At 37.6% G+C, this 576,716-nt stretch overlaps 1 protein-coding gene across 2 annotated transcripts; it reads right to left on the bottom strand.

The window, feature by feature from the left end:
- Nucleotides 1-125,339: 125,339 nt before the first annotated feature.
- Nucleotides 125,340-563,334, bottom strand: DIAPH3 (diaphanous related formin 3). Of its 2 annotated transcripts, XM_088792987.1 has the most exons (29): nucleotides 563,227-563,334; nucleotides 562,625-562,818; nucleotides 536,930-536,962; nucleotides 518,741-518,908; nucleotides 505,764-505,868; nucleotides 465,411-465,541; nucleotides 436,255-436,329; nucleotides 436,100-436,169; nucleotides 430,894-431,030; nucleotides 428,814-428,919; nucleotides 414,743-414,853; nucleotides 414,354-414,472; nucleotides 413,391-413,507; nucleotides 408,967-409,085; nucleotides 406,687-406,751; nucleotides 400,308-400,412; nucleotides 396,694-397,017; nucleotides 395,866-395,980; nucleotides 362,466-362,561; nucleotides 356,221-356,315; nucleotides 351,424-351,525; nucleotides 319,083-319,322; nucleotides 302,797-302,926; nucleotides 285,185-285,308; nucleotides 276,885-277,050; nucleotides 257,509-257,644; nucleotides 219,851-219,946; nucleotides 219,345-219,404; nucleotides 125,340-126,566 (listed from the first exon to the last, which is right to left on the bottom strand). In XM_088792987.1, exons 1-29 carry the CDS (start codon nucleotides 563,288-563,290, stop codon nucleotides 126,304-126,306), a joined length of 3,666 nt encoding a protein of 1,221 aa, XP_088649113.1. In that variant the 5' UTR covers nucleotides 563,291-563,334; the 3' UTR covers nucleotides 125,340-126,303. The 2 variants fall into 2 exon arrangements, with proteins under 2 accessions (XP_088649113.1, XP_088649114.1); XM_088792988.1 differs by lacking the exon at nucleotides 536,930-536,962.
- Between the last annotated feature and the right edge of the window lie 13,382 nt (nucleotides 563,335-576,716).

The raw sequence follows: 576,716 nt of genomic DNA, 5'->3' as shown, positions 1-576,716 counted from the left end.
TACTTCGAGGGGACATGCACATCAATGTGTTCATTGCAGCATTGTTTACAATGGCCAAGAGGTGGAGGCAGCCTGGGTGTCCTCCAATGGATGAATGGAGAAAGAGTAGGTGGTACATATATACAATGGAATATTGCTTAGCCATGGAAGGGAATGGGCTATCACCATCTGTGGCAGCATGGATGGACCTGGAGAGTATTGTGCTGAGTGGAATATGTCAAACAGAGAAAGACAGATGCAAAGTGATTTCACTTATATGTAGAATCTAAAGAACAAAATAAACAAACAAGACAGCAACAAACTCATAGATACAGAGAACATTTTGGTGGTTGCCAGATAGGAAGAGGGTTGGGGAGGGAAATAGGGGAGGGGATTAAAAAGTACAAATTGATTGTTACAAAGTAGCCATGGGGAGGTAGGGTATAGCATAGGAATATAGGCAATAATATTGTAATAACTATGTATAGTGTCAGATGGATACTAGATTTATTGGGGTGATAGATGGAGGAGGGTTGGAAGGCAGGGTGGAAAAGGTGAAGGCATTAAGTACAAATTAGTAGTTACAAAATAGTCATGGGGATGTAAAGCACAAGTAATATAGTCAATAATATGGTAATAACTATGTATAGTGCCAAGTAGGTAGCAGACTAGTCAGAGGGATCAGTTCTTAAATTATATAAATGTCTAACCACTATGCTCTATACCTGAAATTAATACAAAATAATAGTGAATGTCAACTGTAACTGAAAAATCCAAACAGGGGTGATAGTTACCACAAATTTAGCAGCTTTCGACACACATTTATCAGCTCAGTTCTGTAGGTCAGAAGTCTGACGCAGGTCTCCAGGTAAACATCAAGGAATGGGCAGGGCTGTATTCCTTTATTGGACCCTCTGGGGAGAATCTGTTTCCTTGCTTATTCATATTGTTGGCAGAATTCAGTTCCATGCAACTACAGGACCAACATCTCTGTTTCCTCGTTGGCTGCCATTTAAGGGCCATCGCCAGCTTTTACAGGCTACCCACATGTCTTAGCTCATTGTTTCCTTCCTCCATCTCAACACCAGCAAAGGTGGGTCAAGTGTGTCTTGTACCTAGAATCTCTCCTGCCTCTTCATCTGTCATATTTCTCTGACTCTAGTGGGGAACATTTCCTGCTTTTAAGGGTTTGTGTGGTTAGATTGGGTCCACCCTGATAATCCAGGATAATCTCCCCATCTCAAGGTCCATAACCTTTATCACGCCTGCAAAGTCCCTTTTGCCATATCATACACCATATTTACAGGTTCCGGGGATTAGGATGTGGATATCTTGGCAGGGAAGGTCTGTTATTCTATTACTATTCTGCCTACCACAGTTGGCAGTGAACTCAGAGACTGTGGTTCTTGGAAGCTCACAGTTACAATGACAATGTTTTAAAGGCTAACTTCACACTCTCAGTGTGGTCAACATCCCGCCACAACCACCATCACGGCCGCCAGTGCTTCTACTGTGTCTGGAATCACCACTCTTATTTATTGTAGAGTAGTCTTCACTTGTATCTATGTACCCCTCCATCTACAGAGCTTTTCTCCATACTTGCTTGTAAATTAGGGTATGTGCACTATGGTTCCCTGAATAGGAGGGTTTTGAGAATGGTGTCTGGAGTCCCTTTTGTCACTGTCTCGGGCAAATGACCTCTAACAGGTAGGCATTTTTCTATCCCAACTGCTTCAAATTGAAAAAGTTGCTAACCTTACACTTCAGATTGTGTATAGGAAAAAATGCCAGTGTTATAATCAATATCATAAGTTCTTACTCCTATCTACTTAGAATTTGCAAACTGGTTTATTGTAGCCTATTAAAGCTATCAGGACCCATTCTACATCAGTTAGGATGACTTCAGCTGCAAGTAAAAGAAACCCTGATTTAAACTGGCATACACAATATGAAAAATTACTATTTCACATTACAGGAAGCACAGACACAGATCACACTTCAGGGTTAGTTAAGTGTGTGTCTCAGACGAAGAATCAAGGTCCAATTTTTTTTTTCTCTCTCTCCACCCTTCTATTCTTGGTGTCATCAAGCTGGTAGCAAAGCGTCTGCAGCTCTTCCTGGCATCACATCCAATTATAACAGCATCCAAAGGAAAAAGAGAGACTGTCTCTTCCTGTCTCTTTATCTTTGTTGTGAGGAAACGTTTTCCTGTAAGTTCCCCAGTAGACTTCCCCTTTGGTTTCATTAGCAGAATTGACCTAATTTTAAAGCAAGACAAGGGAAGCTTAACATGTCACTTTATCAAGCCCTTCCTCGATCACATTTTTAAAATAGCAACCGGTCCCCAACACTATCTTCCAGCATTCCTTTCTGCCCCCCACCCCACCCCACCCCACCTCCGGCCTTGTTTTCCTCCTTAGCTTTTATTGCCATGTTTTTTTGTTGTTGTTGTTTGTTTGGTTTTTGGTGGGGGGGAAGGGGAACAGGACTTTATTGGGAAACAGTGTGTACTTCCAGGATTTTTTTTTTTTTCTTTCCCAAGTCAAGTTGCTGTCCTTTCCATCTTAGTTGTGGGGGTGCTGCTCAGCTTCAACTTGTTGTCCTTTCAGTCTTAGTTGTGGAGGGCACAGCTCAGCTCCAGGTCCAGTTGCTGTTGTTAGTTGCAGGGGGCGCAGCCCACCATCCCTTGCAGGAGTCAAACTGGCAATGTGGTTGAGAACCCGTGCTCCAACCAACAGAGCCATCCAGGAGCTCCGCGGCAGCTCAGCTCAAGTGTCGTGTTCAACCTTAGTTGCAGGGGGCACTGCCCACCATCCCTCAACACCAGCAAAGGTGGGTCAAGTCCATCTTGTACCTAAAATCTCTCCTGCCTCTTCATCTGTCATATTTCTCTGACTTCAGTGGGGAAAATTTCCTGCTTTTAAGGGTCCCTGCAGGACTTGAGGAATTGAACTGGCAACCTTGTGGTTGACAGCCCACTGGCCCGTGTGGGAATCGAACCAGAAGCCTTCGGAGTTAGGAGCATGGCGCTCCAACCACCTCAGCCACCGGGCTGGCCCTATTGCCATATGTTTTGCTTTGTTATTTGTTATTTTCTTTTCACATGCACTATAATGTCAACTTCATTATGTTAAGGGTTTGGAACTTTTTTGTTTACCTAAAACAATGCCTGATACCTAAGAGAATTCTCTCAATATTTATTAAATAAATGAACAAGTGATAGCTGTTGCACCAATCAGGCCCTTAGTGGGAGAGGTGAGATCCGCTTCCCCATATGGCTGCAGTGGGGAGGGCAGGTTACTGAACAAGAGAAAGTTTCTGTTAAGAGTAGATGGGGAGTGAATGCTTGTAGGCAACCAACCTCCTCACTCTTTACCGCATTTCCCCACCATCACCATGACCAATATTGGCCTGGGGTAACTTTAAGAAGACAGAGCCTTGCTGTTATCGAATCTTAGAGAAGTTTACTGGTCTCAGGTAATCTCGCAAAGTGTCTCAGTCCAAGGACCAGACTTGTAGAAACTTCTCTTCACAAATCCATTCATCCTATCGTCATCTGGGGTAGAAGGGAAGGTTACTGATGTTATCAAGTCCAGGGGCTTTATTTGCTCCCCTGTTCTTTCTTTATGTGATTTACCCTTACAATTCTGAGGAAGAAATTTACATCAAGTTTCAACAGTAATTGGAAGGGGGTTTAATCCTGGAAATAGTCAGCAGAATCTAAAGCAATTAGTTAAAGCAATAAAAGGAACGAAGGAAAGCCGCTGGGCTGATGTTTGCTATTCAGACTACTCCACCTGGGGAGCCTGAACCCAGCTTGGAGAAAAGCAGCAGGTAACTGTAGTCCTCAAAATTACCATCCGACGTCTGCAGCATTATTCATAATATTCCTCATCGTCGTCTGCTCTCAGAGTTCTTGAGAGCCCCAAGGTAAGAGAACAGCAGGTCTCTCAGGCCTCCTCTCAGAGGCGCCTCCCTCACAGTGGAGCCAGTATCATCATTGCAAAGAGGTACAGATCAGGCACCCTGTGTAGGCCATCCTGGAAAGCTCAGCCGCCTTTCTTCCAAATGAAATTTCTTTATCGTTGGGAAGAAAACAAGGGGACGATTTGGTCTGATCATCCCAAATCATGAAAGTGGGATAATCCTGCTACAGCTGCTGTGACCCAACCTAAGCCAAGCTCCAGAATCTTCTTCCCACTTGAACCTATTCTACTAAGTAATGCGGGGCTTCCATCAGAGCTCAAGAGTCTCTTATCCCACTTAGCCATTATCATGCTTACCCTGTCATCACAGGTTCTGTTTCTTCAGGAGGCTACTGCCTTTCCCACTTTACAGCATAACCAAAAACAACTTCTGCCCAGTTTCTTCCGCTGGCTCCCCAAGCTCCTTCTTGGAATTCTTCTTGATCTCTAGGGCCAGCTCCTCTCCAAGGAGCCTGACCCTTTGTAAGCACTGAGAAACCTCTAATTACAATGTAATGTTTTCATGATTTATTTTCTTGCTCAAATTGTTTGGGCCATTGAGAGTTTCTCCAGGTTGACTCTGTGTCCTTGTAGCAAGAACTGTTCCTTTGGTAGATTGTTACATTTCCTTTTATGGCATTTCCTCATACCCCAAGATGATCCAGGGACATTTTCTCTTTCCTCTGCCCCACCCCAGGAATCAATCCCCTCTTGAGGAAGGCCTGGTTCTTTTTCCTGATTAACCACCATCTGGGCCCCAGATGCTCTCACCGCTATTGTAGTGGCATTGGTTTTAGACCCTGTCAGCAGACAGAGCCAGGAAATACCTGTGTGTATACTAAGCCATGTGTACACACAAAAATCTTTAGTTTTGTATCTATCTAGTTGTATACATGCCAAAGGCCATGAGTTTATACTGATAACTCTGATTTTAGGCCAACACCACAGGTTTCATTTTAGCCTTCCCTTTTTCCTTATTTGCAATGTCTTTCTCCAACAACTAGGTGAGAAACCTAGTTTCTTATCTACTTTATTATTTATTGTATTTATTATATAAATAAATATGTGAACTCACGCCCCTGTGAGAAACACATTTACTAGCTAGACTACAGCATTTGCATATAATGATTTTTGTCTTTAGTCTTACAGTATTCAGGTACAATACTGTTTTACAAAATTACTCAGGTTCATTCTCTGGTACCAATAGGATTCTTGATTCTGAAAGCTTCTTCAAGCAAACTGTGTCCCTCCTCCAGGGACCGCTTTATTCATATTCAAATGACCATAGAGCATTGGGTTTTAATACCAGGATCCCTTTTCTTCTAGAGGACAGGCACATTTAAACATACCTTTAAAGTTCTACTTTTAGATCCTTAGTCTAAATAAGTGTCAAATGTATATTGTGCCAGATCTTTAAATGTCTTCTTTACAAAATTAAACCTCTTAATTAAAGGAGAATGGGCTTGACTCTTGTGTTTATTGTATTTATGCTTTATTATTTTTCTATACACCACTTTGGATGCCTGAGTTGATCATTATAAATTTCTTTTTATTATTCTAAATTTGTATTATCCCCTTTAGTGGTATATAGGATTGCTATAGTTCACAACCTCCAGCCATAAAATACAAAGCAATAAAATCTTCTAATTAATGCATACATATGCAAAGTTTGTAATTAAATGCAAAGCTATAATTGGACCCAGTGCCCCATTGAACATGAAACAGCAATTGCAATAAACTTGGAGAAAAAAAGGAAGAACAGGAATACTCAACATTGAAGTTCGATGGTTATTTATAGTAGCTTAAAGAAAAAACATTATTCCAGATTTTAAGGAGAAGAAATACCCATAAAAACCAATAAGGGGAAAATCTGTCCCAATTTATCATTACATAGGAGGATATGGTCTACTATACTCATGACACACTAAGGTGGGGAAGACTGTAGCAAATTTATGGATGTGGTCGTAAGAAAATAAGCTCATCTACTGACGATAAGCTGCCCACATATATCCCCACATACAGACAACACACACACACACACACACACACACCTCCATTATGGGAGCCTTAAATTCCTACTTCCTTTTGAGTTTTTGTTCTATATATTTCTATACAAATATTCCCCGTACATCTCTTGCTGCAGAGGCAGTTTTTCTATTTTTCACTACAAGTATTTCCAATGATGCAGTCAAATGAGCCACAAATACACTTTTCACAAATAACTTGTTTCCAAACTCCAAAAAAAACTAATAATTTAGGAGCTCTGAATTTTACATGAAATGAGGAAAATCCACATTATCGTATTATATTAATTTTAGGGCCTCACCAACTAAAGCTGCTTTTCCCCTCATCTGCTGACTGAGCATTGTCATCACCATCCACAGTCATCCAAGCCAGAGCCTAGAAATTATCCGTCATTCCTCAGTTTCTCTCTGTGTTGAAACTATCGAGAAGTCCTACGAGTTCTGTCACCAAAATGCAGCGCAAATTCTTGTGCACTGTCAGTCTCTACTGCACAACCCTAATGCAGCCTACGGTCAACAATCAGCTAGACTATCTCAGTTGCCCCTTACCTGTTCTCCCAATATCCATTGTTCCCAACTTGAATCCATCCTCTGTACTACAGCCCAAGTCAGTGAGCTTTCACAAATATAAACTGATCATATTCCTCCTTTGTTTAAAGAATGTTAAATGCTTCCCATTTCCTTGTGGATAAAAGATCACCTCACTCTCTGAACTCAAGCCCACAACCATCCTTTGGTTCCTGGAATGTTTCCTTTCTGCTCTGGGCCTTTCCATCCCTCTCATGCTACACCTGGTTAATTCCTACCCATCATTCATATCTCAACTCAAATGTCACTTCCTCTAAGAAATCCCCCCCCCCATAAGGCAGGTACCTCTCATCTCTTCTCAAAACACAATAAACTTTTTCTTCATAGCCCCGATCATAATTGAAATTTTACATTTATTTGGAAAAGTATCTAATTACTGTCTTTCTACCCCCACTGGACTCTAAAGAATTGTGTCTCTTTGAGTTTTTTGTAGTATCCTTAGCACCAAGGAGAGTAAGTGCCTGGCACTTAGGCGATCAATGAATGTTTATTGAATGAATACTGGATAGAAAATGAATAACCTGGATATATGGAATTTTCACTTTTGCCTTCTTTATCAACCATCAACAGCAGGTGAAATAAAACTCCTGTCAGTTCACGCGAATCTCCTATTGCAATCCCTGAAGTTCTGCTGAGATCAAGACAGATGGAAACCCCACAGCAGCCTGGCAGAATGGCTCTCAGATATGACTTGCATACAAAGCAGAGCGCAGGACAACCCTCCAGGGCAGAGAGCCAGCAGCCTGTTGACATCCCGAAAATACAAGACTAGCTTTGGCTTTGACCGTCGCAGGTCCAGTAAAATATTATAAAGATATAGAGAAGGGTATAGGCTAATTTCTTGGAATTATTCCAGAAAATTTGAATATATGACCAATATTTGAATATATGACCATTTATCAGCCACTCTGTATTACCTGATAATAAGCTATCAGCTTTTCAATCTCAAACAGCAGGAGACTAAGTGTTTCAACATTGATTTTTCTTCTTTCCAGGTGACATAGTTTAGTGAGATAAAAATAAGGGTAATGTTTTCTGACCCTCTCTTTTCTAGCTCCCACAAAAATAGCACATCTTAACCATGTGGAACATGGAGGCCGGAGAGTGACCCACCTGGAGGGGAGACACACCACCTCCAGGAAAGAGTCAAGAAGCCAAACACTAGGCCCAAGGTGGGGGTGAATGCTTGCCTGCTCTGGAATAGAAACAGAAATATGCAGGGATCTTGTCCCAGGTAGTTGGCTGAGCACCATGAGAGATTTCCAGGTGACAGAAGTTCATAGGTGGTGCCTGAGGCATAGACTGTAAATGATGCTGGAAGGGAGAGTGGGAGGGAACCAGGCAGGCAGAATCAAGGTCCATGGCCAAGCAAAGGGTTTGTGAATAGGGGGAGAGAGAGGAACAAAGAGGATAGAAGGCTGACCAGCCTGACTCTCTCCCTCCCTTATCACAACAGTTTTCCTTCCATTGTACTGAGATTCTATGTTCAGGCTCTTAATGGGACATTTTCTGATCTCTGTTCCTTGGATGAGCCTATCAAGAAAATCCCCAACCCTGGATCAATTCCACCACCTACCACTCCATACATATACTTGGTCTGGTGATTACATACCTCATGAGAAAATTCTCCTCACGGTGCAGAGTGGCACAATTACTAGTTAACAACACCCGCCTCCCTCCCCCGCCCACCCTGCCCCATCTGAGCTCCCAGTGTGCCAAGTCACCTTCCCCAAGATCCCATTCAGAAATGGTAACATCTGACGGGGCTATTTTGAACTATCTCCTCTCCCATCAAGTTCCATTTCCACCTTGACTCTCAGCAAACTGCACCTTCTGTTTTATGGGAAAATAATAGCCATTGAAGAAAAAATACCTCAACTTCCAGCCACTACCATTAGACCTAAAAAGTTGCCTCGAGCTTTACTTTCTTCCTTGTTACCTCAGAAGAAGAGGTAGCTCTTCTGCTCTTTAAGGTGGGCCCTCCACACGCATTCAGGGTCACATCCTATCCAAGTCTTCAGAGATCTGGCTCCATCAATGTCCTCTCTTCCTTTCCTCTATCTTCCACTTCTCCGTTGCTGCATACTCGTAGCAAATAAGTCTACCCCTGTTTAAAATAATTAAGTTATCCCTTTTACTCTGTCTTCTCCCCACTTTGACAAGTAACTTAAAAGGTTCTTTCCTACTCAAAGAGTTCACTTTGTCACTTCCTATTCACCTGGAACAGCTCTCACCAAACCAACAATAACCCAGGGGTCATGTCATTGTCTTTATTTCACTCACTGCATTTGCTACTCTTGGCAACTCCATCTTCTCTTGGTTTCCGTGACACCAATCCCTCCTTTCTCCATTCCTTCATAGTCTCTTTTGCTGATTTCTCTTGTCCGACTCCCTTTCTCTTCTCCTAGACACATATTACCTATAAAATCTCACCCACCTCAGCCACTGCCAACGACTTATATACAGAGGACTTTCATATAGCAACCCTGATTTTCTTAGTTCCAGACTACTCTGTCCAAGAGTCTACTAAGAGTTTCTATTTGAACGTCCCAGAACTATCTCTACCTCATCACACCCCAAATTGAATGAATGTGCTTCTTCACAAAAATGCTCTTTTATATGTCTTTCCCCTGATGGCTTCCCAGTTCACCCCTAGTCACCGTATCCAGAAGCTGGAGATTCCATCTAGATTCTTGCTGATCTTTTGCCCTTCACACCCAATTAGACACCAAATACTAGTGATTCTCCCTCTTGCATACTTCTTAACAGCTTTGCTCATGTAAATCTCCACTTTTGTTACTATGGTTAGGCTTTCATCGTTACTTTCCTGAAATGTAGCCCTGGACTCCTAATTTACCTCATTGTCTCTACTCTTTTCTACCTTACATATATTTTCCAATGTTCTCTGCTTTTATTCCTTAAATGACACACTAGAGGGAAAAAAAGCAAAACCTCCCAACATGTCATACAAATGATTCACAAGCTAAAGGACACAATGACTTCCCCTATTAATAAATACGTTATTTGGATATTAATAATACTGCATAAGGTTTTAGAGAGGCATAAATGAGTTAATACATAAAAAATGTTTAGAAGACTGTTTCATACATAGAGAGTGCTCAGAAAAATTAGATAATAGCCTTATAAGGATTCAATAAATAAATAAATGAAACTGGGATACTCAGCAGAGGATTGATTATTGGCATCCTAGTGTTATTCAGACACACAGAAAATGTAGTACGGCAAAGCAGGCTTCAGATTCCAGGCTAACGGGGAAGGAACAGCTAACAAGATGCCTGTTAGAGCCCTTGAGGGTTCAAAGACCACATTCCTGGTTTTTGCAACCCACCGTTGGGTTGGCAGAGCAATTGGGGATTAAAAAGCACATTAGCTGTGAAATCTTTCTTTGTTTCTAGTTTTCACTTCCGTTAGGAATGATTCATGTGCATGTTTTTCTTTGCTCTTTCACTTGTTTGAAATCTTTGAGTATAGACATACACAGGGTAAGGACTGCATGGCACAGAATGAAAATTCAAGTTCTAAGATGTTCTCTGGGTAATTGATGATGAGAAGATGGTCAAAGGATGACAACGAAGATGCTGATCAAAAAGTCCCTTCTCCTACCCACCTACCGTGTTTCCCCGAAAATAAGACCTAGCCGGACAATCAGCTGTAATGCGTCTTTTGGAGCAAAAATTAATATAAGAGTTGGTATTATATTATATTACATTATATTATATTACATTATATTATATTATATTATATTATATTATATTATATTATATTATAGACAGGGTATAATATAATATTATACAATATTTTACTATAATTATTATAATTATTTTACTATAAGACCGGGCCTTATATTAATTTTTGCTCCAAAAGATGCATTAAAGCCGATTGTCCAGCTAGGTCTTATTTTCAGGGAAACACAGTATTACCTAAGTTTGCCAAAAGAGACTTCTGACCTTTATAAACTTAAGAAAGACTTCCCATGCAAATACACCACTCTCGCAGGGTTGCAGGTGGTATGGCTCCTGTCTCTGTCAGAAGCACTGAAATTTCTGCTGCAAAAGGACGTGTCTGTGCTCTTGCACTTCACCCTCCAAAATATGCCTGAACTTCTGTTAATGATCTGTCCTTGTTATTTATCTAAACCAGGACTACAAGCTGTTTATGTTCTGAGGTCCTCCACTGTTTGTGGGCAGTGAGCTTCTCAAGTTCCAGACTTATCTTTCCAACTGACAGGGGTCACTCTGCTGTACCTGGACTTGGGGAAAAACAATAAAGAGCTGAATGGAGGAAACTTCTGTTGTACCACTATTAGTTATAGTGACAAAATACTTACTGTTCCCCAAAATCTTTCACTGGGGCAAGATACAGCCACAACATTCAACATGAAGACCATAAACCATTGCTGATAGTGGAGAAATGCCTTTTACTTCAGTAATTATGGCCAGAACAGTACATAATTTTACGAAGAGAAACTAGCATTACGTTTTAGACATTTTTTGTCTTCTCACTCTTTCCTGTCCTAGGCTGCAGAAAAGATCAGGTCATACAATTAAATTATCTATATAAACATATAAAGCAAATTAAAGATGCTTAGTACCATATGCTGGAAGCCTAGCACAGAGTATATGTAATAAATGGTCATCACGGATGCTGTTGTCATCATTTTGATCATCGTCTCCCCCAGGTCATTGAGGTTGTGACCAGAAAACAGAGTCAACCATCAATGTACCTTCTATTTAGGTGAGAAAGATATAGATATAGACAGATACATGTGTAGATGAAGGACTTTTGCCTTTATCACAACATCACATTCACGTAGGAACCCTGTGAGCTGGGAAGGTAATTTTGCATATAGGGAAGCTGACACCAAAAGAAGCAGATCAACTCCCTCCATGGCAGTCACTGGAAGACGTGAGGCTTCAATTCTGCCTTTCAGAGTCCTAGCTTCTTACTCTTTCTCTCTGAGGTGGAGGAAAAGGGATGGCTTTGGGGCTAGGAATGCAAGGGAGGTTGGGGGGTGAGACACGGTATTAGAGGAAGCTGTGTTCCAGGCTATCTGTGTCCCTCAACCAATGTAAGACATATAGCTGTCAAACAATTGACTTCGTTCGTGGGTATTTTCATCCCCATAAATTAATTGTAAATAGGCATTAGCCTACAGTCATGATGTGCTGTTTACTGTACCAGCATGAAAACTCAGAGCATAGCACTCTATCCTATACAGCCTCATTTTTTTTCTTCAAATTTATAATACTTGTTTTAAAGAGAAGTGTGATTCTGACAAGCATGGGTTGATTTCCCGCTATTTCCCTCGCTTCTTGGCCCAAGAAGCTAGACTTTCAACAGTGCCAAACATACGTTGATTGCCCTCCATCACCCAAGGTATGCTGGAGGCCTTGGGGAACCATATGTTAGGCATCTGACATATGTTAAAAAAAAGAGTTGGTCATATTTCTGAAGCGGATTTCCATAATGTAGCTTCAACAGTGCTAGAATTAGCCCTGCAGCTCATCATGTTTAATTCATGCTTAATTACATTTGAATCCATGAACTTTTCCAGGAAGTCTTCACAATTGCGCTTCCATTGTAGTAGTCAGACTCGCTGAATTTTTCTGCGTTTTAAACACAAATGTCAGTGCCTTGTGAAATTTCACAGTGATGCTATTCACTGTCATTGTTCACCCAGCCATGAATCAGCATAATTTGATGATGGCTGTACAATTACGAAAATGCTGTGGAGTAGCCATCACCCGCGTGAACCTAGCGCTGAGCATTATTATAATGAACTCAGGAAAAAGTCATGAAATCCCTAGCCAACCTGAACTGAACAGAACATGAAGTCATTTAACTTAATTGACAGTGTTAGCACTAGGTTTTTCTACATTAGCGATAGAAGTGCCATACCAATTAGAGCAGTTTAGGGAAGGACTGCCTCCATAGTTGCTTTTGACACAGAGCTGACAAAACTACCAGATTCACCCCGGCAGTTCATATTCACTCAGCCTTCCTCTCTAAGTATCACATGATTATCTCCTACTACCATGTTTAAATCAGGTTCTACGAGGCCCCATGTCAGAAAGTCATAGAGTCACAGGGCAAAGGAACTTTGCAGGTTACCTAATCCCTCATATTCATTTTACAGATGAGAAACTCAGACCCAAACTTTTTTTTTTTTTTTTTTTAACATCACAGCTATTAGGTTGGTGCCAAAGTAATTGTGGTTTAAAAGGTTAAAACTAATTTCAAAAACCGCAATTACTTTTGTACCAACCTAATATATAGCAGTAGACTGGAACGGGGCACCGAAGCCAGGAAACAGTTGCAGCTGGTACTAGAGCACATCTCAGTAATGGTAGCAGAGTGATCCAAGTCAAGCCTGAACTTTGCTTCTAACTGAGAAATGGAGCACCCAAAGCTAAAGCTTTGCTCCTTCCCCACCCTGATAGACCATCTCCACTAGTCTGGCTTTCAGCCTGAAAACCCACCATTAAGAAGCTTCTTCTTTGGATTTAAGCCGTTGGGTTCCTAGGAGAATCTCGTTAAAATGGGAATAATGTATTACACAGCAGCGGCTATCACTTGAAATGGCCCAAGTAATCCTTTGCATACATTTCAAGTCAGCAATCAGGGCCTGAAAGAATGGGACAGGAGACAGATAATACTTGATGGAGGTAACCGGTGCAATGGGAAGAGGGAGGAGACATTGGCCGGTGGGGAACCATGTGGGTACCTAGAATCTGAAGGTCTGGATAGTACACAAGCTCCAGAAATGAGTGATTATAATAGGCTGGGAAATGGAGAGAAAGAGACTGATACAGGGGATAAGATGTTATATTTACAGGTCAATTTCTGGTGTGTCTGAATCAATCCACCAGTGAGGCACTGCCAGTCAGTGAGGGTAGAGAGAAAAACCTGGAAACACAGGTCCTATTCTCAAGAGCTTCCAACCCATTGAAGGAGAGAGGGCATCTCTGTAGAGCGATAGCCAACAGTAACATCAAGAGAAGTCAATGAGAGGGAATGGGGGAGGAAGGGAATGAAGGAGAGACATGGGTGAGAAAGGAAGAAGTAAATGGATAAAAGGGAAGGGACAGGACATGTATCTTTCAGTAGATGATAGCAGTTAAGTGAGCACTATATTCCCAGTGTAGTGCTGGGATTTACATGCATTATCTTACTTGATGGTGTTTGTGACTCTACATCTCCAGGAAGATACTGTAATAATTAGTGGATTAGTACCTGCCTCCAAGTAGGAAAAGTCACTGAGTGAAGCTCCATCACTTAGGGATGACAAAGCAAAGCTGGTGCCTGTGGTTTGATAATAGTGAGTCCACTCTGCCTTGTTGTTCCTTCCTCCAGGAACATTATCTAACGTGGCTTTAAGTGGCCCCTAATATCTGGCACAGTACCCTGGAAAGAGCAGGTGCCCAACATTCCCTTGTTAGTTTGCCTTGGATTATAATTTCTTGCATCCTGAGTGACTGTTGTCATTAGTAAGTGACGAAATCATTGCCCTTCAGTTTGTCAGCAATTCAAGTTTCCAAAGTGCTTGACTGAACTGGAGCCACAGTGGATCTTTGGCTGATTTATCCCAAACATGTACAGCCATAAATTCTCTCCCTCCTTTTAATCCATCATGCCCAGGAGTTCTTCCAAGTGCAAAGTCACCAGAAGTGCAAAGAGCACAAGTGGAATAGAGAGATTAGCGAAGCACAGGTGGTTGGAAAGTGGTAGAGGACAAGAGAACAACAACACTTGTCATGCTGAAGACATTTTCACCCAGAGCAGGCCAAACCTTTGTCTGCCAGCTGTGAAAATGCTGGCCATAGCATGCCCTTGGTTTGCCAGGATAAAAGAGGTCTATTGTGGAACTCTCTCTAGGCTCAGGGAAATCATTATTAACTGTGGCTTCCACAGGCTAGGATTATGCCAGGTGGAAAAAACCATGGACTTTAATCTACTTGATCTGCAATGTCAAATTAGGCCTAAACACTTCCTAGGGCTCTGAGTGCAGCTGGGAGAGCCAAGCTCTTCTTGATGGTTTAGACTTTCTGTTCTCAACTCAGCCTTTTTTTTTTTTTTTTTTTCCCTAATGTTTCCACATTCATTAGAATTCTTTGCAAGGGAGAGAATAATTGTTCTGCTATTATGCACTATCAACAGGCCGTTTTCAAGCTTTTACCCAAAATGCAGTGATTAGACCTCAGTCGGCATGCCTTCTGGTTACTCTCGCTTAGCCCTTTACACTCCCTGAGTCGACAATAGTCAAGCCTGTGGTTCTGAGACTGGAAAAATATTAGGCCTCCTTCCACCTTTAATCTCTGTGCCTACAGAGCTCTGAGGGGGGGACCACCAGTGATGAGTCCTCCTCCTGGGACCAAAGCAGAATATAACTCACTTCCACAAAAGAGACAGAAAAAGTCCTTCAGAGGCATATGGCAAACAGGCCTGAGCAACGCCAGGCCACATTAGAAAGCTGGGCACCGCCAAGCTGGCACCATGGACTCTCAAGAATGAGGTGGGTTGGTTTGCACAAGGCAGTAAAATGAGCCCAAAGCCAGAGGAGCATGAGGGCATTGCTTTCGCCAGATGGCTCCTCTTGGTGGCGTGTATGCTGCTGGGTGTGCCGGCTTGATGGTGGCTTGTCACTGCCATTCATTTACCATCAGGAGTGCGGCTGTCACGTATGGGACATTACTAAACCAACAAAAAAGCATGAATTCATTACTTTAGTCTGTCACGTAGCTCTGTCTACTTTTTGGAAATCATAAGGCTTATTTTCCAAGAGTAAAGAAGATCTGTGTAACTAAGCTCTCAAGGAAATAGCAAACAGTGTGTAATCAAGGGTCTGACTCCATTTTGTATGTTTACCTGCAGACAGCTTTCAAAGCCCCCATGGCCCTTCCTCCCCACCCCACATCTGAGCAAGAAAACCCAGTGCCCTTTCTTCGGGCACCAGCAGCAATTTCAAACTACACAAACCACAGCCCCGGCCTGGGAAACCTAACCCTGGCGGCAGCGCCTAACCACCATAAAGTCTGCTTTCTCACGCCATTTTCAGATGTTTTTGAGTCTGCTTTCTTGTCCCCAGAGAGCCTCATTATCTGAGCACTAAACCTTTTCATACTCTCATGTGTACTACCATCAGGACCAAATCTGAGGTGGGGGGTCTACCCCACCTCCATGGATCAACCACAACACATTATTTACAATGCATAGGGACAAAATTGTTTTAAAAACTTGACCTGGGGAGATTTCCAGATATATCTTTAAGGGTAGAAAGCAATTGGCAAAGCAACATGGTATATGATTCTATTTATACAAAAATAAGCATATATATATATATATATATATATATATATATATATATATATATATACAGGTAGATAGATAGATATAGATATAGATATATAAAATATATAAATATAATTATTATATATAGATGGAAAATGAACTGAAACTTATTATGCCTCCTCCTTCCTGGTCAAGGAAGTGGAGAATAAATAGGGTTGAAAGGTTTCCTTCTCGTGTTAATCCTTGTCATTATAGGAGGCTGAATTATTTACCACAGATGTGTTATTATATTATTGGTGTAAGGCACTACCAAAGATTAAAATAAAATAAAACAAAATAAATAAAATATTAAATCTAAAATAATATTAAAAACTAATTTAAAACTAGTTTTACTCATCAGACAGGCAGAAACTTTTTATGGGAGTACCCGATATTGATGGGAATATGAAGAAATGGGCACTCTCCACATTGCCAGTGAGCCATGGGAGAAAAAAACGAAAGAAAACATGACATACACAAGGCCTCTGTGGCGAGGACTAGAAGCAGTATAGACGGACAGCGAGTCTGACTATGTTCACAGGGAGGAAGGACTCAGAAAATGGGAAAGCTGCCTTGAAATCCTTAAAAGATTCATAGGGAAAAGATCATGAACTTATTCTGTGCATCTCCAGGGGATAGAGCTAGGGCCAACAATAGATATGGAAAAGCATTTTAATTGTAGAGCGGCCCAATGAAGAGAGAGGCTGCCCTTCAAATTCATGAAGTCATTGATAATACGAGCAAGGTCTTATAAGCGACATCGAAAATCATCTAATTCAAACCCCTTATTCTCCATCTGAAGGGCGAAGTGACGCCCCCTTCCTACCCCCCACTCCCACCCCCCAGTGGAGCCCAAGTCTCCTTGCCCTTTGCACTGGCTCCATCATCACACAAGTTACCTCAGCCTGTTTCACCAAGTTACCTCAGCAAGCAGGGGCCAGTCCCTATTTGACTGGGAGCTAATAAAGGGATTTATAACTTAGGTAGAAGGTTGGCATATATGCACCTTGAAGGACTTTATCACTCTCAGAATCTGTGTTCTGTGATTTTATGGAATCATAAGTGGGCACCTTAGCCTCGGGGATTATCACCTTGCAGTCATCACATATTCTGCTTGCTTATCTCGTTGAGGGACATAATAACTGTCTTGGTTTATTCATGTGCCTGCACTGGGTCTCGCAATGGAAATAAATCAGCCCTACCTTAGAAAGAAGTGGTCTGCAGAGGCAAAAAGCCTGGTGGGAAAGAACACCTGGTGCATTGCCTCAGGTGGAGGGATACAGCAGCTTGTTGCTACCGTGTTTCCCTGAAACTAAGACCTTGCCGGACAATCAGCTCTAATGTATCTTTTGGAGCAAAAATTAATATAAGACCCGGTCTTATTTTACTGTAATATAAGATTGGGTATAATATAATATAATATAGTATAGTATAGTATAGTATAGTATAGTATAGTACAGTATAATACCAGGTCTTATATTAATTTTTGCTCCAAAAGACGCACTAGAGCTGATTGCCCAGCAAGGTCTTATTTTCTGGGAAAGACGGTAGCAGGTGGGAATGTAAAGAGTAATGGAAACATTCACTATGCAGTTCATGCACTTCCGTGCCAGACACTGTTCTAAGCATGGTCTGTGTCTTATTTGACTTTATGTGTGGAATAACCTCACGAAAAGGAATTGCTATTGGAGCCATTTTACCAGTGAAGAAACAAATGAGTTGAGAAATATTTACCCACGGTAACACAGCCAGTAAGGAAGGACCTTAGGATAAAATCTAGGCATTCCACAACACTAGCCCCCACGATCTTATTCTGTACTCGCTCATGCTCCCTTCAGCAGCACGCAGAATCTGTTCTCTCTCCCTGCACAATTTTAAACTGCCTCCTGGAAAACACCAGGGCTAAGAATCAGTTTGCCCATCCCACGCATTTACACGCGGTTTTGTAGTTGTCTTTATAGATGACTCACCACTCAGGTACATTATTTTGTTACAGAGTGCTGAGATTTCCCAGAGTCTCCAATACTAAAAATGAAAATGCATAAATTTTATCAAATATATTTTCATTTGAGTCCCTGTCATTGCTGCTTGTCAAATAATCACACATACACATTTTAAGGTGAAAAAGTTTAAACAGGAACATTTGCTGCCAGAATTGGTCAAAATGACCAACAGTTGACAGGAATTTAGGGTCCTCTGACACTGGCCATCCTTCCACTCACTGCTCCCACTAGGAACTCTTTTCCTGCACAGATGAACAGCTTGTCAAGCCCTCCGTGTTTGGAAGACTGAAGAAATTTCTATAAGTATGGTATGTATGAGAGATGAGTTTCTTCCCAAACCATTAGGCTCTCTGCAAAATAACAATGTTTATCATTTTTGGTGTTCCCCTGGCTTCCTTTTTCATCTTTCTGAATTTAGGGAGAAATAGAAGCACAACATGGAAGTCGTAACTTTGAGAAGACATTTTTTGACAAAACAATCATGTTGCTTAAAATAGTCCTTTTAATAACATCTAGAAATCTGAGTGCATTTGAGGTTTCTTTTTTTAAAAACAAATTTAGAATGTGTGAAGTTTTTAGGAGACTAGTCCACTCAATCAAGCTATTTCTCACAACTTTGAATAGTAGCGAGCGGCACATTTTGGAATAACATATTTTGAGAGATTTCTGAATTTCATCATTTGGATAAGAGTCAATTTATGTTCCAATCATACTGAAACTAAGAGATTTATTGTGGACGAACTGAACTTGATATTGGCTTCCCATAGGTATTCTTTTTCCACTCCATATCTAACAATACTGACAAATAAATAATTGAATTTTTTTTAAGACAACTTAACTAAAAAGCAAATTTACCTGTTATTACCAAAGCATTCTAGGTTAAGGGTTCTATCTTGCAATCCTTTTGCTCCACACAGTTTAATCATTTTAAAGTTAAAAGTTGCTGACATTATCCTTAGCACACGGATCTAGTAGCATACGCATCCATTATCTAACTTGCTTGTAGACAAAAAGGGCTATGTTTTGTTAACCGTACCAGTGTCCTATAAGATACCTGGCATAAAGCTCAATAAAAGTTACTTTAACTATATGGAAAATAATCAATAAAAGAATTTGTTTAGTGAAAGAAGACCAAGGAATCCATTAGATAACGCTCTTGGTTTATTCTTGGACACCTCTTATCCTTTCACCAAAGTCCATGCATGTAATCTAAAATAGCGATTAGATGCAAGAGCCCATCCAAAGCTGTTTAAATGTCAATCTTTAACATAAACCCATTCACTCAATAATTCCAGGGACTATAAGAAACAAAAACAGTCCCTTCCCTAGAGGGATGTATGATGCACCAGGGAAGAGAAACACAGAATAAGTATGCTTGATATAGGAAGTACAGGCTTTAGGAGGAAAACCGAATGGCAGGGTAACTGGGGACGAGGAAAGCTCTCCTGGGTAGTGACTTAATTTGAAGCAGAGAGGATGGGTAAAACCAGGCATGCAGAGAGAGTACCAGGAAGAGGGAACTATGGGTACAGAGGCTTTGAAGAGGAAACTAGCATGAAATTTTCATCTGGGGTTACAAAATAGGTCTGAGGTTAAGGGGAAACTATTCAAGCTAGCATACTGCTTCCTCTAGAACACACAGACTCATATATTTTTCTTAAAGTGTTGGAATTTTTTTATTTTTTTATTTTGCCAAGGCTTGTATAAATTTTGCTGAGTCAACTACAAAAGACAACTAATAATTACTCGTGGTATCACTCGTCCTTAAGTTTTGTTTCATCTTCATAAAAGCAAAGTATAATTAAAGTAGGAGGCTTCAAGTTTTTATTAATTTCACATGCATCAAGATTTCTGTATTTACGGTATTCCAAGGTGAACATTTGTTATTATATTAATTATTGCACAAATTAGTCGACACTAAATTATCTCAATATATAGGGTAAGCATATCACCTTCCTACTTGATACATTCTGTATAAACTTCCATGTGATTATTTTAGAAAATAACCATAGCGTTTGAGATTAAATCTGTCACTCTAATTTTGAATACTACTGGTACAAAATGCCATTAGATCACCCACATCACTGTGGGATGTACATTCTTTAGAAATGATGGGGAGGAAAGAAATGTAAAAATAACCATACTGTCTGACTTTTCAGAGAATTCTTGTGTGTGTGTGTGTGTGTGTGTGTGTGTGTGTGTGTGTGTGTGATAAACACTAACAGTGGTATTTTGTCTCGATGCAGTACAGGCATGGTTATATCCACAAGGGAGCCTCCCGGAGTCAGTAATTTTCAAACAATAGAGCAAAAATGCATAGATCAGCTAACTAATTTATGCTACATCAATTTTACACACCCGGGAAGCATGAAACTTTAATATGATCTCTCCAAAGTCAAATAAGGCTAACAGGAGTTATCCAGACAGGACTGGTCCTTTTATCTATCTATACAAGCTTATGTCATGCCTCCTCTGAAAACACAATGTATGCTGAGAGGCCATTGCAGCCATGCCTCTAAATACATGTTCTAGCAGACAGCAGAGAACTACCAAAGACATTCAAAGCAGAGTGTCCGGGAAACCAACTTGATTAATGTGTTGCCTTATTTCATTTCAGGGGTAAAGGACTGGAGGGAAAAAAGACCATAAGCTCATTTGACAACTGCAAAGGTCACAAAGGAAATGATGGTAGATAACTTTACGTTGTCAGGGGGGACAGAAACCCAGTATTCTGAAATGTGTGGGAGAGGCTCTGGAAGTGAGGTACCAGGTGGCTGCCAGCCATCCGAGGGTTCAGTCCAAATGGAAAGGGCCATGGAAACATGAGCCCCTAGAAACACAGGACCCTTTTCCCCCCGATAAGTGAAATGAGCAGATTATCTGGCACTAAGATTCTGGGCTTCTAGGTCAGAGAACTTTAGGTCTCACTGTGCAGGCTCTGACTGCCAAGGCATCCGTTTCAAAGACATCCCTCCCTAATAAGCATATTGCCAGCTACACAACTAGATAAAAGAGCTGAGACGTTCCACCCACGAAGTTCCCTTGTAGAAAGCCTTGGGTAACCCAGATAACTGACAACTTGGGTGACCCCTGTTCTCCCACAACCAAATTCTCACTCACATGCTTTACATTTGCCAATACAGGATGAACCTAGGAAACCCTAGAACCTACCCCCAGACACCAATAAAGGCAGAGTTCCAGGTCCCTGTTCCCTTTCTCTCCGCCTATGATCTCACTCTGTGGCCCTCTGGCATCCCATGTACCCACACTGTGAGTACTAAATCTTATTCCTCAAAATTCTTTTTTCTTTTTAAATTTTTGGCTGAAGAGCATCCTGCAATCATAATAGGAACCACAAAGGCCAGCCCAGCCACAGCATTGGCCCTGGTGGCCAAGGGTGGGGAATGTCCGTAGGGGCTCATCAAAAGTCACAGGGACTGGGCCATTGCCTCAGGCCATTTCTAGCCCCAAACGCCGCTATCATGAGGCTAGGACCAAACAGGACAGTTAGATAGCACATATTCTCCTGCTGCCATTGGCTCACAGAAGTCACCCAGCCGCCGGCCCTGGGTCTGATGGGATGGATGTAGGTGTAGTGGTGCTAGGTCATCACCATCATCTGTATTGTAGAGCAAGGATGTGGGCAGAAGCACAGCCACTGAGGACAGAGGCAGAAGCTCCTACTGGTCAGCTCCAGGGAAAGCTCCAGGCAACATGCCGGTGCTTAAAGACTGGATGAAGGAGAACAGGTAAGCCTCACAGAACTGCTTTTCTGTGAAGTCCATAGAAAGAATCCTGGGTAGGATGGAAATACATTGAACACTTAGTTCTCCACCACTTATGTCGATGGACTGGAGCATCAGCCTCCCCAAAGTGATAACTCAGAATTACAACTGGTACTTGTTCGGTAGAGAAGAAAGCTTCCCCCTTAATTTCTGGGCCTCGCCCTTCCCCAAAACCTTCCCGATGAATTTAGTGAAGGGCTATGGGGCTGTGGGAGAACTAAGAGCTTCTTCCTGAAAAGTGCAAAGAACACAGAAAAGAATTATATGATCAATACACTCTCATAAATCTTCCAGGTCATTATGATAAGGACAACATATTAATGTGTAAGAATTCATAAGCTCTTCCTATCTGGCCCCTTGTACGTTTCCCTGGGTTCCTCCATGGCAGTTAAGGTATGGCGTGAGGAGTGGATTATCTGAGGAAATATAGAATAGGGTAGCAGGATTTACACCAAAAAGAAGAGAGGGACTAGGGCAAGGAGAGAGAGGAAAGAAAAGGAAAAAGGAGAGCAATTACCATGGGAAGCGTCTTTGCAGCCACTGGAGGAATTGGGTGCAAATGGCTGGATGGAGAGGAATCTGAAGACATCTTCCTGTGTGCACCACATACGAAGCCATGCAGTATGCCCTCCAGAAATGTTTAGCAAATACCCATTTCTTAAATCAGGCTTCTGGAGTCTGATTTGTGGGATGTGTATCAGCGGCTCCCCTGTATTTGGGCAACATCTCAGGATCAAGGAGAGCAGTCAAAGCAGTGAGCTTGTTCTAGAAGGAGACAACTCTTCTGAAATTTCTGCAACCTGTTCCAGAATAGTACATGCTATTTTCTTGTTAAAACTGTCATTTCAAACCTTTTGTTTTCTTTAAATACAAGACTTGCAGCCGCTATTTTAGCACTTTTAAAATGGCAGTTTCAGCTTCCAGTCCCTTCTGTAATTGTAACAGACTACATGGTTCCAGTGGAAAAGACCATTCTGCTTAACTTGGGGCATTTGAGATGTACCCCACAGAGTGTACTTCTGTATCACACTGAGTGAAAGATGAACCATTCTGCACCCAGGAGATCAAATGCACTAATGAGGTAAGTCTGACATTCATGGGTGAACCACCACACAATGTTTAAGGATTCATCTGAAGAAGACTTTACAAAAGGTCCTTAGAGAAAGCACTGCTCATTCTCAGGCCATTAGGAGCAACTCTTGAGAATTTACCACTGTTTTAATTAGGGTAGGCATGACAGTGGAAACAAGCAGACTCAAGGCCTCAAGGCCCAACATTCACTTCCGTCCCCCAGTAATCTGGGGATGGTGTGGGGTAGAATGCCACACACCGCCATTAGGAGAGCCCAGACTGACGGCAGCTTTGTCATTTCTGCATGTGGCACTGCATTGTCCTGGGTGGGAAGGTGGGGAGGGTGGGGCAAACAGCCTGAAGTTAAAAAGAGCATGGAGAAGGGGACGAGGGTTTTCCTGGCCAGGCCTGGGAGTAGCAGACAGCGTTTGTGCTCACGTTCTATTCACGAGCGCTCACTCACCTCGCTCTAAGGGAAGATGATACCTGTGGTCTAGCTGTGCATCCAAAGGAGGAGAGGACAATAGAAAAACGGATGCTGTCCATCACAGCCACTTCTCTGGTCTTATTTTCTGCCTTCAAGAATATTGTTTACCGGAGAAGTGTTTTTAAATTTAATATTGTACAGCTGGTTATATGCATACAGGAAAAATTGTGACTCCCAGTCCAAGAAATTGGAACAGTCATGGTGCCATTGATGAAAATTAAAGGAAAGGGAGGTGTGTGTACAGATGTGTGTGGGGGGGAGGGTGAATGAGAGGGTAGAGGGTAGAGTAGTTTTGGCAACGTGGAGAAAAAAATAAATAGGATAGTAGTTAGAAGAGGTAAAAGTATATTTTATACAGAGAGGGTACCAAAAAAACGTATACACACTTTAAGAGAGGAAAAATCTGTATTAAAATTGTAATACTCAATATATACCAATAACAAAAGATGAATACAAGTCACGTTTGACTCGTGCAATTACAAGAGGTGCTCAAAGTGGTTGCCATCAGTGTCCAGACACTTTTGATTATGACGAACTATTGTTTGAGCAATGTTGAACAAAGTGTCCATTTGCATACATTTTTTGGCACCCCCAGTACATACACACATACACGCACACACACACACACACACACACACACACACACACACGCATATAGAAAGAGGTAAAATTATACATATATGTATATTTAAGTGATATATATACTTAAATAATGCATTTTAGTCTTATTCTACCTTCAACATTTCTCACTTTATTTCTTTCATCTATAAGCTTGGAGCTTATACTCTATTCTTTTAGTAGTTTCCCTAGATATTTTGATAGTTTAAAAGTCTAAAGTCAATTATGTTTATTACTCTTTGTACTTAAAAAACTCAGTTTTTTCCTTCCTATTAGGGAAAAACTCAGGTCTTTCTTACTGTGTTTTTCTCCTGTGTGTCCCCTTTACTACTCACAAAGAACATTTCACTTGCGACTCTTCTGATCACCAAATGTGTGGAGTTTTCTCCCACACCAAGCAAGTCTCAGACACCAAGTGGGTGTCCTACAATAAACTCAGTTCTAACACTATTTACCCAGAGATAACATCAGATGCCACAGGTTACAGGCTCAGTCCTCAAGAGTGCCCTCCAGTCCCATCATGCGTGCACACACACACACACACACACACACACACACACGCTTTAGATATCATCTGCAAGCCCAAGTTATCACCTGTGCTTCTGACCAACCTGCTATACATCAGAAGTTCCAAATTCCCAGTCTTTGGGTTCGATTAACTTGCCAGAATAGCTCATAGAACTCAGGGAAACACATTAACCAGCTTATTAAAGGATATAGATGAAGAGACACATGGGGCAAGGTCCTGAGAGCAGAACCTTCTTGTCCCTATGAATTGGGAAATGTCACCCTTCTGCTGTGATGTGTTAACCAACCTGAAGGCTCTCCAAACCCCCTACTACCTGAATTTTATGGAGGCGTCCTCACTTAGGAATGATCAGTTATGAATTCCATCTCTAGCCCCTCTCCTCTCTTGGAGGATGGGGTAGGGTTGAGAATTCCAAGTTTCTAATCATGGGTTGGTCTTTCTGATCACCTGCTCCTATCCAGGAGTTATCTAGGAGTCTACTCAGAGTCACCCCATTAGAACAAGTAATGGTCCCAGTGTTCTTACCACTTAGGAAATTACAAGGGTTTTAGGAGCTCTGTGCCAAGCACTGGGGGCAGATATATATACATTATATATATTATATATATTATATATAGATATTATATATATCATATATTATAGTATATATTACATAATATATACTATAATTATATAGTATATAGTATAATTATAGTATATAGTATATATACTATATAATATATAGTATACAATATATAATACATACTATATATAATATATACACACATGTATTACATAATATATTTATATATTTATGTTTATTTATAAAAATATTTTTTCTATTATTTTACACTCTTCCAAATAATAGAAGCTCCTTAAATACTTTAACATCAACTAGACCCTTCAAAACTACATGTTTAAGTTGTCCAATATTTTACTTCAATCTTTTTTAACTCCATAAATTAGATATTATCACTGTTTCACAGAATTTTTTCTTGTGATTTATCTTATGTTTACCAATATCTTTGCTAATGATTTGTTATTTCTCTCAGACCCTTCTGGAATCCTTTTGTTATCTACCTTCAGAATTTCCTTTAGTAAGAGTCTATTGGTGGTCAATTCTTTTGATTTTTAATTGAGAAGTTCTCTTTATTTTACTCTCATTCTTGAAAGATAGATTTTATGTTGACATATTTTCTTTTAACACAATGATGAGCATATTTCACAAGTTACATTGCTGCTGTTGAGACATCAGCTTTCAGTCTAACCTGTTTTTTTAGAGGTAATCTGACTTTTCTCACTGTCTGCTTTTAAATTTATCTTTGGGATTCTATAGTTTCACTATGACCTACATAATTATGGCTTTGTTTTCATTTAGTCTCTCTAAGATTCACTGAATTTCCTGAATTTGACCTTTGGTGTCTCTCCTCAGTTCTAAAAAATTCTGGACTTTTTCTCATTGAATATTGTTTCTTTGCTGTTCTATAATCTTTCAGACCTCCTATTGGATATGTACAAGACTTTGTCTGTCTTGTATATCTCTTAATTGTGCTTTTTAAAGTTCTATTTGACACTGTATGTGATAATCTGGGTAATTTCTTCCAATCTATCTTCCAGGATAATAATTTCTCTCCAGCTGTGTCTAATCTTCATTTAAACCACCCACTGAGTTTTGAATATTAATAACTATATGGTTCATTTTAGAAATCTGTTTGTTTCTTTTCCAAGTCTGCTTGGTTGCTTCTAATAGTCTCTTGTTTCCTTCTCATATTTGTAAGCTTCCTTTGTATTTACCAACTCATATTAAATATGTTATTTTATAGTTTGTGTCAGATACTTCTGATATCTAAGGACTTTGCCAGTTTGTATCTGCTGGCTGTTGCTTCTAGTGCCTTGTTTCCTTTATTTTGTTTTTGATTATGAACTCTTTTTTTTTTTTTTTTTTTTTTTTGAATATTATCTCTGAGAGTTCTTTGACACCTGATGTTTCTTCTGAGAGGATCTGTACTTGTGCCAATTGCCACGGGCCAGTGCCAGCTTGATGTTTCTTGGTCTAACTACATCATGTAATAAGAATTCCAGCTGCAGAGCCCCAAAAAGTTTGGCAAATCCTCAGGGAAGGATTTTTCCATTCAGTGGAAGTGGATTTGTCCATTCATTGTCAAGATAGTCACAGGCAAGCTTCCTTGCTCTCCATGTAAAAGGGTTCTGTGCTTGTTCACCCTTACAATAAAAGTACAGCCCTTGGGGTCCCAGTGCAGGCCCTTAATTTATCTTGTCCCCTTTGCCTATACAACCATCAAAATGAGAAGATATGTGTCACCACGACTGACAAACACTGTCAGAGTGAAAATTGTTTCTGTTATCACTGATCTCACAAAGTCTTACTTTAATTTCACTTTGACCTCTGCAAACTCCTTAATTTTTTTTCCCAGCTCAGCAATACATTTAAAGAGTTTTATTTATTTATTTATTTTTTAATTCAGCAATTTTCAGTTCTTTTCAGCAGGAAAAACTTTCAGGCCATCTATTCCTCAAAACTGCCAGCAACTAAAGTTTGGTCAGTATTTTTTCCCTCACATTTGTCTTATATTTTTTAAGTATGATTTTGTATTTATATAATAACAATTATGAATACACCCTCTACCATTTCATATTTTCTTGACATACTTAGAAATACACATACACTTGCCCCAAGATTATAAAAATATTCAAATATGTGTTCTTCTAATATTTTTAGTGTTTGGCTTTCTCTCCTCCCCCCCCCCCCCATTGAAATCTTTGATTCCTCTATAATTTGTTGTAATGTGAGTAAAAAGGTTGGGAATCTAGCTTTTTTATTTCTTACAATTTGCTGGCCAGTTACTCTAACACCTTTTATTGAATAATGAATAATAAATGAAATATAAGTAATATTTTACCTAATGATGAGAACTAGAAATATTACCATTTTCACAAACTATTCCTGAACAGTGTACCCATATCTTGTGTAGATTTCTAGGTTGTCTATTCTTTTTAACTGATCTGTCTTCTATTCTTGCACTAGTGTTAGTTTGTTTCAATTAGTGACATTTTATAATCAACTGTAACAATGGATAAATTGAGAGCACTTTCATCATTTTTGCTTTTTATTATTTTTTCCGGAATTTTCCTGACTATATTCTTGAATATTTTTCTTCTAGATGAAATTTAGAATTATTCTATCAAGTTCCCAATATGCCTGTTCAGTTTTTGACTGGGATAGATACAGATATTACTATCCTCCCCTTTACACCATTTTACAAATTAAAACATGGCTGCTGTTTCCTTCAGGGAGCAGTCAGGAAACAGATGGCACCCTTAAAAAGAGGGTTTCACTGAAGAGAGGTTAACAAAGGGACTACTTCCAGAGGTGTGAGCAGGTAAGTGGGAACCAACCGGGGACGGGGAAAACACCCAGGGTGAAGCAGGGGGAAGTCATTAGCACCCCTGCACCTGCAGGGCAAAAGGAGACTGTGACTGGAGCCCACGAAAGGGGCCACGTGGCAGAACACAGCTACTGCCCAAACCTCGGCAGGAAGGGAGGGAGTAGAAAGGGGACAGGGCTATGGACCCTGACCTCTCCCATCTTGTCTACTGATCTACCGGTGTGTCCTATTAGATGAACCAATCAGAGGCCAGAGAACAGGGAACAGGGAACCTCACAAAGGTCAGCCTCCTGCAGCACAGAGAAAGCCAGAAAATGGATCTGGCAGGGCAAATGGCGAATGAATGACTCGCACAGCTCAATTGATGGCCTGGTAGCTTTTATCCTTGCAACACTGTAGTGTTGTTAAAATTTGAAATGTAGTCACAGAGAAACTCTATTGAAAATCATTCTAGAGAAATAACTGACTCATTATCCTGTAGCCCGATGTCTTTGTGAAAATCAGATGCATTGTTACCTGAACGTCTAACAGTTGCTTTTCACTTGTGGTTTGACATGTTCTAGGCTGCAAACTTTCCTTGTCAGACGGCAAAGGTGACATTTCTCTGGTGACAGAGAACAGCAGCAGGCAGACAGCCTGTTTCTTCCACCCTTTCCTGACCCAGACACAGTGTCTTATATCCCATCCATTACAGCATGATCTCTCATTAGCTTCAACTTTGAAATGCAATTTTCTACTTCCTGATTGTAAAATCCCCAAAGATGCCTCAGAAGTTTTTATTTTTTCTTCCAAGAAATGCAGAATGGTAAATCTTTCCACAAAGAGAATACACAGAAACGAATACACAGTAGTTCACATTGAAGAACACCTGGAAAGAGTGCAGAAACCAGCAAGTAAGAACAAATTGAGCCCCTCCAAGGAAAGGGTATCTGGGATTATCCCTCTCCACCATCTAATTTCTCTGCTGGGCTAAACACACAAATCTGTGGTCAAATGCCTTCAACTCGGAGAGTGGTAAGTTAAAAAAATAATAATAATACACACACAAAACAAAACGGTGAAATCAGCCTTTGTCACTCTTCTGCTGAGGGGCACTTTCCCTGTGGATTTCACCTAGGGCCAAGGAGGATTCCAACCTTTGTTCTAAAGGACACAACCCACCCTTCCTGGGAACAGCAAGGGCAGCTGAGGGAATGCAGAGCATAGACTGGCTTCAACAGAAGGACAGACCTGGGCTGCAGTGAACTCTCAGCCCTTTGCATCATCGCCAGTCATCTCCCCTATTATATGCCAACGGAGGGGATTAACCATGAGCCATTGTTTTCCACGAACATAACGGCTTTCAGTCCTGATAATGTGCTTGCATCAGGGCATCCAAGGAAGTGCAGACAACGCCTGCACTGGCCCTGCCTGGTCTGATAAATCACCTATCAACAGAGTCTCAGAGAGAGACTCGAGCAAATGAACAGATTATTGAATTTTTTCAGGTCATCTGAAGTATGCGAGCCTGCCTAGAATAAAGAAAGCAAATGGGTCTGTGTCTGTTCTGTGTCCCGTTCTTTGTGATGCAGCTTCTGGAACAGGACAGAACGAGGCGGTGCCAACCCTGAGGCCAGGCTCACTCTGGCTAATTTTAGTACCCCATTTCTGGTTAATGCACCATGTTGTGGATTTATGTCTTAAAATAATTCCAGGAACATTTCCTTTTTGTTTGCTGTCGGCAGATGGATTTATGGGGGGCTGATTTCACCTTGCCTTCTTGAACTCTCTCTCCATTTGCCTCCTGTGGCCCTCTGCCATCCTGGGTTACTTGCTGATGCTTTCTTCCTCCACTCGCCATCTAAAGGACAGCATCTCCAACATGGGTTCTTGGGCACCGTGCCTTTCTTCCCTCTCCACTCTCAGCCTTTCACCTAAGTTGGCATCCACAACTTGAATCCTTTGCTTGAGCCCTAAATTTTCTCTGGTCTGTTGGACACTGTCCTGATACCTTAAGCTGCACCTGTGGGAATTCAATGGACCATTTCTCCTCAATGCTATTCCTCCTCCTTCCATCCTTCTTCTTCTCTACTAGCCCTATACCGTTTTCTATACCTGGGATAAAACGATCGAGTCAGCATAGCAGTGTCTCTCATCTCTTCACTTCCAATCTTTTTAGGTGAGACTCTTAACATCTCCTACCTAGATTATTACAGCAGATTCCTAATACACCTCTCTGTGCATCTCATCCCTTCTGGTTTAGTGCATCAGAGGGTGCTGCCAGATTAATCACACACAAAAAACACTTTAATCACATATCTTCTTTTTCCAAAAAATTTCTGTGGCTCCCTACTGCCTGTCTAGGAAGTTATTGACTCCACGGCTTAGCATTCAGGGTGCTGCACCAGCCCCCAATTAATTCCAGTCGCCCCACTATTTCCTGGGCCAGGGGCCAGCAAACTGTAACCCATCAGTCAAGTTTGGGCCATCACCTGTTTTTTGTAAATAAAGTTTTGTTAGAAAACAACCACCTGTACTTGTTCAAACATTTTCTGTCAGGTTTCACACGACCACGGCAGGGTTCCACGGTTACAACAGATAACACATGGCCCGCAGAGACTAAAATACTTACTATTCTGCCTTTTATGGAAAAAGTTGACTGATCCCTGCCCTAGACACATTCTTATAGTGTTAAAACCAAACTCTATTATTTGCCACCCTATATCCTTCACCCTCCTAGAATGTTTTTCCTGCCCCATCTCTACAATTCCTTCAAAATTCTCCTCAAATGTCACCTTCTTCAAGAAAACTATCCACTTGCTTTCCTTCGTTCCTCATTGAATCCCCAGTTTGGCAAATGTCTCGATTGGACATCTATCATCCAGGCACTGTGATAGGTCATGTGGACACTGGGAGAAGTAACAGCTCTAAAGAAACTTGCTATCAAGTGGCAAAGCCCCACGTCCAATGCATAATCATCATACCGTGACTGCAAACTGTAATAAAACGCATGAAGAAAAATCAAGGTGCTAGAAGAGAATATGAAAGAGGGCCTAATTAATGGGAGAGACTCAAAGATGTCTTCTTTGAGGCTGAGGCTTCAAGGATGAGCAAAGAATTGGTGTGCGAGGATTCCAGGCCCAATGAGTAACTGGGGAGATGGCCCTGGAGCAGAGCAGAGCTTGGCATTTCTGAGGAGCTGAACGTGGGCTGGTGCTTCTCCAGGAGCACTGTGTGAGCATGGAGAGGCTGAGCAGCAGGCAGGGGCAGACCAGGAGGGGCTTCGAAGGCCATGCTAGGAGCTGGATTTCTTTTTTCTTTTTCATGATAAAAACGTTGTATAGTTTTGAGCCTGGAAGCACACGCTCGGAGTTTTTTTTTAATTCATTTTGGCTTCTGTGTAGAGAATAGATTGGAGGGGATGGTAAAGTATACCCTTGATCACCTAGCTCCCACTACATTCTGTTAATCCTCTTTTATGACCTCCATCACGTTTTAGCGTGTGTTATAGTTATTTACATAATACTACACACTGTAGTTATTATGTGTGAGCAAGTCCTGCTGTCCTGCTAGGTGAATAGCAACAACGTACTGGAGATCCTGGATTCTCTATCCATCTTAGAATCTTCTGCACTGTCCACCATACAGCACGATGTAAACACATAATAAATAACTAATGAATTAAGTAGAATTGCTCGTCCAGATGGCCCTGAATTCGCAGACTTCCATCCTTCTCTGACCCATAATGTTTAAGGTCAGCTCTATTCATTAGTCTCACTGGAGAGGAACTGCATTTCCCCTGGGTATCTCCAGTGGCAGAAGCCAAAGTGATGGGAGGAAGTTACAAGGAGCTGATTTGGGCAGAATATTGGGCACAATATGAAGATTGTCTTTCATGAAATTAGAGTTTCACAAACATGGAATCCCCTGTCTTGTGAGGGAAGGAGTTGCTAATCACTACAAGTTTGATCTGTGATCATATGCTGTGGGCCGGAGACACTATCACAGATGAGAGCGTGGGTTGAAGGTGACTCCCCAAAAGACATGTCCTGAGCCCAAGAACCTGTAACTATGACCTTCTTTGGAAATAGGATTTCTGCAGACATAATTAAGTGAGGGATCTAAGATAAGATCACGCTGGAATATCTGGATGGGCCCAACATCCAATGAAGAGAAGGCACAACCACCTTGGACAAGACCGTGTGAAGTGGAGGTAGAGACTGGAACTTCACTGCCACACACCAAGGACTGCCTAGAGCCACCAGAGGCTGGAAGGCAAGGAAGCAGCCTCCCACTGAGGCGATGGAGGGAGCGTGGCCCTGCTGACACCTTGATTTTGGACTTCTGGCCTCCGGAGTGCTATGAAAGAATACATTTCTGTTGTTTTCAAGTTTGTGATTATTTGTTACAGTAGCAACAGGAAATGGATATAGATGGGATTTCTGAGTGGAGAAATTAGTTTGCTTAGATCCATGGTTTCCAAGGTTTTTTTGTTTTTTTCAAGGTTTGGATTCTTCGGTTCAGATGGAATATTAGAGGTAAAACACATGGACATTTCCCTGCTCTGGTTGAAGGAATGGGCCAAAGTCCTGCCTCCTTGCTCATGCTCCACCCTGAAGGTCTACATGGAGCTAGATGACTGGGAAGCTTGGTGCTTTATGTGACAAGAGAAGATAGAAGTCCAGGAAACGTGGGTGTGTTAGGCTGGATTTCCCAGAGGCAGACTCTAAGTTTATCTGGGAGGCTATCCCAGGAGGCACTGGCAGAGAGAGAATAAGACAGGGAAACTGAAGCAAGCCAGTCTAGGATAGGGTACATTAGGGGCAGGTAACCTCTGTGGGTTAAATCCTATAATGGCCTCTGGGAGATGCTATACAATATGCCTCAGAATAGTTCTACTTGAGAGGCAGGGAAGGTGGACTACTCATCCATCCTTTCAATTCATCATTGGTTAGGGCTTCTCCGGGGCTGTAACTCCCCAGCATTTCTGACCTGCCCTCCTCTCAGCATGAGCGTGCACACAACCAGCAGAACCTCTCCGACAGAGAGCCCTGGGTGCTGGCAGCATGAAGCCACTGGCACATACTAGAATGGCATGAAGTGAGGGGACATGGCAGGGCTCTGCGGGCCAGTCTGGAGGACACTCCAGTGGCCTCAGGTGCCCTGTGTAAGGACCAGCACTAGATAAGACCATCTATACTGTGCAGGAGGGAACAGGCTGAGTAATCCCAAGTCTCCCCATTGTTATCTTAATCCCAGAATAGAAACTTTGCTCTGAAATGTGCTTTTGGGCAGCTAGTCAATCAACTATTTGTACAAGTAAATCATAAAAAAACTGAGCGTTTGCAACCACGCTAGTGACACACACAACATCTGGGCACAGGAAGGAAAGGACTAGACAATATTAATTATCCAAATAAATTGACTATCTTTGTTTTCAGGAAGTTCACGGGAAGAAGAGCCAGAAGTAGTATCCCTAATATTTGTATTGAAAGGTACTGAGGCTCAGAAGCCCTTAAATTAAAAGAGAGAGGGGTGTGTTTATCAGGCTCGAGGGCAGGATCCCAAAGAAAGATGCAAACAGCACTTTCCACACTGAGCATATCATTGTGCTGGGAGGGCAGTTTCCCATTGGCAGGATCCGTGTGTCACAGGGAAACGAGTGCAGCCCAGAATATCAGAGGGAGCATAGGGGGGTGGCTCAAAGCAGCTAGTTAAGTTGTGTCAGACGTGGGACGGAATCCCAACCCCACCACTCACTAGCTGTGTGGCCTTGAAACAATGACTTTCTCTTGTGTGATACGGGGGCAGCCTAATTCTGATGCATAGAGACTAATGCCTACACATAGCAGGTGCTGAAAATACCGTTTTACGTACCTATGATGTTTGTCAGATGCTCAAGCCACTGGTTTCTGTGTCAGTCAGGGACACACAACCAAGGGAATGAGCAGAGAGAATGAGATTTTTGGACCTCCACTCCTTCAAGGGCACAGGGCAAGGGTAAAGATTTTAAGTGACTGTAGGTTTCTATCAAGAAACTGAAACCTGGGATGTACCACTTGGTTGAGAGCATGTGAAGCAGACTTAAGAGGCCAGGGTAAAAATCTAAGTCTACTGAAAAAGGGGAGTAACCTCTGTGCTCAGAAACATGACTTCCTGAAAAGCCTGGATTCCCCTGGTCTGAGGAGAAATGTGTGCTTTTGGGCAGACAGGCTTCCATGGGGAGCTTCCTGCTTACTATACAGTCTGCTACGGGTCCCCAAACTGTGTCCCTGTCTGGCTGTCCCCAGAGCATCCACATTTCCCACTAACTATGCAAAAATGCCCTCACTCTGAACCCTCTCACTCCAACCCACAGAGCCAGAGGACAAAGTCATAAGTATTTAAACAGATGTTGTGGAATTAACAGAAAATCTATTTATACAGTTTTTTTCTTGGGGAACTTGAAAACAAAATTTGAGTAATGCCGGCGTCCTCCTGGAGCCATTTCTGTACCTGCAGAAAGGTAGATTAGAAAGATGACTGTTGTCTGATGAATGGTGTGAATCGTCTTCAGGCTGAGATCCTGGAGTTTGGTACAAGCTGTGCTGTCAACCCACTGGCAGGCCAAGGCAAACTGCTGACACTCGCTGTGCCTCAGTTGTCCCATTTGCAAAGTGCAGATAAAAATACACTTCCCCACTGGGGACGCTCTGAGGATTAACGAAACACTATCGGTGAAATGCTCTGTGGTGTTATATACCCCCAGAAGTATTACCATTTTAAAAATGCACAATGTAAGACTATTTTTACTTTGTGACTTTGATGGCATGAACAAACTTCACCCTCCAGCTTTCTAATATGATTATAAGTCCTTTACAAGAATACAGCTTTCACTCTGCACAGCAGGATACTTAATATTCTTACAAATTTAATTTAGAAAACGGCAGGAATATAATGTTAAGGATTTGCCTTAAACCTACTAACGCAAGGCAATTCCATTAATACTGCCACTCCATCTTTAATTCGACACATTTTGCTTTAAGATGACAGTCTTCTAAGATCCCCCCTATTCTTTGGAACTATAAAGGTAAACTTGAGATACAGGACACATTTTGTCTCTGAATTCCTCCTCGCTGGCATTGTTGAGTCAAATCCCTAACAACGTCCTTAATGTTTATTTCTTCTTTTGAAGTAGTGGTCTGAAAGCTTCTGAGGTGAGTTCCACGGTGACTTCCCAGAATGCATGCAGTTTCCTCAGCATTCCACTGCCCCCTACCACTTCTGAATGCTGAGGGGTCACTGGGGATCTGTGTATGCCACAGCAAGATGTGGAATTGGGAAGCTTTAAGCTTTTGGTTGAAGATGACAAGGTAGTCTCTTCAGGGGCTGAAAAAATGAACAAATTGTCCATGATTGGGGGACAGCTGGATCCCCACCTCACAAGGGACCTGTCTGTATTGGTTTCCTATGACTGCTGTAATAAATTATCATAAATTTAGTGGCTTAAAACAACACACATTGATTACCTCACAGTGCTGGAGATTACACATCCAATATGGGTTTCACTGGGTGAACATCAAGGAATCAGCAGGGCTGTGTTCCTTCTGTGAGCTCTACGGGAAAGGCCGTCTTTGACTCTCCCTGTGGTCTGCATTTCTTGCCTTGTGGCCCCCTTCCTCCATCTTCAACGGTAGCAACAGTGGGTAAAATCCTTCTTATGTCATCACTCTGATTGTCTCTTCTGCTTCCCTCTTCTACTTTCAAAGATCTTTGTGATTGCATTTGGTCCACCAGGATCAGTCAGGATAATCTTACCTATTTCCAGGTGAGCTGATTAGCAACCACAATGCCATCAGCAGCCGTATTTCCCTTTATCATGTCATTTAACATATTCAGTTTCCAGCAATTAGGATGTGAACATCTTTGGGGTGGGGGCTGTTATTCGGCCTACTACAGGAGCCAACTATATTCCCCAGTTTTTGCTCTAATGGACAGCCTGGGTCCCATGAACTCCAGGGGTGGTATGGTGGGATGTTGTTCCTGGTGTCGGAAGGTGTACTGGACCACTGACCTTCCCTCCCCCTCAAGTTTCTCACTCTCTGGGCAATGCCTTTTTCCTTATCAGGGCTTGCCCCCCAAATGCCAGTCTCCACTGTACTTATCAGGGAAAAGCTCAGCAAATCCAGGTCACTGCTGACCTGAGCCTCTCCTGTAGACAATAGCTATCTCCCTCTCCCTGCAGTCATCTGAATGTATTTCAGAAGTTGTGAGTACTAACCGCTGAAGCTGAGTCCTTATTCTAGACCGCTGCCTTACATTTGTTGAAATAACAACTGATTTATTAACATGGTTTTGTGTTCTTGAGCAAAGCCAAGTCTGGCCAATGTTAAATTCAACAATGAGTGGTATTTGTCTCTATTGTAATACGTCTATGTGGCAGGCAGGCACTCCAGTGAGGCTTTTGCATACAGAACACCATTAAATCTCTGCGCTGTATACATCCTCAAAGGAGTAAAATATCTTACCCAGGTCATATAGTCTCATCACCTTGAACAAACCCAGATTACACAGACTCAACATACAATAATGCTGTGCCCTCACTCAGGCACCCACTGCTTGCCGACTCCTAATGCTCTCATGTGTTTTGGGACATTCAATCCCTTCCTTAGTGATTTCTCATCCCTTTCTCATTATCCTTGGATGTAATCTGTCTCAGGGCAGACCTCCTGGTTGGAGGCAATTTATTAATTATTCTAGGAATTCCTTCTATCTCAAAAGAATCCCTGAGGAGCAATGGAAAGGGAGTAGGGGTGAGTACCCACACCCCGACACTCAGACAAGAAGACACCTGGGGTGTCTGGGGTCCTCAAGTCATTCGATAGGGCAGCTGTCTATGCTTCAGCCACAGCTCATTCCACATGGAAGCAAATGAAGCCAAAAGCATCGCCTCTGTGAGATGCTATAGTATTCAAGGAAGGAAGTCAGTTAGATTGACTGGCAACCAAAGATTAATTGGGTCTGTGTAAGTAAGTGGTTGATGGGACAAGGTCAGCTTCTGCTCTGTGTCAGCTTGAAAGAGGATGTTGGGAGTGGAGTCAGAAGGCTGTGAAGGGCGGCCTCAGGGTCAGAATGACAGCAGCTCAGGGAAGGCTCTGGGCTATGAAGTAAAACAACCACGCGTGTAAATGACCCGGACTCTGATGGTGTGCCGCAGAGATGTTCGTGCTCTTAGACTGACATTCAAATGACTGAAATATCACCCGCCTCAGCAGCCTGATCTCCACTAAGGGAAGTGAACTCAGATCATCAACCAAGGGATTACCATTTACTCAACAGAGTGTTAAAAGGTTTGCTAGTCCCTAAGGCTTGAAGCCTTTGTAATAATGTCACAATAAGGTGCAGTTAATGCAACGCATGGGTGGCCCGTTTAAAATATTTACTTCTAAATGAGCCGATTACATTTCTAAAAATATTAAGTCTCTAGCAGATATAGCCTTTCCCCCCAAAGACAGATTAAAAGAAAAACACATCAAATGCATAGGCGGGTGTCACTCCTGATCCATTTGAAGCTCGGCACTGTAAAGCAGCCCTCGCTCTTATTCGATGTGGATAGCCATCTTTAAGGGAAGATTTGGAGGAGGGCGGTAAATGAAAAATAGGAAATTTTAAGTAGGTGAGTGATTAGATTCAAAGCACGCGATGCCACATGGCACAACTGGAAACTGCTGTCCAGGGGGCAGCCTGCTTGTCACTCTCTGAGGGGTGGGTCTTCTTGGGGCAGCCCAGAGCCAGGGCCTATACTTGAGCCTTGGAGGCCCCATATCTTGGAATTTGTTTTTTCCCAGAGATGAGTAATTTCAGGGGATGGACTCATGCTAACTAAACTCAAAACAAACTAAATGTAAACACTGTTCTTATTAATATTCATCGGGAAATATGCCTTTATTGGCAGCCAGGATACTGCTACTACTACTAAATCAGGTATGTAGAAAGCCGAGTTAATAATCAGAGTTTCTTGTTTCACACAGAATCATATCAAAAGGAGGTAGAAACTGTTGAGGCATAGTTCACCCAGGTCATGAGGCGACTTATTAGAATTATCCAAGCCCATAACAGAGCCCACCAATAATATTAGAATAAAACTAGTATTTATTTAGCACTCATACATGATGGGCAGACAGATAAGCAGTATACATGCTTGCAATTATCATTCCTACTTTTCCGAAGAGAAAATTGTGGCTTAGACTTGGTAACTTGTACTGGATCACATCAACTACAGAGTGATGGATTTGAGGTTAAACCCAGGTCTGTCTGACTCCAAGCCCAGACTCTTAACCACCATTATATACACCCTCTGCCCTCACTGAGAGGCTCAGATTCTCAGATTTACTGCCTCTTCCCTGACAGTGTTGGAAAAACACTGCCAAATCCGTGCTTTCTGACTCCCCTTTGTTTCAGCTGCCACATTGACCATTTCTTCTGTTAACATAATTTTTCTTCTGTCTTCTCTCTTCTACTTTCATTCCTTACACTGCAGCCATGGTGATCTTTCTAAAACACAAGTCTGGTCCTGTCACTCTCCTGCTTAAAACCCTTAATTGGGTTCCATAGGATAAAGCGCAGACTCCTTTGCTTGGATTTCAGACTTGATCCATCGGTTGCTGCTGCCTCTCCACCTCTCCCCCATCCAACTTTATATTCCTGTCATGTTTAACTCTTTTCTGTCCTTGGACTCTCAATCTCAAAGCCATTAATTCCGCTCATTGTCTCTTTAGCTCTCACACTTCCTGCTCTGTCAACATCTCTCCATGTCTTTCTGAAATCTCTCTCTCCCCTTTTCTCCTCACCTCCTCTCCCTCTTCTCCCTCCAGCTCCTTATTCCCGGCTGCTTTTCTAACTACCATTTATCCATTCATTCCACAAATATTTATTGAACATTTGCTATGTATCGGGCACTGTTCTTGGCTTTAAAGCCACAGAAGAAACTAGGTAGATGTGGAGTTTCTATTTCAAAGGCAATAAACAAAGACGACTCAAATCATGCAATAAAGGGGGAAACTCCCGGATGGTGATAAGTGGTATGCAGAGAACTGAAGTGGTGGTGATGTGAGGGTGAACGGAGAGACCAAGAAAGACTTCTGAGGATGTGACTCTATGCTGTGATCTGAATGATGCGGGAACCAGCTATAGGAAGGTGAGGAAAACCAGCCTATACAAAGGCTCGACGTCAGGAAGGAAGTTGGCAGATTTGAGGCACAGAAAGGTGGCCCATGATAGTAGGAACTGAGCTTGGAGAGAAAGCTAGGAGCTCAATCACATGTGCATTTAGAGCCCAGGAAAGGAGTTTGGGTTTTACTCCATGTATAAGGGGAAGGTACTTTACACATACGTGGCACAACCCGGTTTCCATTTTTAAAAAGTTTACTCTGGCTACTGAGTCAGGAATGGATGGTGTGTGCTGAGGTTGAAAGGAAAGAGCAGAAGTAGGGAGGACAGTGAGGGCTCCATTGCAGTGGGCCAAGTGAGAGATGACAGGGCAGGTAAGAAGAGTGACTGTGGAGATTGTAAGAAAGGTAGTCAGGGTGTGTCCTAGGGGTTGGCAAAGTTTGTTTCTGGATCATGAGCTGGGGAGAGAGGTCTGAGGAAGTTGAGGCCGAATGAAAGAGAAGACTCAAGGATGACTCTTATGATTTGGTTTAGACAACAGAACAGATGTGGTGATGTTTTCACAGCTGGGGAATACTGAGGAAGAAACTGGTAAATATGTGCCGTAAGTTCTGTGGGGCAGGGAAAGGCACGCAAACAATAAATAGCTGATACATGAGTAAATGAATTCAGTTAATTATTTCAACTTCTAGTCACTGTATTTGGGTTAAAAAAAAATACCTCTGATTCAACACAAGAATGATTACGTATCAGTTATGTATTTTATTTAACATCTGGGCCATGTACAGATTATTTCTTGGGACCAGTCAATTCTTTATCTAATCTCGTCTCCTAGATTTTGACTCTAATTTTACTTCTAGCAGCTGCCGAAAGTCCTGTGGAGGATAGGGACAATGCTTTATTTGTTTTATCACCAGCACCTAGTGTAGTAACTAGCATGTAGCAGATGTTCAGTACTAATTTGTTAAATGAATAAATTGGCCAATGTCTGAAAAATACATGGAGGCAGGCTTCAGCTTCATCAACTATTTTATAACAGTTGGGGCATTTGAGATGCCAATATGTCATCTCCCAAATCTGACTGTTTCACAGTAGAGATGGCTAGGTAAGGTGACATATGTGTTTATAAGGGGTATTATTTGAAGGAATGTATTATTCACAACAAAGAAAAATGAAGTTTCAAACCTCCCTATGACTCTATTTAATCATCATCTCTTTGCTTATGGGAAAAGTCACTTAGGAACAACTCGTGCCGAGCAGGCGCCTGTGACCACGACGCTCTCCTGAATGTCCTGAGCTTAGCTTAGGGAATCCTAATCTAAGTCAAATAGCTCAATTCCTCTGCTACAAAACAAAAAATAATATTTCCTGTCTCCCACCCACTACCTTCAGACAGACTTTGATGTGAGGATTAACTGAGAAAGGAATGTAAAGCACTTTGCCTTAGCAAGCATTGGGTGTCACATTATTCCACCAATTTGAGCGACACCCATATTTATCCAATGAAGGTTGCCTTCTGATAATAAGCATTCTGTTATGCTGTAATGCCAGAGCTCAGGACGTTTGGGTTGCAACATCTATGGTTGAGTAAATACACAAAGCAACCGGATACTGCGAGCAAGGCTTGGACTCCAGAACTGCTGTTGTCTCCATTTCCATAATCAGGCTCAAGAAAGACTTGTTTATTAAACTGTCATACACCAAGATCTGTTGTGGTTATAGAGTTTGTGACAGAAACCCAATGAACACTTTAGGAAGCAGAATAAGCCCTCTGATGGAAGTGACAGGAGTTTAAGTTCCTTCCGAGAGTAATTATAGGTTTATTTTTCAAATGGGACTACATCAAATGAAAAATTTTTGCCCAGCAAAGGAAACAATCAACAAAACAAAATTAAATCCTACGGAATGGGAGAAGATGTTTGTCAATGATACATCAGATAAGGGGTAAATATCCAAAATTTATTTTAAAAACTCATGCAACTCAACACCAAAAAAACACACCAAACAATCCAATTAAAAAACGGGCAGAGGACATGAAGAGACATTTCTCCAAAGAGGACATACAGATGGCAAACAGACATATGAAAGATGCTCAGCATCAGAGGAATGCAAATAAAAACCACAATAAGATACCACCTCACTCCAGTCAGAATGGCTATCATCAATAAATCAACAAACAACAAGTGCTGGCGAGGCTGTGGAGAAAAGGAACTCTCATGCACTGTTCATGGGACTGCGGATTGGTGCAGCCACTATGGAAAACAGTATGGAGGTTCCTCAAAAACAGTGAAAACAGAACTACCTATGATCCAGGAATTCCACTCCTGGGTATTTATCCAAAGAAATCCAAAACACTAATTCGAAAACATATATGCACCTCTATGTTTACTGCAGTGTTATTCACAATAGCCAAGATACGGGAGAAAAACTGAAATGCCCATCAATAGACGATTGGATAAAGAAATTATGGTACCTTTATACAATGGAGTATATATTTCTCTACCATAAAAAAGAATGAAATCTTATCATTTGCAACAACATGGATGGACCTAGAGGATATTATGCTAAGTGAATTAAGTCAGACCCAGAAAAACAAACACCATACGATCTCACTTATAAGTGGAATCTAAAGACCGGAATCAATGAGCAAAAAAACAGCAATAGACTCAGAGATACAGAGAACAAACTGATGGTTGCTAGATAGAAGGGTATGGATGAAAGGATTAAGAACTACAATTTGGTAGTCATAAAATAGTCATGGGGCTATAAAATACAGTATGGAGAATATAATTAATAATGTTGTAAGACTATGTAGGGCATGAGATGGGTACGGGTCTTATCAGGGGGATCACTTCATAGATTATATAAATGCCTAATATTGCATGGCACTCCTGAAACTAATATAAAATCATATTGAATGTCAACTATAAATATAAATAGCCCTGGGATGTAAAGTACAGCATAGGGAATCTAGTCAATGGTACTTGTAATAGCTATGTACTATGTCACAGGGGTAGTAGACTTGTTGGAGTTATCACTTTGTGAGAGGTGTAAATGTCTAATCATTATGTTGTGTTATACACCGGAAAAGAGTAATTATAGGTTTTTAACAGAAAGAATAATGAGTAAATATTCTAGTCTTAAAGTTTTCCCTGGGAGCAGTGAAACTAGCATGACTAGATCATGTAGGTAAAGCAATCAGACTATATCTAGTACTTTAGATTTATCGACCATTTCTGAAGATTTTATTTGTTTCCTGGAACGAAGACACGACTATCCTCTGAGTTAGAGAATACATACCATAACAGACTAACTAGATGATTGGGGAATTATTTTTTTGCAGCAAAGTGAGAAAACAAACAAACAAAATAGGAGTTAACTTGTTTCCCATGCAGGAAAACAAAACAAACTCCTTCCACGTAGCTAGGTCTTGATTATTTTGTCTTCCAACAAACCCCTAAACATAGATAAAGTGCTTCAAGTGCCAATTTGAATTTGGCAGGCAAGTGGGTTGCAAATGATCTCATTTATCTCAATTCAAATCAGCTTAGCAAATTTGAAAGATGCTCCATGAAAATAGGTAACATGGGAGTCACAAATACATGAATTTTAAGGTCTTTAAGCAACAGTGACTTCCTAGGACAAACTACTTCCTGTTCTCCTTCCAGTAAACTGTACCCGTGGCAACCACACCGGGGACAGGACAGGCTACTGGGTAAAAAGTCTTGCCAGTTTAAAAGTTTGGCTCAAAAATAAGAATTCCAAACCACCTGCCTCCTTTTCAGAAGGAAAGAAACTTTCAAAAGGCAACAATCTTGCTGAAACCCTAGGAAGAAGTGGGAGTACAAAGGGAAGCCACAGTGGGAGAACAGTAATTATTCAATAATTATTGGCAGCGAATAAAATGCATGAGATGTAGATGTAAATTATAACGCCATCGTATTCTAATGGCAGTGCCGCCTCAGTCCTGGAAAGAGCACCCCTATGGATTCCTTTTCCAGACTCTTTGCTTAGGGGATCTTTAGAAAGGGCAGCAGACTTTAGGGTTATAAAAGTCACAGCAAATTGAGCCAGACAATTGGGGGTCAGGTTGCTGAAGCATTTTGGAACTTCACTTTCCCTTTTCTGAGTTTGGCAGTTTTAGTATAAAACGTAAACGATAAATGGGTGATTTGGTTCCTTAACCTAAAGACAATAACAAAAAACAGCAGCACCAAAAGAAAACTGAGCCAGAAAATGAGGCCTTCAGTCATGGGTAAACCTACTGTGGTTTTTACGGCACTTAAGGCCACTGAAAACAAATCATTAGTGTTATACAGAGCCTTGTGTTGGTATATTGCTCTATGGTTTGCAAAGTGCTTTTATATCCATTTTCTGTGTGGCTCTCACAGCACCTTGTTTTAGGCAAGAATTATTAAACGAAGGAAGGAGTGTGTAAGGAGTGTGGCACATGCTTGGCACAGAGTTGGCGCTTTACAAGTGAGAACACTGGGGTGCAGGAGCCCAAGGTCACAGGTCCTGTTTGTGCTCAAATCCAGGTCTTCACATTCCCAGTGCAAAACACTTATCCACTACCTCACGCTGACTTTCTGGGTTCTCAGGGCACAGGAAGAGACAACCTGAAAAGATTCACTTATACAACATTTTCCATTACTTCCGTCCACAGAAGCTGTTAATTGGTTGTAATGTCAAGTGATTTACATACCACCTTCTTATTTCATTTCTTTGTCCTCTTCTAAAGGTGATGATGGGCAGAAAAATGAGCCATCAAACGGGGAGAGGGAATTTCAACCCCCGCTCATTAATCAGTCCTGCTGTACCGCAAAACTGCAGAAAATTCAAGAGTTTTTTCATGTACTCATTTCTTGGTGATACAACCAAGGAGTACATATTTCTGATCCATGCATGGTGGAAACTTTCTGTCTCATACATATCGGAATCTCAGTGCCCACTCAGCACAAAATGAGGATTGGATTTGGAAAAAAGGATTAATAGTTTCAATATATAAAACTGGAAACCTCAGGACTCAGAGGGGATCTGTAGCTGAATCTTTCTGCCTGCCCTTAAATGTTTCCAGCAAGGCAGCCTCCAACTGGAGCCTGGGCAAGACTTCAATTTACCCCCTCCCCAAGGACGAAGCCTTCATCTAAATGTCCCATTCAGAAATCTTCTGAGCTCCACATCCCAGGCCAACTGGCCCCTGGTCATCTCTACTTGGATGTCTCACAGATGCTTTGAGCTCAACATCATCAATAAAATGCATCATCTTTCCCTCAAAACTGGCTTTCCCTCAGCACTTGTGTCTTGGAGGATGACCACACCATTCATCCGTTAGTCTAGCTGAAACCCTAGAGGCCACAGCAAGGTCTGAGTGGGCCCACAGACATCCACAATGCCGCAGAGGAGAGTACATGGCCCTCACTCACCCCGCAGGCAGGATGGAGGGCCCTAGAATAATATGGACTTCCAGTGAGAATACTAATCCCACCATCCCCCACAACTTCCACCTAAGCTTTGTCCCTCCAACTCCCTACGTAACAGTCCCCAGAATCCATCAACCAACTCCAGCTAAGACAGGGGTCAGCTAACTGCCTGTCTTCTCCAGTGAAGTTGCATTAGGACTTAACCATCCCTATTCATTTACACATTGTCTATGGCTGCTGTTGCTCTGAGTGGTCGTGACTGAGAGCTTGAGTTCCACAAAGTCAAAAGTGTTTCCTATTTGACTCTTTGCAGAAAATGTTTGTTGACCCCTGCCCTAAGAGAACACCAGCTTAATCTCATGACTTCCTACATCCCTTGGGACCACAGTGCCCAGGAGAAGCCCACGCCTCCCCAGGCATGATCCCCATCATGGTTCCATGCAGCTCTCTCCTGACACAAGCTCCTACTCCTCCAAGCCCCTGAACTTTCCAGCTGTCTTCTCTAGAACTTTTGGGGTACCGTCAGCAAAATCCCCTAAATCCTCAGCCTTAAAGTCTCTTTCATCTTCTGGCTCTTATAGAAATTTGGCTGTCCCTTGAGGCCAGTGCTTTTCCTACAGCTCTCGCAGATTGTGGCTGTTTTCTTTCCCACAACCCCATGTACTATGTATCTAAAAGGATAATTCTCTTCTTTACCATTTCCAGACCACTATTCTCCCTGCCCCCCCCCAAGTGCCTTAGACTATACTATTTGATCTCCCTCCTTTTAATAACCATTTACCCTCCTTCCCAATCTTTTGTCTTCATTACTTGAAGAATTTAGGCCCTAGGTTACTGGAAGTTTTCCTATCCCTATTCTGTTATCATCCTCTGTGTTTTAAATACCTATATGGATATTAAAAAGCTTGTCCTTGACTCTAGTGATTTTTCTTTTCCATTGCACCTTAGTTATTCAAACTCATGATATGCTTTGTTACCTGGTACACATATCTTCAAAAGCTGAATTGGAGGCATCCCGCTCTGATCACTACCTGCTATTTTTCTAGCTCAGGTACTCTAATATCCCCATACTAATAATTTTTACCACCCCTGTACATTCTACCCATTGACCCTACGTCTTTCTACTGTGTATCACTGCCCTATATCCTCACATACCTCCCTCACCCAATTTAGAGGCCATAGTCTATATCTATAATTACTCCCTTGCATCACAGTCAAATCCCTTCTCCCCTTCTCCTTCCATTGTGTTTGCATTCAAATCACTAACCCTGATTAAATCCAACTTTTCACATTCTCCACTACTGTTCCCAAGGAGCTGAGCATAGTTAGGACAAAAAAATATGTACACAACCCTGCTGGTTTTAAATGAATGACTACAATTCTCAAGGGGTTTTCAACATTGCCCATGACATCTACATTTCCATGGTCAATGTATTTTTTCACTCTCTTAAATAGCTCACACTTAATTTTCTCTCCTATAACCCCCAGCTCCTCACTCCCTGCCAACACACACATTTAGTAATACCTTTGCTTCTTCGTCAACCAGGAAAATAGGTACAATGTACTTGTCTCCCTACTTCTGTGTCTTCCCTCTGGTTCCACCTTCCCCCTTGTTAACAAAGGAAGAATGGTCTCGGTTCCCATGGAAGATCAAGGCTTCTTCTTGGGCACTGGACCCTATTGCCTTCTCGCCCAGCCAAGAACTTTGCCTCTGCTTTTAACCTGTTCTGTTCCTGTATCATCATCCATTTTCCTTCTTTACTAGACTATTCCCATCAGCACCCAGACTTGCTAAAATGTCTCCCCCAAGGTAAAAAAAAAAAAAAAAGAGTGAAAACAATAGCAACAAAAACACCTCCCTTGACCACACATTGTTCTTCAGTCCCTTTGATCTGTTCCTCTTTGGAATAAAATTCCTTACAAATGTTCTCCACACAGCATCAAAAGTGAACCTGCAAGACTGTAAGTCAAATCATGCCACACCCGGCCAGTGAATCCTCCAAAGGTTTCCCAACACAGTGAGAAAAAAATCCCAAGTCCTTACCATAGTTTATAGAACTTACATAATCAGATCCCTTATTTGATCTCGTTTTTTATTCCTTTTCTCCCCAGACACACTTTCCATCGGCTGACCCTGCTTTCCATTTCTTAATAGCAATTAGTACTTGACTGAGGTGGGCCACATAATGGGCCCCAAACATGTCCATATTCTAATTCCCAGAACCTGTCAATGTGTTTGTTACCTTACATGGCTAAGGGGACCTTGCAGACGAAATAAATTAACAATGCTGAGATGAGGAGATCATCCTGGATTAGCTGGGTGGGACAAGAGTCCTTATAAGAGGGAGGTAGGACAATCGGTCAGAGAAGATGTGACAAGGCAAGCAGAGGTCAGAGTGATGCCACGTGTGCAGGGGTTCATGAGCCAAAGAATGCAGGTGGCCTCAATAAGCTGGAAAAGGCAAGGAAATGGACTCTCAGAAGGGACACAGCCTTGCTGACACTTAGATTTTAACCCATAAGATCCATTTTCAGACTTCTGATCTTCAGAACTATAAGATAATAAATCTATGTTTTAAGAAACTTAAGCTTTTTTTTTTTTTATAGCAGCAATAGGAAGCTAACACACTGATATTGTTGTTTCTTTACTGCTTATTATCTGTCTTCCCTAACACAATGTAAGTCCAACGAACTGAGGGTTTCTCCTCAGTCTTTTTCACTGCTCAGCAGTCAGAACAGTGGGTGTTTGTGAAATTAACAAATGTGTACCTGCTTGTAGGAAAATGAATGAGAATCACTTCCTCCCTGGCTAAAGCATGTCCTTCACGCTTCCTTTTTTTGTTTGTGGCACTGGTCTCTGGAAGGAAAGACCCAATACACAACCCAGAGCACTCCTTTGACCCCCATATGCCTGGAGTTTCATGTGGGATCTAATAGTATCAAAGAATACGTCCTGAACTCTCTCCAGCACTCAGATAATCTGCCTCGTGGAGCATCGTCAGAATTTTAAATTGAGTTCATTTTACTTTCTGGAAAATAGTCCATTTCTCCTATATACTGCATGATAAATGAGAAGACGAATTAATAGCAAGGGCATTAACTGGAAATTCAGTCTTAGACTCACTTAAACCCATTTGTTTTCCTTCCTCACTAGAATATAAGCTCACTAGGGCCCAGAATATTTAATTCACTGCTTTGTCCTTGGGGCCCAGAAGCGTTCTTGGTACTTGGTAGGCTCTAAATCAGAATTTAATGAATGAATTTAAAAAAAAAAAAAATGTCTCCTCCCTGCTCAACCTCAAATCTAAACACTCTCCAAATCCTATAAATTATCTTTCTTAGCATGTTGAAATCTGCCCTCTCCCCTCCATCTCCTCTGCTCCTGCCTTAGTTCCCAGATCCTCACCCTCTCCTGCTGAGATGATTACAGTATTCTCTACATTCCCAACCCTTGTGCAATACTAGGGCCGGAAGGCCGTTCTCAGACGTGATCCTATTACTCCACCCTCACCCCGTCCTGTCCCCTCTAAGATTGCTTCAATGGCGTCCCCACGCCCCTTAGGATGGAATCCTTACCATGTGACATGGCGTCAGTGACCGTCAGATCCTGCCCCTGGTACTGCAGCCTTATGCCATGTCTTTCTTCTTCCCTTTCCTCAAGCTCAGTGACACTGTCAGGTTATTGCTTAGTGTCCGTATGCCATTTGTTAGGCCTCCTCCTTAGTGTTCTACTGGTAGTTACCTACTGCTATGTAAGAAACACCCCAAAAAATGCCATGGCTTAAAACAACAACAGTCATTTCATGGTGGTAGAGGTTGATGGATTCAGCTCAGCAATATTGCTTGTGTTCTCTCATGAGGTTACAATCAGACAATGACTGAGGCTGGAGTCATCTCAAAGGTTTTGTATGTTTGGCATTTAATAGGGACTGTGGGCTTGGAGCTTCCACCAGAGCTGTGTGGATGAAAAAGGGGCCACACACTAAACCTGACAAGCTCAGGGGATTCCAGCAGGGCAGGGCCTACACACTCAGAGACTGAAGTTAACCACATAGGATGGTCTGAACATAATTCCTAACTAAAAGTGGGTCATGGCAGTTAGTCACATCCTTGGCCTACAGTTTCTTTGACAAAGGTCAGTCTTTGTCTTAAGTGAGATTGTTTGCTAGTTGTTTTTTGGGGTTTGTTTTTGTTTTTGTTTTTTCATCTAAGATAACATACCCTTAGAATGTCAGAGTCATCCCTTTTTCCAGACCCCTCAGAGCACAGCCCACTGCACAAGAGCACGAAACCACAGAACCCCTCATTGTTATCTTGTTCCCTGAATACCATCACTATGTGCTATAAATGTTAATTATTAATTATCCTGTACTCACCAATATAAAAGAAGTATACATCTCTCCGTTTTACTTCTTATCCAATCCGAGAGATATCCCGCTTTGCATTTTCCACCCCCTTAATCTACCACCAATGGACTTCACATAACCCTCCTTACATCTCCTCTTTTGATGCTAATGTATAAAATCAGCTTCAAAACTGCCGTTCTCCAGAGCATTTTCTCAATCCATTGAGATTTTGTTTCCTGGAAATTGTCATCAGTTTGGCTCAAACAAACTCATGAAAATTCCCTACAGGTTTGGACATTTCTTACATTGACAGCTGAGGGCCCTAGTTTCCTCTCTACATGGGCCTCTCCATGTGGCCTGGGTTTCCTCACCGCATGGTACATAGGTTCCAAGACCAAGCGTTCCAAACAGAGCAGGTGGAAATGGCATGACCTTTCTCTCCTAGCTCTGGCAATTACACAGCGTACTTCTGCCACATTCTACTCAGACTAGCCCACTACTCCACTCTGGATGTGAGGAACATCGTGTATATTCAAGGAGGGAAGAAAGTGATGGTTACTGTCTTCAGAGACTAGCTACCACTGTTAGGAAAGCTTTTTTCTCCTCCACTCCACTTCCATAGCAAACACATCATTTACTTTTCAAGATCCGCTTCATCGCTCACACCCACACCTCAAGGCAGAATTACGCCCACCCTCCTTTGGAGGCCTACTCTTCCCCTTGTGAAAAGTTGACATAAGTGGAGCCCTTTTAAAATGAAGCCAGAACAGCCATTCCAGAACTGCCTTGCCTATCTTACTTCTTGAACATTTGAATGTCTGAACTGGGCAAAATAACCTTTGGACTGGGCAGAGCAGCACTGTCTTCCAAACAACTTTGTAAAACTAACAGAAACGCAGACTGCCTGATCACAAGAACTGATGATTACGGACATTCCTTAGAAACAGTAAACAGCCCTTACAACTAAAAAGTAATCCAGTTTTTAACACCAACAGAAATGCCTTTCTTCTACTCGTGCAATGATTTCCCTTCCTTTTTCTCATAAAAAAAAAAACCTTGCCTTCACCCTGAAATTGGGACACAGTCTGGGTTAATGCCTGAATCTGTGCACCCAGATTGTAATTCTGTAATCTCAGATAGACACTTGTTGCCTCTCATTTTGGCTTTTTATTCTTCAGTTGACACACTTGTGGAATTCTCTCTTGACACATACAACATATTTAAATTACTCATTTATACTTCGGCCTCTCCTACACACGTCAGGACCTGAGTCTGTGTTTTATCGCCCGTGCCTAGGAAAGTGCCAGATACAAGGTAGGCCCTTAAAAACATCTGTTGAATGAAAGAAATCTGTTTGTTTTTGAGGATTAAAATAACTAGAAATGTGCTTCACACGATTGGTATTTGAGAGAAAAAAGTTCAAATGGAGATGCTGACAGGCAAGTCTGAGGAAGCTCATACTTGAGGCACACACACCTGGGTCTCCCTGCATGTAGGTGGGGTTTCATAGGATCCTGGGCATATTCAAGACAAAAGAGAAAAAATAAAATACCGCAATGTCAGGGTGATGTAAATGTTATGTAAATTGGTCAATGGTCAGAGATGTAATGGAACCTTCTGCTGAAGGAAAGGGGAATTTTGAATGTTGCTGAGCATTTCAAGTGCTCTTGGCTAGAAACACCTTTGGAGGTAAAAAAAAAAAAAGCTTTAGTGCTTTGTTCGCTCCCCTCAGTAGACTCCAACTGTTTGAGGTGAGTGCCCACAGGGCACGAGGGCACCTACAGAGATAATGGGCAGCTCTGGAGCTCCAGCTGACACCAGGGCTAGGAACTATCTCCAAAGTTTACCGTCTGATCAAGTGCGTAATAAATTAAGAAAATGTTTAGACAAGAGTGATAAGAAAAACTAAAATACTTCTCCATTCAGATTTAATTTTCCAAGCAATAAAGTTTCTAATATTAACAAAGGTGGTGGAGCTCCTAAATTATTTTTTAAATCTTTTTAAATTTCTTTGAATATCTCATTCCAATGACTAATCAGGAGATGACACCGAAATAGCAGGTGACTTAATTTGTTCCATCAGCATTACAATGCAACATTTTATGGAGTCAGACCTTTTGGATTTAATTTTCTAATTAGCTTTTAAAAGAGAAGTACAAAGGTTAAAAGCTGACGCCTTTCTAAAATTCAAGCATTTAAAACTCCACTGCCAAACTGAAAACTTAATTTCAAAATTAAACAAAGCAATCTGTACAGAGCATCTAAGTAAATATCTAATAAAATCTGTTTATAGATTAACCAAACTGAGACTTATGATAAATCTTGCTATGAGCTGCTCCCTTTCAAATTCAACACTTTGTGGGCATAGTGTCTTCATAAACCCTATACTAAGAATTATTTAATGCTGTTGGCATGGTGTGAAGCAGCAACTTTATATATACAAGGTGTGATAAAAAATTACGGTGAGTGTTTAAATTAAAAGAAAATTATTATTACAGTAAAAGACACATTGCCATTTATCCCCCTCAAAAGACTCCCGCTCACTTCAAACAGACTTATCCCATCATTCTTGCCACTTTCTGAAGCACTTCTGGAACTCTCTTTCATGAGTGTCTTTAGTTGCATTTTCATGGTTGCCTCCATGTCCTGAATCATTTTGACTCTAGGGAAGAGCCAGAAGTCACATGGTGCCAGATCTGGTGAATAAGGTGGATGAGGACACACAGTAATGTTTTTATTTGACAGAAATTACTGTACCCAAAGTAATGCATGACATGGAACCTTTCTATCATCAACAAAGACGGTGAATGCTGCTGTCAAATGACATCCAATGGAAAGGCAGGGATCTTCAATACAGGAAGCAGCACATCGAAACTTAGTAACAGTGTGTGACAAATTTCATCTTGTTCAGTGCAGTCAGCGGGGTGTGAGCTATGGTTGAGAGAAGGTGTGTTTTAGTGTGCCACAAATCGTCCTCCATCGTGACACCATTCTGTGTCACACATCACTTCTAGTATATGGCAACTTCTGTTCAATAAAAACATTATGGTGTGTCCTTATCTACCTTATTCATCAGATCTGGTACCATGCGACTCCCCAAAGTCAAAATATTTCAGGAAATGGAGGCAGCCTCGACAGTGCAACTAAAGATACTCACAAAAGAGGACTTCCAGAACTGTTTAAGAAAGTGGGAAGAATGATGGAATATTCAAAGCCAGGGGGAGTATTTTGAGGGGCATTAATGGCAATGTGTCTTTAACTGTAATAATGTTTTTAAAATTTAAACATTCACTGTATTGTTTGATCACACCTCATGTGTCTGATATTCTTTCAGCTGGGGCTCTAGCAGGTTAAGAGGCACTGATTTTTCCAGCAGTTATCAGAGAAGCAGGAAACAGTTATTGTTGCAGAAAAATGGCAAGGACTGAAAAACTCAAGCGGCACACGGAGATCAGGGAGAACGCAGCTTTATTTCACCAGCAAGCTCTTTGGGATCGTTCCCAAAGACCCAGCACTGTCCAGGTTGGGCATTTGGTTATATAGCATCGAGCTTCTGGGTTTGAGATGTTCGGGCCATTGCTATTGTGGCGCTAGGGGGTTGGTTAAAGCCGGTCGGGGTGACGGGAGAGTTTCTAATGGCTGTTATCACCGGAGACTGTTCTAACATGCTGGGAAAGTTCCCAGCGGCTGTGATAGCCGGAACTGCTCTAACATGATATCGCTGGAGACTGCTCTAACATTATGAATGGGGAAGGGCAGACTTAAGGACATAATAGCTCTTGTATTCCTTGAGAATCAAGTCTACAAAGCACAGTTTTATTATTTAGTTTCACTCACCAAATTTTAAATATTTTCACTGGATGTGTATTTATGTTTTCCTCATGATTTTATATTTAAAAAGCTTTCCAAATCCAAATTTTAGAAAATGTATGAATGTATATCCATGTTTTCTCCTGTGATTTTACTTATTGACCTATTTATTGAGGTGAAATTTAAATAACTAAATTAACCATTGCAAAGTGACATTTAGTATATTCAGTGTCGTACAACCATCACCTCTATCTAGTTCCAAAACATTCCATTACCTCCTAAGGAGACCCCAAACCCATTAAGCAATCACTTTTCATTTCCTACTTCCCCCAACCCCAGGAACCACTAATCTGTTTTCTGTCTCTAGGGATTTCCGTATCTGGATATTTCGTATAAATGGAACCACACCTTTTCTATCTGGCTTCCTTCACTCAGTATAATGTTTTTGAGGTTCATCCACCTTGGAGCACATATAACTACTTTAATACTTTATATTACTAATATTTTATTATATGACATTCCGTATTTTGTTTATCTATTATCAATGATGCACATTTGGATTGCTTCCTCCTTTTGGCTATTATAAATAGTGTTGTTCTGAACATTTGTGTATAAGTATTTGTTTGAATACTTAGTTATCTTAAGTATTTGAATACTTAATTATCTTAATTACTTTGTATACCTTACAGTGTAATTTCTAGGTCTTAGAGTATTTCTATTTTAACTTTTATGTTTTTTAAAAATTTATCTGTAAAGTTAGGTTCTAAATGGACTATTTGAAAATTGTCAATGTCACAAAATCATTTATTGAATAATTTATTTCTTATCCCATAAATTTGTGGTTCTATAATTTTGCATGAATCTTCTTCCAGAATCAGACACTTAAAAAAATTACTGTAGCTCTGAAGATTTTAAATATCTGTTAAAGAAAGACCTCTTTCATCATTCAGTTTTTCAAGATTTTTTTGGCTAGTCTTGCCTTTCAATTTTTCAGATTAAATTTAGAATTACTTCTGTCGAGTTAAAGAATTTTTCATAGCCTTTTAAATTGAAATTGTAGCTGTACATGTTATTTTAGAAGAAATTGAGATTGTATCCTGTTTAGTTAGTATGCCTCTTCATTTAGTTGTATTTTCTTTAGGATAATTCTATGAACTTTATAGTTTCATTTTTAGGGGAGAAAAAAAAGTTCCTTTACCCTCCTAGGCTCAATGGCTGGGACCCTAGAATCACACTGATAAAAGGATAAAAGATTAACGAGAGAAAAAACTATTTTCGTTGGTATGATGACAATGATAAGATGAGACTCAAAGAGTCTGACGCTTATATATCATGTTATATTAAACAGAGGAAAAGGGATTTTGGGTTTCTGGGTGGAGTAGACAAGTTATAGGAGGGTGGTGGGAGGAAATGGATGGTAGATAAGGGTTGGCTTCTGCAGGTAAGAGTCTCACAGGTGGTAAGACTTATCTCAGAGGAAGTTCTCTTCCAACTGTGGAGATTCCTTTACAAATGGAAATTTCCTTTATAAAAAGGAACACTTATCCTCTGTATTTAGGCAGTTAGGGCCAGATTTTCCTGCCTTTGCTGGCTATCAATGGTCTTTAGCTCAAAATAATCCATATGTCCAAAAGGTATATTTTGGTGTGGCATATTCTAGTAACCTTCACATTCATACTGGTGTTGTAATTCTTTGGTAAGGTGCCTAGCCTTTTCATCTTTTTATTACTTTATGAATAACATTTCTTCCCAGTATTAATTTGGAGACATTTGTGTTTTTAATCTCACTTGTTAATTCCAGTACATTTTCAGTTGATCTGATATTTTCTCCATAAAGTACTGTCTACATAAACTTACATGATTTGTAAGTAACAATAATCTTCTTTCTCTATTCCAAAAGCTGTATTTTTATATCTTCCAAGTCAATAGACTTTATTTTTATACCTCAAGCATCCAGAAAAATGTATGAGCTTAATATGCACTTTTGAATGAAGAAATATGTTTTGTGTAATAGTAGGCATTCTTGCTTAATTCAAATTTTAACAAAAATGCTTGTAGTATGTTACCACTGAGTATGATATCACTTTTTGGTTTGAGATAGGCATTCATCATTATAGGAAAATAGTGTCTAGTCTTAATTTTTAGAGAACATAAAACTAAGAATGGGAGAAAAAATTTATTAAATGCTTATTCAGACTGTACTGAGATTATCCTATAATATCCCCTACTTATTTTGACTTTTAAGTGATACATTAACAAATTCCCTGTACAAGTTATGCTTGATGATGGTGGATTATTACATTAATGTACTGTTGAAATAGTACTTTATTTGGAATTTCTGTGTAAAGTTTCAAAATTCGTTTGGTAGTTGTGAAATTTAAACATACTTGATGCTGAGCTTACTTTCAGCCCCACTTCCCCACTGGATGTGGCCTGTGTGTTCCTGGAAAGAATGGAACTGATGCCAGAAAGGATAGTATTAGCACAGTCCCTAAAGAAATGGGGCCTTTATAGTTCACATTAGAAATTAATTCTCATTTCCTTCAAATTCTCAGAAGCCACAAACTGGCATTAGCTACAATGATGTCTGGTATCTATTGTTAGGTCAAAGCACTTTTGACAATCCCTAATTGCCTGCCGATTTTTATTCTCTTTTCCATGGTCGTTTCCTTGAAGGAGACTCAAGCTATCATAAAATGTGCATTTTTCCATTTCCTGTAATGGCTTTATTGTTGTTGTTTATTTGAGATAGGTCCAGCACTATTATTTGCATTCATATTGTCGGGCACTAGGAGTCAAAACCCACTCATTAGAAGTCAGAATAATTGGTAGCAAGAGGGGTCAACAATTCGTATGCAGAGCACAACCACACAGGCTAACCTGAGAAGAGTGCTACCTGGCTCACTATTAACCATCGGGTATTCTAACACCGTAAGCATAGTGCCGAGAATACAGAGCACAAAGGAGTCCTAGTGCAGTCTAGCCATGCAATTCTGGCTGCCTCAGAGTCCAGAACAGTGTTCAGGGTGTGGGTAAATTATCTAGCAACTTTCAAAAAAATGTTTCTTCTATAGGCTGAATGCTTGTGTCTCCCCACATTCACCAGCCCTCCCAAATGAAATCCCATATGGAAATGCCCAATGTGATGGTATTAGGAGGATGGTATTAGGAGGCCCACCTTAAGTCATAAGGGTAGACCCCTCATGAATGGGATTAGTGCTCTTATAAAAGAGACCCCATTGAGCTCCCTCTCTCCTTCCACCATTTAAGGACTAAGATCTTTTCAGACACAGTTTTAGACTAATCAGTGCTACTCAGGACAGCATTAAGCTGAACAGACATGTTTCAGAACACACCCTAAAGACAAACAGAAAAGACTATTTTTAAGAATGTGCGAAGGTGAGTTATAGAAAATATTATGACTTCTTTGTAGATAATGTAAAGTGGATAATAAGCTAGGTCCGTGTCTGTATGATCACAGTGGATTTGGAAGAGGCTAAAATAATGTTGGGGTTGCTCAACTTTTATTTTTCCAGCCATACTGTGGATGGGTTGTGGAAACATTTCTGATATTCTCAGGCTGTTAGGATCTGCCTAAGCAAGGAGACCTGAACAAAAGTTAATGCTACATCCACTAGATATGGTATTCACTGTGCCTGGAACATTCTGGTTGTTTAGTAGATATTTGTGGACTAAACAGATGAATGGATAGTTCTTGTACCCAAAGATGCAGCTGATTATGTTTAAGTAAACATAAAGAAAGTGACCAATATATGCTACCCATTTGTGTAACACTATAGTCCTTAAAATAAAGCACTAAGAGGAACAAAAATCATAGCACACTGATTTCTACGAAGCTACTTAAAATATAATATCATGGCCAGAGACCCTGATAGGGATAGCCCCAAAAGTTGTATGTTCAAGGCTTATGTTAGCACATTCCCTTCCCTTCATATCTTCTTATTAACTGGGATGGGGACAGGGGTAGGGTGGTAGTGGAGTGCGACTTCAAAATGAGCTTCAGGGAAGAGCAATAAAAATGATGAGCAGCTTGGATATATGATTATGAGGGAAGGCTAAAGGAATCAGGACTTCAGATAGGTGAAAGGAGAATGAGGAAAATTTAATATTTTTCTTCAAGGACGTGAAAGGTTATAATGAAGAAGGTGCTGACCAACTGTTCTTTAGTATCACAGAGGACAGAACTAATAAAAAGAGGGATCCTTTATCAAGAAGTAATAGAACTTCATGGTGGGGTCTAGTAAATGCTAGGTTCTATTACCAAAACAGGTGGCCAGGGTAGGATAGGTCAGCGGTTCTCAAGTGCTGCTAATGGACCAGTGTCATTAACATCACCTGAAAACTTGTGAGAAATGCCCATTCTCAAATCCTGCTCCCACCTACTGAAATTCTGGGTTTGGGGCTCAGAAAGGTCTGTTAACAAGCATTTCAGGTGGTTCTGAGGGACGTTAGGTTTGAGAAACATTGGGATAGATAAATTCTTGTGGATGCTTAGTTTCCAGATAATTTGAGAAGCAAAGGTCTTAAGAAATAAAGACTTTAAAGCCTCTTCCAGCTTAATATTGTCTGTCCTTTGTCACAAAGACACTTCCATCAATGTAGTTTATATCCATCAGTGCTATAAACCTCAAGGAATAAAATCTGTCTACCTTGAAAGAGAAAGTTTGTGGCTATATTGAGATATAGTTAGTAATCAGCAATAGTGAGAACTGCCCCAAAGTAAAAGAAAATTCCTTTTGCTCCAGAAATTATTGAAGCTACTCCACAAAGAGTGCCAATTTAAAAATTAAAAATAAGAAATAAACTACCAGCCCAATGTCAAAATTTTTAGGATCTAGTGAGAGATGTGGACACACAGTGATGTTATAATTAGGGATGTTATTATGAAGTAAAGTTAATTAAGAAATGAGTACAAGAATAGTCTGTACTAAGGAGGGTACTGTAAAATAAGCTCTTTCATACTCTGTTATAAAGATTGAAAAGGCTACAACCACAATCTTTCTGGAGAAAAATTTGGCAATGTGCACTAACAATCTTAAAAATGTTCTACTTCGTTAATTGACTAATTTAACTTTTAGGAATTTAACCAAAGGAAACAGTCAGAGGTGTAGTCTAGAATGTTAGTTGCATCTCATTTGTAGTAGTGAAAAAATTTTAAAGTACTCCTTAATCGCCTGCAGATTTTTTCCTGTAAATACTGTCAAAGAAATAAAAGTGCACAGTATATAAAGGGTATACTCATATGTAAAGGGATAAGTATTCATATGTTGTTTGTAGTGAAAAAAACAAAACAAAAATGAAACCCTAGAAACAATGTGAATGCCCATCATTAAGGGAATGGTTAAACTCTGGTAACCTATAGATGGAATATTATGTTGGCACTAAAAAAAAGTGAATGCAATTCAAATCATTGGCTCAGAGGAATTACCATGATGCATTGTTTAAGTGATGAAAGCAAGATGAAGAATACATGCTTTCATTAAAAACAATGACAACTCTCCCATATATGTGTACGTGTTTGTTTATGATTATATTAGAATATATGAGTGTGGAAGGAAGCCAAAAACTACATAAAAGATGTGGCCGTGACGCAACAAGCATGTATAATAAGGTCCTGTTTATGTAAAATTACACAAATTTATGTATATTTATTTGTAGTACGATATTTACAAGTTAGTTTGCTAACAGTGATTCTCTGAGTTTAGAAATTGAAGGTGATTTTTGTTTTGTTCCTTAGATTACACTTTGCTTGATTCCTTTGTATTATATAATGAGCATGCAAAACAAAACATAACTTTTTTATTGTTAAAAAAACCAAAAAACTCCCACCTGTCGAAGCATGAAAATGAATGGAATCTACATGTTGTCATCATTTAGGAACTAGGAAGCAGAGGAAAAGTTGTGTTGGAAAGTGTAAGAGGCCAAATATGGCTATTCTAGAGAAGTATTAGGTCAGTCTGAATAGAAAGGAAGGCGATATTAAGGAGAGATGGTAGAGGAGGTGGCAGCTGGATCACAGATTAGAGTCGGTGAGTGAAGGAAATGTGCTCTTAGAGTCTAGAATTGTACGCGTACTCTAAGAAGGAATCCAGGTTTCTGAGCACCACTAAGACACTATACTAGCTCTCCCAGTGACTGGGGAAGGTAGGAGTTGGGGTGTTTTCAGGGAGCTTTCCTGTTGAATCCTAGCACTAAAAGTCACGTGTGCCCTATGACTCACTTTCAAAATTCATGTTCTCTACACCTTCCTAAACATTCTCAGCTCTGCCTGCTTATTTATACTTCTGGACCACTAAAGGCAGTAAGACTGAGAGAAGGAAAAGGAGGAAAGCTGACCCTGGCTCCTAAATCTCCCTGCTTCCTCCAGTCGTGGCGCCCTGGTGAGAAGAAACTGGTTTCCCTTCTCTTTTGTTGTCAAAACATCCTATAATGGGCTTCCTTTTTAGCACATACCATGGTTTCTAGTTTCTCATTTGTTGTTGCTATAGTGTCTGCAATTATCTTTAAAGTTCTTTAGCACTGCAATATGATATTATAGGGTGTAAAACTTAAGCCAATGCCCAGGGATTAATTTGAAGGCACAATCAAGAAATGGTCAGATACTATGCTAATTAAGTAGAGCTGAGGGGTCAGATAGCACTCTATCAGAAAGGACCATACTCCAGCCGGGAGCTGTCACAGGCCCTCCTGTTATCCATATCTCCATCAACAACAGATTGTTTCTAATTAGCATATTCTGTCAGAAATAGGTTTCTATTTGCATAAAATGTAACCTGTTGCTTAATGTAGGGAATATTAGAAATGAGCTGTTGCTGGTGACATTAAAGTATTTAGCATACATTGAATGTTTAATAAATGGCATGAATAGGGGAATAAGAATCCAGCAAAGTTTGTGACTGTTCCCTTAGGAACTGCACTTAAAAGGTCTGGTTTGTGGTCATGAACTCTAGATTGTGTCAGACCATCAAGGTGACAGAATCCTGCCTCTGGAAACTTGGCGTCGTCCCAGAAGGACCCTTACATGCAAAATTAGTGGTTCAACCTTCTGAAAGGAAAGAGAGTGGAGGCCTTCTCCAGTCTATAGAAGTCATATGAATTGTTTTTTAATACTTGTTTATATAATAAAATCTTATTAGCAAAGCATCTATTGGTCTGAGACTTGCTTTTAGCATAACGTGTTGTAAGGAAACAGCTGACTTTCTCCACTTCCAACGTCTTCTGTGGCTACCATAATTGATAAAAGACCCTAAGAATTGTGCTTATGGTCAATAGGTCAGCTTGCAATACTTGGCGTTCCTGTTTATTGTCTACCTCCTCCCTTAGGCTGTCTGTCCTCCCTCATCTGGTTGATACATTGGCACCTAGCACAGGGACGGCTACGGGGAATGAGTGGAAATAATTAGGTGCTCGTCGTGAATCAGTTGGCTGAGCTTGCCAGGGCTCCATCCTACTCTTCTCCAATCTTCCTGCTGAAAGTAATCCAAGTAACAGGACCTTTTGAAGCTGCTCAGGGCACAAGCCAAAGCTTCAATGGGTTTTGGGAAGATGGGAACGATTTTGGGCAAGTTACATCATAAAAACCCGTACTGACTTATAGGTTTGTTGGGAGGATTAAAGGAGATACTACGTGTAAAAAACTTAGAAAAGAACCTGCCAGGCCTGAAGGAAGCACTATGTTGTAATTAGCATCTTAGTACCATCATTATTTACACCGGGAAATACATGGCGGTGAATAAAGTGTTTGGGTCCCAGGTGCTCATTTCTCTAAGTAAGTGTTTTCAAACTGGGAAGAACATGAATCATCTGGAGCACCTGTCAAATACTTGAATTTTCAGCCCCTGCCCCAGGAATTGATTCACAATGTCTGTGGTCTGCAGCCAGAGCTCTCCCTCAGTTGATCTTATGATAAGCTGAGTTGGGGAAACACTGCTTTAAATGAATAAGTAACTGAATTTCTAAGCACCTAGTTTAAAGCTGGTTTCTGATTAAGAAACCTGTCTAGGGCAGTATTTGGTGCCTCAGGGCACATTTTGGTAGTGAGAGCTTATTTTCCTTCATAAAGCAATAAATTAAGAGTTCGGATTTTGGATTCTAAAACACTTGGGTTTGAATCTGTTAATTGAGTGTGACCTCTAGCCTTTCTCAACTTCCATTTTCTTAGCTGTAAAATGTAAACAACAACAGTTCCTTCCCCTTGGGATCCTTGAGGGATTAAATGAGATTATCTATTTTTTAAAAGGCACAGTTCCAGTACAGAGCAGACTAAGTAAGTAATTATAAATCATAATTAGGATTAGTCATAATCAGACTTTTCCTTCTAGTGTGGCTGAGCAGCTTCTGTTGAACCTCATTCAACAGCTGATGATAGCGGTAAATTCTGGACAAAATTGAAAAACCGATGACATAAAGGTACTGAAGAGTGAACAAAATCAGGCAGGTTCTGGAGAGGAGTTGACACTGAAAAAGGGAGAACTACGAGGATGAACTACCCATTTTTCAATAGTATTTAGCCTGAGAGCAGGCCAGAGTTGGCACCAAGTTGTCACTAAAGCTCTGAAAGAAATTTCTCAATTTTTCTGACCTAAAGAACCAAAGGACAGAGTTAGGGGCAACCATACCTACTGGCAAATGAAGGGCACATACCAGCAAGTTTGAGAGGGAGAACACCACATTCTGTTGTAAACTCTGACCAAATCCCTGGCTAACTATCAAACCATGCATACATGGAACAAATTCCAGCTAAAGATTAAAGAACTAAACTGAACTTTAAGGTGTGGCCCAAGAGGCAGTGCTTTCAATTTGAGTCCCACCAAATACTCACTTTCTAAGACAGAAAATGTACACTCTTCACAGGAATAAAAAAGAATTCATTCTCTAAATATAATATTCCAAATATTAAAGACACAATCCCAAATAACTCAACATTCAAAGAACCAGAAAAAAATGACTGATTCTCAAGTGAAAAGATAAACTCTGAGGAGAGCAAGATGTTAGAATTAGCAGACAGAGACTGTGAAGCAACTATTAACTATGCTTAAGGACATAAAGGAAAATATGTTTGTAATAAATTAAAATATAGGAAATCTTGGCAGAGATAACAAAGAACCATTTGGACATTCTAGAACTGAAAATACCATATCTGAAATTTAAAACAATCACTGAATGGATTGAACAGTAGAATGCAGATGACAGAGGAGAGTTAGTAAACTTGAAGATAGATGAATAAAAGTTATCTAATCTGAAAATAGAAAAAAGAGATTGAAAAATTGAGTGGAGCCCCAAGAACTTACAAGAATAATAGAAAAAGTTCTGACATGTAAAACCAGAGTCTTAGAAGTAGAAAAGAGAATGGAACACATCCTAATTCTCATTCTCAAGTGGATGAATAGAGATGGGGTAAAGATGTAGGAGGAGGCATGGAGAAATTCATGAGAACTTCACACTGAGGGAAAATGTACATTTGTATGCCTTCCTGTATCATCTATTAAAACTCTTTTAAGCTTTCAAAGTGTAAATAGCATGTCCTATCTGAAGTGTTGATTCTTTTTTAAGTTCATTCGTTCTCTCTCTCTCTCTCTCTCTCTCTCTCTCTCTCTCTCTCTCTCTCTCTCTTACACACACACATCCATATGTATATTCCTGTCATCAAATGTTTATTGAATCCCTACTATATTTGCTGGAGAACAAGAACTTTATCTAGTTCCCATTGTTAGCTTCTCAGTGGAGAATACTTACAAAGCTTTTCGCTTGGTTGTAAAGACTCAATACATGATTGAGTTGAATTGGGGGAGTCCACTTTCACAGTTATTTTCTCTTGCCTGATAGGCTTGGCTGAGATCTGAAAAGTCAAAGGCAAAGAACCACCACTGGAGATTCACTTCAGCACCTGATTCTCTCTACCACTCTATCGACTCAGAGTTGCACTGGAGCCTGGGCTTCATGGCACCATGGATTTAGATTCTGCAGCTGCAGCTTTGGTTCTGGGTAGGACTGCTCGATGCTTGCCGTTGCCTTAACAGCCACCCACATCATCTCCAGTCTATTGCCACCAGAATTTTCTTTCCTGTTTTCCTTACTTTCTGGCAATACATCCCTTAAACTTCTCCTTTACTGGAGCATCTTTTAAAATTTTTAATCAAATCTTAATTCTGCTTTAGGATTTCAGTGACTCATACCGTGTTTTCTCCAAAATAAGACCTAGCCGGACAATCAGCTCCAGTGCATCTTTTGGAGCAAAAATTAATATAAGACCTGGTCTTATTTTACTGTAATATAAGACTGGGTATTTATGATATGACATGACATGACATGACATGACATGATGATATGATATGATGTGATATGATTTAATATAGTATAATGTAATACCAAGTCTTATATTAATTTTTGCTCCAAAAGCCGCATTAGAGCTGATGGTCCGGCTAGGTCTTATTTTGGGGGAAACACGGTAGTAGCCTGCCCAGCAGAGTCTAGGTGAGATACAGGCCCCGTGTTACTTCCAAGATCACCTAAAGCTCTCACATCTAATTTACACCCCAGGTCTCCCTGTTGCTTAATGTCTGCATGTTTTCTCCTCCACCTTCCCCTATCTGCCTCATGGCAGCCTATGCAGCAATAAAATTAAAAAAAACATAAAACATGTTCAGGTATGACCTTTCTGAGAATCAACCCAGACCATCCCAGAGAAAATTAGCTACGCTTCCCTTCCTACTGCCATATTAAATCAATCTAAAAAACACTACTTCCCCCCTACATCTTATTTCTGAAACCAGGATGCCTTTATCATTGCTGGTATCTTATGATCACTGGTGTCCAGGTAGCAATCATAACACAGTTGTTATTTTATGGACATACTCAAACTTGGTTATTATTTGTGGAAGCATAACTAAACAACTGCAAACTCTCATTGTCAACAGATTATTTAAGGAAAGCTTTCAAAGAAGGATCACAAATCTTAATTGTTTCAAATCTTTTGTTGACAACTTCTCCATAAGGTCAAAAATGGATCATTGCCAAAACTTGCAGATAATTGCAGAAAGAGTATCAGCAACTTGAAAGAAAATCCTATGCTATATTGAAAGATACAGACATGAAAAACTCTGACTCAAAAAATATTAACACAAACTCCTGGAAGAAGTTTCAGGAACAACTTAATCAATTGATTTTGCTTACATTTTCCTTCTAATGTACATACTATATGATAAAATGCTACATCTAAATAAGTTTAAAAGGTTCTTTCAATAAGTATAAAATAAAGATTCTAAGTGAGAAGAAAGCATGTGTCATTATTTAAGTGGCAGTAGTGCTCCTTAATGGTACATAAAATAATGGTATATTTTATAAGCCATAGGATCTTAGATTTGATAAAATAAAGTATTTCTATATTCGATTATTCTATCTTTTCCTTCAGTATTTCATTTATTTGTTTGATATCTATTGAAATATATTAGCTTGACGCTTCTTAAAAGCCAAGTAATGATATATATATATATATATATATATATATATATATATATGTAATCTCCCTACACGAAGCACAGTGTGTCTGGTGTATACACAATTTTAAAAAATATTTCTTAAAACAAACTAAACAAAATTTGTAAAGATCAAGAACTGACAAAGTCAGCATAAAAAGAACAAACGGGTCAGAAGCAGTCCTAGGTCAAATGTGCTCCATTCACGGAACCTCCTTGACTTGCCCCTCCCATTTACACTTTGTTTACATGGGCATTGAAAATCTATCCTCTCTATACAATTGAACAATTTACTCTAGCTTTGGCTCTAGAAGGGTCCAGTAGTGACTTTGACAAAAGAGGGTTGAACCCTAGGAATCCAGTGGGAGTGGCTATGTAACCACATGGTAGTGACAGGTGGTCATTACCCAGAGTGCTCTGGGACCAGTGGGAAAAAGGGGCAGTTCTAAGAGATGCTAGGCTCATGTGTATTGTCTTCAAACATTTTTTGCTTATTTGCTCTCCCACATCTTTTTTAATTGACCTCAAAGATTTTTCATCATAAGTTTAAATAATTGCAAATGACGCAATTTCTGGTATTTTTTAAATACTGACATATAAATATGAAAATGTTACATCACTCTTTTAAATGAATATAATGGGATCCAATACCCAAATGATTTAATACCCACTATCATCCAGTTTAAATGTATATGATTAAGCTCATCTACATTTAGAAACTTTTACAATTTTCCCTGTCTCTTTGAACTTGAGTTTCCAATTTCAGGAAAGTACAGTACCAAAAAGACTCTGTCAGACTTATTAAATGACAATTAATTATACCTATTAACTTTAAATTTATGAGCAGCCTGTTTACCCAAACCCAATGTAAACTCAGAAATGAGAGGAAAAATAAATATATTGCTAATTTTATCATTCTTTTGCCAGTGTTATATGTTTGATAACATACTTTCATCATGTGGCTTAAATAGTTTTCCATCTAAAGCTTAGAATAGAAAATTTAGCTCATTAATGATCAACATAGAATTTACTTAGAAAGCAAGGACACACTGTCAAAGCAGTCAACTAGATAAGACTTACTTTATTTCAGAAGATGTCTGACTTCATTTTTTTTAATTGAAACTTATTTTGAGATCATTATAGATTCACAGAAAGTTGCAAAACCATTAGAGAGAGATCTCATATACCTTTCACCCAATTTCCCCTGATGGCTACATCTTACATGTCAAAACCAGGAAACTGACCTTGGTACAATGTATGTGTGTATAGTTCCATGGCATTTGTCCCATGTATATATTTATGTATCCTTTCCTTATTTTTTCTTCTGCTGCTCTGTGGGTTTCTTAAATATAGAGACAGTGCCAAAAAAAAATATATATATATATATATATAGACACATTATAAGAAAGGAAAAAAAAGACTATTAAAATTGTAATACTCAATATATGCCAATAATAAAAGATGAATACAAGTCATGTTTGACTTCTGCAAGAGGTGCTCAAAGCATTGACCAAAGTGTCCACTTGTATACATTTTTTTTGTCACCCCCAATATTTTAGAATTCCATTTTGATTTATCTATAGTGATTTTGAGTATATTTCTTTGTGTAAGTTTTTTTTTTAGTGGTCACTCTAGGTATTACATTATACATATATAACTTACAATCTATTGGTATTGATATTTGATCAGTTAGAAGTATAGAAGCCTTACTTCCCCTTAACCCCTTTACCCTTCCCCATTTGTATTATAATGATTTTAAATATTTCCTCTACATTCACTAATAACTACATCAGAGAATATAAGTTTTACTTCAGCCATCAAACAATTTTTAGAAAATGCAGAGGAGCAGGAAGTCTATTGTATTTACTCCTATTTTTATTCTTTCCATTGTTCTTTCTTTTTAAATAATATTTCTATATTTCTTCCTTTATCATTTCCTTTTTGTTTCAAGAAATTCCTTTAGTTATTCTTTTAGGACAGGTCTGCTGGTGAGAAATTCTCTTAGTTTTCCTTCTTTAGAGAATGTCTTAATTTCCCTCCTTCATTCCTGAAGGATACTTTCACTGGATATAAGATTCTGGTACAACAATTTTTTTCAGCACTTGAAAAATATTTCACTATTTCTTTCTGGCCTCCATGTTTTCTGATGAAAAATCTAACATTGGATTTTTTTTTCACTTTTTAGGTAAGGTATCTCTTCTTTGCTGCTTTCAATTTTGTTTCTTTGTCTTTAGTTTTCAAAAGTTTGATTATGTTGTGTCTTGGCATGAAAGTCTTTGGGTTTATTCTATTTGGGTTTGGCTCAGCTTTTGGAGTGTGTAGATTTATATTTTTTGCCAAATTTCGGAGATTTTGAGTATTATGTTATGAGACTCTGGAATTTATATAACTCTTTTATTTTAGCAGACCTCCTCTGACACCATGCTGGTAGAGGAAGGTGAACGTGAACAAGTTGTTGGCAGGCAGGGTTGGATATCCAGGTTCCATTAACATTCTGGGAGAGAGTACCTTATTACTGGTGGGAAAAAGTGGATGTTTGGGCTCCTCACGTGGCCTTCACTGACTTCATGGAATGGGGAGCTCTCCTTATACTGGGTGGTGGATAAAGTCCTGGCTCCCTACTTGTCATTCTCTGATACGACTCTGGCAGTGGGGAGGCACAACGTGTTATGGCCTGATGCGATGGCAGCCTAAGCTCCCCACTTGCCTTTGCTGGTGGTAATAGGGGTGTAGCCTCAGTTTTTTTCATGATGTGTGGCTGGAGTAGAGCAGTTATTGTCTAAAAAGTTTTCCTCTTGCTAGTCAGCCCTTTCCTGCTCCTTTGGCAAGAAAGAACAAGCTTTTGGAGTGACTTTTACCTGTATCTATTGGTGTTACCGATTGCTGGCTTCTGTAGTATCCAGTCCAGGGCATATACGGCAAACAGAAAAACCAGGAAACTCATTGCTATGTTGTTCCATAGGTTCCAAGGTCCCTCACTGGTCTGCCTTCTTCTCTCCACCTTTGAGTCTTCTTATTTTTTATATAGTAGCCAGTGTTCCTACTTGTACTTAGTAAGAGGAATATAGAGAAGTGTGTAAACTCCACCTTATCTTAGAATTACAAGTCTCTCTGACTTCATTTTAAATTAAATAAATATGCCAATAAGATGGTTTTTAGGTAGACAGTTGAATCAGTCTGGCAACTAGCATAGATAGATAGATAGATAGATAGATAGATAGATAGATAGATAGATAGATATATAGATATATAGATATATAGATATAGATATAGATATAGATATATTATATATATATATAGATATACTATATCTATATATAGTAATATATATTAAATAAGGGTGGAAATATAAAATGTTCAATAAGATGAAGCTTAGAATAAATATTCTAAGGTATGACTAGATAAAATAGTTCTAACTACCTTTCTTAATAACACATAACAAATTCTGAAAGGAATCATACAGAAGTTTTCTGTGGGTTTTATCTAATCTGTCTTGAAAAATTTGGAATCTCAGACAGTATTCCACTTACATTTAAAAGATCTGTGTCACTAACGCATATTGTTTTGGCTGATGGCAGGTCCTTTATTTTCGGCTGATAGAAGCTGTTTTTCCCCCAGCTAATAGCATGTCTTAGGGATGAGCACTAAGAATAGCTGAAAAGAAGTGCTTACATTTAAACACATGAAAAGGGACCATTTTTAGTGTTCAATTATGTCCCACAGATGCTCTTTTTGCTTTGTTCTCAATAGATTCTCGCTCATGAATAATGAATTCTTTGATAGTAGTCAAGGGCTACAAAACGTAAAGTCATTAAACTAAAGTTATCATTCCTTCTATTTTATTTCGTTTTTATTTTTATTATTATTTTCCCTCATTTATTGTATATCTGCATTTAGAACATCCAAATAGGGACCCACATTTTTCATATTTAATGCCCACCTTCATTCTTACCAGGAGCGTATAAAATAGGAATGGCTGGAAGCCCTAAGCACTTACAGTGTCTTGAGTAGCCACAAAAGGATGTACTCTCACTTTTTTTTTTTTTTTTTTTTTTTGAACCCTGACAAATTTTACAATGGGGTTGGGGAATGAGCCGTGAGTTATTTTTGGTAAAGCGAGAAAGTGGATGTTGGTAAACACAGATGCATTCTCAGGCAAATCCTTTTGAGGAAAAGATATGAGTAGAGTTCGAGAACCTGGACATTGACTTTCTTAAAACTACAAGAGAGTTTTGGTTCGAGACAGTGACATAAGAGGATCCTGAACTCACCTCCTCCCACAAACACACTGAATCTACAGATACATATGGAACATTCCTCTGAAACAAAAGCCTAAAAACTGGCTGACTGACTCCTACACACTGGGTGAATGAAAGAAGGACCACATTGAAGTGGGTAGGAGAAGCCAGGACACAAGGTAGCCATGAACCCCACCTTGGTGAGGTAACTACAGTTCATGATACTGGATTGCAGCATGGGGACTATAGTTACTAATATTGTAGTGCATATTTGAAACTTGCCAAGAGAGTAAAATTTCAAAGTTCTCATCACAAGAAAAACTTTTTTTTGTAACTCTGTATGGTAATTTATGGTAACTAGACTTACTGTTGTGGTCATTTTACTATGTGTACAAATATTGAATGATTATGTTATATACCTAAAACTAATATAATGTTGTATGTCAGTTATACCTCAATCAAAACAAAACTGTATTGCATATTTGAAAGTGGCTAGGAGAGCAGATCTTGAAAATTCTCATAAGAAAATAGAAATTGTAACATTGCACGATGATGGATATTAACTGGACTTATTGTGGTGATCATTTCACAATGCTACAAGTATTGAATCATTACATTATATACCTGACACTAATAAAATGTTATGTCAATTGTACCTCAGTTTAAAAAAGAATGCTAAGGAGAACAAAATTATAGAAATCCCCGTACTCTTTTGTGTGTTCCTAGGGTTGTGAGTATCACAGTTTTAGCATCCCTACACAGGTCACTGCTCTGGCATATGGACCTTAGGATGTCCGAGGGAACAAGGAAACTGAGGTGAGAACCTAGGAAGAATGCCTCGTTTAGTAACTGTTCCATTATCTCTGTGTTGGTGAAAACCTAACAAAGACGTTGTGAGAGATGCCAGAATATACACACTTTAGAATTGCTTGTTTTCATGTTGGTTAGAATAACCATATATTCCTTTTTTGTGCACTCTTGCTTATTTCTGAAATTTTGACTCTCTTCATTAAAACAATATGGGTTTATCATCCATTGATAGAGGTTTGAAATGAGCTGAAAGGCTACAAAGGTCACTGATTGGATGAATCAAATCAAGTGGTGAAGCTCTCTCTGGGCTAAAAGGACTGCACTATGCTTCCTTTCTCATGTGATGAGCTTTACTTTTTTTTGATAACATTGGCTTTTGTGAAGAAAGGAGACAAAAGGACTTGCAGGTTGCTTGTCTAGCAGTTTGAGAAATCCTTAGAATTTTTTGCAGCTGGAATTACGATCTGCTGGATAGGGATCATTAAATTTTTTTTAAAAAATCAGAGCCTAGAAGCTGATGGTGCAAAACATCCTTGAGTAGGAAAGAATGAATTGACATAATCATTGTTTCTGAAAAGCCAGAGTAGAAATTTTATATGTTGTAACCTACAGGCATTTTGTTAGCCCTCCAGTGCTCCAAATTCCCACTCATTAGCTTGGACCAGGCCCAGTGCGGTTAGTTTGCAATTTGTCATTTCCCTCCTTTGCAAAGTTTTATGAGAAGCTTATCAAAACATTTCAAGGACCTGTAAGAAGGAAATTATATGGAGTAAAAAGCAGATAGCCAAGAGTTATGGTGGTCATTACTAAAGATGGACACTTTTGACAGGGATAGAACCGCCAGCTTCCTGATGGGAAATTACACATTGGGGTTCAGGATTTATGTGTCTGGATATCATCTATTTACCCACTTTGTTCTGTATCCAATAAAGAGGGATCCTTTTGGGGAGCAGTATTTCTATCCACCCCGGATGAACCCCTCTGAAGCAGAAAATAGGTTGGCGTACTTAATGCTTGTGTTTAAAACATGTTCAGGCCGACAGTTACAATTTTGTTGGGGCCTTCCTTAAAAATTCCTTTGAATAAACTACAATTAATTTATGCCAGAAGAACAAGACAACAGAAATTGTGCTTCTCTCTACATGTTATGGCTGAGTGAATTGATTCTAATCAGTAAATCTATACATTTGAATTTTATTTTTGTGCTTTTCTCAGTAAGCCCATAGTAGTTATGAGCTTGGGGTGGAGGGTTTATAGAGATATCTTTTAATGGACTTGATGTAAAGCACCAAGAAAGTTTATAATAATGTTAATTGATAATAAGGAGGCAGAGGAACAGAAGATAGTTTCTCAGTGTTTAGAGACCTGGAATTTATTGTTTCCTTTGCAAAGTCTATTAGTCACCCCTGACAAGAAGTCTGCAATTTCAGGTGTTTGCAGTTGCCTGACCCTTCCAAGCTACTCTCTGTGGGCTCTTTATCAGCCTGGCTTCTGGAGGCTCTGGCTGTTTCATATTCATTATTTGATTAAAGACTCAACAACTTGATTAAGGAGGTTTTTTTTTTTTCATTTCCATTTGGAAAGTGTGAGGTTCAGAGAGTGTTTGCCCATTGTCAGCCATGGTCACCGTTAGAACTGAGATTGAACCCAGGTCTGCTCAACTCAGCTGGACATGCTTTTCCTACCACGTTATTCTACCCAAACCATCCATTGAAGCAAGGGGCATGAGTGAAACCAGACAACAGTTCTTCGGAGCTGGATGACCCTTTGTGTCAAACAGGGCTGAGAGCAGGCCAGTCTCTTCCAGGAACGTTCCCCAACCCCCACTGAGCAGTGAGGCCCAATGGTTCCTACAGTCCTGTTTGTAGAAAGGGGTGAAACTCTAAATTAGGATTCACAGTCCTAGCTCCATTCCTCCAACTCATCCTTTTAAGCTCAGCCTAGACTTGATTCCCTCAAGAAAACCTACTCTGACACCCTTCTGAAAAGCATTTCCAGATCCTAACACATCAAATCATGTTTACTTATCTGTGTTTCCCATTAGACTATAAGATTTGTGAGTTCTTTGTTTACTGTTGTTTTCTCAGTACCTAGCAAAATGTCTATAGCTCAAATATTTGTTGAATAAATGAAGAATGTCAGCTCTCTGAGTGACTTGGGAGATAGATATGTGTCCAAGTCTGTTTCCCATAATTAAAAATGAGGAGGTTTTCCTATGTGAACTCTAAGATCATTTTAGATGTAGTGTTTTTGGACACTAGCTGTGCTATGCAGTCTGCTAGAAGGAATTTGAATTTCTTGACCTAAATTCCAGGAGCTTTTTCTTGCTTATTCTTGTAGGGAGGGGAAGGGACTCTGTCCTATCCTCCCTGTTTTCCAGGACATGTTCAATATAAACGCACTAAATGGATGAATCTTTAGTTCCCAATAGACAATGTATAAACACAACAAAATCTACTTCGCCATCATGACCATATGCCCGTCTCCAGGTAGAATTCTACAGCTGGCTCTGAGACAACGTCAAAATGCTCAGGAGCTGCCTTCATTTACAGATATCTAGTCAGAGGTGGTGGGCAAATGCTCAGTTCTACATTAAGCCGGAGAGATTTAGGCCTCTAGTGACTTTCAGTATTTGAAGAACATTTCTCAGCAGAGGAAATCTGAACTCCTTAGAACTGGAGTGATTTTTTTCCAGGGCCCCACAGGCAGGGAGTAGCAGAGCTGGAACTTGGTGCCAGACCTTCTGACCTTAAGTCCAACACATTTTTAATTGCTCGGGTTGCTTACAATAAGTTGATTCTCTTGGCTCATCAAGGCTAGCGTCCTGAATATGCATGTCCCTGACCACACGCAGGAGTGATTTACTGCAAATCCATCACCATCTTTGAAACAATCGCAGGCCTGTACCCTGTCCTTTACAAGGACATCGTCACAGTGACATTGAGAAGGGAACATGCTTAGTGGGACTCACACTTCATACACCTTTCTTTGATACTGCTGAGATTCACACTGGGAACCCGGGATTTTTGGCCTCTCCTTACCCACTTTGAGAGGAACACTAAGCTAGTGTGTTTTATCAGTCAGTATGTCAGGTATTTTCTCTCTAGGCTGTCAGATTCTTAAGGGCAGTGATCATGAGCATTCTCTTTGAAAATCCATGTCCATCACAATAATGATCACACCGACGCCCAACCCATAGATGCTTAATGCATGAAAGGGCCGAGGGAACTGAAGTGACTTGTGTAGATTGAATTAGCAGTGAGGAAGGTAAATATTGTATTACTGAACCAAAATGCAAACTTAAATAACCGATTATTTAAGAAATGCCAGTTTCCTTCACTGTGAGGAACCTCCTCCAGGCTGGCTGAATTTGATTCCCTGAGAGAGCAGTTTCATCTGCTGCAGTTCTGTGGATCCAATCTCTCCTGCTTCATCAATTGTCAAGCTGCTTCTCTTTTAATGCAGCATAAAAAACTATTTTAATAATGCATTTGTTGTACAATGAGGTCCTCTTAAATCTAGTTCCGATGGCCATTTGGAAGCACAATATGCTTACATTCTCAAATTATACTGTTGAAGAAAACTGAAATCTGAATATTTCCCCATCATTCTGATAAATTTGCATCATGGACCCTCATGTGAATAGTACAATTTAGCTGATGGCCTCTTATAGATAATAGACCAATACATCAGAATTAAACAGCGCTGAGTCCATGCATCTTTGAACATCATCAAATGCCAAGTCCTCCTGGTCAGATAAATATAAATGAAAGCCTGATTGTATCACAATCTGCAGGAGTACGGTGGCGTGATGACAGCCAGCACGCCAGCATAAGCTATTGATTATTAAAGTCAGATATGAATTTTTCCAGTAGTGTCTCCAGAGTTGAAACTCTTTAGTTTTGTCTTGTTGGACATATTTTTGAATATTCATATTTCTTTCCTTGTATGTGCAGCAGGGATGTTTCTGTCTTAGGAGACCAGGACAGTGCTGTGGGCGTCAGCCCAAGGTTCTCCCTTCGGATCGCCGTGTGCTGGTACTGTGACCCCGGGAGCTGGAGGACGGCTCCTCATTATTGCACTGATCCCGACACAAGCTAAACTGCAGATGGCTTCTGGTTGGCATTTTCCAAGCAAAGCCCTGAGTTTTTCCCTAATGTCTTGTCATTTCTCCTCCAACTCAACACAAACTTTATCGGAGGGGGAATCTTCATGTGGAGTTGGCGGGACTGGGGATTCACAGAGGGACAACAGGTGACATCGGCAGAAAGGATGGTTTAGAACGTTTTTCTTTCCTATGATCTCGGGAAGGGACAGAATTTCTACATTTTAAATTGAACCATGTGGAACTGCTGTCACTCACTGTTCTTGATACAGAAAAAGGTTTCCGTAGAAAGGGCTTCGGGATAGTAAGCTGTTTGTAGATGGAGATGTGGGAGGCTTGTAACAGGGTTTGAAAAAAAAAATCTCATGGTTTTACTTATATTTTTCTTGTATTTTGATATGGATTGACTGAAGGAAGCACTGACGGAGATTATTAGGGCAGTGGTGTTGAACTGAAGCCCTCTCCGTCGCCACCTGTTGACACCACCACCTATTCTGGGCTTGATGGAGAGAAGGCAGGTGAGCAAAGGGCCCTGATGTAACTGACCATCAGTAGTTAACATTAGTTCAGATTACTCTCATGCACACACTCTTTTCCTTTCCTTCTCCTTCTTAGTTCTTTCTCTTTCATTTGCCAGTGAACTGAAGAAGAGAGAAAAAGGGAATTCACCAGGAATTAGAAAACACCTCCAAAATATATCAGCTATAAATAGAGTCAACATTCAGTCAAGCAGATTCAGGCCTATGAATCATAAGATGTGATTTTACTGGTGTAAGCAGTTACAGAAGCAATTATTCAATAGGAAAGAATGTATTTTGGAAATCAAAGAAAACATACGTTAGGCCCTCAATGGCAGAGTGTGTGCATTTGATGCAAGAATCCTGGCCAAACAGACTGTATGTGCATGGCACTGATAGGGCACTTTCTCTCCATTTCTAGGGGTGTGTGTGTGTGTGTGTGTGTGTGTGTGTGTGTGTGTGACTTGGGAGACTGCAAAGACATCTATAGGTCTATAAATATAGGTATATAAATCTCTTTGTGAGTCCCCATTCTTTGGCCCAGATATTTTTCATTAGCCTTGGATATCACATAGTGAAAAGGACAGGGTCCTGGTGCTTTGTCTCCAGCACAAGACCAGCCAAAGCCCTGAGTGGGGTGTTCCTAGGATGTTAAAACTGTTCGTTCCACATTTAAAGCCTCAGAAAACTTAAGTACCCCTAGGAAGGATGGCACATTGGCTTTTGCATTTCCATCACCTCCAATCTCCACTCCATTACCAAGTCCTGCTGTTTTTTATTTCCTACATGTTTTACAAGTTTTTTTTCTCTTCTTGCCATGTCTGCTGTCACTGCCTTACTTCAGTCTCTCATCATCTTTGTCCAGGACTTCTGCAACCACCTCCCAGTGGTGTTTATGCCTCCAGCACTCTGGCCTTGCTCTCAAACACACTCTCCACACTTTGACCAAGGTGATCTCTCTAATATTAGAAGCTGACCAGTTACTCTACTATTCAAAACCCCTCCTCCACAGGGTAAAGTCAAAGTGCGAATCATGACATAGAACGGCCCCCTCCCCACCCCTCCTGGAATGATCCCATCTTTTGCCCCGCCCTTCACACTGGTAATTTGCCACATAAAGCTCAGTGCTTCACACCTCCTCCCCTTGCCAAGGCCATCTCTTCTGCCCAGAATGCTTTTCTCCAAACTTAGGCCATAGCAGTTTTACACAGTCACACCAATGAAGGATTGTGTTTGCATTCACTCACTCATTTACTCACTCATTCTTTCTTTTTTCTGCTCTGTTGTAATGGATAGACTGGTAAACCACAGCTGGTACTGACTTCACTTCTATTTCGAAATGAATACTAAGTTTCAACAAATGGGGCTTTGGAGCATAATAAAAGCAAGAGGGTATTTTGACTTGGAATAATTCTAATATTAATCCTTAGAGACGGGTTCTTAACTTGGGGTCCATGGACCTTGTGTGTCAATGTGTTTCTTTCTGGAGAGAAACTCTGTAGCTTTATTTAGATTCTTAAAGGGATCCAAGATCCAAAATAATTAAAAATCATGACCCCAGAAGAAATATGTGTGTTTATATGTGTGTATGTTCTAACCACTCTTTTTTTTCTCAGAAAATTTCCTTACATTTTAGTCCACTTGTACTCACAAGCCATTTGCAATAAATTGCTTTTTCTTTTGTACATTCCCATTTATGACTCAATTGAAAAATCCTCATGGAAATTTTAAGCCATTCTTTATCTTTTCCATAAAACCATATTATTAGTAAAAACAGATGTTTGACAGTCAATAGAGAACATTTAAGCCTGGGCTTCAAAGCTTTTGAAAGATGTCAGATTACGGAAATAATGATTACTTTTATCACAGATCTATTACTAAAGATCAAAAAATAAGATTGGTTGTGAAATAAATTTGTCAACACAAGTTAGAAAAGGGCAAAACAACAACAACAGTACAGATACATAAAAAAATATATCCAAAGGGGTTAAAAGTACTATTCTTAAAATATACATACTTAAATATAACATGATAAAACAAACATAGAGGTATGTAGACAGATTAAAAGCCCACCAAATGCTTAGTTAAAACACAATTTCCTAATAAGACCATTGATGTGAAAGATGATTTTTACTTTGAAAGAAAAATGACCTTACATAGTGAATGAGGCTATGAACATCTGTAAAGATTGTATGAAGGACTTTGCAAATACATCCCTGGTATCTAAATGAATATATTTTTGCAGTGAAAAAAAAAATCAAAGCTTGGACTTTTGAAATAAAGACAAATGAGAAAGATTGATGTTTTCATGTTAGAAAGAAGAATTTAATATAATATTTGCAAGATTTTTTCTCCTCTTTATTTCTGTATGTGCTAAGTTTTCTATGACAGAGTATGCCAGGAGGTGGAGTGGGATAAAAGTTGTCCTGGGAAATTTAAGTAGGGACTGAGCTTCTCCCCATCTGGATAGGGTAGGAGATGGTTGAAACTACAAAAATGATGAAGAGTGTGCAAGGTGGAGAAGAAAGAATTAGAAGAAAAGGGATGAAGAAGAAAACAGAGAATAAAGAAAAACAGAAGGAGAAAGGGCTAAAAGAAAAAAGAGAGGGGTAAGGGAGAGTGAGAGGGAGGGAGGGAGGGGGTGGGATTAGAGACTGCTATAAACTTGGCCTCTCAGAACCCTGTTGATGGGCTGGAATGAGTTATTTGCGATTGCTGTGTGATTCTGAGAAATTCTGAGAAGGATGTTCTCTGACTCTCTAAACTGACTGCAAAAGGGTAAAGAGAGAACTACATGGAGGCATGACCCCAATGGCTACCCGCTGAGAAATGTTAACATTGCATTTTCATAAGTTCTGAGCTGGGGCCAGAATTTACAGAACAAAGAATGTAGTTCAGAGCAAAAAACACAAGCCAATGTGCTCATGCCATGGGAGTTATTGGTTCCGCTGTGCGCCCTGCCATCCAGAAGCACCTGGCCTGATAGCTCAGGGGAATGGTCCACTATAGCTCTGTTGGATAACAGCTCCTTGTGTGGCCTGTTCTACAAAATGTGGCTTTGGTGGAACCAGTGACAAGTATCTGGTTCTCCTTCCCCCATAGACAGAACACAGGGGTCCTGAAATCAAGGGGTGGAAATTGGTATGGCTCATCTCACTATTATAACCAAATAACTCCAACAGTCTTTATTTCCTCTCTTACTATCTTTGGAATCTACTGGATTTCGGACACTAGAAACCAAGAAATAGTTCTGTGATCATGAGATGCAACAGTGTTGGAAGATGAGATTGCTACCCGATCACCTAGCATTCCTCTTGCTTCTGGAAAACAAGCAAAAATAAGGGTCCCATGTTAAACTGAAATGGTTGATCCTTGTGATCTATGGGAAATAGGGTTGCTGTCATACAACGGACACATGAGGATTCTACTTGGAACCCAGGGAATTCTCTACGATGTCTCCTAGTTTTTATGTATCCAGTGATAAAGATTGCAGCGACCCTCTACAGGCAAGATTACCAAAGGCTCCTCTATTTGGGGAATAAAATTTGGGTTCTCCCAATCAGGGAAAGAATCCTGACCAACTGAGGTACTGGCTGATGACAATGAAAACATGGAATGGGTAGAAGAAGAAGGAAATAAAAACTACTACTGTAACCTTATGACCAGTTCAGAAATAAGGACTGTTACATTTACTCACATTTCTTCCTTGCTGTTTCATGCATACATTTGTATATTTTAACTAACTTTTCTTCCTCTACTATAGCCTTCCATATTTTGTTTAGAGTGAGTAAAGTTTACAAAATAGTGCATAGCTTAAAGACTGTCCAGACAGAATTGTGAAAGATGTAGAGGAGAAAGAGAATGAATTCAGACATCTTGCATTTGGACCTGAAGGCAGCAGCAGTTTAAACTATGTCTCTCTTTTGGCAGATGGCTCATATGAGAGCTCTATTAGGTGGCAGTATTTTGTGTTCTGTAGTTGCTAAATCTGTTGCTATTTAATCTTAACTATGAAAAAAAAGTGTATGTATGTTAGTGATTGGGAGCCAAATCCTCCAGTAGACATTTGTCATGATTTTGGGATGCCCAGCATCTCTTGAAACCCTTCTTATCTTTGAGGGAATACTCAGCCTCATGAGTCCTGCCACCCCAATTTAGAAGTCATGACACCCCTTTCCCCATCTTCCCTTGCAGTTAAGATACAGGCAGTGATCTAGGCCCTGCCAATCACACATGTGAGACTTTGATTCAGAAATGCATAAAGAAGCAGGCTGTGAGCAGAATCTATTTGACAGGCGATGACTGCCCAGGTATTTGGCTATCGCTATCAGCAGGGCTGCATACTGCACAGTCAAAAATTTTTTTTTTTGGCACAGAAGTGGTAAGAGTGCTAATGGCAGCCATGGTTTCAGTCACATTGAGTTTCTATGTATGAATGGCAGCATCTCTACACGGCAGGAGACTCTCTTGCTGATGGTTATGGTAATGGTCTCCACAATTAAGTGGTGGTTTTTGTGGTTAGGTTGGAGTATTGCTCTTGGAATCTTAACCTTTAGCCCATTTTTCTGTCCCTTTTCTCCTTCCAGTTTTATGAAGATGTAATTGACATATTATTGTATAAGTTGAAGGCATACAACATGACGATTTATGTATATATTGTGAAATGATTACCACACTGTTTAGTTAACACCCATCACCTCAGACAGTTACAAATACTTTTTTCCTTTTAGGAACTTATAAGATTGACTCTCTTAGCAGTACCTTTCAAATATATAATACAGTATGTGTTGTAAACTATAGTCACCACAAGTACATTATATCCCTGGAACTTACTTATCCTATAACTGGACGTTTGTACCTTTTCACTACCTTCACCAATCCTGCCCACCTCTGACAACCACCTCTGTTTCTCTGTTTCTATGAGTTTGGGTTTTATCAGATTCCACATACAAGTGAGATCATATAATAATTGTCTTTCTCTGACTTATTTCACTTTGTATAATGCCCTCAAGATCCATCCATGTTATTGCAAATAGCATGATTTCCTTCTTTTTATGGCACACACACACACACACACACACACACACACACACATTCATCTGTTGATGGACACATTCATCTTGACTATTGCATATAATGCTGCAATGAACATAGGGATGCTGATATCAATTTTAGATACTAATTTCATTTCCTTCAGATATATAACCAGAAATGGAATTGCTGGGTCATAAAGTAAATCTATTTTTAATTTTTTGAGGAATATCCACACTGTTTTCCATTGTGGCTGCACCAATTTACATTCCCACCAAGAGTGTACAAATGTTCCCTTTCCTCCACAGCCTCTCCAGCACTTGTTATTGTTCGTTATCTTTTTGATGACGGCCATTCTTACTGGTATAAGGTGATAGCTCATGATGGTTTTCGTAGCATTGCCCTGATGTGATGATTGGTGGTGCTGAGCACCTTTTCATTTACCTGTTGGCTATTTGAATATCTTCTTTGGGAAAATATCTATTTAGATACTTTGCCCATTTTTAATTGGACTATTTGTTTGTTTGCTATTGAATTATATGAGTTCTTTATATATTTTGGATGTTAACCCCTTATCAGATACATGGCATATATTGTCTCCCATTCCACAAACTGCCTTTTCATTTTGTTGATCATTTCTTTTGCTGTGCAGAAGGTTTTCATTTTGGTACAGTCACACTCGTTTATTTTTGCTTTTGTTGCTTAAGTGTCATATCCAAAGACTTTTAGCCGAGACAAATGTCAAGGAGCTTTTCTCCTATGTTTTTTCCTGGAATTTTATGGTGTCAAGTCTCACATTTGAGTTTTTAATCCATTGCAAGTTAATTTTGGTGACTGGTGGAAGATAGTGGTGTAAGATAATTTCATTCTTTTGCATGTGAATATCCAGTTTTCCCACGCCATCTCTGTGCCTTTTAAAAATTCCTTGTATCATCACTAGAGCTGGCTTTTTGTGCATGTAATCAAGAACTCTGCCTGATGTGCCATGCATTGCCCACCTCCAACCTTACAAAAAATTTATTTACGAAACTAGTAATTTATTAAATTAATTTATTTTGGTGATTAGGAAGATTCCTGGAACTTGGGAATTGAAGGCAGATGGAAGTTTCTAGATATTATTATGATGCCTATTTTTATAGATGGGAAAACTGAAGCTCACAAAGGTCAAGTAAGTAACTTAATCATGATATCCCACGATGTGGCAGAGCTGAGGCTTGCCGGTCATACTGTGCTGCTCTGTCATGCAATTGAGAGGAGAAATTGTCACACCTCAGAGTATGTCACAACTGCATTGTGAGTTCATTGTTGTCAGAAGGTATCAATATTCACTGAAAAGATTTGTCTATTCAGTACACTCGCTGCTGTGTTGAATAAACAACTTGCCATCACAGGAAAATTCTTAGAGGTTACCAAGGCTGGTAAGAGATGCAAACACTACAGAGATCTCTTCCAAGCATTTCCCATATGAGTGGAGTCTGCTCACTTTTTCCAAGACCGGAAGGAGATGTTCTGGAAATCATGAGTCTTCCTTCTTGTTGGTAACACATCCCCAGGTGTCTTTGTTGGTGCTACTGAGACCCTGCTCCCCCTTCTTTTTGCTCACTGGTGAGGTGATGCTGTCTCTTAAACCACGGTACAGTCTTTCTCATCACTTCTCCTCTTCCCCACAGAATGGAAGAGTCCGGAAGAATGTTTTTTGCACCTATTGTTTAGATTTAATAGCTTTTGTGGTATTTCTGAAAAAATGCCATGCTCAATTTCATTGTTTCTAGTTACACGGCTTTTCCCAGGCTAAATAATTGCTCTTCTTTGTAGTGTTTGCATCTTTCAAATAATTGCAGACATTTCTTTAGTCTTGAAATTACAAGTATCTATCTCCATTAACCTTTTTATTTGTATCACATTTGGTGACTCTCAGTTCAGCTTTGTTCTTTATTCTCAGACTTTTTCATGTTGAATACAGGACTCCAAATTAGACGTGCTGTTCTGAGTTCAGTTCCATTAGAGCTGGGAGAACATGGAATCTCTTCTCCCCATAAGGTAGTGTCTTCGTTTTTACCCTCAAATAGGTCTCCTTTTGGGTGGGGGCATGGTAGCTTTCATTTAACATCAGAAAACATATATTTTCTGTATTGCTTTCAGCTGTTTTCTGTCTTTCCCCTTTTTTCCTTCCCTGTATTTTTTAAACCATCATAGGTTTATTTATTACTATGTTGTCTCTACTGGTATTAGCAACAGCTCTTAATTTAGCATTATCAGTAAACTTCGTTTGAGTACCATTTGCTGTCTCTGCAAGATCATTAACAAAGATATCAACTTGGAAAGTTGCTACAACACCTCTTCAACTCCAGGACATGGTGAAGACGTACCGAAAGCTTTCCCTGACATAAAATTCTGAGGCGCTCTCTTGTTTGCTGAAGTTTCCAGGCCTCCCTAAGTGTCTGCTGAGAAGCAGCCTGAATCTTTAGCACAAACTTGCTTGCCTGCTGTTTTTTGTCATGTTTTCGCTGTGTTAAAAAATGAGTTTTCTTAAATTAAAAAAAAAAAAAAATATCGCTGGTTTGTGTTAAATTGACAGGAAAAATGTCAAATATTTCTAAAAATTTGAAATGTTGATGTTTGAGAAGTCAGGCAAATAACTGAGGGATAAGAGATGTGATTCTCAAAAAACTGATTTTGAGAGAGAGTTTTATTCTCTCAGGAGATGGGTGTGGGTAGACAACTGCCTAAAGAAAGAAAGGAACCCATTTACTTGCCCTGGTTATTTGGGTGGAATTTATATTTTCCCCTCTTTTTCTCTTCTTATCTGTTCCGCTCAGGGCTCCCTGCACTATTCCACATCCATATGCTGGCCTAGGTTTGGGTAATAAATAAATGCCCTCCAAGCTTTATACAGCCTCCAGATTCTTTATTTTTAAACTATAGGCAAACTTTGTAGGTACAGCAGTTAAATAAGTAAGCTTCTCCTTTTTCACATTTTCCTCTTGCCACTCTTCCTTTTAATCTTTGAGAAATTCAGACACAGATACATCATTTAGGTGCAGGATATCTAACCTTTTCAACTCTCCAAAATCTGACCAATAACTAGGAACCAAGCACAAAACGAAAGAAAATCTGTGTCAATTCAAAATAGACAGTCCATGTATTAAAGAACATTCATTCTGATTTTACACGATTCCAGACAGCTGAAGGTAGGATAATTTTTACAGGTGATTATTTGTGGTTTGTTTGCTGTATTTTCTCCTCCTGTTCCATTTTAAGCATGTACAAATTTTGCAGGATGGAAAGCAGAACCTGCTTAAGGGGCTAAAGCATTTTCTGTTATTTATAATGTTCGTCTGAACATCAGGCTTTCACAATATTTTCCTGAACATTACTGAGGGAGAGAAGAAAGGTTTACACAAAACTGGGAAGGTCAAAACAGAACCGGAGGCACTGCCTGCAGGGGTCCTGGGACCTGTTTCCTGGCAGTGCCAGGGTGGGAGAGGAAATTGATGGCAGAAAGATCCCCAAGGTAAGGCCTGTGCTGTGCATCAGTGCTCTCAGAAATATTCCTGTGCTCCATTTACAGAAACACTTGGAGGAAACAAGCTCCGCATGTGCAACTGGCAGCTGATGACCATGGGGGCTCGGTAGAAGACTTGGAAACATCCTGGGAGAAGAAACCAGTAATGCCCAAGTTTGAATGTTTTGCCAACCAGATGGTATGGGGCTTAGAGTTAGATTTGAATAGATTTAAAGATAATAAAGGGATATGGTTACGTTTTCCCACCTAAGTTTATGGTCTGAGATTTATCCTCACTACATCTGATTATCTAGTTGCTCTATTAACAATAAACTAAAGTGGCCTGATGCGTGACCTCTGCTATGGGCAGGAAGACACTGTCAGGAGAGAATATGGAGGCACAGAATGATTTCCTATAGGCAAAGGTGTCAGACAGGCTGCATTTTATCTCCCTATTCATTTAATGCGGAACATACATTAAAAATAAACAAACAAACAAACAAAAACAACTGGGCTAGATTCAGAGGAACGAAGAATGAAAATTGGTGGAAGAAATACCAATAACTTAAGATGTGCAGATGACACCATCTTACTGGCTGAAAGCAGCAGTGATTTGAAACCACTTCTGATGAAAGTAAAAGAAGAAAGTGCCCAAGCAGGACTGCATTTGAACAACAAGAAGACAAAAATCATGATTCCAGAAGAAATATACAACTTTAAACTAGACAATGAAGATGTACTAAAATTGTTAAAGATTTTGCTTACTTGATTCAGTCATCAATTCAAATGGAGATTGCAGCCAAGAAATCAAGAGAAAGCTGAGACTCAGAAGGGCAGCGATGGAAGAGTTAGGAAAGATCACCAAAAGCAAAGATGTGTCATTAGAGACCAAGGCTAATTCCCAGTTACTACGTACAGATGCAAAAGTTGGATAGTGAAGAGGCCGATTGGAAAAATGTTGATTCACTTGAAATACGGTGTTGGAGGAGAGCTCTATGGAAACTCTGGGCCACCAGAAAGAAGAACAAGTCAGTCCCAGTGCAAATTAAGCCTGAAACATCACTGGAGACAAAAATGACAAAACTGAAGCTATCCTACTGCAAGCACATCATATGGCAGGTCCTTTGGAAAAAGACAATGATGCTGGGAAACATAGAAGGCAGCAGGAAAAGAGGAAGCAGGAAATGTGAGATGGACTGACTCCATAGAAGCAGCCACAGGCATGAGTCTAGAGGAGCTGAGCAGGGCTGTGAGGACAGGACATGGTGGACGTCACTCATTCATAGGGTCGCCAGGAGTTTGAGCCCAATCAACAGCATGTAACACACACACACAAAGTGGGTGACTGGTTTACTGATAGTCACAGAGAGTTTCCATTCCTAACATGAGGACAAAAAAACCCTTAGATTTGGGGGTAACAGTCAATAAAGGATCCCTGAGGGGCCATTATGTCCTAGCAGATGTGGAAGGGATTATTGTCCCCAAGTATCCCTTCTTTCCTTCCTTTCAGTCGTAGAGCACACCCACTCCCACTCTATGTCCTAGCCTCCCTTATAGCTAGGTGTCACCATGGGACAAAATTTTGGCTAATGGAATCTGAACAGAGGTGATGTGAGCATGTTTTGCTCACATCCTTAAACATAAAGTTGCCTGAACTTGTTGCTTTCTTTCCCCATTCCTATAGGCTAGGACAGGGACACAGCACCCACTCAACTTTGACCATGAGGGAAAGAAAAGTAAGTGGGAGGAAGGTTGAGAACCAAGGAAAAAGGAAGCTGGTTCCCTTGCAAAGTGGAGCTACCCCGCAAACCTTACACCAGCCAGACGATTACATGAAGAGAAATGAGCTTCAGTCTTACTGAAGCAAATGTATTTTTGGTGTCTATTTGCTACAGCAAGTTAGCATTTACCTTAACATATATAGCAGATACCAATATTTGCTTGCTATAATAAATCTTTGTCAAAAATGTAAACGATAATGTTAATATCCTCTGTTTAAGGAATACAGATCAAATTAAAGAAATTTTGAAAGAAAGATTTTATGTGCAAGTTTCAGGTAATGTCATATACATAAAATTAGCTTCGCCTTTGAATTTTACATTTAATATACAATGAGCAGCTCCACTTCCCCTCTCCCCACGTCACTAAATATTCTTTGGAAACATTCTTTTTAATGATACGACATCTGGATATACATAATTTATTAACAAACCTCAGGTTCTTAGGTATTTAAATCATTTCCAGGTTTTGTGTTATTTGTAGTGCTGTCATGAATATATTGGTACATAGATCTTGGTCTTTATCTTTTACAATTTCCTAAGGATGGAGGCTTAGAACTAGAATATGGGAAACTTCCATTCTTCTTTTTTCCAGCCCTGGACCACCCAAGACCCATCTTCAGAAAGCTCCACTACCAAAACATCTCTCTATGTACCCCAAATAGAAAATATTTTAAAACCAATCCTTACCCAAATTTGCCTCCGCAATGAAATCCATTATCTGTCATATGGACGGCAGGACCCCCCTCAATTAGCCCATAACTGGCCTTTTACAACCTTGTCTTTTATTACAACTGTGTGTGAACATTCTGCTCCAGGCCAGACACTCTACTCCCTAAATGCACCTCAACACTTCCTACCATCACGCCATTTTGCTTGATTGGAGCCCCCTTTTATCTTCTTTCCACATAGTCGTACCCTACCTGTTCTTCAAGCTACCACTTCACATTTATCTCCTCTATTCAGACTTACTGGAGCTTCAGTCCACACGAATATCCCCTACCATGGAACTGCTGGGGCCCTTCTGGTTTTTCTACATATGTGGCACATACCTCACACGACATCTCTAGAATAGCCCTAAGTGACTATCCTTGAATGGTTCTGGAGGTTTTACACATGTATGTGTATATATAAAGAATATATTTGGAGGTACTTACTTTCTTACAGCCCCAAAATGTCAGCTCTAGACTCCAGGTCCTCACAAACCTCCAGCTGTTTAACCACAGATGAACTTCTGAGCCAAAGGCAAACATTGCAGATGGACGATAATAGTAAGGAGGATGTTGCCTGACAGAAAAGAGACACAATGTTAGTCATTACAAAGTGATGGGCCCTAGAGTTAAGAGTCGGGCTGTGTTGGGCCATATTCAGATATGCGAGCGGAGGAAACTAGGTAAGACAGAAATCAATTCAGAGCAAACACAAAAGGTGGAGATTAGAGAACTTGTCATCATGAGAGGGAGAGATGAAGTGCCTGTCTCAATTCCTAACACCACTCCACTTTCCAGTTCTAGTTTACATGAGACTCATCCATATTTCCTTTTCTTCTTTGCGATGGCCTCTCCGTAAATCTCCCTTTTATTTTGAGTTATCTTCAGTGGGATTCTGTTTCATGTGATTGAAAGAAACTTGAATAGAACAAGTCCAAGGAGGGGCCCAGGTTCTTTAACGCTAAGAGGAGTGTGTGATAATTTGTTGCCTGTCTTGCAGCACTGTCTATAAATTTCTTTTAAAAAAAAATTTTTTTTTGTCACTTCACGATCTCTTATTTCTATCACAAATAATATCCTTTCCAAAAACGTACCATATCATCTATATATTCTCACAACCTCAACACTTATATGGGTCTGATTGGATTTGAGTCCCAGCTCTATCAATTACTAGCTGTAAAATCTCACTATACAGTAAGAGGATTATACCAGCACACTGCTAGAAAGCCGTTTTTACCACTGGGATTAGAAACCATGATGAACCATCAGGGAAGTTAGTGACCTAACAATTTCATTAATAATTTTCCCACTGAGCGAGTGCCATGCAGAGAATAAAAATGTAGAATTTTTAATTAAAGCTAAGCTCATCAATAGGGCATATGAAAATATTACTTTATTTGCGTTTGGAAGATGTAGCACTCTACTCAGATACAGTGCGCATTCATGTAAAATATGATTTAAAGGAAAACAGAACAGATGTAAAACGGGAAAGTAATTGAGACAATGTTGTTGGATAAAATAAAATCCAAGACAGATAAGATCTTTAAGTAACGCATTATCCAGTTTGTTATAGATGCTTATATTTAACCATTATATTTACTTGGGGAGAATAATAACAAGAGCTCACATTTATTGAGAGCTCCAGCACTGAACTTACTGGATATATTATACAAATCAACCCTCAAGCCATCCTCTGATGTCAATTCTGCAATAGTTTCCATTTTACAGAAGAGAAAATTGAGGTTTAGGGAATAAAATGATTTTCCAAGGACTTGAACACAAATAATCTTTCTGACTTATATTCATGCCGAACTACATCATTTCATGTGTAACTTCTTTTAACATGTAAGAATGAAGAACAACGCAATTTTATATGCATCTCGGTGTTTCTTATATATACCTGCTAGTGTGGGGTCTCCAGAGCCTTGTAAAGTTCAACCTAGTTATTTCTAGCAGTGCCCAGAGAGTGTTTTGTATGTGTCAATGACCAAACACAATTGGCTAGCATGGGGTGTAGCACTAACCCAAGGCCAGGTAATTGAAAGGACTGGCAGGACTCTAACAAGGTATCCTCATGAAAGATTTATTACAAGGGAAGGAGCGAGAGAGCACAAAGCAACCTCACAGAGGCCTGGAACACCTGGGCACAGCTTCCAGGCTCCTCACTCAGGTGCATAGAAAATGCTCCCTCCTGGGACCATGAGCCAGCAATACGAGAATGAGATATGTGTCTCAGGGACGATGAGGCATGGGTTTCCATGGAGGTCCTTCATACATCACTGATCACACAGCCAGCATCAGGCTGAGTGACCAGGTAAACCAGGTGGGGCATCAATCTGTACATTTTCACTAAACAGTGCTGACAAGGTAGCACCCGGAGCCTCCAGGAAACGTTTGGGCTTTAAGCAGCACATTACAAATCATTAGCTAGTATATTTCATTCCTATCTGGGCTGCAGGTCTGCAGCATGGCTCCAGGCATCCCTGGAGATGCCAGCAGACGAGCTGTAACTTCATCTTATTCTTACCATCTGTGGATTTTCAGGTAAGAAGTTTTCCCCTTGCTCTAGCCCAGTGCTGTCCAGTCAACTTCCCATAAAGATAGAAATGTCCAATATGGTAGCGACTGGCAGCAGCAACTAGTGGCTACTGTACATGTGAAATGTGTCTCGTGTGACTGAGGAACTGAATTTTAAATTGTATTTAATTTTAGCTTAAAGAGCCCTGTGTGGATCTCGGTTACCATATTGAACAGTGCAACTGTAGTCTCTCCTGTGCTGGACTCAGGTACAGCCTCTGGGCATCACTGTGTCCACCAGGCACCCTGAGGCTCCGTTTCACACTGCCGTTCCTTCTGGGTAGTGCCGCCTCTTGTAGGCATCGCTGCCACCTGAGCTGGGCATGGCTGTCCCCTGGGCACTGATGTGCCCTCTGTGGGGTACCCTAGTGGATTTTTGAGGTACCCAAGGTGAATGGTAAACACTATCCAACAGCCATGACATACCCTCACTGGCTTGCTGGCAGAACCTGCGTCCCCCTGTAGAGATAGAACATTCCAGATTCTTGTTTTTTTCATCCCTTTTGCATTTATGGCATGAACCTTTGACCCAACCCTGGTGACTGCAACCTGACAGAATGTCTGCTCTAGTTATGAAGAAAGATTCCCTCTGTAATAAAATAGGGATGCACAGGAGAAATTGGGATTGTGGCAATCCCCATGGAATGGCACAGGGCGAATCTAAGGACGGAGTTCATGTTGTTAGAATGCCAATGCAGAAGGAGTCTGGCTCCTGAAGACATTGTTGCGTGACTGAACCAAACCTAGAAATAGCTACTTCCTGATTTCTCGTTATGTTTAATGATAAAATATGTGCTTCAAATTTCATAGTGCTTTATAGCTTCCCCTCTCCAAAGACACGACTGCATGGTGGGCTGAAGAAGGCTACCATTTTAATTGATAATACCACATATTACTCAGAATTACTCCTACTGTCTCTTAAAAAACAAAACAATACAAAACTTTAGACGTGGGTGAGAGGTAAAAAAAAAAAAAAAGGAAACCTCAAGTATAATACACCCTCAAATCCTCTGAGGGAGCCTGACCAAGTGGGACTGTAACTGGAGAGAGACATACTCACCACAAGGACATGTGGGAAAGCTGATGAAAAACCAAAACAAACAACAGGAAAAACAGAACAGAAAGAGGTGAAAGCGAGAGCCTACACGGAGGGATCAAGTGCTGTCAGAAAGCAGAACAGACCTCTAATTTTAAAGTTATTATTGCTCATCACGTCTATCCTTCTCTTTCTTTCATCTTTAACTCCTTCCTGCTTCGTCTAACTGTATTAGTCCACCTTATTTACTTAGGAGAAATTTTAGAGAAATAAAACATACTAGAGTGGAAGCACTTCCTAGACTATTCTGATCTCATTGGCTTCCCTTCCAGAGGCAACCACATTCTGAATCGGTTGCATGTTTTCCCCAGGCAAGCCTTTACTCCTTGGTACATATGTATGTATAAAATATACTACTGCTTTTCATGTTTTTTAAACTTTTTGTAAATCTACCATATTCTACATCTCTTTCTGCAGCTTTCTTTGTTTTGGTTTTTTTGATCAGCATTATTATTGAGCTTTATCCATCTTAAAGCATAAAAGCTCCATTTGATTATTTTGAGCTATACAAAATCCACCGGTTAAATATACCATTTGGTTATTTTTCTGTTGATGGAAAATTATTCATTATGCTTAAAAGTGTTTTTTTTTTACTCAAAGTTTATACATGTATATCATTTAAAAGAATCAAACTGTTCTTTAAGGTTTGTTAAACAACTCCAGCCATCCCAGGTCCAGAATACTCAGAGACAACCATATTTAACTCTTGTAGCTGATTTGTTTGGTATTTGCTTCTAAAAATTAAATGTTTGTAGTACTTATGTTTACCATTTAGGTTTGTTTCATCTATTATCTTTTGTTTCCCACTTTAGGAGATAAAGTTTTAGCTTTCTTTTCCATAAACATCATCTGTACCACACACTGCCATTCCTCCCCTCCATCTTTTCAATATAGTTCTATTACACTTTTGATTACATCATTGTAATGTTTATTATGACTCTGAGACAATGATCAGAGTTGAGGCAATGATTTTCTTTTTCCTGTACAACTTTTTGTTTCCTTTGGAGTTAATAATTCTTTTGTTTACTTGGATAGGCTTCCCTGTGCTTATAATTAATGCAGACCCAGAACTTTACTTAATTGTATAAGTATCTTCTGAATCTATATAAACACTGTTGAGAGCCTCTTAATTTCATGTTCTTGAAGCAGTTTCTATCAAAACCTTGTGATCTGCTCCAGTCGAGAGTGGTTGCTCTCTATGCTGAATGATTTACAGACTTAATATTTTGCCTCACCATAATCCAAGGATTCAAGACATAAAAACCAATTCCTCGTTTCAGGATGCCATGTGTTTTTCTTACTCATTTTGATGAAGCCAACTGTCAGTTTCCTGAGAAAAGGTTGATAGGAGTTAAAGTTTTTCAAACCTTATTCACCCTTCACATTTATTTGATAATCTGAATGGGAACAGAATCCTAGGTTTAAAATAATTTTTCTTCAGAAACTTACCAGCACTGAGAAATTGCCATCTAGTCTTCAGTGTATTTATTGCAAGTCTGGTGCCATTTTGATTCTAGATTCTTTATATAAATCAGGGGCTAGCAAACTAAAGTCAGTAGGCCAAATTTAGCATCCTGCCTTGTTTTGTTAATAAAGTTTTACTGGAACACTGCCATGCTCATTCATTTACACATTGTCTATGACGGTTTTCACATTACAACAGCAGAGCAGGTTTTGACAGAAATTGTATGGCCTGAAAAATATAAAACATTTATGATCTGGCTTTTTATAGAAAAAGCTTGCCAATCGCTGATATAAGTCCTGGGTTTTTTCCTCTTTAAAAGTTTGTAAGATTTTGTCCCCAGTGTTTTAATGTATCTTGGATCATGTTTATTCATTGTATTGAGAACAGTGTCCTTCATTTCTGGTATATTATCCTGAATTATTCCCTTTATAATTTCTTCTGATTTTCTCAGTTCTTTATTTTTGGAGCTTCTATTATTTGAACTATCCCCTATCTTTTCTCTCTGTTTTTTTTTTTTTTTTTTTTCCCAAACCTCTTTGTCTTCTTATTCTAATTTCTGGGATAATTTTGTAACTATTTTCTCAAGTTTCTATTAAGGTTTTTGGTTCTGCTATTGTATTTTATTCCCCTGTCCCCCCAAATAGCTTTCTGTTCTTGTTTCAATATAGTGTTCTTTCTCTCCGAGGACAGTTAATCATAGTTTTCTTTTTTGACATTTTCCTTGTTTTCTTGTAGCTTCTGTCTCCCATGTTTTTCTTTCCTTTTTATCTTGGGCTCTGATTTTCATATTTGATGTCTTCCTCAAATACTGGTGGTCCTTGGCTCCTATGTAATAGGGGACATTAAATAGTTGATTAAAGCTTCATGCCTGTGGGTCGGCTTGCCACTGTGGGCCTCTCTGTGAAGTGACCTGGCAGGGACTATGTATGGAGAAACTCCTGATGTCTGTGTCTTTGAGGCCTGTTCACTTGGGCTAGTCAGGTTTTCTAGGGAAGGCTCTTTCAGTTTATGGCCCAGGGGTTTTAAACCTGGAGTTAAATGGGAGAAGAGGTTTTGAGGTCTCAATATTTAAGATGTTCATTTTCTCTTAATGCCCCTGTTTTAAGAACTGTCTCCCAGCCATCAGCTGAGTCTATATTCCAATCTAGAGATCACCTATCCTACACTTCATCTTTTGCCTATAAGAGGGAAGCCTGATTAGCGAGCTGCACAAATGGGAATGGGATTTGGGAAGGACTCTGAGTGATAGATGGCAGCTCCACTCCAAGACGCCTTCTGCTCCCCATGCCATCATGGCTCTTCTAGGCTCTTGCTTGTACTGCAGGAGCCAAAAGCCCAGAAACTATATTCCTAGAGTGAATTGCTGGCCGAGTTCTGGATTCAGGTCTGTCAATGGGAGGCAGGCCTGTAAGACTGGAAGGCGTAAGAAAGGGCAATACTGTATTACTACCCTCTGGCAGCTGCAGGCAACTTTGCTGACTTCAGCAAATATGAGATGTAAGAAGAGCATCAGAGTATTTCCTTGTACATGCCCCACTATGATGCTTCAGATAGATGTGATCACCTTTGGAATTATTCCTTCTCTAAAAACTGACAGCAAATCTGAGAAGTAGCCGTGGCTTTCTGTGACCTTCATGTTTCTTGTTCTTCCAACAGTTTTACAAGAAGCTAGTTCTCTGTATTGAATCCCTTCTTGATGAGCACAGCGTCTGAGGGCTCTTTGAATAAACTTTCAATGAACCCTTCTGTTTTTAGTCTCACCTTTACCTGACGTCTACAGGTAACTTGGTAAATTGGGCAACTTCTTAGCTTTCCCCACTGCAGATTTTCTCAGATTTGATAAATCAATTAGCACTTGCTTCGCAGACTCAAAAGTTTGATACCAAGGTCTCCTCGGCATCCCTCTTTGTTCTTGGGGATTTATGACTTTTGCAAAATAATTATTTTCTGTTTGTCATATTAGAATGGGTTTTGGGAAGGGAGCAGAGGAGTTCAACCCTGCATTCACTCCACCACCATCCTGTATTAACTCCCCATTCTCTCCTCTTCAGCCTCATCTTGTACCACTTTCTCCTTTACTCCAGTTACACTGACCTTGGTGACGTTTCTTGAACCCACCAAGGTCTTTCCAGCTTCAGGATCTTTTGCATAAGCTGTTACTTCTGCCTGGTCCCACACCCCCCTTCTGTACAAGTCTAAACTTGCACCCATTTTTTATGTCTCTGAGAGGTCATCCCTGACCACAGTCATATATAAATTAGGTTATCCCTTTTTTCTGTAATAGAACACAAGTCTTTTCCTTTATTGCACTTACATTTTATAGTCATGTTTACTTGTTTATTTAATGTCTATGTCTCCTACCAGAGTATAAAATTTATACCTTGTACACAGAAGACCTCCAATAATTGAATAAGTAGAGAAAAATTCTTTTTAAGAAGACTTACAGAAAGGGAACATTATGTGTTGTTTGGTCTGTCAGCTGGGATAGCAGCAATATCATTCAAATAAAAGGGACAATACAAAAGATCAACTGTTTTAGACTCACCCTCAAAATATAAATGTCCCCATCTTGTTTATTTCTACAAATTATCATCAAGGAAAAAAAGACCAATTTACAGGCTATGTGGCTTAGTATCTCCATAAACTCTTTCTTTCCTTTTTTTTAACCCAAGAAACCCGTTCATTTTATTTTTTATCCCCTTAGGCCTGAGCTTGTAGAAAAAACTTCCTTAACAGTGTTCAAATAAAAAAAAAAGAAAGAAAAAGTGATGAGAAAATTAATATAATGAAATAATCAATGCAAATGACATTCCATTGTCCAGAAAAAAACCCTCAATCAACTCTCTTAGAATTACTGAATCTGATGAGTAATTGCAGCTTAATCTCTAATTGTAAGATCAAGGCGCGCTGTCAGAAGTATTGCCAACATTAAGTAGATATTTTATGGTGCTCATTTTAAGGTGGAACTTTAAAGAAATTGAAAACCATTAATCAAAAACATAAATCATCCACACCAATTGCTAATTGAAAATCCCTAAATCTGGTAAAACTAAAATTTTTATTCATCATCAAATAATACACATCAATGTTATATTTTTCAAGACTCTTCAAGGGCAGAAGTTTGGGGAAAAATTTTTGTAATAATTTTAAACTGTATCCTTATCAGATGAGTAGTTTGAAGTGCACCCACACAGCTAAAGAATGAGGGTTTTTGTAAGGAGGAAGGAGAAGAAATTTACTTACGGTATTTGTTCTATAAAAATAGATAACAATGTATCATCTATCGTTTAAAATTCTTCTTCCATCTTTGTTTTGGGAAAGCAGTTTAATAACATTTTATGTATGGATACATCTAGCAGCCTCCAGTTTGTAAAATGTTTTTCCATGTTATTACTCATTTTACAATAATTTTTTAATAATAATTTCTTAACCTAATTAGACCTTATAAAATGACATGACTGTGTTAAGTGATCGTCATTAAGGTTCTTTCCAGCTTTGATTCTATTATGTTTTCCAACAGTGCCTCTGCCTAATCACAGGCACAGCTCAGTGAATTCTCTGTGTTTCTGTGTTTGTCTCCGTCACTTTGGTGTTCTCCCAGTAGACACATCCAAGGGCACGCTGATTAAATTAGTCAAATTAACTCTTTGCCTGACTCCATCCTCATTAGGCTAATGAGCAGACTCAGGAGTACCTCTGTGTGTCTCAGTTGTCTTAGGTCAGAAGTACTGTTACTAGGCGCACCGGTGAAAAGTTGTAATTGTGACACTCTTTAGGAGTTTGTAGCTGGCAGCTCATTTTCCATCCTTTCTCAAGAGGGAGCTTGTGGCTCCGCCGAACAGAAACTGTAATGTGCTGGGCAATCTCATTTTCTCTGCTGGATCATTGTAAAAGAACGTGTAATTTTGTTTCCTCCCCCAGGAAAGAGTTTCTTGGGTAGGCAAGTATGAGTGACGCTGAACAAGCATTAATCAAAGGGAGGGGAGAATCCTATTATACCATAAGGTGCTGAGAAGTAATAGATCTTAATGATGGAGTAGCCATGCAAGTAGCTGCTCTACGGATTTCTTTTGATTAAGTGTGTGTGTGTCTGCGTGTGTGTGGAGGGGATGAGAGAAGGTGACTTGGAAATAGATTCGGGGAAAGACAGATGAGGAAGGGGGAGGTAACACCTGGCTTCAAAGGTTGAGTGCCTTCTGATTCTCAAAGGCATACCTCCCCTGTTGTGAATACACAACAGAATACTCATTTGACGAAGTGATATCTCACATACATATTCAGCATGAATCTAAAATTTTTACACTGACCAAATGATTTTCAATGCTTGGGTACATTTATAAAACTTAAACCATGAGGGTTGATAACAAAGTGGCCAGCACAGGGTAAGAGACAAACACATGGTTTTGAGTGGACAGAGGGACCATAAACAACAGTTGTGTTTAGATGTTACAGCTGGCCGAGTCCCAGTGGGAGCTGGCAATGACCTACCCTATAGCTTCCTCTGGATGTGGGGCTGAAGATACGCTAATATGCAGGGAGTGTGGTCCCATTATGATGGACATCCTTTGGTTTTCTAGAAGGAAGAAAAAAACGCTAGGTCTAACCCTGTGAGTACAGCGTGAGGCAGACGTTTCTCTCTTTGGGGTTCTCAGGGGTACAATTGTATCACCACACAGGCCCCCCCCCAAAAAAAAAGTGCACATACATGACCAGCAATTGTCTAATATTCTGGAAATTACGAGGAAACTAGAGTTCTTCAAAAATGTTAGACAATTATTTTTGAATTCTGTCTTTGTAGGGCACAAAAACTTTTTTTAAGTTCAAATCTTCCTACTTGTGAGTCGTGTGACATTCTCCTGGACAGCTCAGAGCATTGATCAGTAGATCCCAATGCCGTGTTTACGGCTCTGCAGCAGTTGAGAAACTTGTCTGCTGGGAACCATAGCTGCTCTGAGGAGCACCTGGCACAATTCCTGTATCAACAAAGTCTACGTCTGTACACTTCCTGACTTTTTGTTTGCCCAGATCTTTCCAAGATGCTTAGCAGTTTTGGAATACCTAGATCCATCTTTGCAGTAGGAATCAGACATACAGTAGGGACAAGTACCAGGGGACAAACAGAGGCGTTTGGTAATGGAACACTTCTTTGTTACCACACTTTCAGATTTCACCAACAAGTTTGTGTCCTGCCTCTACATCCTACCATCTGTCTGTTCTGTCAGTCTCCCCATCCGTAAAATGGGGATAATTAAGCTGATTACGTCTTACAGTCATTATGAGGATTAAATGAAACAATTCATGGAAAATGCTGACACTACCTAGAATATAGTAAGGACTCAATAAACATCAGCTGCAATTACAAATGGAGGCTGCGGGGGCTGTTCCTTCCAACTTAAAGTATAACAGTGATTAGCAACAAAACTTTACTTGATAAAACGCAATTTTTCACTGATGAAATAAAAATCCTCCTAGACAAGAGGATACCCCATAGTTACCATGGACCTGTGGAAAGACCTAGAATGGTTCCTTGAAAATTGAATTCTACGTTGTCACTCTTGCAAAATGGAGAGGATGCTTTTCCCTATTTTTCTCCTTTGGAGGAAAGGGCTAATCCAGCAAAGTAGGACTTAAGCCCTACAAGTGTACGTAACTGAATTTGACGACGTAGCTCTTTTAGTGCACTCTAGCTCCTGCCTACCCAGGGGCACAGAGGAATGGACTTTTAAAGTGGTGCTAAAAGTTTCATAGGAGTTTATTGGGTCTGGTGAACACTGCAGACCAAATCATGTTCAAAGGTCCAGAAGTTTAAGAGCATAGAACAAGCTCAGGGCAATGTGAGAAAGAATTGCTGGTACTGTGTTCCCTGGGGCCACAGTGAGGTATAGCACAAGAACCCGGACAGCTCACCCTCCGAGTGTTTCTATGAAACAAACCTTGACTATGTCAGAGCAAAGATATAGGATTAGTTAGTGAGGCAGAATGCCTCCCAGACTAAACTGGAAGGGAAAGTATTCATATGGAAAGAGAAACAAATGTCTTAACCTGAAAGCTGATTGGTCAACAGTAGGGCAGGTCAAAGGGGGCACAGATGGATTTTCCATCTCTAGCGCTGACCAGAAGACCGGTTTCTTGAGCCATGAGCCCAAGGACCTGGCCTGGGCGGCAAAGGTATCCCACAGAGCTCTGGTGACTCTACCCCAACAGCAGTTCAGTGTAGGAAGCAAACTTCTGATTCCATCTCCCTCAAGGAACCTTCAGATGAGCACTGGTCTATCCAGATCTGCCCACAGAGAGTGACAGTTTGGATTGTAAAGGAATAAATTGGCATTCTGGATTCTTAGTGCTGGACTTCTGTAGTTTGAGTTATGTCTCTGAGCCTGGTTACCTCTGGATGTATTGACCATTCAACTTCCAACCTCCATATCCATGACCTAGACCTTTGGTTTCCACACCTAGGCTCTCTCCCCTTCTCTGAGGGAACCCGTCTGAGGCCAGTTGGCTTTGCCCAGGAAGTATTGCTCCTTTTTTTCTTTTCCAAACTGCAATATGAATTTGACGTAACCCTAAAAGGAAATCAAGGCCTTTATCAAAGCTGTTGGTGTTAATCCTGTCGCTGCCATCACTACTGAAATATTTATGAGGGGGATTTAAAACTGGCCTCTGAATTTGAACTTCTTTTCAACGCCTTCTTTGAAATGAAAGTCTTTACTATAGGACTTTTCCATTTACAGCAAAAGAAGAACAAAAGACAAGTCTCCTTCACAAAAACCATCTCACCTACTTTTTTTTTTTTCCAAAGTAGAAATGTATTAAGATGAAGTTTGGAAAATAATAAAATTGATATCCATGCCATAAATTGCTATGAAATCTGAGCCTTGAGCAGATGCAAGAATGATCTCTGGCCCCAGTGATCAACAAATACTATCAATGCTTTATAACTGCTTTAAATCTTTTTCTAAAATTCTTTTACCTCTTTCATGTGATAGTCAGAACAACCCAGGGGAGTAGCATCTACGTGAATATTATTATTCCTATTTGAAAGCTGAGGAAACAAAGAGATAAGGAATTTATAGGGCTTCCCTAGGTAGGACATCAAATAGCTGGTTAGTGAAAGAATTAAGAGGATGAAGCCTCACCTCTATTTCCTGTGTGTGTTTCCCCCAGGGCACCCTACTGTTTGCTTGTGTTCACTTTGGCTGTTGACAATAATCATGGCTGCAGAATTGATTGCAGAACCATGTCCGCCACACTAACGATGAATAGATTGTGCCCTAAACTGCCTATTTCATGTCTATAGACTGGGAAGCCTTCAGCTCTAACTATCCTTCAGGTTAGTCTGTCGGGACAGTTCTCAATTAACATGATCACCCTGACACTTCATTATGCATTGTTTATCCACAAACTGTCATAGAATCAACTCTATATACCAGTTCCACGTGCCACACATTTTCTAAATGTTTAGCCAGGGATGAAGTGTAGTTTGTTGTCACGGAAAAGTTTAATTCCCACGGAGGCATCAAATCTGTAATTCTGGTCTTTTCATTATAGTGTCAGATAAAAAACATTACCACCTTATCCTTTCCAACACAACTCTCAAAATGGCTATGTATTCTTTTATCAACCCGTTTTATTTTGTTGCAGTGTCCTTCTGAGATTTCCTGTTTTTCACTGATTCTACTCTGGTCGGAGGAAAATGCTAAAACATTTTTTTTCTTTTTCATCAGATCTGTTCTCTTCAAATCCCTCTGCTGCCTTTCCAAACCACATTCAAACTTTGTGGGATTTTTTCTTTTCTTTAAGTTTCCTATCAAACCGAATATTTAAACCAATCAAAAGAAAAATAACTATCATACAACTCCTCAATTTTCAGCAATAAATAATTTTGGCATTGAGAAGGGAAAGAAAATTAAACTACTGAATGCATGTCCATACCATGCTGAGAAGAATAACTATAGGAAATTACTAAATTCTCTTCTGTAAATGTCTTAATATAGAACCTGACATTTTGCTGCCCCTCCAAAGGGTGTGAATTATCTAGCCAAAATGTTCTATAAAGGTAAATATAAACAAGATAGTTATAAATAGAATAAGAAAGGGAGTCAGGGAGGGGAGGAAGGAGAGGAGGGGATGGATTGGAGAAAGAGAAAGCAGTACTCAGTACAAGCTTGTGTTATGCACTTGTCTGACAGGATACTGACCAGTGCAAGGATCAGGCAGGATTTTCCTACATCCATGGAAGCAGGAAGCACTGAAACTTCCCAGCTTTTTCAGAACATGTGATGGATTTGATTCCTATAGTTCCTGTGTTTGTCCCAAAGAATAAGAACTGGTGTGTGAGGAATAATCACATAACAGTTCACTGGAGACGTATAATAAAAAAAAAAAAAATTTAAGAAGTTGAATTTTTATTCTTCTCCCATTTGGGAAACGCAGCACTTGTAAACAAGGTACTCTGCCATGCATTATAAACATTTGTGCAGGCAGTTGTAAAGGGTCTCGCCTCTGGAGACAAATGTTTGTGGTGTTTTCTGTAAATATGGCTAGGGTCAAGACCTATCAATCTTGAATCACTGATATTGTGCGCTGTTCCTGGAAGTCTGGGGCAGGTGGGGGATGACGTCATAAACATCAGCCCATTCGGTACCAACAGGAATATTGAATCTGGTATTGGAATACTCAGGCAAGAAAGATATTTAAATCACGCCCATCTCCCATTAGCAGGAACTGAACACAGGTCAAGTTCTCAGAATTATTTGATGGAAAATGACCTAAATCAGAAGTCAAATTTAAGTGGAAGTGTAATTTTGATAGAAGTACATTACGATGAGCATCAACGGTGTTGACTGGTCTGTAATAGTGCCCTGTATCGATGCAACGGATGCGCCTGCTCTCCTGTAACTGCTTATTCAGGTAGAAGTTCATGAATTTTCTGTGGTAAGTGTCTTGCCTTAAATGTCTTTTCCTTTCATGTTAGTAAATAGAAATAAGAAGGTTCCTTCTATAAATACAGACCACAGAGGGATCAATAGAATGCCAGTAATGTTTTTCAGGATGAACAGATGTTAATAAAATGAGGTAAATGAAATTGCTAATTGGATTCAGAAGGTAGAACTGGAGTAAGGAATATTTTTCAAAGGGTTTAAAAAATAATTACTCTTTTTATGGCAAGGAGGTAGACTAAAGGACAACCCTGCTGGTGGGATCTAGAATGGCCTAATTTTCTTTGGAAAGCCACCACTTGTGGGTTTATTGAATCCTGTATTCATGACTTCCTTGGAGCAGGGCGCTCAGGATTCTTAGATTTTCCTCTCTGTTGCAAAATGACAAGGCTCAAAATTGCTTGATTTCAATTGATGTTATTTTTCTCTGGAAAGCTGCAAAAAAGGCAGCAGGCAGCAATTATTTATGCATTTCCTAGTGCACTGTTAGTGCCGCTGTACTTTCCTACTGGAACTGCTACAAATAAGCCTCTCCTATTTGACAACCTTCACAATGACACATTGGTAACATTAACTACTACTATCTTCCCATATGTGTGTATAGCCATACATATATGTGTTTCCAGAAAAGAATATTCTGTATGCAGTGGGAAGAATTTTAATTAAAAAAACAATGGTTATAACTTTATGATAGAAGGCCAGGAAATACATTTTTAGATTTAGACCTATTGTTGAGATAATTTGAGGCCTAAAAAATTATAAGCCTTTCATTCACAACCTTATTTGCAGAGAAATTCTTCTCTGAATATTTGGCAGATTGAAAATTCCTGGGCAGGGAATGAGTCTGGTCTGCCTTTTTTATTTGGCACAGCATCTAGTAAGACTTCTGAGTACTTTAGCTGGCAATCTGTAATTTTCTTGCTTCAGAAAAAAGTATTTCAGGCAGATTATCACTGAAGACTCATGTAAAGTAGGATTGCTAAAGATAAAAGTAAATAATTAAAATTTGATAGGCGGGAAGAAAATTATACCCCAAACCTGGATTAATACTGAATTCTGCAATTTTAGCTCTTAGCTTTGAAGACAAGAAATAAAACATGATACATAAATATTTCTCATTATTGAATGCAAGAAAGTGAATCATTTTGACAAGAGCAACAAGCTTTTACTGATAAGAAAATCTAAAATGGATTCATCTTACGGATCAGTATAGGGAAAATACTGAGCTACACGAAGACTATCTTGAAGAGGAATTAAAAAATAAAAACACAGAAATGTTCTTGGTATGATTATTTCTTAGACGGATACCTGAAAAAGAAAAAAAAAAAAAAAAAAACTCGCTTGCCTACTATTAAAATGTAACTCAGCAGTCATCATGAACAAAAATGTTGTGTGGAAAGACTGGCATATCCTAGAAATTAGATGGCTGCCTAGAGGGTTACATAAACGAAGAAGAGCTGGAAAGTGTTCATCATAATAACAGGAGCAACAAAAATCAAGGCAGGCGAAAGCTTCACTAAACCAAAGCCTCACCCTGGCAAGCAGCCATGGGAAGGGAGCCTGTCCGGAACCCTTCCTGAGAAACCTCTCTGCCTCCTGGGTGGGAGGGCTTTCCCCCCAAACCTAAGCTTTTCTGATCCTTTCATCTAAGAATTCTGCCCCGAGCGACTGTTGCTAGGCTCCACATCACTCACGTCACCGTGACCGAGAGACCGAAAGAAATAGCTCTCTTACCTCAGTGCCTTGACGTGTAGCACTCACTCTGTTAAGAAGCTCCCCTTCCTGCCCCTCTCCCCCATCCCTTGCCCCCCACACTGGGCCAAACCTACCTCAGCAGCCCAGGAGTAGTCTCTGCTTAAATGCCACTTCCCTTCCAAACTCTTCCCAGACTGCCCCAAGCCAGGTTAGGCATCCCCAGAGCAGTGATTCTCATCCCTGCCTATATACCAGAAGCACCTGATGTTCATCAGAAACACGCCAAGGCCCGTCTCCACTTTTAGAGAATAAAGCCAGAAGGTCCTGCTTTAATTGGCCTGGGTGAGGCACAGGCATACAGAGTTTATAAAGTGCCCCAGGGGACACTAATCAGTAGATAATGTTACAAAACTCTGTTCCATATAATCTATTAGCTCTCTCAACTTCCCTGTCATGACACTTACCAATTCAATTTAATTCGCTACTAATTTATTGAGCATTTACTGTGTGTATAGGGTAACTTGGTGAATAATTAGGGAGCAAAACAGGCAAGACCTCTCTACCTGTATGGAGCTTACAGAAGAGAAGGGAGACAAATACTGAACACGTTGTTTATAAGCACGATGAGTGATTCAAGAGCAGCAGTACAGGGTATGATGGTCAGCTGTAACACAACAGTGATCTAGTTCAGTAGACTGAATATTTTGCAATTCTCGATATCCACCATGTTATAAGTATACATCTACCTACACCCTTAGGATGTGTCACTTTGCAGTGCCCACCCGTCATGGCCACTTTCCCGCTGCGTTGATGCTCAGCTTGGTCCGGTGACTTGCTTTGGCCAATGCCAAGTTAAGGGACGCCACGGAGCAGAGGATTTTCGTGTATTTGACCTTGGGTGAGCCAGTGATCCACCCTGAGGAGAGCATGTTCTGAGAAGCCAGTGCCTCAGCGTGAACACCAGTGTCTTGGACGTTACTTAACTCACAGTGAGGAGACAGGCTCTGCCTGCCTGAAGCCTGAAGCCGAATCTCCCACAGACGCCCAGCCTGGATCCTACAAAGTGTAGAGAACCTGTAGACCTGTGGGGCTTGAGAATACAGGCCTGTGGTTGTAAGCCACTGAGTTTTGGGGTTTGTTATACAACATTACTGTGGCAACAGCTAACAAACATACATACCTGTCTGGGGTTCAGACCACACTGTACTGCCTCAATTAAACCATATTTACCTTGTTCATCATTGTATTTCCTGTTTCTATCACACTGTAATATGGAGCAGGTGCTCAAAAATATGTGTTGAAGGAATGAAAATAAGGTCCCTGACCTCAGTGATCTCATAGGCTAGTGTGTGAGACAGTTCTGTGAACAAATAGCTACAATGTGAAGTGATAAATGCAGTACTAGTAGAGCTATGATAGCAGGGAGGTGAAACGCCTTCACGTGTGGTGTTACCTACACCAAGCAAAAGTGTCAAAAACCAAGCACTCAGATTTGAACACAATAAGAACCACTTATTCTATCATCAGAAGCTTTTATTAAGCTCTCTGGTGCAAGCTGGGGTCCTTTCAAAGTCACATAAATAGACTTACAGTTCCTGACATGACTCAATAAATTACATGTTTAAAGATTTTCAACATATGTATTGAATAAAATGAGCTATATTTAAATATATTATAAAGTATGTTCTACATTGCATGCAAGGAAAAGGGCTGTGGGCTTAGATGTGGGGTCTAGTGAAGTGGAATATCAGAAAGTAGTAGACTAGAATATATGTTTAAATACCCTGAAAAGGCAAGTTGATGGTTTATGAATCAAAATGAGAACTCTTGAGAAGCTGGACAGTGATGGGGAGTGAGAATTGAGGGAGGAAGGAAGATCACAATACAGGATGTGTGTACTCCCTATTTCCTAATTTCACATTAAAAGTTCCTCCCCAAGTAACCAGTGCCTGACAATTATATTCTCTCTTCTGACTGACAGTTCTACCTGGTCTAACACTCTTTGCAAGTGTCCCTTTGAGAGCTTATTCTTAAATTCTTAACTTGATCAACGTTAGAGATGTGTTGTCATTCTTGACTGGGTATTGGGGGGGGGGAGAGAGAGAGAGAGAGAGAGAGAGAGAGAGAGAGAGAGAGAGAGAGAGAGAGAGAGAGATTTAAGAAAGGTTATCTATAAGGAAGAAATAGCAAGATATTTCTAAGGGCTGAGTGTCTCAGCATTTGCCAGGATCACTTTATTGGCTTCTCAATGAAACCTCCTCTACAGGCCTTCAGACCATCTTTTTGTCTTCTAAACCAGTTAATCTCCTCTATCCTCTTTCTAGCTTCCAAAAACTGTATTTAAATCTCTAATTTGCTGAGGTGTCCCCTTGTATTCTATTTTTCCTTGTGGATTCATACACTTTTATCAATATTTTAGCAGGATTTGGGGAAGCAGAGGGCTAAAGTGTGTGTAGTCAATTTGACATTTTTAAAATCAAAATCCACAACATTATTCATTTTGACTAAAAATTGGTAAACAACCTACATTTCCTAAAACCAGGAAGTTGTTGAATAAATCAGACATATGTGTATGCCAAGATAACATGTAGGCACTAAAAATCATGGTTTTGAAGATTATTTAATGACAAGGAGAAATGCTCAGAATAGAAAATGATTATAAAAGTCAGAATATAGAATTCTCTTTATAGTCTGACCCCAGTTCTCTCATTCACATATCAAAATAATAATAGTTGTTAGTATAATTGGATAATGACATTGTAGCAAATTTACTTTATGTCATTCTTTTTGTAATTCAAGATGTTTAGCTTTTTAAATGTGTTACTTATATAATCAGAAAAATAATTTTTAAAAACCATATTCCAATCTTTTCTTCATATCTCATTTTTTAAAGAGAAATCTCTCCAATGTTGACTACAGATACTTCTGTTAGTGAATAAAGCAATAGCAATTTAATTTTTTTTTTTTTTACCATCCAATTCCCAGAATGACTGATTACATTTTTTTTCAAGGGCTTAAATTCCCCAAACATAGATGCTTAAAAATTTCCATGATACCATTTCTTCTGGGACGTCTTGCTGCTTCCTACCATTTTCCAGATAAATAAGAGAAGGTTATGAAGAGAAAGGTCTTCAAAATTAAGCACAACACAAACTTTTTCAGTCATCTGAGCTTATGCGTTCAGCTTTGCACAACTGGGTATGAAAAACATTCACATTTCATCTATATTAAATGTTGTAAATTACATTCTCAAAAGTCTCTGAGGTAGACCTAACAGTCACACTGATGCCTTCAAACAGCATGCCCAAAGCAGGAAGTTGTATCCCTAAATAAGACAGGAGCTTCCGCTGAAAGCCTCACCATGGCACATTTCATTTATTTTGAATCTGTGTGCAATGATTTATTTATTTCTAGGTTTTCAGATTGCAAGCAAGTCTTCTAGATTATAGAAGTGAGAGTACTAACATTTTCCTCTAGGTTGTTATGTTTCTTAGTGAGAGGGTACATCTACTATAGTCAATTTACCTTAAATGTCATGACGGTCCTTCTTTTTTTTTTTGAGAGTCTATTGCCCTTGAATAAAAAGCCAAGCCCCTAGCCATGTTCTTCAAGGTAGGGAGGGGGACGGTCTTGGTGCGATGATCAGAGATGGCTTCTTTCATCTGAAAGATGAGAATAGTGTAGAAAGGTGCACAGAGACACTTTGCTTGGATGGACCTTGGCTTTTCCAAGGAATGGAAAGAAAGCCACTGTGGCTAAAGCACAGGGAGCTGGCCAGATGAAGAATCACGTAAGATGAGATTGGAGAAGGTGTGGCTTTTGAACAGACTGTTCTTGATTAACCCAGATCTCTGACTTGGGCATTATTGACTCCTCCTTAAAGTGTCAATCCAATGCCCTGTGTTTCTAACAGCCAATGCCACATGCCTCTTCCTGCCAGCTTTGTGCCCAGCAAACCCCCATGGCAGCAGCTGAGAGGGAGACACTGAGGTGCCCATGTATTCTCGGACAGAGGTCCCTGCAACAGCGCCCCCTGCTGGTTGAAGACAACTTTAAACTCCCAGTTCCTTCTTACAGACCTGCGGGATCACCCTGCCCTAGATGAGACAAGACAGAAATTTAGAGATAACCATAAACTAACTTAAGACTCATTCTGTGAATCTGCAATCCAATTTGTGAGAAATTCATGTACTTCATCACATAGGGATAGAATGAATGACTGAGAGAAAGAAGATTAATATCTATCTCATCAAGTTAACTGTAAGTTCCATTAGGAAAAGGACCGTGTCTGGTTTTTCTCATCGCCATGTCTGCGAAGCCCAGGAGAGTTTCTGGCATATGGTGGTACTGAAATGTTTGTGGTAAGAATGAATGAATAAATGGCTGGTTCCCGGGCTGGAACAAGGAAGGTCCACGATGAGCCAGGACCATCTTGTTATGCTAGTAAGTAAAGAATGGTTAAAAAAAATGCCTGGACAAAACAACATACAGATGCCAGCATGAAGACGCTGGCCATATCTGGGATAATTTTAAGCATCAAAATAGATAAGGACAGTAACCCATTGAATTAAATAGGAATTTATGAGTTTATATTGATAACAATTAGATAGTGAATAAAATTGGAAAAGGGAGTGTTCTTCCTTAAAGGATAATTTAGGTAGACAAATGTGGATAGAATAGTAGGGTGGGAGTTTCACCATTTTTCAGTTATCATAACAGAGATTGATTTGGGCAAGAATCATGGATGTTAACTCTAGAGGAAAGAATGTGATGAAGAACAAGACATTTATATGTTCTTAATATGACTACTTCCAGATTGCTTATTAGTTGCAATGATAAATGCCAATTGATGACATGACTTAGATTAAATTCAATCTCAATGCAATAAATGATCTTGAATTGGATCCTGAACTACAGGTTTACAAAAGTTATAAAAGACTTTATTAGAATATTTGACAAAATTGGAATATGGGCTACTTAGATGAAAAAGTATCATATCAATGTTACATTTCCTGAAATTGGTAATTATTCCATGGTTACATAAAATCATAGCTTTATTCTTAGGAAATGCATACTGAAATGTTGAGCGAGAAATGGGACGTGGTAAATGCAACCTATTAAGGAAGTTCAAGAGGGAACTATTACACATAGCACATACATACAGAGAAAGAAAGAGATACAGCAAATATTGCAAATGTTAAAAGTTGTTTGCCTGTGTAAAGGGTATTATGCTCTGTATTATTGTTGCAACTTTTTTGTGTTTGAAATTATTTCCAAATAATATTAAAAAATAATAGAGTAAATACGTAAAACAAAACAAAGAGGGAGATCAGAGAGGGTATACACTGAGTACTATGCTGGTCAAATAATGGGAGGATTTTGACCAGTGGAAATAAGAGGGTAAGGGGGTCTCTAACGCAGGGACAAACAAACAAACAAACCAACAAACAAACCCAGAAAGTTTGAGGAGCAAAGATATGGAGGAGGAAATTAAAGGCATAAGGGACAAAAAGGTCCTGTTTAGCTAAAGTGTATGAAATTATACAGAGAAAGGAACGATGATAACTGAAGATGTATTGTGAGGCTATCGCTAACGTTTAAGTGCAGATTATCAACTCAAATCCAAACAATTTTATCATAAATAATATATCCTATTTTAATATTCGAGTATGATAAATTACAGTAAGGGTCATAAAGGAAGATTAAGTTTTAAAAATTATACTTTCAGAAAAGAAATGATTTTTTTTTTTCTAGCTCTTTCTAAATCTAAACAAAAATCAGTCAAGTAAAAAGTCCAGATATGCCAGTCATGTATTAAGTTACAAAACTAAAATCCAAATATGTTGCTCAGAAACTTAAAAACAAAAAATGGACAAGTTATTACAGTGAACTTTGGGCCCATTTTAAATTTCTTTAACATTTTAAGTTTATACAACTATTTGTTAAATTGCTGAAAATTATTTAAAAGAAGGTCTGCGTTTTCTAATTATTGGCAGTTCTTTTCTTTCTTCAAGTTACTTCAGCCTGCACGATCAATCTTTCATATGAAAAGCTGATTCCCCTGCTTTAAATGGGCCCCCCCTGTTTTAGTTGGGAGCTACTTTGCAGCACACAAAATGCCCTGGATAAAACAGGGTAATTGGTAGCTTTGTGTTTCAATGGCGTGAAGTGGGTAAATGCCGGATTAGAGAAGGTCAAAGGAGAATTGAAGGAAAGAAATTTTGGGGAGCAGGTAAAACCTTTTGGCCAAGAAGAATTGGTTAGCCAAAAGAATAAGGTTATGAGGAGAGGCCACGAAAACCCACGGAGTGAAGAGGGGATGCTGCACTCTCCCAGGACAGAGTTCAGAGTCTGGGCAAGATGAGCCAAAGGGAGATGGTGGTACAACCAGATGAGGGGGTGGAAAGTAAGGGTTATAAGAAAAGCTACTGATTATGAAACAGAGGGGGGAAAATCTGCCTTGGAGCACTTGAGTCCAGCAGAGTGCATTAAGAAGGGCATTTAAATCCATATGTCAGAGTGGTTAATGGATTAGAAGCTGTGGAAAGTACACGTGGGACAGGGATAAAAAAGGAAAGTGTGCTACTAAAGAAAAGGAACAGGGAGAGAGGCTTCCAGGAAGTAATATTTTACGTTAAAAACAGTGGCTACCAGTACAAGGAGCTCAGCACAACGTTCTTTTGTATAGGTGCCTATGACGTTGGTTATTAAAAACGTTTTCATTGTAAAATATTTGTTTCATAAAAGTAATACATTTAATATACATATGAAATAGAAAATGAATACTCATAAGCATAGCACCCCACCTAAGAACTAGAATATTAAACATCACCACCCCGAGAAAGGGAAGCCTGAGCTCCCTCCCCTGACTCCCGGCACCGAGGCACTGAGAAGTCACGTATGTGGCTTATCCTTTACTTTTGGAAACTAATATTTTCACATATGCATACAGCCCTAAACATTGTATCGTTAGTATTCCTTCTTGTTCAGCTTTATAAATATGATACTGTAGTACCACTGTATGGAGTTTCATGTTTTTAGCACTGATGTTTTTGTTTGGTGTTGGCCCAGTTTCTCCACAGAGGCACATACAACAGAGTTATTTATTATTTATTTATTAATAGAAATTAATTCATGATAGTGGGGACTGGCAGGTCTGAAATTTGTAAGCCAGGCTGACAGGCTGGAAATGAAAACTCAGACAGGGTTTCTATGTTATAGTCTTGAGGCAGAATTCCTTCTGCAAGAATCCTCGATCTTTACTTGTGAGTCCTGCAACTGATTGGGCGAGGCCCACCCACCTCCTGGAAGGTAACCTGCTTTACTGAAAAGTCTACTGACTATAAATTTTAAATCGCATCTAAAACATATCTTCACCGCAACCTCTAGACTAGTGTTTGACCAAAGAACTGGGCACCACAGCTTAGTCAAGTTGACACGTAAGGTTAACCATTACATGTTTCAAGGTGCACCCTTATTTTTATGTGCAACTTGAATTCAGTTCGGCTCACTCACCATTCCATATTTCCACATTCTCTCATCAATCAACACTTAGGTGCTTTCATTTCTCTGGTGTTATGAACAAAGCTGCAGTAAACATCTGTATGCATGTCCCTTTGCACACTTATGCGAGAGTTCCTCAAGAGTATAGGAATGAAATTGCAGAGCTGTAGACTGTGTTAATTCAGCTTTAAAAGACAGTGCTAAACTGCTTGCTAAAGTGAACTGTATCAACTCACATTGCTTTCAAAACATTTAGGCCTCCGGAAGAGGGGAAGGCAATCAGGGCCGGACCAGGCACCAGCAGGACGTGACTGGGAGGCTGTAGGAAACCGTGAGGAACAGCAGAATGTACTACTCTTCATAATATGGTAAAAGGGCTACAACAGACCATTGAATATCACCATAATTTGAAAGGGCCCAGTTTAAGAGGCACAAGATTCAACACACCCAGAGGCCAACTCCAGACCAAACCAGAGTACTACCGGATTTGACCTACAAGTGACACACCCAGAAGGAATTCTCTACAGGCACAAGAGCCCATAGAGGCCAAACCACATTTAAGTGGTCAACCTTCACGGAACAGAACACCCTGCGGTGGGCAGAGCCAAGTCTCACAACTAGTCAGCTTAGGAGTTAACCCCACCTACTCACAAGCGAAAAGCAATTAAAGAACTTCTTTAACAGGACAATATACACAACACAACAGTAACCTTTGGAGCACACGCAGAGGAGAAGAATAAAGTAGTGCAAGTCAAATATAAAGGACACATACTACATAAGATCATCCAGCAAGAACTAAGAACTCTAGGGGATCTACCCAACATATCGAAGCAAACACAGAGAGTCAGCCAGAATGGGGAAACAAAGAAACATGTCCCAAATAAAAGAACAGAAGAAACCTCCAGAAATGGAACCAAATGAAACAGAGGTAACCAACCTATCAGAGACAGAGTTCAGGACACTGATGGGAAGAATGTTTAAGGATCTTAGAGATGACATAAAGAAGGATAGAGAAATCATAATGAACAACCAGTGAGAAATAAAGAACACAATTACTGAAATAAAGAACTCACTTGAAGGAATTAACAGCAGGTTAGATGAAGCAGAGGATCGAATCAGCGACTTAGAAGACAAGTTAGCAGAGAACACCCAAACAGAACAACAGAAAGAAAAAAGAATAAAAAACAATAAAGATGGTTTGAGAGACCTATGGGATAACATCAAGCGCAACAACATGCACATCATAGGAATACCAGAAGGTGAAGAGAGGAAGCAAGGGATGGAGAACATATTTGAAGTAATAATGCCCGAAAACTTCCCTAACCTGATGAAGGAAACCAACATACAAGCCCAGGAAGTACAGAGAGTTCCAACCAGGATAAACCCAAACAAGTCCACACCAAGACACATTATAGTTAAAATGGCAAATGTTAAAGACAAAGAGAGAATCCTAAAAGCAGCAAGGGAAAGACAGAGGGTTACATACAAGGGAACTCCCATAAGACTATCAATGACTTTTCTACAGAAACATTGAAGGCCAGAAGGGAGTGTCAGGAGATACTTAAAGTGATGGAAAACAAAGGCCTACAATCTAGATTCCTTCATCCAGCAAGTCTATCATTTAAAGTTGATGGAGAGATAAAGAGCTTCCCAGAAAAGAATAAGCTAAACGAATTTATTACCATCAAGCCAGCATTGCAAGGAATACTAAAGGACTTCTGTAAATAGAAGAAAGACAATCTAACTACAAATTTAAAAATGGCAATAACTATGTACCTATCAATAATCACTTTACATGTAAACGGATTAAATTCTCCAATCAAGAGACATAGGGCGGCTGAGTGGATAAGAAAGCAAGATCCTTGTATATGCTATATACAAGAGACTCACCTCAGATCAAAAGACACACACAGGCTGAAAGTGAAGGGTTGGAGTAAGACATTTCATGCAAATGAAAATGAGAAAAAAGCTGGAGTTGCAATACTTATATCTGACAAAATAGACTTTAAAATGAAGAACATATTAAAAGACAAAGATGGGCACTATGTAATAATAAAGGGATCGATCTGACAAGAAGACATAACCCTAGTAAACATCTATGGACCCAACATAGGAGCACCTAAATATATAAAACAGATATTGACTGACAAAGACAGAGATCAACAGTAACACTATCATAGTAGGGGACTTCAACACACCTCTGACAACAAGGGACAAGTCTTCCAGACAGAAAATCAATATGGAAACAATAGCCTTAAATGATACATTGGACCACTTGGATTTAATCGATGTTTTCAGAGCATTTCACCCCCATGCTACAGAATACACATTCTTCTCAAGCGCACATGGAACATTTTCCAAGCTAGACCATATGTTAGGCCACAAAACAAGTCTTGATAAATTTAAGAAAATTGAAATCATACCAATTGTCTTCTCTGACCACAGTGCTATGAAATTAGAAATGAACTACAGGAAAACAACTGGAAGACACACCAATTCATGGAGGCTGAATAACATGTTACTAAATAATGAATGGGTCAACCAGGAGATCAAGGAAGAAATCAAAAGATATCTTGAGACAAACGAAAATGAAAACACGATGACCCAAAATCTATGGGATGCCGCGAAAGCAGTCCGAAGAGGGAAATTCATAGCATTGCAGGCCTACCTAAAGAAACAAGAAAAATCACTAATTAACAGTTTATCTTCACACTTAAGGGATCTGGAAAAAGAACAGCAAAATAAGCCCAAAGGGAGTACAAGGAAGGAGATAATAAAGATCAGAGCGGAAATAAATGAAATAGAAACCAGAAAAACAATAAAAAAGATCAATGAATCCAAGAGTTGGTTCTTAGAGAAGATAAACAAAATTGACAGACCTTTAGCCAAACTCATTAAAAAAAAGAGAGAGAGGACCCAAATTAATAAAATCAGTAATGAAAGAGGAGAAGTGACAACAGACACCACAGAAATACAAAAAAAATTAAGAAATTACTATGAGCAACTATATGCCAACAAATTTGACAATCTGGAAGAAATGGACAATTTTCTAGAGGCATACAACCTTCCAAGGCTAACTCAAGAAGACACAGAAAACCTGAATAGACTGATTACCACCAGGGAAATTGAATCAGTAATCAACAATCTCCCAACAAACTAAAGCCCTGGACCAGATGGCTTTACAGGTGAATTTTACAAAATGTTCAAAAAAGAATTATCACCTATTCTCCTCAAGCTCTTCCAAAAAATCCAGAAGGAGGGAAGACTCCCAAACACTTTTTACGAAGGCACTATCACCCTGATCCCAAAATCAGACAAAGACACCACAAAAAAAGAAAACTACAGGCTGATATCTCTAATGAACATAGATGCAAAAATCCTCAACAAAATATTAGCGAACAGAATTCAGCAATACATTAAAAAGATCGTACACCATGATCAAGTGGGATTCATCCCTGGTATGCAAGGGTGGTTCAACATCCGCAAATCAATTAATGTGATACACCACATTAACAAAATGAAAAATAAAAATCACATGATCATATCGATAGATGCAGAAAAAGCATTTGATAAAATCCAGCAGCCATTTATGTTAAAAACCCTTAAGAAAGTGGGAATAGAGGGATCATATCTCAACATAAAAAAGGCCAGATAGGATAAACCCACAGCTAACATCATACTCAATGGGGAAAAGCTAAAACCATTCCCCTTAAGATCAGGAACAAGACAAGGTTGCCCACTTTCTCCACTTCTATTCAACATAGTGCTGGAAGTTCTAGCCACAGCAATCAGACAAGAAAAAGAAATAAAAGGCATCCAAATCAGTAAGGAGGAAGTAAAATTATCATTATTTGCAGATGACATGATACTATACATACAGAACCCTACAGACTCCACCAAGAAACTATTAGAGCTGATAGATGAATTTAGTAAAGTAGCAGGATACAAAATTAATATTCAGAAATCAGTTGCATTTGTATATATCAATAATAAAACATCAGAAGGAGAAATTTAAAAAAAAATCCCATTTACAATTGCTTCAAAAACTATAAAATACCTGGGAATAAATTTAACCAAAGAAGTAACAGATCTGTACTCAGAAAATTATAGGACACTGAAGAAAGAAATGAAAGAAGATACAAATAGAAGGTATGGAAACACATACCATGTTCATGGATAGGAAGAATTAATATAGTTAAAATGTCCATACTGCCTAAAGCAATATACACATTCAACGCAATTCCTATCAAACTACCAACGACTCTTTTCACAGAAATAGAACATATAATGCTAAAATTTATATGGGACCATAAAAGACCCCGGATAGCCTCAGCAATCTTGAGAAATAATTACAAAGTGGGAGGTATAACGATACCTGACATCAAATTATGCTACATGACTACAGTAATCAAAACAGCATGGTACTGGCATAAAAACAGACACATAGATCAATGGAACAGAATAGAGTCCAGAAAAAAATCCATGCCTATATGGCCATTTAATCTATGACAATGGAAGCAAGAATGTATGGTGGGGTAAAGACAGTCTATTCAATAAATGGTGCTGGGAGACCTGGACAGACACATGCAAAAAAATGAAGCTGGACCACCTCCTTACACCATATACAAAAATAAATTCAAAATGGCTTAAAGACTTAAATGTAAGATCTGAAACCATAAAATTCCTAGAAGAAAATATAGGAAGAAACTTCACATACATTACCCGGAGTAAGATTTTTACTGATATATTTCCTCGCGCAAGGGAAGTAAGAGAAAAAATAAACATGTGGGATTACACTAAACTAAAAAGTTTTTTCACAGCAAAGGAAACCATCAATAAAACAAAAAGGGACCCTACTGAATGGGAAAAGATATTTGCCAATGATATATCTGATAAGGGGTTAATATCCCAAATTGATAAAAAATACTCACTCAACTCAACTCCAAAAAAACAAACAACCCAATTAAAAAATGGGCAGAGGACACGAAGAGACATTTTCTAAAAAGGACATATAGATGGCAAACAGACATATGAAAAAATGCTCAAACTCAGTAATCATTAGAGAAATGCAAAGAAAAACCACAATGAGATACCACCTCACCCCAGTCAAAATGGCTATCATCAATAAATCAACAAACAACAAGTGCTGGCGCGGATGTGGAGAAAAGGGAACACTTGTGCACTGTTGGTGGGATTGCAGATTGGTGCAGCCACTATTGAAAACAGTATGGAGGTATCTCAAAAATCTGAAAATGGAACTACCTTATGATCCAGCAATTCCACTCCTAGGTATCTATCCGGAGAAATCCAAAACTCTAATTCAAAAAACTTTATGCACTCCTATGTTTATTGCAGCACTATACACAATAGCCAAGACATGGATACAACCAAAATGCCCATTGGTAGATGACTGGATTAAGAAACTGTGGTGCATTTATACAATGGAGTATTACGCAGCCATAAAGAAGAAAGAAATCTTACCATTTGCAACAACATGGATGGACCTAGAGAACATTATGTTAAGTGAAATAAGTCAGACAGAGAAAGACAAATACCGTATGATCTAACTTGTATGTGGAATCTAAAGAAAAGAATAAGTGAATGAACTAATCAGAAACAGTTTTGGAGACATAGAGGAAAAACTGAGGGTTGCTAGATGGGAGGGGGGTGGGGATAAGGGGGAAGGTGAGGGGATTAGAAAACAGTCAGTAACCACAAGATGGCCACAAGTTTCTGAAAATTAATTTGGGGAATGTAATCAATAATGTTGTAAAGATTTTGTAGGGTATCTGATGGACACTTGTTTCATTAGGGAGACCACCTCAGGAATGATGTAGATGCCTGATCACTGCACTGTACACCTGAAGCTGAAGCTGAAGAATAATGAATGTCAACCACAAGTTTGTATGTATATGTATGTGTATATGTATATGTATATATGTATATATATGTATATATATATGTATATGTGTGTACTTACAAGAAGCGCAGTACAGCATTAGGAATAGAGACAGTGGAGATGTAATGGCTGTGCGTGATGTCAGAGGGTTAGTGGATGGGGGGAGGGGGGCTCACACAGTGTGAGGGATATAAATGATAAATATCTAAGTATTACTTTGTCTTGTGCACCTGAAACTAATTAAAAAAACACATTTAAATAGGTGGAGGTGTGATTTTCATTATTCAAGTTCCCAAAACAGGATTAGATACATGAAAAGAGTCAAATTCATTTGACCATCTGATCCTCTCCACTCTCTCTCTCTCTCTCCCCTTACACCACCATACTTACCCCTTGATTATTTAGACGCTAAGGAGAAGTGAAGCAAGCTTTATGCGGAGCTTTTCATAAGCACATTGTAAGCCAGTCCTTCGTGCAGCAAGTATTTATTAGCACTGTGCTAGTCATCGGGAAGAGTATGTAATGGTGAATGGTGCCCTCCTCAATGCCTTCCTAGCTAAGAGTCTGGAAGGGAGACAGATACATAATAGGCAATTATAACAGTGCTAAGATTAAGCATACATGTCAGCATACAGTAGGGGTACCTATTTATAGTCTTATGGATTAGAGGATACTTCAGAGGATAATTTAAACACTATGGTAATTACAACATACAGGCGTTGGTAGACAGGGGTACATACATGTGTGAGTAGATATGCGACACTACATCTAATAAATATTTGAATTGCTATGTACTGTCCATTGGAGTCAGTACTAAGCCTACCTTTCTGGGTTGTACATTATAAAACTTTTCACATATACAGAGAAGTTCCATAAAGCAGCATTTCTGTTACTCACAGCAAGAAATCACTGCCTTCAAGGTGGGAGAGGTGAGTACTAGGAACCCCAAATCCTTCAGACCATGCCACAGCCATCTCTGCACTTGCCTTCTGGATGCCTCTCCTGATCTCTTTGAGCAAGGGGTCAAGAAAGCTATAGATCTTCTGGATCCGGCCATGAGCCTACCTTGAACAAAGAGCTTAGGAAGAGGACAAAGAAACTTTCCATTCCCGCCCAGCGCTGACACAAGTTAAAGACCTCATAGGCTAAACATTTTTCATTTGCTCGAGTTGCAGGATGTCATTCACCTAAGTTTGCCAAACACTACGGTTTATTTCTTATTATTGCTTTAAATAAGAAGCATTCATTGCTAGGGCAGCAGCTCTTAGCCTGTCTCTGTGTATGTTTTTTTGTTGTTTTGTTTTTGCTGCATATTTGTTAACAAGTATATTTATTAAGAATGCAAGGTCTTCCCTTTGCATCATACATTTTCTGTAGCTACTCTTCATAATCAGGTCTTTGCAGTCTGTAATAAGCGTCTTTATAGAAATGCACGACTATAAAAATAGGCTAAAATTCAATACACAGAAACAGTGAGCTTCAGACCAGCCAGCAGGAAGATTGATTTTAGCAATATAGCTCTATGGAGCCTGCTGCCTGGTCCTTTTTATCCAGCTTACAACATTTTATCTCCTTATGTTGGCCAGAGTTAGTCCTAAGAGTCGGATTCATCTTTAGGCAACCTTAAGTGTCAATAAACTACACTGGTCTTGCAGAAGTCTCCAGCCCCCTGTATTCTGAGCAGTATGGCTCACCGCCCCAGAAACAACAACAGTTCCTTCAGGCTGTGCACTTTACCTGCCCCTGCCATCAATTGGTTTGTCTCCCCTCTCATAGTAACACCATAGTACTTGCAGTGGTACCGCAGGTGGAAGGCAGGATGGGAGAGTGAGACATTGAACTGAAAGAAGGGCCATTAAAATGCACATCTTTGGTCTCCTCAGTGGTCTCCCCCTGCCCTGTTTTTCTAGAATGCTATTAGCCACTGGGATGTCTCTTTACCAAATTTCCTGGTTCCCAGCGAGGGATTAGAGATTTTTCAGAGAAGCATTACCCTTCCTGAGAAGAGATCTCCAAATACTGATATTTATCTCTCACCAAAAGCCGTGGTTACTTCACAGCTAAAACATCATGCAGTTTAGCTCACAGGTAGACAGGTTATGCCCATGTGCATCACACATCCACTGGTAGGAAGTCACTCGTGAACACTGAGCTTCTAAGCAGCAGCTATGGAATTGCCAGCCTTAAATATGAATGCTCAGCCAAGGATTACTATATATTTGAGGAACTCATTCAACATTAAAGAGAAAAACAAACAAACAAATAATAAAGGACCCATAAAAAACAGAGACAATGCAAAAGAAAACGAACAAAAATCTATATTTAATATCTGCAGAGCAATAAAAGATACTGCATCTATAAAACAAACACAAGAGGCTATAAAAAAAATCAAGGGATTAGAAAGCACCCTTAGAGTTAGAAATATGATAGTAGAATACACAATTCAATAAAAGGATTGGAGGATGGAGTTGAGGAACTCTTAGAAAATAGAACAAAAGGAGACAGAAAATGGAAGAAATAAAAGGAAATTAGAAGATCAATCCAGAAAGTCTAACACCAAACTACTAAGATAGACATAAAAAATAGTAATGAAAAAATGATAAGAGAACAACAAAAGATTTTCCAGACATGTAAATACTTAAAAAAGAAGAAGGAAAAAAAAGATCTTTCTTGGTTTTCTTTTTGGAAAGCTGCTAGAAGATGCTCGCAAACAAAGCAGAAAGTAAACAAATAAAGAGGAAGACCAAGAAAAAAGGGTATCTATCTAACAAGAGAAAAGGAAGACAGGGAAGCCCTGTAATGTTCTCGGGAGAAATGGCTGTCTCTTTGATCTAGTTAAACATCTAGAAACATTGAGAAAAATATTAGCAAGAGTTACAGAGCAAAGAAGAAGCAATTATTAACTTTAGAAAAATATTGTACAAGGAAGAAAATGTAGTTGTAGCACACTTCTTCACTCAAGACAATATTTCCATAGTTATAATTGTAGAAAATAAAGATTGTGATATAACATTAGAAGGAAGTGGGGATAGGAGGAAGTGAGGGGAGATGATGATGCAGGAGAGTTGAAGTCTCAGGCATCATCATAAGACTAACGTATTATCTCTAAATTGATGAATCAAAGAAGTAGCAGGATAAGCATATTATTTAAAAATATGGAGTTATGTCAACTGTAATTGAAAATTAAACAGTTGAAAAAAATTATGGAGTTACACATCAGAAAAAAAAACCTACCAAAGAGTAGAAAGAGGTAGAATGGAAGGAATTGGGTTAGAGGGTTGGGAAATACTAGGGCGGAGGCTGCTGTGTTCACCATAAGCCTTATGACCTACTTCATGTTTAAACTATGCGCATTCCATTGGTAGCAGTAAAAATTAACTTTAAAACAATGTGATAGAGGTTCTTTTCTATGACATACGGTGCACAGTGCTAATTTGTTCCTTAGGATTGATCACTAGAAATGAAATTACTGGGTAAAAGAATCTGATCATTTTTGAGGTCAAATTTATATATATATATATATATATATATATATATATATATATATAAAATCAAACAATACAATAAATGTTTCAATAAGAACAAATTTATTATAGTAAAAGACACATTGCCATTAATCCCCCTCAAAATACTCCCCGTTGTTTCAAAAACACTTATTCTATCATTCTTGCCACTTTCTGAAGTAGTTTTGGAAGTCCTCTTTTGTAGGTGTTTTTAGCTGTGAAGTTGTGGCTGCCTCAATGTCTGAATCATTTTGACTTTGGGGAAGAGCCAGAAGTCGCACGGTGCCAGATCCAGTGAATAAGGTGGATGAGGACACACCACAGTGTTTTTATTTGACAGAAATTGCCATAACAGAAGCATTGCCATGGAGCGTTGTCATGATGGAAGATGGTCTACGGCACACTTTAAAACACACCTTCTCTCAACCGTAGCTCACACCCGACTGACTGCATCGAACAAATTGAAACATGTCACACACTGTTACTAACGTTTGATGCACTGCTTCTTGTATTGAAGATCCCTGCCTTTCCGTTGGATGGTACTTGGCAGCAGCATTCACCATATTTTTTGGTCACAATGGCTCTGTGTCACACATGTATTGTGCATGGTCTCTGCCCCCACCTACCCCCTCCAGTCAGTTCACTGTCAGCCCAGAGACCAGCTGAGTCTCATATGGCATTGACTGACAACAGCATGCCGTTCAGGCAAGGCCTGGTGTCTTGTTTCTCAGATTTAGGAAAGGTCCAAATACCAGACAATCCTCATGGATATGTGGGATGTATTTCTGGGACTGAGTCAATGGTTGTCATTCTATTCCACAGGATACCTAAAGCTGTAAGAGAGCTGGGTTGTTCCTCAGGAATGGGCCACCTTTATCTCCTGTCCTACCAGAGGGCTGCATTCTCCTGAAAATGGGAGGGCCATGTTTGCTGTGGAGGATGAGAACCGTTGTGTATTATTTTGGATGTCTTCATATTTCTTGCTGCCTCTATGCGTCCCTTCACTTTTCTACGCAGAGCTTTGTAAAATCTTTTGAGAGTCCCATCTTGTCTCTACACAGGAGAACGGGGGAAAAGAACTTTGGTCCATGCTTTGGCCTCAACATTACAGGGGGCAGTAGCTCGCCCTGAAGACAGTGTGGTGGTACCAGTGGTATTCAGACTGAAAGAACCAGGGGCAGGTATGGTTCAGGGTTCTGTTTAATAAGTGAGTGTAGAATCCCTCAGTTTGTTGCTTCCTGATACTTTATTAGTAGACTTTCAACTCTTATAGGTCAGATGTAAGTTAAAACACAAATATCTTTATGGAAGGTATACTTTGCTGTCATGATCCATGTAAAAAACTCCAAGGAGGCTCAGGTATAGAGGAAGAAAAGCCATAAGGACAGCAAAAGTCCAGCTACTCAGGAACAGTGTGCCTTATCAGACTGAGACTTTCCTTCCTGGGGCATCACCATCCTACATGAAGCTATCCTACCTGAAGAGGCCATCTAGTCTCCACTGGCAGCTATTCCATCTTCTGAGTGCTCCTTCTCTCTGAATATCTCTCTGTACTGCTTCCAGCCCTCGCCATGGAGGACGCCCATTGGAGAATATCACCATATTCCTTCGGGAGTTATGTGCCACTAATATCTTCAGGCTTAACAGTGTCCTTGAAGTGTGTCTGTTCTTATATGTGTCCTTTGGCTCATCAGACAAACTGTTAGGTTTCTCTGGAGCGTATGAGAAAAGCTATTACAAGTTATCAAAAAAACTCCCTTTGTAGGCAGATTTATGAGGAAGTGTGTGAGAGGCAACTCTTCCCAATGACTGCTAGGATAAAGGTACTAATCACAGATAAAGTAGGTGGTAAAGTGGTGAACTTGGTGAAGACATGTTTCCTATAACATCCAGGGATGACAGAAGTTATTAAGGAATGAAGCTGGATACTCCTTGATGAGGTCCTTTAAGAGAACTTCAGTATTCATTTCACAAAGTGAGACATACCATTTGATCTACCGGAGGCAGAAAACACATGGGGTGACTTCCAGGACATTTTAACTGGCATGCTTATCAAGATCTTTTTAAAACTTAGGTTTGTTTTCTTCAGGTCAGCAACACTTTATTTTGAGGGAGAGGCTGTGGAAGGAGGAGTGGATAATGGATACAAGCTATAATTCAAGAGGGTGATACAAGGAAGGTCAGGCAGGACAGAATGATGTCTGAGACCATGTTAGAAATATCAACAGATTCCTTTGGGAGTTATAAAAGTTGCCTTAATTCTTGTCCTTGCCAAACATCCTATAATATAGTACGCCAAGATTTTATTTATTATCACAAATTGGACTCTTACGCTCTGGGTAGGCCACAGGTGTGGGCTGTCAGTCACAGCTCTTACAATCATCAGAGTGGCTCTTGTTAGATCATTAAGGACAGGAAAGGAGTCAAGATGAGACCCTCCAAAGAAAATGCTGTTTTTTTAAATTCTGACTAGAGAGGCACCTGTTTGCTTTTATTATGCAACTAGTTGGTTTTGCACTGAAAGGGCCAAGTATTTGTGCCTGATACAAGGGAAGAAGATATATCTCATTTTTAAAATCAAGCTTCTCTCAGAAGTTGGGTACTGTAATTATGAGGTCTAAACTTCTGATGCCTATTTTTGATATAGTTTAACAGAGAATACTTGCACAGAGCCTCAAAATTATTAAAAAGGATATAGACATTTCCATCTTATTAGTATATATCTGCACCTAAGTAAATTTACCTCTATACCTGTTATTAAGTATATTAAATGTACATGTTATCAAATATTCATGGTTAATCTACTCTTTCTTGATGCAAAGATAGACCTGTTCCACCAGAACCAGTGAAGTTTGTGAAAGCAGACACTTTGAGGAATAATTAACTGGAACATACCTCTCTGAGGACTTAGTCCCGTTCTCATGAAATAATTCACCATAATGCTTATTTCAGTCTGTTTATTTTATTGTAGCTTCATACCATAGGTCTCATGTTTGAACATCAATCACACCTGGTCAGATTATACATAAAATATTAATATTAGACTGATTCTCATTGGAGATATATCTTTAAAATAAATTTTTAGTAACCCATGTTAAAAAGGGAGAAAAATTTTTAGAAATAGTTTTATAATCCAAATAAAACATGGAATAAAAATGCCAAGAGGAAAATGGAAAGCCACAGACTTTAGAACACAATAAAATAAAAAGTTACATAAGAGAGATTACTAAACTGCTTTAAAAAGCTGTTGTAAAAGAATATGAATAAACTGCCCTGAAGAGATAATCCAGAAATTTGGCTTCCAATTCCATTGTCAGAATGCCTTTTAAACATTTAGATTTCAAATACGGAATGTATAATAATGCAGATCTGTAAGAACATGGAGAATGTTGGTAATATTAATTGTAATGAGGAAATATCTGGAGCTTTTAAAATAATTTTTTGTCCAGTGGGTGGAGTTTTAAAATGGACAGAAGAACAACAAAAAATCTATCATTTTAAGACTTCCTGAAAGATACCTAGATTCCTTTCAAGTTCTTGTCTCTTGGAGATATCTGAAAGGTGGGTATTGTTGAAGTCAAATCTAATTAGGTGACTAGGAGATAAAGAGGCTTCTAAAGTTACACCCTAATTAGAGGACACAGCTAGCTTTCATTCTACCCCAAACCCTATCCCCCACTCTACCTGTAACTTTTTCTTTATACCCATTTTAAAAGGCAAAGTTCTGTTTAGAGATAATGAGTTTTTATAGTTTAAATTTCCATTACTTTCAATTTATGGGGAGATTTGGATTCAGTTCATATGGTAGTTCTAGTTTTAATTTTTGGGGGAACCTCCATGTTGTTTTCCACAGTGGCTGCACCAATTTACAAGTTCACTTTTCTCCACAGCCTCTCCAACACTTGTTTTTTAGTTGATTTATTGATGATAGTCATTCTGATTGGTGTGAGGTGATATCTCATTGTGGTTTTAATTTGCATTTCCCTGATGACTAGTGACACTGAGCATTCTTTCATATTTTTATTCGCCATCTGTGAGTCCTCTGGAGAAATGTCTGTTCAGGGCCTTGGTCTATTTTTAAATCTGATTGTTTGTGCTTTTGGTGTTAAGTGGTATGAGCTCCTTACATATTTTGGATATTAACCCCTTATAGGATACATTACTGGTGACTATCTTCCCCCATTCAGTAAATTGTCTTTTCATTTTGTTGATGGTTTCCTTTGCTGTGCAAAAATTTTTTTGTTTGATGCAGTCCCATTTGTTTATTTATTTTTTAATTAAAGTTTATTCAGGTGACAATTATTAGTAAAGTTACACAGATTTCAGGTGTACAATTCTGTATTACATCATCTATAAATCCCATTGTGTGTTCACCACTCAGAGTCAGTTCTCCTTCCATCACCATATATTTGATCCCCTTTATCCTCATCTACCAGCCCCCAACCCCCTCCATTTGTTTATTTTTTGTTTCTCTTGCCGGAGAAGACATATCCAAAAAGATATTACTAACAGTAATGTCAAAGAGTTTACTGTCTATGTTTTCTTATAGCAGTTTTATGGTTTTGGGTCTTACATTTAAGTCTTCAATCCATTCTGAGTTTATTCTTATATATAGTATAAGAAAGTGGTCTTGTTTCATATCTTTTGCATGTATCTATATAGTTTTCCCAACACCATTTATTGAAGAGATGGTCTTTACCACATTGTATATTCTTGTCTCCTTTGTCATAGATTAGCCATTTAGGAATGGGTTTATTTCTGGGCTCGCTATTCTGTTTCTTATTCATATTTTTTATCTTCTCTTCTTGAAGAAGTCCCGTTAACATTTCTTGTAATACTGGTTTGGTGTTAATAAACTCCTTTACTATTTTCTTGCCTGCAAAACTCTTTTATCTCTTGTTCGATTCTGAATGATAGATTTGCTGGGTAATCTTGGATGACAGATTTGCTGGGTAATCTTGCTTTTCATCACTTTGAATATTTTGTGCCAATCCCTGCTGGCCTGCAAAGTTTCTGAGAAGAAATCCATTCACAAATGTACTCTCTCACAAACTCACTCACTCTGAGCTCCAGCATAGGGGACAGTTTCTGAGAAGTCAGCTCTTATGGGAGCTCCACTGTATGTAACTATTTATTTTTCTCTTGCTGCTTTTAAGATTCTTTTTGCCTTGACCTTTGGCATTTAAATTATGATATGTCTTGGTATGGGCCTCTTTGGGTTCATCTTATTTGGGACTTTTTGTGCTTCCTGAATTTGTATGTTTTATTTTCTTCTCCAGGTTAGGGAAGTTTCCCATCATTATTTCTTCAACTAGGTTTTCAATCTCTTTCTCTCTGTCTTCTTCTTGTACCACTATCATGTGAATGTTGATACACTTGATATTGTTCCAGAGGTCCCTTAAACTATTCTCATACTTTAAAATTCTATTTGCTGTTCTACTTGGGTATTTTTTGTTACCTTGTCTTTTAAAGTGCTGATTCGATCCTCTGCTTCCTCTAATCTGCTGTTGATTCCATCTATTGTATTCTTCATTTCAATTATTTTATTTTTTTCTCACTTTTTCTTTTTTATGGTTTCTATCTCTTTACTGAGGTACACACTGAGTTCATATATTCTTCTCCTAATTTCATTGAACATTCTTATAATCAGTGTTTTGATCTCTACATCTTGTAGGTTATTTATCTCTATTTCATTTAGTTCCTTTTTCTGGAGTTTTGTCCTGTTCTTTCATTTAGGACATACTTCTCTGGCTCTTCATTTTGGCTGACTCCCTGTGTTTTTTTCTATGTAGTAGGTAGATCTGCTACATCTCCCAATCTTGAGAAAGTGGATGTCCTGTGAGGCCTACTGGTTCAGTCTCCCTGGCCACTTAGCTGGGTGCTCCAGGGGTGTCCCCTTTGTGGGCTATGTGTGCCCTGTTGTAGTTGAGCCTTGATTGATGTTGGTACTTTAGTGGGTAAGATTCACCCTGAGGCTGACTGGCTGTGAGGATTGGCCACGACTACAGCAAACAAACTATTATGGGTGGGCTGAGCCCATGGAGTGGGATTCACTTAGTGAGGCTGTGGTCCCTGCCAAGCTGCCCTTTGGCTGTGTCGTCTGTTGAGGTGGTTGGGTGGTGCTCTGGTATTGTCTGAAACTGGCCACTGAGTGTGTTGGTTCTGGGGCCTCTTGGGAGGAGCTCTGGTGCTTGTCCAGCTGCTGTGCCCTGTGCTGGAGCTCAGCATTACTGAGTTTGTGAGAGTGCATTTGAGCAGGTCTCTTAAGACCTATAGGGACTAGGTCTCTAGCAGCTGGCTGTTTAACTTGGACATCCGCCTCCCCCATTTTTCACAGCCAGATGTTGTGGGGACTTGTCTCTCCCACACTTTTGCCCTGGGCTGGGTAGGTCGGTGTGAGGCCAGGACCTATCGCTCCTCAGAGTGATCTCGCAGCCGACATTTCCCTCCTGATTGTTAATTGCCACACCATGGGAGTAGGAACTGCTCATTCTTTATCTCTGCCCCTCCTACTAGTCTCGATGTGACTTCTTCTTTATAACTTTAGTTATAGGACTTCCATTCAGCTGGTCTTCAGGTGGTTCTGAATGATGGTTGTCTACAATTTAGTAGTAATATTAATGTACTCATGGGAGGAGACAAGCACAGCATTGACCTATTCTACCATCTTGACCGGAAGTCTCTGCTTCCCTTATTTTTATATTACTTTATTTAATTGGGAAATTTTGTTAGGAGAGGTCTTTGGTTTGGACAGCTCAGTGACCACTTAGTTGTCTGTGTGCTCTTGACAAATTCTCTGTACTGACCTGAGAGACAGGAGGAGAATCCATTTGGAGTTTTCACTAGGTTGGATAGGACATTCTCATCAAGGGCACTGAGCTCTGTCAAATGGTTTCAAGTTGGCCTTTTCTCTGCTAATTCAAATGAACAAACTGCTCAGAAACACAAAATTGTACCTCACTGTCAGCCCTCAAGTTAAAGGTCATCAATATAGTTTTCATTTCCAGTTTGTTAAAGAGTATGAATATTAAAACTCTAATTATACCCTCCCAGCCCGTTGAATGGGCATTTATCAAGAAAACAGCTGCTACAAAAATGATCTGCTTCTGAGTTGGCACTTATCTCCTGTTTTGTGTTTTCTCCTTCATAGCTATAGTCTTCCTAGTCAGGCGTGCTCAAAATAGGCTCCTGTAAGAGAGTATGGACCACCGACCCACAGAAGACCAGCTTCTGTGATTGCTCTGCTAGCCTCAGGCTCCTGGCCCTCCTGCTAGAAGGCACCCTTCAGCTCCTACAGACAGATTCTCTGGGGGCCGACTGCTCGATTTGGTGATCCCCGACTTCCTCTGCCCCAGGAATCTATGTCACCTTCACTTCCTTTTATTTGCTAGGCTGTTTCTTCCTGGTGGCTGCTCCCCAGCTCCAAGTTTCCAGAGTATCTACCTGCCACCTGTCGTATCCAAAGTACCTGCCTGAATTTCAGGTGTGTTTCGGAAAAGCCCAAGTCTTTGCAAAATCACGTAAAGAACCAATAGTCGGAATTCTTTAACTTATTTTCTTTCTGTTAGCTGTTCTGTCTGCTTAAATGTTTAACTGTCCTTCACTTTACTTGATTTTCTAAGATTTTTTTCCCCCCAGGAAATTAGGAATTGCAACAGGAGGGCAAAATGCACATTTCAGCAATACACAGAATAATTTATTCCTATACTGGCAATGGATAACACTCTTGTTCCCCAAAGTCTATAAACAGGGCCTGGTTCATAGTTCTAATTAATTAACTTTATTAAGTTGGAGCTGAAAGGAGGAGGAAACTTAAACAAGGAAATAAAAAGCAGTGGACCTCGCCAGACGAGTTCCACATAACTGCATTTTAACGGGAGGTAAAAGAGCAGTCCTTACTTATTGCAGGTAATAAAGCAAAACAGACATTTAGGTAGACTGCACAGCACAGTCTACCACAGAACATGCTAACTGCAAAAAAGAACAGAAGGCGGTTTTTCCATTTAGTGCAAGTAATAAGTTTATTTTCTTTGATACAGAATTAACAAAGTGAATTTGATGCCCCAGATGAAATAAAATTTGCATCAGAAAACTTTCCTTGAAACTCTTCTTCAGACCTTTTGTTAGTCATTGAATGTCAGATCAAAGGAACTGAAATTTCAAGTTTGTTCACAGAAATCAAAAAATCTGTTACTTGGGAATTTTATCCCAGAGCCATAATTACTGGGAGGGAAAAATGTTCTCTCAGCTAAGAGTTTCAGTAACACTGTAATACTGTATATGTCCAACTTTGTACAGAAGCTTGTGCATTTTGCACAGAGAGTGCATACATTCCTATTACATCATTTGTGGAAATGTGCTCAATGGTCTTACAGTCTCCTACAGGATCTAATTAACACGAATTCACAATGATGGTAATGAGCTTACCAATCATTTCCTCACAGCTCTGTTATAGTGATGTTTATGTTTTTGACGCGATGCTAATAGCATGTAGATCCCAATTCAGAAGACATCTGGGCCTATATAAAGAATATACATGGATATGTAGCAAGACTGAGGTTGAAGCTTTTATGTTTGTTAATGGTGACAATAGTAAAACTAACAGTGACTTAGAAAGATGGTACTTCCTTAAGGGCACATTGCTGAACACATGGCCACCTACCTGCTCTTTAAAGCATTATTTATAATTTAACCACCAAATATAAAATACGTGAATACCAGGTGGCAAAAAATAAATAAATAAAATTAAAGCCCTTTACAATCTTGAATAAGTCAAAACCTCAAGTACATAAGAAAAGCATTGCAATCATGTATTTAGCTTTATTTTCTAATATATATATCATAATTTAAAACTATATAAAGTAACTTACATAAAAAGCAATTTTTTCAAGTGTTATAGCTTCAAGCGTGGTTTATATTTGGCTTAATCATTTTTTACCAGTTTAATTTACAAAGCTCGCAATCTTGCCAGCAGGGCTTCAACTTCAGGAATGGATTCGTTTTTAGAAACAGAGCCAAGAAGGCCCACTTCCTTTTTTTTGTTGCTTTCCACATTGCAGGCTTCCTTCTTCTCAACTGCCTTGATCCTCCCCGTAGACGTATGAGTGTCTAGATTATAATTAAGCTCCTTGGCGGCTGGAGTCCTTGTTGAGTTGCAATTGATATTGTAGTGCGAACGTGACCCTTCTGTCAACTGCGCTTTCTGATTTTCTACAGTAAGGAAGAAACATAAAATGTGTTGCTGTGATAGGCAAGGACTTGTGCACATTATCAAACATAATTTGAAAATAATTATTCTCAACAAACAAGTTCTCTTAGATAGATGAAACTAAAAATATTCAACAGAGTGAGGCAGATTTAAAATAAACATGCAAAGGTTAAGAATAAAGTAAAATATAAATAGACAACAATTTCATTAGCACTTATACTGATTTCGTTCTTGCTCAATGTCTGGAATGCCCATCACTAGGTTAGTATTAAAGGTTGGTTCTGTATTTCGTTCAGTCTCTGCTCAAATGCCATCTAAATAGAGAGGTCTTCTCTGACCGTCCATCTAAAATGACACTCTTTTCATCACTGTCTCCTTACCTCTCATCTTTCCCTCCCTAGAACTCATAACCACCAGACATGTCGCATGCGTGTTTCCTTATACACTGTCTATCTCTTTATTAGAATATAAGCTCCAACACATCAGGAACTTTGTTTTAAACATTGCTGTAACGTTGGTGTATAAAATAGCCCTGGAGCAAAGTAGGAATTAAATAAATACAATCTGGGTAGAGAAATTATTTCCATACTCTATGACCCAAGACAAGCATTAGTTTGATTCATAACGAAATTCATTTCCTTTCTGAACAAAATTAAGGAGGAACGTTTCTAATTGGACTTTAGAAAGTCAATGATTTCCCCTAAAAGAAATATTGAGCTTGGCAGGCAAATTGTTAAAACTTCCTAGCAACACAGAATTATGTCATCATTTAATTGTCAAATATACACATATGTATACCTACTGACATGTACACACACACACATTTTCTTTTATTGGTTAAGTGACAGTGACGCTGACTTATCAAGGCTCCAAGGAGAGAGTTCCAATAGCTAATGACTAAAGGGCTCTGGCTGATTGTCTTTCCCGGAGAACATTAGGTTTTCTTTCAATTAACTGAATCTCACATCGCACAACCTTATGAGTGATCTCTTTCACAGATGCCAAACTTTGAAAACACAGACCCTCAGTATTTATGTCACCTTGAAGGGGGCTTGAAAATGGCTTCAACAAACTTGACATGACATTTAAAGTTTTTTGGTTATTCGCGGAGAGATGTTCCATTATCCCAACAGTAATGGCTTTGGAGCACGAGCAGTCACTCATGACAGTGTGTTTTATGTGAGTGCTGAAAATTCCAGCTGAAAACAGCTTGTACATGAAAAGGTGGCTGCTGGAGATATTTACTGCACTGTCATGTCTGCACCAGGGGCATTCCAGTGATGGATGAGCATTTTACACACTTTCTTGGACAATCTCAACAAATTTTAGAAGGATGATCACCTTTTAGCTGTTGGAAGAAAATAAATACACTTTTTCTATCACCTTCTCTATCAAGGTGGGTAATTGTTACTCAAAACTAAAAATCTAATAGAACAGTGATTTTGTCTTAGAGCATTTTTGTTTCCCCCTTTTTTGACGTACACACTACATTTGCAGTAAACGGCACAGTGGACACAGATTTCCTGCAGGTCCCACAACCACACCCATTTGTTTTATTTTTCGAGCACCCACCCTCCTGCCCCCAAAAGTGTTTGAAAACTGCATTGGTTGCTAAATGCAAATGTTGAGTCAGCTTACTGTCCCTTCCTCCAGATGTTCCTGTCTTTTCTTGTCATTTGATTTCTTGCAAAAGACTCCATCGTGATGATCTCTCCAACAAACCAGCTTATTTTGCTATTGGGCAACTCCAGTCAGATGTTTGATGGCGGAGATGAGATTCAATGGGCTAAAATATAGGTCTCTAACACATCAATCAATTATTGTGCAATTCCTATGGCTATCATGTATCCGGCCCAGCTCTACATGTGACAAAATGAAAAAAGGAGGGGATTTTAAGGCAAACCTGTGTTGAAATTCATGCTCCCCTACTTGGCTTTATCAGGTTACTTAACCTCTTTGAGTCTCAGGTCCTAAAAAGCCACCTCACAGAGTACTTGCGAGAATGAAAGGAAATAAGAGCAACACCTAGTTCAAGATTCTCGTCTTTTCCTTCCTCTTCCAAAGCTTTCCCAGGTAGCCATCACCACACAAAGCTTAGGACTTTCTCAGAAACTCTGACCTTTCTGACTTTCTGATGACCATATGAGTGAGGGCTGAAATACCATTCTATTAATAGCTTGTATTTATACAGCACCTTTACTTATAAAGCACTTGTTACACTTTAAATATCAATGCCCTCATTTTACAGATTGAGAGGTAAAAGCAGAAGGTTAAGTCATTGCTTAGACATAGTTACTGAGTAAGTGGCAGAAGCCAAATGCCATCTCTAGAGATGCTAAGGCTGTCTTAAGGAAATTTGAAAAGCTTTTTGCCAAGGGAAAGTGCTAAGTAATTCAAAGCTAAGTTTCATTATAACGATGTCCTGTAGTTACACTTCAAAATGCTTTATGACACATTTAATTCTCCCAATAACTTCGTAAATGCAGATAGCATACCTACGTCAAGTGCCTTAGCACAGTATGTCCCAGGTCACACGTGTATTCCTCTTCTGGTCTCACTTAAATTCATGAAGATAAACATCAAGGACAGCCTTAATCCCAGTACAGTTCCCTAGTCTGTGCACAATTCTGTTCTCCTAGACAGCTATTTCACACCTTCTCTTCTCATTTCAAACGTCCATCTTGTTTTCCTCCACTCCCATTTCACCGTTCATAGAGGCAATCAGAAGGGAACTCCCATAAACCCCTCTTAAAAACGCACAGGGCCTCTTCGAGAATTAGCTCTGTTAAAACTTCCTAGGTAATAGCTCTTCACTTCAGCCCTCACATTCATCTCTCAGCATCCCAAAAGCCCCATGCGGGTCCCCTGCCATGGGATATCTAAATTGTACAACTGAGGGAGTAACACCTTACATTGGGAAGCAGATAAACGAAGAGTGTCCTGTCCCACTGCAACTAGAGAAAACGTTTATAGGTAGAGGAAGGTCCCACGTTGGGAGTAAGTTTTATGTAGGAATTGTGTAATAATGTTGGTTAAAGGCCAGGTGTCTTTTGCCATTACTATTCTTTTAAAAGTCTGGTGGCTTCATGTCGGCTGAACTGGAGACCCAAATTCCATGCACTTACTGTACTTAAAACATGCACTTAGTTTCTAAATGGTTCATTTCAAACATCAGGGAGATGTCACAACCATGTCAGTTGGAGAGAGCTCCATATAGGTGTTCTGAGGAATGAACTAAATTGTAATTTCAGGCCAGTGGGCTTCCTTTTCATATGAAATTAGTTCCAAATACAAAATGACACACTGTGGACACATGGACTCTTTCAATGAGAGATAAGACTGGGGTATCAAGAAACAGAGAAGCATTTTCTACTTCCCATCAACTCAAATCCTTACACATTTTTAAATGGAAACTAAAATTATTAAGGCAAAGTAGAATGACAGTTTTATTCTCCAAAGAGAGGAAGCTTGTGCTATTATTTTAGGAATCGAATTTAAGGCCGCTGTGTCCCCATCCACCCTCCCCCCAGATATACCATTGATGTCTGTGAAGAGAAGTATGATCTATTTAGGATTTCTGCCAATATCCAGGGCCATTGCTTATTGCTACACAGATCAGCAAGGCCCAGCTGCTACTCTCAGTACGAGGGCAACAAGGGAATCCAAGCCACACATCTTGTGTTTACGTTTCTGTGGAAATCAACAGGGTGAGAATACATGCGATTTTCCTTTAAGATGGGAAAACTCACTTATTTCAATCTAATTCCTTCTCTGGTTCTTACTATAAAAATTGATTCTGGAGTCCCACCAAAGCTTTTTTTCTGAAAGTGAATGAAAAGTTGAAAATTGTTGAAAAGCTGAATGGCTCTTAAAAGCAGAGAACTTACTGGACTTAAAAATGAGAGTAAAAGCTTTAAACTACATGGCACATGACCTATGGCAGACTATAGATTTGGATGACAAAGAAAGCTAAAAACAAAACAAAACAAAAAAACCCACAAGAAATAAAAAAAGCACCATCCTGAGCTAACATTGCCATTGTTTCTTGAATAACACAGAAGACAGAGAAAACCAGGAAAATTGTGGACAAAATGTAAATATAAACATATGCAACTTGCCATCCAAATGAGGAAAAGTTTTGGCCAACAGTTATGCTTCTTGAGCTCAGAAGGCAATGCTAAGGCCCGGCTGACGGCCCCTGGGGAAACCCTCTCTGCTTCGGGAACTACCAGTCATGGTTCAGAAAGAGGCATTATTCCCCTTAATCAGTATTGATCTCCCATCAAGCTGTGGTTCTAATGGGCGCGAGCCTCTTAGAAGTGCCGACTCTCAGATGAAATATAAAATGGAGCTCCTGCCTTCTGTGGTCAATGGTGAGCCTGTGCCAGGAGGAAGAATACAGAAACCTGGTGTCCTAAAGCGACTGCATCTGTTCAGTCTTCCTGAAATTGGGTCTCTCCTTCCAATTCTTTACCTTTTGCTCTTAACTATTACTTTGACCTACTAAGTAGCTGTTTGCTTCACCCCAGCAATGACTTGACTTTGGTGAGAGAAACAAATGACCCATAAATATAGTTTTTAAAGCACTACTGGGTCTCCATGATAGTAAAGTGTGTGACAAATATATGTTTTTAATCTATGCAATAACGGAAGTTAGCGCTGGCCGCCAGCAGCACACATCCCTGCGGTTTTCCTGACTGCTGATTCACTGTTGCTGTAAATAATTGTCTTCCCTCGGCTTCATTTTGCTGTTCATTTTACCTTTTATACTGAAAGCATATGAAAATGATAAAAAGAATGAACAGGCATTTTATATACAGTTAAAACCTTTAGAAGTGCCAAGAAATTCTTATGGAACCAATCACGTAGAAACGAAAACAACAAAACAATCACTCCCCCAATTCCAACAAAACAGACACAGCAGAGGGTGATAAATGAAAGATATCTTTGACGAGAGGAGATACTTGACAATTAGAACTTTTTTGGGGCAAAAACTCATCATATACACACTTCTCGTCAGTCTTGTTCTGTAGCACTGTGCTTTAAGAGAAAGCTCAAAGACTGCACTGCCGCTTTGCAATTTCCTGTGCTGGGCCTTCCGGACTGTTCACAGGACTAGAAGGAACTGGAGGTGATGCAGGCTCCTGAGCAGAGGCACATCCAGGACCAGTCCAGCCTCTCTCCTCTAGAGAACAGTAATGTAAAGCCTTCCATTCAACTGCTTCCCGTTCTGACTTGCAATCTATTACTTGAGCTGAATGCCTCTCTCTGTATTTGCTTCCCTCTTTCTCACGTTTCTACCCAATTATTAGCAAATTTTAATCTGGCTTTCATCCATACCTCTGTATTGAAACTGCTCCCTACAAAATTATCAGGTACCTCGAAATCCCTGAACTCAAGGTCATTTTCTTAGGCCGCTTGTTCTCTTACAACACTTGACAGAATGTGTGTAATAAATAATTTGGTTAGTGTTTTTCTGGGTTTCTGGGTGGTTGCCTCCAAACTCTTGGAGTCAACAGATAGGAGTGTCTTTGCAATTCATGGGGGTCCCATAGTTTATGGTAGTGAGGGATTCAGGATGAGGGTCGGCTATGTCAGAAAGACCAGCCATGTGACTAGCGGGTGGGGGGTAGAGACTGAAATCAATCACGTGGCCCATCGATCAGGCCTAAGTAATGAAGCCTCAATACAAACGCTGGACACTGAGGATCAGCTGAGCTTTCCCGGTTGGTAATACGCATTGTTACGCATGGATGTGCTGGGGGGTGGGGGTAACGTAGCTCTGAGGATAACAGAAACTTCAGGTTTGGGGCCCTCCCAGACCCCACCCTATGTGTGGCTGGTTCTGACTTGGGTCCTTTTACTAGAATAAAGCTGCAGCAGAAAGCACAGCACTTTCCTATATTCTAGGAGTCATTGTAGCAAATGACCAAAACTGAGGGCATAGGAAAACCCCCGCATTTGTAGCCAGTTGGCCAAAAGTGAGGGAGGGCTGGGAACCCCCAAACTTGCAGCTAGTGTCTGAAGTAAGCGTTGTCTTCTAGAGAGCTGTGACGGGTGAAGTTTGGCCTAACTCTGGGTAGCTGCAGTCATAAGTAATTACAGAATCTTATCCATGCCTATACGTTGCAGATACTTTCCCCACACATCTACTCATTTGATTTTTATAACACTCCTGCGAGAGAGGTGACATGGTATTATTTACCTTGTTTTACATAAAGTTGAAGCAGACAAAACTTTTAAGCAGAGCCAGAGACGAAACTCAAGCCCGCAGACTCCCAGTTAGCATGCTAACCTTTACCGTACTTACGCTTCTACTTTTTGGTGATTCATGTTTAGTTGTCTTTGACAATTTATTCTAACTCCCAACCATGACGACACCTCTCTCCATGGGCCATTTCATCCTTGGCCCACTTTAATGTCCTTTCTACATTCTCTTGACCGAGCTCTCACAGCTTCAGCCGTCTCCTGTAGGAAGGAGACTCCCACGCCTGCATCTTCAGCCCTAACGGGAGAGTGTAGTTATCCCTCAGCACCCTGCCATTACTTCATACAACACATTTCCAGACCAAACTTTCAAGTCCAAAGCAGCTTCCTCTTCATCCTAACATACTGAAAACAACCACAGTACAGTGGTACCTCGGTTTCCGAACGTAATCTGTTCTGGAAGACCGTTCGAGTTCTGAAACGTTAGAAAACAGCTGACAGCTAGGCCTCAGGATCTTGCACTCAGCAGAAGTCATGTGACATGTTTGACTTCTGAGGAATGTTAAAAAACCACAGCATTTTCTTACGGGTTTATGGCATTCATAAACTGAAATGTTCGTCAACAGAGACGTTCGAAAACCGAGGTACTATTATATCTGTTTACCAGTCCTGCTATCTGTTACTGACAGTTGTCTCGGGCTAGTCTGTGGCTTAGCAGCTATTAAGCAAATATTTCTGAAGATACAATTGCCTGTTAGCTGATAGATGACAGATAGTAAATAACTTGTTAAGTTGATGTGCCTTATGAGGAAGAGGGTGGGGAAATAACACAGGAACATGGTTTGATATTATAGTTGTTAAGTACATACAATATATACACGTGATAAAGCCTTTACACGTCATTAAAAATTTTTTTCCCAATAGCCCTAAAAGAGAGTTACTAACAACTCTGTTTTATAAATGTGGAAATTGAAGTTAAAAGAGGTCCATGAATTGTCAAGGCCACAGACTTTGCCAGTGACAAGCCCAATCCAAACCTTATGCCAGCACGGCTCTGGGACCACCTGATTAGGGCACATGGACACACTGTGAAATGTGCAGTGCACCTCACCTGTGGGAGGGCTGAGGGCAGGCCAATCCCTAGTGCTAAAGACTAGGAAGCTATACTGGAAAACAACCAGCTAAATACATACTAGAGGACCTAAATATTTTCCGGAAGCCATTTCTAAGCAGTATCTTTTAATGTGCTTTCAAGTATTTTCCTTTCTATGTTTCTTAACTCAACATTTGTTCGATATTTCCAAGGTACAGATGTTCCTTCTGAATAACTTGTGCTATTTCAAGTCCATTTCACTTCGATTCATAGAATCATTTAACTTAGTATCATGCAAACTCAGGATTGGAAAGACCCTTAGTTACCTGTAGAATCATCGATCCAACACTGAAATTCCATTTATTCAGCATCTTGTCAAATGGCTGAACAGCCTAGGTTTGAAGACCTCCCGTCATAGCCTCACAATGGTACAAGGCAATATATGCCTACTTTTGGACAGCTCTAATAACCAAAAGTTTTACCTTACATTTTTCTACAATTGTTTCCTTGAAATCTTACTCACTGGACTGACTGATTTTTCCCATGAGGGCTGTGTTAAGCCTAATTCCTCTCCCACTCACCAGCCCTTCAACTATTTAAAGACAGAAAACACATTCCCCAAATTTTCTCTTTGCCAAGACAAATAGCCACAATTTCAATTGTTCCTCCTTGAAGTTATGGTTAAATCAATTCATTAGTTAATTCAATGAGTATTTAGATACCATGTTAGGCGCTGAGCCCTTGAAACATATAGGATCTCATCATTTTTCTTATGAACATGAAAAATCATATGCATTTAGTACTTTAAAATTCCGGGAGGAGCCAAACCCAACTAGTGTATCCAGTACCATAAAACAATAGAATTATAGGCTCATAGAAGCCTTTTTAATTCAACCATTAAAAAATTTCCATGTAGATTTAGTACGCGAGTTTGATTTTCAGTATATGCCTAATAAAACTCTGCTTAAAACAATCTGTTTTTATTCATTACAGAATTCAATCCTGGGATATGTTTGTGATAAAGACCATTTTAAATTCAAACAATTTTATGTATGACTGTATACACAGAAATCTTCCTTTACTTCTCCCCAGCCTGCTACTAAATATATATAAGCTACATCTAAAAGGTAGTAATAGGTTCAATAGTAAGAGAAACAAACTTATATCCAGCTAACTACAGCTAACTTGTTACAACATAAGCTCCACAAAGGAGAGCTCTTCCTGTTTTATTCACTGCTGTGTCCCCAAGTACAGTAAGTCCTCACATAACGTCATCGATAAGTTCTTGGACACTGCAACTGAAATGATACATAACAAAACCAATTTTACCGCAGGCTAACTGATACAAATAAAAGTTAAGTTCCTACAGCATATTTCTAGTCACAAAAAACATCACCAAACTTCTATCTAAAGACTCTAAACCCTCCTAATATTAAACATTAAAATAAATGTGAGCTATATACACATTTAAGAAAGACTAACTAAAAACAAAGAAGATAATTATCTTCCAACTGCTTATTTCCGTTCAAGGTCGTGCTGGCCGGAGCCCATCCTGGCAGCTCAGGGACAAGGCGGGCAGCCCCAGTCTGAACAGCATGCCCTTCCATCACAGGGTACGTGCCCTTCCATCACAGGGTGTGTGCCCACACTTGCTCATACTGGGACAATGTAGATATGCCAAGTCACCTGCCGCGCACATCTCTGGGATGTGGGAGGAAACTGGAGAAACCAGAGAAAACCCACACAGACATGGGGAGAGGGTGCAAACTCCACACAGACAGTGGCCCCGGACGGGAATTGATTTTTTTTCCTCTCATCAATGTTATAATAAAATGATATTGAACAAAAGATGTTATTCGAGGACTTATTGTACTTAGAGTAGCGCCTGCCTCTTAATGAGAGTTTAATACAGTATTTCTTGAGTGACTGAACCTAACATAGCCTAATTATACCACCTTGTTTCACATACTGCTTTACATTAATCCTTTCCAAAAAACAAAACAAACACACAAAAAAGCCTTTGGAATAACATTACCCGAATAATAAACTGATGACATATCGTATCATTTTTGGATAATGTATATTTTTGCACTTTCTGTTCTCTTGAGGACATAGCATTTGTAAAACTGTCCAATAGAAATATAACGAGAGTCACAAATGTGGGCTAAATATGCAACACAAAATTTTCTAGAAGTCACAGTAAATATTGGGAAAACAGTTTTAGAAATTTTACTTAAATCAAAGGCCCACTATTATCATTTCAACATGTAAGCAAAATAAAACAGATATTAATAAAATCATCATTCGCACTCCCTCTTCCAAATCAAATATGTATTTTATACTTACAGTACATCTCAGTTCAGACTAGTCACATTTTAAGAGCTCAGGAGCCACATATACGACTATTGGCTATAGCACTCAGAGCACATACCCAGCACCTGGAGTTTCTAACAGTGTATTTACACGTAACATTTTTGTTACATGGATATCTTCATAGAAAATCTCTGTGATGAGTAACTTCATCTCAACTTAGATTTTGTACTACTAAAAAACGAATAATAATTATTAAAAATTTAGGAATTATGACAAACATAACTTTTAAAACTTTAGTTAAAATTTAAAAGTTCAAATTGGAGTAATCCATACCCTAATGGAACTCAATATTGTTCATTTCCCCATGCTTACTAAAAATACTTCTCTAATTTGGTACAGGTCATGTAGTTGCTTAGCTAGAGCAAAAGTTACAAAATCAAGATCACAAGCCCTAGCCTTGTATGGATATTAGGTTGGTGCAAAAATAACTGCGGTTTAAAAGGTTAAAAAAAAAGAAATTGCAAAAACCACAATTACTTTTGCACCAACCTAATATTTTGGAATCTTTTCCTCAGTATTAGGGATGTATTCATACCTGGCAATTTATTTCCCTATGTAGTGTGGACTAGTAAACCTGGCTTTGTTCTACGATCACAAAGTGTACACTAACCATTGTTAGATATCAAATACATATGTGCTGTTTGAATTACACAGGGAAATAAATTGCAGTTATAAAAACATCCCTAACGCAGAGGAAAAAAAAAATCCCCAAATACATACCATATTGAAATTAGGTAAATAAATGAAAGATAACCTATTAATAAAAGCAGTTATTACAGAGGGAAAATGTTTTTCCAACATTATCACTTTTTTTAGCTACATAAAAGACAATCAAGTGAAAGAATGCAATGTTCCAAAATTGAGCATTTCATTGTAATTTTGTTTTACATAAGGAGCAAGGAACAGTTGTACATTCCTAGGTAATTTGGATTTATGTAGCTTCTGTGAATGGTAAAATAGACAATGGCTAAAGATGAAAGTAAAAATCACGCAAGGTGAATGCTAATAATGATATGCCTACCGGCGCTACTGCTGTGTTCTGACATGTTTACCCAGCCATCAAAGCATAGGAAGACCAGGTTACCATCTAGAGACTCTTCTACTTTTTCTTCACAGTTCTGTACACATTTTAGTAAATCAGTAAAAATTAGAAGCATCTAACTTATTTAATATGACTCGCCTTCTTTCTAAAATGAGATCGACTTTTATTTCTTGCCATTCTTCTATAGAAATTGTAACTGAGGTGCAGAGTTGCCCGTTAGAAGCTGACAGACTTGCCTTTTTTTTTTTATTGTTCTATTCATAATCCAGCAGCATTATCTTGTGCTGGATTGATGGTACCAAGTTTCATTATGAAATCTGAAACTACTTCTAAGATTTTGGTTTTATGTATTTCTAGAAAATGAGTGGAAAAAAAAATATCTGGCATGAGTCACAGACATTACTTTCAAGAGAGCAGTTCAGGCTAGTACGCTACTGCCTCCTACTGTCCGTTTGAGGAAATGAGTGCCTCAGTGGACCTTACTCTTCAGATTTACAGACCCCTGGCCTTCTTCCTCCAAAGGTATACTGCATACTATGCCCTGGGATCACAACCTAGGAAAACAGATATTCTGAATTTCCCTGAACCCTTTCCCTGCTTAGGCTACTAGATCTGTGACAAAGACCCAGAACACAAACTGAGTATGGATCTATCCCTTCCAAAAAAACAAAAAAACAAGAAAACCCAAAAACAAAAAATTGGTTTTAAATTTACAAAATAACATTTGTTCTTTCAAAATTCTTTTTCACATTATTTTGTTCTTAAAATTTTCATTTTTCTCTTCCTTCTTTCCTTATAAAACCTTACCACATATGTATCTGGAAGGAAAAGTCAAGAGGAAAACCTCTATTATTTTTAGATCTTTTAGCAGCTTTCTCCTAAATAAAAAAAAATAAAATATTAACAAGTATGAGCTGAAATAATATAGTAGGAAATATAACGATTCATTAAATCAGAGAAATGTTTAAAAGCTTTAAGTTATGTATCTAAAATATGGAAGTAGTACCCAAGAATGTTGGGTAATTATAAACTGTTCATTTCTAGAACTAGCATATTTGCATCAGCGATTTGGGTGCCGAGTGCTGGTTGTAGACTCCCTTGTGCTCAAACTGCAGTTTGACTTCTGATGGTTTGGGCTGAGTCGACAAATATTGATCTGCATTTTAAAGGTGAGACTTTTGATCGGCCAAATAAGTCAGGCAAAGAGGAACCTTCCTAGAAGCTGCTTCCTTTTAATGAGGAAACAGTAACAGTAACAGGAATAGGTCAATGTTATTTATTTCCTTGCAAATAAAACACTAAGCTACTGTTTCTAGGCTGTACTGAGATCTCTGAAACATGGGTTTCTGTAAACAACTGATTTTTAATGCAGCACAGGCTGGGCCTGTGCTTCCTGAGACCCTATGGACACAGAGTCAGATCGGAACACACAATTCCCTCTTTCCATTGATTGCTATAGATTCCTGCCTCAGGCTTCTCTAGCCAGAAGGGACTGTTTCCTCAAAGACCTGCTTCTGCTCTTCTTCCCAGGGCTGTGGAGTACCTCCTGTCTCTATGGTAACACGAAACACAGAGCACTAAAAATGTACCATACAGCAGGCAGAAAAGAAAGAAATCAGAGTGCAGTACTCTTGGAAAGCTAGAGAAGGTGCTGAGGACAGGAATATGCACAGAGGACAGGATGTTACAGAAGTCGGTTGTTCCATTTCTTGTATATTCTCGTAAAAGAGCTCAAGTGTTAGCTCAGAAGAAGCCCTAAAGTATATAGAACTTTATAATCCCTATGGTATTAGAAATTAAAAAGAATTACTGGAGCTCCACATTAACCGTAACCATCCAGCAATTTGTGGTTCACTAAATTACGGATATGAAAGCTCTCAGTATTTGAGAGACAAAATATAAAAAGAGTAAAATGAAATCAAATATTCCAATATGGTTTACGTTAAAAGACAAAGGAAACTATGTTACTGTCACATGACAAAATGTTCTTTTTTTATTACTCAACTTTAAGATAGTATCAATGTTCTTAGTCCTTTTCAATTTGGGGCGTCATATTAAATGTAGTATCTCAGCCTATTTAGTTAGTTCAGTGGCTTAGTGTAATCAGAAAGTTTATGCCGCAAATTGTTGGTCAATCACACTCTGTTTCCTGGTTATAAACAGCATCCCTAACTCATGAGGGAATAAATGGGGAGCAGTGGTGCTGTTCCATCTGAATCTGAAAATATTCCTATTAACCCATATCTACATTATGAAAGATATTATTCATATAGAAATTTAATACATAGCTATTTAAAAACATATTTTAAGCACCTAAACTCACAGATGAATAAAGTTGATTCTGAACTCTCTTCTTGGAGGCAGTACCCCCACAATTAGACTAGTAGAAATTTAGGGAAGGTAATCATACACTCACTTGTAGAACTGTTATTAGGATCTGAGAAGATTTCTTTTCATAGTCTGAGGTATTTTTTGTTTGTTTTTTAAACTTAGCAACTGAGATGCAGCTGTAAACTATAGCCACTAGAGGTCACAGAGCTGCACCTGTCACCAATCATTAAATTTAAGTGGGCATTATATAATAGCATCTTGAATAACTTTCAGTGACTTAAAAATTATGGAACATAATACATTCTTTTACAACTATTACAGTATAATAACAATATGTTTGCTAATTAAGTATTCTATTTCTAAAGGTCTTAGATTTTGCAATGCTACATTACCTTTCTATACTGATTCTCCTTTAATTGGGAGAAGAAATCATTGCAATTAATGGAATCTAGAAACCTTCGCAATTAATGGAATTCCATGACATGAAAAAGCCTCTTCTGGACTAGACTAGAGACATGATGTGCTCTGCAGTTTTCCCAAATCCATTTGGAAACTCTAACATTCATGGACCTTCCAAGAGGAATCATTTTATTTCTCTAACATAATTCTTATGTCTATTTTCTCCTGGAATAAACAAATCTTATTATCTTACATTTTTATAGCCCCACCTATGAGAATAAAAAATAATTATAATGGGTGTGTGTGTGTGTGTGTCAATCCTCATCTGTCCAATGAGATTTACTATATGAGAAACCAAAAAAAATTTGTTGCCAACAAAATTTTTCAACTATGACACAATCCGCAAAGATGGAACTCAGATTTAGTTCTAACAAAAATATATCCACTTTCTCACCCTCCTATTATTACAATTAATAAAACAATTATAAGGTATTTTTTCCCCCTGTTTCAGGTTTTGTTTTATAAAAGGTCAAAATAAAAACAATACTAATATGTTTGAGCACTTAAGTCTGTCTGCATGAGGTGTTTTACATGAATCACCATACAGCCTAAGGGAGTTTGATTTTTATGCTCTCCATTTCACAGATGAGGAAGGGAGGCTTTGAGGGGTTAAGGAACTTGCCCCCCACCAGGAGGTAAGTTATGGTGGATCTGGGATTCAAGCCCAAGTCCCCCAATTCAGCTCTGGGCTCCAAACTATAGCAGTGTTATCTAACTTAAAAAAAAACAACTATAAATTCTGAAAAAGCAGACAGTATTCCTATATTAGCACAAGGAACCAAAGGGAACTATGAAACATTTCATGTTTACTAATATTAGTTCTGATCAATACTTTAAAAATTGATTGAGCTCTAGAAACAGAACCAGGAATATTTGTTCCAGGGTTTTTGCTTGTATAGTATATAATGTAATGCCTATGCTTAAAAGGCAATGTAATTAGTTATTCATAGAAGAAGCAAAACGTGTGGCCCTGATTCATTAGTACATTAGAAAATACAAAAAGCTAATTTTCCCCTTACCACACGGGGGAAAGGTTCCTAGACCCCCAGAGGAAGCCTGAAACCACAGATAGTACCGAACCCTATATATACAGTGTTTTTTTCTATGCATACATATATATGACCAAGTTTAATTTGTAAATTAGGCACAATATGAGATTGAGAATAAAATACAACAATTATGACAATACACTACAATGAAAGTTCTGGGTATGGCTTTGGGGCATTAAGTAAAATAAGGGCGACATGAACAGAAGCTCTGCGACACTGAGACAGTTGATCGGATAACCGAGAGGGCCACGAAGTGACTATGTCCACACACAGCGAGGGGACACTGGACAAAGGGGTGATTCATGGGCAGGTGGAACGAGATGGCGCAAGATTTCATCACGCTACTCAGAACGGCATGCGGTTTAAACCTTCTGTATATTATGTCTGGATTTTTCATTTAATATTTTCAGACTGTGGTTGACCATGGGTAACAGAGGCCACGGAAAGCAAAACTGACAAGGTTGGGGCAAACTACTGAATTTAGACATTATTACACATAAAAACTTTGCCTTTTAATTACTGCTACCCAATCTGTGCCAAGGAGAGAGTGCAGAGTTATAAGATGTACTAGTTTTTCTTTATACATAAAATGAACTAACTACAAATGCCTCAGTTTAGTCTAAATTTTTAAATATATTTCTCTCACTAGAAATCCATGCTTGAGGAAACTGCTAGCCTTTTTAAAAATGGAGCAATTCCTGAAACTAAGACCTGTGTTTTAACTTTCTTCGTTGTGGTAATGCAGTGAACTCTGTGTAGTACTAACCTAGCCCCCTTTCTATTCCTTTGTCCTAATCATTGTTAGTGGTAATCTATGATCCCACAAATCTCATCAAATGCTACCTCCCGATTTCCCAAAAGGCTGTGATGTCACTTGCCAATGAACTTCCACTGTGCTTCTCTCATGTTGTGTATCCTGGTCCCCTTGGTGTTAGGTTTTTTTTGTGTTCCTGCTACATGCGAAAGCCGAGTGAGAAGACCAGGAGCTACTGAGAGTAGGGAGTCTGGGTTCTTCTCTTCCCTTGTGTTAAAAGCTGCACTTTGCATGCAGATATGTCATTTCATCATAAGACTATACATTCAAGAGGGCAGAGATCACGTCTCACAAGTTTTTGGCATACAGTAGGATATAAGATGGAAAACATCCCCTTAGTCAAAAAACGCTGAGTCTGTGCCATGGGCCAGGCTGTACCAAGTATCAGGAATGCAGCAGAGAAGGGCTGACGAGGTACCTGTCCTCAGGAAGCCTATTGTCGCCTCCCATCTGTATCGCTGTATCTACTGAGGTATTTGCTTATTATCTTCCCTATATAACAAGGAGAATGGGGAGACCATTCAAAGAGTTTTGAATAGTCAGTTATGCCTCACATTTTTTAATGAACTATTGGATTTGGTATCTCTTATGGCTTTTAGCAACGTTAGGCTCCATGCCCCTTAAGTAATAAACACAAATGTTTAAGTCCTGCGCGTGTGTTACATTTCAAAAGAAAATGCTTAGGGTTGGGGAGGGGGGTGTCATTTGTAGCAGTAGATGATGAAAGAAGGGAACACAAGCAATGTTCAAGATAAACGGGCCTAATTAGAGTATCTTCTAAGGAGAATGACGGAACTAGGCTACGTGGGGGATGATTGAAAGGAGGGAGATGGGCAGAGAACAAAGGAGGGTAAGCAGGCTGCGTAGCAAGGCAGGTGTGGAGTGGACCCCATCAGCAATAGTTCAGACAAGATGAATTAGCGGGATTTGAAGAATAACGTCTGAAGAGGGAAATGGATTTGTAATCATGAGTCCTGAATTTGAGACACTTTTGCTCCAGATGTAGTCGAGAATAGTGGGTGTCTCCACTGTTGTTTGTGGTTGTCCTATTGTTCTTGCTGTCGAGGTTCCAAGCCTCTCTTAAGAGACTGGTGTTCCAGGGTCCCAGTCGGCCTGAAACCAGGCCAAAGTGCTTCGGTACAGAAGTCACTTCCAGGGAACCCTCCTCAGCACCCCCTACCCCCTGGCACCCCCCCCCCCCCCGTCCGCCCCGCCTCCTATTGCTCATTCTTGGAGCCTGTTCTTTCCCTTCATTGCACCTTACCACGGGCATAATGTGTTTGGGGAATTACACATTGAGTATTTGTCTCCTCTACTGCATTTTTACAAAAGAAATCTTTCACCAGGTCTTATCCAAATGGGGATGACGATGCCAGTATTTATTGTCCCTCTCTGTTTGTCAGACATGACAAGTAGCTGTAAAAACATCCCCCAGTGAATTCTCACATACTCTATGAAGCTGTTGTTAACATTCCCATTATACAGGAGAAAGAAATCAAGGCCACGACGTCAGCTACCGTCTGTACAGTGCTCTTGCTTTTGCGCTGTGGCTCTCCTGGACAGGGCTATGATGACCTCTCCAGGCAAATCAGAGAGAGGACCTATGACGTGAGGCAAGTTGAGCTTCACTCCCCTTCCCTGCTGTCTCCCCAGATTTGGTCTTAAGTGAGCTTGCTGCCACAGAACAACCTTCTTGTTTGTTCATCAAGCTGTGTGCTCATTGATTTGTTTGTTCTGTGGATTTACATGAAAGAGAATCGAAAACAATTTTCCCTGGCTCATCTAGTTAGTTGCAAACTCATTTGTGACTACTTGGATCAGGGGAAGCTCCATCGTAGGGTGAGTTTGTATCAAAAAAGGAAAATTGTCAGGGTTTCTTCTTAACTCTGTCATTCACTTTTTATATCCTGGAATGATCCTCTTCATCTCTGCAGACTTCAGCACCTTTCTTTCTTTACTGGGGATGATTAAATAAGCCAAGCCTGCAACAGATTTTTATGACAAAAACAATATATAGAAAGCTCCTTAAGAAGTACAGATCACCATCCAAAGGGAAGGCATTTGTAAGCTGTCCTCTCATCACCAATCTTGAAAGTGGCTGTGTTTGGGCCTCTTTTCTGATGGTTAGAGCAGATAGATTGTAACAGACACTCCTGAAGTCCTACAACTGAGGGAAAACCGAGCCGTAGATGCTTTTGGAATAATTGATCAAGATATTTCTTTTAATATTAAAAAAAAAGAAAGAAAAGAAAAATATTCATTTCTATTACTTTCAGTGTAATCTATCGCATCAGCAAACTGGCTTATGCTGACATGTCATGTTATTAAATTCATGGTTAAAGTGATAAATCCAGTGATGTGCATTTATGCGTTAATTTACTGGGGATAGGTGGGTGGATATCCAAATTCTGAATATATCTGATGAGAATGGCAGCTGTAATGCTTAAGAATTACAGCTCTTTGTCATTTAAAATAAACCGACAGCTTCCTCTTAAAGTATGATAACAGCAACACTGTTTAATTTAAAATCAAACTTGATTTAAAATCAAATTTGAGGATTTTAGGATATCTGGAGTTATTAAGAAACTGTGAAAAGCTGATTTTTGACGGGTAGTGGTGTGGGATGGGGAGGAGATTCTTCTTTCTGAGAATCACAGACACATTCATATTTTCCTAAAATGTTGGTGCCTTTGACTTTCTTCCACTCGCCTTCAAAATCTTGAAAAGAGATATCCGTGACTTTGAGTAGTAACTAACACACTATGTTCATGAATACACTGGAAATGAGGGAACAGACTAGGAAGAACCAGTGAAATCTCTAGCTGAATGAAATATAAGCCCTCTTGCTCTTGGGTTCTTGCCTTTGCCAAGTGTCTTCCTAGGCGTCCTTGGCTCTCCAATACCATGTCAAAGATGCCAGGGTGTGGACATATTAACACACAGCACCACTCCGTCCTCCCGTGCGGTGGTCATGCTCACCGCCACTTAACGGCAAGGAAATCGAGCTCAGAAGTGGATTACTCCAGTGACAACGCTAAGAAAAGGCACATGCAGAATGAACATTTCCAAGTCTTCCTGTTTCACATGGCACACCGCCATTGTCTTCTGGGTTATGGACTGTTACCAAAGGCAGAAAGCACAGGGCCATGGGGAGCGAGGCGGGGAGGAAGGGAAGGAGGTAGAAAGGGAAAACAAAGGAGGACGAGATGAGATCATTCTTAAGAAAAGGAACAACTACCATACAGGCCAGAACTTGATTTCGGTGGCGCGAGCAGACCCAGGATGCCATCTTGCCCCTCAAGGTGAACTTTAGCTAATTGTAATGGATTCTAATATTATCAGCATTAAGGTTAAGGAAAATCTCCACCTCGTGTCGCCATGACAGTTCCAACAAGGGCCAAATAAAGAAAGCAAAAAAAGAAAAATCTCTCTTCCTGATGGGAAGAAGCCATCAGCAAAGACCTGACTGGGAATGCCTATAATTAATATCACCCCTGAATATTCTGCATCCTCATTTGAAAATAATAAATTCCCATCCCCACCCTCTCTGGCGCAGCAGCTGTTGCCCAGCCTGCCCACTCCCTCCACTCTGGGTGTGCACTGTCCTGCCCTCTTTCAGTAAAATTCACCGCTTGCTCAGCTTGCTCGGCTTTGCTTAAGTGGCCTATTCTGGTACGTCCTGGAATTCCGTCTGGTGAGGTTTACTGAGAATCCCTGCTCTCCAGGACCAGGATCAACTGTTTTGCAGACGGGCGTGCTCTCTATTGCTGACGTGGTTGGCTAATAGGAAGAGATGATGAACAGAGATGGGAAAGTGTCGTTGCTGGTGGCTGTGTAGAAACAAAAAGAATATATCGGGGCTTCGGAACATCTAAGCAGCTACAAGCTTAAAGAGTTTGTAATAACAGTTTGAGTAAGGAAAAAAAACACCAAAATAAACAGGTTTTGGTCAACATAACAAAATCGTAACAGAGTCCTTTTATGTGGAATCTATTTGGGGACTGACTCATTTATTTGGAAATTTCCATGTTTCTCTTTAATTTGGTTTCAATCTGAGATAAACTAACATCTCTACTGAAATTTCAGTAGGCAAGAGTTGGAAATCCCCAAACTAAACGTGCCACTCACTACCTGTGACTTTACATCAGTTATTTAGATTCAGATTCGTCAATCACAAAAGGATCAGTTTTCTAAGATCCTTTTGCATTCTAAAGTTCTTTGATTCTATGAAGAAAATAAAGTACTAAAAATAATGTGATAAATATTTACTCCGAGAATGTCCTAGAGGAGGAAAAAGAGGAGATAAGCCACAGAAAATTTGAGGCTCAGCCACTCATCCTTTCTTTTGAAACAAAAGGAACAGGTGAAATCCTCGTTTCAGATAATATGATGATAGACCAGTTCTAAGCTGCAAATTTGCCAGTTACTACTGGCACGATTTAGTATCTTACAGAGGCCTCATATACTTTTTAATCTTACACTGTAAGAATCACATCACAAAGGGTATCTGCTCACATCAATGTTCCACTTGAAAAAGAAAAAAAAAAAATCAACTCACAGGTGATTAGCAGGCAGGAGTCCTCACAGGTTCTAAACGGATGAAAAGGAAAATGACGAAGCACTTCGGGCTCTTCGGGAGAAAGGTACCACTATTTAGCAAATTCAAGGATCTTTTCCCATTGAGATCACATGAAAAATGCTTTCACTGACAAAACAGGGCATTCATTTTTAAGACACAGTAAGTCCTCACTGAACATCATCCATAGGTTCTTAGACTCTGTGACTTTAAGCGAAACGACATATAACAAAACCAGTTTTACCTCAGGCTAACTGATACAAGCAAGAGTTAAGTTCCTACAGCATATTTTTGATCGCAAAAACATCACCAAACTTCTAAATAAAGACTCAAACACTTCTAATATTAAGCACTGAAATAAATGTGAGCTATACACACATTTAAGGAAGATGAACAAAAACAAGATCGTGATTCTCCAACCTGCTTATTCCAGTTCAGGGTGGTGGGTGACCAGAGCCCGTCCCAGCAGCTCAGGGCGCAGGGCAGGACCCCACCCTGGACAGGACACCCTTTGACAGCAGGAGGCACCCACTCCCACACCCACACTCACACTCCCTCAGACTGGGACAATGAATACACACCCATTCACCTCACGTGCACACCTTTGGGATGTGGGATGACACCGCAGGACCTGGAGAAAATCCAGTCGACGGGAGAACTCCACACTGACAGTGGCTTCGATGGGGAATTAATTTTTTCCCCCCTCATGAACGTTATAACAAAATGATGTTGAAAAAAATGACATTATTTTAGGACCTGCTGTACTTATGCTTTGTCTACGTTGACTTTGTTGTGGCAAATAGTGTCTGATTTACTTTGGGCTAGAGGTACCGAAGGTGTTGCAGAAAACAGGAAACCTTTGCCTGGTGTGTGCTGAGGTTTATCACAGCGCACACACCCAGGGTGAGTGCATTCTAAAGCAGATCCTATCATCACACATCCGCAGGCAAAAACCAGGTACACCAAAGCGTGGCAGAAACAGCTTCAGGAGTAGAATGGAACAGAGGCACGGCAGTGGCAAACACGGCGAAGACCAGAACCTTTCCTGATCTTTGACAAGTGATGGTTTATAAAACAGTAAGGACTTCAGAGCCATGGAGGTGCTGGGGGTTCATGTTACTGTACCACCCACTCCTTTGTCTGCGCTTCCTTCAGCTTCCCCATGAAGAGTGAGTCTAGACCAAGAGGCAACATTCAAAACAAAAGGTCAGAGATCATCAAGGGGCATTCATTATGCAAAAGACGGCAAACTGAAGTTAATCAGAAGCAGCAGCCTCCGTGCAGGAAGAATTGCCTCTTTTTGACAGGAGCGGTTAGGGAAACATTTATGGAAATGCCGCAGCATCTGCTGATTACCGTCAAAGCTGCAGGACACCAGCGTTAAATCACTGAGCCGTCCTGACAGCTCCTGGGTACTTGAGTCACATCGAAGTGCAATTTACAGTGACATTCATCCAAGTCTAAAAACCAGCCGACATGTTCAAACCAGGGAGAAACAACATAGTTTGGACTTTAAAAAAAACACATAGAAGGGAATTCTATCGGACAAAACTTTTGATCTAATCTATTTATTCTCAACAAAAACATTTTTTAAAGACTACGTGAATGTTCAGATCTACGAATGCACCTTGCGATCACCAGTTTTGAAATTTATAGGAAGAGTTCAAAATGTATTAGGTCAAAATATAGGAAACAGAGTTTTAACTCTTTGGACAAGAAGTCAGGACAAAATGTGGCAACTCCTCTTCGTGCTTTGAAATGATATACCAAAAAGATTCAGAGAGTAATTAAGTAGAATGATTTTTAAACAATTAAATTGGTTGCTAAGCAAATACAGGTAAAATAAAAAGCTCAGAGAAATAAAGAACTACAAAGTAGTGTCACTTCAGGACGATTATTCTATGAACAGACTATAAAGGGCAGGAAACCATATGCATTATTACCCATCCAGGAACTGCTGAAATGTTAATTAAAAGAATAATGAAATTCTATACATATTCCTAACTAAAATTTTTCATATTTAGGTGTTTCTGTGGTCTTTCTTGTGGTCAAAAACACGCTGGTGTTTAAATTGAAATCTTTGAATGACACAAGAGCCCAGAGAACAAAAGGTTGTGTTAAATTCTTCTCAGATTAAAATTCACAAAAGTAAATGTCTCATATTTTATCCAATATCAACACCAAAGATTTTCTTCCCCCAGTTGCATTGGAAGGTCAACTAAATATTATTCATAACATGAGAGATTAAAGAAAGAAAGAAACAAAAACTTTAAAATGACTGTTTTTGAAGGAAGCCATGGAAACTCTGGTCCCAAGGGATGGTTCTATTGTCGTTTTCTCAGCTAGATAAACTGTTTGGAAATATGTCTGTTGCGGTTAATCACTAACATAATATCATCTGCAATTTAAAACTCTGAACTTTTAAATTCAACTTCTTTTCCCAAACATATTAAAAATGTCTCTAGACTTCTATTTGCAGACATAACCTATTGATGGTAAAAATACAAGTGGGTAATCGAAAACACAAACAATAACTAGAAAGGTGAAAAAAATGGGATCACTTGAAAGCTTCCACTTAACAAATAAACCAATATGTAACTGAATGATGAGTCGATAAATGTTCATTGAGCACCGATTTACATGTATAAGCTACAGACCCGGACACCACCAAGAAGTTTATGGCACTGTTTGTTGTGGGTCTGAAAGGGACCATGGACAAAAGAAGAGCTTGTTGTATGATGGCTTCTCTTTAGCATTACTGAGGTGCCAAATGAGTTGTGCACACTGCAAATGAGGTCCACCTCGGAATAGTTTAAGTGGACGCTTCACCATGGCAGGGTCTCAGCTGATCTCTGCAATAACAACAGGACTTAAGATACTTCAGAAACAATTTGCAGGAAACTCTACCTAAGGAAAAATCTACTAAAAACACTACAAAGGTCCCACCTACCATGTTTCCCCGAAAATAAGACCTAGCCGGACCATCATGTCTTATGCATGTTTTGGAGCAAAAATTAATATAAGACCCGGTCTTATTTTAATATAAGACCAGGTATAATATAATATAATATAATAAATATAATATAATATAATATAATATCGAGTCTTATATTAATTTTGCACCAAAAGACACATTAAAGCTGACGGTCCAGCTAGGTCTTATTTTCGGGGAACACGGTAGTAGATGGTGTCATTCAGGATGGGTGACATTCACGCATATGGACATATAAAGACAACAAAGAAAGCGTGTAACGTGGGCCACCTAATACTAACATTTTTAGTGTCAAATTGTGTTGGAAATTTCACACAGAAAATGTTTTTGTAATTGAGTTTGACCCAATCACAACTGTTTCCTTAGAAGGGGTCCCATGTTTATTACCTACTAGTTGACCGGCAGGCACAGAAGGAAAGCAAAGACTGACGGAGAGACAAATGTGAACCTCTTGTTACAGAAAGATAAAGATTCCAAGATTTTACCAACTTCTTTCTTTTGTTCCAGGAAAGTCTCCTCCAACGCCAAAGATTTTCTGGGAAAGTTTAAATCTAGAGCAGAAAATAAAGAGGGTGTGACAGACAGCCCGAGGAGGGAGGCATTGCAGGCAGTCAGGGAGAAGGGGTTCAAGCCTCCACTGCATTCCGTCCCCTCCCTCACCCACATGAAAGGAAGGAAGGGGTGAGCCGGGAAACTTGGAAGTGCAGGGAGTGTGGTAAAAACAGACGAAGGAATTACAATGGGTCGCACTAAAATAAAACGGGGTAGTCAATGTCAAACGTATGGCTCCTGCTAGAGAAACACATTTGATTAGACAGCTAGCTGGAACACACGTGAACTGTACCAGAATTGACTGAGACATTCTTAACCAGATCACAAAGGGAAACTTCCCTCTTCATGGGAGAATCAAGAATTCTGAGTCAGAAACAAGAAGATGACTTTTGTGCAATTTTTGAGAAAGATGCTATGTTACAGAAGTTACTATGGGGATTTTAATGGCAGATGGGGAACAAGTGGTTTTAAGGTGCGCATATTCAGCAGACTAAGGAAAAAAACATACCAAGTAAAAATATCAAGTATGCAAGTGGTGCTTGAAGGAAACTAATCATAGAAGAGAAATTGAAGAAGTTCAGACCGAATTTTATTACCCCTCCAGGACATTTTCGATCCCACCAAAGTTATCACTGTGTCCTAATAATGTTAAGTACAGACATTCAGATTAAAAGAACCGGAAGATCATATAATATAAATGCCACTTTGCCTAGGAGGAAACTAAGGCCCAGAAAGATGAACTCACAGGTCCTAGAGCTGGTCATTATGGAGGAAGGATAACATAGTGGCTGTCCAGCTCCCAGGCTTTGTGGGTCAGGTCAAGTGAGGTTTAAACCCCAGTTCTGCTACCTTATTTTCCACTCCATTAAATGTTAATAATACAGTTTAATTTCATTTGTCTGTGAGTACTTTATACCATGATACACATTGCGTTTGTATAGCGCTCTACATGTTTCGGTGTGTATTTAGATACATTACCTAGCTTTTTCTTCAGGGAGAGCAGGCAAGAAATACCAAGCTGGGGGGTCAGGGGGCAAATATAGAAACTCATGCACAGTAAAGGTAAACGCTTTATAAGGCAAGTTAGTGAAAGAGCTTGGTCTGTATTCAGCCATGCTATTCCTGTTGCCAGGTCATGTTATGCCTGCCCATTGGTGTAATGTGCCCTGGATTGCAGTTTCTACATGGAAGAGGAATTGTATTTACTTAATGTCATGAAAACACTGCACATTTGTAACAGTGCTATTTTCTGCTATTTTTCATTACAACTGCATAGTGTTTAAGCTACATTATGGGTTAAATAGACTCTTGAGGGCTAGCCTGGGAACCTAACCACCATTTATAACATTTATAACATTGTTTCTGTGGGAAATTGCTTTGTGAGTTCCGAAACAACTGATTTAAAAATTAACTTTGGGAATACAACTGGTTTCAAAGTAGAAGATCGTCTGTCAGACATTTCATGTAATTGGTTACTTAATTCATGCATTGAAACAACAATAATGGATTGCCTACTATGTATCTACCAGCCATCGTGCTGGGGCTGGGGATGCAAAAATGAAGAGGTCTGTGCTGGGGCTGGGGATGCAAAAATGAAGAGGTCTTAGACCCTGAGGCACTCATATGTAGTAGGCAGAAGCATATTATTAAAACAAATAAATTATAAATAAGTGCTAAAACAGAGCTATGGGGAAAAAGTGCTGCAGGAGCAAAGAGGGCAGAGGAAGTGAGCCTCCAAAGGATTGACTGTGGAAGTAACATTTGTGTTGAGTCTTGACAAGTGAGGACCAGACTGTCAAATAAAGAAAGAACGGGCATCTCAGGTAGGAGGAACAGGATGTATAAGTACCAGGATGCAAAGGAGTCTGGTGAATATGGGGAAAGGATGGCAGGAAGACTGGGGGGGAGTGGGGGGAGTTGGGCTGTGAACTATCAGATGTTTTTTAGTCATAAAAAATTTAAGTAATTGCTGGAGAAAGGACTAATAAAGAAAGGAGCAAAATCAGCATATAAGCAAAATTGGTCCATGTTGGGGTATCTTAGACTATCTTATATTCTTGAATTTTCCAAAGGAAAGAGGCTATCTAGATCAAGAAAGCTATATAAACCCCTGCCCTGCACAGAAGATAAGAATTTCTATGTAATCATTGCATTCATTTTTTTTTGTTTTCTTAATTATTATTATTATTATTTATCCCCATGTGTCGTATGATCAACTTTTACCAATCTTTTGCCAGACTATATCAAATCTAAGAAAATAAGAGTTTGCCGAATGATATTTACTGTTTTAGGAATGATGGTAAAGGATCATTACTTAAAAACTGGCACATTTCAGCTGTTTCCTTATGCTTGCTTCTGTTCAATTAATATACTTTATGTTAACAAGATGATAACCTTTGGGATTATACATAAGAAATCATCTCACTGTAACCATATACTTCAGGAAAATTCAGAAGAAAAGTTCACCTGACATTTCAGTCTGTATACACATCAGTTTCAGTGAACACACACAAAATGACTAACACAAGCAAAAGAAGGAAGGTAAGCTAGGGGAAGGGAAAGAAGAGAACAGAGAGGAAAATGTTTCAGCTCAAGTATATTTTAAATTTAGGGGGAATTTTTTTTATATTCAAGCACATAATCTATTTGCCAATGGCCGGCTGCAGGTTTTCAGGACTAAGTAAACTGTATTTCTTTCATGCGTAACATAAACAAAAAGATAACATAAACAAAAGGATACAGTCCACTGATGCTTTTTAAACATTAGTGAAAAATAATCCTGACCCTTTAGTGTGAAGCTTATGCAATGTACACATTAAGACTAAAATACTTCATTCAGCCTAAGATAAATTAAAAAGGATGTTAAAAAACCAAGTATAGAATTTAGACTGAAGAATGCCCCAGCTGTAGTTGATGGTATTCGCTATGCTTTGATAACTAAAAATAGAATGAAACTTCTTTTTTCCCCATCTTACTTGGTACAGGTTCCTCATAGCTTTGATAAATTATTAGTTCATTTTTTCTTTATTCTTTTTTTTCCTTATGAAAAGAATATCAGCTTCCATACTTGAAGTCTTAGCTGTTTTTCTGAATCCTGAGAATTATCTATGAAACTTGGTGAGGAAAAGGAGGACTGAGGTTTAGGATGAGGGGGCTGGAATGGAGCGTGAATGGTAAATAACTAATTGTGAACTTGGAGCCAAAGAGGTCAGTTAATTACATAGTTTCTAGCTCTATCCCTTCTTTAGCTATTTTACTCCCCACTCCCTCTGAAGCTCTGTGTTCTTCTCTTCGCCTGGAATCCTGGGAATGGTTCATGACTATAACCCATTGTCTAGAAATCAGAGAACACTGGAGCCCAAACCTCACTTTATTCTACTTCATGTTGACGATATTATTGTCATACAACTTTAGGTTTCCTTTTACTGTCAAGGAAACTGAGACCCAGAGAGGTTAAGAAAGAAGCCCATCATGAATAGCCAGGGTACATGCTTTCCATGTAACCCCTCCCCCCCTCCCCGTCCATCACCACCCTCCTATTCTGTGAGCCTGTGGAGCTCAGTCTGTGTAACTCGCCTGTTACACCACACAGCCTCTCCTTGATTTCATGGGTTTTAGGCTCTGTGTTACTCCCTGGGAGTTTTGGTCTAATTTACCTGTCAAAAGTGTGAAATACTGATTATAATAAAGTCTTTCCTCTGACTCCAACTCTTTCTTTAATCACAGAGCTTATACACTATTGGGAGAGGCAGGCATTAAACAAATAATCAAACAAACATGTAATTATAACTTGTAAATACAATGAAGGGAAAGTAAAGGATGCAATTATGAAGTGTAACGGGGGACCTGATTTAAGTACTAGAGGTGAGGTGGTTATAGGAAAGCTTCTATGAGAAAATGGTACTGGAGACCAAAAAGATAATTAAAGAGTCAGCAAGACAGGTTTGGTGGGAGAACAGCAGCCGTGCAGAGGAACCATGTAAAGTCCCTGGGTGAGAGGCTCTTTGGGTGGGATGCAGTGACCAAAGGTCAGCAAAAGGGACTTGACTGCAACTGGAGAGAGCTGAAATTTCATTCCAATGACCACGGAAAGCCACCAAAGGATCAAAAGCAGGAGTGTCACCTGGCCACATATGTACCTCTGGGATGACCCTTGTCACATAACTCAGTTTTAAAAGTATATGTCATGAGTCCAAAGAATGAAGAGAATTATCGGTGCAACTCTTTCTCTCCTACTCGTAAAAACAAAGTAAATGTCCTTTTGATAGTCTTAGGTCACGTCATGTACACTATAGAGAAGGCTAGGACTGCAATCTAACACAAAACAATTTGCAGAAAATAGCATACTATCTAAATTTGGAAAAAAAGTAACAGTTTATGCAGAATTGTGGAGGCATGTGAGATCTTCAAAACAGTGAAAACAATAGCTCTTTTTTTTTTTTTTAAATAAAAAGGCAAAAGAAAGCGTTACAAAATTACATGACAAATTGGAGTTTCTAGTTGCAAAATGAACTTGTAGCCATAACTTATATTGGAAATTGTATTTTCTAATCTGAATTTTAAATGATCTTTATAATCCTCATTTTAAAAGTACGGCCAAAAGTGAATTTTTAAGGAAAGTTTCTGAAATAAGTAAAGAAATAATCTGTTTAGTACATAACATTCCAAATTCATCATTCTGATGAATTTAGCTGAAATGTGATTTTTCAAAAAGGACTTCATTTTAGTGGTCCTGAAGTATTCCTGTGGTGCTATATATTACCAAAGTTTTCAAATATTCCACCTTCGATTTGTCTACCATTAGAGAAAGCACAGATATAAGATCCTATTAAAAATTTTTGGGTTTGAAATTAGTATTAATAACCAATAAGCAACCTCAATAATTCTTGGACTGGATCTAATCAAGATAAAACAAATAGGAGACTTGGAAAAACTCAAAAAAAATTGTGTATGACCCCCTAACCTCCACAGGACACTCAAGATTTATTTGTTACAGGAACCAAGAATCTCTTCTCAAGTCCAGCTTTATTCCAAGAATAAGTGTCTGAGGCTGATAACACTGATTTTGGTAAAGTTTACTAGAAAGGGAGCTGTGTCATCCTTCATTTGTAGCACGATTCTTAAAAGAAAAAAAAAATTAAAGCTCTATGTCAAAAAGTTAGATAATATACTGTAGGAAAGCATATTTTCATAGTTTTTAAAGTTGAATGTGTTTCTTAGTTAGATACTTAACCTAAGAAGAAAATTAACTGAAAACATTATAAAGCAGCTAATTTTTAGAGCTTCCAAAGCACTTGATTGTTAAAATAAATAAAGCTCTTGGGGTGCCTACATTTCTGCTTAATTTAAGTCAGTTAACATTAACAGAGCTTCTTCGTGAGCACAAGACTTTTAGTAAATACTTGCTTTGTTCCTGATTCTTGGGAAAATGTTATTAAAAAACAAACAGTAAAAAATAGGTAATAGTTCTAGAATGAAACAAAGTTGTTCAGGCATTTGAAACATCTGGTACTGAATGTGGATTTCTTAATTATTGAGAGGGCCCTGACATATAAATATTCACAGGTTCAAAACAAGACTGCCGAACAGGTTATCAAGAAAAGAAGACGCAACCACCTGGAGAACAGACTCCATCTGTCTGACTGAATTTAGTTGAAAATAATTTTTTGGACTTGTTAGTAAAACACTCATGTAAAATGTATTTGATTGAATAATCTACCAAAAATATTTCCATGAGCATCATATACAGGGGATAAAAATGAATATACTAATCATCTTTCTAACTTTGAACCACTGCCACAGCTTCTAGTGAATATATTTCGTAGGTTACTAGTTAGGCTTCATCGTGCCTGTGGTCTCGACTAGAAACACAGGATTCCCATAGATATAATGTGGCCAGTCCCATAAACGCCCCTTTAGAGGGAAAAAGGGGTGAGAGTAAATATTCCTGGGTGTAGCTGATATTTACCCGAAGGCAAGCATAAATGTCTTTCCCTCAGAGACATACACAGCGATGCTTTCCTCATTTTCCACGATACTGAACCTCGGGTGAGGGCTAGGTTTGGGGTGAGGAAAGCCAGAGGGAATAACACTAAACCTACATTCTCTTCCCTGGAACTTGCTTTTGCAACTAAACTGTGCATTTCTGAAGAAGCCACTGTTCTGATACATCCAGATGATTCCGTCCCCATGCCGCCGCCTTCAAATACTAACGAGTTAAAGGGAGAATGTATTCAATGAGATCATACAACGTGTGTAAAGCACAACGCCCAGGACATCACGTGTAAAAGTTACTAAACTAGTAGTTCCAACAAGTGGCCATTTACCCCTCCTCCTGAGCATCAGAAAACTAACAGCAAAGTTCCTGACAAAGAAGGAAGGTCCATAATCAGGTAGATCATCTGTGAATAAGTCAACTGTCAATATGCAACCCAGCTGGATTCATGGCTTTGATGCTGAAATGTGTACTTACTCTTTCTGAAGACTAAAAGATGTACTTAAGAAGTTAGTACTAAACTTTTAACCAGAATAAGAATATCCCGTCAAAAGGACATTAAGTAGTAGAATAAAGTGACCCTTATGTAAAAAAGAATGACAACTCAAGCTGAATCACGCAATTAAAAAGATATGCACTGGTACCCTTTTTTCTAATCTAATAGTATGAAAAAAATGTCTTTAAAAGATTGTCTTTGTTCCACCACTAAAACCTCTCAATGTGGTTATCTTTAAAAATAAACCAGCAAATCAGAACCTAAGATGTACACCCTCATCTTCCAAACAGAAGAAAACAACCAATTACATCCTCACTGAAGAAGCTTGAAAGGTAAGGATGCATGTCTTGTCTGTCATTCAAAATAATTTCCAGGTTCAGCGTATCCAAATCCATTCACTAGTTTCTATTCAGATGAGATGGTTATTTGATATTATGCTTTTAGGCAGCGATCAAGTAAGATAATATATAAAAAATCAAAATGGCATACTATTTACATTAATAATTACTTTTTAGAAATAGCTTAATGGTTTCCATATCATCTGGACTGATGTTTGAACATTAAAAATTACTGGTATAATATTACTGGTTGTTACTGGTACAATATTAGAATATAAAATGTAGGGCAATTTGAAAACCTGTCAGTTGATGCGATTACCACTTGAGATCCTGCGGAGTTATTTCTCAGAGACAATGCTGTGGTCCCTCCCTTATGTCACAAACCTGTTACCAGGATAGGAGGACAAATGTCTGCCATATACTGCTATGCATCCCATGACAATGAATTCATTCATATTTATAATACAATCTGTGATGTCTATGCAATCGCTTTAGATCTCACTGTTATTTCAAACAAATCCATAACTGAGCAAAAGGCAGGATGTTGACAGGAGTTAATGTGGGTTTTACACTGTTTACAATTGCTTTCCAATCTACAAAATGCCTGTGAAAATTGATGCACTGTTAGGAGTGCTTTCATATACTAGCACAGATAAAGAGCCGTTGTGTTGCAGTAATCTCTGTAACGCTAAATTGAATTTTCTTCAGTGCTTTGTGTTTTCTCTAGTTGTATGTGATAAGAAGGCTCCCGATTTTATATAAATGATTAATAAAGAAACCCACAACAACTTCTCATTTCATTAATTGAGACACATTTGCTTTTACTTCCAGAAAGTAAGTCAAAGTAAACTTGTAATTCTATCCTTGTTACTTATAAACGATGAACTGTACTGCAAAAGAATTCAGGAATCACATTCCCAAGAGATTTGGATTATCTCACTGCAAACCTCTGAGTCATTTAACTTGACTCGGCACTTGACTAGCGCCCGGTATCTGAGGTATAATGATAATTGTAGGAATTCAGACACAGCATATGAAGTATCAGTTCTAGGATATTAACTATAGTCGTCCTTTACATGCTCTACACCGTGTACGCTACTTACTGACAGCAAAAGAGATTAAGAGGGCAGAGAGGTTTTTCAAAGAAGGAATTGAGGTGCATGTAGCAACATGTATAATTATTTCACATATATGGTTGACTTAAATATCACTTCCAACAGACAACGTGTGGATGCCCGTTAGTCATCCCTAGCTGCCAGGACTCTGCATTGCCTCTTGGGCTGTGACACAGCTAAGAGTCGTTCTTCCCTTTAGTGAATGTGACTGACGTTTGATAACTGGAACTACCTGGTATCTGAGGACGGGAAGCCGGGTTCTCACGTCTACACAAGCTATGAATAAAGACTGCTATTGATAAAAGCAAAGAACTAGTAGTGTTTAGGAGATTTAAAAACAACTTTAAATCACCCAACTAATTATCAAATACTTGTTTAACTGTGCTAATGCTTTTCTATTTCCAAGAAAGGGGTTAGAAATAGTGGGTAATTTTGCTTTCATTCTAAGATGTTAATTATGCTTATAAACATTGGTTGCTTCTACATAAAATTTTGTTTAAATAATGCTCCTGGTTTCTTTTTTACGCCCTTAATAATATTTTAAATTCAGGTCGTCAAAGAAAGGAGAACTCTGTTATGTCCTGGCAAGAATTACACCCTCAGGAAAGTTCAACGAAATACATATGCCCAAATGTGCATAAACCAAGAATGCTTATTTGATGAGTACTGAAGTAGAAGCAATAGCCTTTCAAAGATCTGTCTTCTCCCTTCTCACACTTATCAATACATCTCATGCTCTTATTATTTTTCTTCCTACACCATGTTATTGCGTTGACATTTATAAAGTGCATCATTAAGAAAATTAAATAATTGGTTGTCTGATTACAATTTCACTCCGAGCTTAATGTGGGGTTTTAAAGTCTTTTCCCGTCTGCTGTCTCTGATTCCTTGTGGTAAATTGGTCTTTTTAAGGGCTTAAAATAACTTAAAATTATGTTTTTCTAATGAAGGCACACAGAATTATTTTACTGCCTTGAAACAAATACAAGAAAAGGAGAAAAATAAAAGAGTAACAACAGACCTTCTGTGACAACCTGCTCTATCTGGAAAGCCGAACTTTAGTACACAGTAGTTGTGAAGCAATTGGAATAGGAAAGTAATGTGTAATGATACGAAAGATAACAAAGCACCAGCAAATATTCCTTCCATCTCTCATTTTAAAACCTCTGTTGTACAAACATATGGAGCAAATGTGCAAGAAACAAGTGTTGCTAAATTAGTGCATGAAAAAGTATTATAATTGGGTATCTTAACTAAAGAAATAGCACAGTAAGTCATATTCCTTCTTAAAAAACAGGAAGTAAGCAATATTCTTATTTCCTTAAGTCAGCTTGAAGTAGTTTATTTCCTTGAATAACACAAATACTACATGGCAAGGATAAATGGATCTAAGAGAATTAGTGTGGCTTGGAACAGCTGCTCACAACTGTTCACTGAAGCCAAATGAAAAAACAAACAACAAATGATTCTTGAAGCTAAATTTATACAAATTTAAAAACCTTATATCCTCTTTTTTGATGTTAAAATATTCTTATTCAAAATGAAATGTAAATGAATGCAACAGATCATTTTTTATATCCATTCATTCATTCATCAATTACCTACTCAACTATTGTGGGTCAAACTCTATTCCAGAAAGAATAGACCACAAAATTCAAGGGTTCCCTGGCTTCATGGAGCTTGCATTCTGTGGGGAAGGCAGGAGGTGGAGACAAACAAGGAATTCCATCCTATGTCAGAGGGTGGGCAGCAGATTAGAGCAGAAGGCAGCGTAGCCGAGCTGAGGGCTGGCGTTGCTGTTTTACAAAGGATGGGCAGAACAAGCCTCTCTGATAAAGTGCAGATGGAGCAGAGACCAGCAGGAATACCTGGAGTGAACATACCTACATTTTGGAAGGAAAAACATTCCAGGAAGAAGAAACAGTAGAGACTCATGTGTTCTGGGGACAGCAAGGTGGCTGGGACAGTGGAAGGGGAGTAAGCCAGGGCAGGCGTAGCAGAAACGAGGTCGGAGAGATGATGGGGACGGGCAGTTTGGCTTGGTAGGGCTCGGCTCTCACTGGAGGTTTTGAGAAGAAGAGTTCTCTACTGTGATCTATGCTTGAACACGCTCACCCTGGCTGCTGTGTTCAAAGACAAGAAGGGGACAGGGTGGACAGCAAGGAGGCCAGTTAAGAGGAGGGTCCAATCACGCGCATGAGAAAGGATGGGACTAGACTTGCTCTCCTACTTAAGAGATGCTGAGAAACATGAGATGTTGACTCAACAGCAATCGTTTCAGCACTGACTTGCTAATTCATTTCCCAGTGCCCTACTCTTTTCAGAAATACTTTTAAGCAGCGAGAGACTTATCTTAATTCCAGGTCTTTATGAGAAAGTGATTTCAGTCATCCACTCCATCTCAGTTCATAGCTGGACTTTCTCCAGGGTTCCTGATGACTCGGGGACTTTGAAGAATTTGGCATTTGGAAGCAGAGCCCACTGGGGACGGGCTGGCAGTTCGTGACCCTGCATGGGCTGCTGGAGCATAATTAGAAGGATGGCCTCGCTCGGATTCTCTAATCTCTAAATCAGGTGAAAAGAGTTATTTTCCCCTCCAAACTTCTGGGTACACCCTTGCTGCCCCTAAGCTCATGGGGCTCCTTTACTTCCTTCACCCCTGTAATCCTCTTACACCTCCAACCTCGCTCTCTCTCTGTCAACTTTCAGGAGGCACTTTTCTCCCACAAGCTCATTGTCCCCATGGCTTGAACCTTCGGCTTTTGGCCCCAAACATTACACCTCTATGCTAAACATTTTTTTGAGCTGCAGATCTGTTTCTATCTTTGTGTTGAATGTTGCCTTCCTTCTCCCTGCCACCCAACACACACACAACCTTTCTTCAAATTGCTGATGTCTACATGCAAACTAATTTTCTCCCAGGGAGAAACACCTGCTCTTTTTCCTCACATTCCCTATTTTGTGTAGTGGTACCACCATTTCCTCGCTTAGCTCGTAATTTCTGTACTTGGGAAGGACAGAGAAGGGGCAATGACAATTCTAATTACAATTCTAATTCTACACGTAACAACAAATTGCCCCGTTCCTCTTTATCCGCAATCCCCCAGCCAGAAATCTTTGTAACAGTAGCTGGGTATTTCTCTGGTGGGAACTTGTTTCGGAGAACAGTGGAAAGAGGGATGCATGTGTGTGCATGCAGGGGAACACAAATTCCTTTGTTAGGCCACATGACATTTTTGCTCACAAGTGTCCCCAAGGAATGTGACGTTGGAAGGTGTGGCAGACAGTGCTCACCAAATAGTCCACGTACCCTCCCACATTTCCTGGGCTCCTCTGCACTAGGTGGAGCCGTGTGACTAGCTCTGGTCTCTGAGTATGAATTGAAGTGACGTGAGTCACGGTTGTGATGAGGCAGTTTAGAGCCAAAGTGTCTCCTCCATCCTTCTTTCCCTTCAGCAGAGGCTGTGGCCTTCCAGGGGATGTAGCTATGTGATGGCTAGGTCGCCTGACCTCTACTGGACCTCGTGTGGGAGAGAAAAAAGCCTTCACTGAGTTAAGTCAATGAGACACCAGGTTTGACTGATGTGACAGTAACTCTTCATAGCCCCCACTAAGATTGCTTACTGGGTTATCCTGGTTAAATCCACATTAAATGTGAAACATTATTTTAGCACTTCCGTCATTCTAAAATTTGTCAAAAATCTTAATTTATATTAGTATTTCCTTCCAGTACCATCTTTAGGATAGACTACGAAATTAATTTACTTAGTAAAGGAAGTGACCCACATAAAGTTTCAGGATATATATCTGTTATTATAGTACTGGAAGATTTGGTGAGTCTTTTGATATAACACTGTTAAAAATTATAAAATTTATATTTGTGTCTACATATATACCCATGTCTATCTATAGTGCTTTCTCTCAGCCTTTGCTTTCCAGTCCAAAGAACCACACATTTAAAATTTTCTCTTGATCTTCTGCTCATATTAGTAGCTTTATACCATTGTACCTATCCTGAGGTGTATCAGATCTACAGATACTAAATATCTGCAATGTACATATAATAAAGTTCTGTGTCTAGACTTCTTTTGGGGGGGTAATTATTTTTATTAGTATCAGGTATACAAAGCAACCTAACAGTTAGACATTTACACCCCTCACAAAGTGATAACCCCCCTCAAGCTACTACCCCTCTGACATCGTGTATAGCTGTTACAATACCACTGACTATCTTCCCTAGGATGTACTTTACATCCCGGGACTGTGTGTGCATATGTGTGTGTATGTGTGTGTGTGTGTGTGTGTGTGTGTGTGTACATATTTAATCATAGTTGACACACAATATTATTCTACTTCGACTTCAGGTGTACAGCCCATTGGTCATGCACCTACACTGTCTATGAAGTGATCCTCCTGATATGTCCAGTGCCCATCTGGCACCCTACTTGGGGGGTAAAATTTTGACTGAAGGTAACCACCAGATGACAATTAGATGTTCCCTCACAGCCGTCTCTGACATCCCTGTTTCCCCTCTACAGTCTGAAAGAGGTGCCCCTCCAGAGTCTTGTACGGCATGCTAGCGTGGGGGTGGGAACTGTTTCCACATCACAGCACAAATGCTTGGTTATCTATCACCTTCCCCAAACTGTAATCTACGTGAGGTGAGATGCCAAGTCTGTCTTGGTTTCTACAAATTTCCAGTACTTTATCCAGGACAGAGTTTATAACTGAAGCTCAATAAATATTTGTTCACTCATTGAAGGAACAGATTGAGGAAAGTTATTGCTAAACTTTTTAGCTAATTCAAGACCACTGCCTTGAAACATGAATTCTTATTGTGAGCATTGAGCGTTTGTCCTAGGGAAAACCTTCATCATTTTAATCAGATTTTCAAAGGTATCTGGGTACCCTTTAAAAACAGAAAAAGTCACTGCTTTAAAAGTCACACACACACACGTATACATATGCTAGATTTTCAACAACCAGCAATATATCACTGCGTTTGTCCATTTTAACTCAACTGCCCACCTGCACAGAGCTGCATGAATCTTCCGAGGACGCTCACCAATTTATTGACTCTTTCCTACTAGAGAGCTTTGCGTTCCCTAAAACCTGATATTTGACCAAGTACTGCCTTTCTCCAGATTATTTGTAAAAGGGTTAAGTAAGCCTAGAGCTAATGTCAATCCCTGAAGAAACCTAGTCCTTAAACTTTTCAACCTTTTCTTCTTACCATTTGTTTTCCTTTTCTAAGAGAGTTCCTTTCCCATAATTAATCCTTTCATCCGACTTTAGAAAGTGAAGATTCGTATTTATTTCCCCATCTTGACTATAGGAATTACATTTTTATATACCCGTGAGCTAGGAGATAACATATAACACTCAGGCATCTTTAGTTTTAAAATCTTCATTTGTCAGATGAGGAAATGCCTTCTTGCTTTAACTAGACAGCCTCCTGTCTCCTGACATATAATATATTAAAGAACGAGCTAGTTATAATTTTTTTTTTTTAAATCCATGCTTAACTCACTAATTGAATGTGGTTATTTTCAATCTTTAAAAGAGAAAACAAAATGTAAGGAATTTGAAAATGAATAATTGTATTGATTTTCTTGCTAGATATTATATTCACACTGTGCAAAAGTTGTTATTTAAAAATTTATGCTGCTAGAGTTTGACTATATCCTAGGGACTACGGGAAAAGGACTTCCCAAAACCAACCTCAAAAGACACGGCATATTCAGTGACACCTTTACGAAGGCATCACATGACTTTACCAGTCAGTCACTCTCAGGAAGTATTTTTTTTTTAAAATTCCTAACAATAGAAAAACCAAAGCCAGTCTTTAAGTCTTGAGATTATCCCCTGTAATATGAAGTGAGTAAACAAAACAGGAAAATACACAGATATATCCTTTATCTCTAGATAAATGTCAAGAATCTATCAAGGCTTTACATGCTACGGCCCCCCTTTGCTTCTCTGACTTAATCTTCTAGTCTCCAAGTTAATCCCTCTATCACACAGCAGTCTCCTTGATATTTTAAAAAAATACCAGCATACTCCTGCCTAGGACCCCATCTTCAGCCTTCCTCCCTCATTCACCTGCAAGGCACACCTACTCCCCATCTCCTTCCTCCATGTCTGTCCTCAAGGCTTGTCCTGTGGAGAGGCCTTCTCTCACTTCTTTATTTAAAACTGTATACCGCCACATGCCCCCCACTACAATATTTAGCATTCTCTCTCCCCTTTCCTGTCTTCCTTCCGGGATTCTAATTATATACATGGAAATCTAAGCTAGCCAATATGGTATCCACAGCCACATGTCACTTGAAATAGAGTCCAGTGAGACATGGTGAAGTGTAAAACCATCGATTTCAAAGACTTTGCATGAATAAAAGAAAGTAAAATATCTGATTAATAATATTTTCACATTAATTCCATGTTAAAATAATACTTTGAATACATTGGGGTACACAAAATATATTATCAAAATTAACTTCAACTATTTAAATTCCACACATGTCCTGCCATCATATGTCTATTGGACAGTACTGTTAATGCTTTTCACGTGTCTCATGTATATTGACTTTTTCTATCTCATGTATATTAAACTTTTGTTTCCTTTTTTCCCCTTCTCTGTGCTTCTGATTGGATATTTTCTAATGACCTTTTCTTTTTTTAAAAACTGACATATTAACCATCACTTTACCTATCAACTTAATTTCATATTCTGCATTTTTCAATTCTAAAATTTAAATTTGGTTCTTTCTATAACTTCTAATTTCTCTTTTAAAACATTCTATTTTTGCATCTATTTTATATTTTATTTTCCTTTATTTTCTTGAAAATTTTAATCTCAATTAAAGTCCTTGTGTAATAACCCTAATGTCTGGATCAATGCACATCTATTGTGTGTGTGTGTGTGTGTGTGTGTGTTTGTATGTGTGTGTGTGTGTGTACGCTTACTTTCATATGTCCTATCTCTTGACGTGTTTAGAAATGTTTTATTGAAATCTGGACATTATGCATATACTAAAAAACAAAACAAAAAACATAGGGTGCCCCAGATAATACTGAGGATTCGTAATTGCCTCTTCTAGGAAGAATTCATGAGTGGTTATCTTTATCCATTTGGGGACTGAGCTGACCCTGGGCTAAGTTGCAGTTTTAGTAAGATTCTGGCTACTCTGATTTGCCTGTTTTTGGGCATCACCCTCTAGAGTTTTTGAGTGATTGCCTGGCAGGCTGTTATTTCCTCAACTAGATGTTTTCTGCTTAGACTTTTAGTTTTGTGCAACTCCTCATTGCCCAGAGCTTCCGAATACTGTAAACATCATAAAGTGGAAACAGACTCTGCACTGAGACCCTGCCAGTCTCCCTTTCTGCCAGTCCAGCCCCACACAACCACTAAAACTTGACTGGTTTCGCTGCTCCCAAGGAGCTGCCCTTTTTCTGGGGCGAAGGACAGATTCCCAGCCCCCAGCCTTAACAGCTGCAGGTATCATCTCACAAGTGTACATATCTCAGCTGCGGGCATCAAAGAAAGGCAGACTCCTCTCCAAAATGTTGATTCCTCTGGTCGTTGCTGTTTCCACAGCTCTCACATGATTTGCATGTTTTGACTGGCATCCTAGTTATTTCTGGCAGGGATGATGGTCCACCCCCACCCAGAAGCTGAAGTGTGCTTTCTTATTTTTTTCACAGTGCACTTCACCATCTAACATACTATGTTTTTTATTTATTTAGTTTATCATCTTCTTTTTTCCGTAGGATGTATCCTCCGGGAAGCCTGGGGTTTTTGTCTATCTTTTCATATATGTATCCGGAGTTCTCATAAAATGTGGAAAGAATGAATTTATGACCATTGCATTGGTAAGATAAAACAAACAAACCAACAAAAAACAACCTGAATAAAAGTGATTCTTAAGTAACACTGATTTGTCTTCCTAAGAAATAGATATTTATTTTACCATCATTTGCTGGTCCCTTACTACTATGTGCCAAACAGTCTCTTAACAATTGGGCATTCAAAAATGAATACAGCATATGCCCTACCCCAAAGAAAAAGACCAACAAAAAACAGAGATTACACAAAACAAAACAAAATGTACTTTCCTGGCTTATAACAAGAGAGCAACAAGAGGTTTTTAAACATATGAGGACTCTAATTAACGACAACCTCCTTCGAAAGTTTCTGCGGGAAGTTATACTCTTACTCCCTCGATGCCCTTGGATTCTGCTCAGAACAGTTCTGCCAATTTTCCTATAATTGCCTTCAGGGCCTACAGCATCTTTGTTTTCAATGGTAGCAAAAACATTTTCCCCTTGAAAGTAGATTTGACTTTTGAAAACAATCAGAAACACTTTGGGGTGAGGTTTGATAAACAAACAACAAGCAAGCAAGCAAACAAACAAACAAACAAAAAACCCTCATAAAATCATTTCCAAACAATGAGAGAAGACTGAGGCAAGTGGAACTCCGTTTCTTGTGTGGTTTGTAAACTGGCTCTGAAAGCAGTTTCAAGAAACTGGAAAATTTATGAGTGAAAATACTATCGCAGTAAGTATTTTAGTGTTCTGTTTCATTATTTTAGTCCTGTGATTAAGTAAGTAATTTCCAGAGTACACAATGCCTGTTAGAGAACACCCAAAAGTACATTAAGAATACAGAGAAGTATTTCAGAATTGTTACGGTAAATGGAAGTACTTAGATTTCACAAAGCCCGTATTTCACAGCTTAGAACGCAACATTTTCCTGTGATAATATTAAGCAGGTCTTTAATAACAAACCATTCCATTTTGTGTTTCATGATACTGAACTGAGTCCATAATGCATCACAGTTAGAATACTGTGATAATAAGAATCAACAGTGAAGGAAAAAGCCACCTTTTCCCATTTTCAGTTGAGGAGTTATTAGGTCAAACAGGGAAGAAGAAAGAAAAGACAGACACTGAGGATATGACTAGAATACAAACAATGAAACCAAAAGCTGGCTGCTAATAATGGTGATTAAGTTAGTCCAATATATTTCTTAACAGACTTTGAAAAATATTCTGAGATTTTCATATACAAACTATAACAGGATCCAACAGGAACAAACACTCAAAGTGTCCATAAGTTATGACTTTAGGAGGCTTTTTCTTTTGACATCTAGATTCCAGAACAAAATAAGCTTCAACTATGAGATCTGCTACTAATAAAGAAAATAAAGTAGCCCCTGAGAGGTCTCCTGTATTCTTTCTCTTTTCTTCTCCTGTTAGTCATTCTCAGGTTAGTATTGATAATTTAGTTTATTTATACTAGCATTTTTAGACAACATAAATTGATTTCTTCAATTTGAAACTACCAACAAAATGTAAATATTTTATATTAGTAACATACTTCTGTGGGAGTATTTTAATTGAATAGAATTGACACACACATGCAAATGCAAGGAAGTAACTATGATTATATATTATTAGTTATTGTGGCAATAATTTCGGAAAATGGTTATATCTACCTGTCTGAGAAACAGAGTTTAACAGAAAATGAAGTCATATTCGTTACACGAGAGGTGATTAGAACCTAGTAAAGCCAGCTGAATGTGTTTCTACCAAGATCCAAGTTTAAGTTTAAATGTATTTTTAAATGTTTCTGGTCTCAAAACATTGAACTGCTGAAAATTTTCCCCAGGAGAACAATACCTTGAGGGGGAAAGCAATTAAAATATGGATTGACCAGCAATCAGTAATCATTAGTTGGTACATTAAATGTAGTATGCTGGCACCTGGTTAAGTAATTTAGAGACTGGTTAAATATCTGGAAAACAGGGCTTCCTCAAGTTAAATGTGAAAAGCTCAGAGAAATAAAATGGACTTCCTCCAGTTACCACATATCAGGAAGAAAACTGCAGAATAAGGCTTTAGAAAGTGAAACTCAGGTGAACATATTAAAGGCAATTGGAATCAAAGGGATTGAAGTAGAAAATCTATTTGGTATTTCTGGCAAGTTTAAATTCTCCAAAGTTTGTAACTTAGAAGAGCTGATGATACATTTCATATCAAGGTTTAACGTTTCTGTGGAGGTGGTTTAAATAACTATACAAGTTGAAAACTAGAAGAGAAGAAATGAAAATTAGTTACCAAACAAACCAGTGAGACAAGAGCTTCCCCAAACCCCACTCCTGGTGACATCTTTCACCTCCCTCACTGTGGCTCACATGTTCCCGCCTCTGCCCGTGTCTACCAATAAACTTTGTAAGCTCTGATGAGCCGACCCTCTGGTATGTCACCCCGACCTCATGACCTCTCATTCAAGGACAATGCCCCAGCAGTCCACGTATCTTTTTCCAACATCATCAGTATCTCCCCATGTCATGGGATTGTTCTCCTTAGCAAACATACTACTATTTCTCATCTTAAAAAATAAACAAATGCCTTCTCCTTGACCCCGATTCCTCCGCAAACTACTAATCCATTTTCCTCCTTCCTTTTATAGCAAACTTCCGTGAAAAAGTTATCTATAATCTCAGTTTCTGATTTCTCTTATTCCCTCTGGAACCCAATTCAATCAGGTATTGGTCCTCCCCATGGCACCCAAAATGTCTTTCTTATCCAGGCCACTAGTCACTCCCACCTCAACAAATCCAGGGGTCATTTCTCAGTTCTCACCTTCTCTGACCTCTCAAGCAGTACTGGACACAGTTGTCGCTATCTACTTCCTGAAATTTCCCCTTTGGCTTCCAGGACATCAGCCTTGCTTGGTTTTCCTTCTCAGTGTTGATATGTCCTTCTCATCATCCCAAACCCTAAATAGTAGCAAGTCCCAGCTCAGTCCTTGAACATTATCCCTTTTCTATCTACACTTATTTCCAGAGTAATCTACTCCAGTCTCATTGTTTGAATACCATTTGCTTACGATAAATTCCCAATTTTATATCTCCACAGCCCTGACCTGTTTTAAAATATCTTAAATACGATGTATTGCTTTTATAAGTACTCCCCACAAACAACAAACAAACAAACAATCAAACTGCTGGTTTTCTTCTTAACTAAAAAAAAAAGGCTATTTGTTATAGACAATCAAAAACTAATTTAAAAGTGCATTTATTCAAAAGAGCTTTATATGATTTTTCTTCATTGCTAAGTATAAAGGATATAAAAATAAAGGGACTTAAAAATCACCTGTCCTTCCATAACCTAGAGATAACTATATTTAGACCCATAAAAATTCGTTACAATCTATGAAGAAATGGATAATACCTATACTCATTTGAAACAAATAGTATCTGATAAAAAGTTTTTTAATGGGCATATATCTTTTGCCCTTTCATATTTTTTAATGAATAACTTTGATTTCTGAGTCTATAACTTTATAGACTCATTAGTGTAACATGATTTACTTTTATTAAGTTGGTCTTTCAAAAGATAACAGATTCATGACAGTTAAGGTAGAACAGTAGTACTAAAAAAAAAAATACCATGGTATATATGAAAACATAACAGATTTCAAGTAAAGGAAAAAAAAAAATTACTGTTGTTATTTCAAATGTACCTCCCATTCAAAGGTCGTTAAAAAATGACACAACAAATGATAAAGCACAATTAGAAAAAGGCATGCAATGTAAAATATGGGAGTGGATTAGGGAAACATTAATAAAATGGTGATTGACCCCTCAAAGGAAAGCACAGAATCCAACTTCCATTGAATTGGATCTCAATCATTATTACTAAACAATCAAGGCAGAAGGAATGATAAAGAACTTAGTCAATTAGTAATATGGCTAAAAACAAGGGGTGTAAATGCTGGCTCTATCTCTTCTGAGTTGTGCGAGCAGAAGGAAATCTAAGTTTTAGTTTATCTGTAAAATAAAGATAATATTGACTCCCAGTCACGATTATTGTGATTACTAAGTGAGATAATATATCTAAATATCTTAGCATTGTGCCTAATCTCATAAAATAAGACCTTAGCAAATGTTAGCCATTATTACCATTATATTTAATTTCTTAAACTTGTTTACTACCGCTTGTTTTTTCCTAAGACATTTTTTTTCCACCAAAGCTATTCCCAATGAACAAGTAACAAGATTAAAACAAAGAGAATATTCACACTGAGCTCTGAATTCTGCCTGAAAGTTTTTAAACAACACAGTTTATTACAGAGAACAAAGCTATCCTTTGAAATCAGTTTGTTCTTGTCAAAAAGACAAAAAGGCTCAGAGGATGTAATTGAATGACTACAATGCATCCTGGCCAAGAAGCAGGCTTTAACTTACTCTTTAAAGTACATGCAAGTGAGCATTGTTCTTTCCATTTTAATATAGACTTTCCACCCCTAAATTGACTTTTTGAAATAGTTAGATAATTGTTGTACACTTTTAAGTCACTTTGTCAGTGTTCTTGAACTGTGAAAGTAATTCAGTGTTAAACTCATAAAATATACTCTCCAAGGTCCAAGTTTAAGTGAGTAGAGTGATTTGTTTCCTAACAATAAAGTCCAACTAAATTTAAACACTCCTTTGTACTGGACAGTCTGTGAAGCTTTGAGAGCCTTTGTTATTCACAGCCCTTCTGAGCAAAGCAGCCAAAGGGAGTTTTCTTGCGTGTGTTGTGTATACTATCTACTATTGCAACCACCACAAAATTGTCAAGATCAAAACACTCTCCTATTGCCTCCATTCCTACCACAATCTTCGCAATGCTTCCCTCTGTTGTTATCACAACCACCACCATGGCTCACACCACCAGCACCACCAACCCTATTGCCAACACCACTAAGGATAAATATGGATAAACTAATCTGTTCACTTGAATTGCTTCATTTAATTCTCAGAACAATTCGGGATAGGTTGCATCTATTTTATAGATGAGGAAATCAAGGCATAGAGAACTTAAGGATAATTTTTGGCCTATGTTCATGGATTTGGTGAATGGAAAAGCCAGGATTTAGATCAGTTTTAATACCCACAAGGCATGTGTTCGCTAGTGTATTGTTTGGCACAGAGTTAACACTAAAAAAATGTTTGTTGCATGAATGCATAAATAGAAGCTCCCATGCTTTGGGTCATATAGCAGTAGCAACAGCTCACAGGACAACTGGAAGGAGATTCTACCCTTAATATTATCTAACTCACCCTGTGAATTCCTCTTGCGGGACAAGGGTACACATAGCCAAGGGCACAAATAGTACAGGGACACTAAAATCAAGGACCAGAGAGAAGGCAGTGGATTAGAGCCACAGTGTAAACATAAGCCAAAGTGGAAAAGCATCGTCTCTGTTGGTAATGACAACAGAGACAGACAGATGATACTCATGAGGATGGCACAGCATCCTTGGGGCAATGGTGATATCCTGGCATTCTAGTTCTCCAAGGGTTGATCGGGTAGCTGCAGACATGCTCTTTCAAACTTTTCTCTGGCTCCTCTTTCTTTAGCCAAGCAGTGATCCTTTTCTCAGGAAACACTAGTCTCATCCAACTGCTCAAGACGCTAACTCCAGAGTTCAGACATTTATTCCCCATATGCAATCCTTCACCGTGTTCTGTGTTTTCTCTCTACTCTCACTGCTTCAATTCTGGTCCAAGCCAACACCATTTCATGTTGGGATTACTGCAATTTCTTCCTAACTGGTCTCTAGCCAATCTATTCCCGCCTTTCCCAATCCCTTCTCCACATAGCTGGCTCCCATACAGACCTCTGCACCTCGATCAGACTCATTTGCTTCTCACTTAAAATGGCACTTCTCAGGGGAACGTCATCTTCAGAGTAAGACTGGTCCTCCTGTTACTGAGTCTTTTGTCACTCTCCGTTTTCTTAACACTTATCACATTTGCAAATTATTTGTTCGTTTTCATAAGTCTTTGTTTCTAGACTACAGATTCCTTGAAGATAATGCTGTGTTTGTTTTGTTTAATCCTATACTCCAAGTACAGTGCCTGGCCCATAAGAAGTGTACAATAAATATTTGCTTAATAAATACTGCTATATCTTCTCATCGTAAGTACATCACCTGCGGTAATTTGAAGATCTGTTTTTGGAAACCTATAAAAAGCCCCTCGATATATGATCTGAACTGTGTTTACAAGTATTTCACAATGAGCAGAATCAGAATCCAGCCCAGTTCTGTTGAGCACTGACATGACGCATGCGCCGTGCAGTAATCGGGATGGGGAGCGGGTGGGAAGCAGACTTCACTCAGTACGAAAAGGGAAGCCACCGACAGTGTTTCAGCAGTGGAAGGATCTGACCAGATCTGTTCTACGTAGAAAAACTTGGTAGCACAGGATGGATTAGAGTGAGTTCAGACTTGAAGAGAAAGGGCAGTTGGGAAGCTGTTAGAAGACTACAGGTGAGAGAGGCTTTTTGGATGGCAGCGCCGGGCGCCCACACAGCTCTGTGACCTGGTTATGGCCACTAAGACGTAACAACGTCTGTTAAAGGACTTCTGAGAAAGATTTTTCCTCTTGAAAACAGAGACTCGAGAGAAGAGAGCCCTTCCCAGACCTAGATGTCTTTGGACACGGCTGTGTGTGGATGTGATGCCAGTTATCTTGCAAGCATGAGTCAGGCAGCCCAAGACTGACAACAGCCGCAGAGAGCAAAGAGGAAGACTTTTGAAAATAGAGTCCAAATCTTTGATGACATCATTGCATCCTGAATGAAAACTGGAAATACGTTTTACTTAAAACAAATTTCAAGATCTGTATGTAAACCTTTGTATGTTTACTTTTTTTCTTGTCCCTCTTTTTCTAATATGATGCCACATCCTCACTCACTGAAGTTAGGATGCTCCAACTTCAAGTGACAGATTACTTATTAAAGTGCCTCACTTAAGCAGTGTGTTTATTATCTCACTCATCAAGAAATCTTTAGCTTTTTGGACTTTTTGAGGTGGCTGATGAGTCCCTCAGGGAGGTGCCTGGGGGTATGTAGAACAAGCAATTTCATTTTCTAGCATGTAGTACATAGGAACAATTTTATAAGAACATATTTTAGGTGGACAAAAATACATAGTCTACCCATTTAAAATTAAAAAATCTCCAATCAACTCCCCCTCCCCCAAATACAATAAAGAGTCAGGGAGACCAATGAGGAGGGGCAATGCTGAAATACGGTTTTTCTCTTAACCAAAACTTCTTATAAATTGAGATGTTCATTACATTCTAGCAAGTAAGAATGTACTTACTTGCTAGAATGTACCCTGGTTCCCCCCTTTATCGACCTATATGTGGTATACAGTTGTCTTCCTGTCTTTCATTCATCCAGCATTTGTTACTGTTTATTATATAACCATCTATTATCTAGACATTAACGAGAGCACATCATTTTCTCTGCCCTCAAATAACTATTCAGAATTCACCTCGAGAAGAAGTCACAGATTATCAGCTTAGCAAGGTTCCCAGCACCTGCTAGGTGATCAAATATTTGTTTAATACATCTGATCTATAGCACTATATTTTTGAGGGTTTTAAAGTAACCTTGCGAAGGTAAAAATCTTCTGGATATAGCGTCTGCTTAGAGGAGAAGATGAGGAAACAAATCATTAGGAGGTATAATTTTGAGCTTTGGAAGATCCTTATTAAACATAAAATCCAGTCATTCATGTAACCCTCAAGACAATTATTAAAACGACCAATCCTATATATAACTAATCTTATTGACCCTCTTATCTCTAATCATCTCTACAGAGATCACTAAACACTCCATGTGGACTTTGAACAATACAAAGAAAAATCAATAGTTATTGAACTGGTATATATACCAGGCACTAAGCCAGGTCCTTTTATATATCAATTCACTTTCTGACATTTAACAACTTTCCACAGCTGGAATTGTTACTCCAGTTTTAGAGTGAGGAAACAGGCTTAAAGATTAAGGTTAGGCTATCAGCTATCTGCCTGATACCATGCTGCCCGGGTTGAAGAAAACACGCAGACTTAACTTTCCTCCCTTTAAAAAGAATATCACAGAACATAAACCACCCCAATAAGGTCCTAAACCTTTAGAGAAGGTACTATGGGACATCCTTGTAACTAAAAGCTAAATACCTCTTGTTCTGAAATCTATGTGACTAGCACAAAAAGACAATCACATCTGTTTGGCATTTGACAGTCCATTCAAATTTTCAGAAAAAGTGATAGCGTTTCATTCAAGGAAAAGCATTATAAATCATAGACGCCAAAGTGTTACTGGCCTAAATAAAACCGACTACTTACTCCTATTCATAGCTACTACATAAATGTGAAGTGCTTAATAAATTAGATTAACGGGATGTGTCTGTTAAGATCATACTAGGCAGAAAGGAGATCACCATAAGCAAGTTTCCAAAGGCAAATGGTAATGCCTGTTAATATCTCTCTACATTTCTTCTTCGGGTCGGGGAAAGTTCTTTATAGAGTCATGCCTTTTGGCTCATATAAACTTCTTTCTCTTCCCTGGAATATAGAAATGATAGATGACACTCCCGTGGCCAAACTGGACCAACAGGCAGCCCTGCGAGTAGAAGCTAACGGACAAAGATGGTAAGTGTAAGGACCGAAGGAGATAATCCCTCCTGTTGGTCCTTTCCAACCTGGGCCCAGCAGAATGGCTCCCACAAAGAAGGGCGGGGAGAGAAAGGCTGCCGCCCATAAGGTAGGGACTGAGAATAAACCACCAACATTCACAAGCACTTCCATGGAACGGGCTTCCAGGGGCATGCTCCTCAGGCGCTCAAAGAGGCTGGAAATGTGTCACGAAGGAGACGAGAATGCCAGATGTGCACACTGACACCAGGCTCAACAAAGCTGTCTGGGCCAGAGAAACAGGAAAGGCCCACACTACATCCATATGTGGTTGCCCATAAAATGCAATAAGGGGACGGTTCACCAAACAAGCTATATGTTGGTTACCTATGTACCTGTCACCACCTTCAAAAATTCACAGTCAATGTGGACGAGAACTAGCTACTGTCAGATACTAAGTTATAAAACTGCAAGCAAAAATGACAGGAGTCCAAGTCCCGTATGACACTGTGGAACTTCCATGCAAGCATTAATCAGACTGAAACCTTTGAGTTTCTCTGTTTAAGTGAGTATATAAGTCAATGATATTTGAGTTTTTTCTTATACGCACTTGAATCTAATCCGAACCAATAAGCACCACCCCCACGCTGGGGAGGGGAAACTGGCTGGACGGAGCACAGGGGCAATAGAGGGATTTTTCACTGTATTTTATTTTTTGAAAATCTCAATTTGAGCTGTGTGAACATATTACTTAGTCAAAATTAAATTAATTTAAAACTACTAAAAATAATAAAATACCATGTCTGAAATACTTGAAATTATGATTGTTAAATGAAAACATTTACATTTATCCTAAGAAAAAGGTTCAGAAAAATTTGGACCTGATATTTATTTTAATAAATATGGGCATGTGCTATAAACCTCAGTCATTTCATCTGCATGCACAACTTGGAAGTACATCAGGACGGGAACCTTTGTAACAGTAGCAATAGGTCAGGGATTCTGGATGTGGTTGGTGCTCGCAAACGCTGGCTGAATGAGTAAAATACCATAAACTACATCACCGTTGCAGGTGCTCTCCTCTGTGTGTGCCTGACAGTTATCTACAAAACTGAATGTATGAGGAAGACTTTAGGCAAACACAGAGGAAAAGGATTAGAATTTTTGAGTGGAAGCTTAGCAGAACAGTTATTGGTAGTTATTTAAGCTAGTAAGCAAACATTATAAGCCCATTTATTTATCTGCTCTGATAACTCATTTTCCTCTGCAAGTATTCAATGACGACTGGCATACGTAATAATCCCAAGTGAAAGCTGAAAAAGTACTTACGTGGGGTGGGGCGTGAAATTGCTATTAAAATACAGAAAGAACTTTGCCCTAATTCTCACGATTTTTATTTCTCTAATATTTCTATTCTAGTAGAGCAATTCAAAAGAACACAACTTATTAAATGTACTCTTGGCTACATTTTCACACTGAAAAATTCCACAAATAGCCTCTAAGCATTACATAAATCAAGAATTTTGATTTATATTTTTATATTTACATTATAACACATCCTCCTTTTGTTCTGTTAAAAAGATCACTCATCTTCCCAAAAGCGATTGTTAGGAAGTATAACTAGCTTATATGAAAATTTGATTAGAATAGCTCAAATGGAATTTGCAAGTATGTAAAGCCTTCTTACTGAGCAAATCCATGAAACTTTTAAGATTGATAGGAATGTATAACTTACTTTGTTAGTTTCATTTTTCATGTCTCGGTAATAGATCTTATTTTGATAAATAAAGATGATTTTCATTGCATTTACTGTACTATGACTTTTATATAACTATGGCTCCTCAAGTAATATAAAAAGAGCAGCCATACTTCAGCACTCAAGCTGTTAACTCCTGTTTCTTTTCAAGTTATTTGTCAACATTTCCACATCTGTATAAGAACTAGGTGACTTGATGATGTGGGTTTCTCTATGTCCTACAAATTAAAAATCCCAAGGGAAACGAAATGAGTGTAATAGCCTTATCAGTATTGCTGGTCTATCACTAATTCTACCCTATTTGCTTCTTACCATTGCCTTAGGAACCTTTTTAGTGTGTGAAAATAATGGTAATGATGGCGGGGAAGAAAGCTGTACCATAAACAGAACACAATTTGCATGGATTTGAACATGCCCCACTTGGCATGCATCTAGCCATAATAGTAGGTGAAAGAGGGAAGGAATTCCAGTCCCACCAGCTTACTTGAAAAGCAGAACGAATCAAGGAAGATTAGACCTGAAACCAGTTTCTGAGCACCATCAAGGTAATGGCCAGAAGCATCCAGGCTGCTGGGTCCTTCCTTCCAGGAGCCGGGCTCCAAGTGACAGCGAAAGCAAGGCAAAAGCGTCTTTGGCAAATGGTACAACTATATAAAGCAGCCTTTTGATATAAAACTTGTCAAAACATTGTCCATGTAAGACACCGAATTATACCTGCTGAAGATTCTGTGTTCAAAGTCCTCAGGAATTCAAGACCAGAAAAAAATCTTGCCAGTGTTCAAAAATTGTATATGACCATATAGAAGGAAATAATAATGCTCTCACTTAAAGAAGGCCTTCAGAAATATTTCCAAAAGGCATCTGAGATCCTTGTGACTTGGCTTTTAGTGAGTTTTCCCTTTCGTAGGGGGCGGGCACATTATTATAATAAGATGTCATTATTACAAGGTTGTTTGTCCTGGTTACGATGGACAATAGTCAACGCCCATTGTAACCACCTACTGAGTGCCTTCCTGTGTTGTACTGGCTAGAAAGCTATTAGATTGGTGCACAAGTAATTGCAGTTTAAAAGGTTAAAAATAATTGCAAAAACCACAATTACTTATATACCAACCTAATAAAAACACATCAAAGATCCTCCTGCAGTTTGGATGTGATTTGGTTTGGCCAGTCTCCAAATTGCTCAAGGTTAGGAAATTGGAAGTGAGGCAGAGGCCACATCTTTGCTGGTTTTGCTCGCCAGTGTGACTTGGGAGGCATTTAGCCTTTTCTTATGGCATCAGCAGAGTCCCTAAGATCTGATCACTAGCTCTCTGTGTGCTGACAGGCAGGAAGATGTGTGTCTGTCATGCTGGTGTAGACCATAGCAGTTCTGTAGCTGGCAGTAAAGATGGAAGCGTCCTGATCACAGAACTTCCTGTCACGGAGTGGCAGTGAGGTTCTGGGGCCAGCAGCTGAAGCAGCAGCTTCTCCACTGAGCACGCAGTTTCTGTACCATAGAAGACACACAGACACAAGTGCCTGGGTGGCCTGTTATGGCGTTTGATGTTGCTCGTCAAAGCTCAATCTAGAAGGTTTCTTCACTCTTCCCAATGATCCTGTAATCCACTTGAGAGCCATTATAAACACTTTTCTGCTTAAACTGGATCCTGGCACTTGCAGCTGAATGCTGATCTAGACACACACCAGTGCATATATACCCCTTCCGAGAAACGGATTTCCAATTTGTAGGGGAGCGGAGGGACAATGCAGCTTTTAAAGGTCTCCAGGGAATGTGGCACTCCAAAAGAAAGGTCAGAAACGAACGGCTGCTTTCTCTGCTTTCCCTCACTCAGAATGAAGGTTTGGTCTTGGAGACAATGAGATGTTCAAGGACCCAGTAAGGCCAAAGTTTAAAAAATTATTTCCTTAACTCGAAGTGTTCAGATTATTTGTGTAAGTACTCCCAGAATGATATCCAAGTTTCAAAACCCTAAGTACAAAAGAACAGTAAGTGCAGTAAGAACTAAGCTTCTCAAAGTCAGTGAGACCCCGCTTTCTGGGAACAGGGTCCTGGCCCCCATTGGTTCCTGGAGGCAACGGGGTTCTGAGATTTGCTCCATCTACTCCTGCATGACCATCTAACGTCCTATAAGATGCTATGTCTCTCGCTATTTTAACTGGAAACTTAGTTTATACTGTGGGTGCGTGGTCTTCTACTTGAAATATTCAAGTCTCTTGATTAAAGTTTCCTTTTTTGGGGGTGGTGGGTGGGTATTAAATAGTATCTAAATACTTTTTTGTTAAGTTTCTCGTTGCCTGAAAATAAGAATCTATCCCCATCAACATCCCAACAAAAGTTAAAAGAAAAAGACTATGATTGGCTGTCACCGTGAGCCCTCAGGTTTTGTGACAAAGGGATAATACCCTATCTTAGCTCATGAGGCTTACCTGCTGACGGTGGAAGGGTTGCCGGCATTAGCAAAACAAAATGAGAAAATGAGGACATTAATTACATTTGAATTTCAGATAAATAATTTTTAATAACAGGGATGTCCCATGCAATAAATGGGACATATTTGTATTTAAAAAGTACTTGTCGGAATACTGACATTAAAAAGTATTGGCTGTTTATCCATAAATCAAATTTAATTGACCATCTTATGTTTTCTCTGACAATCCTAGTTGTGGAAAACCCTTGCACGCACCACCACTTCAGAGTGATTTTATTCTACGGCAACTGAAGTGCCTGACATTGTCCAAGGATCTAAGACACCCACCTTCAGACAGAAGGAAAAAGCTAAGTGTGGGTAATTCGTGACATTTTAAATAATGGGGAATAAAGAGTAAATGCAACTCTTAATTGGCCCCAGACTTGGTAGTTCCCAGGTTTTGTCTCCTTGAATCCAGATTCAAGTATTTTTTCACCCAGGAGATGTCATTCTATAACCAGCTCTGCTTCCTTTTGTCCCCCTGGGTGTTAGGAAGCTCACAAATAAATCAGAGTCTTGCCTTTTCAGTTTCTTTTTCATTCTTTAAATAGACAAGTCACCTCAAAAATTTTAAATGAAAGTTGGGGCTATAAAACATTGGCATCAAGATGCTAGCTTTCCTCTGTGGCAGTCATGAGTCGTTAGTGAAAGAAACAGTTCTGAAAATTATACACAATAGAACTCACCTTAATTTTTCCATTTGTGTGTTTACTTTAATAGTTATATAAGTTAGAGATTTCGCTATGTAAGTTTTTCGAACAGTGCTGTACCCTGCACGGCCGTTGCAGTGATGAATGTACACCCCAGAGCAGAAAAGCTATTCTAGAGTTTCAACTTTTATTTACCAGAGCCTACTCCATAACACAGAGAAGAGAGTGGTACCAAGCGATTTAGTGTTTTTATTTGTTCAAAGTGTTCTCCTGCTAAAGTATGAGAAGTGAAAATGTGGCTATACTTTGAAATGTAATATATATCTGAAAAATAAAATAATTTGCAGCATAGTTAAGCTTTGCTCAAGTCTGGAGAGATAACATGAAAAATTCTCAGATCAGCCATTTGCTGACTAGAAAAATCACTATTTTTTCAATCAGCCTACTATGGCAGTTGTTTTTCACCGGCAAAGACAAGCTAAGAAAGACTTACAGTCTGCAGACATTCGGCATAGCTTGACAAAATTTAGCTGCTAGTTTCTTCTTATCCTTGTTATATGTGTTCCATATGGGACTTATTATTATCCAAGAGAAGAAATAATAGAAGCAAACAGAAGAAGAAATATCCAGAATGGCACGCATTCACTGCTTGTCAACTGTGGTTTTCCTAATGAATTGCCCTGTTGCTCTGTATCTCACTGATTACAGTACAACAGCTTTCATTAGTCACTGCAAACAAGACTTAGTGCCACCTTATTTACATTCTATGGCAAATAATTAGCATTTCCTATTAGAATCGTCCAAGGCAGTTCTGAACTTACAGCAAGACTATTTGACATCATCCAATACTGATTCCATCCCGGACAAGCCTGGAAACAGATTCTGCTTTTTAGTTACAATGGTGTCACTGAAGAATTCTACCATGGCTTAAATTCTTGCCAATATTGTAGCTGGGGATATCAAAAACGCTGCAGCAATTAGACCTTGCAAGTCTGACTTCCCTAGTGGTAGAACTGTCACAGAAAGGGAGGAATTGATATTCAAAGTTTATAATTCAAACCTCTACAATTATGGCTAGAACACAAATGCTACCATTTTAAGCGTTGGAAAACAACTGAAAAAAACAAAAAACCCGTATCACAAAGGTAAAAGACAGAAAAAAAAAAAGCATCATATGCTTTGATAACCAATGCCTTTTTTCTGTTAAAAATTTATGATCATTTATTAAAACTCAACTCTTGTTATTAACTTGGTATTTTTTTGTGTGTGAAAAAGTAGCTGCCATACGAGCATTTAATAGACTGTAAAGCCTATTCTATTACATAAATTAGAACTTTGCAACTGTATTACTCTAGAATTAAATGCATAGATTTCATATAACCACATTTATAGAAAGAATTGTATTAAAAAAACAGTTATTTTCATCCCTATATAAATAATGTGCATGTGTTTCTACATACGTATACACATACGTAATTCTTTATATGTAATTGATGTTTTCTCCAGCATGCTCATACAATAAAACAGGAATCAATGAATCAAATAATTCTGAACTGGTATGAATATGTTGTTCACTGATAGAACTTGATAATCTGAACATAACACCTCAGGATAACCATCAGCCCCGGTCAATGGCTCGTCCCCATGCCTACTCTATTTCTCTGATTTCCATCGCTGGGTTCTGAGCTACATGTACAGCTTCAGATAGCTACTTCAGGAGCTCATAGGATAACTGGGCCTCCTGGTCCAATTAACCAATTCAGAAATCCCCAACCCTTCACATTCTTCTACTGCTTCATCACAGATCCAGCCTGTCTCCAAAAGGCTGATGTAACGGCCCCTCACTTATAAGAGGGGTGATATCTTTGACTCAGCCTGGCTCAATATTTCAGTTTTCAACTAACGATTTAACCATCCTCACTAGACATTTGAGAAAAACAGGCAAATGGGTGTTAAAAATGCAATACGATACTAACAGAAAACAGCCTTAGGTGCAAAGAAGTAAATACAAACACATTAAAAATAATAGTGTGTAAGAAGACTGTTGGCTAAGAGCTCCCAGTGAATGTAGGCGAGAGTAAAGGTTAGATATCAATGATGGTAATAAACTGTAGTCAGTTAACAAAGGCCTTTCATACAAATTATCTTTTCTATAAAAAGATTAAAGACCTTCAATGAAATAGTCTCTTCTTTTAGATTAAATGTTTTATTCCTTATCATGTCTCTCAATGGGGGTAGTGAATTAGTTCTATCTGAAGAAACCTCTTCAAAAACAAAGCAAACCTCTGCGGATCTCTTGCAAGGTCACGATGACCTGCAGTAATCAGGGGTGTTGATTCTCCCCTGGCAATGGCTGATGGTCAAACTCAGAATATAGTTCCTTAGTGGTATAGGTTGTTGTTTAGGAAGCTGGGATGATAATTAGTTCCTACTTTGAGCATAGTAAACAATTATTTGATACCCAGGGAAGAGGACGATTAGATCTTGTCTGGACTGATACTCAGTCTGCCTCGTTCCCAAATATCTGCCTAAGAAGAACCAGGAAACTTGGAAAGTCTCTCCCATAGGAATCCTTCCTGTCAACCATCCATCTTCCTCAAGTAAAAAATATGAACAAATGCATAAGTCTGAATCCCATTTCTGCCATTTACTACCTATTTAATCTTGAGCAAGTTATTTAACCTTTCTGTGCCTAAAGTTTGTTTTGTGTGTGTGTGTGTGTGTGTGTATGTGTATGTACATATATACAAATACCTATGCCTTATGGGAGTTTTGTAATGACAGAATGAGTTAGTACACAGAAGGCCAAAACACTGCCCAGCTATGCTAGGACCTACATAAATGTTCGCTATTATTTCTACTGTTAGGAAAATGTGATGTAGACAAAACAAACCATTGTGAACTTGTGAACTTAAAAAAGGCATTTCTTGTCTAGTTCATTATGAACAAGATCTGGTGTGGCCTTCCTCAACCAGCCCACCGCCATTCCCAGAATTTGATGTGCGGCACTAATGCCCACATTTTGGTCTCCAACACTTCTCCGTTAAAGAAAATGAGCATCTGTGGAGAGTAACTGGTTCCAAGTTCTGCAGCGTGGGACAGCTTGCTGCCAAACCCTAAGGACACGTTAAAAATGCTTGGGGTGGTTTTAAAAGGACACAGAAACTTGAATATGATTCTTATTGGACAAGTCTGACAATGTGAGCATCAAAAAGAAAATAAAAGAAAATTATTCCTTGTGAGTTGAAATACTCATATATTCTAGTTTCTTGTTTGTTGCTTCATATTTTAATCTCTGGCAAGGCTAGAACTCCACTGGTTATTCTTATGTTTGAATATTTTTCCTAGTGTTCGCTGGTTTGCTTTGCCAGATAAGAAGTAGAGACATTATCACCTACTTCTCAAGGATGCTGTGATGACCAAATGAGATAGACATATGAAACACTTAGCACAGTCCCTGGTACCTAGTAGGTGATCAGTAAAAGTTAGGTAGTGTTATTGCTGTCAGCATAAAAACCCAAACTCCTTACTTTCACTACAGTGACCACTGTCTTCTATCTAACTTCTCCATTCATTCTTCTTTGCCATTCATTCATCACCTTCTCATCAACATCACTTCTGCTGGTTCTTCTAGCAAGCTCAAATCTTTCCCAACCCCGTGCATTCACCATTGCTTTTTCCAGGCTTTTTTATTAGCTACAGTGTTGTCCCAAAAATAAGACCTAGCCGGACAATCAGCTCTAATGCATCTTTTGGAGCAAACTTAATATAAGACCCAGTCTTATTTTACTATAATATAAGACCCGGTCTAATATAATATAACACTGGGTTTTATATCAATTTTTGCTCCAAAAGACGCATTAGAGCTGATTGTCCTGCTAGGTCTTATTATTAATATAAGACCCAGTATTATATTATATTTTATATTACATTATATTATATATTATATTATATTATATTATATATTAAAACCCGGGTCTTATATTATAGTAAAATAAGACTGGGTCTTATATTAATTTTTGCTCCAAAAGACGCATTAATGCTAATTGTCCGGTTAGATCTTATTTTCGGGGAAACACGGTAGGACTTTCCAGGGCCTCCCTTCAATTTGTAGCTCAAATGTCACTGTCTAAGAAAGGCTTCTGCTGATGATCACGTCCTCTCATTTATTTCCTTCACAGCATTTATAATAAACTTTATTTCATTTATTTACTTGCAGTTACAAGAGAGGGTGGGTCCACAATGGCAGGCATACCTACAACTCCAGCATCAAAAACAGATGTTCTTGGGAGATGCACAAGGAATATCTGAGTAAATGTCTCAGGATTAAACTACAAAACATCGATGGAAAAAATGTGGATTTTATGTATAACAGCAAATGATATTTTGAGTTAAATGTTTAACTCTGATTAATGTTCATAAAGGCCAAAAGAAAATCCAGTCACATAATTATATTAAGAAAGAGTATTTGGGACACTGAGACAAGCAACAGTACAACAAAAAAGAATGCCATTTTGATAAATATTAAGCAATCTAATCAGGCAGCCACCATACCTACTTCTGTATAACATTTCTAACCTGCAAATTGGGCCTTCACACGGTAGAGGCAGCTCCGTAATTACACCAATCACCACAGTTAGAAAGCTTAGAAAGAGAATGAGCCAGTACATCAATGTAAAAGACATAATTACCATATTCGAAGATCATATGCGGCTGCTTGTTATCTATAGGCTAATATAGTTATATATATATATATATATATATATATATATATATATATATATATGAAAGAAAAACAGCAAGAACCAAAAAGTTAGGTTGTTTAGCTTTTCATAGCTGAAATGGAAATGTTTATACCTAAATTTAGAAAGATTTCTAGCTTATTTTCTGCTGGTTTCACTTGAATTTGACGATTTTAAACATCTAGATGGTCTCTACTGATTATCTGTCAGAATCCTGGTGTCTGTGTCACTGGAAATATTTAAAAGCCTGTTATTATGAGAACTGATCCACTGTGGTAAACTACATTGAATCTTTGTGGGAGATTAGATTCAGAACAATAACAGCATAATGTTCTTTAAATAGCCAAAGTGAATTAAAAATTCCAACTTTGACCCTCTCTGTTCTGGAAAATTTGATTTGTCATGGTTTCTTATTTGTTCAAAATGCAATTAAAACCCCCAAAAGGTCCGTTTGTGAAAAAAAAACCTCTACCCTTCCTCCACTCCTGCAAAATATAGTTCAAATAATATTTTGTTTATAAAGTCTATCCATATTCTTTTCATTAGTGTCATCAAAGTATTTATTTGTAATTCTATGTGTTATAAGTTGGTAGTAAGGGGGGGGCGGTTGTTAATGATGTAATATATTTAACAGTGTTTTTCCTATTTACATTTCAGTCCACAAATTCCTTGAGGGCCTGGGGCTTAATTTCTGTAACTTTTTAATAGGAGACTGTGGTGTTTGAATTACCTTTTTTTTTTTTTGAGAAAGGGTACCTCTCGGTTTTGGCTTTAGTTTTTTAATCAGTAAAATGAAAAAGTTAGGATAGAACAGTATTTTCTAAATTTCAGGTCTCTGTCCATCAAGACTGGTATTATGTATTTTTGATGGAATACATAAGATTAGAACAGATTGCATTACATAAGGAAATAGAGTACATCACATGAAGTAAAGGGAAAAATTGTGAAATTTTTGTTTTCAGGATTTTCGGTAGGTATGTGTGCAGATACATGTGGTGGGCCTTGATGTATTATGTTTTCCTAAATGTGGGCTGAAGTCAAAAACATTTAGAAGGCATTGGGGACAGAAGATCATTCAGTTCTTTCAAGCTTGAGATTCTGTAATTTCTAAGACACTCACTTAGATGTCAACCTTTCTTTTTATATCATCGCTCATTAAGAGCTATTGTTGAATTACATGAAACTTTATCCAAAGGAGACTATTAAGAAAAATTCTAACAGATATGCATGTTAATGAATAAGAAAATGTTCATTACTGAGTAAAACTTGGAACAAATTGATTTCTGGCAATTTCTTTTTCTCAAAATAAACAATAAAGTCCTAACTTAATTTCCATAAAAATTTTCAATTTAAAACACCATAATCTAAATATAACCACTGAGAAGATAATAATGAAGTCTCCTATTGAAAAAGTACTGTGTAACTAGTGTGTCCCATAATCTTATCCTAAAGTTTGTAATAAAAGTATCCTCGAAAATTTCTAGAAGAAGTCCTTATAAAAGAAAAAGATATAACTTTTGATAAATTCATTACAGATAAAATTTGAAGAACGATATCAGGGATATGAGGTTTAATTATATTTAAGTCTGCTGTACCTTCAGTATCATGGCCCTTAGGTTTTTTATATGTTTGCTTTGGAAAATAAACCCTCAAGCACATATGCACCCCAACTTCTTTCCACTATCAATCTCAATAGGTTAAAGTACTGTTCAGAGGGCACACTGTTCAGTGTGGTATATAATGTCACTTCTCTATTCAGCACCCATCACAGACCTCATTAAATGAGCCCAATGTTCTTTGCAATTGAACCTTCCAGACGCAAATGGCAGGGAATAAGCTTCTGAGAGGAAACACTTTCCTTATCAGGCCCAGATCAGAATTCATTTATGTCAGAAAACTGGTATGCAAACCAAGTTCCCATTACACACACACACACACACACACACACACACACACACACACACACACCTGTATGTTTGCCTAACTGACTGGTACACACATGCATTCAGAAATCTGGTTTGATTTCGATAGCGACGAGGCACAATAGTCACTCTAACCTTTATTGTGTTTCGTTCCTGAAGTCGCTTGATTTCATGAAATTCATCTTATTCATGTTCTTCCAACTCAGGAATCAAAGTCATACATGAAGGTGGATATCTGGTTCTTACCTTCTCCGTTTCTTTGCTTCCTCTTAGAACTCGCATTCCCATCAAATGGCTTAGTAATGGAAATGATACATAATATGTGAAGTTCTGCATTAAACTCAATATCATATGTGTCATTTATGGTCAATAGTCTTGGGTGTGAAAAAAGAAAAAATGGAAAGCTAGTCTGATCCCTTAAAATGCACCATAAAGCCTGACTGCTAAAAACAAAAACCTAGTTTGCTCTTTTTGCTCATCAACACCATCTCCTACCAAAAGCTCAAGCTTATGAATTCCAGACTTGGTGAGTCAAGTTGCCCCTTTAAATCCTCTGGCTTTGCCTGTGAGGAGTCATGTCACTTCCTCTTCACGTCAATGTCTTGCATGGCTGAGTTGCCACAATCCGCTTTGGCTACTAAAGCTCAAGTCATCCAGAGCCATCAAATCAATTATAACAGCCCCTCTGTCTTACACCGACAACCAGTGATTGATAACAAAACCTGTTTGCTTTCAGTTCTCATCCAAAGCAACAAACCAGTGCCTGCCTGCTCTTCCTGGCATTTGTCATAAATCAAAGCATTGCCACCATGAAGAGAGGTGCTGGAGACTTCTTCGTCCATCTGGTCTCGTTTTATTTTCAGATTTTAAAAATAGAATTATTAAGCAAGATTAATGCCAAGAGTTTATTTTTTGAAGTGTCTAATAGTACATGTAATCTCAGAGTTTAACACCACATAATGTTCCTATTCTTTAATTTGATTTTTTAAGTGAACAACTAAAATACCACTCTTTCTTTTTCTTTGAAAGAGAAAATGCTGCACTCTAAAATCCTGCCTTTTTATATGTAGTAGCAGAAAATGACATATTTTTGCAGATTACTTGAGATTGATGTCATGCTTTTAAATGTTTCCACATTTTAATTGTTTCAACAAAAATATTTCAACAAAACTTCTCAAAAAATCTTTTTTACTATTCAGCAACATCATTACAAAAATGAAGTGAAAACATAATGCAATGTTGTAAAGCAAATATTAGTCAATGAGCATTGCATATTAATTCTGCATGTAGAAGACTACTTTGCAGAAGTAAAAATATAAAATTGTCTGAAAAAGTTATTACTTATGGACTGAGACCAGTGCACTTTAAATATTTTGTGGTGCTGAATGGCACCTTAGTCATTTGCAGGAAAATATAACACTGATCTAATCTGCAAATTTTGGAGACCACTAGGAGAATTTGCAACATCTTACTAAATAATTTTCAAGTAAAAAAATACTTGAACCTACTATATATTCTATGATAAACTAAGCATCAGACATAGAAAAATGAATAAAAGGCAGGCACTGGGACTGCAGGTAAACAAAACAGACACACAACCAAGGAGGTTGTAGCTTCCAAGGAAAATAGAAAGAGAACCTCACAGCGAGTCAGGCATTCACAGTTCTGCCAGCTCCGAACTCCAACACGAGTGTGCATACACAGTTTCATGCAAATCTCAGTTTAGCTAACGAGCTGTATGACTTTGGGTAAGTTACTCTCTTAACCTGGCCATTTTCTCATCTGTAAAAAATGGATTTATCTCAAAAAGGTGGATCTGAGTTTGAAATGAATTAACCTGTATAAGAAAACACTAGGCACAGGGTAGTTGCTCATTAAATATTAGCTTCACTTCCCCTTACACAAATTCTCATCTTCAAACACCTCCCAAGTTTAGTTGCCATCCTCAGAGATATATAAGACCTAGCTCCCTCATTTAAAATGTAAAATGACCCAATTTATAGAATTCCCTGGCCAGAATTTGTACCCATGGTAACAACAATCTGGGGTCACCTTAATACATATCCTGGTCAATGTGGTGGCCTGTCAAAGTAAGGGGACCATAGCAGTAAAGGGTGCATGTGAATGGGACGGGGGGTCTGGAGTGGCCAGCTGAAGGAGTAGGAAGCGTACAGCAGAGCACCCCCAGAGAGACTGGCCAGACCTGGAGCCTGTTGATTTGCCAGAGCAATGTCTAAATTGCTAAAGAATTGTCATCTTCTCTTCAGGTTGCTTCCTCCTGTTTTGTACTGGGGAGGGAAGGGGCTGTTATTCTAGGCAGGCCCTAGCTGAGATAGGTTTAACCTACTGTCAAATACTAAGGCACTAAAAAGAAAATAAACACCAGAGAATATATTCCTCAACATTTTACAAATGATGCTATAATCCGATTAATCCATGAAAATAGTTTTAAGTGGTACCACTTTAAAAATCTACTCTGTCATGTAATAGCTGGTAGCACCCATAAGGGAATTCTGTAGATGAAGTCAGCTCTGCATCTGTTCCAATAACCATTACAAATGGACTTGAAATGTACCTTCCTATATTTTAGATAGTTTGACCACTGTACATATTACGTATATGCCTCTTTGTATACTGAAATATTTTTAACAACACACTGCCCATAAAAACTTGGCTGTGTTTACAACCAATGACTTTCCCAGTTCTGGAAGCCTTTTATTTTTTTAAACAGTAGTGAAGCAATATAGTCTCATGTAATAAGAACTTTTCAGGGGTGAAGTTCAAATGCTCTCCCTACTGGCCTCCCATCTTTCCTGACCATGTTGTAAGGATCTACCCATCCCCATGCTTAGGTCCAAAGTATCAAAATTAACAACTGTTAGTAGAGAGGGATTAGTAAAGGGATTTGAAGTTTTGAATTTGCATTTCGTTAAGAATGTGATCCTCTAGAATAACGTGCTGTACAAAATAAACTAATCACATTTCGTCTACTGAATTTTAATTTGAATCTTGGATGTATTTAGCATTCTAACACAGAACCGTTGGAGGCGGCATAGGTATAGTAGAAAAAACCATATCAGAAGCAAGAATTAGAACCTCTTCACTCCGTATGCAGCAATGTGAGCCGGTCAGCTAACTACGGCTGAATACCCGTTCTCTCATTTGGTAATGACTACCAGCAACATATGGAACTCACACTGCTGGTCTGAGGATCACTGTCAATACCACCAGTACCAGCAGCATCAGAAGTACTCGTGTAATAGCTTGTACGGTCTTTCATGTGTGTAAGTGTTACTCTGGGCCAGGCATTCTGGGAAAAGCTTTTAAATGCAGAACTTATTTAGTACCAGCAGCAATCTACAACGTGTGTTTCTTTTATGGATTTTAAAGAAGAAAAGGCATAGAAAGATTAAGAATTAAGGAAATATCAAATCTGGGATTTGAACCCAGGCCTGCCCATCCTGGGGCATGTCTCCTCTTACCACAGTGATATGATGACTCCTGTTAAGCACGACAAAAGTGCAATGGAGGACACCAGAAAATACATGCTAATTATGAAACGTGAACAGACACACACCATTCAAATTTCCGTACTGTGTACACACCCATTTTACCTACTTGCTCCAGGGTACATTGCAGAAGCATTCCAGAATATTTTTTCCTTGCTTCCTTAGGAATTATATTCTTTTCTAAGAACAATTAAAACATACTTTAAGCATAAAACTTAAGAAATACCTATTTTGGAGGTAGAACAATCTGAGTTCCAGTCCACCTCTCTCCTACTCCACACATGAGACCACATACGAATGATTTCACCTCTATAGCTTGGCAATGGGAATAGTCTGACTTGCTTCACAGGACCGTTATAAGAGTGAAGATAAGCACACCATGCTTGTCACACAGATAGCACTCAGTAAATGGTATCTGCTAATATTAATTACAATGATAGTGCTAATGATATTTAATTAGCCTGTGTGCTGGGATTTCCCATATGCTAAGTCTAACACCATGTACCAAGTACTTCCACAATTTATAAACTTAGCAAACAATGGATACTTAAGCAGCACATAAAAATGTTGTGGAGGAAAGTAAAAGCAAGTTAAATTCTAGCTTAGGTATCTTGGGAAAAACTTCATCAAGTTGTACATAACGCGTCAAGAAACTTGTAGCAAGCTAGGGTTAGATAACTTACCTACCTGTCTTTTACAAGTTAGAATCGTGATCTGTATTAGAGACACGAGATATTTACCCCTGGCACCCCCGGTATTGTTCACACTGTAACAAGGGGATGAGGCGTAGGGGATGAGAGAATAAGAAAATGAACAGAGAAGGAGTAGCCCAAAAGCATGGAGCATTTTCTCAACGAATGAGTGAACAGTGTGGAATAAGCTCAAGGAATCCATAGCCAAGGCTGGGAAGAGAAAGAGACAATGAGGATGAGGAGCAAACGAGTGAAGCTAAGTGGTGACCTAAAACTATAGGAAAGCAAAGCAACCAGTTACTTCCTGTACCCACCTGAGCCATTTAGAACTCATTTTTACAGTTTAACTAACCAGCCATCATTTCTGATAAGACCAATATGATCAACTTAAAGGAAACTTTAAAATCAAGCAGATTTAATTTAAGAGAAAGAGAATAGGTACATGGGATGGAGTAGTTAGGAAAGAAAAAATACACAGGCAAGTTTTTTGTCTTGAATTTCCTCTCATTACACAGATATTTTAGGGGTGTATGCATGACACACAAATATACAAAGAAAATGTGAGTAAATATCTTTAAAAGGGAAAGAAACATTCTGATAGCACTTATGCTATTATACTACTTATTTGAGTTTTTTGTATCTACATAATGAAAATATTATAGATTTAAGTGTATTTCAGAGAGGAAAATAGTAATGGAAGGCAAAGCTGTAAGTACTGCTAGCAATAAGAGAAAGGGTTGCAAAATGTTATTTTTAAAGAATACATTCCACTCTATAAAGCTAAATTGTTTACATAATCTTAAATAAATTAAAATTAACTGGGTAGACTAATACAGATTTCATGCAAGAATAAAATCTATAATCCAATTCAAATATAGCTAATATATCAACGGTAGAAGTTTATAAAATAAAGTCACTTATGTTCCAGAAATGAACCTATTTAAATATTATTCAACATTAACACTATTTTGAAATAGAAAAAAAGAAGTCTGTGGAAATGACTTGTATTCTAATCACATTCATAGTTTCTTATTTGATTTTTTATCATGAGTGTTGCCTCAAATGGTCGTATTTTTCTGCCTTCTCTCTGTTGTTTCAACATAATAGTAAAAAATCAAAATTATGTAAATTAACAATATATGAAACAAAGAGTGAAACATTTTCAAATATTTAAGGTACATTCTTTTCTGACAGTTTGTACTTAAAGTCAGGAATTAAGTATTGTAAAAATTAGAAATTAAGAACTTAAAATACATTTCTGTATGCAGATCTGGTATTGTTAAATTTGTTACAAGAAAAATAGAAAGTATTATTCTTTAAAAATACGTAAGTAACATGAGGACTTAGTGTTTAATGAGTACAGAGTTTCAGCTGAGGAAATGAGTAAGTCCTAGAGGTGGATACTGGTTGTGATTGTACAATATAAATGTATTTCATGCCACAGAACCATACAGTTAAAATGGTTAAAATGACAAATTTTATGCTACGTATATTTTACTACAGTAAAAAAAATGTAAGTATGTAAGAAAAAGGATGGAAAATACAAGATAAATAAAAAGAAGAAAAAATAGAAGATTTAAACTCCATATTCTAGATGGTAGCACTAAGGACGGTTAAACAAAAAAGCTTTTAGGAGAAAACAATATATTCATGATATTGAGGGTCAGCAAAGATTTCTTAAATAGGGCACGGAAAGTGTTAAACATAAGGAAAATACTAATAAATTGGACTGCATTAAAATTAAGGTCTTTTGTTCATAAGAACACCACTGCAAAAGGGAAAAGGTAAGCTACAGAGTGGGAGAAGATATTTGCTTTACATATACACACCAAAGAACTTGGATCCAGAATATATCAAGAAAAATGGACAAAAGAGTTGATGGACAAAATGGACCAATAGAAAAATGGACAATAGACTCAATTAGGCATTTCATAGGAGAGGTTACAAATTAAAGGAAATACAAATTATAGTGCCAGTGTAATACCAATATATACCAGCAGAATGGTTAAAATAAAAAAGAATTTTAAAAGACCGGCAATATCAAGTGTTGAGAATATAAAGCAACTGTAATTTCAATTCACTGCTGATGGAAGTATAAATTGGTAAAATTTCTTCGGAAAATCTTCTGGTAGGATTTGTGCAAACTAAACATAAGCATACGCTGTGATCCTGCAATTTTGCTCCTAGGTGTATACTCAATAGAAATGCATATGTATGTACACGAAAAAACATGTTGGAGAGCATTCCTACGTAACACTATTCAGAATAGCTTCAAACTGGGAACAAACCAAATGTGTTTCAGCCGACTGGACAAATTATACACTATTCAAACAATGGAATACTAGACAATAGTTAAGAATTAGTAAACAATTGTTATGTGTAACATAGCGATTGAATCTAACAGACATGTTGAGTAGGAGAAGGAAAATTCCAAAGAGAACAGACGATGGTATTCCATTTATATGAAGTTCAAAACAAGCAAAAGTAAAAAAAAAAATGAAAGTACCGATGGTCTTAGAAAGCACAGGATGGTTATCCTTGGGAAGTGGGGAAGGAGGCAAGGAGAGGAGCTAGTGACTGCAAGGGATCAGAAAATGGGGCTTCTGGGGATAAGGGTGGTGTTCTGTTCCTTGGTATGGGTGGAGTTACATGACGTGTGTGTTTTGAGATAATACATTGTTGAACTATACACAGTTGACCCTTGAACAACATGGGTTTGAACTACGCGGGTCCACTAACATGCAAATATTTTACAATTCACAATTTGAAAAAACTCGCCAGCTGCATAGCCTAAAACAGACGATGTAAACTTACAGTATCAATCAATACACACAGTACGGTAAATGTATTTTCTCTTCCTTATGATTTCCTTAACATTTTCTTTCCTCTAGCTTACTTTATTGTAAGATACAGTATATAAAACATATAACATACAAAATACGGGTTAATGACTTCTGGCTAACCGTAGGCCAGTAGTTGTTTTGGTAAGTCAAAAGTTACAAGTGGAAAAAAAAAAAAAAAAGTTACAAGTGGATTTTCAACTGTGCGGGAGTTGAGTCAGCACCCCTAACACCCATGCTGTTCAACTGTACTATTCCAATAGTAGGGGCTGAGGGGTTCAAAAGAAATAGTGGTGACACAACACCCTTGTAGCCAGGGAGGCAGCTACAGCTAAAGGAGCCAGACCACTAGGCTCCATCATAAAAAGCTTGTGACTTAAGTTCCACAACTACGTGGACACTAAAAATTAAGAGAAAACCCAGGGCAGTACAAAGAAAATATTTGAAGAAACTTAAATCTCCTCTTAGACTGTACAAACTCACTCTCACCACCCACCCATCTCAATCCCTCCCCATACTATTTTCAGCAATCCACGAACGAGTAGTAATCTAAAAAGACCAGCATGTCATCTAAGCAGAGATGCTGCTACAAGGAGGAAAAAAAGAAAGGAATGTACAAAAAGAACAGATCAAGATATCTGTACTCTACATAGTAGGTCATGGTTTTTATTTTGTCATCTTTTAAGTTTATATTTAAGCAGCTTTGACAATTCAATTCACCCTTCATCAATGATAACAAAACTCATTAGAATTGAAGAAATGGTAGATGTTGGGGGGTGGGCATCCTCGGAGAGGACAAACACATTTTTAATCTTAATGAGATGTTGGAAGATGAAATGCAGAGGCAACCTTCCTACGAGATGAAAGAACGGTACAAGTTGCACAGTGTAGGTCATGCTGGGAACTGCAGATGGCTCAAGTACAGCCGGCGGTAGGGCAAGGCGGTGGTGGCATCTGGTGACAGGGGCCCACAGAGGAGCCTGGGGAGGCACAGATAGTGCCACGTGGGGATTTTCCATTCCAAAGTACTGGAATTTACAGAGCATGAAAATATTTGTGTTTTTGGATGACCTCATAGTAGTAGTAGCATGAAGGAATGAAATTGGTGGGAGGAAAAGTGGAGGAAGGGAGAGGAATCAGGATGCTACTGTAAGAAAACAGTCTAGGAATAACCATGGACTGAAAGAAGGCAGTGGCCAGATGGAGATGGGATAAACTGTACTCGGTGAGGGATGTGCTGCGTATGTGGTAGTGGTGGTGATGAGGCAAGAGACGTTTTCCAGCGTGGGGAAAGGAATGAAGAGGTTGGACTGCAGTTTGGAGGTGGGGTAAGAGACCCAGATGCACCCTTTTGAGGGGGCCTGAGGGATGACCACCCAGGAAGAGAATGCTCTCACCCTGGCCTCACCCCTCCTACGTTTGCAAGACAGCCCGAACTGAGGACTGCCACAAAAAACTATGAAGTTTCCTTTTCTGAACATTTTAAAGGAAAAGTGGCCAATTATCTTTCTGTAATGGCTATTCATAGATGTACTGAAGGGTCTCTTCTAGCCTTTTGATTCTATGACAACTGTCTTTTTCAGAGTCATGTAGGGATGCTTGGGGAATTAGTAGGATATTTGTAAAGCATTTTCATTTCCTTTAAAGTTTTTATTTACAATACATTTACATACATTTAAATGCAGCTAGAAAAGCATATTTAAATTCAATTTCCTTTGAAATTGCCAAGGGACTGCAACTGGGAGAATAAAAAAGCACTTTAATAGAGGAAAAAAGTTTATACACCACAGGCTCACTCTCACTTCCTTGTCTGAACACACACACACACACACACACACACACACACACACACACACAATCAAGGAAAATGGTGGCAGACCACACTATTTCTTATACTAAGTTTATATTAGGATCAGTTCTTTGTTTTCTCTGGGAAATTTCCATACTGCTAAAAAACCATTCGGGCGCTGGTCACAAGGGGCGTTCATTTTGAGAAAAATAGACTGAATCATACATCCTCTTAGATTTGCCCATTTTCTGCATGTATGCAATAAATCAGTAATGATAATAATAATAATAATAGCGACAAGCAAAAATAAATCCCCCAATTTTAAAGATGATTATAAGTCTGATACCAGACGAAGACTTAATATCCAATATGTGGGCTCATGATACCAGTCAATTTTCTAAAAAATATTATCTAGGCACAGATGGCATTATGAGTAGAAATCCTAATCTCTAAGCTCACTGGTACATTCTATCTACCGGGCACTCTGGTAGACACTGGGGAATGCAAGATGAACAAGATGGTCACTGCCCTCCAGGCATTCACACCCCGGTGAGAGAGACAACTATACCAACAACCAAACCAACCACGTATAATAGAGGCAGAACATGCAGTTGCCGCACAGAGCAGCAGGATTATTTATTTCTGACCAGGAGTGCGGCCTGGAAGGCGGCCTCTGAAAGAGGGCTTTGCAACTAAGAGTGCGCCGGGACAAAGGAGAAAAAGAATCTCAGAGGGAATGACCCACGACGTGGAGAGACTAAAGCATTTTCGCTAAGAATGACTAGAGGAGTTTTATGGACAACTGGTAAGACTCAGAGCCTTTTCGTTTCAGAAAGGTTTCTTGCTGTAGCGGCTTTCATAAGAACGGACAACATTAGCCTGCCAGGAAGGAAGTGTTTTATAACTTACTTCTATATCTTTCTTTTTCCTCCACTTCAACACACAGCCTGAGGTCTGTCAGCATGTTTAACAAGAGCAAAGCAACAAAATGAAAGAGGAGGTGAAACGGGAGGGAGACAGGACCAAAACTCAACGTGGCGGGGCTAATACTATCTCAGGTGTGAATACTGCTAAACCTAGGGGTTAGCTATCTTTTCAAAACAGAATGCCAAAGGTTTTAGCGATTTCTTCTGGTATATCTGGAGACTGATACTTCCAAGAATGGGAGAGCAAAATATCCTGGAAGAGGTATTGCCGACAAGTGGCTCCAGGGTGTCTCATGATTTTAGTGGTGAGAGAAATAGATTCACTAATGGCTGGTGTATGTAACACAGATATTCCTCGCTCATCAAAAAACTATCTGCAAGTCAATGGTTACCACTTCCCAAGTGTATGTGATATATGAAGTAAAACAGTTGCACATATAAACGTAGGTTAAATTAACTTCATTACAATCCCATTACCCAGCAGCCCAGACTTGACTGAAACAGTGAGTTGCTATTAGCTGGGGAACAACAGGCTGGACCTAAAGTCGTTCTCCTCAGCTTTGGAAAACTGACACTAACAAACTGATTAAAAATGAATGCCTACAAAACAACAACAACAAAACACACACACACACACACACACAAAACAAAACAAAACAAAAAACAAATACCTGCAATCTATGCATACTTTAGGGTTCTCTAAAAATTCTTTTTTTGAAAGAGATTTTCTAATTAAGTTTCAGCCAATTATGTCTGTTCTCCTTACTTGTCAGTTTTCACTAACAGTGAAAGTATGTTTCAAACTCTGAGTTAATAGCCTGGAAGAATATGGACTTGAAAACGAATCTTCCAACCACTGGTTTATGCAATTACAATTTTTTGTTTCTGCACTCTGGTTTTTTTTTCCATTTGTTTGTTTGTTTTAACAATTTTGATGCCTTAAAAACAGTAATTCTGTCCGTGTTCTATATTATTTTCAATTTATTTTTAGTTAGTAATACTTATATTACCTATTTAACATCCTTTTTTAATTGTATGTACGTTTTATAGTCAAATATTTGAAACATTTTCCTTTTAGAGAAAAACAAACAAAAAAGAACCAAACAGAAAAAAATAGAAGCCAGTTGATTTTGAATATCCCTGGAATCGACATCAAGATTTTAAGCTTTGTTTTCACACTGAAATCTGATATTAAAAAGGGAGAAATATTACTCCAGATCACTGTTTCCTAAATGCTCCTTTCCAACTAGGAACATCATAGCGACACAATAATTTTTTGAGGAATTTGTTTAAAAATAGTTCCTGAGCACCTATTCAGTTCTGATTCAATAGGTCTGGAATGAATGAGGCACATAAAACTACTTCTTAAAGAAGCTGCACAGTTGATTATGATAAACTGCAAGGTTTGGAACCACTGATAGAGTCTTTCTCATTATATTTAATTTATAATTTAAATAGTGCTCGTTTTTGGCATGACTGATCATTTTCATACATTAACCGACAAAGAGAAAAGCAAATTTAAGTTTTAAAAATTAAAGACTTGAACTATCATCACCCAAAAGTGACAAAATCATGCTGAGATGCAAAAATTTATGAATATATAATCAGTAGTTGAAAGCAGTCATTTTCGACTTGTGTTCTTAGGAGCAAATCACTTAATGCTGGGTACAATTAAAACTAATTCAGATAACATTGAAAAATTGTGAAGATGGCATATTCGGCTGAAAATAACAGAAAATAAACATGAAAGTGAATCAAAGCATAAAACACAAAAATACTAAGAAGTACTTAACAGGTCGCTAAGGTGACCCATGTTACTAATTACCCCTCCATGAAAAAAAAAATCACCACCGATATTCAGAACTGTCACTGAGGCCTACACACTTAGGGAGTGATTTCCACATGATGTCCTGAGGACTCTTGCACAGCTCAAGAGCTACTGGGTCTTCTAATAAATACCCATACAAGGTAGGGATTTTACAGCTAGATTTGTCAATCAGCCAGCCTTGATCTATTCATTGCTAGAACGGATGATTCATCGACCTTCCTGGGGGGACGGTGGGAAGATCAGAGTGGGAAATAGCTCCTTCAGTCACCTTTTATTGATAAGGAGGGACAAGGAGTGAGTGGTTTGAGCAGGGGTGAAAATAGGATTTTGAAATGGGGGTCACTCATTCTCTCGTTTTCCCAACGGAGTGGTTCTTTTAAGCCATCTGGTCCTGTCTTGGCCACTGGGGCCTGCCTCAGAAGAGAGCTCAAGTGGAAAGAGGAAGCCATTAACTTTATTAGCACCAAGACAACATCCCTTCTTGGCTTTCCTGAGTTACACCCGACTGTGGACATGCTCCTTCCTCAACGGGCAACTGTCTCACATTTGAATGATGCACCGTGTTTCCCCGAAAATAAGACCAACAAGACCATTAGCTCTAATGTGTCTTTTGGAGCAAAAATTAATATAAGACCCGGTCTTATTTTACTATAAGACCGGGTTTTATATCATATCATATCATATCATATCATATCATATCATATATAATATCATATATAATAAATATAATACCAGGTCTTATATTAATTTTTGCTCCAAAAGACACAGTAGAGCTGATGGTCCGGCTAGGTCTTATTTTTGGGGAAACACAGTACAAGTATGATTATATTCTTCTCATTTCAGGGAGTCATTGTCCTGTCATCCACACCAGACATGGGGTAGGGGGACCCGTTTGTCCCTTGGAATTCTTTTCCTCATATTCAATTCTTCCTTCCCAGGTGATACTCCCTTTGTAAGTCCCACTTCAATCAAGAGACCTGATTCTAAAAGTCTGTGGACTGTCACCTTCCACCAAAAATTGTTTGGGAACGCTTTAATTTGTCTTGGCCCAAATGAGCTTGGCGGGGCAGAAGTCAGCCTCACTAGAAGCAAAGGCCTACGAAGCATCCAACACAACAAACCGGGCTGCAGGCTCTTCCACGGGAGGAAGGCTATGGAACCGTCCGCAGCAGTCACGTTTCTGCTCCGGGAAGGATGCTGGGTGGGGCTCTAGATACTTACAGCTAACAGCTGGCTTTCCTGATGAGGTTTGGTATTATCATCATGTGCTTTCAGAACACTCCTTGATATTAGAATGCTCCCCAACCAATATTCAGGTTTGAGGCCTTTCATCTCCCTGCCCATTAAGGAAAAGAACTTTGGCAGAGTGAGGACGTCTACTTTTATTTCTCGGGAGGGCTATGCTGCAGCCTGATCATGCCGGAATCTACCCTGCCAGTTATCGTCCAGCCCACTGCGAAGTTGTATGTTAACACAAATTCTCTCTGCCAGGGCAGAATGGATGTGCACTCCCCCGGGAAGGATATTTTAGACTTCATTTGTTCTCAGAACCCTATGGCAGACCTAATCACTTGAGGGCACTGGCAGCCATGATGGCTGGTAAATTGGACAGTACCTTGATCTCTGTTGACTGAGCAATTAAGAGTATTTCTTACCTTTAAGAGTTCTTTTTTATCATTCATTATGCTGGGAATACAGTGTTTTAGAAGTACAGCCAAATATTTTAAAGTTGAAGAGTTAATGAAAATAACCTTTAAAAATATTCCATAGAGCTTATTAAGGAATATCTAAGCTACTTTGCATATAAAATTCACAAACAAAATGTATATACTATTTAGAAAACAGTATTTGTTATATAATTTATACGTATTTTTTTTTTGTCTTAATTAAAAATTATGAAAAGAAGAAAACAGTAGGTCTTAGAAAATTTCACCAATAAATTTCAAGTGTTTTCTCCTTGGAATTTATGGACTGAGTATGTATTTTAATCAATGAGATGGGACTGATTGGTTTAGTGTTTGAAACATGAAATGACTTATTATGACCACCATCATCAGAAACTAATTTCTTGCAGGGCACTGAGTGGAATACTCCGGTAGCTGTCTTCCTGGAAAGAGCAGGAGAAGTGATAAAAATAACTCTACATGGAGTTCTTTCAAGGAAAAAAAAAATCACATTGAATGAAAGGCCTTCTTTTCCTGCTCTCCAGTAAAAGAGGACTCTGTAGTTATGACTCGGCCATCTTCATGCCAATTTTGACTATTTCAATACAAACAAACATAAAGCTATAGTGAGGAGTATCTTGACAACAGCCTACAATATTAGTTAATAATGAATTTTAAGAAAATTTCAGCCAGGACGCACCTTCAGTCTATTCAGTTAACAGGCATATATATTAAATTTATACCTAAAAAAAACTACCTTGAAATTTATCACCATGTTTACACAGTAGCTGGTTTTACAAACCTCATCAACTTGACCACATTTATGGGTCAATACACGCTTAAAGGGAAGATATACTAGTACCTCACAAGTTTTCTCTTACCATTATAATTTTTCTTACCATTAATTTTTTCTTCCCCAAATACCTAGAGCAATTAGGTTTTACAATGAATTATTACTTGCCAGGTTTAAGACATTTTCTCAAATTAAACTAGCAAGAAAGGCCATACAATGGGCAAATAACACTTTGTCATTTATTTTTCAAAAGGAGTCTGTTCTCATTTACGTTGAGTTGATTTTCAGTTTCAACTCATTTCTGGAAGTTAAATCATAAGTCTGTAAAAATAAGGGGTTATAAAGAGTGGTGGGAGTTACTAGTACAAACTGAATCTAATAACTATGTGAATTACAATTGGCTGGTTCCAACCAAAAGCATATTTTTACCTGAGGCTGCAGGAATGCAGGTTCAGATGGAAATAAAGGAAGGAACCATTGATCTGTCTCCCACAGCCTTTGGGCATTCAGGTATGGAATGTAGCCTAGAGAAACAGTTGCTGTGATATGCCTGGTACCCACCTCTGAGGCTCGGGTGTCAAATTAATCTCTGTGTCATCAGTACCTTCTCAACAGGTTTTAAACAGTCTCCTCTTTGCCTCTAAGTCCCAGATCAACAGTTGTCAGGGTCTGAGTCAAGCTGTGCCTCTGCCCACGTAGTGGCACTGTCAGCACTGTCGGCTGCTCAAATGATTTTTAAGCAGAGCAGGCGGTTGCCTTCAGCAGCAATGCTTTTGGGGGCACTGCGTGCTGTTCACCCAACGTCTCTGGCTGCTCGACAACTGTGCTAGTTAAGGGATCGACAGAAGGAACAACAAATGGCTACAATTAGCATTCGCCCTGCTCCCGCAAAAGAATTTCATTGCTATGGCAACGGGAGTTGCCCAGACAACATAGGGCTTTGGCTGAGAACAGTGTACTGTATATTATACTAAGTATGAAACAAAATAGCCGGAGATCAGGCTCTCGATTCATGATACAAAGATCTCTGCCATCATATTTAAGTTTAATTAACAAGAATTGATTTCTAAATTTTGTGAGCCATTGTTCTGGCTGTTAATAGCGTGAGACAAAATATAATTATTGATCCATTCTTTTGAAATTCCAGTAAAATAATTAGAGTGATTAAATTAGAGTCCTCTTAACTTGATTTTCCTATTTCCTATCTTAAGAGGCAGACATAACTTTTATTGCTGCAACGGTGTTATTTACAAATCTATGTTTCCTGAATTAGTGGCTATGCTATAAATGTATATAACCGGTGAAAATTTAACGTGTGCTTTCTTATACCTGGATATTCAACCAAGCTCTAGATGTTTATAATGGAATGAAGGAAGCAGCAACACTGTCGAAGCAATTTATAGCAAGAGCTACAATCTTGCAGGTCTTCTAAATCATTTTAAATCAAACAGGAACATTATCAATCACACTGTTTTTGAAGTAAACTTATAAAGCAGAAAACTGAAAATGTTTTGAAATTGGTTTGGTAGCAGTACAAGTAAAATGGAAAAATTAATCTAAGTTACATAAAAATAAGCCACCTTGGCTGTCCTTAAATGGTCTGCAGTCGAGCTACACTATTGCGTCAGTGCCACTCATAGTCATGTAAAGCATCCCGTGGATCTGATCCAGGGCACTTCCCAGGTGGCAGAACCGTGAGGCCAGTTGGTATAATTGACTTTGTTTTCCTTCCTTTCTAAAATGTTCAAAACTCAAATATTTCCAGAGTACAGTCTCCATCCCTGTCAACATCCTTGTCAACACAGGACCAAATATTATTATCAATAACAATAGTTAACATTGATTGAACGCATAGGGTTTGCATGGCTTGTTCAATTCAGCTTTCACAAATACCCTATAAGGGGGGCATCGTTTCTGTGCATTGCCAGATGATAAAACAAAGATGCAAAGAGAATCAGCAACTGCCAGCATAGAAGCAGCAAAGCTGAAACTCAAAACTAAATCCACCCTATAGCATTTTCTTTCCTTCACCTTCACTGTAAGTGTTACAGCACAACTAGCAATAATGCATTAATTTTAAAGCGTTGGTCTCTTTTTAGAATAACAGTAAGTACAAATTCTATAATGAAAAAAGTCTAAATAAAAAAATAATAGTATATATGATAAACATAGTGATGCTTAATTTGATCACATTTTGCAAATAATTATCTGGGGATGTGAGTGGGTCGGGGGTGAAGACACACAAAGAGTTAACTCTCACTGAGCATATTAGCTAGTACCGGGTTTGGTTCAAACATACATGTAAATAGTTTGACCAGAAATTGTATCCCTTAACTTATGTGGACATTTATTTTTGTTTTATAAAAGATTTTAAAAAGTAAACACTTTTTTTCAGTAGGATGAAAGGTAAGAATATGTTACTTTCTGGCAGAAATAATCCTGCTTTACAGCTTTTTAAATGCTGCCTGGATAATTCAGATCATACTGCAAAGGGTTAATGCTAGTGAAGCATGGACAGAGAACAAAAACAGAGATAAGCTTGGAGTTAAAAAAAAAACTTCTTATAAATAGACAAATGAACTTGACTAAGTCTAATTTAAGTCCAATCTAAAGGTAAAGGGCAAATAAGAGAAGACTTTCCAGGAAATTCAATATCTGAGGTTTCTACTTGCATGAATCACTAGATATTTATTTATGTAATTATAATCTATGAAAACAAGAGTTTTTGTAAATCATCAAACTTCAGACAAAAGGCAGGACAAAGTTTTTTGGTTTTTGGTTTCTTTTTATGACTCCAAATGCTATGGTAATGCAAGCCTGAAAATATAGTGTGTGTTTTTTGTTTTTTTTTACCAAACTGATCGTTTGGGACTCAAAACTGTATTACATGGGGGAAATTACTTCATTCTGAACATGTCTGAGCAGTAGCAGTAGTGAGATTTTTTATGAGATAGAAAAAGGTGTAAAATAAGAAAGAAAAAAGCAAGGATCCTCCAAGACACTACCCGATGGCCAGTATTTTCCAAATACCTACATTTTTTTAAAATCATAATTAAATTTGTCATTTATAATGAAATAAACATTAAAAAGATACATGCAAAGAAACTCCAGTACAGTTGTGACTTTAACCAATTTGCTATAAACATGTTTACTGTACTTACTTATGAATATTTTAGGATAATAGAAGCAAGTTGTAAAAGTGCCCACCAATATGTTATAATCAAACAAACTAACCTATGTAAAAGCACTCTAAAATCTGCAAAGTGCAATAAAAATTGTTTCACAAAAAAACTTAGTATTAATGGGCTCAAAGAAATAACCCTTGATGTTTACTTATTTTAAGTAAACCAATGGAGAAAAGAAGATAAAGTATATAAATTGCCTACCCTTTTAACCCACCCCTTCCAATCTATTTCTATTTCTAAAACCCTCATTTAGTCCATCTGCAGCTCCTTTCTTCCCAGACACCTCCTTTTCAGCTCTTTAACTAGTTTAAATACATGCTAAACTCAAGAGAAAAATCTCTCAGCTGATTGTCCCCACTTATTCTGTCACAATAGAGGAAGTTCAACACAACTCCTGCCTCCACCTTATCTTTCTCTACTCTAATTCTGTAATTTTTGAAAGCATCTTCTATTCCAGAAAAAGTAATTTCCTGATTCCATTCAAAGAGAGGCATTTTTTTGAAGTGACTTAGGGAATGGAATTTGCTGTCATAGTTCTGGGTTCAATTCTTGGCTCTGTCATTTATCGCCTGTATGAGTAGGGGTACGTTACTTAACATTTCTAAGCTTCAGTTTGAGACAATGTAAATTATGCACTCAATCATGTTGTACATGCAATAAGTGGTCAAATACTGGTCACTTTATTCTTTTTGGAATCTTTTTGCTAAAATACCAGGGGTGCCAAAAATATGTATACAAGGGGACACTTTGGTCAACGTTGCTTAAGCAGTAGTTCGCCATAATCAGAAGTGCCTGGACACTGATGGTAACCACTTTGAGCACCTCTTATAATTGCAGAAGTCAAATGTGATTTGTATTCATCTTTTGTTATTGGTATATATTGAGTATTACAATTTTAATAGCTTTTTCCTTTCTTAAAATGTGTATATATTTCTTTGGCACCCTCTGTAGATTCCCATTCCCTTCACGCCTTATGCCTGGGGCTATTTCTACCATTTAGCAATGATCAACTTGTAGACAGAAGTCCTGAGTTTGAATTCTGATTTTGTCACTTCGTAACTATAGTTAGTTATCTGCAGAAGCACGCTTTCCAATAATAAACACAGAGCACTGAGAATGAAAATCTAAACTGTTTGCTTACAGAAAAACATGCTTAAACTTGTAAAAACCAACGGTTCCAGATTAGCCTCATTAGTCAATGAAGACAGATCCCAGACCAATCATCCTTATGTCACGTGGATTATTAATTATCAGCCCTGTCAAACCAAACGTAAAATGCCTTCTATCAATTCCTCAATTAATTGAATCAATTGTTACTATTTCTTTGAATTGTTGCTATTTCTTAAGCCCTGTTGAGAATTTTCCATGCCTTACCTGATTTAAATCCTTCCAACAAACCAAGGCAGGAACGATTAAGATCCCATTTTATGAATGACAAAACTGAGGCACAAGGAGCAAGTAACTTCCTCAAAGTTACACAGCTAGTAAGTAGCAGCTGGTAGTCTTACCTCTACTCTATACAGCCCTGGTTAGATTGTTACATTACATCCCCCTGACCTATGACCTATCTTTTCAATGTTCAATTTTTGTGTTTAAACGCTTATATATTCTGTGTTGTTCTGCCACTCATATTACATACATAGTCTCCTCTGATAGTTCAAAGTACATGGAGTCAGATCCAACTCTTATTTTCAACTATGTAGAAGTCATAGAATTTGACTGAAAAGCACACAATTTCTGGGCACTAAATAAAAGTTCATAACGAAAATGTGCGCAGCCAGGGCAAAGTCAAGATGGCATCACCCACACGGTGAAAATAATTTGCAGTAAAATGATAAAATATTAAAACCTAACAAGCACGGTCTCAATTAGGAAATTGGAAATCTGCTCATTCAACTTTCAAATGTTATTTAGTTGGGCAGGGGTTAAACACTTTAGAAAAAAGAAACAGAATTTAAAATTACCTACAGATTTGAGAAATGGTTCATCAAAAACAGATGAAGTCCAATTAGGAGCAGAACAAAATGGCATACTTAAGAACCCAAAACATACCCCATTCCTCCAAAAAATAGGGATGAGTACCTAGACACATTGATGGGAGAGGTGGGGCGGGGGGGAGGAGGGGGAAAGAAAAAAAAGAAAACCCAAGCCACAAATAAAACAACCAATTACCTGTTGGCAATGTGGGCTATTTTTCTCTCTATCTATCGGCGGCTCACAATTCTGGCTGAACACTGGAATCACAAGGGGAGTTTTAAAAAGTATGGTATCTGGACTCTTCATGGGCCAATTAAATCAGAATATGTGGAGATAAGGCTCCGTATTGGTTTTATATAAAAACTCTCTAGGTGTTTCTAAGGTGGCCAAGACTCAAAACCACTGGGACATACAACCAATCATATCCTTTATATCCGTATGAAAAGCCTTACGAAAATAATAACACGGCTATTATTGGGAATGATCAGACAGTGGTGGGATCTGTGGTTCACAAAAAGAACTATCTGAAAACAAAAAGCAAACAAAAACAAACAAACAAAACACCCAACCCCCATTAATCAATGATGAGCCCAAAGAATCCAGAGAGAAATGGGAAGAGCTAGAGCCGCCGTTCCCACTGTGTGGCTCCTGCGTGAGTCTGTGAGAAATGCAAATTCTCACGCCCACTGCAAACCTTCTGCATCAGTAACTCTGGGGTGGGTGGGTCTAGCAACCAGCGCTTGGGTAAGTCCCCTGGGTGATTCGGAGAGATGCTCAAGTTGAGAACCAAGTCTCTAAGTTAAGGGGCCAATTTACTTCTGTTTTCTTATAGCATCTGTTTCTCTTATAATTACGGGATTATGATATACCTTCTTTTATAAGTCATCTCAAATTGTTCCAAGTAAATAGGGTAACTCAATTATAAATATCAACAATCATATTTAGCAAAGTGATCATAATGTACAAATACCTCCATAGCGGAAATATCTCTTATTAAATGAATTCAGATGGTATATTCAGTGAAAAGAAATCTGTTAAAATTGGTGTTAAAACCATCTGGAAGTTGGTTGTCTCATTTTCTTTACCTTTCAACTGACTCCATTGGCATCAAGTAGATTCAGTTTGACCACAAGCATCTTTACAGATCTATTAAGCTGCTGCTTAACGACCCAAAACCCCTGGGGAAGGAGGTACAAGTCGCTCTGAGCTATGCTTGAACCATTTAGGTACCACTAGGATTTAGGTCTGTCTCTGATTTCCATTCCCCCATCTCCATCTCATTACTCCAATAAATCAAGGTTTGATTGTATGTGTTACTATTAACAGTTAAAATGCACAAATAAAACCTACTCCTGGGCTGGCATCATTGAAAAATCATCACAAATAAATAGTAATAATTGCTCCTATTGGAGAAATAAGATAGAGGAAATAACATTAAAGTTTATGATTTTTCTTTTGTGGATGACATAGTTTGATAAGAAATACTAAGAAAGTTTCTCTCCCACCACCCACCTTTCTTGTTTCCCTGGCCCTCACATTTTGTTAGTTATAATAAAAGAAAAAGATTCAATTTCATTAATAATTAAAAGTGGAAAACAAAAGTGACACATCATTTTGTCTAACTGGTAAAAAATTTGAGACACACCTAGGCAGTCGAGGGTTTAAGGAATGGACACTGCCATTGCAGCCAGGTGGATATATTTTAGTCCAATCCCTTCATCCCACCCACGTCAGTGTGGCAGTATGCATCAAAAGCCTTCAAACTGTCCATCTGTTAACCGGTCTTGAAGAAATACCGCTGTTTATTAAAATGGCAAAAAATTGAAAAGCATCTAAAGGTCAAACCCTAGGGAAGCTGGTTAAATAATGTATGGCCGAACCTTAGTACAGACACTATACAGTCATCAAATTGTTGCGAAGAGGAATTAATGTTATATGGAAAATACTCATAACAGAGTCACTAGACACAGCATGTCTTAATTTAATAATGTATGTATTTTAAAAATTACAAAGATCAATGCCAGTAATGTTTCCATGTAAGTAGTTACGTTATGGGTAAATTTTTTCTCCTTTATACTTCTCTGTATTTAAAAAAAATATTCTATTCTTAGTAGATGTTTCCATCAGAAAACTCAAATACATTGATTTTTAAACAAATTCAATGTTTATTTTACTTTTAATGGGTATATTTGATCCCTATGGCAGCTCAATTGTTTCAAATGTAGCAATCAGAATAGATGAGAAACTGAACTGCCATGTGCTAGAGCTTGACTATAAATGTTAATCAAAATGGATATTCAGTCTAAAAAAAACAGAGAGGGAAGTTTAAGTCATAAAAGAATAACTGTTTATTTATCTAATACCACCTTTCATAGAGGAAGAAACATGGAAGGTGATAAACTTAGAAACACATACTTAGTAAACCACACATCTTTTGACCCCGTCCATAGAATAGAACCAACATTCAAAAATAAGAGTAATTTCTACTTCATATTAATACTTTCTCAATTTAAAACTACCTTAATCAATATGTTACAAAAAAAGTCATCTTCTAGGAGAAACTTATATGCATTCATTTAATATGGCTCTAACTCACCAACAGTGGAATCATGTGTTTGGGGATAAATATGAAGGATTATTTTTCCTTTCATAATAGACTATGTATTTAAAAGTAGTTTATAAATAAGCCACTCAAATGTTAGCATAAAATTAAATCTAAATGTGTTATAAGTTTGTTATCTTGAGAGTGGACCCCTGATTCATGCTTGTCAGCTACAAGTTGAGCACGAGATTTGACGACAATAATTTACCACACTCAGGAAGTATTTCCTGATTAATAGAAAACATTTAGGCCTACTGGAATTTACATTAGACTTAAAGTTAGGAGGTCCAACTTCAAGACCTAGTTATGTAGTCACGTGTTTATTCTTTCTTTCATGTATTCACACATTCAGTCCCTCGTTTAACTATTCATGTATTCATTAATTTAACAAATGGTTTTCTGAAACCTTTACCATAACATAGTCAGCTTTTCTGGAATGACGTTCTTGGAGCGTCTGCAGTTCAGTCAGAGAAGCTAGAGGGGCCCTGGATTACTATCACATAACATGGAGGACAAGACAATAGACGGGGGAGAGGGGGCATTAAACAGAATTTAACAGACGAGGGTAAGCAAGTGGCAGCCTACAACATGCTTGCTCTTTTAACACATAATATGGACCACACCTGTCATTCTAGGTCTCTTACTGGAAAATCTAGGTAATTTAGAAATTGTGTTTGGTATTTCTTGAAAGAGGACAGTAACAGGGTTAATGAAGATCTCAGTGCAAAACTATGAGGGGATTCTAGATAGGACAGGAGATCTGGTAGAAGAGGAACGTGTGACTAACCTTACTGGGCCGACAACATGGGAAAACTAAATTACACATTTTAAAACAGATAGACATGGACCTAGGTGCATAGAAATTACAAGGAAGGTATGTTAGCAAGATACAAAAACTCATCACAGAACCATTATATAAAAAGTTACTTTCAAAACCCTCCCTTTTTCTGGCTTTAAAACAAACAAATATGTAGAAAACACAAGAGTCATTTCCAGGAAATGTTGTAAGTTTTTACAACAAAGTACCTAGAGTCACTGACTTTCTCGGACTTAATTCCATTACTGAATATATTTATTTCTCTTCCTGAACAGATCATGCATTTTATGTTTAGGGGAAGAAAGGGAATGGGGATCAGTGAACGAAGAGAAAAGAGGATAACAGAGTGGAGAGTAATAGGTCATGTCCAGTTTCCAGCAAGTGAGTAGCAAACAGAAAGACCAGTGTTTCGGAAGTGATGGAAAAAGCTCGAGCCTTATTAGAGGATATTGCTGCCAAAGGCTGCCAGTGTAGCGCCGATCCCAGGAGACCCACTCTCTCGGGCGGTGCTCCTCTGCCCTGTGAGACTGTACTGGACAGCTCTCCACACACCGTGCCTTCATTTATTTCTGTCTGCACACTCGAAAATAGAGCACTAGCATCATCATCTACGAAGGTGCCTGATGAAAGATCAGTGAATTTCCAAAGATGCTTTTCCCTATCCTTTCTCCCCTTCTTTAGGAGATGAGAAAGACCATTAAAAAGGTATGAAGATGTGCTTTTCACCTACTGATAAAATCCTAGTGGATTATAAATAAAACCCTGTTCATGGTTTATCAAACATCAGCTTAAGAACTCTTCAGGCTAATTATATTAATAAGAAGTAATAAAAGGACGGATAAAATTTTCTTAGCTGTGTCTTATATTTGTAGACTTGACGTTTTATAGATTTTGAGTTATTGGATTGTCAGAACTAAAATACAAGATGCTATTAACATTTTTAATGTTGAATCTCAGCAGTATTTGTTGGTTCATCTTTCAATATGGGTAAATTGGTAAATGAAGATTTTGTTTTTATTTGAGTATCATATTAGCACGTTTCTGTTTCATAAGTGCTTTAGTGAGTAAAGTATACACATATAATTTAATAAGCCTAATCATTATATTTCTAAATAAAAAAAGTGCCAGAATCTTTTAACCTTGAGACTGCTATAATGGACTAGGTGAGGGTAAATAAAATCAATCTATGAGGTAAATGGTGATACAGTGTCACTTTCTTTAGTATATTTCAATGTTCCTTTATTTCATTATTCCTCTGGATATCGGGCTTAGACAGCTCCTTTAACTAATTAACCAAAAGAGGTTTGACTAATAGAAGGAGATTGCAAGCATGATTAGTTAAATGATAATGTACATAGCACTTAACGATCATTTTCATTTATTCTAATATCAGTGCTAATAAATGGTGAAACTACTTAAGCCAAATGCTGTCACATCACAATAATGTCATCAAGGCTAACACTAATAATTTCTAATTTACTTGGAAGTCAAGCGGACATTCAGCTTTCTTAATGCATGTCAACGTTTTCTTCAATGAATTTATATACCCTTTAAATGTAGAAAAATATTTAATATTTACCTCCTTACCTAGACAACATAACAAGTAGTCACACAACAAGGGAGCCACCATTTTCCTCCAAATCACAAATAGGTGTCACTATACTAGCTACCTCTTTGGCTTTCACAAGTCCAGTGTAATGCATTAAGACACTTACTTACAGAAGAGCCAATGATTATAACATTAATGTCTCAAAATGCTAATTTCATCCCATTCTCTTGTTTTTCAAGGACTAAGTAGGTACAAACTGTAGATTAGCCATCACCTTCTTATGCAGCACTGGAAGACTGGAAGGCTACTTTTGTTCTGAGGCAAAAAAAAAAAAAAAAAAAAAAGTCAAAATAAAAAAACAAGAAAACAAAAGAAAAGAAATAAAAGAAAAAGTAGAGTGGTACTCAATTTTCTCTATTACTCATCATTTTCTGTCACATTAATGACAGGGAAAGAAAATACTGAGATGTGTGCTGCAAAATCACTGACCAATATTACCTAACACAAAAAAAGGTTGGACAAGTGTCCATTTTATTTGGAGAATAATTTGGAGGCACGACCGTCATTGAGTCTTATCACTGCCTACTACTCTTTAGGAATGTGCATTAAAGGGCACTCCAGTTGCTAGATCACATAAAAATGGTAAGCTGACAGATAGAACAGAGAGAAGTCCCCTTTTAGGCTTACACACAGTATTGGGAGAGAGGAAATGAAAAGGAAAAATAAAAAAAAACAAAAGTATAATCAGTGCATTTTAGGAGAAAAGGAGATATAACTTATGAATGAAAAAGAGGTGTTGGCTTCTGGTTATATCTTAATAGGGATTAAACTACGTTACTCTTCGAGATGTCTTCTTATCACGATTGCCCACCTGTTGCCTATTAACACTTTTGCTGTAGATACTTCTAAATATTAATGTTCTTTAAAGTTAGTTAGTGGCTACTTTACATAGAAATCCGAAAGGCCTCCAATGAAATATAGCAGACTCTTGTCCCTCTCTGCCTTACTTATGTTTCCCTTCCTGTTACTTGATTAATCAATTTTAGACATTACTTACTGATTTCCTATTATACTAGATTGAAGCTTGATTTCCACACAACCTAGGTCTCTCCAGAGGGCTGCTCACAGCATAGCTCCCCACAGAGGCAACAGAAGGGAGAAAGCACCACAGAGCACCCAAGATGAAAGCCACAGCATCTTTTGTAACCTAATTTCAGATGTGACATACATACCATTATTTCTGCATTATTCAACTGGTCACAGACTAACCCTGGAAGATGTACTGGGGGTGATTACATAAGGGTGTGAACACCGGGGGGCACTGGTCATTGGGGACCATCTTGGAGTCTGGCTACCAAGCATTATTATTATTGTAACTGTAAAATAGCGTACAAGGCTATGTCAGATTCGAGTAGTATGATTACATCACTTTTCTTTTTTCTAGAGTTAATATGAGTAATTGCCTCTTATTTTCTTAGTGCCTATCACTCTTTCCAAACTTGTCCCCAAAGTTTATAATACAATTGTACATAGTCAAATATATCAAATTATATGTCAATTGTACATTTGCCCCCTGATCTTCCCCTTGAACCAACTATTATTCATGCTTTTCTAAATACTGTACTATGTTTTTTCTGATACTAAATTTTTCATATCCAAAAGATCTTTTTTGTTTCCTAATAATTCTTTTGTGCATACAGGAATACCCATGTTATTGCACCTCACTTTATTGCACTCCACAGATATTACATTTTTCTTAAAGTTGAAGGTTTGTGGCAACTCTGAGCATTTTTTAGCAATAAAGTATTTTTAAATTAAGGTATGAACAGTTGTGTTGTTTTTTTTTAAAGAAATAATGCTATTGCACACTTAACAGATGATAATATAGTGTAAACATAACTTTTATATGCGCTGGGCAACCAAAAAATTCACGTAACTTGCTTTATTGCAATATTTGCTTTCTTGTGGTGACCTGGAATCGAACATGCAATATCTGTGTCTGTCTGTCTGTCTGTCTATCTATCTATCTCTAATCCTACTCTTTTCATCATTGAAATCTTTGCTATCTTTACAGTTATTAATCACAGTATTCTCCACATTTTCCCTATTTACTACGAGTTTCTTTGTTTGGGTTTTCTTTTCTTTTCTCTCTCTCTTTTTTTCATGTTGACTGTTTTCCTCAAATGTCAGCTGATGAATCCTTGGCACAAATGAATATCTGAGAGAAAACATTTTCTGTGAGTAGGTATGTTAACTCGTGGGCCTCTCTATGGGATACTCGTGCAGTAAGCTTGCGTTTTTGGAGGGGAGGGGGCCCAAATGCCAGTATCTGGCCTTCTCTACATCATTCATTATCTTCCGAGGAAAATTCTTTGATCGGCTTGGAGTATAAGCTTGGCTCCCGTGTTCTGAGGACTAAGCGGTGCGAGGTGGCCAGAAGAGGATTTTGCTGTTCATTTCTTCTCTGTCCTCAGTGTTCCTGTAATCCCTTTTCAATGGTACACCTCGTCCTGGCTTGTATTGCCATTCTAGAAGCATCACAGTTTTTGCAGACAATTGACCTCTCATCTCCTAGATGGGTAGAGGAAAGGGAGGGAGGGCAGAGCAGGTAATGAATGGTTCCATGTCTGGACTACGGAGCAGCAGTGCCTGGAGGAGGTCGAAATGCTCTTTTCACCATCCCTCCATTTTTAGCTCTATACCTCATTCCATCTGCCAGTTCCTGGCACCTGTAATTGCGGAGCCATTATGAGGTCCTGTGGAGTAAATCAGACTGTTTCTCATTGGGGTCACCTGCTGTTGTGGGTTGAACTATGTCCCCAAAACATGTTAAAATCCAAATTGCTGGTAGCTGTGTATGTAACCTTATTTGGAAATAGGGTATGTAGTCAAGTTCAGATGGAGTCGTACTAAAATAGGGTGAGCCCTAACCAAATGACTGGTGTGACACTAAGAATGCCCTGTGAAAAGACACACAGGAAGCATGCCATGTGAAGACGCCATCAGATATCAGAAGCTGCACATAAGGAATGCTGAGGACTGGGGGCAACCAGAAGAGAGGAGAAAGAGATTCTCCCTCAGGGCCTCCAGGAAGAACCAGCCTTGCCCGCACCTGGATTTCAGACTTCTAGCAACCAGAATTGTGAGAGAATGTTCTTCTGTTGTTTTAAGCCCCCTCGTTTGTGGTGATTCGTTATGGAAACGAATATATCTGCATTCCAGTTTTCTCCTTCCTGCATCACCTTCTGTCTTTATATGTTGTTCCTGATTAAAGATGTCTTGATTTCACACAAGTCGAGAATGGTTTTTATTATTTCTTCTCCTAGTGGCTTTGTGGTGAATCCACTTCCAAGGAGAAAGGAGGGGTAAAATAATCTTCCTTATTCTATTTTAAAAGCAAAAGTCTATATAGTCGTTTAATTTTTCCTGTAACCTAGTTCATACCACTTAATGCACTTCAACTGCAGTATAGGAAAGCGTCATCATAAGAAAATTAATTTCAATCTCCCTGGTTATTACACCCATTCTGTATACCACTGTCACTTTGCTAAAAAATTTCTAATAACTTTCTGTTGACAAATGCATCAGGAGGTAGGTAGAGAGGGGAAAAAATGAGGAGGCATTAATATATGTACATTGAATTTATTGAAAAGCTACTCAATTCTAGGTACTTTAGTAGAGTACTCTCATATACTTTCATCTAATCTCCCAAATAGTCTATGAAGCACATAGTGTAATTTTTCTTTTTATAGCAGAGGGAAATGAAATTCAAAGGGGGAAATAACAGGCTAGGGTCAACCTGTCAGTAAGTCAAGCAGTCAAACCAAGACCTTTCTGCCTCTAAAGCCCAGACCTGACTCCATGCTGTTTTTCACAATGAGACGGCTTAGCCACATCATGTAAGGCTTCTATAAACAGGACTCAAAATCCTGGCTAGCTTTATGCTTTCCCAAATAGTCAGTGAATAAGAACAACTACTGCTGTTTTTTAAAGTAACTATTATATGCACTTAGCAAAACTTTTTTTAACTGACAACCATCTGGAAAAGTGTTTTTTGTATCTGTGGCTACTCTAAACAGACCTTTAATGAGGGCAAATACAATAAAACATGAACGCAAATATAATGGCACCTTAGAGTTAATGAGCTTAACACCAAGTGTTGTTCTGTGGGAAAAGATCTCACACCCACAATGTAGGTGGCACATGCCTGGAAAAAGAGCTACATCAGGGTCACCTCTACCCTGCTAGGACACCTTTGTCATGTGTCACACAACACTCAAACAATGCTGAAACACACTGTGTAAGACATCCCAACAGGGTTTGCATTATTGTCCTAAATAACTACCACAGTGTTTTAAGATATGAAATAGCTTATCCTCTAAACAATGGGACGGCTCTGCTTGGCGGGTGCTCTAAAGCACACTCTGTCTGCCTTCTGCCAAACTGAGCAGAATGGTTACATTTGGAGATTAATTTTTGGAACCTTTGGGCTCTTGGGGGGATAACTGCCCTTTGTCATAGGACCTGGGAAGCAACTCGGTACTCTTCTTCCTGTCACACTTTACAGACTGCTGTCATTACACAAGTGAGAATTGCCCTTCCCAGCTGAGCCACTGTCGCCAAATTAGTGTGTATCTCCCTGAGCTGTCACCTCTCATAATCCCTAGAGAGATGGGCGTCCTTCACTGTGTTTGCTCCCTTCCCCGCCCGGAGACTGTCATTTTCAGGAGGAGACCATATATCCTAGTTCTCTGAGAAAACAGACGTTATCAGGCGAGACCTCCAAACTCTCCCTTGCTCAACATTTGCATCTACCTCTCTCTGTGCATCCTTCCTTTTTACTGTCCAGGTTCTCCAAACCTGTGTTCTCCCATCCCATCACTTTAACTACTGTCCCACCAAATCATCATCCCTTCCCTCCAGAATGCAAAGACAGCAAAGCCAATGTCACACAAAAGGCAAAGAAACATAACCTACTCATTAAACTATAAAGCCGTCATTATAGTGTTACTTATTTCTAGCTATTTCGATTCTCTCTCTCTCTCTCTCTCTCTCTCTCTCTCTCTCTCTCTCTCTCTCATATCCAGGCTTCTAGGAAGAACAGAATCCTTCCACCCAATGTTGTCTAGCTCCAGTTTCTATTATTCTACTGAAACTTCTTTCTGAAGTGACAGTAACTTCAGTTTGTGTCCAGCTGTTCCTCCACCATTTCCTTACCTGGATTTTCTGAAGCCAATCGCTTTGCTGACTGCTGCTTCCCAGGCTTCTCTTTCCCTTGCCTGCTTCTTCCAGGTTGCATAGATCAGGTGGGCCCAGCACACCTTTCTTCCCGGGAGATCCAGCAAGACTAATGATGGCCCTGGGTATAGATGATGCCGTCCCCTCCCTGGGTCCTAAATGAACCTCCATGGTAGCACCGTTTCATTGGATCTTAACTGTTAACCCTAAACTATTTATTTGTTCCTAAAATTATAGATCTGCCAACCATATGACATGTTCTCCACATTTTGATAATGTCAATGCAAGTTTAGTTCTTAAATGAGACAGTTATAGTACAGGTGGCTTCCTTTTAAGATACACATGTAGAAACAGAGAAAATTTGTAACAAACCAGTAATCAAACAATTATTCTTTAATATTTTCTGAGGGGGGAGAGAAATTTGACAGACTCAATGGGGGGGGGCATTGTGGTGGGGGCACGGTTAATGCCCAAACCCAAAATCTAAAACATAAGTACAGAGTTCAAGGAACTTCTAAAGTCTGTCCATTGATTCCTTATAAACCTAGATTCTGAGCCCATGCTACAAGCAAAGGGAGAAATTTACAGTGAGCCCAAACCAAAAAAATTTTAAAGATCATAGTAATTACAGTCCGCTATCAAAGACAAACAGAACAAGAGCCATATTAACCATAATGACTATTTCAGGGAAGTCAAGGACATTACTTTCCTTAACTAACAGTTCTTTATCTCTTTTTCCCTCATTTGGGTCCCAGCCTTCAGCACACAATTGTGAAAGCTCATGAAATGAAAGGCCTTTGCTATTTCTCACATAATTGTCCTTTTAACAACAATTTCAAGTTCTCACTACTTGAGAACTTTTTAACCTGTTCATGCTGAAGAGTCTGCATGATACTGACAAAGCCGAAAGGTTGTCCTGCCTGAGTATAAAGTAGAAAGGCCTTTCACGTCTCCGCACAGGACATCTAGGCAGGAGCTCTGCGGAGTCCTTTTTTCTTTTTGCTTGACTACGGAGTAAAGAGGCGAGACTGATGTTTGAATACAATGTGAAATCACCCAACCTGTTTTACATTCCTGGCCCAGAAAAATCTCCTCAATAATACTTAAGTCTTATGACAGTTACAGATAGCATTTGATTCTGCTTGAAAGCCCAAGTGTAAGGGTGTCAAAAACAATTAGCGTTTTAATAGCTCTCTTTCTTAGGTTATTTGGCAGGTGCAAGTTCATCAGAAAGAGAACAAAAAAGGCTTCTCAAGAAAATAAGCCAATGACATTTCGCAAAATCATATAATTTTACTATATTAATCGGTATGCTCGCTCTACTTTAAAATAGGATACAATTTAAAGAAATGGAAATGGTGGTTGTCAACATTTAGTACTTTGATAGATAAGGTTTTCTAGAAAAGGACTGGTTTCACGCTGTCCTCATTGTTTTCAAAGAAGCCGTAAGGCAGCTAGTGCTTAGCAGACATCATTGAAAAACTTAACAAATTTCATTATTCTGCCTCAAGACAAATTCTTGCTGTTTGGTGAAAAGGTAGGTCAAGCAATAAGGTGACCCAAGACTGAGTGGATTAGGAGGGGGAGGGCTGTGTGTGAAGTTGTAAGACGTCAACAACAAAACCTGTCTTGTGTGCCTCCCTTAGAGTTACTTTGTGGAGAAACACACTAATTCAAAAATATCTAACTAGCTTCACATTTAATTTTGACTTCAAATCTTAGAGTGGCAGAGCAGCTGTGCCTGGAGGCAATACAATCTTATTTCTATAAAAATCTCTCAAAGCTCCATATATAAGTGGGAGAGTAAAAATAGATAATCAAATCCAAATTAAGGCTATTAAGAATTGATTTAGTATAAGGATAATATAGCAAGATTTTGTTTAGGTTATGGATGTTCACTAAAAATGTGTAATACTTGTTTGCCTAAAATTTTGATTATGTTTTAGCTTATTTTGTCACAGTTAAATAGTTTTATCATTAGGGGTTTTAATTGCATATAGTTTATAGAATTCTTTCTGATTACTCCATATCCATCTAACTGAAAAAGAAATTCCACTGTACTACTTAATGAAAAGGGAACCATCTAATGAGGATGCAATCAAACTGCAGGCAGATGCACCGTAAGGTGTGGCTAAACAGTTTGTATTTGTGAAAACTTTGTCACAAACATTTTACAGAGTCTATATAGTGTACAGGGGAAGAGAAGTCCCTGAAGAGACTAGGAAGAGAGTGACATTAGTCACTCAGTGGTATGCTTCTGTGTTGCATAAAGAAACAACAAAAGAACAAGAATGAGAAAACCAAGTCCTTGGAAGTCTTCTTTCAACCATCAAAACGTAGGCTCCATGATTACGCAATCTCCCCCCATTTCTTCATCTTCTTTTCTGCCTCTCACTTACTTCGCTACTCATTCCACATTACACCTAGACTATTTATTTTAAATTAAGCATAGCAGGAGTATACATATGCCCTCATAATCATACAGTCATTGTGTTGGCCTTGGTTCTTTAATGACATACAACATGGGCTGAATTGTTGATTTTATATATTGTACTAAGAAAAAATAATCAAAGTATCTATATGTAATCAAAAGAGAAATGCAATGAAAATAATAGTTGTATCAATAATTAGCTCTCTACTTTTGGGACGTTTTTAGCCTCTGAGCTTCCACATACTCGTCTATGAAACAAAATAATCTCTAAGGTCCGGGAAAACATCATCCTCTACACTTTTTTTGCCATTATTCAGTACGTCACAGTGACTCTAAATCATAAACCCAAAGTTAGAAATTAATTATCCACAATAAATTACACTGATATATTAAAATCCATTTTTTCCAGAATAGGCAAAGGCAAAATAATAACAAAAAAACACTGTTGAATAGAGTGAAAAGATCTGTATAAAATTTCGCATTTTTACCTTTCCTCCCATTTATTCATCATCTACCACATATACTTTACCTTGAGCAGGAGGGGTCTACACTGCTAGTAAGAGAGCATTACATCTACGTCTTTATTTTTATTTGCTTCATAATTGTTTTAGGCTATCCTGAAAACTTGACACAAGTTTCTCTATTCAGTCACTCATTAATACTAGCAGTTAACTCACCTGTACCCAAAACAACCCTTGAATGCAATCTGTCAAGTAATTTTCCATTTATAAATCTGGTGAACTTTGGTGACACTCTGAATAAATGGCAGTCACATGGATGGATTTGTTTTTGACTCAGGAAGGTAAACAGAACCTTCTAATACACAGCAGTGAGGAAAAGGGAACCAAAATAAATAAAACCCAATCAACACGAACTGGCACCTTGCAGAGAGGCAGAGGGCTTCATGAGGTTGGGTGTGCAGGAGTTGGTTAGGGGTTTTTACAAGGACTCAATTGCATAAATGCCAGAGACTAAGTTAACTCACCTTCTTTTCAGTGTTCCTAGCACATCCGTCCACAATATCACATGAAGCTCATCTATATTAATGATTTTGTCAAAATGCTGATCACAGTATTTCAAACTGTACTGACAAATATGACAGAGTCAAATAGGTAACAGATTCAATATTTCAGATTGTATCTTGAAGTAAAGTAAATCCACTACTGAAAATGGTATTATAAGAGCACGATGCTTTTGAAAGCATACCCTGGGCGACACTGATTAGAGATGTGTGACATAAGTTCAAACAATAAGAAGAAAACATTCACTAGGGACCTGGAAGCAGCACCCTGGACACCACCTCAGGCAATACTGTCAGGATGGAGAACATGAGAACACAATCTCAGCAAACATGTCCATCCTCACATTTTTACGATTTCAGTTATATTGAAACTTGAGAACTTCATAGCAGCCTCCTAAAATCACAGATCAACAGGATAAAAGTAGATAAGAGAATGTGTAATTTATGAATATGGTTTATTACCATGGTTACAAACTTTCAGAACAGGCCTCTGAGACACTGGGCTGAGACTCTGCCGAATATCTGTTAAAAAGAAAAGAAAATATAGAGGTCTATTCATCTCAAGAAGTGTAACAGTATTAAACTTTTTTCCAAGGTTAAATATTTCTGGAAGCAAAGCAATAATGTTACGACTTTTACTTCCCATTTAATTACGCTACTGTAAACTCCACTGGGATAAAGTACATATGGTTCTTTTGATGAGACTTGTCACACTAATCGGGATTTTCTAGGTTCAGTGCATTGATTTGTAATGTGCTACTGACACTGGCCAACGGGAATGCTTCTCTCTCTGACATTTGTCATCACCAGGGAAGGATTAAGAAAAGTTATGAAACTTCTGAGGAGCTGTTGCCCACAGCACTACATTCTTGACACATGACTTTAAAAGAATTAAAAAAATATATATAAAAGGGTTGTTCTTTGTGATAGTTCCCTAGAAAATAACATGAAACAAGTATAATGCTCACCTTTTGGCTTCGGTGTCCTTTTCCTCCGGTCGCGGAAGGCAGCCCCCGACTGCAAGGCCTCCAGCAGACTATCCATCACTCCTGTCTCATCAGCCTCTGTGAAAAAAGATGCGGGGAATTCCATCAGCTCTCGGGGTTACCGCAGCAATGTCAAAGCACACACAGAAACTGGTGATGGTGATGATGGGGGAAAAAAGATCAGATGCCAGGACTAAGCCAGCAATTTCAAAATATGATAGGACTTTAACCCTCATAAATCGAATACCTTTTAATGAAATCTGTCTCATTAGAGCCTGTGTTACTGTCCACTAAAGAGGACCAAGTTCCACCGACTCATTTCGGAGCCCTGCTTTTATAGGCCGGAGGCACAGTAACTTTAAATGGAATGCGGTTCTCGTCATGACTGCATCTCAGGTGATCATAAATCACATTTCCCTTGTAGAAATGGGTTACTTTCAAAGCATCAGCTTCTGTTCTAAAATCGACCAGATGTGGGCGTGTTTTCGTTGGTGTTACTGATATTCTGCTGTCTAAATTTATTGTGCAAAACTGTATTTCCACACTAACTTTTGTGAACATGCTCCCAGCAACTGATATTTCATATCAGAGGACAATTGTCCCCTAACTTTACATACAACATACAACAATTGTTGACATACAACAATTACTACAAATTTTTACAGAATGTCTGAAAAGTTTATCTTCTAAAATGAAAAATAAACCAAAAGGCTCTCAATAATCTAAAGGACTGCAACACACAATGATTAGTTTAAGTTGATATTCTGTATATGATTAATGAAGATGTGGTGATGGAGCCAATTCTTTCTACAAACGTCAGATTTTCTTGTAATAATCATAGCTATGTATCGTTGTCAGTGCTAAATATTATTTAAAGGAAGGAGGAACAAAAGCTTCAAAAAAAAAACTGCTGGCCTAAACTAAACACAAGGAAACACCAAAAATTTTTTGTCCCTTAGAGAGACTTCATTTGCAGGCATTCTCTAAGAAACTGTATGGCTGGTATACAGTTATGTCTAAAGTAACTGAAAACTGTTTTCCTCTGGAACTTCCCTCCCTCCCTCCCTCCCTCCGTCCCTCCTTCTCTTTCTTCCTTTCGTTTTTTTGAGATGTGGTCCCTTTATAGTGAACAGATGACAAATGAATGCAGATAACACACTTATTTACAGTTTACAAACAGATATATAAATATAAATATGCATTGACCCCTTCTCCATCTGGTTCTAATTCATATTTTTAGAAAAAGTACTAAACCTTGTAAGTGTAATCAAAAGAAGGTGGGTGAGAAATAGAGTATTTGGAGATTGTTAATTTACATGTGAATTTAATTCTAAAGTGGTTTGATGGCTACTTTAATTAAAATATGTCAAATAGTTCAGACACTTTAATTAGTAGCCACCCAGCTATCTGAAAATTTACAAACTCAACTATATTTTTCCCTAAAAAGAACTACAAGTAACACCAAATATTTAAGGTTGTGAATATATTTTATTAGTAAAAGGAAACATTTTAAAAATCCGAACCTTTAAGAACACAGGCATGTGATTAAGGGCATATACTTTAAGGGGAAAAGAAAACTACTGACAAAAGTTGAACTTCCTTAGTGCTGTTGGCAGTGGTATTGCCACGGTGATTCTGAAACTACTGTGTGTGTATTATAACACTGAACAGATGGGTAAATATGCTGATGCTGGCGGCAGGACTGCCCACTGTGGGAAAGTAAATGCAAGTATGAAATGGCAGAGGAGGGGCAGAATCATGAAGCACTGAATTGGATTTACAGGTAACATATAAGCTCAGGGTTTAAAAAAACAAAACAAAATATTTCCTAGCTTTGTGACCCAAAAGAGCCCAGACGACACTGCAGTAGCAATAAGCACACCTAACTTTTGGATCTTGGTTTCTAAATATCATTACTCACTAATACTTAGAGAAATGGCTGATTTTAGGGCTGAGACCAAGACATGGTGAAATGAGCCAGGGACACATTGTTGTGCCAGAAAAGAAGGAAGTGCTCAAAGTCAGACAGGCATCTCCAAAGGCCAAAGGGGCCAGCCTGAAGGGGCGCCTCAGCCAAGTGTAGGACAATTTGAGCACTGAATACGCAATTATGGGAGTGGGTTATTTCACATGAGGCTCCGAGGGGACAGGAGGTGGAGACATCTGGCAGATAGCACCTTACTCAAATAATCAAATTTGACATAACCAGTCATGGGGCACACTGACAACAACTGTCTTGTGAAGTGATGCACTGAGACAGACCAACATAACTTGTGCAGTACTTGGCACAAATATACTTAACCTGGATCTAACTGTGGACAAACAATCAGACAAATCCACAGTGAGGAATATTCTGTGAAGCAGCTGGCCGGGGTTATTAAAAATCATCAATATCATGAAAGGCCAAGAGAAAGATAAAGAAAAGGTTAGAGAACCCCTCTACATTAAAGAGACATGACAACTAAAGGCAGAACACAATCTTTGATCAGCTCTTGGGATGTAATAAAGGCATAAATTACACTAATGGCATAACTGAAGAAATTTTAAAATGCACTGAATATTAAATAATTACATTGTACCAATGTTAAGATACCTGAGTATGATACTGTATTTCCCTGAAAATAAGACCTAGCCGGACCATCATCTCTAATGCACCTTTTGGAGCAAAAATTAAATAATAATATATAATATAATACAGGGTCTTATATAATATAATGTCATATCATATCATATCATATATCATATCATATCATATATCATAATGTAATACCGGAAATACTATACTATGTTATAATATAATATAATACAATACTGGGTCTTATATTAATTTTTGGTCCAAAAGACGCACTAGAGCTGATGGTCCAGCTAGGTCTTACTTTCAGGAAACACGGTAATTAATTATGATTAGCATTTTCGCTGCGATGTTCGTCTACAGTAGAATGATATTTCCATGCCACTGACTGTGGCGTTCGACTTTACCCCACGAGCTCACTGTTCCAGAAAGAAAGTTTAGGAAAGCAGATGTACATTTTTCTATATTTTTGTGTTTTTCAAGAATGAATAACAAGAGGAAATTTTTATACGTTAAAGTAATCATTTATTTTAATAAAATGTAGCACCTTAACTGTATTTACTTACAATATAAATACTGTAATTATTGTCTGTGGATTGTGACACATTTTGGACAACAAACTTGAAATCAATTAACGCAGTGAAAAGGTTAAGCAAGCTAATCCCATTGCTCTTAGGAGATGGATGCTGACACTTTAGGCTCACCTCCAACTTATACCAGTTCCATGTTGTCTAGTTCATGTCTTTGAACGTGCTGCTCTCTCTACACAGAACATCCTTCTCAATTTCTTCACCAACTGCACCCCTTCTCCTTTAAGACAGGTAACTGAGAATCCTTTCCCGCCCAGTGGGGGTGGAACTGGGTGGCCCTGTGTCCTGCTGGCATGTGGTGTATAGAGAAATAAGTCCATTACAATATTGTTTTCTTGATGGTTTCTACCATTAGACCATCAGTTCACTGAGGGCAGGGACTGTGGTGTTCACTTATCTTTAATACCTAGCATGACGCTAGTATTACATAGAAAGTGTTCATTAAGAAATGTTGAGGGCGGACGAGTGACTCAGTTGGTTAGAATGCGAGCTCTGGGCAACAGGGCTGCCGGTTCAATTCCCACGTGTGACAGGGAGCTGTGCCCTCTGCAACTAGAATGAAGTCAATGAGCTGCTGCTGAGCTCCCGGGTGGCCAGATGGCTCAGTTGGTTGGAGCACATGCTCTCAACCACAAGGTTGCCAGTTCAACTCCCGCAAAGGATGGTGGGCTGCGCCCCCTGCATCTGACAACGGCGACTGGACCTGGAGCTGAGCTGCACCCTCCACAACTAAGATTGAAAGGACAACAACTTGACTTGGATGGAGCTGATGAGTCCTGGGAAAAACACACTACTGTTCCCCAATAAAAAGTCCTGGAAATACACACTGTTCCCCAATAAAGTCCTGTTCCCCTGGCCCCATAAAATCTTTAAAAATAAAAATGTTGACTATATAACAAATGTGGCACCACATGGTCAGCTGGAAGGAGGACTCATGCGGGAGAATGAAGGTCACAGGTGAAGACGGGGGCCAGGGAAGTCATAGGCGTACATTCCCACCCTGTAAACAGCGCAGCTTGGGTTCTTCCTTTTGCCTTGTCTCAAATGTCCATTCAGTTGGCAAACTCTGTTAATGCGCATTTCCAAGTATCTCCTGCATTGATCCATTGCTCCCAGGTCTGACTAAACTTCATGTTGGTGGTCCAGAGTGGAATTATTTTTCACTTGAAATACTGCATGAGTTGCCTGGAGTCACCTTGCTTCCAGGTTCTTCCTAATTCTAATTCATCCCATATAGTACTGAGAAGTCCTAAAGCAGAATTATGATCCTCAATCCCCCAGTCAAATATTTTCAGTATCGCTTACTTCGCACAACATGAAGTCCCAACTCTTTCACTCGCACCTGATGCTCACTAGAGCTGCTCTTCTAATCCTCTCTCTTACTCCCAACATCACAACCTACTCTTCACCTAAAGACAACTGCCTGCGATTCTGCACAAACAATCTCTCCTGTCCATCACCATCCACCTGGAACCTCTATCCCTGCTCTAGTCTCCCAGAGCTGCCGGCTTTTCTTGGCCTTCGTGCCCACATGCATAATGGAAAGAATACAATACGGAAGTGACAAGACCTGCATTCTAGTCTGAGCTCTCAACTAATGACCTGTGTGACACTAGACTAGTTACATAATCATTCCTGACATGGGTAACAGAGAAAATGACTGTCTTGGGTTAATGAGAGGATCAAAGGAGGTAACAGAAATGAAAGCACTTGGTAAATTGCTAAGTGATATAAAAATATAGGGAAATAAATTCATAAATGAACTGTATAGTGCACCACAGGAAGTTTATGAAATATCTGCTTATTATGTTTCAAGAATTGTTTTAGATATGCTATAAATTAATATTTTGTAGTATATTTGGTTATATTCTTCACAAAGGACAAAATCATATATAACATCGTTTCTAAGGGAAACGCTGGTAGAGGATTAAAATATTTCAATGTGTAAGATAAAACTATATAGTAAAGATGTTTTTCTATATTTTAAAAATGTATTTAGAATTCCACATATGTTTGCTGAGGGCTTACTATGTATCATGACATTATCAGACACTAAGGATATCTGAACCCCACGTGTTAACAAGAAATGTTTTCTGCTCTCAAGAAGCAGAAAAGTATGATCTGCATGAACTACTGGAGCTGGGAGGCTTCCGAGGCAATGATGACGGGCAGGAGTTGGCCATGGCAGGGACTGGGGAGGGAAGAACATACCTGGCAGAAGGAATAGCAGACGAAGGCACAAGATAGGAATAAAAACAAAAGTGAAGTATAATCGAGTATTTAAATGATTCATATTTACATTATTCTAATACAAACCAGAGAAATTAAAAATTAGTCTTTTTTTATTGGAGACTAGAATTGAATTTTTCTAACTACAAGTCAATTTACATTCAAAATATTTATCGCCTCTCTCCTGCTGTGAAAACTTTTTAAAATAAATAGCCTGACTGCTATAGTCAAAGCTTTGCTGTGTCTCAGTTAACATGTCACCTTGTTTAATTTGCAGATGGTATTTTTAAAAACCACACAGTATCATGGGAAATGAAGAAGGGAGAGTTAAGGATATTTCTAGAGCAGAACCAATAGGATGAGGGGACATTGGGGGTGGGCTTGCTAAGGACTGACTCAGACATGTCAGAGCTTTCTGGGGCCTCTGACCGGAGAAATAGGAAAGATGGGAAAATGTGTAAATATATTGAGTTTGGTAGGGGACAAATGTTGGAGAGGACAATGAGTTTCCTTCTGCACAGGTGAGTGCCACGTGCTAGCAGGGACCCACGGATAACTTCTAGAAGTAAGCTGGAAATTCTGGCCTCAAATTCAGAAAAAAATTCGGGTAGCATTTTTGGAAGTCATTTGCACATTACCAAAAAAACAGAAAAACAAACTCATTCAGCACTATGTACCAGACCCTGAGAAAGGCCCTGGAAATAACAGGGTAAGATTTTATCCTTGCACTCTTGTTAGTACGTATGTATGACAGAATCTGGAGAGGTGGCACTTGAAATTCGCCTAGATATAAAGAGCAGGAGAAAAAAGGTGGCTATATGGCAGGAACAGTCTTTCCTTTATTCCAGTTTTCCCAAGCCAAGGTACAACACTGAAATTGCAGATAAGTAAGATAGAAAGAAGATCCTAAAAGGTTCCAGAACATAAAAACAAACCACAATAGGTCATATACAAAGGTAAGGAATCAGAATGTAACCAGATTTCTCAATAGCAACACTGAATTACACAAGACAGAAAGACACAGATTTCAAATTGCGAAGAGAAATTATGTCCAGTGAAGAAATGGTTATGCTGCCAATCTGATGATAGAAAATGGACATTTTCAGACCTGCAAGTCATCTATTGCACTCTAAAAAAGCTACTGGAAGGTGAGCCTTTGCCAACCAAGAAAGAAAAGTAAGAAAAAGATGGGATCCAGAAAAAAGGGAGGAGATGAAACAGCTAAGTGGCAAAAAGAATTCACAGGATGGCACTTGTATCCCAGGCCCAGAGTAGCCAGTTCAGATCACTGGGCTACAGGAAAGAACAGTAGCCAAGGAACGGAAAGCAAATCCATTCCTTTGTTGTTGGACTATCTGCAAAAAAGAATGCTGTTTATTTCACAGACCTGTCAGAGTGTTTGGATAAAATAGTGACAGGTATACACAAATACTAAGCAAAAAAAAAAAAAAAAAAAAAAAAATTGTTAGTGTGAACCTAGCAATCACGTGGTTGTCGAATAGGAAACAATCATGGAATACTAACTGGAGGGGGAGAAACATTTACACAGCTGCAATATTATACATACTGGCAGTTCTTTTGACCATCAATTGCATGACAGTCATAAGTGAAGACAGTAGGGTAGAGGAGAAGGGGACTATAAGGCGAGTCCAAGCGAGGAGAAGGCATAAGGGAACTAAATCTTCAACCACTTCTCAAGAACGTGGTAAGGTCTAAAATGAATCAATTGACAAATGATAGTCTAAGCATATTATCTAGAAATAGGTAAGAGACGAATACCAGATAAAAACCATAAGAATTAAAGGTGGTTGCCTCTGGGAAGTAGGAGGTAGTTGAGAGGAGTGAGGGAGAAGATAATTTATTATGCTATGAGCCTATTTTATTTCATTTAGGAATTTGCAGACATTATATTAATATGAAGTAGCTAAAAAGAAATTCCTGCTAGGAAAAGAGAACTGAGGAGGAGGGAGGGTAGAAGGGGGGAGGGGGAGGAGGAGGAGAAGGGGGGAGGAAGAGAAAGGGTAGAGGGAGGAGGGAACTGGATGGAGATGAAGGGAGAGGCTGACTCATCACTTAAATGTGCTTTCCTCTGATGAGGGGGAGAAAAGAGGTAACAACAGGATGAGCACTAGGATGGAGAGCTCCAGCTCAGGAAGGTGTGACACCCGGTATGGGGCACGGGGAGAAGGGACAGCAGTCACAGACGGCCTCCTGGATATCGGACTTCTTAAAGAAGAGCTTTGGATTGCCAGAACTTCCTGAAGAGGGACGGTCCTGCTACAGCTCACAGAACAGTTGTACAAGGGGTTCTGGAGGGACGTGAAACACTTGGGGGAACTCAGGTGTCTGTAGGAATGGAGAGCAGGGTAGCGGGGGGACTAGGTGTGTGTCAGTGTGTTGCATGCGCACGCACGTCAAAAGGTGACACTGAGGAGACAGGTAGGGGCCAACTCACCAAGTACTAAGGAAGGCATTCACTCATTTTAAGCTAGGAAGTAACATGGTCAAATTTCTATTAGGTTGGTGGAAAAGTAATTGCGGTTTTGCAATTGTTGAGCTTTTAAACCGCAATTACTTTTGCACCAACCTAATACTTTAGAAACATCAGTATGAGAAGAGAGAAGATGGAGGGAAATGAAAAGAGAGCAGTTTTAGTGATTTAAATCTAGGGAAAATGTATGTAGGGCCCCAGCAAGGAATTAAGTGGTAAAAATGGAAAAGAGAAAGGAGGAAGAACAGAAATATCTTGGTCTGCATGGATGTATTAAAAAAGAAGTTGAGACTGATTTCCAGGCATCTGGCTTGGTCAACTGGACATACATTGATATTATTCAACAAGTATTGAATTATTTTTATTTGGTGGTAGAATGGGGCTGAGACTAGAAAGAGATTCAGTTGATATGTTGAGATGGTCATAAAATATCCAACTGCAGGGGATTAAAAGAATATAGAAGGCTGATGATTCACAGATTTAAAACTTGGAGGAGAGGTATTGGTTATACTGATAAAGTTAGAAGCATATTGGTCATTCTTGATGCAATGGAAAGTATAAGCATAGTGAAATGGTAGAGAACACAAGTTCTGAATTCAAACAATTTGGATTTAAATACTGGCTTTCCAATTCGCAATCATTGTGACTTTGGGCAATTGACTTAACCTTACTAACCACCATTTTTTCCCCTCAACTTTAACTTGTGAATAATAGCACCTATTTGACAGGGTTATTGGGAAGATTAAAGGAGACAAATCATATGCAATACTTAAGAGTGCCTGGCACATAGTAAAAACTTAATCTTCGTTGTGGTAAGTATTGATATTATGATAGAACATGAACTCTCTTAGAAAGAGCATGTGTAGTGAGAAGCAGAGAGAGCTAAAGTTAAGCCATAAACCAAACTAATGTGCAAATTGAATTTTAGGAAGAAATGACTCTTCTCAACCTGTGACCTTTTTCCATTGTGTATATTTCACATGTGATTTTAGAGTTCCCCTTTTTATTCCTATCATCTCCTAACATGTTAAATCTCAGAACATAAAAAAAAAATTATTGAAGTATAACTGACATCAACATTTTATTAGTTTCAGGTGTACAACGTGATTCTACATTTGCATATACTGCAAAATGATCACTACGATAAGGTTGATTACCAAAGTCACACAAAATATTTTTTTTCTTATGAGGAGAACTTTTAAGATTTACTTTCATAGCAACTTTCAAATGTGCAATGTAATATTATTGACTACAGTCACCATCTGCACATTACATACCATGACTTATTTATTTTGTGTCTGGAAGTTTGTACCTCTTGATCCTTTTCACCCATTTTGTCCGACCCCCACGCCCTTCCTCTTTAGCAATCACCAATCTGTTCTCTGTATCGATGAGTTTTGTTTTGTTTTGTTTGTGTGGTAGTTTTTCTTTCACTGTCTAACTTATTTCACTTAGTTTAATACATCTCACCACTTTTTATATGATTTCAGTAGTAGCAAGAGATATAACCATGTGGAACTGGAGTGGAGACCGGGGAGGAATGCTCAGTTTCTCCAAAGAATTGTTGAAAGTGTGCAGTTGATGCGCAAAATTCATAGGCTTATAGTTTATTCCAGTTCTTTCTAAAAGAAATATGAGATTCCTGACCTAAAAAAAATTACATAAATTCTTACACTATGCTGCTGGTTACAGGCCTTCTGGGAACCAGACTGCATTTGCTTTACTTGGGAACCTGGTTCAGTCTTTAACCTTATAGGACAAAGCTCAAAACACTTCTTAAAGCAGACACCAAACAGACAGGAATAACTTGAAACAAAGTCTTTGAACTTGTCTTAATCTAGATGTGAACCTAAAAATTGGTTTGAGTCAAAGAAGTTAGAAAGCTAATTTCACTGGGATTTAACTGATAAAATAATAATTAGAACAGTTCTCTTTTATACTGTAATTAAATGACTAGCTCAACCGTAAGTGGAATTTTAAATTAAAAAACATTTTAATATTTCTGTTTTCTTCTCCACTGTTCTTCATTATTTGCACAACTTGAAATATTTCTCCTGTTATGTCAGAAGGAAAAAAATCAGAATATTTTACAAAGAAGGAAGGCTGTTTTTATTCCTCCTAAGATAGAGCACTTAAGAGCAAAATCCAGGTGTCAAAGGGCTGGGCTTGAATCTTGGCTCTTACTCACCAGGTGTGTGCCATCTCCTTGCCTGTAAGATGGGGATAATAACTATATCTACCTCAAAACATGGTCCTGAGGATTGAGTGAGCTCATATATGCAAAGATTTTAGATTAGTGCCTCACACATAATAAGGCCTCAAAAAACATTAGCTATGTCATACAGGGTGTGATGCGGGGTCTCTGGTCCCGCTCCCCACAAGAGAGCGCAGGATATGGTGAGGCCAAAAAGGAACACCCACGGAGCCATAAGTAGGGGAGTCATATCACTATATTCTCGCTGGCGGCATCCGCCTCTCTGCAATATGTGCTTGCTAGCTCAGCCACCATCTTCTTGCTAGCCCCCATTTTCTGCTAGCGTAGCCACAGCAGTTATATTAGTGGCCAATGGCTCACTGGTTACAGTTGACGGCCAACTAGCCACAGCTGATGGCCATGCAATCACAGTTGATGGCCATTTACTACCTGAGCCAACACCTTTCTACGTGAGGCCGAGAGCCTGGAAACTGCACTCCTGGCTCTGTCCCCACAAGCTATTACTTTTAATATTATGATGACTGTTCTTTTTCACTAATATGGCACACATTGCTGATTGGCCAATGTAACATATCCATTCTCTCGTCTGCTTCTACTACAGAGACTAAAAAAGTTAAAACCTCATTTTCTCAGGCTTTCTTGCAGTGAAGCTGGGGTCGGGGGTGGGGTGGGGGTGGTGGAGCAGGGATGTGATGCATTTCTGGCCAGTAAAGCATCTGCTTTACTTTTAGAGTGGACATCTGCTAACTGGAGTACGTTTGAACCTGTGGCAATCACCTTGTAACGCTGAGCAAAACCATGGGGTTATTCTTTTAGTTGCTATATAAAGCTATATTTTCAAAGCTTGAGTGAAAAAAAAAATTTTACAGATAGATTTGAACGTATAAAACATAATTATCATACTATTTATTACATTGTACACAAGCTAGAATCTAATTTCATGTCTTATAGAACACAAAGCTACAGAGATAATCGTAAGATAAAAGCTTTTTCTTACATGAACTATCCAGTTTTTTAAAAAAATCCATCATTGGATGTCATGTATAAACCATGGTACTATTTTAATTACATAAACTATGAGGGAAAAGTGGCAATATAAGTATACTGGAACAAAGCATACTGTATTGTTACTAATTTTTAATTTTTGAAATTTCATATGATTTAGATTCTGTTGGAAGAAATGATTTCAGCATAATATTCATTTAGTTTAACTTTTGAAGATATCTAATTCAACTTCTTCTGAAATCTTTTATAACAGTTCTTTTCATTTTTAAAACTAATGTAAACAACTGGCAAAATTTAGGAAATATAAGTTACTTGTTTACTCATTTACTTCTCTCAAATAAAAAGGGCACAACCATTTTTGGAATGCAAACATACTTAAGACACAGACTTAAAAGTAACCGAATAATCAATGAATGAGTTTGTCATTACAAAATATTATAGCAAAAACTTAGATTGTATTAACGAACATATTTAAAAAAACACAAAAAAAACTTCAATAAGACAGAATTTCCCAAATAAATACCACAGAACTGTGTGTGTGTGTGTATGTGTGTGTGCGTGTGTGTGCGTGCATGTGTGAGTGTGTGTGTGGGAAGAAGAGGTTGGTTCTGTGATCAAATAAGCAAGAAAAATAATGTATACTGCTCTTGGCAAATTCATATCAAATACACATGAAAGCTCAATTTATGATACATGATAAATGTGCCATTTCAAATAAGGGGAGGGTAGGAACATACTTAATAACTACTGTGGTGATGGTAGTTTATTTTGGATCCTACTCTGTTACTTATACCAAAATAAATTCTAAATGGCTCAGACATTTCATTAAAATATTAAATTGCGGGCTGGCCCGGTGGATCAGGTGGTTGGAGCGCCGTGTTCCTAATGCTGAGGTCACCAGTTCGATTCCCACATGGGACAGTGAGCTGCGCCCTCTACAGCTAAGATTGTGAACAACGGTTCTCCCTGGAGCTGGGCTGCCGTGAGCAGCCAGAAGTTGGCATAAGCTGCCGTGGGCTACCGTGTGCCACCATGAGCGGCCGGTGGCCAGTGTGAGTGGCCGGCAGCCAGCGTGAGTCCCTGGCAACCATTGTGAGCTGCTGTGGGCTACTGTGTGCTGCCATGAGGGGCCGGCAGCCAGTGTGAGTAGCCAGCAGCCATTGTGAGCTGTCAGCAGCCGGTGAGAGCTGCCCTGAGCAGCGGATTGGCGACCAACTACCTCAGGGCATGGGGGAGGGGAGCACAGGGCTCATAACACCAGCTTGGGCCAGGGAGCCTTGTCCTACACAACTAGACTGAGAAACAATGGCTTGAACCGGAGTGAGGGGGTGCGGGAGAAAGGGGGGAAATATATTAAATTGCAAAAAGTATAGACAACAAAGAAAAGTATATTTTTCATTAGTTCTGGAGTGAAAAGATCTTCCGTAAGAAAAATCTACATACCTGAAGTCTACATATAAGCAAAGAAAGAAAAAAACTAAAAAAAAAAAAAAAAATTGAAACACACGTACTTCCTAAGATTGATTTTTTTGAAATAAAGAACATTATGATTCAGTAAGAAGATGACTAACAATTTTATTTAAAAAAGCAAAAAACAAAACTGAAAAACAGGCAAATATGTTTAGGAAACCCTTGAAAAAAATAAATAAATGATGCTTTTATGTAGAGACTATAATCCTCAATCTTATTCATAATTTAAAATATTCCAAAAACATGACAATAAGATTATTTTTCACCTATCAGCATGGCAACAACAACAACAAAAAATGAGAATAACTGGTTAAGGTTAGAAAACAGGTCTCTCCAAACATTGTGGAAATATAAAACAAATGCAATCTAGCAATCTGTATCTGAAATAAAATTGCACATATCATTTGATGAAATATTTTTTTCTAGAAAAATTATCTGACTTATAACTCACAGGTGTGCAAGGGCATATGTACAAGGATGTTATTTACAATGTTTATAACCAAAGAGTGGAAACAACAATGCCCACCTACAAGAGACAGACCAGATAAACTATGACATTCCTATACTAACATATGCTGAAATGTGAAAAAACAATGAACCGTATTTAAATTATTGATACGGATGATCTCTAAAACACAGTGAGTGAAAAGAGCCAGTCACTTATTTTATCAATGAGGACACTGGATATAGAACTTTCGATGGCCACGCACAGCTTAGCTGCAAAGCAGAGGGTATGCTTTCTGACTTGCTGCTTAGTTAGCAATTATTTCAGTACACGGTGCTAAAATGAAGGAAGGCATCACTCGATCATGCTTCCTGAGCTAAATGTTGTTAAAACGTCTCCTACATAAGTATTCAAGTGCCCGAATCTGATTAGTGACTTAGTCTGATGATTACTAAAGAAAGAAACATTTAAAAACTAGTGTTGACATCCTGGCAAAAAAACCCTTGTCGAAGTTGTCCTTGGTGTTATGTAGGGTCTAGGGTGCTGAACAGATGCCTTCAGTTGCAAAAGCACAGAATGTCAGGAAAAAAATAATGTATTTATTTAAATGTGTATGTAGATGCGAAATGATACTGACATTTAACAAGATGTGACTCTCACACACAGTGAACACCTAGGACCCTTTAAACAGAGAGGAATTCAGAGAGGAAAAGTGTAATGACAGGGCCTAACACCAGCACTTCTGGGGTCTGGGTAGAAGCTTCACTTGTCACTCACAAGACCTTCACTTCACTCTGAGCAATAAGCCTGATAGTGCTGAAGGTCGGCAATTGCTTGTTTCCTGTTGAAAATATCTTAGAATATGTTTTTAACTTTCTTACATGGGTGAAGAATTTTTGAAAAAGGCTGTTTGAGGGCTTTGTTCCTCAAAGTGTTTGAAGAAAGAATAATATGACTTCGGACAGAGAAAATGAAAACGTTTAAATTCAATATTAAGAATCAAAACGGGGGGGGGGGGGGATAAGCTGGGGAAAAGTACTGACTCCACAGACATTTTCCCTCAAGAGAAGTTGGGGTACACGGACTTGAGGCTGTGAGGAGCCACTCTTGGTGAGTGGTGCCTGGAACACTGAAAGGGGCCCCGAGGGACCCCAGTAGTCAAGCTCTGACAGCAGCATATGGCACACACTGGAAGAAGGGGAAAGTAAGGTCAGGAAGTGAGGCCGAGGGAGCTTGGATTCCGGGCTGAAGACCTGCCACAGAACGTATATGAAAGGTGTGAAATAATCAGAATGGTACTTCACTATGATTAAAGCTGGCATAGTGTGAAGGTGTCAAGCTTGGGTGACTAGGAAAATGATGGCATCATTAACCCCAAATAAGAACATGAAAATCAAGTTTTATGTGGAACATGATGCTAAGTTTTAGATGAACTGATTTTGAGGTGCTGGCAGAAGAGTCAAACGGTTTTGTCCAAGTAGTTGGAAACATAAAACTATAAAGTCTGTAGTTAAGTCAATCCTACAAACATGTTACCAGGAATATGTGTCAGGTACTGAAACCAGGCCCACCCCTTGTCCACATGGGACTTACAGTCTAAGGTGATTCCAACACATATTTGTAGTTACCTGTATGCTGAATGTTCCAAAAAAGACAGCAGATTGCTCTGAAAGTGCTTAACACAGAGGCAACAGGTTCATTTGAATATTGTAAAAGAGTGAAATGCTCCCACAGGAGCTAACTCTCTGTCTCTCCCTGACTCAGGCTAATAGCTCCTGTTACAGATATGCTAAGTGACCAGAGGAATTCTGCTTTAGGCTTGAGTATTTGGCAAAAACAGGCCCTGTCAGAAAGAATCTTTCCTGAAGAGGTGGGGAGGTGTGTGCAGAACAATGACTATTTATTAAAGATTTATAGGAACCTAATGGGGGGCAGATTGAGGCGGGACAGATTTGGAGGTTTTCTGCTCTTCCTTGGATTCCACGACTTGCCCCGCCCCTCTCCTTTCCCTTGACATAAAAGATGCTTGAATTTGAGGTGCTCTTAAGATGGAGTTGAGGAGCTATTGACAGCTTCCATCTTCTTGATTAACAAACTTTTCCTTACTCCAAACTCTGATCTATTGAATATTGGCTGTTTTGAAGCACGGGGCACAAGAACCTTGAGACAGCAACAATATGGCCGCCCGGTGATGATTTCATGGATCATTCTTTGATATCTATATTTGCACTTACAATTCAGAAGGCATATTTTATTTACACTTTGAAGCACAGGACACCCTATACTTAGCACCATAAACAGTGGAAATTTGTGTATTAGCATTTTAGATGCCAAGAATGGTCTTAGTTAAGCACCACTTCACTGCTGCCACCCTTGCAGCAAAAAATTACCAAAGTAATTTTACCAGATTCAAGTTCTGGATTCATTTTTAATATGAATTTGTGGTTCAAAGTATTAAGTATTTATCATTCTTTCAGTTCATTTCAAAGGGGAAGTACAGATTTATTCTGCACAAATATAGCATTCCCTCCCCCGTCCCTTCCCCAATCAGATACAGAAACTGCAGCATTGATATATTTACAGACTGAAGACATTTAACAATCTTAATTAGAGTAACAGCAACATATTTTTGAAAGAAAGGAAGTCAGCAAAGATAATAAGGCAAATCTGAATGAGTGGAAAGTGGAGAAGAAAAGGAATTGACATATGCTTCCAGAGAAAGCAAATAACACAGAAAAGAAATGAAAATGGGAGACAACTGAACTTTCAATGAACTCATTAACAATTGCAAAGAAACTGGAGGCAAAAATGTGCTAAACTCTCTCAAGAGAACAATGTAAGCTTTTCCTCTAGACTACAGAAAGCTGAAAGAAAGAATATAGAAGCCCCAAATAAAACCTGATATATCAGATGTTTGAGAATAATCTTATTTAGAAAAGAAGGAATGCATGAGGAAGAGAACAAAAATCTAAATACGAATTAAGATATAAACCATCACTTTGATTGAATGCCTGTTTGCTAGGGTCTGTGTGAGCATTTTACTTAAATTTTCTAATCTAATTCTCACTTTAACTCTACAAAGCAGCCATTATCAGATCCATCTTAAAGTTAGGGAACCGGGAGCTCAAGGGGGTAAAGCGATTGGCCGCAGCTCTACAAAGCGTAGGTAGCAGGAGATTTGAACCAGTCTCTTTCTGATTCTAACTGCAGACTTTGACACAGAGGTGGTATGTCATAATTGAGAAATACTCAGATCTTTGGCTTTGCTGTCTCGTACTTAAAAGTATTTTAGTAAATGATGCAAGGCACAAAAAGACAATGGCTTTCACAGCTGAGAACTCAACCAACAAGCAAAGATTAGGTTTCCCCAAATTCATTGGGAGCCAGGTTCCTTTCCCCAGAACACGGCAATCAATGAGATGCAGGTCATAGCTGACTCCTTCCTCACAGAGAAAGGCCAGAAACATCCTTGGAAATACTTGAACCAGTCCAGTCTGCAATGGCTTCCTGGTCCCTCCCTATAACCCATCCACTGAGCAATTGCTACACAGCAAACCACGTTTTATTATGCTTTGTTTTATTCACAGATATCATGCTTTCATCAATACCCAGGCAAGACCCACCACTAAGAAAAAGATTATGACTCACTGAAGGCTTGGATGGTTATCATTTTTTAGCAATAAAGTATTTTTAAAATTAAGATAGGTACATTGTTTTTTCTTTTAATGCTATTGCACATTTGCTAGATTACAGTATAGTGCCAACGTAACTTTTATAACACTGGGAAACCAAAAATTCATGTGAGTTGCTTTATTGTGATAGTCACTCTACTGAGGTGGTCTAGAACTGAATCTGCAATGTCTCTGAGGTCTGCCTGCTTGGGTTAAAACTTTGGGATTAGCCAAACAACTTTCACTATCATTCTTGGATACCAGAGCCCAAGAGCTAAGTCCTTCCTGATCTTTATTTCCTCCTGGATTTCTTAGCAAAACAACTCTACTAGCTCACTGTCTTCAGTGAACATTCCTTTCACCTTTCTATCTTAGTTGGAAATGGGCTCTGCCTGGAAACTAGAGAGAGGATGTCCACTGCCCCTCTAGGAGACGCTTCTCCGCTCTCGTCCATGATGTGCCTGAAATCTGCGGGGTGTCAGTGAAAGAGAGGGGAGTGTCTGCCTCCTCCCTGATCTTTCCGGCTACATCAGACCACCACTTCCTCCCCCTCATGTAAAGAGCACTCTCTGTTGAGACTCACATCATTCATTCTGTTATACCACTGTCATTCCTCTACGTCAATGTCATCTAATCATGCACTAATCTCCCCTCTCATTCAAAACAGACTTTGTCATCTGATTCAGTCTTCCTCTTCGAGCCAAGTCCTGGGTGAATTCAATCCCATGTAAAAACTAATCCAACAGCAAGTCCTGAATTCTTCGACCCGCTCATCTCCAGAGACCACGCTTTCTCTGCTTTTGATCTCTCATGTCCATAATCTGAACTTGCCACCACCCACACTGTTTTATTTTACTTCTAATAACTTAAATTCCTACAAGCCATTCTCTGACTCTGGTCCTCCTCATTCGTGCCTTGCCTCACCCTCTCTCCCCTCCTCCCTCTCCCCTCCCTCCCGCTCTCCTCAGTCCTGTCACTGTCCATGGAAATCTCCAATGTCTTGGCCCCATTTTCTTGCCCATTTAGCTTACACTCTGTGTTTTACCACGTTGACCATGGCTCACTAGCCAGTATCTCACTTCCCTCTTTCATTGGTGTTCTTTCTCAGAGTCCAGGTGAACCTTAAGTGAACCCCAAATTCCATCTTGTTGGCACTACTGAAAAAAATAGCTCTGCAGGATCAGGGCCAGTACATAATCACCGTGGGCAACATCGACTGGGTTCTTAATACTACCCGACACTCCTGTGTTTCACCAGGAGGTTCTTGTGCCTACCCCACCTGGCATAGGGGCTGTTTCAGTGCTTCCACATTTCCCTCTGGCCTCTCCACCAACCACTGTCCTTCCTCAGCAGTGGCCTTCCTTATTTCAGCTAGAAAATAGAGATCACTTGATGAAAACACTCTTCACTTACTACCATCAAATCGAAAATCAGCCTTTCTTCCTTCCCACCCATCACAACAACAGAGCGTGTTGCTTTCCAAGATGATTTCCTCCACCTTTTTGGTATCTTAGCCTCTGCACTCTGTCCTGCTGCCCTCAGGACCCTGTTCTACTGAGTGTCATTTTCCCCCAACACCTCTTCTTTTCTCATTCCTCCCATTCCATAGTTACCGTATTTTGCCGTATATAATGTGTTCCCATGTATAATGCTCACCCACACTTTTGGCCCAAACTTTCAGGGGGAAAAAAATCTTTTTTTTTAATTCAAATTTTTATTTGTTTACATTTAGGGCCTTGTTTTTTGTATTATAAAGGAATTTTAGCATTTGTTTTTTTTAACACATTATGGTACAAGAAATTTTATGTAACAAATAATTACAAAAGACAAGAACAGATATAAGGTACAAGAAATTTTATGTACCGGGAACAAATTTACAATATTTACGTAAAATAGAAGGCCAAGAACTCTTTGTGGTTGCAAGTTTGTCGTTAAGTTCAACAAAACCAATTATCGTATTCCAGGGTATTATTTTGCATGTGGATATTGTTATTGATTTCTAGATATACACTTTTAACTCATCAGCATAAATAAAAGAATTAAAAGTATTTATATAGATATGGAATTAGTACTACCCATGTATAATGTGCATCCTTGTTTCCCTCACAAAACTGGGCAAAAAAAGTGCACATTACACACAGCAAAATACAGTAAATTAATTCAAACATGTACTTTGTCCTACTTTGACCCTGCCCCCCAGTTCCCTCTAATCAGGACTCTTTCCTCTCATCTGTCTCACTTCCCATACTCATTTATCAACCCTCTACCCTCTCCTTTGAGCTGAAGTCAATGGGACAATTGTCAGTATGTTAATTATATGATCTCTTGGCAGCATTCTACCCTTTTTTCTCTGAAATGGTCTCTTCCCTGGGCTTCAGGATACAAGAATTTCCTAGTTCCCCCACTACCTCCACGGTGAAGCTCTAAACCATTCCTCACATTCTCTACCAGTGATTCATTAATTCCCATAGTTTTGTATACCGAGAACTCCAAGTCTTTTATCACTAGCATAAGCTCTGCTCCTCAGCTTTGAGGACAGTGACCAACAATCCCCATCTGCCAAAGGCTAAGTGGTTTCCTGGAACACAGGACTCTCAGTGCTAAAACTGGGAAAGTTGCAGGCGAACTCGGCTGAGTTGGTCATCCTAGCCCAATCACTCACTAGACACGGTAACTACGTATAGAGATAACTCACATGTAACATCTACTAAATTGAGTTCGCCATAATTTTCCCCAAATGTCTACCTCCTCTTATGTTCCTTATCTCAGTGAATATAGCACCACCTGTTTAAGTCAGAAGCCAACTATTAAAGGCAAGTATCCATAAAAGGATCTCTGTATCTCAAAGCACTGAGTTCCCAGCCACTTTTCTTACTGGGGAAATATACAGTGGTATTCTTATAGAACCTGTTAGTACTTAAAAATTCTCGCCAATGAAAAACAATAAAAACAAATGTATCGTTTCTCTGAAATGTTACAGATCTATTGGATAGCTCCAGTGGTGCCAGATTTCTTTTTTCAGTGCCACAGTCTTCTACCATTCAAATCCTTGACTTCCATCTAATCTATTATAGAATTTCTTCTTTAAATACCTTGGAATATTTGTAACATGCTGTTACAGAATGATTAATTTTCCTTTCCAATAAGCAGAAATAAAGAAATGTTCCTCGAGTAAGGAAACGCTGGAAAACAACTTGTATTATTAGGTTGGTACAAAAGTCATTGCAGTTTTTGCAATTATTTTTAACCTTTTAAACCGCAATGACTTTTGCACCAACCTAATTAACTTGTGACTGCCTGAGCCTGAATACATAGTGGACTTCCTGCAGGTTACCGGGAACCAAAATGGTTGCCCTTCAAAGTTCACTCTATAAATGGTCTGTGGACCTGTTATCTCCAAATGGCTTGTGGCTCTGGGTGCACTCTATCAATATTGCCTTTAAACTTGACTGGACAAGTGAAATACAGCCCAGTGCACGAAGGAGAATGAATGAAAGTTTTAGATTAAGAACCTACAACAGAAGAGCAAGACCCACATCTCTTTAGACCAATGGAAATAAGGCAAAGAAGTAACTTCACGACACTCCGGTTATTGCATTTACATCTCTCCATCTCATTCAGTATGAGACAACAGATAGGCTGACGTTACAATACAAAATTGACACTAAATTACGGAAAGAACTATTAGGAAAGAAATGATTGTTAACACGACACCAGACTGCCATGGGAAATGGTGTCTTTTCTTTTCTCTCATATTTAAGGAGGTATTCTCAACTGGCCCAGGGAGTTTAGGTACAACTTTGTGGAAGTGGGTGGCTTGCTGTGGTTTCACAACTTGAAACTTGTTATTAGACACACAACTACAAACGGATATGAGCAATTATCTCTTGTTCAATATATTTGAACATTTTCACCCTCTTGCCAGCCATCTTGTGACCACATTTGCACATATTATGCTTTCACCAGGGGGTATGTGCATCAATAAGAGGAGAAGTCAAAATTAGACTAATTTGCTACTTCATTAACAGCTGTGGTAAAAAGTCCAAAAAGAAAGGAGACTGAAACTAGCTCAAATGAGGGGTTCATATTATGAGTGAATCTAAATTATCTATGTCCCCTATTTTTGCGGATAACTGAGAATCAGCTGTGCACACATCTGTGGGTGTTTATAAACATTTACCATCTGTGAGAAGCTTATGGGCTGTAAATGGTGAGCTAATTAGTAAAATGCTAGACATTTCTAATGACAGTTGTTATGGATAAAGGTTTTATCCAGGTTAAATTGATCTCAGAACCTTGCTGATCACTGGAGGCCTCTCTGCTTTTTATTATAAGGCTAAGGAGCTACATTCTGCCGTACATTGAAGATGCATTATAACTAGATCAGACTGCTAGTTTACGCATGTTAATGAGCACTACTCTTAATAGACTGAAGTGCTGATTGAGTATTTGTCAGGGAAAATGAGAAGTTGTCAATCTGTAACAAGTTCAACTTATTCTGTAATATATGACATTTTTCTGTTCTACATATGTACTGAACATATTCCATTCAAAAAATTAAGAAAACTGGTAATGGACATAAGAGACAATTTGTTAACGAACAGGTTTGTTCCTATACATACATACATACATACATACCTGTACACATATGTATTTCCCTAAGTCCCCCATATCAAACTTTTTATAAACCCATGTCTCTCTTTTACTGATCAAAAATGTGGGGAAAACATTCTAAACAGGTTAACTTTCAAACAAATTGGCTCTATAACCAAATGGAAAACAAAACAAACAAACAAAAAATATACTAGAAGTGGAGACTCATATTTACTTCCAAATAAAAAGTGTCTTATCGTAGAGTTTGTACTTTAACACAGGGCAGTGTTATAGAATGAGTAAATGAGGACCGAAACAAAGTTTGATTGCTCGGGCTCTAACACAGCATGTTTTTCACTTCAAATTTAACTTACAGCATACAGATGGGATTTTCAGAGTCAGAAGAAACCTTATTCTATGGATGAGAAGACTTATTGTCTAGGAAGCTAACTGGTCTGCTCACCACCACTTAGCTATTGGTGGAGCTGGGGCTGGAATCCTGGTCACCCCAACCCTGAGGCTGGAGCACCTGACACTACATGATACTGTTTGTATTCCAAAAGAATAACAACACTGTCCACAACATCGAGAATTTGGGCAAATGGAAAAAACTACCTTATCTAAAATGTTACCCCTTTCACATTTCCTATCCCCCCATCCTTGCTTTATTTTATTCACCTTAGAACTTACTGAACTCTAACACTATGTATTTATCTTCAATATTGTCTGTCTTCTCCACCAGGATATAAGCCCACAAGGGCAGGGATGGTTGCTTGATTTGTTTCCTGCTGTATCCCCAGGACTAGAATAGTACCATGAAATAATATGTAAACAATTAACATTTGTCAAATGAAGAAAACATTTTAGAAACTTTTTTTTCACCATTACTATAATAATTCTATTTCTATATTCTATTACTATAATAATTCTATTGGAAAGAGGTATTCCAATTAAAATTTTTATAATTTTTTTTTTTTTTGCCAGAAATTTAAAATCACACAGGAGCCTTGGGAATATCTTTTGGAATGGTAGATAAGGCATGATTAATGCTTTAAAAAAAATAAAATACGGACTAAAACAACATCACATATGCCAGGTAAACAAACATGAAAGCAAATTTCAATACTGAGAATTCAAGAGCCTTGGAACTGAATACAGGGCTGATTCCAGCTCTATGGAAGGAGGAGAGCTGACCTGTTTGTCTTCCAGGGGATAATAGGACATGCTCTCTGTCTTACCTCACCCATATCCCAAGCCTCAGACTCGCCAGGAAAGGGCCAACACCACCTTACCCCCATGAGCTAACATGATTTAATTTCAAACATTCTTGGTTAGTCCAGTTACAAGAATGCCTAAAATGTCTTTGTTAACAACGGAGTTTATTTCCTGTAAGAAAAAAAATATAACATTTATGTGCAATTGTTGTTTTACAACCTACTTTGTTTCCCCAAAAATAGGACGGGGTCTCATGTTAATTTTTGCTCCAAAAGACATATTAGAGCATATTTTCAGGGAATGTCTTATTTTTTCATGTACAACATCTACATTTATTCAAATACAGTCATGTCATCTTCTTCTGGAACATCGTCATAACGTACTAAATGCGTCCGTCTAGCTGACGATCTTAACTGGGGTTTATTTTGGGGGTAGATCTGATTTTTTGGGAAACATGGTATGCCAGGCCCTTTCAGGTATAATTATCCCCCCCAGATGAAAAGGCTTTAAATTGGAGATGCAAAACCAACATGTGCTAAAGCTACTATAGGCATCAACCACTCATCCTGAAAGTTTCTCCCATTCGCCCCATACTCAACTGGCTACGGGACCACCTCAAAACTGCCTTTCAAATCTATCCTGTCTTCTTCTCAGTTCATCCTTGTTTAACTCTTTGGCATTTATATTCTGTAAAGTTGCAACAATCTCCTAACTGGTCTCACTCTTTCTACTCCCTGCACACCCTCTAACCCATCTCCATTTTTGCTATCAGACCAATCTCTCTCAAAGAAGACCCAACGACTGCTCTGCCGAATGCCCTTGGCAGTGCCTACAGCATGAAGCGAAAACTGAAAGCATGGCACTCTGCTGGCTTCCAATCTAGCCTCATCTCTTCCCACACCTCTACCCAAAGACCACTCCAGGCCTGCAACGTTATTTGTTGCTTGTCCAAATATGAATTGCATGCCTCTGTGTCTTAATTTGTTCATCTGTATAGAGCATTAATTATGAACACAAAATGGACTCTAATAATTCCGATAGCTGTGTCAGTCACAAAGTGACAGTCATGCCAGAGCATCCCGTGAAGGGCGTACCCAGTGAATGTCCTAACCAGATAGCTCCAGACACAGGGTGCAGTGTGACAGACAGCTTTATGGGACTGTATGTGGGTGCACTGCACCCAGTCTAGAGCAAAAAATCAGAGCTATCTGATGACTCATCGCTCAAGCTGCAACCGATGAGCTGACAGCTGCATCTGTGCAAGTCTTGAAGCCTTGCCTCCTGATGTCTCACCAGCCCGGCCGGACGCAGGACACTACGCTCCCCAGCGCCATAGGGACGCGTGCTGGACTCTCTCTCTTCCTCATCCTTCTTTCATAAGACTGTTTACCTTGCCTCACCCTATTATTTGCAAACCTGTGTGAAACTGCTCTACTTTGTCCCGGAGTGGGGAGAGTGGCAGATGTGTCCCATGCCCCTGAGAGGTAGCCAGGGAACAAGTCCAGGCAGAAGATGGCTACAGAAGCCGCGAGAGCAGCTGAGTGCTGTGGGAGGAGTACAGTAACTCCCCACGGACACTGGCTGGGGAGAAAAAGGACTTAGAGAGAAAGTGCAAGTTCACCTGCAGAACACGGGTACCTTTTTGAGAAGCACCACTGTCAGGTAGCAGAGGTGGTATCTAAGAGAAATCCTAAGATCTCCCAGGTTACCATTCAAGAGCAAAACAGACATCCCCTTTACAACAGCAGCCAGGAGGAAGTATGTCAAAGTTGGGAGGCTGTTTCGGGCCCAGACAGAACTGAACCAAGAAGAGGGCACATCCTTAGGAGTGTCCTCCAAGACAGTTTTTAAACGTGGGGTCCATTTTAGGAAGAAGGAAAATAAGGAGAGAGCATGGAAGGGGATTTGAAATATGAATAACTGAAGTCTACACTGGAATTACTGAGCTACGATACAGAGGGAGAGAGAAGGATGGAGGGAATTGGCAAAGTTGTTTACTGTTATGCAGGTTGGTGGCTCAGAGTCAGAAATTAAATTGCATTTATAGTATAGAAATAGTTACATCTTTGCACACCTGAGTTTGTTGTCATGACTATGAAATACCTATTTGTTACCAATACCGTAAAAGCACATAAAACAAACTTGACAGATACCATATCTTGTCCTAGGATTGGGCCAATTTACCTTTAAGTGATCTACTCAAATAGAATATGTACAAATAGAGGAATTTCTGTCCCACAGACATGAATTCCATAAATATTTTCAATGCTTATTGAACACCTGCTATGGAAAGATGATATATTAGAAAGAGCAGCTCAAAAAAGGTTTACTTTTTAAACATGGCTAATTTTATATAAAATAACTACTTTTGTAAGCTTTATTAATTGGGAAATAATGGTATGTTTGATTTTCATGTATAAAGCAATTTTTATAGCCAAATCAGAACATTGATTAAAATGTAATTTAAAATAACTATAGTAAATGTTTCATGTTATTTTCCTCTTTTTTTTTTGTACTTTATAAAAGACAAATATCAACTAATTGACAAACCTTTATGCCAAAGAGGACGCTGACACAGAGGAATACATTAAATCCTTAAAACTTTTGATATCTGTTTTCAAAATTAACCGACCTCAAATTGGAGCAGGTTAAAGCATGCTCACACACAGAAGCCTCCCTTAGCTAACTTGTAATACTAAGACGGAAATTTTTATATCTCTAAGAGTTCCTCAGATTCTACCAATGCTAAATACTATTGTAAGTATTTCTCCCTTTTCTTCTCACCTTTCCCTTTTTAGAGTTGATGAATGGTGACTGAGTTAGTATGTTATATTGATTTTACCAAACTAAAATGCGTTAGAATGGGATGGTGCCAAATGCAGAACAAGAATTCTCTCATGGGGGAGACGAAAGATTCGGAAAACAACACTCCTTCTCAAGCTTTCCCCGCCACACAAGTACAGCAGTTCTGAACAACGCTCAATATCATTTGGGCTCTTCTAATTTTCCAGGGAGAGGAGAAACACTCCTTCAACTCCCCGATGTGCCTCCAGATATAACATTCAGACATTTTATGTTCAATCTCAACAAATACATGATTTAGGAAACAGCATTTCCTCAGACTGCAGTGCCACACACCTGCACGTGTTGAAATGGAAGAGTCCATTAGAACACAGTGTAACCCAGACCCCATGTTTTGTACAAGGTCTTTACCATCCCAAGGATACGGTCTCCAAAGCTACAGTCTATCTACAAAAGCCACAATCAGAGGATAATTACCAGAGTAACAGCAAAATGGTAGGAAAATCAATTAAAGTATTTAGGTTTATTTACTTACTAATTTATTATTTCTCCAACAAAACTATCCCATGCATTTGAGAAATAGTGAGTACCATCAAAAAGCACTTTGCTTTTTAAAGAGAAAAACATCCTTGTTCCCCAACAAGTATTAAAAAAAAACAACACTTTTATTCATATGTGTATCCAACAGAAAATACAATCTAATTAGCATCAAGAATATCTACTGGAAACGAGATCATAATTAGAATTCAACACCAATAGAATCAAAACTTCCAAAAGATATCTGAAGCACAATAGAAAGACTGCCTTTCTTGGTTTTTGAATTAAGATAGTCCCTTTTGTTCACTAAGCCAACGGTTTCCTTGACTTCATGACATTTGAAGGCTACTTTGCAGTTAGGTTAGAAAGAGGAACTGTCACAACGTTGAAAATCTTTCGGACTAACGGCAAGTCAGAGAATCAGAGGTGGAATGACTTTGAGGGGAACTTATCCGGACTCCTAACGCAGTAATCCTTCATACAACACTCTTCAGAGTCAGTGATGCAGCCTCTGATGCAACACTAATTTGACAAACATGTTTCTACTTTGCAAGAGTTCTTGCCCGAATAGCACGATGGGTTAAAAATCAACACTGAAAGGATTATACTGAACTAAAATTACTGTCACTTCTACCCATTAATGATAATCATCGGTGGAAGTTTTATTGTGACAGTTCACGTCAGCCAGGTAAAGGTCTCCCAAGAACCACTCACTCCAAAAACAGTCATCTGTTTTCTGTTATTACACTAGTCTGCCACATTCTTCCTGCCTTGGGGCATCGGAGCCGGTGTGAAGGCTGCCCTCACTGTAACTCTGTTAATATTATTCTGCTTCTCATTTTCCTGAAGAACATTGCATACTGTGGAAGGAAACCATCCAGGAAACAATATTTTAAAATCTTATTACAAAATAATGTCTAATTTCATCGGAACACGAATGCCTGCTTATGCCATTTTCAAGTAACCCATAAATACTCAATTTCTCTGCTTAATTTTCCCGATCTTCCCTCGGGTGTATTTAGTCATCATCAAAAGTCAAATGCTACTGAGTTCCCTTTTCACTTGGCAAGATAATCACTTTAGACTTTGAGCAACCTTCATGACCAGATTCAGCACCACTGAATAGATTTCCTTCAACTTTAAGGATTTAATGTCAAAATGACCAAAAATAGGAAGAGAAAAGGGACAGCCTATTAATAAAAAAAATAAAAACCTGGCTCCCCCATGACCTTTTGACACACTGATATTTTCATCTCAAAAGATATACAAACAATAGTAGAGCAACACTGGGAACTATAGGCTGGGATAACAGGATAAGTGCACAATGGCTGGTTCCTGACTGGTTACTGGAACAATCGGCAGCCCAGGCGCTTGCTAGCATTTAAAAAGTTCACAAGCACAACTTTTCTTCTCAGATTAACAGCATCTAAAAATCAGATAATTCTTTGATGTTAGAAATGTGCTGAAAGATTAAGTTTTCCCTAACAATTACCATTATTTTATCAATATTTTTATTCATTTAACTACTAGATCCTCATTTTCCAACACAGATCAGCCATTTTGCAAATGCATGCATTAGCTACAGGAAGAAAAAAAAATAACAGTTTCTTTTTTTTTTTTATTCTGTGTTATAAAAATCAAAGAATAGTCTCTATAGAGTATTGATGTACATCAGGGCTTGATAAATTCTGTAAAGAACCAGACAGCAAATATTTTAGGCTTTGTGAGGGTATGTAGACAGTGTTCTAATTACTCAGCTTTGCACTTGTAGCACCAAGGCAGCCACAGACAATGTATGTAAAGGAAGGGGTGTTGCTGTTTTCTAATAAAACTTTATTTACAAAAACAGGTGTGGGCTAATTTGGCTTGAGCGCTGTAGTGTGATCTATATCTGTACTTTCCACATAAATATCAGTGCACTAAACTAAACACATACTGGAAGATATGTCTTTTGACCAGATAAATTTTTATCAATTGACAAAATCTTGAGTGTCTGTGGTATTGCTACGTGTGCACAGTACACTAGGTCCTACGAGATAAAGAAGGCATAAGGCTGTGTTCTTGAAACCATACAATAATTTAGAAGTGTAAGACTAAAACCACTGAAATGACTGTTCATTAAGTATTGCATACGTAAGTTATATGGCAAGAGTATAATGGCTTATAAAAGAATGGATTCTCCATTATTCGGACAAATATTCAAAGGACACCTTGAAGAATGCACACATTGAACTAAATAGTATTTTGTGAGATTCAGTTAAGAATTAGAGGAAAGGTATTTATGGCAAAGAGAACACCAGAAATCAATGCAGAAAAGTAGGAATGAATGTGCCTGAAGCAGAGAATGGATGGTGTAACTAGTCCAACAGAGAGCAGTCACGGAGGAGTGCAAGTTCATAGTCTTATGCATAGCCCCTGCAGCCACATATTTCAGAATCAGAGTTTTTCAAATTCAAAAAGGTACATATGTTGTAAAATCATAACATAACACATCCAGAGCAACGTGGGACAGCATCCTCTAATTAATCTCATTATTTCCACAGCATGCGTATCCACATTTGATGGGACCTCCTATCAGTTCAGGTCAGGTTTGGCATCAAATGCTTATGGGTACTAAAGTTACTCAAAAAGTTTTGGTTTTCAGAGCATTTTGCATTTTTGAATTGCAAAAGGGGTTTAGACGTATAGTGGATTTTGCTGCCCTAGGGCACTAAGCAATCCTGTTTTTGTTGCAATTTTGTCTGCTTGGTTGTTATAGTTTTTTGACTGGCACCAATAAGTTGAGGTTTTAGAGATGGTTCAAATTTCACCTCTTCTTCAACTGTAACATGTATATTTTTTTCTTTTTTGAAAGTGTTGTATACTATGAGGGAACCAAAGAGGTTCAAAAGTGTATATTTCTATGGTTGTAAAACAATTGGAGGCTTCTGTTTTTTAGGATAAATACTAAAAACCGAAATTTATATCATGTTTAAAGAGTATGTATTAGATAATAGAAATGGGATAAGTTTCTTTAAAAGCTGGATTTATTGTTATGTCTGAAAATAAGAGAATGTTCATTGTCTCTCTTTGAAATGGAAAAGAATAACTTCCCATCAAATACAAGTAATTCCACTCAGAATCGGCAATCTGGCATGGACACAATCATGGTGACAACTGGCACTGCTTTGGAAAATGTACACTATGTAAATAACTACCCATTAGGGGGACCAATTTCCCGAGGAGTACTCAATGTTATACACAAAGAAGATGCCACTGTGATTGAGTTCTCAATTATAATACAATAAATGTAGCTGATGTTATCAAAGCTACACCATTCTCCGCATTGTAATAACATCAGAAGAATTGAATGGTATCATTTCTGACCTAGAATGCAAGCAGGGTGAATGTGTGCTTGGTAACAGAAAACTAATGAATACATGATGTCAATATAAAGATTTCTTTGGTAAAATTCTTAGAAGTAATCCATGCTACACGATAAATATTTGAATTATTTTGCCCCAAATAAGGTTTATGATAATTTGTATTTAATCTTTCATGCCACAAGTTTAAACAAAAGTTCGAGTCTATAATCTACTCGTCATATAGTTAATATATAATACGCATAAGAGTGGCAATGAAAACCAATTTTGAAAATGGCTTTTAAACATGGGATGAACAATAAACCAGTTAAGTATGAAGATGTTAAACCATAAACATGTTTAACAAAGAGTGAGACACATAACTCAACAAAACGAAAAAAAAAAGAAAAAATAATCATGGTTCAAGATGTGTTGTGCTGGAGAAGTCTGACAGCCTCCTCTCCTAATTTCCCTTTTCTGGGGGTTTTGGAAGGACACTGTGATGGTGTGTGAGCCTTGCACAGCTACACAGAGAAGACATGCACTAGGTCACACAAAGACTAGACTCTGAATGAGTTTTCGCAATTGAAGCTGTGTTATTCCAGTGAAAGAGATTCCTGAATGCAAGTAAAAACCTGAACAACTATTAGCGAGACTCTTGGAAAAATTTCTCACCAGGCACCACTTGTACTATTCATGGAGACTCAGTCTCTTACTACTATCACAATGAAAATAGTTGGTTAGATCGTAGAGATGGTGGTGGTGTGTCTGAGGGCACGTGCTCTCCAGTAAAGCACATAACGTGTTTTCGTCCCTTCCGAAAACTACTATACTGTAAATTCCCTGGTTCCTTAACTTGTAACTTGGATCAAACAATGAAAACACTGTTACTTGGGTCAAACAATGAAAACACTTTCCACCCCCTTCATAACTGTTGAGCTCTGTTGAGGTCAGAAGTATTTGGACCATTGAAAACGTCCTCCTTTAAGAGGGGAAGGGCACTGAGATGAAGTTCTGGGCACTTTTCTAGGATAAAGAAATCTTTGGATAAACAAGAGAATCAAAGTGGAACGTGAGCCAGAGTAGGGAAGCATTCCCAATGTGGTAATCCTCCCCAAATCTCCCAACACCCGGGAAGAAGCTAGTTTAAAACCACTGGCTACGGTACCAAAGAAATAGTTGTCTCTCTCGAAGGTTTCCAGGGAAGATGATTCTCAACCTTCATACATAGGTATAGTCTGGTGCCAGTTACCAATTACTAAAAGTTGTCTTTCCCTGCACTATGGTTAAATCATCAGGAATAAAGGAACAACACAATAGTTAAAAATACGACCTCTGGTCAGAAAACCTGAGTGCTGGTTTCACTGTCTGCTAAATGTGTGACCATGCACAAAAAAATGAAACAACTCTTTGATGAAAATAGTCTCACAAGTTTGTTGTAAGCATTATACACAATAATGAACATATACGGAGTCTGGGAAATAATATGTGATCAACGAATGGTGGTAGTAATAGTATCAGTACTAGTAGTATGAGTGCTGTTGCTATTATTAGTAGTAATAGTATTACTATTCCGAAAATGGAAGGGGGCGGGAGAGAAAAGAAAAACATATCAAAGCCAATGCAATTTATTTTGTTACATTCTTCTAAATAGAGAAATGATTAAAACCAATGGCCTGTTTACATGCATCAATTGCCAATACTGCTGGAAAACTGAAAGCACTACTGCATAAAACTAGAATATATGCAATTATGGAAAATAATCTAAGTTTTATGTTATCTATAGAGGACAGGATAATTGTCAAAGCCTCTATGATAGCAAGTATACACATTAATTGCGTTATCTGTTGAAACTGGCAGACATTCCCAAGTAGTATTTATGTAATATGCATTTCCTCTAAAATGGAGGCCTAATTGCTTAGTTATTCTCAATTGCAGAGTGGAAAACAAAGGAGCAGTTTTGGCCATGTGGGTAAACAACAGATTTCTAAAAGCTAATTATCTCTTTATTTAATAGACTGAAGTTGCACCAAATGAGACATTTAAATCTAATAAATAATAAACAAATTGTAACCTAAAGACTAAAATATAGGAGCTGCTCATATAGTTTTTATTGCTCCATTAAATAAGCTCTCATTCACTTCCCCCTCAAAACATAATTATACAACACTGGGTCCATTTCAAGGCCATTTTGATGTGCTATTTAAAAATTATGCGAATCAACTTACATACTCAGGAAATCTTAAAGCATAATATTTGAATTCTATTATCAAACGCCCTATTCGTTTCCATGATTAAGAAACAGAAACACAGTTTCGAAAAACTTGTACATAATCGCATAAAATCGCTATTACTATTTGTCTTACTAGAAATGATTACACATAAGGATAGCTATACACTTAATTTTTTTTATACACTTTAAATAAATAAATACTAGTGTCCATACTTACTAGTTTCTACATCATATTTTTAATACTTTGTTTATCTTCTAAATTAAAATAATTTAAACTTAAATATCAACCTCAGAACATGTATTCAAAAATCACATACCGATTAAACACAGACATCATGTGAATGTAGTTAACTTGCTTCTTTGTTTAATGTAATAACAATTTTAACATAAATACCCAAAACTGTATATGTGAATATTTAAAAGACCTCCAGGCTCATCATTTTTAAAGAAAACAAAAATGAGAAAAATGTCCCTTTAATGCTATAACATGTTAATATGAGATACTGTGTTTTTTTCAGTTTTGTTGCTCCAAAGGATTTTTAGTGCTTCTTTTTTTTTCTTAGGGACATTAAGCCCACAATTCTCTTTATTTTCACTATTAACAAAAATCAAATTCTGAGATAATAGTGATAATAAATAGTAGACTTAAAAATACTTGCCTGCTTTCTTGCCAAGGGCAAGAAATAATTGATGGTAGATAAGAAGGAGCAGGGACTTAGTTTACTACTTCAGGTGGTGACAGAAGAATTTGAACATGTGGGGAAAAATGCAGTTCTCATTTGCATGGTGAAAACACTAAAGTCACAAAAATATATGGAAGCAAGTTCCCTGTGGGGTTATGGCGGGATTATGTGAAGATGTTTCTCATTCAGGGGTGTGTGTCCTACATATAAAAATAAAACAAAATGTTCCTGGTCCAGAGAGCTGATAAAACGCTAATGTAGATTCAATAATTCGCCCTTCTACATTTTTCTTTTTAAGAATAGGAAAGCCAAGTTGACAACTTCTAAAAAGATTAGAGCAGTACAATTGATCCTTGAACAACAGAGGTTTTAACTGTGTGGTTCCCCTTATACGAGGAATTTTTTTTTCTCCCCATTAAATACCGGTGCTGTTTCTGATGGCGGCCGGGAGTCCACGGAAGCAGACGGCCCACTGCGTGCACTGTTCTACACCATTTTATACAGAGGACTTGATCATCGTGGATTTTGGTATCTGCGGGGGTCCTGGAACCAATCCCTTGCAGATGCTGAGGGATAACTGTTTTTGGAGACTCGAAAGTTACACGCAGATTTTCGACTGCATGGGGGTCGGAGCCCTAACCCCCACGTTATTCAAGGGTCAACTGTACTATGTTCTGTGTCATGATATACTATCTACAAAGAAAAATAATATAAAGTTTTAGCTGATCCTCATAGTAAGATGTCAAAAAAATACACTATATTAGCACAAACAGTATAGCTTATAAACATGAGACTGGTCTTCCTTTCGATTTCTAAGGAGTTTTATATAATCAATATTTTAAATTATTAATAGTAAGTTTGGTATAAGTTAATATTCTCCTTAGTTCTCTAAGACCAGCTTTTGTCAATGCCACTCCCCACCCCAGCAAGTCGCCATCTCCATCTCATTATCCTGTCTCATTTTACTTCATATAACTTTTTATAATCGGTACTTATTTTATATATGTGGTTATCTGATTCATTCATTAGAATTTTAAACTTCATTGCAGCAGGGACCTTCTTTTATCCTTATTTTACACTGTAATCCCAGGATACAGAACAAAACTATTTGTTGATGAATAAAAGAAACAAAAGTGGCTTAGGTATTACATTTCTTTTCTATACCAATAAAATAATAGTGGAAAAAATAGCTCTTACATTTTTCGTAACAATACAATGTCTTTATTGAAGATAATATTTGTCAAATATCAGAAGTGCATAAAATTCAGTGTTATCTGTTAAAAGTGCCAAAAACTGATACTTTGAATATTTTCAGTAATTAAGTGCTAATTAGACATACTGCTTTGTAACTTCTACTTCACAAAGCCTCCAAATGTTATAAAAATCATGATTTGACATAAAGTATATTCTACATCGAACACGGAAAGGAAAAGTGACTGCATATTTGTACTATTTTTAAATATGAAAAACGCGATCAACAAATAAGTAATAATATATTTGATACTTATAAGACTTACTTGGCAATAGCAGCTACATTAACATTAAGACTGAATATTTGTTCTTCTATATCAATAACTGTGCTATGTTTGAAGAAAAGCTAAAGACCATTCAAAATAATCATCATTTATTGGAATTTTAGGAGAGGTCTTTCACTTTGGTGAGAAAATTACACATTTGGCACTGTGAAATGTGGAATACATCGCTAGATTCTTAAAAATTCCGTAGTTTCCAAGAAAAACAAATCAAAGTTCACTTCCGAAAATGTCCAAATGTTTTTAAAAAAGAAAAAATGTTTCAAAAGTAGCTTACTACATCATAGCTGTCTGTTGTATCAAATGTTGTCTCATCTTGTATCAAGAGACTTTCTGATTAAGTATATTAAAATATTCACACATAATATACAGTATTTATTTTAGAGACATATTATCTTGAAGTATGTATTGAACATCATTTATATAAGTCAATGTTACCCAGAGTATCCTTTGAAGCACACTCTCCTGGAAAATGTCAAAATGTATGGCACATATGGACCTGAGAATATTAAAGGCTTTGGGAATTCCTACTGAGTGAGAGCCTTACATTTATTTGAGACTTGTCTATTATAATTTGCAGACCATGTTTGAGAAGAGATAATAAGTTTTATAAAATAATCCAATAGGTCAAATAAGATGAGTTCTATGATCAACAAATGATAAAATAGAAACATTTCCTCAAATTTATTTTTAAAATAAAAAATATTCAAATCAATTTTAATAATTAACAACAGAAAAGTAACATCCTCAACATAAAATTTCCTATCCGAAACCAACATAAATCAATTACTCACCATAACTGATGGTGAACTATTAAAATGGTTTTGGTAAAATTCAGAAACAGACCCTAGTATATTAAAATCTATATGTAAAATATATGAACGATTAAGAATTGTTGAACCTAGAGAACATTATGCTAAGTGAAATAAGTAAGACTGAGAAAGACAAATACCATATGATCTCACTTATATGTGGAATCTAAAGAACAGAATAAACAAACAAAACAGAAGTATACTCATACAGAGAACAAACATGGCTGCTAGATGGGAGGGGGTTTGGGGCATGGGAGAGAAAGGGATTAGGAAGTACACATTGGTCGTCACAAAATAGCCACAGGGATGTGAAACAGAGTATGGGGAATATAATCAGTAATGTTGTAAAGACAATGTAAGATGTGAGAGGGGGACTGGACTTACTGAGGAATCACTTCATAGATTATATAACTGCCTAACCTGCACAGTACACCTGAAACTAATATAAAATAATATTGAATGTCAAACATAATATATATTCATTCATTCCTGGGATGTAAAGTACAGCTTAGAGAATGTAGTCAATGGTACTGTAATAGCTAGTACGATGTTAGAGAAGTAGTGAACTTGGTCAGGTTATCACTTTGTGACGGGTGTAAATGTCTAATCACTATGTGGTTTTGTACATCTGAAACTAATAAAATAAAAGAAACAATTGTAATAAATGGAACAGAATACTACTCTAAAAAACTGAAACTAGAAAAATAATTGAAGTGCATATAAAATTGTTGAAAGGATAAGTTTTCTAAACTTAAAGATGACAGCAAAAATAGCAAAAGCAAATATTATAACAAAACATATAACAAAAATAAAACACTTTTATATGTTAAGATATAAAAATAAAAAAAGTCAAATTGATAAAATATATTTAAAGGGTAAATGCTGATGCATTTACACTAACTTGTGTAAATAAGTAAAAATAAGACCAAGACAACACAATTTACAAAGGAAGAAATACAAGTTGACTATAAACACTTGAAAAAATGTTCAGCCTCAGTAGTACTCAAATAAATGCAAATTAATATAACAAAACATAACTTTCTAATCTATTAAATTAATAAAACTCTTAAAGAATGAGAATACTCAACCAAAGCACATTCATAAACGAATGTTAAAAGTTGCTGAAATTAGAATAAAACTTTTGGAAATCAATCTGCAACATGCATCACATATCCTTTTCTATTCCGTATCCTAATAATTACAAACATTTTCCAACTATTTATGCAGAAATGTATTTATCATATTAAATAGATGGAAAAAACTATTGTTCTATGACTTCATTACTGACTAACGCAAGTTAAACTTGATATGACATATCCAGTAGATGCAATAACACAGATATTAAGAATTACAAGTTAACATGAAACAAAGTTCAGCAAGATAAAGAAACACACTAAACTGCATATTCATTAGGATCATACAGCTATTATTAAAAGGCAGAAAATTGTAAAACTGAAAGAAAAACGTGCCAAAATATTAACGGTGATTCTTTGCATAGGAGGGGAGGATATGGGTGATGGTTTTTAGATGTACTACTTTTTAGGTGTTTTCTATAACACAAAAGTATTATACTGAAATTGGAAAAATAAACTTATAACTGGAGCTTTCCATCAGGAGAAATATTAATCAAAACAAAACCATTATTAAGATTACATTGAATTTGAAGTTTCATTAAAATTTGTGCTTCCTATCCGGTTTTAACTTTGTAGATTGATGCAACAGAGAATTACCAAGAGGCTCTGTTGTGTGATGATAGGCCCTCGGGCAAAACTCACAACAAACAACACAGACAATCTGCTATCAAGTAACTCCTCCAGATGACTCTTTAACCAATAATGTTCAAATACCTGAAAGTTTGGTAAACTAGACAATAACAGATAATTTTAAAATAACTTTCAGAAGCATATTTTAAAAATCAATACCAAACCTTTCTGATCTCCATTTTTGTTTACACTTTAAGGTATTTCTGAGAACACTTCCTGAATTTCAAGTGTACTCTTATAAAAAGAAATTGTGCTTAGATGATTTTTTCCCCCTGGAAGAAACATGTGCGATCCATTAAGGTACTCAGTTTGCTTTATTAAAGATAAAATATGTCTGTAAAAATGAAAGTAAGGAAGGCAGGAAGGCATCTCTGTCTACCCCTGGGGAAACCTTAGGTGAATTTGCAGCCCTGAATTGTAAACTATGGTAATTTAGTGGTGAAGTTGATGGATTTTAATTAAAGCCTTCTGCAATCCTTAGTGGCTTGGAGGTGGAAGAGCCAGAATTTTCAGGGGGTGAAATATAACAACAATTTACTTAATTCTTTTGCTTCTAAGTCTGTGGTATTTTTTAGCTTTGGAAAATATACATATATCTCTTTGTAAAACTGTAACTTTGCATTTTTTTGCTTTTATAATTTTTTCCAAGAATACTTTATTAAAGAAAATTTCAAAATACACAAAAGTGGAGAAAGTAGAATGGTAAACATATCCTTCCCTTCAAGTACCCATCACCCAACTTTAGCAATTATTATTTGTAGCCAATCTTGTTTCATGTATACGAGTGCCCACCTACTTTCCAGTCACGCTAGATTATTTTGACTGAAATCCCAGACATCATATCTTTTCATCTATAAAATTTCAGTATGAGTCTCTAAAAGATACTTTAAAACATAATCAAAACACCACTGTCATGTCTATAGGAAAAAAAAGTATTCAAAATTTTCAGACTGCTTTTTTCTACATTTGTTTGAACTGGAATATACTTCAGTTCTATTTATTGCAATTGGTTGATATGTCTTTTAAGTTTCCCCTTCATCCTTTTTTTCTCCCTTAGTATATTTTGTTGAAGAAACCAGGTTACTTGGCCTGTAGAGTTCCCAAAATTTCTTATAGTCGTTTACTTATTATTAATAACTGACATAAATTGTTAGCGATTGGTTGTTGAAAGAGTAGCCAATGAAATGCAAGTATACTGGAACTACGTAGTATACCAGAGAAGCAAAATCACCTATGACCAACGTTAGAATGAAAACACTGCTAGTTAGTAAACTAAAGGGAAGAAAGCCCATAAGGAAAATGAATTGTCCTACAGATTAATTATACAAATAAGTAATCACATTTTCCTTTTTTTTCACCAAAGTACATTAAACTGCTAATAAAGTAACCAGTATAAATGTTAAGTGAACATAGTATAAATAACAAATTTGAGAGCACTCACCAGTCTTCATTTCTAATAAGCGTTTTTTCTTTTGTTGGCGTTCATGTCTTTCTTTCTCTGCCAATTCTTTGGCTATTCTGGCACGTTTTTGTTTTTCCTCTGCTTCCCTTTTTTTGACATTTTCCTTTACTGCTTGCTATAATAAATTGATTTTGAAAAATGATCAATTTTTAACCACATTGATTTCACAAAGAAAATATACAATTATTAATCTGTAGAACTGTGATTAAATATCTTTGAAGTAATAGTTACTTCTTATATTAGTAACACAGTCTTTTAAAAGATTACCACATGAACCCTTGTTAAATGTATCATATGTCTATAAATACAACTGTTATGTCTAAAGCACCTGCATCTTAGTGGAATCAACAGAAAGGAGACAGAAACTAAAAATAAAAACCATTTAATTTACAAATCAAAACTGATTTTCTATATATAGTTCCAGAAGAATATCTAGCAAATGTATTAGAGTCTCCCGTACCTCCTCTGCTAAGTTAACTATTGAGTAGAAGTAAAAGAGTTGAATAAATAATAAAAAGGAGCTGAAGTTTTGGAATGGCTCCTTTATACTACAACCATTTAACAGTTTTTCTCATATAGAGAGAAGCGTCATAAAGATAACCAAAGAAATAGTTGGCATTTCCTCTGACTGTTCATCAAAACAAGTAACAACATGTACATAAGAAAATTTCAACAGATACGTGATCAGTTAAGTTCTTATTTTCTAAGTTTTATATAAATCAAGAAACGCCTATTATGGGGCCTTAGTGTGGAATTAGCAGATAAACATGGATTTTCTAAGTGCCAACAAACAGCATCCAAACAGGTCACCTAATTGTTAGTTTATTAAATAGAAAAGTGTATAATTAAACTTTAACAAGTAGGTGGCTTATGTTATTTTTTGGGAGACACTAATTCCTTCTTTACTGTAATATTTTTCTAACCCTAGTGATAGTACAAGTTTTTCATTAGAAATCAAATAATAAAGTTTAATATTATTAACCAAAACTATGAAAGGAAAAGAGTAAGAGAAAAAAGAAGGTACAAAAAGCGCAGAGTAGAGACAATATTCATCCATCCATCCATCCATCCATCCATCCATCCATCCATCCATCCATCCATCCATCCATCCAACTATCCATACATCCAATAAATACATACTAAGAGACTGAGTATTAAATGGTAATATTTAATGACTTTGATATACATATAGCTCTAAAACAAGTTTACGTTCTATGTGATAGGGTGGGGTAGGAGGCAAAGACAGACAATAAACAATAAAAAGTTTGATAAATGTGATAGAATGCATGGGGAGCTACTTTATATATATATATATATATATATATATATATATATATATATATATATATATATATATATATATATATATATAAAGTAAGGCCTCACTCACTGATTTGATTCAAGCTGAATCTTGAATGTCAAGGAGCTAGCTAGGCGATGATCTGGGGAAGAACAAATGCAAAGGCTGTAGGTAGGTTTTAGAGATAGAAAGGCGGCCAGTATAGTGGCATACACTGAAGCCAGGAGATCTGCTGAGGCATGATCATTTAGGATTTAGGGACTCTAGGCTAAGATAGGGCAGTTGGATTTTCTTTTAAGGGAACTGGAAAACAATTGGAGATTTTCAAACAAGAGAGTACAAGACTAAGCACCGCAAGATACAAGTACTAATCAAGCACCTTTGTGTCAAACTATCTTTTCAAAGACATTTGTAGAATGAACAGTCTTGGAAGATAGAGGTGGTTTCTCCCTCTGAAGCAAATGCATTTGTTTGCTGTCCAGTATGATAACCTGGGGAGAAGGACGGGTAGTCTTACTATCTCTTAAAAGAGACTACGTTCCCTGAGTTCATGATTTTTCTCCAGTAATACAAACCACTATGTATGCAGGTATTAAACCTGGTCCTTTTAACATTGCCTTGTGGGAATTTGGGCTTAGGAATCTACGAAACTTTCCTCTGGCTACTACTATTGCTGTAATAAACTGTTCTTTTTCGCTGACCCCACAATCCTGTTTTCTGCCAACATCCATAGAATGGTGGCAGGTGAACAAGGTAAGTGCTCCTGTTCTTCACAGTTCACGACATATATTAACATTTCATTATTGCTGAGCTACAAAATACCAGCTGCAATAGCAGATGCTTTAGTGTGCAGTCCCTGCAATCTGCAAAATGGATTCTGCATTCTCCATTCTGTCCCAGAATGGTTAAGAACCTGTTCACTATAATGAAAGTAGTGAGAGGCAGAGGGAAGGTTTGCTAGACAGCTATAATCCAAGTTTTCTCCATCATGTTGCTTTATATTATGGTAGTATATGTTAAATGTCAGCCACAAGACAACAGCAGCTATGAAAATCAATGTACATTAGGAAGGTAGGAAAAAGCTACATAAAAGAAAAGCAGTTTCAAAGAAAAGTGTGTATATCTGTGTGTGTGTGTGTGTGTGTGTGTGCATACGTGCATGCACCCAAGTGTGAGAGAGATGGTGTAGGGAGAGTAGATTGTGGAGGGGAAAGAGATAAGCAAAAATCCATAAATTAGAACTGTATTTCTTGCTTGAGGGAAGTGCATAAGAAGAACCTGTGACAGATAAAAACATATATCATGAAGTTTACTTATGAAAGTTATTAAAGTACACAATTTTCTGATGTGAATTTTGCACTTTAATGACTGGACGCATTTAATGAGAATATTTAAGAGACTACCATAATTGCCACACCTTTTTAGTATTCTATTGGGCAATAAAAAATCAAAATTACTTCCCAGGACCTATAAAAATAATGTTTATATTTCAAAATAAGGTCTGAAGTAGTTCTTAAACCTATTTTGTTTTTATGGAAAATGCACTATTGATTTTCATTTAAAAGCCTATCTCATTCGAAACATATCTTATTCTGACATTATAACTATTAGGAGAACAATTTTAACTGGAAAAATACCAACAGACAGCATAGAAATAGGTATTTAGTCTAAAACTAATATTCCAGTTCAAACAGTAATCTGGGATTTTCTTTTATTCTAAATGTTGAGAAGTAAAAGTAGCCTAAAACAGAAAAGCTGAATAGTTAGAGAACTACATTATTCCAGATACAATTTCCTCTGAGTTACTTTAATTCTAAATTCAAAGCCAGGAAGGAAAGTTAAGGGTGAGCTATACATAAAGATACTTAGCTATAAGACATTTATTTTTTTAATCATCTTATTCTTCACTTACGTAGTTTCCTATTTATTCAGTTGGCAAATGAATTGCACTGCCACCAACTACTATCGGGTATGCAATGTCAGAAGAAATTCTTTGAACAACTTTGCAGACACAGCCAGTCTACAGCAATGACCACAGAGGGTTTTAAAACTTCAGTCACATTTATGACTGTTCATTTGAAAGGCATAATCAATAATTATCTGAGTTCCCAAAGCTCATGTGCTTTTTATGGTGACAGTAGATTCCAGAATATCTATATAAAAATACATAGATATATGAATACAGATATGCATACAAAAATATATATAGATGTTAATAAATGTGTGTGTGTGTGTGTGTGTGTGTGTGTGTGTGTGTGTTCTGGAAGAAAATAAAAATACATGATCTCACAATTATTTCCTATCTATAATTTTTTTCTATATAACTAATGTAATAACAAGAATTTGCCACTAGTTAAAATATACAGTACAGCACTATACAACACATTTTCTCTCAGAGAAATCAAAATGACCCAACGCCAGTACGTTTAAATGAGTATGTGTATGTGTGTGTGTAAAATTTAGAACAGTCCAGCAGAGTGTAATCCTCCATAAACTGTGGTTATTATCATAAATGTTGAATTTTTTGAAAACTGCATCATCCTTATATAAACTTTTGTGACTTGCTTTTTTCATTCAACACTGTTTATAAGGCTTCATCCAGGTTTTTATGTACACACTGTACCTCATTTTCATGGCTTATAATATTAAATTGTGTTTTATTACTCTATCAGTGGGATTTGGGCTGTTTCCAATTTTTGGCTAGGATGAACAATACAGTTCCAAATATTTTTGAACATGTCTACCTGTGTTTATGTGTAACAGTGTTTTAATGGTAAGTCCCATCAGTTGGTTCTTAAATCTGTTTAGAAACTGGTGACAGCCACTCTTTAAGGGAAAGAGAACGGAATATTTTAGTAAGTAACACAAGCTGTAAGGATAAGTATTATTTGTTGAAGATTTTCTGTTCTAAAAATACACATATATGAGTGTTGGGACCCATTGTCAACAGTGTTTTTAAATGGTATGGTCAAAAGTTTGAAAACCACTGCCCTCCAGGATAGGAGTGAAGTTGATGAATAAAAAGAGAGGTTCACCTTCACTCTTCCTAGGTAACGTCAAACTGTTTCAAAGTGTTGGCGCCAACGGATGCCCCTAACCATCACTGTAGGATCACAGCATACTCACTAAGCTCTTACCAGGCAGGTATATAGTGGTACCCAATTGTTCTTCGAACTTGTGTTTCCTATTCTGTGAAATGCCATTCATATCATTTACCTGCTTTACCATTAGGGTGTCATTTTCACAATGATTTGTAGTTCTTTGAATATTCCAGTTATTAATCTTCTGTCAATTTTATGCTTTATAAATATATCCTGGATTGTAACTGTCATTGTATATTACTTATTTATGTTCTTTCAGTAAACACAAGGTCTTAAATTTTAGTAATCAAAAATCTTTTTCATATTTCATATCTTAAGATGTCCTTCCGTAATTCAAAGACAAAGACATTCTTCTGTATTTTCTTCTTAAAATTTTAATGATACTGTTCATACTTCAGCACCTACTTTATCTGGAATCAATATTTTTGAATGGTATGAGGTGGGAATCCAATTTACTTTTTTCATGTAGAAAATTTGTTGACCCATAGCCATTTTTGCTCCAAACGATGCATTAGAGCTGATGGTCCTGCTAGGTCTTATTTTCGGGGAAACACGGTAGCTTATCCTTTCCTCACTGATCTGCAAAGGCTCCACCTCTTCTGGATTTCAAGTGGCCATACACTTGTTGATGTTTTGGGGCTGTTTTAGTCCACTTGGTCAAGATATCCATGTTTGCATCAGTAACACCATCTTATTTTTTTTTTTAAGAAATCTTCACTATTTTGGGGCCTTTCCTCTGTCATCTATATCTCATAAAGAATGTACTCAAGGTTTTTGAAAAGGCCTATTAGGATTTTGAACAGAATTGCTCTGATTCTGTAGATTACTTTACAGAGAATTGATATCTTTACAATACTGAGTCTCTATTTATGAACGTGATATGGCTCGCTACTAACTTGGGTGTTTTTACAAGTCTTTTGAAAAAATTATAATTTTTTCCATTCAGGTCATAGTATTTTATGTTAGATTGATTCTCTGTATCTTCTCTATTACTCTTGTAAATGGTGCCTTTTAAAAAATTATGATTCCCAGTATTTTTTAACTAATAAACACTTTTTAATATTCCATTGACAAAATCCCTTATTTCCAATAATTTTCCTGTAGGTTTCTTTTTTGTATGATTTATAGATAGCCATAATGAATGGTTAGTTTCTTTGCTTTCGATTTTTATATTTTTCATTTCTTTCTTATCATACTGTACTAACTAGAAGTAATTCCCATTATTAGGTTAACAGTGTTCTCCTTTAGTTCCTAGTTCTCTACTGAGGGATAGAATGGTCAACTAGTTTGCTCAACAAGTTTGTTGTCTTGTTTTAAAACCTAAACAAGGGTTGAATTTTATCAAATATTTTTCTCAACCTATTGAAACTCTTAATGTGGTAAACTGTATTTATGAATATTCTAATATTAAACCACACTTTCATTTTAGGGATAAACTCAACTTAGACATGAACAATTTATCTTTTTAAACTTTGATCGTAATACATTGTTTTATACATTGTTAGTTTGGAATAATCATTTCATTAAAATATGGTAAAACTCAACTGCAAAACTTTCTGCGTCAAATATTTAGTTTGTTGGGAGATTCAAAATAAGTCACTAAATTAAAAATTAGTTATAGGCTCATTCAAACACTCTATTTCTTTCAATGTCAGTTTCAGGATATAATTTTTCCCTTAGGAATTTAGCTATTTCATCAACCTTTCTAATTCTTGCTTACAAATTTTTATAGTATGCTCTTCTCTGTTTCCTGTCTTCTGTATCTGTCATTATAGTCTTTGTTATATTCTTGATAGTATTTATTTTATCTTGATTAATCTTTTCAGAAGTTTATCTAATTAACTTATCTTTTCAAAATAACCACATTCTGGCTTTAAAAAATTCTCTCAATTTTTTCCCCTTTATATCCATCCTCTTTTCTCTAGGATTATGTAATTACTGTTAAATTTCCAAAGTCAGATGCTTACCTTAATTTTCAGTCTGATTTTTTAATATTAGCACTTAGGATATAAGTTTCTTTACACCACTATTACTATACCCCACAAATTCTGCTGTGGAATATTTTCGATATTGTGCAGGTCTAAATTTTTTCTATGATTTCTTCCTTGACACACAAGTTATTTAATATGTTTTCAAATTTTTCAAAATAGGGGCTTTAATTTCATCCTTTTAGAAAATTTTATCTCTAACTTCATGTTATTGTGGTCAATGAATGAAGCTGAAACTGAGAAATTCATCAAGATGTCTTTCATGGTTTCTAGCATAAGATTAATTTGACAAAAGTTCCATTTGTGATTGAAAAGAATGCGTATTCTTTAATTGCTGAGTGGGTTCCATATGTTAATCAAATCAAGTCTGTTAACTGAATTGCTGATAACTCCTATGTCTTTAATAATATTTTTCTGCTTGACTTACTAAGTTAGAGAACTTTGTTTAAGTTTCTTACTATACAATGCTAAATCTATCACTTTATTTCTAGAATTTATCAATTTTTATATGTTTATTTTGGTGCCATGTTATTATGTACATACAAATTTTAGAATTGTATTTTTCTGGTGAACTAAGCTTTTTATCATCATGAATATTCCCGTCTTAAGTCTATTTTATCTGTTATTAACATAGTTTCCCTCTTTCTTTTGATTAATATTTGCCTTGTATTTCATTAACTGTTGTTACTGTTGCCCAATAGTTAAGCTCTGCCTCCCTTTTACTACAAAACAAGCTACACATTGTTTTATTGTATACTTTATTTCTTTACATTTAATTTCATGGTGGGTATACCTTCTTGATTCTCAAACCTTTGTTTTGGAGAAAAAAAAATTGCTCTTTCTTTAAATATATCTTTCAGAGTAGGGGTCAGCAAACTACAGTCCTTGGTGGGTCAATCTGTTTATGTAAATAGAGTATTATAGGAAATAGCCACACCCACTTATTTACATACTGCCTTTGGCTGCTTTGGCACTGCTACAGCACAGCTGAGTAATTGCAACAGAGATTCTATGGTCTGCAAACCTTAAATTTTTACTGTCTGGCCCCTTAAAGAGTTTGTCAATCTCTGCTTTAGAAGATCTTTTAACAGAGGGAGGTTTGTGGAAAACATTCTCATTGTCTGTTTATTCACAAATAGTTTAACTTTGCCCTTTTCTATAAAGAGCTTTTGCTAAATACCCCAAATTGAAAGAAGTTATCTATTTTATTTTCTCAGCATTTGAAGACATCTCACTTTCTTCTGGCTTCCATTTTTTTTGCTGATGAGAAATCACTTGTGTCTCATTGTTGCCTTGGTGGTCATATCTTTTCTCTTTGACTGCTTTTAAGACGTTGTCTTCAGTGTTCTACAGTTTCTCTACAATATTTTTTCAAGGGAACTACATTTTATTTATCTGGGTTAGCATAGGCTATACTTCTTATTTTGCAGGTTCTTGACCTGGAAAATTCTCAGTCATCAGTTTGAATATTATCTTTCGTTCATTCTTTTGAGTTTATCCTTCTGAAAACTTTTATCATACAAGTAGTAGGCCTTCTCATCCTGTCCTCCATGTTTCTTAAAAAGTTTTACGCTTCTAATTATATTGTCTCCCTGGGCTACGTTCTGGATAATTTCTTAAAATGTTGTGCTATTCACCATTTCTTTCTTCAGCTAAGTATAATCTATTGGATATTTATTTAATTTCAACCACCATGCTTCCATTTCCTTACGTTCTATTTGGTTCTTTTTCAAAGTGCTTGGTCATCTTTGGTAGTCTCTTGCTCCTTTCTCTTTCTTTAATCTCATCTGTTATTTGCTTAAACATTTCACATACTGTTATTCCATATCTGGAATCTTGTGGTTTAGAGTTATTATTTTGTTTTGATTTTTGTCCTGAACATTTTGTCACACAACCTCTTGTTTCTTTGTGTGTTCGTTGATTGGGGTTAGTGCTGTTATTTAATTAAACTTAATTTGTGAGAATCTTGAGGACTTCAATTGTAATTGCCTCCTGCACAGAACTTTGAATTTGCTTCTGTAAATAATTGAGCATCATTTCTAACCTGGATAAGCTTAGTTTCCTTTGGTCCTGAGCTTGTCTTATTCAGTGTACTCACCCTGATCTTGGTCTTGGCATCCAAGGGCAAACCTGGCTTTTCCCTTTGTGTTCTTACCTTATCATGCCAGTTTCAGCTTTGTTCTATTCTCTTTAACCCTTTTACCCTTGGAGATCTCCCTTTCTTACAAGACAGCCATGTTTTAAAATAGCTTGTTGTATTGTGGTGAGATGGATTTTTAAGAGTCCCTATTACCATTATTGTAATAAGCAAAGTCCTCAAAAGTGTGTTCTTGTAGAAAGTTGACCAATAAATATATAGATCTTTATTTCTTAAATATTTTTGTACAATGTGGCAGTTCCTCTGCACTATATATATTTTTTCTGGGTATCTAACGTGTGTGTTTTAGAATCCAGAGGTAAAGAGTTTAACATTGGACAGCCAGTTCTAGGCAAGCACTCAAAAAGGTTTGTTGAACTGACAATCAAGAATGTCTTCAAAAATACAATAAGTGATATTTCACTACTTTCAGAAAAAAAATTTTAATCTATATGAATTTACCACTGCATATTAGAAAGACAGTATAATGGTTAGGAGGAGGAAAGCTGAAGTCATGTTACCATTGTTTGAATCTTCACCTGGCACTAAATAGCTGTGTGACTTGTGTCTCAGTTTCCTCTTCCATACAATGGGCAAAATAGTACCTACTTTATGGGGATATTGTGAGAATTAAATGAATTAATACATGTAAATGGCTTACAGAAGTGCCCACACATAGTAATCCCTATATAAATGTTAGCAAGTTTTAATATTTTAATTATTACATTACTAATTTATAACATTTTCATTATTACTATATCATTAATCAACTGCCTTGAACATACAATTATTTATTTATCCAGCAACAAAGCAAGGAAGACCTACTTTCTAGCACATGTTAATTATACATGCGTCTATTTTATTGGAGAAGTGCCAATTTTCATAGTTCCTATGAGAATATAAATGTTTTCCATTGCAAGATCTTGGACGATTGTGCATTGAGTTCACAAGAGTACTGTTAAAGCATGCATCCAATACAGCTGGATTGTTTGGAAGGGAAGCTATAGAAGTGAATTTAATATGGCAGGCAAGATGTACTCTAGCTATTTATCTCTACAGATTTACTTTACATGTATATATAAAAACATTGCTTTTAATACTTCTAAATCTAATATGCTTTATAAAATTTTATTCTAGAAAAGAATTGGTTTAGTTTCCTGTGTTTTCATCCCAAATTATTGCTTGCACTTTAAATTAGATATTCCTGATAAAGTAACTTAAAGCATTGCCCAATGATACAATTAATAGTTGTTTTATTTTCTCAAAAAGTTTAAAATTAAAAAAAATTAGAATGCATATTGCTCCTTCTCCCCAAAAGCTTATGAAATACTCTATATTCCAAATATGATTACTTGAAGAATACATTAATCTTATTTTGTTATGGCGTTATAATAAAATACAAAAACGAGTGTAAAATACAAGTAGACTTCCACAGATACTGATTTTTTTTAATCATACTTCAACCCTACTGCTGAGTTTTAGCCTATTTAAACAGATTCATCTATCCTTCTCAACACTGTTCAACACGTGATAAAATTCTGTATATTTTTGTAACTTAGATAACTAGTGGAGATTTTATTCTATGGAAAATAATGTTGAAAAGCTTATAAATGTCTCCTTGTTCAGAGTTATATTGCTTTCAACATTAATGGATATTTAATGTTGGAAGCAATATAACTCTGGATATTTAAGACCGGGATCTCTTTAGTACACTTTTCACTAAACTCAAAACTTTTTTTTTCTTACCTAAGTATTCAATTTTAGTCTCAAGTCTCTAAAATAAGATTAGACAAACTGAGTTTAAAGCCACATGCTTTCCAGAGGATGGGTGTTATATACTTTGAAAACACAGGCTAATTTCCTCAAAGTAAACGACCACATAGGACTCCAACACATTCTCACTAAATGCTTTGCTAGGAGTATTTAACCTTGAGAAGAGGCTCTATTCAACCACACTAAAGGACTGCTTTCTAGAATTTCCTGATGACATTTTAAGGAAGAAACAGAAAATATTTTTAAAAACCTTAAAAATGCATTCCTGTACTCCTATACATATTCCTATACTTGTATATGAAAATATTTTTCAAAATAATTTAAATAATTAATAGTCACAAAAGTCTTTAAGAATATTTTTTAAAAGTGATCTACTTGTCAGTTTTCCATCAAAATTATTTCTTTTGTAACTAATAAAAGTTCCCTCCACATGCAAAAAATAAACAATGGATTATAACTACATCATAGAAAACACGTTTTTTTCTTAGAAACCGATATTTGCAATAATTAAAAGGTAGATGCTTTAGAAAAAAATCTAGATGATAAAAATTAAACAAATTAATTTTTCTGGTATTGCCAAATTCAATAAAAAAGGTCATCAATGAGAATAGGTAGGCATGAGATACTATACACTGGCACAAACAATTCATCATCTTCACATTCAACACAAGGTGTTATTAAACTTTTTATGATCGTGAAACTTATGAAAATGGGACACCATCCTTTGAGAATGTCCCAAAGGATGTGCAGGTGCTAATGATTAAACTTTCAGATTCAAGTTGCTCTTTATTGTAAAGTCAGTCTCAGATGAAACAACAAATTACTTATTAGCCCATCAGGGACTTACTGACCCTTCATCACTATGCTATGAGTTTGTTTGTTTGTAATTCCTCCACTTTGTAAAGTTCTCAAATAAATGAGATATTTCAATCCATTCAATGACTTCTTTAATAGATCAAGTATGAAATGTTCATAATTAAGGTTTTCCCAAAGTTGACTTCGATTGTCCATTAAATGTGTTCCTTCCCTTGTTTTCTGAAGTGATAAATTATTTTTACCTCCCGATTGTGAAGTTAAATAAAGGCAGAGGTAGGCACAAGAAGGCAGCCATGAAGAATAGGGCTTTAAGGTAGGTATGGTGACAGGGCAGCATTTTTTTTTTAAGTTACTGCTCAACACCTCTTCAAGGAAAATATCTAACTGAAACCCCACAATATTCCATGTGAACCTGGTAATGTTTAAAACAAAACATTAAAAAGTAGGTTTAAACCACTATTGTTTTCTCATTCACAATGAGCAAGACGAGTATATTTGATACGCATAGAATATGCCACCTTAATCATTTTTGTTTGTGTAATACTAGTTTAGTATTACAATTTCAATTACATAGATTAATATACTTATGATTATGCATTAGTTATTTAGTTGGTTTCTTTACCCACCATTTCAATCACTTGTTGTTCTCGTTATTGTATTAGAATAATCCACTCTTTACCTTTTGCTATATTATTTCAGTGAACAAACATAATACTTAGAGTGTAAAAGGGAAATACAAATTACCAGTCATTTAATCATACAGAACCTGTCAGTCAAATGCATTTATTATCCCTCTGAGCAATGTATAGTCAGAATAAATCTTATCAGTAAAGAGAAAAATTAAACCAATTAGCCTAGGTGTGTTTTTATTGTGAACAGCCTAAAGAATAAAGATTAGAAGAACCTAGTTGAATTAATTTTCAAGGTTGCAAGCCCAAAATATTCAGCACCCAGAATTGATCTAATTCCTTAAATAAACAGATACCAAGGATAAGAAAACAAGATCCTATGGTTAGAATATTAATTTGTTCTTGGTTTAGTGCTTTACACCTCCAAGTATGGCTTCAGAATAACGGTGCCAAGGAAGACAATTTTCAAGTTGTAAACTCACTAAAATAAGCAAGGATAGAAGAAACGTCCTATAATAATTACATATGTTGACTCAACATCCAACCACAGGACTTTTACATGATTTTATTTTCTCTGCTAACATGCATTGAGTCAAGGGCACACAGAACATGCTTCATGACTTGGAGTTCCTGTTAGTCATCTAGTTGGTCTACATGGTAGTCATCAGAAATGACATTTACAGTTGATAAGCATCAAATTTGTATATTTAAATGATTTGGCAAAATGAGTTTTGTTCTGGCTGTCCTTTATGGGTGTGTGTGTGTATGTGTGTGTATGAGAGAGAGAGAGAGAGAGAGAGAGAGAGAGAGAGAGAGAGAGAGAGAGAGAGAGAGAGAGAGAAAGAGAGAGAGAGGTAGATATATATATATATAGATATATATAGATATATAGATATATAGATATATATAGATATAGATATACAGATATATGGTAAAAATACACTCTCATTGGATGAATTCATTTTTGTTTGGCAAATCACTATTTAGTCTGAGTATTTAGTAAAAGAATAAATTGTATTTGATCGACACATGCAGGACGATTAAATGAGTTATAATGGATTTTACATTTGTTCAGTACACAGTGTTATTTCAATGATATGAACTAAAAATCAACTTAAAGTCTGCAAATAGCATGAATGACAAATCTTTAACTTGATGAAACATAACTCTAACAAATTTGCAGAAATAAAGACAGAACTATCGATGAAAAATAGGTAGCTCTTTAGTTCAAAGTATTCTATATGGAAACGTAAAATAAAAAAGGGATGAAACACTTAAAATATTACTCCTGTTATAATGAGATGGGAAAGGTGACAATTACCATGTTGCTAATTCTTTGTAGATGAGGGTATACGTGCATTATGTCATTTGATCTTCAAAACGTAACATCCCTAAGAAACACATGCTGTTATTAACAGGAAGCAGAGGCTCAGTAAGGTAAGTAACTCGCCCACAGTCCTACCACCCAGGGTGTTCTGACGCCAGAGTGGACACACTCAGTCATGCTGTCTCCCCAATAATTATGTAGACAGCAAAACATCACCATTAACAACAAACAAAGAGGATGAGGCTTCTTGTAGGCAGAATTCATAAATCACTTAAGATTTGAAGAAATAGGAATCCGTTCTCTTGGTCATCACACAAAATTCAGATGGGAGGCATGTATGTAGGAAACCAAATTTAGGGTGGAACGGACTGGACTTTATGGACTAGAACATAACAACTGCAAAGTTCTGCACTTTTATATATCTAAACCTAGGGGACAAAAAAGAAAAAACATACAAGGCTCCCACTTGGGTGCGTGCAACAGTAATTCCTTTTACAACAGTGATTGCTTTCAGTTGCCCTTGAAATACTAACCCTAAAATGGGGTGCCCAAATATGCAGGGTCTTAGAAACTATAAATGAAGATGTCTCCTGGTCTTTTCAGTACTTCAAAACCCTGACAGAAAGTTTCATGTTCTCAGAAGAAAAACTACATGAACCAAAAAGCCTGACTTCTTTAAGTATAATCACATCAATTCTTTGTAGGACTATATGAAATTACAAACTCAGAGGGTCTACATAGAAGTTACGTAATCTAATTAAAATGGAAAAAATGAGAATCTTAATAAGTCTAATTTGATAGAAAAATTGTTTTCAAACATATTATCTAAAGGGGAGAAATAACAAGAATCCTAATAGATGAAAGTATTCAGAAATGTTGCTCTAAGATTAGATAGTGAAGCAAAATAAATAAGGTGTCAGAGGAAATTTGCTTAAGGAGTTAAGAGCGCTGCTGCACTGTGCTAATAATTCTGGTTAAAGAAAGAGAATAGCACAAGAACTTGCAGTGATAAAAAAGGAAAGCCTCATCGGATAAGACATGAGAAGAAACCATGTAATTCAGGCCTAAGTAAGTAAAAGCAGTTTGAGCAAAATCCTATAATATGAATGTGAATGGGAAGGGGGACCAGAACATACACTATGCTTCAAAGCCATGTGAGCAACGAAAGACACAAAAATTATATTTATACTCAAAGGACAAACATGAACACACTACCGCTCTTGGATAAGATAAAGTAAGACAGGGATTTCTAAGAAGATCCAGCAAAAATTCCATAGTGAGCTCAATTCAACCTAAAAGCATGGTATCTCTATTAATAGCAGGTATACTGGTAATAACTAAAACCAGTCACGACTGGAAAACGATGATTATTGTTTTGCAACACTGTACAACTAAAAGCATGGATTTCATTCGGTAAAGCTTGACGGCTGGTCGGTCATCAGGTTACTCAGCCTATCGCGTGAGTTCAAATATTTCCACCTACTACCTCCAATTTGAACTTTATGCTTCACGTGAATCCTACAGGAAATAAAAATCTATTATAGAAAGGTGCTGACTCTCTACTGTAACCTTCACCCCTGCCATTAATAGGCCTCTAATTTTAAAAGAGAACCGTGTATGCTTTGAAATAAAAGTAGACCAGCAAACACTCTTCTATCATGAATCCATCAATGTAAATAGAAGGTTATTATATCCAGGGGTGAGGAAATAATGTCTCGTGCCTATTCCCTCTCGTAAGTTATCAAAACAACCCTTTTGAAAATTACATTTTGACTTTTATTACAAACACTCTGAGCAGCAGTGTACTGGAAATGTTAAAAAAAGAGAAAAAAAAAGTCCAGGTTTCAGAGTCAGGCAGGCCTCCGTGCAAACTCTAGCCCCTACCAATTCTGCAGGGCCTCTGCAAAGGCACCGAGGTTACCTGCCCGCAGCCCGCCTCGCTGGTAACACTCTATCTCATAACAGCGTGAAGGCCAAGTGAGATACATGCAAAGCACGTGAGAGGTCAAGAAGCAACCAACCAGTGGCAGCTGTTTTTAGTTTTGTCCTGTTATAGATGGTAGTAAAAATAAAGCTCAGTAAAAGTATAGTGTAAACTTACCCCTATTTCTTGGAAGTTGATCAATAGTTCTAGATAGAAACCATTCCCAAGGAGCATACTACTTATATTAAGTAGATTGTTAACACAATAACTGCAAAAAACCAATTCCCAGGTGACAGTCCACAACTAGAAAAGGGGTGAGTTAACCTGCCATCACAAGGATTACAGCTCTTCCCATAGGAAGCGACGCGATCATAAAACTTACCCCTTTGGTCTATATGGCTTGAGGCAGCAGACTGAACAGATATTCCTCCTTTAGGTATCACAAAAAGGCTGAGAGAGCAGGGAGGAGGGAGGGAGAGAGAGAGAAAGGGGGAGGGAGAAAGAGGGAGGAGGGAGAAAGAGTGAGAGAGAGGGAGAACATTTTGTACGTATCGATACAAATTAGTTGCGAGATCCTAGTACCTAACAGTTGTGAAATCCTGTGAGAGACTGTGTGAATTAGTCAGAAGTATAGTAAAGGGCTTTGAATAATAGTGAGCCAGTCATTAACTGCTTAAGTTTAAAATCTGGGGTAATCCTAAAACAAGCATTTTTGGATCACTTATTCATCATCTGAATTACTTTAAAAATAAAACTGACCACATTCTTTTTTGGGGGTGGAGGGTGTGGGGGTGTGCGTGAGTAGGTTTCTAGTTAGCCCTGTTAGTCTATTAGACATAACTGTTATGTTTAATAGAAGTTGACAGAGTTCCGACATACACAGCACAGACTCTGGAGCCAGACTCCTGGGGTTAGCATCTCAGCTCTGTCACTTGCCAGCTATGTAACAACGGGCAAGTTATGATCTCCCTAAGCCTCAGTGTCCTCGGCTGTAAAATGGGAATAATAACAGTGCACATATAACATCTTATTGTTGTTAAGCATTAAATGAACGAGTGTAGCACTTGGCACGTAGTTGGTACTATGTGTTAACTATTAAATCATGTCAATCCTTGTAGATGGGAACATCCGTTACTCAGTAAATTTATGTATTTATTATATGCCATGAATTACACTAGAGCCACAAAGGTAAACAGATAGACACAGGTCTTACTAGAAGAAATGAAGTCCGAGCAGAGATCAGATGGATGAGTACGATAATTTAGCCAGGCAAACATGGAGGGAGTGCTCCAGGCATATGGAACAGCACGGAGAGTGGCTTGAACTTGAGAAAAAACATTCCATGGAAAATGGCGAGTGGAAGACAAGTGTGGTAGAGTGAGGACAGTGATTCCAGCTCCTTACATGGAATACAAAATGGACCTCCACTTTGTGGCGAATTTTGCTCATTCATGCACAGGAGTATACCCAAATGCCACTGGACTGAGTAACAATGTAAACATATTTTAACAGTATTGTCCTAAAAAGAAATATATATATATATATATTTTTTTTTTTTTTCTTTTTTTGTTTATTATATTAATGTGCTTTCCAGAAAAGACCTTCGACACATTAAGTCCCACATCTACTGCTAACATTTTCCTACTGGCTCAGGGAAGTTAACGTGGTTTCCAAAGCTGAACAGTGCGGAATTAAATAGCAACCTAAGAGATTAGAAGACTGACAAAACAAGACATTTATTCATCAAATAATTTCTGTCACTGTAGTATTTTTAAAGATACAGTGTCTAATATTCAAGCTATATAACCACATTTACCAGAAAGAACAGAACAATAAAATGTGTGCAAAATTGCACTCCCTTCCAGTCTTTTTTGGGCTTATTTTTATCTTAAAGAAAATTTCCTCTCCAAATTTAGATATATATTTTTTTATATTTAGCTGTAATGGTTTTAATTTAGTACTGTGTGTGCGGGTGTGTGTATATGTGTGTGTTAGCAGCCAGCTACTTCTAGGACCCATGAGTATTCTCACTCCATTACCTCCCTTTTTGAACCCTTCTCCATTCAAACACTTTCTCCCTCTGATCACCACTTAATAACAGAAATGCCAATTTACCCCCAGAACACTCCAAATCCTTTAATCCTACCAGATTTCAGGAAGATTTGGAATTCGACTTGGATTCAAATCCCAATTCGACCACTTACAAACAATATGTACATGGTCTCCTCAGGAAATGCTGTTTCTCATTTGTAAAATGCAACACAGGCTGTAGAAAATGGGAGGCAGTGTGACATAGCATTTAAGAGCACAGGCTCTAGAGGAAGACCGCATGGGTTCAAATTCTAGTCTCACCATTTTTACCTATGTAACATTGAGCTAGATATGTTCCATCAATATGCCCCAGTTTTCATTTGCCACAAAGAGATGGTAACAGTAAAAATATGTAGAATTATTAAGAAGATTAAAAACAGAAAATACTTAATAAACAATGGGTATTATTTCATTATGCATTTTATACTTTTATGCATAACTGTGTCTGGGGTCCCCAAGACCACCCTCAAGTTTGATAATTTGTTGGAAGGACTTAAATAACTCAGAAAACATGTTTACTCACTGTTAGTTTACTACAGCAAAAGGATGAAGATTAAAATTGTAATTCTTCTTCCCCTGTGGAGTTTGATTATTCCAGCAATGACATGTGACAACATATACGAAGTGATGCCAACCAGGACAGCTTGCCCAAGTCTGGTGTCAAGAGGTTTTGTTGGGGAGGTCAGGCTTGCAGGCAAGAACCTCCCACATGAATGATCTTGGCTATTCAGTCTCCAGCCAGACAGAGGAGGAGCTGACACAGTGTGGCACAGGGCCCCAGGTGAACAAACACAGGTATTTACCATAAGTCACATTTTTAGCATAAACTATCTAGCTTGCCCCTAGGTCCCAAGTATACAAAGACACCCTTATCAGGCAGTATATTCCAAAGCCTTACAGGTGATCGCCCAGGAGCCAGTCCAAGGCCAGTACCCCAGCTTGCTGAGTTAACTCTTTACTGCAAAATAATTATTTTGGCACATTAATAGCCATGTGCCAAAAGTGATAATACTTAACACATACTATCTCCTTTAGTATTTAGGCTCTCTTATGAGAAAGGAATTGACATCCCTTTGGCTCATGAAGGTTATATAGTGTTCACAGTCACATAACTAGTGTGGAATCCAACTTAGCTCTTTCAGACTGCAAAGCTTTTGCTACTTCCACTAAGCCGTGTTGCCTCATAAAACATTATAAAAATTAAAATATAATAATACATTCCACACACAGGCACATAATAAATATATTTAATAATCAAAATTCATTTCTGGTATGGAAACATAATTTAAAGAATGACTTTGAATTTGTGGAGGAAATAAACTGAATTTGTGCATTTGTGAGCAAAATGTGTATTTATTGTAGACTAGTTTTCCTTTAAAATATTACCTTTTTATTAAAAGGTTATCTAATCATAACTAAGTGATTACAACCAAGTCCAATAAATTCAGCAATAAAGTCCTGAGATTAAAAAAGAAAGAAAGAAAAGAAAAGAAAAAGAATAACTCTAAATTCAACCTTTTATTCCTTTACACTTCAAAAACTTTATAATCCCCCCAAACAACTGCTGAAATACAGAAATGACTTACCCATCTACTAAGAATAACATAGGTTTTCATCATAGAAATGTATCACCCGTTTCCTAGGGAGGCAACAATGCTTTCTCACTTTAATATGTGTGTGGTTTTTTTCCCCCATCTAATCAGCTAATATTTTTCAAAAGATCTTTTTAATGCCTAAATGAAAGGATTCCACATCAAATACCTGACCTCCCTATTAAAGTACGTAAAGGAAACCGTAGGAATGTAAAATCCATTCAAAGGCAGATCGCAGGTAGCTTATTGTGCAATGCATTAAGAAAAGAAAAGGAAAGAAAGCTTCATAAGAGCTACACAGAATTTGGTAAAATTATACCCCAAAATACAAGTTGATCTTATGTATAAAGAAAGAAATTCGTAGCCTAAAACTTATTACAGAAGTGCTCTGTAATCAGCCAGGAGGGAGTCTTTATGAAAAACTTTAGAATCTGTCATTTTTTCAATCAAAATTTCTGATTACAGCTTAATGTTCCAAAGGCCAAAAAGAGTACAAACCACACATTTTTCAATAGATTTAAAATCTGAAATTTTGAAAGCTAACTTTCAATCATAAAAGGTAGGTTCTACTTCAGGCAACAGGAGTGGAATGACGTAATGGAGTGAAAGTAACACCAGATGAGATAGTATGGATACAGATACTTTTAAAAACAATTATATTAAAAATTTTAACATACCATGAATGTGGTTCTGAAGTTATTCAAGTCTGTCAAAAACTCTTCCACAGACACCTTCTTCACATCAAGGGCGTAGTACGCCATTATGCTGTGGTACAGCTTTTCCAGGTTTTCATGTAACTTGGAAAGTTTCTCATATTGTTCCTTTGCACTGATAACAAAGCTGTATATTATAGTTAAGGGATTCTAAAATTTAAAAAAACAATGCTTTAGGAAAAACAACAAACACCAAACCCTGTAAGTCCAGTGTTTCAATTGTTAGCTATTAGTACATAACTCTGAAATGCCAAAATTCCCTCTAAAAGTAATTCTTACGATTCAGTCTATACTGTACAGTGATGAAATCACAAACTCAACTTGTAATTAACTCTGGCAAAATTATCACAGAAGTTAAACATTCATATATTTAATATTTCTCTTTTACAATTGAATACAAGGAAAATTTTCTTCCAATTTTCCTATCTGTATTATTCAGATCATGGAATACGATTTAAAACTACAGTTCAGTGGTTGCAATTGAGTACATTTGATGATACTGAAATCACTAACATAGGCATTAAAGCGGTTGTTTTGGATAACCTGGGGTCCATGTCTATCTTCTACACTGGGCAGCACCACACCTGTGGGCAGATGCTTTCATCTATGTGCCACAATTTCCTCACCTGTAAAATGGGAATAATATCACCGATCTTGTAGAGCTGTTGTGAGAACTAAATGACCTAATACTTGCAAAGTTATTAGAAAAATGAATGGCATTTAATAGTACCTATAAGTAGTTGGTATTATTATTGCCCACTTAAACATTTTAAGCTTTATTTTAGGTTCCAAACGCAATCAAAACTAAGTACATCAAAACTAAGTACATTAAAAACTTCTAACTCATATATTATATAAGTAAATTCATGTTTTAACTTCTTTGGAAAACTGGTATCTAGTTTCTCCTATGCATTATCTGACTTAAAATAATAATCTCTCTCTCTCTCTCTCTCTCTCTCTCTCTCTCTCTCTCTCTCTCTCTCTCTCACACACACACACACACACACACACACGTTTTCTTCTCATTTATAACAACTTAGTTCAGGTACATACAGACTGAGAAAACTGACTTAATGTGAATGTGCTAGTGGCATTAGAACACATTTTTTAAACAAACCATAGAATTCCCTGGTGGTGTGACAAATTGCTGATGCAGTCAGATATAAAATCACCACACCACATTCTGAAAAGATGACTCCTTAAGAGCATCGATCACAATTGTCTATGGCTCGTTTAAATTGGGACATTTAAAGAAATGGAACATAACAGAATTAAACTTACTGATGTCATCTTATCATCTCTGACTGACCCAAAGGATAAACAGACATTAGCACACCACTTTTCTTAAAAACTCAGCAACAAAATAACTACATTCAGACCAAGAGAAAGAAACCAAAAATGGAACGTTTACATCTACAAAAAAAAACTTTTCCACAATGTCAAAAAGATATGGTTCCTCTATTCAGAGGGTTTCCCAGTATAGGATAAAATAAGGAAACTGATCCAGGTCCTTCATTTTAAGGGGGGGAAAAAAGACCAAAGATGAAACAGGCAACACTGCTGCAAGACAAATGGTGTATCCAAGGGGCTTAGAAGAATTCTGATAATTAGAACTCAACCTCCCTAAAAGGAACAGAGGTATCTCAGCCAATCACAAGTCACCTGTACCCATGTCTACAGTCAATCCACAGGTTACCTATTCCCTTCTCTGCCCATGTTTCTTCATACTATTTTCTGCTTAGTTTTACATACCCAGGGTGCCAAAACAATGTATACACATTTTAAGAAAGGGAAAAAAATGTATTAAAATTGTAATATTTGCTATATACCAGTAACAGAAGATGAATACAAGTCATGTGTATACATTGTTTTGGCACCTTCTGTATACAGTCATTTAGAAGAAAGAATAGACTAGTATGTATGGAGTCTGGATTCTAATGCAAGAACTGAAAGTTTTTTAATGTCCTTAAGAAAATCTATCGATCTTTTTTGTGGCTCAGTTTATATTCAACTGAATAGCAAAATGCCTCCTTACACTTTCTAGACTCTAGATTATAAGAGCAACAGAGATTAATGTTATTATATGTGGTATCATTGTTTAATTCTTAGATGAAGAAAAGATTTTGCATAAATAGTCAAATCACAAAGTCACAAGAAATCATAACAATGTAGTCACACATGACAGGTATTATGAAATACCCATATTCATGAAATCTTGTAAGTGAATTTATATAAATAAAAACATTTGAAATGCATTCAGAAACTATCACGAAATGGAACATAGGGTGATTCATTTGGACTGTGACATAATCATTCCTTCATTTACCTAGCAAGTTTAGAAATCAACATTGGTTTATCTATCCAATCTATAAACTCCCGCCTAAAATTATTTATGTCCCAGATAGAGACTATATCCACACAGGTTATTTATATATCCTTAACTCCTGTCTAAAAGAGAAATTGTTTTCTGCCTTTGCATGTCTAAACGTAGTAGTTAAGGCTTCATTCAATTCTTCTTACATGAACCCCTCTGATCTAATCTCTAGACCTACGAGTGATCTTTTTTTCCCCACTGACTACATATAGCATTTGTAGTCTATTGTACTCTTCTGGAATGACGCTGTGAGTTTTCCCCTTCTAGTCCAACTCCATAGTAGTGCTCTGTTCTGACCCCATTTCTGGGGGATGGTCACCTCTGCTCGTCAGCCCCTTCTCTACAGGCGGTGCTCCACCTTCATAGCTGTATCAAGTTTAATCATGTACAATTATATTGGTGCCAATTACTTAGTTTACTCTAGTGTCATCATTCTTAAGCTTTGGCAGGGAGGGTAACAGTCCCCCTCAAAAGTCTAATGAAAGTCATGGAACGCTCTATTCATAAAATTGCACGTGTATGTGCACGCACGCGCACACACACACACACACAAACACACACACACAATTTGGATGTAATATGAAGAGCTAACAGATGCCCTGAATAGTAGTTATCTTGGACAATAGGTTATACTAGTTTGGTGGGTATTTCTAATTATATTATTCTACAGCTACTGCTTTTCTGCCCCATTACTGCTTTAAGGCTTTGAACTTTAGCAACAGATACTACACAAATCCTCACAATTTTATTCTAATACCTGGGAATACGCCTGTTCTCAAGAATCAATTTGGTAAATAGGACAAAATAAAGCTGTAAGTATTATCCAATAACCTTTTTTTGGATTTTCAGGTAGGAATCAAAAGTTAATGGAACACCAGAAATATGCCTGGGCTTACTTAATAAAAATAATACAACTCTATTAAGAGATGTGATGGGAAGAAGACCAAGGAAGAGCCAAAACCATGGGAATTACATGGTGTTATTCTAACAGTTGGAGAGCTTTATAAATTAATTTTCCTATAATTATCTATGAAACAATTTGTTCCCCCCCAAAATGAAGCGGAGAGTTGAATAACTGGAATTACCCACAAGAATGGTAAAACTGTGATTAAACTAAGACACTTTTAGAAATAGCCAAATTCTCAGAAGTTTAAAATGATTGTCTGATACAATGGAATACAATGGAATACAGTTACATTAACGAGGCACTCTATGTCATCCCTGAGGGGCCACTCATTAAGGGATGGTAAAACATTTAGACAAAAAAATCATCACCATCACCCAAAAGGAAAAACAAACACAGGTGTTCTTGTGCCAACTGTTGAACTGCAGATAAAAGTAATGCTCGTCTAAGTAGCAGGAAGGCTTTGTTGTTTCTCCAGCATAAAGTCCTATGTATGTACAGAGTTTAAAGACATAGGTGAGCTACTCAACAAAATAAACATTTGATAAAATTCATTATAAAAATATTGATATTTTTCCAATTACCTGATGTTTTATGAAATCTATTTTCTATTCCTTTACCAGGACTCAGGCCAAATTTTTGTGAATTTTTATCTGTAATCCTCCCATTTGAAAAGTGTATTGACAACCAGATGCGTGTGCACAGGCGCTGAGCCACAAACAGTGTTGGCTAACCACGTAGCAAGAGGAAGACGTGGGATTCAACTCCTAGTCAGCAAGTACTGCTCCCTCCCAAACCACCCGGCACGAGCATTGTCTCCATTTATTCTTATGCTTTGCCCTCATTATTATACTTCCCCTACCACATACATCTACTACGTCCCTTAACACATCTGAGAGGGATCAGCTTCAATGAGCCTTACACGTCTGATACCTTTTATAGATCTTCTTAAGTACCCAGGATCCAGCCAGTCAGCCGGCCAATCTATAAGTATTCACTGAACTCCACTGCATGCCCCTCTTCCAGGCAGGAGGGAAGACAGTAGCAGTTAACAAGGTAATCAAAGATCCTGTTTGTATGAAACAAACATTCTAGAATGTGGTGACAGATAAAGAAGTTAATGAATGAGATATTCCAACAGTGATGATGAAGGAAATGACATTTTGTGATGTTACACAGAGTGACAGAGGCTAATTTATGTTGGGTAGCCAGGCAAGTCTGGCTAAGAAGAAGGTGACATTGACAGAAACAACTGAGGCATGATTGTAAAACAGCAGTGACACCAAGTTCTGTAACAACCTTAGTGAGTGTAATGAGACTTTAGAGAAGGAAAAGATCAATATAAATTTGAAGATTCATAAAGGATGGGGTGCAGGATATTTTAACCCACATCTTAAAAGATTGTTAAGAATCGGTTAATGGAAGATGGGCAGGAGAGAAAAAAAAAGGAAGGAGGGAGACTAATTCAATATAATAAAAATCTGCTCTTACAAATCACCCAATTACCCAACTTCTCACTCTTGCAAATGGATCATGTATTATTATACAAGTTTATATTTCATCCATTCCACTCTTCCATTTTACTTCCTAACCATAGTTCAATTAAATAAAAATGCATTGAGTTCCTTTACCTGAAAAATGCTATACTTTATGCGGTGTGGAATATAGATAAAATGTAAGTCTTTCTCTCAAGGAATTTATATTGAGATGTCTTAGCATCTATATTGTAATTTCAGAAGAGACTAAAACATTGCTATAGTGGAACAACAAAAAAGAAAGTGCAAAAACAAAGCAGGATTGTAATGAAGAAATTTAAGGACTATAACATAGAAAAGAGTCAAGTAACTTGTTACACGAATTGTGATAAATACAAAAATATATAAATGGCTAGCAAGATGATTTTCTCTAAGAATCTTGGGGGGGATGAGAAGAAAATTGAAAGATTAAGGTTTGTGCAAGGAGAATCTCAGGAGCAATGCTCTAGGACTTCCCACCCCCCCTTAAAATAAGAGATATTCCAGAATTTAAAGGTCAAAAGAAAGGAACAATCACTGCATGACACAAATTCTGGCATTTTCTTAATTTTATCACTAAAAACAATTTAATAAGTATGTATGAACACCTCACACATAATAGTTTGTATGTAACAATATTAGTGACCTCGCCTTGAATTTGTGTTATGCATTTTTCAAGCAAATATTTACCATGGAACTATTCAACACTAATTATATTTCTGACCAGGCTTAGGAATTAGAAACTAACATAATAATTACTAAAAGTCAACGTGATATGTATGAAATAATTGTACATGCCTTTTAAAGGATGGGTTAAATTCACATTTTTTATATTAAGAAGTGAATGTAAAGAAAGAGGGGGTACGGAAAAATAAAAATACAATATACTATAATTGAATGCTATTAGTGACATTTCATATAATAACAAAATCATATCATAATTTAAGACAATTTGATTAACATATTATTGAATAGTTCACTAAATTATGATCATTTACACTAAATATCTCCTTGTAAAACTATATCTTAACATCTTGGATATAACACATAGCCTTTCAGAATTGGAAATATTTGAGATAAATATTTCATGCTTCAACTAATAAGCATGAAAACTTAAAATTCTGAGCATTAATAACCCACACTTTAGCTGAATACATTTTTATTCATTGTGCATTTTGGTTTCCAAATTTTTCTACTTTCTAAGATCTAAGAAGCTCACAATTTGCCATTTTAATAAGATCTGTATAAATGCATTTAATATTCAAGATCTGACTTGTTGTCAGTCCTAATTAAAGTAAACAAAGTTTTGCAATGAGTGATATAATTACTTTGAAACTAATATATCTAAGAGGAAAAGCAATCTAATCTCTGCAAAGAATATTTATGATCATCAGCTTTGTCAATAGCAAAGTGCACCAACTGTTCATATATCTGACTTCCAAGAGATACATGAATGCTAATCAGTTCATTAGAGGCTGCTAGGTTGTGATATTTAGCGACAGGATGTAGTAGCTTTCATGCCCATGGAGTATAATTGTACTCAGAGTGAAAAATTGTTCTCAACAAAGCATCATCTTTCCTGTTTCTGATTTCCTGCTAGTTGCTTTTTATGAGATGCATACCTTTTAAGAAGCCAACATCACTCAGCTTCTTGTGTCATATGAATACAAGTATTGATAGGTCCCGAGATCGTCTGCTGAGCAGGACTCAACTCTAAGCTCAGGGATTTATCTGACATTGTATGTTCCAGAGACCTGCCCGTCATAATTAGTACACTCACAATGTATTACCAGAAACTGTATGCAAGCAAAATCTTTTCTAAACTGCTTTCTATATAGGGAACAATAACAATACGTCAGTTAACAGTACTTAATGATTAAAATAGACTGTTACATATGAATATTTTAACATGATAAAATGATTGAGGAAAAAAGCTAAGAATGGTAAAACTACTAAAACTCTGCAATAACAAATCTAGTTTTAAAAAGCATACTTTGCCAAATGAGAAGGTACTGCAAAATATATTTTTGATGAACAAATATAGACTTTATCCTTAGTTTAAAAAAAAAAAAAAATCCATCTCCACTGCCGTGATAATGGCGCCATGCCTCATAAAAGAAGAAACTAGATGAGGAGGAAAGACACGAAAGGAAACAAACACATTAGCCTGAATTGATTGTTGCTGGAGTGCATTTTTATGATGTTTCCCAAAAGATAAAGTAAAGAAAGCTAAAATTGAACTAATTCACAATTAAGCTGAAAGATTATACAATAAAATCTATGACAAGTCAAATAATAATTTTGTGATTTGGCAAATCTCAGGGGAGAAGCGATAGAAACAGGAAAAGTAGTTATTTTATTTCAAGTAACTCAGTTTAAAATATTAGGAGTGTCTATTTATAAGAGCTCATTTTAAAAGTGGGTTATCCTTTCACATACAATTCTGAAGTCCACATGGGATTTTAATAATGCAGAATAGTAATACTTTATTATAACACAAAGATATCAGTCTCTAATTTCACAGAATGGTTTGCAAAGCAACTCAACATTAGTTTCAGGAAATAAAGTTTATTACTTCAATTACTCATTAGGGATTAAGCCACAAAGTTAGTGAAACCAAAGATAATTGAAATTCAAAAGAAACCTTAAATTAAGCAGGACACAAGCCTCATGCTATTAATTTTGTATATATCTATACCTAGACATATACAAAATTGTATATATTTGAGATTTTATATATATGTAATTTTATATATATATAATTTTATTTATATATATATGAGATAAAGATTTTACCTTAAACTGTGCATACATTTTTTTTGGCACCCTCTGTATATATAAAATATATATACACACACACACACACATATATGTCTCAATTCTATTTTGGATTTAGAGAATACCTGCACAAGAAGTGATTGTTACAAACTCAATTTTGATGATGGAACTATGTAGCATTTCCAAAGAAAATAAAGTTTCTGGAGAATGAATTAATTGTTAATATATACCAACCCTTGAAATTAAGCTTACTCTTCACACCAATTTACAAAGTCTTTATCTGCTTTCTGAAACATTTCACTTGATCTTAGCCAAAAGGCCGAGAAGCGATGAAACATTTCAAAACACCTAAGTCACATCATGATGTTGAACTCAAACTTTCTCAAATTGAGTTTTCATGTTTTTCCAATTTACCACTAACATCAGAAGGAAACAGGGCATTTGGAAGGAAAAAAATGAGTGAAAAATATCATCCAAGTTGATATAAAGGAAAAAAATTGAACACAATAAAATACATTTCTGTATTATTGATAGATAAGCACGTTGATAAATTTCCCTGCAAGATGGCAGAGGTTAAACCTATAATTTGGTACTATAGAATGATCTCTGGTTATGCAAGTGTACTTGAAACATCAAATAATTTGCAATTCTAGTTGACGAGTAACTTAAGTTACTTAGATATCAAAAGGATATGGACATCTTTGTCACGAACTTATCATGCAAGTCCTCAGGAGGGGGAAAGGTTTCCAAATTTTTCTCAAGCTGTTGAAGCTGCCTTCCCATCTGCTTCAAATTCTTTTCCAGCGTTTCTACAGAGACTAAAAGAGAGTATATTAAATGCCTTGAAAGGACAAAATTATAATATATAAAAGGTAAAACACTCTAGAAACAAAACATTTGTGAAAACCTTACAATATTAAAGTAAGAACATTCACTATAATAAAGGAAAGGTAAATTTCACTCTATTTTTTTAAACCTTTCAATTTTCAAAATCAGGCATAAAGGAAATTAGTATGGGTCTTTAAGACATTAGATGAAATTTAAAAAATGCTCATATGAACAAACACTTTTAAGAAAGGTTTTGTTTAAAACCAGCGCTCTTGAGCCCTGTGAAAATAATTAGTCCGTTCAGATACAGAGGCAAAGAAACACTATATTTTAAAAATTAAACCTAGATCAATATAATTTAGCATTTTTCAAAATCATGATCTGTTTGAGAGGGAACAGTGCGTACACGAAGATGATGGGGGAAAGTGTTCTCTATTGTCCAAGCTGGTCTACAAGAGGAATGAAGCACAATGCGTGTTTGTTATCTCATAAAGACTTTCCTTCTTTGACTTATAGTTGCTCTCAATGCACATGAAGGAACAAACGGTAAAGAAGGCACTAAAGCGCTCAGTATGCCACCCAGCAAGACAGACATTAACTATTACTTTCTAATATTTTTGCATAGTCAATCTTAGATGATATATCAGAAAAAGAATGAACAATACATAAAGAAGAAATAGTGGCTCAAACCAAACTTTTGGATATTTGCTTTAGGTACAAATAAATTTTATTTAAAACTTCTCTTGACTCCCACTAATGTGAATATATTAAAAAATACATATAATAATTCTAGGTTCTTAAGCATTTTCAGACTTCAAATTAATCCTGAGGAAGAGGTGTAAGTCATGTTTCATCTGTGAGGATGAGAATATCCTTGAAAGCAACCTAATTGCCCAACCAAATGGGATTGTGTTATAAAAACAAAACAAAACAAAATTATGGTTTACAACCTTGGTTCCAAAGAATGGAATAGAAGGGAGGCATGAGAAATGTTATTGCATAAGAATATGGAGTTTTTTTTGTTTTTGAACTACCTGTACACAAAATAACATTTGCTGTTCTAACATATTTATAGCTGTTAAGAAAACCTTATTTTGTTGTAAACACAATTAGCAAGCTAACTGTCAGATACAATGTTTAATGAGCCCAAAAACTGAACTTTTCAGTCACATCTAATTGCTGTTTATGCCTAAAGAGTGATGGTACTTTAACCTTTGGCTCCCACTGTAGTGAAGCCAGTCCAAGTTATAATGGTGTATATTTTCTCTATAGTTTTTTGCTACTTGTTTCCCCTTTCTGTGATCCTTAAAATTGAGACAATAACTCCGAGAATAGAGTGCACAAAGTGTTCTATCACAACAACGTTTAAGGCATTAATTAATTCAATTGATTAAACTCATGTCCCCCATATATCTTGCTGTCAATGAATATGTGCTTAGAAGAGTTTGTAAGCCATACAACCACATTATGTTATAAATTAGGTTTAAAAAAGAAGTGTATTAGTAGCATAATAATAGAAGTCATAATAGTTGTAATGGTCGTAAGGGATAATAATACTAATAGCAGCTAAAATTTACTGAGTGTATACGCACTGTCTTAAGTGTTCTGAATTAATTTTTTTTAAATCCTTACAAGAATATTATGAAATAGATATTGTTATTACCCCCATTTTACAGATGACAAAACTAGAGCTGCATGGCTGAAAAGTCAAACAACTCACAAGTGGTGAAGCCAGAATTTAAACTCTGGCAGTTTACCAGACTTTATTTTTAACCATTTAGCTATATAGAAATTATTAATTACATATATTATTTTACTTTTACAACCCTTATCTACTTGTCTGTAAAAACATTTATGTACACAGCTATTGTTTTCACATGACTGTTTATTCATATATTCCTGCCTAGTACAATACCAAATAATCCACATATGGCTAAACAGAGAATATACCCAAGCATTCTGGATGGATGGATGGATGGATGGATGGATGGATGGATGGATGGATGGATGACAGATAGATATGCTACTATGTGTTTTTTAAATGCAATTTAAGTTAATGTGGTAACACACCACTGAATAAAACCACAAGCTTAAAACACTATGATTTAGTCTGCTGATACAATTTTATTATGCACACATCAAGTACGGGAAAGATCTAGAGAAAGGACATATAAAATTCTGAGGGACTCCCATGTACAAAAACCACAAGGCAAACACTGGGAGGGAACACAGTTGGTTTGTTTTTTTCTGACATCATTCCAATACCTACCAATTCTCCAGCACCAACTGAGTGTCTTCCATGCCATTCAGATACTACCTGGAGTTAGCACACACTCCACAGGTTTAAGAACTCAGTCCCACGAGACTGCCCTCACCTCCCACGACAGTCACAAATCCCAAGAACCACCCATGCTTCTGACAAACTGGCTATAAATCCAGAGGTTCACAAGCCATCTCCCTCTTATTTTCCACAATTTGCTAGGATGACTCAATGGGACTCGGGAAAGTGATACTTGCCATTACAGTTTTAGTGTAGAGAATACAACCCAGGAAGAGCCAAATGGAAGACACTTGCGGGCAAGGAATGGGGGGAGGGGACAGGTGGTGGGGCTTTCGCGCCCTCTCCACACCCTCCCAGCATGTCAACGTGCTCATCAAAGCAGCAACCTCCTTAGCTCGGCTGCTGCCGAGTTCTTACGAAAGCTTCATGACAAGGTATGATTGAGAAACCTCAATCTCCACCCTTCTCCCATCCCTGGAGATCACAGGTGGACTGACAGCTCTAACCCTCTCATCACATGCGTAGTGGCTCTGGCAACCAGCACTGCCCCTCCCCGCTGCCACTTTGAAACTATCTAGGGCCCCCCTCCCCCCATCTGTACAGGAGTCATCTCTTTGGCATACAAAATACACTTTTATTTAAGAAAGTCAAAAAATCTTTTGGAGCTCCATGTCAGAAACCAAGAAAAAGACCAAATACATATCTTTTCATTATGCCACACGGATATAGAAAAGCGTGTCTGGTCGGAGTGCAACACTCCAGGTGTAAGAGAAGTACATTTTTGATTCCTGGGTTGTCATCCTCAGAGCTGTATAACTTCCTGGGCTGCCCTCAGCTACTTGGACTTGAACATAGACCCCTCCCAGCGAGTGAGCACTTCTGAGTGAGGTAAGAAGTGGGATCCCAGTTCAGATGAAAGGCTTATTAGCTGACCCACTGAGCCTTATCCAACTCCTTGATAGCCAGTGGTCAGTAACTATGTTCTATCATTGTGATTTGAAGCAATGGCTCAGTTCCCACCTCAGTGAAATGGGAAGGATCTCACCTCCTTTTTTGACCACACAGATATTTCATAAGAGATCAATTTTTTTAAAAAAACATAGAGTGCATGCACTATGTGGTGTTACTCTTATTCTGAGAACTCAGTAAGAAATGAAGAGCTTCCCAATTGAAATAAGTAATATTAGAATCAAAGGAAAAGCAAAGAAAATCATCACCATCATTATCATTCCAGGAACGGTGTTGTGGAAGTCAAAGTAAGAAGAAAAGTTGTTCATTTCAAGAGTAAAATATTAGGAACGTTTGGGGCGTATTCCAACAGTTAAGGCTGACATCATAAAGAGTAAGAAAGCCATCTTAAAAAATGGTTCTGTGCAACGGCATGGATGGAAACCCCACTAAGCCATTACTTAAGGCTTCATCAGCAGTCTCTCAATACATTATTTGTACATTACAATTAGGAGGGTTTAAGTGCAATTAACCAACTTTTCACTGTTGGTTTTTAAATAGAGACCAAAGCACACTTGGAAGACAGAAAGGCATGTGCAAATTGTAGCCCAATAACATACAGTCTAATGTTTAGGGCCATCTGATGGGTAAGCATTTCCTGAATGTTTTTCTTTTTTAGCAATTATATTTCCATAGATAGCTCCTATTTACATCTTCAAACATAATTTGAGGCACACTTTTCACGTGTCAAGTTTTTGAGGTCAGTGACTGCATTTTCTTAATATTAGAAATTCGAATTACAAAAGAGGGTTTTACATTGTACACCGTCAAAGAAGTGTTAATTTACCAGAGTGTCTGGATGTGACCAGGTTATGAATTTTATCTTTCGACTTTCTCACATTTCTTGACTAAGAAATCAAATCTTATTTTTTTCTTATTTCTTTTCATTATTTAAAAGTAATAAAACATAACCATCATTAGATTATTTAAGGCAATTTCAACGTTTGCATTTCACTCGGTTAATATTCAGTCAGATGGGATGTCTCTGTCACCTTAGACATCATGTGTCTCTGCCCTCCATCAACTGCCCATCTGTAATGTCCACACTCAGTGGGCAGCAGAACTATGAATTCTGTTTCCTATGCTAGAAACCTGCCAGTCTTGAGCCTCCCCTTCCCTGCAACTCTCAGATCCAAACAATCATGACGTCCCTCACATTTTACTTGGCAAATAGGACCTAATTCCTTGCTTGCTGGAACACTAGTCAAGTCTTCTGGAACACACTTATCTCTTCTCTGATCTCTGGACGCCTCCTGTTTTTTTCCAGTGCCTTCTCCACACTGTACATGGGGATCTCCTTTCAATCATTAATTTAAAGATGTCCCTTCCCTGCTTAAAACCAGCCAGGAAGCTGCTTACGGGACAACATCTGAGCTCCACACACAACCTGGCTTGGCTCTACTTCCTAGTCAGCCACATTTAATTCCAAAACAACATCCTTCTTGTACTTCCCCTCCCCCTTATCCCTCTTCATCCATTCTGTACCTGATGCTGGAAATGTCTGCCTTGCCCATGCCACCAGTCACTTCTATTTATAAAATTATAGAGTCAAAAACCCCAGCTAACCCCCTGGTGAGGTGTCCTCCCTACCCATTATGCCTGGTAATTTTCTCATCTTTGCAAATACTTATATTACTTTGATCTTTTTTTAATGAGTCTTCCTCTCCCAAATTGAATGGGGATTCCTAAAAGGAAGACACCATATTTTATCCCTTTGTATCTTCACTTACACAACATAGTGCAGACACTCAAACATTTGTTGAAGGAATGGATTTTGGAATTAACTTTAACCTCTCGAGATAAAAGCATTAAAAATGAAATACGAAAATACAAAAGACTGAATATATAAAACCTTAAATTCTAAGACACAGACTTGTCTCCAAGTGCCTTGTCATTATGATAATTATACACTAGAGGTGTTAAAGCAGCTTTGAATAAAAGTTAAAAATCACAACTATAAATATTTAAGCAATAATGAACAAAGGCTTTCTGTAATATGATGGCCTCTATGATTTACCAGGTTAATATTTCAAATAAGAAAGGAGAGTGGAGATTACTACACACATTTAAGTAATCTTTGTAATTAATTAATAATCGTCTGTGACTATCTCCTGGACTTGTAGGTCATTATTTCATAACAAACTTACTAAGAATGTCACATTCACTCTTAAGTATCATGATACAGTCCAGGGAAATTGATTTCTTTAAAGAATGTTTAAACAACAACTTATTACCATAAAGCAATATAAACCTTCAACCTAAATCAACCTTCCTAGACTCATTTGCACAACTGTTTTGTGAGGGAAACTAGAGGCTATAGCACTTCAGGCTCCCAACAAAATAATTTTTCCTAGATGATTGTAATATAAAAGGCATTTCATAAAACTATGAGAATATTTTATAAGTGCAAGTTAAAAATAATAAACTGGATGGACAACAACCTCAGTAGCATTAAAAAAAATAAATTCTGAACATTAAATAGGGTCATAACAAAATCTACCTGCTAGAATACCATTATAACACCCATTACCACTGTGAAAAAGCACAAAACTAACAAGATGGTAAAAGGTACACACTCAAAATACACTGCAGCTGAGTTCGTAACAGGAAAAGGTAAACTGAAAAAAGCGAGGCTCAGCCAGTAGCCCGTTATCCTCAACAGATGTCTTACCTTCCTCTGCTCAGCTTTTCTTTCTTCCCATTGCTCTGATTACTAGTGGAATCCATATAATAATACATCACCACGTGCATTCCCCAATTAACTTACTGTACTATATGCAGTGAGGGTTTTGCTGTTATTGTTATCGCCACACTGCAAGACTGCCGATATTTGCCATGGAACCTGGAAAGAGGGAAGGTAGAAGGAAAGCAGAGGCAACGAAAGGGTGCTGGTCAGTTCTACTGACCCATTTCTCTCTCTGGTCAGTTCTACTGACCCATTTCCCTTGTCTTCTGCAACTATGAAGAGGGTGTTAAAGGCAAAACAGCTCCTTAGAAAACACTATCACTGGGAGAAGCCTATCTCACAGAAAGCCATGTTTACCTGTAAGAATGTGAGAAGTCTTTTTTTAAATAAGATGTTCAAAAACATGGTAACTATTAAACAAAAGAGGTCCATAACACAGATATTGGTAACAACATTCAAAATGTCCCCTCAGGATAGTTTTTTTTTTGTGTGTGTGTATGGGAGGGTGGTGTTATAGCTTTTAAAATGTCTCATGGTAAATATTAAGGATAGATTGACTGACTTAGGAGACAAGTTTTCAAGTTTGGCCTCCGGAGACCATGCAGCCTAACAAGTCCTGGACTGCACACCTCTGGATTTGAAAAATTCCAATCTTTTTTCTCTGACGAGCTCTTTTCCCTGAACTCCAGTTGCCTACTAGACGTCTTTCCTTGATGTGTAATAGACATCTGAAACTCACATTTTCAAATTGGAACTTCTTATCTTCCTCCTCAAATCTGCTCCTACATCTCAGTCAATGATTGGTTTTATGACCCCTCTCTTTTTCTCCTACCCCACACACTCAATCACAGAGGAAATCCTGTTGCTTTCACCTTCAAAGTAGATTCATTGCCTAAATCCTTGTCACCATCCGTGCTACTTCCTCCTGGTTCAAGCCAATATTACCTCTCCCCTGGATTATTAAAGCATTCAAGTGGTTTCCCCATTCCTGTCATTTTCTTCTAAATTTTCCCCCCAATATAGCAGCCACTCTGACCATTTGAAAATGCAATTCAGATGTCATTCTTCTGTTCGAAAGCCTTCCAGTGGCTTCCCATCTAAGAGTAAAGGCAGACGCTTACCACGGCCAGTCATGCCCTACACATGCTACCTTCCTGACCTTATCTCCTGTTACACGCCCCCTCCCTTCCTCTGTTCCAGTCTCACTTCCGTACCTGGGGGCCTGGGGCCTCTACACTTGCTTGTCCTTAGAGCAGCCTAGAGTGCTGCTCCCTGAAATAACTAAATGCATCCTTCACAAAGGCCACCTTCTCTCCAGGGCCTCTGACCACTCAGCCTAACCTGCAAACGCCCTGCCCTGGAACTCCAATGCTAACCATCTGACATAATGTACGCTGACTTCTTTCTTTGGTTTACATTCTGTGTGTAAAATGTAAACTTCAACAGAGCAGAGACTTCTGTGTTCCTGGACTCTATCCAGTACCCCACACGGTATCTGGGACGGACAGAAGAGGCATTAAGTAGACAACTGATAAAGTAATGAATGCACGGATCTTATTTAAGTCACTGGTTTCTTCTTTTTTTTCTGTCACTCAAAGTGAAGTCTAATCCTTGCTAAATACTAGTGCCTAGAACAGTGTCTGCTCTGCAGGGAGAAGTCAAAAAACTTTCTGGAATGAGTTCTTTACTAATAGGGTCAAAACATATCAAAAACTATTAAGGAGCGCTAGTTTTTTTTTCCTTAAAATATGTCGTCTAACAGACAGTTGCTGAGAAACTGCCATCACAGTGATAGACGTATTTACATAACAAAAGGGTCTCCCTACTGATCAATTTTGAATTTATTCTTAAAGATGACTTCTTCTGAGAGGAGAGGGGAAGAGGGGAAGAACATTTTCTTTAGGTTTCCCTATGAAAGTGAGTAAATCTCTTTTTAGATGTTTCTATCACTTATATTATTTATCTTAAGTGTCCGTTCATATTTCCATATGGCATTCCTTAATAATTCTGGGCTAATAAATTTGTTTTTGAAACAACATGCACATACCTCCATAACAACAACAAAAACCCTCCAAGTTGTTGAAGAGTTAGCCAAAGACTAGTTTGTTCTTAAAGGTTGTTTAGCAGTAGAAATCCTTTTTCAAACAAAATCTTCTATCAAAGTTCAAAATATAAAAATAATGTGCCAGGCTGAATGAAGCACAGGAGGGAAAATAGAACCCATTTTCCAAATTCCATTCCATATGCTAGTATGGCCAGGTGGTGAAAATGCATTGAGTACACTTACGATTTGTGTAATTTCCTATATGGCCATTATTCTCTATAAACCTAGCATAAACCTATAAAGTTCTTGGCCTTGCAGTCCAAAGTTTGCATAAGTCTCAGGAAGACACAGTTGGAATCCGCTCACATAAGTTGAGAATACCTATGAAACTTCTATAATAATACAGTATCCAGAGATTCATGTTTACCTGCAGCATTAACGGCACCATAGGCAGATGTGCGTCAACAAGAAATAATCCCTGAAGAAAATAACAGCAACAACAACCACCACAACAAACGTAGACAATATTTATGCAGTGCTTACTAGGTGCTATTAAAGCTTTATAAATATTTACACATACTAACCTTTTTAATCCTCACTACATACCTGTGAATTAAGTCCTGCAATTATCCCCATTTTATAGGTAAGAAAACTAAGTCCTAGAGTAAAGAAACTCATCCAAATTTATACCTCTAGCAACAGGTAGATTGGGATTTGAATCTCCATCGTCTCGCGTCACAGTAATAACAGCTTCTCCCATAATATAACGCCTTTCTAATCTAATTGGAGTCATGTTCTTATTTTGTCCACTGAAATCACTTATTGGAGTAATTATATTAGGCTGGTGCAAACGTAATTGCAAAAACCGCAATTACGTTTGCACCGACCTAATAATTGTCACTGCCTGCCAATAAAAATTCCTTAGGCACATTATACATTTCCATTTTAACTGCTTTAATATTTGCATGTGATGATATAAGAAAAGGGTGTTTCACAAGCTCATCAACAACACCCCTTACACACCAAAATATTTCACAACATAATGATGAATTCTTTCCATATATCCCTATCAGTGTAATTTCGCTTAACAGTTTCTTAATCCCAAATATGATGGTGCTCTCTCCTACCACCACCAGCCATGGATGACTGCAGTGGGTTGAATACTGGCGCCCCAAAACCTATGTCCACCCAGCACCTCAGAACATGACTTACTTGGAAATAGCATGTTTGCTGAGGCAATCTGTTAAGGATCTTGAGACGAAATCATTCTGGATTTTGGGTAGGCCCTAAATCAAATGACCGGTGTCCTTATGAGGAGACACAGACACACAGAGATACAGAGAAGAGGGCAATATGAAAATGATGGCAGAAAAATGCCAAGGATTGCAGGCAGACTAAACTTTGAGAGAGGCACTAGATGATTCCTCCCTGAGAGCCCCTAGAAGGAACCAATCCTACTGACACCTTGATTTCAGACTTCTGTATTCCCGAACAGGTACAGTACAAATCTGTGGTGTAAAGCACGCTAGTGTGCAATTAGTTATGGCAGCCCTAAACACTAATACAACTACTAACTCAAGATTTTGCGAGCTGCATAAACATAACCTGGTTCTGGGGAGCAGAGGGCAATTCTCCCGGCAACTTCGGGTCGGCTCCCTACCGTGCTTCCCCCAAAATAAGACCTAGTTGGGCAATCAGCTCTAATGCGTCTTTTGGAGCAAAAATTAATATAAGATCCGGTCTTATTTTACTATAATATAAGACCAGGTCTTATATAATACACGTATAATGTAATATAATATTAATATCGGTTCTTATATTAATTTTTGCTCCAAAAGACGCATTAGAGCTGATGGTCTGGCTAGATCTTATTTTCAGGGAAACAGGGTAGTTCTTCCCCCATTCAGTTCTATGTCAAGTTTGCGAGCAATGAGATTCAACAGACTGCCATGTGTTGGTTCCATCCACTACTTCGGTTTCTTTACAGCACATAGATTTGCTGTGCGAAGCTATCCTTCAGCATGCTCTCATTCTGAAATTTTCTTTCATCTACCTTGTTTGTAATTTCCCACTTGATGTTGCAAAACGGTGGTGCAGTAAATACCACTTTACAGCCAGCAGTCTAAGAGAACTCCAAGACCTTGGTCGTCACTGTGGGTCTGTCCTGTTACTTGATGCTAGCTATGGCTCATAGGTGACACTGATAGAACTGTTTGAGTAGCTATTTCAAATCTGTAGCTGGCCAAAAATCTGCAAACACTGTAAACTGTTAGTTTCTCGAAAAGATTGATGCTGTAGTGATGCCACTTTCCGTCTGCAAACCTCCCAAAAGATAGAGAGGTCTTCCTGAGGTTGTTTTCTTCTTCATCATCATCTATCAGCCCAAGCAGAGCCGACTCAGGAAATGTTCCTAGCTCAGTATCTCAAAAAACAATCTTTAGCTGCAAGTAGTTCCTCCATGCCTAGCGTTCTTCAATGTCAGTCTACAGAATCCTTCATCTGTCTAGGGATTTTGGCCATGGTCTTTCTATTTTTCATTCTGTTGCTTTCCAAAACAGGTTATATTTGCACTATAAGAGTCCAACTATATAAGAATGTCCAGCTTGAATTCCTAATGCCAACTCTGCATAGATAATCCCTGAAAATAAACGGGCAGGATTTAAAACAAAACGCTGTCCATCTGACAACTTGGACCTGTGGCTCCTTACCAGTACACTGCGCTCACAAGTGCACTATCAATATTTTTCATAAGTCCTGTAATTACCTTGTGACTGGCCCCGTTATTTTTCATCAGACCTTTTATGTTAAAAGTGTTCATTTGTCGAATGTAAAACTTTACAAATACTGCCCTTTTAGTAAGCAGATGCAATTCTATATGTGAATTACATTTTTAAAATAAATTTATCATTTTTTTATACTGGGCTTGTGGCAATAGTAAAATGATTTTGTGATTCCTAAGTATAGCTATTAGATGGCTACAGATCATCAAATTAGATCTTTGCGAGCTAACTACATAGGAGGCACAGACTAGCTTTACAGACGTAGCTTGCTACTCTGCCATCTACCTGTAGAACCAGTGCTATACAGCTAGGAGACACCAAATGTTTATACTATGTCCACTGGATAATAAAAAAATAAAAATAAAAAAGCAAAATCATCTATCCATGTCTTCCCTTTTGGAAAAGTGTCAATAGAATTCAGTGAACCTTTATCGGCTACTTGCATTTAATAAAATTACAAGTATTACAGAAACAAAACAAGGATAAGTGGTAAATAAATATTCAGAGAGATATACCGTTTCCCCCAAAATAAGACCTACCTGGACAATTAGCTCTAATGCGTCTTTTCAATCAGAAGTTAATATAAGATCCCGTATTATATTATACTATATTATTATTATATTATTATGTTATATTATATTATATTATACCTGGTCTTATTTTACTATATTATACCTGGTTTTATTTACTTATATTAAATTTTGCTCCCAAAGAAGTATTAGAGCTGATTGTCCAGCTAGGTCTTATTTTTGGGGAAACACGGTAGTGAGTAAAAGACAAAACCAAAAAACCAAAAAGAACTTAGCACATTCCAGTGTAAATGAATGCATTCTAAAATAAAATCTAGGCGATGCCATAGCTCTAACCCTAACATTGAATATTCATGAATGTATTTATTTACTTCAAATACCTCAATGTTTCCTTATACATGCACTAATTTATGTGTCATGGCTATTCAAACAAGGAATTGAGGCATACCTGTAATTATTTAAAATCATGTGGTAATTCATGGCTTGTACAAGAACCTTTGATATTCCTTAATTGACTACTAGTGAGTGAACATCCAACACTGCAGGTCTATGACTGTTTCTTCAACTGCTCTGATAAAATAAAAAATGATTCAGTACGGGCTACTCTACTGTACAGACGAAAAACTCTAAGCGAGAAAAGTTAGTGTATTCGTTTGCTGGGGCTGCCAATCACAAATTACCGCAGAGTGTGTGGCTTAGCAACAGAAATCCTTTTTCTCACAGTCTGGAGTCCGAGATCAAGGTGTCAGTAGGTTTGGTTTGTCCTGAAGCCTCTCTCCTCGGCGTGCAGATGGCCACCTTCTCGCTGTGTCCTCACATGGGCGGTCTTCTGTACGCACACGTCTCCGGTGTCTCTCTGGGTCTATATTTTCTCTTCATATAAGGTGACTAGTCAGGTTGAATCAGGACCCACCCTCTAGGCCTCTTTTTAACTTAATTACCTTTAAACGCCCTAGCTCCACATACAGTGACTTTCTGAGGCATGGGGTTAGGCCTCCAAAGTATGGGGACAGAAGTCAGTCCCAAACAGCACATATTTCTGTACTCTTCATTGACAATTCAATTAAAGCAATATCCTACACAGTTGTATCCTCTAACAAAATTATTTTAATATAAATGCCCCCTAACAGTGTGTTCTGTCAAATTACTTCATTATATTGATAGACATGTACACTACTAATATGCATTTTCAAAAATTTTAATATCCTACAATTGGTTTGAAACATGAAATGATTTATGTATCTCATGAAATTACGAGGCCCCAACTTATATAATCTTGATGACACAGAGGTTCCAACTAACACAATGTCAGTTATGCTGTTAATTCTGTTGCACAATAAACATTTTTATCAATTGACAATACACATTTAAAATTTTCTGCAATTGAATAAGTATTACTGAGTATTCAAAATACATATCAAACTCACTAATATATTTTAATTGGCATTTTTGGAAATCTATAGCATAAAGAGGTTAATGTTAGCCTTTGAAAATGCTTTCTGCTTGTTATAGCAGATGAATTTCAAATTTTCAAACACTATGCAGTTTCCAGGTGGCAGCCACCTGGAAATTAAGTACTCTAAGTGTTCACAGTAGGTGAATAAAAGATAAACATTGGGAATTCAGTAAGGCATTTATCATAAAATGCTGGAAAATCACGAGGAATTGGAAACCAGGAAATGTATTTGGGTAGACAAATATTTGGGTCAGACCAAGAAATTACTAGTTAAAAGCAAACAAAGCCTTAAAAGCAGAGAGGTCTATAAAATGGAGAGGGGGAAAAAAAATCAAACACTAGATATCAAAGAATGCTCCCCCTGAAAGCTAAAAATGTGGAAACAAACAAAAAAAGTAACAAAATTAGAACTGGGCAATCATTAAATCCATTAAATTCACTGAATATTGCACTTTCTCTAGAAGCTAATTATATTCACAGCAGCTCCAGAAACAATGTCTAGTTTAGAGCAGGAATTTTTAAACAGTGTTGGAAGATTTTCTGGAAAAACCCATGAATTTATCCTTAAGGAAAGAGTGAATACACAGAAACTTAGGTGAGGTCCCCAGTAAGGATGAGGAAAGAGCACCAAATGGAAGGTGACATTTACTTGAAGTCACTTGATGAAGGAGAAAACTAGACAGCATTCCGACTGCAGCTGCCACTTCCCACAGACTTAACTTAGACACAATCTACCACAGATCTCTCAGTTGGGTGTTGAAGCCTATCAAGAAACAGGGCAAAGAGATCAAGGAATAGATGGAAGGGGGCTCAGAAGGATTTTCTCGAGTCAATAAATTTTGGGGATGAGAGGTTAAGGGCACAGGAATAAAGAACCACATTTTAGGCCATATTGTGATGTACCTATTGAGATGAAGCTGGAGGTGGAGACAAGCTGTTGGATATACATGTACAGAGTTGGGAGGAGAATCTGGGATATAAATTTGTAAGTCACTAATGTTATGATAGTATATACGCCTGGGGAACTGAAGACATCGTCTGAAGAGAAGCTATAGGGAGAAAAAAAAGGACTCAGTATCGGTTCATAACAGCAATACTTAGATGTTGCACAGCAGAAAGGGAAGAAGTAAAGGATATGGAGAGTAAGAGGGAGGAACCAGTTAGGACAGATGCCAGATACAAGGGAGGGAGCCTGCGTTGCACCGAGACACAGAAATTACACATTGGATGGGCAGCAAGCAGTTTCTGACAGAGTAATCAGTCATACAACATATGCTTATTAAACGAATGAATGAATGAATGAATGAATGAATGAATAAGGTACAGACTGGACAGCAATGGCATTTCTAGAATTCACAGTTGACTATCTAGGGAAGCACAGAAATATATGTTAGAGCTATAATAACCCTAAAAATGAGAGCTAAACAAGGTGACACTGTAAACTTACCTTAGTTTTATTTTAATATACCCCCAAAACCCACAGTTTTGTCATATTTCCTACTCATGTATAAAAGATGATTCCAATTTAATAACGAAACAGGTTATGTGAAATAACCAATGAAACTTTCCTAGATTAGAGTTCATTAATTTCACCTGTTTAGACAAGGGAAAAAAATATATTCAACCCTTAGAAGTCCAGAAAGGAAAGAAATATTACAAAGGTATACAGAAATACAATAATGACCCAAAATATTTTCACAGAAATACAACAGAAAAGCTGTAAGCCATTATCTCTTAGAAAAGAAGCAGCCCTAATGAAGTATATTTTTGAAAATTGTCAGACGGATAAGCTCATTAGTTGCAATGAAAGCTTCCCCTGCTGATCCAGGAGTACCTAATGGCCAGGATTTGTTATGTCTCAAAAATAAAGGTACTTTTTAATTCATGTGATAGCCCACTGAGGAGATTTCAAATCTGGAAACTTTTAAATAATGATATATAAGAGCATTGAAATTCTCCAAAGCAAACAGACTTTTTGATCCAAAACATTACATTTATTCCTCTAAAATCTCATTCATTAATAGCATAATATAAACATAAAAAGAAATTATGCTCAACAATCACCTACACTATAAAAAATTATCTCAGCGATGGTTATTGTATTTCAGAAGTGAAGGTGGCCGCTCCCAATGAAACACATTAACAGTATCTGCTGACCTATCCGCATATGCATGCCTCAGCTTTAGCAGATGGAAACTAAAACCCCCTTAGGCCCCAGAATGTCCCATAGAAACACCAAAAAAAACCCACAAAAAAAAACAAATAGAAGAATCTAATTACCAAGTTACAACTCTGCACGCCCTTATGAAAAGTGAAATATTTTTCAAAAGCAAAATATCATAATATTTATATGGAATTTTAAGTACAGTCAGAAGAATAAAGATAGATAAATGGTACTTTAAGAACTTAATTTATGGACAAAAACTGCTAGAAAATAAATTCGATGATGAAAAATACATCTGAAAAACAAGTGTGTTCAAGGCTTACTGTTCGGTTTTAGAACCAGTAGGAAAGATGATGAAGTGATCAGAAATGCAAACTGCTGTTAGCAGAAAATGTTTGCACTGCTTTAATTCTTGCTAAAGACCGAATGTTGATAGAAGCTGTCAACTACTCAACTACCTTTTCCATAGAAAAAGAATTTCCTCTACATTTCGAGGCACTTTGTATCCCTTTTTTCATCTAGCACTCTGTTACTTACCAACTTTAACATTCTTCAAAAATACCCATTTTCAATTCTTTTTCATCCCATTTATTCCAATTTTATTCCACAATCTCATTTTAGGAATCTCATTTTAGGAAAGCTGCCTTCCCTAAGTTAAAGAGCCACTTAAAAGCTATTTTGAGTATCAATGAGTTATTTTTAATGTTTTTCTTCCATCTGTGCTCTTTGGCCCTATCTCACATTATTTAAGAAAATAATTTGGATTATTTCCATTCTTAACTTTCACTTACACACACACACACAATCTGATACCAAGGACACATTACGTAGCACAAGGGCAAAGTAAGCAATATCATTCGATGATGAGGCAGAAGTGAAAGGTAAAATAAAGAGTTTAACTTTGGTCTTAAAAATCCAGACTAATTTTTCCAACTCCTCCCTCTCTCCACAGGCTGCATGAGATGAACACTTCAAAGAAACATAAATCTCAGGAAAAAGTGGCAAAGAACTTCTCATCTGATCACACGCTTTTTTGGAGCTCAAGGGCTACAACCCCCATTTTGTCAAAGAAAAAAATATTGAAAGGGGGTAGGGAATGATGATAAAAGTGATTTATTTATTTTTTTTAATTTAAGAAGGAATAGTCACTATAATATGGAAAAAAAGTATCCTTCTATAAGTTGACAAATTCCAATTTTAACAATTAAAAACAGATTACAAAATAATTTGATATTACTAATAACCAGTGGTCAACACACAAAAAATACAGATAAGGGCCAGCCCCGGTGGCTCAGGCGGTTAGCACTCCATGCTCCTAATGCAAAAAGCTGCCGGTTTGATTCCCACAAGGGCCAGGGGGCTCTCAACCACAAGGGTGCTGGTTCGATTCCTTGACTCCCGCAAGGGATGGTGGGCTCTGCCCCCTTGCAACTAAGATTGAACACGGCACCTGGAGTCGCCGCTGAGCTCCCAGATGGCTCAGTTGGTTGGAGCGCATCCTCTCAATCACAAGGTTGCCGGTTCGACTCCCACAAGGGATGGTGGGCTGCGCCCCCTGCAACTAGCAACAGCAACTGGACCTGGAGCTGAGCTGCGCCCTCCACAACTAAGACTGAAAGGACAACAACTTGAAGCTGAACGGCACCCTCCACAACTAAGATTGAAAGGACAACAACTTGACTTGGAAAAAAGTCCTGGAAGTACACACTGTTCCCCAATAAAGTCCTGTTCCCCTTCCCCAATAAAAAAATCTGAAAAAAAGAAAAAAAAATGGATAGTCCACCATTCTAAATTAGTTGTCTTCCAAAATGCATATATTTTGTATATATAAATCTATACATTTGTATATATTCATACAAATGTGTATTCATTCATAAATTGGTTGTTTGGAGCCAATTAAATTTTTTTCCCATAGAACCGATGTGATATACAAATGAAAACCAGGTTCCTCAGGTGGCCAAAAAAATCACATTTACATCATATTATAACCAACTATTCATAATAGTTCCCATCCTTACTATGACCCTTTATAACCTAATCAAGGCTCATAGTCGGGGCTAGAAGCAGGTGAGAAATTTGGGCATTAGGAAGGCGTGAATGGAATCTCTGGCAGTGTGGTGTCCATGAGGACAAAGAAAAACAGCTCCGGGTGGAGACAGATTTAGGACTCAGGCAAAGGGGACTAATTGTCCCCAAGTGCTTGTGAATGACACTGGATCAAGAGAGCTTCCCACTGGCCCGAAGGCTTAGCAGCAGAGGAGGGGCTGGCAAGCATTCAAAGGTTTAAACTGCAAAACAATGTATTTTTGAATATAGGGCTTCATTATCTAATCAAATTAAACTCATAGCTCCAATAATGACAACTCCCGAAACAAATGTTCTACAGTTTCCTATTTTTAAAATGACATTTTCACAATGAAAACACTGTGACAAAATAGCAAGTATGTTCAAATAAAAGGCATTGTTTTCTGTGTTTAAGAACTAACTAAAGACCCAGAGCAATTAAATATTTTCTATAAAAGTACAAACCTTTACTAGCTTTGTCCAAATGTTCCAAATCATCCACAAAATTCAGGATATCAGGGTACTTTTCTTCACATATTTCCACCAGAAAATGAAGGAGTGTTATTTTCTGATCTGCTGATTTTGTGTCCTTTAGCTAAGCAGGATGAGAGGGAGAAAAAAAACAGATGATCAAATATGTTTATTTAAATGATGTCAATACTGTACTTTGTAGATAAGAATAAATGAGTTGTAAAATTACTTAATTCTATTGTGGAAAAGCAAATATTTAAATACTTGAAAAGCTCTTCTTTACATATTGTTGTTTGGTCAAAATCATTAATAGGAATTGAAAAGAAGGAAAAAGTGTAATCCAATCCAGTATGTGACATTTTATGGGGAAAAAAATATATGGTAAATACCTAGGAAAAGAGAAAAACCTGAAAGTCTATACAATTGTGGGGCTTAAAACAACCTGGACATTTGTTCATTTCTTCATTCGGCACATACATACAGAATGCCTATTACATACCTCCGGAGCCAGAGATACAACAAAGAAGCCACGGAGCCAATCCTCAGAAGCTGTTCAGTGAAAAACAAATATCAAACTAACAAAAAAACCCAGAAAATACATATTTACCCTAGTGTGACAAGCAGTACAGTAAAAATAATCACAAAGTACATCTAGGATTAGTACATGATTCTGAATTGACCACGGGTAGACAGGAAGCCGTATGGGGTTTGGGAAGAAAATTCAAAAGCTCACATCCTGGGCAGATGGAGCAGCCGCTGAAAAAGGCCACGGATGAGGGAGAAAATGACACATTTGAGGAATCTCAGTGACTCCAAAATAAAAGTGGATGTTGGGAAGGACAAGTAGGTAGACTAGAAAGACAGAAATCTGGCAAGACAGGAAAAGACAAGAAAATAAAAGGAAAGGTTGGTCATGCAATGGAAAAAGGATTTTGATCCCTACAAATTGGGAGTTTTTAAACAGATGAGAGATGATCAGATGAACAATTTAGAAAGCTCCCTGCAGGGCAATGTGGATAAAATATTAGGGCAAGGGTAATAACAGAAGCAGGAAGGGTAATTGAAAACGCTGTAGCAATAGCCCAGGCAGGGAAAGACGACCGCCTGAGCTGAGGTAATGCTTCAGGAACAGAGCTAATGGGTCAGCGTGGGCAGGGAAACCCAGAATCCCACTAATTGAAACCGGACAGAAAGGATGAGAAACAGATTTGGGCGGGGTGGGCAGTGAAAATAATCCTTTCAGTTCCGAACAAGTTGAGTGTGAAGTTTTTAAGTAACATCCAAGTAGAAATGTGCACAAAGGATGTAGGTTTACATAGGTGTAGAACAGTGTTTCTCAACCTGTTTTTCATTATTGCCAACTAAGGAGCTTTTTAAGATATTTTTTTCCCTAATCATTTGCACCTATGGAATTTTAAAGCCACGGGTACACTGTATATGTTTACACATTGTATGTGTATCTGTGCTTTACACATGAAAACAGTAAGATTAGATATTTTTGCTCCCCAAGAATAACTTTTTGTCCTTTGGGGTAATAAACTGTTACACTGCTGAGAATCTCTTGGGTGGGTGGGGAGCGGGTAGAACTCAGAGGAGTAAACTGATCTAAAAGTACCACCTTGTGAGCTGTTAAAAAGCGAATCAAATAACGTCAAACAAGTATACAGGCTGAAAGGAATGACAGAGGCCTGAGAACTCGGATGACCACACCCCATCTGAAATGGCCAAGGAATGCAATCCAAAAGGAGAGGTGGTAAAGCTGAGATCTCAGCAATGAGGTGGGAGTTAGCTTAGGTTTTGGGTAATGGGCGTTGGGCGTGAATATAGGGCAGATATGGAATCTGGTAGTGTTCCCACAACTGAGTAATCATTCAGAGCAGATCCATATATAAGGGAGGGGGACACTCTTTGCATACTAGGATTCAATTTAGAGCTGGAAAGTCTTCGCCTACCTAATTGGGCACAGCCCTATATACTTGTTTCCTTTCCAACAATCTCCCACTTTAAAATAGGGGTGTGTGCCTGTGTGTGTGTATAAATATGTATCTCCATATGTAATCTTTTTACAAATTCTACATCACTAAATACTATATCGCTATCAGCAAAACATCAAATAACAGTTAATATATGATAGAAGAATACGAGCAATTCTGTGCCATCATAAATATTAATACGCACCACAATTTATTAACGTAAAAACTGTAATATTGCTGGAAACATACAGCTACCTATAGACAGCCTGACTTTCACATGATTCCCCATGTAATAGGTTCAAATGCTATGTTGCCCTATTTAACATACAAACCATTGTCAACCACTATCTTGTACACTTGAAATGAATATAATATTGTACGCCAACCATAATTTTTTTTAATAAGAATGGTTCTTGGCACTTTAAAAACTGGTATCAACATTTAATCCATTATTTAATGCCTTTCAAAAGGAACACAGATCACAACATCCAGCTGAGTGTTTTGAAAGAGTATACTTCAAAAAAATGACTTGCTTGCTAGCTAGATTGTCACTAGGCACGCATGGTTGACCTGGAATGTTAAAACGTGCCTTTAGTTACACAGCCTTGGGCAGGTTACTGGACCTTAGTTTCCACACAGGTGAATTAAGAATATGGAGTAGACAGAGCAAGAGAACTCTAAATTCATTTTCCGTTCCAAAAATAGTAAGTATATATGCTAGTGGACTTAGAAGACATAGCAAACGCAAATCTGAAAAATACAAGAGTAAAACCGAAGAAGCCTGTGTATAATCTCAGTTCCGAAGTTCTTTTCGCATGCTTGGTTCAGTTAGAATTTTTCTATGAGTTTGTGTTTTACCCATATTGAGAATGTTAACCTGATTTATATAGTTGAAAGGTAACTTTCGACTATATAACTGCATTCATGTTATCATCTTGAATGGATAAGGGCAGATTAAAAGTAGCAAACTTTCACAAATATAATAGTTTTCTCATATACAATCAAGAGTTAGCATAAAAGCTGACTTTTTTTTAAAGCATCCTTGTAGTGCAGCTCTTTTATTTCCATTCCCCATCCCCCTTTAAAGCAATCACGACCTGGGGAATCCTGTCCCCAGTGGACACTCAGCTCCTGTCACCAGTTTACAGCCTTTCTTACCATGCTTCTTTCATGGGAAACTAGATACACAGCCTTGGTGGAATGTTAAGATAAGCACCATCTACCTGTATAGTTTGGAAAACCCGGAAAGAGTGTTCCAGCACTATTTGTGATATAGCTAAACAGCCAGCAACTACTAGAATTAATTTATCCAGAAATCTCTGTGATCCATCAATAACCAGCTGGATCAATCTTGATCTTTATTCATGAGTAATAAGAATTCAGAATTACTAGCTTGTATAGCATCTACCAGTTTAACAGATATTAAGCATGCAGGTTAAACATAGATTCGAGTATTCAGAGACAATCATAAAGCTAAACATTTATGGAGGAGGGTGCTATCTTGGCTATATTATCAAAAACATCAACTGATTAGCAAGTAGCATATTGGTATCAGTTTAATATTAAGAAGTATACTGACTGAATAAACAGAAGCAGAATTCTCCCATTTTTCCCAAGTCTGTATTTAACAATTGTGACACTAAAAAACCCCCTCAAATCTTCAAATACACTTAAAAAAAAAAATCCCTCAAATAGCCAAATAAATCTGAAATTAAACATAATACATAAGAAGCTCAGAAAGGAAACACAGGCAGAGACCAACAATTGCATAACGCAGCCAGCCAAGGTATTCTTTTTGATTCAATTACTCTATTCCCTTCCTCTTTCCCCAAATCAGAGGAGGAGGAGGAAAAGGAGGAGGAGACGAAGCCTCCCAACATCATGAAAGCAGAACAAAATGCATTTTTCAGTCTTTGTACATTTTTCTTCACCTTTTTGATAAACATTAACAATAAAAAGGGTACATTCTATTTCTACTGATTTCTCAAATCAAACATAATCAGTGATTGAGCTATTATTGAAGAGGTAAAGCATGAGCTGTAGTGATAATTTTGCTCAAGGGAAAAACCAACCTGAGCCCATTCCGAAATGATAACTTTTGGAAAGAAAATGAAGCTCAAAAATTTGCTTTAAAATTCATTTAAGTTAAAAAAATATGCTCTATTTGAATTTAACAGACATTGCTTGACAGAATTCCTTTTGTATTATTGTCAAGAGATTTATCTTCCTGATGAGTAATCATCACTGTGAAGTTGAATTTCTTATTTATATATTGTTTCTTTAAGGTACATTTAATGTGGCATAGACGTCAAATAAACAAAAAGATGGATGGAGTTTCTTCAACTGCTCTGTTCATTCCAGACAAAATAATGTTAACAGTAGATCCTGTAATAAATCATGGTCTAGTTGTCAGTCTGAAGCAGAACTTCTTTGTAGCTACAATGCAAGGTTTTGGAATATTTTCAAGGCATTCAGCACACATTTGGATGACATTTGAAGAATACTCCATTGTTTTACTCACAATGAAGAAAATCCTAAAATAAAATAAAACAGTATCTTCTTGTGATCTTCAGAATTCAAAGCTAACCCTTCCCTCTTTGAAGAAGGAAACTTGTATCTGAAGAATATTGTCAAATTAGTAATTTTCTTCCCATTGTGTTCCTATAATCTAAGTATGTAGCAAAACAGCACTGAATCTTTACGTATTGTAGACAAAGCTGAATACCAGAAAAATGACGAAACTATGAGAGTCTGGAATGGCTCCATGATCATTCTAGAAGACCCTAACTTGTGAATGACATTAATGCTGAGGATGATAGCCGCAGCTCTACTTATGCGCCACTTACTATGAGACCAGCACTAGCCAAAAAAATTATGTTTCATGCTTAAAACACACAGCATCCCTATGAAAAAAGAACTGTTATTATACCCATTATTAAGGAGAAGAAAAAAGCTTTGAGAGATCATGTAGTGTACCCCAGTTCACAGAGCTGCTATCTGGTAGAGCCAAAATTTGAACCTATGTCTGTGTGAGTTCAAAATATAGAGACTCTACAAAAATCTTTATCTATTGGGGCTTATGATTAGTCATCAAAAGAAACAAAATTCTGAAAAACAAAGTAGACAAAAAAATGGTAATAAGACAACAAAAGAGCATTATACAATTTAAAATACTGAAGCTCACTAACCTGGAAATTCTAGTCTGGAAAGCCTCTAAAAATGGGCACCCTTTAGACAGAGGTCATATCTAGTTCTGAGAGCATGACATTCTTTCTGTCGTTTTGTCTATAAAATTAACGAAATGCGACCTGCATTGTATCACTCAAACAGGAAGTCTTTCTATATTACTAACGCATCAGTGCTGACAAAATAGTATATGAACATGGTTGATGAAAAGATATCTGTAAAGTTTAACCTTCGACAGACTTAAGTATATTTACTAACATTATATTTCATCTTAAATCCTTTTCAGAATAAAGTGATTTGTATATGAATGAAAGAGCATCTGTAAATATAAGTTTAAGGTATCCACACAAAAATGGACGTGTGAACACGAACTTAAAAAAAAAAATCATTTGCTCAGATAAGAAGTTCAAAAAGTAGATGTGCAGGTACAAATTCACTCATGCAACCAACCACAACTATAGAATGGATAATATTTTCTGATATGCATAAATACATTTTAAAAAAATCATTGCACTAATTAAATTTTTTCAAAAAGATGGTGTTTCCCTCTAAAATGAGTGGAATTAAAAATGCTAATATGAACAAGATGCTTAGAATTATGTTAGTGTCATAACCGTTTTTCATATCTATAACAAAACTTTTATAATGCTTTTAACAATAGAGATCAATTGACACTAGGTAGTAATAAAATAATTAGGTAAATTTATGGCATTCATATATAAAATTTTCTTATATTTATTATTTAATTTTAATTGTTAAATGAGAGTTGAAACATTAAATTAGCAAAGAAATCCTTTAAATAATGTGGACTTCTAAAAAATAAGCTGGTTTCTACCATATCTCCACAGACATACTTCTCTTAATTGAATTATATTTTTAATATATTTCTCTTGAATTTTAGTAAGCGCAGAAACTTCAATATAAAAAGCATTTTCGTGTTTCAGTAAAATTTTAGCTTATTACATTATCTATTGTATTATTCAATGTTTTGTTTATTTATAATGCCCCCTTGTTCCACAAGAGATTCAGAAAGGCTCAGTACCTTTTAGTTAATACAAATGGATCAAATTCATTAATTTTAAACTAAATGTTTTTTACCTTCTATGTTTTACTTAAAACTATTTTTGAGAGCAGTTTCAGCTTTACAAAATGTAAAAAAGAGCAGAAAACAGAGTTCCCATATATTCTCTTCTCCACACACACAAATCCCCCTATTAATAGCATTTTGCATTAATGTGGTACATTCCTTACAATTGCTGTGCCCATATCGATACATTATTTACTAAGATCCACAGCACACTTTGCAGCGCCATAGGTTTTGACAAACGCATGTCACTTATCTACCGTTACAATGTCATACAGAATAGTTTTACCACCCTAAAAAACTCTGTGCTTTACCTATACATCTCTTCCTTCTTCCCTCTCCTCCACAACTGTGGCAACCACTGCTTTTTTTTTTTTACTGTCTCTGTAAAATTTGTCTTCTTCAGAATGTCATCTACAGTTGACTCTTGAACAATGCAGGAGTTAGGGGTGCCATCCCTCCAATTCAGTATAGATTTTGATTGGCAGTCCTATGTAATATATAGAAACAAAAACAGGGAGGCAGCCAAAATGGAGACGAAGAAACATATACCAAATAAAAGATCAGAACAAAGCTCCAGAAAAAGAATTAAACAAAATGGACACAAGCACCCTACCAGATGCAGAGTTTAAAACACTGGTTATGGGGCCGGCTCGGTGGCTCAGGCAGTTGGAGCTCCGTGCTCCTAAATCTGAAGGCTGCTGGTTCGATTCCCACATGGGCCAGTGGGCTCTCAACCACAAGGTTGCCGGTTCAACTCCTTGAGTCCCGCAAGGGATGGTGGCCAGACAGATTGGCAGGAAATATTCAAAGTGATGAAAAGCAAGGACCTACAACTAAGATTACTCTACCCAGCAAAGCTATCATTTAGAATCTGAGGACATAAAGAACTTTCCAGAGAAGAAAAAGCTAATGGAATTTATCAGCACCAAACCAGTATTACAAGGAATGTTAGAGGGGCTTCTTTAAGAAGAAGAGGAAAAAAAAAGATTAAAAACATGAATAAAATGGCACTAACTACATATCTATCAACAATTACTTTCAATGTAAATGGATTAAATGCTCCAATCAACAGACATAAAGCGGCTGAATAGATAAGAAAACACATGCTGCCTACAAGAGACTCACTTCAGATCAAAAGACACACAGACTGAAAGTAAAGGGATGGAAAAAAATATTTCATAAATATGGAAATGAAACAAAAAATCTTGGGTAGCAATACTTATGCCAGACAAAATAGATTTTTAAAACAAGGGCTATAAGAAGAGTCAAGAAGGACCCGGTAATTCCACTTCAGGTTATTTATGAGAAGAAACTCAGAATGCTATTTTGAGGGGACATGGGCATCCATATGTTCATTAAAGCATTGTTTACAATGGTCGAGATGTGAAGGCAGCCTGGGTGTCCATTGATGGAAGACTGGATAAAGAGGCAGTGGTACATATGTACAACGGAATATTGTTCGGACAGGGAAGGGAATAGGTTCTTGCCATCTGTGGTGGCATGAATGGACCTGGAGGGAATTGGGTTGTGTGGAGTATGTCAGACAGAGACAGACAGATGCAATGTGATTTTGCTTACATGTGGAATCTAAAGAACAAAACAAACAAACAAACAAAACAGAAACAAACTGATAAGATACAGAGTACATTTTGATGGTTGCCAGATGGCACTGGGGATTGCGAGGTGGGTGCAAAAGGGGAAGAGGTTGAGAAGTACAAATGTTTTGTCACAAAGTAGTCATGGGGATGTAGGGTACCAAATAAGGAATATTGTCAATAATATGGTAATAATTATGTATGGTGTCAGATGGATACTAGAGTTATTGGGAGGGGGGGTTGAAGGCAGGGTGAAAAAGGTGAAGGGATTAAGAAGTACAAATTAGTAGTTACAAATAGTCATGGGGATGTAAAATGCAGGGAATATACTCAATAACATGGTAATAACTATGCATAGAGCCAGGTGGGTGCTAGACTAGTTAGGAGGATCACTGGTTAAATTACATAAATGTCTAATCACTATGCTGTGCACCTGAAATTAATACTGAAAACCAAACAAACAAACAAACAAAAAAACAGATAAAACCAGACTCACAGAAACAGAGCAAACTAAACTGACGGTTGCTACAGGAGAACTTCCAGGTATAAAATAAAGAAGCCATGGAGATGCAGTGCAAAGCACAGGGTCTACAGTCAATAATATTTTAATAACTTTGCATGATAACAGATGGTTATGACACTTAGTGTGGTGATCATATTGTAAGGTACATAAATGTCAAATAACTATGTTGTACACCTGAAACCAATATACTATTGTATGCCAACTACACTTCAATAACAAATTAAAAAAAAAAAATCAGAAGGAAACTAGACCTACTGTGTTTATAGAAAACATTCTGTGTAAGTGGACATGAGCAGTTCACACCCATTTGTTCAAGGGTCAACTGTAGTTGAACACACAGTGTGTAGCCTTTTTAGATTGGCTTCCTTCACTTGGTAACACACATTTAAGGTTCCTCCATGTCTTTTCTTGGCCTGAGAAATCATTTTTTTCTATAGCTGAATAAAAATCTATCGTACGAATCTATCAGTTTGTTTGTATATTCACCTATTAAAGGATATCTTAGTTGCTTCCCAATTTTGGCAAATATGAATGAAGCTGCTATAAACACAGGTTTTCAACTCCTTTGGGTATACAGGAGTGCAATTACTGAATCTTATGTTAAATCAGGGAATACCTTTGTAACTGCCAGTCTTCCAAAGCGGCTGTACCATTTTGCATTGCTTTCAGCAATGAATGAGAGTACCTGTTGCTCACTAGCATTTGGTGTTGTCAGTGTTTTGGATTTTAGCCATTCTAATAGATGTGTCGTGGTGTCTCGTTGTTTTAGTTTGTAAATTCCTAGTGACAGGATGTTAAATATCTTTTCATACATTTATTTGTCGTTTGTAAACCTTTGGTGGAGTGTCTATTCAAGTCTTTTGACCATTTTTTAAAATTGGGTTGCTTTCTTCTTGTTCAATTTTAAGAGATTTTTTATATATATATTTTGTACAAGTCCTTTATCAGCTATTTGTTTTCCAATGATTTTCTCTTAGTATGTGGTTTGTGTTTTCGCTCTCTTAACAGTGTCTTTAGCAGACCAGAAGTTTTTAACTTATGCAGTCCTACTTACCAATTTTACCTTTCATGGATCTTGCTTTTGATGTTGTACCTAAAAAGTCATCACCAAATCCAAGATCACTTAGATCTTCCCTTATGTTACATTCCACAGGTTGTTTAGTTTGTGTTTTACATTTAGGTCTGATCCGTTTTAATTTTTAAACAGTATAAAGTCTGTGTCTAGATATATATTTTTAGCATGTATATCCAGTTGCCCCAACACCATTTCTTTAAAAGACTATTCTTTGTCCATTGAATTGACTTTGCTCCTTTATCAAGATCAGTTGATTATATCTGCATGTGTCTACTTCTGGGCTGCCTATTCTGTTCCATTAATGTTTTTGTCTTTTTTTTCCCTTCCAGATAAAAACAATGCTTAGATTATTGTTGCTCTACTGAGGTCAGGTAATGTGAGTCTTCTGATGTTGTACTTCTGCTGTGTTGTGTGGCTATTCTGGATTTTTACGCATTGATATAAACTTTATATTCAGTTTGTCAATATTCACAAATAACCTACTCGGATTTGGACTGGGATTGCACTGAAGGTATAGACCAGGTTGTGAAGAACTGGCACCTTAACAATATTGAATATTCCTTTCCATGAACATGGAATATGTATTTTATTAAATCCTTGATTTCTTTCATCAAAGTTTTTTAGTTTTCCTAATATGGATCTGGTACATATTTAGTTAGATTAATACCTAAGTATCATTTTTTTGGTGCTAACATAAATGATATTCTTCCTTTAATTTCAAATCCCAGTTGTTCATTGCTAGTATCAGGAAAGTGAGTGATTCTTTTATGTTAACCTCATATCCAGAAACTTTGCTATAATGGCTCTTCAGTTCCATACCTGGAATAAACCCCATTTAGTCATGGGTTACAATTCTTTTTACATATTGTGAGGTTTTATTTATAATAGCTTGTTGAGGATTTCTGCACCTCTGCTTGTGAGAGACACTAAGCTACAATTTCCCTTCTTGTAATGTCTCTGTCTGGTTCCTGTACGCACCCATTTCACCGCCATATTCTTCTCTACCACCTAGGAATAAACGCCTGCAAATGCCATCAGCTACGTATTGCTCGCTAGATAATAATGTCAGCTGTTTTGCCTCTGATCCCCAACATTGAGAAACAGTGCTGACCCTTGATGACGGAGAGGTAGATAACAAGCTTCCTAGAGTATCAGGAAGGGAGCGTCTTGTTTAATTTTTGATTTTTCGTTTGTAAAATGTACAAAAACAGGACACTGGGCGAAAGCATGGATGGCAGGTGAGATTTCCCTTGGGTACTGCCTGTGACGTGAGGAGTGTCACTAAGGGAGGATTCTGAAGCCGTGTCTTGGAGAAAGAAGTGTGACAGATTAGCACTGCTTTGCAGGAGCAGTGAAATAACAGCACACAAGCAGTGTATTTGCTGATTGTGAGCAAAGCCAATCTAGCTTTAATAATCCCCTTAAAAGAATAATTCCAATTTACAATGTTTAATAGCAATTGAAAAAAACATACCGAGGTAAAGTGAATGAAATTTACCAAAAATTGGCTCAGTAAAGCCAATTAAATATTTCTTAGAAAATGCCATGTATCAAATGTGCTAAAGAAGGAGCCGAAGGGGGCTAGAATCCTAAACAGTTGCACACTGCTTTGGACATCAGTATCTCAGTGATTTTATTGGCTGGATGTGAACTAAGAATGGCATTCGTTATCTGCAAGTCTTTGCCAAAAGCTGCTTTACTTTTGAAGGGTGCCAAAATTTACTGGTGTGATTGTGCAATCTGACAAAGAATAAAAATTCCTCTAAAACACTGAATGCAGATGGAACAATGGCTTTGTTTGGCAGAGGTCTTTCTTTAAAAAAGCTGGTATATGAGAATGAAAGTTTCACACAAAAAGATTCATAGTATTAACCTGTGTGACTGTTACAGGTGGGCAAAATACGAACTGCCTGTAACAGATAGAGGTACTTGTCTCCTGCTTTTTACAATCACTGAAATGTTACCTGGGGAAGGTAGAGAGAGCCCTGCGAAGTAACTCGGGACACTGGCCATCAACTTATTTCAGTTCTCCTGGGTGCCTGAAATTCACATCCCTTTCATTCCTTTCCTTCACTTTCAAAATAGTACTCAACTTGGCATGAAAAACAGCAGTTTTTGGAAACATCTCCCCCACTCATCCTTGAGTGAAGAAGTAGAGTTGTATCTTTTTTGATTTGTTTTTGTGTTGGTTAGGTTTTATTGTGTTCTGTTTGTTGGTTGGTCCCAGACCACCAACCAGGAATTTTCCATTCTGGGAAAAGGAAATAAGGCAGAAGACAGATAAAGGGGATGCTCAACTCAGTCTGTGCATTAAAATTGCCAGGAGGACCTTTAAAAAAAAAATGCCACTCATCAGGATCCACATCCATACTTGCTGAAGTAATCTAACGTGGGGCTGACTCGTGAGTGTTTCTTAAAGGGCACGCCAGGTTGAGTGTCAGTGTCCCAACAAGAGGAGCTGTTCACAATGTCAAGAAATCACTCACTGGAGTTGATAGAGGCATTAAACACAAAAGAAGTTTAATTTTTTTTTTTTTCCCTCAAAATATGTCCCATCACAGCTTTGGTGAAGCTACTCTACTTTTGGTTAGCCTTTGCTTGCAAAAGGAATATATAGGAGATCAGATAATTTCATGTACTGGAAAAGAGAACTTAGACAAAGATCCAGCTTGCACGCCGCCCCCTCCCCCCAAGCCTTAAACACCTAACTCCCCGCCCCCACAGCCCCATTACGACTATATTATATTATCCTGTGATGACTTCTCCTTTGAGATGAACTCACCACATGCTCTACTGCCAGACAGAATAGAAAGTTCCCTGCAAAGGGATAATGTGGATACATTTAGAGTGGAATCAATGGTGATGTGTTTCTGCAAATTCTCTCTAAAAAGGGGCTGGGGGTGGAGAGGAGTGGAAGGGGGGGAGATAGTTGTAATGGATTTTTTTCATTTGCTATTGATGAGAACGCCGTTCCACTCCACATTTTTCCTTTATAACAATACACATGCAAAATTTCTTATGAAGTTCAAGCCTTGGCTCATCAGGGAAACCACTATTTTCAGTTCAAGAAAAGTTTTGTGACCATGTTTGCTCTTTATTTTTACTACTACGTAGAAAGCCTCAAACCTATACCTTTACTTGAACATGGACTTACATCTTGATAATAGAGTCTAGTTTGTTTACCTTATATCTCATATTTTACTTTCACATTTACTTACCATTAAGCTATATCAAATCTTTGGGATAAAAGAAAGTAGACAAATCCCTTTTCTCTGAACTCAGTTATTATAGTAGCCATCTCAATTACAAATGTATACAGAGCTATAGTATAGCTCCTAATTAAGATATAATGTATATGGAACTCAAAATTCATGTAATTATTCTAAACAAGATATAGTTAATAATTTAATATGAATTTTCATGTACTTTTCATACTTTGGCTAACTGTATAAAGAACATTTAAAAGTAAAGATTTGGGATATAAACTATTGTTAATAAATGTCATAGGATTACCCAGCATGCTTTAACAGATTAAAATATAACCCTATCTTTCTATTGTCAAATAAATATGGAATTCCTTATGTGGGGGTTTATGATCAAAACAAATGCTTTATACTCAGTGTGAAAATTCAATCACGATTGTCAAAGTCCAAGCTGGTACTTTTGAGAGTAAAATGATGAGATATCATCTTGTTCAATATATGCTTTCCACTTCACATGTAGACTAATGAAAAATATGAAGTTCTAGTATTCATTTTGTTTCTTGTGCAACAGAAGACTCCTGAGAGGGATGATCAAAATATCTAGTCTTGTTGCCTGAAAATATAGTTAACTCTATTATCTGGAGACAGATTAACTGGTTTGCAAATTAACTATAGTAAAATAATAACAGCATGCATTACATTTGTAAAAGATTTTAAAATTACTATGCATCAGTGACTGTATCTCAATATGAGAAGATGTCTTATTTTCAGCTACATAATAACTAAGAGAAATAACACTGTCTACTGCATCATCATTCATTCAACAGCTATTTATTGAATATTTACTTTGTACCAAGCACTGTATTAGGCTATTCCACCTCATTAATCAGACCTAATCGCTTGTCAACAGCTCTCTTTCAAAGAATACATGAGTGAGAGCACGCGGTCAACTCTGTGAGTCCACCCTATGTCTGAGATGCAAAATCTAGGAGAAACAGACACTTGGCCCCATGAAACAAACTGCAATAGATTTGTAGGTGTGGACTTAACTTCTCCCCACCTTGCTCCTCATCCTGCTTTTCCTCCTTTGCTTCTCTTCTCAGGGAAAGTCTGAACCTGGCCATCTAGCTTCCCCTTCTGTCCTTCAGCCCCCGAGTCCATAATCACCACCCCCTGACAACTCCCTAAATGTGCCTTAAATGTGTACACTTTTCTCCATCCCCTCTCCCATTCTACCGTATTTCCCCGAAAATAAGACCTAACCAGAAAATAAGCCCTAGCATGATTTTTCAGGATAACATCCCGTGAACATAAGCCCTAATGCGTGAATCCCGTGAACATTAGCCCGTTTGGAGCAAAAATTAATATAAGACCTGTGTTTGGGGATACATGGTACCTCAAACCCCTTTGCCACTACCTTAGCTTGTACCTCCATCACCTCAAAGGATAGGTACTGTGACATAGTGGATACTCAAATATTGCTAAGTAGTTGAATAAAGCATGTCAATCATATGCCTTTTAAGACACTGAGGTAAACAAGGGGAAGGAAACACCAGAAACAGCCTGAACTCATTACCTTCTGAGCAACCACTTCAAACATGTTAGTAGCATGGAGTAATCGCTGACCCTTCCCTCTTTTCCCTCACCTCCCACACTCCTCCCAACCTGTCTTCTCAGTTCAATTTCCTCTGTCACTCTCCTCGGTCCTGTGCAACATGTCAGTCAATCACAGAATCACTCCCCATTGTAACCCTCTAACCCAGCAGTGTCCTGTAGAACTTTCTGCAATGATTGAAATGTGCTATATTTATGCTGCCAGCACAAAGGAACACTTTATTCACTTGCTACACGGCAAGTGTGACTAAAAAACTTAATTTTTAATTTTATTTAAATTTTAATTAATTTAAATTTAAATAGCCACGTATGGCTAATGGTAACAGTATTGGACAGTGTAGCTTACTTTTTTTCCATACTGCTGTTAGAATTATCTTTCTGTAAGACATCTGATAACATCACTTGCCTTACAGAAAGAAATACCATGTCTCCATAAAACCTTCACCATAAGGCACGACATTGGAAGCTTTTCGCGATCTAGACTAATGTGCTATCTCATTTCCATTCTCTCCACACCCCTCCCATCTAGGCTCCAACTGTATTGGATCGCTCAGTATACTCAGACACGCCATGATATAACCTTTATACCCACTGTTGATTCTTGCTTAGAATTCCGTTTCCTCTCAGGGGACATCCACTCACTTTTCCAGAGCCAGTTCAAATTCCTATTGCTCTCTGAACAATTAACCGCCCTCCTTCCCTCTCTTAACTCTGCTGCAGTAACTTCTTGTACATAGCTCCATTAAAACATCTGATCACAAATAATGGTCTACATGTGTAAAATATAAGTTCCATGTATTCTAGGTAAATATTAACCACATATATTAAATGTGAGGATCTGGTGAAACATTTGGCACAGGAGTAAGGAAGCACTCTATACATGTGCGAAGGTTTCAGTGGATGGGTTATGAACTACATCACCCATGCTAGGAATCTTACTTGAATATAGAAAGCTAAGAAAACAAGGAGACGAAAATACAAAGAGGAGATGGGACAGGGGAAAGCTCACAAAGCACTGATACCAGTGGGTGGCTTACGTCAGGGAAATCATGTAAGGAAAGTCATGAAAGTACCAAGAGATGAACTAGTCAGTCAACCCAGGGCGGAAGTGGAACTTGTTTCTCACCTTCCCTTCCTAAGTGGCAACAGCAATAATCAAATTCCTTAGTCAGGGAGAGTAGATGTTACCAGGTCAAGAACAAGAGAATTTGTTCATCCCCTTTTCCTCTGATGTGCAACTGAGAAGAATGTGTTGTAAGCAGATCAATAAAGCATTATTACTACGGCCCATTTCTTAGAAAAGAGTTCTGTTGTATAAAACATTGAATATATTTGCTGTAAGGAAATTTAATCTCTGGAAGAACCCAGCAGAAAAAATCTCTAAACTTACTCAATTTTCATATTCTCTAAAATTATATTAAGATAGAAACATTTCAAAATCATCAGTGACATCTGAGATGTGTTTATTCCTAATAATTTCCCCTTTATACAAATCAAGTTCACTTCCCCCCTTTAGTCTGCTTCCAAAAAAAAAAAAAAAAGGCAAAGAAATATTTGAATAAAGATAAAGATTTTAGTGGCAATCCTAAGCAGTTCTCTCTCTCTCTCTCTCTCTCTCTCTCTCTCTCTCTCCACACACACACACACACACACACACACACACACACACCATCATGTGCAGGTACCTGAATTGAATGATTTTTAGGTTTTAGGTTTAAATAATATTCTGAAGTTCCATTTCATTAGTCTGAGAAAGCATAAATTTTCAAAATAATTTTGTTATTAAACAAAATCCTTCTATTGGATTTGCAGATCGGAAAAAAATAATTTTGGATTTAGTTCAAAGGTTGAGTACATTAGCTGAGTTCACTCTAGGGTTGGGTTCATGGTTCATTTCAGTTCAAGTTCATGATAATGAGCACATCAAAATAAAACCATTTAAATAATGTAATCGGAGATGACATTTTAAGAGTAAGTGTTCAGGCAAATATGTGTTTCAAAAAAAAAACCAAAAAACAACTCACTTTACAGAGAGAGCTAAGGTTAAATCCGAAGGTTTGGGCATTCCGGGAGCCGGCATTCATGTAGTTTCCCATTAGCAATACAAGTTCCAGCAACTTGCTAAAGCTTCGGCTCTTCTTTATCTCCTCGCAGGCAGTGCTGACAGCCATGATGTCAGGTTTGATGTTGTTCACCTGCTCTTCAAACTGAAGCTTAAAGAGAATAGCACTGAGCCGTGGCCGCAGGCTCTTCACGTTGCTCATCTGATTGAAAAGAAAATAGCAGATTCCCTTTAAAATGCATGGTATACTTTAGTACTGTATGACTGCAAGTAATCTGGGATGATTTATTGGTATGACAGTACCAAGGAAGCAATATGTCCCGTAAAACTGATAGCAGGAAAAGAGAAAAGCCCTGCCTGTTTTTCTGAGGATTTCAGAGTCATCCCTCAAAATAGGAAAAAAATTAACATTTTAGGTACTCGGTGAATCAAAAGCTTTCACGAAGTGATCATGTTTAATAAAACACATATCATTTTTAAAAACAACTAAGTTTTTAAAATGTAACAGGATACAGAGGTAACAAATTATAAAGCATTTGTATCATTAATTTTTGTTCAATACTGAAATATGCTGGGTCACGTTTAAAACATATTCAGAAAGGTGGAAAGCGGGTTTGTTTTCTTCAAATAGCAATTGCTTTCCTCAGAAGCACCGTTAACAATATGTGTTAGATAGAGGGGCAGTAAATAGGTCCCAATTTGTACTAAATTGACTTTCCTCAGAAACACAGGAAAGTAGAATGCCTCCTGACACGTACTGAATCCGAGTTAGGAAACACGGGCGTAGCAGGAGGCAGGGAGAGGTGCAAAGCCACAGGTCTATCACATGTCAAGTTAACCCTATTCGGGACTCTGGGGTCCCTGTTGGGAATAGCGGGGGTTGAACGTGTCAAAAAGAACAAAAGGGCTAGAGGATCAGCAAACTCTTGCCTTAAACTTACTCCCCTGTGTATTGGCAACACAGGTGAAGGGAAGATTCATGAATCCCTTGACCAAATGTATTAGGAACTTGACTCAAAACAGATTAATGGGGCAGTAACAGTGTAACTGTTGAACTTCAACAACTATTACAAACATCAAAAGCAGTGTGAGGCAAGGTCAGGAAAAAAATAAAATACCGACAGGACAAGATAGGGGTAAAATAGAAAATAGTTCAGTCAGTCACAGACCTGAAAGGAAAGGCTAAAAAAACAATGTCCCTTGAAGCTCATAGGATTTCTGTTAGAGAGGCAGAAAGCCATCTGCTAATCATATAATGATTGTTATTTAAAATAAAATATGTCATACAAAAGCCTGGACTTGTTAGATCAATAGGATAACACAGACACAGCCTTAATGACGCAACAATACAACCCAGCACATTCCTCTCACAAGAACTGAACAATGAAGTTCTCAGTAGGTACCTGAGGGAATATCTTCACTTGGACCAAATCCTGGTACTGACTGAAAAGTTTCTTAGAAAAAAAGTATCTCTATGTCTATATCTAATTCACATCTAGCATTCTCCCCAGGCACGTGGCATGTGAGATGTTTATGTGGACACAGCCAACACTGTAAGAGCTCAACTAGTATAGTTAACAAGAATCCCCTCTACAAAGTACTTCAAGGAATATCCTCAAATTCCCTTATCGAGAGAAAGTACTTTTTTTTTCCTCTTAGCAGAGAGTAAAAAACTCCTCAAGGCTCAAAAACAGATATTTTTTTTAAAAGTAAAAAAGAAACATTACTACTAATGGTTTTATAGAATAAATTTCAGTAATATAAAATTTTAGAAAAACACAGTGAGGCCCTATTGAACACCCATTCTTAGTGGGCATGACTCATTCTGTTTGGACATTGTTGTCAAGCACACAAAGTAGGACTAAGCAGTGATACGTCTCAGAAAGTCACTTTATGTGTCTTAAAATGCTCCCAAGTGGACTCACTTCCCTGGAATTCTTATCCTCACTTAACCATTGAAAATGGAACATATTCCTATTATATTGGACCAGTTCTGTGTAATGCCCTATTACATTAATATATCCTTTAGAACAGTAAGATATTCAAAAGAACACGCATATGAGTATGTATAGTTATCGTCATTCCCAAGGTGTAAAATGCCCATGGAATCTGTTTTCAGTCTGTGACCTTATTCATGATTACGAAGTCAGGGACTTAGCACTTTGCAATAAACACGAGAAGGAATTCTCCCGTATCCTGTGCAAAACATTAGTATCGCAAAATATATTCATTTTAACATATATTAGTGCACTACTTTGTGCACAAAGAGAAAAAAAACACTGCTTAAATGGCTATATGATACCGCCCCAGAAGATGTTAAAGCTTTCCTGCTGACAAGCTAACCATATGCAGCCAGTATGAAGTAATTAATTTTCCTAGAAAAACATAACCTAGATTTGTATGAGTAATGAGTCTACCTGATACCAAGGACAGGTACCTTGAAAAGATAGAGTAAGTTTATGATGTAATGCAGAACAAAGTGTTATGTGTTCTTGAAAAACCCTGACAAAGCAAAGTCAGGAAGGGCAACCGAACAAGCCTTTGACCAATATTGTTAGATGTCCTTTTCATATTGTTCGTTCTTCCAAATTTAGAAAAGTTAGTATTTTGACTAATATGAAATAAATGTACTTTAGGGAAACTGCTGAGCTGGAAAGCAACCTGAAAGATCACCTAAATCTACGTAGTTCCCGTCTTTAGTCCACTATTTAGCCTACTCTTTAGGCCAAATGGTTGCCCCTTTAAAAAAAAATCTCAATGAATGCTAATGTTCTAAGATCTAAATCTTGGGATCTATGATCATAGCAGGGTTCTTTTTCTTATTAATCAAATCAAAGCTTGTTTCTTCAGATGGGATCAAAGAAAAAAAGGTTTTAAAAATGGGAAAATAATATATACGATTTAATCCTATTCGGCGGTAAGAAAAGATAAAATTGTGCCATTTGTGACAACATGGATGGATCTTGAGATTATAATGCTAAGCGAAATAAGTCAGACAGAAAAAGCAGAGAACCATATGATTTCACTGATATGTGGTATATAAAACTGAAAATAACAAAGAACAAGACAAACAAATAAAACTCACAGACATAGCCAATAGTTTAGGCGTTACCAGAGGGTAAGGGGGAAAGGGGACTTTAGAAGAGGGTAAAAGGGGTCTAATATATGGTGATTGAAAGAGAACTGACTCTGGATGGTGAACAGAGACAATGTATTACCGAATTGTACACCTGAAATCTATGTAACTTTTCTAACAATTGTCACCCCAATAAACTTTAATTAAAAATTAAAAAAAGAGAGAAAATATTTTTTTAAAAACTGAAGAAAATTTCCTCATCACTTCACATATTCTATCAACACTGGAGATTTGCATTCTGTTTGTTTGCTAAGGAACCTAGGACACTCTGGCTTGGCTGACAAAGACTAAGCTGAATGCAAAAATAGAGTCCTACAGTGAGCAAATACTCTCAATGGTAACAGAAAGTTATAAAACAAAGAAAGAAGAAAGGGAAGGTGATAGTAAAAGTAACTAAGATAGTTAATAATTAGAATGTTAGAGGAAATTAGAATTTCAGTTTTATAGAAGTATCCTTTAAATTTATTGTTGAACCTTATCAAGGTAAACGCCTACAGCACCAAAATCTGAGTTACATATAACCTGAAAATCTAAAGGGAAAAAAAAAAAATTTATTTGATTTCACTAGTATTTTTTTTCCTGCAATCTTCCCACCCACCACCATATGATGACACATGCCAGAAGGAAATAACCTTAAAACCAGTGACTAGTGAACATCTAACAACAAGCAAAATCCAGCATCCTAAGGTAACTTTTATTTCAAAATTTTGTTTGTTGGCAACATGTGTTGTTGGAGCAGGTACAAAACACGATGAAAAGACCTACAGAAAATCAATGAACCCTCAAGTATTGACTGGGTGCCCACTCAGTGCTGAGAGAGGCACAGCGTCGTCACTGCCATCCTTACAGCACATTTCATCTAATTCTTTCCATCTGTCTTAAAGGGTACAAAGTAGAAATCGTCCCCAAGGAGATGTAATCTTTCATGATCTCATTATGGTTGTGTTTTTATCATTTTAATTTTATCCATTATTCTATGGGGAAAAAAACAGAATCAGTTTGGCATTTTTATACCAACTATGTTCTCTTTATGCAATTTCTTTTATAAGGAAGAGATTTTTCAGGAGCCAACTTATTCAAAACTTGTTGGGTTTTTTTCCCTCCCTTCCTGTGTGGAGACTTATGTAGCCTCATCGCAAAAGAGGGTTTAGTATATGCTCCGTATCTTTGTTATTCTTCTTTAAAGTGGTCATAAAATTACTTAACCATTTCTTTAACTTTCTAATGCTACAAGTAGCCTGATTCAAAAGTTACTATCTTCAGTCTTAATTAACTGACTAAACCTTGACTTCATTCATTTCGTAAATACAAAACTATAAAGAAAAATGGCACAGCATTTCAGGAAGCTTAAATGACCCCTCTTAGGTCACACGGCCAGTAGGACATGAGCCTAGAATTAATTTACTGCCAACCAAGTGTATGTGCCACTCACAGCATCCCAAGGTAGAAATTAATAACCACAACTTAAAAACCATCTGATACTCAAACTACTTGTACTGTTCTCAGATGAGTAAGAATGGACTTTGCTGTCCCCCTAGTAGTTGGTAATAAAACACCGTGGAGAAGGCCCTTCTGTGAGCACTGCCTACTACCCCTTCCTATTTCTTGCCTTTCTCCTTGGCATATGCAACCACCACCTGCTGTGCTGAATTTTTAATATTTTTCCCAGATCCAAAAGTGTTATCCCCTCCGCAATGCACTCTCCGCTCATACTTCCATATTAGCTAATTCTTCCGCACTCTGTGGGAGAGGTGTGACAAGCAAAGAGAATGTGAAAAAAACAAATGCATCCTTGATAAAGGGTTTAGGAAGGAGAGTAACATAGGAGAAAGGAATGGGACCTAATAGAATGAAGACACAGGAAAAAGTTTTGACCTTGATTTTTCTCATTAAAGTAGACGAATAATTTCTACCATTACCACTAACGGACTAATATTTTCATGATCTTCAAAATTCTCAGGGAAAAAAAGAAATGTTCATTTTACTTCATAAGAGGCATCAAAAACATTCAAATGCCTGATGCCTGGGTAGTGCTCGGAATATCAAAAAATGTTTTTAAAATATATGTGCCCTTATGATATTAAAACCCCTAAGCTAAAACTATTTTTAAAAACTACACAACAGCAAAGTACATATGGTATGATTTTTACATTTTTTTCATAGGAGCAATGTCAAAGCCAAGAATTATACAGAAAATATTAAAAGGATAAACCAGCTAGCCAAGAAATAGGCAATTGGCTATAGTTATCAGATATTGCTTTGTCTTTGTTTACAAATGCTTATCAATTCGGGGCCACTAAGGATTTCACAGGTGGTCCAGATAAGTTCGGTAGATACTCGGGATATGAAAGTGGAAAAGCTAGAGGGAGAGAGAGACTCATTTAATTTGGCAGTCTTAGCAAACACTCCTAACACATAAGCTTCATATCTGATGAATTAAAAAGCTGGCATAAAACCCAGAACCAGTCTGGTGTTTTAAATTCATTCACGTCCGTTTCCACACAATCCCCACGCTCCCATAGGAAACCAGTGTTTTTATTTCTATCACTGTAACTTAGTTTTGCCTGTTCTTGAAATTTGTATTAATGAAACCTACAATAAACACTTTCTCAGTCTGGTTTCTTTCACTCAACAAAATGACTTTGAGATACAAACACACAGCATGTGATTCAGCATTTTGTTTTATTAATGAGCAATATTTCAGTGCAAGGACATACAAAAATTTGTTTATCCACTTTCCTGTTGATAGCTGTTTTTGTTTTGTTTTGTTTTTTTCTTTTCTAGTTTGAGGGTACGTAATGGGTTGGGTTGAATAGGGACTCGAAAAAGGGTACGATAAGTCCTAACTCCACATACCTGGTAATGTGACCTTATTTGAAACTAGAATCTTTGCTGCAGCTCTAATGATGTTTACTGTCTCCAGATGAGAGCATGTAAGATTTAGGGTGGGTCCTAAATCCAACGACTGGTGTCACTTTAATAGAAATGGAGCGAAGGGGGAGAGAGAAACAAACCGAAGGCAGCGATGTGAGGAGGAGGCAGACATTGAAGTAATGCTACAACTAAGAAATGCCAAGGATGGCCAGTAGCTACTAGAAGCTAGGACAGAGGCATGGCACAGATTCTTCTGTACCTCTGAAGGAACCAACCCTGCCAGCACCCTGACCTAGTACTTTTGGCCTCCAGAAATGTGAGAGAATACATTTGTGTTATTTTAAGCCACCAGGGTTGTGGGCATTTGTTACGGTCGCCTGAGAAAACCAATACAGGATATTATGAATATTCTTATATGAGTCTTTTTATTTCTATTAAATATCTGTAAGATATAGTGGGAATGTGTACTTAACAAGAAACTGTCACACTGATTTTGCAAAGTGGTTTATACTATTTTACACCCCCCTTTACCAATGTTATGTTTTATTCTGGAACCTTTATATTTGATCTTTGAATGTTTAGGTCTACACTCCATCCTTCATTAAATGTTCTGTGTGGTGTGATACAGAACTGAGATTCATTTGAGTCCATACCATATCCAACTTTTGCGTCACCACTTGATACAAAGAAGTTCCTCTCCCCATTCACTAGCTTTCAAGTATCTGCTGAAAATCATTTGTTGGGTTCTTTGTGGATTTATTTCTAAACTTCCCAGAAAAAGTTTATTTGTACATACTTAAACCAACACTACCATTTTGATATCAATCAGTAGTATAAGTCCTTCAAGTTTGTTCTTTTCCAAATTGATTCAATCTATTCTAGGTCCTTTGCATGTTATATGAATTTGTGTAAATTATGTCAATTGCTATAATAAAACCTGCTGGGATTCTGATTGGAAATGTGTATCATATGTGTATTAGCAATCTATAGATCATTTGAGGGAAAAATAAAATCTTAACAATACTGAGTTTTCCACTTTATAAGCATGGTAAATACCTCATTTACAACTTCTTTAATTTTTCTCAGCAGTATCTGTAGTTTTCAGTGTAAAAAATTAGCACATTCAGTGAATTGTATCCCTAAGTAGTTTAACTTTTTTGATGCTACTGTAAATAGTGCTATTTTTCATTACGCTTTCCAATATACCATTGCTATAGAGAAAAATATTAATACAACTCATTCTGGTATACTATCTATCCCATGACCTTGTTAAATTCACTGCTTTTTTCAACAAAGTTTATTGTAAATTCCTTATGAATTCACATAATCAGGTTGTTTAAAAATGAAGATGGTTTACTTCCTCATTTCCAATATATAAGCCTCTTACTTATTTTTCTTTTCTTATTACACCGGTTAGAATGTGCACTACCATGATGAAAAATGATGAGTAGATATTTCCTAGTTTCCAATCATAAATGACAAAGCATTTAATCTTTTACCATTAAGTATTCTCCATAGATGTCTGTTATTAGGTTGAAGAACTCTTCTTCTATTTCTAGTTGCCAAGAGAGTTTATTTATCATAAACAAAGTAAAATACTACCACATGCTTTTGATTTTGCATCTATTTAGATAATATGATTTGTCTCCTTTTCTTCTGGTAATATGGTTAACAATATTAATTTTTTAATGTTAACCAATCTTGCACAACTTGGTCATTCTATATTCTTCTTTTAATGAGTTGCAGTACTTGATATAAAAACATTTTGTTGACAATCCTTACATATATGTTTGTGTACAACATGACTCTCTAATTTTCTGTAGTGAATTCTCTTCTTTGATTCCTGATCTTGGTAATTTAAAAATTTGTGTTTTGTGTGTTTTTTTCCAATGTTTTCATTTTCATTCAATTCAAACTAATTTCTTCTTTGAACCACAAGTAATTTAAAACCACATAATGCAATTTTCAAACACAGAGAGATGTTCTATTATTATTGTACAATCTAATTGTTTTAGACAGAAAACAATTTTCAAAATTTCAAATTTTTGAAAATTACTGAGATTTATGTTTCCATATGGTCTACTCTGTTGAACATTCTATGGGTATTAGAAAAGAATGTATATTCTACAGCTAGTGTGGAAAATGTTCTACCAATATCAATTAGAATAAGTTAGTTAATAGAACTACCTGCATGTGTAAAATATTTACTCTTCTTTTTTATTTTTTATTTTTTTGGGGGGTCAATTTCTCTAGGATTTACTGAAAGAGCAGCATTAGTCTCATTTTGATTAGGGAGTTAAATATTTCTCCATTTAATTTTGCCAGTTTTTGCTACATGAGTTTTGATGCTGTTATTAGAAGTACACATATTTAAGATGCTCATTTATTCCTAGTAAATTAGTCCTTTTATCATTGTGTCCATTTATCACTATTTCTTATAACGTGCTTTGCCTTGAAACACACATTCTCTGAAATACACATAACTATGCTACTTTTCTTATTGTTCACACTGTCTGTTTTCCATTTGCCTGTTCTGATTGTTACCTTTCTTTCATCTCTTTCTTGATTTTGTGTTAATGTTTTTAGTATTCCATTTTATTTCTTCTACTGACTTCTGAACTATTACTCTTTTTATTACATTTTTTCTGGTTGCTCTAAGACTAAAGATGCATATTTGTGCATTAGCCTTTTTAGAGTCAGTATTTAGTAAATATTGCACTTGTTCATGTTTTTCATTTCCTGCCTCACTCTTCCAACATTTCACTTACATTTCACACCTTCTGGTTCATTTCATGGGCATTACATTACAACAGCACAATTTCATTTGCTGTACCCCCTCATTTGTGCAATTACTATCATGTCTTTTATTTCTATGTATATTATAAATCCTATTCTGCAGTATTTTTTGTTATTATTGGTTTTAAGTAAATTATGAAAAAAAAGAAAACATAGTTTATTTACTATTTCAGGTGATCTTCATTTCTTTTTGTGATCTGAGTTTCCACAGGATATTATTTTCCTTTGACTTGAAGAACAAACTTTAGCATTTCTTGTAGGGCTGGTCTGATGGCCACAAACTCTCTCAGGTTTAATAGCACTCAAAAATGTCTTATTTTACCCTACTTTTAGAAGAATATCTACTAAATAGAGAATTTTGAATTTATAGGGTTTTTAGATTTCAACACTTTAAAATAATACACCCTTCTGTTTACTTCTACTTTCCATTATTTCTGCAAAGCCAGCAAAAGCTTTCATCCTTGTTTTCCTATATGTAATATGTCTCCTCACACCCCCCAAAGTTACTTTCACAATTTTCTCTTTATCTCTGGCTTTAGCAGTTTTACCAGATGTGTCAGGGTACCTTTTCCTTTATATTTATACTGGTTGGGTCTGCTGAGCTTCTTGAATGATAAGTTTATGTTTTTCACTCAATTTGTAATTTTTGACCATGATTTTGTCAAATACTTTATCAGCTGCAATCTCACTCTCTTACCCTTTTGGGACTCCAATCACAGGTGTTTACCCAATACAGATTGGTATTTACTCAACAGTATCCGAGATTCTGTTTATTTTAGTATACAATTATTTTTGCCTATATTTTTAAGAAAATAATTTCTATAGATCCGCCTTCAAATTCACTGACTCAACTGCTATCTCCAATATACTTTTAGTCGCCTGCACTAAATATTTCAATTAATTTACTGAAATTTTCACTTTGAGAATTTCCATATATTCAATTTTTATAGTTTTAATTTTCTTGCAAAGATTCCTTAATTAAGACCATGTTTTCCTTTAATTCCTTGAAGCCAATTTCCTTTAGTTCTTTGAACATGTTCATAATATCCACATTAAATTCTTTGCATAGGAAATCCAAAATCTGGGCCATCTTGGATCCGGTTTGACATTTTTTCTTTGACAATACATCCCACTTTATTATTCTTTTCTTTTTAATTAAACGTAATGTAACAACTGCGGAGTTGTAATATTCTTTTGAAGAATGTTCATTCTTGTTTGAGAGGGAACATCAATCACTGGATGATCGCCTTTAACTGCATAGGCTTGAGTTCACACTCAATGTGGCTCTGTGAAAAGTAAGAGGTGTTGCCTGAGCCCCTCTAACTTGGTAGGACTCAATCTCCAAACTTCCTTCCCAGAGGCGTTTGCAGGATTTGATTACAGGTTTTGTTAGGGTGGGTCTAGAGTAGGTACTTGTTGCCCTCATTCCTAAAGAACATACAACCTTTCCAGTTGTTTGAGTGATTGCTGTATTAGTGGAAAGAATTCTCTAGTCTGGCAGGGTCAGAAATCCAGTAGTGCTGAACCTCTAGTTAGTACCTCTGTTCCACCCTACTTTTGTAGTGCTACGTGACAAGTCTTGCTCAGCATCTGAAAGCCCAGCCTCCAGTCTCAAGGGAGATCCCCACATAATCTACTGCTGAACCTATCTGTGCAATCCCTCCCTTATAATTCCTGGCCCTGCGATTTCCAGCTGTTTGAGCTGCCATAAACTGTGATCTCTGCGTCCTCAGCTCTGAGAAAGCCACATTCTCTGCTCGAACTCTAGTTCTCGATGCTATAATTGGAATCTTTCACCATGCCAAAAGCTGGGCATTCCTGAAGTTTATGAGTTTCTGTTCTCTCAAGGTTTGTAGTTTTTCTCTACTAGTTGTCTACTGTTTTAAAACAGAAGCCTTGCATATTTTGTCCAGTTTTATCATTGTTAGTGGTTTATACTGCTTTGGCTAAATTTATTCCTAAGTAACTTATTTTCTATGTTACTATAAATGGAATTTTTGAAATCTTTTATAATGTCTGTTTTAGGAAAACAAAAACCACTCTTTACCCAGATTACCCAATTGTTTCCATTTTGCCCCATATGCTTTATCATATTTGCCCTCTTCCTTTCCATATAATATGGATATGATATGACATAATATATATTTAATAAAGAAAAACATACTATATATGTATGTATCTATCTATATATCTATACATATATACATATACATATATAACATACATATTTGGTTAAGGTGATGTCCACCAGTTTTTCCAATATAAAGTTACTATATTTTTATTTTGTAATAAATAAGTAATTTATAGGGAGATGCTTTAAAACAATGCAAACAGTATGTATGTAAGCTATTTTCATCAAATATTCACTTTTGTGTTAATCAGGACAGTCCACTGAGAGTAGAATACCCATCATAGTATTACTGAACTTTATTAGAAATGTACTTTACAGACCTTTAAAGATGGAAGAATAAAACATAAAATAAATCAGTCTATATCTGCAACAATTACACCATAAACCACAAGTGTGATAGAATTGCCTAACTCTATAGTAATTTAGTACCATAGGTTTAGTCACCTCTTTTCCATTATGTTTCCAAAAGTCTTAGAATATATAGGCCTATATAATGAGATTTGCAGAATACAGAAGATACTTCTCAGGCAGTAGAAGATACTTGGATCTAAAAAGCAACCTTAAAACAAGGCTGTTTGCAAAGTGATGAATCATAAGAGACCTTTTTACTTATAACTACAAAACGCTTTAGGCTCTATTTCAAATGAATGATGCATGGCTAGTAATTAGTATGTGACTATAATGATGCTTTGTTTTGTTTTTGCAAATGAAACAAATTAAGCAGATTGTGCCATAAAATTTAATACTACATAGACTGTCTGACTAGAAAGCATCATGTTTCTATACCAAACAACAATAACAACAACAACAAAAACCCACAATTCCCAATAAGGACTTCAGTGCCCCACTTTTTAGTTGTCTATATAGAAGATTTAAAATCCCAATGAAGAAAAAGTAGAAATTAGCAAAATTTCCAAAAAGTTAATGTCCAGGTCAACAATTCAACAATTCAATTTCCTATGTAAATACTCTAAGTAACTTGTCTCTAATAATAATGCAAAGTTAATTTCTAAATATTAAAAAATAAATTGCTCCGATAACAAAGCATGCAGAAACGACTGCTAATAGCAACTTCAAGTAAAGTAGGCACCTATGGCAAACAAACACAGGAGTGACCGCCACTATTAGAAGTGACATAAAAGACACAAAGAGGTGTCCTAAAGGACTTAAAACTATGGTTCACAGCTGAGCTGTAATAGTGACTAGTTGAGTGAACAAGTTGACTCATATGAAATGTAATGCCTATTTCCGGAGTTATGTGAGAGTCAGATATAATGGCCCATCCGTTTATGTGTCAAATATTTACTGAACCATTATTTTGTGCCAAACATTGTTTTAGGCCATGGAGATTTGTATTAAAAAGAAGATGATAGGACCTGCTCCAAGCAGACAGAAAAGGGGAGAGCTAGAGGAAGGATAAAACAGAAAAGATCATTTTCGACAAGCGCTATGAATAAGTCGGGGAATGCAGCTAGAAATCAGGGAGGACATTATGATGAGTGCTTCGCTGAGAAAGGGGCCTTTACGCTGAAGCAAAGGGACAAGCAAGAGTAAAGGCAAATCTAAGGTGGGAACAGAAAACGAATATGGCTGAACATAGTGGACAAGGAACAGAGGGGTAAAAGATGAGGTTGAAGAAATAGAGACTAGATCATCTTACAAATTATAATGAAATTAAAAACCGTTAGAAGATCTGAAGGGAAATTCCCCTTCTGGCCAAAGGTGTAATAACAGGAACTGGAGTTATCTCCCCTCTGCCTGAAACAACAGACTGTGCAGCACTAGGGTACCTAGAAAGGGAAAACAAACAAGGTGAGAGCCAGCGAACTGACTGGAATTTCTAAGCTGCAGCACAGGGAGGAGGAAACCAGGTGGAGCCAGGAAGTCACCGTGAGTTGAGGAGAGGGGGGTGGGAGTCTGAGTTGCCAAAGCAGCTGGAGTTCTTAGGACAGAGCACCAGAACAGAAGCTGCACAGACAGAAAGCTCTGAAAAGTTCAAGAGGTTTCCCCTTCAGCTTTTCGCTGGAGTGCTGATTAGGATCTGCATGGAGAAAAAGCTACTGGGGGCCAGGGAAACAATCAGGAAACGGAGTGGAGGTTAATACTAGTGCCTGATCCTCCCATAGGGCTGGCAATAGTACCTGTGCTCACCAGGCAAAGTAGAAAAATCTCGAAATCCACACATAGGACACTGAGTTCTACTCAGAAAGGTATTGCCTCAATAGTGGGGGAAAATAAGCTCTAGATTCAAAGCTACCCTGATTCCATGTAACAAAGCTTTAAAAAAGTCACAAAAGTATGAAACACTTTCCAAGCAATTTAACTGCCTTCCAAACAAAGCTCGGAAATACTTATAAAGAATACAAAAATATCTAGAGTAGAAAGTAAAATTTCTGTTTAGTACCTACAATTAATGGGCACCCAAAGAAGCAGGAAAATACAACCAGTGAGCAGAAAATTTAATAAATACAGATCCAGAAACGTACAGATTACAGAATTACCAGACTGGGAAGTTAAAACAGTTTTTATAACTATATTTCATATATTTGAGAAAGTTGAGGAAAGACTGAGTAGAAACAAGAAAGATATGGGAAAAAAAAACAACAAAACAAACAAAAAAACTGCAAACTGAATCTACAGAGAAGAAAAGAATGATAACCGAGATGACTGAGTGGGAAAAATAGCAGATTAGATACAACAAAAGATTAGTGAACTGGGATACATGACAATAAAAAATTATTTAAAGTACAAAAGAGATAAAAATGAAAACAAAAAGAGTATAAGTGAGCTGCAGAACAAATTTAATACATGTGTAATAATAAAAATTTATATATATATTAACTGAAGTCACTGAAATAAAGGACAGAGGGAAGAATACAAAAAAATGTTTGAAAATGTAATCACTAAAAAATTTCTAAATTAGATGAGAACTAAAAGCCCACAGATACAAGAAATGCAATGAACCCCAAGAATAATATGATAAACTGTGCCCAAGATATAAAATAACCAAATTATACAAAACTAGTGATAAAACCTTCAAAACAACCAAAGGTGGGGGACGATACATGGACAAAGGGACAAAGTTAAGAATGATGGCAAATTTCTTGCCCAGAATAATTCAAATGAGAAGACAGTATAGTGACATATTTAAAACACTGAAAGAAAAAAAACTGTACACCTGGAATTTCATATCCATGAAAATACTTTTTAAAATGGAGGTGAAAAGTGTGTTCTTCAAACAAAAAAATAAAATAGGAAGGAAGGAAGGAAGGAAGGAAGGAAGGAAGGAAGGAAGGAAGGAAGGAAGGAAGGAAGGAAAAGAGAATTCCTTAGCACTAGAAGAAATGTTACAGGCCTTCAGGCAGAATGAAGAGAATTCCAGATAGAAGACAAGATTTACACAAATGAGTGAACAATACTGAAAATGGTATATACGAAGGTCTGACAATTACATTCACGAACTAACCCTAGTAAAAGTGCAACATATCACATTGCTAAATATCACAACGGTCACCTTCGAAGTACTCCCCTTGGGAAGTTATGCACCCATGCCAGCACCTAGTCTACCCTTCAAAGCAATTTTGGAATTCTTTTTCTGGAATGGCCATCAGAGCTGTCATCTTACTACCCTTGATATCCTGAATGCCATCAAAATGTCTTCCTTTCAATATTTTCTTTATCTGTGGGTAAAGAAAGAAGTCATCGGGGCACAGATCAGGTAAGTAGGGAGGGTGTTCCAATACATTTATTTGTTTACTGGCTAAAAACTCCCTCACAGACAGTGCCGTGTGAGCTGGTGCATTGTCGTGATGCAAGAGCCATGAATTGTTGGCGAAAAGTTCAGGTCGTTTTCGTCTGTTTTCATGCAGCCTTTTCAGTGCTTCCAAATAGTAAACTTGGTCAACTATTTGTCCAGTTGGTACAAATTTATAATGAATAATCCCTCTGAAATAAAAAATGGTTAGCAACATCATTTTGACTCTTGATTTGGACTGATGGAACTTTTTTGATTGTGAACAATTGGATGATTTCCATTGTGCACTTTGACACTTTGTTTCAGGGTCGTATTGGTACACACATGTTTCATCACCAGTGATAACATGGCCCAAAACATCGTCTTGCCTTTCCAAAGGGTCTTGGCAAACTTTGACTTTCCTTTGCTTTTGTTCATCAGTGAGCTCCTTCAGGACCATTTTTGCACACACTTTTCTCATGCCAAGATTTTTGGTTAAGATTTTCCTGTTTCTCTATCGAGGTTTACTTGGTCTGCTATGCTCCTCACAGTCAGCTGAAGATTTTGACGCACAATTCGACAAATTTTTGCAATATTTTCATCAGTTCTGCTAGTTATTGGCCGCCCGTCCTGACCTCTCTTTATCAGTGACATGTTCTCTCCCTTCAGGAAAACGTTTAATCCACTTGTACGCTGCCATTTTCTTCATGGCATTAGGGATAAACTTGGACTAACATGACCCTGATTTCACTTCCACTCTTGCCAAGTTTAACAAGAAATTTTATCTTTTCCCAAAAATATTGATCTAAGATGATTACCCATATTTCATTCTACTTTAAATTTGGCTTCCCTTTGCCCTTCAGAAACATGTATGAAACAAAGCACTGTAAGCATGGCAATCCCTGCTGACTTTCAGAATTTCATTTAACAAAAGAGGGATTATGAGAAATCATTAGAATACCATAAACATGATACTTACATTCAAAAGCCATTTTTGTTAAATCCTCTCAACTTGCATGTGGTTAACTAATTACATGTTCACGACTGATCAGTGGACCAGGTAAAAATTAATCAGTCACAGAGTAAAAGGGAAAGTTAGAGCTGGAGGTAACGATGAAAACAAAAAACACAACACAGATTTTGGATGTAATTCCAGCTAGGTGACCCTTTTAACTCTATCTGCAGTAGCAGATTTCACTAGTAGACATTAAAATTTAGGGTGAGACTTTGGGGAGACAGGGTTTGGGGTAGTGGAGGTAAGAGAAAGTGACACAGGAAAAATTCTCTACGTTATATTTATTCAAAAGTGATAAAGTTTATTCAAAAGTGATAAAGAATAAAAGGGCCTTTGCCTGTAACATTGGCTAGCTAGCCCATATTTTAAAATAACAACTCTCTCCCAAAACACTCTTAAATGAGCATTGCCTTCCCATGACTTTAATTCTTCCTATGCCATTTTACAAAATCTTGCTCTTACTGATGCCAGAATATTAATGCAAAGGTGTTTTTGTATTTATTCCAAACATAAACCCATGAAAAATGACACCTTGCTGTGTGTTTTAGTATTGATTGTTTGTGCTTCCCCCCCTTTATATATTAGAACAAATAAAATTCATTCAAGGACGTGTACAAATAAATCAATGGCCTTTCAGAAATTCATTCAGTATTTGGGTTCATGTTTCAGTTCAAGCCATTGATTTGGTGGGTGCATTTTGGGAGCATTTGAATCAAATCACTGTGCTACATTTTCAGGCAATGCCTCTGCCCTTTGTTAATAAAGTGTATTTATTGCTTTGTCCAAAGATGCCAGAGGGGCCAGGCCTGTGATCTGCATTCGGGCAGAATGGAAGAACTGTATGGATCCTGATTGAAAGTGTGCTGAGACAAAGGGAAATCCGAAGGCAGGATTCAGACAAGGGATATAACTATTAGGTCAGTGCAAAAGTAATTGTGGTTTTTACAATTATTTTTAACCTTGTAAACTGCAATTACTTTTGAACCAACCTATAATAAAGGATTAAGCTAAGACCCATGGTTAGGAAAAACTAGGTGGAAAACTGCAGTTGGGGATGATCAAATTGGGGGAAAAAGTTGTCTTCAACTTGCAAGAGAAGTCCCTACTAGATCCAGCAGTCAGAAACACGGATAATTCCAAAGGAGGTTATAAGATTCCACTAAGAAATAACAGGCTAAGAACATAGCAGATACAGCCTCTCCTAAGAGAAAAAATTAGAAAAGCAAAGAAGACAAAAAAGTGCATAAAGTAAGAGACTGAGTACAGCAAATAGTAAACAGACAATTAAGCAATAACGGAAAGAATTGTCATGGCACTAAAAACGAATTTTAATTACATTCAAAATAGAGCAATTCGCACAGTTCTAGGTCAGAACGTAGGGAAATCATAAAGACAGCCTCAAGGAAATCCATAACACAAAGCTGCTAGAACCTTAAATCCCTTCAGAATATTCAAGCATTCAATTGACCAGAATGATGTAGGTGCTTCACCGTGGCCAGTGGTTCCAAGGGGAGCTACTTACAGGGAAACATCAATAAATAGGACAGAAAGACTCTACTTGCCCAGAGAATGAAACTTCAGTGATGCCACAAAGCTTACTACAGGAAGAGACACAATGTGACATTATTAAAAAAAAAAAAAAAAAAAGCACACGACAGAATACTGGTCCTATCAGTTTCAGCATAAAGCCACAAACTACGAGAACTACAAATCGTAACCATTGATATTTATACTGAATCGTGACTATTTAATGTAGAAATGTAAGTCAATGTGCTACAAATGGTACAGTACACACCCACATACACACCCACAAACTAGATTTTCCTAGCAGATAGCAATCCGAACAAATATTATAATAAGACAAATGACTTGGTAGTGGTGATGCAGGTGGTACAAAAGTTAACATCAGCGTTTCACTAAACGGGGAAACAATCACTTTGGTTCCTAACTCAATCCTTAAATAAATATGTTGACTTGGATACAGAATTGGCATCCTTGGTAAAGAAAGCAAAAATAGCATTAATAATGGATAATAGCTAAGTTGAGGACAGGAAATTTGATCAATGTTAGACAGAAAAAAATGCATTGATCCTTTCAAAAAAGCAGGTGTGATTTGGAAGATAAGGATGTTCAATGAAACATACAATTCAATACAAAATAAAAACATAATCAAAGCAAAGAAAGAGGGAAAAGAAAAAAAGAAAGAAATGCAGACAAGTACTATAATGAACTAAATGAATATGGGACCAAAACACTACCACCCTCTGTCCCAGGAGCCACAATGCAAACTAAATTAAATAAAACTACACAATTGACTCTGGGTATCCAGCAGAAGTTTTCAAGAGCTCTGACCCTTAGCATCAGAGTGCCAGTTCCTGTCAACTAGGGGACAGAAAACGAGGGACGGTCTTCTCTAGTGAAGTCAGTGATCACGTTCTAAGAGTAATGAGCCAGATAAGGCAGTCCACATTCAAGAAACATCTACACTCACCAGGCTCTTCAAGAAAGGGCAGAGCATCTCCCTCCCATCCTGGCCCTGAGTTTCTGGCAATAACAAACCGTTAGTTTTTGCTTTCTGCAAAGCAAAGCAGGGACAGGACTGGTTCTGAGCAAAAAAACCTTGTAGACTAAAGTATCTGGTAAAACACTTCCCTTTGCATTCACTGGCCTTTCCCCACCTCCTACATACATCCACTTCTTTGCAGAGAGATCAACAGCCTTATACCTGGAAGCTGCATAGTGTGGGAGAGACAATATACAATATGGAAATGTAGAGTCGTAAATCCTGAGCTGGATTCCTTCTCTTCCGTTTATGAGAGGTGGGGGTTCATGGATAAGTCAGTCACCAATGCTATGAGTTTCAGTTCGTGCAACTTTAAGGCACGGTTGTGAGGCATACATCAGATAAATGTACACACACATACTGGGTGAACTGTACATCGCTACACAAAAGCCAATAATATAACTGTCAGGTTAATTACTTGGCTCCTCGATAGTTGCTCATTTGGTGCAATACTCATGTCATTTACCTGAAACTCCAAAATCCATCTCTCTCCTTGCTCCTATTACCGTGTTTCCCCCAAAATGAGACCGGGTCTTATATTAATTTTTGCTCCAAAAGACACATTAGGGCTATGTTCAGGGGATGTCACCCTGAAAAATCATGCTAGGGCTTATTTTCCAGTTAGGTCTTATTTTCAGGGAAACATGGTATCCAAACCCTCATCTTCTAAGTATCACAACTCTCAGATAGCATATTAAAAAATAATCAGACTGAACTCATGTAGAATAAGATTTTAATCTCCTCTAGCCATCCCACTGCATGACATCATTTACAAGCAGAAGGCCAACCTGCTGTTTTATAATATCTCAGATAATTAAAATAAATTTGCAGTTTTTTTCTTGTTTTTTTTTGCCGTTGAGCACACTTTCCGTAATAACCGTCAAGCTGTTATTGTCTGTATTTGGATGATCTTAAATTTCAGGGGATTTCTAAGGCTCAAGTCCTCAGCTGGACAGACCTAGTCAAAGACTGGGAGGTCGAAAACTTAAAGCTTACTTCTGGCTCCAACATGTATAACTAATGTTAGAAGAAAAGCTTATTCCAATCAGTTTTTCAGTAATTTGTCTCGTACTCCTGAAGGTTCTTCCCATGAACAGAGAACACTCCAGCACCATGTCTCAACATGAGGTCTGGGAGTCAAGATGACTGTTCACAGCTGAAATGTTCATGAGTCAGTACTTACCTTTATGTGACGCCCCCTAACTCATCCCCCTGGCTGCTCTGTGTGACATTACATTGTGTAAATTTAAAAGTCAAAGTACAAAACGTCTGGAAGATGTTCAAAAGGAGTGATTAATAAATAAGTGTGGGGTGGGTAAAATCATTGAAGAGTGGGGTGTATGAAAAGAGAATACAGAAAAGAATCTGAGTAAGATGTTTAATAAGTATTGGAAGAAATGGGAAAAGAGCCAGGGAAGGAGTCAGAAAAGCAGCACAACAGAGCCAGAAGAGAGAACAAGAATAAAGTGGATAAAGCCAGGAGGGTGAAATGTGGACCAGAGGTTGAGAGCATACAAGACGAGAGATGAAAGGGACATATGTTGGATATGGAATCATGAGGTTGTCCACCCACTAAGAGAGTAACTCTTAAGACAGTGATGAGAGCACAAGCACACACAGAAAACATGCTAGATCACAGAACAGTGAAAGAAAATTCTAAATGTAAAGTAGGAAATGGCTCTTAAAGTAAGTCCTAAACTGGATTGTAACAGATGAGAAGAAAAGACATTCAAAATGGAAATATGATGATGGTGGTGATAGCAGCGAACATAATTGGGCACGTATTAGTCACTCCTGACTGCACACATACATGCTCTCCTTTAAATTTCACCACGAGCTAATAAGATTGGTTCTAAATTCACATACATTTTATAAATAAAGAAAATGAAACTGAGGGGTGTTAAGAGACTTGTCCCAGAGTTTCATAGCTAGTATACGGTAAATTAAGAATTCAAACTTAGGTCTGTCTAAACTAGAAATGCCACGAAGGCTGTTTGAAGAAATCGGAATACCGAAGAAGTTGTTTTAACCCAGATTCATGTTTTAATACCAGGAAGGTGCTGCATGGCAAGCCTCAGTAAGCCAAGAGCTGAATGGTTTCAGTTTTTCAGTATGCGGAATAAATTGTAAAGTGCCCCAGGGAAAGTTATTTATTCATTCATCGGATATTTATGTATCGAACACTTATTACAAGCCAGGCATTGCTCAAGATGTCAGGAATTCACCAGCACATACCCAAGAGAATGTCCTGCCATCATGAACATTCTTATGACAGATTCATGGAGAGGTCAGGAGACGGGACACACTACAGTAAATGAGAGAGATGACAATGAGTACTTGGGAGAAAAAGCAGGGAAGAGGACGAAAAGTGCTAAGGCCAGCTGGGCATGCAATTTCAAATAGAGGACTCAGAGAAGACGAAGACGTCCGGAAGTTGACATATGAAGAAAGCCAGGAGGATGTGAGGGAGCAAGCCATTTGAACCTCAGAAGGATGTAAAGTCCAGGGAGAGTCAGCAGCAAATGGAAAACCCCCAACACTGTGATTGGCATGTGTGAGGAACAGCAAGGAGGCCGCGTGGTTAAAGCGGAACTAGCCAGGGAGGAGCGGGAGGAGGTGAGGCAAGAAACAGCGAGGCAGGCGCAGAGTCTGCAGAGCACTGCAGCCACTGAAAGGATTTAGGATTCTCTTCAGAGGTGGGCAGGCAGGTAGGGTTATAGGCAGGGACAAACATGAGCTGACTTAAGTCACTGGCTGTTGCATTTAGAACTGTGTTGAAAATTAAATGAGATGGGTGTCATTTCTCAATATTATGAAGTTCTTTCACACATTTTCCATGCACATTACATAAAACTCAAGCAAAATTTCATACCGTTTGCCACAGAGTGAAAAAAGTGGGGAAGACTGAGATAATCCCAGTTGCACATTCCAACTTTCTCAGACATACCACAGTTAGTAAGTCAATGAAATAGCATATTATTCTGATCATGCTGTGTTTTTATTAGTTCCAATAAATTAAAGAATTGCAGAGTTATTTAATATAGCTGACATTCTACTAATTTCAAAGGAACAAGGATAACAAAAACTCCTAAGAGAATTCACTCAGAGTTCAAATCCATTTATCCTCCCACTCTACAAAGAACACAATTGCTAGAGTGTGAGTGATTTTTTCCCCTTAATGGCAGGATTTCATATTACGATTTTGATGTAGATTTGAACTAAATGAACTCAATCTCTTGATTAAACGGGAGTTATTTTATCAAGGACTATGCCTGCACATTTTTGGCATTCTAACTTTATCTTAGTTCATAATATAGGCACTATATACTTATTATGATGATGTATTAAAGATTATTCAGTTGTGTTTTTTTATCAGGGCAAGGTTTGGAGGCAAAAGTAGTTTTTTTCTATCTTTCCACAGAAACATAGTCACATGACCACAAGCTTCCTTCAAAAGGTCCCTGATGAATTATATCTTACAAATGCCAAATAGCCCTTTCACCCCAGCTCATGCTTAGTTTTTTAAACAAACTGCAATAGTGTCATATTATAAAATCACTTTGGACAATTCCCTAGACGATGGATTGCAATTTTCCTCAGAGAGGTGGGTAACCTGTAGCAAAAACAAACAAAACTTTGCTGCTGCTGAGTCCCTCTGCAGAGAAGACTGAGAAAAGCAGTGAGGTTTGCGTACTCCACTTTGCCCCACTGCCTCCTGTGTTCCATTTCTAACTCAGTCCGTTTGTGACTCCTCTAGTCCCACAGCTGTAAACGGCACCTGTGTGTGACTGGCTCCCAAATGTACACGTCCAGCCCCGAACTCCCAGATTACATCCCAACTGCATACATCCTGTCTCCTTGGATGTCTACGGACACTTAAAGTGATCTTCTCTGCCACAGTCTGCTCCTCCTGCATCTTTTCCTCATCCCTGTAAGTGGCCGAGAAACTGGGATCATCCGTGAGTCCTCTCATACCCCCAAATCCAATCTATCAGAAACCTTGTCTCCCCTACCTTCGGAGTTATTCTGACCACTTCTCACCAGGGGCAATGCCATCGAGCCTGTCAAGCTAGCACTATTTCTCACCTTAATTATTAGATCATTGTAACAGCGTGTTAACTGGCCATTGGCTTCAATTTATGGTCCACCCCACAATCTGTTCCTCACACAGCTGCCAGAATAATACTCCTAAAGCAATGATCTGATCATTTCACTGTTTAAAATGCTCCTCCAATGGCTTCCTCAGGGTAAAGTCCCAGTCCACATGCCATGGCCCTGGTGGCCTCTCTAGTGTCATTTCCCCCTCACTCACTTTGCCTTGGCCACTGGCCTCAACGGTGCACACTCACCTGTCCCTCAGAGCCTAGGGAATTGTGGTCTCCTGTGTCTACAACATGCTTCTCCAAGAGAGACACAAAGCTAGCTGAAGTCACCCAGGCTTCTGCTCAAATATTACCTCTTCAGAGAGGCCTTCCCAGCCATGTTAATCACACATGTAACGCCGTGTCAATTGCACACGTAACATGCGTTAATCGCACATGCAACACCGTGTTAATCACACACGTAACACCGCCCTCACGCCACCATATCCTGAGGAGGATGTATTATTACTTGATGTTACATTACTACATTACATTTGATTATGTGTATATTGTTACTTTCCTCAACTAAAATATAAGACCAACAAGAATTAACAGGCATGTTCACTGCAATGAACTCAGAACTAGAGCAATGCCCAGCACACAGTAGGTGTTCAATAAATATTTGTCAAACAAATAAATGAATCATTGCTGAACCAAGGAGACAGGTATTCAAATAAAAGATATCCGACCATAGTGTAGTTACCAATATAACTCAAGGTCTCAGCGCAGCCATAAAGTATCTGGCAACCCAAGCCCATCAAAAGGCGAGGCCTACGCTAATGGAAAAGCTGTGACCTGGAGCCATTTCATCGGAATCATTTAATGAGAGCTCAGGTCAACATCAGAACAGTTCTTAAATATACTCACTTTAGCAGCAGTGAAGCCGCATTAAATTCAACAACAATAAAAAGGTCTCTAATTTTCTGTGAATTTCAGGATAGTTGGTTAAATCAATAAATTTATTATACATCATTTTATGCTACTTGTCAAACAGGTAAAGAAAAGATGCAAATAGCCTTTAAAAGTTTTGTCAGTGTGTACGTCCACTGTATCATGTGTAGGAAGAACTAAGAAGAGATCTGTAAGGCAAAGGATCTTCAGAGAAAATAATAGGATGGGCTAGATAAAGATACCTTTCAGCTGACAACTGATTTAAACCAACAAAATTTCAGTAAGTTTAACTAAAGATTCAAATGGCATTGTGACTATTTCAACGAACACGGGAGGAGACGGAAAGCAGAAATCAGGTCATAAGAGACATTATACAAGTAATAAATTTCTGAAGAATTTCAGGCTACAGATCAATCACAATTGAAAGCAAGCTAAATTAATAAGCCCTGAACTAGGGGAAAGAAAAAAACCATCTGTGCTGGTGAGCCTATATTAAATCCTGGATCCTGGTACGAGTGTGTCGGGAAGGTTGCAAAGCAGTGTGACAAGAATAGCTGAACAACAGCTGAATGCTCATGATCGTAAGAGAAGCAGACCTCTAAGATTTAAATAGCTATGAATATAGTTATAATAGTTTATTATTCTAAACAAATGTCCTCCTGGATCCTGAAAGATTTACAGACGAGACTGCCAAAGTGCTGTCGAAAAAAATCATGAAATTTGAGGGACCTTGGACAACTGGACAGGTCCCAACAAGCAGAAGAAAACAGAAGGCAAAGAGAACTCCTATTTTCCATGAGAGATTGGCAAGATTCATGGCACTGACAGACAAGATCGAAGACGAATTATTAAAGAGAAAAAGAAATAGTGATTATGAGAAGCCAAAGGGACTCTGAAGAAGAAAATTACATCATACTAACTCCATATGCTTTGTTAAGTTTTAAAATGATAACTCTGTGAGAAATCATTGATTTGATATCGGACACTTACAAATGCACTTGAAATAATCAACACACCTAAGGAATGAAAGAAAGACTTGAAGACATTTAGTCTGGGAAAGCAATGTTCTCACACACCAAAAAGTCATTATCCACAGTATCATTTTAACAAAAATTAAAATAATTATCTCAAAACTAATCAACATTTTTACTTTAAAAGGTGATTTTAAAATACATTTGTTTGGGGGCAATGAAGATATTCTGTATCATACCATAATGATGGATACACCTCAATTTACATTTGTCCAAAGGCATAGAATGTACAAACTGAGACTGAACCCTAACGCAAACTATGGACTTTGGGTGATTACAACATGTCAATGTAGTTTTCATCAATTGTAATAAATGTGCCACCCTGATGGGGCATGCTATTAATGGGAGAGCCTATGCATGGGGGAAGTGCATATGGAAAAATCTCTGTACCTTCCCAATTTTGCCGTGAACCTTAAAGTGCTCTAAAAAAAAAAAAAAACCCTAAAAAAATTATTTTAAACTTTGATTTTATTTTATTGTTCTTGCTATATATTTTCCCTCCTTTCCGTTCATCTCTTCCTTATTTCATATTCTCATGTCGCCGTCATCATGTGGCCACCACGTGCGAGATGTGCCGTGTGTTGGAAATGTAAAGATGAGCACAATATATTCCAGCCTGTCAAAAAGTTCTGAGCATGAATGAAGGCTGTGTTGTGTAAAATAACACTGATATTCCAGGGTGAGAAGGCTATTTAGAGGTATGCACAGGGCATTACGGTGACAAGGACGAAGAATACTGAATTTTGTAGAGAATAACAGAAGAGTTAGGGAAAGCCTTCCAAAGAAGGCTTCCTCAAAGGGGAACGAAAGCACACTGACAGGCCTCAGGGTGGTGCCCTGCGAGCACTGGAGGAAAGATGCAGCACAGGGACAAAAGTAAGACAAGGTGGGAGGTGATGGCAGGAATTGCTTCATTAGGGACCGAGTGCTGGGTGGCTGGCAGGGAAGGAGGGGATTACAAAGAGACCTGAGGAAACATTTGGGGGTGATAGGTATGTTCATTATCTTGATTATGGTGATGGCTTCATGGATGTATTCATGTCAAAATTAACCAAATTCTAGAAATTTTAAATACGTGCATGTTATTGGATGTCAGTTATGTCTCAGTGAAGTTTTGTTGTGTTTTTTTAAGGCCTAATGCTAGTCTAAGGATTTTGGACATCCATGTAAAAGTTATGGGGAGCAACTAAAGGATTTTAGGAAGCCAGTGAAAGAACGTCAGTTACATTTCACGCTTCATTTTACATCTTTACAAGACATTCCACACAATTAAACTAAAGACTTCATCAACTGCTACCTATATAACATGCTCCTACAATGTACAAAGGACCGAGCTTTCCCTATACACAGAACACACTCCTCTCAATAAGTCAGCAACCCGGGCCTTTATCTCACTTCATTTCTAAAACTAAACTTTAAAAATGCAAGTTACAGCACACATCATAGATAAAGGCAGAAAGACAAGAGAGAGGCAATAAGAAAAATTACAAATATTCACATAAGAGTAACATACAGGTTATATAAGCAGCCCCCATAAATTATAAGGAAAAAAAGAATACGAAAATGAATGATTAATAGGCAATTCTAAGAAGAAATATGAATAACCAATAATAACTGCTTCAATCTTAGTTAATGACCAGGAAATATAAAGTTAAAAAAAAAAAGTCACCAAGTGAAAAAAGGAAGACAATATTAAGTATTGGTGATGGTGCAAGAAAAAGAATTCTCACATATGTTGTTCATAAAAGCATAAATGACACCGCCTCCTAGGAGGGTTTTTTGGCAATAACTATCGAGATTAAAAATACCTTTTACCTATCAAGTCAAATTCTGGGACTCTTCCCTAAAGAAATAATACAAATACCAAAAGCTGACCTTTATAAAGGGTTCATGAGTACAAGATGATTTCCACATATTCATCATACCAGTTGATTTCCTACTCAGGATTTCCTACTCAATGACCCACCAACTATGGCCACATGCTAATCCCCCCAACTTGTGAATATGGTACCGGAAATGGCAAAAGGGACTTTGCGGCTGTGATTAAATGAAGGGTCTTGAGATAGGGAAGATTATCCAAGGAGGCCCAATGTAATTCCAGGATCCATATAACAAGTTGGGAGGGAGTGAGAGGAGATGTGATGACAAAAGCAGAAGTCAGGGTGACACCGGACCATGAGCCAAGGAAGGTGAGCAGCTACTGAAAGCTGGAAAAAGCAAGGAAATAACCCCGCCCCCACCCCAGAGCCTTGAGAAGGATTGCAGCGCTGAAGACCCACTCTAGGCTTCGGATCTCCAGAATTATAAAATAATACACTTGTGCTGTTCGAAGCCGCCAGTTATGTGGTAATTTGTTATATCAGCAACAGGAAATGAATGTAGTCCCATTTCATAAGTCAGGAAGTTAAGGTACAGAAAAATGAGTAACTACCCAAGATCCCAGAGCTAGTAAGGTCAAGCTAGGATTTAAACCTAGACTCCATTCTCATTGATCTCTAGGATACACAGCCATCAAATACACTACAAAGATGTATGCAGAATTATTTTTTAAAACCCTGGGGAAAACAAGAACGAACCATCTTTCATTCATTAAGGGAATAGTTCAAAGAAAAATCACAGTATGTACCATGAAATACCACATAAGAATTTAAAACCAGCACATCATGAAAATAAAAATCTCCACAATATATTTTATGGCGGAAAAAGTTACAGAACAATGTATTTTTAGGTGTGCTTATGAATATGCATACATTTTTAAATACAAAGAAATAGGACTGGAAGTCCAACAAAACGTTACAAATGATCATTTGTATGGAACACAGTGAATGGTGGGTGACAAGGTACTTCCACACTGTAGTCAATATTTTTATATGTTACTTGAATGTTTTACAGCAAGAATATTAGGGTGTATTTTAAAATGAGGCATTTTTAATGCAGGGAAATATGCATGAACTTCCTACATTTTTTGATTAAAAACAACAACAAAAAAAGAGGCCCCTACTGCACAAAGTTGAAAAGCCCTGCCCTACAGTGACACCAAATGGTGGCAGATCAAAATACAGCACATACAGGACAACTGTTCAATTCGACCTTCCTATAAATGTTTTGAGTCCTTTAAAGAATAGGCAGCTTAACAGAATTAAATAATACAGACACAAATACTCAAAAATCTAGAATTTTTCATCAAAGAAGGAATAGTGCACCCAGCTTCAAATGCAAATTTTTAGGCGTCTTTCCAAACTTCAGCTAATCTTCTGATCCCACTGAATATTTACATATCTTATTTCTCACACAGTTAAACCATGCATGGTGAGCACAGTGATTTTACCTAATGGTTACTGATCAAAGAAACACAGCAAATGTATTTTTTTTTTTAACGCTGTCAGACAACTAAAGTCAGGTTCCACTCAATGGGAACAAACCTTCGATAAGTAGGCAGTATTTTGGAGAGATGAATGAGGTGTCGGGTCTGAAGAGGGAAGGAAAGAATCTAAGAAAAGAGACAGACAACGGATCTAATGAGTTTCTAATAAATAAAGTGAATAAAGCATGAGGCTAGGGCATGCCAAATATAAACCAATTTCTCAACAAAAAAAGTTTTGTCCCGGGCTATCCAGGGAAAAGAATCTTTCAAATTAAGCGCATCAGTCAGTACCCAGTGTCCTCTACCCAGAACCTAATCCAACAAATGAAATCAGCATGTAAACTGTCTCTTTCAAGGCACACAAAAAGTTACAGGGATGGACCACCTCCCAGAATATTCCTCTAAAATATCATTTGACCACACCCCTTAGTCTCTCAGCATTAAGTGACAGTCTGTTCAGAGTTTTTGAAGGGTTATTTTCCATATGCTAAAATCTCCCAGAAAACATAGGACATATAAATATACTGTAATCAGCTACATAAATAAGTCAGCAATACTGAACAATTACACCCTGCATTCAGCACTGGACATCAATTCTAACAGGTACCAGCCGCCAAGCACCAGGTCACCACCGCCATTTGACAACAAGTCAGGCACAGGGCCAGCACTTAGAACACCTGAGAATTGTCCTGCTCAAACTAGCCAATGTCCAAGTCAAAAGGGCAGCGAGGAGAATTCTTTCAGGAAGGTACCTTAAAATTCTGAATTACTAGGAAAAAACAGATGAGCGACTAAGCCCTTAGCACCACAGGAATACCCATGTCTAGTCCTCAAGCATTCAGACTGTTCTCTTAGGAAGAGCGGTAGTATCAGCATTAAAGAATTTTGCTTCCAATTTCAAGGGAGAAATAAATACAAGTGGATATGAAACTCTATATTACTGAAAAACTAGAGAGAATATAGTCACATCAAATGTTTTAGTGGTTGAAAGAAAGCTTCAAGGACAATTCATGTAATGGATACTGACATTGACATAATATTTCTGAATACTACATAGGTGTACAACACACTATAGGACATACAGCCTTGGAAAGCTACATGACAAAAGTAAAACGTATTTCTAATTTACGGGTTGTATCATATATATGTATATTCTCATTGGTCTTTAATTGACTCTGGTTACTAGCATTTTGGATGTGTTACTTGTGCATACTGCCTTTCTATCAAAGATGAAATAATGTAAGTAAATGCAGATGTCCTGGTAGGGCTGCTTTTTGTTTATTGTTTTACATAATTCTTGTGTGGAAGTAAAGCTGATTATAAAATGCAAACAGCTGTAGTGACTTTATCGATTATTGTATCAAATTTGGGTGGATGTTTAAATACAACACACCTCTATGAGAAATCTGTAATTCACAAAAATCAAATTAATAAATTTACATAATTTAATAGAAGAAAAAGTAAAACTGACTGGCAAGTAACCTAACTGTGGAGTTTCAAATGATTTTTGTTAAAATGAAAACAATGCTAGAAATCACAATATCTGTCTATAGAACCTGAAAATGAAACAGCTGTTCTCAAGTCTACAGTGAAAATGAATGAAAAGGCAAGCTTTGGCTATATTTGGGAATGCAAAGGCTAGCTCAACACTTGATGACTCTTTATGACTCTGACGACTTTTCAGGTTGCAATGATTAGTACTTTAAGTCTAGGTTTATTCAATAAGCAAATGTTTTTTCTACAAGTCTTACAGGAACCTGCAGTTTAACTTACCTCAAAGTTAATAGCCCATCTTCCATAGAAACCTAATTTCGTAAGTTTGTTACTTTAAACCTGAAACTTAGTATTATGAGAATCTATACAGGAATATACGTAATTATGATCAGTTTCCTAAACTGACCAAATTATTGTATTCTTTACACAACATTGATAAAGTGAAAACATATCACTCTTTAATGAATTAGCAAATTTAATACTGAATTTTTAATCTAGAAAGAAGAAAAAACTTCAGGCATTCATACTCTCCCACACTTTTTGTCCATCATTCTTTTTTTGGCTAATTCTCAAGTATTGTTTGGAGCTTTAAGCAGGTCTCCCCCCTCTTTTTGCAGGGAGTGGAGGTTGCAAAGTAGAAGGAGCCAGATTGGGAATGGTGAAAAGTTCAAAGAAAAAGGCAAAGATGAAGAACATTACTATTTGATCATTTGACCAAAAAAACACACAACACATTTTTCAACTTTTCCCTCAAATCTCTCCCTTTCCACCAAAACAACTCTATTTTAAAATATTACTACTACTCAAATCAAAACTTAAAATACGGTGTTCAAGAATATTCATAAGCAACAGATGATAAGGCACTGTTCATATTGTCCACAACAGGTGTTTTTCAGCAGCATTGCTATTTCCACATTAAATCCCATTTGCAATCAGGTATGACCTGCATGGAATGTGTAGATTCAGGTCAAGTTTGAGGTGACAGGTCCTGAAAGGGAAGTGGTCCATCTCTGTCTTAAAATCCAGAATATAGCATCTGGCACTAGACTTTGGGAATATATTATTTTAATGTTCTAACCTCTATGAGTATATGGCTTGTAAATCATAGCGCTTTAATTTGAACTCTAGTTTTTCAAAAATTGCATAACCTGGCTATTCTATTATTTGTTTTTTTTTAATATTATTAAATTTATTGGGGTAACATTAGTTAATAAAATTATATAGGTTTCAAGTATACAATTCTATAATAAACCTGGCGATTTTAAATAAACATAAAATATTTGCTAGTTTGAATTCATTCTTCTTTGACAATCACTAGAATACAGGAATAGTTTTAAATTTTTTTTGTGATGCTATGCAACATAAAAAGTTATTTAAGTAGACATTTTCATATAAGCTTGTATATGTTTCAGATTTAATGTACATGGAAAACATTTCAGAACTATAATTTTACATTTTATGATTTTCATTCAAGAGTCAAAAAAGATAGCCAAAAATCAAAATTCTAAGTAGTCTGCAATTAACAAATTTAATGCAAATTCTCCCTCATTCATTTATTCTCACGTGGAAGACATGGCAAGTATAATGTTATATAGGGATCAAGAGAGAGACAAAGTGATCAGGTAATAGAACATAAAGCAAACATGGCATACAGGGGGGAAGAAAAAGAAAAAGAGGAAAAAAGAGCACCCTGAAGAATCGGATAAAAAAAGTGAAAAAAAACTTTTGTAAATACAGTAAGTTAAAAAGTTTTATAATAAGAATATAAGACTGTGAATAGGAAAAACCCTGATTTTTTTCCTTGTGTTTTCTATTGAGTTTAGTGAACTCTGGGGATAGGAGATGGGGAGGCCCTGCAGGGAGGGCTGAGTAGATGGGTTTGTGAAGAGACAGAAGGTGTTTAAGAGCAAATGCCTGAACATACACATATGGTATGGAGACACAGTCCTTCAACCCAAATTTTCAAAATTATATGAAATGCATGAAATGCAATTCCATCACTTCCCTGGAGGTTGGTAATAAGATAACTGAAGAAGAAAGAAAAAAATAAATCATATATATATATAGATATATACACACATCTATATACAAATATATATATATATAAAGAAAAAATAATCTTTACATGTATAAAGAAATTGCTGAAGAAGAAAAAATCTTTATATATATAAAATACATAGATATGTGTGTGCTTGTATGTATAAAAGAAAACACTAGTTTAAAGTATCGTCATGATAACAGAGTGCAACCAACCTCAAAATGATAATTTAAAGGCAGGGAAAAAGAGCAGGACAAATAAAACTTGATAAATTATTATAGTCGCAATAGAAAACTAATATATTAATACGTTATATGGAACTGAATGTTCTTTGGACATAAATTTAAAATGGAAATAATTGTTCTTCCATCTCTACACACAACATAAGCCATGTGATAATCTAAAATATTCGTGTAAAAAAAATAGAAGCTATCTGTAAATATTTAACAAAGGCATTACTTAAAAAGTAAACATGTATTATGTAGAAAAAACATTTTTAAGGAGGTTGAGATCTACTAACAACACAGTTAATATATTACACTCGAAAGTCTTCTCACCTCTTCAGACACTATCTTTTATAAAATAAAACGCTGAAACAAGATGGTGATCAAGGTGTCTCTAATATTTTTTAAAATATGTATTCTTTTTTAACCCTCATTGCTAATAAAAGACTGTATTTCTAATTTCAGATCTAAAATAGGAGACGAACTGAAGTGAGTCATTAGAACGAAAAATTGAAGCTACTTTTGCAATATGTCAGAAATACATAGCTCTAGAATAAATCATAAATATACTCTCGAGTCATAAGGAGTGCAGTTTTCATTTTACATTTTGACATTAAACAGAAAACTTTAAAAAAATCATGTTTATAGTTTTTAAAAAACTCTTCGGACTTCACTTAAGATTTGAGTTTCAATATATATTTTAAATCAAGATCATTTTCCATAAATATCCTTAGGTCAAGAAAAAAAAAAGATGGACATTAAAGGTTTGTGAGTAATACTGATGTGAAAAGGCTCGACATTTGCTTTCCTCTGTTTTGCAAAGAATAAAAATCCCCTCCAAAAACAGTTAACGCTGACAGCCAGGACTCACCACAACGGCAAACTGCTCGGGTTCACATAAGTTGTTATAGTCGCTCTTGAACTGAGACAATGAATTTAATTGCTCTTGATCAGGAAGATGCTTTATTAAGTTCTGAAAATTAAAACCAAAAGACAGTATCTTCACTAAAATGCTCCTTGAATTCCAGGAAAATTTATTAATAAACCATGGGAAGGAAATCGGTAAAGAAGTTAAGCTTTAGTCTTATTTCTAGGTAACCTCCCTTCTGTGAAGCCTGAAGCCATATTCTCTGCATCTTGAAAGCAGAGAATTTTTCTTCTTCTCTACCCAGAGTTATTATATATTCACATCAAGTACTACTGAATGTTTATTTGATTAGCTATATAATTGAGAAAGAAGAACTGAATCTATACCAAAGAAACAGCTTTCTCACCTGGATAAATGTGATCAATTACAGTTCATCTTTAGGGAATTAAATGTCAGAAATTTCAGGCAAAGCCAAACATATTTTAACACTTCACTCACAGGGATAAAAGAAATTATCATATTGCTACTAAAAGGCAAAGGAAAGCAAAGAAATCAAGGGAATCTTAATGACAGTTCTCACAAGATTTAACCAATATGATTACTGTTTAAATAACAAAAATGAAGATATCTCTAAGACAAAGACAAAGTAATTTTTCTGATGTGAAAGAAAATGTGAAAGGGCATTGAGAACACAGAATGATATACCTTGCAAATAAAAGCATATATGTACACAGGTCCTTTAGTAAGTTAGCGCCCGTGGCTATAACACCCTTTCCCTACGTCATATGCAGTTCACACACCATAGGCTGTTTGGTTGTTTTGGCTCCTTGGTCCGTGCACAGCCTTCCCAAGCCACACACTTGGACAAGAGAAACATTCCCAATGAAGAAAGACCAAGGGAACACAAATAATTACTCTTCCCTGTTAGAACATAAATGATTACACAATCCCTTGAACAAAATCTACACTGTATCAAAATATAATTGACTATAATATTGGAACAAGTTAGTGTACTGATATTAAAATTAAGAAAAAAAGAATGGTTGGTGCTCACAATCCCAAATTCTAGCATTAGTATATTCTGTGCAAGCCCAAATTCAAGTACAAATTTAAATTAAGCCTACATCATGCTATACATATTCATGGAGACAAAAATCCCCCAAAGGTGTTATTAGTTAAAAATAATGTTAGAGAATGTTATACTCATGTATCGAAGTAGTTAGATCAAAGAACAAGTTTTTGACTCACTGTGTATCTTTGGACAAAAACATGGTTGACTGGCCAAAAAACAAACAAACATAGCAATTTAAGATCATTCTTAAAAAAACGTATTGACTATGAATACTACCAACTGAATAAAAACAATGAAGGTATATGATTTTTCCCATCTATATAGAAATTTCTCTTAGTAGAACTGCCTGAGACCAAAAGACCTCGTTATTTATATTTTCTTTTAATCATTCCAGTTGACAGCTGGATTACTTAAATTATTTATTACATCAGGCCTCTAAATTCTTTAGCATTCTTTACATGACCACCCAGTCCCCTTGAATATTTTTAGTTAATATACAGAGGGTGCCAAAAGAAATTTATCCACATGTTAAGAAAGGAAAACTGTATTGAAATTGTAATACTTAATATATATCGATAACAAAAGATGAGCACAAGTCATGTTTGACTTCTGCAATTACAAGAGGTGCTCAAAGTGGTTGCTATCAGCATCCAGACACTTTTTTTTTAAAGGTTATTGTGGTGACAATGGTTAGTAAAGTTACATAGGTTACAGGTATACAATTCTGTATTACATCATCTATATAGCACATTGTGCGTTCACCACCCAGAGTCAGTTCTTCCAGACACTTGCGATTATGGTGAACTACTGCTTGAGCAACGTTGACTGAAGTGTCCACTTGTATACATTTTTGTGACACTCCCGTATAACTAAATTTTAATCTCTCATCAGAAATTTATTAATTTTTCACTTCACTATTTTTGCTTCCTAGAATAATAAAACTATTGTGATTTGTTAACAGTACAGTACAAGCCCCACCTTAGTCTGTCCCTTTACCGTATTCCCCACATACTTCACAAATCCTAGGGTCCTACCAATTAAACCCTTCACAGCTGCCCACACCCACCCAGCTTTTCCCTCACAGCTCAGGGTATTATTACTGTCAGAATAATTGCCCCTCACTCCATTACTCATACAACCCTTCTGCCCTTTTCTGCATCCACACTGTATTCAACCTTTTAGAGCCCTTATCTGCAAACATAACACCTCTAGCACTCCCCTAACACGTTGTCTAGTTCTAAAACAGTCTTAAATCAGCTACATTTCTCTTGTTCTATAGTTTTATATACATAAACGCCATCTCCCTTGCCACACAAAGAATTCCAGAAAGGTAAAGTCTGTGTCTGATAGAGCATCATACAGTGTCCTGCACATAGTTAGCACACACACACACACACACACGCACACAAATTGCTAACGCCCACACACAAAAATATATTAAATGAATTAATACAAGACTGATGGGACAAACATAGGTAAATGGGTAATAAACGAAGTGGAAAAATAATATCAATACTGACATCTTGCTATATACGCACATGAATAAATAAATACCCCACAATGAAATCATGACAGTGAACAAAACCTACCAAAATGATGGTTATTACAAAGTAATGCTTTCTCCATGCCCTGTTCAAAATAGGCAGTTCTTCACTTTACAACTAGGAACATTTTTTTTTTAATTTATTGGGGTGACAATTGTTAGTAAAATTACATAGATTTCAGGTGTACAATTCTGTAATACATCATCTATAAATCCCATTGTGTGTTCACCACCCAGAGTCAGTTCTCCTTCCATCACCATGTATTTGATCCCCTTACCCTCATCTCCCACCCCCCACCCCCCTTACCCTCTGGTAACCACTAAACTATTGTCTGTGTCTATGAGACTTCAAATAGCATGACATTCTTGTTTTTAAATGAATATATTAAGACTTTGCATATGTCTAAACTAAAGTTTTAGATTTTAATCTCCTAAAACTGGTTTTCTTCTCTCATAAGTGGAGGAGGCAAATCAATGACCCAGCCTCCCCAAGATGTCCACATCGAATCCCCGGAACCTGTGAGAATATTAAGTTACAGGACCAAGGGGATTAAGGTCTCTATCACCTGATCTTAAAATAGGGAGATTATCCTGGATTATCTGGATGTGCCCCATGTCATCATAAAGGTCCTTAAAAGTGGAAGAGGGAGACATCAAGTGAGAGAGACGTGTCTATGACAGAAAGGTACAGAGAGATGCAACACCGCTGGCTCGGAAGATAAAGGAAGGTGTCCATGGGCCAAGGAAGGGGACCCCTGAGGAGGCGGAAAAGGCAAAGAAAGGAATTCTTCCTTAAAGCCTATGGAAAGAAATACAAGCCTGCCAACACCTGGACTTAACACAGTCAGGTCCAGACCAGACTTCTGTTTCACAGAAACGCAAGATAACACATTCGTGATAGTTTAAGCCACGAAATTTGCGGTAAATTATTATAGCCGTAATAGAAAACCAATATATTAATGTTACATGGAACTGAATGTTCTTTGGACACAAATTTAAAATGGAATTAATTGTTCTTCCGTCTGTACACAACAAAAGCCATGTGATCATCCAAAACATTTGTGTAATAAGGTTAGAGGCTACTCCGTAAAAATTTTACAAATGCAAGATTAAAAAGCAAACATGTATTAAGTAGAAAAAACATTTATAAGGAGGTTGAAATCCACTAACAACAAGGAACATACACAATCAATAATAGACAAAATTCTACCAAAAAGAAACCGCTGCAGGGAAAGGACTTAAAGAAGAGTTGTTGTTAGTAAGGTAGTTCGTGAGTCTCAGGGACTCAGCCCAAACCACTAATGCGATTATATTATCACCACAATTAGAAGACATGATAGGAGAAACAAAACCAACAACAACTCCTAAGGTTACCATTTACTGATGAATTAAAACATCTAGAATAATTTTAATTGCCTGTTGACACTCACAAACAATTCTTGTTTTGTTTTTACTGCTAAAACATTCTTTTCCTTCCATTATAAAAATAAAAGATAGCAACTGAAAGATATCCTCTTGCTATATAATTTTTTATTTGATTCTCTAACTTTAAATTCTATCAAGATATGTATTATTGATGCCTTATGTGGAATTCAGCAAGTAACTTTGGCATCGTACTAGCATTCCTTAAATAATACTGTGAGGAGAAACCACTTAAAAAATCTCCCAGCTTTCTGAATGAATTCAGAATATTATGCAGTCTCTAGTATTCATAGAAGCACAAGTAACTCAAGGAAGGGTCATTAGTAAAGGTAACTCTACAAGGTTAGTAAAGGTAACTCCCTCAATATTTTATATCTAATAGTAATACAGCTTTATAAGACAAATAAACCTGATAAAAACATACTCTATAAAGGTTATACACCTAAATTTAAATTAACATATTATTCAGCTTAACTGTAACAAACACATAAAAGTAAAATTAAACAATCCGACGTTCAAAAGAAAGTCATTTAAAATAATTGAAATGTATTCATTTTGATAGCATTATATTTAGTTTGCCGTTAAGAGAAGATGCAGAGTTTTATCTCCTGGCAATGCAGAAGTTATGCTAAAACTCATTATGCAGCAATGATTTTCCAGTTGAATGATTTGGTTTAAGAATTTTGCTTCACTTACAGATTTCTATTTAATGAGAAGTCTGCAATGAAATATAGGAATGTAAGGTCTCTGCCTGTTTGTTTACCTGAATCATAGACTCTGCTAACTGTGTTTCATCCACTTCCAATATCATCATTTTGATTTCTTCGTATGGTACCCGAAATGAGCTCAGGAAGATTGCTAAAGGGGGGAAGGGGAAAGAGTTCATAATGATTAAAGTAAGAAAAGAATTGAGATACAGTTCTATTTATATAATGAAAAATAATTCAAAAAATGACAGATTTTAAACATTTAATATAATTACGGAGGGGGAAGTTTCATTAGCACATTTTATAGTCTTCTCCAGGCTTAGAACTACTGTTTAAAGAACAGTCCTATATTATTATGCTGATTATGATGTTGATTTCTATTGCAATGGTGCCAACTTTCATGTGATTAAAAATAAACTGAAATATGTTTGGTACACTATGAAAATATCACATTGTAAAGAAAAGAACCACAAAACTCCAATATGTGCATGTAATATTTGTCTAAACGTGTGTTATTAGCTTGTATAATATCTCCCAGACCTATTAAATAATTCAGAAATAAATATTTTACGAAAACTGCTGAACAGTGCATTAACACTTTTACAAGTTATAATATACTTCACTGTACAGAAATATTGGAAACATTATTCCAGAAAAAGAGCCTTTGCATGTAACTAAAGCTTAAATATCCAATATTAGAAAACAAACTTTAATGGAAAACTATCAAACTGAATTAGATGGCATAAAGTGTTATTCTGAGAATTCCAATATTATTTACTTTTTTTTTTTTGATATCTCATATACAGTGTTCCCCCGAAAATGAAACTTAACAGGAAAATAAGCCCTAGCATGATTTTTCAGGATGATATCCCCTGAACATAAGCCCTAATGCGTCTTTTGGAGCAAAAATGAATATAAGACCTGGTCTTATTTTCGGGGAAACACGGTATCTAGTGTTAAAACACAATGATCTCCTCAAAAGCTACCGAAGTATATGAGGATATTTTCACAGCATTAGATTTAATACTTTTGCTGTTCTCCCTTTATTCTACTATTATTATGTTTCTTCTCTCCAGTGACAGATACCATTTTTCGAACATACTCAGAACCTGCTAACGACTAGACCATTTATTTATTTTATATACTGAACCTATGTCATTTTGTCAGTAGGTATTTTCAAATAAGGACACTTTTTCGTAAGAGTCAGAAAATATGATCTCCTTCCTTCATAGAGTGAGGTTGTATTCCAGATTCCTGAGGATACCATGTGTCATCTATAGCTGAATAATAAAGACACTATCTGTGTTCTTATCAGCAGCTTCATTCACACATTTCTGAACTCAAACAGTCATAAATCTGAAAATGCAGTGCTAGAAATTATGGATATGGATAATCCTTAATATCCGAAGAAAAAGGTGAAATAAAGGATCTAAACGATATTGTAACAGACAGAGATTAATGGAGTTACTAAAGGATTACTCCACAGTAGACACTAGAAAGCACAAACATATAATAACTACATAGATGCTCTCGAAGAGTAATCAATGAATAATTGATGGGGAGGGAATAAAACTACACCTGAACATCATGTACAAAACAAGTTGCACATGGCTATAGAATTAAATGTAAACATTAACAACAGAAAGGAATACTAAAAGAAATCTAACATGGCAAATTAGCTCTTTCATGGTTAAAGAAGGACTTCTTAATCATAAAAAACCGATGAAAAACCTGAAAAGATTGATATCTGACAATATAAAAGAAAAACACTAATGTCAAAGCACTTAAAATAATTAAAAAGCAAATAAGCTGGAAGGATAAACTTGCTTCAAAATTCAGAGTATTTGTTTTCCTTCATTTAGAATACTGTAAGATTCAAGTAGGAAAATGGGCAAAATGTATGTAAACTCAATTAAAAGAATAAGAAAAAAATGACAAAAAGGTAACATGCTAAACCTCAGAAAAAAACAAATTGAGAATGCAAATTGTTAAAATATAATCTGAATTGAAAGCTAAGTAAAATTAATCAGAATCCTTGAGATTATTTCATTTGAGAAACAATAAATTCCACTCAAGAAATCTAATCTACAGTAACAATAACAAATAGAAAAGGTTACAATGTTAAATAATCAAAAAGATAGAATTCCTCTGAGATGTAATACAGTAATTCAGAGTGACAGAAATGATAGCTTTACATTTTGGGCAGGATGGCAAACTAGAAAGACACATTAAAAAAAATCTAAAAATGTATATTTTTAACTTAATCATAAATGTATTTCTGAGCAGTTCTGAAAGGAAAGAAAGCAGAAATCCTGGGAGAAAATAATCATCTAAAGAAATGAAATAGAAGTTTGAAACACTGGGCAGGAAAAAACAAGACATTATTAAAAAAACAAGAAACTATGAGAAAAAAATATAGAGCTTTTAGAAATCATATGTAGACATGAAATTACTGAAATTATAAACTCAACACATAGATTAGACATCAGATAAAGAGAAAATTTGTGACATGAAAGACATAAGCAAAGAAGCTATCCAAAGTGTCACATAAAGAGATGGAAAAATACTAGGTTATGAGACACAGCAAATTACAAAGGATACCTAAAAAACCTACTTGGAATTCCAAAAGGAAATCACAAAAAGAACAGGAAAGAAGCATATATGAAGAAACAGAGAATTTTCCAGAATTACAGAGAGACACAAAACATCAGATCAAGGAGACTGAAGAACCCCCAAACATGATAAATTTAAAAACTTAAAAAAGCCATACTACATCATTGTAAAACACCAAGAATTGGGGAGGCTATAGAGCAGGAATACTCAAGCCCTGATGGTGGAAGAGAAAACTGGTACAAACACAGAACAGGTATATATTAATACTTAGAACAGGAATCCCCACACTTTTTCTCTATAAAGATCCACATAGTAAATATTTTAGGTTCTGTGAGCCATACAGTTGGTCACAACTCAGCTCTGCTATTGTAGTACAAAAGCAGCCAGAAACAATGTGTAAATAAATGTGTTGGCTAAGTTCCAATAAAACAGACAGTGGACAAGATTTAGCCTAAAGGCCATAATATGCAACACCCTTCCTTAATAACACCAAAAATGGGAAACCCAAATTCAACCAAGCATTGAATGAATAAAGTATGAAATCCAAAATTTACTTTGCAGATAGATATACTTTATTCCTTTACTTTCTTCTATGTTTATAATTAGCCACTACATTCAGGTATTATTCCACAATTAAATTAACGTACACATTAAACACATATTTAGAAAGAATGAACAATTTTCTTTTAATAGTTTATGAAGAAATTCTTTTGCGGAAAACATTTGCTATAACTAAGGGCAAAAAAATTACACAAGAGTTGAAAATGGCCTAATGCATAACATATAATACAAAAGTATAGAACTTAATTTTTTTAAATACTTAAAAGTTACGGAGAATAACATAAGACTCAGTTAAAGTCTCCAAAAGATGCATTAAAATCAATCTTTTTACTAACATGCGTCTTATCCTCCAAAATGTGATTATATAGAACCCAGTGGGAAGCTTTGAGTTCAGTGAACGAGTGTAAAATGTGCAGATTTTGGAACCAGTCACACATGTTCTCTTCAAGGGAACTGATAAATATTTAAATGTGTATGCTAATTTGTAGACTTCTGAGTTCCTCCCTTTACAGTTCTATTACCCACTCCAAAAAGTCTGGTAAAGCCTATGAACCTTGCACAACTCCCAAGCCATCTCTTAACCCTAGAATGGTTGGAATTCTGTTTTATGCTGTGCCCATAGTTTTTGCAAAATCTTTATGAATTCAAAATATAGGGAACCTGACTCACCTTTAAATAAAAAGATAAATAAATGAGTGAACTTTAGACTCTTTCCTCAAAATTCTATAGAATATTTCATTTAAGAGAAATTATCTTAGATTTCTAAGTGACAAGAGAGTCTTATCACAATCACAAGACTCTCAGAATTCAGTATCTCAAAGGACTGAATTTCATAGACAAAAACCAGCTGTGAATTTGAACTATAATTACAGTAAAGATTATAAGACTGCTAAAGCTTCTTAAAGCTTAAATCATAACACTTGCTGCAATAAGAGAGGGCAAGAATAATCCTAGAATGGATTACATCATAATATGACAGTATAAATTCTGGGCCTTTTGATCTTATATTTTAAAACATGTTTAGCAATTAAATGAATGGATATATATCCTCTAGACAAAGTAAATAAGACAAACACTATCCTTCTCTATGAGAATGCATTTGTTTAAATCTCTAAACAGGAATGGATATGACTTATACCTATCAGCCATTTTCAAAATGAGCGATCTTAACCACTTAACTGCTACTCCTACCAGATTCCCTACCTATATAATGTCAAACTACTACCTACATGGTGGGCTATAGTAAAGATTAAGGAGCCAAATGCAGAACTAGCACAGAAAGGTAATCAGTAATTATTAACTATTACAATTAAATTTGAAATCCTACTTAGCACATGTCCCATAACATAGAAATAATGCGAAAGAACCCTGTCTAACAAGTCAATTACTCAACTTGGAGATGGGTGTGTAGACTAACTTATGACTGACCCATAAAAAAAAGAGTTTTATTCAAAACAATATTTCTTCAGGATGTCTAATGAGACTATTTATAGAGTCAAGATTAGGAATTTATAATGCAGGTCATGGGCATTTTTCAAGACAATAATCATCTTGACTTCTGGTCAAGATGGTGGAGTAGAATATTGAATGTCAACTGAAATTGAAAAAAAAATTTTATTACTATTATAAAAAGAGAAAGTTAATTAAACACGTGACATGTAAAATGGACCCAAAAATAATAATAAAAAGAATCATCTCAGATCACAGAACTTTTTGACATATCTCAATGCTTTGAATTGAGATAACATTCCTTTAAGAGGGACAATTCCCTGAAGTACCCATATCATGTAATAGTCCCCCAAACTTCAGTCATCTAAGCAAATAACAAAAATATTAACAATATATATATTTCGAATTCAGACTACATGCCCATCACACATCTGAAAGACAGGACTCTTTTACTTACGCCCCTCCTACCAGGCTTGTGGACACCATTCTGGCTGCTACTCTGGGTGAAGGGAAAGACACTACAGCTTCTTGCACAAGCAATTAAATGCTGCCACACAAAAGATACCTCATCTCCACTTGCACTGTCATCGGTCCAAGCAAATCATGACTGACACTTAACTTGAAAGAGGCTGGGATTTGCAGTCAATTTGTGGCCAGAAATAAAGGACTGTGTATTGGCCAATAGCATTAACGTCTGTCTACTATCCACAGAGATCTCAGCAATCCTGCTTGAAAGGGATGGCCCTCTGTCACAGTGAATACGAGACAAAGGAAGTTCCAGAACTTTCACAAAAGGAAAGTCAACTGCCTTTTACAGACACTGCCTCTAACTTAACTCCCTCCTTAATCGATGGCATGGATCTTTATCCTCTCAACAAAGAATTGTTTTGTTCCAATAGTTGCTAAAAGCTCACTTGAGGCATGTAATGATTGAAAGGGAGACTAAAAGCCATGTTAATTCTCCATGTCTTTAGATTCTCCACATTATATCCCACTTGCACCATCAGAAAGTAATATATACCGATATTATCTCAGTTCCAAGAAGAACTATCTTTGATGCATTTAAGAGACAGTTAGAAATGAGTTAGAAGCAAAACTATTTGCCCTCTTCTCCCAGAGTAATTCAGTCAGGAAGACAATTCAATACTAAGTATTTAGGTCTCTGTAACAGTAATTAAATCTAAAATATTTCCAGTCAGTACTTTTGAGAAAAGGCTTTGAACTGCTCAGATGGAATAATGAAATTCATTTTACTCATCATCCTTTATTTCCATTAATATTCCAACCTCCTTTGTGTGTGATCAAGTATCACAAATAATAGAGATTCAGAGGTATAAAAGAAATAATCCACTACCCTTTTTTTAAAATATGATGTCATCTAAATTCCTTATTTCTTTATTTATATACTTATAAAGGAGACTTTAAAGGGTAGTTTTCTTTCAGTTATGAGAGATACATTATCATTCTAAACCCTTTTCTTAGTTTTGTCTTCTAATGTATTAATCTTTTGAAGCATTTAAACCATAAGTTTCCTAAAGGAAAGTTACCTTTGCCTTTATTACACAAATAATAATAAAATAACATAAAATGAAAAACGTCATAAAGAAAATGAAATAATTTAAAGAAACCACCTCCTGTGTGTTTTGCTAATTTAATAGTATTAAAATCTGATACTTACAAAGGTTCTGAGCAATTTTAGAATCTAGAAATTTAAGTTCTTTAATTTTTTTCTTAAGAGCTTTCTTCTCTTCAAAATCTTCCTCTTCTCTTCTCTCTGTAAGACCAAGGATGCATCCACGTTAGGAACAGTAAGGCACTCAGCTGCCAAAGGATAGGATGTGAACATTCTATCATCAAAAAATCCCAAGAAAGATACAAAGCTTTTAAATTACAGTTATAAAAATAGTGAAATAATAGATATCCCAAGACCTAAACTATGTCAGATAGGCACTGATGGTTCTTATGCTGGAAAAACTACTAAGAATAAATATTTGAAGGTCCAACAGGGAAAACAAAAATAAAACTAATATTCACTATGGAAACCAATACCATCATATGCAAGAATAAGTAGAGTTAGCTCATTTGAACAGTATACAACACACTATAACATTATATTACCGACACTTAGGATAAGAAGTTAGCTCTGAGAGTGCTAAACAAAAACAAGCACCCAGCTCTTTTATGTTTGATATACCATGCTTATTTAAAACATATAGCTCATACAAAACTGGAAGAGCACATTGTTTTCCATTTGTTTTCCAAATCTTTGAAAGATGGCAAATTATAATTACATTATTTTTATATTAGGAAAGCATATTATAATTGCATGTTTTGGTGAGACAGAGATCAAATTTTATATTTTTCAAAATATTTATTAACTAATTATCTCTGTATCATTTTATGAATACTCTGCTACCTTTCTCAACTGATTTTACATTACACTTTTATCATATACTTGTTTTTCTGGAATTCTGTTCCATTGTTCTATGTACTACTGTTCTAGTACTACTCTGTCTTAAGCATTGTAGATTTATGGTATAGCTTATTAATTGGCTGTTCTTCCCTTTCTAAGTTTTCTTCACTTTTCTCGCTCATTTATATTTCCACATGAACTTTAGAGTAATTCAAAAGGTTTGAAAATAAAATCTAATTGAATTGTATTTGAATCACAATGTGTTTGTAAATAGACTAAGGAGATCTGATACATTGACAACTTTCAAATTTCACAGTCATGAACATGACATGTGTCTATAGTTATTCAACTAAATGCAGTATTCTTCATAGGCAACCTGTATATTTATTGTTAGTGTTGAGTGTCCCTAATATGCCTAAATTATAGTCTCAAGTATTTGGAGGTGGGTGGTTAATTCCTCACTATACTTTGCAACTAGTTAACGCTAGAATATAGAAACTATGCTCAATTTTGCAGTCATGTTTTATAATCAGTCACTTTATTTATTCTTTCTTTCAAATAATACATACTAAGCATCAACTGAAAGGGATTATGCTGAGCAATATAGAAACAATACTAGACAAAACAGAGACATCCTGGCCTCACAGAATTGAGGGGCCAATAGAGGTGAACAAAAGGTAAGTGGCAATTACAATACATTGATACAATTTCCTTGTTTTGTTAAGAACCATAGGAGAATAAGGAAGAGCCCTTAACCCATACTTGTCAGGGACAGTCTGCCTTTAATAAATGATACTCATCAAAAGCTTGAAAGAGAAAAAGAGAGGCAGGTGAGAAGGTTTTGGGGTGGAGAGAGGAAGGACCAGATAACGGAGGGTCTAAAGGTGTAAAAACTTGAAGGGCACAGAAAGAAGTGAGAAGAGTCAGAGCAGAGAATATTGAGTGGGAGAAAAAAAAAAAATGACACCAGAAACTAATCAGGCACCAGTTCATACAAGACCTTTTAAGCCAGGTTAAGAAGTCTGAATTTTATTTTTCGAGCAATGAGGAGCTGCCGAAGGTTGAAGTATGTGAGAGACATCAAAATAATGGCATTTGAGGAAAAACTCAGGATGTTGAAGATGAAAAAGTGATAAAAGTAACGGCAGAGGGCAAGACGAAGGGACCTAAAGTAATCCGAATGTCAGTCCATGGCTCCCTCACCTAGAGAAGGAGCTGCTGGGACAAAGAGAACGGATGCGTCCGGAAAGAAGAATCCAGCCACATCTGTCACCTGAATTCCAGACCTGAATAGCCAACTGAGGATTCTCAACATCTCTACCTGGATGTCTACTGGCAACTTCGACTTAACATGCCCCAAACCACATACACACACCTGCACACCTGCTCTTCTAGCAGCTTTCATCAACTCAGAAAATAGGAATACTCTTGTCGCAATTGCTCAAGTCCAAAAGCTTGAAGTCATCCTTTCTACGATTTCCCTCAAATTGTAGAAATTAGTGAATCCAGTCAATTGTGACTCCAAAACTGTCACTAAAATAAGAGTTCCCCACCATCTCCCTGACTGCTACCTCTCCCCTGCCTGTGGCTACCATCCTTTGTCTCCTGGACCACAACCACTTTCTAACTCCTCTCCCACCTCCAGGCTTGCCAACCGTAGTGTCTTCACTGTGATGCAGCAGAAGGATCCTATTAAACCTTAATGGAAAAGCTTTCCCGTACTACTGGATATAGAATAGCAAACCCCCCCACCCCCCCATCCCTGTGTTCCCTATCATCACCGCTTTTGCCCTTTTATCTCCCCCACAACACTTACTCCTCACATATCGTACATGTGATATTGTCTCTCTTTCCTCATTAGAAAACAACTTCCTTAGAAACTGTTCACCACGTGTCCTCAGCACGAAGAGTAAGGCCTGGAACATAGCAGACGCTCAATAAATGCCTGTTACATGTATGGCTCTTTGTGTGTATTACATAGGAACCCTCAAGCTAAAGCGGAAGGAAGGGGGCACTCAGGTTTCAGGAACCAAGCAGATGATGGTGCTGTTGAATTGGTCCAGTTTTAAACATGTTCAGTTTGAGGGGCTCTTATGCATCCACATGGTCATGTATAAGACGAAGCTGGATGTACAGATGTGGAGAAGAGAAATACTGAATGCAGAGACAGGTCCTGTCAGTTATGCCCCTCACTGTCACAGGCCTCCCAGCTACCAGCAAACAATGACACGTGTCTCCTTAGTCTGAGTATTTAAACCTCCTCCTTGTCTTGTTATATTGGCTAGAATTCTCAGATGAAGGCTAATAACACTTATATTAGTGGACTTTGTTTCCTTAACCTAACCAAATGGCAATCCTCTACTTTTCAGAAAATGTATATATTTTATTTTCTTATTTTTGTCACTTAGAAAAGAGAAGATTCTAATTTTTTTTTTTTTTTTTTCATCAGCTTAGTTCTCAATTTCAGTACCTTTTCACATTCTGGAACATTTTCTAGTCTACCTAAACAAGTCAAATAAACTAGCAACCTTTAATTTTAAATTGCATTTACTGAACATCTACTAGGCATTGCACTGAACACTTTCTATTGGACTTCCTTACATAATTTTCATAATAGTCATACTCCTACTATTATCATTGTAACAACAACAAGAAAAATAATGCTTAGGGAAAGTAACTTCAAGCAACAGATAAAAGAATGAAGATCACCAGACTTTGACTCCAGTATTCTTTCCACTGATTGTGGATATATAGGTGTCACTTCAAAACAAACAAACAAACAAACACACACACAAAAAACCAGTGTACCAAGCAATCTTGACCACTTCAACTTTTAAATTAGAGACAGAAGCAACTTTATCAATTCTGCCTTTTTATAAAAATGACATATCAGCATACCACAAATGGAATAAAATGATGGTTTTTCTCCTCTCTTCTCTATCATACAGTCAAAGGATGGTTGGGAAAAGATGGAATTGACACAGTGGGTAAATATGGACAAAGGAATAGGAAGAAGAAAAGTTTCCCAAGAGAGAAAAAAAGAGAATTCAGAGAAAAAAAAAGGTGAAAATATGCTTTTATTGATATGAAACCAGATAATCAGTCCGTTATCCAAATAGACTGATTTGGATACAACCTTTCATATGGAGAAATACTAAAATGTTGGGAAAAAAAACAAAAACACAGCCCGATAATGGACAGCCTCACATCAGTGTAACACCAGTGAAAATGTCTATGCATAGGTTACTGACAAACAGGCGCTAAATATTAGCATCGATAACAAGGCTGCATTAAAGAGCAATAAGAATAAAGGAGGACATTTAGTGGGAGTAAAGTTTTTACACAAAATCCCATTTGAGTTACCCACGCTGACACTATCTCTGTGAAATACTAGCCAGAGGACCATCAGGTTTCCGCAGGGAAATCAGGCTTGAAATCTAGACACCAGGTTGGGCATCCCGCCCCCGCCACTGAACCTCACTGTGGCTTACATCTAGAACCTGGGACACTGGCCCTCTAACAGGAGTTGTGGGTGTGAAATGAGGTGATAATTACCTTCCTGTGACCGTCCCCCACTTCCAGCAGTGACAGAGAAATAAGGGACCAGAATCAGAGTGCTTAACCCAACTCCGGAGCTGACAGGTGAGCACATTTTAAGATTCATCCCACCCACAGGTGGAGCTCTTCTAAAGCCAGCACAAAATACACTTTCACTAAAAGACTAGATTGTTGCAAGTGTCAGATGAAACTCTGAATCAGAAAGTCAGATTTATTAGAGCCATCTATAGCTGTGATCTAGCGTTTTTGCTATTAGAGGTTTGTGTTTAATCTTTCTTCCTGGAGATGTGTAAGGCTGCATTTTTCCGAGAGAAGAGTAATACTGTTCAAAAATGGTTCTGATCACTAACACAGCATATGCCACATTTTATAAGGATTTTATGTCAGAATGAAGTCAAAGATGAATCAAAGATAACAAAACTTTCTGTTTCCAAGAGCCAAAAACTGACAGTCTTTTTAAATTAAATTTTCTCATTATTCTTTTTCTATTTCCAAAGTTTCAAACCAGCAGCAAAATTATATTTAAAAATCCCCTTTCAAAATCTCATTTCATAGTAAATTTTCAATTAAAAATCATAATTCCATGGCATATGGTTATACATCTAATTCCAGTTCATTTTCTATTGTGTTTTAATCAAAATGATTAAAAATATCACCTTTGTCAGGAGGTGATATTTTTGGACAACTGCAAAAAACTCTAGAATACAAAGCTCTAAATTTGTAAGTTATCTAGTAGAGACAAAAAAGTTTTCTCTTTCCATAACTGATTAGAGTAGTCCTCCCTCTTATCTGTAGCTTAACTTTCCACGGTTTCAGCTACTCACAGTTAACTGAGGTCTGAAAATATTACATGAAAAACTACAGAAATAAGCAATCCCTAAGTTTTAAATTACGTGCCATTCTGAGTACCTCATTTCATCTCATCATGTAGGAATCCTATCACCTCACGTCATCACAAGAGGAAAGGTAAATACAGTACAGTAAGATATTTATCATAGTTTTGTCTGTGTCGGAAAAAATATGGTATATATAGTGTTCGGTACTACAAGCAATTTCAAGCATCAACTGAGAGTCTTGAAACATTCCCCACAAATAAGGGGGAACTATTTTATTTTAAATCAGTGAATGCCACTAATAATTGTTTATTCTATTTTGTTAGTACTTCCTGGTTAAATGTATTTAACATCAAAATGTTTTTAAAATACTAAGCATTTCCATTTTTTAGGTATTCATTTAGCACTAATGCTATTAAATATTGCATGTTACATGTTTACAATAAATTACCCTTCATTCATTAGATTTTTACACTAGCCTTGGGAGGATACAAGAAAGCATACCGGATTAAATAAGCATTCTCTGTGACACTGACAGAAGCCAATAAACTAAACTCAACTACAAAAGTAAAGCAAGCATAAATCATGTATTTAGGAAATGAAACTGAAGGCTCGCAGTCTTCAAATGGGGTGAGAGGTAGGGGCAAAGGGACATCTGAAAACTAGAGATTGCTGGCATTAATTGGGGTTTTCTTCTCACTTTCTAATGATGGAGGTTCTAAGAGGCTAATTGAGTATCAAAATTTTATAGGGTCCACATTTTAGAAATAGAACAGCCCTTGAGTATGAAGTTCTCACCACCTCGTTCCATGAGGCAACCTAAGCACAGACTATGAGTCACTTGGCCACAGTTGGGACAGACAAGGGCCCTGACCACCACACCACAGGCCCAGAACTGCCTCCGGGGCAGGGAACCTGCATGAAGAAAGCGGTCTGCAACCGAGCACATGGGAGAGAGGGAACTCCCCAAGCTTTGCCTTTACCTGCAACTGAATTTCCCTTGCTGTGCATGTTCCATGGGAGAGGGAGTGGGGAGGGGAGTGGTCCTGGGGGAGGGAAGAGAAATGCCTGGTCTCCTGAACACAATGAGCAGAATTTAAAGCTATGGAAAGACAACATCAAAAACACTCTATTTTCACCCGGCGCTACCTCTCAAATGGTGGCCTACTTTGCATGAGGCTCAGTTTTTCAGCCACACAGTGTGGATAGAATGAATGTTCCAGGGAGTCTCAAAGGGCAGAATCTGAAAACAGCCAAAGGCTAAGAAAGGAAAACAGATTTGTAAATGTTACTACTGCTGGTGGTTGTGATACGACAATACGTTTCAAGGAAGATTTAGGCAGCTCGAAGGCAGAAAGATGGAACACAAAAAAGTGAAAACTTGGAACGGATTACTTTTTAAGTAGGCAATACACCCTTGGCAAAACGTCAAAGTAAATGCTTTGGTATTGAAAACCATAATTGTGTAAGTAGCTTTAGTCATATCTGATCTGTCAAACCCAGTTTTAATATTTTTAGGCACATAAATAAATGACTAGGTATCTAACCACATAGAAAACAAACAGGAGAAACAGGTTATTTTTCTATTCAAATATTAATACGTGACTGCCATAACTAAACAGAGTGTTTTGCTAGCAAAACGATGTCTGTTTGGCAATTCCAGGCTACGAATGATATAATATATAAGAGTGGCTGAAACACTAAATAAAATTTTGTGGAATAGATTATTTCAATTACAGCAATCATCAAAAGTATAGCAAATAAATGCGTATTTCTCTTGATATGACATTCTAATTACTGGACAATGTCACCAACCAAATAGCTTGGAAAGACCTTGCTCTATACCTGAAGTCTTACAACAGACATGGAGAAGGATTCCACTATTTCACAAACCCTTCACTAGAGCTGAGTCCAGATTTTGTTTTTACCCCTTACTACTCCATGTACAAAAGGATCACCAGGCAACGGGGATATATTTTATAAAAAACTTAAAACATGTGCTTCAAAATGATCATGATTTCCAAATAGCTGAACTAAAAGTATTTCTGTCCCCCATCGCTTTATTCCTATATGAAGTAACACGCTGATCAAGATATGCTATAAAAACGGTTTGATCTCTCAAAGACCTCTGCAATCAGAAAGTTAATTTTTATTGGCAGCACCAGAAACTAAAGAGTGGCAGCACCAGAAACTAAAAGAGCTACTTTCTTGAGGTCCCCTTGTGTGTAAATACCTCTTCGTAACTAAAGATTTAGATAGCAAAAACAAAAAAAACAGGAGTTCAAAAACAAATCAGACCCTTCAAATCCACATATTCAACAACTTTAATAATCTGTGCACTGGGGACAACAATGACTGTGAAAGACTTAGGCCTATTCATCATGTATATCTGTTACATTAGTTACAAATTACGATGAGCTTTGATTAAATGGACCAAAGATATGAGGGAGGAAAGTAAAGGTTTCGGGAAAGAGTTTAAGAAACTCAGTCCAAAGAACACGGAAGCCTATTCTCACATGATCTTTGTTGTCTCATCACAACTTCTCATAAAACCATCTCTAAATTTTTTATTATGCATTCTCAACATCTCCCCACTTTAAGTACCTTCCCCCTGTGAATTCTTCCTGAATTTGCTATTCCCCAGTCATGATATAATACGCGTTATTTATAAAAAAATAATTTTCCTACTAACTATTGTTTTTGCCAGGGCAACCTACTTCCAATATCCTCTGATGATGTTTGAAAGTGGAAATATTTCTCTGCTAAAAGAAATTACAAAGCAAAGGCTATAAAAGTTAATGTATGACAATGCTAATGCATTCACAAGAGAATTTACTGAAGTGGGTGGAGTCTATTATAAAAAGAATGAGAACTCAGTGTTCATTCCTAATTTAAAAGAAGGATTAAATCCAAATGAAGGCACAGGTAATTCACGATGATGAGCATGCTGTAGAATGGAAAGACTTAATAAGCCAGCTTATTAGTATTTGTACACACAGTACTGAGCAACTTGGGAATAGAATAAGTAACAATAAATTATATTAACTAACAGATAATAAGCAATGCCATATTAAATAGTGAGCTGACTATCCCTTGTAAGAGTGTGGGAAAAACATAACACAGAGTTCATCAAAACAGCCAGTTATTATACAAAACTTGGTAGAAGAAATTTGATCAGACATAAAAATAATCATTCCAAAATGCTGAGAAAGAAGTTCAGTTTTAAGAAGCAGAATTTTACAATGACAGCATGCTTCTGTTCTCCAGGACCTTGTATTTTTGCAAAGAAAACTAATCAGTGTGTGGAGCGTCAATGCAAATTTTGCATTAACATTTGTTGGGATGTTACACAAATGCAGTTTTGAGATCCTGCCCCTACCAGAAGAACTGCGTACTGGTCTCTACCTATAGGCTAACCATTGCCCTAGGAAAGGAATGCATTTTTCATGTCTGATCAAAAAATATTTTTGTGTGTGTTTGCATGTGTGAGTGAGAAAGGAGAATACGGAGACGATACCTAGGTATTTGCTCAATTCGAATCAACCTTTATTACAAAGGCTTTCTGAGAAGTAGTTATCCTGTCTCTCAGATATTATGTTTTTATCTGATAGCTCCATTGAAAATTCAATTTCCCCAATTTCAGTTACTGAATCTTTATTCCTCTGTGTTCCAGAATGCCACCAGTTGGTATTCTGGATCATTCTGGCCTCCAATTGGAGCTCCATTATTGCCCTAGTCTGTATGCTAGAATCAAGTATTCTGTGCTAATTTCTTTCCCACACCATCTGAACTTGGGACTTTTTTTTTTTCAACCTGGACTGTTGATATTGTGTATCTATGTTATCTCCCCTTCAAGCCAGAACTCATATTGTGTAGAGCCTACATGGCCTTATAAAACTCCTGGCACCATCTTCCTTATATGCAACTCATATGGCCCATGTCTGCCTCCTACAGGGGGAGGGGTTACGGGAAGTCTAGCAGGGTTCAGGCTATAGTGTGATTGGGGAAATGGGTTTCAAATGATCTTTACATGGAAGATAAGGGAACGAGGAGTTTGTGTGTAAACGGTACAGAGTATCAGTGGGGAAGGTAAGTTCTGGAGATGGACAGTGGTGACGGTTATACGATAGTGTGAATGTACTTAATGCAATAGAACTGTATGCACAAAAATGGTTTAAACTGTAAAATGTTATGTTATGTAAACTGACCACAATTTAAAAACAGAAAAAAAGATCTTTATAAGGCTGGATTTAAAATCACTTTTTTAAAAACAATGTTAATTTGACCTATTCTTGATTTGAAAATGTATGTAGGAATGAGGAGAGTCGACAATTTTGTAATGAAGAGAGAGAGACCTCAGTGTCCGAAAAATTCTCCAACCAGACCAAACGGGGATCATTAAAACGCATATGGTCTTTCCCCAGAGCTTGTCAAAGGCACAGCCAGGAATCATCCGCTGCACAATACACCTCACATATACACATACATGGGCTTGACTGCTCATCTGGCGGCATTGATAGAGCCCTTCATCTCTTACCCCTCACCCTGGATTATCTCTCCAAATTGCACAAGGACATTTTAATTCTTGGGCAATTCAGGGCTTCACATTTCCACTTTCTTGAATGTCACAGTCCAGCGCTCCGATTTCTCAGAATATGGTAGCCATGTCAAGTCCTCTGTCATTAGAGATGTACAGTGAGAAAACGAAGGTACATTTTTATATGAAAGGGAGACCTTAGCTCCTCTTTCCAACCTCCTCTTACCCCTCCACTGTACAAGGTTAGGTGGGCACGGCATGTAGTCCTCTCATCTTTTATTTTCTCCCTTCCTAAAGAGTCGGTGCAGGGAAGAGAGGCTGTCATGTTCCAGCACTGAAACAGGCCCTCATCTCGTTGGCCGGTGCTCCATGTCGGCAGCTGGCACATGGGTAAAGAGCAGTACTGGCCTCTGCAGAGAGAGCCAGACTGGGCCTCAGCCTCAAACACGCACCCAAGACCAAAGAGTCCTATTTGGTCATTCAGCCAAAAGCCACCTTATCAATAAAGTGGTACGTCATCTTTCTTTGCTGTGGATCCCTGTGTGTGTATCTTCCAAGGAAAAAGGAGAGCAGAGCCAAGACAGGATTCAGAAATCCTTTGATGCTTTGTATTCCCCAAAGCTACAACAGAAACTTCTAAGAACTTAAGTAACACTTCCACCTCCTTCCCAATGTCCATATTTAACATTACGAGCTTTTTATAAAATCATAACTTCCAGCCTGCCTCCCGAAAACAGTATTACCTTTAGCATACTAACCAAATGTGCTATTAAAAAGAAAAAAAAGTACTTAACAGAACCATTCTGTGAAAGGGGAAGGGGAGAAAGGTTTCACTAATGGGAATGCAGTGGCTTAAATCTTATTAGAGAATCTCACTTTAAACTGAATTGCTTCACAATTATGTTGGGCCACCTGACACTTGAAGAGAAGCATTAATATCTTAGTGGAGAAGAATCTTAACAGGAACTAAAATATATCTTACTGTAAACTATCAACGTTTATGAATTAAAAACTCTCCCGTTTAAATGTTTCATGAAAATGTCAGACAGTGAAAGTTAATGTTCAAAGGACATCCACCAACAAGCCTATGCGGAACGGGAAACGAAACACTAAACTGAACACTTCTGACATCGAGGGACACCTATTAATTGGGAATCTCTGGTGCATGTCAAATTCTTAATCCTTACAATGTGTTAATAAACCATATTCATATTCTTAAGACTATTTTACTTGGTGCTAGAAACATCAAATCCATACATCAAATGATTACGCGAATTTCTGAAAGCTTCAAGTCTCTTTTTTCCCAATTAGAACGGAGAGCTGAAAATCATCTAATAAAAAAATCTCATTTTACAATAAGAAAACCGAAGCAGAGAGAGGCTAAGAGTCTGAGAAATGGACGTCAGGAGTCTGCATTCCCATTCTTATTCTGGAAATTTTACCATTCAGAGCCTAACTGGCACTTCAGCGGCAACTGCAAATGGGATGGCATGAGAATTAAATGGAATTAAAGGCAGAATGACTAAGATTCATTCTACCCCGCAGAGAAAGCGGAGCTAGATAATAACTGGAGATAATATCTGGAGATTAATTTTTTTTTTTCCTGAGATTTTCCCCATAGCCTTGCCGTTTCAGGATCAATGGCATTTATTTCCTCCGGGGAAAAGATAACGCGTAAGAGGTGATTCCTCAACACTGAGTGTAAAATTATATTTCTGTTAATATCTATAGCGAGACAAAGGTCTTGAAAGCCACGTGGTTCAAACACAAGCGCTGGGAACTTCCAAAGGGGAAAAAAAATGTAATGCATTCACAAAACTTTCCTTTAACTACATAAAACTCAGAACGGGATCCCACAACTAGCAGTGAAACAGAAAGATGCAGCATCGAAAGACAAAGTCTTAGACACAGGAAAGACGAACCAGCCCTTCAAGAGCCAAGGGAGAATCTGTGGGACATCACAGGAGATAAGACCAGATTTTAGATCCAACTGTACAGGGTGTGCTCCCTTCCTCCTCCCACAGATGACAACGGGCTGTGGGGGAAGGGCTTAGGGAGTGAAAGAAGACAGTGGTTTTGGGTATCTGTGCCCAGCTGCCTGTCTATCCCCAGGGAAAGATTATCATCTCACAGTGGCCTGTTACCGACATGGCAGCAGCTCTGGATAATACGAACAGTGCATGGCATGTTCACATAGCAAGTGCACCTACAAGAGCATCTTGCTTTGTACATGGTGAATGGAGGGTGTGCACGTGAGAAAAGGGTCAGTGGACATGTTTTCATAAATATGTAGTATATTACATTTGACTTTTCAAATAATGATTGGGAAATTCACATAAAATATACTTTCCCCATGAATTCTAGTAGGAAAGAAATCTATATTAGCAGCAAATATGATATTCCAAATTTTAAAGACCAAATTGGCAAGAAGGGCTGCAATATATAGGATATAGTTCTTCTGGATATGTATATACTAATGCTCAAGTGGACTGTAACATATGAAACATACGTTTCTATTGACTTATATAATACTTGACCTCAAATTATGAAACTTACAATCTTATCTGCGTATTTAGCCCTCTTACTTCCTTGAAAACTCACTATGCTTTCTCAGCTTTTCACAAACTGCTCCTTCTATGCTTGAGAAAGATGTATGCAGCTTTTTACTTCATCAATTACTTCTGTCCTCACCCTTGAACAAACATTCTTCCAGATAACCATTACACAGATTCCCTTCATTACAAATGGGTGTCCCTTTTGATCATTGGCACCATTTGGAATAATTAACTATCAAATATATTGTTTTCTGAATGCAGTTTACTGAATTAATGGAACCCTGTGTAATATACTTGACAAAAATTTCTTTCACTTTGGAAAGCTAAGGTCATTTCTAAGCTATAACTGTTTAAAAAGAAAACAAATAACTCACATATCTTGCTACAATTTGGGGAACTCATTTACATTGACTAAGGCAAAGTCACCTTTCTACTTTCCGGTTAAACACTACATATATAAAATATATAAGATAAAAAGAAAAAAGACTAAACATACTAGTCAAGCTAATTGGTTTTTTTACTCTGGAATTGTTCTCTAGGAAAAAGAAATTAATTTAAAAATTTCACTGCAAAACAATTCAAACAATACAGAAGCACATAACAAAGTAAAGGTCCCTTTATATCACTACAAATATTCCCCAAAGAACACGACCGGTAAGAGCAGTTATTGGTAACAAGAGCTACTTCTGGCAGTCTTCACACAAACTATAAATACATGTATGAATGTGTACATAAACACAAACATTTATATACATGTACACAAATACACAGTTTGGGTTATTTTTTTTTTTCCTTTTAAACCAAATGAGCTCTTACCACATATATTGTTTCACATTTTACTTGTTTCACAAAGTGATAAACCCTAGATATTTTTTCCATGTTCATATGTATGGATCAACCACTTTCTTTTTAACAGTTTCATACTATATCACCTAGGTACCATAATTTAATAATGTCATAATTTAACTGTTTCCTGTATTGATGAGTAGTTAGTTTCTAAACTTTTGCTTTCAAAAATATTATTACAGTGAACATCCTTATACATTTTTTCATATGTGTATAAGCTTTCTTCTACTTTTAACTGTGTCTAAGTGATAATCTCATTCTCTTATGAGAGAATAAATATGATCAATTTACCACCATTAGCACAGTCCCTTTTGTACTGAGCTTAGATACAATGTTTTGTTTTGTTTTTTGATAGCTTTTAGAATGTTAATTTAAAACAAACTCTTATTTTATAGATGTGTAACAAGGCCCTAAATACTGACCTTTCCAAGGTCATATAACTACCTAATGGTAGATTCAAGACTAGAAACCAGCTTCTGGATTCCAGACCATTCTCACTGTACCATATTCCATTTTCCGGAGAGAAAGGTAGGGCAAAGAGCCCTTCAGAACAGTGGTAACAAGTGAACCTGCAATAATTGATGGTATGGAGTTCCCCCCTAAGAGCTCCTTTGGCATATAAGACCATTTTAAGTTGTTTCTTTCATTCATTCACTCACTCATTCATTCACACACTCACTCAGAATGCACTGAGGCTATCCATGGAAAGACAAAGAAAAGTAAAACATAGTTCTTGTCCTTAAAGAATTTCAACTGAAATTGGCGCAATAAGATGTAGAGATAAAATTATACAATACAATTATCTATATAAAGTAAAAAGTTTTAGAGAATTCAGGCATCTAGATGTGGGCCATGAAAAATGAATAGGAGACAGGATTACAATGCATTTGTTTCCTTTCACCCCCATGAAGAGTCACTTTCTACACATAAATATATGATTTATATACACATACACACAAAGTAACAAAATACAGTTCTGAATATGTTTTCGAATAAGGGGAAAAGTTGAGTAAACACATAAATACAAAAAAGCAAGAGCTTCAGTCATTTCCAGTCTTTTTCTGCATGATGCAGTTGAAGAACAGGAGGGTTTATTTCAAGAATTATCATCATGCATGAACTCCTAGTGCATCTCTGAGGTACAACACAAACCAGCCTTCACAGGGAAGCAGATTGATAAAGATGGGATTTGGAGAAAGGAGTGAAGAGATTTGACGTCCACTACGACCCATGATTTGTATGCAATGGGATTTTTGTCCTAAACTAGCAGGCATTTCAACAGTGTGCCAATTCTGCCTCTGCCCCTGTCATTCCTTCTGTGGGATTAGCCTTCTCCTTCTTCCTTACTTTCAAAAACCATATTCATCTTTTACAACAACTCAGTTTACGTGAAGCTTTTCCAAACAGTCCAGGCCTCAAAGCTCATCTCCTGCCATTCTCCCCGTCACACAACATGCTCCAGCCATTCTGAACATCTGAGGGATACCAGATTATAGATTCTTTGCAACCTGAGGAACTCTGGCCAGGCTATTTCCTATACATGGAGATCTTGTCCCTCAATTCTTTGCCTGGCAAATTCCTACTTCTCCTTTGAGTCCCCATTTAAATGGCATAACCTCCGAGGCCATCCACGACCACCCTCTCCAATCTAGCTCCCATCAACACACCTTGCTCACTGCTTTGACAGCACATTAAAAAACTATGGTTGGCTTTGTTTGTCTGCCAATTGATTTACTATCTTCTCCATTTAAAAATATACTACATGAAGGCAGGAATTAGATCTGTCTTGCTCAGCACTGTATCCCTGGAGCTAGGACAGTACCTTTCATAGAAGAGACATCCAATACTAATTGTTGCTTGGGACTGGCTCTCAGCTGGTCAGTGGGGCCAAAGGATTTGCCACGACTGATTCAGTAACTGAAAGCAAAGCCTTTGCTTGGTGATGGCAGATAAGTGCAGCCCTGGGCATAGTATTAAGAAGTAGGAGCCTTGATTTGTATATCAAATTTCACTCGCTGACAGAAAGGAAGCCACAGGAGTACTAAGACTTAAGCACTGAACACACAACAGGGATTACAGGGCTTCAGTGTCCTTAAGCCCAAAGCTGCCGGGCTGGGAGATAAGGCCCTCTTCTGCAGAAATACCCACCTGCAGAACACACATGCAAACCAGTGCCCAGGGGTACATGTGGGTATTCCTGCTCTACTTCTTCAGACCACAGGGTTCATGCATGAGCATTTTCTATATTAATTATGAATTAATTTTATTAAAAAATTAAAACCTATCAATTTTAAAAAACAAGCTTCACACATTAAAAATATGCTTATATAAAAAATGAAGAATACTCTGGTGTATTATTGTAAAAAGTTACATCAAGTATGTAGTGAATTACAGAAATCTGTCTCCACAGGGCACATAAAAAAGAAAACATTTCTCAATGATCAACAAGTAACCCAATCGATGGTCAAATAATAGTTTTACTGGCACAGGTTTTAGGTCTACTGCTTAGCCCTCAAATTTCTCATCTATTAAATGATAAATGATTGCTATCTAACTTTATAATTCTATGTTTATTTAATAAACATTCCCACTTTTTCTATTTCTGGTACAAAATGAAAAGCACGGTGATCCTTATGCATTGTCCTTTCAGCTCAAATACATTAAAAACACATATTTGTATAACATTTTACCCTTTACAAAGCACAGCTCACAGTTGGAACACCAAGTACTGGATTATTAATAATAGGAAAAATGATGAGAAAAAAGCCTCATCAATACTACTTAATACTGCTCCTTACATCGCCATTTCTTTAAAAAAAAAAATGTATTTAAAGTCCATGCTCAATCTACAGAATATGAAAAGCCATGATGCAAAAATCAACTCAAAACATTCTTAAAGAATATATATACAGCTTATTTTAATTAGCATACAAATAATGAATAGTGGGAAAGCACCTGGGTCATCATTTCAAAATACATGCAGATGGACATGAGGAGAAAGAACATATTGCTGATGAGTACTGGCCCATCTTTTAAACTTGAACAGCTATTCTGTACAATATTTTAATTTTATCACACTTAAAACTGCCAAGTTATTATTCTAAAAACATAAGTGCATGACGGACACTTCTTTTCTTTTCTTTTTTTAAACTATACCACCACTGCCAGGCACAACTGTAAAATGTGTAATACAAAATAAGAGAATTTTCTACAATAGGAAAAAAATGGAAATTATAAAATAAAACTGATGATGAAGTGTGGAGCTGCACGAGGGGTCAACACCTTTGTGTCTGTTACGCAGCTGAACATAGAATTTGCCTTCAGATACCATTTTAATGTTAAATCAAGAGCTGTCAATCAGCACCGTTTGTTTGTAATCCCTCATCAGAACTCACTGCCTCAGTCTGCACATTCAGAGGAAAGAATGCGGAGAGCATATCTGCAACCACTTAACCTTCATCAACCAACATTCATGCACGCTCATTAACATTTGTTTCATCCCACTTTCGAGCATGACACAGTTCAGACCGGAATAATAACTTGCTGATAATTGCTCAAGACAACAGCTGGACAGGCAGAGTGCAAAGGGGAGCACTCTCATAGATTATGGGGTACAGTAATGCATTACAATTAGTATAAAGGGTCATATGCTCATGTTCAATAGTTTTCAAAAAAAGTTAAAGAAATATCATTAGAAAAAAAATGATCTCCTGTAACTTTAACTGCATGTCCACTGCCCGATTCTCTTAGTACCTTATCGCTTTGAAAGAAACCAATGACAATCACTGACCCCAGCGACTGTACCATCTCATGAACAGAAGCAATAATTTTGATGTAGTATGGTCAGGCATAATCTAAATTTATGATATAACTTAAAGACTACCAACAGAGACAGGAGTTTCACATCTTTCTAATAACAACTGATTTCTGTTAAATCCCCTAATATCATTATTTATTATTCAAAAATTGGTACTGCTTTAAAAATGTGTATTCAGAGACATACATTAACATTACTGAAGAAAAGTGGAGTGACACCAATAAAAATTCAGTCCAATGTCCTATTCATAACAGCTTCAACAGCTAATTGTACTTCTTTGCCATAATGCAACACAAATAAAATGAAGTTAATATGATAATGGTAACAGTTGCCATTTATGAGGAAATTTGATCAGGTATCATGCTATGCATTCAACAGACATTGTCTCTCAACAGTGTTAAGTAGCTATTGAGCCTCTTTTACGGATGAGAAAATTGAAGTTCATCTAAAACAAGATTGAAAATTCATCCCAAGTCAAAAATCTTAGATAGGATTCCCACCAGGCAGGCTAATTCCAGAGCTGAAGCTTTCCATTGATTAGGTCTACATCAGAATCTTGCTTCTATTCCTATTATTTCATTCCAACATTCTGGCTGCACAATTATTTGACTCTAGAATTAGACCTATTCAAAACATCTTTATTCCAAGATATAGCACTTAACATTTCACGTTCTTCTTCTCATGGCCAAGAAGCCTGCTCATAACACTCAAAAAATGTGCAGTCCGGGTACTTCTAGTTTCCCTTTGACACTCCCCACCCCACCCACATACACACACCTTTATTTCTCCCACCACCCAGCTCAGATTTCCTGATCAAACTTCTCAGGGTGGTTCCTACTCTACCCTTTCTCCATCTTGCTTATTTGACATTTAGTCAGAAATGTCTCGGAGGTGGATCACCAAACCTGAGTAGATACAAGCGTCCATTTTTCCAGTCCTACTTCAGATTAGTGATCATCTGAAAGAAATCACATGACCCACATTGGGATCCATTATGATTTAATAATATAATCTGAAATAAAACCTCTATAATATAATCCAGGGTTCAGCAAACTATAGCCCAATGGGCCAGGTCTGATCTTCCACCGGTTTTTGTAAATAAAGTATTATTGGAACACAGCCATGGCCATTAGTTTACACAGTCTGTGGCTCTTTTGCCTATGACAGCACAGCTGAGTAGCTGTGACAGAGGCCATATGACCCCCAAAAACTAAAATGTTTACTATTTGGCCTTTTACAGAGAGGTTTTGCCAATCCATGATGTAACTTATAGTGGAGATCCCTAACAGTATCTCAAGATAACTGGATAAAAATAAAACCCATTTATCTTCAGCGTAAAATCTACAGACACCAGCCTAATTCACGCTATAAACCTAAATCATCCTGTGCTCGCAATTCTTTCCAAAGTCCATCAGTTAATAATTGTCTAAACCTGGTTGATTATACTTCCGTAAATCTCTCTCATATCTATTGCACTCCATCAAGCTAACCTAGATTCAGGACTCCATCACCAATCCTCTGTGTAACTAGTCTCTTCACTGGAATTCTAGCCTCTGGATTTTATCTACTGCAACATAGAGCTGCCCAATACTGAGTTTACATGTTAAAGCATCGTATCATGCCATGTTTCTATTAAAAATATTTCAACATTTGTGACAGAATTTATTTAATATTTAAATTAATGTGTGTGTACACGTATGTGACAGAACAAAATTGAAATGACTAAATTTGGCATATAAAGACCTCCCTAATGTGGACACAACTCTTTCCAGATTCTGACGTTGACCCATATACTTCCCCATCACCATAGAAACTGAAACACACTCCATCGCTACTTTTCAGCAACCAAGCCTACATATTTCCCCAAGCACACAAAGCACATGGATGTCAGTGCTTCGTTCACGCTCCTTGCTCCCTCTCCCTGTGTGTTCATTCAGTCATCCATCCAACAGGCTTATTAAGCACCAATGAGCATCAGACAATGGCCTCAGGGAAGGCAATGCAGTAGGGAGAAGACAGACGTAAATTCTGCCCATGGAAAGATTATGGTCTAATAGGAAAAAAAAGACATTAAAGAAAGATACAAATAAGAATTTTATTAGATGCACTGACCAGTGCTATGAATTAAATATAATGAGCAATGTGGGATTGAATTACAAAGGAATGTATCTTAATCTGGGAAATCACAGAAGGCATTTCTGGAAGGAAATGACACTTAAGCCAAAAAAATGAGGTATCTAAGGGGTCAGCAAGGTGAAGCTACCTCTCTCATGAGGTATTTTCTAATTATTTCAGTTTAAATCAACAGATTTTTAATTACGTGTAATAGTTGCGATATAATGACTAGAGATAATACTGTATGCTCAGTCAAGATATTATAAAAGCTCTTTAATAGCGTGGAAAGCATGCATGAAATTAATAAGAAATTATGCTGAATATATAGCATTATTAACATTGTTAATAAAATATATACATTTTGAAAGGATAAAAGAAAATACAGCCAAATTCTACAATGAATTCAAGTAGGATAGTGGAGTTTCAAGTGGTATTGTTTCCTTCCATCCATTTTCTAAATTTTCTGTGACTTAATTACTTTATCATTAATAAATCATAGCAGTCTCAATAATTAAGAGAACTATCTTGACATAATTTTAATAAAAAACATAAGTAGGATTTTATATCTACTTCACTGCTAACACACATATACAGTTGAACAACTTAGATTTAGAAGCACTGAGTCTTCATGCCGTTGACAATCCGCAGATAACGTTTGACTCCCCAAAACTTAACGACAGTGGATCCTCGATATTCCCAGGGATTGGTTCCAGAAACCCCCTTCCCACCTCCCCCGACACCAAAACCTGCAGATGCTCAAGTCCTTCATATAAAATGGCACAGAGTAAGGCATACAGTCGCCCCTCACATCCATGGATTCCTAACCCTAGACAGAAAATACTCATTTTTATCATGGTTGATTGAATCCACAGATGTGAAACCTGGGGAAATGGAGGGACGACTGTAAATCTATTGAAAACAATCCACGTGTAAGAGAACCTGTGCAGTTCAAACCTGCGTTGTTCAAGGGTCAACTGTAATACTTCATAGTTACAATACGGAATAACACAATTTATCTTTCATGTAAAATTGCAAGCTTTCCAGTTATAACACATTTGAATCCCATATCACCATTCATTCAATACATCTGCAATAATATTATGTGTATCCTGAGGTTTCTCTAGTTAAGGCCTTTACAACCCGTATAATAAGAGGAGGTCACATACTTCACTTTCTTTGCTATAGTGTCTAATCAAACCTTTATATACAAGGATAGTTTTCAGTAAACTTCAAATTTTTTTAAAGCTTAAAAGAAATACCTACAAAAAAAAGGAAAATAAATGTTGGCAAGGATGTGGAAAAATTGGTACACTGCTGTTGGGAATGAAAAATAATCCAGCGGCGTGGAAAACTATTCGGCCGTTCCTCAAAAAGCTAAATATAGAATTATCGTATCACACAGGAATTCCTCTCCTAAGTCTATATCCAAAAGAATTGAAAACAGGTACTCAAATGAATGCAGGTATACACACGGTCATTGCAAAATGATTCGCAGCAGACAAAAGGAGGAAACAGTTCAAATGTCCATCAAAGGAAGAATGAATAACCAAGTCATGGTATGAACATGAAATGGAACAGTATTCACCCACTAAAAAGGATGCAGGACTGATGCACGCTATAGGGGAGAGGATGCTCAAAAATATGATGCTACGTGAAAGAAGCCAGATACAAATGGTCACACATTGCAGGATTCCATTTATATGGCAAATCCAGAATAGATAAATTCATAGAGACAGAAAACAGACTGGTAGGTTGCCAGGGCTGGGGGGACGGGATAATGGGAAGAAATTGCTTAGTGGGCACAGAGTTTTACTTTGAACTGATGGAAATGTTTTGGAACTAGATAAAGGTGGTGGTTGCACAACATTGTAAATACATTAAATGCCACTGAATCATTCACTTTTAAATGGTTAATTTTATGTGATGTGAGCTTCACCTCAATTCACACACACACACATACACACACACACACACACATAAGAAATCAACACCCAACAAAGCAGCAATTTTAAGGGAAAAAAATTATAAAATGTGCTATAAACTGCTACAGTTATTTCTGCTTTGCAGACATCAAACCAAGATCTATCCAGTAACAGAAGTTACCTAACCTCTTTCCTCCTTAAATGGATTTTTGCTGCTAAAACAGGAAAGAATACTGAATTATTTTAGAATCTAGATCCTGAACCTATCCCATTCTCAACCACCTTCATTATTCTGAGTTTTTTTTGTTTGTTTTTTTTACTTAATTTACAAAAGAGCCTGTTATTCACTCAGCTAAAGAAAGTCATCAGTGGCAGAGTTAATTGGAATCTAGATCATTTAAATAATTCTTCTCTGCTTCCAAAATTCCTATTTGCTTAAAATGAAGAAAAAAAAAAGACAGTTTGCTGAATGAGGCTGAAATTATTAAATGTCTGCCTTTGAAAAAACATGAAAGCCTGTTCATTTATTCAGCAAACATTAACTATCTGCCAGGCATCCTTCTAGGTGCTTGGGTTCCATCAGCAAATGAAACAAAGATCCGTCACTTGAAGGAGCTTAAATTCCAACAGGGGCAGAGAGAGAAAAAGAAACACCTACCTAGGAAATAAGTAATACACAATGTTAGAAGGTGATAAATATGGGGGTGGGGGGAAAGAACCAGGTAGGGGGAATGGGATGGGAGGCATGGAAAACGTGGCAGTATTAAACTGAGAGGTACGTGTAGGGGCCTCACCTCACTGAGAAGGCAACATCTGAGTCAAGACTTGGAGGCGGTAAGGGGCTTACTCAAGCAGATGTCTGCAATATTAATGTTCCAGGCAGGAAACAGGCTGAAACAGGAGTATACCTGGCATTATTTGAGGTCTATCATGGAGGCTCTCCAGTGTGGCTGAAGTGAGAGAACTGAAGGGAAGCAGTAGGAGATGAAGTTAAAGGGCAAATGAACAGGAAAGACAAATGGATGGAGGCCAGGGGCAGAATCCAGGTGAGCTCCGCCAGTGCCTCTCTTGGTGAAAGACATGTTGTCCATAAAACAGTAGCACGTCCCGTGGGGAATTTTCTAAGGAGATAATGAAAGGGTAGAATCTACAAATTAAAACATTCAGAGCAAGTGATGAAGACTCTGGGAGAGGCAAGGAAATGCATGGTCAAATTTAGAGAAAAAGCAAACAAAATTTCCTGGAATACTGTATACAGATCAGAAAAATAATAAGTGTACAGCCAGAAATACAAGTTGGGCCTGACTTCAGAAGGGGATGAATGCCAGACAGAGCAGACATCTTTTCTTTTAACCCTTTTCAATCCTTAAGAATGTGTGCACACATGGGATGGGGTACATGTGATATTGGTAAGGATGACAAATCTGAAGCAGCTTGCTTTACTGTTGTAAAAAGAGAAAGAATATGAGGAAAAAAAGATAAAAGCTACTCAAAAAAAAAAAAAAGGTGTGAAGAAACTATGTAATGAATGAAATGGCCATCACAACTTCTGAACTTTGGATCCAAATACAGAAGATGTCACTGAGCTCCACAGGTAGTCAGGTGACTGATAACATGTCGTTTCCATAGCAATGCATAAGGACGTCCACTAATGCTCCCCCCATTATCCTCTCATGCCTTCTTCCCCTCTCCTTTACTCTAGTGTCCCAACAGGAGAGAGGGAAAACACAATACAATAGGAAGTCAGGAAGCAATGAGTTCTTGACTTTCTAATGACACAGCTTGAAGGCCAGATTTTTAACTACTCTGAGCCTCAGCCTCTTCACATTAAAATGAGACAAAGATCTACAGCTTACGAGGGGAGGAGGGGGTATAGTTCCTAGGGCATAGTTCCGCCTTTACTATATGAGGCAGCTCCTTTCTCTCATTTCGTTTATTTTTCTCCCTAACAGCCGCTCTGGCCTTCTTACAACCATAATATAATCAAGAATAATGAGATATTCTGATTTATTGAGGTTGTAGGTTATGCTTGTTTACCAAGAACACATTCATGAAAACAGCTTTTTTGATAAAGTACACCTCAGAGATACAAAAGTAGTCATGGAAGGATCATGCTGCCTTCTCTGCACTCAACAATCCTGCTGAGTGTAAACGATGAAAAAAATGAAACAGTAATCCAGTGCTTAGTCAGTTTTGGATTACCTGGCTTATGGAACACTATTCGCTCCTAATATACACACTATTCGTATGTGTGTATGTACATATATGCACATATACACACATAGATAGTAAACTCTATTACAATAGTCTTCTTACCACACCGAATCTGACAAAAAATGCTGTTCTCTCTGCTATGGATATTGAAAACACTGCTAAATTTTCTAAATCACATAACGGAAACACAAACAATTCGTCAATTTAAAAAGTTCATATTCACTTTTATACAGTCAGATAAGATTTCAAATGAAGTAAGATAAACAGTATAATTTTAAAACAGAAAAACATAAAAGCTCTAAAAACTAATGTCCCCCATTTAAAACAACCACAATTATCCCACCTGCTATTTCAACACTTCTGTGTTGATTCTTATGCTATGGGAGCAGAGAGCCAAACTGTCCCACTGTGACCTGTGAAACCCTGAAAAATAATTGGTTCTCTAATTGAAAAACAAAAGAAGATTAAAGAAGGAAGAAGAGCCCTGCTTCAGGAAGAACGAATCTAAGGCAATATAATGATAGAAGAGTGGACTGTCAAATAACTAAGAGCCAACAATTAAAACAAATTGCTTATTTTGCGTGAAATGTGGTTGCATCAGCTCTTTTGATAAATGCGATTTCACTCAGTGATGAAATTTTTCCAATTAAAATAAACTTTATGTATATGCATATATTTATTTTAAATTATCCAGTGAAATATACAATTATAATAACATATTTTCTAGGTTATAATGAAATTATATATTCGTATCCAATTGTAGATGATTATTAGTTCTGAGTAATATTTAGTCCAAGAAAAGGTCTATCTTTCCAAATTCTCTATCACATAAAAATAAATATTCAGATAAAAATGTTGTGAAACATCATAAAACAAGGGTAAAAATCTGTATTTTAAAATATAACTATACCTTAAGGTAAGGAAATTATTAACTTTTTCAACAGGAAATAGAGAAAGAGTTATGTCCCAAAAGTTAATAATGTATAAACTATATTTCTTTTCCTAAATTAGAACCAGTTTTTCTTTCTTAAAATACGCAATGAATAAAAGTCAAGAACAAATTTTTTAAATGCCAATGGTTCTTTACCCTAGGTTTTTGCAGGGTATTTCTAGTTTGAAAAAAAAAGAGTATGAAATTAAAAATATAGAGAGAGAATTTAATAATTTCCCAGAAAAAAAATGATATACATTACAAACTGGAAAATATACAGTAATGATACCTGTTGCACACTAATATAGTACACTTGAATAAATAAGGGGAGAAATCTTTCCTGGCACTTGGGAAGACATGTTATAAGGATTTTTCCTAAAACTCCAGAAAGGCACTTAACTGTGGTAACAAAATATATGCTAACGTGACTAGTAAAAATCCAAAGCTCAGTAAACAGTGAACAGAACAAATGATTTGAAAAGTTAAGTCAAATGCCGCAGAGCCCTAAAATGGCATTCCTGTAAGGAAATGCAGGGCTAAAGGAAACTGACATAATTTTAATGAGGGAAATTAACAGGACCAAGTATCTTGCGAAATGTTGCAATTTTATGGCATCCAGTTATCTAGCCCCCACCCTCCTCTGCCAAAGATGCCCATGTCCTAATCCCTGGTACCTGTGAATGTTACCTTACATGGAAAAAGGGTCTTTGCAGATGTTATTAAGGTTAAAAATCCTAAAAATGGGAGATTAGCCTGGATTACCCTGTTAAGCCCAATTTAATCACATTCCTTAAAAGAAACATTCCTAGCTTAAGTCAACATCTGGGAAAGACGTAATCATGGAAGTCGGGTGAGAGCGAGTGCCTCTGAGGACTGACCTCCCTGCTACTGACTGTAAAAATTAGACGAAGGGGCCACCAACTGAGGAAGACGTGTGGCCTCTAGAAACTGCAAAAGGCAAGGATAAATTCTTCCCCACAGCCTCCAGAATGGAGCCCTGTGACACCTTAATTATAACAGTGAGACCCACACAGTGAGACCCTAACCTACACAACTGTAAGACAATAAATTGTTGTTGTTCAAGTAGCTTAATTTGCAATAATTTGTTACAGCAGCAATAGAAAACTAATACAAAACCGTTTGTGAGCATAATGATATTCCCACCTCTGCTAACTCAGCTATGCTGACACTTGAGAGAAAGCTAAGAAAATGCACAAGAAACTACCTAACGTACGGACATCATTGGGATGCTGAGTTGATCAGCTCTGGGGCTACCAAACATTAGACTTGTTTAAATTACTTTTACCTGGATACTGTTTCCTGCAGGCAGGCAAATTTCCTCACAAAGTCACCAGAAAAGATTGATTCATACACACTAACGCAACATATAAAATTCCAAAGTCTTCCAATCTTAGACGGGGGGTTCTAAGTCATTCCGAGAGAAATTTGCCTCCCTTATCTATTACTCGACAAGCTGTTAGAGAAGTAGAAATACCAATACTCATTTTCGAAGCTATAAACTAAAGTCATCTCTTTATGTATTCCTTTAATTTCTCACCAGTGTAGGACACAAGAATTAGGCTAAACCATATGAAGCTCTTCATTGTCAAAATGGTAGAATTTCAACAATTATGTATGATTCAACAAAATAATGTCTTTAGCTTACACCACAAAGCTGGATTTAAAAAAAAGGAAGGACCTATTGCTGAAAAATTATCACTCTTCTGAACCTCCTCTTAGCACACTATGAAACTAAGAAAATGAAGTTATCAACCTTATTGCAAACCCTGGGGAGAATTTAGGCTGTAAACTCTACTGGGCACTCGTATTTGCCAATCAGCTAAAGGATTCTTACACCTTAATACATCCCAGTTCTATAATTATATTAAAGCCATCCACACCATCCTCACTAATCTTTGAAACTGTAAATAACTTAAAAATAATCAGGAATTATTAAGAAGAACCAGTAAGGTTTTATAAAGAACTGAATGAGCTTTCCAGGATCACGCTCAAGTCCTCAGCTCAATGTTCTAAAACTAAATCACACTGAGAAAAATTAAAACGTTCAGTGTTTAAATTTCATAAAATTACAAAAATTGTTGGGCACCAGCTCCATTAATGACTTATAAGCTTAAAAAAAAAAAAAAAAAAAAAACATGAAAAACTAAAAACGAAATTTAAGGGAATCAAACCCCAAATAGGTCTTTACATTTTTTCCTGATGCAACAGACCCTTCTCTACAGGAATTTAATAAAGCATTTGACAGTTAAGACATACATAAATATGAAAAAAAAAAAAAAGATGTACAAAATAATCTTCTGTTATTATTTTCTAAAGTTAATGGTACAGACCAGTATCAGAGAAGGTCTTCCTAAGACACTGTTATCAGGTCAGTTAACAGCAGTTTCATGGTGTAGAAAGCTTCATTGGAAGTGGGGCCAAAGCTGGAGGGAAGTCATTTAATTTATAACTACTGGGGAAGATATAGAGATGATACTCAGAACGTTACAAGTAGAAATGAGCCTGCGTTCTCAAAATTTAAGTTCAGCTAATATTTCCTGAGCGACTACAATGCGCTGGGCACTGCAAAAGAGGCTTTAAAATACTCATTATATAATCTGCACAATAACCATTGTGAGATGGATATTATCGCTCCCATTTTTTAGAGGAGAAAACTACAGCTGTGAAAGCCGGGGTCACCTACTTGTAGGGTGGACTCCAGGGTCCCTCACTTCTCCTGTCCACTCCACAGCAAGGCGTGAGTATTTACAGCTCAAATACTTACACAAGTGAATTGAGGAACCAAATGATGAAAGATAGTCTTAATAAAAAACGGCAAGTTTTTAAAGCCTTTAATATAAATCATGGGATGAGATGAAGGTGAACTGCTGTGGGGCAGTGGTAAGGTGGCAGGAGATGAGAGGAAAATTATTTTAAATCAAAGAAGAACACTTTAAATAAAACATAATAGGATTTCTTTTAATCAGGGAAGCAGCATGGCATAGCAGAAGGCGCAATAGCTTTACATTCACATCTGTATTCCTTTCAGAGTGGTAGCTCTTTTTAGCCCAACTTCACTTGATGAGTGTAACTTTTTCTTAAATACAAATGTATACAGTATTTGCCTTGGTTCTTTCACAGTACTGGTTTGGGGAGCAAATGAAATGATATAAACGAAGTAAACATAACTGCTAGAAAAAAAGACAAACATTATTGCTGTTGTTTTATTATTGTCTAATTAAGGAGTTTCATATTTTTTCCAGATTTGATATATGCTTTTATTAACAAATGCATATATAATTACTTCACAATTGAACTTATGAAATTCAAGGTTATAAAATATATACTAAAGTTATCTTCATACAGAAAGTTTTTTTCTGGTACAAAAGAATGCACTACGCTATTTATTTTCAAATTCCTATGAGATATAATCCAGCATGAAGCCCCCACACCTCTCTTAATGACGCTCCTACCATAACCCCACTCTCTTCCTCTGCTCCAAGGACGGCATCAGGTTACAACATAACTCCATGGGATTCTACCTCGTTCAAGCCTGGTAAGTGGTGTGGGGAGGTGGGTGTGGGGGGCAGCGAGGAATGAAGGAGAGGCAGACAAGAGAGAAGTGAAGAACCAGAGTTAAAATATTATTTTAAGATACAGCGCATTCAGAAAGATGAGCCTCATGTATATTTTCAGGTGAATAATGCCATGCACTAATTGTGAACGGGAGTCTTGAGTAACAGAACATAATGCAGACACGGCGAAGAATAACTGCCCGAAATAGGGAAGTGTACTTTGAACAATCAGAGGGCAACCAGGGATCCCCTGGGTAAACAGGAAATAAAACAGAATACGGGAAATGGAAAAGAACTCCTGATAGCAATGTTATTATTGTGTGATAACAACAACTTTAAGGGATGAGAGCTTACAGGGGCACCACTGAAAACTGATACCAGGATTAAAACACCAAAGTGAACTTGGAATATGGAAGGGATACAGCATCTCCCACTAGTCAAGAGACTCCAGTTGAATCCAGTGCCCCAATACCATTCCTGTCTCCAGCGGAAGAAGGCAAAGAGAGGAGAGAAAAAAGGAAAGGAAAAAATAAGCTCTGTCTATGGGCATACACACCCCAATACACACAAGTCCAAGCCTCCGCCCTTTCTGTTTATAGCATCTGTGCAATATACAAGAAATATGCCTATTTACAGGGACCTTTACAATTTTATTATACCATGCCGAAGATATCCTGTGCAACTAAGCACATAACTGAAGCATTCTGTGGACTTGAAAGTTGCCTGTGGCTCCAAGTTAAATAAACTCTCTTTCTACAGCCTTTCTCCAAAAGTTTTCAGAATAAATTGCCATTCCTTCAGCGACCCAATACGGATTACAATGTAATTGGTAACAACGAGACATTTCCTAATGGTGAAATAAGACATTCCCCACCTACCTCAAAATTTCCTTAGGTCTTTAGATCTTTTGAGATTCAGCCACAGATTAGAACCAAATGATAAATTCCTAGAGAAATACTGAATTCTCCACCGACTTCCTCCCCAGTCTTTCCAAATGAATGTTTGTCAAATGTATTTTCAGAAACCTTTAAGATGTTTAAGGAACGTGACATTCATTTCGGCATCATCTCTTCTTTAACATGCATTCCCAAGAAACATATTTCTCTGTTATAAAGTACATTGTTCACCTAAATGTAGGCCTGTGAGGTAGTTTCGTAATTTATACACCTTTGTTTATACAGAGCAATAAATTGTGTTTCTAATACAAAGCAACATCCTGAACATAGCCAAGTCCCTCAGATAATCCGTAGTTTAATCACTCTCCACCCCAATACTTTGCCCACTGAACTATGATGTCAGAAATCTAAGCCTGATTTGTTTTTAAGTGCGTAATCCATTAACCGTTTCCATATGCCATAACTGCTCAGTTGAGAAATATTTATAAACCAGTTTATTGGCCCTATCTGGCAAATATGATGCACCTGTTATAAAATGTGATTACTTCAGAAAGCTAACAATTGTGGAATCACATTTTCATAATAAATCAGCCTAACTGAATTAATCTATTCATATAATTTCACAAAGCCCTTTAATCCCTATTAAGTTAACAGTTTGTGAAAAATGAAAGTAATTAATATTAATTTTAGTTGATAAATCCAACACCAATAACCTGTTAGTATAGTTTAATCCATTTTCCAAAAGTCTGTAAAAATTAACCAACAGATGCTTCCAATCTGGTAAAAAATACACAGGTCATTAGCAGTATTTTGATGATACCAAATGTTCAATATACGAATATTGTGATTAAATTTCAAAAAGATATTACAATGTTCTTTTATAATCCTGTTAATTCTTAACAGAAGCTGAAGACCATAAAATATGTCATTCTTTTCTAAAATCAAAATCGGCATCTGTTGTCCCACTCTTCTTTCTTATGTTGCAACTAAGAACTTGCCTGAGACTCTAAAAGCAACACAAGAACAGGGCATATGTCTGCTTTTCCCATTCCAGCGTTCCCAGTGTCAAACACAAGGCCTGACATACAATGTACATCCAATAAACATTTGTGACCTTGAATAGTTGTAGCCAAATATAGGAAAGGGAAAAAATGGGAGGCATGACAGAGAGGAAAAATGAGAAAAAGAAAAGGATGATCGGGAAAAAATGTCCACGTTATTTTCATAAGAACTTAAAATACGGAAAGCTAAGATGTATCCCCAAAATGTAGAACTGAGAGATGCAGAGAAACCACAGAGATATATTTAAATAGCAAAATAAGGCATAACAACATAATTGAGCTGAATCAGGAAAAAAATGATTTCACAGGAAAAGTCTTAGAGAGAGGTTCCTGTAAGTCCTTAAGCTATGGACACAAGGCACTTTCCTATTGAAGCAATGTTATAAATGTCACGGGGAGATTAGCTGAAAACAAAATAAGTAAAATCAAAATGAAAAATGAAGAGATATAATGAAAAGCAACGTGAGTTCAGAGGAAATGTCCAAGATCTTACCAAGAATATCTAGCTATGCCTCTGAAGAAGCGGGACAGGGTGGTACAGTAGAGAGTCAGAATTGTTTTGCAGGAGAAAAACATCTGCAAAGATGTGTTAGAGCTTTAACAGGGTATCATGAAAATGGCCCAGCTTAGGGACTGGCATACCACAGGTGTGTTCTGTAGGTATGATGAGTCCCTCTTCCATTTCCAACTCTCAGGGTATGAGACCTCTAAAACTCAATCATGGTAACCTAAAAGCCCCAGAAACCTAAATCAGTGCCTTCTGTAAGAAAAAAAAGCCACTCTTGGTAACAAAAAATAAAGAATGTGTGAGAGAAAATTTCAACGTTCCCTTTAAGTGACTGGATTCAGTTTCTTTTTTCTTTCTACCGATTTCAAATGCTTAGGTAGCACAGAGGATGGCCATGTATCATTTTAAATACCTGAGAAGGAACATGCACCTTTGTAATCAGAATAGCCCTAGTTCTAGTTCTTGTTCTTGTTTCTGTTACTCTTTCTCCTCCTCTTCCTCCTCTTCCTCTTTCACTTCTTCTTTTTAATAAATTTATACCCCCTTCACCTATTTTCCCACCCCCAACAATGTTCGCCTCTAGCAACCACGAATCTGTGTCCATGAGATTGGGTCTTGTTTGTTCTTTTTTTGGATTCCACATATAAGAGGTCATATTATTTCACCTAACGCAATGCCTTGACGTCCATCCATGTTGTCACAAGTGCCCTAGCTCTTAGTCACAAGAGTTATTGAAAACAACCCCAATAGACCAATTTCTCTAAAAACTCTCGATTCTTTGGTAATCTGAATCCTTTGTCCTTCCCTGCCAAGTTGTGAAGCAAACCCATGATGAAAATGGGTCAGCAGCCAATTCCTCTGCACCCCACTTGCTTGGGAGTGGTGAGCAACTGTATTTCCACCTTGCACTGAACCATAAAGAAGTGACGAGCTTTCATTTTAAATTCTGAAGAATTTACAAAATTGATTCAAACAAAGTAAACATTAGTGACATGGGCAACAAGTAAATGCACACATTGAGACCTAATGCCTCAGCAGCCAGGCCATGAACGCAATGACCATAGGAGCCACCTGTTCGCTCCACCGGCCCGATTCTTGTCTAAGCTTTGCAGACACCTTTCTCCTGCTTTCCTTTCTGATCTTTCCTAGAAAATCTCTCTACAAAACCCTGCTTTCTGAAAGCAGACTTTTCTAATAAAATAATTCACTACCAGTCATGCCAAAAACCACTCTCAATTGAGGCACCTCAAATAATGCTTTCTAGGAATTATTCTTCAAATTCCAGACCAAAACAGTCACCTCCACAACTCGTCTCCTGCTGGCATAGGGAAATGTTAGCCTTGCGCAGGGCGACAACCCTGGGCTTACCCATCTTTTCTGTTCTCCATGCAAATATCACTTAGTGTCACAGAAAAGAGAGAGTAGCAACTGTGGCGAGAAAATAGAAGTCATCGGCCTCTGCCAGCCTCTAAGTCAAATGCAAGAGATTCGGGGCAGAGGGGAGGCACGTGCACAGGCAGAGAGGCATGCAAGTATGGAGCATTTGGAAATGATCATTTCCTCACCTTAACCTTTAAGACTAGTGTTAGATTGAGCAAATACATTGGTTTTTTTCCTAACCTTGAATCTCAAGGCTAAAGTTAGATGACTTAAAAATTTTTTAAAGGTCCAATTATTTCATTTAGGGCTAACACTACAGCTAAATTGAAGACATGCTAACAAGTTTCCCTTTTGAGCCTCATTAATTAAGAAAGTAATCAGAGTAAAGGGGGGCGGGAGAGAGAGTAGCTGGATGGAAGTATTACTTAAATAGCTGCCAGGTACCTCCATTTCCACTGACTAGGAAAGCAAAGGGAAAACTAATCAATGCCAGATTATGAAATCTGAAATTCTGAAGTGTTTTACATGTAAATACACATTTAAACTGCCATATATTTTCCTTGATTGCCCGAAGAGTACACTAATCTTATTCAAAAAAATTTTTGATTCTCCATAATCAGAAGGTAAAATTAAGATCTGCTTACTTCACAAGTTTTACCAGGGTAAGTCTGGTAAGAAAATTCCCCATTTTCAAAGATCAAAATATATCATTTTTACTATTTTAGTCAAGACCAACACTGTTCTATAATATTGAAAGACAACTATGATTTTTTAAAAATGTATTTTCCAGATAAACAAACAAAACGACAAACGTTGCTCAAAATAGGCATTGGATTTACCAAAATTCTACGAAGCTACCTTAATTTGCAATCATCTTTCAGTATTTCTAACTTGCAACTATTTCTTAGAAAGAGTTTACAATTTATAATTATATTTTTGAAAACATTTCAGAGGAATGCAAATGATTTTTTGATATCTGCCAATACCCCTAGTTGCTGTACCAACCAAGTTAAGTCAGATATATAAAGCATTTAGCATGGTGCTTAGTACACAGTAGGCATTTTAAGAAACCAATTCTCTCTCTACATGCCTTCCCATCTCCATCCAGCATAATCACTCTGCTCCAGCTCTTTCTGTGCTCAAGGAGCCCAGTAACATAAGTGGCTAAAGTCTACGGTGAAAAGGGTTCCTTTTTGAAAATTAAAAGGTAATCACTTATCTATGACAGAACATGAAAGTGATAACATAACACTTAAAATTTAACAGCATGAAAGTGGATGAAATAAAGTTAATTGTCGACAAGAGTAATCTTTAAATATATATTTTTAAAAAAAATCACACTGAACAGATAAAAGCTATCACAAAACAATTTGAAAAATAAATTCCATTACTTTTAATAAAAAACTAATATATGTATCCTACTAATATACTTCTGTTCCAAGCTAACATTCAAGATACTCTATAAAATTGGTATTTCTATTCCATGTGACTCATATTAATTAAACTATGTGACAGTCACTGTAATATTAAAGGGTGGTGAAATTCTGACTAGAGAAGTCTCACATTTTGTTTTTGTTTTACTATTTCTCTTCGACAAATAGGAACTCTCGTGCCAAAATTCTCTCTGAAAACATCCTCCTTCATAAAAATCTAATTTAAAACCTCTTCAAAAAAGGTATTATATAGAAAATTTAAACTTTGTATTAATTAGTCATTTGCATTTTTAAAATTGCTCATTTGATACTGTAAATAAAATTCTCTTTTTAAACATTTCATTTTATTAGATCATTTATTCATTTATTTACTCATTAATAAAGTAAATATATGTATAGGACTCTTAAAATAATGCTTTCTAGCGGTTAACATATAAAAAGAGGCAGTGTCAGAATACTAAAATGAACAAGATGTTAAACTTACCTTTTTGTTGACAACAAAATGTATTTTCAAGCTTACAGAGCAAATCCACATTTTCATACTTATTTTCATTTGCTTTTATCCAGAAACAATTTTCAGTCATTTCATGAGGTTGGATCTGCAATCAGAGAGAAGACTGATTCACAAATAGTTGGGTGTTTCATCTGTCCCAGCCCAATCGCCACGTTCAGACCCAGCGTCCCAGAGCTGCCAGCCAATGTTTATGAAGTATTCCCCATAAGATTTTTCTCCAAATCGTGTTCAGTGAAATATTAATTCTGCAGGAAGTTAAGCTTTTATCAGGGAAAAAGTTGGGGACTGAAGGTGAATAAAATGAAGTTTGTTTCCTCTCAATGATGCTTCCCAGAGTTTTTAATAATGCTCATGTACACTGTGATTCTTCAAGGGAAGGATCCATTACACAGTATATCCAATGGCTACAGACCAGAAAACCGTGTTTCTGCAGGATTCAGAATGGCTGTGTCCTAGCTATCCGCTTCTGACGAGTAGCATTACTTTTCCCAATGGCTACCGACATAGAGAAGTTCCTAGGAACACTGACTTATTTCACTTTTGAGAAACACTTCATACATTTAGGTTTCAGGCATGACCATGATGAATTATCAATTTAATTATAAATCAGATCCCACTATAACAACTAACACTGACTCCCACCAAATTTTATAAACCAGAAAACCCTTTGAAAAATAATACCTGTTTATTTAACGTCACTTTGGTTAGAGTTCCCATTGGAAATTGTATATAAGTAAAAACAAAATTAAATTTTAATCTAAGTAACAGTATGCTTTCTTCCATGTTTTGCTGTTTTACCTTTAACCAGTTCAATCTTCTCATGCTAGTTTCAGGTTTAAATTCTTTCTTTGGTTTTAACCCAAATGGTAGGGTAGGTGGAGGAGAGTTTTGTCCACTGAGAAACCCCAGGGGAGGTGGAGGAGGCACAGAACCACTAAATGCCATTGGCATCCCTGGAAGTGGAGGAGGGGGTGGTGGGGGTGGAGGAGGGGGCGGTGGGGGAGGAGGGGGCGCGCCTCCACAAGAGGGCAGTGGTGCAGGAGGAGGAAGTGCTGGCTGGATGGCTTCATTTTCTTTTGACAGTAGCAAAGAGGCTTTTACATCAGCTGGCAAGTCACCAAACTAGAGAGAAAACAAAGATAAGAAACATTACAAAGAACACTCTACAGAACACATAAAACTACACTTTCCTCAAAAGCAAGGTATTATTTTAAACCAAAAATAACTGAATATCAGTAATTTCATGTGGTTTGACCAGAAAATAAAATTTCAGTGAAGTCTACTCCCAGTTTAAGAATTGCAGCTTTTGTTTTCATAAAAATGTAACTGACAGAAATATTATTCCCCATTTTGAGGTAGTTATGACCACCGGGTAGAGATGTCCAGGAGGGAAGTGGGTACATAGGTCTAGAAGATTTGAAAATCAGAAGTTTCTAGGTGACAACTAAGCCATGGAAGTAGAAAAGTTCATCCAGAGTATGTACAGACTCTGTAGCATGAGGAAAGGTCTATGTGCAGAATTCTATGGAACACCAGCATTTAAAACAGAAGTAAATAAATAAACAGTGGAATGATAATAATGATGATAATAATAGTAATAAAGATCCAGAAGAAGAGAATTACATAGTATTGCAACATCATGCCTTTGCCCTTGAGAAAAAAAAAAAAAATCTAAAATTCTTAGGAGGACCTACAAAGGCATGTCATGATCTGGTCCCTGTGACCTGGTCTTTCAAGTGACTTTCTTATACAATTCCATGCATGTGCTAACCTCATACCAATTTCAGGGCCCTGGCACATGCTATTACATGTATATATACATATACACACACACACACACACACACACACACACACACACACACACACACACGAGGGTGCCAAAAAAAATGTATATACATTTTAGAAAAGGAAAACTGTACTAAAATTGTAATATTCAATATATACCAATAACAAAAGATGAATACTGATGTCATGTTGGACTTCTGCAATTACAAGAGGTACTCAAAGTGGTTACCATCAGTATCCAGATACTTCTGATTACGGTGAACTACTGCTGGAGCAACGTTGACCAAAGTGTCCACTTGTATACATTTTTTTGGTAACTCGGGTATATAATATGTACACACACACATATACATACATACATACACATTTATATAAACTACTTTGCAAACGGTGGGCATTTAATAAATGTTAATAAATCATTTTAAAAGTTTTATGGCACATTTATGAAAAACAGATCATGTATAAAAGACTAAAATTAACCTCTGAGATCAGCACAAAGAAAAAGTATCATGAAGGAAATTGAAAGCACAAATCAAAGAACATGCCTTATTGAAAACATTAACTATAAAGAACAAGCAGATCGGTGCTACGCTGGGTTGATATGAGCGTGGACAGTACTGCCCTCTGAATGTTAAGAATGTATGTATATTATATTCACAGCCAATATACACTTTATAGTTAACTATTAATGTCTTAAAACAAAGCTATGGTTGGATTTCTAGACTAGTTTATCTGATATAGTATGGTTGATTTGAATCTATTGTTCCTGCGGCCAGACACCATTATATCCTCAGCATCTAACAATGCTTGGTTGTTAAGTGACTAAATGAAGGAAATCACAGATAATAAACATATTTTATCCATAGCTTTCATAGTCAGCCTAGCTTTGATCAAAGAGAAGTATCTTAAGACAAATGCACAGATTTCATGAGAAACACACACTAATTAACCCAAAGACAGAAATAGCCAGCTGTTCTTAAAAAATGAACATGGTATCCAATATTAAGTCTCTTATTCCAGGCTTTCTTCTGACAGTATTAACACAGGTCATCCCGGTCCACAATTTAAAACAACATAGGAGGAAGTGGATACTAAACTCATATGGGGGGATCATTGCATAAATTATATAAATGTCTAACCACTATGTTGTACACCTGAAAGTAACACAAAATATTGAATTGCAACCATAACTGGAAAAAATAATTTAAAAATAATAAAACATAACGAGGTTCCTTGATTTAATCTGTTTTCGAACTGTAAATTTATTCCCATTTTATATAAAAGTACATGCAGTAATAATGTATTCAAAGATGCTGGATATGTTTTTTTATAAACTAGAATTTCTTAGAGTAGATTTACAAGTTACCCTTCAACTGGGAAAAATTAAAAAGAAAAAGAAAGTGTTTAAATTTATATTAGCCCAGACCAGGAAAAACTTGTCATAAATATTTCAGCCAGTGTCTATAACTCAAACTGAAATATAAAACACAGTCAAATGTTTCTTTTAATCTGGAAGACAAGGAGTCACCCGGGAAAGATGAAAAAGTTCAATAAATTGTTGTACTTTCTTTGCGTGCACTAAAGAAAGATCATTGAGAATAATTTACCTGTAGATAAGAGCTTTTAATTCTTTTCCAAAATTCAACACTAACAGATAGCTATCTCTTAGAATATCCTCAGATAGCCGCTGTAACAAAACTATCCACTAAGTATTTAAAGAAAAAGTGCCGATGATGTAGGAGACAGTATACCAATATACGAAATAGTATACCTGAGACTATTTCAACATAAGCATAAATTAGGTTAAAAGGAAAATAGCAAAACTATACATACTGCTCATCATCCTATATGTAAATCTACATGAAGAAATTTTGCTATGAATATTTTCCCTCCGTACTTTCATCCATTTAAAATATGTAGATGATGTACTCCTTGCTATCTAAATGCTGTATGTGTAGAGGGTTATGTGAGCTATCTGCTTCATAATCCAGATTTGCTCTCTTTTTTGTCATGTTTTAAATCTGTTTACTTTTGGAAATTGAAAAATTATCAGAAAATGTTCTCATTCAGCTAGAGGTTATCTTTCACTGCAAAGTATCCATAGGTTGAAGGTTTTGAAAAATAAATAGCTTGAGCAATAATTTCCTGTAGTAGGATCAAGATCAGTGATGAATGACAAATCTAAGATGAAAAGACTTTCTTACCCTTTGTGCTTAATTACTTAGGTAATGTGACATTATGAACAAAACCCAAATGAAACATAAGGGAGCAGGTTGGTTAGTAAAAGTTTACGCATTCTTAAAAATGCAAATAGAAAAAAAAGGGGTAAAACAAATTTTTTAAATGAACATAGAATACACATATAAACAATATTATGAAAACATACAAGTGAAATTAAAGTTTAAATTTTTGTGTGTGTTTGTTTTTTAAGGAGGGTTCAGCTCACAGTGGCCCATGCAGGGATTGAACTGGCAACCTTGGTGTTATCAGCACCACACTCCAATCAACTGAGCTAAACAACCACCCAAAGATTAAACATTTTGATGCCATGAAGATATGGCATAACCTTCACTCCCGTGGTCATCTTTCAATACACAAATTCACTCTGGATAGATGGTATTTTACCTGAGATTTAAAAGCTTGTAACTCTGCTTGAAGCTCATTAATCTTTGCCTCTTTTTTCTGCAATTGAGCCTGAGATTCTTGGTGGTCAGTAAACTCTTTTTCAAACTGAAAAAAAAAAAAAAGAGAGAGAGAGAGTGAGTGTGAGAGAGAGAGAGAGAGAGAGAGAGGAGCGATGGAAATGAAAAGCATTATTCTTCATAGAGAAATATGACTCTAATGATCTGTCAGTAGAACATAAACTTTTATGAAAAGAGTGGCAGATTTTTGCTAAGTCACCTTTCACTAGGTCCCACCAAAATCATTTGCAAGGGAGCAGACAAAGCCAGAGATGGAGACTGTGACCTTCTCTCAACAGAGGAAAATGACCCATAGATATCTGCAACCCTGGCATTTTTTTTTAAAGTCTCTCAATATCATTGTGACTTTGTGTAAAATAATAGACTGCAAAGCATTGTACTGAGTTCCCTGACCCCTAACTGCAAAAATGTATACTCGAAACTTAACTGAAGTTTACCACTATGACTTCAAAGAATCACATTTTACTGTATTTTGTTTATTAATAAATAACTCCATTAGATAAATGCATCTGTTGTTTACTTTTTCCTTCCAATCGCATCATGAGATTTAAGGAGCCTGATGTAGGCCTCTAACGTAACAATTTAAGAGAATAAAGTCTGTCTTATTTCTCATTAATCTGTTGGAGATTAATCTTTGGGAGATTAAAGATAAATTCATCTTTCAAAGTCCCAAGTGCAATACCTTGTGAGAGGAAGGCAAACAGTAAAATCTGGTGAGTCCAAAGAGTTCTCTAACTTACATCATTACTCAGCACAAGTTTCCATCTTGCATTCAAATAGCTTCACCTTACCATCGTCATGACTGAAAACCTCTCCTAACAGAGGTGAATTTCAATAGGGTCCTGTCTCATAACTTAGAAAAAGTATTTGACTCTCTTTCAAAAGAATGGGGGGAGAAAAAGCAATCAGTTAAATAAATAAAAAAAAAGAAAGATAGAAAGAAATGCAACTTAACATACCCTGAGACTTTAAAATACAGCCAAACCTCAAATAGGAAAATAGCAATACAGAACTCAACAGTTTACAAAGGGCTTTACTTATCTTAGTCTGTCCTTAACACAAAGAGCTAGTTACTAGTTCCCCATCATTCAGCTAGTAAGTAAAGATGTGAGATTAAAACCCAGAATTTCTGTCTTCAAAGTCTGAGTTACTTAAATGAAACCACACTAACTTCCTATAATTAATGGTTAGAGAATGCTTTACAGTCTTTTTAAATAGACTTTATTTATAGAGCATTTTTAGGTTCACAGCAAAATTAGACAAAAGGTCCCGAGATTTCTCATAAACCTCCTGCCCTCACACACGTATTGCCTCCCCCATGTTTTAGAGTGCTTAAAGCAGAAAAAAAAAACCAAAACATCTTTGCATTTTATCACAAAAAACTTATGAAATAAGAAATATTATTAAAATTCCCACTACAGGTTAGAAAAGTAAATCTGAGACTTATTATCCTCTCTAAACCTTGTGTTCCTTTATAAAGATAACAGAAACCGCTAGGAAAAAAACCATTCAAATGTCCTTCACCTCTCCCAAGCCATACCAACATGAATTACCTCTCCTCCTACTAGGGCTCTTCCAAAGCCCTCCTACCACTAAATAATTAAAAGGATATTAACCTTAAATCTAATCAAATAATTTATCTGCAAACCACAGTGTGCTTAGGTCTCAAAAAGCCCTCTTGTCACCCAGAGCTTCCCCCAACACGCTAAATCAATAGTCTTCACACCTGTTGTATTGTGCACCTCTGTCCTTTTGTCCTTCAGTTTACCCCGTTCACCTAACTAACCTCAGTTTTGCCTCAAAGACAACGTCTCTAAACTTCTCTTAGTCCATATTCACTTTTCTAACCCATTGAACTCCATTCACTTCATTATCCACAACTTAGTTACCATTCGTTTACTCTGAAAACGATGAATTACCAAACTTCAAATGCCCTGCACTGGTCCCAGTCGCATCTTACCTGATTTCTCTACAGCTGTGCTATTCGATAGGGTGGTAGCTAGCCACTAGCCACAGATGGCTATGGAAATTTAAATCTAAGCTTACTAAAATCAAGTAAAATTAAATTTTCAGGTCCTCAGTCACACTGGTCACTTATGAGGACACAATAGGCACACTGGTTGATGGCTACCATGTTGACATGTTGACGAACAAAGATTGTAAAACATTACCACCATCCCAAATTGGACACACCTGCTCTATAACAAAAATACTTACAAATATATGCCTCCATATTCAATCTCCCTACCCTTGTATGCTTCATTACAATACACTCTTCTGGTTCTCCTGCTAACTCCTGACTGCTCTACCAGTTCTTTATGGGTTCCCATTCCTCAATCCCTTAAATGATGCCGTTGTATTGCACTCTTTCCTCACCTTTTGCTGGACTCGTTTCACATTTCTCATAAGATGGTATCTTGTACACGCACATTTCAATCACCATTCATATACTGCCAGCTTCTCATCTGAATTCTAGACTGCACATTAGTCATAAATGTATTTTCAGCTGCTTAATGAATATTTTTCAAGACAAAGAACCCAGTTTTTTTTCAAAATTAATATCATCTTCCCCCTATAAACATTTTGTTTTGAATATTGCTATTCTTTCTAAAGGATGGTTCAAATAACATGACTCCTTTGCTCTTAAACCTTCAGTGGCTTCATTGTAAAGACCACACTCATTAATTTAAAATCTAAGAACCTCCTAGGACCTGGCCCCAAACCATGTATTTCCCATTATACGATAAATACCTAATAGAATGCCTATGATGGCAGAGAGACAGGTACTAGAGATAAAGAGTTGAACAGAATATGTATACATATTCTGGTGGAGAAGTAAAAGCAAACAAATAACCCAAAATCTATAAAAATGACCAGCAATAAAGAAAGAGACTGTGAATGATCCCTGAAGGAAGGATGCTTGACCTCAGGTTTGAAGAACTTGAGTAGTTAGCTGAGAAGTGCAGCTAGCATTTCAAATAGAGGGACTATTATTGAATGGCAAGCAGTCCCTTCGAAGGGGTGCAAAAGGAGGTATGAGAACAAAATGAAGGGACTGAAGCTAGAGAGGTACACAGGAATGAAATTGTTGAAAGGAGTTTTGCAATAAGCCAAAAAGTTGTTTTTTGTTGTTTTCTGTTATTTTCCCTAAAAACCATGAAGAGCTAGTAGAGTATTTATCATAAGAAAATAACATGATCAAATGTGCACTTTGGAAAACTCAACCAGCAAATGTGGAAGATGGACTAAAAGAGAACTACTAGAGGCATGGAAATGAGTTTAGAGGCTACGGAAGTTTCCAAGCAAGAACTGAAGGCCTGACTGAATGACGTTGGAAGACAGAGTAATGGAAAGAAAATGAAGTAACATTTTTTTACAGAGTCCAAAAACGTTAGGGTCTGACTGAAAGAAATGAATGAAGAGAGTGTATGTAAGATGACTACAGTATTCTGTTGCTTTGCAAGCTGGAAACAAAGTGTAATAATTGGGGATGGGAGAGGGAATGAGGATATAAATTGCAGGTGAAAAGACATTTTAAGGGATAAGAAAGAGGGATTTGGTTTATGAAATGTTAAGCTTGAGATACCTATAGGAAATCAAAATGTATGCATACTCCTCCCTAGTATCTCACCTTGCTGCCTCATACTGACCCATCAGGGCCCACACTAGCTCTCACTTCCCTGGGTAAGTTTTTCCTGGCCACCCAAGACTAGATCAATAATCCTTCCTATTGGCTTATACGCCACAAAGGGTTTTCCTACCATAGCAATTATCACACTGTAATATAAAAATATCAAAATGTACTATCACACACATCATAAAACTCACCAATCTGGAAGTTCATTAATGGTGAGAACCTTTTTTTTATTTTATTCATCACCTTTCCAAAGCTAAACATTTATAATTAAACTCAATAAATCTCTGTTGAATGAACTGATGAGCCAATGCCTGTCCGATCTTCCTTTATATGTTGAATAACTATGTCAATATCATATATTAAAGTCCCCCAACCCCCCAGCATCAAAACCTTTGAGAGGTCATTTGCTCTATTCTCCTTTTGATTACTGCTCAGTAAATGTTTACTGCTGCTTAACAAGAAATAAAAATTAAATTAGTCTTATGAGGGTAAGAATGAAGCAGTCTTTTTCACAATACCAACATGTACTTTATTAGAATGAGATTCTGAAGGATAAAGGATTATGTAGGGGAACAAAGATCAAACTATCAGAACAACTGGTCATAATTAGTACATGCTAAGATAATTTCTTAAATTAGCTTGATCATACTGCAACTATATCCATTACTTACCAAACAGAAAAATTTCTAGGTTTTCTCCAATAAAAGGATCAGACGAAATAACTTTGCTTTAAAATTTTGATAATATCAATAGTCAAATTACAGTAGCCTTGGGGATAAAATTAATCTCCATTAAAGATGTACTTTATAAAAACTGATATGATAGCTTTCTTCTCCAAAAAAGAGTTATTAGAGCAATATTACACTTACAAAATTACACGCAAAAATGTCAACACAGTTAAGGTTGAGGCTCTGCTTTATTTCATTCCCTAGGGTAAATGTATTAGTGCATCTGTACAAGAAGGTTGATAATTCAGTATTTTCTATGGACTTTCTGACATTTCTGGTGTTCATTTTTCAAATTTATGCACCAAAATAAAGAATGTACCTAGCAACTATGATAGCTTCCTGCCTAAAGCAAATTATTTACATGTTTCCTTATAAAGCTATCAGAAAGACGTTCTTGCTGAGATATACAAAATGGTATGGCACTTGAAATCTTTTACAGAGCAAACAGTATTTTCTGAAAATATAAAAGACATATAACTTCTGACTAAAGGAGACAACAAACCTTGAACAAGGTCTTTCTTCTATTTACATTTAAAGCTTACAATTTTCAAACAATGTATTGAAAAAGTTATCATGTTTAACACCACTCATATAAACTATACACCCAACAATGGTTATAAAAGCAAATGTGTACTATCTGGGATGCATTCACATCAAGTATTTGAAATTTTCTTACTACTTTCCCATTAAGAGTAAAAGCTCTTACTGAGTTTAGAATATAAAGTCGTGGGGTGAGAGGTCTCCCTACAACACAGACATCTATCAACTGTAACACTTATGACACTTAATTTAAATGATCCATTGTTTCCCCACTAAACTGAGTACTTCAGGGCAATGACAGTATCATATTCAGAGCTGTAATCCTAGCCTGCAGCCAAAGGCCCAAGATATTACTCTCTTACTAAGTGTTTGGTGAACCTCAGAACTTCTTAGCAGGACATTAATAAAATTTTTCATAAGTTACTGCTAACTTACAAAAAAGTGCCTACCATTTGCAGTTACATTTTATCTTAAGTTTATGTAAATGTACAGTTCTCCAAGATTCATTTAGGGCCTGATACAACAATAATGTAGTAAATGTTCATTTAGTGTACACTCACGAGGTGGTGGTAGTAGTAATTATTATTTCTCCGATGTAAGAAACCAGAGACCTATGTTTTCAATCAGAATGACTACCTAAAATGTGAAGAAACCAACAGAAACTAAACCCCCACAAAACAGAGAAAATGTCTTGTAAGTACATGCTAAGCACAGCTAAAAGCACAAAACAGCACCTTAAAGAAAAGTGGGGAATGAATGGACGGGCAATACTACTAGGCTGAAACCAAGGAAAATGACGATATCTGATACTTTTGACCTATGAAAATGACAATTTTATATAGTTCAACCTGATCTAGAATGAAGCAACTTTAATCAAAACAACAAGCAATTTAACCTATCTCTTAAAATGTTTAGATATAATTTCAATCTTAAGTGCCTAAATTATATGACTTCTTGAGAAATACATTCATCTTAAAATTCTGACTCTATACATTTTGTTCAATCATTTATTCCTCATTCAAAAAATAAGCTTCTTTTTTAGTTCTTAGACTAGGAATCATTCTAGGTGCAGGGATAGTGAACAAAGCAAACAAAAATCCCTCAAAGTTTCCTCTGAAGGAAGAACTAGACAATACATTCAATGTATACACACATAAACACAAACTATGTAGCATGCCAGGTACGAGAAATACAACAGAAGAAAGGCAAGAAAAGCAGCATATAGAGGAACAGAGCTGAGAGTCGGACCTAAAATTTTTATACATAACGGTCTAGGTAATCCTCCTTGCAGGAAGGCATTTGTGCAAGTACCTGAAGTGGTAAGGAAAGTGCAAACAACATTTCTGAGGCACAAGCACACTTGCAGTGCTTTACCCCAGTTGTGCAAAGATACTTACTTTCTTGCAAAATTCTGATGCTTTCTCTTCAAACTCTTCTACTTTTGCTTGATCTATGCAAATATCTAAAAATGCAATGACAGGAACTTTTAAATTGCAGTACTTCTTAAATTCATTATGACTTTAAAAGTTTAGAAAGCAAACAAAGCATTGAAAAGATTTAGAAATAGTGTCAGTAATAAAATAAGCAAAATGGAGAAACAGTATGATGATGTTGGAACGAAGAAGGATTTTCTAAGCCTGATGCTAAGGCCATAAAACATAAAGAGAAAGACAAGTCCAACTACAGTTTTAAACTTCTATTAGGCAAACGGCGGAGGGAATTCAACTGTAACATACTGTACTCAAAGGTTTCTGTCACGAGTACATAAATATTTTGAAGGAAGAAAGATGATATCCAACAGAAGATAGGAAAATGGGCAACAGTCATAAAAAGACAATTAGGAATAAATGACAAAACTAAAAATTGCTTAAACATGAACAGATATTTTAATCTTCCCTAATATGAAAACATAGTATTTTTAATGAGGAACAACAAAGATTAAATGATTCTTAATGCCAAATGTTGGAAATGGCATACAGATAGGATTTGCCAACACAACAGTAAAATTAAAGAACTTCACTGATGAGAAAATAGACAATATATACTAAAATTTTAAATATGCATTTTCTTTCACCCAGCAATTCTATTTCTAGGACTTTAAGGAAGAATATTCATTAAAATATTGTTTATGTTAGCAAAAAAACTGAAAATAAATGCCTACCAATAATAGATTTAATAAGCTGTGATACATGATGGGAGACTGTGCAGGAGAAGTGAATCATATGGATTTCCCATAATATACATTATCCCTTCATTCTTTTTATAATGAAAGTAATACATGAACATGGTTTTTAAAAACATATTATAGAAGGGCTTATAATGAAAAGTAACAGTCAACCAAATCAACTACAGTGAAAACTCAACCCTACTTCCTAAATGCAACCTCTCGCAGCTCTTCCTGTATTAGAGTAATCTGGTGGTTAGCATCCTGACTCTAAATAAAATGTCCGTACCATTTTTTTTTAATTTATCTATTTAAGACATGATAACTTCCTGCTATAAAAGATGAAAACTGTGTTCCCTATCTAATCCCCTTTTGATAATTTTACTTTCAAAATTGGCTGGCTCTGTAGCACTAAATAAATACTTAATCCTCTGATTCCTGTTACATACACAATATCTCTTGATTTTCGCTGTAATACATGAAATTATCTGTGCCCCACTTTCCAACATCTGCCTCCTTCCACTACTCAACCTCGTGTCTTCTCTCACCTACAGATGTCAACATATTGACATTCTCTTCTGTATTTAAGTCTTCTGCACTGCTTATAAGTTTATTCTAAACATTTAGTATCAATAAATACAACTTATTATAATTATGCAAATATGTTTCACTTATATAGCCAAGTAGTATTCAAAGATTGTATTTCCTTTCTATGTTCTATATGCAGCAAGAATTGAACGTGAAAACCTCTCATCTAGTCAAGAAAAAAATGTCCCTAATGTCCAGGTGGAATAAATTTTCTTTTCCATACTATTCAAAATCATTCCACATTTTGAATTTTTACTTGAAAGCTTAAATTTTATCATTGGTAACAAATTCTATCACTCATTTTCCCTGAAGTTAGAGACACACTTCATTTCGTTTTTAAGCAAGTGTATGCCAAACTTTCAAGTAGCCACAGTTCGTATGACAATCATTCTTTTGAGGTAAAGACAGGAGCCAGTTCAGCTCACAACTCAATTACACAAACATGTTCTCACTGGACTTGGATAAGCAGCAGAAGGGCTTCATGCGTGCATCTCGTTTTGACACACAGAGTATTAAAATCAACCCAAGGGTATATATTTAAAAAAATTCATATTTTTAGGTCTTCCTCAAGGACATTCTTAAGTAAAAAAAAAAATGAGTTTTTATTGCTTTGTTTTGTTTTACTGAGAGGGCAGAATACAGTGGCTATTAATACAGTTTGGTGCCACTGCCTTGATTCATAACCAGGGGCCAGCAGTTTTACCATCTAAGGTTGGCATCACCAGAGCAAATGTCAACGCAATAAAAAAGGTAAATAATGTCTTAACATTATTATGAAAATAGCTTTGACTATTAGAACCCCCTGAAAGGTACGAAAGATTCTCAGGAGTCTACAGGCCCCACTCGGAGAACAAATACCCTAGTGCTAACCCCTGGGGTAAGAGACAATAAGATATTTCTATTTAAATAATAGAGAAATACTTACCAACAAATTGACTTAAATCTAAATCTAATCTTTTTCGATATGTGAAGTCTGGATCCATCCCATCTCTATGTAATACAATCTGAGACACACACTCATCAATTAATTTGAAGTACTGCTGTCTAAAACAAAGGAAAAGAATAATTGTACACTCAGTTTATTAGTGTAACTTTACATCAAAACAACATATTTTGGCAAGCTTGATTTCAAGTTCAATAATTTACTTTGTATAGTTTCAACAGTTGACATAGATTTAATATGGGTGTGACAGTAAACATTATATCACTTTCCTTCTAATGATTTTAAGATATTATATTTTCTAATAATTTTTGAGCAAACTGAACCTTGACTTAATTACCATGTTTCCCCGAAAATAAGACCTACCTGGACCATCAGCTCTCATGTGTCTTTTGGAGCAAAAATTAATATGACCCAGTATTATATTATATATTATATTATACCTGGCATTATATTACGTTATATTATATTATATTATACTACGTTATGTTATGTTATATTATATTATTTTACATTACATTACATTACATTATATTATATTATATTATATTATATTATATTATATTATATTATATTATACCCAGTCTTATATTATAGCAAAATAAGACCAGGTCTTACATTAATTTTTGCTCCAAAAGACACATTAGAGCTGACTGTCCAGCTAGGTCTTATTTTCAGGGAAACATGGTAGTAGACAATAAATGAGAGAATATTAAGATGAAGCGATATGTGCTTAAAAGCAATCCTCAATAAATCACTATACCATAGTGGAATAGCTACCACTAATTCATTTTATAATATAAACTGAAAAAAATATTTTCTACAATATTCTCTAGAAGGTTCCACAAACAATACAGTATACTGTTTTTAGAATATACATGGAATCAAATTAAAAACTGATACTGTAAATTATATACAATATCAAATTACTACTTCTTACACAAAAAAAGCTAGAAAATTTTAGCATAACATTTTTGTCTGAAAATTAAAGTTGAACTAAAATCCCCAAATAAGGTTCATGTTATAACCACAGTTCAGTCCACCTGTGTATGTAATAAGCTAAAGAACATCCCTTAAAACTCAAACAACAAATGTCAAAGAAATATCTAGATTTTATACACAAAACCAAAGTGATAGAGAGGGTGGGCACTTTTCTAATGAGGCACAGTCCTCCATTCCCAGTACCCATGACCCCTACGACTTACTTTGTCCCTCAATGATGTTTTGCACACTTTTGCTCTCTAAACCATCCTCAACATGTATATGATGGCCTCTCTGCCACTGGGCTTTCCTCTCTTATAAACTATGACCTTTGAGCTAAGTACCTGACACTTAACAAACCGTTCATTATGCTGAATAAAATTCACTACAGCTTAACATTAGCAAAAAGACTACTGCTGACTAATTGTCAGAGTAAAAATGTTCAAGACACTATTGCTGATCTAGATCAACTCAAGAAAGTATTATCAATGTTTTCCTCAATTTTCTCCACTTCTGGCAAAAAATCTTCCATTCCCTAACACTTTAGCCATAATCACATTTATACTTCAAGTACACAAATTGCACACACATTTACATCTATCACATTTGAGGATTTAAATGATGCACTCCCATTCCTTTTTACTCATTCAACGCTATCCTAATGCTGATTTAATAATACAATTTTTTAAAATTAACCAAATTATCTTATGTCATTTAAAAGAAAAATCATCATTTCAGTAACTGTTTTCCCTCCTTCACAACTGCCAATTATGAGCTCATTTATAACACAGGTGAAATTCTGCATAAACTCTTCAGCAACACAATATTAGCAAAGAATAATGTACATCTGATTCCCAGAAATGTAAATTGAGAAAATAATTTCTATGAGTGATATTGGTGAGTTAGTGAATATGTGAGAGGAATATGTGAATTACTTTAATTAAGAGATGACCATAAATTGTCATTACTTCACTGATAAAATGCCATTTTTAGACAATATTTTACAATCATATTCACTTTCTCTGTAGTATTTTTACAGAATATCAGAAATTATCTCCCATGCACAATAAACTAGCATGGCATCCTGCACTTGGTAAGCCACTAATTATTTGTTACAAAATTAAATTTGATCTTCTATTCCACCTTCCAATTATCTTTCTGCATTTGAGTTTTCTTGGTTGGCAGAGGCTACCTTGATATACATTCTCCAAACAAATTCCATTTCAGTATAATTTCCTTATGTGCCAAATGTGAAAGTGACAAAGGTTCTAATTTTCCTATCCACTAATTCTGTTAAATGAATATATTTTGCATTCTGCAATCAAATACCTAATCTATTTATTTAAAAAAGTAAAAGAATTATGTTTATTCATATCAATAATAGCTTAAACTGTTCACTCAAAAAAAAGTTCAGATAACCGAAGATTTCTGAAAGGTAAAATCCAGGTCCATCTAAGATAGTGATACCAAAAACTGAAATTAAGACCAAAACAACAAGATTCACAGAACTGTATACCAGAAAGAGTGAATTTTACTGTATGTAAATAAAAAACTAATTTTTAAAAATTAATGTATGACAAAAATATTATGTACATTGCCATAATCCTGACTGAATCTTGTTATAAAAGTATCATATCTTTATAGGAACAAATAACAACAGTAAATCAAGAGAATTTTGGAACATGGGGGTGGGGAAAGATGGAATGTCTGACTACAGCAGTCGGAGGAAGAACACTGCCTTCACACAGCAACACTGTCTGGAACAAAGACTGAGGGCCTGAAGCTTAAAGTGCTGAGGAAGAAAGTGACACAGATCTGAATTACATTAAAAAGGTGACACTCAAAATGTGACCAAAATAACTGAACTTCGAGGCTTCAGTGATGTCACGGTGGCAATGCTACATACAATTTAATATTTCTCTGAGACTCTTGATCGCAATAAAGTTATGGGATTGATCACCTGAGCATGCCCCGGGACAGCTGTGTTTTCTAATCTGCTTGGTTTTTTTGTTTTGTTTTGTTTTGTTTTGTTTTTTATTGAACTTAGATAGGACCTCTTGTGCTGACCTCTTGTGCTCTTGGAGCACAGATGAAGGGATTAAGGTCATAAGTAAAATATGACCCCCTGGCAACACTAGGGATACACTCAAATCTTTGAAAGCAAACAACAGTGTTAACATTCTTGGAATCTCAAACAACCAGAGGTTGACAGGACCAACCATACAGGATGGGGTGACTTTAGAGTAAATGGAAGTCTGAATTTCACTGTTAAGTAAATGTGGAGGAGAAATTAGCATTACCTATAATATTAGAACATCTTATGAAATTAATGTATTAGTATTTTTATCTAGCATTTATAAAGTGGTTAAATATTCAAACTGTTTTATTTTTAATAAAATATTAGCAGAAAATTAAGCATCAAAACAGGCTACTAAACTCAAGTTTTAGAACACCAATTGGGTTTCTCAATTCTACAAAGGGAGGAAATATGATGGATAATCCGTACTCATCCCAAAGAACCTAAAGTTTTAATATTTTTTGACTCATTCAATTCTCTTGTTAGGTACGTCAAGATGCCTAAACTATACTCCCTGACATGACCCAGAGGACATAGCCTGAATCAGACAAGCCTAGCAAATCCTCCTAGTTGAAATTAGAATAAGAAAAGACTCACTACCCACAGTATTTGAGAATGCAATTTCAGCAAAGCTAAATTGGTGGCAACAAAAATGGGTTTATCTTCAAAGGTCTCAGCTTCCTTCATAAAACAGGAATAAAAGTAGGAAGAGGAAAGTGAGAACATTTATTGAGCATTTACCATGTGCCAGGCATTTGGCTAGGAGTACACCCCATGAATATTTCATTTTCATAGCTACCCAGGCAAGTTAGGTGCTAATATCCATAGATGACTACATATAGATAAGGTACAGACAGGATAAACAATTTGTTAAGCTCAAGAAGGCAAGGTTATAATCAAACTTGAAAAGCCATTTGTCTAGCTTTTCTAATACATTAGCAATATTAAACACACCTACATTATCAAGGTGTTTAATAAAAGCAATGTTTCAGTGCTCTTCATGTAAGTTACAATGAGAAATGTATCAATATCATTCCTACTGCCTCCGGACTAACCAGAAAATATTATCCATCACATGATAAACTAGTAATTTATTGCTAGTTTGCATTTTTACTCAGATGAAAAGTTGTAACCAGGAATCCACTGGTGCTTAAAAAGTGATAGGAGTATCATTTCACGATTATCTATCTAAATATATGCCCAGAGGAAATACCACATTCTATGAATCGATATTATGATAAAAGTAAAAATCTTAAAAATCATTTGCTTCCCCAAATCAAACATCAGGTAAATTTCACAGTTAACAGAACTTTATCAGTGGAAGAAAACATTAGAATATGCATCCTCTTACCTTATAAAATAATCATTACGAATCAGTAAAAGATGCTGAAGAATAGAAATAAAATATCTCTCTGCTCTAGTTTCCTTAACTGTGCTCCACACCATGTTGTAAACATCATATGCTTCAGTAAATTGATTAAGGAATATGTGGGTTTCTTTAGCTTCTACACCGAACAACTGAAACAATATGACATCCACTCTGCTCTGTAAGCTATCCAAACATTATTGTGTGCCTTACCCTAAAATAGGCATCATGCATACTCAACATATGATAAAACACAGCTAGTTAGGTTTGAGAGTAGAGGAAAAATTGTGTGCAAATGACAACTTTACCTGACACTTTCTGGCTTATCCTTTACAATTAACTTCAACCTCCCTCGCTAGAGCCACATTGCTGCTGGTAGCAAGGGTAGTGGGCAGCTGGCTGGGATTACTGTACTGGGTCCTGGGGGTAACCTCACCAAGGGAGATGGGAGCAGACATTAACCGCCATGGAGAATCCCTGGGGGAGGACAGGAAGCTGATGGAGCTTTGGAAAAGCAGGCACCCACGGACCCGCAGAGTTAACAAAGGCCCACAGGAGTGTGTAGCCAAGGTGTAGGGCAGGAGCTTACCAGCAGGCTAAGGGCTCCTCCAGCTCCTCCAGCTGAAAGCATTGGCGGGGAGTTGCTGACACACATAAAAAGAAAAAATAACAGACTGTGCACATACACATAAGAGACCTGTCTAACAGAATCCATTTGTAGATTGTAACATCCATTTACACATGTGTGTACACACAAAATCACGCACTAAACTAATAAAATAAGAAAGGTTTACATAAACATCCATCCCTCTGATTCATAAAGGTTTGATTTTATATTGTTTATACGGAAAAGATTTCACAAATCAAATATTTCATGGGATGGGGTTGGTTTGTGGAGGTCTAGCAGTAATTTTACATATTTGCCTAGACTTCAGAACAAAAGGATATTCAAATTCAGCTCTAATATCTTCAAAGCGATGGAAGAACTCAGTCACGTCTTCTTCCTTATGCTCATCAAAAACTTTAAGTTGGATATCCAGGCCATCATTCTTAATGCATTTTAAATTCTGTGGATATCAAACAGAAATTATAATGAACTTTTTTCAGAACGCAAAAAAATTAATGAAAAACATATAAACAAGAAACCAACCACTCCACTTGATTTATAGCCTTCAAACACTTAAATACTCAAAAATCTTATCATCTATATTTCAAAAATAGATTTTCATATTCAAGCCTTTTTTCCACAAATTATTCTTGAAGGTAATTTATCTAAATTTCCCCCTACTTGAGGACTCCTAATTTAAATATTAACAAGGAGACTGCAGGGCACTTACTGGCAATATCTCTTTCAATCCACAACGCATAAATTCATTTCTGATGTGAAGCCTGAAGTCCAAATCATCAGGAGATGTAACCAGGGCATTGATGAGCTGCATACATGCTACCTACAATAGATTACACAGCCAGAGTCAGACTTGGATTCCAACATTAAAAAAAGGTAAATAGAACTGAAACATCAAGGTTTTGTTCAAACAGTTATCAAATATCTTCCTTCACAGAACAGTCTATGAAAACAATCACTTTTATGTACAATATTTTAATTATAAATTATATAAGAAGTATAGTTTCATTGGGGGTTTTTTTTGTTTTGTTTTGTTTTTTCAAATATTTAAAGGTTCTTGTGGGAGAAAAGAAGTGGAGAAACATGCAATGCACTGTTTTTCCAGTTCAAGTTTCACAATCCAGTTTTCAACCTCTCCATTTTATTATCCCTGCCTGAAATATATCATTCATCATCTCAAATCCATATAATGGAAGCAAGAGAGATTGTCTCTAGAGAAGCAAAACTATGCTTTGCTGCTGTTGATGATGTTATTTTTCTAAGTCTACATTCTACTGAAATCTAGCAAGAATGACTGGCCTACTGATCAATGTTTAACTTCATGCTGTTCCCTAAATTGTCCTTTCTGCATCCCTTAAGGCAAAGTTTATAGGAATTTTAAACGCCATTTTTGGATTAAGACACCAATAGGGGTCTCAGTCCCTGCTGGCTGAAATATATCATAATTGTTGTATTTTATATTTAAATGCTAAAATCTGACCAGCATGCCTCTACTGTCAAAACGTAAGAATGTTTAAAGTGGTGGTGGGAAATGTGCTAGAAGAGAGGGGAAAGGAAAACACATTTAAAAGAAGAAAAAAAAGAAAGAAAGAAAGAAAATCTTAAAATAGAGTCAATCTTTCCAGTACACATTCACTGAGCTGTAACCAGTTCACATCAAAAAGTCAAGTTTAAAATGCTTTCTTTCCACTTTCTTGGCAGTCATTACCCAGTACCCACAAATGTGTTTTTCAGAAATACTATGTAATTTTAAAAGATCTCAAAGAGTGTATAAATAATGTTTCTGTACATTCAGAGAAATTAAATCAGTCTTAGTCACCAGGTTTCTGGAAAAGATGCAAATTATAGACAAAAAAAAGCAGCAAAAGTAACAAAAATTTGCAGCAAATATCACCTAAATGGAAAGTAGATTGTGAAGAAAAATAATAGCATGAAATTGAGGAGAAAGAAGGGAAAGGATAATCTAAAGTATTTCCGGGAAACATTCTAAAAGGTATTTCTCCATAAAAGGAAAACTAGGAATTAAGGTGAAATAATGAATTTAGTTCTATAAAATATCCTTCCGAATTCTAATGAAATTTGCCATTATCATGACCTATAACCATTCTTTGATTATTTCACATTAATATATTTATATTAATCATGTAAACACATGTCTATGAATATATACAAGTATACAGCAAAATGTATTGTTCCCTTACAGATAAAAATTCTATAATCAAGTTTGTAAAGACCAAAGAGTTCCTTCCATGTTTATAACGCATACGAGTATATTGAGATGTACGGACCTGCTGTATCAGATAATTTCACACTCATATAGCATTACCAACAAAACTGGGTGCCAATCTGGCATCTAAGCCATATAAATCAATTTCTAGAGACACTGAAGGCAAATAGATACAGTGATTAAAAATATACTATGTACTACATACAAGAGATATGTGTGGCATATAAAAGGAATATGGAGACAATAAATAAAAACAAGGACAGCATAGTAAAGGTACAGACTCCTAAGGAGTAACAGGAAGGCAGCCTAATGAAGAGGAGGCCCAAGCTGTTATAAGCAGAGGAATAAACCTGTTCCAAGATGTGGGCTCTTTTGTTGAATAACAAGGAATTCAGATGTCCTGACTACTTCCTGGGGTGGGCAGGGGGAGGATAGGAAAGAAGTCAATCAATGCAGACGCGGTCGGACAAGACCGCACAGATAAGACGCAGCCGTGTGCTAAGTCAGAAACTTCAGATTCAACCAAAAACAGGGGAAATCATAAAAGATTTTATGCAAAGAAGAGGCAATAATAGAGGCAATAGTTTCCAGTTAAGAAGCTACTGTAGAAGTCACTTTGATGCACAATAAGGAGGGTTTGAACAACATGTGAAATATAAAGAGGAAAAAGTGATTGAGTATAATGGCTGGACTGACAAGGGGTTGAAGTAGAAAGAGAGAATTTACGAGAGCCCTATCACCTTGGTTGTTCAACTGGAGATGAGGTGGCACCATTCACAGAGATATAACACTCAAGGAGAGAAACATGTTTGACAGGAGAATAAAATAAGTCCCATTTTTACAATTCTAAGATTGAATTGTACATTAGGAATCATTCATTCATTAACAAAAATTAGTTGCCGAGTACCTGCCCAGTGTCAGCCGGGGATAGTAACAGAAACTCAAGGAAATATGAGTGAGATGTTCATCACGAAGAATTAATCACCGTGGTCTGCTTGATGTTCCAAAAACGTAGCATATGATCCCCATTAACTTACATTATGCCAAGCTAATAATTGCTTCAATGGCAGCTCTGGAACTGAGGCGAGTCACAAAGCAAGGAGCTTCTGCTCTCCAGGGAGCATCCTAAGATAACTGCAGTTCACCTTCTCTGCTTTATTAGCTCATGCATTTCATTCCTGCAAAGCCTACTTATTATTGGTGCCCGCCAGGTACCAGAAACTGTTCTTGGTGCTAGGAACATAGCTATTAAAAAAAAAAAAAAAAGACAGAAATTACTGTGACAGAGAGGAATCAAGATCTGACTCCACGGTTTTGAGCCCAGGCAAATCAAAGGATGAAACTGTCATTTATTAAGATGGAAAAGACTGTGGGAGAAACAGTCTTGGGAATAAAGATCAGGAGTTCATTTTGGGAGGTGTTAAATTGGAGGGAGTCATTAGCGATCGTCATCGGAAAGAGTGGAGAGAGAAATTGGATATTGGAGACTGCGGCTCAAGGAAGAGGTTACCACAGCAACAGCATGTGGACACCAGGATGGTGCATGGAATCACCTAGGGGGCAGTAGAGAGAGAGGAAAAGGATGTAGAAGAACTGATACGAGGTGTGTTTCAATTGTAGGTTTTGATTTGAGGGTTGAAGAAATACAGGAAAGCCATCAGTGAGGTACAAGGAAAACAAGGAGCTTTTCCTGGAAGTGTGGGAGGAAGTGTCTCAAGAGGGACAGTGATCCACTGGGTCAGATGCTCTAATAGCTCAAATACGATGACTAATCAGGTACCACTGCATTTGGCAATTTGGTGACTTGACAAGAAGAGTTCCTACAAAGGGAGACGGTTGCTCTCCCACACGGATGAACACTTGCCTTCACACATGTACAACATACAACCAGTAACCAAAGGCATGTACTTGAGATTGGCTCTAAATATTCTTGTTGCTCCAAACGCATCTTTATACTTTAGAAATACTGCCTATTAACCTTTTGTTTAAGCAAGTCTACATAAGACACTTATCGTGAAGTGTTAGATCATGGACTCCTTTCTAATAATTTGAAAAGCAAATTCTGTCAAGCTCATTTTGCTACTCTTTTCCTAATTATCAAAAAGAAACCTTACATGAGAAAAGGTGTTTTTAACGTAACTTCTAACTGGAAGGATGTGTGTGTCCATCTGGGCTTTAGTATGGTTGGGGATTTCCTCCAAGGCGGCAGCAGACTGACGAAGCACTAGAAGGACTGAGACCAGCAGAGCCCACAAAGACCAGGAAAATGAGCAGCCGAAACGGTCGTTACAAACAGAGGGACCAATATCAGCAGTGCCGTAAACTAGAAGATAAAGATACATAACAAGGGACAATAAAGGAGACCAACTGCACACAGAATTCTGATATCCAAGATGAGGAATACAGCTGGTCAAGGGCAATCTTAAGAACAAGGCCATGATCAAAGGAGAATGGTTAGAAGTAGAGAGGTTAACAGCAAGACAGAGGAACATGCCAGAATCTGCTTCATTTACTCCGCAAAGTAGCTTTCTGCCCTTGGAAATACAGTGAGGAGTCTTCATATGTGAAGGAGTGCCACCTAAATTTCCTCTAGTACATGATTAAGTGCTATCACTCTGCTCGATGTAAATATAAAAAAATAATAATATGCATTGTTAACCTTTGGTTTCTGAACATTTTTGGTCAATCAACTTTAAGTACAGAATTCAAGATACACTAACAGGTGTGATGCCTGAGTCCCAGGCACAAGGCCTGTCCAATCTGTCCACGGGCTGTCCACACAGAGGCTTTGTCCAGACTGTGCTGAAGGCACTGAGATAGCAGCTAACAAACAGCACAGCAAGTATTTTTTCGGAAGTTCACTCTTTAGTCAACATGTCCACCCTCAGTAGATGTTCTTACAAGGAAAATGATGGCTCTAATACATTAAAGGCATATCCGCTGCAGAAGCTAAATCCAGATTGGAAACAAGCAACAATAAAGAAAAAGAAAAATTCTATCAGAATCTGTGAATACTCATTATCTGGGTCTGAAAGATAACCGCTTAGACTGCTGTTCATCTTCCCTTCCGCAGAGCAGAAATCATGTGTCTCTCTTCGCACAAATTTCACATTTATCAAGTTAAAATGAGTAAATGATGCTTCCAGAGAAATATTTTGCCTCCAGTACAAATAAAGGAAGTCCAAAGAATTTGAAATTCACATACATTAGTTCAGAACAAAAACTAAACAGACTACATAACATAGACAAACACAGAAATAGTAAGTTACATCAGCAGATGAAGTTCTACAATTTTATTTATATTTCCAATTAAATGTTCTGTAAATGACAGATACAGTAAGAGAGCAAGCCATAACTTGGGGTGACTGCATATATCCCATACAGATTCAGAAAAATAAATCACAGGATTCAAGGGCTATAACTTACATGAACAGGAACCCTGAAAAACAAACTTGAATTTTTAAATATTTATTCAAACACTCCCCCTGAGACATGATTAATTTCTTCTATATCCTCCCATGAATTTTGTTGAAACTGTCAGTATTACAGTTTTCACATGAAACATTAGCTAGCTTTTAATTCCTGAGTATAAGCTTCTTAAGGGCAGGAGTGTATTTCATTCATCTTCATAGTTCTAATATCTAGCATAATCAAGTGTGCAGCAGTCATTGCATAATTAACTAACTGGCTATCTATGAAACCTGGCATTTAACTTTGAGGCATGAGTTAAGTTTATCTTTCTGGGGGTCTGTTGTCACATAAGTGAAGAAATGAATTATGTAGATTCAGAAAATTGGCAGGAAACTCTAGACAAAAATGTTAACTACTAGTTGATACTAGTAGGTGTGCTCAATATTACAATGCGTTCCTATTAAAGTATATTTTACTAAAGTATTGTTCTTTTAATGTCTATTAGCTTCATGGCATATTATTTACCAGTCCAATTTAACATGTTTGGTGTTTGATTCATACTGATATATTAATCCTATTGATTAATGGGATTAAACCTCAATAAAAGTAGTCGTCAAAACAGAGAGGAACTAAAAGAAACTGATCTCTGCATCATTCTGGAATGCCCCAACAATGGCCCTAAAAATGATACTTTGTATTCCTCATTTAGTCTGTCATTAAATTTGAGAATTTATTTGAAATTGAAAATAACTTCAGTTAACAATAGTTTTTTATGGGGGGGGAGGATATTTAAAACAGAAAGAAATAGTAAATCAAAATATGACTATTCATTATAAGGCCTTGATTTAGCCTCAGGCAAAATTAAACTCGGATGCATTTTGAACATTTAAGGCCTGAGGGAAACAAAAACATATGGGAGCAAATAAACTTGGCTAAATCACAAGGCATTTTAACCTCTGGTTTGTTTCAATACAACTAACTAATGTCATGTTTGTCTGATTATTGCCCAATGACAAATTTCAATGTCCAATATCCAATAACTCAACGAAGGGTGATTTTTTCATATTCTGTTTTTAATACTTTAATGAACCTAAACTACTTATATCATGGGGGGAAATTCCAAAATTTTCAATTAAAAAAGATTGGTTCTTTTCCTACTTTCTGAGTCATGGAAAAATGAGACCAAATCAAATTTTCAAACATCTAGTCTGTAGTTGAACTCGAGATTGAAGAGCTTTTTTTGTTGTTGTTGTTGTTTGTTTTTAAGCAAAGTTTTCATTGTCTTTGTGGCAGCCACGGGGATGCAACTCTCAATCTTTGACCACAAGGACTATAGATGACTAACAGCCTGCGCTGCCTCCCTCTGAAATCCATCACAATATTAGAGCTGAAGACACACTTCCCACAGACTGCTCCCAGCCAGTCGCTGAACACAGCAAGAATATTAAAACATGCCTGACCCCGGGACACGCAGGACTTCAGCTCCAGGATTCCCCTACTCCCTTTTTCAAGTTCTCCTAGAACATGGCAGCCTCAGATACTTCCACCCAACCGTCCTTCCTTCCTTCCCTCTCCCCTTCATCAGGGGCAGAGCTGCATTGAGTCTGACATCTCCCAGCCTCTCCCCAACTGCCTCTCCAGGTTCCCTCATAGGCATTTCCTGCATTTCCCCTATTTCGTGCACATCAAAGGTCTTGCTCTCAAAGGACCCAGATTAACACACACTGTTCCACAAAGCAAGTTTCTGCAAGAGTATCATTTTCAAATTGTCTGATTCATTCTATTATAAATGAACAGAATACTTTCCTTTTTTCTTATTGTTCTCTAAATGTGACCACCCTCTGCAATTTAATTTGTAACCATGAGATACTTGTTACGACCATGTGCGTGTCAGATACCTGAATGTGTTTGGAACATAATTTTTCCTCTAGGAACAATTTGAGAGACACCAAAGGCTTGGATTATATTTCTGGCTTTTTTTTTTTTTTTTTTTTTTTTTTTAAATATATTCTGCGGTAGAGAAATATCTACCACAGGAATCCTGGAAGGACATACCAACCACTCATCCACCGAATCCTAGAAAGATATTATCAGCCCATTGTATGATCAACATTATCAGTACTTAAGATCACTGAACCATACACTTAAAAATGGTTAAAATAGTAATTTTTACATTATGTATATGTTACTACAATTAAAAAAATAAAGAGAATAATAGCTATGTATTTTAAAATAGTGGATAAAAAAAAATTATGAGACTTGAATTACTTTTACTGGATAATAGTAAAAATAAGTGGTCCACAGAAGCACAACATAAACCCAACTAGTTATCAGTATTTAAAGTGAAATTTAAAGTATTTAAGTCAAATTTTGGGAAACCTGGAGGCAATTCAATAAAAGGATTTAAGTATAATTTAAGTGAGCAAATTCAGAGACTAAAGATGTTACAGGTTTACAAAGCATCAAGACAAGAGAACAATAATTTTGCCCCTCTGAGACAAACTTCTGCATCTCTTCTCTTTTTCATGTTTGCTCTCTGACAACAAGTTCTCCTCCCCTCTGATAAAGAACCTTTGCAAAACATGTTTTCCCTTTAGTCAGAAAGTAATGTAGGGAAAATACTCCATAGTATCGCAGGAACCAAAATTAATGGAGGTTTCACTTCATTCAGTGTATATCAAGGTACAATGAATATATGGGAACACCACCAGGAGTATCAGACTGAAGACAAAGTCAGGAAGGTGACATGAGGGGGCTTAGTGGTCTGCTCCCTGACAATTTCAGCGGTTTCTTACACTTCTGCATGTATTCTAAGTAGAGGCGCTGACGACCTTTCTTCTGGATGATCTTTCCAAGGACGTCTGCAAAGCCAGGAACCTTAGGAGACAGAGACAGTGTCTTCTCTCCAGAGCAAAGGGCCAGCACGCTTCCTGTCTGGTATAATGAAGACAATGTCTCTTTGGAGCAAAGGGTAAGCATACTTATAATCCATGATAAAAGCTTCAGGCTCGTGAAGCTCAAGGTTCCTCTCCTACAGCACAACCTGTTTGCCATCTCTGCCATGTCTTCATATAGTCCCTCCAAAACCAAGGATTAGACTCAACTCTTTCCAAAACTGAGAATCCTAAAGTGTATCAGCCAGCCGGGAGGCCAAGTTGAAAGCGCCATCACTCAGTAGCCCCCTCAGCTGATGAAGGTCCCAACTGAGGGGACACCCAACAACTATAAGCAACACTTTCCTTCCAGGAACACCAAGTGCACCTTCAAGACCATCTTGTGGGGAGCCAGGCATTAACTCGCCTCTCTCGCCAAAAACACTGTGACTTGAACCTTAGCTGTGGTCATAGAGATGGTTAAGTGTTGACGGAGCCACTACTGGTACACCACGCAGCCCGCAGACAACTGCGGAGATCTCTCCAAACTGGAGCTATCCTTGGTTACTGTGGGAAGCCTTCTGGAGAGAAAACTGGTCACTAATTTATGTGTACCCGCAGGCAGTTACCCCTACAATGAGAGTCCCCCAATTAGAAAAAGTGGCAAGAAACGCGTCCCTGATTTTAGCTGAAGTGATCAGTGGCACCGTATTAGCCCAGGAAGGCACTCAGGTCGGCATCAGCTCACAGGCCAGATTGTTATGGGGGAAAGGACTGCCCTAGACTTCCTCCTTGTTGGACAGGGGAAGTCTGTATGATCATTAATACATCATGCTGTACCTGAATTAGTATCTCTGACCATGTGGAAAGATCAAGAGCAAAAATGAAGAAGAAAGTCTCCTCGTATCGTAAGGTAAACCCTGGGACAAAACCTACAGGATTTGTTCAGCTGACTGGATCTGGGACCTGGAAGGCAGGGCTGGCTTCAACCTGCTGCTCAGAGTCCTGCTGGCAAGCAGGCTTAATTAAATACTTTATGAGACGAATTACACAGATTGCATCACAGCCGATCCACCACGTTTCCTCGAAAATAAGACCAGGTCTTATATTAAGGTTTGCTCCAAAAGATGCATTAGGGCTTATCTTCAGGGGATGTCATCTGGAAAAATCATGCTAGGGCTTATTTTCCGGTTAGATCTCATATTCTGGGAAACACGGTACGAAGACTGGACCCTGTGAAGGGAGGTTTAGTGCTGTGGCAGAACCTCTGCTGTCCTTAGAGTCTTGGGTGTTGACCAGTGGAATTTCGGAAGTGGTGTTTCCATTAGAACATTCCCAGATGTGGTCTAGCATTTCTTCTTCTGCGTTGCCTCTGGCTATGCACTATCCACGCAGGATTCCTTGAGCCTGCCAGAATTTCTATAAGGTACCTAGAAATATTTCCTGCTTAAATTACCTAAAGGGGATCATGTTGCTTGAAGCTGAAAACCTCGTCTCATACGCTTGAAAAAATAATGTACATTTATTATAATCCAATATTTATATTTGTACTTTCTTTCCTGATAGTAAGACTCTGTAAGAGCTGAAAATAATTTTGAGTTATTTCTGGTTCCCAGTTCTTCACCTTTGCATTACACAATGGGGGGTGGGGAGGGCAGCAGGGGGGTGGAAGCATGCTCTTTCTGTCAGAATCTTAGGTAGGCAAATTGTCTTCATTATTAATTTCAGACTCAAGAAAAATCTAACTATCCTCCTTTAAAAAGTACTTTGTTATCAATATACTTTGCAACAAAATAGTGAATTCTTTTTTATTTTACTAACTCCCCTTTCCCCAATTTAAAAGCAAACACCTGGTTTCTATTTTACTCAACAATAAACAAGTTTTATTTTTAATTTGGTGATCTGCTAATATCACCCAGACTAGTATGTTTTACTAAATGCAAACTATATAGATAATAGAGTAAAATGGTCACTTAGAGCAATAGCTTTATGGGGAAATTGATAACCAGCTCGTTTTAAAATATACTTTATTGGTAGAAAATTCAGAAAAAACCCCAAGAGGAAAGTACCTTTAGGTATTACCAAAGTGCTGCTTGATCATTTTAAACAAAATAGTGCACAATCAGCAATCCCAGAAAACAGAATCCATTTATTTTTTCCCCCAGGTTAGCTATCTAGAAAATGGGATCTCTCTTAACTTAAGCTTGTCACCGCCTAGCGATCTGACACATTAAGCTTCATAGTAACAGGAAACCTCAATTAAAGAGTAAAAACCCACAACAAAATGATTGAGTAAGGGAAGTGAGAATTAACAATCCTTTCCATTTTCTACTCTTGATCAAGAGCATGCAAATTTAACCTGAACTTCTCAGAAAAAAAGAGAAAGAAATGAATTTATATGATGCTACAATGAACTTTCACTTTTCAATGAAAATTAAACTTTAAGAACAGTATCAGAAATTTATTTTAACGTCTATAGGACTTCCAAAAATAACCGTTCTAATCATGAAAAGGAAATATAATTACTTGTAACTAAGGCAATTAGTTTCATTTAAGCAAATGTGACCAGCCACCTATATCTTGGTAAAAATTTCTCAAGAACTGAATCAAACAGGTCACGTCTACAACGATTAAAAGGAGACGTTGCTGTTAGTCCCCTGCTTTTCACCCTTATCACCTTGTACTAAATATGGCAAATAAGCACTCATTAAAAAGGAAATCATCTCCACAAATATCCATGGCTGCATTTTTCATAACAGCTAAAACGTAGAAAGAACCCAAATGTCCACCAAATTACAAATGATAAACAAAATGTAGTACATCCATACAATAGAATATAATGTGGCAATAAAAAAACGGAAGTTCTGATACATGTTATAAACATGGATGAACCTCGAAAATATTATGCTAAGTGAATGAAGCCAGTGACAAAGGCCCAGAAATTGTACAATTTCATTTATACCATATGTCTAGAATATGAAAATCTATAGAGATAGAAAATACATTAATGGGTGCCTAGAGCTGGGGGAATAAGGGTATTATAAGGTGAAGGCTTAGAGATGAGGAGATTTTTTGGGGGGTGTGGTAGTGAAATGTCCTAAAATTGTGATGTGGGTTGCACAACTCTGTGAATATACATAAAAACACTGAGCTGTACAGAGGGTGCCAAAAAAATGTATACACATTTTAAGAAAGGAAAAAATTGTACTAAAATTGTAATAATATATACCGATAACAAAAGATGAATACAAGTCATGGTACACATTTTTTGGACATCCCCAGTATTATTCAAAGTGGATAGACTATATAATGTGAATTTCATCTGAATAAAGCTGTTAAAAAAAGAAATCACTTCAAAACTATATCAAGCCTTTAGACAGATGTATTTTTTAATTTCTTCAAGTCTTAATGTCTTCTATAATCTTAATTTCAAATTTTTAATTGACAGTTTTCTTTCAAAGAATTACATAGATATTTACTAGCTAAATATAACTGTATCCTAACTATAGAAATCTTTTTTTCCACGACAGCATATTCAGTAAAATTAGAGTAACCACTCATAACAAAAATAACTAAATTTACCCAAGAATTTTTCAATTCATGTAGTTTGCCTTCAAGTTCATACACTAAAAAATTAAAAGTTTTAAAGATCAGACAGATTACCTGAATGTCCAGGAGCTAGAAACATACTTAATATGCCAAATAACCAAGAATTATAAGGTTGCAATACTCAAAACTTTCCAGTTAATGAGTGAATCATGTCATTTACTGAGACAAAACTTGGCTACGTTCTTAACAAGCTGTTCTCCATCCCTTCCCTCACAGCTTTAAAATGTCAAGTAATGTAATAGTGTTGTAAATGAAATTGGGACCCATTTTACAAACATTTTTTTTTAACACTTTCCTCTGAAAAAAATTATATATTCATAGGAAGTTACAAAAAAAATGTACAGGTAGACCCCAAGTACTCTTCACACACTTCCACCCTGTGGTACCAGCTTGCATAATTAGAGCACCGCACCGAAACCAGGAAATTCAAATTGGTATACTCCACAGAGCTTGTTCCAATTTTACCAGCTTCACACTCATGTGTGTATGCGTATGCAGTTCTATGCAACGTTATCACGTGTTGGATTTGTATAACCATCACCACAGGCAAATTTGTATATCCATCTCCACCAGAACTGTTTCAACCACACAAGACACCCTCCTGATACTCACGGCCAAAATTGACACCTTTCCAGACTCCATCCCAAACTACTGTACTGTTCTCCATCTCTATAATTTGGTTACTTGAAGCAACAGTATATAAATGGAGTCATACAGTGTGTAACCTTCTAGAAGTGACATTTTTCAATCGGGATAATTCTCCTGAGATGCATGCATGTTGTCATATGTATCAATGATTCATGCCATTTTGCTGCTGAGTAGTATTTGTGGTACAGATATGCGATAGTCTAACCATTCACTTGTTGATGGACATCTAGGTTCTTTCAAGTTAGGGGCTGTGACAAATAAAGCTGCTGAAAAAATTTGTTTTTGTGTGAACATCAATTTTCCTTAACCGGAGATAGATGCTCAAGAGGGTAATTGATGGGCTGTATAGTTAAATACAAATTTTAATATCGATACTGGTAATGTTCCTGAAAAAAAAGCAAAGATTGTTTTCAATCTCCACTGTCCACTGACTTTGCTTTTTTAATTTAACAAAATTTTTCAAGCTGGCTTTTACTCAACACTTCTGCTGAAGGACCAAACACTGCCTAAGCATTTTAAACACATTATCCTATGTAATCCTTGCATCAATAATGAGAAGGTTTGGATATTATCTCCATCTTACAACTGAGAAAACTGAGCTATAGAAGAGGTTCGGGACGTGATCCAGAGTCACACAGCTATGATGTGAACAGCTGGGACTTAAATTCAAGCCCGCCTGACTCAGAAGTGTATCCTTTCCTCACAAGAAACTACACCTTCCACTCCTACACAATGTATGGGATTAGATGCCAAAAGTATACATTAATATAAAAAGTCTCTAGGGATAAAGTTTAAATGTGACTATTACATTTCATAAACGAGATTTTGAAAATTAAACATGATCTCTAACATGACGCACAAATAACCAAAATTAGTCTAATAATCTACTGTTATTGGTACAAATACTGTATATGTACAAAGTAACATGAGTACTGCAGGAAATTCACATAATTTCTCTACTAAATTTCTTTACAGTTTACTTTTCGCTAATTAGCCTTGTAGTGAATAGGAAACCTGGAGACGGATGAAAATGGAGAAGGGATGTATGAATTAAAAGGTGTATGTGTGAATTATGTATGTGATGATGTATGAATTAGAAGACCCTCACACACCAAGCAAGTACAAGAGCAGGGTCTGTATCAGCTGTGGACGACACATCCCAGACCCCCAGTCCCCCTGCCAGGCCCGTGTGAGTAAGGACGGGCTCTTTGCCAGAGGTTACAGCACCTGGACCCATGCTATTAGACCATATACTCAGATCTTCAAGCCTGCCCACTGCACGGAGAAACAAATCACAACAACAGCGTGCCTCACCAGCCACTCAAACACTGTCATCAGAAATGACACAATCAATCTGACAGTCCCTAACATTTGCTGATTTTTTTTACGTCGGAAAACATTTTTATCAATATTTCCTCAAATATACTCAGGTTTGATTAGGAATGATTGTAACAATAATTAAAGGCATTAAAAACTCTTGCCTCTTTTTTTTTTTCTTCTTAAGGAGAAAGTAAATGAAGATCAGTTGTGCAGCGTGGACACTAGAATGTTAAAGCCTAAACAAGACTGTCAGGGAGCATGTCGGCATTTGTGAAAATCCCTGTAAGTATCTATTGGGCCTCATTATTACTCACGTACACTCTCACCTTTTCAGATATAAAAACTAATACAATGAGAAGCCATCATTCATTTAAATGCCAAAATTTCTTCAAAATTATAATAATCAACCAATGAGAATTACATAGAATAAATAATGAATGGGATTCTGATTATCTATTTTACAGAGACGTCTACTAACTCAAATTCTAGAAAGTAAGCTATGAAAATAATCATAGGTATACACCAAGTTGCATCTATTAAGATAAATTATGATTCAGTATAAATTAGAAGTCTACACATTTATTTAAAATGCTACAAAATACTAAATGGCACGCAGGGTTTCATACTATAGGGTTAAATATAAACCTGTCAGAAAACGATTACAAAACAATATGTACGATATGCGTGAAACATACTTGCAGTTGAACTGAATTGTGCCGAAGGCCTTCCACAATAGAAGCAAATCTGTCAATTTTTTTTTCTTCTCCAGCTGACGTTAAAGCTTCTAAAACGTCTTCTAGGCTATTGGAAATTTTGAAATTATTAATTAAATTGCAAACAGCAAATAACCCAAATGTCAAAATACAATGAACTAATCTACTGAACTCTGGAATCACTACTCCAAAGCAACCAGTAACATTTGAAAAGTAGCTAACTGAGTACACAGTATGTATCAAGTACTGTTCTAAGCATGTTACACGTTTTGATTTATTTATTCCTCATAATTACCCTATAATGATGTTTATTTATCAAGCATTTATACAGTGCTTACCACACCACAGGGACCATTTGAACCAGTTTACGAATAGTAACTCATTCTCAAGTACATAATTCTAAGAGGTAAGTACTAATATTATCCCATATTAAAATCAGGCCACTGAGGTAGAAAAAGGTTTAGCAACTTCTCCAAGGTCTCACATCTATTAAATGGTAGCTCACGGATCTAAAACCATAGTCTGCGTAGTGAGCATTACACAAATGCTGTTAGTCACTACACTTTACTTCCACTCGACTATAAGTAAGTGAAGTTCTGGTAGCCAAAAATATATGGTAGTAAGGAGTTTTAGTCAAATATAAAACTTAATAGTCACAAAAGGACTCTACTTCCTCCACCTTAAAAAGATAAAATAAAAACTGTTGTGTTAACAGAATCTCACATACTGTAGAAGCTCAGATACTTCGCGGACGTAGACATGTGGTCCTAAAAGTTATGTCCATCATTTTGAGAACTATTCTGAAATCAAGAAATAATAAAATAGGGAACTATGGCAAGAGGAAGTAGAAGAGAAAAAAAGAAAAAGAGGATAAAGAAAGAGAGGGGAAAGGAGAGGTAGAAGAAGAGGGAAAATGAAGAGGAAAGGGAAAGAAAAGAGAAAAAGTACAAGGAAGTCGGGGAGAAAGGGAGAAAGAAGGAGGGGGATGGAGAAGGAGACAGAGACAACGAAAGGGAGGGGGAAGCACAGAAAGCACATGTGTACACATTAAATTCCCTCTTAGGTTTCTACAGCCAAAATTAACACGTCCTTGATATGGAAAGTACTGAAGCTGTATGCCTGGCTTTGCATGTCGGGATTATAGATGACATCCACAGAGAGGCACTGTAGGTATCTATGGGGACAGGGGACAGGGCTGAGTGGTGCCTGCTGACTCTCCACCTCGGCCCAAGTTGAGCAGCTCAACTGTCACCAGCCCCATCGGGATCACCACAAGGGCAATTTCCAAACGGGCACAGCAGGGCCCACCTACACAGCTCTGCCCACCCTTGTACGAGAGGGTGATTTCTGTTTGTTCTTTTGGTTGTTCAGTTTTTATATCTTTATAATTTTGAATAAACATTTTAAAATAATTTCTCAATGCTACTTTGTAACAAGAACTCCTAATCTTCTTTAAAAGAAAAAAGTCTTATCATTATAAATATTTTTTAATATGTGTATAATAAATGGTCTTTCAGTTAAATCCCTAACAAATGTGAATAATGTCTTTAGAGTTTAAAGCTTTAGTATATATTTTATGGTCAAGGACTACGTATCCTCAACTAGGAAAGTACTATTCTCTATGTCACTTTCTGAATCTGCCTTATTGACTTTCAAATAGTATGATTTTGTTTTTACAAGAGACCGTACGTGACCTACACTTTCAATTAATTCTATCTGGGGGAAAAAATCACATAAGAAACTAAAACCATTTTATTATGTTTCAAAAATCTTCATTTAGGATTTTTACTTGGGGTTTGAGTTCAGAACAGTTCAAAATAAATGACAAAGAAGTCAGTTTTTCACAGAAACATATTAGCCCATCACTACTATATTGATTAAGAGAGGTAATCATTACTTAAACATGTCTGTGCGGCCAATACGAATCTAAATCAGTTGCGTAAGCATACTTCATTTCCTTATATTCTATAGAGTCTCAAATAGAATAGATAATGAAAACGTTAAATGAATCATATTGGGTGAAATCAATATATAATTAGAGAAGTAAGTTGAGAAGACTCACATGCTTTCCTCCCCTACAATGCACACTGCAGAGAGGAGTTTAACCACATCTGTCATCATATTGGGGTGCCCCGGATCGATGGCTTTGGCTAATAAAGAAAGACTCCTCTCTTCACTCATAATTCTTTCCAAGCCATACTATAACATGTTGGGAATAAGAGGTTAAATGTTAAGTTAGTTAAAAAAACAAAAACAAAAAAAATCAGTATCCTGAAAGAAATGCAGTTATTAAAACATGTCTATTGGATAAGATATTTTTACACCTAGAAAAGTTGGAAAGTATAAAGAATGTGTAACATCCTTAAAAAAATTCATAGAAGTATATATACACTTTATATCAAAAACTGTGAGAACCAACCAAATACAGAACCTCTCAAAGGGGATTTTACAACAATATTGACTAGTATTATAACACAGATAAGTGGCAAGTGGAGAAAGAGAGAAACAGTGAGAACTATTGAGATTTCCTGACATAAACATCCAAAATGAATAGTCAGATACTGAAATTGACCTGAGGCCATGAGGATCTTCTTCAGGAAGGAGGGTTGGTAAGAAATGTACCACAAGTAAGGGCACAGAGAAATATATTGTGAACGACATGTGCAATGGCAAAATTTTCAAGCAAAACTAATTTTTAATAGAATTATTCCCATACATCCAAAATATTATCATTTCAACATATAGTCAAAATAAAATATTATCGATGAGATATTTTACTTTTCTTCTTCAAAATCCAGTGTGCATTTTATACTTACAGCCCATCTCAATTCAGACTAGCCACATACATACAGCAACCACAGCATATACAGTGTAGGCCCAGAGAGTAACACTTAGTTCATAAACGGGCAAAGCTGAAGGATGATTTGGGCACACACCACGTGGAAACTGCCATTAGGAGTGTATACAGAGGATACCAAAAAAATGTATGCACATGTTAAGAAACGAAAACTATGAAAATTGTAATAATACATACTGATAACAAAAAATGAATACAAGTCACGTTTGACATCTGCAATGACAAGAGGTACTCAAAGTGGTTACCATCAGCGTCCAGGCATTTCTGATTATGGCGAACTACTGCTTGGGCAACATTGGCCAAAGTGCTCATACATTTTTTGGTACCCCTGGTATATTCTCCTTGGAATATTTTACCGTCAGGAAGACAGTGCAGTTGTAAACGCATTATAAACATGGGATGATAAGGACAAAGTTTATTCATTACTGCCGGGACGTCACATCCAATTAGAAGATACGTGGTTATATTAATGACTTAGTGTTTTGATTTAAGCACGTATACTTCTCTTAAGGCCTGCTTACAATCCATGGAAGACAAGCATCGCTAACAGAGAATGAAGAGAAGCAAGAAAACAATGCTATTTATCGACCATGCATCCCAGAGGACCCTTCTACAGAGTGAGAAATTGGTTATTACAGTTACTACTAAGCACTAAAAAGGACCTTAATCCCAATTACAGACCAAGAACTATGGCTTACACTCAAAATTAGCACTAGTTATGGGCATCAAAGTTGAATCTATAACAAGCATAGACCCAAATGCTTTCAGTGCTAGGAAATTTTATTTATAATTTTCTATTGTAAACGGCATTAATATAAAGAAGCCTCACAGTGTACTGAAATACTGTATTTGCTTCAGACCATTATCTAGGGAACACAGGTACAAAGGAAAAGGGATGAGCAGACGGGTCCAGGGCGCCAGGGGATGATTTGGGGAAAGGCTTCCCTGTCTTGTTGGTGATGGGGATAAGTTTAGAGACAGCTCAACTGGCTAGGAAATGTTCACTTTTGTGATGGCCTGGGCTCTTTCACACCTGCAAACGAAGAATGAAAAAGCGGGCATGGGGCCAAAGACTAAGATATGCCTCGAAAATCATTCCGGGGAATTGTCAGAGGCTTATAAAGTGCCCCTTAGATCCAATTCAAAAAGTAAGTCTGCCAAGGATTATCAAGTACCAAAGGACTAGCTCATCCTAAGAAAGCTGAGGACTGAGAGCAGCTTGCCTCCGGCATTTCCCCGTTTCCCACCTGCCTGGCTATCCTTAGCTAGCGCCTGCCCTTCTGTATTCTCCAGCCACTCAAGGCAACTCACACCAATTTCCTCTGATTTCCTCCAAGTGACACTACCTACTTCTCCGGCAAGTCCTCAGGCCCTAAACCATCATCTGTGAAGGGTGAAATAGCAGCATTCTCTGATCTCAGGTTCTAACCATTATCCTGTGACCCCCTCCCCCACTACCACCACCCCAAACCTCATCATAAGCAAGATTCTCTGATTTTGCTAATGTAAAAATTTGTAGTGGTCATTTAAGTCTGGAATGAAGCCAGATTGCCACTATTCAGCTTCTAGAACTAGAGACAGAATTGCTGCCTACTGGTGTAAAATTAATCTCCTTCAATTATTTAAAACACAAAACAAAGCAAAACAAAAACCGTTGACTCTGTAAGAGAAATAGTCAACCTACCAGCGCTGGCATGGAAAGTGCATGAAATGAAGGCTATGTATGAGGTTAGAGAAGTGATGACAAAATTTGGAAGGCCTCAGGATGTCTCGCTACAGAATGTCAAAGACCCACTCTGGATTATATGAACACTCTGGATTATATGAAAACTCCAGGGTTCTAAAATGAGGACTGATGCCAGGTTCCATTTGCATTCTACATGAGGCCTATTATTACCTAATAGGTGGAATTTCAGGCCATGGAAGATGCCTTAGGCAGGAGAAGGTTGATACCCTAAGACCTCGTGTAGGATACCCTACATTACATGAATACTGGTGCGGAACAACCTCCACAGTGACTGAATCCCAGCAGCAGAGGGAACCTGGGGAAGGTGCTGACTTCAGGAACAAACCTCCTGGCTGGGGATGTACACCTCAAAGCCACCCACAAAGAGTTAACTGACTAAAATGAAGGCCCTCTTGTAATCACTTTTGAATTTAAATTAACTTTCCATCCTGATAGTCACAATATTCTCCCATTTAAAACATACTAGTCTAACTTAGTGTTGTAAGAAATTTACTGTCATATGCTAACAGATCTGCTCATTAATTATATAAATAATTTCTAGTACAGAATAAGGGACCACACTTTTCTCTTAAAGCCTGTATTGTTCATCATTCAGTGATCCCTTGTAAAGACTACACAGCGAGGTATGGGGAAAGTCATCAACCAGTCTCGGGGGAAAAACATTTTTACCAAAAATTTCAGGCAGTACTAATTCCAAGTACGAGTAAAAATGTTTCATTCTTATTAGCACAGGTGATAACAATAAAGGCAAATAACGGTATATTTCAGCCCCACATACACAAACTACAAGCGACACAATGTTATTATAAGAGAATAATTTACATTATATTAATTAGAATATGAACACAGTTTACTCCCTCTCCAATTCAGTCTCAAACCAAGTAGGAATAGTATCTTCTACACACAATCTCACTTTACCCATGATATTCTTCTCAAATTCAAATTATGATCCATATGCCCCTTTGGTTTGAAAAAATGTTTCTGGGTTTTCTCTACACTCAGACTTTCCATCACTATGAAATTTTCAATTTCTATATGTTCACTTTAAAAGGAGCCCCCTAAAGCAGTACTAATACTATGTACTCACAGTACGGGAAGACCTCTCCCTATCAGCAGTTTCTGATTGCTTTATTCAATTATTTTTAAAACATATTCTATAGGGTCCGGCCCAGTGGCTCAGGCGGTTAGTGCTCCATGTTCCCAACTCTGAGGGCTGCTGGTTCAATTCCCACATGGGCCAGTAGGCTCGCAACCACAAGGTTGCCAGTTCAATTCCTCGAGTCCCGCAAGGGATGGTGGGCTATGCCCCCTGCAACTAAGATTGAACACGGCACCTTGAGCTGAGCTGCCGCTGAGCTCCCGGATGGCTCAGTTGGTTGGAGTGCATCTTCTCAACCACAAGGTTGCCAGTTTGATTCCTTGACTCCCGCAACCGATGGTGGGCTGCACACCCTACAACTAGCAACAACAACTGAACCTGGAGCTGAGCTGCACCCTCCACAATAAGACTGAAAGGACAACAACTTGAAGCTGAATGGCACCCTCCTCGGCTAAGACTGAAAGGACAAAAACTTGACTTGGAAAAAAGTCCTGGAAGTACACACTATTCCCTAATAAAGTCCTGTTCCCTTTCCCCAATAAAATCTTTTAAAAAAATAGAAAACTTAGCCCTAGGAAATGTTGAAAAACACATAAATAATTCATTTAGATAAAAATAACTAGAAAACCAGTATTTACTACATTTAGTAAAAAAAAAAATACAGAAAATAAATGTTAATAATTTATCAGTACTTAAGTGTGTAGTCCTCTAAAGATTTATTCTAAAAATGAAAATAAGGCAAAATACTAAAAATAAAATTAATCAGAAATATAGAGAGAGTTCTGCTATAAAACACAAATCTTCATACCACCATAGGTGTTTTAGTTGTTGGACAGCAGGAGAGGACATTTTACCTATCATTACTCACACACCTTGAGTCAGATGTGTTTAGACGTTGGAGCTAAAGACATGGCAGGGGATAGAGTAATTTCTGCAATTAACAATGCAAAAGAAACACTGTCAGATAAACCTAACTTCAGTAAAGAGCTTAAAGTGTTTCTCTCTTCTAATGTATCCTCTTTAACTATGCACACTCTGCAGAGCTGCCTTATTACATTTGGTCTCAGTAGTACTTGTGTGAAGCTCACTGCACCATTTCTCAGACCTGCTACATTTCTTTTCATTAATTTCATCATAGATTTAAATTCCTAGACTATAAAAGCTAAGTCTTCCCAACTTGATTCTTTGGTAATAAATATTAGTGCAGACCACATTTAATAATCATGTATAATTTCAAATCTGATTCACGCTATAGTTTTGAAAACTAAGAGAGAGAGAGAGAGAGAGAGAGAGGGAGGTTAAGGAAGGGAGAGAGAATTAATCTACTCATGAGCAGTTAAGCACCAGAAGAAGGTTCATTCATCTCCAAGTTTCTCTGCTAGGAGATAGTTATTCTCATACAAAGCTGGAAATCAATAGAATTCAGTATTTTTTCCATTATGTACCAAACAGCATATCACAGCAGTGTATCACTTTAACACAAATTCTTTATTACACAATCTAATTCTTAAAAATTCTATAGAAATGGTAAAGAAAAACTACAATGTGATTACCTACGTACATACCTGTGTATTCATCAAAGCCTTAAGGCACTGTACGACTTTGTGCTGATTCTTCTTTACAACTTTTTCTTGTCTGCATTGGCATTAAAGATATCAGAGTTAGAATTATAACAAGACATGCACATGTAGCTTAATTGAAAATAATTAGCAATACTTACATTTTGCAACTAATCAGTCTTTCTAAAATGTCTAGTAATAATCCAAGCCCCTCATGTCCGAAGCTTTGAACCCAACTGAAAGTCAGGAAAAAAGATAGTTATACGCTAAGTCAGTATTCTAAGTTTGAAGTATCACGATAATACTATCACAACTATTTGACGATTGTTGCATTCTAATCCCAAACACAAAATAACACCATGTACAAAGCCATTGATGATTCATAGCCTTAGTCGTGACAGGAGCACAGACGGGATAAGCCAGTGGTGTGCTGAGCCCAGCTTGCACTTGGCTTGTGAGAGCTGAGCGTGTTCACCTCTTCAACGGCTCCACGTCCAGCGACATCATGTCAGTACCTAAAAGTCTGATACGTTGGAAGTATTTACACTATAGAATTCAGAGAATGCTGCCAATCAGAGCAATTCCCCCAACCCAGAGAGCTGCCTATTATATATTTCCCAGCATGCCACTGGGTAAGCCTCCCTTTGGACTATTGCAAAGAGCAGAAAATTGGGCATGTGAGTAAGATTTAAAGAGGGAAGAATCACATCTACATGAGGAAAAAGATTACTGAAAATGTTATCAAAATATTGAAGAGGGATGTTTTGAGAGAATTTCCCAAATCTCTAAAATGGATCCTTATAAATAATAAGAATTTCCTAAGTTTCAAAATTCAATTATTTTTTAAAAAGCCTTCTTCATTATTTTTAAATGAGTAGTTTCATCTTAACAAAATAGCCTCTATTCCATAAACGCATAAATACAATCAGTTCTGTATGTAATTAGGACATTTCTGCCAATAGACAAAAACTAACCCTGATTACATAAGAGAATGACTTCGTATAATTTACTACATTTTTTCAGTGGTGATTTGGAAAGCCTAAGTCAGTAAATAAAATAATGGTAACAATCTGATATACGAGTGTGTATATTTCTTTGTATACATGTGTTTGTATATATTTGTATGTATGTTTTATATGTGTATGTATATAGCCTTTGAAAATGGAATGCTAAAAAGAAAATTCATCCAATAATCAAAAGCATTGCATTATAAGGAATAAAAACAATTCTAAGTCATATACCAAGATATAGTACGATTTTCTTACTTAAGAAAACATTTCCCATGAAAATAAGAAGGGTAAAAACCAAATGCAACATTCTATGTGAAAATAAAAATACTGTTTAAAAATCCATCTTTACGTGTACACTTCTGTGAGCATAGCTTAATCACTTATAAACACTCAAAATTTCTAATTTTTACCTCCCCCCCAAAAAAGCAATTTGCCATTTAGATTGGCAGACTTTTGTCAGACTATTTTACTCATCACTTCTCTGTGAAAACCATGGAATAACTAATTCAAGAATGCACTTAAATAGTTAAGATACTCTCTGTAAAAAGAAAAGACTGAAGATCGCTACTATAGTTAAGGTGAGAAAAAAGTTACATGATACTTAGTGTTTTCAAACCAGAATGCTACGTCAAAAGTGAAGAGTTTACTCTGTACTATCAGCAACAGACAGATTACCTGTAGGCATTTCAATGCTTACTTTCATGTTTCATGAAAACACCTCCAGCATCCCGCTTAACTGTTTGCCTTGTTGACTCCTGTTCTCTGTTTATTCTTATTTCACACGCAGCAGGGAAGCTTGAAATCAAGGAGTAATTTGAGGGTTTACCCTGGGCTGGCACTGAGCTGTGTGCACACAGCTCATCAGGCCTTCCTGGGTTAGTACCGCACAGTGGGACTCCAGTGCTTATTTGAAGTGAGTTCTCAACAATCTCCATATTCGAAAGTACACACAGAAAGACTTTCTAAAGTGCATATGAATGTGTAGGTGGATTCATATTGTTATCACCTTCTACCACTACAGACAATCAAGTTACTATTCCTAAAACTGCCTTATCCCAAAGTACACAAACTAATTTAAAATTATGTTAATACCATGTTTCCATGAAAATAAGACCAGGTCTTTTATTAATTCTTGCTCCAAAAGACACATTAGGGCTTATGTTCAGGGGATGTCATCCTGAAAAATCATGTTAGGGCTTATTTTCCGGTTAGGTCTTATTTTGGGGGAAACATGGTATAACAAAAAGACTTTGTTGTATTTAATATGCTTATCTCGGAGCCCACTATAAAATTCAGGAACCATATCAATTCAGGTAAATCAAGTCAGGTGGTCTGAGTAATTAATGATAGAACATATCTACTTTTAAAATTGATCACCACTAATATAACTATAACTACAATACTAAGACCTACAGAAGTTCTCAAATCAACCATTTCTGGACCCCCTAGATAACTCTCTTCTACATTGTAGAATATGAATTAAAGTAAAACTTATGTCGACTCAGGTATATTACATGTAAACTAATTCTCTACAAAACAAACTTAAAGTTGAATGTAAAGAGGCATCATACCCAATCACTTTATACTATAATCTTCTAACTCATGGTGGGAATTAATTTATCAACAACAATTAAATCAGAGAGGCTGGTAACAGCCTTATTAAAGGCAGGTTACACTTTACATTTCATAAAACATCAAAAACAACATCAAAAAAGTGGGTCAGGGTGTGGAGTGATGAAACTAGGATACTTGATAACAAAAGAAACACTGTAATATTTAAACATAAAAAGGAAGTTGATAAAAGTACTTATTGAAAAATATTGAAACACAAATTAAGTAGGCATAAAAAGTCTCTGTTTTCTTAAAAATTTGTTAGGTCAACAGACTCTTATATTAACACGCTGTCACCCACAAACCCGTTCTCTCAAAACCTTTGCCTCCAACACTACTATTTTCAGCAATATTATTTTTAAGGAAAGGGGCCAATATCAGTTCCTATCTCTTCGGGAAAAGATGTTCAAGATAAAAAGTGATATTGAGTAGATAGGTCTGCGGTCCTGACAGAGGTTTATTGAAATCCATAGCTTTCTACAAAAGTATAAAATTTCTCATCATCAGTGTAAGAAACAACCTGGAAAATAAATTATCAACTGATCTCTAAATGATCAATCTTCAGGAAACAAAATCTGTACTATTTATTCTGTGCCTGTCATCCTAGTACCATCAGGCATTACGTGGTTTAACTATAAACTGCATTCATGGATGAGTAAGCACTGTGCAAATGTTTTTCCTTCATGAATAGAAATGACAGAGATTAGTACGGCATTTGTATTGGCAAAAAAAAAAATGCTTTAAAACAGCAAAAAGTAATGTGCTAAGTGCTAATTTAACACAAAAATCTACCTATTAAAATTCTCTAACAGGAAATAGCAAACACTTCTCTTAATTGCTTCAAGAGTAACTTTACCATTTAGCACTTCCTAGTAGGGGTCTCAATGTAGGAGAAAAGAAACTGTAGGAAAAGAAAAAAAATTAGAGGAGGGAGAGCAGGTCTATAGGATTAAACGTTCAAATGACCTTTAAATGTTCAAAGCAGCTTAGGCTTTGAAATTCAGTTACTGCTTCCAGGAACAAGGATGAAATCAGAAGTGTGCAAAGTGCTTTCCAAGGTATTGTCGTCTTTATGAGGCAAATGCAGTCAACTCACTGAGCAGAAGAGACAATGGTTAGAACTCAGATTTACTTCCTGGCCAAAGGAGCAAAGTACTTTCAGTGTATTATTCCCCACAGACTAAAATTAAAGTTATTAGTTCTATTACTAAATGTCCCCTGAAGAAGGGAAAGACATATGCATCATGGCTTGTCAGAGCTGGAATAAACCTCCCTACCAGTTCTTAAGGGCAATCTCACCTGACGTGTACACCTGGAGAAGCAGAACCATTTCTTATTTGTCTTTAAATCTCCAGCACCTGGGACACACGACAATGAATAAATGGCTTTAGAATGAAACTGAATCTCCTTCCAATTTTATAGATAAGGAAAGGAACAAGCAGAGAGACATGAGGGTCACTTAGCACAGCACCTAGGTCTGCTGATGCCCGGGTTCGTTGCCTTACTTCCTGGACAGAGAAAAAGGCACCAAGAGATGCCGTGCTTACGCAGCCTCATGGCGCCCATGCCCACTTCACGCCAGAACATCAGTTCTGATTGCACACTGAACCAACGATGACGAATCTGGAGACACTGTCCTACATCACGCTTTATTTAGGACTTGACTGACTGGGGCTGCAGGGTGATGCTTCATTACTACTAAACTCACGTGTTTCATTAACAAAATCAGTAAGTCTTCAGTAAGGGTTGACTGAGTGCTTGATACTGTACGAGGTAAGAGAAATACAAAACTGAATAAAACATGCACTCTGCCCTTGAGAGGATCACAGACTCATGGCTGAAACAAATGTTGAGCAAAATTATTTCCATAATGTAATAAGTGCTATAATCACGGTGCTAATGAGACAGAAGGTACAGCATCTACCTCTTGGGAGCAAAGCAGCTGATGTCTGACCTGAGTCCTGAAGGATAAGTCACAGAAAGGAAGAGAGGGTTCTCTGCGGGAGGGAATATGTGCAAAGACACGAAATGTGAAAGGTGGGGCTTGTGCTGAGCACCACAGTGGCTGAATCAGAGACAAAAGCACACAGGCAGGAAGGAGCTTGATTTTGAAATGAACTGTATACCATGCCATGGGGAATGGGAAGCCATTAAAGAATCAGACAAACGTACGTAGTAGGAAGAATAATCGCTCCTTTGTCCCCTAAAGATGACAATGCTAACACCAGAATATATGACTATGTTACCTTACAGAGCAAAGAGATTATAAAGGGAATTAAAATTGTAGATAGAATTAAGGTTGCTAATCAGTTGATTTTGGAACAGGGACATTACCCTAGATTATCCAGGTAGGTCCAATCTAATTACATGATTCTTCTTAATAAAATCTGAGACCCTTTCCCAGATGAGTAAGAGACATGAGGTGGAAGAAATAAGAGATTCAAAGCATCAGAGGGGTTCAGCCTGCCTTTATAGCCTTTAAAGACAGTGGAAGACTGCACAAGCTGAGATGACCCTAAATTGAGGCTAGCAAGGGAATAGGGACACCAGTCCCACAATTGCAAGGAACTGAATTCTGCCAGCAACTCAAAATGACCAAGAAAATGGAGCTGAGTCTCCTCATTCATGAACACAGGATGTCTCTCCATTTATTTAGCACTTCTTTGATTTCTTTCATCATTTTGTAATTTTCAGCATAAGAGTCCTATGTACACAATTTGTTAGATTTATACCAGAGTATTTTCTTGAACAGTCCTAAATGGTGCTGTTTTCCAAAAGTTCACTGCTATATGGAAATACAACTGATTTGTTCTTCAGGTTTGAAAAAGACCCACATCACATAAATTTACCCTCTTAATATTTAAGTGTACAGTATGGCATGGTTAACTATATGCACACGGTTATATAATAGATCTCTAGAACCTTTTCTAACATGCAAAATAGAACTGATTTTTATTTATCTCGAATCCTGCAATCTTGTGGAACTCACTGATGAGTTCTAGTTTTTATAGAAACTTTAAACATTTCTATGTAAACAATCATGTCATCTGTAAATAGGGACACTTTTATTTTTTCCTTTCTGATTCACATTCTTTTTATTTCATTTTCTTGCCTCATTACTCTGGATAGAATTTCTAGTACTGCGTTGAATAACTGGTTAGAACAAACATCCTTGCCTTGTTCCCACCCTGAGGAAAAAGCACTCTGCCTTTCACCATTAAATATACTATTAGCTGTTGGATTTTTGTAGATTTGCATTATCAGGTTGAGAAAGCACCCCTCAGTATTAGTTTCCTAGAGTTGCTGTAACAAAGTACCACAAAGGGGATGACTTAAATCAACAAAAATTTCTTCTCACATTTCTGGAGCCTAGACGCCCCAATTCAAACCATCAGCGGGGCCAGGTTCCCTCTGAAACACTGGGTAGACTCCTTCCCTGCCTCTTCTTAACTCCGGGTGGTGCCTGTTAATACAGGATTTCCATACCTCTGTCATCACATGGCTCCTTGGCTGTCTTTTCTTCTTTAAGGACATAAGTTATACTGGAGTAAGAGCCCACCCGACTCCTTTATTACCTCGTCTTAATTAATTACATCTGCAATGACCCTATTTCCAGATAAGGTCACATTCTAAGGTGCTGGGAGTTAGGACTTAAACATTTCTAGGGCACACAATTCAATCCATAACATCTATTCCTATTTTCCTGAGAGTTTTTGTCCTGAATAGTGTTGCGTTTTTGTCAAATCCTTTGTCTACATCAATTCATGTGATTATGTGATTTTTCTTCTTTGGCCTTATTGATACAGTCCATTACAATAAGGATATTTGTGCCCAAAAAATGTACACACATGACTTGTATTCATCTTTTGTTATCAGTATATATTAATTATTACAATTTTAATAGTTTTTTTCTTTCTTAAAATGTGTATACATTTTCTTGGCACCTCTGTATATTCATGATGGACATTGTTCCATAAATTTCGGGCTTGGGGGTTTTTGTTTTCTTTTGATATTGTCTTTGTCTGGTTTGTCTGGTTTTACTATCAGTACCAGTTTCATAAAATAAATTGCAAATTGTTCCCTACTCTTGCATTTTCTGGAAAAGATTGTGTAGAGGTGCTATTAATTTCTCTTTAAATATTTGGTAGAATTCTCTGGTAAAATCATTTTTACTTGAAGATCTTTTGGGGGGGGTTTAAAATAGTAATTCAATTTTCTTAATAGTCAGAGGACTATTCTATTTCATATTGGCTGTGTTGTAGTACACTGTTTTTCAAAGAATTGACCTTTTTCATCTAAGTTTGCAAATCTGTGTGCTTGAGGTTGTTTGTAGCAACTTGTTACCCTGTTAATGCAGGGTTTTTATAGAGATTCTCTGTATCATTCCTGATACTGTTTTTTTGTGTGTGTGTGTGTGTGTGTGTGTGCCTCTTTTTCTTCATCAATATTAATAGAAGTTTGACAATTGTATTAATCATTCAAAAGAACCCTTTAATAATTCCCTCTGTTGTTTTCCTGTTTTCAAATTAATTGATTTCTAATCTGATCTTTTATTTCCTTCCTTCTGCTTGCTTTGTTTATTTGGTTCTTTTTCTGGAGTCTTGAGGTGATAACTAAAACTATTGACTTCAGTCTTCCCTTCTTTTCAAATTTTTGTTGTTTAGTGCTATAAATTTCCCTCTCCGTACTTCTTTATATGTTCTCCACACGTTTTAAAAGGTATTTTCATTTTCATTACGTTCTGTGTACTTTTTATTATTTCCCTTGAGACTATTTCCTTGACCCATGGGTTATATAGAAGTGTGTTGTTTACTTTCCAATTGTTTGGAGACTTTCTGTTATCTGTCTGCTACTGACTTCTAGTTTGAGTCCATTGTGATAAGAGAACACATTCCGTATTATTTCAATTTTTTTTAAATTTGATAAGGTATGCTTTGTGGCCCATGTTATAATCTACCTTCATATATGTTCTGTGGGAATAAGAAAAGACTACGTATTCTGCTATGATTGGAGGAAGTGTTCTATAAACATATATTATATCCTTTGACATAAAGTTGGTATTACCGGTAGATCTTCTGTATGTTCAGTTATATACTGTCCAGTTGTTCTATCAATTGTTGACAAGAGTATTGTGAAGTCTCCAAACATAATTGTAGACTTATCTATTTCTCCTTTCAGTTCTATTATTATTTGCTTCATCTATTTGTCATATCTGAGGTTTGACACTTGCACATTTAGTCTTTTGCTGAATTGACCCTTTTATCACTATATAAAAATCAATCACTTTCTTTTACTATGAAATCTAACTTATTTGATATTAAAATAGCCACGACTGCTTTGTTTTCATTAATGTTTGCATAATATACCTTTTATTATCATTTAATTTTAATATAACTACTTCAATACATTTGAAGCAATGATGGTGTCCATGGGCTTTTGTCATATTGACTGCCTCCAAGAAACAGCACTAGGTCTGCGAAAATGCACGTGTGCTAATCTGAGATCCAGTTTCAAGAATCTGAGGCTATTAGACTTCAAGTCAAGGATGCTCGCCTCCTACCATGACCACATTAAAACTGCAACTAAATTATAGAACAACAACCCTTGAGAACCACTTGGAGACTACCTGAACAGAACTCCTATAATTAAGGATATAAAGAAGCCATTTGAGACTGGTAAAAAGGACGGAGATGCTGAGTGGCCTGGTCCCACACCCACATGTGGCAGTTAAGAATCGGAAGGGATAGCTTGGCTGCGGAGATTCCCCCCTGCGGAGCTAGGGGTCCCAGCCCCACATCAGCTCCCCAACCCAGACTACCAGTGTTGGGAAGAGAAGTCCCCAAAACAGCTGCCTATGAAATCAGCAGGAAGTCAGTCTGGGTGAGATGGAGGGCTGCTAGAAAACAAGGCGTCCTCTTAGGGGCCCACACATGGACTTATGCGCTGAGGGACTCACTCATTCTGAGCTCCAGGGTTGGGGCAGCAGCTCCTAAAGTGTCCAGGACATATAGGGAGGAACTGAATTGTTTGGCTTGAGGGTGAAGGCTGGAGAGGCAACTATGTCTGGGACTACAGTGCCTGCTGGCACCCCTGTTGCTTTCTTGAGCCCTCCCCCAAGACAGCCTTTGGAAACAGGCAATGCCAAGTCTGAGTCTCCATTAACCATAAGACAGCTCTCCGCCCACCCTAGTGATTCTCTGAGAACCCACCCAGCCCGAACCTCTTTCAGAGGCTACTCTACAGCCTGGGCCCATGCTGTAGGCTTTCCCAAAATCTCTCAAAGGTCCACAAACCCCAACCAAGCAGTAGCTGGCATTGGTGTGCCCTGTACCACTAGCTAAGTGTCCCCATGCCTGGCACTACGGCAGCTGGCCTGTTCTCAGCATACCATTCCCAGGCATCCTCAAGCCCAGCACAGGGAGACACCAACCACAGAGCACTTTGTAGCTCCTACGAGGTGGCCCTGGGCTGTACACAGGCAGCAGCTGACCTTGGACTGCACCAGAGCGCCTCCTAAGCAGTCCCAGAACCAACATGCTTGGTGGCCAGCTTCAGACTACACCAGAGCACCACCCGATTAGTGCAACAAATATCCTGAAGGATATTTTCACAGCACGTAAGATTCTGATCTGACCGTCCTTTGCTGTCATCATTTGAAAACTGTTTTCCACTTTGAATTGTTATCCCCCATAACTAAAGGGTCATCTCTTGCTGCTTTCAAATTTTCTCTTGTCTTTTGTTCCCAGAAGTTTGACTACCATGCGTCACAGTGTGAATTTCTTTGTTTTTATCCTGTTTTTAGTGGCTTCCTGCGACACTGCTCTAGTGGAGGAAGGAGAGGCACCAATTTCATAATGACAGGTGGGAATACAAGCCAAATTGCTCACTTGGCCTCCACTGACACCTCAGAGAGGAGGTTCCTTGGTACTGCTGGGCAGAGGTAGGCACCTCTGTCTTAGCTCCCACTTGGACTCCACGGTACCTCCCTGGCAGGGAGAAGAATGACTGCATTGTTATACTCGCCATGTACCCTCCATTGGCACCAGTGGGGCGTGGGGGGGGAGAGGGTGATGCAGTTACCACTAGGTTGTAGTCAAAGTTTTGACTCTGCGAAGTCTCCTCGGACACCAGCCCAGTGGGCAGAGGGAAGAGCACCACATTATCACAGCCCGAAGCCTAAGTCCAGGCTCCACACTTGACTTTGATGGTTGGGTGGGGGTGGGGCCACAGTTCTCTTTCGTGGTATTTGGTGAGCAGACACTGGTTATTGTCAAAGTGATCTGTCTTGCTGGTGCCCCTTTCGTGGTGCTCTGGCTTCAGAGAGCAGGCTTTTGGGGCAATATTTGTCTGTGTCTATTGACATTTCTGGGTTGCCTACTTCTTTATCTCCAAATCTGGGATAAAGGAGAAAAAGAAAACCCAGAAAACGTGCCACTATGTTGTTCCTTGGGTCCCTAGCCTATGAACTGTCTTGTATTGATTTCATATATAATGTGTATTGATTTCATATATAATGTGTATGCTTCTAGTTGTGCTTAGCAGGAGGGATAGGGAAAAGTATAATCTACTCCACCTTCCTGGAAACGCACACGTGAAACATCCACTGTTACAGTGTGAAAAGAGGCCGAGGCTCCAACCAAGGCACCTAAAAAAAGCAGTGACAGTAGTAAAAGGAAAAGCAAGTGAAGATACTACAACAAATCGTAAGAGACAGTTTGAAACAGAGAAGTGTCAAGGGTCAACTGCTGGAGTGGGGGCAAATGAAAAACTGATTTGAAGAGCAGTTTATAAATAACCCTGTAGGAGTAAAATTCTGACTGCAAAAGAATTTTTTTAAAAGGACAATAAGAATAGAGATAATAAACATAATAGGGAGTAAAGAGTTGATGGGAGAAATCTGAAGTAGAACCAAGAAGAGGTAAATAAAACAATTAAAATAATGTGTAATAAACACTGTGACAAAAGTAAGCAAAGAATGCTAATGGAGCAGATAAGATGGCAGAAAGAGTAATGTGGTATTTTTTATTTTTGTCCAAAAATATGTTTTTTGCTCACATCTGGGAAATGTGTGCATCCACGTGTAGCTATACAAACACATTCTTAGTCATTTTCCACCTAATCAGCTCATTCAGTTACCTGCTGGTTTCCGTTCCACGCGTGAAGCACTGACTAACACTGGGGCATAATCAACATTCAAGGCTAACGTCGACTCTCTCACACACGAGCACGCTTCTGCGCCCACCAACAACCACTTGGGTTCTTTCCAAACCCATTTTGCCAGTTGCACTTATTACTGTAATTACATAAATTAATTAAAATTACATAAACAGACAACATATTATTGGGAAAAGAGTTGCTATGTCTGTGAAAACTAACCCTAATGCTTTGAAAAAGGTTTTAAAAAGATGACTTATTTTGAAAGTGCTAGAGAAGTAGATGTGGACACAACTGTACATGCTTGAGAGAGATCACCAAAAAAAGTTTTTAAAGGAAAAAAACTCTATACTCAGATAAATTTTTAAGAGCCTCTACATTCCTGTATTACTGTAAAATACCAATAGGAGGATGGTAATGCATTAGGGGTGTGGTTCATGCCATCAGCCTGGACCCACTCCAAAAAAAGGTCTAGGCTCCACATCAAATGTCCAAAGGGAAGAAAAATAGACGTTTATGTTTTGAATAAAAATAAAAGTTTAGAGTATATTTGAGTCATGTATTTTATGATTCCCTGCTTTAACCAACTTTTTCAAATGCACAACCAATAGTATTAAACAAGAGGACTTCCTCAGTAGACACACACTTCTACCCAAGAAGTTTCATTTCCTTTCTAAGTAGATGATAGTATACATTATTTCTTAATTTTGCTCTTGTGTATTATCTTACTTATTTTGCTATAATCAACTTAAATTTTTTGCGATAAGAAAAGTATTTTTTAATTATCCAAAATAATAATCTTCCATAAATGCCTAGGAAAACACAAAGTTATTTTGTTAAAAAATCAATGTAAGAAGCTTCTTGTAAAGGGAAAAAAAATACATCACTGGTCACATGTGACAAAGTAACAAATTTCTTACCTTAAACTTAGAAGGTCAGCTTTAATACTGTATAATATCCATACTCAATTTACATTCCTGTGTCAGAGTAATATGTCACCAATGCTGAATATAATTATAGCTTATTTCAAGCTTTCATTTTTACCTGCTCTTAGCAAGGTGACTAAATACTTAGAATGAACAGTTGCGTGGGGGGAGTACAAAGCAATTAACATGCCCTGTGGGGCAAAACAAACATACACCCACATCCCAATTGATGGCTCATCCACAAAAATGACACTAAATTATGCAGCCCAACAGGGAATTCAAGAACTAAATATTGTTCTGATTGCAAAATCTGCCAAACTTCAAAATACAACCTCTAATGTGGATATTTTCTTAGAATTGACTTTTTAAATTATGTATTTAAAACTAGTCATTTATTCTCACTTCTAATATTAGATGGGACAGTAGAGCAACACACTGAGTAGTTTATTCTTCTAGTTACTTTTTAGCCATAACATATCCAAAGGCATAAAATATGTAGAGAAAGTATTCCACATAAAATAAAACGAAAATCAGGTTAACTGCAGTGATGAAAAACAAAGGACCTAGGTATGAAACATAAGTTCTTTATGTATAGATGAAAAGCTAGTAAGAAAACTATGGATTTAAAATAACATATACTAGTACATGCTCTTCCAATTATAGCTTAAGTCCACTATTAAAACATAGTAGAAAACGAAATATGTTGAAACATATTTATTAGTAAGTGGGTTTCTTAGTTATCAAATCAAACACATCAATACTTTGGGAAAGCATTAAGTGAATTATTCATTTTAAATATAGCCTACAGGTAACCCTTGCACAATGCAGGGATTAGGGGTACAGACCCCCTGCACAGCCAAAAATCTACATGTAACTTTTGATTCACCCTAGAACGTAACTACTAAGAGCCTACAGTTGACCATGAGCCTTACAGATAACATAAACAGTCTGTTAATATATAGTTTGTATGTTATATGCAATATATACTGTATCACTAAAGTAAGCTAGAGAAAAAAATATTAAGAAAAAGCATAAGGAAGATAAAATGCATTTATAGTACTGTATATATTTATTTTAAAAACCCACATACAAATGGACCTACAGAGTTCAAATTCCTGTTCAAGATCAACTATAATTTGACTACCAGTATTTGGGAAAAGAAAAATTATGATCGCACTGACCGGTTCCCATCATGTTTCTACCCTAAATACTCGCTACTGAAACCAGAGGTCCTTATGACTTTGATTAAATTTACTTTTAAATCCTAGCTCTAGAAATCATATTCCTTTCTCTCCATACACTCCTCAGAGACCTAGCCTTTTCCCTGGGATAGTCAGCAACCCCCAAGGCAGCAGAAGACAGTAACCGGGACCTGACTGATGGTCACACGGTCCAGACCTCCGACAGGCTAAAGATAACATCTTGACCTAAGTCATGATTCAGCTCCTGGGCCCTAAGGTGGCGCAACCCCTTGGCTACTTTCCCAGGAGACCAGACAGAGGGACTCCAGAGCAGACCCAGAACTGTCCTCAAGATCTGAAAAAATGATTTATCACCCTTACCTCACCTCCGACCAATCTGCTCCAGCACGACCCCAACCCCGGACTCACAGTCTTGTGATTTTGCCCTCTGTAATCTGCAACCTACAAGCCTCGGGAGTTCAGGCTTTGGAGGATTAGCTCCCTGATGGATGGAAGGCGCCATTCATAATAAAATGGCCAATCTTTCTCCACTGCAATTCTCGGTGTTTGGCTCTACTAGTGCTGAGTGAATGAACTCTTTCTCTTCAATAACACTACTATTGTCCAGTAATAGTCCCACAGATCAGACCAGTCTCTAAACTTAATTAAACTCCATAGTCTGCCCTTGGTTCTATCCAGTTCATTGCTACCTTCACTCATAATGCTTCCTTCTACAGAATTGCGTCTTCTGGAACAAACGAATAGATCTCATCTTTCAAAGGCCAATTCAAGTTTCCTGCTTCTTTGAACTCTCAATAATTTAAATTTCTCCATTTGCTCACTGGGTTCTAGTCCTTTGATCCCAGATATTCCTCCAGTTACTGCCTATTTCTCTCCTTTCTTTTTGTAGCAAAATGTCTCAAATTGTTTCACAACAAGCATGGTCAGTACTACTTCACCATCCATCCATTCATTCTAGCTTCTGCCACCCAGAGTCCAAAAACTTGCTTTTCTCGAGGTCACCAACAGCGCTCCTCTTGCCAATTCTGACCCTGCTATCTCACACCACTCCTCAGCAGCATTCTGCGTATTCTCACTCCCTTCTTTTGAAACATTCTTCCTCTCTTAGGCTCAGCTTTTCTGGGTCCTTCTCCTCCCCACTGGCCACTCATCAGTCTGTTTTCCTGATTTCTGCTGCCTTTATGGACGATACACAATTGGTGGTGTTCCTCAGAGCTTGTTCTGGGCACTGCTCTATATCTTCTCTCTCTCTCTCTCTCTCTCTCTCTCTCTCTCTCTCTCTCTCTCTCTTACACACATACACGCACACGCACGCACACACACACACACACACACACACACACACACACACACCAGTATCTCAGCCATTCTCAGGGCTTTATGTATAACCCATATATAAGCAACATACTGTTTCCCCTAAAATAAGACCTAGGTGGACCATCAGCTCTAATGCGTCTTTTGGAGCAAAAATTAATATAAGACCCAGTCTTATTTTAATATAATATAAGACTGGATATGATATATGATATGATATGATATGATATATGATATGATACCAGGCCTTATATAACATAAGACCAGGTCTTATATTAATGTTTGCCCCAAAAGACGCATTCGAGCTGACTGTCCAGCTAGGTCTTATTTTCAGGGAAACAGTATGAGTATTTCTTCGTTTCTCCATTGAGCTCCAGACTCACATGTACAGCAGCCTGCTTGATATCTCCAAATATGAAACTCTTAGACATTTCAAACTTAACATGTTTAAAACAGATATCTTGATTTTCTTCAAAATGCATGAAACCGGTCACCACAACCATCCTCCTCCATCCCAGTCCATGGCACTACTATCCACTTACTGACTCAGGTCAAAAATCTACGTGTCATTTTTGACTCACACACCACATCCAATCTGTCAAGTCTCTACCTCCAATTCACCTGGACTCCCCACCCACTCCTCACCCCACCCTCATTATTCCTGTGACTACAGCCATAGCCTCCCTTCTGATCTCCCTGCCACGCTTTCCCCGTTCAATCCACTCTCCCTACTGCAGTTCCTCTGAAACAAGTAAATTTAGATCATGTCATTTCCTGCAAAAAAACTCTTCAAATGCCTCCCACTTACTGGAATAAAAATCTGATCTCCCTACCATGACCTTTGAGGCCCCTTACACCTGGCCACGGCCCACGTCTCTGATGGCTCGACCCGCCTGCCACGCTGTGTCCCCTAAGGGTCCGTGCTGCCCGAGAGGCGCTCCAGGCCCATCACCGATGTTCCTTGTCCTTTCAGTCTCTTCAACTTCACCACCTCGGAAACACCTCCTCTTCCATCTAAAAGGTCTTTATCCATTACTCTCAGTGCCTTATTTTTCCTTGACTGAACTGACTATATCCTTTATTTATTTACTATTTGTTTTCTTAGGATCGCCCCGATATGCCTCGTTCCTGTGGCAGCAAGCACACCTGTGCTTACTGGTTGCGTGGGCAGATTAACCAGTACATCCCCTGCTGTAGTCTAGCGGCACGTCACCACACCACATACTTCAGCATTTGGCGAGATAAGGATGGTGGCATCATTTACTCTTTACTGTACGTGAGACGTCTCTCTCCACATGGAATGTTAGCAATTTGAGGACATGGAGAAGCCCTTGCACCCCTTCTAGTCTTCCCGCAGGAAGGTGTATCAAGACACTCCAAATAGTCAGTCTCCTGAAAAATGAGCATAGGCTCATGCATTTCGCTTTATTTCATTCTTTAATTTTCTTATTTTCATCTTACTATTTAAATCCATGTAACACACACTGTGTTTCTCTGCTGAGTTGCATATTAGGGTAACACAACAACATAACACTTCTCCTCCTCAGAAATTCAAAGCATGGTGGAGAGAGCAGCCCCCTCGAGACTCAAGAGTGTGAAGGCTCAAAATGAGCACACAAGGAAAATTCCATGACTTTCTGATCTCTGGTTTTGTTCAGAAGGGCATCCAGGAGCAATATTTAAATTTAAATTCCATTCCTGAGTCACAATGACCCCACAAGAGCCAAATGTGGTGAGTACAGGATAGCGCAGACCCAGAACACCTCATCACTGTACTAGTTCTCCTGGGCCTAGTACTAGTGCTCCCATCACTGTACTAGTTCTCCTGGGCCTCTGCACAAATAAGCCTAATTTCCCTTTGGCCCTTCAGAGACACTCCAGGTGACTGCAGTGGATATAACCCTAATGTGGGTATTTCTTTTTTTCTTTTATGAATTTTAACAAATGGAAAATGTTTAGCAGATAAAAACCTATACCTATTTCCTTCTGACATATATCATCCTACAACAAAAGAACTAGAAATCCATGGCCAATATGGACGATATTTGACTGACTTATATGGTGTATTTCTGAATAATACCATTGGCTGTAATCCCTATGCTGTACTCCACACGCATGACTATATATGTGTGTGTGTGTGTGTGTGTATGTGTGTATGTGTGTTTATATTTATATTTATAAATATATACACAATTATAGTTAAATATATACTTATGTAAATAAACACATAATATATATTATATATAATAAACATATTTAATTATAGTTGACATTGAATGTTATTCAACTTCAGTTACAGGTGTATAGTGAAGTGGTGAGGCATCTGCACAGTCTATAGTCGATGTTTTCGTAACAGCTCTATACGATGTCAGAGGGGTAGTAGATTGGGGAGGTTATCACTTTGTGTGTAAATGCCTAACTATGACATTGTTTTGTACACCTGAAAGTAATAAAAAAAAAATTTTCTGAATAATAAAAATTAAGACTTCCTTCTATTGCCAATACATGATGCCTCCCTCTGCACTGAGGCCTTTGTTTATGCATAGATATGTATGTCTTTATATAGAGATGTCAGGGAACAGCAAGAAAATGATATTTTAAAACCTTTCCTTATCTAATCTAGCAAGAATCTAACGTATAGTAACAAGGCCAAAAAGTTCATCTAAGGAATACACTGTATAGATCTTAGTATGTAGGACACTAAATAACTAGGGGCTTCAGTGCCTGAAGTGAAATATTTTCACTGAAAATATTTATCTTTGCCAAAAAAATTAAAGTGTTCAGTAAATAACTTGATACTGATAGCTGTTATACAATTGAACACATCGGGTTTACATTCCCCAAAAAAAAACACAATTATCAATGAAAAGAAGTTTCTTATATATCATCTTTATATCCATGAGAAATTTTACCTGCAGTATTTTTCCCACACTGTCATGGCATAACACAATTTTGTTGTTCTTTTAAAAATTAATCTGTTCAAATAATTAAAACATATTCTTCCTTTTGTACCTATCAAACTACTCTATTTTTAAAATAAAGATTAGACACCGTATGTTACATTGTGACTGACTTTACAGTTCAATGAGGTATTTTTGTAAAATATTTAATCTTTGCTATTCAAACTACAATCTATATTTTGTTTTAAATAGACTGGGAGACATATTTTTTAAAATAGATTCAGAGCACTTTAAAATTATAGGACCTTTCATGTCAAGTATAAATTGATCTAAACAGCTCTAATTCACCAGATAAAGAAAATATGTACTTCTCTGTTAAAAGCAATTAGTATATTTTCAATATACTCTTATTGTTCATCTTGCATTCAACGTCAAAAGCTTTTAAGATACAGGTAAAATTAACTTTGAAGCCAAATAACTATAACATATTATAATATCTCCATAAGCCAAAACCAAGCTATACTTGTATTATGAATGACAGTACACAAAAGAGAAAGTCTCCTACCAGTGGGGAACATTAAGTCTTCTAGAAAGTCTCAGAAAAATGACACCAGATTTGTACGGGCTATTAAAACATTGGAAAGTATTGGCTTCCCATTTAAAAATACCAAATTAGTACTCATTTGAAAACATTAATAGTTATTTTCTTTGAGGGCATTTTTTCATTAATATTTCATTCATCTAAAATGCTTTGGAAAGCAAAGCAAACAAAATGACCTAAAATTGGAGGGCATTTTCAACATGTCTTTAATAAGCAACATCAAGTACCATAAAAGATATGGATCCTAGATGATAATTTAGACATAAACAATACAAGGCCTATCCTAAGATACATGGCAGTGTCTACATAAAAAAAGGTAAAAATAATATTAACATCTTGAACTTCAAGTCAAGATGACAGAGTAGGTAAATACTGTGCTTGCCGCCTCCTCCCGACCACATCAAAATTATGACTAAACTACAGAACCATCACTGAGAACTGACTCAAGTCCAGATGAACAGAGGTCCTATAACTAAGAATACAAAAGAAGCCACCTGAAGACTGGCCGGAGGGGCGGAGACGCAGAACAGGCTGGTCATATGCCCACGTGTGGTGGTTAAGAATCAGGAGGAATATCTTGGCTGTGGAGGTCCCCCCTCAGGAGTGAGGGGTGCCAGCTCCACACCAGACTCACCAGTGTAGGGCTCCAGCACAGAAAGAGAAGTCCCCATAACTTCTAGCTGTAAAACCAGCGGAGATTGTGGTTGAGTGAAACAGAGGGCAGCTGAAGCCCCAGGCATTCCTCATAAAAGGACTTGCTAAGGGACTCACACACTCTGAGCTGCAGCTCTGGAGCAACAGCTCAAAAAGTGCCAGGGACAAATGGGAAAGAATTGAATTGCCTGGCTTGAGGGCAGGGGCTAGAGGGGCAGTTTTCTCCCAGACGGAAGTGCTGGGAGAAGCCATTGTTCTTTTGTTGACCCCCACTCCCTAACCCCAACCCAGCCTGTAGACACAAACAGACACCATAGCTGTGTCTCTATCAACATAGCTAACACTGTTCACCCAACCCTGGTGATTCCCTGAGACCCTGCCCCACCCAACTTGTGGGACCACCCAAGACACTTCCAGTGGCTTTTCCCTTCAAACAGACTTTCTTGGCTCATGCTGTGGACTCTCCTAAAAATCTTTCAAAGATTCAAAAGCCACAAACAGGCAATGGCTAATGGCCTCAGCGTGCCCACTTGCTAAGTGGCCCCAAGCCAGGCACTGATGGCAGCCAGCGTTCCTTTGCAGCTTAGCACCTCCAAGCCCAGCACAAGCACAACTATCTGCACATCACACTGTAGCTCATACCAGGTGGTCTGAAGCAGGAAGTAGACAGTGGCTGACTTTGACCTACACCAGAGCCCCTACCAAGAGGCCCCAGAACCAATACACTAGGTGGACAGCTGCAGACCACACCAGAGAACCATCCAACCACCTCCACAAAAGACATAACAAAACAGCAGACTCAAAAGGTACCAGAGTCCTGCTAAATGAATCCTTCTCCGTAGGGTCAGCCCACATACAACAACTCTTCCACTGCAGTCACAGCCATACCTCATAACTGAGGGTCTGTCCCTTCCACTGATGTGCAAATAGCACCCAAGACTCAACTACAACAGGAAGGAATGCACAAACTACACAAGGGCACCCCTGGAACAACTGACTCAGGTGATCAGAGACACTGTGCCACTGGGCCCCACAGGACACCTACTGCATAAGACCACTCTACTAAGACCAGGCAACATAGCAGCTCTACCTAATACATAAAAACAAACACAGGGAGACAGTCAAAGTGGGGAGACAATGAAACATGTCCCACATGAAAGAACAGGACAAATCTCCAGAAAAAAAAACTAAACAAAGTAGAGGCAAGCAAAATATCAGACACAGAGTTCAAAACACTGGTTATAAGAATGCTGTGAACTTAAGAGTAGATGACTTCAGCAAGAACTTCAACAAAGCGACAGGAAACATAAAAATGGAGATAGAAAACATAAAAATGGACCAGTCAGAAATGGAGAATAAAATAACTGAAACGAAAACTACTTTACACGGAAATCAAAAGCAGATGAGATGAAGTAAAGGACTGAATCAGCGACTTAGAAGACAACATAGCAGAAAACTCTCAATCTCAACCGCAAAATGAAGGACCTACAACCAAGATTACTCTGCAAGGCTATTATTTAGAATTGAAGGACAGATAAAGAGCTTCCCAGACAAGAAAAAGCAAAAGGAGTTCATTACCAAACCAGTATTACAAGAAATGTTAAAAGGACTTCTTTAAACATGGGGGAAAAAAAGAAAAAAAGATCAAAGTATGAATAATAAAATGGCAATAACTACATACCTATCAATAATTATTGAAATGCAAACGAATTAAAAGTTCCATTCAAAAGACATAGGGGGATTGAATAGATAAGTAACTACAAGACCCTTACATACACTGCCTACAAGAGATCTGCTTCAGATCGAAAAACACACGTACTGAAAGGTATGGAGAAAAGTATTTCATGTAAAATAAATGGAAACAACAACAACCAAAAAAGATGTGGTAGCAATATTTACCTCAGACAAAATAGACTTCTAACAAAGGCTATAAGAAAAATCAAAGGACCCTGCAATTTCAATTCTGGGTATTAATCTGAGGAAACCCAAAACACGAATTCGAAGATATATGCATCCCTATGTTCATTGCAGCATTACTTACAATAGCCAAGGTATGGAAGCCACCTAAGTTTCCAATGGATAAAAAACGGGTGATAATATATACAATGGAGCATTAATCAGCTATAAAAAAGAAATGCAGTCTTGTTATCTGCGACAACATGGATGGACCTAGAAGGTATTATGTTAAGTGAAGTAAGTCAGACAGAGAAAGACATACCATATTATTTCACTGATATGTGGAACCTAAAAAACAAAATAAATGAACAAGTAAGACAGAAGCAAACTGAGAGATACAGAGAACAAACCAATGGTTGTCAGCGTGGAGGGGGTTTGGGAGACTGGGTGAAAAAAAGTGAGAAGACTAAGAAGTACAAATTGACAGTTCAAAACAGCCACAGGGATGTAAAGTACAGCATAGGGAATGCAATCAATAATATTGTAATAACTAATAACTATGTGTGGTGTCAAAAGGGTACTAGATTTATTGGAGTGGTCACTTCCTAAGTTATATAAATGTCTAACCACTACGGTGTACTCCTGAAACTAATATAATATGGAATGTCAACTGTAATTGAAAAATAAAAAAATTAATCAAGTATATGGTGATGGAAGGAGATTTGACTTTGGGTGGTGAACATACAATACAACATATAAATGATATATTATAGAATTGTACACTTGAAACCTATATAGTTTTATTAACCAATGTCACCCCAATAAACTTTTTTAAAAAGAAAAAGAAAAAAAAGTATTAAAAAAAAAAAAATCCTACCTATAATTTTGACTTCTTATTGAAAAACAACCCGGAAAAACTGCTTTTAACTGGTGAGTGTAAGCCCACCTCTCTGAGGAAAATTCTGTTTAAAAAAACATGCATCTCACTAATATTTTTAGCCCACCAAAGGGCGTGTTTATGACTTCTATGATGAACCGCCATATCGCTGATTCCTTCATCTTGGACTGACCATAGCTATAGCACTGCTGTCAAGACACCCCTATCTTTCTTCTCCTTTTCTATTCTTTAGCAAAGGATATGAAGCTCACACTCTTAGCCTTATTCTGCCAAGTCAGCAGCCCCCCTGAGTTCACTCTTGTCTTCTCTCAGGACTCTCTTTATGTGGATGTCCACCCATTCTTAGAAGTTGTAAAATATAATCTTTAATCTTTCAGACTTGAATTCCTTTATATAGTCTCATAGTCCTGGACTTGACTGAGAATATAACAAACAGTCATGGAGTTATTTATGTCAAAGAAGTGGTTACACAGAAGAACGCAGGTGTGTAAGCAGAGTTGTCTAATAGAATTTTTTACAACAGAAACGGTCCGTATGTGCTGCCCAATAAGGTAGCCACTGGCCACCTTATTGAGCACTTGAAGTGTTTTTTGTCATTTAGTTTTAATCAGTTACATTAAAACAGCCACCAGTGCATAGTGGCTGTCCCATTAAACTCATTACCCCTGCATTAGTTGTCGCCTAAGCATTATTGCAGAGAAAGACAATGAAAGGAAAAGGAAAGACAGAACACAAGAATATAGATCATCTAGGAAAACCTTTACTACTCTTGCCCATTTCAGAAATTTTCACTATTAATATTACCATAAATCTGTACATCTTATTCATTTTCAAACATTTTTATAAGGATAGTTCAAAAAAAATATCTGTCACATCTTCTTAATTCTAAAACACATCATGGGTATAGAAATAAAGTGGAGCATGTTATTGATAAGAACTCTGTGTGGGTCCCAGAACAAATCACCCCAAAATGTGTCTCTGTGGTATACACATTATTGTAAACTAAAGGCATATTTAGCTTCAGGCTCAAGAGAAACTTCTGCCCCTCCCTTAACTATCTAAAGGAACTTGTATTAGGGGCCTTGCCCATAGAGCTTATCAGACATAACTCCGTTTGACCTATCCGTAGGGCAAGGCAAGTACCTATTTACTAAACATCTGCTCTTATCTCTTGCAGTGAGGACTTGAATCACCCAATGTTCATTACCTCATTCCTAGCACAGGATGTTGTATGTACCTCAATCCCTTTCAATCTCTGAACCTCTGCTGCAGTTGGGGTTCCCATACACATGTATGTATTAAATTTGTTTAGATTCTCATGCTAATCTGCCTCATGTCTATTTGATTATTAGACCAGGCAGAAGAACCTTGAAGGTAGAGGAACATTTCTCCTCCCCCACAACATCTATTATCCTCCTCCTCTTATTTTTAGAAAGGGAGAGGCCTTCTACTACATTCTCCAGAAAGAAATATTGGTTACTCCAATGGTTATTCCCTCAACCTCATTATTGGAATATCCCACAAGGACTCATTTATCAAATTGATGGAAGTGGGGAAGGATACGGAGCGTGTAGGACCCCAGCCTGCAGTTCTCGCCTCTCTACCTAAGACAACACGGTAAGTCCAGTCAGTGAGAAGAACTACGCGTCACAGGTGAACTCCACCTTCGAGTCTCACTTGAGCTCTTCAGTTTAGCTTCGTGAGTAGTACAGCTGATCTTGCTCCTTACCTCACTCCTGGATCTACTTTAGTAATGGATTCAAAACTCAAAGGCAAAGGGAGGGTGTACATTATCGCCTCAAAAACCAGAATTTTGTAGGTGTAATAGGACGGCAATTGAACTAAAGGAAATGGAATAAATGGCACAAGGTCTGTTTTTTGTGTGACTTAGGGATGAGTCATCAATGAAGATCTTTGGGAGGCCAAACAAAGGAGTGATACTGAAAAAGTATTGAAGGAAATGCAGGAGTTGAGAAAATGACCTTTTACTTAGCTTGACCACATTGACAACCTTTGAATAGAGGTAACTTCAGGAAATTCAGAGCAAACCAAACACCTCAGGCCTACAAATGAAAAAGGGGCTACATACTAAGCCTGACAAGCTATGGGGGGGGATTCGAATGGCAGGCCTTATAAACTTGGTGACCGAAATCTGTACATACACGTAAAAATTCCTAACTAAAGTGGGTCACGGAATGTAGTCTCATTATAGGCCTATGGCTTCCTTGACAAAAGTCAGTCAACCTTTAGCTTAAGTGAGCCTATCTATTATCTTTTTGCCTCTAGGATAACATACCTTTGAAATGTCCATGGAATGTTCTTTTCCGACCCCTCGAAGGCACAAAAGCTGGCGCCGGAGCCCAAGACCACAGAACCCCTCATTGTTATCTTGTTCCCCACATATTGTCTCTACTGGATGTGAATTATTAACTATCCTGTACCCACCAATGTAAGAGAAGTATGTGTCTCTCCATTTTGCTTTTAATCTACCACCACTGGACTTCACGTAACCCTCTTTAAGTCTCCCTCTTTGGTTCTAATGTATAAAATAAGCTGCAGAACTGCCATTCTTCAGAGCATTTTCTCATTCTGTTGAGATTTTGCTTCCGGGCACAACCAAAATTTTGGCTCAAAGAAACTCTTATAACGTTTTTCCTTTCTATAAGCTGCACGTTCTTTGGTCGACAAGCCAGTAATTTTAGTTTAAAGAGGTCATGGGTCATTAGTATGCTACCACTATGCTGCCAGTAGGAGCATTACATTAATTCACTCTAACAGAATAATCTCATCAAAATAAATCTCAGAAGTTCTAAGAAAGAGGAGGTCACGCTCTAAAATTACAAACTACACAAAAAAGCAATGTATGAGTAAAAGTGAAAAGAAACAACCAACAGCAGGATTAGCCCTGGGAAATATTCATTTAGAATTATAAACATAGACTATAAATTGAGAATATTTAATATATTTAAAGAAATACAAATTAAAAATAAGCAAGGAGCACAAAATTAGTAATAATGACAAGGAGTTTCAAACAGAGCCAAACAGATATTATAGAGATGAAAATCTAGACTATACTGTATATGTTAAGCAGTAGATTAGACATCAATGAAGAAACAATTAGGAAATTAGACCTAAAAAAAAAATATCCTGAATAGAGAGAGACAAATAGGTGGACACTATAAAAAGGTTGGGAAATAATGTTGTATGAATTAAGGTCTAACATACACAAAATTATAGAGAAAAAAATCAATATTCAAGGAGATAATGGCTGACATTTTCACTGAATTTATGAAGGAAACCAATCATATTCAGGAAGCCTCCCATAAATTACCAGGATAAATAAGAAAGAAATTTCACCTAGACACATAAAACTATAGAATAGAACACTAAAGACAAAACATTATAAAACCAGACAGAGAGAAAAGGCAGATTACCTGTAAAAAGATGAGTTTTAGATAAAGAGCCATCACTCTCAAAAAACAGCAACGATAGGCAGAAGAGAAAATATCTTCAATGCACTACTAACAAAAGATATCTAAAAACCCTCAATTTCTTATGCTACGAAAACTATCCTTCAAAAGCAAAGGCAAGTAAAGTCACTTTCAGGCAAATAAGAGAGAGTTTTACCATCAACAGACTCTCACCAAGGGAATTTACTGATGTGCCTGACGCAAGAGTATAGTATCAGAGAAAAAAAATGTTCAAGAAACAAAAAAGAATGAGTACATGTGTGCACCCATATTTGTAGCACAATAGTAATAATAGCTAACTTATAACACCAAAAAGAAAAAAACATACAATTAAAATATCACAAAAAACATACGAATCAAGAGAGGGTGGTTGGTGTTAAAGTATTCTTAGGTTGAAAAGAAAAGAGATACTGCGTATTCTTGTCCCTTTTAAGTACATGACTGTTAAATTTCCTTTTTCAGTGTGTGCCTGTTAAAATTTTTGTTATCTGATCAAAAAAAATGGTGCCTTCCAAATTGTAAATGAGGAAATATTGAAATGAGAAATTAAAAATCAACCCAAAAGAATTTAACAATGAGAAAGAGGAAAAAGAAGAATACAGGAAAGGAAGAAGGAGCAGAAGGAGGAAGAGAAGGGGGTAGGGAGAAGCGGGGAGAAGAACATGGAAAAATCTGAAAATTCAAAATGAATATCAGATCTAAATTCCAATACATTTTTTAAATCAATATAAAAAGACAAAACTACAAGGTAAAGACAAAGACAATCAAATAGGACTTTTTTTTAAAGCATTCATGCTATTTATTATTCCTAAAATATAACAAGAAATAAAGGTATGAAAAATCATTGTGATGAAATGTGAGTAGATGCCCACATCGACATACATAAATCGATGAAAAATAATAGAGAGGAAAACTCAGGTCTCAGAAGAATATAGATGATGCCATTTGCATACAGCTGAAAAGGATATGAAACCAAATAACATGTTAAATACGAATACATATAGGGTAAAACTATAATAAAAAAAAAAAAAAAGCAATTATAAGCCCAAAATTCAGGAGCGTTGTCACCAAAGGATAGTTTGAAAAGTGGATGTAGAATTAAAGAGAGATGCACGGAAGCTTCAAACTTATAGAAAATATTCTATATCTTAGTCTAATTGGTAGGCAAGTGGGTGCTTGATTTATTGTTATGACAAAGTCTCTTTTTACATGTTTAACATGCTATAAAAATAATTTCTTAAATAAATAATAGTTTTTAAATAAATAAATTTATTATTTAAATTTTTTAAATAAAAAATAAAAACTTTTAATTTTTTAAATAAAAACTTCAAAATTTTCAGTCTTGAGTTTTTAATTCAGATCATGTTCTTATCAATGAGTACACTGAACTCAGTGCTTGCCACAGCTTTTCTATTTCTCTCATCACACGTGTGGTACACGGCACAAATTGTACGTCAGCTCCAAAGTTAAGCTCCTCCACCAGCTTTGTGTTTTCAAGCCCAGAAAGGAGAGAAACTCCATTCCAAACATGACACTGATTAAACAGAATGACACACTGAGGCTGCTCACTTCCTTTGAAGTAAAGAAATATATGTTAACTGCAAATTTTTCTGAAGTGATTTTCTCAAAGTTCTAGTTATTTAGTCATACCTAATTCGAAAATCCCCTTAGAAATCTAAAAAAGGTAACTTTAGCGAGAAAATATTTCTTGTAAACTTCAAAATGTACATGTTAACTGTGAGTAAAGTAAAATAATGCCTAAAATCACAAAATACATAATAGACCTGATAAAATTGGATTTTCTACGACAAAAACCCTATCCTTGACAGCTGCATCAAATTCAGAAAATGAAGCTGCATTCCATAATGACTCTGCTATGTGCATAGAAGGGTATGGACCAAAATGTTTGACATCAATCATAATGATGCTAGTGTCTACCTTTCTGTGTTTCCACCTCAACATGGTTGATTACTTAAAGGTAATCATTGACTATGTCACGATCCACTAAAAGTTACATTTGATAATTTGAAGAACTCGCTCTTCTCGCGAATGTTCCAAAAATACAGCAACTGTGTCTTTTAGCTCAGAACTATCACCAGGAATATTGACTAATCAATAAAACTTCAAACAGAAGAACTTTGCGATCTTCAAATCAACTCTTCACAAAACAAGGCAAATAATCTCATATTTAATGCACTGGTTTTCACATAATTCACTATCTGGATAGCAAAAGGTTGACATGACTCCTAATTGGTAGGCAGAGTTTCAGAAGTTGATGAATGGCTCTAAAAGTATTGCATAAAGGGGTGAGGAGACTCCTACTTTTTTCTTGATTTTTAATTTAAATAAATCCTGATCACCAGCATTGGAGAACCACCATTAATCAGTTTACAAATTGTCTGTTTTTCCACTCTATGCACAGACATTAAAGAATTTTAACTCTGATTTTCTCAATAATACCACAGGTCTAACAATAATTTCAAAAGCTTACAAAAATTAGAATTCCTTTTCTCTCAGAATTTAGTCACACACTGCATAAAAATTAAAATATGAAAACTGACTTTATCGGCAGATACATCAAAACTGACAGCAAAGTCCAAAGATTTGACCACAGGCATAATTTCATGTTTTACATGTTCAGCTAAGTTACTCCTCTAATTAGAGCACTCAACACGGAAATATTCTCAAGTACCTTCTCCATTTTCTGTCTGCATAAGTGCATGATTTCAGAAAAAAAATTATCCAAAAGATTTTCAATAAAAAAAAAAATATCAATAGAAGATTGATTTTTACAATGAGAAGTTGTTTAGGGATGCCAAAAAACTCAATAGAAGATTTTCTATTCTTTTCAATTAAAAAGACTACTCTGTAAGGCATCCATATTATCGGATTCCTGATAATACATTCTAGAACTCGCCATTTTTGGTGAAATCATTCCATTCCATAAGTGTCTGATTTTTATTTTTTTTTTTAGCTTAGGTTTAAATGGAAGAGACATATTCCCTAGTGTTCCTAAGTGAAATCACAATAAATAATTGTATCCATTGCAACATGCATGAATTTATACATAGAACGCTTTCAGATTTTCTTTTGCTATCATATTCATCTACTCAAAAGATGAAGATGAAAAAGAAAAGGGAAAGGGAAAATCTACTTTTAATTATATTAAAAAGCCATGAATAGCTCAGTGCGCACCAGCTGCCAGATAAACTGAAAAATGCGTGTATCTTCCCCAATCAACCCCAAAATACCCTCTTCCCACATTTAAACTCCACAGGAAAAGAGCCTGCGTCAATTGCAATTTACTCAAGCCCCACACCTAAGACAGTACTTGGAAAATAGCAAGTGGTCAATAATACCTTTTGAATGAATACATTTAACAGGTGCAAATTAAGCTGGAAACCAGAGCTCTTCATATATGACTATATCTATCAAAGAAATTCCTAATTCAATTTAGTTTCTAACAATAGCCAAGGTAAGACTGAAGAAGGTGAAAATCAACAAACTTTCTACATGTTAAGCACCTTCTACATGTTAAGCACTATGGTAAAGAGAGGTGAATGAGACACATTTAGTCCCTGGTCTGATGCCCACCATTAGTTTACAGTCTAGGGAAACTACTAGAAGTGGCAAAATATGAAAAAATAAAGATAAAGTTGACATACACTAAAGATTCTTCGTTCATTCTCCATATTCCTTAGTTAAACCTCACTCACTTTCGTGACGTAGCAGGTAGGGTGTTTCTGTTTTAAATACTTGTACTATCAAGGATTTTTTTCATTCTACAGCCGACTGCAGGAATGTCCAAAAAAGTACTAATCAAAGAGAATTTCAAAGAGAGTCTTTTACATATTAACAACCAATCAGTTTGTCATTCTAGGCCCCAGAATATATGCTATATATACAGACACATACATGTACACACAGATACTCTTAATGCAGAAATTGATTTATTATACAATAAAAGGTCAAAACTGATCTACCTTAGACCCTTGAAGCTCTGAAATTCTAATTCCACAACTGCTCAGATATTTTATAACAACTTCTGCTTGAAATTTTCAAGAATATGCAGAGCTAAATTCTAAAAATTGATTTGAGACACCCCTATGGTAATGCTGCTGGATGCAGGACACCCAATTAAATTTGGGTCTCAGAAAAACAATTATTTTTGTGTAAGCATGTCTAAAATTCAGATTTTAGTGGGATTCCTGTATTTATATTTGCTAAATCTACAACATTAACCTAACATAACCATTTCCAATAAAGTAAAAAACAATAAATTAATGGCATTTCTTTCTTTCTCTATGTCAAACAGGAATCAGGCAGTATCTACGCAATGCCAAAATTCGGAATGAAACTCAACCACATTAAAATAGTAGTTTCTGATCATGATGGTTCTCATTTAAAAAATACTCTAAGTTTCTAAAAATTCTAAGGAAAAAGAGTGAGTTTTTTAAAGTCCATACGTTATGTATCACTCAGTAATAAATACAAAAGTACTATTGAAACTGTATTTCTTCATGCATAAATATTATGTATTCAGTTTTTACCATGAGAAGTTGTTGAGGTATATCAGCTACTTATTTACAGGTGCTATGAAGAAAGTATTTTGTAAAAACCACAGATCAATAACTATCTAATTTAGTAACATGCCCTGATAATGTTCAGATACATGAATTACCTCACAGGATTACTAGTCAAAGATACACGGAGGGACTCCAGGCACGTGACGAGTCTCTCATCTTCAGACCCCATTTTCAGTTCATGGATGAATTCCTGAGGGGAGATCTGCCGATTTCTCTTAAGACTTCCCTGTAAAATAAGTCACAAACATTTTAATTCATGATGTGTGAAGATGATCCATTAAAATAACAATGACATTAATCCCACCTTTCATATTAACAGCTGCAAGCAACTACTCACAGCAGTATTATTTTGAGGGGATGAATTCCTTATTTCTGCCCATAAATCTATACATTCACAATCCGTAGTATCCACGAAAGAGAGTGACATAATGTCAAAAGGTTTGCAAATTAAAATAACTGCTTTTCATATCTAACCTGTCATGGAAATCAATGAGGTACAATACATATCATAGAGTATATCTTAAACTATAGTAATACATTTTAGACACACACAAAATAAAAATTAAAACTCAAAACGTCAATGGCCCTATTAAAATTAACATTCCAAGCAACAGAAAAGGCTGTAAATCATTAATTCATTCAACCACCATTAAGTGCCTAGCTCTAGGCATGGCAGCCACAGAGATGATCAAAACCAAAGTCTGGAAGAAAAAATGCAAGCAAGGAAATAATATTGACAGCGCAGTTCAATTCCTGTAATATGGTACCAAGGGACCCAAAGGAGGAACGCAAGCTAAGTTGGCAGAACACATGTGGGAGGCCTAGTAATAGAGAATAGGTGAGAGAGAGGGAGGCAAAGAATTAGACAGGAATATCTTCCAGACTAAAACATGGCACACATGTATGCCCAAAAGGAAAAACACAAGTACACGCAGCTGAAGACAGAGGCCAGAGGGTGGAGTGGTAGAGCACTACTCCAATCAGCTTCTCGGGCTGCAGGATGAAATGCGGATTAGAACAGTTGGGGTTCTCTCATTAGTCAACAAACATTCAGTGCTTGCTAAGTGCCAGACACTGTTTTAGGTCTTGAAAATAGAGCAGCGAGTAAGAGACAAAAATCCGTACCAGCACGGGGCTTTATTCTCCAAAGGGAAGCATAAAGACAATAATTAAAGAAATAATTAAAATAGACTGCATTGTAGACAGTGACATATGCTATAGAGAGAAATAAAAGCAGGAGAGAGGAATAAGAAAAATAGGAGGTGGGATACACTTTCAAATAGGGTGGTCAAAGAAAGCCTCACAGAGAAGAAGAATCTGAGGGCCTCAAATTTGAGCGTCACAAGAAAGGTCTGAAGGAGGTGAGTGAACTGACCATGCATATGTCTGGAAAAAAGTTGTAATGGAGTAGACAGCAGGTCCTACGGGCCATCAAAAGAATTTTGACCTTTACTCTGAGGTCAGAAGCATCAGAAGGAGAAAAACCTGATGAGAAGGTACGTGGAGTGCAGATGAAAAATGAGAAAGTCAAACCAACAATAAATTTCAGAATTATATTTAAAATACAGATTACCCATCAAAGGTGAAGGAAAGGAACTACATGTCCAAAAGCAGATTAGTTGCGATAGCAGAAAATTAGATGCATTTCTTTTTTATTTCTTTTCCTTTTTATTAGTTTGCTATAGTGCTGTACAAGGAAACATTCCCAATAATGCAAAACAAATTAGCCCTTAGAAGACAGATGATTTTCATCAATAGTAAAGTGGTAATTCACTAAAGAAAAATTCAATGGCAAAATCTCAAGAGAATAAAATAAAGTTGAAAAGGAAAATAAGCACTAAAAATTAGCACTAAAGTTGAAAAGGAAAATAAGCACTAAAAATTAAAATCCAGTTTTCTATCAGTGACTACATTATATCTCAAGAGAATAAATTTAACTTATACAAACATAGCATTAATCGTCTTTTTTTATTTTAATTTACCAAAGTATTGCTTGTTCAACACAGAAAATTTAGAAAACAGAAAAACAGTAGGAAAAAATGACTCAAAATGACTGTTAATTTGATATTCCTGTTTTAAAGCATATTTCTCTCATACATAGATAAGTACAAAGTATTCTATACATATTCACACAAACACATTACTTACAAAAATATTATATGATAGTTCTGTAGGGTACTTTTATCATTGAGTAGTATTTCATGAACATATTCCAATATCAATACTTAAGTGTTAAAGAAAATGATTTTTTTTCCTGCCTGCAGACCACTGTTACATACCATAATTTATGTACTTTAGACCATCACTATTGGGCATGTAGGATACTGACAATTTCCTGGTATCACAAATTTTTCAAATATCTTGCACATGCTCTCAAATATTTTTACCCAAATATATACCAATGGAGGTTAAACTAGATGATATTTTGTAGTGCCTTCTGACTTTGTCATTGAAATAATTATGATTTTAGTAGAATCAAAATAAACCAACACTGAATACAAGTAGATGAATTGTTTCCTTCAACAATATTTAGGTAAACCCCATGTAGTAAGTACTTTTAAAATATAAGAATAAGCAACAGTAAGTACATTTGGATGAAAAAAGTGATATTAAAGGATAAAAAAATAAAGAAGCCACTTGCCTACCTCTTAGCCTTATCTCACAATCATTTTTAATTCTTTTAACTTTCTTCTGATAGCTACTTAATGTCTAAATTATACGCTTATTCTCATCTTTTGAAACTTGAAACTTTTCAATATTACCTTGGATTTCAGTTATAAAAGGATTTAATTATCTTAAATCATTACAACTTCTACTCTCCCACCCTCTGACTATAGTTATAAACGTAATTAAACCAAAAGTTGCCATTCCACAAAATGGGAGCTCACAGAATCCACATTCTAAGGGTTCCTTACGGCGAAGTTCCTACAGAGATGAGTTCAGGCATCCAAAAATCTTAATAATGCTTATATGGCTTTCATGACATAGAGTAAAACATTATACGTCCCCATTCATAGTCTTCCAGCTCCTATAATTTCCAATTTGTCCCCCTAAGAGTAGGAACGAGAGATGCATGTCAGCTCTTACCAGTCCTATTCAGTATTGTAGTGGAGGTCCTAGCGAGTGCATTGAGGCAATAACAACAATAGACATACATATCAGAAAGGAAGAGGTAACTGTCTTTATTTGCAAATGAGATGATTATCTACATGAATTTAGTAAGGTCACAGAATAAAAGCATAACCTATAAAAGTAATTTGTATTTCTAAATACTATCCATATTTGGAAACTAAAAATTTTAAATATACCATTTTAATAGCATCAAAAAAAATACAAAATATTTAGGAAATTGTTTTTAACAAAAGATGGGAAATATCTATACCCTGCAGACTACAAAACTTTGTAGAGAGAAATTACAGATGAGCTAAACAAATGAAGATATTATACCTTGTTCATGGATTAGAAGACTCAATATTATTAAGAAATCCATTAAAAAAGACATTTTGTGGAAAATAATCTATAGATTCACTATAATTGCTATCAATATCCCAGGAAGCTTTTTTTGAAGAAATTGAGAAGCAACTTCTGAAATTTATATGGAAATGCAGGAGATGGATCTAGAATAGGACAATTTTGAAAAAGAATACAGTTGGGAACTTGATCTGATTCCAAGATTTACTATAAAGCTACAGTAATCAAATTAGAATGATATAAGCATCAACAAAACAGGAGAATCCAGAGATACACTTGAACCTATGTGGTCAATGATTTTCAACAAAGGCACCGTTGTAAGTCAATCGCATAGAAAGAATCTCTTCAACAAATGGTGTTGGAGTAAGTGAAAATCCATGTGAGAGAAAATGAACCTGGATTCTAGACCTAAATGTAAAAGCTAAAACTATAAAATGTCTAGAAGAAAACATAAATCTTCAATATCTTGGGGGAAGGCAAAACATTTTTAGATAGGATACAAAAGGCACTAACTATAAAATTGGATTTCATCAAAATTTAAAACTTCCACTTCTCAAAAGACTCCTAAGAGAGTTTCATTAAAAAAAAAAGAAAGGTAAGCCACAATATCTGCAACACATCAAGAACTATGCAGAGTCTGAGATTCTACCCTATATCCCAGCTAAGTTAGCCTGTTACTATGTCAAGGATGCTGACAGACACTTATGATAGAGACCAAAAACATGGTTATGCATATATTGGTTCCCCAACCCACCATCTGTCACAGGGACGATGCGGGGTCCCTGATGGATGATGGACGCCTGCACATGCAGTGGACTGCGTTTTAGGGGAAGAGCACTGAGCTTTGGCGAGTCACCATTTTATAGTGACAATAACAAGCCTGCTTATTATCCAGAGACAGACATAACTTCACCTCTAAGGCTGCTCACTGCAAATGCAACCCTGAGAAATGGCCTGGGTAAAGGGCACTCAGGCCTTGGATTCTTGACAGAACCAGAAAAAATGTACAGTGATATATTCAGGACCCATGACAGGCTGTCTCTCCCCATGATAAATATATCTCATAGAGGATTTGTATTCGGAATATTTAACAAACTCCTATAACTCAATAGCAAAACCACAAAATCCCACTTTTTAAAAAAAAGAGATTAAAATAACTTCACAAAACAAGATAAATGAAAGGCCAATTATGACATGAAATGATGTTCACGATCATTTGTCAGTGAGGAAATGCAAAGGAAAAGCACAAACGAAACACCACGACACCCCGGCTAGAATGGTGAGAACATGAAGCGCGCGGAGGTTTCTGTGACTGGGGGGGTGTGACAGGCACTGCCACTTTGGAAAAGAGGTTGACAGTTTTGTTTTGTTTTTTTCTGTAAATACACACTGACCACAGGACTCAGCAATTGCACAACTAGGTGTTAAGAAGGAGTGAGCAAAAAACACATCTAGACAATGTTCTAAACAGTTTTGTTCATAACAGCCACAGACTGAGAACAACATGGAGACTCATCAATAAGTTGTGTGCGGCCATGTAGTGGAATACTATGCAACAATAAAAAATGCCACTACTGATAATGCAGCAAGATAGATTAATAAAAAAATAAAAAATAAAAACTATACTTGCTTCCATTTGTTCCCTTTGTATGAAAGACCAGGACTAGCCTGTCAATCTTTTTTCTGGGCTCGTCCTAGTTCAAGGCACAGAAGCAGAGCTGTCCATTTTTGGTGTCAGGTTGGAGGGTGCGGGTAGAGGTGGACCACATTTTAAATGGCAAAGCAAGTGGATTTCTCCAGTGAACACTTGGAACAACAGACTAAATTCACTGGCTAACCATACTTCTCTATTCCAGCCACATTACGTTTTTCCAGTTTGAACAGTTTATTGCCGAAAGGCCTCTGTATTTTCAACTGAGATTCCTGCCTCTCACCACTCTGTATTAAAATAACTTTTCCATGTATTATTTAAAGGAGACATTGAGTGTCTACTATGTGCTAGATCTTGTTTACATGATGTGGATATAGGGGTAAAATAAAAGCCAAGGATGATACCGAGGTTTGTGGTCTAAGCCAAAATGTGGTGCCATCTACTTAACTGGGAAGATGAAAGGAGTGTGACTGGTAGGGGAATAGCTACCTAAGAGTCACAAGTCTGGGCAAATGACATCTTTCTAAGAAAATAACATCTGAGCAGTGACCAGAGTGAAGAGAAGGGGACAAGGAAAATTAGGAAGAAGGGTATTCAAAGGCAACAGAAGAGTAAACACGAAGCCCTAAGGCAGGAATGAACTTGGCATCTTCAAAGGACAGCAAGAAGATGCGTCTAAACCCCAGTGGAGCATGACAGTTCCAGATGACAAGGACGGATAAAACAGGCAGGTGTCTGATCCTGGAGACAGGGGACTGAAAAACTAGTCTGAGTGCCAAATGTCTTTGTATCACTCTTCAGCTAAGAATGCTTTTTGTATTTATAAAAGCTTGTAAAAAAATGGAAAACAAAGAAAAGGAAGAGGAGGTGGAGGAGAAAAGGGAGAAGGAAGAGGAAGCAGCAGCAGCTACAGAGACCCTACGGACACGTAAAGCCTATGGTGTTTACTATCTGACCATTTAAGAAACAGTTTGCTCGTCACTGATAGGGGCTTACAAACCATGGTAAGGACTTTGTTTTATTCTGAGTGGATGGAAAACTATTGGAGGGTACCAAGCATAGAAAAGACTTAATAAGCATTTTCGAAAGAGTATTCTAACCACTGGGTGGCAATGGACCGTAAGTGGCAAATATGAAACAAGGGCACCGACTAGAAGGCTATCGTGTTATTTGGTCAAGAGTTGACAGCAGCCGGCTATACGATGCCCATGAGAGAAGAAATGAGATTTGCTCAATCCGAACGCAGACCAGACAAGACTTGCTGATAGTTTGGAATGTGAGGTGTGGAAGAGTCAGTCAAAGATGGCGCCAACGTTTCTGGCCTGAACAACCACAGGAACACGTAGTACGCCATCTACAAATCCTTGCCAACATCGGTTTGAGTGGTGGACTGGGGCTAAGCCTGATCGGAAGTAAAACGGGGAAAGTAAGAAGAATGGACAACTCTTTTAAAGAGATTTTCTGTAAAAGCGGAGCAAAGAACTGGGGTAGTGGCTAGAGGGAAGCCTAGGGTGTGATTTTGGGGGTGAGGGAAAAGTATACCGTGTTTGCATGCTGATGGGAATGACCAAGCACATGGGAAGAAATTGACGGTGCAGAGAGTAGGTGTAGATGCAGTAAAAAAAGTGAACATAAAAACCCTTGAATAGGTGACAGACGTGACCTACAACGTAAGAGGAAGGACTGACCTTACGCAGTTGCAGACAAAGTGTATCACTGTAAGAAGAGCAAAAGCAGAATCAAAGGGAACAGTCTAGAAGATGGTTACCGCTGATTAGGAAGTCGGGTGAGGCGGTACTATTCTGATTATAGATGCAGCAATAAAATCAGCTAAAAGTAAGGATGCAGAGCTAGAGGTACAAGAAGAAAAGGTATGAAATCATTTTTGGAAAGTACGGAAGTGCACTGACAAGGTCAGACATCTGTTAAGGGCTTGTTTGTTGATGTGTGGCCATTCAGGAAACACTGGTCGATGTGGCCATATGCTTGCTCCCTGATGCGTGCCGCGCTGAGGTGCAAAGGCAGACGAAGTAGGAAGTATAACCAAGGGCAGAGTTTATATGAATGGAGAGGCACGTGAACTGATGGTTTATGCACGAGAGCAAAGGACTGTGCATCTAAGGTCCATAAGGAGAGAAGTGAAGGCATGGCAGGGGTGGGGGGTAATAAACAAAAAAAAGATGGCAGTATCAGTGCATCATCAGCAGTTCTAAAAGGGTTGTAGAATTCTTAATGTGGGAATAGTCAAAAGTAGACAAGATAGTAATGCTCAGGAAAGGAAGTCTATAAACCATGTTTAGAGGTGGTATTTTACTAATCAAGGTAAGGGGGAGTTAAGAGTGGGTGCAGAAACAAAGCTCATCAGGAGGGATATAGTCAAGGAAATGAGAGTACGGAAAGTTGGATGGATCGTCCAGGTGAACGGGCAGGTGAGCAAGATGATGACAGCCGTAGCAACAGGAGGAAAAGCAAGGAGCTAGGAGCCAAAACTTCTAGGAGTAAGGAGTCTGTCAGCACATGCCAGCATCTCTTTATGTGATGCCACCTTCTCCACTAGAATGTATCTGCATCTGCCTAATCCATCACTGTGTCACTGGCCCCTTGTAAAATGCGTGGCATTCAAAGCGTGAATGAGGTTATAATAAAATGGAGGGTATACATAGACTAATGATTAGACCAAGAATGAAAAGGAAGTAAGTCACACACACACACACACACACACACACACAACAACAACAACAACAAAACAAAAAACCTTTGAGAAAAACAAATGCTTACTCAGAAGGAAATACTTCAAATTAAAGACATAGGAAATAGACCAGATAATTGGAGAATTAATTTTCAGCACAATTTCCCCCCTTTTATTATATTACCATCAAAATATAGGTATTAAAGAAAGGAAAATGAGGGGAGAAAATATTATGTTACAAGTATAATCAGAAATATTCCTTTTAAGCACAGTTCATCTTGTGTTTCTTTCGTTTTATGTAACTTCAAAGGAAGTGGGAGTAGGAGGAGAAAAGGGAAGAGTAGTCACATCTGCGTATCTCCAAGCCCATTAGCCATGAAGGTGAAAATACTTAGAAAGCTTTATCCCCTGTGCCATCAAACACATTACTGAGATAAGGATGTCTCCCTGACATCACGAAAATTAGAAGGGTATTTATCCAACACAATTTTAAATCTTTTTTAATCCCTTAGTAAATTTTATTCTAAAACACCAAATGCAGAACAGAAAAGTACATACATTACTCTTGTCAGATTCCTTATTAAATATAATTCTAAAGTATAAAATGTAACACAAGCTTTCATTATATATTTCCCTTACCACTTCTATTTCTTTAAAACCAAACATTATTTCTTTCACGGTGTAACTACTAAAGGTAATAGTAACCATTTCCTTTTATCTTTCTTACAACAGATTCTTTTGTACCTGCCTCAAAGCCTGCATTTCATCTCAGACCAGGTGCAAAATTATTCAGTACATGTATCTTCACTGTTCTATCTTATGTATTTGTTTGCAGAGTAATTTGGAATACCATTTCTAGGACAAACTAAAAATATATCGCATTTCCAGTTATCAGTGCAAAGTATTGAAGAACTGACTTTCATTTTTTCAAATAATTGAATGATTTCTATACAACCATGGAGAATCTACCATTAAATGATGACCTGATTTTTAAAATAATAAAAGCAAAAAGCTAAACCTAGAAAGTCTGCATGCTCTGCAGGACAACTGACACAGCATAGTGTCACTGGGGTCACAACAAAGATCTTTCCGTCCCTAATAAAAGGTCTAACCCATGGCAGCTGCTTTAAGCAAAAGTTGGCCTAGATTGGAGATATCGCAGAAATCAGAAATTACATTCGTAAACATTACGCCAATAGCTGTAAACTATTATTCAACACATTACATCAAACCTTATTTCTCCCGACAGACAGCCTACACCACAATTCGCCATGCAACATCCCCAACTGCAGGTAACAGTCTTTTAACCACACTTTAAAAATGCTGATTTTCTTTATGAATTTAACATGAAGACCAAAAATATATAGCTTCTAGAGACTTAAAATTTTAAATATCGGGGGATTGAAAGAACAGGTTGAAACCTTAAGTGATTTTTGTATGAAGTTAGTTACTAGACCTACAATGCGTCTCCATGACATTCACCTTGTAATTTTTTACACTTAAATTGCAGAAAACAGAAAACTTCCATCAACAGAAAGCCTAAAGAGTCAAAAGGCCTACGTTTTCAGTATGAGAGAGTGTATGTGTACTCTAACATGAGCGTATGTGTCTCTCTCCATGTCTGTGGGTTTCCTTTTATGTCAGTTAACTGCAAATGAACTGCTTCAGTTTCTTTTTAGTATTATAATTCCTGAACTCTTGGTACCTATTATTTAGGTGATGAGATTTGGGAAGACGACTAAGATGATACAAGATGTAGAGACTATTTAAAGAAATAGTTTGCATTGATAATGACAATATTTTAAGAAAACAGCAGAATCAGCACTGTAAAAAAAAAAAAAGGGTAAGCACAGTTGCTGCCAAGGGGGTAATTATAATCTAAATTACTAGCATGTATATTGCTATTAAAATGCACTGCAAACATTTCCTTACATTTTTCAAATGATTCCTAGCATCCTTCATGTCTCTGATCACCAGAAACACTAAGCTGGCATTACAGTATGAATTACTTGTTTTTAGAACGTTTACAACCTCAGCAGCTCTCCATTGCCAATAAAATCTGTTATTCAGAGACATAATGCAAATTCACAGTAGAAACTAGGAGCGATGAAAGTCTGCAGAAAGGTACATTCAACAACAAAATGAAGTTCAGCAGAGTTCCCTTAAAGACTTACAATTTTTTTCCATAAACGTTTCATGAGCACTGTCGTGTACCAAGAACTCTGGCTATAATTTTGGAGGCTGCTTTTAAAGTACATTAAAAATAGCATGCATTAAAAGTTTAGAATTACCAAGTATATTTTTATAAATAAATATGATCAAATATAGAAAATATGCTGCTCTCCTTTCAGTTTCTAAAATGTCTCTCTAAAGAAAAAAAAAAAGAAGGATCCAACACTAATTGTTTCAGACACTTAGAAATTAACTTGAAAATAACAAAAGAAATTCAACCAACATTTCTCTTATTATCCATCAATACCTCACTAACATCAACTTCTATTCAAAGGAAAGCTTTCCAGCATTAGTTTTGCCTTCAATAAGACATGTAAATATTTAGACCAATTTGTGTATTTAAGAGTTGCTTCAACTGCTGAATGCAGTACCCTGGTGATATAATGCTTCTACCTGCTTACCATGACCAGAACTGATGAGTTATTTTGGCTTTTAAGCCTCAACAATGATAGCCCGTGACAGTGACCAGTCAACTTTCCCCCCACAGCCAGAAAACAGCAGTTAAATAAACAGTGGTAAGCCATACACATGAGCACAGTGTGTGAACTGCAGTTGTAAGAAGAATATCTCAGAACTAATATGGCACTGTTTTCAGGATATATTCTGAAGTGAAAAAATTACAAAAGAATATATATTGTACATTACCTTGTGTTTATGACAGAAAAATGAGAAAATACATATATTTGTTTATTTACACAAAAAGAGGACGGAAGAGGATGATACGAAACATGGAGACTATTTAATTGGTTCTTTAAATAGGAACTAATGAGACTGTATAACTTTAAAAGGATGGATGAGGACACAGTGAAGATGAGGAAGAAATCAGAGTGACAATTCTCTGATTATACCCCTTTCTGTGTAGTTTTGACTTTTGGAACTATGTTGATGTTTCATGTACTCAAAATATATATATATATATATATATATATATATATATATATATATATATATATAATATCAAGGATGGGAAGGGAATCCTAAAATCAAGTAAATGCAAATCAAATGAACCGAACTGTATTTCAAATGAATAATAATTTCAGAGAAATAAGCTAGAATATGAAAATTGAAGATAGAATAAACTTACGGGATTTTGTAGGAGAAAAGAGGGGAGGTATATAGATAGCTGACAGAGATAAGGCAGAAAAGGTAGATATAAGATGGGTCTGTGTATACACATATGTGTTTTCTATATATAGATACATGTTTTGTATATACACATGTATATATACATATATGCAGTATCCAAATATGCACACACGCATATACCCATGACATATACACACACACATACACCCTAACTGTGTGAAAGGCCCTAGAAGTAAAGACATCCCATTAGAAGACGTAGCATGTGGATATTGGATATTTAGAGAAAGGGCTGATTCCACGGCTGGGGTTAGGACAGCACAGGATGGTCCTGAAAGATCTCATACAAAATGGTAAGGAAGGGAGTGCTCACAGATGAGTAGGGGTATGCCCAAAGACAAAGGAACCAGTTTGAAGGAGGTTCTATTGGCCAAACCTACGGGGATGGCACTTGAAGGGCACAGCTTTTCCTTTGGGGTTGAGGAAAATGTTGTGGAACTAGATGGTGGTAATGGTTACACAGCACTGTGAAGATAAACGCCAATGAATCGTACACTTTAAAATGGTTAATGTGATGGATTTTAAACTGTAAATTTTACCACAATAAAAAAGTTTTAAAGGACATTTATTTAAAAAAAAAAAATCTGTAGTGTTAGAAGTCAGGACAGGAGTTATCTTGGGGAGGAGGAAGTATCGTGACGAGGACATTCAAGCTTGCTGGCATTGTCCTATTTCTCCAGCTGGGCACTGGTTACATGGGTGTGTTTACTCTGTGATAGCTTATCGAGTAAGTGGTACGCTAAAGATTTTTGAACTTTATCATATGAGTTTAGAAGTATTAAAAAGCCATTTTTAAATTTACTAATGTTTATGCTTTATGCTATTTCTAAGGTTAGTTAGTCAGGTACATTCTAATTGAATTCCTTTTAAATCTTTAATTTAGGTTTTAAAACATGCCATTTAAAATATTTTACCCAGGATAGCATTATATAAATCCTTGCTGAAAAGTGGTTGTTAAAGGAAAAAGTTATACTGGATCAAATAAGGCCACTTTTTCTTTAGCATCTTCAGTATACCCTTTAGAACTGAAAAAATGTTTAGTTCCATCTGAACAACAAAGCGCACTTTAAAAGTAAAAAATAAACAGCCCAGAGTTGGGGCTGGGGGAACTGATTAAGTAGACACGTATGTCTAATTTGCATGGTCTATTTGATGGTTCAGTGAAGGATAAAGATCTACTGGGCACATCTGAACAGACAGAAGAAAATGCACTGAGGCTTTTAGTCATTGGTTCATTATCTTCTTTATTGTGTTGATTATGTTTATGTAAAAAGAAAAACCACTACAAAATTTCACTGGGCATTTACAAAAAAGGAAAAATAAAAATAGCGGGTGAAAGAGGTAGAAGGGCATAAGAAAAAGAAAACACCAGCTGTTCCGGTCTTTAAAACTAGTCAATTTGTTGTTCACTCCCTCCAGGTAAATGCACAATTATTTGCCTCCACAATTCTGAAGAGTTCTTTCAAAGTCACTATCACATTTACAGTGTAAGCCTACCTTCTCTTTTCTCTATTTCTTTTTCTTGATTTATGGAGGAAAGCACCTGGCTTCTTCATATGTACATGCTAGCCTACAAATCTAATCTTAGTAAAAAGCTCAAAACTATGAAACAGTACAAAATCTAACACATTTCTGGTTAGTCTTCATAAAATAACATTAACAGCTAAATATGGGTCAAAAAATAAACCGGAGAGAGGAAAACACAAGATCTTTGGGTCACAGTCACAGCCGACTCTGACCAGCTGTGCGACTCTGGCCTCAGGTTTCTTTCCTCAGTAGAAGACGTTCATTGCCTATGGAACAGAGGAGGCTGTGACACTGAAATACACTTGGAAAATACCTGTATTATCTGATTTTGTGACATTAAGCACTCATTCCCTTTTTTTTTATAATTATCAGTTTTTAAAGGTACAGGGTTTACAGATCAGAGTAAAGGAAGGGAAGGAAGGACCCAGAGTTCACAGGGTGGGTGAGGGAGGGCGGTGGTGATCAGGGATTACCCTAAACTAATAAAATGATTAAAATGAGGAGAAGCAAATGAAGTCCAATAAAAACGGGTTAATTATTCATTGGTTTGCATTCACCCTCCTCGCAAATAAGTATACCGAAATGAAAAGGCAGAAATAGTCTCTTACCACTTTTGCATTTCCAAGAATAACTGGCATTATTATGTTTTAGCAGATACTACATAAATGCTTCTGAATGAGAGAGTAAAGAAGGTAATGGACCTAAATTTACTTAACAACTACTATGTTCGTGCTAAGAACATCCACAAATGTTAAGTTTAAAAACTCTGACGGTCACTGGGTAACAATTTTATAGGTACATAATTTACAGGAAGTTTTAAAACCTAGCTATGGACCTAATTGATTCATTGAATAAACGTGTATGTAAGCAGCTATTATGTACCCACCGTTATGATGAATACTGGGACTCAAACACAAGTAAGAGGAAATTCTGTCCATGAGGTGGGTACTCGTCATCAGGTAGGAAAGAGCAGGTGAACAATTACAAGATGGAGGGGCCTGATATGAATCCTTCTCAGTGAGCAGAAGGGAGGACGCCCCGAGCACCGCCTGGGTAATCAGAGAAGGCCGCCGACTCAAGAACCAGGTCTTGAATGGATGGGGAGTGGGAAGTAACGAACTGAAAGCTGCGCCCAGGCCCAGTTAGGTGAGAAGGCTAGTACCTCGTAGAGAGCACATGGCTACAGACAGGTGGCGTGAGGAGTGAAGAGAGGCACAAAACACACAGGTACCAGAACGTGAAAGGTCCTACCTCCTACCAGGGAAAGTGGACTTCCACCACAGATAACAGGAAGGCACTGCAGAACTGGAAGTAAAGTACAAAGAGCTGTACGTTAGAAAGACACTGTGGCAACAGTAGGAAGACAGAAACGTGAGCCTCAAGGAGGCTTCTAAGGTTAGAGAGACAGGGCCAGTTCAGGGGAACTTGTAAGAAAGAATTCATCATCTCAGTTCTATTATAACCTTTAAAAAAAGAAAAACCGCTGGGAAAAGTTACTAGAGTTGATCACAAAAGTGTGTTCACATAAGGAAACCTACCATCTCCAAGGACAATACAGGGAGAATCATTTCTCCTGTTAACAGACGCAAAGGAGCCTCCTTCTAACCATCCCACTCGTTTCAAAAATATTCAATGTTCTACTTGGGGAAAAAAAAAAAACCTGCCCTTTCAACCTCACGTCCCACTGTTCTCTTTCATAGGAACTTGGCTACAGACAAAATGAACAACTCCCCACCCAAGCATGCACCTCATGGTTTCCCCCACATAGATACATCTCTGCTGGTGGGATTCCTACAGGCTGCTGTACGTCCACCTCCCTACCTCCAAATGTTTAAATCCTACCAGACCTTCATTCCTACCTAAAGTCACCATCGAAAGGAAACTTTTTCTAATCACCTCTACAGGAGGGAATTCAGACCCCCAGATTAAATTACCACTTCAGGTTTATTTCTCCCATTGTACTTTAATTATTTCTAGCTGGCTTCATTAATATTTACATATTTTATGACTTCTACCAGATTAAAAACTTCTTGGGAATAAGATAAATGTTGGGTTCATCTTTATATGCATTCCAGACAACAGGAACTCAAACCACTTAAGAAATTTAAAAACTTCTACCTAAAACCAAACTACAGTAGGGCAGTTGGTTAAAAGAGTCTCTTTACATTCATTCTTTCGTTCAACAGTATTTGCTGAGCATGTATTATGTGCAGGCCGTGTTCCACACATAAAAAACAGTGAAATGAACCAAAGCAGCAAAAATCCCTATTAAGTTCTGGAAATGCACTTTGGGGATTTTTACCAGTTTGGAAGGCCATTCTTTCCATTCCAGAGTAGCTTCGGTATCATTACTACTTAGACAGTGATTTACTGTATTTCCTTTCAATTACCTCTTAAAGCTTTCCTTCAGACATCTACCAAGCACTGCCCTTCACGACCACGTGGTTAAATGAGGACATCTCTCCTGGTAGAACGGATGAACACACCAGGTTCTCAAGCTCTGTGCTGTGGAAGAAGCTGAACAGTAACAACTAACTAATGTAAAAATAACGACAGAAATATCTAATACAAATTCCATGTGTTTCCAGACCTGCTCTTGTATGTTATCTGTCTCCTCTGCTAAAAGGAGAGGCTACATGAGAGCAGGAACATGGTCGGCTGTGTCATGGCAATACCCTACTGCCTAGAACAGTGCCTGGCAAACAGCAATACTTCTTTAAAGAAAAAAAATAAACGAATGAATGAGATTAAACATGTCTACTAACCTAAGAGACACACTGCTATTATAACGAACTCAAAGTAAAGATCATCACTCAAATACCTGCACTGTGTCAATCCATCAGCATATTTTTCATCTCTGGATTTGATCTTTTAAAAACCACTTTCATAAATTCCCAGAGCAGCTTCTAAGTAGGCTATCGTCCCAGCCTGCCATTCCCTCCAAATTATTAAACAGCAAAATAAAAGGTAACACTTTCAATAAAGCATCTCTCTTCATAAAAAGGCAAACATTCAAGTAGATAGATAAATTTACAGGAATATAATTTAAGTGCCATTTCCATTCATTGATATGTATCATAAGCAATAAGCCATTTATTAAGCATGAAAGTGAACTGGGTTATCCTTGAAGCTCTACCACCTCGAAATCTAATAATGGAAATGGAGAAATTCACACTTGAATTTTTAAGTAAGAATGTTAAAACAAAAACTATAAAATTTTAAATGCAAGAAAAGCAAATATCCTATATGTCATGAATATGTGACACAACTAATTCCAGATAAAAATAATTAAATCAGTTGAGTTCTGGAATGTATAATTTCTATTCCCATTTTATGGTCCACTTCACATAATTAAATATGGTGGTGTTGATGGTTAAGTGTTTAACAACCACCTCCCAGGAAAAGAAAAACAACAATCTATTGGCAGTGTCTGCCCATCAATGTGATGTAAATACTCCCTGATGGCCAATTACAAGCAACCACTGCCAAGTCAAGGATCCCGATAGAGAAACTGGCTCTAGAACAGCACCGAAAAACGCACTGTGCTAGACTAATTTGTGTTTGGCACCGACTGTAGCTATAAATCATTGACTTATTCATCAATAACTTATTGTGTATATGCTGCATTCCACAAGGGGATGGAGACATGATAATAATTACACAGTCCCTGCCTTTAGTGAATGAAATCAGAGTTCTTGTGAAAATCAGAATGGCACAATGCCACACGAATTTCAAATTGCTTAAAATTCTAAGACAAACTTACGTTCTTTCATCTTCAGTGGGCAACAACTTATATTCATTTTAGACTGCCCAACCTTCAATCTCATTTCATCCTCATCTCAATATTAAGTAATAAATTAATTTAAATATAACAAAGTGACAAGAAACTAAGATCTTTCCTAAGAGCTATGTACTTATTGCATGTATGTAATCAGTATTCTAAATAACGTTGGAAAAAAAATTTGTCTTGCTGAAAGTGGGATTCTTTCAATTTACATCTTCTAATATACTCAACCAATATTTATTAAGTGCAATATATATATATATATATATATATATATATATACACACACACTATATATACATAGTGTATATATATACACATACACACATACATATATACGGAAAATAGGCATATGCATTTCTTTATTCAACCAACATTTATTAAATGCCAGATAAAGATATACAGATAGGAGACCTCTTGCTAGGATAAGGAGATGTAAGAGTGATTAAGATATGTGATTACCTCAAAATTATTTCTTTCACAGTAAATCTACCATCTTCAATTTATGCCCAAGGTTAGTGTCTTCAATGTTTCTCAACTTCTTTAGTTTGAGCAGAGAGTTTTAAAATATGGCATTCTGAAACCTTTTAGTAATCATTTCTGAGTATAACCAAACCTGCATTGCCCTTTTGATATGGTTTTCTTAATTTTTAAAACTTTTAATTTCTTTATTCGTGTGTACATATGTATACATAGATACACACACACACACACACACACACACACACACACACACAATTTTTCATATATCCATAAAAGTGAAAATTGTACCTAGCTGTTCTAGCCCCCTTCCCATAGTAAGGTAATCTATGTAAAAAGCCTGGTATATATACCTTTCCATATTTTAATCCATGCACATACGCACACACACACATACACACACACATACACACACACAAATTGTACACGTAGAAAGTTTCTTTTTAGTGATATCATCTTATGTAATTTCCTGCATTTTGCTTTTCTCTGATTTACACCTCATGGAAGTTTCTCAAATTCTCTAGTATAACTCTAATTCATTGTTTTTAATATTGGCAGAATACTCCATGGTATGGAGAACCATAATTTATAGCATTCTCTTTTGTTTCCAGGTTTTTAACATAGTAAATAATAACCAAAGGCACACATCCTTGTGTATATGCCCTCATCTATCTGTGCTTTTATTTCTAAGTCAAGTTCCCAGGCGTGAAACCCATAGGTTAAAGAGCATGTATACTCTTCTTTTTCATAGACATCTCAGATAGCTTTCCCGAGATACTATATCATTTTACAGCTCCACCAGCAATATATAAAGTACGTTTTTCCCCACGAGAATAGTAAAAATATATACTAGGTGGAAAGTTACTTGAGTTTGAATATCCATAACCACAAATCTTTACATATGTATTTAACTTTTTGGATTTGTTCTTCTTGAAATGTCATTAGCCTATTGTTTAATTGGATTTTTTTCTCTTTTTCTAATTAATGAGAGTTCACTGTAGGTTGTAGATATTAAATCTTTGTCAGGATCATTAGAAATATTTTTACCACATCTCTTGTGTTTTGCCTAGGTTGTCTTTGCCATATGAACGGTTTTACCTTCTTTTTCAAACAGTTGAATATGCCTCTGTTTTCTTTTACATTTTTAAGCTTTTCATTTCTGGGACAAAGTTGTTCTATAGTCAGAGAAGACGACACCAATGTTGAGAGGACAAGAGAAGAGGGGAGAGCAAGTCCTGGCATTAGACCTTCACTCTACTCATCACTTCTCCTCCAGGTAGAAAAGTCAATAACTGGCCTGTTTTTCTCTTTAGTTCAAGTTGAACTTCTACTACTGACAGAAAGAGATTCGACTAATACTGGGAAGTACTTAACCAACTGAACTGCTAAGTTTCAAACGTTGTGGTTTTTATGCCAGTACCCAAAAATCAGTACTATATAAATTATTTCCGATTCTCACTACCCACGTCAGTGTTTCTAAATCTCCACATGTTTATACAAAGAAAATATCACTATATGGTTTAAGGGAAAGGAAATCTAATTATTTCTTAATGCACAATAGCTAAGCTTTTGAAATTGACAGTATTATTTAAATTACTCCTAAGAACTACAGTAATAACACACTTAAAGAGTTTCCATTTGACAAATGTGTGATTTTCTTAACACGTAATTTCACACAATTTTTATCCTTTGAATTTTTTATCTTTTTATACCATAAGTGAGGTAACTTCCAGTTACAGGGCCAGAAGTTATGAATATGATGCCTAATTTTTAATTTTAGAAAGCACTTAAATTTTACGTGTTTGTTCTCATTTTAAAACTCAGATTCCTACAGTCTTTATTCCTACATAATTCTATCATTCTTCCACTTAAAATTTAGAGGACTATGAGCAAAAAACAGTCAGGCTACATAATAACCATTTGCTAATGACCAGATAGAACACAATTCGTGTCAGCGTTGCGCTGCCCCGAAGCTCCTGTGCTGAGATTATCTCGGAGGAAGTGAGCAGCCAGGCACGCAGGCTCACCGTCCGGCCGGGTGAGCTGCAGCAGGGAGCATGAAAGGAGCGCTCTGAACCCGGGCAAACATGGATCCACGTCCCATCTCGAGATCTCTGGGACGTTTTAATAAAGCTCACACTGGATTTACCCAAACGCCACACAGGAAGGCAGCAACACAGCCACTGAAGCAGCTGGTGCTGCTGGCGGCACCCACGAGATGGGATCTTGAGAAAGCCTCCCAACAACGGCCACACATAAGTCCTTTGTTCCCCAGACTGCATTCCCAACCCACACATCACACTCAAGGTCATCCAGACCCAACGGCACCGTGAAGACAGGATGCGAGCCAATCATGTGATACTGACCTCATGCTACACTTGTTTTATACCTTGGTTTTTTTTTATTCCCAGACTCACAGAAGCTCCTGCTTAACGTGAACCCCTCAGATCCACATTCCTTCTTTCTTTGGATGATTTTCCTTCCTAGGCATGTATTCTAGCTTCTTACTTGGTACTCATTTGCTCCTCAGCCTACAAGTAACCTCGGGATTACCTGAAATGGTGTTATTTGCCCAATCGTGACTATCCTAGCCTATCCATGGTCAGAGAGAAGACGATACCACGGTTCTAATTTGTCTGTGTCATCTTCCTTCTCTGTGCATTCTACTTGTCTCCCATCAGGACAGTCTGTCGGTCTGTACTGTGTCTGTTGGAGCGCTCAGCTTCTGTAGATGAGCGTCAGGCTGGCCTGAGAGGGTTAGCCATGGCCTCTAATGCCCACTCCTTCTCAAACAAAACAGATTCCCGTTTACCTTTGAGATATGATGAGGAGGGAAGAGGGGGGCTAAATGAGCCTACATGTTTATAGAAGCGTTTCTTGCACCAAACAGAATTTAGGAATCATTAGTATTTGTTTATATTTTCCAATTTTAAATGGGCCCTCAAGATAGCTTTCAGATATTTTTGCTCATATCCCAGTCTTCCCATCCCTGTTCAAACCTATCAGCTCTTTGTGAAACTCTACCACTTTCTCTGCCGTGCTCTACACACATGACTGTGCCCTGGACTTCATCAGAAAGAGTGAAACTAGACAAGATGGATTGACGTCACTTTTCTCTCCATCAAGGACCCCAGTTTTCTTCTATCTTTACTCAATCTCTCTGTCCAGAGAATCCTGTGCTTCCTTATTTTTAAGACTTTGAACACTAAACCATCAGTCTAATCCCAGCCCCTATTGCACAGCTTTGGTTACCTGCCCCATCAGACCTCTCCCCAAGTTTCTCTTAACAAATATCCATCCGGGAAGTCCTAATCCTGAGGGCTCCTCGCAGTGCCCAGCCTCCATTCTCCCTGAAGCCAAACACTGTTGTATTTTTCCACTTGAACCCTCCTCTCCCTAGACTATCCCATCTAATCCTTCTCTACCTCTCTATATCCTATCCAAAGATGCAGAGATAGTTATAGCAGCATCTCACATCCTCTCCTGGGTTCCTCTACCTCTGCCCACGTAACAGGCTTTCAGCTACGGCTCCACCACGTCTCTCTTCTTACTAAGTTAACTTCATTGATTAGTTTCCGTGTTCAATGGTGTAAAGACATGATTGAAAACTTATCTCTGGCATGCCATGACCAATTTCATGAATTTTGGAGAAAAATATATATACCCTAGTGTTCTCTACAGATAGGTGTTCTATCAGACTTAACTTTTATATATACAAACACTGAATTTTTCCTTGAAATGGGGAATTAAACACCAAAAAATGCTAGACAACAAATGTACTTTTGTAAAAGAGAAGCTTATACCTTATACTTCCTACTATAAGTTAACAGCTACTAAGGGTCTCTAACAAGCCTCAGAATAAAAGAAGTTGGAACATAATCAAGGACACTCTTAAAATAAAAAAGAAAAATATCAGAAATAAGGCTGATACTTTAAAATTACCAGACAAAGAATCTTTCATTAATCCTGCTAGATGCTTTGTGTTAACATATATGCCAGGTACCACATATGCAATAATAACACACAGTATTTCATTTATTCTCCACAACCACATTTTGAGGTTGGTATTCTCAACCTCATTTTCCAGAATTGAAAAAAAGTAATCAAAAATGTTAACAATAGTTTTCTCAGGTGAAGAAATTATAGATGGTTTCATTTTCTTCTTTTTGTTGTATATGTATTTTCTACAATGATTACACATTACTTTTGAAAACATTAAGATGAAAACATGAGGGTTTCAACTAAATGGGTTTTGGAAACAGGGATTGTAACTGAATGACATATCCTGATGAAAGGAGGAATCAAAGAATTCTTCAAAAATGGAAAGTAACTTAGATGGTATCAGATCTAGCCCCTAATCTTCCAGATTGAAAAAATAAGTTTAGGTAATAATAAATTATAAGGCACAGAAAAATCACATGAAATACTTCAAATATAAATAATACTTTTCGTACATTTTAATGTAGTAATACACCTCTTCCGTGACTCAAGTCTCTGTTTCCCATACTTTTCATTTATTGTCATCTTGACAGCATCCAGCATTGTCACACATAGATAAATGCTTAATAAACACTATTTGGCAATGATCACAAACTGAACATTTAAATTATTCATAGATTTATCCAGATGTTTCCAAAACTCAAGTTCTGTAAATAAAAGTGATTATCAAATGAGTGCCAATTTACTACAGGAATGTAAAATGCATCTGTGTGCTATTCCAAGTTACATTTAAAAGCTTTGCAAACAGCATACTGTCAGGTCTGCTGATTTGTTTTTATTTTCCTAATTGAAATGTGGCCCGCGCTATCAGGCCATCTGTACCACGGTAAAACGGCTTGGTAAACAAGACAAAAATGTTATTCTCTGTTAGGAACAACATCCGATTTTATCTCTGCTAAGAAAATATTATTGAAAAAGACATTTTCTGGTACCAATGCTGAAACTGTGGATGGAGGGAGCCTCAGTAGGAGCGGCCCATTGCACTGCTTCGGTTGCCAGCTAAGAGGCTGATGAGAACCCAGTGTCTCGGTCATTAACTCCCTGAGACAGAATACGATGCATTCGCAGTGATACTCCAGCACTCGACCACACACGTAGGGCCCATCGGTCCTGCTGCATTCCTCTCACCTGCTTATACGTTTTGTCTCAACTACACTGTGAGCTCCTCGAAGTACTAGCGACCTTGTGTTGTTCACACTGGCACCCCCAAGTTTCTTGCACACAGAAGAGAGGATGGATTTCTGCAGCCTAAAGCAAGGAGCAGCAGTGAAGCTCATCACTCACATCTGGTCACATCCCAAAGTAGGACGTGATCTGGAAGGTGGTTGCCTTCCTTCTTCCCCTACCTCTTCACCCCATTAAACAAAAAAAACAAACAAACAAACAAAAAACAAACTGTTTATCCTGAGAAACACATGAAAACACCAAAACCTAAAAGGAACTCATAATCCCACCAGTTCGTTTTTTTTAAGAGGAAATGGAAATTCTTGCCTCGGTTTCTCCAATCTTAGCCTGAGATGACCAGTGCAAGTGATTTTTATACGTATGGTGAGAATCCAGCAAGTTTTCCTTTAAGTGGATAAAGAGGGCCCTATTGATTCACATACACATGTACGACTCACACACAACTTTCTTTAAACAAAAAGTTGTTCCTACCATACGCATACTTCTATGTAGTTTTTTGTATCCGCTCACTTTCCAAGTCATATCTTACTCATTCATTTTAACAGCTGTATTATCCATCACTGCGTGAATGTGCTATAAATTACTTAATCACTTCCCTACTGATGGATATTTTGGTTGTTTGAAATTTGACACTTTACACAATGATAGAAAGGAACAACCATACATAGATCTTTATACGTACAAGCTATTGTTATTAAAATAGACTCAAAATAGTGAGGTTGTTAGATTGGTAGGGTGTACAAGAATTTTTATTTTGCTAGATACTGCCAAATTATAACCCAAAAAGGTTACACATGCTATATATTTCTACACCCTCCCCAAACATTTACTATCAGCAATCTTTTTCAGCCTTTCTATTTTGACAAATGAAAAATGCTCTCCATACCTATTTTAATTTACATATTGAGATTGAACATGCTTTCAAAAGGCTGCTTGCCATTTGTATTTCTTGGGTAAATTGCCTATATGTATTAAGTACAATTTTTCCTATTGGGTTATTCATCTTTTTCCTAATGATTTATAGGTGTTCTTTACACGTTAGTTTTATGTAGCAAATATTTTCTTCCAGTTTTTTATTTGTTTACACCCTCCCTCTCCCCATCACCATCCATATAGAAGCGTTTAGTTATATTAACACATGTACCCATCCTTTGCTTCAGAATTTCTGGACTTAAACTTGCTCACAAACACTCTCTCACTCCAACTATTTTTAGTAATATCACCTCAGAATAATATTCTACATTTCACACACCTTCCCCAGCCTAGTAAGGAAAAGTGAGACTACTATTAAAACTTCACTCTTAACTAACTAAAAGTCCCTCCACTTCCTCAGTGTGGCCTCACTCAGCTGGGAAATCGATAGTGCTGAACAGGGCTGTGGGTCCTTCACTGTTTTCCCACCTTCTTCTTCAATTCCATGATCCCTACTGGTCAGGTTTCCTCCAGGACCTTCAGGGCAGAAGAGAGTGGGGATGGAAAGAGAATTAAGATGCAGAAAACTGCTGGAATCAGGTATCACTCTTGGACTTTGGGTGTCCTTGGGATGTGGCTGACATGCAAATGTTGGCCTCTTCTGTGGGGGCTTATGTGGGTTACTCAGAGACGCCCTAGCTGAGACTTAGCCGTCCACCCTACATTGATTCTCTCTGTTGTGGTCATCGCTTGGGAAAGCGGTACCCTAGGACAAAACTCCTCCCAAGACCACTCAGAATCAACTCCCACCCTGAGAGGTCCACACCCAGTCAGTGTTATGGTGCAAATCGACCTTCTACCCACAGTCCACCTCACCCTGTGTTCTGGCTCTGCCTCACAGCAGCTCACACAGCCTTCTCAATTTCAGAGCCTACCGTTTGCAGTTTCCAGTCCGTGTCCCCTGATTGGAAGGGATACAGTCAGCCTCTGAGTGGGTCTCTCAAAGGTCCACTCACTTGGCTCTACTCCCTCACAAAGATTTAGAGATAATGCCATCTTACTGTGACACCTCGCTCTCCAAACAAAGCTCTCTATCCATCTGCCACTTTTTAAACGTTTGTGTGAACTTATTCTTACACAGCCTAGAAGTGAAGGGTGACCTACTGGCAGCACAACCAGTTTCACAGTCTCATTGTTCCGGCACCTGCTACCCTCAGCCTTTGGACTTCTGCCAAAACTCTGACAAAATAGGAAGTCACTTTTAATATTTCTGCTATGGAAACCTTAGTTTTACTGTTATAATAATTCTTTTTAGGCTTTATCGGAATCAAAACAACCTTGATATTTAGCTGAATGCCTCATCTTCGATTAGGTTTTTCTTTCTTCTCTATGATGTCTTAACTAAATTTTCTGTAACAATGCATTACTTTTGAAATGAGAAAAGTTGTTTTATTTTAATGCTTTTATTTACTGCATTCCCAATTAGTCACAGTCTTAACTTGGGTTTTGTTTTTATTAATCTTAAAGATGCATTATATAAAGGTAAATAAGTACTTAGCCACTCCATTCATACACTTTTGTACTTATTCATTTTGCATTAAGATGATATTTGAATTCTTATCATATCTCACAAGAAAAGCATTCCTTCTATAGAACTGCTAATGTAAAAGTATTTAGAGGTCATATACCTTTTCACTGAAGAACAGACCAAGCAATAAGATGGTAAGAAACCATTCAATATTGGTTGAAAACCATCTCATTAAGTGATACTCTACCTTTTTAAGTTCTATCTTTGATTTTAATAATTTTAAATTTCAGCATGTGAATAAATGAATGATACTTGGAATGTCACTTGATTACTAAACAGGTTGATCTTAGAATTTCTAATCATTTTGATTATTTAAACAACCTTTGTGTCCTATGAAAATTCTCTAAAATGATAGGGCGAAGTGCATAAAATCATGAGCTATAAAATTGAAATACTTAGTGAGAAGATAAAATGAGAATTTCTTATCAGACTCTTCTCTAAAAGGTAACCAGACAAGAACAAACCTCAGTGGAGATACATTTTCCCAACTGTAAGATACCCCCAAATCTTAAATGACATTTAAGTTCAGATAATGAAGTTGGGGGAGAAAAATCAAAGTCTAACAGATAATGTGATTCTTAGTAAAATGACCCAAGAGATTACACATGCGCACCAAGATCACGTGTGAGCTCAAGAGCAAATGAGTTATTTTCATTCCCATAAAGGCCTGGCCTCCGCAATTTCAGCATACTCTAACATTAGTGAGCATGTGTTATAGGAGAAGGGAGTCCACATGGATACCTGCAGACACGCCCAGAGACCCAAAGTTCTTCGAAGAAAGAAGGTACCTTTTCTCCAAGAAAGGGAGTGCCAGAAACATCAACACAAATCCATAGTTTGAGCTGCATCAGGCATTTGCTGCCTTCATGGAGCGTCTAGTCTATCACATTAATTCAACAGGTAACCACAGAAGTAGGATGACAGTTAAAACAGGAAAGGCAGCTCTGGGCACATACCCATTGTCTTCATAGTGGACCACCCAACAAACTGAGTAAGCAACTCTCTCATTTGGCTTCCTATACATACTAGACTACAAAGACACATAAGAATACAAGAATTTTCTCCTTAATATTTCTGATTGTAAACTATTAAAGTGGTATTTGGATTTTCATACACCAGCCTCTATGAGCTTAGATCATATATACCTCCTCACAAAATATATACTGAGTCTTCGCTTGTTGATCAGTCAAGTTTGTGAGAGTTCAAGATCCATCATATGTGGACAACCATGAATGCACAAACACAATACTGTCTTAAAGGGCTCTTCCTTGTCCAAATGGCACATGGGCACATGACCAGTGCCCGTCTTGGTCTTCTTCTCCAAGCACCACACATAAAGCAGAGCTAGGGCTCATCCTATCTTCCTCGGGACCCTCGGCGCTAACCCAATAGGCAGAGAGGGTGACACAGCAGGTTCAAACTGGGGCTTTACTTCAAGTGACTAAATGGAAGACAGGAGCTGGTCACTGGTACAAGGAAGGACTCAGCACAGGCAACAATAAGAAAGTGCTGAGTGGGCAAGATGGAAGCCAACAGGAACTTTGGGGTACTGCAGTGGTTACCGCACTCTTGTGTATCCTTCCAGAACATTCCTGAATGGGTATGACAGGTGCAGGTGTAATATAGACCTGGCAATTAAAATCAAAAGGGCATTTAAAAATGAGGAGCAGGGGTATCATTTTAAGAAAACTAAACAAGAAATTTTAAAGTTAAAAATTTATTTTTAAAAAGGTGCCAAGCCCAAAAAGTTTTACAGTTCTTGAAAATAACAAAGCAAGTATTTTGTAGAGTACGCAAAAATATGAGGAGAAGAAAAGACATGTTTAGCAGTTTGTCAGGAATATAGCATAGCTAAAATGTGAAAAAATGAAACAAAAAGAGAAACCAACCGATTTCATTTGTGAACATGAGGCAAATTTTTCAAAGGAAATGCTTTCATTTATATCTTGATATTGTCAATTCATATTATATATTAGAGATAAAATACTTACAAATATATTAATATATTTGTATATAAAATGAATAACAAAGATGAGGTACTAATGCAATGAACATGCTTCTGATAAGTAAACTTTTGTTGTCTTCATGGTACATATAATGAACTTTTTTAAATTGATAGGCAAGTGATCTAAAATTTTTGCATACTACTGACTTAAAACATAGGAGTGAAGCCAGAAGTTTCTGCTAACCATCTAGTTACACCATAAAAAAAGCCTGCATGAATGAAGCCGAGACAGTAAAGCTGTGCTTAGAGATACAGAAAGACTGGGTCCGCAGGTGATTTGAGAAGCTAGGCCCAAGCCTGCCTGAAGCCCACGGACCCCAGGGCTCCTGAGACGCTCCTGTTTTTCTTTGAGTCAGTTTGATCTGAATTAGTCATTTCTAACTGAGGGTTCAATGGGTAAGTAAGGAAAAAAAAATAAAAAGTTGCAGAAAATTATTTTCAATGACCTGGCTGTCAAAAGAAAAGGAAGTAAAAAATAAAGTTCACCAAAGTGTGACTTCTTCGAGGCGCTGGAGGTAGATACCCATTATCAGGCTTTTCATTACTGTGTAAGATACAAGTGATAGATGCCCAACGCATGCTGTAGGCTGTACACTTAACTTACTCCTGTGAATTGCTTTCTGTGAATACCAAGAGGTGATTGTTTTTGTACCCCAAACGGTTTATGAACTGTGACAATATCTGCTCCTGTTAACATAATCATGTGAGAATGAAAACCAGAGGCTTGTTTCCATGATAAATTACTTTAATGCTTAGAAAGGATAAGATTAGAGTGAGTTGTTTTAAAAAGCTCATTTCCAAATTAGGCATGGGCAAGACAAGTGAAAAGATCACACTGCAAAACTCATACAAAGCTCTTAGAAGTCTGAACGTAGACTGCTTTACAAGTATAAATTCTTGGTGTACTTAAAACACAAATGGTGATCACAGATGATGCTTCCTGGGTACGCCTTATGTAGGAAACACCAATGTAGGAGCCACTCCTACTCAAAGAAAAGGGCTTCGCTCTACATCCAAAACTTGGCATGTGAATATCTTAATGTTTTAAGTAGGAAAAAATTATTCTAATTTTTATGATGCCCAGTTTTAATAATTTTTATTCTAGTGTGAATCAGATGTAAGAATGCTCAGCTGTAGCATTCATCCACCCAGTTCCATCTTATACTTTACTTTAAACTCTAATAAGACAACTAGAACGTAAGATATCAAGATCACTGAAGAGACTATTTAATCGTTGCCCTACTTTCCACCCTATAGATTCCCACACAAACACTCCAAAATTTATTATTTGGTAAACTAGGTCATAGTGAGGGATGATGAATTTTCTGAAGTCACAAAGCTGGAAGCAACAAAGCTCGATTCTTAACTACTAAACAAAGTATATTCTGCCATAATGAATAAAATAATTGCTTTTATAAAATATTGTAGAACACAGCTTTAATACACGTCTAGAAAACATTTAACGTATTCTTTGTTCCTATTTCAAATTGTTAATGTTACTAAACTATAAATAATATTTCAGTAATTTTCTTAGTATTTAAAAGTAGTATCTAAATACAATTACTCACCTTTTTTGTAATTTATTTTACTACTGTATATATAATAAAGTCCTAATGTCCATAACATTTTACAGTGTGTAACAGAAATAAATGAGTTTAATTACTTAATGTGCACGGATCAATCTGAAATAAGTTGAAAATGAACACACCGTACATTCCACTTCATCTTATCACAATCTTGTTTCAGAATTCACTTTCTAGTTTGCAACCCAATAGGTTATATTGTAATAATTAGAAAAGTTTCTTTTACATGTCTGCAGTTTAAAGCCAAAGCAATAAAAGTAGGTAGAGTTCTACTAGGCTAAAAGTCTAATCTCAAGGCAAAAAAAAAAAAAAAAAGGTCTTATGCTTTTATTATCTAAGCCAACTCACTGGCTTGTTATACTCATGTTTTCCTTCTTAAAAATAGGGATTAAATAACTCTCTGTCCATAGAATAATTTTTAAATGAATTATAGGCACAAAAGGTGGTCAAACAAATTGGTAGACAAATGAGATAATGAAGGAAATAACCAAAGTCAATTCTAGTGAAGGATGGCATGGAACTCCACACTTAAGATGAATAATAAATACATTTTCATTCTAAGTAATACAAGTATCTGCATAAAGGATCACACATCACTTTCACGCTGCTGAACCATTTTTAAAAACAAGGTGATAGAAACTCAGATGCCTATGAACTGCATTTACATGGAGTACATCATCATAATTTTTTTAAATGCATTGAGATTCAAATCTGAGAAACATGATTCTGAGCTCATCAGGCCTGCTTAATTGCACCAACATCTGCAATCAATTTAAATTCTTTAAGATAGTCTTTCACAGCGCTTGAAATGATTTCATGCTGTGATAGATTTAACACACTCACTAATTTATAGACGTACACAAGCAGATGAGACCTATTTTTCCAGGGGTGGGGTAAAGTACTGAAGGGCAGTCTGAATTTTCCAACTCTCAAGGGATATAAAAAAAGGATGCATTCTGCATAACTTATTGGAATTATGTGAAAAGATAGCACTGCACACACATAATATAGAAATTAAGACTAAAACTAGTGTTTTATTTAAATCTATTTGTAGGCCATGGATCATTAAGAAATTTGATGAAAGTTTATGGGTGAAATAAACAGCAAAACCTAGAGCTATCGGTTAAAGTTACATAGCAAAATGTCATTCCATGATATATCATAATTTCTCCCCTGAAAATCAAGGGGCTGAGAGAGAAGACCGCTGATAATCCAGAACTGTCCTTTAACCAAAGACAAATTGGCATAAAGAGAAAAATATGAGATTCAAAATTAGATGGCAGCAGCAGGATAGTTTTTGAAACTCCACAGATCCCCGTAGAAGAAGAAACAAAACAACCAAATAGCAAAACTAAAAACCCAGCAATATTGAGAGACAAGGTACAAGTATAACCTCATTTTATTGTGCTTCACAGATTTTGGTGTTTTTGTTTGTTTGTTTGTTCTGGGGTTTTTTTGGCTTTTCTTTTTTTTTTTAATAAATTGAAGGTTTGCAGCAACCCTGCTTCGGGCAAGTCTATCAGCACGGTTTTTCCAATGGGCCTGAGTGATGGTTAACACTTTTCAGCAATAAAGTATTTTCTAACTAATGGACATTGTTTTTTAGACATAATGCTATTGCACACTTAACAGACTACAGTATGATGTAAACATAACTTTCATATGCACTGGGAAATCAAACAATTCACAAACTCTGTTTATTGAAAATTTTGCTTTACTGTGGTGCACTGGAACTGAACCCTCAATATCTCTTAGGTATGCCTGTATCTCCATGAGCCTCACAACACAAGCAGTTGGAGACAAACCACTAACAGCCACGAGATCTCAACAGTATCAATGTTTGTGTAGGAAGTGGCAGAGGAAGCAATAAAGTCTCTGATGAACATCAGAACAGGAGAACTCCAAAATAGTCCGGAGGCATTCATTAGAAATCACAGTAAGTCCATTTGAACAGGAGCTGAAACCAAACTGAGTTTTGCCTACTCCAATTGTGGGTGCGCAAAAGAGGCAGAAAAGAACTGAAGGGACTGGAGTAGTATATGTCCTAAGAGCTCCCAACGCTGAGCTGCCAGAGCTTCCTCTCAGGACAGGACCCCACATTTGGGAGAAAGGGCTGAGAGAGAAATCAAAATTGAGAAGAACACTCCTACATAAGATGAAAGATCATCACAAAAACAAATCCATAAGACATGGCAAACTGTAACTTATAATTTCAAAATGAGCTAAGCAACATTAAGAGAATATATGAAAAAATATTCTAAACATGAAAAAAATACCTAAAGCAGAATTAGAAACACTCAGAAATGACATATGAAAACTCAAGAAAAAAATGGAGAAAAATAGTTTTAAGGGAAATAAAAAATTTCAGATATGAAAACTAAACTAGAAGGTATATACAAACAAAAAACCAAATCATGTCATAAGGGACAAAGATAAAATACAGGTTTTTAATTAAAAAGAAATGAAAAGTAAGATTAAAAGGATTTAGGGGGAAGTAGCATATTGAAGATACACAAAAATCCAACATACAGATAATAGGATCCCTGAAGAGGAAAACCAAAGCCAAATCCATAATGAAAGAGACTACGCTTATTTTAAAATCCCAACTCAGGCTTCTAAATAAAAAGAGCCAATATCCTATAAGCCATAAAAATTAGTTAGCAGCAGTCCTTTTGACAGTAATGCTATCGTGCTTTATGGCAGAAGAAAATGGTATACAATAGTTAAGAGCCTAAGGAAAAAAGCATACGAGTCAAATATTTCATATACAGTAAAAATGACTAAACAATAAAGGGCATATACTGTTAACTGAAAAACTCAGGGAATCTTGTTCCCATGAGTCCTTCAAAGGAATCTACTAAAGAACAAACTTCAGATAAAATGACTAGAGAAACACTGACATAAGGACTGGTGACAAGCATTAAAATACAGTTACTCATAAAAGTAAAGACTTAATGAGGGTTACATACAGTTATTCATAGAAGTAAAGGCTGAATGAGAACTAGAAAAAAGTACGTTAAATGTAATGGCTATATGCTCGATATAGATATAGTACAACAGGTGGAAACGAGGACAGCACATACAGAAGAAATAATTTTTAAATACACACACATACATTTTTTTTTCTTTTTGGTCAGTCCGCTAAAGAGGCTACAAACAGTGATTAACCCACTAGCAACAAGTGTCCCTGATCTCCAGATTGTTATTGAAATACCACTTCCACTTAAAGGAAATGACTGATTCCAGATCTGTGGGAAAAGAGAGGAGGCCAGGTCATAATGAAACGATCCAGAACCACTAGGGTCATGCCCAAACGACCAGGAGCCAAACTGGACAGGTCCCACTGGCCAAATATGGGACAACTGGAGCTTTCCTAAGAATAATTATTGTGATGCACACATTTTTAATGATATTAAAATTAACTGGTCACCTTCAGAGGATAGTAGGGAACCAATTCAATATCTCGAAAACTGGCAAAGAAATGAAGTATTTATCCTAAATTTCCTATATCATGTGGTTATCAGTTTTCAAGAATATTGTTAAGTGAAGTAAGTCAGACAGAGAAAGACAACATGAAATTAGGAATGAATACCTTTTGCATATCAAGATGATTGATCCATTAAAGATTTTTTAAGTACTCGTATATATAGAATTTATTCTATCCAGTAATAAGTAAACACTGAAAGGATGTCTCTTAAGTCCAAACTAAATTAAGAGGGATTTAGTTTACTGCCACCAACTAAGAAGGTCAGTCAGTTGACTGAAGCTTCAGAGCCAGGCATAGTCACTCTTCTCCTTGCCAATACCTGTTCTATTGGGCATCTGTTTCCAGAACCAACCAGCTTCTCCTATCTGTTACAGGAGGTAACCTTCCCCTTTGATTACGTCTACAAGTGTCAGGGAGAATTTCTTAGTAGCTACAGTGTGCTATTGTGTTTGAACACTCACTTTGACATTAGGAACGTGCCTACTAGCCTGGAACCCGCATGTCCCTGGATAACAGTTTTACTAGTAAATGTCCACCATGCTTAGCCTTTAAGTTCTATTAACTCCTAGTCTTTTGCTGAACTGTCACAACAAAGGACATCGAGTGATGAGGGGCATCTTGTACAGCCCAGAAGTTCTCACCCTCCTCTGTACCCTGGAGTCATCGAGAGAGCTTCATCAGAACGACTATCACCAATAAATCAATACACAAGTACTTAAAACACACACACACACACACACACACACACACACACACAGGTCGGACAATTAAGTTCGCGAACTTTCCACCATGTAAGTGCATAGTGGAAAGTTTGTGAACTTAATTGTCCAACCTTTCGTATAGGTACACACATACATTCGTACTAAGCCTGGGTCGCCTCTGCAGGAATTCTCAGTTATTAAATGATAGGGCCCAGACACTGAGATTGTTTTAAGTTCCCCAGATGATTCTAATAGATATCAAGGTTGAGGGCCATTGTTCCTTTTTTTTCCCTCATTTCATCCATTACTTTTCCCCTTCGTACACTGAAATGCAATTGTACACACACAGCACTTTTCTCCATTTTTCACTTGTTTCTTCAGAACTGTTCCTTCTTTCATTCCATACAGATATTTTCTCATCTCTTCATGTCACCTCCATCATAATCACATGCCTCTTATTTCTGGCACTTTCAAAGCTTTTAATACTTTTGCAGTTAGCAGACATGAGAAGTTTAATTAAATTCATAAAAATCTAAAATGTAAGGATGAGCCTAGCAAAATATGTCAGACCAAGAAACAACTCAAAATAACCAAGATAAAACAACCTCAGATGACCTCTCATACCACAATGGGTTTAAGCATCATTGACCATGTCAGGCTCTAAAAGTCTAGTAAATTTTACCAGTAAATAACAATGTTTCGATATCTGGCCAGTCTTTTTTTAAAGTGCTATAATAAAAGAAAAGGTTATGTTAACTAGCTGTAACATTTTTAGACCAAAAATATACAGTACTAATTTGAGCCTAATGTAATTTCTTCCTATAAAAAAAAAAGAAGAGGACCATTTTCTTCATTACCATCTCCTGCCTAAACAGAAACACACTGCAGTAATAGCGGAGAACATTAAATGCCTCTGGAGCTACCCAGAAAGGACTCATAAGGAAGCTGATGAATCTGAGCTGCTGAAAGATCATTTTAATTGTACATAAATAAAACCTGTCCTATATAGGCACAAATGGAAATTAAAGTGCCAGAGAGATTATTAGGAAATATCCACAACCAGAAATTGGTTCATTACCCTGAGGCTCTGAAATTTTCTCCTAGTCAGCAAGCAAGACCTGGAGACAAACAGGAGAAGCATCTCAGGCAAGGACACTGTTGATACATGTGTCTCATACCAAGTACCAGCCACAAATTTTTACCCAGCTTTTATGGTACAAGGGTGCTCCGATCAAATCCCCAACCTGAAATGGAAGCCAAAAAATAATCCATGTTAACTTCAATTCGCAAGAATGTGTAAAGCTGTCTGGTCCACCTACATGTCCAATGGTTAAAATATAACCCATTTCAAAAATAACAACAACAAAAAGTGAAAGAAACATACAACAAAACAACTTGATTTACCTGTATCTGACAATGCTTTCCAAAATTAGCATATAAAACTGAACTGTAAGAAAAACAGACACTGAAAGGTATAAACATGCCCTCACTGATCTTACGATATTAACAGAACAGATCAATGGTAAAATGAACACTAGATATTCTACCTAGAAAAAAATATACACAGATCTGAACATTTGACTAATATGGTCTCAAAACATAATTGTGTTCAAGATATGCCCAGAAGGCTGATACTGCAGAAAACCAGGTCCCCCATACTTGAGAACACCATGCCCTACTGAGCAGGGTACCACAACACCTTTCAAAACACTGTTAAACACTATGTACAGACACATGCACACAAACAAGTATCTACGATCCAACACTTAAGAACTCATTTTATCACACTGCTTAAAAACTTGTTAATCTTTCTTATATGCCTTCTATAGATATGTTCTATAATACTTGATATTTAACTATTTCTTCTTAAACAGGTCTCAGGAAGAACCACAGAAACAGGTAAGTGTCCAAGGAGTACAGAGAAACACTATCCAAACTTTTCCAACACATGCCTCAAGAGAGCCCTTGCGGCCACTGACAGCAGTCCAGGTTGACTGGGAAAGAAAAAAATCGAAACAAAGTTAAAGGAAGCTAGCAAACTTCCAGGAGCACTTATAAAAGAGAAATTTTGCTCCTTTCCTTGAAAAAATAAATCAAAAAGGAAAAAAACTAAACATAAACAGGAAATAAAGGATGGACATTCTAATTAAGATGCTGCAAAATATGAAATTAGGCCTTCTTTATTAGCTATGACCCCCCCCTCCCCCAAATGAACATGTTAGTTGCACTGTGAACAGACTCCGATGACATATGGATGGGGAGTGAGCAGGGACACCTACAAGAGCTTTTGCTTCCAAGCCAGTGCATTCAGAAGGAACCAGAAGTATAAATTTCAAAGAGAAACGTCTAAAGCATTTTATCTGCCTCTAAGGGTAAAAAAACAAAACAAAAACTATGTGCTCACGGGTAGCACTCCAGTTGTACTCTGTATGGAAGTGAACTGTATGAATAGTCTCATCAACGTGCATGTAAAAATTAATTGGAAAAAAAGAAAAAGATGACCCCAAAAACACTGATGAGCAAATGCTTATCTCCACTGACGGGATCTTGGAGGCACAATAAAGGCGTGAACACTGTGTAGCACAAAGTTTCCCTAAACACTCTGTCACTTTCTCTCTCTCCCTGAAACTGCACCTTCCCAGGAAGGACCAGACATCCTTCTGGTTCTCTTGTTGTCTCTCAAACTTGGCCCACTGACTGTCTCCGCTCCCCCTCACCACACTTAGCCTCGTCCTCCTGCCAGGGTTTGCTTGCACTTTGTGGGATATACCCTTTTCGCTTCTCAGGACTTCTCCAGTTTTGTATTGTCACAGATTATCCTGAAAAAGTCTAAAAGTGGAACAGTTCATAGGAGATTCTTTCTTCTCAACAGATGGGAAAAGTAGAGTGAATGTTTTATTTTTACTAATCCTTCGTGATAAGGTGGGGAGTACTGGATTGATCTAAATCCTACTCCCTACAGGTATCCTTTTTAACACATTAATATATAAATTAATGCATGGCTTTCTGTTAACCCTGCCATGGGAGACTTTCATATCTCCCAGAGATAAGATACCCAGAGCCAGCTCATCCTAAACGCAAGTCAAGCACCCACAAGAAAATAAACACCAACACAAACACTGGGATCGCAGATATAGGGTATGATTCAGTGAAACCAAGAAGAAAAGGAAAAGCTGGTGAAGGCATCTCTAGGATGTGTTTCCTAAACCTGTCTTGTCTACTCAAAGCACAAAAGTGCTGACTACAAAAATCAACGATACCTGCAGGGGTGGCTTTAAGAATTTTAAGGGGTGAAAAAAATAAAAATAATTAAATCATAATAAAGAATAAGAACTACACTCACAGTTAGGTCAAGCACAATGAGACACATGTAAATGGTAGATGCATACATTAAATTCTAGTTCCTTTCCATTTACAAAGTAGGGAAATTTGTAGGCCTCGGTGGCTCTAGAGATCCTCTGCTCTGTTCCAGAATTTTCTTCTTCTTACATTGTTTGGGAACTGTGACTCTCTTCCAATTGGACTATCATGTCACATCCTACTTTCAAGGTCCTTCCCACTAATTACACAATAGTCTTACCCTCCAGCGAGTAATCGAACAGAAGTCAAGTCTGTGCAACTCGTTTTGAAAGAAGTTTTCTCCAATAAACTTGCTGCTAAACATCTCAGGCAAGGCATTTACCAGGGAATGGTCCCTGGGCCATGCAGTACTTCTCCCATCTAAGCTCGGAGAGTACTGGACAAAGGCAGGGTCTTTTATGGTGCTCCTTTGCATGGAAAGAGGAAATTTTCACAGTGAATTAGATAAAGAGAGATCTCGCATAGGCAAAAGTACATCTGGATGGTACAGTAGGATGCTTACAGCAACCAAGCAGAAACCCAACTTAAAGCAGCCTGAGTAAGACCGTGCATCGCCTCACAGCAAGGGAGAGCCTGGAAGCAGGACTGACTGCATTAGGCCAGAGCACCAGCTCCAAGATTCCCATCCCAAGCATCCCACACCCTCTCACAACCATGTCCAATGGCAGAAAAAAGTGGCTTTCCTGTTCTGGATCTTTTTATGGAGAGAAAATGTTCCCAGAGTCCCCAGCAGCCCTGGCCATTGGACTGTGCTGCTCAAACCTGGATCACATATCCATGTGCTGGGAAGTGACGAAAAAATGTGAAACTGGCATTTGCAGCCTCTACACATGACATTTGTTTAATAAAGTATTAATAAACGTTCTTCACTGAAGAAATTCAGTGTTACTAGTTGGCTACCTACACTGAAACTTACTAAGGTCTTAGAAATAATCTAATTTGATTGTTTTTTTTTCCCTCTTCTAAAAACCAAGTTTATCTATTTTAGTGTTATTGTGAGGGTTAGCATTTCTAAAACACTTCAAATCATGAACTGCAGGCATCAGTACTGTTTTCTAAAAACATAATATTAATATCCACAAAAGAGAATCTCAAAGCAAATTCTAAGGGTAAAATCCTAACAAAAATATATGAGGTCTGACAATTAAGTTCATGAACTCATCCTAGAAAAAGTGCTACCTACCTCATTGCTGAATATCACTATGGTCACCCTCGACGTACTCCCCTTGGGAAGCTATGCACTGATGCCAGTGCCTAGTCCACCCTTCAAAGCAATTTTGGTACACTATTTTTGGAATGGCCATCAGAGCTGTGGTTGTATTACCCTTGATGTCCTGAATGTCATCAAAATGTCTTCTTTTCAATATTTCCTTTATCTTTGGGTAAAGAAAGAAGTCATTGGGGGCCAGATCAGGTGAGTAGGGAGGGTATTCCAATACAGTTATTTGTTTACTGACTAAAAACTCCCTCACAGACAGTGCCCTGTGAGCTGGTGCATTGTTGTGAGGCAAGAGCCACGAATTATTGGCGAAAAGTTCAGGTCATCTAACTTTTCATGCAGCCTTTTCAGCACTTCCAAATAGTAAACTTGATTAACTGTTCGTCCAGTGGGTACAAATTCATAATGAATAATCCATCTGATATCAAAAATGGTTAGCAACATCGTTTTGACTCTTGATTTGGACTTACAGAATTTTTTGATTGTGGACAATTGGCTGACTTCCATTGTGCACTTTGACACTTTGTTTCAGGGTCGTATTGGTACACACATGTTTCATCACCAGTGATAGCATGGCCCAAAACATCGTCGTGCCTCTCCAAAGGGTCTTGGCAAACTGACTGTCCCTTGCTTTTGTTCATCGGTGAGCTCCTTTAGGACCATTTTTGTACACACCTTTCTCATGCCAAGATTTTCAGTTAAGATTTTCCTGTTTCTCTATGTTTACTTGGTCTGCTATGCTTCTCACAGTCAGCCAATGATTCCAATGCACAATTCGATGAATTTTTGCAATGTTTTCATCATTTCTGCTTGTTACTGGCTGCCTGCCCTGACCTCTCTTCCTCAGTGACGTGTTCTCTTGCCTCAGGAAAACGTTTAATCTATTTGTACACTGCTGTTTTCTTCATGGCATTATCCCCATAAACGTGGACTAACATATCCCTGATTTCACTTCCACTCTTGCCAAGTTTAACAAGAAAGTGAATGTTTGTTCATTGCTCTAATTCAAGCTCAGACCTTTTCACCACAGCACACAAAAACATGCAACAACAATGAATGCCACACAGCAAGACAGCGCCACACATCCACACAAACACAGCTATGAGACTCTGATATATGAAGGTTATGAAACCTTCCCAAGCTGTTTATACAGTGCAGCCAATGTAAGCGCAGGGTGATAAGTTTGCAAACTTAATTGTCAGACCTCATATCTGACATAAACCACAGCCTCTCTAAAATAACCTATCTATGAAAAATTGTGATTGTTTTCCTCAAAGAAACTTTTTCAGCACTCATTGACCTAACTATACTAGCATGACAAAGTCTGTAAGCTAGAGTTAATAAATGTGTTTCTACTTCCACAGTAAAAATAGGTGACATCAGCTTGAACTTTCTACAGCGTTAACCATCTGCCAAATTATTCAGAACCCTCCTAGGAAAAGCCATGAGCCCCCACACACTAATTAAATGAGTCAATGCTTTAATCATACTTTAGATAACTAATCTATTTCAATCCTGATAATCTAATTAACTAATTCTGGCAAATAAATTCCAACCTTAGTCCAAAATGATTAGAGGATTAAAGTTTAAAATCGTGAATGCAAACTGAAATAGATACACTATAATGAAGTTCAAAACGGTTTGTTCTCCTATTAAGAAGTCTGTTTATTAACTGAAATTCAAGAATTAAAATGCATTCTTACTTCAAAGTTTTCTAAACCAGTTCTAGGATAGTATCTCTTGTAACTATATTGAGTGAATTCATACTTGTTGGATTTAAAATTCCCTAACAGGGTACTCTTCCCTGCTTACTCCATGTAAAACAATTATACCATCTCCATCCCCCCTGCTACTTTTCCCACATCCCTTTTCACCTCCTATTACATGTTTTTATGTGTTGTCCTATGTTGCTCCATAGAACACAATGATAGACTATCTTGATGCTTCATCTCCAGAGCCTAAAATAGTGCCTGATATATAGACACTTAGTAACTGTGATGAATGAACAAATGAACGTCTTAGAGATGTCGACTCAATAATAGCAAACCTGCATTTTTACTGATGCACATTTACTTACATTTTTAATAATGGTGTAATAATTTCAACAGCACAAATAATAAACAAATCGCGGAGCACAACAAAAAACAAACAATTGCTACTACCACCACTGCTGCCACAGTGGCAGTCACCAGTTATAAAATCTGTTATGTTCAAACCATGGAATAAACAATTTACCTCTAACTACACCAAGACTGTGACATGGGCATTAGTTCCACCTGATGAATGAGGAAATTGAGGATGGAGAGGTAAATAAGATGCCCAAGATCAAAGAGATGATATATAAACTGATGTAAAACACAAGAGCTCTGACTCCAAAATCCTGATGCTAATTTGTGATATCTAAGTATCATTAAGCGACAAAAGTAATCCGTATCACAACAGCAGGTACAGAACCCATCTAAATGAAGAGCTGAAATCACAGTACTGAGTGATTTCTACAGCTGAACATCAGACTGCCAAAAATGAGACATGTTTAAAAAACTAATCATCATTTGAGCCCTTTGTCCAAAAGAAATACCTCAGTCACTGACTGGTCTAGAAGATAAATGGAGGTAAAGTATAAATAACTTATATTCTTTTAACCTGACCTTAGGTTAAAGCAACCAGTGAAAACTATGGTATGTTATTTTTCTCTAATATAATGCGATCTTCAGTTCAGCCAAAATCATTTTCTACAGTTTTTCTACCAATCGCTTCTTCATTAGCTTCCATTTTATATTTTTCATCCAATCTATTCATTTAAAAATTTTATCTGACCGGTCAAGCTCATTTGTTGGTCCATGAAATAAATGTAATTGATTCTGTGTGCCAGTCATGGTTTCTTAGACATTCAGTCATTATTTCCACCCACATATTTCATGTTTCCCTGAAAAACTGGCAGCCATATAGAGGCTTAATGTTCCTTTCAATGTCTACATTTATAATTTTTACAAGATAATTTTATCCATAGGAAAACTCACATTAAAGATACGCCTCTAAGCCACTGTTCTGATTCAGGTAGTTAGAGTAAAATCAGTCTCACTTTTCCATAATACAAATAGTATCCCAATTTATAAGAGACATGGAAATCAATAACCATCTTAATTGACTAACGAGGGAAGTTGCCTTAATAATGAGCAAACCCACCAACCAGTGTTTCTTGGCAATGTGGGTGGCTGAAAAACAAAAGCAGTTTAAAAGTTATAAGGTGAGAGAGACTTTTAAATTAAACAAACTTATTATAATACTTGTGCCTTTAATTATACATTAAGTACACATCACCAGCCCTGATTCCAGCTGGCCACGACCTTAAGTACGCCGTTAGACAAATGCACTGTTTTTCATCTAACCGCACGTCTCAGCAGTATTTTTCCACTTGACAGTTTTACTTACTGTCTTGGAAGCAGTGTTCATGTACTGCATCACCATTTCTTTTTTGATACTGACGTCCTTTTCCCGCAAAGGTGCCTTCTTATCTTCATTTAAATTCATATCTTCCTGGAAAACACAATTAAAAAGCCTCATTTTAGAATCTAAGTAGAGCAGCAACTCTACATACACTATGAACAGAAAATCAATAATTTGTGACTAAAGCAGCATTAATTGTTTTGGAATGATTTACGTGCAGTTCTGCCTGGAGGAGAGAGAAAAGAGCTGAGACACAGAGAAGAAAGTATTCTAGATCGTCTTCACAGGTAAAACACTTACCAAAACAGCTTTTAAATTCACAGCAGGCTAGTAAAATTACATTTGCATCACTATAGATAATTAGACAGTTGAAGATTTCTGCCTTTCATAAAGTCATTAGGACTCACAATTTCCAAATATGTATGTGTGTGTGTGTGTGTGTATCTGTGTGCGTATTTTTTTTTTTTTGACAATAGCTGCACCTGAAACTATCTTGTACCATTTTGAAAGAGGTGCTCCGTGTATCAAAACGATTTGACAGCTACAAGCACATAGTATCAAATACCTGGCACTGATCCCAGCAAAAAGTGACGCATCCTATAGTTTCAGTTGTCTATTCTCCACCCCTACGTAAAACCTTCATTCACCGCTTAACTTATTCAAAAGTCACACTTAAGAAGAGAGGTACCACCTGAAAACCTAATACTGATCAAGCAGCATTCAAAATGAGGGCTTAAGGTACCCGGGTATTGCTACAGGACTAATTCTCACTAAAAATACAACTCAAGTATATCCACATAAATACAGGAATTGCTACTAGGATCTTTCAATTAAGTCGCTTAAGTAAGAGGCTGCTCCGGCGAAGGAAAAGGAGGCAAAGGAAAGACAGAAATGGCCGAAGCAGGAGGGCAGCTCAAGGGGGTTTCCTCCTGATCTGAGCTCCGGCTCTTTGTGATACGAGTGTATCTAAACTCCATATGCACTTAAAAATCGGACCATAAAAATCAGGACTCTGGATCACCTACAGAGCCCAGCAAGTTAGATTTCTTCCAGGTTGCATAAGTGTGCTACAATTCATCAGACACTAGTTTATGCCTTCAGCTGACTCAGTTTTTGCCTACCAACCATTCAAGTACTGAAAAGTCAAAATTCCCTTCATCGCACCTTGATATAGACATTTGAGATCTTAGAAGATGTTCCATTTGACATTCCAATAAAAGGTAGTAATTAGCAATGTCTCTCTTGGCGGTTCTACTTACAAATATACTATTATGTGCCTAACGGTTTGTTTTGTTTCATTTTTGTACTCTAAGCCAGTGATTCTCAGTGGGCCTTCACACCATCAGGAAGCACTTTGGAAATGTCTGAGGGCACTTTGGTTGTCACTGTGACTGAGGTGATGCCACCAGGATTTGCGGGGGGGAAGTGTGGTTGACTTTTCTGCAACACATGGGCTAGTCCTACACAATGGGAAAAACAAAACAACAACAACAACAAAAAACTGTTCTGTCTCCCAAAGAGAGATACACATACCTTAAAAAGACAGAGCGAATCCTAAGTATCTAAGCTTAAACTCTAATTCAATGTTATTAGATATAAATGGAATTCATATGTAAATTGTCACATATGAAATACTTTTTATTGCGTGGTTTTTAATACACATTAATACACAACTTACTCTGTAAATTATAGGCACACTGTTTTGGGGGGGTTTTGTTAAGCTTCACCAACAGTTGTGCTCCGTTTCTGAAATTTAGGCATCCCAGGATGCACTGCTTGTGGTTATTTGAATCACCAAAACAGCACACCTGTGTAACTATTGTACTCACAATGGCATGAGGCAGAGATTCAAGAATGTGACTTTATTGTATCTTCTTGACTAGTCATGGCCAATTGTTTATATTAAAATACATAGTTTTATTATTTAGTACAGTGAGGCATTATACTGACTCCTTTAAATTATGAGTACATAACTTATAATATCTATAAAGATTCTCACTCTAAGAAAGTAATGGGGAAGTTAGGGAATAATTATTAGATAAGGTGGCGGTACCTAAGAACCCTGAGAACCTGCTTTAAATCATTCATTATACTTTTATTTTCTTTCTGTCTAATGACCATACATGACCCAGCCTCTCTAGCCAACAAATTAAAATACTTGATACAGAAATACTGTAAAATACTGAAAAACAGAAAGCCCATTCGTGGTGGCTGAAGTCAAAATAAAATTTCAAGGTAGACAGATGAAAGACACAAAGGCTACTGCTTTCTTTTTGGAAAAGCGTCTTCAAGATGCCATGAGCCTATACTCAAAAGTAGTACATTTGGAATTAAGGAACCTTGAGACCCAGAGTCCCCCCAACCTCTTTTCTCTGGCTTCCCTGACCACTCTTGTCTAAATATGGCACCTTTGTGACAAAGGTGTGATGATAGTCCATATTTAAAAACAAAGAAGAAACAAAGAAGAGATAATACTACAAAGAAATTTGCAATCAACTACGTAATAGCACAAATTTGTCACAAACCTCATCGAATACGTGGTCATTCTCGGCATGTCCAGAAGGAAATGGCACTGGAATGTGTAAGAGTAACTGACATTTACAAAAGGAAAAAGAAATATGGAAACAATAGAAATAAAAAATAGGTGTGTGTGTGTGCATGTACATACGTATGTACGTATGTACCTATAAAGGGTGCAGTATTCTTAGAATAGATTTTGAAACTCTATAAAGGGCTAAAAGACGGAAAACCCAATTAAGTCATTGGCACTGAACTTCTGGGAGGTCACAAAGTCCTTGGGAAATGTACAGAAGTTTTTTCCTAGAAAATGCATCCATGTTTTATGTTTCAATTCCAAAGGAGTTAAGCTTACACATCTTCATTTAATAACCCCCCACCTTAAGGGGAAAATCTTCAACGTGAGAGCCCGAATATCACAGTCTAAGCTCCATATATATTACAGAACAGAAGACAGGCTCCCAGAAATGAAATGACTTTTCAGACCTCACTGGTTGTTAAACTCGAGAACTGGAGCCCAGCCTAGTGCGATTTCCAGGCAATTGTGATGGGTCGCTGGTGAGCAAGTCATCAATTTTCACATTACTTAAATTTATATCTGCTCAAAGTGATCATATGGCATCTTTACTGTCTTGGGTCAGGTTTCCCAGAGGTGGACCTGAGACAGCGATTCAGGCACAGGTGATTAACAGAGGGGATGCTCGCAGGATGAGGGGTGTAAGTAAAGGAAGCAAGGTAAGACAGGAGAAAGAAACTTTGGGAAATGTGGCCTCAGCTGGATATTCGCTTTAGCCTGAACTGCACTATAGTCAGTACCACCTGGAAGGACACCGGCAAGTCAGTCATGCTTAGCTGCAGGACACCAGTTCCCTAAGGCCAAACCTCTGGATGCAGGCACTCACCACCTAGGGATGCAGGCACTCACCACCTGGGGATGCTGGCACTCACCACTGGAGATGCAGGCACTCACCACTGGGGATGCAGGCACTCACCACCTGGGGATGCTGGCACTCACCACTGGAGATGCAGGCACTCACCACTGGGGATGCAGGCACTCACCACCTGGGGATGCTGGCACTCACCACTAAGGATGCAGGCACTCACCACTGGAGATGCAGGCACTCACCACTGGGGAGGCAGGCACTCACCACTGGGGATGCAGGCACTCACCACTGGGGATGCAGGCACTCTCCACCCAAGGATGCAGGCACATGCCACTGAGAATGCAGGCACCACCAGGTGAAGGGATGGATCTTGGAGCGGCACCAATAGCATCCATAACACCATTTGAAAATGACTTGCTTTATGTTATAATAAGGCTGCTTCCTAAGTCAAACTGAATAATATGGAAAACCACATATAGGGCCTAAACAAGCAATATAAACCACTGTGTATTAACCAATTCTTACCTTCACACATAAATCGGGACGCCTAACACAAATAACATAATACTGCAGCTACAGATCTTTTAAGAGACCTGAAATGGCAGTTTGCCTTGATATATCAATATATTGGTATATGTATGCAATTCATTTAATATTTCTTCTAAATAAAATACTGAGCATAAAATGCATAGAACACATATAGACCCTGATGAGTAATTTGAATGAGGCTAATAGTTCAGTAGATATGAAAATAAATATCTATTCTTTAAATGGAAAAATCTTATCAGTTGGCTGTTTAGCTAATATTATCTCATTCAAAAATATTCAAGTAGTTATCAAATCAAAACTAGTCTCTGTCTAAAGAGTGATTGTTTTTGTTGTCACTTCTATTAATACCTGAGCAACATACAATGTGAATCAACTCATTTAAAGTACTACCTTCACATAGACGTTTCGACACAGTTTTGCCTGAGGAAATTGGGAGTTGCAACATCAAAAAGTAATTTTCCCTTAGTTAATTACTTTCTAATTAAAAACTATACCTAAATCGAATCACTGTGCTATTTTACTGGGCAAGTCTAGGGATAGATTTTAGAAATAGAGAGAAGAAATACTGCAAGAAGAAACCCAAATTGAGGGCACTCCACAAAATAACTAAGCAGGATTCTTCGAAAGTGTAAAGGTCTTAAAAGATCCTGTCACTGCCTGGAAGAGACTAAGGAGACAGAACCAACTAAATGCAAGGTGTGACCCTGGATTGGGACAGGAAAAGGGCCGGTGGGCAACTGGGCAATATCTGAATAACGTCTGTGGTTTAGTTAATATTGGCCAATGTTAGCTTTTTAGTTTTAATCATCGCACAAAAGTTTTAAGATGCTGACATTAGAGGAAGTTGGGTGAAGGGTATATAGGAACCCTATTTTTGTAACTTTTCTATAAGTCTAAAATTATTTCAAGATAAAGTTTTTTAAAGATTAAATTGAAATATTCATTAAAATTCTGCTATAAAAATAATTTGAAAGAATGAGAAAAAAATGGAGCATCCCTCATTCTTTAAAAGAATTTTATAAAAAGCCCACTCAATAAAAAGGATACGTATTTGGCTACAATAAATATACATGGACGTGATGGAGAGGAGGGAAGTAAAGAAACTACTATCAAGACAAATCTGAGGCCACTGAGAGAAAGTGTTTAAGACACAGGTAACAAAATACCATTCAAAATATAGACATTTTCAAAATCTAGAAATTTCCCAAAACACACCGTTCTCCATTTCCTCCATTTTCATTTCAAACATGCTTTTCACTCATTCTCCCAACAACTTTTTCTATAGCTTTTTATGACGACCTAGTATTCCTATCACCTTAAATGGTTAAATTCTCAAGCCAGGCACTATGCTAAACACCTACGCATTTATTTAATCCTCACTAACAACCTTTGAGGTAGGTATCATCCTCTCTGGATTGATGTGTGAGCTGAGGCTTAGATAAATTAAGTTCACCATAGTCCTGCAGCTTCCATTTGAACTCTGGTCTCTCTTACCCCATTTCCTTTGAGCTGATACTGTCTAACTCGACACTTAGGTTGCCAAGACCTCGTGTTGACCCCTCTGCCACCCCATCCTTGCAACCCCGTCCCTGGACTCCCCACCGCCTTCCGGCTTCACTTCCACCTTCCTCAGCCACACCTTCCTGACCACACGTGAACCTCGCCACTGTCTCAAAGCTGTTCCACCTCACGTATCCCCAGGATCAGCGTGATCCTTTTCTCCGACCTCAGTTGTTTTTTACACGTCTCCCACTCCCAGTCACCTTGCTCTTGACCTCAATAAAACCTCCAGTTGGATGACCCGCTCTGTTTCCTCCCAACGCAGGCTAACTCCATGATCCATCACTTCCTACAACATTGCAGGAACTCCTCCTAGTCTCTCCTTCTCACATGGCCTGAGGTACTTATTGCAGATCTGCCCTTCTCCAGGAGCTATGGAACTACCTACCACTTCTACCTATTTTCAGCAAGCAAATTTCTATTCCTCTGTGAAAAGAAAACGATCATTCAATTTCCTGTTTCCTGTATTACCGATTTATTTGCACACTAAGCTTTCGTTACCAGTTCCTTCATCTACCAAAGATAATCCCCTTTATTTATGCTCTGGATCCTCTTTCCTCTCACCTCCTAAAAGGACACTGCACATCAATTATCCTTTTTAATCCTGTTTCATTGAATTCTAAGTTAAGGTTGGGCCTCAGTATATAAACATGTTAATACTTAATGGATTATAATTAAAAGAAAAAAGAGGCTTCCTCAACCCTAGCTTTTCTTTATATATGACTTCCTTTTCTCTCCTTCAGATGACTTTTAAAAGAATTTTTCTACACTTGCTGCCACTTTCACAGTGCATACACCACAGTGGTTATTTTTTAGATATTTGTTAAATAAATGAGATGCAACAGAAGTTCCCAAATCGAATTGGCTAATTCTACTTTGGGACAAACACGTGAAATCAGATAATTTTCTAGGAACTGGAGCTAGAGATAATACTCACAACCTGAGCCTAAAACAGCACCAGGAACAAGGTCCAGCTCCAGAGGGGGACTCTTCAGGCAGTGGCACTGATACTGTAACACTGGCCAAACTGAAACCCGTTGTTTTCTCAGGGAACATGAGCAGAGCCACACAACACCTCTGAAACAGGGCAGTACCAGCCATGGGGTGACTGGGGCTGAGATCCCACCCCCATCGTCACCCACCACGCTGTGTGACTGTGTGTGGTGCTGTGTCGCTCAGAGGAATGAAGGGGCACACCTTTTTCTAACCTGCACAACACACCAAATGGGTCAGTGGCAACCATGACCTGGAAACCAGGGCAATGGCAGGTAGTGAAGACAACAGCTTTTAAGATACTCCAACGGATTCCTCTTATGTGCTGGATGGGGCCAGAAGTGCCTACAAACCAGGAAATTACAAGTTTGCTGTGGTCTTTAGACACCTTGATTCCATCCTAAACTGAGGAAATACTGGTACAAAGCAAAACTTTCCACGTTTTCTTTGGCAAAACTGAGAGTGGAAAGGATGTAATCTTAACACTCATGCACACGCAGGCAACTAGTCAGAGAGCTAAGAAGCGATCGAGAAGAGGTTGGCAAACACAGAGTGGACATGTTTTTCAACTGAATTACAAATGTTTGACTCACTATTTTCATTCATGGATGCGGGTCTTACAAGACAGCATAGTCATTAAACTTACATACCTCAAGTTGCTTGGGATACTTAACACCACAGAGAGTCAGGTTACATTTAAAATGATCGACTCTTTGGAGAATTAAATGAATACACCCAAGGTATTTCACCCAGAGAGGAAAAACACTGCAGACAGGCAGAGGTATGACTCATTATAAAATGGATACTGGAAAGACAGTATAATAATTGATTAAAAATTCAAATGGACCAATAGGCATACTATTCGAAGGTAAAAACCGGAAGAATGCAATAGCAAAACCAAACATTAATTCTTGTTAAGTCAACAGCAGCCATCTCATTTCAACAGTGTATTATGTTTTGTTTCAAGGGTTAAAACCTATCTAGTTGTCCTTGGCAGCAGTTCTCTGCTTGGCTAACATTTCATCATTACAGCCACAGACTGGTTAAGCATCTTAAGGGGTCCACAATGATTCCCATAATTGTTTCTCCTGAGACTTCAGAGTTCAATATCCTATAAACACAATTTTACCCATATGTCTGCTAAAAGCGTAATTCTTTTCTTAACCACACTGGAATTTATCTTCCATACCACACAACGTCAAACTGTCTTGCTGGGGTTTATCCCTACGAAGGTAGGTGTTTTGCTTTTTGGTTTTGTGTTTTTTTAATTTATTCCATGAAAAGTTTAGTGCCATATAAAAAAATGGAAGATTTCATTATCTAGTTTCAGATGATTATATCCAATAGTCCCCATTAACTGAATCTTCTCCAGTTCTGCATTTCAAAAATTTTATTCTTAGATTAAGTTTAAGTGAAAATTAGAAAACCTTTAAAAGATAAATACAACTGAGTACCTGGAACTTGGAGTTAACTTTATCACTACTTTTTTTATATTCAAGATGTCCAGAAATATGCTAAAGCTATAGAATAGTTTCTTTTCATCATCATTTCAACGTTCTTAAACAAACCCTTATAATAATCTTTTTTTATATATAAATGTGATTACACAAAGGTTATATTTTTCAGTTTTACCAATAGTGGGGTTGGATTTTCACTGTTACATCCACAGTATCCTTCCTCAAACCCCATTAAAATTAATAAGAAGTTAGACGGCTAGCTCATTAAAAAGACAGCAGCCAGAAAATATCATTTGCCCAGAGACTGACAATCAACTCAAACGATATTTGACCAAGTATTCCAAGTGGAAAGTACAGAAAGTAGAAACTATCTCAACTGGAAACCAAGTGTCAATTTTTCCTAATGACAGTATCAAAGAACAAACAAAAAGTATCACATACATATCACTCTTCTTTCACATTCTATCAATTTTAGCAGAATAAACAAGAGATGAGATGAATATACAGGGAGCTTGCACCACTGTTTTAGAACATAACGTTGCTGGAACTGTTCGAGAATGTGCATAAGCTCCGACCATCACAGACAACTGTTGCGTAATCCTGCAGATAAAAACACAGCTACTGATTAAAAAGGGTTTTGTTCCTTAATTTATTTTTTAAATGTCTATACACATGGCCATTTCTTCACAAATTACATAAAGGATAAAATGGCCATTTGACTAAGATACACAAGCCAACTTTTCTGTGATGAAAAGAAGACTGAAAAGGCCTTCGCAGCTGGGAAAGCATGTACCTGCACAATTTCTAACGGGTGAAAGAGCATGCTTACACATTACCATAACATTTATCCTTTTGAAATTCCCCTCTGTAACCATTTTATTGGTACAACAAACTCCCATCAGGCAAAATTCAATACTCCTAAATCATTTATTTTCTCATTTATCTGGATCTAGAAGAAACCACTAGACATTGACACTATGCCCCCGACAAACACAACCCATGAATCAACTTGACAATTGCCTTACACTTCTATACATTCTTCTTCCTCCTCCTCTTTATATTTGGATTATTATTCTGATTGCTTTTAAACCACCTTTCCCTAAATTTTTCAATATCTACCTAAGGGAGAGGGAATAGGATGATAATAGATCGGAACAAAGCATTCCCACAAACCTCTCTCTATTTATCTGGTCAACGCTAAATACACTTTTTTAGTTTGTAATAAATAAGAAATGCTTTGAATAGAAAAAAACTAGATTGGTAAAGAACGCTAATACTTGTAATAAACTAACTGCTGGTAGCAATCTATAGCAGTCCATACACACTTAGAGAATTAACACAAAGGCGTCCTCGTTGGTTTTTCTTTTCAGTCAGATTCCTGACAACCCTTAAGACATCACTTACAAATTCAACGCAATAGGCTTCATTTATCTGATTAAAGAAATAGCTGAGCGTAGACCCTTAATATCAAGAATTAAAGGGAAAAAGAAAGACAAAAAAAGAAAGAGGAAACATTGTCCTTAGGATGTTCCCAAAGAGTGGCACCCTGGATACCAGGCGAACCCTCCTCCCACCAGCTGCTCCAAAAAGTATCAAAGGTACTCATAGTCACAGTGCATTTTATCAGTTCTCTTGATTGTTTTTTCCCCCTTCCTGTACCTTACATTTCAAAAGATGTCTGACTGATTACAAAGCTAAGAATACCTCTCAACATTAACTCTACGGGTACTAATTTACACAATTTGATTGCTTCAGCATAGTGTTTACCAAAGCAGAAGAAACAGATCAACTCATTCAACAAATACATGTCATATGCATGGTGAAGGCACTAAGAAGACAAAGGTGAATCAAGTCCAATAAAATGCTCCCTTCAGACTGGTTAAGTCCCACCATCCAGATGGCCACGTGCCAATAATCGAGCCTGGCGCTACTGTTTCTCCTAACAGGTATTTTGTACAAGTGGTTTTTGGATACTGACAAAGATTTAGTCTTTGAAAACAAAGGGCTTCCTGTCAGCACCCAAGAGCCTCAGTTCACTCCTGAAGGGGTTTTACCTCCAACTGCAAATTCTACATGTCTACCTGTCCCTAGTTTAGTTGGGCCACTAAATGTGTATAGACAGACGTTTACCACCCCCAGTTTCTCTTAATTCAACATAATCTGCTATATCTGTCACATTCTTAAAGCCAGGAGTCCATCTGTACATTTCAAAACAGGACATTACAATCAGCAGCATTTAATGGTGATATTTAAGTACAGTAAGTAAAAGTAAAATAAGTTTAATGTTTTTAAGAAAAAGTAAAAATGTAAAATAAAATGAAAATTACCCCCCACCCAAAAAAAAAGGATTATTTTAAAAGTTGCACGATGCCAAAACAAAGACTCTAGATGCAAAATTTAAATGGTAAGAAATCTCAGTAGTGGCAAATGCCAAAAGGTTTAAATGGCAAATTATTCAATATTGCTTCAACAAAATAATTTTTATCAATAAAAATACTATCGAGAAGTGCAAACCAAAAATCAAACCAACCCTAAATTTAGCATCCTCTACAGACATAGACACAGCTTTAAATCTGTCCACAATGTGGTACCCTGAAAAACCTGAGAAATATCACGAATCCATATTTAAAGACGGAAAAAGATCCTTCTCAGTTTCACAGTCTGCAGGTCTTCCCTATGTCTTATGGTATGTTCAAAGGAATCAGAAATGGAAGGAAAGAATCTATATCTTATATTTTAAAAAGAACACAGTTGTGACAAACTCATTCATTAGCAAATTAGGCAGCCCTGAGAAAGCAACAATTTCATACTACTTCTGCTTAGGAAAGTGAGTTTGACTGCAAAAGATCTTCTGCCAACAAGGAGACCTGTTTAAGATTTAACAACTGATCTGGCCCAGTTATTAAATATGTATTCTGTAAATACTTCGAAAATGTCAATATCCATCTGCTCTGTACATACTATTAAAATTGATACTCTTAACCAGGAGATGAGTAAGACTGACAGAAAAATACTTCTAAAGTAAACATGTTCAGGAGAGAATACCATAAACTATATTCAGTAATTTCCAGGTAGTGGTGCTTAAAGGCTTGTGGTGATAAAATGTGGCCTCTGTAAACATCGAACATCAAAAAGCAGCTCTGTTTACTCTGATGGCACCATCAATTATGATCAAAAAGAAAAAAAAATTATTTTTCTTAACAAGGTAAACACAAGTGAACCAAAAAAAGTCCCATTCCGGAATCTCCCACAATATTCAGGGGAGCGGTTCGACGTATGATGCAGGGCGCGCAGGGAGGAAAGGGTACTTGACTATCTTGAATCCTCCGAGGTAGCGCTGAGAAGAGCTACCTTTATACAAGCATCATTAACAAAGGCAAGGGCTGGCAAAAGAAAATTGTAAAAGGTTGTATTCTTTGTTCAAGGCTGAAATTATATCAGCTTATGGTCACAAGAGTTAATAAGGAAGCATACATGGGTTGTTAACTAAAACCAAAATCAGCACTTCATCAAGAACTGACGAAATAGGTAATAATTTCCCAAGGTTAGAGTGCATGTCAAACAATGCTAATAAAATGGACATTCAGTGGTGAAAAGTTAGGACTCACTAACACAAATTAAAAATCCCATGAAGACATAAACTAGGCATTCTTTCTTGCTGGGGTCTCTCCTGAAGCTCCGTGTGCGACACTGAACAGAGACACTTGACTAACAGAAAACAAGGCAGAATAATGGCAAATACACCCGTTGATTCCAGCTGAGTAATGAAGGGACCAGCTATTAACTTTTTCTCAAATTTAAAGCACATCTTATCCTCCAGTGTAAATAGATGAATGTAAAAATCTCCCCCAAAACTAAAGAAGGCTGCCAGGACCAATAGGTGAAACAGACACATAAAAAATAAATCACAATGCTGAAATAATATACAGCTCCTCAGAATGGCATGAACGGTCCTTCCAGAATCTGTCCCAAAGAATCGCTCCAGTCTAATTTTTCCATTCTCTCTGTGGTCCCCCCATGAGCTATTTAGATGCTAGTTCTGTCTTTGCTCACTGCTGCTCCCCATCTCAAGAGAATGCCCTACCCTGTGCCACCCAAACTCTAAGTTAGGACCTAAGTTAGGACCTGCCTCTAGTCCACCCTTTCTACTACATTTCCCTAAACTAGGATGATTTCCCTTCCACTTTGGTTTCCCCTGAAGCTAATCAGCTATCTCAAAAATTAAAAGGAACTTCATCCTACCCTGAACTTACAAATAAGTTAAACATTAAATACTACCTCCGGCATTCATTACTCATTTAATTTTTCAATTGTTTGTTTTGAATCCTAAGAGATAAGCAACTTGAGGGTAGAAACTATGTATGTAAATAACCTATTCACATAAAATTAGCATTCATTTTGTGGTAAGTGGTTTGAATATACTTAACATCTATGGGCTATTGGTCAATTTGTTCAGCCAGCTTGAAGGCCAGGAGTCGGATGGAAAATCACAATGATTTAGAACCAACTGAAGAAGGCCACAAGTGACACCCAGTGTCTCCACCAGAATAGGCACAACTCAAAATAAGTTCGTTCAAGTCTCTACAGGCAGAACTATTGCAGGACTAAAGGGCTCGGTTATCCTGAGAACCAAGAAACAAACAAGTGAAGGCAACAAATCAGTGCCCTGAATATACACAGGGCACTGTGTGGATCACCCCAAAATGTAGCCAAACCCCAGCAGACAGACCATGTAGATAATCCATTCAAGACAAAATGGATCATTGGACACTTTAGGGTATTTGTTTTTATATGTCCTGTAGAGACCAAAAAACTGGCATGACATTTTTTTTCAGATTCTTATTTTTGTCATCGTAAAGCTTTGGTGCCTAAAGTGCTATCGTAAATGACATCAGAAACCACCCTATGGAACACAAGTTCCAGATATGTTTGGTGTTCCAAAAATATGACCAAAAGCTAAGGCCTTGACATCAAACAACACTCGCAAGAATCAAAATCTTACCATCATCTTTTCAAAAAGTTCTAAGACTTCGTTCTCTGACAGCGGCTTCGGAAGGTGTTCCGCCATCCCTGCAGAGCACTCGTTGCTTGCAAACGCAGTCTTCAGGTTGGAGAGTGGAGGTCTCTCTTTCTTGCTCCCTGGAATTTTTATGCTGGCAAATTTGTCCAGCTACAGAGAAAGATAAAATGACACATAGTATTTCCTTCCCAACATTTATCTAATCCCCAAAACGAAGAATCAATCGATCGTTATCACTTTGATTTCACCGGGAGATATTCAGCATTGGACTCTTTTTAAGATACCTTCTAATCTTAAAATTATAGGATTGAGACTATAATGACAGGTGACCTTTGATTTTACAAATCAGCAATGTAAGCAGTTTTACAAAGGTAACTTAGCTAATTTAGCTGTTGGCAATCATACTATTACTGTGTCCTGGTCCCCAGCCCCCTTGTCCAGAGCCCTTTCCATCATGCAAACCACCGTGGAGGAGGGGGGTGATTTAGGAATTTTAAGAACTGAATTCTACTAATACCTCCATAGCCCGTGGGCCTGATGAACACATTTTTCTCAAGCTGCTGCTCTGTATTTGAACTTCCTGAGTAACTACAGAGTAGGGTGGCTAGAGCATTGGGAAATAAAGCTGGAATTTGTTGCAGTGGCATCTCTTCTACAATGAGATCATCAAATAGTTTGCTGATATTTGAAAATGTAGAGATGTTAGTTTACAAAGTTAATTGCTTGTTCACTGAAATTTTCTTGAATTTCACAAGTTCTATTTCTCCCAGAAAAACAAGACTTACATAAATGGGAACAAATAAAAACAAGCAAGTCTTCAACTACGCTTGGAAAGCACAATGATTTAGTGAACTGCTCAGCATAACTCTGCACATGAATACTGTTTTTGCGATGATATGTACAGTACATAGACCTGTGCTATTCATTCTGGGAACCACTAACCCTATGTGGTTATTTAAACATAGATTAAATTGAAAACTCAGTTCCTTAACTGCACTGGCCACATAATAAGTGCTCAAGAGCCACATGTGGCTAGCAGCCCCCATACTGGTCAAAGCACGTAGAGAACATTTCTATCATCGCAGAAAGTACTATGGCAAATACAATACCTAAATTCTCAATTTAAAAGAACCAGTCACATTACTGATTATTCACTTCACCCACAAAACAGGATGTCTTCAAATAATGAGATGCAGAGACAATCATACTTATCTTTCAAAATCTTTTTAAATTCACTATGAAGATAATGCTGAAGATGCTCAAAATCACTAATCATCAGAGAAATGCAAATAAAAACCACAATGAAATATCACCTCATACTAGTTAGAATGTCTATCATCAACAAGACAAATAATAACAAGTGTTGGAGAGGCTGTGGAGAAAAAGGAACCCTCATACACTGTTGGTGGGAATGCAGACTGGTGCAGCCGTTATGGAAGGGAGTGTGGAGGTTCCTCAAAGAATTAAGAATAGTATTACCATATGACCCAACAATCCCTCTCCTGGGTATCTACCCCAAAAATCTGAAAACATTTATCCATAAATGTACCGTGTTTCCCCAAAAATAAAACTTAATCGGAAAATAAGCCCTGACATAATTTTTCAGGAGGACATCCGCAGAACATAAGCCCGAATGTGTCTTTTGGAGCAAAACTTAATATAAGACCCAGTCTCATTTTCAGGAAACACAGTATGTGCTCCAATGTTCATTGCAGCTTTATTTACGGTGGCCAAGCCATGGAAACAACCAGTGTCCTTCGACAGATGAATGGATAAAGAAGATGTGGTATATATGGAATACGATTTTGCCATAAGATGAAATAATGCCATTTGCAAAAACATGGATGGATCTTGAGATTATAATGCTAAGCGAAATAAGTCACACAGAAAGTCGAGAATCATAGGATTCCACTGATAAGTGGGATATGAAACTGAAAAACAACAAAGGAGCAAGACAAACAAATAAAGAAACAAAATCTCATAGACAGACGATAGTTTAGTGGTTACCAGAGTGTAAGGGGGTAGGGGGGTGGTAGATGAGGGTAAAAGGGATCAAATAAATATATGGTGATGGAAGGAGAACTGACCCGGGATGGTGAGCACAAAATGTGATATATAGACGATGTATTACAGAATTGTACACCTGAAACCTATGCAACTTTACTACATAGGCTTCAGGTATACAATTCTGCAGTATATCATCTACATATCACATTGTGTGCTCACCACCCCGGGTCAGTTCTCCTTGCACTTAATGAACTACTATTGACAGGAGCAGGGGTAGCAGCATGACAAATTAGAATTCCAAGGAGCCCCAGTCATGAAACGAGTCTGCGCCCACCTACCAAATCCTTCCCTGAAGCCTTCACCCATTGCGTGGGGTAACATTCCAAGGGGTAGGAAGGGCAGGAAAGCTGAGCAAGATGTTCCCTGAGGCATGAGAGCTCTCTCCCAATGCGAAGCAGCTGCCCTCTGAAATCAGTGGCCTGGGCAAAGACCTGAGAAGAATCCCAGCAATGCCTTCTGGGCCTTTAGAGAGTACATGGCAGGTGCCATCTGAAGGCTGGGAGCAGGACACCAGGTCAGAGAGAGATTTTCTGAAGAAACAAGGAACCAGAAGTGAACTGGAAACAAAAAGAGAACTCTACTATAACCCTAAAAATGGGTATCAGGACTTTAAAACAGAAAGAGATACCCCACAGTTTTGAAAGCTAGTAGTTCAGTTGTGAAGTCAAAAAATCAGATTGCCAGAATCTCATTAGTGCTCACATCCCGAGCCCTCAAAACAGCTGAGGTCACGGCTGAGCTGAATAAAACTAAAGCATAAAGGAAACCCAAACACAGCTGAACTAGATCACACTGACTCAACCGCCCCCTTCCCCCCATTCTTGCAGCCTGAAAGAAGGGCATGCCTTTTTTGGAAGCAAACAACTTAATTTCTACTATATATATATATTTTTTAATGTCTACCATACAGTCAAATATTGTGAGACACACAAAGCAAGAAAATGTGGCCCCCTAGTCAAAAGAAGCAGACCTAGAGATGGCCCAGAGGGTGGAATTACTAGACAATTTAAAATTAGATCTATAAAAATGACAAAGGATATAATAAAAAGAGTGGACATCATACATGAGAGATGGGTAATTTTAGACACAAGGTCACGGAAATTTTTTTTAAATGTCTATTAGAATGAAAAATGTATCACAAGTGAAGGATTCACTAGGTGGGCTTAACAGAACCTAAGCATTGCTAAGGAAAGAATTGGAGAACCGAAACACAAATCAAGAAAATTGTCAAAATCAAAACGGGGGTGGAAAAGGAAAAAGGAAAAATAACAAAAAGAAAAAACACAGTACCCAAGACCTGTGACCTAATACAAAATGTTGTCGTACAAGTGTAATTGGGGTACAGAAGCAAAACACTGAATATGGTACAGAAGACATATATCAGGAGGTAAGTTTCCTAATTGATTGAAAAAAAAAAAAATCAATTCACAGATCCAAGAAATTCAGCAAACCCTAGGAAAAATAATTTAAAAAATAAAAACAAAATAAAAACACAACTATGCATCTCCTAGTCATACTGCTGAAAATTAAAAATAAAAGTCAAGCCACGAAAGTGCAGCTAGAGGAATGGAGAAAAATGATACAAATGATAACTAATTTCTCACCAGAAACAATGGCAGCCAAAGACAATGGAATGGCATCTATTAAGAACTGAAAGAAAAATACTGGCATCCTGGGATTCTATGTCCAATGAAAATACCTTTCATAAATAGCAGCAAAATAAAGATTTTCAGACAGACAAAAGCTGGGAGAATCTGTCTCCAACAGACCTGGACTACACAAAAAGTGTCAAAAGAAGTTTATCAGGCCAAAGAGAAATGATACCAAATGGAATCCCAGATTTACAAAAAGAAATGAAGAACAATGGAGAGGTTACACTGTTCGATGTTGCTCATACAAAGATAAATGAGCTATTTAGGACGGAAATAACTAACAACCAAGTGAACAAGATAAGCACATAAACAAGTAATTATATAGCTATACAGGAAATGTAGCAAAAGGTATGTACAATGCATTACAGTAGCTAGGAGGGGCATCTAACTCACCAATATAAACACTTTCTACTTTGGAATAACCCAGCAACATAAAATTGTCTCTGCATGAATATATGTCTTAGAAGTTACTGTCCCTATGTACATTAGTTCCCCAAATCTCCATACGTGTTTTTAAAAACTGGGAGACACCAAAAATATTTTTTTAAGAAATGAGACTGGAGGCTCTGTTTTCTGAAATACTTTCATCGTCATCACTTCTACCGTGTTTCCCCGAAAATAAGATCTAGCCGGACAATCAGCTCTAATGTGTCTTTTGGAGCAAAAATTAATACGAGACCCAGTCTTATTTTAATATAAGAATGGGTCTTATATAATATAGTATAATATAATATAGTATAATACCAGGTCTATAATATAATATAATACAATACAATACAATACAATATAATATAACATAATATAATACCGGGTCTTGTATTAATTTTTGCTCCCAAAAATGCATTAGAGCTGATTGTCTGGCTAGGTCTTATTTTCGGGGAAACACGTTATATAAGTTATAGCAATCCCTCAGTGTAGGAACTATGCTGACTCCTCTTCACACACCATCGAAGTGTAATTTGATTAATATGCTAAACTTATGACATGAAATTAAGCAAAACATCATTAATACAACATCAATATTATAAATGTAAACATGTCAATGAATGGGACTAGCAATTCACAAGCTAATTTATGAATGCATAATCTAATGGTTCCATCATGGTAGAAGTTCAGAATTTTTAGTTTTCACCTAAAGTTTCACACAAACTTTTTAAAATAAAAATCTCTAGCTATAGAAATAACAATGGCTAATATTTATTGGACCCCTTCTATATGTTACACACTGGGCTAAGAGTTTGAAACGCAGCACAGGTTGAACGCATTTGTGTAATCCTTACAATGAGGAAACCGCATGTCTAAATAATAATAGACAAGCTCCAAAACACCTTTATACATAAAAAATTCATAGTATTTAGCTTGTAAAATAGCATAAAAGAAAAACATAACACCAATCCATTATGTTTTTAGTACAACATTTATATCCATAGACAATATCAGAATTTATACAATAATAATAAAATAGAATTAGCACCCCTCCCGAATATGCTTAGCACCTAAACTCTGGGGAAGGCTGGATTTTATCCAAGTGAAAAAATAAATTTGCACATTATCACAAGCATAGCTAGCTAAAAGCCAGACAGGAAAAAAATCAGCATATGCCTCTTCTAGCTTCTAAATCTTCAAAGGTCCAAATAGCAATATGAGATACAAAAGATCAGTATTTCCCAGTATACACTGCTTGTATCTATTTTCCCTGCTTGGATGAGACGAAGGACAAAATAAAGAAGGAGCCATAGAAGAAAAATAAATACCATCCTTCCTCCTATACTAAAAGAATAAATTGAATTTGTTGAATACCTCAGGCTTAAAGTAAAGTGTTCCCAGGTCCGTGATGCTCCATTGAGCACTGTAAGTAGATTCCACAGAATCAGGACACTATTACAAAGTTAGGTACAAAGTGAATTTTACTATCAAATCATTTTAAATGCTCTAGTGAAATTTCATTTTTTAAAAGGGATGCTGCTATGATTCTACTCAAACGAAAACAAATCACTAATTTATCTTTTATGAAATTACACATACAATTTGCTTAAAGCAAGACACAAAGGAATATAAAAGCAAACTTTTAAAAGCAAATTTTTTAAATACTTTTATACATAAAAACACCATAGAAATCCCCATCATACTGACTGCAAATGGTGGTCATTTTGTATTTGCCAGTGTGGCTGGGAGTATGTGTCTTTTACAATTTGTGCACTTGCATACCTGCTTTTAGTTTTATATGAAACTCTCGTCTTAAACATGAGCTAGAAATACAACCCAAGTAGATGAAACACACAATTTGCCTTTATTGGAGGACTGGTTAAACACACAGAAGACTGAAGGAATTCTATCACAATGCTATTTGGAGGTGGTACACCATTCTTAATTAATATGGCTACAGCTGTGTCTGGGGTGTACTGAGTTTTATAAATTAATATCACTTATCTTCAGGGGAAGCTAAACGAGCACCCTACTGAGTATTATCTCACATTGATAATCAGTAATGACAGTTTAAATAAAATTAATTAAACCAAAAAACAGGCTCTAAAAAACTCTGGATTTTTAGCTACGATATTATACTGTAACAGTGAAGATACAATTTTCACTCTTACAATGTTTTAAATACTAACAGAGAACTATTTTTTTAATTTAAAACAAGAGGAAGATATTGTAACTATTAGTCATCTTACAACTTGAAATGTCTGAAAAAGTGTATAGATCACCAACACACTTCCTTAGAACACAGAAGGGAGTAGATATTTGCATGCAATCCAGGAGAATTATTAAGCAACTATAAGTTCACTGTAATTACAGAATCAATTCTATGTGAATGTAAACCTGAAATCCAGAATATATATATATATATATATATATATATATATATATATATATATATATCACTTAGTTATCTATCAATTTTCATGTCCTCTCATACTGTATTTCCATGTAATCTTGTACTATACCATTACCATCCTAAGCCACTTGCCAATTTTTGACCCAAGAAACTGTGTAATGTTAAGTATTTATTATTGTTTTAAGCCATTAAGTCTGGGGATTATTTGTTACATAGTAATAGAGGACTAATACACAGCTCCTTGTAGAATACTTTTAAATGCCTAAAATATACATAATTACAAGGAAAACTAAATAAAATAGGGTTGTGAAAATATTAAATTGTAACAGTAATATATATATTCATCTTCATGAATGCATTATATAGCAAGAGGTAATACAAAGTCTGACTTCAACATAGTGTTGAGTATAAATCATTTTTTGAAGTATCTTCAATAATGCTAATGTTCTGAAAACATCTGTGATTTCTGTGGTGGTAAAGTCACAGGCCAAACTCTACTGTGGGAAAGGAGGTGCCTATATTCATGTTAAAAAATACTAAATTTCACTTAAAGTGTTAATGAAAATAGATTTAATCTTTTTCCCATTCAAGTTCAAGGACACCATGAATTCTACCACAAACCCCTTGGTGGTCCAGGAACCCCGGTTAAGAACCCCTGGTATGTAGATATGGAATAGCAACAGAAACAGCGGTAGAAAAGAAGAAAGTAAGTCAAGTTCTAATGCCTTCAATGAATCAGTGGGAGGGATGAGAAAAACGTACACTTAAGACCAACAAGGAGAAATGCACAGAAATGCTTAAAAAGAGCTGGAAGCCTTTGAAGGCAGAAGAGACCAGGAAAGTAAAGCCTTCAAAGAACAGCTAGGTTTCTGTTAGAGCAAAAGGGAAAACAAACATTCAAAATGACAGGCTTTGAGATACAGAGGGCAAAGTGGGAGGGTTTGGGAGGTGTGCAGGAGTTGGGAGGCAATGGCAGATAAGAAAAAGTGGGCCTGCACAGACAAGGACAGAAGCATCTACGTGTGTGTTGATGACAGGGATTGATTATGACTTTCCGTGTCGACTCAGGTCAGCAGAAAAGTGAACTAAATTGCAATAACTAATGAACATTAATAAGGAAACAAATCAGGCCACGTGGACTGTACCTTAATTCATCTTCTCTTTGGCCCTACTCCCACGACCCTAGTTCCGGCCACTTGGACGACAGCTACAGCCTCCTAAACGGCCTCCGTGTCTTCACTGCGCTGCTAGCCCTACCTCTCCTGAGCTGTTGCCTACACTGACGTCCTGCTGACCTTCCTGAAACGCACATCCAGTCACGCCCTCACTCCTGTGCTTAAACTCCTTCCCCTTCCTATCCCCATGGCTCAGAGGGTAACATTCAAATATCTCACCACAGCTCAACGGTGCATCTTAATCAGAACATCCCTTCCTCTCCAGACCCCCTCCCTGACCCGGGCCATCCACATGGAAGGAGTAACCCACAGTTCCCCAAATGTGCTCGTGCTGTGCTGTTCCTCGTGCCGAGCGCCTACCAGATCCACAGCTCGTGTCCTGTCCACTTGATCTGGTGAATTTCAACTCACTCTTTAGCTCTCGGCTTGAGCTACAGCCCACGTAGGCGTCTTCCTGACTCCTCGACCCTGGGTGAGGGGGCTGCAGACCTGGTGCTTGCGTGCCTGCAGGACAGCACGGATGCTGTTCCGAAACTGCCTCACCTCATAGATGTCTACACAACAAGGGTCTGTGTCCCCGAGAACAGGAATTGTTAGTTTACTCACTAGACTACGCCGAGAACTTACTGGTCCTGAGCACGTAGCATGCGTCCTATTAATATCTGTTAAGTAAATTAATGAATCGCTTCCTTTCTCCCATGACTGGGACGTAAACCACTGCTTCTTGCTAGGCCTTCTCAACAGGATCAGGAAGAAAGCCAGGCATCACGTCTCTTAAACATTTAATAAAACCCAGACTGTTCCTACCACTGATCATTCAAAGAGCAGTCCTCCACACTGAAAACAAGCATGAATTTCTGTAGTATAGTAAGTACTATGGAGTAATACCGTACTACCGTAAGGAAAATACTACTATACTACTACTGAAGGAAGGAGCATAAAACCATTTTAGAAAAATTTAATAGTCAAAAATCTTCCAAGTTCTATCTACCCACATCACTTAAATACATATATTCAAATACATAATACATATATTCAAATATTATAATACTCTATACTTAAAATGAATGAAATAAAGTTAGCTCTGTAAATGAATGTTAACACTTTCTAAAAGACAGATGCATAGTACTCATTCATGAAAATTATCTGAAGACATCAACAATTGCTTTCTACTTGCAAACCTGATGCTTCACTAGGAAGCCCTTCAGTAGATATCCAGGAAGGAAAATTATTTCAGAGTAAAAGCTTACTACCACTCCTGCCAGCCTGGATTCCGACTTGTCCTTCGAAACGCAGCTGAAGTTCACCTTCTCTATGAAGCCTTTTCCAAGGTCAAAGTTCGCCTTACGGCTTCCACTGACCCGCATACTGCTCTCCAGCCCCATCACATCACCCTCAAGTATGTACTGATGGTGGACAACTTTCCCACTGCCCCCGAGGGAACAGATGGCGTATTCATCCTCACATTCCTGTAACAGTTCTAGGTCCTCAATGAATGTTTAATGAATGAATGGATAACAGGGTGAATAAACAAGTCTGCACACCCTTCTCCATCCCAGGGTATTCACTCTGAGAGCTCTTGATTTCACTCCCAAGTTTCTACTGATTTAAGGAGGGGCTCTCTAAACGGTTTCATAAATATTTAAAAATCCTAAGATAGTACTTAAGTGTTACTACTGAAAACCTAAGTACAGGAAGCACTAATTAACTCATGTTAATGGGCTCAGAAAGGCCCACCTGACTTAGTAAATAGTTTAAATTTTGTAGAACTTATTTTGACGTATTTCACCACATATATTCAGTGGGCTCAGTCCATCTTGGTATTTCTACTTTACACAGAAGAGTATATTTTGAATACATTATTTTAAAGAGAAATTGTGGGAAACATACATTTTTTGCTTTATCACTGTTTTTAACTTACCAAGGAAAATATAGTTAAGTTCATGAAAATACATAATGAACTTAAATTATAGTATAAAAGCTTTATATCCTACCAGGGCAAGAAGAAAATTATTTTAAATAATTATTTTAAGTTGAGCTCTTTTTTCAAGTCAATGGTGTATGTTCTATTAACTGACTTGCAAGTCAGGCACATATTCCGATAACAAATCATTTTATTTTCTTTAATAGGTATGATGTCTAATTCAGCATATATCCCACAAGACACACCACATCCAGGCAGGTACAGGAATAGTCTGCAGATAGACAAACCCTGTCCCGTTAGGCACATTCATCGGGAGAACTCATCTTTGAGTGAACCAGTCACAGAAACACCCAGGAATGTGCTGGAGTTTTCTGGCAGCAGTTAGTTACTGAAGGAGTGAGGAGGCCCACAGAGGCAGTGACAGCTTCTGAAAGCACTCACCAGAACCCATGCCCAGACCAGGTGGCATCCCAGTGGCCACAGGGCCCCACTGCCCATGGGGAATTTGAGGGGAACCAGGAAAGCCTGTGCTTTTGCCTGGGAGCAGACTGCAGTTTCTGGATCTGGGAAGTGGTTTCCACAGTTTTTCTAGGTCGTAATTTTAAAAACCTCTTGTCTTCCACATGTTGCCATCTCAGTCACACATATCACTCACTCACTATGCCTTTGGGATAAACCTTTCTCAGTTTTGTTTACTAGAAATAGTCAAAATAGCTTATTTCTTATCACAGAAAACTTCTTGGACACAATATGTCTTTACAATTATAAGTTTTCTCAGGATTAAGACCAATGGCTATGATACATTGTTTTCCTTGTCGGTTTAAAGGTCAGAAGTCTCATATAGAGAGAGCTTTAAATGAAAAACAGAAAGCAATGAGATATACCTCTAGACTTTACACTGGCACTCTTTGTGGAGAAAGGGACAGCACTTAAGTGGCAGGATAACTCCCTTATTACAGATGGTGTCCTCCGGAGCCAGCCTGCCAGAGTTTTCCTGGCTGCCCCGTGTGACTTTGAACAAGTTACTTACCTTCTCTTGCTTCAGTTTCTCCATCTTTAGAAGGGGGAATAATAATAATGCGTACTAAGAGACATGCTCTAAAAATGAAATGTGTTTATAACGTTGGCATTTGAAACACTACTTAGCACACAGCTGGTAATTACATGGTCCTAACTATCACTTCACACACCTTTTCCCAATGAGCAGCCATGTTTCTATCTTTTCTACGTAAATTCTCCAGCAACTTATCTCACATCTGCCTATTCCCTGGAAGGTTCCTGCATGTGGACTGACAGAGGTATATGAAATTAGAGAAGCAGGGTCCTACCACAGAGGCCTTATATGCCCTGTTAAAGAGCTCAGGGTTGCTCTATAGATGACACGTTCAACCAAGCAGTTTCAAAGAGGGTAAAACATGGTCAGAGCTGCAATTCAGACAGGTTACTCTGGTTGCTGCGCAGGAAGCTGGCTTTTTAGGGAGCAACCGGGAGTTGTGAGAGTCCTGACAAGAGATAATAAGGGGACTAGTGCTGTCATAGAAGGGTCTGAGAGAAGGAAATAAATTCAAGAAATAATCAGAAACATTAGAAGAGTGAAGCAAACATCTAGGACAATATAGGAATAGAAACAAGTTTAAGAGGAAAGTGAAGGGTTTAAATCGGGGCATGTAGAGTTTCAAGTACAGATGAAAGTATTTAATGAGCAGGCCAGTGCATTAATTGTCTCAAATTGAGGAAAAGATCATAGACGGAGACAAAGACCAAGCATTATATGTGCAGAAGAGAGCAGTGGCTTCAAGAAAGAAACCCGAGAAACAACAAGTTTAAAACAGGTGAAGGAAAAACACACACAACAGAGACAGAAAAGAAAAGGGCAGAGGGATATGAAACCAATAAAGTCTGGAATCACAGAAGCCAAGAAATCTTAGTTGTTCAAAGGGCACAGAGAAAACTGGATCAAGTAAAGCAGAGAAATCCAAAGACTAAAAACTAATGGATAGTACTGGGGACAAGAAGGGTCATTTCATAATGATAAAGGATTTGTAGCAATCCTAAATGTATATACACTTCATTGGAGAGTTTCAAAAACCATGACGCAAAAGCTGATAGAACTGAAAGAAAAACTAAAAATCCTAAATTATATTTGGAGACTTCAACGCTTCTCTAGATAATTGTTAGAACAAGCAGACAGAAATTCAGGAATACAGAAGATGTGAACAACACTATCACCCAACTTGACCTATTTACTATTTATACACCAATTTTAACAAAAACAGAATGCACATGGAACATTCACCAACATACACCACATCTGAAACAGAAAGCAAGACTCAAAATTGAAAAGGATTGAAATCACATAAACCCTAATGTCTGGCTACAAGGGAAATAAATTATCAATCAAAGAAATCAATACAGATCCCACATTAAAAGGATAAGAAAATAATACAAACAATTCATAATTCAACATCGTGGATGATATAAAAAAATTCCCTGAAAGAAAAACTACCAAGGCTCAGTCAAGAAGAAAGAGGTCACCTGAATAATCCTACAAGTATATCTAGTAATTGACATTTCAAAAAAAATAAGAATGGCAAGCCCAGGAAAAGATGTTCAATGTCACTAATCATTGGGGAAACAATCTGTCTATTTCTTATAAAGTTAAACATACACTTCCCACTCCCCCTCCAAAATTAACATATGTCCAAAAAAAACTGTACTCAAATGTTCTTAACAGCTTTACTCATAATAGCCAAAAACAGAAAACAACCCAAATTGTAGAACATATAAACCAATTATGGTATTACCAAACACCAAAATACTACTCAGTAATGAAAAGAACCAATTTCTGATACACCCAAGCACTAGATTCGTCTCAAAAGCATTATACTAAGTCAAAGAAGCCGGACACAAAGGCCACAAACTATGTGATTCCATTTATATGAAAGTCTAGAAACCGAACTGGAGCTCAGAAAGCTGATCAAGAGCCAGGAGGCAGGAGCAGAACCGGCTGCAAACAGCACAGAGAAAACCTTCTGGGGCGATGGAAATGTTTCACATCACGATGGTAGTGTATGCACGATTATAGACACTTGTCAAAACTCTTAACACTGGGGCATTATACTGTACATAAGTCATCTCTCAATAAAAAAGAATGCGATACCTATCATAGCACTAATATTGTGACTGCATGGTCTACCAGACATTTTGGCATGTACCATTTAATTTATCCCTTAGAAGTCCCTATGAACACGGATACCAAAGCTCAGAAGCTAAATGACTTATGCAGTCACAGAGCTAGTAAGTGGCAGAGCTGGCACTCTCCCCAGCTCTCCTACATTCAACGACAGGTCATAAAGTAAAGAGCAGATGCTAATACGGAGGCCTCAGAACTTCCTGTAGCCGGTGTACAGACCAACGTCTATTTCTCGCTATTCTTTTGGCCCATTTGTGTGTCATGAATCAATGCACTGGAATGGATTACTTTTTTTTTTTTTTTAATGGAATGGAGAGGAGTGAGGAGTAGACAGGCATGAGGGGGGAAAGACCCGAGTTCATGATGCTTAGAATCATTAAATATTGTTTCTTAAAACTTGTTTCAACTGAGGGAATCATATGTATGGCTGTGCTGAGCTACAAAGTAAAATGTATTTCTTACTGTGGGCTCTAGTCAAAAAAGTTTGCAAACCACTGCTGCAGGCTGAACGGGATTACAACAGTGACAGTGGCAGCAGTGGGATAAAGGACGGGACGGAGACCAGTGGGAGCACGGTCCTTCAGCAAGACGGCTGTGAGGGACAAAGGAGAGAGAAAGCAAGTCCAGCACAGCTCCTAGACTGCAAACACACTCAGTGGACACTGTGATGGAGAATTCAGCTTTGTGGCATCCACATTCGATCTCTTCCAGCTCAGCTTTTCAAACTTGTCTCCCCTCACTGTCCTCCCCCGACCTTTTTGTCTCTACTAGGAAAGCTTTCTTTTCAACCCAGGTAGAAACAATGGAGACTCACAGTTGACCCAATGATTTTTTTCAGTGAGTCGTAAACTCAATGATTTTTTTCACCTTTGTAAGACCCTAGCACCTTGGACTACACTCTATACCGAGCGAATGCTCCGATAGCTGTAGAATGAAAACTATACTGTACTCCTGAAACTAATATAAAATAATATTGAATGTAACTAAAAAAATAATTAAAAATTTAAAAATAAATAAATAAAAAATAGAGTATATGAACTCGCCTAGAGACCTCAATGCTATAGCGATACTTCATTCTTTTCACCAAACAATGTTCTATGAAATTAAATTCTGATAGTAACTCAAGAAATAACCTTAAAAGTACTTTTGCAGACCTTCAACAAAGGAACTTAAAGAAACGGGTCTTTAATATTAATGTTTCCCAGGATGCTTCTGTTTAACGTTTCTAAAATCCTCTCATTCAAACATATGGCTACAGCAGGCATCATTCTTAGACGCCTTCCCTCAAGTTCTGCCCAAAAATGACTACCCACGTTAAGAAGTTCTAAATTAAAAGCACACATGTCATGTGTATGCTGAGGGGGTGGCAGGCTTTAATTAGAAAACATACTGCTAACACACAAAGCATCAGTAGCAAGTGCTTCCCTGAGCTCTGACTCGCCAGAAACAGCTTAAAGAGCCCGCAGCTTACCTAGCTCTCCTGTCCTGCTCACAGCTCTGCGTCCATCGACAATACACATGCCCGGGGAGCCTCAACTACAAATGTGTCACTCCACCCCGCTCTCCATACATCAGGACAGATTTTTTTAAAGGGGTTAACAAGGGACAGGACTAACGGGACAGCAACAGTTCAACATAGTAGGACTTCAGTGAAACTCACCAAAACCCTATGAGGAAGGCAGAGACGGTACAATTAGTCCTTCTTTACAAATAAGTGAACATCCAAATAATTGATTTGCCAAGGTCACACAGCTAAGAAGGGGGGAAATTCCGTCTTTCAGCAAGAGTCTTCTGATCCCAAATGCAACGCTCTTCCCAAACTGCATCAATAAGTAAGGAAAAACTTACTTGGTGTCTCCTGTTTAAGACAGCCATGCTTCTTCTCTAAGAGACACAACAAGGGGTCCCACTCCCACCGTGATATCCCTGGACTCAAGCCCTGGCTAGAGCACAGGGCTGGGAAAGAACAGGGAGAGCCGGCGAGGCAGCCGTTCAGACAACGAATCGATGGGAAGAGGGTCAACGAGCAATCCCAGAGCCGTGGCCACGTGTGCACCTGAGATGAAGGCAGGGGCAAGGCAACAGTCAGCGATCCAGGCAGGTGGCCGGAGAGGCTGATGGCAGGTCCCTGTCAAAGCTTTTCCACCCTATACAAGGCAAGACCCCACCCCTGGGAGGCCTGACCAAGGACCAAGCCAGGCGCAGACCTCACAATGCCACACAGGTATCAAAACAGTCACTCCTTCTCTCATTCCTTCAACAAAAATTTATGAAAATGCTAACATGTGCCGGACACCATGCCTGGAAATACCAATGATATACATTGTCTCTGCCTTTCAACAGTTTAAACTAATGAGAAAGACAGATAATACATGATGTCAAGTTGCACAGGGCATGATAGTAACAACCCAGAAGTGCTGACCTAACCATGCCCAGGCACAGGAGAGGCAAGGAGTGGAGGCAGGATGGGGAAAGACCAGGAAAGTCTTCACTGAGAAGGACCCCATTTATTAATGTCAAATCAGAGCAAGATGGTTCTAGAGTCATCTGTTGAAGCCACTCCATAACCTGACTCTATTTCTAGAACCTAGGGTAGAGATTGTGGGTTGACAATATGCAAGGACAGTCACATAACAAAAGTATAACCAAGGAAAGGGCACGGTTTGAATGAAAATGGGAAAAAATATAGACTGCCCATAAAATATGCACAGACCTCAAAAATATCGCACAGAATAATATCCATCAATAGAAAGTAAATACTTATACATGCTACAACATGGATGGACCTGGAAAACCACGCTAGGTGAAAGAATTCACTCACAAAAGACCATCTTGTATGACTCCATTTATATGAAGCGTCCAGAAGAGGAAAATCTATAGATAGAGAGTAGATTGGACATTGCCTAGGTCTGGGGGAAGGGGGGATAATTGGGGAGTGACTGCTTAAGGGAATCAGATTTCTTTTTTTTTGGGGGGGGGGGTATGAAATGGTTCTAAAACTGATTGTGGTGATAGTTCCACAACTCTGAAAATACACAAAACACCACCAAAATGTACACTTTAAATGGGTGAACTATATGCTATGTGAATTGCAGCTCAATAAGGCTGTTACAAATATACCACTATATCGTCTCATAAAAGGTCAAACATAAAAATTGCAAATGGTTTCATTACCGGCCTTAAGAAGCTATGTGAAAGCTACGTCAGCACAGCCAGTGTAGGGGTGTCACGCTACAAGGAACATTCAAGCCACAGCAGCACACCTGCCAGCTGTGCACACCTGAGTGAGCTACCACTTATCCTGCACGCCCCAGGGCACCCACTCCATGCACCAATCAGTGTACTCACTTGCTGGTAACAGGACGACATCTACCACCCAGGGTGAGAAATTACATACGAGGTCCGACAATTATGTTCGTGAACTTGCCACCATACGGTTACATTAGCAGCGACATACAACTGGCTCAGTAACGTTTTGTAATCTTGGTATATCAGTGCCTCACAGCTGAGTTTTTGTCATCGTGTGGGGGTGTCTTGCTGAGTGGCGTTCATTACTGTTGTTGTGTGTTTTTGTGTGCCATCGCGAGAATGTCAGAGCTTGAATTAGAACAACGAACAAACATTCAATTTCTTGTTAAACTTAGCAATAGTGGAAGTGAAAACAGGGACCTGTTAGTCCAAGTTTATGGGGCTAATGCCATGAAGAAAACAGCAGTGTACAAATGGATGAAACATTTTCCTGAGAGAAGAGAATGCGTCACTGATGAAGTGAGGTCAGGGCAGCCAGTAACAAGCAGAACTAATGAAAACATTGCAAAAATTCATCAAATTGTGCATCAAAATCGTCAGCTGACTGTGAGAACCTTAGCAGACCAAGTAAATATTGAAAGAGAAACAGGAAAATCTTAACTGAAAATCTTGGCATGAGAAAGGTGTGTGCAAAAGTGGTCCCCAAGGAGCTCTTGCATCACGACAATGCAGCAGCTCACACAACACTGTCTGTGACGGAGTTTTTAGCCAGTAAACAAATAACTGTATTGTAACACCTTCCCTAGTCACCTAATCTGGCCCCCAATGACTTCTTTCTTTACCTGAAGATAATAGAAATATTGAAAGAAAGGCACTTCAATGACATTCAGGATATCCAGGGGTAATACGATGACAGCTCTGACAGCCATTCCAGAAAAAGAGTTCCAAAATTGCTTTGAAAGGTGGACTAGGCACTGGCATCGGTGCATAGCTTCCCAAGGGGAGGACTTCGAAGGTGACTGTAGTGATATTCAGCCATGAGGCATGTAGCACTTTTTCTAGGATGGGTTCGCCAGCTAAATTATCACACCGCATATGTAATCTGCATAAGCACTCCATATTGCCTCCGTTTTCTAAATACTATCATGTGAAAAATAAATGTTACCCAGAAAAGTTCAAATACCCTATTCTTAGATACTATCCGGAGGAATAAAACATAACTTTCTAATCCAAGTCTTTATATCTGCACACCAAGAGCTACGTCTCATTCCCCTTTGCACGTCCCCCTGACCCGAGTGCCCATGGTGGAGCTGTGGCTATCGGGGTGCAAACATTTTCTGAGGGCTTACTATGCTCTCGCTCTGTTTCATGTGTGATATAAGGTGAATTTGAAATGAAAACTTGGTCGCAGAGTGCCATGCGTTGCACCATGCTTTGTTCTCTACATCATGCATACATATTTTTGGTGTTACTGTTTATTTGGGTCTTGTTCTTGTTATTATTCCTTTACCATTAACCAAGAGTTACATCGAAAATTATATTTATTAGAATAATGTACTTGAGTACACAAGAATCTGTAAGGATGTTATGAAGTGTTGATTACTTATAAGAAAACCTATTATTTTCAATATGCAGAAAATATACTAAGGCATGTTGGTTCTGTTGTTTTTAAGCAATATTTTAAAAAATACACATGATAATTTAGTCTGGTCTATTTTAATTAGCAACTACGTGTTTCTGAGAAGCTGATGTGTCTTTAGCTATTTTTTTTAACCTCATTTTGAAGTGGGCAATTCATCCCCAAAAAAGGAGCTGACTTGAATGATTCAAAACTGACTAACAATTTGTAATCTAAAAAAATTTTAAGCTAATATATCTCCTTGTCCCTTTTACTATTTAAAAGCAACAATTCAATCTGTTTTAACAGTTCTGCCTCTTATTTTAGCACTATAAAAACAATACATTTCCAAAACATGCAGTTTTTAGCAATTTCAAAGGTGTTAGCACAGCATGCTATCAACATCACAGTTAGTTAAAATTCACAACAAAAGAAACATTGAGAATAACCTTACCATGTCATCTGTCAGTGTCCTAATATTTAAATGCTGCAAATGAAAGAAACCAATCAGTAATTTATAACAGCCTTTTAAATTTTAGTTAATAGAGTACATTGAAAATTCTACAATGCTAAGTTGAATGTAATTAAATTCCTGACAGTCTAATAAAACCACGTTATATATTTTTTTAATCACTTTCTTGAGAAGATGGACAAAAGTTGCCTTGAATGTGGTAGTTTCAAATGTTTCCTAAAATGTCCAGTATTTATCAACCACACAAACTAGACACCTACCTGTGGTACAATAAATATATTCTCCAAATTAACAATATTAATTATCATTAAGTACACAGACTTAGAACACAACAGATATAGAGATTTAAATCTGATTTGCAGAAATTTGTTCATATTACAAAACAGTGAAACTTTAAATCTACCATTAGCATGCAGCATAATAGATAATGAAGTGCTTGGCTGTCTTAATTAATTTAAACAATTCTAGAAACGAAGAAGAGAATACGGGAAGAAGTATTTGCATCTTTAACATCAGTTTGATTTATCACTAGGGTGACAGTAGACATTTCCAATCTCATTGCTAGCTTGAGAACCCTTTTGCTGATTTCCTTGCTAGACAAACATAAGGCCACTTTCAAAAGTGAATAAATTAGTTTCCTGCAAAGTGGAGTTCAAAAGAAAAAGTATTTAAGGGGGAAAAAAACCACAAATCTAAGTTTTATAAATTCCAGCATCGGGAAAGATGTATCCAAGTAGCTGGAATCAATTTCCAATTCTCCTTCCTCTTATTCATTCTGGCATTAGATCTTTAAAAGGACAAAAAAGGGATCAAGTTCATTTCCTCAATAGGAAATCAGATATGTACTATTTTATAAGGACACGTTAGCAATGAGTACACCTTTATGCTCATGAATCAACCTCGGTGATGACCCAGATTATAAACTGGTACAGTATAAATCACTATGCGGATTCTCTTCTCTTTGATTCACCAAGATGTTCCTTCTTCCAGTGCAGAGGAAACAGTAACTGGAGGGATCCAGAACGAGCCTTATACCAGTATATACCAAAGAAAACACAGTTGAATAAATGGCCACAGCCCCTAGGTTCCAGACTGCACTGCCTGTTAAGTTAGGAACAAAGTAGCAATAATACTGGAGTAACAAAGGGTTACTATTTACTTCTGGGCTGTAGAATTTGCTTTGAATCAATGCTATTGTCTGTCCTTGAAATGAACAAGTATGCACAGAGGTCCTTAAGAATGCACGTGATCCTGGGCAGGGCTGTAAGGTTTCTGAGGCACTTAGGGCCCCAGTCTCATCTCAGAGACCACTACTAGAATTAAACCTAAATCTACATGGCTTCCGAGTGTGCAGAAAAGGGCACCGTGGAAAGGCTGCCTGGGGGTCCCTTCCGCTTACTGCCTGCTGCGGTAGAGATTTCCAGCCCACTGCTTCTGGTGAACAATATGCCTCTTATTCTCCAACCGGAGGTATCACCCCAATCACAACTAGCATCACACCTGAAAGGGCACATTTCAAGTTCCTTTGACAAGAAAGGAAGAATATAACCAACTTCTGACACAACTGCATTCTTGGTGTTCCAAGGCTTAAAAAGTAAGACCAGAGTACAAAGCTGAAATCCTATTTAGAATAGTGTGTTACAATAAAGAGAAAACATCTACTTACACAAATGAAGTTTTCCCAAATACCAATTTGAGTTGCCTGAGAAAAATGCCATAAAAGTGATGTTAAAAAAAGAGAGAAGAGGCAATGAAAATCAACAATTTTAAGAGCAATGAACATGGAGCCCATGCAAGATTGATGATCTGAAGACTGTATAGAAGATATAGAAAGTAAAGTACCAGACAGGAAATGCAGCGGATTAGGTTACACGATGCAAAATCCAGGAGACGTAAATATCCAAGAAGAACATTTTTACACACCTTCAAAGGCCTAAAGTTGCACAACCTTTTAAATTAGAGCCGGACTCGTAACTTTCAGAAAAAGAGCAATGAGTGACTCATGTGGAAACAAGACACATAAAGGATTTTATTTTTTTTTCTGTCATGACTTTTTTGTAACCTTACACCATCTCATTGTGGATCTTACTTTTAAAAGGATTCAATTTGTTAAATGTCTTGACTTGTGTTTTTAGAATGATATAAACTATATTATTCTACAGTTATAAACTGTATTATTCTACACGAGCTTTCACAAAAAAAGGAAATGTGATGAATTTGAACAGAATTATAGGACAGGGGTCACTTATATGGCAAATAAGAACTCAAGGGAATGTAAGTGTGGGAAGTTTAACCGTCTGAGAGAAAAGCAAAAAGCTAAGGTCAAATTCATTATTACTTCTCTTCTGGAAGACACTTACCAATCAATTACTACCAGCAAGAGAAGCCAGTAGGACAGGAAATAACAGCAAATTCAAGGTCTCATGATAGGACTGGAAATATTGACTAACAGTCAATGACTGGAAAAACTGATCTTAAAAATTTGGGTTTCTGTAACAAAACAATAAAGTCAGAATAAGTTTCACTTCAAGATTTAGCTTCCAGAAAACAGAGATTACATATCTATTTGTTTATACTCATGCAGTCTGAAAGAAACCACTAAAGACATGCTAACATTCAAAAATTTTGAATAGATCTAAGCATGAGTAATTTCCACTAAAAATTGAAATATCCAATCACAATCTATTTCAAGCATAATTAAAAAAATAAAGAAACAAATACTAAACACTTAATGAAAAAAATGTAAAGGTTTTATCAAGTGGCACCCTTTGGTGGGATATTTGAATGTTAATATTAATTCAAGTTTATTCTAAAGTTTACATTATCTCAAGGTTAGACCTGCTTATAAACTTCCGAAAAGTGGAAGGGGGAGACGACAGACATAAAATCCTCAGATAATTCTGTGGCATTTTGGACTTGCTTTTGTAACTACAGAAATACAAGAGTAATATCCTAACTGAAAAAAGAAAAAGCTGTATTATAAAAAAGTTGCATTTATACTGGTATTTGAGGGACTGTTTAAATGTCTGGTTAACCAAGACACTTAGAACATGAAGTATTTCTGTTTTATAGCTACCAGCCATGCTCTTTACGGTATCTTCTGGTTGGGGAAATAGGAACTGCACATATCAATCCAGTTTAGGACACCCAAGCCAAAAAAGGAAATAGAAACATGAAATTGACTATTAAGTGGAAGCAAATGGGAATGCTTTTAAATAGTTGTTACCTGATAGCAACTTTTTAGGGTTATATTTGCCCTCCAAAAAGTTAAAAGCATATAGTTCTAGACATTAAAACAATCACACCGATATGTGACTTTGTGATCTTTAGTTCCATTACCTGGCCTATGATTCCACAGGTATATTAACGTTTTATGGGATAGAATAAAACTGGTGATAATATCAAAATATGAACAGTTCTGAACACAGGACCAGTGGTAATTGGTAAAGCACATTAGGGTTCTTTTCCTAGTCCTAACTTCTTTGAGTTAAAAACTCACCCTTCTTTCTGTGCTTCTGTTTCTCCACTTGCTAATTCTATTTTCTCCCTAAAAAGTAAGGAGCACCGCATATAGATAGGTAACAATGTTTTCTGCGAGTGACAGTTCCTAGGATGAATGGTCAAGAGGATCACTCTGGAATTGAAAGAGAGAAATGGTCTTTATAGATTTTCCTCTTCTAAAGAACACAGGATCCATAAAAAAGGGTAGAAACACAGAACGTAGCTCTCCATATTCCCATTTAAGCAAAGCATCAAAACCTTTATTGAAGACAGTACATGCTGTCAAAAATAGACCTAGAGCTTTCAGAGCATTGTGCTAAATGCTGTAAAATATCAAAGGTATGAAAACCGTCCCTCCGCCACCCATTTAGTTTACAAGTAAGTAGCATAGTTTACAAGTAACAAAGACCAAATAAATTAACAAAGCAGCATCAAAACCCTGTGATACACACACAATGAAAAAGATTCCAGGCGGTCGCCCAAGATTTTTAGCAGATTTTACTTTTTCTTTCATTGGTTAGCACATTTGAAGTAGCAGGGAGCCCTGGATCTGTCCATTGAAGTCAAGTAAGAGATGGCCACCATCAGGGGTCAAGCTAGCAGGCTTGGATCACTGTCCTCACAACCAAATACACAGTGGTGTCTTAAAATAGTTTTTAGCTGTTGCCATTCCATTAAATCATTTAACTGGGTCATTATGAGAAGTAACCAACAAGAGAAAAACCTGTGAGATTCAAGCCTCTGAACTCACTTGATTCAGACCCAATCTTCATAAACTAGACCCTCTAGACCGGCTGGCGAGTGGGCACAAGAAACATACCAAAATTATCTTTGAAAAAGTAGATTACAGGGCCCAGGCCCCCAAGATTCTGATTCAGTAGGTGCAAGGTGAGGCTTAGGGAGCCTGTGGGCGATGTTGCAGCGAGACAGGACCCTCAGAGAAACCTGCTTCCACTACCGGCCATTCAGCATCCTAAGCCTGCACGCATGTGAATTTCTCATCCTGCGGCTCACTTTGAAACTGCTGTCCCTGAAACGAGCTAAATGAAGGGTACAGATAAGAGTACAAGAGGATTTCTAAGAAGTGAGAGACAGGGAACTGGTACAGTTGGGACAGGTTTACAGCCATGAAGTGACAGGCACCAATTAGTAGTGTTGAATTCTCTTAAAACATCTCTGGTGTCTAGGATGAAGCATCAATTGCATCACTTATACAACTGCTTAGTCTATCTCTAAGGTGCAATATTTCAATCTCATAAGCATAGACTCAGAATGTAAGCATCAAAGATCATTCGTTATATCAAACGAAGACGACGCTATTTTGCTTGTCAAAATGAGTCAGTGACAGATTACCTACTGACTGACACAACAAAGCTATACCTTAAAGGAAAAAAAGCAGGGATCAGTCTTAATCATAATCTGTGGGTAATAATAATAATATGTTGAAGTGTTGCTCACACTTGTTTTAAAGTCCAGATTAGTGTAGTTTAACCTAATATGTGTACTTTAACCTAATAACATTTCTGGTCCACACACCTGTGTCCATTTTAATGTGAACACCAAATATAAAGATTGTAGAAATGTAAAGTAGTATTACTACTAACCATGACACTGAACACACCTACTGAGTCTATGGAAGGTCATCTCCCGGGCAACTACACAACACACTACAATGTGAAAATATTCAAAGGCTCCAGATTTAACATCTCAGAGGGTCCAAAAATAATACTGAAGCTTTCATAGCACCAAGCATAAAGAGTAGAGCTAGCTCTTTGATACTGTAAAGAAAAGCTTTTAAGTTGACTGGCTCTTCATGTAGTCATTTTTTTTTTTTTTTAGTCTGAGGTGGGAAAGTGAGAAAGGACGTTAGAAAGAGGTGAGAATTAGGAAAAGTTCTCCAGCTTCTTTAATCTGTCCATTTATTCAAAGTTGTAATCCTGCCTATCTCAGAAAGCTACATGCCTGTGCACTATCCATTATCTAAGACTTTTCTACTCTCAGCCATCCAAAAATCCAGACTTCCCTTCTCCATAATTCCTTCTTTGGAAGAGGAGAGTAATCAAGACAGGAGGAGGCATCATTCACCAACGACAGAAGTGAAAAGAAAAGATTCATTTCCAAGAGAATACAAGGTTTTCAAAATGATCAAAAGGCTGCAACAGAACTGCTAGAAAACCACTTCTCTAGAAAAACCAATTATCAAATTACTACTTGGAACTGTCACCTGGATGACACATCCCAGGGGCTGGGCACCCAACACATTATTTTTTTATTCTGACAGAATCCTCGTGTTCTTTTTCCTTCAACAAACTCATTCAATGTTGAAGTGAAATCAAAGGGAAAACATAATAGCTAATTCTGGTAATACAACTTTAACACATTTTTTAAGATGTTCTGTTCAGCTGTTCCAGTTCTTCTCAGCTAGACTACCAGATCCAAAACTCTCCTCCAGTGCGCCCAGGAAAAAGCCATTCAAATCTTTAAACAGCTTTACAAGTAGATTTAGTTCTAGGTCATGAGGAATCAATCTAAGCCCTTTTTCATCATCTAGAAAAGGCTGAAAAGTATTTAAAGAATTAGCTGTAGGAAGATTTTAAGTAGTCCCTGAGCTTCCAAAATCACCTCGAAGCTTCTCTAAACTACTAGATTATTTCTGAGTGCCTCTGCCTCCTACACATGTTGTCTAAAACTCAGATTTAGACTGAATATTTCTGAGGCTATTAAGAACACCACTCATCATTTAATACATATTTGAGAAGGACTTAATTTGTTTTCATTCTAGAATCACCGTAAGTAAGTTTGATTATCCCTTTTTACAGAACAATTTGGTGAAACAAACCCTAGGCTCACATTCTGGAAACTAGTCAAGCTACTTCTAGAATGTGTTCTTAGGAAATAAGAAATACAACCAAAGGTTTATATACTAATACTATGTATCACTATAGAAACTTGAAATCGCTGGAATTGTAATCAAACTAAAATATCCCAGAATATAGGAAATATTAAATAAATTATAGTCCTGCCATATGGACTATAATGAAATAGAAGAACATTTACAATAAAATGTTACATGTAAAAAAGTTGTATTTAAAATTGCAAATGCAATATAATTCCAACTTCATCAATATACACATTTATGGAAAACATAAGAGACAAACCACTGTTAAGTTTATATATCTGGATTGTGGGGTCTGGAGCAATTTTTTTTTTTTTCACATTGTCCTGATTTTCCCAGTTGTCTAGAATGAGCAAATTCATTTTTATGACAAGAAAAGCTTTTTATGTTACTATGAATAATACTTTTCACACCAAGCAGAAAATATGGATTAGTTCCTTTTCAAATAACAATGTATGTATTAGTGAAAATAACTCAAAATGAAAATCCAAAAAAAATCTTATACTATGAGCACAAACTTTTTAATAGTCTGGGTTTTTTTAATGCATATTTTCAGATGTCGGAATACATTAAGCACATTATTCATTTGCTTTCTAATTCACATATAAATTAACCAATCTCAAAAAGCTCCTTGGTCTTGTAAATTATTGATGTTGTCACCTGCTAGAGCCTTAATTCCAAGAAAAATACACGAATCACTACATCACAAGCACAAATCCTTTTGACACAAATTCAATTTCTGTGGCAACAATATATTGACTCAGCTTTATTTTTCTATTTTATGACACTTATTAATGGGAGAGGTAAAAGAAATCTATCATTTTTCTTTACTGTATATGTAAACAATCTCATGCTATCTTGAGAAAGTTAAGGTAAAAGCATTCACTTGATAACCCTTTAATGCAGATGAGTAAATAATACTAAAATAATAAAACACAAGACACAATTTTTCAGTCAAGACTTGGTCTCATAATCCTAACTTTTTCTACCACACAAATAATTAGGCTGCCAACATGTGCAAGACACTGACTGCATTAAGTATAAAGAGGACCCAGTTCCTACCCTTAGAAGCTTAAAACCAACAGAGTAGCAAGGCAAATTAATAACCAAAATACATCACAGTGGGATAAGCACCATAAGAGAGGCATTCAACAGTGACTAGAAGGAAAAGCCTCTACTTGCTAATTATGTATGCTTAAATACATGCTAATTAACATGCAAATATTATAGCAAGGATCTAAGATTAAAGTCAAATTAATTTTTAGCATGATTTAGGTAAAACTTATAATACAGGATTTGTTCTTACAGAATGAGAGATTCCTGAAACATTCATTCATTCATTCATTCGTTCAACAAATATGTATTAAATATTACTATCTTCTTGACAGTGGAAATCAATCAAATAAATAAAACAGATTCTTGTCCTAAAGGAACTTACGTTCTACTGGGGAAAAATACAACAAACACAATAAATAAGTTACAGAGCCTATTAGAATGTGATGAGTGCTCTGCTAACAGTGAAAAGTGGTGCACGTGAGGCGAGCCAGGAAAGCAGGGCAAAAATGTTTGCAGGTTGCAACTCTAAATGTGGAGAATTGGGGTCCGCTTAGGCCTGACTGAGCAAGTGCCTTTGAGCAGAGTTGAAAGTGGACTAAGTTGGAAGCTACATGGATATGAGGGGAAGGTGCTTCAGACAAAAAGAACAGCCACAACGAAGGCCATCAGAAACGAGAGCATCTGCTCTGTTCAAGAGACCAGGACAGCAGCAGCAACAGCAATACAAAAATGAAACCAAGAGCTGGAATTTTGCAAAGATAAACAAAATCGACAAACTTTTAACCAGATTCATTAAGAAAAAGAGAGAGGACCTAAATTAATAAAATGAGAAATGAAAGAAGAGAAGTGACAAGACACTACAGAAATTAAAAAAAGTTTAAGAAAATACTACAAGCAACTACATGCCAACAAATAAGACAATCTGGAAGAAATGGATACATTTCTAGAAGTATACAACCTTCCAATGCTGAATCAAGAAGAAACAGAAAATGTGAACAGACCGATTACTACCAACGAAATTGAATCAGTAATCAACAAGCTCCCAACAAACATAAGCCCTGGACCAGATTGCTTCATAGGTGACTTTTACAACATTCAAAAAAGAATTATCACCTATTCTCCTCAAACTATTGCAAGAAAATCCAGAAGGATGGAAGTTTCCCAAGCTTTTTTTACAAAGCCACTATCACCCTGATCCCAAAAGCAAAGACATTACAAAAAAAAAGAAAACTACAGGCCGATATCCCTAATGAATACAGATGCAAAAATCCTCAACAAAATATTAGCAAAACAAATTCAGCAATACATTAAAAAGATCACACACCATGATCAAGTGGGATTTATTCCTGGTATGCAAGGTTGGTTCAATGTCCGCCAATCAATTAACATAATATGCCACATTAACAAAATGAAAAATAAAAATCATATGATCATATGAATAGATGCAGAAGAAACATTTGACAAAATCCAGCAGCCATTTATGATAAAAACTCTTAGCAAAGTGGGAATAGAGGGGTTGTATCTTAACATAATAAAGGCAATATGTGATAAACCCACAGCTAACATCATACTCAATGAGGAAAAGCTAAAACTATTCCCCTTAAGATCAGGAACAAGGCAAGGTTGCTCACTTTCTCCACTTTTATTCAACATAGCGCTGGAAGTTCTAGCCACAGCAATCAGAAAAGAAAAAGAAATAAAAGGCATCCAAATTAGTAAGGAGGAAGTAAAATTGTCATTATATGCAGATTACATGATGCCATATATATAGAGAACCGCAAAGACTCCACCAAAAAACTATTAGAACTGATAAATGAATTTAGTAAAATAGGACACAAAATTAATATTCAGAAATCAGTTGGATTTTTATACACCAATAACGAACTATCAGAAGGAGAAATCAAGAAAACAATCCCATTTACAATTTCTTCAAAAACAATAAAATACTTAGGAATAAATTTCACCAAGGTAGTAAAAGACCTGTACTCAGAAAATTATATAACATTGAAGAGAGGGAAAACCCGGTGGCTCAGACAGTTGGAGTTCCGTGCTCCTAACGCCAAAGGCTGCCGGTGTGATTCCTACATTGGCCAATGGGCTCTCAACCACAAGGTTGCTGGTTTGACTCCTCGCCTCCCACAATGGATGGTGGGCTCCGCCCCCTGCGACTAAGATTGAACACACCACCTACAGCTGAGTTGCTGCTGAGCTTCCGGATGCCTCAGTTGGTTGGAGCGCGTCCTCTCAACCACAAGGTTGCAGGTTCGACTCCTGCAAGGGATGCTGGGCTGTGCCCCCTGCAACTAACAACGGCAACTGGACCTGGAGCTGAGCTGCGCTCTCCACAACTAAGATTGAAAGGATAACAACTTGACTTGGAAAAAGTCCTGGAAGTACACACTGTTCCCCAATAAAGTCCTGTCCCCCTTCCCCAATAATAAATAAATAAATAAATAAATAAATAAATAAATAGCATCAAAGAGAGAAATTAAAGAAGATGTAAATAAATGCAAACACATACCATCCTCATGGAGAGGAAGAATTAATATAACTAAAATATCCATACTACTTAAGGCAATATACAGATGCAATGCAATCCCTATCAAATTACCAATGACATTTTTCACAAAACTGGAACACGTAATCCTATGGAACCATAAAAGACCCAGAATAGCCAGAGCAATCTTGAGAAATAAGAACAAAGTGGGAGGCATCACACTACCTAACATCAAATCATACAACAAGGCTATAGTAATCAAAACAGCATGGTACTGGCATAAAAACAGACACATAGATCAATGGAACATAGATCAATGGAACAGAATAGAGAGCCCAGAAACAAATCCATACCTATATGGTCACCTAATCTATGCCAATGGAAGCAAGAACTTACATTGAGGTAAAGACCGTCTATTTAATAAATGGTGCTGGGAAAACTGGACAGACACATGCAAAAAAAATGAAGCTGGACCACCTCCTTACACCATATATGAGAATAAATTCAAAATGGATTGAAGACTTAAATGTAACATCCAAAACCATAAAACTTCTAGAAGAAAATATAGGAAGTAAATTTGCAGACATTACCTTTAGTAATATTTTTACTGATCTATCCCCTCAGCCAAGGGAAGCAAAAGAAAAACAACAAACATATGGGATTACATCCAACTAAAAAGTTTTTTCACAGCAAAGGAAACCATCAATAAAACAAAAAGGGACCCTACTGAATGGGAGAAGATATTTGCCAATGATACACCTGGTAAAGGGTTGATATCAAAAATTTATAAAAAACTCATACAACTCAACACCAAAAAAACCAAACAACCCAATTAAAATATGGGCAGAGGACATGAAGAGACATTTCTCTAAAGAGAACATACAGGTGGCAAACAGACATATGAAATAATGCTCAACATTTTATTCCCATTAGAGAAATGCAAATAAAAACCACCCTGAGACACCACTTCAGTCCAGTCAAAATGGCCATCATCAATAAATCAACAAACAAGTGCTGGCGAGGATGTAGACAAAAGGGAGCCCTCGTGCACTGTTGGTGGGATTGCAGATTGGTGCAGCCACTATGGAAATCAGTATGGACATATCTCAAAAAACTGGAAACAGAACTACCTTATGACCCAGAAATTTCACTCTTAGGTATCTATCCAGAGAAATCCACAACACCAATTTGAAAAAATATATGCACCCTATGTTTATTGCAGCGCTATTCACAATCGCCAAGACATGAAAACAACCGAAATGCCTATCAATAGACGATTGGATAAAGAAACTCTGGTACATTTGTACAATGGCATATTGCTCGGCCATGAAGAATAAAATCTTACCATTTGCAACCACATGGATGGACCTAGAGAATATTACCACTAATCTTTGTTGCATTATTTGACTACTATTTTTTATTACTACCTTCTAAATTGGCTTGTCACTGAAAATGAGTCAAAGGATGACAATGCGAACATCTGAAAAAAGGAAAAAAAGGCCCAATTCCAGCTCTCACATGCAGTACCAGCACTAGGCATAGCTGTGGTTACATTTTGCATTTCTTTTAGAAATAATAACAAAGCAGGATACAGTTATTGAGCATCTAAACTAACCAGACACCAACCTAAACCTGCCACATAAAGATCTATAAAACACAGCTCCTGCCCTGAAGGAGTTTACCTTCCAGAAGGTTCTAGAGAAAAAAATTAATAGCCTGGGTCACTTATGTTTTCCCTTTATGGTGATTCAAAAAATAACGTAACAGAAGTAACTGTCCTGCAAGGGCTACACATACTGAAATACCAGGGGTGCCATAAAATGTATACAAGTGGACACTTTGGTCACCGTTGCTCAAGCAGTAGTTCGCCGCAATCAGAAGTATCCAGATGCTGATGGTAACCACTTTGAGCACCTCTTGTAATTGCAGAAGTCAAACGTGACTTCAGTATTCATCTTTTGTTATTGATATATATTGAGTATTACAGTTTTAATACAGTTTTCCTTTCTTAAAACGTGCATACACTTTTTTACTTTACTCTGTATACATGGGTTCCTCACCTTAATGCTTCTCTTTGCACTTATCATCCAAGAGAATTTGGGGAATTTATAAAGATAATCCTTGAATGGGACTGGATACAGAACAGTCCTATACAGAATGAAACTTGCACTGTGTCATGTGACAACACGATGAAATTGCAACACAGAACTTTCTATGTCACAAGTTAGGTTCTGTACACACCAATTTCTGTAGTCTAGCTGCGAGCTCAACCAACGGCAGCCTGAACTGTCCTTGGCAATCTGCCAGCAATGCCAAAGGCGACTTCAACAATCACTGTCTAGCAATAGCCAAGTATATTATTAAAGGACTTCTAAGAGTCTGTAGTTTCATGTTGGTTACGGCACTGTTTGAGCACACTAATAAAGCAGGTCAGCGAGGGTTATGGGGAGGCAGCAGCTGACAGCCAAAGGCAGGGAGGCGCCCAAGGAGCCTACAACCGAGTGCAAATCACCGAAGGCTGCGGCTCTTGCCAGGATAGGAAGATAATTCTCCCATGCCTGTTTCTTTCTTTTTTAATTGAAATGTAATTAACATATAACATTGTGTACGTTTCAAGTGTACAATGTGTTGATTTGATTCATTTATATATTACAATATAATTACCACTGTAGCTTTAGCTAACACCTCTATCACTTTCCATAATTATCATTTCTTTCTTGTGGTGAGAACATTTAAGAGACAGTCTCTTTGCGAGTTTGCAGTGCAGGATACTGGGCTGTTGGTTAGTCACTGCTCCATGCATTAGCTCTCCACGACTGACTCACCTTCTATATGCAAGTCTGTACGCTTTAGCAACATCTCCCCCGCTCCCCATTCCACGTGGTTTTCAGTTCAGCATTTTTAGACCTAATATGTAAGTGATATCATACAATATCTGTCTTTCTTTGTCTGGCTTATCTCACTAAGCATAATGTCCCCAAGATCTATCCATGTTGTTGCAAATGGCAGGATTTCCTTCTTTCTCATGGCTGAATAAAATTCGTGTGTGTGTGTGTCCATCTTTATCCATTCATTTGTTGATAGACATTTAGGTTGTTTCCATATCTAGGCTATTGTGAATAATGTTGCAATAAACATGAGAGTTCACATAACTTTTTGAGATCCAGTTTTCATTGCCTTTAGATAAATACCCAGAAGTGGGATTGCTGGACCAAATGGTGGTTCTATATTTAATTATTTGAGGAACCTCCACACCGTTTTCCACAGTGGCTGCACCAGTTTACATTCCCACCAACACTGCACGAGGGTTCGCTTTTCTCCGCATCCTCGCCAGCACAGATCTCATCATTGTAACAGGTGTGATCCCGTGCCTCTTTCTGTCCTCACTGATGGGGTTTCGCTCATAAACCTCTCACTGAGGGTAGCGTAAGAGGCTACGAAAGTGCATCATCGTTGCCGCAATAATACGAGCAAGCTGCCCAGCAGGAGTAAATCGTCACATCACTGGAAGGCAGTCTGATTTATAGTGAAGATTCTCAGGGCCACAGGCAGTCCCTTTAAACATGAACGTAGGCCAGCGTCGGCCAGTAGCCACTAGCCCAAATGGTTATGTAAATTAAGTCAAATCAGTCAAATGAAAAATTCAGCTTTTTGGTAGCAATCTTGGTAGAAAAAATTCAGCTTTTTTAGCCACATGTGGCTATTGGGCACAACAGAACAGAATTATTTCCATCATCCCAGAAAGTTCTACTTGAACACCCCTGATCTAGGTAGTAGCAAAAGCTTTAAAAAGAAAACAAACAAACAAACAAAAACAAAAAAACACACGAGCTCATGCTAAAAGGTATAAGTGAAAAGAGCAGAGGTCAGAAATAGTGGTTGGGAATACTAATACAAAAGGGTGGGAAGAGGGATGAGCAAAGATCAGGAGAGAAGAACACATTATGAGAGAAACATCAAGAACTGAGGGGTCAGTGCTAATACTGTGTCAGTCGAGTTAAGATAAAGCTGGAAAATCAGCAGCTAGGCTGGCCACCGTTATCCGTCAAAGCAATTCCAGTGAACGACAGAAGCAAAGGCAAGGCTGACAAACCGATGGGAAGTGGCTGGATCCCTCCTGTATGAGCACCCTTCCCGTTGGCCACCATGAGACCAGCAACAAGCTAGAAGCCGTCTAGGGCTTGTGTGTCAACCCCCATCATCACACATGAATCACCACATCTAACCTGTACTGCAGCTGCTCATAGATGAAGAAATGGAACAAAACACAAAAGTAACCTTCCAAGGTCACACAGCTATCAAGTACAAAGCGGGGATTTAAACCCAGGTTAACTCTGGAATCTGATTTCTCAAAGATTATACAACCTGCACTCCCGGGAACACCTCACGCTCGTCAGTTCACACCTCTCTCCTCCACACCAGACTGAGTGTGAACCTCCCAAAGTCAAGGATCAAAACGTATCCACCTGTGTTATGCTTGGTATAAAGAGCAAATATTGACTGAATATATGAAAATAACTAATTCAAAGAATGTGGCTATAAGGGAAGGAAGCAGAGCGTGGTATTCAGAGGCGGAAAAAGGTGAGGGGAAAATTGGAGAGGGAGGCTGTTTGGTTTTGCTTCTGCTTTTACTTTTATAATGGAAGACATATGAGCATTCTTATAGGATGGAGCCTGTAAAGAGAAACATTCCCAATGGGATGCGGCTGGGTCAAGAATAGTGGTAAAGGAATTAACCTTGAACAGGAAAGGAGACATTTCTTCTGTGAATATTGGAGGAGAAAAGATGAAAACTTGCAGATATAGAAGATTACAGCTGCAATAGCAGGAAACTGAGCAAGTTCAAGCAATACAGCCTTTATTTTCTCTCTGAAGGTGTCAAGGTGAGTGCTGAGAGTCAGGGGGTAACCATCTCTGAGAACTTTCAAGTGAATGCTACGGTATGTTCCCAGTGGGTACAAAGTGAGTGCTTTACACATACACGCGGAATATCACTAAAGGATTCAAAAGAAAATAATGGATGTCATCATTACCTCTGTACAGGAAAAGCCTGAATTGGTGGTCTGGGATGTACGGAAGTCTTAGTGAATTTCACTCTGTACTCTTACAGTGTTGGGCTTTTTGAGAGGTGCATACATTACTTTTTCAATTTAAAAAACTACTTACAACAAAAAGGAATCAAGCCCAGAGAGGAGGTAAAGAGAGTGATAACGGCTTAGCACAAATGCTGAGAGCAATGGAAAAGCAGGTAAGCACAGAGCTTGTTCAAAGCCAGGGCTCTAGGGCCAGACTGCAGCCATCATTCCCCATTCCCACGGAGACACCAAGGGGAGATTCCCAAACCTCTGCCTGCCTTGTTTCCATCATGTACAACACAAGGGTGGAGAGAGTATCTACTTCAAAGCACTGTTAGGAGTAAGTGACTAAAACAGTGCCCAGCCCACTGTGAGAGCTGAATACGTGTAGCTACCGGGGACCCAGCCAATCAGCGGGAGAGACCCGATGTGCAAGAGCATCAGTCCACACAGCTGGGAGCGGCTTCCACTAGGGTGCAGCAGCCGGGTTCAGCCACAGAGCAGTCTGCCAGGTTGCTCCAGGCTTGGAATCCACGGCAACTGGACAAGGAGGCCCGAGGTTCTATTATTTATATTTTACCTGATGTCAGGCTTGAGGAGGCAAGGAATACAAAGGCATCCTAGTTCAAAAGGAGGCCCAGGGTTACTTTTGGGTTTAGTGTGCATTTAGTATGGATGTTGTCGGCATGAGGCTTACAGAGAAAGAAAGAGAGGCAAGGTCAAGGGGGTGGAGGTCTAGATGAAACAGAAAGGAGGGGACTATGTCCAGGGACCAAACCTCTTGGTGTGTCCCCCACTTGAATTAAGGTCAGGTCCCTGGACACAATGCAGGCAGGTCTCCAGCAGGCACTAAGGGATGAGGAGAGAAGGAGGGAGGGAAGGAGGGAGGGAGGGAGGGAGGGAGGGAGGGAGGGAGGGAGGGAGGGAAGGAGGGAAGGAGGGAAGGAGGGAAGGAGGGAAGGAGGGAGGGAAGCAGGTAAAGAAAGGTCAAAAAGCCTCAATAACTGAAATCCTGTCACATCCCCTTCAAGATGACGAGCCCTACAGAATTCAACACGACAGCGATGGGATCTCCCCGACTTTGGTGTCGACGAATCAAAGGAATAAAACTAATAACAGCTGTCATGTTTTAACTGCTAGGTACCATACCGAAGCCACTGTAACATGCATTTACCTCAATAATCCTCACAACAACCTCTAAGTATACATATGGTGATTATCTATTCCATTTTATAAACAGGAGAACTGAGGCACAGGAGTTAATTAATTTGCCCAAGAATATACAGCCCAAGCCTTTTACCACAGTGGTTATGGGTGGGGCTCCAAAGCCACATTGCCAGACCCCGGGGGGAGCTCCAGTCGGCAGCCTCAGTTCTCCAATGTCCAGATGTAGTTCATGCCCTCACCCACCACCACTGAAATCTTTTGTAAAAATAGAAATTTAAGTTATATCAGTAACTCTTAAATTTAAATTAATCATGAATAGATTAATGAACCAGGCAGTATAAGGTTACAAGAAAAATTTTGCTTAGATTTTCAATTTGCCAAGCATTCACATTCCTACTATAACCTCAAGCCTACACCAGACACCACCAGGAGAGAGAAAGTGACTTCCAACTGCTTACCACCTCGTGCGGAAAGCAACTGAAGGCAGGTTCAACATAACTTATCAATAAGAACAAAATAATATCCTCAGAAGAAAGGCTGAGTGAAATTAGAACATGGTTTTAATTGGAGATCGTCACCTTCCATAAAGAAATGAAAGAGTCACGTTGAATCTCTGATTGTAGATTATGTGCATTGTATTTTTCATGTTCATTTCTAAGGCTGTCAAATTTTTCATTAGAAATGAATTGTAATTGTCACTATGAATTGCATTCTACCCAAGGTTTTCATAAACAAAAACAGTGTAATACTATAATACAGTCCATAATTAATGCCACCGAGTTGCAAATCCTGGTTAACAACTACATGCTAGAGTTTCGTTTCATGATGCTGAAACACAAACAGCCCACCTCGGGAAAAATACAGCAATTACAAGATAAACTCCCCATGTCCTGGGAAGACACTTCCTAATAAAATTAGCCAAATAAATGCAATATTATGGATCTTACAATTAGACTAATCCACATATCTTACCAAGAGTTTCTAGAAATTCTATATCATAACTTCAAAAGGAGCATGCATTTTTTATTTTATTTTTTTAATATCCAGAATGACCTAGGATTAGCAATAATTTCCTGGAAGAGAGCTGAACAGGTATTTAGACACCTTTAACCCATGAAGGTCTGACTTGGGCCACAGCTGCTTGGGCACCACACAGGATGCCCTTAGTACATATCTGATACCAGAAAGGAAGGGGGGACTAGGATTTAATGCATTTAAGATGGGCTATGATGCTCAACATGGAGAGACAGAAAGACACTGGATATGAATTCCATTCACAGATATATATTGAGGAAAAATAGACATAAAACTGAATTTAAAAACTAATGAAAAGAGACATTTAAAAAAGAGAGCGTGAAGCCCTGCAAGTCCTTACCTCAAGGAAACGAAAAGCAAAGATTACAATGAGATATAGACAGGAAGGGAGAAAACCGAACATTTCAATAGGATTTATGAGCTTCTATTTCTGAAGCTTATTGGTGAATACATGGTATTCTATATCATTTATATAATAAAATATATCTTTTAAAGGTTGCAAGGAAGGGGGTGGCCAGTTAGCACAGTTGGTTAGAGCATAGTGCTGATAACACCAAAGTTGCCGGTTCGATCACTGCATGGGCCACAGTGAGCTGTGCCCTTTAAAAAAAATAAAAATAAAAATAAAAAATATAACAAAATTATCTTTTAAAGCTTGCAAGGAAGGGGGTGGCCAGTTAGCACAGTTGGTTAGAGCATAGTGCTGATAACGCCAAAGTTGCTGGTTCGATCACCGCATGGGCCACTGTGAGCTGTGCCCTTTTGAAAAAATAAAAATAAAAAAGATTGCAAGGAAAACATTCACCCTTAGAAAACTATTTCAACTATGCTGAAGCATGTTGCACACAGCCTTCACCGCTGATAAATACATATTAATCACTCCGCTCATCAGTAGACCAAGGCCTGAAGGTTCAAGCACTCTTCTAACTTCCTCATTTAAGTTATCTCCAGATTCCTCAAACCGAGGTCTGCAGACCCCTTCTGCAGACTTACCAGTTTTTTATAAGACTTTTTAAATTGTGCCTTCTTCCAAGATTATCTTAAACATCAGAAATAAAATAAGCATATTCTGGGTAATCTCAATGACCACTCTACACCCATTGCCAGCACTTTTGGGAGCCACACGTGTACTGGGTGTACTACCAATATGGCGTCTGATGAGGCCCAAACAACAGCATCAGGCCACGCAGGCTTCCAGACGCTCCTCCACGAAGGAAGAATTCAGCTCCAAAGGGCTGTTCATAATCAAATGACAATAAGAGAACCCTGTTCCCAGAGCTATGGGAAGTTAAATTTCAAGAGAAAAATGAATATAGACGCTGGTGGTCTTTTCATTCTTTTTCAACAGTTTCATATAATTTACAACAAAATGTTTCCCTATGGCTATCTTTTTTTATAAGAAGGAGTTCACTATTTGACCCAGAGCCTCAAGTCAAGACTTTGTGAACAGGACAGCAATGCTCGATGACAGGGGCTGTTTCTGCATTCATCGTCCGTACCTGGCTTCCTGGCTTCCTCAGCCTCTGGGATTCCGTTTCCACCCAAGAGTCAAGTTGACGAAAAGGAAAACAGCAAACCATACACATACCTTTCCACTATTAAATCTAATAATGACTTAATTTCAGCTAAACGTCATCATCAATCACATTAAAATTATATTACTGTTCATTTTATTGGTTTTATAGTTTTGTTTTAGAGTTTATATATAAATCTGTTTGGGTTTTATAGCTATCAAAGAACCAACCATAAGCATAAAGAGTTATGCATCATTTTACATCTATATATATATATATATATATATATATATATATATATATATATATATGACATTATTTTTCTTATCATTCAAGCCCACACTGAAGCACCACAGGAATTTCTTTTTCTAAGTTTGAGGTGGTTTCCTTTGTAGGTTTCTTTTTGTAAATCTCCTTGGTACAGGAGTTTCATAGTTGTATGATCTTCATTTTACAAATAAAAACATACTCCTCAGAAAGCTTCAAAAACTGCTCTGACCATTCAACTATCAGAATCAGAAGTCTGCATCAATCCAAGTGTCACCTGGGATGCCAGGATAACTGACAACAGAATGACTGCCTCCACCCCACCCTGAAGAAGAAGTCTGGTCCAATTAAGATTTTCCAGTGTAATAAAGTTATTCAAATATTCAATGTAATATCCCAATGCCCTAAAATCTAGACAAAAATTAGACTTCTACCATTACAACTATTGATGACGACAAGAATCCTGTAAGTGGCAAATATTTACAGAGGTTACAAGGCGCCAGGTACTCTTCTAGGCCCATCACATTAACATTTAGCCTTCCCAACAACCCCAGTTTACGCATGAAGAAACAGGGGCACAGAGAGAGGTTAAGTAACTTGCCCAAGTTCACACAAAGGCTAGTAAGTGGCATAGCAGTGGTCCAAATCACAGTTCATTAATGTTACAATGCCGCTTCTCCAATAAAACTGTAAGAAAGGGTGGCATTGGCTCTTTTTGAAGAATCAAATCTATGGCAAGCATTTCCAAACAGGTTTCATTAATTAGCTAGTAACCCGAATATTCCAGCAACAAAACTTAACTTACGGAAACTTAAATTCTCCCCTAAGTGAATAATGATTATTTGATTTGCTATTTGAGAAAATTACTCCCAATGGTAAGGTATTTCAATGTCACCCCGCTGCTAGAGAGAGAAAAGTTACCTTTGGAGATCCTGTTCAAAGAAATCTCATGCTTTGATCTGTAATATCCCATGAAGTAAAAGGTTACCCTTAATCTATATTTTATAGATCTAAAAGTCAAATTAGTTTCTGGGGTAAACAAGCAGAGTGGGATGGTAAGCACATTCTGTAGCATGCTTTTCACTCCTACTTTGGAGGATACTATGTGCTGAGTTAAAGACAATTTACATTAGTTACATATAGTGGCAGTTTTTTGTTGTATTATTCTGCAAGCATAAACAAGTTATACACATGTTAATTTACATTCTATATAAAAAGCCAATTCTAAATCCATTTTATAAGGCAATAAATACATAAAGATTCTAGGACACAGCAATAAAGTTATGCCATAAAGTAGAGTTAATTCAAGACAACAATAATAAAAGCATGACAAATTTTAGCATTCTACCAGCTGCACAAAGGTGTTTCAGGTAACATCTGTTCAGAAGCAATTGCTACTAGAGAGACTAGATGAGATGCAAGGTTTCACAGTGTAATAAATGTACGGCAGTTTGCTTGCTTCATAATTAAAGACATGAGTCTTTGCAAAATGCAATTAGCCATGCTTTAAATCTGAACAATCATCCCCATCTCTACCCCAGTTTACCCACAAAGAAAAGATGCAGAGTGATCCAGAAGTAAGAAATACTATATATCATCTATTTTCAGCAGCCAAATGTACTCCCCAAAACCTACTGGATATATTTTGTTTCTTTTGATAAATCATACATTTATAAACAGACAAACAAAAATGTATTTCCTGTTAGGAAGAATAGAAAGGAAAGTGTGGGACGATTCAGAGTAATTTGCTTAGACGACTGGCCTGAATAAAATGATTTTACCTTATGAAGGTTTCAGCGTCTGATGGGTTAGGTGGAATAAAATTCAAGGTGCCTACAGCCTTGAATTAAGAATACTATCTCTAATTCTTGACAGTTTAACTGTAGGACAAATGAAAACATCACTTCAGCTGCGGATTCAATGAAGAAATACATTCAAAAAAGAGCACACAGAAATCAGCTCCATCTTTTCTCAGCTTTCTAGCAACTATGAAAATGATACAACAGACCAAGATTGAAGGTTCTAGTTGTTATTCCAGAGGACCAAACAGTATTTACTTGATATTCTCTCAAATCACAAACCTTCCCAAATAGAATGATACCACAAGACATTTAAATAAATCTGATGGTTCTCCCAAAGCATACATTTATAAACTTTTAAACCAAACCTTTCAACATGGTCACCCTCACAGAATATGTCCGCATTTAGGGTCCATCCTGATAATCCAGGATAATCTCCCCATCTGAAAAGCCTTAATTTATACTGTAAAGTCCTCTTTTGTCATACAAGGTAACATAAACATTCCAGAGATTAATTTGTAGATATCTTGGGGGAGGATCATTATACAGCCCACCACACCTGCCTCCAAATAAACCCAAAGCAATCAGGCAAACATGCACCAACCACATCAAGCCTACTGTAATTTCCATTCTACACAAGTTCCCAGCACAATGGGCAAAAATTCTCCAACCTAATACCTCTTCCTGCCTCACAGCTGGCCTATAATCAGGGAATTGCTAAGTCTATATTCGCTAAAGGCATTACTAACTACTGTTAATGTTCATGAATGAGAAAAGAAGGAGGAAAGATTGAAACTCCCAACAGCATGGGAGATGAGACAGCTTGCCTAGGTTCAAATCTCAGTCTCACCATCTGGCCGCTGTGTGACCTAAGGCAGGTGAGCCTCTGTCCCTTAGCTTCCCCATCTAGCAAACAAGGCTAATAACACTACCTACTTCATAGGGTCGTAAGGATTAAAGAGTTGATATTTACAAAACACCTAGAAGAGTGCTGGCTCTCTCCTAACTGTTACTGCTAACGATTCCCCAACACTGAGAGCGTACAGGTATTAATGGACAGGGTGAAAAATCCCTTACAACCAAAACTGAGGGTACTGCAATGGCACAATTAAACAATAATTAACAATCTATTCAATGGAAAGCATAAGATTAGAGGCAAGATTTACACGGAAGCCTGTGAGAACTTGTAAAGGCTATTCCTAATGAGAAAGAGCTACTCTGCCACGTTGGATCACCAGCTTTACAGGCCTCCTTTCAAAAGACTGGCCCACGTCCCGGAGATGGAGGCTCCTCCAGAAGCCACATAACCTGCTCTCAGCTCTGGATCTGGTGGCCACTGCTATGTACTGTGTGTTTCCAGCAGTGGTAGGAGGGAGGGATGAAGTGCCCAATATGAAAGGCAACTGTTTTGTTTTGTTCCAGAAGGGAAGCAGAACCCAGATCCAGGTACTGAGGGTGTGACCTAAGCCAGGTGCCAAGCTTACTGGTCCTACTGAATTCTATCTACTTGCACAAAGTCTTCCCCCAGGTACCAGCCCCGTCTGTCTCCCATCTCCTAGCAACGATCCCCAGCATCTCAATACTCGCCCCTTACCATTTTTTCTACTGAAGCCAAATGGCCCAAAAAAACGTAGTTGATGCATTGTGCAGCCAAACTATCACACTTTTATAATCGACTGATTTCTACTACTTACCCGTATCTTTGGGGAGAGATTCTATACTACAAACTTTTATACACAATTCAAAAGTAACTTGAGGCCCACAACTATATATTCAGTAGAAAACAAGGATTTGTCTACTTTATCGAGGTCAAAGTAAATCAGGATCACCAACTTTACAGGCCTTTTCAGTGGACACCAGAACTCCTGTTAAACTAAGACAGGCGCAAGCAGCCCATTTACCACTCTAGTAACAGCTTGCAGCTTTGTCCAGAATGCAAAATATCAAACACCAAAATTATACCTATTCCGGTCACATCACCAACCTACATTACTTGTTCTACTCAGAAGAAGCTGCCCCAAAGCAACTTGGTGACCTAATGACTAGGGGACCTGAAAAGATTCAGGCTAACCTCACCTCACACCAAATCAAGAGAAAGCCAAGCACCGACTTAACATCCATCAGTACAGCAACAGGAACTACAGAATAAAACTTTTTGAGGCATTGCTGAGATCTCGTGAGGAAGGGATGATCCTCAAAGATAACCCTCCATCCCCAAATCCAGTTACCAGGTTGGGACTGAGAGCAAGAAGCAGGCAGACTGTGAATGTTCAGAAGGCAGCCTTGAGATTGGGATACGGAGCCCTGGGCCAGAATTAGAGCTGAGCCTGGAACTCCAGGCCCCCTAAGAATCCTAGTTGAAGAGGGAGGCAGTCCCAAATCAGCGGCACCCCCCAGGCTCCTGGTAGAAATAGACTCAAATCATCTCCAGAGAAAAGCATCCCAGTTAGGCCTCACGTAAGACAGGTCAAGATAAAGCAATGAACTTACAAAGACCAACAAGCACAGGGAGAAAGGGCAAGCCACCAATGAGTTCAATGTAAACAATCCAAAGATCGCACATACCAGAACTGTCAAATAAGGAATAAGTAGAGCCAACTAGGAAATGTCTAATGAAATAAAAAAATAAGAAATAAGAACTAACAGGAGTGACCAGGCAGATTTGAAAACGAAGCAAATGGAACTTACAGAAACAAAAATAACTGCTAAACTCAAATATTCAGAACAGGTTAGATAGTAGATTAGACACAGCTGACCACAGAATTAGTGAAATGGAAAATATGTCTAAAGAAATTACCATGTAAGCAAGACTCTAAATTAGTTTCAGAGATTACGAAGGGTCCAAACTACTTCGAAATTAATTACGAAGGCATGACTCAAATCAACTTCTCATCTAAAAACACAGTATTGTAGATGTGTTTATTAGTTTTAGAGCTTAAAAGTACTGTCTTTTCATCTTTACAATAACCCGTTCAACACACCTAAGAAATGAAAAACAGCAGAGACTAGAACCCAGACCACCTGATGCATCCTTCAATGAAACTAAACCTAAATATTAATTTAGATTTTGTTTTCATGACATCCTTGCTGGGAATGAACCACAGAAAATCACACCTGGTGTATTCTGGAGCACAGGAGTCAAAGACAAAATGGAATTGTTAGGCAGAAGGTAGGCATGAGTGACAGGAAGGGTGGGTAATAATGTAACTGGAGCTTTGCATCACCCAGGTCCACCCCCAGGCACTAATTTTATGGTTAGACATCCTGAAAAGAGGAAAGTAAAATCCATCTAGAATTATCTGGTTGTTGACACCTGCGCAGAATGTTAAAGCTTACCCTTGGTTTAGCCTTATCCTTATTATAATATAGTTACAATAAATTAGCATGGTGGTTTCAACACCCCATCCCCACTATGGGTTTTTCTGTGTGCATTATGGGTAAGGGCAGGTGCCAAAAGGAATGGGTTATATAACCTACACATGTCAATCAAATGACCCAAGTCTGTACATCACACGGAGGGTTGGCCCAGAGCCAACAATATAAAACTCAAACCCCAAACCTTTCTGCGCCATTGTCTCTTTTGATTTGGCCCATTCTAAGGAAAGAATGTATCCTACCTTACTCTATACCTTCATGTTTGCTGATCTGTGATTCTTTACTGTGTCAGCAAAAGGACAGAGCAGATACTCCGGTAACAGAATACTTTTTAACCCAGAGAATAAACTGCAAAAGGAGTAAAAGTTATTGCTCCAGCAGATTTGTCTCATGTTGGGTAGACTCCTTCTTTGCCAATTTAACCCATCCTATGTATTCCTCACCTCTGTAAAGATAACAATCAACAATATATTTAATCCTCCTTCAAACTTTCGCCATTCCTATGGACATCTTGACACTTAATTTAGCATAATTGATCGATGTTATTCCCTCACTTTCAGTATTCTGATACATCTCATAGCTCTGCTCCCAGTTTTACTCAACTATCACTTTTAACTGTTATACTTAGCAATTCACTCCTCGCCCCTAAGTCTTTATTCTCTTAATTTGTATATCCTACCTTAAATTCCTAATGATTTTTTAGTTGTTCACAGAAGGCACATTCTGTACTATAAAATTTCACCTATAAGTAAAAAAATGTTTTTCCATACTCCTAAGTAAAATGGTGGGGTCAGTATTAAATTTTCAATTCTGTTGGTTTTAACCCAAATCTATCAATCCTCTACGTCATTTATTTACACACAAACACACCGAAAACTATCATCACTGCCTCTTCTTCCACTAGTTGATGCCAACAGAAAGATTTACAAGGCGTTAATGACGACACTCCCCTTGGCTGTTAAAGTGAAGAAGAGAAGCAATCAGAAGAGTGCGTTTCAAATACTTGGACTTCTTTCCAATCTAAACATAACATTCTTTAGCAGTGACGGCACAGCCCCACCCAAGTTTTAAAATGAGCTGTCTGGACTTGGAAAAGTGTACCTACCTAAAAAGTTCTTCTTGGGCTGAAATACCCAGCAGAAAAAAAAAAAAAAAATACTATCACCTAAATGTTCACTTTGATATGTCTTACATCCTCAAACACTAGAGGTAATAGAGAAAAGTTCGACTTAAAAAATACAATGTCCACCTAGGTGAGACCCATACATACACACTTGAACTGCCTTAAGAAATCTGGGGTAACACAGTGACGAGTGTACTTGTCAGGGGACCCACACAGAACTGGATGTGTCATCGTAAATCTATTAAGAGATCGGCAGCTCTGGAAACCTGGAACAAAATGTAGCCCCCCAGGCCCTGGGGACCCACCTCCCTCAATGAAATTGAAGGGTCCTGGGACCCGAGCGGACCTACCCCAGCCCCAGGCGACACTTACAAACTTGGGGCGTTTCTCTCCAGGCAGCTCCGTGCCGCCGGGCGGCGGAGGGTGTTGGGGATCCTTCCTGCGCGGCATCTTGCTTTCCCGCCAGCTGCGGAGCGAGGCGGAGGAGGGGTAGGGGACCCCGGCGGCGGAGCCCTGAGTCGGGTGGTGCAGTCGCGGCCGGTGCCGATCCATATTTCCCCGCAGTTCTGGGAAACGGGAAGAAGGCGGCCGCTATGCAAACCACAGACGGGAGCTCAAGATCCTCTGCGGACTCGCTTCCCGGTTCTTCCGCCCACGCCACCGGCTCGGTTCAGCCCAACCGCTGCCGCCGGGGCCGCAGCCAACACATCCGAAAACTCCCGCCACCGCGGACCTCCCGGGGACTGGCCAATCCCGAGCCGCTCAGTCAATGACACTCCCGGGAGCCGCCCCTTCCGGCCATGTAGAAACGCGATTGGCTGAGCTGTCCGCTTATTTGGCCGCTTGAACCGTTCAGAAAATCCTGGCCGCTCACCTTGAGTAAAGGCTGCTGTGCGGTTTAGAAAGTGCGGAGAGCCTACCGGAAATCACTTGTCTAGGTTAATTTGGAATTTGGAGAACCGGGTCCTGCTAACCTGCAAGGCAGACGAGACCTTCCATTTGCAGCGCCATTTGAGCGGCTCTGGAATGCGAAGTCATCTGCTAACCCTCTCTTTACACGTCTCGGGAAGCCCTGTTGCCATGGCACCGGCAAAAGTCGTTCTAGGATCTGTGCTTCGAGTGCTAGGCGGGGAGAACGACAGCGCCCCCAGCGCGCCAAAACGATGCCTTCTCGACATTTTTACTGAGCAACGGCTCCGTAGTGCCTTGATGTTGAGAGCCAGCTCTGGGGTGGCAGAGGGGTCCACCAAAAACCCGAAAGCACTAGGCCACGCCCGTATGGAGCTGACGGTCTAATGGGGTTCACAAACCCTTATAACAAAATAATGTAAATGTTATAGCAGTTATCTTAAAAGTTCATTGAGAACAAAGACCAGAGGTATTAAATCAAGGAGCAGATCTGGAAAGACTAAAGAAGGAATGCATAGACTTTCACTAGACAGAAAGGAGTGGCAGGACAATCAGATAAAAGGCATTCCAGGCAGAAGCAAGACCAAGAGGGGTCAAGAGCATGGAGTTGAAAAGAACTTCAAGGGCATATAATGAAAGGCCTTGAGCTGAAACCACTCAGAAGAGTTTGCGTATACGCAAGGTCAAGCTACAGAGCTAAAGCACAGTTTTTCCATTCATCACTGTGCTTTTTTTCCGCCTTTAAAAGTCATCTTTTCCTTTGAAGTATTTTTTTTTAAGTTACCCATTTTCTGACTACCTGAAGGTGATGTGGGCCAAGACCCTGGTAAATATGCAGTACTGATTTAGGTACAAGAAACAACTCTAGCAACTGTGCAGAGATTCACGCAGAGGTTCAGAAAATGAGCCTTAATTCCAACAAATAAGTCTTCATACTACAGTTTTGGGGGCTTTGTAATGTTTATTTGTTTTTACTGTACCAGACTTTCTAGTCAGTCTCTGTTCTCAAAGAACACCTAATCTTTAGGGGCAAGTCCAAGAGAGCAGCAAGGTCAGGAGAACTGCAAATAGTTCCTAATGTCTAGATGACTGTTAGACCTCGATGCAAATTTCATTCCTGTCATTTACTAGCTACGTAATGACGTTAAATTTTCTTTCTTTGCCTTTCCATTTGCAAAAGGGGACAATAATTAAGGAGAAGAGGAAATAATAATAATAATAATACCTGACAAACAGGGGTATTGCCAGGCTTAAATGAGATAGCAGATGTAAAGCTCTTAGTAAAGTCTGTGAAAGCCCCTCCCACCAAAGAAACACCTGTATTTGGACAAGTGGAGTTTTTTACTCATGGGGAATGAGAACATGTGCTATGGGGAACCATGGGCGTTCTCAGTCAGAGGATGCTAGAAATGACTTCCAGGACTTGGATTTTGGTTAGGTGACATTGGAAGACCTCTAGGAAGCACCGTGGGGAGGGTTACTCTGAATTTCAGTGCTGTCAGAAATGGGAGATAGTTCAATGACTGGGTATCTTAATCTTATCTGGAAGGATGGCAGGCTAAAGAATGAAGCTGAAGCTGTAACTGACAAAGCCGCAGAAGTCATTCATACTATCGAGGAGAGGCGGGTGTTGGGTATTTTGTGATTTGCACACTGACCTTGTTGTCTGTGCTTAGACAAGGTTAGAAGTGGTCTTGTCTGTCTCGCTTCAACACAGTCACAGAGTGACCTTATCTGATGCTGGTGTTCTGTGTGATTGTTTTTGTCCATGAGGAGAACAAGAGGCCTAGCTTTGAGTGTCAGGCTAGCATCTAAAGACACTGAGGCTTAGCTGTAAGTGTCAAACTAGTTCCCCAGTGTCAAGGACCGCTCTTTTCTTTCTCGTGTCCTTGGCATGTAGAAAGTGCTAAAGATAAATAAGCAGGAGCTATTATAATTAACTTTCAAGCTTTACATAAAGCACTCTGAAATTTTTGCTGTAGAAATTCCTTGCAACTGCAATGCACCTGTGAAAAGAATGCCTTGGTCTCAGTTTTACATATTTTAAGGTGCATTTTATGTTTATTATTTAAACCACACAAGAGCATGCACTGCCCCTCATTCTGACGCCCCAACAAAGAGATGACAGACCCCACTGAGTCCACAATTTTGCAAATGCTACTTTGTGCCAGGCTTGATGCATAGGTCCGGCACAAAGTTGAATGAAACAAAAGGCAGGCCTAGAGAAGCCTGGAATCCAGGAATATGTTCCTTCCTTTACTATTTCTGTTCAGTCTCAGCATCCAGACAATGACTACTGCAGCCAAAGCAATTCTTGTGAGAATTCACTGTTTATCCGAGAGAGAAAGTTATGAAAAGTTGAGGGAAAGATGGATCATTTCCAATCAATTCTTTTTTAAATAGCAAACAATTTTCTAAGACACCATTTTACTTTCATCAGATTGGCAAATACTACGAAGCCCCATGGTACCAAGTTTTGGCCGAGATGTAGGGATTCCTACATAGATGATGTGAGTGCAAAACTACAACCACTTTGGATAGCAACTTGGTCATACCCAGTAAAGGTGAAGGTTCATGTTCTGTGACACAGCGATTCTATGTTGGGATGTCTCCCCGGAGAAGCCCAGAGACAAAGATATTTCATGAACACTTTGTAAATAATCGCGAAAAAGAGTAAACTATTTAACCGTCTTGCAGCCAAGGAAAGAATAAAATACAAGGAGCTTTATTACACAGTAGAATCCTATACTGCATTTAAAATAAATAACTAGGTCTACATGTGGATAAATCTGAAAAATAAAGAGAAAAATCAAGTGATAAGGTGTGTGTGTGTGTGTGTGTGTGTGTGTGTGTGTGTAATAACACTGCAAAAAAACAGCGAAGTATATACAACAACTTCACCTACTTCCAGAGAGGAAAGAAAAAAGCAGGGCAAGGAATTAAAGCTGAAACTTTATGGCTAAAGTATCTGTAAATGTTTTATTTATTAAAAGGGAAAGATCTGAATTAAATCTAGCAAAATGTGAACATGTATTTAATCTCAGTTTGAGGCATATTTGTGTCTATTTTATTATTTTCTGTAATTTTCTGTTTATTGGAAATGGTTCATATCAAGTTTTTAACAAAATACACAAATTAACAGAAATGTAGGAACTGTAGAGATAGTTCCCTTAACAATTTTCCTCCAGAAAAATCTTCATTTATCATCATTGAAAACACAGTGAGCTATTAAGTTCATATGAGGAAAAGTGAAATAATTTCCTTTTAGAATGACTATAAGTTTTTGGATCTTTGTGGGTTTTTTTGTTTTTTTTTTTGTTTGTTTGTTTGTTTTTTTTTTTTTTTTTTTTTTTGAGTATTTAAATCTACTCTTTCCCCTCCACCTTGTCTTTCCACTTTCTTTTCTCTCTTCTCACATGCTTGTCCTTTCTCTCCCTTAAAGTAATACAGGGAAGAACTAGAAAAGAAGGAAAAACTACTGTATTTCATTCTTTCAGTTTCAGGTAAAACTACAAAATCAGGTGTATGCCAGGCATGCTGTCCAAGTGGTCAGTGGATTACAACAAGAACCACGTAATTAAAAACCTAACTCAAACCTATTTAACTTCACCACTTTCACTATTGTTTTACTACCGGGCAGAAGTGGAAGTATATCTCACTGTACACAAATTCCATGGCATTTTGTGCTTCATGACAGGTTGTTAGAGTCATTACCTGGCTTTGCACTTTCCTTCCAAACCGCCAACGACAGGCCACCATAGTGTTGCTTGCCCTACCAGATCTGACGCATGGCTCCTCCCACACGCTCCACAGTTGGTCTCTTGGTTAAAATTGCCGCTGTTTTACAATGTAATGTTAGATGGGAAAACAGCAAATTATATGCACAGAATGATCACAGGCTGGTGCAAACGTAATTGCAATTTTTGCAATTTTTAACCTCTTAAACCTCAATTACTTTTGCACAAACCTAATAGTTCTATAATGTATGTGTCTACACCGCGGTCTCTCAACCTTGGCATATTAACATCTAGGGCTGAATCATTATTTGTTGGAGTGCAGGGGGCTCCCAAAATGTATCAGTTAATTACATTGTACGAGTAATAATGACCCTACCCCTAGATATCACCCCAAATTCCCCCAAACATTCCCAAATATCCCGGAAGGGCTGAGTAATATTCCACGGTATGGATATAGCACATTTTGTTTAACCATTCATCAGTTAATGAACATCTGGGTTGTTTCTACCTTTTGGCTATCATGGATAATTCTGCTATAAATACTCATGAACACGTGTTTGTGTGGACATAAGTATGCATTTCTCTTGAGTATATGTACAGGAGAGGAAGTGCTGGGTCATATGGTAACTCTACGTTTGAATAACTACCATACTTTTCCAAAGTGGCTGCTCCAGTTTACATTCCCACCAACAGGCCTCACGGGTTCCAGATTTGCCACATCCTTTCCCACATATTTTTTTACCTGGCTTTTTGAATCTAGCCACGTTGGAGGGTGTGGTTTTGATCTTCCATCTGGTTTTTTGTAAAGAACGTGTTATTGTACTACAGTTATCCCTCTTCTCTTACATATTGTCCACAGCCGCTTTTGCATTACAGCTGTAGAGTAGTCACGACAGAGACCATATGGCCTGCAGAGCTGAAAATGGTTGCTCTCTGGCCCTTTTGCACAAAAAACGTTTTCTCACCCTGCTAAATGATTTCCCCCCCTTGATGTATCACAGTTACTTTTGTTCAGTTATTTCTTTTTCTTCAATGAGAGTAGCGTTCTAGTAAGAAGCAAATATTAAGTTTAGACAAATGTTTACAATAGAGCTAAGGACTTCCTGTTAGCATATTACACACATAGGCTGCAACGCCTTAAACCAAAATCTGTTTAAGAAGATCAAGATTTTGCCACCATCATGAATCACTGCGGAGAACAGAAGTAGTAGGTGTGAAAAGCGAAAGTATGGATATGGATACGTGATTCTTCTTAAAACACATTTAAGCAATTTGTGTTCTAAATGTTCTCCAGGATCTTACAAAAAATCTTCATAAGGAATGTGATTAGCTTCTCAGGATGTTTTGATTAGAAAATTAATCCGCCCAGTTTGTAAATGATAGAGCCATTTAAAAGAGAACAGGAATATTCCCATTAGTGGGAAACACTTAGCCAGGGTCCAGTTGAAAGTGTTAGAGTCACTACCAGACTGTGCTCCCAATATTTGAAATAAATAGCAAAAGGAAATTAAGTAATTATTAAGACTAGTATAAGATTATGGTTTAATTCCATCATATTAAAGCACAACTACCAAAGCCCCAATATAATTTGTTGAGTCACTTGGATAATAATTTGTCTGATAATAGCAAATAGTAACTATGACACGCAAAGTTAAAAGTACATGTAAATACGCGAGAAGGAATCTGTGGTGCCCAACAGTGATTTTCAAATTTCTTTTCTTTCCTGTATGTCTCTTTCTCATCACCATATATATTTGGTTTTTATTCTCAAGTGAGTTGCTGTGTTCGGGACATTCTATGACACCAAATGTCCATAAAACCTGTCTTTACTGAGATCTCTCCTGAAGGCATTCATTTATGGACATTATTTGCTTTGTGGTCTAATTCTTCCATTGAACCATTTTAATACAATACACTAAAAACTGTTTTGTCAATTTGACGTGATTAATGTATTGATGTCTCTATTGGTTATGAAAGGGTAATGTATAATTACTTGCAATAATTAGGAAAGTAAGCTTCCTTACTGTTTTGCTGATGAGGACTGAAATAGTTACAATTTCCTGTGAAATCAAGCTGTCCACACCTGTCCTGAAACTGTGGTCACAAGTCACCGAAGAATTTATACTGTGAGATCTTCCTTCTCAATCCTCAGTAACGTATCCATCTGCTGCTGTTGAGTACAGTATCTGTCATTTTTAAATTTATTTTTATTGAGATATAATTGATGTATAACATTAGATTAATTTCAGGTGTACAACATAATGATATGATATTTATATATGCCTCAAGCTATAAATCCTGATTCAGTTTACTTCGTGTGTGACTTCTAGATAATAAGGTGACCAGGGGACTGAATGCTTACATGTTACCAGCGTGCCTCAGTTTACTCATCTGCAAAATGAAGAGGTTAAATTGTGTTTCTTGGATATTTAAATTATGATGCTCAGAGCTTAAACTTTCATGTCAGTATCTCAAGTGCCACTGCAGAAGGTGAGGGAAAAGGCATCAGAAGAAATGGGATGGCTCTGGACCCTCTCTCCTGAGTGACATTTAAACCAATACTCCTTTAACCTGTTGTATGTATTATTGTTAACATGAGGTTTCGTGGGAAACAAAAAAGAGTTCTGCACAAAAGAAAAAAATAGAATAAAAATGTTATTAAATGAAATGGGATCTAAATCACTGTCCCTCAATCTTTTTTTAATTATTACCCCCTTAAAGAGCTTTTGTAGACGTTTTTCCTAATTGCCCCTTGTGACATTTTAATACCTTAGATATACTGTATGTTTGTTTAAATACTATATATATATATATCAGTGCTTTTCATAAAAAGAGACCATTTTCCCCCTAAAAACCAATTTTCATATTTTTGGTATGAGGTACCAAGGGTCGTATCGGCTCCCCACCCATGATCTAAATCCTCTAAATAACCCTCTAATAACTGAGTAACTTTGAGCTACTTACTTATCCTCTGAGAATTTCTGTTTCCATTTACAAAACGAGAAATAGCTCACAAGCATGTTATCAAGATTGAGGTAACATATGAAAGAGTTCATGTTATCTGCTCAATAAATGTTCAGTTTTCTCCTCCTTGGAAGTCCCATCCAATCTGACATCCTATGAAATCACAATTCTATTTGGATAGTCCCAGTTTGAACATATACTAAAAATGAACCTCTCACAGTCCCAATCTCACTTGCCAACGTCTGTCAGCACCACCACTATTCTTCAGTATCCAGACAGAAAGCCTGAATGTTCTCTTTGACTTTTCTTTCTCAGTGACAATTATATCCAAATCGAAGTGCTTTGGGGTAAAAAGTGAGCACCACTTCAAAATCTGGAGAGGAGGAATGAAATAAGGTTGATCCTCTGAGAATTAAATTAATTAAATTAGTGCATATTGGGAAGTTGTTGGGGTTCCCCCCCCCCCGGGTTAAAGGACTGATAACTTTGACTTTAAGAGTATATTAATCCATGTAAAGAAAAATATTCATCAGAAGTTTGGCAGTCAGAGTTCCAAAGGAGATAAAATGGGACTATCCCATAGACACCTAAAATCCAACACATATAGAAGTGAACTCAGCATCTCTCTCCTCACATGTGTCTCAGAACCAGTAAGCTCACCTCAGTGAAGACAGCAATGCTGCCTATCTATCCCGTTACCTCAGCAGAAACCTGATCCGATTCACATCCAGTTGCTATTCCTGTCAATGCCTCACCCTTAATACCTGTTAAATCCATCCTCTCCACGCCATCGTCCCTGCCTCACACTAGGCTCTGTATCCCGGTACCCTCTCATGTCTGACCCAGCTTCGGATTGCTGTCTCAGACTCCACGCTGATGCCCCAACACATCTGCAGGCTGCTGTCACAGGACTCTCTTTGAACAGGTTATCTGATCATCTAGCTACTGCCTGGCTTTAAAAATCAAGCTACTCCACTTTGACACCCCTCCAATACCTCAAAAGAATAAGAGAGGAAAGGTCTGATGTAACAACTGCCACAACCAATGTGACAATATTGCCTTGACATGCAAATTGGCAGCGGAGAAACATTTCGATGGGTTGCTGATGTCACGAAACATCTACCTTCCGTTGACCTTAAAAGAAACTTGGCTTAGGGAATGGAGTGATCCCCGAATTTAGCAAGCTTTTCATACACTCAGCCTTACCCACACTTAGCAGAGACTTTTCTCTGCATTTTAAGATGTTTACTTTTTCTTCCTGGACATGAAGAAGAGATCTGCAGTTTAATAAGTAGTGAATTCACTCAGTTTATGCTCAATATCAAAGTGTTTTTGATTCCTTGTTATAAATAATTTCTTTGGGAACTCTATGCAATTTCTCAGTACCATTCTACTATTCCTATAATTAAGAAGCCTGATTCATAGTTCCATATTGTTTAAATTACAATATATTTCTTTCTTTATTTTCCTAGTTTTATTTTTACTGCCAAATCTCTTCAAAATTCTGCAATTTAGACCTATATTACCATTTCTCTTTCTTCTCTTTTCCAATAAATCTTTCCCTTTACCTTAGGTTGCGTCTTCATAATAACTACGTTTCCAAGATTTCTCTTTTCGCAAAGGCAAATGCTGGAGCCTAATTATCATCTCACCATATGGTTTCTCCTCTCTTCTTTGTTCCTCAAAACAATCATGCAGTTCTGCAACTGCTATCGAAATTCGTCTGACCCCCTCCCGTTATATTTGTACACCTCTAAACCAGCCATCTGTTGTTGTCCTTCAGATGGTTACTGAATACTGAATTCATTTGAAGGTCTTGCCATCTCTATAACTCTATTTCTCACCTCTCTGAGTGATACGATTCCCTACACCTAATTTCCACTTCTGACTAACAGGAGGGAGCGAACTGTTGTAAACAAAATAAAACATCGTCTCTTCATTTACACCATGACAAAGAAGAGTTGCACTTTACTGATTTTCTGAATAGCGGTCTTGAGCAAGGACAAATGACTCTGGCAAAGGAAGAAATGCAGAGAGCTGTGGAGGATGCGGGAAAGACAATTCTGGTCTTTTGGAGTCCTCAGGGAGGAAGAACACCCCGGGGACTCCAGCCCAGAATTTTTTTGACAGATAAAACCACAAGACAGTTAGGAACGCATTAGCCTTCCATCAAATCCATGTTAAGACATCGTCTCTTTACTTGGAGTAGCTACGTATTCCTCTGACCTTACTTAAAGTGCCCAAAGGCTTTTTGGAAATTAAGTAGTACTTGTAGTTCGACCTAACATTCTAGACTGAGGTTTCAGAAGACAGGACCTCATTCGAATATTTCAGAATGTGAAGCACATGTTCTTTGTCATCTAATTGGCACAGATGATTTCATGCATTTTGACCATGTCTTCTCTCAACCTTTACTCTTTCAGGTGAAAGCATTCCCGCCTTCTAGTTTTGTTGCAGTACAGCATCACCCAAACACTTCCGTTGTTTTGGTTGATCATAGATGGATGTTTCTTAACTTTAGTTTCTAACATATGATGCGTACTAACGTGTGATGACCAGCACCGCCAACCGAATTTTAGATTTCGATAAACCATGCTTTTATATGACACTGAGGTACTATTTTCATTTGTTTTCAAAATACTCAAACGTGAAAATGTATCCATTACCAGAGGAGTGGTTTACCTACCAATGGCCCAGTAGTTCTATTCAAAATAGAAAACTTCTTCTAGCAATACAGCATATGCAAAAGCATTTTATAAAGTGAAAATCACTCTAAAAACATAAATTATAATTTTCCCTGGCATGTGATTACTACATACAATAGAGGTATCAAATATATACATATATATATTTTTACTTTAAAAACATATTATATTTTAAATATTATAGTAAAATATTCTATTTTAAATATTAAATATTATATATATACATATATATGTATATATATATATATGGAATTGTAAACATTTGTTTTCATTCCATGGACTATTTGATGTTGTGAAGTGAGCTGAAAGCATGACAGATGGCAGGAAAACATTTACAGTTAAAACTGTGTCATAAATCATTCATAAGTGAATAATTTATCCTTCACAGATAATCAGGGGTTGAAACTATCACAACCTAAGGACTGACAGAAAGTACAGGTTTGGAGATACATCTGTCAGAACTGTTTCCATTGTAAGTCACACATTCTCAACTCAAACTAGCTTAAGCACAAAAGGGCATTTTATTTTCCCACAAAGCAGAGAAAAATACTAAGGAAATGAACATAATTGAAGGAACTAGATCTCAGAAACTGGAGCTGGAGGTCAGGACTAGCTACATAATTTGGAAAATAAAAATAAAGCAAGATGCCTTGTTTAAAAGTTAGTAAGAATTTCAACGTGGCTACAACAGAGCCTTAAACCCTACCTGCAAGGCCCTTTTCCGTTCAGAATCCTGTGTGACTGTACAGGCTGAAGGCCCACAAAGCGGGTGCTGCGTCAACCAGGACCTTCCCTCTCTTTTCCCCCCCGACACTTCATATCCACTTTTCTCTGTTTCTTTTTCTAGTATGTTTTCCTCATTCTCTTCTACTGCAGTGTCTTAGCCAGTCTTCTTTGTTAATTCAAATAAAAGTCTCAGAGTGGGCTCTGATGGGTCAGACCGGAGTGAAATGACTGGGTTTATTGAGACAGGGGACCCAGAAAGGGGAAAGGTGAATTTACCCAAGTAGAACAACAGGATGGACAGATAAATCAATCCACAAAGAGTTGGTGGAGAGTTCTGCCAAAGAAATTGGGATGCTTTTACCAATAAAAATGAGATAAAACAGTACCCTGAGCAAACAAAACTGAAATACCACATAAAACCCACTGTGTTTTTTTTTGTTTGTTTTTTTTTAATTGTTTGCCCATTTTTAATGGGTTATTTATCTTTTTTTATTTATTAGTTTCAGGTGCACAAAACAAAGTAATACTTAGACATTTATCACTTATATCCCTCACACTGTGTGAACCCCCCTCTCCCATCCACTATCCCTCTGACATCGCACAGAGCCATTACATCTCCACTGTGTCTTTTCCTAATGCTGTACTCTGCTTCTTGTAAATATATATATATATATATATATATATATATATATATATATATATATATAAACTTGTAGCTGACATTCATTATTGTTCAGCTTCAGCTTCAGGTGTACAGTGCAGTGATCAGGCATCTACATCATCCCTGAGGTGGTCTCCCTAAGGAGACAAGTGTCCATCAGATACCCTACAAAATCTTTACAACATTATTGATTACATTCCACAAATTAACTTTCGTTTCCCTGTGGCAATCTTGTGGTTACTGACTGCTTTCCCCTCACCTTCCCACTTATCCCCACCTGCCCTCCCATCTAGCAACCCTCAGTTTTTCCTCTATGTCTTTGAAACCATTTCCGATTAGTTCATTCACTTATTCTCTTCTTTAGATTCCACATATAAGTGAGATCATATGGTATTTGTCTTTCTCTGTCTGACTTATTTCACTTAACGTAATGTTCTCTAGGTCCATCCATGTTGTTGCAAATGGTAAGATTTCTTTCTTCTTTATGGCTGTGTAATACTCCATTGTATAAATGTACCACAGTTTCTTAATCCAGTCATCTACCGATGGGCATTTCGGTTGTTTCCATGTCTTGGCTATTGTGTATAATGCTGCAATAAACATAGGAGCGCATAAAGTTTTTTGACTTAGAGTTTTGGATTTCTCCGGATAGATATCTAGGAGTGGAATTGCTGGATCATAAGGTAGTTCCATATTCAGATTTTTGAGATAACGCCATACTGTTTTCCATAGTGGATGCACCAATCTGCAATCCCACCAACAGTGCACAAGGGTTCCCTTTTCTCCACATCCACGCCAGCACTTGTTGTTTGTTGATTTATTGATGATAGCCATGTTGACTGGGGTGAGGTGGTATCTCATTGTGGTTTTTATTTGCATTTCTCTGATGGTTAGTGAGGTTGAGCATTTTTTCATATGTCTGTTTGCCATCTGTATGTCCTCTTTAGAAAAATGTCTGTTCATGTCCTCTGCCCATTTTTTAATTGGGTTGCTTGATTTTTGGAGTTGAGCTGAGTGAGTTTTTTATAAATTTGTGATATTAACCCCTTATCAGATATGTCATTGGCAAATATATTTTCCCATTCAGTAGGAACCCTTTTTGTTTTATTGATGGTTTCCTTTGCTGTGAAAAAACTTTTTAGTTTGATGTAATCCCACATGTTTATTTTTTCTCTTACATCCCTTGCGCGAGGGGATAGATCAGTAAAAATCTTACTCCAGGTAATATCTGTGAAGTTTTGACCTGTCACCCTGATGGTTGTAGTTTTTTAATCCTTCAGATCCACAGTTGTGAAAGTGAAATGAGAAGACTAATGTTACATTATGGGTAGTCAGTAAATACTAGCTTTTTAAACATTTTTTAATGCTTGTGTGAATCCCAGGATATAAAAAATTTTATAATTATTTTGAGATAGTGTACAGTTTTCAAATTTATATACAAAGATAAAATCTACAGTGATTCTGGCTGCTCTAAACTTTATCTGCAAAACCCACACATAAAATGGTTGAGAGGTAGCTGGAGAATAAATGGCAGGACAGGTGACAAAAAACTTGCATTTACAATATGAAGACTATCACTCTTTATTTCCAGAGCCAGTTTTTACAAGTAGAGGTAGTGCACATTATTTGTAAGTATTTGATCTGCCCCGTAATTCCTCTCAGTACAGATGGATAGTCTGTAATGATATATAAAGCTCCTCTAAAGATCTGGAGGTATAAGGAGGGAATTTTTAAAAATGTATCAAATATAACTTTCCTAAGAATCCTAGACCAAGCCCTTTTATAGACATTCCCTTCTGACCATCACTTCTTCAGGTATCCAGTCTATTTTATTTCTGTGCATTTCGCATTCAACTTTCCGAACTACTCTCATACATCCCATAGCTTCTTTTCTTTTACACACAGGTATGCTGGTTACACCCAGCCCATGCATTATTGAAAGTGTTTTGAAGAATCGAAAGAGGCTCTCCATACCTTCAGAGAAGAAGGAATGAAATGTAATTTCGAGGAAGAGCTGAATTGCATTCTTATTTTAAATAAGATAATGGGTAAAAGAAAAATAAACATAGACTCAAATTTTTGCTTTTGTTACTCAGTCGGACTAACATGGAGAATTGCCAAATCACCGAAAAAGCCAGTCTTCTTAAAAGCTAAACATTTTTAAAATAATCTATTTAACTACTTGATTCTTCTCGCTTCACATTTGTTCCTATGTACTATACCTTCAGAACTACATTTGGGAGTGAAATAATTTTAATCATGGTAGATTAATAGATTTTTGTGTGTGTTGTGTGCTTGTAAAATATATGTAACTGAAAATATAATATGAAGTTTTTATGTATACTGATTAATGGAGCTTCATCTGTATATATTTAATCCTTTTTTTTTTCATGAAGAAAGCATGCTAAGTGTACAATATATGATCTATCACCACCCCTCAGACCCCCTGTTTCTTTTAACTCTGAGGAGGCAAAGTCTTTATAATAGTCCTGGAAAAGCAACAGTCATAGCTGTGAGATGGATTTTCATATGCATTCAGAGATACTTGGGACCAAACAAATAGTTTATTTGCCTTAATTACCATGTATAGGATGGGACAACAGATGTTCTCTTACATGTAGCTTGCTAATTTACCTCATTCTTTCTGTTCATTTACATGAGCCATTCTGAAAATTTGTATTGAGAAAGTGTAATCGAATCTTCTGCTCCTCTTGGTAAACAAAATCTAATTTCTCACATTAATATGTCACTTTTCAATACCA

Source organism: Rhinolophus sinicus, chromosome 16 (assembly GCF_057876585.1).
Source record: "Rhinolophus sinicus isolate RSI-liver-muscle chromosome 16, RSI-T2T, whole genome shotgun sequence".
Lineage (NCBI taxonomy): Eukaryota > Metazoa > Chordata > Mammalia > Chiroptera > Rhinolophidae > Rhinolophus > Rhinolophus sinicus.
The sequence above is the reverse complement of the archived record's forward strand: the minus strand, read 5'-3'. Positions and strand labels throughout refer to the sequence as shown.

What these genes read in the sequence shown, in the direction of transcription:
- DIAPH3 (XM_088792987.1), bottom strand. Translation starts at nt 563,290, where the DNA reads ATGACTTCGCATTCCAGAGCCGCTCAAATGGCGCTGCAAATGGAAGGT. An exon ending in CGTAATGATTATTTTATAAG is followed by an intron (nt 409,086 to 413,390) that starts GTAAGAGGATGC and finishes CCTTTGTTTTAG; the next exon opens with ACAGCAGTACTTCAAATTAA. An exon ending in CATCAGAATTTTGCAAGAAA is followed by an intron (nt 400,413 to 406,686) that starts GTAAGTATCTTT and finishes TTTTTTTTTCAG; the next exon opens with TTTGAAAAAGAGTTTACTGA.